Source organism: Heterodontus francisci, chromosome 7 (assembly GCF_036365525.1).
Source record: "Heterodontus francisci isolate sHetFra1 chromosome 7, sHetFra1.hap1, whole genome shotgun sequence".
NCBI classification, from domain to species: domain Eukaryota; kingdom Metazoa; phylum Chordata; class Chondrichthyes; order Heterodontiformes; family Heterodontidae; genus Heterodontus; species Heterodontus francisci.
The window spans coordinates 73,529,662-74,017,248 of NC_090377.1; the positions used below are offsets into that span (position 1 = coordinate 73,529,662).

The following is a 487,587-nucleotide window of genomic DNA, read 5'->3' on the forward strand; positions in this document are numbered from 1 at the left end:
GAGTTAACGTTTCGGGTCAGTGACCCTTCTTCGGAACAGACCAGAATGTATCTTTACACCAAGAAACATATCACACCCATTGATGAACCAAGTTCAACATCTGGAAGAGATGACCAGGATGGGAGTCATTTCTCCAGTCATGAAGCCAACAAAGTGGTGTATGGCTATGGTTCCAGTTCCAAAACCAAATGGTACTCTTCGTATCTGTGTGGTCTTAACGCAGCTTAACAAAGCCGTGGTGAGGGAAATCCATCCTATGTCTTCGTTGGATGAAAGACTGGCAAAGCTATCCAACAGCATAATGTTCACTTAACTCGATGCGAATAGTGGTTTTTGGCAGGTTCCGTTGACGAGACGTCAAGATTACTCACAACATTTATCACACCATTCGGAAGATTTTCGTTCAGTTGTTTACCATTCGGTATAACATCTGAACCAGAAATCTTCCAAAGGACCGTGTCCAACATTCTGCAAGACCCACAAAGGGGTGATATGTCACATGGACGACATCCTGGTCCATTGGGAATCTGTCGAAGAACATGACCAGAGAGTAAAAGTGGTTTTCAGTCGCCTTCAAGAAGAAGGGCCGACACTTAATGATGAGTGTGAATTCTCAAAGGTCAATTCGTTTCTTGGGACATATTGTAAGTAACGAGGGCATAATGGCAGACACACAAAAGACGAGAGCCATTAGTGAATTCCCAATCCCAACTTCAGTCCAACATCTCCAAATATGCCATGAAGTGGTGAATCAGTTGGCAAAATATTTACCCAATTTGGCGCAAGTAACAGAACCGTTAAGTCAACTCTTGAAAAAAGATCAAGTGTGGTGTTGGCATTTCAAAGAATTAAGGAAATTCTAGTCTTACCAGAGATATTAGTGCATTACAACCCTTCATTACCAACTATAATTGCAGCAGATGCATCCTCTACTGGTTTAGGGGCAGTCCTCTTTCAAGAACAGCCAAATGGATGTCGAAGACCGATCTATTATGCATCTAGAGCTTTGTCTGCGACAGAATACCTTCTCTCTGCCATTAAAAAAGAAGCACTTGCAGTCACGTGGGCTTGCGAGAAGTTTTCTGATTACATTATTGGTCTGAAAGTGGTTATTGAGACAGACCACAAACCCTTGGTTTCCTTACTGGATGAGAAGGAAATTGCAAAGATACCACCAAGAATTCAGAGATTTCGATTGAGGTTGATGCTGTCATGCTAGACCCCCACCTGCCAAGAATGAGGCATAATAATTTTGCCACATGGACATTAAATTTCAAATTATTGCTGGGAGGAAAAGAAGGCCTGTTACAAGGGCTGCTGGACAGTTGACTGGAAGACATTTACATACCAATACGGACAAGAGAGGTTACTCCCCTTATCCATTTAACCCACAATAGTCTTTTTGCACCTTGCAGGCAGGGTAACGCATTCCAGGCCCTACTAAAATTATACAATCCACAGAGCCAAGACGTGGTCAGACCAGTTAGTCACATGACTACCCTGCTTGGCAACCTGGGGTTTTCTGAATGGTACAAACAGTTTGAACTCAGAGTGTCTGTTTGCTCCTGAACTGAAATAACCTCTCCTAGTTGGCTCGCCACAGCCTTGCCTGAATGCTTCTATCTCTTTCTCACGGAACTCCAAATCCACTGAAGACACATGAATCCCATGAGAGAAAGATCTCCTACAGTGAGCAAGGTTTAAGAAGAATACTGGGCCCCAAAGAAAAGCAAGATCTACCTACAATCGAGGACTCTACAGTGAGCTCGAAGATCTGTAACAAAAACCCTCTTCAGAGATTGCCTCAAACATTTCCACTTTGTTTCTTCTGCTCTGTTCTGTCTCTATCTGCATGTGTGTATCGTGTATCTGTAGGCATTAACTGAATTAGAGTTTAAGTTTAATAAATTTCAACCTTTCTTCTTTAAACCTAAGAAATCCTGTTTGTGCTGGTGTCTTTGCCTTATAATTGGAACGCAGTGGACCAGGATTCAGCAAGGGGGAGCTAAAAACATGGTGTATTTAAAATTAAACCCTGTTACGGTAAGACCAGGTGAAGGCTGAGAGGGAACCCTAAACCCCTTCCTCACCTGGTTATAACAGTGCGATATACCTACGAGAGAGTATTGTTCAGGGGAAGATGCAAACCTCTGCTGATGCATTATCAAGAGCACCGTTGACCATCCTACACAATAGAATGTTAACTTCGTTGAAGAGATTAGAGTTGTATTCAAAGTACACAGCATTGCAATGGCCAGCAAGTACACAGAAAGTTTAAGAAATTCGTCATGCTCAATAGTGGGATGAGGAATGCATTCAGATACACCAGTATTATACACAAGGTTGGCCACAGGAACGTCCTAGTGGGAAGGTAATAAAAATGTTCTTCGAATTCAGGAGGCACTTCACAATCATAGACGATTTGCTGGTATATAATGACATACTGGCCATTCCGATTTCTCTTTGATCAGATATCTTGGCACGAATCTATCAAGGCCACGTGGGAATCACAAAATGCAGAGCACGAGCTCAATAATCTGTTTGGTGGCCAGGAATATCCAAAGACATAGAAAACATGATCTTGAATTGCCAGGTATGTGCAGTACACAAACCAGACCAGAGGGAACCTCATAACTACACAATTTCCAACCAGACCATGGGAATATCTAGGAATGGATTTATTTTTGTACAATGTAAAATCTTACATCATATGATCGTTTCTTTTTCAAGATGGATTGAAGTAAAAAGATTGTACTTAATAACAATAGAACCTGTTATTAGAGCTTCACAAGAGATCTTTGCAACGCATGGTATCCCTAACGAAATTGTGTCAGACAACAACCACAGTGTGAAAATGAATACTTCACAAAATTTGTGAGGAAGTGGAGATGTGAACAGCTCACAAATTCCGCCCATTACCCTCAATCGAATGGTGAAGCGGAGAGTGGAATACAGATTATTAAATCGTTGTTGAAGAAGAGTGAAGATCTTCCAACTGCACTATTGAATTATCAGTCTACTCCATTGTTATGTGGACTTTCACATTCCGAGCTGTTGATGGGGAGGAAGCTAAAAACTTAACTTCCTATTCTACCCAGAAAACTACTTCTGGGACTAGGCATACAAGACTACAAAAAAGTTCAAGACAGAGAGAAGGCTTGCAGGAACCATCAAGAAGAGATTTTATTCCAGAAACCTACCAATATTAAAGGAAGGAGGAAAGATATGGATACAAGATCTAGGACGTGAGGATAGAGTCATCCAGAGAGATGAAGTTCATCTGTGATCTGTAGTGCACACTCCCAAGGGTACGAAATGCTGAAATAGGAGAAACCTTATCCCTATTCCTCAAACACAACAATCAGTCATATATCTGGAGGAACCAGATGATGAACAGGAAACCCAGAGACAACAGGATACTATAAACAATGGTCAAGGCCATCCAAGTCATCGAACAAGATTTTCAAGACAGACTAATGACCTTCCAAGTCTGACAAAAAACGATCAGGGAGAGTCGTGAAGCCTCCTGACAGACTGAATCTGTGATGTCAGAGACTTGGGGGGGAGGGGGGTAGATGGAGTAGTATGTATTGTCAAAATGAATGAATATATATATATATATCAAAATATATATGGATAAAGACTTGGGAGAAATGGTATAAGGGCCTGAAAGGGTTCATTTTTGAGACTGAGTAGCACCTCCCACTGTTGTAATGATGATGTAATAGTCACATGGCTTGGAAGAATTAGAAGCATCATGAGAGGTGCTAGCTGCACATTCTTAAGGAGAGTGTCAATAGTTAAGTATATAAAATAACCGAGGGGCGGCACAGTGGCGCAGTGGTTAGCACCGCAGCCTCACAACTCCAGGGACCCGGGTTCGATTCTGGGTACTGTCTGTGCGGAGTTTGCAAGTTCTCCCTGTGTCTGCGTGGGTTTCCTCCGGGTGCTCCGGTTTCCTCCCACATGCCAAAGACTTGCAGGTTGATAGGTTAATTGGCCATTATAAATTGCCCCTAGTATAGGTAGGTGGTAGGGAAATATATAGGGACAGGTGGGGATGTGATAGGAATATGGGATTAGTGTAGGATTAGTATAAATGGGTGGTTGATGGTCGGCACAGACTCGGTGGGCCGAAGGGCCTGTTTCAGTGCTGTATCTCTAAACTAAACTAAACTACTATTTAGCCATGCAAAGCCTCCAAGGCATCTGTAAACAGCGCTCGAACTGCGCTAACAGCAATGTACAAGACTATCACATTCAAAGGTGGGTACTCAGGTGAAATATATTCCAGAGGGGTCTAGTGAATGGAGGGATGCAACAATGTGGGACATGCAGGAAAAGCTACTGGCAAGTTTATACGTTGGTTGAATGTTCAGGATGATGGCCAAGAAGCGAGGTCCACGGATTAGCAGAATGGGGTGAAAGAATGGAGAGTTGAAAGCGTAGTGCCAGCATTGATAGTGGGTTCAGAAGTGACTCTTGCATCAGAAAATGATCACATACTGGAGAAAGAGCCTCGAATAATGCAAGAGGGAGATCTCACAGTAGTAATACCAATATACATAAAAGTCCATGTAGAGGCCATAGCTTGAATAGATTAGACAATGAAATAAAGGCCACATAATAGACTCGGAGCAGAAGTCCTCATAATTATGAAGTTTTGGTAGATGCCAATAAACTTGAAGATAAACTAATGAGAGGCAAAACAAAAGGAATTAGATAGTTGGAGAGAGTTTGAAGTTTATTCTGAGGTACCAGATAAGGGGCAACTAACTTTGTCACATAGGTGGATTTGTATTGAAAAAGACCTTGCAGATGGAACTTACAAGACTAAAGTGAGGCTAGTTGCCAGGAGTTTTGAAGACCAACTGCGTGATACAGATGTTAGAGTGGATTCTCCCACAGCTGGAAAAGTAATCTTGAAAATATTTTCAGCTATTTTGGCCACATATTCATGGGAGCGTAGATCAATCGACATAAAAGCTGTATTTTTACAGGGCAGTACTTTTCTGAGAAAAGTGTTTCTGAAGCTACCCAAAGAGGCAGAAGATGCTGAAGGTAATCTATGGAAACTGAACAAACACCTCTATTGCCTGAATGATGCTTCCTGGGTGTGGTATTTTTCAGTGAGATTTATTTTGCTGAATATCGGTTGTGTTCAACTAAAAGCAGATCTCGCAATGTTTCACTGGTATCATAAAGAAAAACTTTCAGGCTTCTTCACAATGCATATTGATGATTTCTTACAGGGTGGTACTGTAGAACTTGAGAAATATGTTATTAATAAGATTAGAGTTTAAAATTGGGAGTCTGGCTTCTGGGGCCTTTAAATAGATTGGCTTAGATAATAAGAGGAGTAAGTCTGAAATAACTAAATCAACAATCCTATTGAGAAAGTGTTATTCCTATCCCTGTTAATATTCTAGGTCCTTACAGAAAAATGATGTTATATCTGAAGAAGAGACAGAGCAATTGCGAAGCTTCAGTCAGTTGAACTGGTTGTGCACTCAGACTAGAGAGATGCTCATTTTGATGTGTTGGAGTTAAGTACTATGATGAAACACCCTAAAGTCGAGTATTGCAAGGGCAAAAAATTAAATCTGGAGAAATACGTTCTTGCATTCCCATCCTTGGGTGACCCGAAGAACATGAAACTAGTCATTTTTAGCGATGCTTCACATGTTAATCTTCCTGGTGAGCATTTGAGCACAGCTGGTTTCATAATATTTCTTATGGGTAAAATGGGAAATGTTGTCCCTTAGCTTGGGAAGTATTTTGGCTTCTGAAACACTGGCCGTTGTGGAAGCAGGGGAAATGGGATTCTATTTGTCAAATATTTTAAGTGAGATTCTGTACAATGAGCATACAGAAGTTAGTATACCATTGAATGTTATATGGATAATCATTCATTGTACAATAATATACACTCTACAAAAAGTGTGAGTGAGAAAAGATTACAAATTGACCTTGTTACCTTGAATCATGCTGGAGAGAAAGGAAATCTCTCAAATTAAATGGGTGGATACAAGGCATTAACTGTCTGATTGTTTTACAAAAAGAAATGCATGCATGAAGAAATTGTTAAAAGTCCTAGAACAGGGGCGTCTCATAATGTAATGTTTTGTACAGAATATGGAGGTCTTTGAAATTTTGGTTGCACATTCAAACTCTAATTTTTATTCATAGAGAGGAGGGAATCTGTTAATTATATATTGTGTTTAATTGTATGCAAGTGGTGGGCATTAACTGGGGATTCACTTGTGCCCCAAAAATAGACACTGACTTGAACTGTGGTTGTCGTGTTAGGAAGTGCTTGCTTGTAATCTGTTATTTGTAAATACATGCTTCTAAAAGATTGGCTCCAGTTATAACCTTCACCATGGAGTATAACAGCAGTGACCTAATAGAGGTCATTAAAATTACAAAGGGGTTTAAAAGGGTAGACACGGACTAAATGGTTTCACTTATGGGAGAATCCAAAACCAGGAGATAGAAATGTAAAATAATCACTACTAAATCCAATAAGGAATTCAAGAGAAACTTCTTTACTAGACAGTGGTTAGAATATGGAACTATCTATCACAGAGAGTAGTTGAGGCGAATGCATGGATGCATTTATGGGGGGGGGGGGGGGCTAGAAAAGTCCATTAGGGAGAAAGGAGTACAAGCTTATGCTGATGAGGGTGAGGTGTAGTAGGCAGAAGGAGGCTTGTGTGGAGCACCAGCACTGAAAGAGATCAGTCAGGCTCAATGGCCAAGTTCTAAGCTGTAAGTTCTGTGTAGTTTTATGTACTGTTGCAGACGTATGGGATAAAGAAACAAATGCAAACAAGAATAGATTAAATTAGGTTTATGTATTTCTTACCCTTTGCTATGGAAATTTACACTGTAAGAGCTGCTTCCCTTATTACATGCAGATATTTATCGAATTGGTTATTGCAGATAAGTAAATAAATACCAATTAAAAAGTTCTTACTTCAACATGTAACTCATTCCTACAGTATTTCAATGGTGACATACAATTCTTCCCTTTTATTACAATAACAGCCCCTTACAACAACTCGACTCACTGTGACACATATGCCATGGAGGATCTGTTAGTGTGTGTATCTGTGTTTATATGTAACTGTGTTTGTATGTTTATATATTTGTATGTATTGTTACAAAACGTTTTATTTTTGTGCTAGCATCTTGGACTTCTGTGTGTTCTTAAAAAACAGAAAAAAGGATTTTCAGTAGACTTGGACACCTGCAAGTAGTTGCAATTTCTGTAATGTTTTGAAAGGAAGTTCATAACAAAAGATGAACTTTATGGGTGCTTAGAAAGGAAGCTGAACTTGTACAAGGACAGGAAAGCTGGCAATTGCAAGGAAACAGGGGTTTGGCCTTCCTCAGAGCAGTTTTTTTGAATGACAAGAGACACTGTGTCTGGACATGTGACCATATTCAAGAAGGTTTTTTCACTTTGATCACTTTTTAAAACCAGTCAGTTGGACAAAGAGCAGGCATTTAAAATCTTGCTTTGACCTGCCTGGAGCAAGAGAGGAAGACCCAGAAAAGTGTTACCTCTCTCTGTAAAGGAATCCTACATCTCTTGAGAAGAAAGCCTGCATTGGAAAGGTGGCACATCCTTATTGCCTCCAGTCGCTGAAGAATTCCTGCATCCAGAGTAGTTCCTGTTGCATCCTCTGTTTTGGGATATCCTGAAATCTCAAGAAAGCTTCTACTGCTAGCCTACAGTTTAAAAAAACCCAAGCAAACCGGTTGCTGCATCCTTGCTGAAATACCAGTGTGACGCCTGCTGTAGACAAATTGCCTTGAAAGCCAATCCATCACAGACTGTTCATTAATCTCGCCTGGAGAGACTGCAAGTGGCATCTGACTATTTAACTCTGGGACACCTCACCATACCAAAAACATCCTACCAGTATGTGGTAAACGTAATCATTTAATTTGTTTCTTTTTATTCCTAAAAACAGTTATAAACCAAAAATCCTTTGCCCCGGTTAACTTTTTTTTTTGAATGTATATGTGTGTGCATGAGAGCTAAGGAAATAAGGAGTTTTTCATATATATAAATTTATCTCATTAATAGTTAAGATTTATTAGTTCTTTTCTCATAAATAGTTAATGTTGTTTTAAGAAACCTGGTTTGGTGTGCCTTATTCTGGGGGACAAATAAAGTGTTTAATTTGGCTTTTCTTTGGTAGATGGGGAACTTTTTTGATATGCTATGACCTATGGAGTAGTAGGACTGAATTAAGAGTGCAATACTTCTGTTTTGGTCGTAGCAGTATGTATTCATTTGTGTGCCAATACATGTAACAAGTGCCTGTGAATCTTTGTAATGTATTGAGAGATATAATATGTATATATATTTGAATGAAAAGTATGCACACTTAATTTTGCAAGACATTTGTACTATTGATAAAAATGATGGAATGGCTTTTGGAAGTATATTTTAAAGTAGTCAAGGAACTGCCAAACAATATATTTCTAAGGGCCACTAGGTTATTGGAATATCACATGAAACACTTAAAGGCTAAATATGGGTATTTTTTTTAAGTTATTACATTGAACATGGGTAATTTTAAACATTAAAATAATCTTTAAAAGGCTGCTGAAAAAAATGAAGAACAATTTGACAAAAAGCTTATATTGGAACATAGTTATCAGGCAGCTCAGGGTAAAGCAAAGACCTCTCCCCCATATCACAATACTGCATAAATGTCTTATCCAAAGATCATTGTTCATCTCCATTTTCTCTCCTCCCATGCTTGTTAGTACTCTTTAAAAAAAAATTGTAGATCTTTCTGCTCTGGTTTTGAAGCTTCTCAAATTTTTGTCATCCCTACTTGACTGAAGAAGTTGCAGCACTAATATACAGGAATTTCAGTGTAGTATCAGAACATGTAATTTTTTTGGCAGCAAAATGGGATGGAAAACATTTTTCTTTCCCCACCCCCACAATCAATTTTTTCTTTCTTTCTCCACCCCCCACCCCTGCCCCAGATCCCTTTGTTTTTTGGTCATTCTTGTGATGTGCCTGTTAATTGTGTATCAATTGTTTAATTATATGCAGGTGGTGGGTGTTAACTGGTGTCTTACTTGAGCATTTATAAGGAGATTAAAGACAGGGCTAAATTGTGGCGAGTCGAAGAGACTTAGTAGTTGGCAGGAAAAAAGACAGAGGCGCAAGGGGAGAGCCAACTGTGCAACAGCCCCAACAAACAAATTTCTCTGCAGCACCTGTGGAAGAGCCTGTCACTCCAGAATTGGCCTTTATAGCCACTCCAGGCGCTGCTTCACAAACCACTGACCACCTCCAGGCGCATATCCATTGTCTCTCGAGATAAGGAGGCCCAAAAGAAAAAAAGAATATAAGGAGATTCTTACTGTTCTTACTGAAACTGGTAGAGGGTTTTGAGTGAGGAGCTACATGCTTGTAATCCTATTATTCTGTACAATAAATGTGAAATTGAGTGTAAAGATAGGCATTATCCTTCCACAACAAGCTTTCTGGGATTTAACAAGGTAGCAGTGGATGGTTGCCTAAAACTAAAAGTTGGTAACTAGGATTTTTTTTACCGAGAAAACTAAAATCTTACTGGCTATTTTGGATTACCCTCTGATGTTCTGAGTCTGAATCATAATGACCAGTGAAAGAATGAAGTGGATATATGGACCTGGGTTACGTCCCTACCAAAGAGGTAACAAGGTATGGCCTTGGAGTTGTCACTGCCTGCCAAAAGTAAACTCCGAAGTAAAGTGTTTTGTGAACTGAATGCTCGTCAGTTGGATACTGATGAAGGTTTGGCTCTTCTGTTAGAATTTTTGGATGAAATCCACAAGGAAGATGACCTATTGATTGTGTAGAGGCATGGTTAGACTTGGATAGATTTTGGAAAACAGATGGTTATTTAATGGAGGAATATATCATGGACTTTAACAGACTCTATATAAGATTGAGGTAATTCAATTTGGAGATCCCTGGTTCAGTGATAGCATTTAAATTGCTAGATTGTGCTAGGGTGTTGCATATGGACAGGCTCTTGGTTCTAACTGGGGTTCGGTTCTTGGGAAAAGACTCCCTGTTAAATCAGATGTCTGTTGCCTTAAAGAAATTCCTGGGGAAACCATCATTTCCTGCAGCCCTGGTAGAACAACAGGGCATTCTGCGGTCCTATATCTATCACCCCTCAACTTAAAGCTATGTCCCCTCGTGTTTGCCATCACCATCCGAGGAAAAAGACTCTCAGTATCCACCCTATCTAACCCTCTGATTATCTTATATGTCTCTATTAAGTCACCTCTCCTCCTCCTTCTCTCCAATGAAAACAACCTCAAGTCCCTCAGCCTTTCCTCGTAAGACCTTCCCTCCATACCAGGCAACATCCTAGTAAATCTCCTCTGCACCCTTTCCATAGCTTCCACATCCTTCCTATAATGCGGTGACCAGAACTGCACGCAATACTCCAGGTGCGGTCTCACCAGAGTTTTGTACAGCTGCAGCATGACATCGTGGCTCCGAAACTCGATCCCCCTACTAATAAAAGCTAACACACCATATGCCTTCTTAACAGCCCTATTAACCTGGGTAGCAACCTTCAGGGATTTATGCACCTTGACACCAAGATCTCTGTTCATCGACACTACCAAGAATATTCCCATTAGCCCAGTACTCTGCATTCCTGTTACTCCTTCCAAAGTGAATCACCTCGCACTTTTCCGCATTAAACTCCATTTGCCATCTCTCAGCCCAGCTCTGCAGCCTATCTATGTCCCTCTGTACCCTACAACATCCTTCGGCACTATCCACAACTCCACCGACCTTAGTGTCATCCGCAAATTTACTAACCCACCCTTCTACACCCTCTTCCAGGTCATTTATAAAAATGACAAACAGCAGTGGTCCCAAACCAGATCCTTGCAGTACACCACTCGTAACTAAACTCCAGGATGAACATCTGCTATCAACCACCACCCTCTGTCTTCTTTCAGCTAGCCAATTTCTGATCCAAAGCTCTAAATCACCTTCAACCCCATACTTCCGTATTTTCTGCAATAGCCTACCATGAGGAACCTTATCAAACGCCTTACTGAAATCCATATACACCACATCCACTGCTTTACCCTCATCCACCTGTTTGGTCACCTTCTCGAAAAACTCAATGAGGTTTGTGAGGCACGACCTACCCGTCACAAAACCGTGCTGACTATCGATAATGAACTTATTCTTTTCAAGATGATTATAAATCCTGTCTCTTATAACCTTTTCCAACATTTTACCCACAACCGAAGTAAGGCTCACAGGTCTATAATTACCAGGGCTGTCTCTACTCCCTTTCTTGAACAAGGGGACAACATTTGCTATCCTCCAGTCTTCCGGCACTATTCCTGTCGACAATGACGACATAAAGATCAAGGACAAAGGCTCTGCAATCTCCTCCCTAGCTTCCCAGAGAATCCTAGGATAAATCCCATCTGGCCCAGGGGACTTATCTATTTTCACACTTTCCAAAATTGATAACACCTCCTCCTTGTGAACCTCAATCCCATCTAGCCTAGTAGCCTGAATCTCAGTATTCTCCTCGACAACATTTTCTTTCTCTACTGTAAATACTGACGCAAAATATTCATTTAACACTTCCCCTACCTCCTCTGATTCCACACACAACTTCCCACTACTATCCTTGATTGGCCCTAATCTAACTCTAGTCATTCTTTTATTCCTGATATACCTATAGAAAGCCTTAGGGTTTTCCCTGATCCGATCCGCCAATGACTTCTCGTGTCCTCTCATTGCTCTTCTTAGCTCTCCCTTTAGATCCTTCCTGGCTAGCTTGTAACTCTCAAGCGCCCTAACTGAGCCTTCACGTCTCATCCTAACATAAGCCTTCTTCTTCCTCTTGACAAGCGCTTCAACTTCTTTAGTAAACCACGGCTCCCTCGCTCGACAACTTCTTCCCTGCCTCACAGGTACATATTTATCAAGGACACGCAGTAGCTGCTCTTTGAATAAGCTCCACATTTCGATTGTTCCCATCCCCTGCAGTTTCCTTCCCCGTCCTACGCATCCTAAATCTTGCCTAATCGCATCATAATTTCCTTTTCCCCAGCTATAATTCTTGCCCTGCGGTTTATACCTGTCCCTGCCCATCGCCAAGGTAAACCTAACCGAATTGTGATCACTATCACCAAAGTGCTCACCTACATCTAAATCTAACACCTGGCCGGGTTCATTACCCAGTACCAAATCCAATGTGGCATCGCCCCTGGTTGGCCTGTCTACATACTGTGTCAGAAAACCCTCCTGCACACACTGGACAAAAACTGACCCATCTAAAGTACTCGAACTATAGTATTTCCAGTCGATATTTGGAAAGTTAAAGTCCCCCATAACAACTACCCTGTTACTCTCGCCCCTGTCGAAAATCATTTTCGCTATCCTTTCCTCTACATCTCTGGAACTATTTGGAGGTCTATAAAAGACTCCCAACAGGGTGACCTCACCTCTCCTGTTTCTAACCTCGGCCCATACTACCTCAGTAGACGAGTCCTCAAACGTCCTTTCTGTCGCTGTAATACTCTCCTTGATTAACAATGCCACACCCCCCCCCCCCTCTTTTACCATCTTCTCTGTTCTTACTGAAACATCTAAATCCCGGAACCTGCAACATCCATTCCTGCCCCTGTCCCCGTGTCTACCCATGTCTCCGAAATGGCCACTACATCGAGATCCCAGGTACCAACCCATGCTGCAAGCTCACCCACCTTATTCCGGATGCTCCTGGCGTTGAGGTAGACACACTTTAAACCAGGTTCTTGCTTGCCAGTGCCCTCTTGCGTCCTTGTAACCTTATCCCTGACCTCACTACTCTCAACATCCTGCAGACTGGAACTACAATTTAGGTTCCCATCCCCCTGCTGAATTAGTTTAAACCCCCCCGAAGAGCACTAGCAAATCTTCCCCCCAGGATATTGGTACCCCTCTGGTTCAGGTGAAGACCATCCTGTTTGTAGAAGTCCCACCTACCCCAGAAAGAGCCCCAATTATCCAGGAAACCAAAACCCTCCCTCCTGCACCATCCCTGCAGCCACGTGTTCAACTCCTCTCTCTCCCTATTCCTCGCTTCGCTATCACATGGCACGGGCAACAACCCAGAGATAACAACTCTGTTTGTTCTCGCTCTAAGCTTCCACCCTAGCTCCCTGAATTTCTGTCTTAAATCCCCATCTCTCTTCCTACCTATGTCGTTGGTGCCTATGTGGACCACGACTTGGGGCTGCTCCCCCTCCCCCTTAAGGATTCCAAAAACACGATCCGAGACATCACGAACCCTGGCACCTGGGAGGCAACATACCAACCGTGAGTCTCTCTCGTTCCCACAGAACCTCCTATCTGTTCCCCTAACTATGGAGTCCCCAATGACTAATGCTCTGCTCCTCTTCCCCTTTCCCTTCTGAGCAACAGGGACAGACTCTGTGCCAGATACCTGTACCCCATTGCTTACCCCTGGTAAGTCGTCCCCCGCAACAGTATCCAAAACGGTATACCTGTTGTTGAGGGAAACGGCCACAGGGGATCCCTGCACTGCCTGCTGGTTCCCTCTCCTTCCCCTGACGGTAACCCATCTACCTACTTCTTTTACCTGAGGTGTGACTACCTCCCCATAACTCCTCTCAATAACCCCCTCCGCCTCCCGAATGATCCGAAGTTTATCCAGCTCCAGTTCCCTAACGCGGTTCTCGAGGAGCTGGAGTTGGGTGCACTTCCCGCAGATGCAGTCAGCAGGGACACTCTTGGCGACCCTTACCTCCCGCATTCTGCAGGAGGAACATACAACTGCCTTAACTTCCATTCCCTCTATTCTAAATTCCCAACAGATCTACTGAAAAACCAAAAAAAATGTCAGAACTTGTTAGGTTAGCAATCCAACGGACAGAACTTCTTAAATAAAAAGCTTACCTTATCAACACAACAGAGTCCTTTTTTTTTGGTTGGAGGAGGAGGGTGGGTGGGAGACACTACACGTGTAGTGTCTCGGGTACAGCCACCACCCAAATATATAGTTTTTACTTACCCAGCAGTCCCCTGGTCCTCCGAAAACAAAAGGGAATTAACTTTTAAACTTCCACTGAAATTGACGTCCCAGCTGTAAGCTTGCTCTCGCACCTCCGCTACAGTCAAGCTGCAGTCACCAAAACTAAAAGAAAGAGATTTTAAACCACCCAAATATATAGTTTTTACTTACCCAGCAGTCCCTGACTATTAAAGTGGAAGACAGAATTGGAACAACAGTCATAAGCAAATGAATCCCAGGAATGCCCAAAGAACAGTTAATAGGTGCTTCAGCTGTGACTCAAAGTATCATTATGCAATGAACTGCCCAAAACGGAGGGGCAGAGTCCTCAAAATAACACACTGCACAGAGAATGCTGAGGCAGAAGAGGAAGATACTGGTGAACCTGAATGAATTGTTCTCGTCACAAGGAGTTTTAGTCCCGTGATGAATCTGTTACTTGCAGATTCGTTCAACTGTGCTGTATTAGATAGTGCTTGCACATTGACTGTATGTGGAACAGATTGGTTACAATGTTATCTGAATTCACTCAGTAGTGAGGATCGATGCAAGGTTAAGGAGTATAAAAGTACTACCAACTTTAGGTTTAGCGATGACAACACATTGAAGTCACTGAAGAAAGTAGTAATTCCATGTAAAGTAGCTGGAGTAAGCCACTTTATCAATACTGATGCAGTATTCAGTGAGATACCTTTACTCTTGAGTAAGCCTTCAATGAAAAAGGCACAAATCAAACTTGATATGGAGCATGATAAGGCAATTGTTTTTGGAAAGTCAGTGAATTTGCAGTTTACCCAGTCGGCTTAATTGTATCTCCTTAACAAAACCCGATATCTCTAGTCAGAGTGTTAGAGAAGTATTAATGGCATTAGGTGATAAGACTCAGAGATAAAAAGCAAATTGTCCTAAAGTTACACAGGCAATTTGCTCACCCCTCCAGTCAAAGATGAAAATCACTGCTAAAGGATGCTGGTGTGATTGATGAAGAGTATATGAGGATAATAGAAGAGATTAGAGAAAAGTGTGAAATCTGTAAAAAGTATCGGAGGACACCATCATGTGCTATGGTAAGCCTTCCATTGGTATGTGACTTTAATGAGGTAGTTGCCATTGATTTAAAAGGTATGGGACAAAGACAATATTTTCATTCTACATTTTATTGACCTAGCAACTAGATTTCGTTTTTCTACAATAATTGAATAGCAAGGACAAAAGGGTGATTATAGATAAAATCATGGAGAAATGGATAGGGACTGGACCTGGGCCACCAGCTAAGTTTCTGACGGATAATGGAGGGGAATTTGCCAATGACGAGTTCAGAGATGTGTGAAAACATGAACATTATGGTTACGAATACCGCAACTGAAAATCCTTTCAGCAATGGGCTCTGTAAAAGGAATCACACAGTGATCGATGAAATGCTGCATAAAATCTGAGCTGACCAACCAGACTGCAAGTTGACAACCGGCGTAGCATGGGCGGTTCATGCAAAGATTTCACTTCAGATATAGTCCCTATCAATTGGTCTACAGGCAGAATCCCAAATTGCCTTCTGTACTGTGCAACTGTCCTCCTGCTCTAGAAGGTACTACAATTAGTTCCATCTTTTCTGCTCATTTGAATGCTTTACAGGCAGGGAAACGGGCTTTCACCAAGGCTGAGTTCTTTGAGAAAATTTGGAGAGCTCTGAGGCATCGTATAAGGCCATCTGAGGTGGAATTTGATTCAGGAAATAAAAAAGAGAGCGTCATAGGGAATGGAAGTGATGGTAAGACTGTAATTATCAAGCATGGAAATCAAACTATTAAGGTTCATTCCTCACAAATAATTGGGGTTTGTTATAAAGTCTCAGAATCTGAGCAGCTGATAGAGGGAAACGAGGCACCTTGTACCTCAAATGATCATGTGTTTTGTGATGAAGGTCCTGTGGAACAGAATGAGGTAGATCAAGGGTTGAACAGTAATGTGAGCGATCATGACACTCAGGAAAGAGCTATCACATCCAAAGGGCAATTGCCCTGAGTAGGTATTCAGGTGACATATATTCCAGAGGAGTCTAATAAATGAAGGGATGCAGCAGTTGTGGGATGTGCAGGAAAATCTACTGGCAAGTTTAAATATTGGTTGAATGTTCAAGATGATGGCCAAGAAGCAAGATCCATGGACTGGCAGAATGGGGTGAAAGAGTGGAGAGTAAGAAAGCGCAGTGCAAGTTCTAATAGTGGGTCTGGAAGTGACTCTTGCATCAGGAAACGATCCCGTACTGAAGAAAGAGCCTCTGATAGTGTGCGAAGGAGATCTGATAGCAGTAGTCCCGAAAGCCATCAAAGTGCTAATGGAGGCTGTAGTTTGAACAGATTCCACAAAAAGTGGAGGCTAGAGAGCAGTCTTGGTCATGAGGACTTATAGTTCTATTCCGTGTAGTTTTAGTGGCTGCCAATAAACACAAGGATAAACTAATAAGAGAAGCAAAACCTAAGGAATTAGAGAGTTGGAGAGAGTTTGGAGTTTATTTTGAGGTACCAGGTAGGGGACAGCTAGCCATGTCACACAGTTGGATTTGTACTGAAAATGTCCTTCCCGGTGGGACTTAAGGCTAAAGCGAGACTTCTTGTGAGGGGTTTTGAAGAGTGGACTCTCCCACAGCTGGAAAAGTAATCTTGAAAATATTTTTTAGCTCTTTTGGATACATATTCATGGGAGTATAGATCCGTTGATAAAAGACGCATTACTGCAGAGTGATACTTTTCAGAGAGAATTGTTTTTGAAACCACCTAAGGAGGCAGCAGATGCAGAAGAAAAACTATGGAAACTGAACAAATGCATCTATGGCTTTAATGATGCTTCCAGGGTGTGGTATTTCTCGGTGAGATCTGTTTTGTTGAAAATTAGTTGTGTTCAGCTCAAAGCAGATCCTGCCATGTGTTATTGGAAACTTTCAGGCATCTTCATGATGCACGTTGATGATTTCTTATCGGGTGGTACTGCGGATTTTGAGAAATATGTTATTAATAAGATTAGGGCAGAATTTAAGATTGAGAGTCAGGCTTGTGGTGCCTTTAAATATATTGGTTTAGATATTAAGTTAAGTTTGGAATAACTTTAAATCAACAATCCAATTTAGAGAGTATTACTCACATCCTGGTTAATCGTGCTAGGCCATCGCAGAAAGATGATATATCTAAAGCAGAGACTGAGCGATAGCGAAGCTTATTTTGTCAATGAAATTCATGTGCACTCAGACTAGACCTGATGCTAGTTTTGATGTGCTGGAGCTAAGTACAGTGATGAAACATCGAAATATTGAGAATGTTTTAAGGGCAAATAAAACATTAGAAAAATTAAATCTGGAGAATGTGTACTGAAGTTCCCATCCTCAGGTGATCCAAAGAACATGAAGCTAGTCATTTTTAGTGATGCTTCACATGCTAATTTTCCTGATGGGTATTCGAGTGCAGCTGGTTTCATAATATTTCTGATGGGTGAAAATGGGAAATATTGTCCTTTAACTTGGGAAGCTAAGAAAATAAAAAGGGTCGTTAAGTAAAGTAGGGTGAAGAAAGGAAAGTAAGTTTCTTCCAGTCGTAGGCAGGGATTAACAGGCTCTACTGCAGAGTAGCTGATTGGTTAAGTGGCTGACCAGTCCAATCTGGTTGCTGCGGTTTCGGCTTCAAAATGTATTAATACCAAGGTCTGGGTGCAGACATCAGAGTGCGGATTGCAAGCTGAGTGTGGAGATACGAGTTTGATGAGTGGCAAATTCGGTGAAGGGAGGTTCTACTTTTTTCACCCTCCAGTGTTTGGTTCTTTTTTCAGTGCAGTGGAAGGAGCTGGTTGGTGAGTAACTGGTAAGCTATTCTACTACCTAGAGTGTGTTCAGGAAAATTTTTTACAGCAGTATGTTTCTAGTTCAACAAGAAAGGAGGCACTGGTTCTTGGAAATGAGGTGGGTTAAGTGGATCAAGTGCAGTAGGATAACATTTAGGGGACAGTGATCATTGTATCATAAGGTTTAGGCTGACTATGAAAAAGGACAAAGAACAATCCAGAGTAAGAATAATTAGCTGGGGGATAGCCAACTTCAGTGGGGTAAGAATGGAGCTGGGGCGAATAAATTGGAGTCAAAAGTTGACAGGAAAACCGGTAGCTGAACGATGAAGAGAGTTTGGGCACAGTCAGGCTATGTTCCCTTGAAGGGGAAAGGTAGGACAAACAAATCCAGAGCTCCCTGGATGACAAAAGAGGTAGAGATTAAGGTAAAGAAGAAAAAATGTGCTATGACAGATGCCAGGTTGACAATACTATTGAGAACCAAGCTGAATATAGAAGGTCGAGAGGGAAAGTGAAAAAGCAAATAAGAGAAGCAAAGAGAGAGCCTGAAAAGAGACTGGCAGCTAGCATTAAAGGAAATCCCAAAGTTTTCTATAGACATATAAATAGTAAAAGGGTGGTAAAAGGAGGAGTGGGGTCTATTAGGGACCATAAAGGGGATTTACACATGGAGGCAGAGGGCATAGCTGAGGTATTAAATGAATACTTTGCATCTGTCTTTACCAAGGAAGAAGATGCAACCCAGGCAATGGTGAAAGAAGAGGTAATTCAGACACTAGAAGGGTTTAATAAAAGCAAAATACTGTGGATGCTGGAAATCTGAAATAAAAACAAGAAATGCTGGAAATACTCAGCAGGTCTGGCGGCATCGGTGGAGAGAGAAGCAGAGTTAACGTTTCAGGTCAATGACCCTTCTACAGAACTAGAAGGGTTTAAAATTGATAGAGGATGTATTTGATAGGCTGTCTGTACTTGAAGTGGATAAAGCACCAGGACTGATGAGATGTATCCAAGGATACTGAGGGAAGTGAGGGTGGAAATCGCGGAGGCACTGGCCATAATTTTTCAGTTTCTTTAGACTCTGGAGTGGCGCCAGAGGACTGGAGAATTGCAAACATTACACCCTTGTTCAAAAAGGGGTGTAAAGGTAAGCTTAGGAACTACAGGCCAGTCTGTTTAACTTCAGTGGTGGGGAAACTTCTAGAAAAAATTATTTGGGACAAAATTAATAGTCACATGGACAAATGCAGGTTAATTAAGGAAAGCCAGCGTGGATTTCTTCAGGGAAAATCATGTTTAACTAACTTGCTGGAGTTTTTTGAGGAGATAACAGAGAGGGTTGATGAGGGCAATGTTGTTGATGTGGTGTACATGGACTTTCAAAAGGCGTTTGATACAGTGCCACAACAGACTTGTGTGCAAACGTATAGCTCATGGTAGAAAAGGGGCAGTAGCAACATGGATAAGGAATTGGCTGAGTGACAGGAAACAAAGAGTAGTGGTTAATTCATGTTTTTCGGGCTGGAGGAAGGTTTGTAGTGGAGTTCCCCAGGGGTCAGTGTTGGGACCTTTGCTTTTCCTGATATATATTAAATGACCTGGACCTTGGTGCACAGGGCACAATTTCAAAGTTTGCAGATGATACGAAACTTGGAAGCATTGTGAATTGTGAGGAGGATAGTGTAGAACTCCAGAAGGACCTAGACAAGTTGGTGGAACGGGCAGACAGGTGGCAGATGAAGTTCAATGCGGAGAAATGTGAAGTGATTCACTTTGGTAGGAAGAACATGGAGAGACAATATAAAATAAAGGGTACAATTCTAAAGGGGGTGCAGGAGCAGAGGGACCTGGGTGTATATGTACATATGTCATTGAAGGTGGCAGAGCAGGTTGAGACAGTGGTTAATGAAGCATACAGTATCCTGGGCTTTATTAATAGGGGTATAGAGTACAAGAGCAAGGAAGTTATGTTGAACTTGTATAAGCCACTAGTTCGGCCTCAGCTGGAGTATTGCATCCAGTTCTTGGTGCTGCACTTTAGGAAACACGTGAGGGCATTGGAGAGAGTACAGAAAAGATTCATGAGAATGGTTTCAGGGATGAGGAACTTCAGTTACGAAGATAGATTGGAGAAGTTAGGGCTGTATTCTTTGGAGAAGAGAAGGCTGAGAGGTGATTTGATGGAGGTATTCAAGATCATGAGAGGTCTGGACAGAGTAGATAGAGAGAAACTGTTCCCACTTGTGAAAGGATCGAGAATGAGAGGGCACAGATTTAAAGTATTTGGTAAGAGAAGTAAAAGTGACATGAGGAAAAACATTTTCACACAGTGAGTGGTTAAGGTCTGGAATGCACTGCCTGAGAGTGTGGTTGAGGCAGGTTCAATTGAAGCATTCAAAAGGGAATTAGACATTTACATGAAACGGAAGAATGTGCAGGGTTACAGGGAGAAGGTGGGGGAATGGGACTGAGTAAATTGCTCTTCGGAGAGCCTGTGCAAATATGATGGCCCGATTGGCCTCCTTCTGCGCTGGAAGAATTCTGTGATTCTGTTAAAAAGCACTTTAGCTGCGGAAACATTGGGTCTTGTGGAGGCAGTGGATGTGGGGTTCTAGTTGTCAAATATTTTAGGTGAAATTCTGAACAAGGAACATATTGAAGATAGCATACCCATTGAATGTTATGTGGATATTTGTACTTTGTGGCACAATGTATACTACAAAAATGTGAGTGAGAAAAGACTGTATTGACGTTGCTGGATTAAAGCAAATGCTGGAGAGAAAGGAAATTTCCATACTTAAATGGGTAGTTCAAGTCATCAGCTATCCAATTGTTTCACAAATAGAAATGCTCGTACAAAGAAATAGTTAGGGGTGCTAGAGGAGGGGCATCTCGCAATATAATACTTTGTACCTAATATTGAATTTATTTTGAAATGTTCTTTAAGCATGTTAATACTTTGCACACAATATTGAATTTATTTTGAAATGTTCTTTAAGCATGTTAATACTTTGCACACAATATGGAATTTATTTTGAAATGTTTGAGTATATTAATCTGTTTTATTATAAAGAAAGAAGAGAATCTGTTAATTGTGTATCAATTGTTTAATTATATGCAGGTGGAGGGTATTAACTGGGATCTTACTTGAGCACTTATAACGACTCTTACTGAGACTAATGGAGGATTTTGAGTGAGGAGCTACATGTTTGTAATCCTTTTATTCTGTACAATAGATGTGAAACTGAGTAAAGATAGGCTCCAGCATTATCCTTCCACAACAAGCTTTCTGGAATTAAACAGTGCCCACTGAGCTAATTAACATTCAGCACTCGTTTTCATTGTGCCAGTTATTACTGATGTGATAAAATCTCAATACATGTATGTCTATCCATTTACTATTGCTTCATTGCGCTATTTCCTGTTTTCAGTTTTTCTAAGTAACCAGTTAGACAGATTCTTCCAGAGAAAGATTACTTGTAACTACTAAAGGCTTTCTCTTTTTAAAAAAATTGCAGATTATTCTCTGTAAATTTCAGGATGAACCCATCAAGTTAAGAAAAATCTGGATTCATACTTTCTATATCGGTTTGTCCTTGAGTTGAATCCCGACTCTGAGAACATTTATCTTCAGAGCAAGATACAGCAGAAGGATCAATAAATTGACTCTGTATATGACCCCTTTGTTGTTATTAAAGTTCATGTTGACATAGAGGCATGTGAAAGACAGAGTGCTTATGTATCTTCAGAAAACCTGTCTAAAAGGTCAGATCGTTTATCTGTGTGGAGGAAGTTGGCACTGAGTGCTAACTCTCACCCTCAGCACTATAGACCAGTACCACAAAAGATTTAATAACTTCTGCAGGGTAGGCAAGGTCACACACTAGCCACTCTCTTTTCTTCCTTACCCATCAGTACATTCTTCACTCTCTAAATGAAGAACTAATATTTCACAATGCACTCTGCTTAAGGGTGCATTAATTCAGAATCTTACAGTAGGGCTAACTACCATCAGCTCACTGCAGTTACTTAACTGCACAATCGTAAAACCCCTTTCTCCATTTCAACAGGGTGATGCCATCATATTTCTTACTTCAGCTTTCTCAAGGCACTTGGCATACACTCAGTTGCTACTCTTCACCTAAATAACTCAATGTTGTTGGGGAGAAAATGACTGCAAGTGCAGGTCACTGGGTTGTGGGGGTGGGGTGGGGTGGGGTGGTGATGCGGTGGGTCATCGTCAACCTGAATCACATATTGATCTAAAAATATATTATTTTCTAGGCTTATGGAGTTTTGACCTGACTGTAACACAGCTTATCCAAGAAATGGTTTATGAGTCAAAAAGAGGAATTGTAAATGGTGTTCAGGGCTCCATGAATGGAATTATGGACCTTCTCCGCTTTGGCTTGGTAATCATCATCCCAGCACCACAACATTTTGGTATTCTTATTATCCTATCTGTAATCTTTGTTTCAGCAGGTGGGTTACTTTTCTTTTGCTTTGCAAGAAAGACTTTGGATAAGGATCTGTTCAAATGTGTTTGTATAAAGGAAAAACACTCTGAGAGTAACAAAAATGCGAAGGTTGTGGCAGAATCTATCCTTTGATGGCCTTTCATGGATTTTTGTGTCAGTTCCGGAGATCTGACACAAGAAGTTAACATCACAATGCAGTTTCTAAAAGTTGTATAGCAATTGAAATACAGAAAATATGGGCTAATTATGCAAGTGTGTTTCAACTTTAGAAGATAGAAATTGTAATGTACAACAACAACTCATATTTATATAGCGCCTTTAATGTAATAAACCAAAGTATGACACCGACACCAAAGGAGATATTCAGTCAGATGACAAAAAGCTTGCTCAAAGAGGTAAGCTTTAAGGAGTGTCTTAAATGAGGTAAGCGAGGTAAAGAGGGTATTCCAGAGCTTAGGGCGTTGGCAACTGAAGGCATGGGCGCCAATGGTGAAGCGATTAAAATCAGGGATGCACAAGAGCCCAGAATTGGAGGAATGCAGATATCCTGGAGGGATGGGGAGGGGCGAGGCCATCTACGGATTTGAAAACAAGGATGAGAATTTAAAATCAAGACGTTGATTGACCTGGAGCCAGTGTAGGGTGGTGAGCACTGGGGTGACAGGGGAATGGGACTTGGTGCAGACATGGCCAGTGACATAACTGAAGAATTTAAAATTATGACTTTTAAATATAACTGGCCTTAAAGTTGTTTCTTACTTTTTTTGTCCTTCCAATAGTCGATCATGCAATTTAAATGATAGTTTTGAGTATATAGACATTTTATTTTCTTTATACTTGCAATGAAAAAGATTCTGTTTCACAGTCTAGGCATGAGAAGAGGGAGCATTGCAATTTATATGTACTGACTGTCCTCAATATTTTGACTTTACACCATTAACAGTAAAATATTGCTGAAAACCGACATTTTGTCGAAGCGTATTTAGCAAATGTTGTCCAGTTGTGGAATCACATCTAATGTGTTTTGAGTTTTGCAGCATGGGCTGGTTGGGTACAGTCCGCACCTTGTCCGTTGCAAACAGTGGAAGGAACATGTTGTTTGACATTTACTAAATAATCCTCAGTGTGCTAAGAATTACGCTGACAACCAATTTAAGATTGTCAGTCGGCTCGTAGTGTGGCACATTTGCACATACTGGAAGCTACATAGATTAATACACAGGGCCCTGTTTGCTGACAGAAAGAACATGTACACACATTGTGCCTGTTTCAACTAAACAAAATAAGTGACAGCCGTTCGCTGGGTCATTCCTCAGGAAAATGCCTTGACCAATTAGAGTCCAGCTGTCTGGTTTAAATTTCAAGCAAAGCTTAGCAGTTAACTGTCAGTCACCATAAACTGGTGCATTCTCCATGGCAACACCTCTACCAATCAGAGTCCACTTGCCAACCAGTCAGTACTCTTTTCTCATACAGTATAAATTTGTTGCCTTCCCTGACATTGGTATTCTTGTAAATTGTCCTGATGAGTGCAAGAAGAAAAGCTGTGACAAAATGTCTCTGTTTTCAGCAATACTCAAGTTCTGTACTACCAAATGACTATTAACAGTAAAATAGTTGACCTTCCAGTTGCAGAAATAATACCAATTCATAACTTCAAAATTTAAAAATGTATGACATGATGTTCAAGCTGATTCCATTTCCTAAGATTATAAAAGGGAGAGGGAATCTAAGGATGAATTACTTATGTGCATTTCCCTGTACAACACTACCAAGCTAATGGAGGTCAAAATGAGATTTTTAAAAGGAAATAGATTTTTTAAATATGTAAATTTAAAATATTACTGTTCATTCTTGGCTCAGAGCAGGTGTCCTAGGTCAGCTTGTATACTATCCACAGTGACATTCACAGGCAGCTTCACAAACCAGTAACTGGAACATCTTGGTGCCAAGTGCCTAAAGTTTCAGTTTCCTATCTATCTGAAGATATTTCATTCTCTAGCCTTGTGGTTGTTTCCTTAAAAATATATGGACAAAAGACTTTATACAGGTAAAAATTATTTGATAGTTAAAATTTTGACATGCCTATCTCACTGAAGAAACATCTACAAAAATGATTCACCTTCCTTGGTCTTGTGGCCAATAACATTGTGCAGTAAAATCCTTGAGACATTAGAATTGTGTAATCAATCAATTGCATGAGATCCCGAGCCAGTCCGCGGCCCCAAGCAGATTCAGTGATAAATTTAAGGATTTCAAATTTTCCTTGTCTGAGGTAAATCGATCTCAACTTTATCAAACATCAGACACACAATAGCAACAACCTAAACAGTCTAGCCAACCGGACCAATGCAGCACACAATTAAACAAAAAGGCTATCAATGAGTCAGTCTAATTGTAGATTGTTAGTAATGAGGATCTCTGAATAAATTTTGAAAAAGCATGAAGTAGTTATTTCTCAATTCAGTCAGGATGGTTACTGCTACCTTTAAATGATTATTTAGTGGATTGACTGTGAGATGCAATTACTGAGCAATAGTTGGAGAATGGAGGTTCTACTGAAATCCCCATGATTTGATTTCTATTTCTATTCCCATTTTACTTTGAGCTTTATACACTTGGTCTTTATGCACTTATGAACTTGGTTTTTCCCTTCCTCCCTTATTTAAACCCTCTCCAAACTGGAAAGTGTTTTTTTTTTCTGTTGTATGTCTTATAAACACAGCTTCAACTGATATGCTTGATTATATTTATAAAGATGCCTCCTAGATCTTTATCCAAACCTTTGTACTGCAATTTTGCTGTTAATGGTGTCTGTGACAGTTGCATCAGTTGAAAGACTGAATTTTCCTGACTGAAATTGATAAAGAACTATTTATGGCTGACTATCTCACCAGAGTGCTAAATGGCCTGGTAGAGATCACCAGTGATTTCAGATTTGTCTGCAGCTTGGCTATTGAGATACTATACAAGACTTTAGCCATATCTAAAGGACGAAAAGTCAGTTTCTGAGTTGTCTTATGGCTTCAATACTGAAATGATGTCAGTGCTTCAAGACCTTTATAATCAATCAACATCTTTACTTGTGTTAGCTATTACTTATCACTTTGTCAATTATTTTTACATTACCTGTTTCAGACATTCCGTTTCACAATTGTATGTGTGCAGATTTGTTGCCTAATGAAATGTAGAGGCCTTAAACCAAACTTTTGTGGTGGGGCCCCACAGGTAAAGCACTGCCCATGCTTGAGACCAACTTAATAAAATTATGCCATTGCACAAATATTCTGATATATGAAAATACAGGGATGAAGTTTTCAACTTTGAAACTACAGTTTCTGGGATATCTTTTCCAACTGAATCGTCGTTTCGAAGAAAATTTTCACTAATCGTCTATAATTTATGATTAGTCAGATTGTCTAAAATAATGTTCAGTTTAGCAGCTTAACATATTTAAGATCAAACATTGTTCACCTAAATTATAAGGTGTTTGAGATGGTTTTAGAGCGGTAGATTTTAAAGAGCAGCAATGAGTAATAAAGAAGTTGATCATCACTGAAAGATGATTACAGACTACCTGCAAAGACAGAATAGTTGAAGCTGAGTTAGCCTCCTGTTTAAACCAGCTAAACTGTTGAACACTCCAGCTGATCTTATCATTTGTGATTAAAAATCAAAGTTAGATAATTAACCCAAAAGAATTCTGGCGTTATTTTGAATTCAGTCAGGTATATCTTGGAATCTTGGAAATTACATTTTACTGTTATATTGTTGAGTCAAACTTAACTAATGCTGTAATATTATAATAGTTAAAATCAAATTTACTTCTATGCTTATGATGATTTTGATTCTTGTCAACTTATAAATATCAGTTACATTTTGTTGGCCATGTTAGCTGTAACTCAGTGGTTTCACTCTCATCTCTGAGTCTAAAGGTTGTGCGTTCAAATCCCCCTGCAGAGATTTGAGCACAAAATCTAGGCTGACACTCCAGTGCGTACTGAGGGAGTGCTGCACTATCAGAGGTGCTGTCTTTCAGATGAGACATTAAATCAAAGCCTCTTCTGCTGTCTCAGGTGGATGTAAAAGATCCTATGGCACTATTTAGAAGAAGAGCAGGGAAGTTGTCCCTGGTGAAGTGGCTGATATTTAGACCTCAGTCTACACATAAAACAGATCATCTGATCATTATCACATTGCTATTTGTGGGATCTTGCTGTGTGCAAATTGGCTACCACATTTCCTACAATACAATAGTGACTAGACTTCAAACATACCTAATTGTCTAGTATTTTGGGATGTCTTGCGGTCATGAAGCAATGTTAATGCGATCACTGATATTGAAGCTATTTATGTAATTATTTTTGTCATTCTATCTGTAGTTTACAAAACTATCAAATAAAGTAACTGCCAGTAGGATGTTCAGTGTTGTTGAGTTCTTTGCAACCTTCCATGTGTTAAATTCAATATTAAATATTTTCAATACACATTATAATCATGTGTACCACTGGCTGTGCAGTTTCTATAATTGAGTGAGTGTCCATAAGATGAGTTCAGAGTCAAATAGTATTACACGTAACTTCCTTCCCGTTAATAGATGCTGTACATTACAATCTACTTTTTCCTACAACACTTTGATGAAAGGGGTAAAATTTACAGAACAGAGAGGTGAGAGCCACCTCAATCTCAAGAGGCTCCTATTAACACATAACAGCTGACAACTTTGAACTCTTGGCACCTACATAAAACATTAAAATAGGTTTAAGATGACCTACTTCAAGCAATCTCATCAAGGCAAAGCACTGTGGTAGAAATACACACAACAATGTTAATATTAAAAATATTGTTTAGAATCAGCAACATTGAAAAATCACAGCGCAGGAAATAATTTAGCCCACCATGTCTGTGCCAGCCAAAAATGAGTTATCCAGCCGAATTCTACTTTCCAGCTCTTGGTCCATAGCCTTGTAGGTATAGCACTTCAAGTACATATCCAAGTCTTTAAGTGTGATGAGGGGTTTTGCCTCTGCCACCCTTTCAAGCAGTGAGTTCCGGACCCCCAACATTCTCTGGATTAAAAAGTTTCTCCTCAACTCCCTCTAATACTTTTATGGCTTACATTAAATATATTCCCCCTGGTTATTGACCTCTGCTAAGGGAATTAGGTCCTTCCTATCCACTTTATCTTGGCCCCTCATAATTACATACCCTTCAATTAAATCTCACCTCCACTGCCTCCTGTTCCAAAGAAAACAAGTCCAGCCTATCCAATCTTTCCTCATAGCTAAAATTCTCCATTCCTGGCAACATCCTCGTAAATCTCCTTTGAACACTCTCTAGTGCAATCACATCCTTCCTGTAAAGCGATGACCAGCTGTGGCCTAACTATCGTTTTATACTGTTCTAACATAACCTCCCCAATCTTTTATTCTATGCTTTGGTTAATAAAGGAAAGTATCCTGTATGCCTTAACCATCTTATCTACCTGCCCTGCTCCTTCAGGGATCTGTGGACATGCATTCCAAGGTCCCTCTGTTTCTCTATACTTCTCAGCATCTTACCATTTATTGAGTACTCCCTTGCCTTGTTTGCCTTCCCCCAATGCGTTACTTCACACTTCTCTAGATTGAATTCCAGTTGCCACTTTTCTGCCCATCTGACCAGTCAATTGATATTGTTATGCCCGAGCCAGGAGGAGTGCACTGTCTTTTCTAGTTCCACTCTCCATAGGTCACAACATCTATTTAAATGTTTACTAAAGGTAGATACAGCCAATCATATACTCTTTTTTTTAATCCCAGAATAAAATACACCAACCAGGTTTATTTAATAAATAACAAACTTGTCAGTTTATAATAAAACAAGATTTAACCAGTAATGAAACAAAGCATTAACACACCGATTAAAATATTGAAGATTCCTTTTTTTAAAATTCCCCAATTACACTCACACACACTGGAAAAAAAAATACAGAAATTCACTCTGCAGAGGTCTGTTACCAAAAAACTACTTTGGCCAAATATTTGATAATTTTTGATGAATAAAGAAAGAAGATATGGAAGAAAGTCAGTTGTCCCTTTTTTGGTTTGGCATCTGAGTATACAGAGAAGGGTCACTGGGTTCGTTTCAGAAGTATTCCATTCTGGAGATGTCAAAAATTATTCTAGTAGGCTTTCCAGGAGAAAAATGTGGCATCAAGGTTTTTCTGCCTGCACACACTTGCATTACAGGATTTTGTTTTTCAGCTCTTCAGGAGCTATACAGCACCAGGGATTTTTTTTTGCTCTTCCACACTGCATTTTGGCAGGATTTCTTCAAAAAGATCGAGAAGGAGGCGAGCTGGGTGATTTCTTTTTCCATGGCAGGAAAACACCAATTGGCTTCAAACAGTTCCGATGAAGGGTCACCAACTTGAAACGTTAACTCTGCTTCTCTCTCCACAGATGCTACCAGACCTGCTGAGTATTTCCAGCATTTCTTGTTTTTATGTCTTCAAACAGTTCTCACCATAACTAACTGAAAAAAAATCCAAACCCCAAACAGAGAGTCAATCTCCTGAACACCTTGACATGTGACTTCTCTAACCATTTTTCCCCAAGTTACCAAGGGTTCTGCTGTTTTCTGAGCCCAAATCACAGATGGCCTCCAGCACAGTTGGCTTTCAAACAACATCTTGTCCTGTCGGTGAACTTGATTAAAAAAAAACACACCCATGGAATCATTTCAGTTTTAGCACAAGTCCTCAAAAAATAAAAAATATTAAAAGTATTTCATAATTCACTTTCATAATAATATCCTCCTCATTATCAACCACAGCCAATTTATTTTGTCATCTGCAAGCTTCTTAATCATTACCCCAATATTTAAGTCCAAATCATTGATATATACCATGAAAAGTAAGGGACCTCTTACTGCGGATCCCCTTAGAAACAGCCTTACAGTCAATAAAACACCTGTCAACTGTTACCCTTTGCATCCTGCCACTAAGCCAATTTTGGACACAACTTGCCGCTTCTCTTGGAAACCAATGACTTTTACTTTTCTGACCAGTTTTCCATGTGGGACATTATCAATAGCCATGTTGAAGTCCATGTAGAGTTCATCAATTACAATCTTATCAGTCTACTCTCAATGTTCAGCAAAGTGGTGGAAGGTGTTGTCAATAGTGCTATCAAGCCACACTTACACAGAAATAACCTGCTCACTGATTCTCAGTTTGGGTTCTACCAGGGCCACTCGGCTACAGACCTCATTACAGCCTTGGTCCAAACATGGACAAAAGAGCTGAATTCAACAGGTGAGATGGGAGAGACTGCCCTTGACATCAAGGCAGCATTTGACCGAATGTGGTATCAAGCAGCCCTAGCAAAACTGAAGTCAATGGGAATCAGGGGGAAAACTCTTCACTCTCTGAAGTCATACCTAGCACAAAGGAAGGTGGTTGTGGTTTTTGCAGGTCAAACATCTAAGCCCCAGGGCATTGCTGCAGGAGTTCTTCAAGGTAGTGTCCTAGGCCCAACCATCTTCAGCTGCTTCAAAGACCTCCCCTCTTATCATAAGGTCAGAAGTGGGGATGCTCGATTATGATTGCAGAGTGTACAGTACCATTCACAACTCCTCAGATGCTGCAGCAGTCTATGCCCACATACAGCAAGACTTGGACAACATATTTCTCTGCATTAAATTTCATATGCCATGTGTCCGCCCAATCCACCAGCTTGTCTATGTCCTCTTGAAGTCTATCACTATCCTCCTCACAGTTCACAATGCTTCCAAGTTTTGTCATCTGCAAATTTTGAAATTGTGCCCTATGCGCCCATGTCTAGGTCATTAATATAGATCAAGCAGTGGTCCTGATACCAATCCCTGGGGAACTCCACTATATAACTTCCTTCAGTCCAATAAACAACTGCTCACCACTGCACTACTTCCTTTATGTATTTGTAGAACATCTTTGGGTTTTCATTGATCTTACTGGCCAATATTCTTTGTGTCCTCTCTTTGCTTTCCTAATTTCCTTTCTAATTTCACCCCTGCACTTTCTACACCCCTCCAGGCATTCTGCAGTGCTGAGCTCTCAGTATCTGACATAAGCATCCCTTTTTTGCCTTATCCTACCCTGTATGCTCTTTGAGATTTGGAAGTCCCACTCTTTTTCTTTGTGGGAGCATAATTGTTCTGAACCCTCTCTATCTCCTTGACTGCCTCCCACAGTTCTGACAATGATTTACCTTGAAGTCGCTGTTTCCAGTCTACTTTTGCCAAATCACATCTCAGCTTAATAAAATTGTCCTTTCCCCAAATTAGAATTTTTACTCTTGATCTATCATTTATCCTTTTCCATAACTATTCTAAATCTAACTGAATTATGATCACTACTATCTAAATGCTCTCCCACTGATACCCCTCCGCCTGCCTAGCTTCATTCTCTAAAACTAAGTCCAGAACTGCGACTTCTCTTGTTGGGATCGCTGTATACTGGCTAAAAAGCTCTCCTGAATGCATTTTAAGAATTTTATGCTCTCTATACCTTTTACACTGACTTTATCCCAGTTAATAGTAAGGTAGTTCAAATCCCCTACTATTACTGCCCTGTTGTTTCTGCACATTTCAGCAATTTGACTGCATAGTTGCTCTTCTATCTCCCTCTGATTGTTTGGGGGTCTATAGTATGCTCCTAGCAGTGTGATTTCATCTACTTAGTTCCTCAGTTCAACCCTTATGGCCTCATTTGATGATCGTTCTAGAATATCATCCCACCTCACAGCTGTGATTGTTTTGCCTTTAACCAATATTTTGCCCCCCTCTTTTATTTAACCCACTCTCTATCCCATCTGAAAACCAAAGTAACCAGGAATGTTGCACTGCCATTTCTGCTTTTTAAGCCATGTAGCTATGATATCATACTTCCAAGTGCTTACCTGCCCTCAGCTCATCTGCCTTATTCACAAAACTCCTTGCATTGAAGTATGTACCATTAATCACTCAACTCCTTTCTTGTATATTTTCTAGCCTTTCTCTCCTCTGCCTTTCATACTCCCTTTCTAATTTTCTGCCTTCCATTTTCAGCTTTGCTTCTCTCCCTTCTGACACTATGCTCAGGTTTGCAGCCTCCTGCCAGTTTCACCATAGTTATTTATATAGAAAGTATTCTTGCCAAGAGGGCAGGTTTCATCAACTGGGATAAATAGTGTATTTGAAAGCTACCTTTGAAAGGGAAGGCTTGTTAGTAAAGGTATATGTATCATTGGGAATATAGGAGTATTAGTGCAGTGAGCTAATTTGCACATCAAGTGAGTTTTGCATAAATTTCTCTTGTAGCTAGCCAAAGTGATGCTGAAAACTCTCACTGATTTTCGGTTGCTGCTTTGGTGGTGCTGGTGGAAGAGGCTGGCATGGGGAGGGACTTCATCTTTCCACCCAGTGGCAAGAAGGTGATACAGCTACCTTCCTTATGATCTGATCAGTGTGCATAGGTGGCTCAACAGGTCAGTGTCAAAATGTTGCTCCAAGGAGCTGGCAGCAAAATGTTCAATGACCTCATAAGAGCTACTAATAAGACTCCTAATTCCTATCTCATTACTCTAAATTATTTTACTGTATCCTTAGCACTCCTTCCCTCTCCTATTTCCCATCACTCCCCCCCCAATCACTGCAGCACTTCAACTCTTCTGATGCTATTGATGCACACTACATCACCACCATCTCTCTCGACCCCTCCATTGTCTCTAAATTTTCAAACTGCTTGTCCGACATCCAGTATTGGATGAGCAGAAATTTCCTCCAACTAAATACTGGGAAGACCAAAGCCATTGTCTCGGTCCCTGCCACAAACTCTGTTCCCTAGCCACAGATTCCATCCCTCACCCTGACAACTCTATAATGCTGATCCAGACTGTTCGCAACCTTGGTGGCATATTTGACCCTGAGATGACCACATATCCACACCATCACTAGACTGCCTATTTTCACCTCCATAACATTGCCTGACTTCACCCCCGTCTCAGCTCATCTGCTGCTGAAACCCTCATCCGTGCCTTTGTTATGCCAAGACTATTGTAATACTCTCCTGGCCAAACTTGCATCTTCCACTCTCCATAAGCGTGACCTCTGCTGCTCATATCCTAACTCACATCAAGTCCTGTTTACCCATCACCCTGTTTTTGATAACCTACATTGGGTCCTGGTTAAACCATGTCTTGGTTTTAAAATTTGTATCCTTATTTTCAAATTCCTCCATGGCTTCTCCCCTCCCTATCTCTGTAACCTCTACCAGCCCTACAGACCTCCAAGATATCTGCACTCCTCTAATTCTGGCCTTTTCCCATTCCTGATTTTAATCACTTCAACATTGGCTGCCTTGCCTTCAGCTGCCAAGGCCCTAAGCTCTGGAATTCCCTGCTGAAACCTCTCTGCCTCTGTATCCCTTTACTGCTTTAAGGTGCTCTTTAAAACCCACTAAGAGTCATAGAATCAGTACAGAAGGAGGCCATTTGTCCCATCGAGTCCATGCCAGCTCTCTGCAAGAGCAATTTAGCTAGCCCCCACTCCCCCACCCTTTCCCCATAGCCCAGCAAATGTTTTCCCTCCGGGCCAGAGAGGGGGCTGAGTTTCTAAAGTGTGTTCAGGCGAATTTTCTACATCAGTATGTTTCCAGTCCAATGAAGAAGGAAGAATTGCTGGATCTGATTCTGGGGAATAAGGTGGGACAAGTAGATCAAGTGTCAGTAGGGGAAGATTTAGAGGACAGTGATCATAGAATCATAAGGTTTAGGTTAGCTATGGAAAAGGACAAACAGCAATCTAGAGCAAAAATAACTTATTGGGGAGGGCCAATTTCATTGGGGAATGAATGGATCTGGCCCAGGTAAATTGGAACCAGAGATTGGCAGATAAAACTGAAATTGATAAATGGGCTGTCTTTAAAGAGGAAATAGTTTGGGTACAGTTGAGATACATTCCCATGAGGGGAAAAGGTAGGACAAACAAAGCTAGAGCTCCCTGGATGACGAAGCAGATAGAGAGCAAGATGAAGCAGAAAAAAGATGTGTATGACAGATGTCAGGTTGGTAATACAAGTGAGAACCAGTCTGAATATAGAAAGTTCAGAGGGGAATGAAAAGAATTGAGAGGAGCAAAGAGAATGAGAAGAGAATGGCAACCAACATAAAAGAGAATTAAAAAGTCTTCTAAAGGCATATAAATGGTAAAAGGGTGGTGTCAGGAAAACCCTATATGCCAAATGGGATATATTAATCTCATCAGTTGGAAACTTACATTAGACTCTTAATCCTACAAGTTAACTTTAAAAAAAAACTAGCAGCCAAGATGACCACTGCAATTTACATTTGAAACACCAGGAGAAAGGTCTAATGAAGCTCAGCGAGAGCAATGCTTTGGCGAACTGAGTAGATTAGCCAGATGATCCTCGTTAGCGAGCCAATCAAAGTCATCCTGGGGCATACAGAGCCTTGAATTTCATTAGAAGATTCCAGAAAAACCTCATTAGAAACAAAGGGGATTGATAGAACCATGGGACTACTGGTCCATCTCTGAAGAAACTAAAGTTTTGTCACACAGACACACAGACAGCAGATGGGCAGTAACTGAAAAGACAGCAACGAAGCAGGCGGCTACTCCCCTGTGTCTCCCTCTCTCTCTCTCTCCAGAAAATATCAAGAGAAGAACCAATCCCACTTCAAGCCTACAGACTGCTACAGCCATCAATCAGGGGAAGAGAATCATCAACCAATTCTGCCTTCAGGAGCCCTGAACAAACCAAGCCAACCACAGTGCACTTTGAACAGCAAGGACTTCCAGACTACAGCTTCAGCTGAGGACTTCTGGACTTACAGACTGTATTTAAGTTCCATTTATCTTGGACTTTAATCCAACCACCAAATCTGTTTCCCTCTGTAATATGTTTGTGTGTGAGTGTGCTCGTGTGAATGTGTCTGTGAATGTGTAGCGTATTTTTAGTACTTTACATCAGGTTAGTCTCAACTCATTCCATCTTTGCTGCCTCCGGAGAATCCTTGGCATCAGGTGGCAGGACCGTATCTCCAACGCAGAAGTCCTCGAGGCGGCCAACATCTCCAGCATATACACCCTACTGAGCCAGTGGCGCTTGAGATGGCTTGGCCATGTGAGCCGTATGGAAGATGGCAGGATCCCCAAGGACACATTGTACAGCAAGCTTGTGACTGGTATCATACCCACCAGCCGTCATGTCTCCACTTTAAAGACGTCTGCAAACGTGACATGAAGTCTGTGACATTGACGACAAGTCATGGGAGTCAGTTGCCAGCGATCGCCAGAGCTGGCGGACAGCTATAAATGCGGGGCTAAAGAGTGGCGAGTCGAAGAGACTTGGCAGTTGGCAGGAAAAAAGACAGAAGGGCAAGGAGAGAGCCAACTGAGTAACAGCCCCGACAACCAATTTTATCTGCAGCCTGTGGAAGAGTCTGTCACTCTAGAATTGGCCTTTATAGCCATTCCAGGCGCTGCTCCACAAACCACTGACCACCTCTAGGTGCTTACCCATTGTCTCTCGAGACAAGGAGGTCAAAGAAGAAGAAGAAAAAATCGGGTTAGAGTGTTAAGTGTAATAAACCTACCTCTTGTTTAAACTTAAGAAAACCTGTCTGGTTCTTTTGCAATTATTTTTGAGGAAGAAGGTCAAACACTCACTGAGGTGGTAAGCACAACCACTGTCTTAAAAAAAGAATAAACCCTGTTGTGGTTAAACAAGAGGAAAGGCAAAAAGGGAGCCTGAGACCCCCTCCTCACCTGGCAGTAACAGTGGCAAAAGGAGGAGGATGGGCAAATAGGGACCGCAAAGGGGATCTATGCATGAAGGCAGAGGGTGTGCTGAAGTATTAACGACTACTTTGCATCTGTCTTTACCAAGGAAGAAGATGCTGCCAAAGTTGTAGTGAAAGAGGAAGTAGTTGAGAAATTAGATGGGTAAAAATTGATAAAGAAGCAGTATTAGAAAGGCTGGCTGAATTTAAAGTCGATAAGTCACCATGACTGGATGAGAGATATCCCAGGATACTGAGGGAAATAAGGGTGGAAATTGTGGAGGCACTGGTCATAATCTTCCAAACCTCCTTGGATACAGAGGTGGTGCCAGAGGACTGGCGAATTGCAAATGTTACACCCTTGTTCAAAAAAGGATGTAAGGAGTATAGAAATTAAATAGTACCAATGAATGCATGGCGGGAAAGATGGTGCAGAAGGGAGGGCTTTAGCTTCCTGGGACACTGGGACCAGATCTGGAGAAGGTGGGACCTGCACAGGCCAGATGGGTTGCACCTGAACAGAGCTGGGACAAATTTCCTTGAGGGGCAATTTGCTAGTGCTATTGGGAAGGAAATATCAAAGAGGAATACCAAGGTGCACAGAATACTGGGAGAGATTTATAGCACTAGAGTAGAGAATAGTAAGTTATTAGGTGGGGTCAGAGTAAGGGAGAAAGTAATAAAGTCTAAATCGGGGTAATGTGCATGTATGTGAATGCACGGAGTGTTGCTAATAGGATTGGTGAGTTATAGGCACAGATTGATGTGGAAATATGATGTTATGGCTATAACAGAGACCTGGCTCAAAGAAGGGCAGGACTGGGTGTTAAATATTCCTGGATGCAAGATGTTCGGGGAAGATAGGAAAGGAAAAAAAATGGGGAGTGGTGGCAGCATTGATTAAGGAGAGCACTGCAGTGCTGAAGAAAAAGGATGTCCCAGAGGGATTGAGGACAGAATCTATTTGGCCAGAGCTAAGGAACAAAAAAGGTGCAGTTACATCGCTCAGTGTAGTCTATAGGCCACCAACGAGTGGGAAGGATGTAGAGGAACAAATTTGCAAGGAAATTACAGAGAGGTGCAAAAATTATAGGGTAGTTATAATGGGGAACTTTAATTATCCAAGCATAGACTGGGTAGTAGTAGTGTCAAGGGCAATGAGGGGCAAGAGTTCCTAGTATATAGGAGGTATGATAAGTAAGTTTGCAAATCACAAGAAAATTGGTGGTGTTGTAAAAAGTGAGGAGGAAAGCCTGAGATTACAGGACGATATAGATGGGCTGGTAAGACGGGCAGAACAGTGGCAAATGGAATTTAATCCTGAGAAGTTTGAGGTGTTGAATTTTGGGAGGACTAACAGGCAATGGAATATACAATAGATGGTAGGACCCTAGGAAGTACAGAGTGTCAGAGGGACCGGGTGCACTTGTCCATAGATCACTGAAGGCAGCAGCACAGGTTGATAAGGTGGTTAGAAAGGCATATGGGATACTTGCCTTTATTAGCCGAGGCATAGAATGTAAGAGCAGGGAGGTTATGATGGAACTGTATAAAACGCTAGTTAGGCCGTAGCTGGAGTACTGTGTATGGTTCTGGGCACCACACTATAGGAAGGATGTGATTGCACTGGAGAGGGTGCAGAGGAGGTTCACCAGGATGTTGCCTGGGCTGGAACATTTCAGCTATAAAGAGAGACTCAATAGGCTAGGGTTGTTTTCCTTAGATGAGGGAAAGCTGAGGGATGACCAGATTGAGGTATACAAAATTATGAGGGGCATTGACAGGATAGATAGGAAGAAACTTTTTCTCTTAGCGGAGGGGTCAATAACCAGGGGGCATAGATTTAAGGTAAGGGGCAGGAGGTTTAGAGGGGATTTGAGGAAAAATGCTTTCACCAAGAGGGTGGTTGGAATCTGGAATCTGGAACACACCACCTGAAGGGGTGGTAGAGGCAAGAACTCTCACAACATTTAAGAAGTATTTAGATGAGCACTTGAAATGCCATAGCATACAAGGCTACAGGCCAAGTGATGGAAAATGGGATTAGAATAGATAGGTGCTTGATGGCCAGCACAGGCACGATGGGCCAAAAGGCCTGTTTCTGTGCTGTATAACTCTATGACTCTAGAGCATGTTCAGGAAACTTTTCTACAGCAGTTTGTTTCTAGTCCAACGAGAAAGGAGGCACTGCTAGACCTGGTTCTTGGGAATGAGGTGGGCGAAGTGGATCAAGTGCAGTCGGAGAACATTTAGGGGACAGTGATCATTGTATCATAAGGTTTAGGCTGACTATGGAAAAGGACAAGGAACGATCCAGAGTAAGATTAATTAACTGGGGGAAAGCCAACTTCAGTGGGGTCAAAATGGAACTGGGACGAATAAATTGGAGTCAAAGGTTGGTAAGCAAAACAGTAGCTGAACAATGGGCTATCTTCAAAGAATAGGTAGTTCAGGCACAATCAAAGTATGTTCCCTCAAAGGGGAAAGGTAGGGTAAACAAATCCAGAGCTCCCTGGATTTCAAAAGAGATAGAGATTAAGATGTAGAAGAAAAAATGTGCATAATAACAGATGCCAGATAAAAAATACTATTGAGAACCAGGCTGAATATAGAAGGTTCGGAGGTGAAGTGAAAAAGCAAATAAGAGAAGCAAAGCGAGAGTATGAAAAAAGACTGGTAGTTAACATAAAAGGAAATCCCAACGTTTTCTATAGACATATAAATAGTAAAAGGCTGGTAAAAGGAGGAGTGGGATCGATTAGGGACCAAAAAGGGGATTTGCGCAGGAGGCAAAGGGCATACCTGAGGTATTAAATGAATACTTTGCATCTCTCTTTACTAAGGAAGAAGATGCAACCCAGGCAATGGTGAAAGAGGAGGTAATTCAGACACTAGATTGGATAGGCTATATGTACTTAGTGTGGATAAGGCACCAAGACCAAATGAGGTGCATCCAAGGATTCTGAGGGAAGTGAGAATGGAAGTTGTTGAGACACTGGCCATAATTTTTCAGTCTTCCTTAGACTCAGGGGTGGTGCCAGAGGACTGGAGAATTGCAAACATTACACCCTTGTTCAAAGGGTGTAATGGTCCAGCAACTACAGGCCAGTCAGTTTAACTTCGGTGGTGGGGACAATTCTAGAAAGAATAATTCAGGACAAAATTAAGAGTCACATGGACAAATGTAGGCTAATTAAAGAAAGTCAGCATGGATTTCTTCAGGGAAAATCATGTTGAACTAACATGCTGGAATTTTTGAAGAGGTAACAGAGAAGGTTGATGAGAGCAATGCAGTTGATGTTGGTGTAGATGGACTTCCAAAAGGCATTTGATACAGTGCCACACAACAGTTATTTTTCAGGCTGGAGGAGGTTTTGTAGTGGAGTTCCCCAGGGGTCAGTGTTGGGACCGTTGCTTTTCCTGATATATATTAATGACCTAGACCCTGGTGTACAGGGCACAATTTCAAAGTTTGCAGATGATACGAAATTTGGAAGCATTGTGAACTGTGAGGAGGATAGTGTCAAACTTCAAAAGGACATAGACAATTTGGTGGGATAGGCAGACAACTGGCAGATGAAGTTCAATGTGGAGAAATGTGAAGTGATTCATTTTGGTAGGAAGAACATGGAGAGACAATATAAAATAAAGGGTACAACTCTAAAAGAGGTGCAGGAGCAGAAGGACCTGGGTGTATCTGTGCATAAGTCATTGAAGGTGGCAGGACAAGTTGGGAGAGCGGTTAATAAATTTTAGGGAGATTAGATACCACATTTAACTATCTGTCTGACCAACAGGGAAAGAACCTAGCAACGCTGACAAAGGAGTTTGAGGAGGTTTGCAGGGACAAACCGGGCAGTACCTCTTTAACCATTCGCGATGTAGATGCAGGAGAGAATCTACCAATAAAACTGAACCCCGATAAATTGGTAGGTTGAGAAAACAGTTAATAAGGCATATGGAATCCTGAGCGTTTTACATCGGGCCATAGAGTACAAAAGCAAGGAAGTTATGGTGAACCTTTATAAAACACTGGTTTGACCTCATTTGTAGTATTGTGTCCAATTCTGGGCACCCCTTGCTAGGAACAATGTGAAGGCATTGGAGAGAGTGCAAAAACGATTTATGTGAATGGTTCCAGGGAGGAGGGACTTCAGTTACAAGGATTGATTGGCAAAGCTGGGGCTGTTCTCTTTAGAGAAGAAAAGGATGAGAGGAGATTTCATAGAGGTGTTCAACATCATGAGGGGTCCGGACAAAGTAGGAAGAGAGAATCTGTTCCCCTTGGCAGAAGAGTCGAGATCCAGAGGACACCGATTTAAGATGATTGGTAAAAGAAGCAACGACAAGATGAGGAAAAACATTTTTATGCAGTGAGTGGTTAGGATCTGGAATGCATTGCCTGAGAGTGTGGTGGAGGCAGATTCAATCATGGCTATCAAAAGAGAATTGTACAATTATCTGAAGAGAACAAACTTGCAGACCTATGGGGAAAGGGCGGGGGAGTAGGAGTAGCTAAGAAGCTCTTACAGAGAGCTGACACGGAGATGACGCACCAAATGGCTTCCTTCTGTGCTGTAACCATTCTATGATTCTAGGTGCTTATCCAATTCTGTTTTGAAAGCCATGATTGAATCTGCCTCCACCACACACTCAGGCAGTGCATTCCAAATCCTAACCACTTGCTGCATAAAGAAGTTTTTCCTCAAGTTGCTGTTGCTTCTTTTGCCAATCATCTGAAATCAGCATCCCCCGGTTCTCAACTATTCTGCCAAGGGGAACAGTTTCTCCCTATCTACTCTGTCCAGACCTTTCATGATTTTGAACACCTCTATCAAATCTCCTCTCAACTGTCTCTTCTCTAAGGAGAATAACCCCTGCTTCTCCAATCTATCCACTGTAACTGAAGATTCTCCTCCCTGGAACCATTCTCATAATTTTTTTCTGCACCATCTCTAAAGACTTCAAATCCTCCCTAAAGTGTGATGTCCAGAATGGGATACAATACTCCACTTGAGGGTCAGCCAGTAGTTTATTGAGGTTCATCACAACCACTTTGCTTTTTGTTGTTTGGTAGTACAGAACTTGAGTATTGCTGAAAACAGAGATATTTTGTCGAAGCTTTTTGTTTTGCACTCATCAGGACAATTCACAAGAATACCAATGTAAGGGAAAGCATCAAAATTTATATTGTATGAGAAGAGAATGCTGATTGGTTGGCAAGTGGACTCTAATTGGTAGAGGCGTTGCCATGGATGCACCAGTTTATGGTGACTGACAGTTAACTGCCAAGCTTTGTTTGAAATTTAAACCAGGCAGTTTGACTCTAATTGGTCAAGGCATTGCCCTGAGGAATGAACCAGTGAATGGTTGTCACTTATTTTGTTTTGCTGAAACAGGCGCAATGTGTGTACATGTTCTCTCTGTCTGCAAAGAACAGGGGCCTGTGTATTAATATATGTAGCTTCCAGTATGCGCAAATGCACCACCCTGGATGGGTATTGTATCCCAAAAATTTGGGCAACAGGTGACGCTAGCTGTTTCATGCTGTTACTATGCAGTAGCAACATGTGTGGTGTTTGTCACTAACAGGATGCTCCTGTCAAGCCAAAAAGACGTTCTGCCAATCACACAAATTAATAATATGATATATGAATTTCAATGCCAGTGCGATGCTAGGTATATAGGCCATACATCTCAAAGACTGGCAGATCCTATCAAACAATAAGTCCCTTCTGCTGTTCATAACAGGCAAGGTACAGGCCGTACCCAACCAGCCTGTGTTTGCAAAACTCAAAACACAGTGTCCAACATTAGATGTGATTCTGCGATTGGATAACATTTGCTAAATAATCCTCAGTGTGCTAAGAATTACGCTGACAACCAATTTAACATTGTCAGTCAGGCTTGCAGTGTGGCGCATTTGCAAGGGACATGTTGTTTGATATGATCCACCAGTCTTTGAGATGTGCAGCCTATATACCTAGCATCACACAGGCATTGAAATTCATATATCACATTACTCGTTTGTGTGATTGGCAGAACGTCATTTTGGCTTAACAGTAGCATCCTGTTAGTGGCGAACACCACATGTGTTGCTACTGCATAGTAGCAGTGTGAAACAGCTAGCTTCATCTGTTGCCCATGTTATGACTAGGTGAGAAAGGGGTCTAGGGGTTCCCTCTCAGCCTTTGCCTGGTTTGACCGTAACAGGGTTTAATTTTTAAAATACCATATTTTTAGCTCCCCCTCAGTGAATTCTTGTTCGCTGCTCTCCAATTTTAAGGCAAAGAAATCAACCAGGCAGGTTTTCTTAGATTTAAACAAGAAAGGTGTAAGTTTATTAACCTTAAAACTCTAATTCAGTTAAAACTACTACGAATACATGATGCAACTATGCTAGCATGTGATAAACACATGCAGATAGAAATAGAAAAGGAGTAAGAATAAAGGGGAAAAATTGGAAGCAATAGCACAGTGGCGCAATGGTTAGCACCACAGCCTCACAGCTCCAGTGACCTGGGCTCGATTCTGGGTACTGCCAGCGCAGAGTTTGCAAGTTCTCCCTGTGACTGTGTGGGTTTCCTCCCACAGCCAAAGACATGCAGGTTGATAGGTAAATTGGCCATTATAAATTTCCCCTAGTATAGGTAGGTGATAGGGGAACTGAGGGAAGGTGGGGATGTGGTAGTAATATGGGATTAACGTAGGATTAGTATAAATGGGTGGTTGATGGTTGGCACAGACTTGGTGGGCCGAAGGGCCTGTTTCAGTGCTGTATCTCTAAATAAAATAAATAGCTGGGGTTCATTTACAGTCCTTTGAGTTTGATGTAGAGTCTTTGATTGCAGTTAAATCTTGTGGTTTTGTTGGGGCCCAGTGCACGCTTTCAAACTTGTTTCAATGTTGCAGTCTGCTCTCTTGAGGTTTAATTAGCTTCACTGGATTTGGAAATTCATGAGAGAGAGAAAGCCAGGGAGAGAGACCTTCCTTCTCTGTTGTCTTCAAAGCAGTTTCTGTCCTCAACCTGTCCTGAGAGCACAATTCAAAAACCCTGGGCCAGCAGGTTAGTCATGTGACTAGTTGTTTTTTAACAAATTCTGCTGCATTTTTGTGGATTCATCTTAGCAGACACCCGCAGTGGAGGGGTGGGGGGTGCGGGGAAATGGAATGCTTGCTTGTTCCACCTTCAATATCTGGTGATCAAAATCCATTTGGGTTAATTGGATCAGGAAGCAGTTCCATTGTCCTTTCCTAGGCAACTGTCTCTTAGAATGCAAATTTTCCAGCCACTGCTGATCTCTTCAAACAATTCATCTCTTCAGTCCAGCAACAGTTTAAAATTAATGTTTCATATGATTTATATGCCTCATTCGTGGCAGGTAGGTTTTCATGACACACAAATTTTGGGGATATATTACCCTTCCAGGGTGGTGCAAATTGTCTTGGGAAATCTGTATCTTTGTAGTTTACACAGTTGGGACATTATTGTATTTCTTTAGCAAGACCTAACATCTCTAAGCAATAGTGGACAAGATAATGGAAAGATGGATAGGAACGGGACTGGGAGCACCGGCTAGATTTCTAACTGACAATGGAGGAGAATTTGCCAATGATGAGTTCAGGAGCATGTGTGAAAATATGAATATTGTAGCAATGCACACGGCAGCAGAAAGTCCTTTTAGTAATGGGAATTGTGAGAGAAATCACGCTGTGGTTGATGAAATGCTCCGAAAATTTTTCGCCGACCAACCAAATTGTCAATTGACATATGCTCTGGCGTGGGCAGTACATGCGAAAAACACACTTCAAATGGTTGGGGGCTACAGACCCTATCAATTAGTTTGTGGCAGGAATCCAAAAATACCTTTGCTAATGTGGGATCATCCCCTGGCTTTAAAGGGGACTACAATTAGTTCAATTTTTGCAGAACATTTGAATGCTATGCATGCAGGGAGAAGAGCATTTATTAAGGCGGAGGTGTCAGAAAAAATCAAGAGAGCTTTGAGGTATTGGATCAGGCCATCAGAAAAGAATTTTAATACTGGGGACATGGTGTATTACAAAAGAGAAGGGCAGAAAGAATGAAGAGGTCCAGGAAAAGGTATAGGCACTGATGGCAAAATGGTAATTTTGCAATATGGCAACCTAATAGTTGGAGTAAATTCCTCGCGGCTTATTGGCACTGATTATTATTATGACCGAGGCGGGAGGAGTGCACTATTTATTCTAGTTCTACTTCTCCACAGGTCAAAACATATATTTAAATTTTTTCCCACTTACTGATACAGTCAATCATAGATTCCATTTTTATCCCAGAATAAAACACACCAACCAGGTTTCTTTAATAAACAACAAAATTATCAGTTGATTATCAAACAAGTCTTAACCAGTAATGAAGTAAAGCATAAACACACAAATTGAAATATTAAAGTTCCTTTTTTACCTTAGCCTCTCACACACACACACACACATCACACACACATATACCGGTTAACTGGAAAAATCAAGGGATTTGCGTTTTAGAGCTCTATTACAAAAAAAGACAACAAAAAAAACACTTGGGTTAGATGCTTGCTAATTCTTGAAGAAGAAAGAGAAGATTTGGAAAGATGTCCTTTGTTTTAGTTTGGCGTCCCAAATGCATATATAAGGCTGTCACTGGGATCGTCCTAGGCGATGTTGAAGATCAGTTTGGGTAGGCTTTCCAAGAAATGCAGCAACAGAGGTTTCAGACAGGCCTCACAGCAGAAATGTGGCAACAGGGATTTCAGTTCCCACATATTCGATACATAGGGTTTCTTCAAATACAAGAGGAAAGAGGAGACTGACACACTGGATATGCAGGGTTTCTTTCAAAAGGAGAGAGATGAGCTGGGTTTCCTTGGCAGGCAAAAAACCAACTGTCTTCCAAGCAGTTTACACTCCAACTCATTGTCCAAAGTGAAACCTAAATAATGTCACAAAAGACAAGCTTCCTGACCTCTATAAACCTTGACCTGTCATTTCTCTGCAAACATCTTTCCCCAAGTCAAAAACAACCCCTGCTGGATAATTATCTGGATACAGGTGCCTTCCAGTAATTGTTTGTTTTCAAACTCAGTCCAAAAACCTTCTGGTGAGATCCCTTAAAAAAAAACACATACAAAGTTCCAGCATCTATGAAATTTCTTTCAGTTTTAAACCACAAATCATCAATTTTTAATAGAAAAATGGAAACCCTCATAACATTATACAGTGACAGAATCTGAATAAATGATGGACACTGATGATGCACCACATACTTCGCATGCACATATGTCGGACCTTTATGAACAGATTGTGGCAGATTATTCCAAAGGTTGGGACTAGAGTGACATATATGCCAGAAGGGACTAGTGAATGGAGGGAAGCCACCATTATAGGAAGGGCAGGAAAGGCCACAGGGAAATACAAACATTGACTGAATGTGCAAGACAAGGGACAGGATATCAGACCTATAGATTGGCAGAAGGAAGTGAAAATGTGGAAGGCCAGAAAACGTAGTGTAAGTTCAGACAGTGGGCCTGACGATGATTGCAGTCCAAAGAAAAGGTCACAAACTTGTGAAAGGATGTCTGGTTGTAGGAGGGACAGGTCGAATAGTAGCAATCCAGAAAGGGATAGGAAATCTAGTAGGGTACGTGATTTCAAAAGAGCAATGACCAAAGAGCAGGCGTGGAGCGCCACAACAAGGAGAAGCCCTTATGATCGAGAAGCTCTAGTGGCTACTAACAAGTTAGATAGTAAGTTGGTGAAGGATGCAAAACAAAAAGAGCTTGACAGTTGGAGACAGTTTAGCGTATACACGGAGGTGCCAGATAGAGGATAAGCAGCATTGTCCAATAGATGGATCTGTACAGAGAAAGTACTTCCTGATGGTACATATAAAACTAAGGCCAAACTTGTAGCTCGGGGATTTGAGGAACAATAGGTGACCAAAAGGTTAGAGTGGACTCCCCAATAGCAGAAAAAGCAAGTTTGAGGATTTTCCTAGCCCTTTTAGCGACACACTCAGGGGAATGTAAGTCCATTGATATCGAAGCAGCATTTTTGCAAGGGGAGAAATTTCAAAGGGAAGTATTTTTAAAGCCACCAAAAGAAGCTGGAGATATAGAAGGGAAATTATGGAAACTAAACAAGTGTGTTTATGGGCTAAATTATGCGTCCAGGGTGTGGTATTTTTCAGTTAGATCCGTCCTACTAAAAGCTGGTTGTATTCAACTAAAAGTGGATCTGGCCATGTTTTATTGGTACTATGAAAAAAAACTAGCAGGCATTTTCTTGATGCATGTGGACGATTTTCTGTGGGGAGGATTTGCGGCATTTGAGAAATTTGTGATAGATAAAGTTCTGCAGGAATTTTAAATTGGAAGTCAGGCTTCTGGAGCTTTCAAATATATAGGATTGAATATTGGGCAGACTAAGTTGGGGCATAACCCTAAATCAACAGTCTTACCCAGAGAATGTTAATAGGATCCCAATAAATCAGGCCAGAAAATTACAAAAGGAAGAGTTTGCAACCAAGGAAGAAGTAGACCAGTTAAGGAGCTTAATCAGGCAATTAAACTAGTTGTGCACACAAACTAGACCAGATGCTTGCTATGATGTATTAGAATTGAGCACCATGCTGAAACATACTACTGTTGGGAAAGTGCTGAAAGCAAATATGACATTGAAGAGATTGTGTTTAGACAAATATATACTCAAGTTTCCAGCATTGGGTGACCCAGAAGAGATGAAATTAGTCATTTTTAGTGATGCCTCACATGCTAATCTTCCCGATGGTTATTTGAGCACAGCAGGGTTCATTATATTTTTGGTGGGAAGAAATTATAAATATTGTCCATTAGCCTGGGAATCGAAAAAAAATAAAGCAGATAATTAAAAGCAGGGCATGAATTTCATGTCTGGTATCTTTCAAAAGGTCATGGACAATCTGGGCATAACCCAACTAAAGTCTTCAGCCTACCACCCTCAGTCACAAAGGGCTTTGGAGCAGTACCACCAGACCCTAAAGACAATGATCAGGGCATACTGCTATGAATACTCCCATGACTGGGACAAAGAGCTGGAATTTCTTCTGTTTTCCACCAGGGACTCATCCAATGAGTCCACCAGCTTTAGTCCCTTTGAATTTGTTTATGGACACGAGGTGAGGGATCCTCTTAAACTAATAAAGGAGAGGTTTTTGGGACCCAGGGACAAATCCTCCCTGTTAGGCTACATCTCCATGTTCTGGAAATGGCTCACACGAGCTTGCCCAGTGACCCAGGAGCCCCTATAAACCTCCCAGACAGCTATGAAAAGGCAGACAGGTAAATATGCCAAGGCCAGAACATTTTGGCCTGGAGACCATGTATTAGTACTACTCCCAATAATGGCTGAACCCCTGAACGCCCGGTTCAGTGGCCCCTATACAGTAGTGACTAGAATTGGCCGGGTGAACTATTTGACATCCCGTCCATAGGAAAAAACAAAGGCAGTGCCACATCAACATGCTAAAAGAGTATCACAGATGAGAAGGGGACAACCAAGCCCAGGTCTGTCAGGCAGTTAGGACAGAGGAGGACAAAAGGGACAGTGAGGATGAGTTAGAGGAAAGCCTGGAGGGTTCCCAAATCAAACCTCCTACTGTCTGGTTAAACAACACTGAAATGTTCAGAAAATTATACACTGTACTCTCCTACTTAAAGGCAGAACAAAGAGAAGCCCCAATAAGGCTGCTCACAGCACTTAAATAAATCTGCAGGGACACACCAGGATGCACAATCCTAACCCTGAACGATGTGGATGTAGGAGAGACACCTCCCATAAAACACAACCCCTATTGCCTAGGGCCTAGGAAACTGACCCAGGTTCGGGAGGAAATTTGGTATATGCTGGAAAACAAGCTGACTGAGTCCAGCCAGAGCAGCTGGAATTCCCCTGTTGTGATTATGCTCAATCCTGGATAGAAAAAAGTTAAACCAGAGCCTAGCTATGGCAGTGTGAGTTTGAGAATATTTGAGAATGAATGTGTATGTACAACTTTTTTTTATCTATGACCTTATAATGAAATGCTTCTGTCGTCACATTTCATTCCGCATGGTGGGGACGTGTCAGGAAAATATGCTGCACTGAATGAGGATTTTTAATTCATCAGTTGGAAACCTACATTATGCTTTTAAAAAGGAAAGCTGGGTCCTACGTTTAACTGTTAATAAGCTGGCAGCCAAGATGACCACCACAATTTGTATTGAAATACCTCACATTCCAGGACATTGAAGTGGAGACACATGTCTAAAAAAGCTCCCATCCAGGACAAAGGCTTGAACAGTTGAGTAGATTATCTAGGATCACCCTTGTTAGCAGGACATTCAAAGTTATCTTGGAGCACTCACTAGTGGAGACGTGCCTCCAGTGGGTAAACATTGACACAATACAATCTGAGAGAGACTTGCTTCTTAGACTTTGGACCTCATTGAACAAAGAAAGGTACTGTGAGAACCATGTGACAGTCTCCCTCCCACCCCCCCCCCCCCCCCCAGTCTGTGTAAACTTAGAGTTCTTTGTTACACACAGCAGACAAACTTTTGGAGCTAACCCGTGCAAGACGCCGGTGGGGCTGTGACTCTCTCTCTCTCTCTCTCTCTCTCCGGGTAACATGGCAAGTTTCGAAATCTGTCTGCGACTGCAGAACATCCAAGGCTACCATTGCTACAGACAGTGACCCCGGGGAGAAAGCCACCTTCTTCACTGTCTCCAAGAAAACCTGAACCAGTTGGACCAGCTGCATGTGCACTTCTACCAGCCAGAGACTTCAGAACCATGAATTCAGCCAGAAGACAACTGAATTACCAGACCCCACAGGCTGTAAATTATTTTTACTTGTTCTGGACTCTAATCCAACCCAAACAATTCTTCATCACTCATAACCTATTTGTGAGTGTGTGATTCTCGGGTGTGTGAGTGTGAAAGTTGGAGCATAGTTTATTATTTTACTTAGATCAGGATTTGATTGTAAGTGCAATAAACTAACCTCTTTCTTCTTTAAACTCAAGAACACCTGTCTAATTGCTTCTTTTGTGATCATAGCACATAAAGAATTAAACACTCACTAAGTTGGTAAACTGTTTTAAAAAGGAATAAGTCCTGTCGCGGGCAAACAAGGAGAGGGACAAGAGGGGAGCTTTTCAACCCCTGCTCAACTGATCGTAACAGGTAAAGTGCAAAAATAGACAGAAGGAGTTGGGGCAGTTCTTGGTGCTGATGTTTCCCTCCTGTCACACTATAAATGGGTTAGTTTTACCCAGAGAGTGGTTAGATTGTGAAACTTGCTACCACATGCAGTAGTTGAGATGAATAGTGTAGCTGCACTTAAGGGGAAGCTAGATAAACACACGAAGAAGAAAGAAATCAAAAGAGATGATATAGGGTGAGATGAGGTAGGGTGGGAGGAGGCTTATGTGGAACATAAACTCAGAATCAGCACAGACTAGTTGGTCTGAATGGCCTGTTTCTGTTCTGTAAACCATGTGTGATGTCAAGGGAAATCGATGATTAATTTAGTAAAAAGGCAGCAAAGCTTGTCAATTTCTTTTGATTAACGTCAACAACCTATAACCACCGCAAACCAATGAGATTATTTTCCCTTGCTGTCAGTTTGCTTGGAAATAAGTTGCATTTATAAGGCACCTTTAACATCTTCAGGGCATCCCAAAACACTTCACAATCGATGAAGTACTTCTGAAGTGTAACTAGTTTTATAATGAAGGAAAACATGGCAACCATTTTGTACACAGTAAGCTCTCAGCAATGAGAAAAAAATGACCAGATAATCTGTACTGGTGCTGTTGGTTCAGGGATAAATATTGACCAAGACACATCAGGAGAAGAAGAATATGCTGATAGGGTGAGATGAAGTAGGGTTGGAGGAGGCACATGGGCATGGACCAGTTGGGATGATTGACCTGTTTCTTTGCTGTAAAATTCAATGTATGAACAAAGAGGAAACTCTGAGACTTATGAGTTCAGCCACTGGAGGCATTAAATGGAGATTGATCCATGAGAACAATCCCAGTGCTCTGCAGTGGGAAACTGTCCCAGTATGCCCAGTGGGACACCTGGACACATTTGGGCGTCCTTATCCCTTGGTTCTGTCAGCATGAACTCAAACTCTCTGCAGTCAGGTCAACAGAGACTGTCTGTCAAGGATAGAATGACAAAAGGTCACAGACCTGAAACATTAACTCTGTTTCTCTCTCCACAGATGCCTGACCTGGTGAGCATTTCCAGCATTATCTGTTTTTATTTTCAGCATCCGTAGTATTTTGCTTTTTGTGTTTGTGTCAAGGTTAGAGTGTTGAATTCATATCTGGACCCTATATTTGTTTCTTGACACTGATTTACTGAAACCATTCATCTCAGTTGCCCCACCCCCATTCTGCTCCAGCTCTAAATGTGTCTGTTGGTGTCTTTAATTGCCACAGTTCCTAGAAGGATCTGAGGAGTTCAAATTAATGCCTTACTCTCTCTCAACATGTTCCCTTTCTTTGTTTCAGTATTATATTACACCTAATATTGATTCTAAGGGGCCACTGAGGTTGGAAACTCTTGTTCCACTTTTCTTTACATTTGGGAGATTGAACAGTTGTGTGAAAGTTTTTAATCCCCCTGTGACTGTGAATCATGATGTTCCGTTATGGACATTTTGCAGTAGAAGTAGAAAACATCAGGGGTTATAGTGAGAAACACAATATAAATGGATAAAGAAAGGCTTGCATTCATACAGCACCTTACACGACCACAGGATGTCCCAAAGCACTTTAGAGCCAATGAAGTGCTTTTGAAGTGTAGTCACTTTTATAATGTAGGAAATGCAGCAACCAATTTGTGCAAGCGAGCTCTCATAAACAGCAATGTGATAACAATCAGATAGTGTTTTTGTGATATTGATTGAGGGATAAATATGGACCAGGAATAATTCTCCTGCTCTTCTTTACAATAGTGCAACAGGATCTTTCACATCCAACTGAGAGAACAGACAGAGTCTCACCTTTAACATCTCATCTGAAAGACAGCACCTCTGACAATGTAACACACCCTCAGTACTCCACCAGAGCACCAGCCTAGATTTTTGTACCCAAGTCTCTGGAGTGGGATTTGAACCCCTGATTTTCCACATACAGAAGGCAGGAGTGCTACAAACTGACCCACAAGCAGCAGTTTAAGCTTTTCCCCTTGTTCACAAGACCCAATCATATAGGCTGTCAATTAAAGGGGAATTATCCATAGGTCGGTCTCTACTCCTGTGTCATTCAGGGCGAGGGACACTGGGGATTCTGTTAAAATGAAACAATGCTCAATGTGAGATCATTATAGCTGCAGTTCCCAGTAAAGCCACTGGGTGGTAGCACCATTCTGGGTTCAATCACTGATAATAAGCTCCAGCTTGAGTACACCATTTTTCGGTGGATGACTTGAAACTTCTTACAGTCCCCTGGGGGTAGGGGGAAGGGGGCAATGGACACCCTGTTGAGAACCCATCATTTAGAAGATTGCATAGAATTAGGATTTGCACATGATGCGCTGAATTTTGTGCCCATGGTGGGGATCCCAGTGCCAGGCTGAAAAGGCAGGGAGAAGCTCAGCTCGGCCAGCTGGAATCTCCCTGAAGTGATTCTATGGTGCTGGACCAATTAACAGCTTGGCGCCAGGATCCCCATCCCTTTAAAGATGGGGATCCTGCCTCCAAGAGCTGCCAGCCAATCACAGGGCCGGCAGCTCAGCAGCATTGACAGTACCACTGGGAGTGGTGGTCACTGCTGGTACTGCAGAGGTCTTGGACCCAGGCCCAGCCCTGGAGACCCAGACCTCAGGTAAGTGAGACCGGGTTGCCAGGGCCAGTCCAGCAGGCCCTAGCGAGGGGGAAGAGTGCAGATGGTGGGGGTTTAGTGCAGGGGGAGGTTCAGGGAGGTGCAGGTTTTCCCAGCAGGGACCTTCTGTAGGCACAGATTATCTATGGAGGAGGGCCCCCCCCCCCCCCAAGCCCACAGGGAGGTCGCCTCGTTTTACTAAGTGACCTCCCTGCAAGGTGGAGGCCCCCCAGCCCCGCCACCAGTTAAATCCCAGTGGCAGCAGGATGAGGCCCTTAGGTGGCCGTTAATAGGCTACTTTAAAGGCCTCAATTAGCCTCTGGGCAGGAAGGCCTATCATGCCCCTGACAAAACTGTGTTGCAATGGGAAGGCGATGGATCCTCTGCCCCCCACCTCCCAGTGCAATTCTATGGGGCCTCACCAGCCCCCCCGACCCCTGGCCTGCGAACCCGTCTCCGGTGGGGGCCCATCAAATTCAGCCCGGTGAGACATTGGACACGAGTGGCCTGTCAACCAGACAGCACAGACTGCTGAGGTGATGCAGTCTGCAGCCGGCAGCCGGGTCATCTTGGCCCAAAGCTGCTTGAGGTCGTCCACTAAGGCCATCTGCAGTAACCTCCAATGAAGATCTGTAGCCTTCCACCAACCTTACTGTCGTCACTGGGGTAGCAGCACTGCAAAGGAGCACGAGGACAGACAAAGGCACATGGAAGACAGTCACTAAGGGAATGCACAAATGTGATTAGTTGACTTTTGTATGCAATATGGAATGATTTAATTTATAAATTTGGTTTGCAATGTTTCTTTTGTTGTGGTTTTTATTTTTGCATTGTGGCCAAGTGATAATCAATATGGTAAGATGTGGAACTCTAATACAGAACCAAAATACTGCGGATGTTGTAAATCTGAAATAAAAGCAGAAAATGCTGGAAATAATCAGCAGTATCTGTGCAGAGAGAAACGTTTCAGGCCGATGACCAGCATTTGATGAAACAGCATTTTCTGTTTTTATTTAAGATGTGGAACTGTTGATGAATGGGGAATTGGGGTTGTGGCTATCGGTATCACACTTGGATGAGTTCTTCATGGACAGCCTACCCAGAAATGGGTTCACTACTTTGCCTCCTCTTTTCCTTCTCCTCCTCTTTCTCCTGCTCCTCTTCCTGCTCCTCCTGCTCTTGAGCTGCTTGCTGTATAGCTGGTGGCAAGGCCTGTCCCCTCATGAAGATGAACTGTGCAGCATGCAGCAGATCATGACAAAACTTGACACCTGCTCTGCTGGATATTTCAGAGCTCTTCCAGAGCAGTCCAGGCAGAGGAAACATTGTTTCAGCCATTCGTCTACTCTATCACATTCCCTGTGACAGTATGGCTTTCATTGTATGAATGCTGCCCATATGTGCCTGGGTTGTGCATGAGAGTCAATAGCCACGTGCCCATTAATGACTGGGGGAGCTAGCAATTGGGTACAGTGAGCCTCAGCTGTAGCCTGATGCGCCTGGCTGCCGGTCCTCCGTTACTTCCTCTACAGGGGAACCTCCAGTGGAAAGCTCATTATGGCACTATGCAGCTGAAATGAAATCTGGTACTATACCAATAGCCACAAAGACTCTTAAAATACTTCAGTGGCATGAGAAAAAGAACAAAAAACATGAGAAAAGCTTCATGCACAGTCTCAATGTACAATGCCTCTGGTCTCTTTAAACTGATTTCCATCTTCAGTTCAGTGTCGAGCAACCCTGAGTGCCCAAGTTATATGGGCAGGTAAAAGAAATGTTAAATGGATGGAAATGACAAGTTGCACAGACTAATTCATGATGCCATAATTTACATGAATCCAGCAACAACTGGCAGGTGCTTCAACACCAAGCAAAATCTCTATTGGGGAATCAGAGCTTATGCTAAATTTGTGGAGATCTGGACATTTCGGATTGGAAAATGTTGCCTTTGTTGTGATTAGGTTGCGATTGGAAGACAAACAGGATGTAACTGGAGATGGGAACAGACAAATGAAGCCCATTCAGCTGGATTAATTATTCACCATCATAACCCTGTGATGTTCAGTAATTTAAACCTGAGAAAGATTTCATCTAGTACTGTGAGAAAAGGTATTTTTATCTGTATTAAATTATTGATTTAGAGTTTCTGGAGGTAATTTTCACCTTCCCTACCTGCGCAGTAATCTAGTGGAATGGATCACCCAGCCATTGTAGGGTCCATTCAATTTTTATTCCATTAATTTCAATGTCCAGGCACTGAAGGAGAAAATTACCCCCTCTGAAGCTACTGACAGTGGCTAACAGGTTAATAATGTAGACGCAGAGAAAATGGCCAGCCTGTTTAATACACATTCAGTGTGGAATCCAAAAAAGTGAACTAATTGGGTGTCGATAGGGCATTGCATATATATTAGAGAGCCTGTGACTGGGTATTATTAAAACAAGTGGTAGTTTTAATAACTTAATTTCAACTGAATATACAGACCTGCATTGCACATGTATCATTCCGGTTGGTGCAGATTTTTCAAATTGGGGTTCAAATCTCCAACATAATTGACTAAGAATAGCATAAAACAAAAAAAAGCTGGTCTGTTAATGTTTTGTGTTCCGACATGTCTTCAGAGATTCTTGAACGGGTAATTTTAAATCACTAACACAGATTAAAGAGTCATCTTATTCATTTTATCTTGGTAGTGATTCTTGATTGACAGCTGAGAGGTGAAGGTTTGGGATAAGCATGCGAGTAGGAGCAGGATCAATGATTCCTTGTAGTTGGTTTAATGGACAACTCTGTGGCCAGAGGTTTCTAATTACTGTGTTATGTCGGGCCACCTATGCTTAGTTCAATGGTCAGGCTAAAGCCAGGAAAGAAACTGCTAATTTGACGTGGTGGCAGTGGTTCACCTTACACAAAGGAAACATCTATTTTCAAGGTTCAATCTATGTTGAACAATAGCTCAGGATAGACATTTTCATTGTTTAAAAATGCATTAAGAATAGTAACATTTCTAATTATAGTAATATATATATCACATAACTATTGTAACATATACCATCTTCTTTCTTTGGCCTCCTTGTCTCGAGAGACAATGGGTAAGCGCCTGGAGGTCAGTGGTTTGTGCAGCAGCGCCTGGAGTGGCTATAAAGGCCAATTCTAGAGTGACAGACTCTTCCACAGGTGCTGCAGATAAAATTGGTTGTCGGGGCTGTTACACAGTTGGCTCTCTCCTTGCGCTTCTGTCTTTTTTCCTGCCAACTGCTAAGTCTCTTCGACTCGCCACGCTTTAGCCCCGCCTTTATGGTTGCCTGACAGCTCTGGCGAGCGCTGGCAACTGACTCCCACGACTTGTGATTAATGTCACAGGATTTCATGTCGCGTTTACAGACGTCTTTAAAGCGGAGCCATGGACTGCCGGTGGGTCTGATACCAGTGACGGGCTCGCTGTACAATGTGTCCTTGGGGATCCTGCCATCTTCCATGCGGCTCACATGGCCAAGCCATCTCAAGCGCCGCTGGCTTAGTAGGGTGTATATGCTGGGGATGTTGGCCGCCTTGAGGACTTCTGTGTTGGAGATACGGTCCTGCCACCTGATGCCAAGGATTTTCCAGAGGCAGCGAAGATGGAATGAATTGAGACGTCGCTCTTGGCTGATGTACGTTGTCCAGGCCTCGCTGCCGTAGAGCAAGGTACTGAGGACACAGGCTTGATACACTTGGACTTTTGTGTTCTGTGTCAGTGCGCCATTTTCCCACACTCTCTTGGCCAGTCTGGACATAGCAGAGGAAGCCTTTCCCATGCGCTTGTTTAATTCAGCATCGCGAGACAGGTTACTGGTGATAGTTGAGCCTAGGTAGGTGAACTTTTGAACTACTTCCAGAGTGTGGTCGCCGATATTGATAGATGGGGCATTTCTGACATCCTGTCCCATGATGTTCGTCTTCTTGAGGCTGATGGTTAGGCCAAATTCATTGCAGGCAGCCACAATCCTGTCGATCAGTCTCTGCAGACACTCTTCAATGTGAGATGTTAATGCAGCATCGTCAGCAAAGAGGAGTTCCCTGATGAGGACTTTCCGTACTTTGGTCTTCGCTTTTAGATGGGCAAGGTTGAACAACCTGCCACCTGATTTTGTGTGGAGGAAAATTCCTTCTTCTGAGAACTTGAATGCATGTGACAGCAGCAGGGAGAAGAAGATTCCAAACAGTATCGGTGCGAGAACACAGCCCTGTTTCACGCCACTCAGGATTGGAAAGGGGTCTGATGTGGCACCGCTATGCTGAATTGTGCCTTTCATATTGTCATGGAATGCAGTGATGATACTTAGTAGCTTTGGTGGGCATCCAATCTTTTCATATAATCTTTACATATACCATATTGCATTAAATAGTGTTTATTTACTTGCATTATTTTTTAAAAATTGTCTATTGTTTTATAGCCTGAACCTTGGTCTGAGAGCATACTTTCAATCTGCTGATCAAAGTTGAGAATTACTTTGTTGTATATGGTGTAGTCTAACACACAGTAGCAAGGGTTCTCCATTCAAATCCTAGATCTTACTATTGTTTATCTAGAAACTGGGCCAGTAAAGACACACTGTAGTTCATAGGGAATGTAAGGTTCACTTACAGTAGGTGGGTAGAATATCTAGTGTAAAACCCAAAACGTAACCAATACCTTTAATCATTACATATTATTTGATTTTATATTATGATACATTTAAAAAGGGCTGCACATAAAACCACAAAGGACAGAACAAGAGGATAAATTGAGTAAAATGATGAGAGGGGGAAGCAAACCACATTGACGATCTAGAAATTGCAGTTAACATATTTTAAAGTAGATTGTGTAAGGAATTAAAGGAGGAACATTGTAAATGGTACAAAAGTAAATTAAAGAATGATCCAATTGGACGTTCTAAAAACAGAATAACTGGCTTTGGGAAACAGGTGTTTCTTTATCAGGACATTTAACAACAAACAAGAACTCTTAGGAACAAGAGGAGTGAAGTGACTAAAGATTAAATGCTACGTCTAAACTTTAATCTCAATTTTTGTATCGATATTCATTCTAGGCACTGTCAGATTCCTTATTTTGTGTTCAGTTTGGTAAGTGATACTAATCAGACTGTGGCAGAAATAGTGATGAATGAGGACACAGTCAGTACTTAAATGTGCACACATAAGGACATATTTAATGACAATCTATTAATAACCAGGTTATTGCAGCATTACGCATGAACAATGTCCTGATTCACTGCTTCTTAACTTGCCACTAATGATAACTTAACCCCAAAAATCAAGTTCAGCTAAGCACCTGGAAAGCTGGAAATAATTCCACGATCCCATAAGTAAAATAACTTTTAGTGTTAGTTTGGCTCAGTTGGTAAAAGTCACACTTTTCAATTAGAAGGCTGTGGGTTCAAGCTCCACTTCAGGACATGTAATCTAGGCTGATATATCAGTGCACTACTGAGGGAATGCTACATTGTTTGAGATGCTGCCTTCAAGATATGGTGCTAAACTGAGGCCCTCTACACCTGTTTAGGTGGACATAAAAGATCCATGGCACTATTGGAAGAAAAGCAGAGTTCTCCTGACCAATAAATATCCTGGTCATTTACTGTTTTTGGAACCTTGGTGCGTCCCAATTAGCTGCCATGTTTGCCTACATAACAATTGTGATTAGATTTCAAAAGCAATTGCCTGCAAAATGCTTTGAGATGTCCTGAGGATGTGAAAGGTGTGTTGCAAGTGCAACATCTCATCCTTTCTAATAATGGCCTTTTTTTAGTTCACTAGCAATAATTGTTTGCCATTGTGCTAAACTCATATCGGAAAATGTTCTATCAGGGTAAAACAGCTAAAATGCACTTAATTCTGAAGGTGCAATTTATAGCTTCATGATAACTGGGTTATTAGCTTAATCTCCAAACATAGGATTATTTTCGTTAAGAGACAGGTGACCTTAAAATATTCTTAAACTAAGACCAGATAATATATTAGCAAAATACTGCAGATGCTGGAAATCTGAAATAAAAACAGACAATGCTGGAAATACTCAGCAGATCAGGCAGCATCTGTGGAAAACGAGAAATAGAGTTAACATTCCAGGTCGATGAACTTTTGTCAGAAGTGACAAAAGGTAGAGATTTAATAGGTTTTAAGCAAGTACAGAGTCAGGGAAAAGGAAGAGAGGGGGAAGGTCTGTGAAACAATGGAAGGCAGGAGAGATTAAATAACAAACAGGATGATAGTGCATGGCAAAAGAATATGGTAATGGGACAAGTAAAGAAACAAATTTTTATTAGGCATTTTACAACCTTCCAGACTCAATGCTGAGTTCAATGATTTCAGATCATAACCCCTATCCCCATTTTTCATTTCACGGCAGCTGTTGACTCAGCTTTTTCCATTTACACCTCCTCTCGACATATCTTTTGTTTCTTTCATGAGATCCCTCCCACCACAGATGCCAGTCTTCACTCCATATGATATTAAGCAACGGCTAAAGGAACTGGATACAGAAAAGGCAATGAGCCCTGACAACATCTTGACTATAGTACTGAAGACATGTTCTCCAGAACTAGCCACACCCCTAGCCAAGCTGTTCCAGTACAGGTACAATGCTGGCATCTACCCGACAGTGTAGTAAATTGCCCAGGTATGTCCTGTCCACAAAAAGCCGGACAAATCCAAGTTACCATCCCATCAGTCTGTTCTCAGTCATCAGCAAAGTGATGGACAGTGCTTTCAAGCGGCACGTACTTAGCAATAACCTGCTCACTGATTCTCAGTTTGGATTCTGCCAGGGCCACTCAGCTGCGGACCTCATTACAGCCTTGGTTCAAACATGGGCAAAAGAGGTGAATTCCAGAGTGAGATGAGAGTGTCAGTCCCTGACATCAAGGCAACATTTGACCAAGTGTGGCATTAAGGAGACCTAGCAGAATTGAAGTCAATGGGAATCAGGGAGAAAAATCTCCACTGGCTGGAGTCATACCTAGCACAAAGGAAGATGGTTGTGGTTGTTGGAGGCCAATCATCTCAGCCTCAGAACACTGCTGCAGGAGTTCCTCAGGGTAGTGTCCTAGGCCCAACCATCTTCAGCTGCTCCATCAATGACCTTCCCTCCATCATAAGGACAGAAGTTGGGACGTTTGCTGATGTTTGAACAGTGTTCAGTACCAATCACAACTCCTCAGATACTGGATCAGTCTGTGCCCTGTTATGACCGAGGTGGGAGGAGTGCACAGTTAATTCTGTCTCATTTCTCCATGGGTAACAGCATATCAATAAATTTTACCACTTACTAAAAACAAACAATTAGGTACTCTATTTGTCCCCAGAATAAAGCACACCAACCAAGTTTCTTTCATCAATAACAAAACTAACTATTTATTATAAAAACAAAGTCTTAACTAATGAAGTAAATCTATATACGAATTGAGATATTAAAGCTCCTTATTCCCTAGCCCTCAAGCATACACACGCATCCAAAAACAAAAATGGTTAACAGGGGAAAAAAAGAATTTTCGTTTATAGCTGTTGCATAGGAATGAAAGGAATTATAAAATAACTTAGTCTGTCATGATCTGGAAGGAGGTTATTTGGTTTGGTGAGGTGTCCCAAAGTCAAATAGTTGGATGCCACGCGAAGCCTTTCCAGGCAGGGTTGATGAACAGTCTGTGATGGGCAGGAGTTCAAGGAAATTCAACTTCAGCAGGCTTCACATAGGTCTTCCAAAAGGGTGTAGCAACAGGAGTCAGTTCTTTGTTACACATTCAACACAAAAGTCCTTTTTAAAGAGTCAAGGTTTCTGCAAGCATTCAGGGTTTCTTAAAAATGCAGGAGGCAACAGCATCACGCTTTAGAGGGATTCTTTACAGAGAGGTAATACTTTTGCTGAGTCTTCTTATGATCTCCAGACAGGTCGGAATCAAATTTCAAAATGTCTGCTTTTTGTCCAAACTTACTGGCTTTTAAAGTTCCAAACTGAAAGCAAAACCTTCCTGAAACAGGTCACATACCCAGTCATAAAGTCTCTCTTGTCACTTAAAGAGTAACTCTGAGGTCAAACCTGTTGCTGGCTCCTTGAAATTACCTGCTCTCCTGTCCTTGTTTACAAGTTCAGCTATTGTTGACCTTCCTTTCAAAACATCCATGGAGTTCAGCTTTTGTTGAACTTCCCTCCAAAACATCCATAAAATTCAGGTATCTCAATGTCCACTGAAATCCTTTGTCAGTTTTTTAAAACACACAGAATCCTAAGTTTTTAATACAAAAACAAAATCCTTATAACAGCCTGCATACAGCAAGACCTGGACAACACTCAGGTTTCGGCTGATAAGTGGCAAATAACATATGGGCCGCAAAGTGACAGGCAATGACCATCTCCAACAAGAGAGAATCTAACCATCTCCCCTTGACGTTCAACAGCATTACCATCGCGGAGTCCCCCACCATCAACATCCTAGTAATTGACCAGAAACTGAACTGGACCAGCCGTATAAGTACTATGGCTGCAAGAGCAGGTCTGAGGCTGGAATTGTGCAGTGAGTAATTCACCTCCTGACTCCTCAAAGCCTGTCCACCATCTACAAGGCACAAGTCAGGAGTGTGATGGAATACTGTCCACTTGCCTGGATGAGTGCAGCTACAACAACACTCAGGAAGCTCAACACCATCCAGGACAAAGCAGCCCGCTTGATTGGCACCCCACCACCACCTTAAACATTCACTGGCTCCACCACCGGTGCACAGTTGCTGCAGTGTGTACCATCTAAAAGATGCACTGCAGCAACTCGGCAAGCCTCCTTTGATAGTATCTGCCAAACCCACGAACTCTACCACCTAGAAGGACAAGGGCAGCAGATGCATGGGAACACCACCACCTGAAGGTTCCCTCCAAGCCACACATCATCCTGCCTTGGAACTATATTTCCATTCTTTCAGTGACACTGGGTCAAAACCACATGGACTGCAATGGTTCAAGAAAGTGGCTCATCAGGGGTAATTATGGATGGACAATAAATGCTGGCCTTGCCAGCGATACTCACATCCCATGACTAAATATAAAAAACCCTGTTATGCCCCCTCTAGCTCTGCCCTACCAGAAACAGTGGTGTATTGGTGTACACAGAATCTATAATAGCTTTTAAAAGGCAAATGCATAAGTATTTGGAAAAATATTATAGTATGGGTAAGAGCAGTGGAATGGGGCTAACTGAATGGCATTTCTAGAGAGCCACACCGGTGCTACGGACCGAATAGCTTTTTTTGCTCTAAATCTATATTTATAACTAAAGAGCATTTGGAATCTTATACAGTAGAGATTAACACAGTTAATCATATGAACAGTGTTACAGTCAAGTGAGGAAGGGTCAAAGGGCTTCCTTCTTTTCCCTCTCCTTGTTTGACCACAACAGGTTTAATTCTTTTTTAAAGTGAATGTACTGATCAGTTCAGTAGATGTTTGATTACTTACTTGCTATGATCATAACAAGAACCAATCGGACAGATTTTCTTGAGTTAACAAAGAAAGAGGTTAACTTTATTGTACTTAAACCGAACAAATAAAAAATAAACAATGCACCAACTTTCACTCTCACACACAATAGAGGTTTACACACATACTAATAGGTTACAGAGTGAGAAAGGTAGACTGGTTGAGTTAGAGTCCTTACAAAAGATATACAGACTGTGGAGTTTGGTGATTCAGCTGGCTTCTATCTGAATTCAGTCGTCTTATGGCTTTTAGTTTGAAGAAGTAGATGACTGGTTCGGTGAGTCTCTTGGAGATAGCAATGTGGATGATTTTCTCCAATGGGGTTTCTGATTGTAGGCGGAGTATGCAAAGGTGGTCAGTTAACAAGCAGGATTTGACTGCTTTCAAGCTGAAATAGAGAGAAAGAAAGGAATCCCAAATTAGGGTCTACTCATGCAGCGAAAACACCAGCTTAAAACCACAGATGGGGAGGGACTTGTCACTTGACAGTCACTCAGTGATTCAAAACAAAGCAGTTAGCATTATTTCTTCTTATTGCTGAGAGAACAGGTAATTTCTTTAAATTTCCTAGGTCTTGGTTTTTGCTGGGAAATGCAGACATTTCGTCTCTCTCCTCACATGCATTGCAGTGTAGGATACAGTGTTGCAAATTAGGTATCATCTTAAGCTGAAAGGATGACTTTGCTGGCAGCTTGTCTTTTAAAGATGTCTTTTAAAAAATATATAATTTCAGATCTCCAGTCAGTGGATTAAAGAAAATTATAATTCAACTGAACACATTGGCGTAACACCTCCCCACCACGCGAAATGAAATGTGACAACAGGAACATTTCATTTTGAGGCCACAAATTAAAAAGAAATGTACACATACTGCCATAGCCATGCTCTGGTTTAATTTTTTTTTTTAAATCTGGGATTGTGCATGAGCACAACTGGGGAACTCCAACTGCTTTGACTGGGCTCAATCAGCTTGTGCTCCAGCATACACTGAATTTCCTCGTATATTTCTACAATATCTTCCTTTTCCAGTTTCTCTATAATCAGTGAACTCAACCCTGGATTCAAAGTTGTTCATAACTTTGTGAAGATCATCCAGGGCTTTCTTTAATAAGTGTTTTTCTGTGCTCATCCAGCCTGGCCCACAATTCCTCCTCAGTTACCACCACCATCACCACCCTCCAAATCTCCCACAAAACCTTTTTGGGTTTGGGGTTTTCCTTTGACTTATGAGTTTTTCTGTGTCGCCCTTCAGAATTCAAATCTTTAATTTCTAGGTCTTCAGTCTGAATTTCCTCCTGAACCTGGGTCAGTTTCCTGGGACATAGGGGATAGGGATTTTGTTTTATGGGAGATGTCTCTTCTACATCCACATTGTGTAGGGTTAGGATTATGCACCCTGGTTGGTCCCTGCAGATCCCTTTAAACACAGTGAGCAGCCTTGTTAGGTCTCCTATCTGTTCTGCGTTTAAATAGGAGAGTACGGTATCTAATTTCCCTAACATTTCAGCATTAGCTAACCAGACGGTAGTTGGTTCAATTTGGGAATCCTCCAGGCCTCCCTCTAACTCGTCCTCAATGTCCCCTTCAGCCTCCTCTTTCCTGACTGCCCAATAGACTTGTGCTGGTTTGTCCCCTTCGCGGCTGTGATACCGTTTTAACATATTGATGTGGCACAACCTTTGCTTTTTCCTACAATCTGGTGTGTCAATTATATAAAAGCAAAATACTGCGGATGCTGGAAATCTGAAATAAAAACAAGAAATGCTGCAACCACTCAGCAGGTCTGGCAGCATCTGTGGAAAGAGAAGCAGAGTTAACGTTTCGGGTCAGTGACCCTTCCAAAGATCTCTTTCCACAGATGTTGCCAGTGGTTCCAGCATCCAGTGCTGAGTGGTTCCAGCATTTCTTGTTTTTGTATCAATTATATAATTCACCTGGCTAATTCTCTTTACTACTCAGTACGGGCCACTGAACCAAGCTTTCAATGGTTCTCCCTGTATTGGTAATAACACTAAGACATGGTGTCCCGGCTGAAATGTTCTGGCCTTGGCATGTTTATCTGCCTGCCTTTTCATAGCTGTCTGGGAGGTTTCTAGGTGTTCCTGAGCCACTGCACAGGCTCTCGTGAGCTGTTCTCAGAACATGGAGATGTAGTCTAACAGGGAAGATTCATCCCTGGGTCTGAAAAACCTCTCCTTGACTAGTTTTAATGGACCTCTCACCTCCTGTCCATAAACTAATTCAAAGGGACTAAAGCCAGTGGACTCATTGGGTGAATCTCTGATAGGAAACAGAAGAAATCCCAGCCCTTTGGCCCAGTCATGGGTGTACTTGTAGCAGTATGCCCTGATCATTGTCTTTAGGGTCTGGTGGTACCGCTCCAAAGCTCCTTGTGACTGTGGGTGGTAGGCTGAAGACTTTAGCTGGGTTATGTCCAGATTACCCATGACCTTTTGAAAAATACTGAACATAAAACCTGCGCCTTGATCCAACTGGATCTCAGCAGGCTGCCCAAATCAGGTAAAGAATTGGGTTAGCCCCTCTACCACTAGCTTGGCAGAAATAGTTGTTGGAGGGATAGCCCCTGGAAATCGAGTAGTGACATCCATAATGGTGAGAAGAAATGCCAGGGACCTTTTGCAGAAACTGCTCTGTCTCCCTGACCTCCTTCAGTCTCTCTAAAACCACTGGGGAAGCTACCACCTTTGTCCCTGCCAGATCATTACCCAGGAGCAGGTCGACCCAGTCCACAGGTAAACTAGGAACAATCCCCATGGTTACTGGTCCTGAAACAAGGTCACATTCCAGCTGCACCCGGTATAAAGATATAGGCATATGCTTTCCTCCGATACCATTCATTAGCAGTCTAGCATTCAATGCACTCTCTGGGGGAAAGATCAAGCCTTTTCCCAGCAGAAGTGATTGGGTGGCTCCTATATCCCTAAGTATAACTATGGGCTTACTCGCCTCACTTGAGGGAAATGGAGTCACTTTTCCTCTGGACACAAAATCCAGGTAACTCTCAGGGATTTTGTTAAGTTTTCCCGCACTCTCAGCGATAAGTTTGCTGGGATTTACTGCCACAGTTAAAGCCACAGCCTGATCTGCTGTGCTTTCCATCAGGGCCCCATTTCCTGCACTGTTCTGGTGTACCCTGACTAGACCTATGGATTTTCTCCATAACTTCCAGCAGTCAGCTCGAAGGTGACCTGCCTATTACAATGGAAACATACAGGCATCTGGGCATCACTCCTGTTCTCAGCACCTTCCTTTTTGGCCTGAGGAGGGCCTCCTGTGTTTCCAGTTCTCCATTCTCGCCCACGGCTGTTCATCCTCCTATCACTCTCCCACCTTCTATCCTTTTCAGTTTTTGGAGATGATGAGGGAAGGGTTTCTCTTGGAGAAAGGGCTCATGAATAAGTGTGTAATCATCAGCCAGGATTGCTGATGTCTGTCTCTTTGTTCCTCCACGTGGTTTCTTCTGGAAAGGGGAAGTGAGTTTTTGAATTCCTGAGGAGGATCATCACTCTGAGGTTTTCATAGGTGGACTCTATCTTAAGTGCCCATATCCATTGGTCAAAAGTGAGTTACTTAACCTTTTCGAATTCATGTAAGTTTGTTCTGTCTGCTTTCGGAGAGTTCGGAACTTTTGGCGGTACTACCTTGCATGCACTCAAGATAGCATTTTTAGTCATTTCATAGTCTGATGCACTCTCATCAGGCAACAGTGAATAGAATTCATGGGCTTTTCCTTTTAGTTTGCTTTGCAATAACATTGTCCAGCTGTCTAATGGTGACTTCAACTGTTTGACAAGTTTTTCAAAAGAGATGAAAAATGCTTCCACATCCCCCTCATTGAACTATGGTATCAACTGGGAGAGCTTTGAGAGCTCAGCACCCGGTCCTCAGCTAGGGATAACTCCCTCACTAGTGCTGCCTTCACTGGTTGTATTGGATCTTCCCCTAGTTAGTTTGAGCTGCCTTAACTCCCTTTCCTCCTTCTCCTTCTGGAAAGCTCTTTCTTTCTCCCTTTCCTGAAATTCTAATTCTAGTCTCCTCTGTTCTAGTTGTACATTAGCTAACGTTACTCTGTCTGTTTCAGATTCTATGCCTGTTTCCGGTTCTTCAGTGTCAATGTTAAAATGGTTGGCCACAAGTTTAGGATTTCAGGCTCCCTAGCTTTTGGACAGATAGTAATCTCTAACTGCCCAGATGCATTCTCAACTCTTCAACAGATAAGGCTTTTTACCTGGCCCAAGTTACTTCACTCTGTTCTAGGAAGGTACTGGCCTCGAATATGGACATTTTAGTACTCTAGCACTGAAAACCACAAGAAAGCCTGTATTGATGTTTTTTTTAATTATTGCTAGGGATCAATTTGGTTTCCCACTTCCAATTTCCTGTTTGTCTTTGGGTTTGATCCCAGAAATAAGTCCACAAATTTCTGTTACGGTCCTTGTTAGACCACAACAGGTTTAATTATTTTTTAAAGTGGATGTACTGGCCAATTCAGTAGGTGTTTGATTACTTACTTGCTATGATCATAACAAGAACCAATCGGACAGGTTGGCTTGAGTTAACAAAGAAAGAGATTAACTTTATTGTACCTAAACCAAACAAATAAAATAATTAACAGCACACCAACTTTCACTCTCACACACACAAGAAGTTTACACATACTCAAATAGATTACAGAGTGGGAAAAGGTAGATTAGTTGGGTTGGAGTCCATAAAAAAGTTTAAAAATCGGTGAAGTTTGGTGATTCGGCTTGCTTCTAGCCGAATTCAGTGGTCCTGTGGCTTTCAGTTTGAGGAGGTAGATGACTGTTTGGTGAGTCTCTTGGAAATAGTGATGTGGATGATTTCCTCCAACGGGGTGTCTGATTGTCGGCCGAGTATGCAAAGGTGGTCAGCTAACATGCAGGATTTGAAAGCTTTCAAGTTGGAATAGAGAGAGAGCGAGGGACCCCAACTTAGGGGCTTCTCATGTCAGAGTCCAATTGCTTCTCTGCTGCAGAGAAAACACCAGCTTAAAACCACAGATGGGGAGGGGCTTGTCACATGACAGTCACTCCGTGATCCAAAACATAGCAGTTAGCAGTATTTCTTCCTATTGCTGAGAGAACAGGTAGTTCCTTTAAAGTTCCTGGGACTTGGTTCTTTCTGGCAAATGCAGACATTTCATCTCTCTCCTCACAAGCATTGCAGTGTAGGATACAGTGTTGCAAATTAGGTGATCATTTTAAGCTGAAAGGATGACTTTACTGGCAGCTTTTCTTTTAAAAATGTCTTAAAAAATATAAATTCAGATCTCCAGTCAATGGATTAAAAAAAATTATCATTCAACAGAACACATTGGTGTAACAGAAATATTGAAGTAATAATTTCAGCCCTAAAGATAGCATATTTCTCTGCCCACTGTCTTGCTTATTGTACTGTATTGATTCAGCACTGCTTACTTTTCCAGTGCAATTAATCACTGCAGGAATAATTAAGGAGTGTAGTGTGGTAAATTAAAATTCTGCACTAATACTAAAAGCACTAAAATGCAAAAAACTGTAGGTGTTGGAAATCTGAAACAAAGATAGGAAATGCTAGGAACAGTGTGTCAGGCAGTGGACCAAGGCCTCACTATGGCAATGTATCTAGTTTGTGTTAAATGGTGAGCGTTAAAATAGTTATGATCATTAGTCAAAATACAGTCAACCTCTTCATGTGGGTATTTTGCAATGCGAGTATTTTTATATTAAGTGTAAACAACAGAAGAATTTCGGTTCTACCTCCAGCTAAATACTCCAGTACTGAGGTTCAATATGTGCACAGTTCCCAGACGGCAGTTCAAACGAGATTTATTCTGGAGAGACCAAACTGTGGGATGTTAATAAAAGCAAAATACTGCGGATGCTGGAAATCTGAAATAAAAACAGAAAATGCTGGAAACACTCAGCAGGTCTGGCAGCATCTGTGCAGCGAGAAGGAGAGTTAACATTTCAGGTCTGTGCCTGAGGGGTTTTAATGCTGGTTGTGCAGTGAAGTACTCCAGCAGCGAACCTCAAACCACCTCACAGCAAGGACATATTTAGTTTGCAGAGTTTTCATAGTGAAATGTTTAATTTTGCACTTGTTGCACAAATCTGAAAGACGGCCTGGTGCTAATTCAGTGGTACATCAGTATCTCTCGCACCCCCTACTGTCACCGCTATGCAGCGGCTTTCATCCTCTTGTTTGTTCCGCTATGTCACAGACAGCTGCTGTGGCCGCTCGGTTACTCACTGCACCTTCTCTTTGAAGCACAAGCGCTTGTCTTGTATCTGCACTCTGACGTCAAGGGTGTTTTTTGTTCGCATCTTGCTCGGACTAAGTGTGAAGAGATGATTTTACCAGCCCCGTCCGAGTCAGCAACCACCTCCTACTGACTCGATCGCCCTCTTGTTTGCTCGAAGTCTTTGCAGCTGCTGAGTCTATGATTTCCCCAGCCATGGTGACTGCTCATACCGCGTCCCAATCTTCAGCATCATCAGAATGGATCGCTTGCCTGGATAAAAGGTAGGAAACGCCAACTGGGAATCCTCAACACAGGAAAGGGAATAGCTCTCCTGGGGATTCTTTTGCTCCATAGAAAATGAAATAAAGCTATGCGATCATAACAAAGACGTTTAATGATTTTGGAATAGCCCACAATAGCAGACAGAGAAGTTGGAAAACGGTTGCCCGACTGAGCGATTGCTACAGAATTTATCCCCCCGATCTGTGAATAATATCGATATATTATATAATACAGTGCAAGCGATTTGCCGTATTTCTTAAATCAAACCCGGTAACTGCTTCATTGAAAAGTACGAGTAAGCACTGCGAATGGAGAACATATTTATATCCGTAATCAGTTAAAATAGCACAAGTATCGAAGCTCAATTGAAATACCTATTTAATAAAGCGACACCGGTAATTTTTGCTGAGAAAAATTATAAACTTTGATTTTTAGGATTTTATTTTGAATATGTTCGTTTCTGAATCGCATGTTTTAGTGAGAATAAGGTGGCATGAGTTTGGTGTCCGTTTCCACCAATTCACTTATGAGAACAGTGGTGAAAAAGCAAGAGAAAGTGGAATGCAGGCCTACCTTTTTGTACATCAAAGCGGTGATATATAGTTTATATACAGGAAATGAACAATATTGTATTATTTATTCTTGGGTAATTAAAGATTTCAGCTGCCAGTAATGCTTCTAAATGTGTTCTGAAAATCTAAACCCAATATTTTGCTCTTAAAATTACACCAACTCTTTTAAAGCTGCAGCTCCAGTCAAATAAATACTTAATGGCTGAAGCTTGCTCCTGATGTATAAACATGAGATGTGATGTTTATTACATTGGTACCTTGTTAAAATGCATTTGATTTAAAAATGTGGACGAGCATTTTTCAATGATTATGTGCATTTATGTAGCAGTAATTCCCAATAATCAAACACAGAATATTTACAAATGCACCTGCAGCTTTTGTTATGCTCTAGTGTACATCATTCATTGATATAATGTGGATCAACTAAAATTGAATGTTAACATTCACATAAAATTAATATATAAACAAAGAATTCCAAGGCAGTAATACAAGCTCAAATGTTAGATGATAATTAAATGTACTAAAGCTCTGCATTGGACATTGTGTTATACTGTAGCTGATTATAATGTGCTAAAATTGTACATCTAACAAGAAATTAATAGCACTCAAAATAAAATACATAAACATTTGTTTAAGGTAACAGGAAGCATTAAAGCCCACTTCAGACTTGAGTTAAATAAGTCAGGGTTACTTCCCCAGAAAAGAGAATTCTGTCTTATTTATGTTAGATCTGCTTCCAGTAATTGACTTTAATTGGTGTCATAACTTATTCTTTCTGTAGATATTGTAAACCTTTGCCTTTCAGTGTCAGTTTGACTAAGTTGATAACACTTTTTACCTTCAAGTTGATTGGTAGTTGGTTCAAGTTGGTTTGGCTGATACTTTAATGCAGTACTCAGGGACTGCTGCATTATTATTGGAGATACTTTCTTTTAGATGAGATGTTAAACCAAGGCTCCGTTTGCCAGTTAAAAACTCTATACAAAGAAGAGCAGGGAATTCTCACGATATCCAGGCCAAAATTCCTCCCTCACCAACATCACCAAAAAAAGATTAATATGTCATTCATCACAGTTGCTGTTCACCACATCTCGAAAAAAGCACATTGTTGTGAAGCACTTTGCAATCTTTTGCGAACATGATAAGAAGCTATGCACATGGAAGTGCATTTGTACTTCTTTCAACAGAAACAGCATAACATAAAATATGATTAAATACTAGTTATTGGATGTTCTATTATGGTGCAAGACAAGTTATTTGGTATTCTTCATTTGTGAGATATTTATTCAAAACAAAAAACAGTGCTTGAAAGAGAGAGAAAGAGAGAGAGAGAGAGAGAGAGAATGCCCATGGGGTTTAGTCACCATTAAACATGAACTGCTATAGAGTGTGATAGTGATCCCTCCTTCCATTGCTGACCCTGGTGGCAGCTGTGGCTCAGTGGTAGCACTCTCACTTTTGAGTTGTGCCTTCAAGCCCTGCTTTAAGGACTTGAGCACATAATTTAGGCTGACACTCCAGTGCAGTACTGAGGGAGTGCTGCACTGTCAGAGGTGCGACCTATCGGATGCAATATTAAAATAAAGTCCTTCCGCCCTCTTAGGTGGATGTAAAAGATCGCATGGCACTATTTCAAAGAATAGCAAGAGCAGAGGCGTTCTCCCTAGGTCCCAATCAATATTAATCCCTCACCCCACATCACCAAAACAAATGATCTGCTCATTATCACATCCCTGTTTGTGAAACCTTGCTGTGTGAAAATTGGCTGCTGTGTTTCCTATGTCACAACAGTGACTACATTTCAAAATCACTTAATTGGTTCGAAAGCACATTGGACATCCTAAGGTTGTGAAAAGGTGCTATATAAATGCTAGTTCTTTCTTTTTCTTTCAGTCACAACATACTATAACACTCTGACAAGCACCGCATAGCCTCTGGTTTTCTCTCCAGATGCTAAAAGCCCAATCCTGAACTTAGATGTTAGAAGATAGTTAATTTCTCAAATCAGTAAATTTTAATGATTTAAATAAAGCTTTTTCAAACATAAGCCTAATATGCATATGTATAAAGAAAACATAACTATACATTGTAATCACTGAAGAAGATACACAGAATCCTATTCTATTGTATGTCAGAATCTGTGTTACATACCTTTATTATTTTCAGCTGTTCACATTTGCAGATCCTTTTGAACTTGAGGCTGTATGTGATGGTTAGAAAATTTAGAATCCAAATTGTATCATCTGACTACTTTAACAAGGTTGTTTGAAAACTGTATTTCTAAGACAAAAGTACTCATAATTCAACCTGCGTATATTTTTTTTGTTATTGGGATTTGATAGATCCTGGTAAGATAGTATTTATTGTTAATTCCTCATTGCCCTGAGAGTATGAAGAATCAGCCATATAGTGTGGGGATGAGGCTCACCCGGGAGGGGGGCAGGTTCCTTATCTGAAAGGCATTAGTGAACCCATTGGGTTTTTACCACACTCTAGAAGCTTTTGTTGTCATGGGGATAGAGAAACCCAATAGTATAGGAATATGCACACTAAACTAAGAACCTTTTGCAGAAATAACACCCCCTTCCCCAAAGAAAGAGTGTTGTTTGACGTACTCCCAACAAGTGAATTATTTTGCTTTTCACTTGATATTTAGAGGCATTTTGCATGTCACTAGAACAAAACCCTGTTTTATATCTTTTTGGCAGCCACATATTATATCCTATGTAAGTGAAATGTTTCAACTCAAATCATAGTAATTTTAACAATGAATTTAAAGCATATGCTTTCTGAGTTAATCTTTACTGCACACTCCAAAATGGTTGACTGATATTGGCTGTACAGACCAGCTACATTCATGATAGGAGATACAGACGATGCATTAGTTTTATTTATTGACCAAACAGACTTTAGCTTTGGAGATTTAGATTGAATCAGCATTACTGAATTATCTTTGCATTATTTTTTGAAAAAAGGATTGGCAGCACACTGATTATGTGCTGATGCTGTTGGTAAAAGTGATTTCTGCCCTTATCTTATGTGCCACTGGGACCTTGTCGAGTAATTTCTCCAGTACTGCTACTTTACACAAGTGCATGTATCAGTATATCTGTGGGCCAGTAGCTGTGCAGCAGCAGAAAGGAATTCTTTGCCATTACTGAATTGATTTCAATTAATTATGCATAGGTACTCATCTGTGCCATAACTGAGTAGGTACATATCTCGAATTATAGGAGAGTCTTCCGGTCAATGATGTAATTTGAAGAATATTGAGGATATGAATGCTGGACAGTGTAACAACAACCACACCTCATTTAGTTTTGCCAATTTAAGACAAAGGAGGTTTCTGAGAACAGTGTTGACTGCTGAGCGACTGGTTGACAAATTAACCTGCAGTGGTCAACATCTTGTTTTGTATTGTTCTTGGTTTTCTTTAACTAATTCAAGTCAGCGCAGGTGATCAAAGCTATGATCTTTTCTGTTTCTGATGCGTTCTTTGGGGCCTGGAATGTGATAACGATGCTGCGGTGCTGTCTTGACTTGTCCTGTTAAGGTCATTGCTCAGATATGCCCTGTGCAGAGGTTGGCCTGAATTTACTTGCTGCTTCGTATGGGAAGTTTTCAGATTGCTAAGTGCTTGTAAATTTATAGCTCCAGTCAGAAAAAAAGTGTCTTGCTTCTGTTCAACACTTTAACACTTTGACACTTTGAAGCTGATGACTTGAATGTAACAGATGCTTCCAAAACATTTTGTAGGTCTTTCGATTTTCTCCCTTCCCCACTCTCCTGAAAGTTTTGACACTTGTCTGGTGTGCAGTTGAATAAGAGAAAGCTCTTTGAAAAAACACCAAATAAAAACACAAAGTAAATAAAATGTGACTCAGTGTTTAGTAGTGGATTTCCTGTGGTTACCCTCGCACAAAAATTGCTAATCCAGTGACTATAACTCCACTCATGATTCACACCCAAATGTTTTTATAATAAGCTTTGATACATAGACTGATCTGTCATATTAAATGAAAGGCAAATAATAAACAGAGTTAACGTTTGAGGTTGATAAACTACATCAGATGGATGATTGACCTGAAACGTTAACTCTGTTTCTCTTTTCACAGATGCTGCCAGACCAGTTGAGTATTTCCAGCATTTTCTGTTTTAGCTCAGTTTCTCTGCTGTTTGCAGACTGTAGACTGACTTCTGAGCTGATGGAACTACAGGTAAATCTCCAATCATAGAGTCATACAGGACAGAAACAGGCTCTTCGGCCCATCGTGTCTGTGCCGGCCATCAAGCACCTACCTATTCTAATCCCATTTTCCAGCACTTGGGCCGTAGCCTTGTATGTTATGGCGTTTCAAGTGTTCATCTAAATACTTCTTAAATGTCGTGATGGTTCCTGCCTCTACCACCTCTTCAGGCAGTGCATTCCTGATTCCAACCACCCTCTGGGTGAAAAAAAAAAGTTTTACTCAAATCCCCTCTAAACCTCCTTCCCCTTTACTTAAATCTATGTCCCTGGTTATTGGCCCCTCCGCTAAGGGAAAAAGTTTCTTCCTATCTAATCAATTTTGTATACCTCAATCATGTCCCCCCTCAGCCTTCTCTGCTCCAAAGAAAACAAACCCTAGCCTTTTCAGTCTCTCTTCATAGCTGAAATGTTCCAGCCCAGGCAACATCCTGGTGAATCTCCTCTGCACCCTCTCCAGTGCATTCACATCCTTCCTATAGTGTGGTGCCTAGAACTGTACACAATACTCCAGCTGTGGCCTAAGCAGCGTTTTATACAGCTCCATAATAACCTCCCTGCTCTTACATTCTATGCCTCAGCCAATAAAGGCAAGTATCCCATATGCCTTCCTAACCACCTTATCGACCTGTGCTGCTGCTTTCAGTGATCTATGGACAGGTACACCAAGGTCCCTCTGACCCTCTGTACTTCCTAGGGTCCTACCATCCATTGTATATTCCCTTGCCTCGTTAGTCCTCCCAAAATGCATCACCTCACACTTCTCGGGATTAAATTCCATTTTCCACTGCTCCGCCCATTTTACCAGCCCATCTATATCGTCCTTTAATCTAAGGCTTTCCTCTTCACTATTTAGAACACCACCAATTTTCATGTCATCCGCGAACTTACTGATCATACCTCCTATATTCACGTCTAAGTCATTAATGTACACTACAAACATCAAGGGTCCCAGCACAGATCCCTGCAGTACACCACTGGTCACAGGCTTCCACTCGCAGAAACAACCCTCGACCATCACCCGCTGCCTCCTGCCGCTAAGCTAATTTTGGATCCAATTTGCCAAATTGCCCTGGATCCCATGGGCTCTTACCTTCTTAACCAATCTCCCATGTGGGACCTTATCAAAAGCCTTACTGAAGTCCATGTAGACTACATCAACTGCATTACCCTCATCTACACATCTAGTCAACTCTTCAAAAAATTCAATCAAGTTAGTTAGACACGATCTCCCCCTGACAAAGCTATGCAGACTATCCCTGATTAATCCCTGCCTCTCCAAGTGGAGATTAATCCTGTCCATCAGAAATTTTCAAATTTGGTCACACAACTGTCAATCAAAGCTACCCCAAGGATGCCTTCACCTGTGTCAAATAATATCTAACTAACCTGATTCAAGATCTGGGCCAAGTACATTGAACAACTGTGATTGTTGGCAGTTAACAGCCTGCTTAGCCATCCATCAAAGATACTATAAAACAGTACAACCAATGTTTTTCCATTTAAACTTTATTTGCATATTAAAAACATCTTTTGTTTCATCAAGAACCAGCCACGGACTAATATATTAAAGAATTGATATCCACTCAGCTAATCTGAAGCAATTGGAGGATTTGGACAAGTAATGGGAGACACATTATTGCTTTGGGTGCTTGAACAAGATCTGTCAGTGAAGAATAAACCCCGTAATGACCAGTTTACAGCCCTTGGTTTTAAGGGCACAGAGGTGGGAATTGTACTCAGAGAATGATGAGATTGGGAGACAGTGAGGTATTTGGAGGGGTCAAGGACGTTAAAGGCAGAAACAAGGGAGCTATTGAGTAGGTTGAGTGTAGCAACTGTATTAAGGCGAGTGAAGGGTCAGAGAAGAAGCAATTAGGAATTTGTAAGTGTGTTGGAAAAGGAACTGGGGATAATATCTTCCAGGGGTGGAGAATGATTGTAGACGGGTTGAAACAGGTGGGGCAATATGGATGTTGAAGGAAATGAGGGAGTGATGGAGAATAGTTTTGTCAAAAATAGAAACCCTGAAGTTGGCAAGACCACTCAAAATGACAATTTAAAAAAGTGACTGCATGTGTGGGTGGGTGAGTATATGTGGATTGTGAGATTGACTAAGTGCAGTAGTGTAGGAGTGCAGAGAAATTAGTGAAGTTGGGACAGGGGAAATTTAGATGAAGGTTGAAATAAGAACATAAGAAACAGATGCAGGAGTAGGCCATACATTCCCTCAAGCATGCTGCGCCAGTCAATAAGATCATGGCTGAACTTCTGCAACAACTCCACTTTCCCCCCATCCCCATATCTCTTGGTTCTCTTAGTGCCCAAGAATCTGTCAATCTTGGTCTTGAATTTACTCAACAACTTAGTATCCGGAGTCCTCTGAGGTTGAGAATTCCAAAGATTCACAACCCTTTCAGTAAAGAAATTTCTCCTCATCTCAGTCCTATATGGTTGATCCCTTATTCTGAGATGGTGACCCTTAGTTCTAGCCTCTCCAGGCAGGGGAAACAACCTCTCAGCATCTACCCTGTCAAGCCCAATGAGAATTTTATATGTTTCAATGAGATCAGCTCTCATTTTGCTAAATTCCAGAGAATATAGGCCCATTCCACTCAATCTCTGTTCAAACTATTCTTGCCTCTTTTAGCTTGCACACCATGGTTCCTCATCATAGTGCAAAGGCTGATTGAGATGAGGATAAATGGGATTTTAGACAAGAAGTTTTCAGGGTACCTGAGAGGGTGATAGATAAGAAAGAATTTGAACAATAAATAGGAGGGGTTGTAGCTAATGAGGTGTTCAAGTGATGAAAAGATACTGAAGTAGTAATAAGTCAGGTGAGGGATAAGTGAGGTGGAACCTGGTGATGACAGCCGTTCCATAAAGTCATGGGTGATCAGAAACCTATTTGCAAGGGGCCATTTTTAATAGCGATGTAGTAATAGACATGAGAAAGTGGTCAGAAGAGGGGTAATGGGAACAGGAGGAGATTCAAGAGCTTTGTTCTTGAGGAGGATCCTTGTAGAGACAGAAGAATAAGGCAATGTGGTAGCTACTTTGGAAGAACCAGAAGGACTCATTTGAGAGTAAGTCAGTCCCGGGATGTGAGTAGGAGAGGAGGTCAGCAGAAGATCAGTGCTGAATAGGATGGAACATGAGGCAGTAGGATTGAGAAATGGGAGGTGGTTGATGAGAGGAACCAAGGAAATAGGAGGAGGGTAAGAGGAGCAAAGGTGCGAGATCGGAAGTGAAGCCAGCCAATAAGAAAAAGGGAGATTGAGAGCATGGGTCTGGGGCAGCAGCCAAAAATGCTAGTAGTAGGCCCAGAGAAGTGGCTGCAGCTTGCATAAACAATCTGGGTAACTTGAGCATTATTGGTCATTGATATTGAATAAGTTGAATATTGAATTTTTAAAAAATGATTTAAAAAAAATAAGTTCTATTAGCAGTTGAAGAGGTTGAGACCGTCTGGTGGTCGAAGAGGTCAGCAAAAATCAGAGATAATCCAGGATCTGATGGTGATTGATAAGAGACCAAGCTTGAAGACTGTTGAATATCATCTTCAGTTGCATCCAAGGGAATAGATATGCAGCATTTTGTCAAGCTAATTGCAATGGTCTGTATACCAATGCTATCTGTGCACTCCAGAATCAGAATTCAAAAATGACTTCCAGCAAGGAATGTGACCAGCCAACTATTGCACTTCAATCACAGAACAGTCTTCACCAGTTTGCTCATCAATATTTCCAACGGTTGAAACATGCATATTATTAATCTAGGACCCTCACTAGATCAGTTCTTTTTTTTAATATACAACCTGGAGATCCAAAGAAAAATCTCAATTTTTAAAATAAAAAATACATCAATTGGACTCCCTGACTGGGGGCAGCTTAATGATGTTTGTGGGCGGGGGAGACCTAGCACCACTTCCAGCCCCACTTTACTACTGAATTTTCTGCCTTCTTCAGTGAACAAGTGCCCTAGCTGCTCCCCCTATGGTGTGGGTGCCCACCATTGCCATGTAAGTAAAGGGACTTTGTTTGGACCCCACAAAATCTGGCACATTCAACAGTGAAAGCCTCAGGCAGATGCATGTTAACATTTCCACCAGGAAGCACCCATCGCATGGATTTTCAAGAATATTTTTTAACAAGTTATGTTCATCAACTGGCTTCCTCAAGATCATTTTAGAGATTTTCCCTACAATAGATATTGAGCTAAAAATTGAGATGTCTGGTTTTTGAGCCCATGCAGATCGAGATGGGGACCACTCAATTTTCGTGTACCCACCTCATCTGCATGATTGTAACATTGACCCAGCAGCTGCTTCTCTGCTTCTCCAAGCTGCCTGCAGCCTTTGCACAGAGCAGGGAGCTCCAGCAGTATTGTTTGCTGATCATGTGATACAGCCTGCCTGCTCTTTAAAGACAGCTGTACCTTAAAGGGAAGCTGTACAAAACTATTGCTGCAATGGAAATTATTGCAAAGTGATACCAAGGTAGACAGAGGGTTCCAGAATGACAGATGTGACAGTGGAGGCAGTAATGGTGCAGGTTGGCAAGAGGAGAGATGCTATGTTTCTGTTGGGGGGGGCAGCCAGAAGGTCCTCAAGGACCACCCTCAGAACGGAATGGGAGCAGATGGCCAGGAAGGTCAACTCTTGAAGTCTGGATCCAAGGACCTAGCAGCAGTGCCATAAGAAGTCTAATGACCTCACATGGCTGGCCAAGGTCAGTGAACGCATCTTCACATGACATCTCTTACCCACCACAATGCCAGGTTGCTCTCGTGCTGCTCAATGCACCACATGCCAATCACTCACCCAGCACCAGTACCTGGCACTCAGTACTCATGCCTAACATCTAGATACTCCACCTCACCTACCTATGCTGCCAACCTCACACCCACCTCTTGCTGGCTTCACATACCTCCACGTATTCAGCCATGGCAGGCATATCACCCAAATACAGTGCTGCACAATCACTAACATTCTGTCCTCTCTCTTGCAGGAGAAGGTGGCGCACAATAGAACAAAACAGAACAGAACCGACGGGAGACAAGGATACCTGCATCACCTGAAACCTATAGAGGAGATGGTTCTCTGCATCATAGGGCAGGCTGCGAGAGGGCCTGTGGCATTCGACGCACCGCAGAACATTGAAGATGATGACAACACCCAGCACGCTCACATCCTGCTGTTTGGCATGGTGAGCAAGCTGCACATGGTGTGATCATGGACATCTTGTTTCCCATTCTAACCTTCTTTCCTCACCCCATTCTCTGAGTTCCTGTTTTCAGACACCTGAGAACAGTTGCCTGCCCAGTCACAGGAGCCTCAGGAGGAGTGAAGAGAAAAACAGCACAGCACTGATGAAGAGACCCTCGTCACTTGATATGATACTCACAGCCACCAGCTTTGATTCCAGCACTGAACATACCTTGGTGGTGAATGTTCCTCTGTTAATTGTGTATCAGTGGTTTGATTATATGCAGGTGAAGGGTGTTAATTGGGGACTTAGTTGAGCACGTACGCAGACACTCACTGAGACTGGGGAAGGGTTTTGAGTGAGGAGCTACATGTTTGTAATCCTTTTATTCTGTACAATAAATGTGAAACTGAGTAAATATAGGCTGCAGCATTATCCTTCCAAAACAAGCTTTCTGGAGTTTAACAGCGAGTATAGAGTTGTTATCAGCACATGGTGAGTTATCTGGGCACAAGTGACGTGCCAGGGGTAAAGGATGGTTTGGTTGCCAGCCCAACAGAGGCTGAGGTGGCAGATGAGTACTCATGCAGAGGACTCCGAGAAGGACTTTAACAGTACGGCATATAGGAGGGCACTGATGGGCATGCACATCGAGATGCTGGGTGCATTGGCTGGCTTGCCAGACAGCCTCCTGTCACTGCCAAGGAGACAGAGGGAATGGTACAGAGGTTGGAGCCCATGTTTTCTAGCATGAAATTGATGGCCAACTCCATGATCCCCGATGGAATATCTGGTGGATGCTGTCTCATCTTCCACTGCGGCACAGACGGAATCCTGCTAACGTCTCAGTACTGTAGTGGAAGCTCAGATGAAGGCCATGAGATCCATGGTTGCTGCATGCATGCCCAGACTGCTGCCATTGTGGGTGCGGATCTTAGTATTCAAAGGGGCATGCAGGCTGTCAGAGCAGTCGAGCAATCTTTGCTTGAGCAAAGTAGGATTGCTGGGGTGCTGCCCTGGGAGAGTGCCTGTGGCTCCATGTAGCACAAACCTGTTGTCCTCTCTCAGGATGACAGCATTTGTGCTTCCACCACTGCCACTCCACCAGTTCCCTTGCTGTTGCCTCTCAGCCAGCCAGCCCAGACTGCTGCCGCCTGTGCTGAGGTGATGCAATCTGAACCTGGGCCCTCAAGGCCGAGAACTGCTTGCGGTTGTCCTGCAAGGTCATCTGCAGTCTCCCCCAGTGAAAATCAGCAGCCTTTCACCAGCTATGCTGTAGCCACTGGGGTAGCACTCCATAGCAGCACTAGGACAGACAAAGGCACCTGCAAGACAGACACAAAGGTATTGCACAAGGCTGATTAATTCATTTTTTTTGTATAATTGCACAAAGATGTTTTGTGAGGGTTCTTGTTGGTGCCTTTAAGGCTGGATGTTGGGCAGGGGGACTGTGAAATGAATGTGAGGGTGGTGATTGGTGGGTACAAGTTGAGATGGGGAAGTTGTTTGAAGTGGAACTGGAGCCCTTCCATCCTCTGTTTGACATTCCATCCAGTTACATGAGGTCTAGAATGTCTCTTCCCTGCATCCTCCTGTTTCTCCTCCTCTCTCTCTCCTCATAGAGCATACCCTCTCTGCCCTCTCCGTTCCATTTCCTGTAGACCAGGAGGCAATGAAAGAACTGTTCCCATAAATGGATCAGAGTGTTGGCTCTCCTCCTTGGCTGTATGCCTAAACTGGCAGAAAACAGCTCTAGGAATCCAGCACAGTGCTTCCACAAACCCTGCCTAAGGAAAAATCACTTAAAACCACCTCACCTTCAACGTATGGACTGACCATTTAATAGTACATGTTCAGGTCCCATCTTGCAGCTCACCACCTGATCATTGGTGAGTGGTGGATGAACTTGAGGGCTGGTCTTTTGTCCATGAAGTTTACAATCCTGGCATCGCATCATATAATTTGGCTGTGTGACATCAGGATAGTGTCAGTTCAAGCTGTTCCAGTGCACAAAGGGAACACACCTGCACACACCCATCGTCTTCCCTCATGCCATGCGGGTTGCACAGGATGCAGCCAGCAGCACAGCCCACGCTCAGAATGTGGCGCAAGGCTTCCGTTGTGCTTCTACAAAAAGTGCTATGTGAACTAAATTTGCACCCACTAACTTTCCATGCAACAGGTTTTAACTATCCGACATATCCTGAGTCACAATTTTCTCTGAACAGATTAAAGTAAGTAGCTTTGAGTATTGCTGACAAAAAGTGACATGTTGTCGAAGCTTTTCATCTTGTATTCATCAGGACAGATGCAAGAATGCCAGTTTCAAAGAGAGCAACAATTTATATTGCATGAGAAAAGGGTGCTGATTGGTTGGCAAGTCGACTCTGGTCAAGGCATTGCTATGGAGAATGCACCAAGGAACTATTGTCTCCACATTTTAGTTTATTTCAGAAGAAGTGCAAAACCTGGACATATTCCTTTTGCCTGCAGAGGACAGGCCCCTGTGTATGAATATATGTAGCTTCTAGCAAACGTAAGTGAGCCACATTCCGAGCCCGACTGATAATCTTATAGTGGTTTTTAGTGTAATTCTTAGCACACTCGGGATTGTTCACCAAGTGCTGTCCAATCGTGGAATCACATCTAATGTTATACAATGTGTTCTGAGTTTTTCAAGTACTGGCTGGTTGAGTACAGTCAGTACTCTGCCTGTTGCAAACAGCTGAAGAGACTTGCTGTTTGATATGATCTGCCAATCGTTGGGACACGCGGCCTATGTACATGGCATCGCACTGGCACTGAAATTTGTAAACCACATTACTCATTTGTGTGGTAGGCAGAACGTCCATGGCAGCATCCTGTTCATGGAAAATACCACTCGTGTTGCTACTGCATAGTAGCAGCGTGAAACAACTAGTTTCACCTGTTGCTCAAATTTTGAGATACCCTAACCTTCCAGGATAATTTGAGGAAGACTGGGCACTTTTCAGGTCCAAAAGTGGCGGACTTGCCAACCAATCAGCATCCTTTTCTCATACAGTATAAATTGTTGCTCCCTTTGAAACTTGTCATTCTTGCGTCTGTTCTGATGAGTGTAAGATAAAAAGCTTCGATAGCATGTCACTTTTTTCAGCAATACTCAAGTTCTGTACTATCTAGTGACTATAAGTAGCCTTAAATACTGCTTAGTCCTCAACGTGCAAATATAAGAAATTATTACAATAGATCATCTCGTCCTATGTGTAACAAAGACATACCTTTTATTTTTTACTCTTTCAGATGGGCTGGTTGGAAGATTGGATTTCCAGAACAATTAATGAAAATTCTTTGATATGATTAAGTTTATTTCTGTGATTGACAAATACTGTCTTTGGGCACTGTATCTCAGGAAGGATGTATTGGTCTTGGAGGGGGTGCAGCACAGATTCACCAGAATGATACTGGACTTAGAGGGTTTAATTATGATTAGAGGTTGCATAGATTAGTCTTATGTTCCCTTGAGTATCGAAGATTGAAGGGTGACCTGATTGAGGTGTTTAAAATGTTAAAAGGATTTGATAGGGTTGATACAGAGAAACTTTTCTCTGGTGGGGAATGAAGAATGAAGGGGAATCAAATTAGAGCTAGACCATTTTTGAGAGAAATTAGGAAGCACTTTTTCGTACAAATGGTAGTAAAAATCTGGAATTCTCCTGTCAAAAAGGTTATGGATGCTGGTACAATTGGGGCTTCCAAGACTGAGATCGATAGATTTTGCCAGGTAAGGGTATCAAGGGATATTGAACAAAGGTGGGAAAATGGAGTTGGAGTACAGATCATCTATGGTCTAAGTGAGTGACAGAGGGGTTGTATGACCTACTCCTGTTCCTATGTATAGTCAGTAAAAGTCATCAGCTATTCCTAAGGATTAACTGACAGTTAAATCACCATTGATGACTATTTTTGATCTTGGAGTTCTCACAGAAGTGTAGAAATTTGGAAGGCAGAGTGAGAAATAGCTGGGACATGGGCCAAGTGTAAGTAATCTCAGAGAGACAAGGCAGCTTAAAGACATTGACAGAGGCAGGAAAGTGGATCATGTAGACATGAGCTGAATGGCAAAATTTTTGGAAGCATGGATTTGTTGAGAATAGAGAAATCGTCCTCACTCTAGGTTAACCCACATCAATTTCAAAATTGAGGAAAATCATCAAAGGTACATCTTAATTACTAAGAAGCAGATCCCAAAAAAGGTACATATGCCCTATTGATGATTGATTAGTACCTGTAATCTTGTGATTTGCCATTCTATTGCTGAACAACCACTAACATGTAAGTATGTGTGTTAGTGAGACAGTGAATGTTGGGGTAAGAGTAAAGAGGAATTACATGGAGCATTCTGCAGTCTGGATTAGTCGTTCTCTAATGTGTAAACTGACTGTGGTAGCAATTTTTTTTTCTTCCAGTTACAATATATTAAACTGTTTTTAACAGCAACACCAGCAGTTTGCATTTATGTAGCTCTTCTGATGTAACAACATCATCCTAAGGTACTATACAAATGGAAAAAGTCAGAAGAACATTTCCTGAACCCTGGAGGGAGCAATTAGGACAGTATACAACAGTTGGGTGAAATTATGGTTTTAAGATTTTTAAAGGAAGAGGGAAAACTGTTGGCACAGGGGTTTAGGAAGGGAATTCCACACTGAAAGCCCAAGGTGGCGGAAGGCTGTGCCACCAATGGTGGGACAAAATGGGGATACACAAAAAACTGAAAGGATTGAGAACAAGAGGGCACAGATTTAAAGTATTTGGTAAGAGAAGCAAAAGTGACATGAGGAAAACTTTTTCACGCAGCGAGTGGTTAAGGTCTGGAATGCGCTGCCTGTGAAGGTGGTGGAGGCAGGTTCAATTGAAGCATTCAAAAGGGAAATAGATAGTTATATGAAAAGGAAGAATGTGCAGGGTTGTGGAGAGAAGCCAGGTGAATGGAACTGAGGGAATTTCTCTTTAAGAGAGCCAGTGTGGACACAGTGGGCCGAATGGCCTCCTTCCTGCACTGTAATGATTCAGTGATTCTGTGAAGAAGATACAAGTCTGGATGGTGTTCCAGAGACAGGATGGGGCAAGACCATTAAGGGATTCTAACTGGTATTCAGTTCTGAGTACCGATGGGAGAGAGGGTTCCTCTGCAGAGTGCAGTGAGAGTCATGACCAGAGCACCATGGGTGGCTCAGCTGTGCAGGGAGGGAGGAGAAAAGACAAGAGAGCAATAGTGGTAGGGGATTCTATAGTTAGGGGAACAGATAGGCGTTTCTGTGGTCGCAGATGTGATTCTAGGATGTTAGGTTGCTTCCCTGGTGCAAGGGTCATGGATATCACCGAGCGGCTACAGAGCAGTTTGGAGGGTGAGGGTGCACAGCCAGAGGCCATGGTCCACATTGGTACCAACGATATAGGAAGAAAGAGGGATGCAGTCCTGCAGGCTGAGTTTAGGGAGTTAGGAAAGAGATTAGCAAGCAGGACCTCAAAGGTAGTAATCTCTGGATTACTCCCAAGGCCATGTGCTAGTGAGTATAGAAATAGGAGAGTACACCAGATAAATGCATGGTAGGAGGGAAGACTTCAGATTTCATGGACATTAGGATCACTTCTGGGGAAGGTGGAACCTGTTCAAGCCAGACGGTCTACACCTGAACAGGACTGGGACGAATATCCTTGCAGGAAGTTTTGCTAGTGCTGTTGGGGATGGTTTAAACTAGCTTGGCAGGGGGATGGGAACCTGAGGGCAGTTTCAGAAAGGTCAATTTCAGGCCACAGAATGGAAGGCAGTAAATTAGCGAGTAACTTGGAAAGACGGAAGAAGCAAAGGTTAAAAAGTTTGCAGCATAGTGTTGAAAGGTATTTATTTAAATGCCAGGTGTGTAGTAAATAAAGCCGATGAGCTGAAGGCACAGATAGACACATGGCAACACGATATTGTTGCTATAACAGAAGCTTGGCTTAAAGTGGGGAAAGAATGTCAGCTCAACAACCCCAGATATAGAATTTTCAGGCGAGATAGAGAGGGGTATAAAAAAGGAGGGGGTGTAGCATTATTGGTTAAGGAATCATCAACAGCTGTGAGGAGGGATGATATGCTAAATGAATCATCAAATGAAGCCACATGGGTGGAGCAGAAATAAAAAAGGGGCAGCCACACTACTAGGAGTGTACTATAGACCCCCAAATAGTGAGAGGGAGATAAAGAAACAAATATGTAGGCAAATTTCTGAGTGTAGAAACTATAGGGCAATAATAGTTGGGGATTTCAACTATTTTAATATCAACGGGGATATAAACAGTGCGAGGGCACAGAGGGCACAAAATTCTTGAACTGCATTCAGAAGAACTTTTTTAGCCAGCACAAAACAAGCCCAAAGAGAGGGGGCGCAATTCTAGATTTAGTCTTTGGTAATGAAGCTGGGCAAGTAGATGAAGTAGCAGGAGTGACCATTTTGGAGATAGCAATCATAATACAGTTAGGTTTAGCATAATCATGGAAATAAACAAAGATAAGACAGGAGTTAAAGTTATAAATTGGGGAAAGGCAAATTTTACGAAACTGAGAGGCGATCTGGCGAAAGTGGGCTGGATACAGCTACTCGAAGGACATTCAGTGGCAAACCAATGGGTGGCATTCAAAAGCAAGATTCTACAGGCACAGTGTAGGCATGTCCCCACAAAGATAAAGGGTGGTACGGCCAAATCTAGAACCCCCTGGTTATCTAGAGGCTTACAGGGTAAGTTGAAGCAGAAAAAGAAAGTTTATGACAATCACAAAAAACTTAATACTTTAGAAAGCCTAGAGGAGTATAGAAAGTGCAGGGTGAAGTAAAAAGGAAAATTAGAAAAGCCAAGAGAGGACATGAAAAACTATTGGCAGGTAAAATCAAGGAAAATCCAAAGATGTTTTATCAGTACTTTAAGAGCAAGAGGATAACTAAGGAAATGGTAGGGCCTATCAGAGATGTACAAGGGAACTTACATGTGGATGCAGAAGATGTGGGCAGGGTTCTTAATGAGTTTGTTGCCTCTGTCTTCACAAAGGAGAGGGATGCTGCAGACATTGTAGTAAAAGAGGAGGAGTGTGAAATATTAGCATAATGAGAGAGGAAGTACTAGAGGGTCTGACATCCTTGAAAGTGGATAAATCGCCAGGGCCAGTTGGATTGTATCCCAGGATGTTAAAAGAAGCCAGGGAAGAAATAATGGATGTGATGAGGATCATCTTCAAATCCTCACTGGATACGGGTGAGGTGCCAGAGGATTGGAGGTCTGCGAATATTATACCATTGTTTAAAAAGGGTGTGAGGGATAGGCCAAATAATTATAGGCCTGTCAGTCTGACCTCGGTGGTGGTTAAATTCTTAGAATCAATTCTGAGAGACAGGATAAACTGCCACTTAGAAAGGCATGGATTGGTCAGGGATAGTCAGCATGGATTTGTTAAGGGAAGGGCATGTCTTACTAACTTAATTGAATCCTTTGAGGAAGTAACAAGGAGGACTGATGAGGGTAGTGCAGTGGATGTGGTCTACATGGATTTTAATAAGGCATTTGACAAGGTCCCGCATGGCAGACTGGTCAGTAAAATGAAAGCCCATGGGATACAGGGAATGTGGCAGGTTGCATCCAAAATTGGCTCAGTGACAGGAAGCAAAGGATAGTAGTCGACGGATGTTTTTGTGAATGGAAAGCTGTTTCCAGTGGCGTTTCACAGGGCTCAGTGTTGGGTCCCTTGCTGTTTGTGGTATGTATTAATGATTTGGACTTAAATGCGGGAGGCATGATTGGGAAATTTGCTGATGACACAAAAATTGGTTGTGATAGTGATAATCGATAGTGAAGAGGATAGCTGTGGACTCCAGAATGATATCAGTAGTTTGAGTGGGCGGAAAAGTGGCAAATGGAATTCAATCCAGAGAAGTGTGAGGTAATGCACTTGGGAAGGGCAAATAAAGCGAGGGAGTACACAATAAATGGGAGGCTATTGAGAGCAGTAGAAGAAGTGCATGTTCACAGGTCCCTAAAGGTGGCAGGACAGGTAGATTAAGTGGTGAAGAAGGCATATGGAATGCTTTCCTTTTTTGGCCGAGGTATGGAATACAAAAGCAAGGATGTAATGCTGGAACTGTACAAAACGCTGGTTAGGCCACAGCTGGAGTATTGCGTAAAGTTCTAGTCACCACATCACAGGAAGGACATAGTTGCTCTGGAGAGAGTGCAGAGGAGATTTACAAGAATGTTGCCAGGGCTTGAAAGTTGCAGCTGTGAGGAAAGATTGGATCGGCTAGGGTGGTTTTCCTTAGAACAGAGGAGGCTGAGGGGTGACTAAATTGAGGTGTACAAAATTATGAGGGGCCTAGATAGAGTAGACAGGAAGGACCTGTTTCTCCTAGCAGAGAGGTCAATTACCAGGGGGCACAGATTTAAGGTGATTGCTAGAAGGATTAGAAGGGACATGAGGAAAAACTTTTTCACCCAGAGAATGGTGGGTGTCTGGAATTCACTGCCAGGAATGGTGGTGGAGGCAGAAACTCTCAATTCTTTTATAAGGTACCTGGACATGAACCGGAAGTGTTGTAATCTGCAAGGCTATGGACCAGGTACTGGAAGATTGAATTAGATTGGGCAGCTAGTTTTTTTGGCTGGCACGGACACAATGGGCTGAATGGCCTTCTGTGCTGTAATTTTTCTATAGTTCTATGGTTCTACTTGAAGATAAGGTTGAGGATTTTCAATCTGATACTTATGGGGTACAAGTAGCAAGACAGTCAAACAGAACTTACTTTGGCACAGCTGCATTTTGGACAAAGCTAAAGTTTCTGGTTGGGAGGCCAGCATTATGGACATTGGATAAATCAAATCTAGAGGTGACAAAAGCATGGTTAAGAGGAGGAGGAACTGAGATAGGAGTGGAATAGGGCGATGTTATAAAGGTGGGAATAAATGGTCTTGGTGATAGACAGGATTTGGGGTTTGTAGCTTAGGTCTGGATCTAATGGAATACTAAAGCTTTGCGCGGTCTGTTTCAGCCTGACTGAGTGGCTAGACAGGGAGGTGAAGTTACTGGCAAGGGAGTAGAGTTTATTATAGGCACTGAAAACAATGGCTTTGATCTTGCTGTTACTCTGAAGCAGGCTGTGACTCATATTTTGCAGATGTTATTTTGTCATATTTCCATCACTTGCCTTTTTCTCCACACTATAGCTTTTGACTATTGCTTTTAGCCTATTATTGCACTGGTGTTACTAAACAGTATTGTGATTATATTTCAAGATAAAAGACTCATTTGATCTCCTGCAGTATCAAAGTGATTCAAATTACCTGAAATTGAATTCTGTTTTGATAGGCCAAACTACAAAAGATGGAAAACACATTAACGCCTAAGTGTTAAATCCTTTCCTCTCTGATGTGTGGCGGTACATTGTGAACCTGGCCATCATGAAAGTGCCTAGCGTAGTGCCAGGCCACAGCAGACTGAAGTTCACTAAGCAACTTCGAAGACAGCATTTGTAGATCTGGGAAGGAGGCCAGAAATAACAATGCACTATTTAGAAAGAAATACTTGCATTTATATAGCACCTTGCTCAACATCAGGATGTCCCAAACATAGAATCATAGAAATTTACGGCACAAAAGGAGGCCATTCGGCCCATTTTGTCTGTGCTAACTGAAAAAGAGCTATCCAGCCTAATCTCACTTTGCAACTCTTGGTCCATAGCCTTGTAGGTTGTGGCACTTCAAGTGCATATTCAAGTGCTTTTTAAGTGGTTTCTACCTCTACCACCCTTACAGGCAGTGAGTTCGAGACACCCACCACCCTCTGGGTGAAAACATTTCTCCTCAATTCCCCTCTAATCTTCTAACAATTGCTTTAACTCTATGCCCCTTTTTATTGACCTCTCTGTTAAGGATAATAGACCCCTCCTATCCACTATATCTAGCCCCCTCATAATTTTATACACCTCAATTAAATCTCCCCTCAGCCTCCTCTGCTCCAAACAACCCCAGCCTAACCAATCTTTCCTCATAGCTAAAATTTTCCAGTCCTCATAAATCTCCTCTGTACCCTCTCTAGTCCGATCACATCTTTCCTGTAATGTGATGAACAGAACTGTACATAGTATGCTAGCTGTGGTCTAACTGGAGTTTTATACAGTGTTATGACCAAGGCAGGAGTAATGCACTGTCAATTCCGTCCCATTACTCCACAGGTCATAGCACATTATTAAAGTTTTCCCACCTACCAGAAATTTAGCCGAATTAAACACTTTATTAACTCCCAGAATAAAATAGACCAAACCAGGTATCTTTAAACAACAATAAATTAACTATTTGTAAATAAACTAAATCTTAAACAATACTGAGATAAATCTATATCTAAAGTCTTAACTTCTTATTCCTCCTAACCTCCATGCACGCACACGTATATTCAAAAACCAACTATTAACCGGTTTTAAAAATGATGTTTAAAAATTAGAGCTGTTTCTTAGGAATGAATAAGTAGCTGGGTTGTAAGTCCTGGTGATTTGCGTTCCCAGTTCAGTGAGGTGTCCCAGAGTTGAATAGTCTGATGCCATTTGAAATCTCCAGGCGAATTGGATGAACTGTCTTTAATGGATAGGTGTTCAAAGCACTTCGGTTGCAGCAGGCATCACACAGTTCTTTCAACATGGAGTATAGCAACAGGTCTATTTGGATTTTAAAATTGGTAGTCTTTCAGTAGAAACTTTACTGAGAATTCCAGAACTCACAGCTCTAGCGACCCGGGTTCAATTCTGGGTACTGCCTGTGTGGAGTTTGCAAGTTCTCCCTGTGTCTGCGTGGGTTTCCTCCGGGTGCTCCGGTTTCCTCCCACAGCCCAAAGACTTGCAGGTTGGTAGGTAAATTGGCCATTATAAATTGCCCCTAGTATAGGTAGGTGGTAGGGAAATATAGGGACAGGTGGGTATGTGGTAGGAATATGGGAATAGTGTAGGATTAGTATAAATGGGTGGTTGATGGTCGGCACAGACTCGGTGGGCCGAAGGGCCTGTTTCAGTGCTGTATCTCTAAAACTAAAAACTAAAACTCCCAGAAACACAAAAAGGCAACAGAAAGTCACTCCTGAGACAAAAACTTATTACCGATTGGAAGTAAAAAGGAATTTACTACCTCCACCAATACAACAATTTCCTTTCCAGGATTTTTTTTTCCCTCTCCAGGTGAAACATAACCTGTAGACCAAAGTAGATTTTTCTGCTGAGAGAGTGAGAACTCCTTCTTCAGAGGAGCATGCTTCACTGGTCTCCAGATCAAACTGGTTCTAGCCAGTCTTTACCCACAGTTAACTAATACAATACAGCATGTGACCTCCTCTCCTGCTGTTGCCTAGGGAACAGGCTTGCTGCTGACACACTCTGTGCCCTAGCATAACCTCCCTGCTCTTATAATCTTTGCCTCTGCTAATAAAGGAAAGTATCCCATATGCCTTCTTGACCATATTACCTACCTATTCTGCTACCTTCAGGGATCTGTGGACATGCACTCCAACGTCACTCTGCTCCTGCTTCTCTGCACTTCTCAATATCCTACCATTTATTGTGTATTCTCTTGACTTGTTCACCCTCACCAAATGCATTACCTCACACTTCTCTAGATTGAATTCCATTTGTCACTTTTCTGTCCACTTGACCAGTCCATTGATATCTTCCTGCAGTCTACAGCTTTCTTCCTCACTAGTAGCCACACAGGCAATTTTTGTATCATCAGCAAACTTCTTAATCATGCCCTCTGCATTAAAGTCCAAATCATTGGCATGTACCACAAACAGCAAGGGACCTAGCACTGAGCCCTATGGAACCCCACTGGAAGCAGCTTTCCGGTCACAAAAACACCTATCAACCTTTGCTCCCTGCCACTGAGCCAATTTTGGATCCAACTTGCCACTTTTCCTCGGACCTATGGGCTTTTACTTTTTTGACCAGTCTGTCATGTAGGACCTTGTCTAAAGCCTTACTAAAATCGATGTAGACGACATCAAATGTGCTACCCTCCTTGATACCTTCTCAAAAAATTCAATCGAGTTAGTCAGACACAACCTTCCCTTCATAAATTCATGCTGACTGTCCTTGATTAATCTGTGTCTTTCTAAATGACAATTAATAGTGTCTCTCAGAATTTTTTCCAATAAATTTGCCCACCGAGATTAAGGTGACTGGTCTGTAATTACTCGATCCATCCCTTTCTCCTTTTTTAAATAATAGCTTAAATACCTGAATAGTTAAGTAAGAGGAGTGTGAAATATTGGACATGATAGACATAGTGTGAGAGGAAATCTTAAGAGATTTAGCATCAGTAAACAACAGCACAAAGTTATCAATCCTCTGGCACTATACCAATAGCACAGAGGATTGGAAAATAATGGTCAGAACTTCCACTATTTCAGAAAAGATAGAGAAGGGAAAAAGGGAAGTGGGGCGGCAGTACTAATTAGGGAAGACATTGTAGTGTTGGAAAAAGGGGATGTCCTTGAGGGGACAAGGACAGAATCCATTTGGTTAGAGTTGAGAAGCAAAAAGGGTTTGATCACGCTACTAGGGCTATTCTATAGGCCTCCAAATAGTAAGACAGAGATAGAGGAGCAAATCTGCAGGTAAATCACAGAGATGTGCAAAAACTATAGAGTGGTGATATTGGGAGACTTTAATTACCCAAATATTGATTCGGATAATTTTAGAGTAAAGGCAAAGGAGGGGGAGGAATTTCTGAATTGTTTGTGTTCAGGAGAACCTCCTTGACCAGCAAGTTCTCAGTCCGACTAGAAAGGAGGCATTGCTGGATCTGGTGCTGGGAAATGAGATGGGCTTAGTGGACCAAGTGTCTGTGGGGGAGCACTTGGGTAAGAGTGATCATTGCATCATAAGGTTTAGACTCATAATGCAGAAAAGCAAGCAACGATATAAGGTAGGATGGCTAGATTGGAAGAGGGCTAATTTCAATGCGATGAGAAGGGATCTAGTCAGGATAAAATGGAACCAAAGAGTGACAGGCAAAACTGTACACGATATATGGGTGATCTTTAAGGAAGAGATGCTTTAGGTACAGGCTAGGTACATTCATTGTTGCTGGATCAAAGTCATGGACCTTGCTCCCTAACAGCACTGTGGGTGTACCTACATCAGATGGACTGCAGTGACTCAAGAAGGCAGCTCACCACCACCTTCTCAAGGGAAATTAGGGATGGGAAACAAATGCTGGCCTTGTCAGCGATGCCCACATCCCATAAAATGAATAAAATAAAAAATTCCAACAAGGGCAGAAGGTAGGGGAACCAAAAACAGGGCTCCTTGGATGACGAAGGAGATTATGATGAAACAAAAAAATAGGGTGTATGATGTATGTCAGGTGAATTCTTCAAGTGAGAACCAGGTCAAATAAAATAAGTTGAGAGGGGAGGTGAAGAGGAAAATAAGACTGGCAAAGAGAGAATATGAGAATTGAATGGCAGATGACATAAAAGGGAACCCAAAAATATTCTACCGGTATGTAAATAATAAGCAAGTAGCAAGAGGTAGGAGAAGTGCGGCCTATTAGGACATAAAGGGTAATATATGCTTAGAGGCACAGGGCAAGGCTAGAATACTCAATGAGTACTTTGTATCGGTGTTTACTAAGGGAGAGGAATCTGACAAAATATTGGTAGAAGCAGAGAGAGTAGAGGCAATGGATAGCATAAAATTTGAGATTGAGGAGGTACTGGAAAGGCTGGCTATGGTTAAGGTAGATAAGTTAGCTGGTCCGGATGGCTTGCATCCCAGATTGCTAAAGGAAGTGAGGGTGGAGATAGTAGGAGGGCTTGCCATACTCTTCCAATCTTTCAATCTTCCCTAGATACAGGGGAGGTGCCTGAGGATTGGAGAGTGGCAAATTTTAATCAAGAACTGGTGTAAGGACAGTCTTAGCCAGTTAGTTTAACATCAGTGGTGAGAAAGGTTTTAGAAACAATAATCAGAGAAAAAAAATCAACAGGCACTTGGAGAGGTTTGGGTTAATTAAGGAGAGCCAGTACGGATTTGTAAAAGGTAGTTCATGCTTGACTAATCTAATTGAATTTTTTGATGAAGTAACAGAGAAGGTTGATGAAGGGAATGCGGTGGATGTTGTCTATGTGGATTTTAAGAAAGCATTTGATAAAGTACCGCATAAAAGGCTGGTTAACAAAATTGAGGTTCATGGAATAGGAGGGTCAGTATCCAATTGGATAAAACAATTTGGCTCAAGGACAGAAAACAGCAAGTCGTGGTAAATGGTTGTTTATCAGACTGGAGAATGGTAGGCAGTGGTGTTCCCCAAGGCTAGGATCACTGCCCTTTTTGCTATATAAATGACTTGGATCTTGGAATACAGCGTAGAATTTCAAAATTTACCAATGATACCGAACCTGAAGGAATGGCAAACAATGAGGATGAAACGAATTGCCTGCAACAGGACATAGATAGGATAGCAAATGGGTAGACAAGTGGCAGATGGAAGTTAATACAGACACGTGTGAGATGATGCATTTAGGCAGAAGGGATAAGGTGAGGCAATATAGACCTAATGGCGCAGTTCTAAAGAGTGTGCAGGATCAGAGGGATTTGTGGGGTGCATGTGCATCAATCTTTGAAGATAGCAGGACATATTCAGAGAGTGGTTGGCAAAGCATATGGATGCTTGGGCTTCATAAATAGAGGTATTGAGTACAATAGCAGGGAAGTTATGCTGAATCTTCTGGTTAGGTTCCAACTAGAGTATTGCGCCAGTTCTGGTCACCATACTTTAGGAAGGATGTGAGGTTCCTTGAGAAGGTGCAAAGGAGATTTACCAGGATGGTTCCAGGGATGGGCAATTTTAGTTACAAGGATAGGTTGGAAAAGCTGGGATTGTTCATCCTGGGGTAAAGGAGATTGAGGGAAATTTGGTAGAGGTGTACAAGATTATGACAGGCTTAGATAGGTTAGACAAGGAAAAACTGTTCTCATTAACTGATGGTACAACGACCAGGGGACACAAATTAAAGGTTTTGTGCAAGAGATGCAGAGGGAATGTGAGGAAGAACTTTTTTACGCAGCAAGTGGTAATGACCTGGAACTCGCTGCCCATGAAAGTGGTGAAAGCGGAGACAATCAATGATTTCAAAATGAAATTGGATGGGAACTTGAAGGAAATAAACTTGTAGGGCTATAGGGATTGAGTGGGGGAGTTTGATTGACTGGATTGCTCAGCTGAGATCTGGCATGGGCTCGATGGGCCGAATGGCCTACTTTTATGCCATAAATGACTCGATGACTGTATTTACTCCCTGCTTCTCGTAGCAGACTGGGATACATTTCATTCAGGCCTGGCAATTTATCCACTTTCAAAGATGCTGAACCTTTTAATATTTCCTTTCTCACGATGTCTATCCCATTGATTATTTCACACTCCTCTTCCTTAACTACATGTCTGTATTTTTCCCCTCTTTTATGAAAACAGACATGAAGTATTCATTAAAAATCATGTCCACATCTTCCACCTCCACACACAGGTTATCTTTTTGGTCTCTAATAAGCCCTACCCTTTCTTTAGTTATCCTTTTGTTCTTTGTGTATTTAAAGAACATCTTTGGGTTTCCCTTAATTTTACTTGCCATATGTTTTCATGGCCTCACCTTGCTTTCCTAATTTCCTCTTTAATTTTACCCCTGCACTTTCTATACTCCTTAGGCTTTCTGTAGTATTGAGCTCTCTGTATATGACGTAAGTTTCTTTTTTGTCTTATCCTACCCTGTATGCTCCTTGACATCAAAGGGACTCTAGATTTTGGAATCCCACCCTTTTGCTTTGTGGGAACATATTTGTTTTGATCTCTTACTATGTCCTCCTTGAATATCTCCCACTGCTCTGACACTGATTTGCATTGAAATAGCTGTTTCCAGTCCACTTTTGCCATTCACATCTCAGGTTAGTAAAATTGGCCTTTCCCAAATTGAAAACGTTTACCCTGGTCTAACTTTGTCCTTTTCCATAACTACGCTAAATCTAACCATTTTATGTTTTCTACCACCAAAATGCTCTCCCCTGCCCAACTTCATTTCCTAAAACTAACTCCAGAATTGCCCCTTCTCTCATTGGGTAGCTACATACTGGCTAAAAAGTTCTCCTGAATACACTTTAAGAATTCTGTGCCCTCTATATCTTTCACATGGTTTCTATTCCTGTTATTATTAGGGTAGTTGAAATCCCCTGTTACTGCCCTGTTGTTTCTGTAGATGTGCCGAAATATTTGCTCTTCTGTCTCCCTCTGACTGTTTAGGGGCCTACTGTACTCTCCCAGCAGTGTGATCGCCCTTTTTTTATTCTTCAATTCAACCCATTTAGCCTCATTTGATGATCCTTCCAGCATATCATCTCTCCTGTCAGCTGTAATTGTTTCTTTAACTAATATTGCAACCCCACTCCTTTTCTATCTTGTCCGAAATCCCTTTAATCAGGCCTGCTGAGCTGCTATTCCTCTCCTTAGAGAGATACAGCACTGAAACAGGCCCTTCGGCCCACCAAGTCTGTGCCAACCAACAACCACCCATTTATACTAATCCTACATTAATCCCATATTCCCTACCACATCCCCATCTTTCTCCTACCTACACTAGGGGCAATTTACAATGGCCAATTTATCTATCAACCTGCAAACCTTTGGCTGTGGGAGGAAACCAGAGCACCCAGTGGAAGCCCACGCAGTGATAGGGAGAACTTGCAAACTCTGCACAGGCAGTACCCAGAACTGAACCTGGGTCACTAGAGCTATGAGGCTGCGGTGCTAACCACTGTGCCACCCTAACTGGTATTTCAGTAACAGCTATGATATCATAACTACGTGCTCAGCTCATCTGTCATATTCAGTAGATTCCTTGTATTGAAGTATATACCATTAAGCATTGCCAAACTCCTTTGTTGTCTAATTTCTAGCCTTTGTTTCATCTTGCTTCAACACTTGCTTATTAATTTTCTGCCTTCCAATTCGAACTTTGCTTCACTCTCTTCTGAATTTACACTGAGGTTCCCATTCCTTACCAAGCTATTTAAAACTCCCCCACAGCACTTGCAAACCTTCCCACAATGATATTAGCCCTGGCCTTGCTGAAGTACAAACCATTCAGCTTGTACAGGTCCCACCTGCAGCAGTGCCAGTCCCAATGCCCCCAGGAATGTAAAGCCCTTCCTCCTGCACCATTTGCCCACACTAACCTTCTATTTCTGTAATCACTAGTGCGTGGGATTGAGAGTGATCTGGAGCTTACTACCTTTGAGGTCTTAATTAATTTATTTCCTGACTCCCTAAAATCTGCTCACAGGACCTCATCCCTCTTTCTACCTATGCTATTGGTACCGAAATGGACCACGACCTCTGGTTGTTCACCCTCCCCTCTCAGAATGTTCTGCAACAGCTCAGTGACATCAGGGAGTCAACATACCATCCTGGAATCATATCTGCTGGCTCAGAAACACCTGTCTTGTCCCCAACTATTGAATTCCCAATCTTCCCCCTGCCCCTCTGTGCAGCTGAGCCACCTGTGGTGCTATGTACCTGGCTCTGGCTGCACTCCCCAGAGGCACCATCACTCCTACCAGAATTCAGAGCTGAATACTGGTTGGAGAACAAGATGCAGTCAGGGGTCTCCTGCACTACTTGCCTGGTTCTCCTTTTCCATCTGGCAGTCACACATTCCCTCTCTGACTGCACACTCTTAAGCTGTGGGGTGACCACCTCCTGAAATGTGTTATTTACATAGCTCTCAGTCTCGTGGATGGACTGCAGTGACAACAGCTGCTGCTCAAGTTCTGAAACCAGGAGCTCAAGCTCCTCCAGCTGATGACACTTCCTGCACATGTGGTTGTCCAAGTCATGAGAAGTGTCCTGGAGTTCCCATATGGCGCAGCATTTGTATTCAGTGGGACTGAGGTGCCCTGCCATGCCTCTATTTATGAGAGGACTATCTCAACTTACCAGAAATAAACTTCAGACTTGTCCCTGATCTGGATTTTCAGAAGGCTTTTGATAAGGTCCCACACAGGAGGTTAATAAACAAAATTAGAGCACATGGGATTGGGGGTAATATACTGGCACGGATTGAGAATTGGTTAACATACAAAAAACAGAGAGTAGGACTAAATGGGTAATTTTCAGGATGGCAGGCTGTTACTAGTGGGGTTCTGCTGTTCACAATCTTTATAAATGTTTTGGATGTGGGAACCAAATGTAATATTTCTAAATGTGCTGATGACACAAAATGAGGTGGGAATGTAAGTTGTTAGGAGGATGCAAGGAGGATTCAAGGGGACTTGGACACGCTAAGTGAATGGGCATGACCATGGCAGACGGAATATAATGTGAATAAGTGTGCAGCTATCCACAAAGGTAGAAAAAACAGAAAGACAGGGTATTTCTTCAATGACTTCAAAAGGAAGTTGCTTGGCCACCTGAGAGAAATAGACTTGCAGGGCTACGGGAATCGAGCCGGGGAGTGGGACTGACTGCATAGCTCCTTGGAGAGCTGATATGGACTCGATGGGCTGAATGGCCTCATTCTGTGCCATAAATGACTCTATGTCTCTATGAATGGTGAGAGGTTGGGATGTGTTGATGTCCAAAGGGACCTGGGTGTCCTTGTTCATGAGTCTCTAAAAGCTAGCATGCAGGTGCAGCAAGCAATTAGGAAGACAAATGGTACGTTGGCCTTTGTCGCAAGGGGTTTTGAGTACAGAAGTAAAGAAGTCTTGCTGAAATTATATACAGCCTTGGTGAGACCACACCTGGATAATTGTGTACAGTTTTGGTCTCCTTACCTCAGGAAGGACATACTTGCCATAGAGGGAGTGCAACGAAGATTCACCAGACTAATTTCTGGGATAGCGGGATTGTCTGATGCGGAGAGATTAAGGAGACTGGACCTGTATTCTCTAGAGTTTTGAAGAATGAGAGATGATCTCATTGAAACTTACAAAATTCTTACAGGGCATGACAGGGTGGGTAGATAGGAGGTTTCCTCTGACTGGTGAGTCTAGAATCAGGGGACATGATCTCAGAATAAGAGGTAGGCCATTTAAGACTGAGATAAGGACGTATTTCATTCCTCAGAGGGTGGTGGATCTTTGGAATTCTCTACCCCAGAGAGCTGTGGAAGCTCAATCATTGAGCATGTTCAAGGCAGAAATTGATAGATATCTAGATACTAAGGGATATGGTGATAGTACGGAAAAGTGGTGTTGAGTTAGATGATCAGCCATGATCTAATTGAATGGCAAAGCATGCTCAATGGGCTGAATGGCCTACACCTGCTCCTATGTTCCTCTGTTCCTATGTTCCTATTTCCATTCAGCTCCTTCCCTTGTGCTGATGTCACTTTAGATTTTTTTAACCTCTCTCCCTGACACTCGTGCTGCCTTACCTCTTAGTCTATATTTATTTGGATTCCTTTTATCTTTTGGGTGATTTAACTGTTTAGTTAATACCAAAACACAAACGCTAACCACTAATAGCACTAATCAATAAAGTTACTTATCTGTAAGTTACCTGCAAATTCTATGCTGATTGTGACATCACTGTTTGAGACTTTCCCTCAGTTTCTTTGCTGTCTGTCACTTTTCTGCTGTTGCTGACTGTCGAGCGCTGTTTAAATCTGCTGCTTTGTTCCTGATAGGCTCTGCTCAAAGTGCTTTCAAGCCAGTGAAATACTTTTGAAGTGTAGCTACTGTTACAATGTAGGAAACACAGCAGCCAATTTGTGCAAAAAGTCCCAAAAACAGCAATTAGTTTTGGTGATGTTGGTTAAGGGATAAATACTATCCAAGACAGCAGGGAGAACATCCTTGCTCTTCTTTGAAAAAGTGCCATGGGATCTTTTATGTGCAGATGGGAGAGCAGCATGTTGCTTTAACATGTCATTCATAAGAAGGCACCTTTATCGATACAGCTTTTCTTCAATACTGCGTTCAAATGTCATCGTAGCTTTTGTGCTCTGGTCCCTGGAATAGGACTTGAACCCACAGCCTTCTGACTTAAGAGGTGAGAGTGCTGCCATTGAGTATAACCATGGACACAATGATATAAGCAAATCATTGAATATGTGAATATAATACACCTTGCTGGTTCCATACAACCATAACTCCTGTGAAACCATACCTTCCAAAGAAATCAACTGTTGTCTCATAGGGAATGAACTGTGTCACATCACGAGGTCCACATCCTCATCCACATTGTGCTGTTCTGTTATGATGCAGTTTTGCATTTGAACAAAAAGGCACTGAAGAATGAGATGGGGTGAGCTGGCCCATGGAAATGCTTTCCTACGATATATTTCCTTACAATCATGCTTTATATAATGTAAATTGCATAATGATGCTATATTTTTTATTTTGAATATTTGTCTTGCTGGATCCTTGTTAACATTTCTCTGTGATGGTAGAGTTTTTTCAAATGTTTTTAACAACTAATTCTTTTGTTTATATTCTCTGCTTTTCCTTTACAATCATATTTATACACTGCTTTTATGCTCTTCAAGTCTTGCAACTTCTTTAAGACCTCCAGCCAAGCCCTCTGAATCATCGTGACCAAGCTCACATGTTAAGTGACATATTGCCATGGTTGGCACTGAGACCATGCTCACATCTGAAGTAGCATATTGCCATGATTAGCACCTCTTTAGTATATTTGTGGGTTATCAACTTCCATCAAAAACTTCCTGGCGTTTGTTCCTAACAGAGGTTACCAATATGTGCAAATCTTGTTACTAAATCAGCATTTTCTCATTTGCTGTTTCATTATTTTCAACAAAAATGTGCACTCCACAGCTGTAGCAATAAACTTTCGGATATTTATACTGGTTAAGTGGTTCATTAGCTGTTTTGAGAGGCATTGAAGGATCATTATTGATTGCTTGTTTTTTGTCATTGTGAACAAAATTTCATTCTTAGGAAATGCATGTTTTAAAGATGTACTTGCCCATAATTTTGTTAGCAATTCACTTATCATGACAGAAAAATGGTAATTCTGTTTTTGAGAAAAGAGGAACTGCTAACTCATGTTTATTATTTTGATTCCTGATTGGTTGCAAGTTGCTGGTCCCAGTTAAGCACTTGTTACATCACATTGTATGGAAAATAAATGATGAATGGGAATATATTACAACACTCATGAAGGGTTTGTATTATGTCTAAATTGTGAAGAAGAAGCTAGAGCACTTTACAGACAGAAGCTTCCGATTGTTAAAACCTTGACTGCTGTCTTGAGCATTGCCTGTATATAATGTATCCTGTTTATGGATTTATTTGCTGCTTGACTTTTAATAAAAAAGCTTCTTCTTAACTATTAACAAACACTGTTATGATATTGCCACATAATTTTTTTTATTCATTCATGGGATGTGGGCGTCGCTGGCCAGGCCAGCATTTATTGCCCATCCCTAATTGCCCTTGAGAAGGTGGTGGTGAGCTGCCTTCTTGAACCGCTGCAGTCCATGTGGGGTAGGTACACCCACAGTGCTGTTAGGAAAGGAGTTCCAGGATTTTGACCCAGCGACAGTGAAGGAACGGCGATATAGTTCCAAGTCAGGATGGTGTGTGACTTGGAGGGGAACTTGCAGGTGGTGTTCCCATGCATCTGCTGCCCTTCTCCTTCTAGGTGGGAGAGGTCGCAGGTTTGGAATGTGCTGTCTAAGGAGCCTTGGTGCATTGCTGCAGTGCATCTTGTAGATGGTACACACTGCTGCCACTGTGCGTAGGTGGTGGAGGGAGTGAATGTTTGTAGATGGGGTGCCAATCAAGCGGGCTGCTTTGTCCTGGATGGTGTTTAGCTTCTTGAGTGTTGTTGGAGCTGCACCCATCCAGGGACGTGGAGAGTATTCCATCACACTCCTGACTTGTGCCTTGTAGACGGTGGACAGGCTTTGGGGAGTCAAGAGGTGAGTTACTCGCTGCAGGATTCCTAGCCTCTGACCTGCTCTTGTAGCCACAGTATTTATATGGCTACTCCAGTTCAGTTTCTAGTCAGTGGTAGCCCCTAGGATGTTGATAGTGGGGGATTCAGTGATGGTAATGCCATTGAATGTCAAGGGGAGATGGTTAGATTCTCTCTTGTTGGAGATGGTCATTGCCTGGCACTTATGTGGCGCGAATGTTACTTGCCACTTATCAGCCCAAGCCTGGATATTGTCCAGGTCTTGCTGCATTTCTGTACGGACTGCTTCAGTATCTGAGGAGTCACGAATGGTGCTGAACATTGTGCAATCATTAGCGAACATCCCCATTTCTGACCTTATGATTGAAGGAAGGTCATTGATGAAGCAGCTGAAGATGGTTGGGCCTAGGACACTGAGGAACTCCTGCAGTGATGTCCTGGAGTTCAGATGATTGACCTCCAACAACCACAACCATCTTCCTTTGCGCTAGGTATGACTCCAGCCAGCGGAGGGATTTCCCCCTGATTCCCATTGACCTCAGTTTTGCTTGGGCTCCTTAATGCCATACTCAGTCAAATGCTGCCTTGATGTCAAGGGCAGTCACTCTCACCTCACCTCTTGAGTTAAGCTCTTTTGTCCATGTTTGAACCAAGGCTGTAATGAGGTCAGGAGCTGAGTGGCCCTGGCAGAACCCAAACTGAGCGTCACTGAGCAGGTTATTGCTAAGCAAGTGCCGCTTGATGGCACTGTTGATGACACCTTCTATCACTTTACTGATGATTGAAGTAGGCTGATGGGGCGGTAATTGGCCGGGTTAGACTTGTCCTGCTTTTTGTGTACAGGACATACCTGAGTAATTTTTCACATTGCAGGGTAGATGCCAGTGCTGTAGCTGTACTGGAACAGCTTGGCTAGGGGCGCGGCAAGTTCTGGAGCACAGGTCTTCAGTACTATTGTATTCAGTATTCAGTACTAACTCATTGTTAAGTGATGGGGAGAGGGGTGGTGGAGGAGTTTTGTAACATGACAACACTGAAGTAGGGTTAAAATGGGATCAACTGGGGAAATAAATATTACATTGACCATGATTTTGAGGTCAGTGGCAAATGAACGACGCTAACAGTTCATTACTTACTTGTCCACAGGCTTTCTGTGGGCTTTTGCTCAGATCAAGTGATGGGGCCTTTTCGCCAGTGCTGTACTGTTGCTGTTGATCCCTTTCCTCCTCCTGGTGCTGCAGTAGCTGGGCAAGTGGCAGTTCTTGGGTGTCTGACAACAGGAAAGGGTGTGGGGTGAGGGAAGGGGGTGGAGTGGGGAGCAACAGATCCATGATCACACCAGGTGCAGATTGTCCATCATGCCAGATAGCAGGATGAGGGTGAGCTGGGAGTTGAGAAGAGGCATAAGGCAGGAACATACCATCATCCTCAATCACCCCATGATGTGGAGAACCATCTCCTCCGTAGGACTAAGGAGATGCAGGCCATTTGTACTCTGTTCCCTTCTATTGTATGCCATGTTGTCCTGCTATAGAGAGGCCAGAGTATCTGTGATTGTGTTGCGCTGTGTTTGGGTGATGTACCTGCCATAGCTGAATGGCTGGAAGTATGTGGAGCCAGTGGGAGGTGGGTGTGAGTCTGGCAGCATTGATAGGTGTGTGAGTGTGAGGTGGTGTATTTGGATGTTAGATGTGAGTCCTGAGTGTCAGAGACTGGTGCTGGCAAGTGATGAGGGTGTGGTGCATTGAACAGCATGCAAATTTGGTGGTGGGGTGGGTAGGAGATATCATGTGAAGTTGCATTTACTGACTTTGACCACCCATATGTGGTCATTACACTTCTTGTATAACTGCTGCCAGGTCCTCGGGTCCAGACTCCAGGAGTTGACCTCCCTGCCATCTGCTATTACTCCCTTTTGAGGTTGGTCTTCCATTTTGGACCAAAAATGGACAGATCTGAGTATTTCTTAAATGGTGAAAAGCAAATAACAGTGGAAGTCCAAAGAGATTTAGGTGTCCATGTACACAAATCACTCAGTCAGGTACAAAAATAATCAAAAAGGCCAGTAGAATGTTAGCCTTTGTAACTAGAAGACTAGGATATAAAGGGGAGGATGTTTTTCTACAGTTATATAGGGCCCTTGTTAGACCACATCTGGAGAATTGTGTGCAATTCTGGGCGCCACACCTTAGAAAGGATATATTGATCTTGGAAGAAGTGCAGTGTAGATTCACCAGAATGATACCAGGGCTCGTGGTGTATAGAAGGTGATTTGATTGAGGTTGAAAGGAGTTGAGCGGGTCGATAACTGATCGAGGAGTCTAGAACAAACAGACATAATTTTAAAATCAGAGCCAAGCCATTCAGGAGAGAAGTTAGGAAACACTAAGGATGATAGTAGTGTGGAACATTCTCCCACAAAAAGCAGTAGATGCTAGTTCAATTAATAATTTAAATCTGAGAGAGATAGATTTTTGCTAGCAAAGGATATTAAAGGATACAGAGCCAAGATGGGTTGATGGAGTTGGGTTACAGGTCAGCCATGATGTCATTGAATGGTGGAACAGGCTCAAGGGGTTGAATGGCCGACTCCTGTTCCTGTGCTCCTAGAGCATTTACACCTGTTTTAGAATATCTAGTTGGTTCCACTAGAGGCTTTTGAGTTATGCTGATTTTTAAAATATTCTTTGATAGCATACTGTGTGTTAGGTACTCAGCTCCCTCTGGCACTATGTAATCTTTGACGGTCCCCTGTAATCATCCCATTCAATTATTTTCTTATGAAGTAAGATTAGCCTGCTGATAATATTTTAGTAAGATGGTGGGACTGGACTTACAGTGGCAATGGAATTGATTAGAAAATAGAAAGTAGGAGTAAAGTGAAATGTTGCGTCCCATTCATTGTCTTGTTAGAAATAACTGTGGAAAGACCAGGATCAGGACCAGCCTGTAAATGGAGATGGGACTAGAGCCAGGCTGCAAACTGGAAAGAGGGAGCATGATCAGGCTACAGGCTGATAAAGGGAGTTGTCAAGAAAACACCATATGCCAAATGAGGGATTTTTAATTCATCGGTTGGAAACTTCCATTCAACTCTTAATGGAAAAAAATCCTGCAGTTAACTTTTAAAAACTAGCAGCCAAGATGGCCACCACAATTTGTATCTGAAACACATATTCACATTCCAAAGACCCAGTTGGAGACAGAGGTCTGAGGAGCATGGACCCAGAACAATGGCTTGTTCTAAGTGATTGAATTACCTAACATTGCTTCATTAGCATGGCAATCCTAACACCTTGACTTTGAAAGAGCAAACCCACTCCAAGTGTAAGTATTGGCATCTTTGGGACTGGGAAGCCAATTCTGAACCTTGAATACCATTAGAAGGTTCCAGTGAATACACAGAGGTCGTCATGTGACTAGCTATGGGAAAGCTGGCAGAATAGAGACCAGCCAAGGAATAGCAGACGAATACTGACCAGCCATGGGAGAGCCATGAGAACAGGCTCCAGCCATGGGGGAGAGCTGTTGCTGATAAGCATATTAGTCATCAAAAGAGGTAGGTTGTTAATTTTGTTTTTATATGCAAGATTTGACTTGTTGCTTAGCTACTGAAGCCAGGGATCTGCACAGACTGGTGATATGCATCAGGATGTCAAAATGTTGTCAGGTAGAATTCAAAAACTTGTTAATTTTACTGCTCAGTTTATATATTTAAGAGTTGAAGTTTGATGATCTTAAATATTTTCTTTCTTCAGGAAATCGGTTTTTATTATTTCAGAATAAATGAGCAAGTTGATTGTAGATATTTGGATTGCTGATCTTTATTTCATTACAGGTTCCATTTGTATCTATCATTCTGTTTGCTCAACATCATTAGTTGCAGAAAGATAAATATTTCCATGGTGTCAGACTTTGTACTCCCAGTGACTGACTGGGTTACATACTGAGTGTTAAATACAAAACTGGAAATGATCCATTTAGTAAACCACATGCTTTCTCAATGTTTTCTCAGCTATGTGGATTCAGAAATAATACTGATCCAAAGTTAAATTTAATGGGGGAAAATTGGATAAGGCATAAAAATGGGCACGGGAATCACAATGTGCCGTAAACCCATACCTGTTCTTTCCAATGCGGGCAGCATGCAAACTTCACGCTGCCTGCTAATTTATATGACTGCAGCATACACCCAGCACTAAGCATGCTGATGATTAGCTACACGTCTGAGCAGGGGGCACAAAGTTATGTTAAGCTAGCACGAGTTCAAGGAAGCCTACACTACTTAAAGCAAGTCTGCACCTCTTGAAGAGGAGGTGCATTTTGTCTGGAGCAGGTGCTGGAATTCAATGCACTTTGACTTGGGAAAGACACAAGAATGGCACAACATGGCAGAAAGTGTGCTCCAAGGTTCTTTGACGCAGTACTGGAGGCCTTAATGCAGGAGGTCAATAGGAGGAGAACAATCTTGTATCTGTAGGGGACTAGGAGGTCCTCCAGACGAGCTCTGAGAAAGCAATTGGGTGTAGATAGCCGTGCAGGTCAATGCCAGCAGTATAGCCCAGAGGACCTGGATGTAGTGCTACAAGAAGTTCATTGACTTCACACAAGTGGTCAAGGTAAGTGGATAGATCTTCAAATGCCACATCCCATCAACTGCACCACAAGTCACAGACACTGCTTAATTCACCACAACCCCATTACTCAACTACCAAAAATCTCTATTAATCAGGCCTCATATCTAACATTCATATTTTACACTACATCCTTACACACTTAGCACTGCTGCAAGCCTTACACCCACATCTCACAGATTGCATACACTGCCAGATATTTCACCATGACATCACCCAAACACATTGCACAACACTCACTGACACACAATCCTCTCTGTCTTGCAGGACAGGATGGTGCTCAACCGGAGACAGCAGAACCGAACTGGCAGGGGGCAGGCACGGCTGCATGTCCTGACCCTCAAATAGGAGATTGTGCTCACCATCATTAGATGGTCCATGACTGAGGCTGTGGTTGGCAGTGGGACTGAAAGGATTGAAGATGACAGCATACTTACACCTGATCCTCCTTCTCATATCCTACTTCCGCCTCATCACATAATCTCTTCTGATTGTCAAGCTGCACACAGTGCAGACATCCACCACTTGCTTTCCCCCTCCCACTCACTACAACCCTACCCTTGTGCCTTTCTCGTTTCAGATACCCAAGCACTGCCACCTGCACAGGCAATGGTGCAGGAGCATGAAGTTGAAGAGGAAGAGGATCTGCACACGATGAGTCACTGGGCACAAGTGACTTGCAGCAAGGGCAGGAGAAAGGGTAGTGCAGGTGCCCGTTTGTCAAAGAGCGAGGTTGCATACAAGTTATGCTATAGAGGACTTTGATAAGGTGGTGTACAGGTAAAGGCTGATGAGTATGTACACAGAAATGCTTGTTCCATCAGTTAATGGGAACAGATTTTCCTTGCCTAATTTAGTTAGCAGGCAGTTTGTATCATCTTCACTGTTTGCCACTCCTCCAAGTTTGTTGTCACTGGCAAATTTTGAAACTCTGTGTTCCAAGATCCAAGTCATTTATGTATAGCAAAAAAGCAGTGGTCCTAGCACTGACCCTTGCGGAACACCACTTCCTACCATTCTCCAGTCTGAAAAACAACCATTTACCACGACTCGCTGTTTTCTGTCCTTGAGCCAATTTCTTTATCCAATTGGACACTGACCCTTCGATTCCATGAACCTTAATTTTGTTAACCAACCTCTTATTCGGTACTTTATCAAACACTTTCTTAAAATCCATATAGATAACATCCACCACATTCCCTTCATCAACCTTCTCTGTTACTTCATCAAAAAATTCAATTAGTTTAGTCAAGCATGATCTGCCTTTTACAAATCCATAGTGGCTCTCCTTAATTAAATCGAACCTTTCCACATGCCTGTTGATTTATTCCCCCTGATCATTGTTTCTAAAACTTTACTCACCACTGATGTTAAACTAACTGGCCTGTAGTTGCTGGGACGGTCCTTAAACCTTATTTGGTTCTCACTTCAATAATTCACTTGACCTGCATCATACAGCCTCATTTTTGTTTCACCATAATCTCCATCTCCCTCATCAACCAAAGAGGAAGTTGTAATGGTTGGTAACAGAGGGAAGGTAAAGTGTGGGACTGTTGTAGAATGGGATTTTGGTTTCTGCTCGCTGGTGCTGCAATCAAATGTGCTGATCAAGGACAGCCTGGCTGGAAAGGGGATGTGTTCACTGCCTCCTCCTTTCCTCCACTTCCTCACTGCTCACCCACATATATGCTGGAGTCATGAGCCAGGTGGCCAGCAGGTAGCCCTTGTCGTCCAGTAGGCACTCTGTGGTTTGACAGGGTCGCTCAGATGCTGAAAGCACAGCAAACTGGTGCAGGATAAAGGCATCATGACTGTTGCCAGGATATCAGGCATTTGGCTGCATGATGTGCTGAGCATGGTTGCAAACCAACAGCACATTCAGGGAGTAAAACCCTTTACAGTTGCAGTACATCTCTGCATTTAGCTGTGGAGCCTGCAAAGCCAAGTGCATACAATGCATACAATCAGTGGCATCCTGCACCATGGAGAACCTCGCCACCCTGGCAAAGCCATGTGCAAACTCCGCCGTTTCTCTCTAGAAAGAACGAATGTAATGTATTCTCTTCTGGTAGAAGTGCATCACTCATCTCTCTTATACAGCAGTGGATGGTGAACTGGGAGAGGTTAGAGATGTCACTTGCTGCAGCTTTGAAAGACCCTGATGTGAAGAAGCCACAGTCATCTTCACAGCCACTGGCTGAGGCTGCAGGTCTGACTGCAACAAGTGGCAGATTTCAGTGAGCACCTCCTCCATAAAACAGAAACATCACACATACTGGGCTGAATTTTATAGGCCCCTAAGGGTCGGGAACGGAGGTGGGGGTGGGCCATAAAATTGTGTGGCAAGTTGGTGCGGGGTTGGGGGGGTGTGTTGGTGGGTGGAGTGCCCATCACCTTCCCAGTGCCTTCAAATTTAGTCTGGGATGGGGAAGACCAGGACAGTCTTTCTGCCCAGAGGCCAATTGAGGCCCTTAATTGGTCAACTAATGGCCACTTAAGGGTCTCTTCCCGCCACTGCTGGTATTTGCCAGTGGCTGGTGGGTGGCCCGCTACGTGTGGAAGTCACCCAGTGAAACCAGGCAGCCTCCCTGTGGGCTAGGGAGGATGGTCTCCTTCATGGGCAATCTGCAGCCTATGGAGGGCCTTCTAGCGGCTAAGGCTGCCCCTCCACAAACAACAACCCCACCCTCAATTACCACCCTCACAACCCCCTCCCCACACTGCCACACCCTGGCAAGCCCGCCCCACTTACCTGAGGTCCAGGGATCCAGCGCTGCTCCTGGTCCCAGGCCTCCTGTAGTACCGGCAGAGGCCGTTGCTCCCAATTGTGCTGCTAGTACTACTGAATTGCGGGCCTTCCGATTGGCCAGCAGCTCTTGGAGGCAGGATTCCTGTCCTTAAAGGGATGGGGACCCTGACGATAGGCAGCTAATTGGCTGCCCACCATGGAATTCGGCCGGTAGTCCAAAAGAGAGCTGAGACTGGGTCTCCCTCCCACCCCGCTTCGGCCTGTTGCGGGGCCCCTGCCGCCGAGGGAAAATTCAGCCCATTGTTTCTCGCTGAGGTTGCGTTAAGAAAATTGCTCCCTGAAAACCCTGGGTGGGTATGGACTCCAGCTGAGACTGCTTCTCCCTTTCCTCCTCCTCCTTCTTCTAGCAGCTTGTCTCCCTCTGATGAACGGTCATCAACCTGAAATGTTAATTCTGTTTCTCTCTCCACAGATGCTGCCAGACCTGCTGAGTATCTCCAGCATTTTCTGTTTTTATTGTCCTCCTCTATGTTGCCTCTGCTCAACCTCCCTGCCATGCTGCAGGCCAAGGGGGATGGAAACTACAGCACAAACCACCAAAAACATCTACTAACTAAGAAAAAGCCAGTCGAAATCAATCAACAACTAACCTGAAAGTAGTTGATGATCTCTTTGAATAGCGCTGGTGGAGGGAGTCCCTCCTGTTACATAACGCATGTTCAGCTGTGCAAGGTTAAGAGAGGGTGTTAACTGGAGCATTAAAGTAAAAAATGGCACCACTACAGTCAAATCAATGTTACATGCTGACTGACATCACATTCTGTCTACTCTGAATATTTCCGGCATACAGTACTAATATCTGCGCGAATGCTCTCAACAAAATGATGTTTGGTGGACTTGCTCCAAAGGTATGTCTGCATGGTGCGAGCACCACTTTGCACACAAAATGGCACCCCTAGCGATGAAAGAATGGATGCTAAGAAGCCACATTTTACAGCCAATAATTACACCTTGCTGGCTTACTGTTCTCTCTCTCTCTCTCGGTCTCTCTATTTCTGCTGTTCTGATCATTTGTTTTAATCTGTTTTTCTGTTTAATCTGCTCCTATTTTTGGTTCTTTCATTCTAACTCACTCATTTTCTGTTTCTCTTCTGTTTGTTGTCTTTTACATTTTGCGGTATGCTTCCTTCTATTTTTAATAAAGGCTTTAACAATGTTCTGCCCCTCTTTAGGCCGTTCCATTACCAGACACCATTCCTAGGCCAGGTAGTCATTTCACCCAATTCTCAAACTGGGGCCTGCGGCCGCCGGGGCTTCATATATACTTTCCAGGGGTCCACAAAATATCAACTTCAAGATGGCTCCTGGGCTGGAAGCTCCCTAGGAAGCTCCCTTGCTGTTCAACTCTATCCATGGCCATCTGCTCCCATCCCTAACGTTTTCTCCCCCAATCTGCCCTCTTAAACTGTTTAAATTCCCCTGGCTCTTTAAGTCAGTTCATTTTAGCCCTATCTAAAAGTTAACAGTTAGTTTAGTCTATGTTACCTGGGCCCACTGCCCTCCCCCAGCCACACCTGCTCTTTGTTTTCTCAATGAAATTGATCCGGATGAAACTGACGAGAACAGCTGCCGATACTTCAATCTCCGATCCTGCTGTCTTCACAGTCCAGAGTGTCTGCAGCCACGGCATGCGGTAAGTCCATTGAGGTGAAGAAGGAGCTGCGGGACCCGAGAGAAGTCCTGTGAAAAGGTGCCCCGAACACCCAAAACATCCACGAACGGCCCCCCCGGCCGCAACTTCAAAGCGCCCGCGGGAGATGGCTCGGAGAGCATCTGCAGCGCACTGTCGGCAATGCTGCATGCCTTTATTTAAACCACTGCAAAAAAAAACCCCTTAGCAAATGTAATCACCTCTAAGTCTGCCAAATGATGCTTCACCTCCCGAAGGACGTGGATGAGCTTTCCGGACGTCGATGGTGGGCACTGAGGAAATGGCTTATTACCTGCACCAGATTCCACCCCCCCTCCCCCCCCCCTTTACCCCCCTTCCACCCCCCCCCCACCCCCGTCCCCTTCCCTGCTCCACCCTCTCAGCTCACCCCCTCACAACCCCATCCCAGCCCGCCCCCCCCCGCACCATCTTCACCCCGCACCCCCTTCCCCTGCACCCCCCCCCACCCCCTCCCTCTACCCCTCCCCCTTGCATCCCCTCCTCCCACCGGCACCATCCTACACCTGTGTAGGGGCCCCAACAACCCCACTGCCTTGTGGGCGTCTCGGGAGAGACCAAGGCTAAGGGAGTAAACCCTAACAGAAAATCCGGAGCGGAACCCCGTAGGCGGTCATGTGTCACCTTTGGCATGTTTCCGGCAGTTCCTGCAGCCATACTGGTGCCAAACGTCGTGTCCTGCACTCCTTTGGACCCCACCAGAAAGGCCGAGAGGGGGGTTTTGACGACTGGGCAACTCTCAACCTCCATAAATTTGCCCAGGCATGCGCCATGGAGAGGTCACTCCATAGTTGCCTCACAGCGACTGAAACAACACGGAAGGCAGCAGTTACGGGTTATAAGTCCAGATAAATTGGCGTAGAAACTGGGCGCCACGGGTTGTCTTTGTCGGTGGGAGAGGTCATTGCACCTCACTGGACAGCTACCGCCCGCCTCAAACCGGGCAGCCCCCGGTCAATAAGGTTCTGTCCCGCCACAGTCTGCCTGCTTCAATGGGTGCTTGGAGCTCAGGGTCATTGCCCGAAAGGTGGACTGATACACCGCACCAAACAACATGAAAAAAGGAAAGAAGGTACCAGCCCTTCGCTTTGCAAGCTGGAACGTCAGAACTATGTGTCCTGGCCTGTCGGAAGACCTTACACAAATCAACGATTCTCGGAAGACCGCCATCATTAACAACGAGCTCAGTAGACTCAATGTGGACATCGCAGCACTTCAGGAGACTCGCCTCCCCGCGAGTGGCTCTCTAGCAGAGCAAGACTACACCTTCTTCTGGCAGGGCAGGGATCCTGAAGAACCAAGACAGCATGGAGTGGGCTTCGCCATCAGAAACTCCTTGCTCAGCATGATAGAGCCTCCCTCAAATGGCTCGGAACGCATACTGTCCATCCGACTGCTCACCACCTCTGGTCCAGTACACCTACTCAGCATCTATGCTCCAACACTCTGTTCCGCACCTGAAGCTAAAGACCAGTTCTATGAACAACTCCATAACATCATTAGCAGCATCCCCAACACCGAACACCTATTCCTGCTGGGGGACTTTAATGCCAGGGTTGGGGCCGACCATGACTCATGGCCCTCCTGCCTTGGGCGCTATGGCGTTGGAAGGATGAATGAGAACGGGCAGAGACTGCTTGAGTTGTGTACCTATCATAACCTCTGCATCACCAACTCGTTCTTTCACACTAAACCCTGTCACCAGGTTTCATGGAGGCACCCAAGATCACGTCGTTGGCACCAGCTAGACCTCATTGTCACAAGGCGAGCCGCCTTAAACAGTGTTCAAATCACACGCAGCTTCCACAGTGCGGACTGCGACACCGACCACTCCCTGGTGTGCAGCAAGGTTAGACTCAGACCAAAGAAGTTGCATCATTCCAAGCAGAAGGGCCACCCGCGCATCAACACGAGCAGAATTTCTCACCCACAGCTGTTACAAAAATTTCTAAATTCACTTGTAACAGCCCTTCAAAACACTCCCACAGGGGATGCTGAGACCAAGTGGGCCCACATCAGAGACGCCATCTATGAGTCAGCTTTGACCACCTACGGCAAAAGTGCGAAGAGAAATGCAGACTGGTTTCAATCTCATAATGAAGAGCTGGAACCTGTCATAGCCGCTAAGCGCATTGCACTTTTGAACTACAAGAAAGCCCCCAGCGATTTAACATCCGCAGCACTTAAAGCAGCCAGAAGTACTGCACAAAGAACAGCTAGGCGTTGCGCAAACGACTACTGGCAACACCTATGCAGTCATATTCAGCTGGCCTCAGACACCGGAAACATCAGAGGAATGTATGATGGCATGAAGAGAGCTCTTGGGCCAACCATCAAGAAGATCACCCCCCTCAAATCTAAATCGGGGGACATAATCACTGACCAACGCAAACAGATGGACCGCTGGGTTGAGCACTACCTAGAACTGTACTCCAGGGAGAATGCTGTCACTGAGACTGCCCTCAATGCAGCCCAGCCTCTACCAGTCATGGATGAGCTGGACATACAGCCAACCAAATCGGAACTCAGTGATGCCATTGATTCCCTAGCCAGCGGAAAAGCCCCTGGGAAGGACAGCATTACCCCTGAAATAATCAAGAGTGCCAAGCCTGCTATACTCTCAGCACTACATGAACTGCTATGCCTGTGCTGGGACGAGGGAGCAGTACCCCAGGACATGCGCGATGCCAACATCATCACCCTCTATAAAAACAAAGGTGACCGCGGTGACTGCAACAACTACCGTGGAATCTCCCTGCTCAGCATAGTGGGGAAAGTCTTTGCTCGAGTCGCTCTGAACAGGCTCCAGAAGCTGGCCGAGCGCGTCTACCCTGAGGCACAGTGTGGCTTTCGTGCAGAGAGATCGACTATTGACATGCTGTTCTCCCTTCGTCAGATACAGGAGAAATGCCGTGAACAACAGATGCCCCTCTACATTGCTTTCATTGATCTCACCAAAGCCTTTGACCTCGTCAGCAGACGTGGTCTCTTCAGACTACTAGAAAAGATCGGATGTCCACCAAAGCTACTAAGTATCATCACCTCATTCCATGACAATATGAAAGGCACAATTCAACATGGTGGCTCCTCATCAGAGCCCTTTCCTATCCTGAGTGGTGTGAAACAGGGCTGTGTTCTCGCACCCACACTTTTTGGGATTTTCTTCTCCCTGCTGCTTTCACATGCGTTCAAATCCTCTGAAGAAGGAATTTTCCTCCACACAAGATCAGGGGGCAGGTTGTTCAACCTTGCCCGTCTAAGAGCGAAGTCCAAAGTACGGAAAGTCCTCATCAGAGAACTCCTCTTTGCTGACGATGCTGCTTTAACATCTCACACTGAAGAATGCCTGCAGAGTCTCATCGACAGGTTTGCGTCTGCCTGCAATGAATTTGGCCTAACCATCAGCCTCAAGAAAACGAACATCATGGGGCAGGATGTCAGAAATGCTCCATCCATCAATATTGGCGACCACGCTCTGGAAGTGGTTCAAGAGTTCACCTACCTAGGCTCAACTATCACCAGTAACCTGTCTCTAGATGCAGAAATCAACAAGCGCATGGGTAAGGCTTCCACTGCTATGTTCAGACTGGCCAAGAGAGTGTGGGAAAATGGTGCACTGACACGGAACACAAAAGTCCGAGTGTATCAGGCCTGTGTCCTCAGTACCTTGCTCTACGGCAGCGAGGCCTGGACAACGTATGCCAGCCAAGAGCGACGTCTCAATTCATTCCATCTTCGCTGCCTTCGGAGAATACTTGGCATCAGGTGGCAGGACTATATCTCCAACACAGAAGTCCTTGAAGCGGCCAACATCCCCAGCTTATACACACTACTGAGTCAGCGGCGCTTGAGATGGCTTGGCCATGTGAGCCGCATGGAAGATGGCAGGATCCCCAAAGACACATTGTACAGCGAGCTCGCCACTGGTATCAGACCCACCGGCCGTCCATGTCTCCGTTATAAAGACGTCTGCAAACGCGACATGAAATCGTGTGACATTGATCACAAGTCGTGGGAGTCAGTTGCCAGCATTCGCCAGAGCTGGCGGGCAGCCATAAAGACAGGGCTAAATTGTGGCGAGTCGAAGAGACTTAGTAGTTGGCAGGAAAAAAGACAGAGGCGCAAGGGGAGAGCCAACTGTGCAACAGCCCCAACAAACAAATTTCTCTGCAGCACCTGTGGAAGAGCCTGTTACTCCAGAATTGGCCTTTATAGCCACTCCAGGCGCTGCTTCACAAACCACTGACCACCTCCAGGCGCGTATCCATTGTCTCTCGAGATAAGGAGGCCCAAAAGAAAGAAGAAAAGAACAAAATAAGTGGATGAGCGGTGGCCAGAGACTTCATGCAGCGATTGGATGAAGATCACGTCAGTCATGAGCAGCACATTCGTGTGCCTGTGAGTTTTTGCTGATAATTGTGAGCAAGCCAGTGACTGCCCATCACTCCCATGAGCACCGTTTCACTTCCAATCGTCATCACAGTCGCAGGAGAATATTTCAAATGCTTGAAAACGTGCTGCTTATGACTGATGTGATCTTCATCCAATCACCGTATAACATTAAAAAAAATTCTTGAGTGGAATGTGAGTGTCGCTGGCAAGGCCAACATTTGTTGCCCATTCCTAATTGTCCTTGAGAAGGTGCTGGTGAGTCACCATCTTGAACTGTTGCAGTCCATCTGGTGCAGCTACATCCACAGTCGGAAGGGAGTTCTGGGTTTTTGACCCTGACCCATCTTGTAAATGAACCAATAAAAAGTGATTTACCTTGTGAAAGTTTTTTTTCTGTATAACTTTTCCTGTGGTCATGAGAGGCAACAAAAGAAAATAAACAAAAAGATGTGGCTACTGCAACTGGGACGATAGGAAAATATCTGCTTCGAAATTTAGAGCATCAGAAGAAGCCAGCCTGGATCTTTGGACTAGTTTGGAGTTTTACTGCATGTTGTGTGTTTGAGTTGATGTCATGATTCTGGGGATTTTACTGTGCAATAAAGCCAGCTGCTGCTGGTCATCTGTAAAGGGAAGAGTAGTTAGTCTTCTGCTTGAGGCCCTTGGCCAGGAATTTGCAGTACACGGTAACATCATGAGTTATGGAGGTAGAGAGTGATTTACGGGTGTCATTGCCAAACAACACACTAAGGATAGACGGACATTGCAGTAAGAAGCAGGAACACCCATCTCACTGATACCTATAAGTAAATACCTGTTTTTTTTTACAGCATTACTAAAACACACTTTACATGCAGCACTTTTATATTATGAGTATTATATAGTATTATAATTTAGATGGGGAATCCATGATTACTAATCCTTTTGTAAAGGGGTTCTTCAACCAAAAAAGTTTGAGAATGATTGATTTAACCAACTTATTAGATATATCTCAAAGCTGCTTTGTACCTGCACAGTAAGAACTGTAGTAAAGCAACATGATTTGACCACTGTCTATTTCTTCCTTTCTTATGAGGCAATGCCTGGCCTCTGCTTTTTATCTCCCTGATATCACAGTTGAAATCAGAGCTATGAAAAATCCTAGGAATGATCCATATCTTAGTGGATGTGGTGTATATGGATTTCAGTAAGGCGTTTGATAAGGTTCCCCACGGTAGGCTATTGCAGAAAATACGGAAGTATGGGGTTGAAGGTAATTTAGAGCTTTGGATCAGAAATTGGCTAGCTGAAAGAAGACAGAGGGTGGTGGTTGATGGCAAATGTTCATCCTGGAGTTTAGTTACTAGTGGTGTACCGCAAGGATCTGTTTTGGGGCCAGTGCTGTTTGTCATTTTTATAAATGACCTGGAAGAGGGTGTAGAAGGGTGGGTTAGTAAATTTGCAGATGACACGAAGGTCGGTGGAGTTGTGGATAGTGCCGAAGGATGTTGTCGGGTACAGAGAGACATAGATAGGCTGCAGAGCTGGGCTGAGAGATGGCAAATGGAGTTTAATGCGGAAAAGTGTGAGGTGATTCACTTTGGAAGGAGTAACAGGAATGCAGAGTACTGGGCTAATGGGAAGATTCTTGGTAGTGTAGATGAACAGAGAGATCTTGGTGTCCAGGTGCATAAATCCCTGAAGGTTGCTAACCAGGTTAAAAGGGCTGTTAAGAAGGCATATGGTGTGTTAGCTTTTATTAGTAGGGGGGTCGAGTTTCGGAGCCACGAGGTCATGCTGCAGCTGTACAAAACTCTGGTGAGACCGCACCTGGAGTATTGCGTGCAGTTCTGGTCACCGCATTATAGGAAGGATGTGGAAGCTATGGAAAGGGTGCAGAGGAGATTTACTAGGATGTTGCCTGGTATGGAGGGAAGGTCTTACGAGGAAAGGCTGAGGGACTTGAGGTTGTTTTCGTTGGAGAGAAGGAGGAGGAGAGGTGACTTAATAGAGACATATAAGATAATCAGAGGGTTAGATAGGGTGGATAGTGAGCGTCTTTTTCCTCGGATGGTGATGGCAAACACGAGGGGACATAGCTTCAAGTTGAGGGGTGATAGATATAGGACAGATGTGAGAGGTAGTTTCTTTACTCAGAGAGTAGTAAGGGCGTGGAACGCCCTGCCTGCAGCAGTAGTAGATTCGCCAACTTTAAGGGCATTTAAGTGGACATTGGATAGACACATGGATGAAAATGGAATAATGTAGGTCAGATGGTTTCACAGGTCGGCGCAACATCGAGGGCCGAAGGGCCTGTACTGCGCTGTAATGTTCTAATTCTAATTCTAATTCTTAGTGATCAGCAATATGAACACTGTGTCACCTTAATCCCAAAATTGTGTTAGTCTTTACACAGAGTGTGCAGTTCATGCACCTGTACCATGTATTTAAATATGTTTAACATTTAGCTTATGCACTGTTACATCAACCCAGATTTATGCCCCACATAATATTATAGAGAAATCATAATAAAGTAATACCCAGCATTGCTCAGCTTTTGAATTTAAAATAATTGAACTTTAAGATTTTCAGTACTCAATCTTCAGTCTTATAGAGTAATGGCTTGGAAGTGCATTTATGATTCATATTTTATTGTAATTTACAATTACATATTCAGGTTATGTTTCAGTAGAATCAGCAACATGTTCACTTGTTGTAAACTTCTAGAAATCATTCAGCCCTGTTTCATATCACATTAAGGTGAATTCTGGTTAAAAACAAAATAGCAATATCATTAATTTGGCAGCACTTCTATATCTGCTGTGGTTGCTGAATTTTACAGAGGAAATGGCCTGAGTTGGTTGTAAGAAGAAAAAACTTACTATGTCAGTGGTGTATTATATAATCTGCAGGTTTTACCTAAATGTTTCCAGTAAAGAAGCAAAGATCTGCATTTATACAAAATCCTATATTGGACCAAATCCACATGAGCTCTGGTGAGTTTGGTCTTAATAGCAGCATATTGGCAATTTTGTTAGCGTATATTTTGGTAGCACCAATTTCCATTGGGGTTCTGCCCCATAGTGGCCATGTAGTTTGTGATTTGGGTTTTTCATATATGTATTTGCCGATAATGTTGTTAACGTAATAAGGATAACTGGTATTCAAGTGCCAGAACTTGACTTGCACTGCCATTGCACTAAAGGTAATTAACAAATTAAAAGAGGCATATCTGTTATTAGCACCAGCTGAGACTGGTGGAAATACTTTACTTTGGAGCCTGAAGCCTGTGGAAAATTTGAGGAGTGTTTGCTCGTGAAAGGCAGAGTTTTCAAAGGAATTTTTTGCTATGCACCTGGACAGAGCAGGACTTGCCATTGATAGTCTGAGGGCCTGTGAGATTGCTGTGAAATGTTTGCACTCACCCAGAGTAAGAGGTTCTGAGAACCAGATATTGGATTGCCAAAAGGCATTCTCTAATTTGCAATTTTAATTGGAAGAAGAGGAGCAGTACAGGGTGAAGGAAAGGAAAGTGCGGCAGCATATCAAGAGGACAGACTTATTTAGACATCATCCCCTCCCTAAAATAATCTACAGGACGCACATGTTATGAAAATCTCAGTGAGGAGATGTGTACTAGAAGAGTACAATACAGTGGGGAGGTGGAAACTGGCATGCCAGCTATTACATGAAGAGATGTCATGGTCATCTGCCTAGACAACTCTGCCTGCAGCTGTGAAAGTGACTACTGCACTCAATTTGTACACCACAAGCTAAGAAGAAGGGTCACTGACCCGAAACGTTAACTCTGCTTCTCTTTCCACAGATGCTGCCAGACCTGCTGAGTGATTCCAGCATTTCTTGTTTTTGTTCAAGGAACTAAGTCTGAGTAATATCACCCAGGCTGCAGCCTGAGCAGATGATTGAAGCTTAACCTGAAAAACCAAATGTTGACTGCTCAATGTGTTAAATGCTAATACAGTTCACTTTATAATATACAGATTTTCTGGTCTGTAGTTGAATAATTATATGAGTACCAGCCTTGAAAACAACTGTAGTTCACATCAATATTTTGTCATTTGAATAATTCTGCTGCAAGCAAAATAACAGCTTTGATGGAGATAATGGTATATGCTCTGCAAACCAAAATATACTTTAATCTGCTGAATTATTTAATGTTTGAATTGCATTTTACCCTTAGGCTTACCATTTTCTGTACTAATTCATATCTACTTTTAATACTATTTTAATGGTGTTCAGCTCAACGTTGATAGGGGCTTTTGAGCTTTTAGCTTTTACTGATGAGTTGCACCTTCAGATTTTTATGTCCATTTACATTGGTCAATTGTGCCGGCAGCATTAACGCTCTTTGTAAGTGGAAAGAAGGAGTTATTAGATTTGGTATTTTGCAGTCTTCTATTGTCTGGTTCTGCTTCATCTATATTTATTAGCTGGAAAGCAGGTTGTTTTGCAAGTAGTAGTACAGTAATCTTGGACAGGTGGAGCTAGAGGTCTGCAGTGAGCTTTAAGTAACTTTACAATGTATTTTTCCTGCAATTATACTTATTTCAACAGTTACCAAGGTACATTAGATAATACTTACTTGTGATAAGCTATTTTTTATTCATAAAGTTAACCACAACTGTTTAATTAGTGAAAGCCTCACAATAAATTCCAATCCATATGTTTTTACTAATAAATAAAAAAAATGCCTTTTTTACTCAGGGAATGCAAATACTCTATCTGCATGTTCGTATTTTGTAACTCGCTACTTTGCAATACCTTTATAACTTTATGGTTAGATTAGTTGTTCATATTAAGTATCAATAATGTTTATTTTTGAATTTGAGGTTTCCTTTTTTCTAAGGAATTGTTTAATGTCATCTTTGCTGGGATCTTCCTATACCACATGTCATCCCTGGTCAAGAGGATGAGTTGATGTCTAATTCTCAGGACTCTACTATTGTCACTGAAACTAGCTACTAGGAAGCTACAGGACTCCTCCATGGTTACTCTCCTTCCAGTTTTCCCATCCTTCCTGTTGTGGGGTTCTTTCTCTGAATTTGACGCCTTTTCACAGCATTATAGCTGAGATCAAGAATTTAGTGCATGTGAGATTATGGGCTGTAACCTGCACCCTGGCACTTCATAGTATGGTGCATTTGGGCTGCAACATGCTGAACAACCTTACCATTCCTCAAATTTACAGGTTCAATCTTCCAGAGAAGTGCAGCAACAGTTTAATATCACACTACCCCAGTTCTGTAAATGTTTTGAATTTCCTTCTCTTCTCTGAACAGATATCAATCAATGACTCGGCCACTATCCTGAGTCTGTACTTTTCTCATTTATAGAATCTGTATTTTAAGGTGGAGGTAGATAGATTCTTGTTAGGCAAGGGAATCCAGGGTTATCTGGGGTAGATGGGAATGTGGAATTCGAGACACAAACAGATCAGCCATGATCTTGTTGAATGGCAGAGCAGGCTCAAGGGGTCGAGTGACCTACTTCTGTTCCTAATTCATATTTGTAATAAAATGAGTGAAGTTCGCAAAATGGCTAATTTTATGGAGGACTTGAGATTTCATGGAGGACGTGAGTTTTCACAGTCTGTGGCGCATTTTTCATGGCTGTGAATTTGTTAGGACCTAGTTATTAATAAGATTAGAGTGGAATTTAAGATTGGGAGTCAGGCTTGTGCGGCTTTTAAATGTATTGGTTTAGATATTAAGCAGTGTAGGTCTGGATAACTTTAAATCATCAATCCTATTTAGAGAGTGTTACTCCCATCTGTTTAATTGAGCTAAGTGATCACAGAAAGATATTGATATATCTAAAGGGGAGACAGATCAATTGCGAAGCTTGATTGGTCAATAAACTATTGGTGTACTCAAACTAGACCTGATGCTAGTTTTGATGTGTTGGTGTTAAGTACGACGATGAAACACCCAAAAGTTGAGAATGTTTTAAGGGCAAATAAAACATTAAAAAAATTAAATCTAGAGAAATGTGTACTGAAGTTCCCATCCCTTAGGTGACTCAAAGAATATGAAACTCTTCATTTTTAGTAATGCTTCACATGCTAATCTTGCTGATGGGTATTGGAGTGCTGCTGGTTTCATAATATTTTTGATGGGTGAAAATGGGAAATGTTGGCCTTTAGCTTGAGAAGCTAAGAAACAAAAGGTTTGTTAAAAGTACTTTAGCTGCGGGAACATTGGCTCTTGTGGAGGTAGTGGATATGGAGTTCTATTTTCAGATATTTTAACAGAGGTTCTGCACGAGGGGCACACTGAAGATAAGATACCCATTGAATGTCACGTAGATGATCGTTCCTTGTGGGATAATGTAGACTCTACAAAAGTGTGAGCGATAAAAGGTTACGGATTGACCTTGTTGGATTGAAACAAATGCTGGAGAGAAAGGAAATCTCCAAAATTAAATGGGTACATGCAAGTCATCAACTATCTGATTGTTTTACAAAAAGTAATGCTGTACAAATAAATTGTTAGGGGTCCTAGAGGAGGGGCATCTTGCAACATAATGCTTTGTACAGAATATGGAATTTATTTTGATTTGTTTTGAAATGTTTGTGCATGTCAAACTCTCATTTTATTTAAAGAAAAAGAAAGGAATCTGTTAATTGTGTTTAATCATATGCAGGTGGAGGGTGGTAATTAGGGTCTTACTTGAGTATATATAAGGAGACAATTACTGAAACTGGGTGAAGGTTTGAGTGAGGAGCTGCATGTTTTGTAATCTTTTTACTTTGTAAAATAAATGCAAGACTGAGTAAAGATTGGCTCCAGCATAATCCTTCAATAACAAGCTTTCTAGATGAGAATAGCAAACTGTTGTTGAAATATGAGTTGCTGCATAATAGTGGTCTTTTTGAAGGTACTTTACATAGTTACTTCACTGGGGCAATCCAGAACACTGAATGACAAAGTAGTGACCAGAATTAGCATTAAGAAAATAGATAAATATGCCCATGTTAGCCTATTTGTATAAATGTGGCATCACACATGGATTTACGTGCTATTCGCTTTATGTAATATATTATTCATTTGAGATATTAATTTTTTTCTGCTTCTGTGAGGCACCCACTTTGTTCCCCGATCACAATAACAACTTGCATTTATATAGCATCTTTTACATATTTAAACATCCAAGGCACTTCACAGAAGCATCATCAAACAAAATTTAGAAGTCAAACATATACTGGTACCTGGATTGTACTTAAGCATCAGTGGCCGTTGAATAAAAGAAGTGAAAAGCAGGGCAGGATAACAACCACCCAACAATCTGCATCTTGGGGAAAAAATTAAATCAAAAAGAGGTAAGAAACAGAAAGGGGGAATATATGAAGTAAAATTTAAAAATGGACAGGAAATTTCAGAGTGGTGAACTCAGAAGTGAAGAAGCAATCTTGGAGATAGAAAGAGTGCATGGTTATGGTGTTTACTTTCTGGATCATGTTTAGTATTATACTGCCCCAGAGACCACAGACATTATTAAAATTAATTCTTATTCATCACTAATGCACTTTATGCAGAAGTTCAGATGTTCTATTTAAGTAAACATTTTCTATGGAAGACAAAAGCATTGGTTTATCTTATGAATTTAAAAGAATAGATTAATTAATTAAAAGTGAGAAAGATGTGTGTATAGGAGACCAACAAAGACAAGAGGATTTCTGATATTATTGCATGTCATTCAACATTATTCTATCAATAGGCTAACAATGAAACTCAGTCCTATATTATCCTGACTTGAAACAACTCATTAAACAACCTACACAGATTTCAATAATTCAGATAATCCTCTGGGTCTTTCCTTAATTCCAATCCTATTTTTACACTATCTGTCTTCCAACTCATTGGCACTTCTGGCCTGTCTCATATCTATTTTTGGAGAATACCCTGCAGTAATTTACTCTAAATTGTAAGGCAGCCAACTGAGATGTTTTCCACAAATTGTTTGCTGCCTTTCCAACTGCTGTTGTTATTTCTCTGACCCTTTAAGTAACTGGTGCTGTTCTTGCTGTAATGGAAGGTTTCGGGAGTTAAGAAAAATGACAGAAAGCAAGGTCAAAATTACAGATCTTGAGGAAGCTTTAAAAGACAAGGAGAAAACTGGTTAGGTGGAGGTGTTTAGGCAGTGAGTTCCAGAGCGTAGGCCTAAGACTGCTAAAGATTGGAGAAACAGTGGGGAGGGAAGATGATACACACAAGGTAGAGGTGGAAGACGAAAGAGCACTAAGGGAAACATAGAACTCGTGAAGGTTGCAAGGTAGACCATGTAAATGAGGATGAGAATTTTGAATTGATGTTGGAGGCCAGGGATCCAGTGAAGGTTTCTGAAGTTTTGTGGTCATGTGCAACTGGGGCTTAGTGTGGGACAGTGTGCAATTATGGAGTTTTGAATTAGTTGTACTTTATGTCACTGCAATCAGTATTTTGAGGCACGGTCCTTATACACAGGCAAAAATCAACATAAACGCCTCCTTCAAGCATGGGTTTCTATCTGTTGATGCCCCTTCACTGTGGATAGCATTTCTGATGAGACTGAGAATTCTCACCACGTGTGTGGCAGCATCAATCATCTACAGCACGGGTGATAGGAGGAAGGAGCTTTCAAGCAGAAGGAGGAAGCAGTGCTGCAGTGCAGAGAGAGAGGAGATGGGCAAGAAATGTTGATCTTTCCAGCAATATCCATATCCTGTGAATGAATAATTAATAAAAAAGCCAAGAGCAGAATTTTTGAGGAAAGAGAAGGGAGAATTTGGGAGGTTAAAGCTGCAGGTGGTGCTTCAGGGAGGAAATTACCAGCATTAACTGTGAGAGGGATAAATGTTCATGTCAGAATTAAGTGAGGGGATTGGAAAGAAATGAATGTACAGCATGAACTGAGGGGTGGGGATGGTGGGGGTGGGGGGAAGAGGTGGGAGAAGAGTGATGAATTGAGAGCAAGAAATGTGCCAGCATGAACTGGGAGGATTGGAAGAAGAGTACAGCTAATCAAGTCTTTTTTTTTTAATTTTAATTTTTTTTAAATTTAGAGATACAGCACTGAAACAGGCCCTTTGGCCCACCGAGTCTCTGCTGACCAACAACCACCCATTTATACTAATCCTACATTAATCCCATATTCCCTACCACATTCCCACCATTCTCCTACCACCTACCTACACTAGGGGCAATTTACAATGGCCAATTTACCTATCAACCTGCAAGCCTTTGGCTGTGGGAGGAAACTGGAGCACCCGGCGGAAACTCACGCGGCCACAGGGAGAACTTGCAAACTCCGCACAGGCAGGACCCAGAACTGAAACTGGGTTGCTGGAGCTGTGAGACTGTGGTGCTAACCACTGCGCCACTGTGCCGCCCCTTTTAAATAAAAATGTGCAGAAATTTTTTAAAAATGCAATGGTCATATTCATTGTAGATTCCAAAATACTGGAAATGCAATAAAGTGTCTGAAAATACATTTTCGGGTGTGGGGTGCAGGCACTGTTTTGAAAATAAATCTTTGTATCTTTGACGCTTCTCTCCCTGTTCAGGCTTTCATCTGCTTATGTTTTTCTCCTGATATAAGTGAAGGAATATTGGTCTAGAAATTCAACTGTGCAAATGACCATTTTATGTGTGCGAAACAGCCTTCAATATGGCAGGCAGGATGCATGTATACATTTCCAATCAGAGTGGGTTACTCCAAATTGGAAGAGGTGGATGTACTGGTGGCAGGAGCGCACACCAGCAACATTGACTACAGGATGATGTAAATTAGGGTCCTGTGCTTTTTGCAAAACTCATTTCCAATTTTTGACCACTGCAAAACTCCCCTTACCAGATGCTGAACTTGCACAGCACAACGTGGTGCTAACCAACACGAAGGCCCCAATACGTAGCTAAATGTTGAACCAGTTGGAGTACTCCACAATAAAAAATGCGGGCCTCTGTCAGTTGCTGCTGGCGATGCCCCTCCCCATCAATCACTGCCAATACCCAGCAGTGACCAATACCCCCCCACCTATTAATTGGTCCCCTTGAGGTCGGCGATCTCTCTCTGATGTCAGATCTTTGTCCACGGCCACCCCTTCCCTCAGCCATCATTCACCCATGGGCCTCTGCAGCACTAACAGCGGCCCAGTCTTGTTTCAGTGATTGCTGGAGGGCTTGATGTTAATGAGGTCTGAGGCCCAATATCAAGGGCTGCCCTGACCTCTCTGAAAGAGCAGTCTACCTAGTGCCACTCCCCGCCTTCTCCCCTAGCCCTGCATATTCTTCCTTTTCAGATAATAATCCAATTCCCTCTTGAATGCCTTGATTGAACCTGCGTCCACCACAATCACAGGCAGTGCATTCCAGATCCTAACCACTCGCTGCGTGAAAAAGCTTTCCTTATGTCACCAATGCGTCTTTTGCCAGTTACCACAAATCTGTGCCCTCTGGTTCTCGATCATTCCACTGATGGGAACAGTTTCTCCTTATCTACTCCGTCCAGATCCCTCATGATTTTCAATATGTCTATCAAATCTCCTTTCAACCTTCTCTTCAAGGTAAACAGTCCTAACTTCTCCAATCTATCTACGTAACTGAAGTTCTTCATCCCTGGAACCATTCTCGTGAATCTTTTATGCACGCTCTCTAACGCTTTCATATCCTTCCTAAAGTGCAGTGCCCAGAACTGGATGCAATACTGCAGTTGAGGCCGAACCAGTGTTTTATACAAGTTTAACAAAACTTCCTGTACACCTTTTTTGAACAAGGGTGTTACATTTGCATTTCTCCAGTCCTCTTGCACCAGCCTTGAGTCTAAGGAAGATTGGAAAATTATGGCCAGTGCCTCCGCAACTTTCACTCTTACTTCCCTCAGTATCTTTGGATGCATCTCATCCAGTCCTGGTGCCTTATCAACTTTAAGTACAGATGCCTATCCAATACCTCCTCCTTATCAATTTTAAATCCTTCAAGTGTCTGAACTGCCTCCTCTTTCACCATGACCTGTGCAGCATCTTCTTCCTCGGTAAAGACAGATGAAAAGTATTCATTTAAGGCATCAGTCATGTCCCCTGCCTTCATGTGTAAATCACCTTTTTGATCCCTAATTGGCCCAACTCCTCCTTTTACCACCCTTTTTCTATTTATATGCCTACAGAAGACTTTGAGATTCCATTTTATGTTAGTTGCCAGTCTCTTTTCATGTTCTCCCTTTGCTTCTCTTATTTGCTTTTTCACTCCCCCTCTGAATCTTCTATATTCATTCTGGTTCTTGGTTATATTATCCACCTGACATCTGTCATAAGCACACTTCTTCTTCTTCATCTTAATCTCTATCTTTTTTGTCATCCAGGGAGCTATGGATTTGTTTGCCCTACCTTTCCCCTGCATGGGAATATACCTTGACTGTGCCCAAACTATCTCTAAAGGCAGCCCATTGTTCAGTTACCATTTGCCTGCCAACCTTTGATTCCAATTTATCTGGGTCAGATCCGTTCTTACCCCATTGAAGTTGGCTTTCCCCCAGTTAATTATTCTTACTTTGGATTGTTCCTTGTCCTTTTCCATAGCCAACCTAAACCTTATGATACAATGATCACTGTTCCCTAAATGTTCTTCCTTCAGACACTTGATCCACTTGGCCCACTTAATTCCCAAGAATCAGCTCTAACAGTGTCTCTTTTCTTGTTGGACTGGAAACATGCTTCTGTAGAAAATTTTCCTGAACACACGCTAGGAACTCTTGCCCCTCTCTGCCCTTCACACTACTACTATCCCAGTTTATGTTGGGATAATTAAAGCCCCCCATTATAACCACTGTATATATTACTAGTTTTCATCGGGTTTATATGGTTGTTTTTAATTTGTTTATTATTTTAAGGCTGTCAGTTTTTGCTGGTTTGAAAGGTCAGGCTGTATGGAACAGAGATGGAATTAGAAGTCCTCAGAATTGTTGTGCATGAATTTTTCTGCATCTCCTGCATTGTTCTGCTAGATAACTGAAGAGGTGTGTGGAGAGACACTAATAAGAAAAATGGTACTTTTAAATATTTGTTCCTATCTTTGCCCTGAGAAAACCTGGTTTGTTAGTAAGATTCAATATGACATATATTTGAAACTAGATGGCTGATAGTAAATTTCATACTTATTAATTTTGGATTTGATATTAGTACTGTGGCCAGAGAAGAAGACAATAACAATTTTCATAATTGACACAGGTAGAAATTTGTGCTTTATGCAAATGAGTGGAGAAACATAGTCTGATTACTAATCATAATTTACTAAAATCTTAATCAGCTTTGTTGAAAAATAATTGATAGAAACTCATTTTATATTTCTATTTGATTCACTGATCAAACAGCACAAATAATTTCTTCTTCCCAGACCTGCTGAGCGTTCTACTGAAGATGTTGATATTATATTTACCCGGCTAAAAGAAGTGAAGGCATTTGAGAAATTTCATCCCAGCCTCTTGTACCAGATCTGTTTGTGTGGGTACTACGAGAATCTGGAGAAAGGTGTGACATGTAAGTGAATTCATTGATATTATTATGACTATATTTTGCTTAAAAATTGACTGAAGTTATTTTTTAAATTACCACAAATACATGTGGAGTTTATGTGAGCTCTTGTTTTTTATTTAAGATACCAGTTTCAAGGATCAACTAAATTAACGTATATTCCATCCAGTGGCAGGAGAAAGACATTAGATGCCAGTTAAAGTCCATGTGGAATTTCTTTTTATATATGATTTTGATTTTTCATTCAGAACTCAATGACATTATTTTACTTAATTTTACAGGATTTTTGCTTTATTTAATTTATAATACTTTTACATTTTATATTGCTCTCCGAGATGTTTTCATGGTAAAATTTACAATTACACATTCTTGCCAAGGACCTTCATCCACTGTAAGCACATTGTCAGAATTCATGTGTTCTCTGTATGCAATTTCCTGATATATGTCCCTGGCAGACAAAAGTCTTGAGCCAGGACTACACATTCATAAATTATATTGTTACGGTCAAGTGAGGAGTGGTTGAAGGGTTTCCCTCTTTTCCCTCTCCTTGTTAGACCAATTATTTCTTAAAGTGGATGTACTGATCAGTTCAGTAGATGTTTGATTACTTACTTGCTATGATCATAACTAGAACCAATTGGACAGGTTTTCTTGAGTTAACAAAGAAAGAGGTTAACTTTATTGTATCTAAACTGAACTAATAAAATAATAAATAACGCACCAACTTTCACTCTCACACACACCAGAGGTTTACACGCACACAAATAGGTTACAGAGTGGGGAAAGGTAGATTGGTTGAGTTAGAGTCCATACAAAGGTACACCGTCTGTGGAGTTTGGTGATTCAGCTGGCTTCTTAGTTTAGTTTAGTTTAGAGATACAGCACTGAAACAGGCCCTTCGGCCCACCAAGTCTGTGCCGACCATCAACCACCCACCCATTTACACTACACTAATTCCATATTCCTACCACATCCCCACCTGTCCCTATATTTCCCTACCACCTACCTATACTAGGGGCAATTGCTAATGGCCAATTTACCTATCAATCTGCAAGTCTTTGGCATGTGGGAGGAAACCGGAGCACCCGGAGGAAACCCACGCAGACACAGGGAGAACTTGCAAACTCCACACAGGCAGTACCCGGAATTGAACCCGGGTCACTGGAGCTGTGAGGCTGCGGTGCTAACCACTGCGCCACTGTGCTGCCCTATCCGAATTCAGTGGTCCTGAGGCTTTTAGTTTGAAGAGGTTAGATGACTGGTTCGATGAGTCCCTTGGAGATAGCGATGTGGATGATTTCCTCCAACCGGGTTTCTGATTGTAGCCGGAGTATGCAAAGGTGATCAGTCAACAGGCAGGATTTGAAAGCTGGAATGGAGAGCGAGAGAGAGAGACCTCCACTTAGGGTCTGCTCATGTCAGAGTCCAGGTGCTTCTCTGCTGCAGTGAAAACACCAGCTTAAAAACCACAGATGGGGAGGAGCTTGTCACATGACAGTCACTCAGGAATTCAAACATAGCAGTTAGCAGTATTTCTCTGCTTGCTGAAAAGAACAGATGGTTCATTTAAACTTCCTGGGTCTTGGTTCTTGCTGGGTAATTAGCAAACATTTTGTCTCCCTCCTCACAAGCATTGCAGTGTAGGATACAGTGCTGCAAATTAGGTAGCCAATTTAAGCTGCTATCAAAGTCATCTTTTTTTAAATGTCTTTTTAAAAATCTCTTTTTAAAAAAATACAAATTCAGATCTCCAGTCAGTGGATTATAGAAAATTATCATTCAACAAAACACATTGGTGTAACAGTATCCTCAATCGATTTCCATTGGAACTTAAATGCAGTTTTAACTTGGAGAAACATAAGCCAGATGAGAAAAAGCTGTTTCTGCTCTTCCTGAGTTGCCAGAGTTACAAGACATTAAGAAAATATCAGATTCAATTTCCACTGTGTCCTGAAGTTATTTGTTTTGGCCAAAATGACAAGAGAAAATTTATGGCCCAGAAATTGGTGGAAAAATAATGGGCTGAATTTTATGTGCTCGCTGCCAATTTCGGTGACAGGTGAAAAAAACGGCAGCCCGCCCATGCGGGCCGCATGTCGCGGAGCCACCATGGTACTAAGCGCGACAGCTCATTTAAATTGCTGGGTGGGCTGCACCTCCCCCCCCACCTCCCACCGCGCACCGATCACATGGAGGGGCGGGCTGTCAGTCCCCGGCAATGCGCAGCTGCCTGTGTGCAGGCACTGACACCATTTTTAAAGGGCTGTCAGCCCGACCAGGCTATTTAAATATTTAAAGGGAAATGGAATTAAAATAAATAAATACAACTGTTTTGCCCCTCTCCCACCACCACCCAATAACAATGACATTAATTATTTGCCCTCCCCCCCAAACATGTACCTTTACCATCTGACCACCCCCCCCCCAAACTGCACCAACTTTCAACCTCAACCCTTCCCACCATCCCCTACACCCATGACGCTAATTTGACCCTGTTTCCCCCACCTCTCCCGCACTGAGAAACTTACCTTCCCCCCCACCATCACTACAAGTATTGCGCCTTGTTTCCCTGGATGGGGATCTGAAGACGCGGGAGTGCTGGGCCGAAGATTGCGGCGGGACATCTGGAGGCGACATGAGAGTAATTATTTCATTTATTTTAATTTATTTAGATATTTAAGAGTCCCGTTGTCGAGCGGCGGGGCGGGGCGGGGGTGGGGGGGGGGCACGAGGCCTCGCCGCCGCCGGTAATATCAGGCTGGGCCCTGCCAGCGTCGGGGTGCGTGACGGGCCTCATCCAGGACATCTTCAGGCCTCCCCGCTCCCCGCCACGGATCCTGACGTCGAGGCCTCCTTAAAATCCAGCCCAATGCTGTTTTCACAGTGCTTGCTATTAATAGTTTGTATAAAATATAGCAATGTGTGGCAAAGAAGAGTTTCGTTTCTCCATAAATTTCTGGATGATGTGCACCGCTCCGCCATTAACCTCACCAAAACCAAACACATTGCACCCTTGATGTAAGCCTCTCCATTGAAGTAAATTACATGTCATAAAATTGCTGGATTTGCACCGTAAATGTGAATTAATTACACAGTTACAATTTAGGACTGATAAATCATGTCATAATATCTGTTGATGATGTGTTTTATGGTCCTGACGTGAAACACAACCTCGAGGCCTGGAAGGTGAACAAATGAAGCTGTGGAATCTCACTGCACCAGCTAATGAACTGTTCCTAGAGGTATTTTAATCTATCTTGGCAGTATTTTTGTTCCAATGTTGCCATCCATACTCCTGTTAGTATTGGAAAGGCAGTAATTTTCAGGATGCAAAGCTGTTTTGACACTATGAAATACAAATTAGATTTATTCCAGAAAATAATTTGGGGATACAGCCTTTGAGTAAGAATGTTTGTACATTTCACAGACCTACCATTCTATTCACTCATTAATAACTACTCAAGGGCCAATACAACAATTCACAAACAATAAAAAGTGTTACACAGCATAACCAACTCAGAGCTTCCTTTCTCCTACACACAGTAGTCCGAGAGCACAAGAAATAGGAGCAGGAGTAAACCATTTGTCCCATCGAGCCTGCTCCGCCATTCAGTACGATCATGGCTGATCCTAGGATTCAACACCACTTTCCTGCCCACTTGTCATATCCCTTGATTCCCAGCCTTAAATGTATTCAACGATGAAACATCCACAACTGTCTGGGGTAGAGCATTCCAAAGATTGACAATCCTTTGAGTGAAATAATTTCTCCTCATCTCAGTCCTTATCCTGAGACTGTGCTCCCCTGTTTTAGATTCCCCGATCAGCGGAAATAATCTCTGTGTCGACCCTATCCAGCCCCTTTAGAATGAGATCACCTCTCATTTTTCTAAACTCCAGAGAATATAGGCCCAATTTACTTAGTTTCTCATCACAGGACAACCCCCTCATCCCAGGGATTCAATCTAGTGAACCTTCGCTGCACTGCCTCCATTCAAGTATATCCTTTCTTATGTATGGAGACCAGAACTGCATTCAGAACTCCAGATGTGGTCTCACCAAAACCCTGTACAAGTGTAGCAATACTTCCTTATTCCTGTACTCCAATCCCCTTGCAATAAAAGCCAACGTGCCATTTGCCTTCCTAATTGCTTGTTGTACCTGCATGTTAACTTTCTGTGTTCCTTGTACAAGCACACCCAAGTCTCTTTGAACATCGACACTTACATGTTTCACACCTTTTTAAAAATATTCTGCTTTTCTATTCTTACGAACAAAGTGCATAACTTCACACTTCACTATGTTATACTCCATCTGTCATCTTGTTGCCCACTCACTTAACCTGTCTATATCTCTTTGCAGCCTCTCTGTGTCCTCCCCATAGCTTATCTTTCTCCTCCAACTCCCTGCCTTTGTTTTACTTCTCATGAACCTCACCCTTTTCTGCTCAGCTGGCTGGGCAAAGTCCCCCCTCCGGTTGCAATTAGCCTTTAAAGTTAAGATTTTTGAAGGGGCCATATCCTTCCTTTTAGGGATGAAGTTTCTTAAAGGGCCATACCTTCATTCAGGGAACAAGTCCTTCTGCATGCTATGGCTGGCACACCGACCCTCAATCACCCTGCTACAATGGTGACAATGTCTTCTTTTGCTTATTCTTTTTAATTGCTGAATGTTTTACACACTATTAACAGCATGCACATTAAACTTACCATTATTTTGCCAGCAAAATCTACCCCAATATTTCCTGGAATATCTGTGCTAGAATAATAGTGTCTGCCATAGATGCACAAATTGTCTGGAAAATCCAGGTTAGTGTCTGGATTGGCGCTTGACGTGTATATTGCTTTAAAATTATTGCACAAATTTTTAATATGCTTGCTCGTTGGCTCTTGTGCTACAAACGGAATTCAGTCCATGGGTTCAGTTTCTGATTTTTTCTCCCTGTGTCATCAAATGTTGCCATATGTTGTAATAATTAACTCGGACCACTTGTTCCTCTAGATACATCTGTATTGATTGCAGATCATTTTGAGGGGCTCTATTGTTACACAAATTAATCATTTAAAAAAAACTGACAGCCAGAAACAAGGGCTGACCTGTGGTCAATAAACAATGCAACAGGTATGCAATCTACAATCATTTTCATAATTATTATATTTTTGAGTAGTTTCAAACATCTGACGTGGCTTGCATTTTAAAATGGTTCAAAATGTAATTACTGAGAAAATTACATATTGGATATCAATGAATCAGTGCTAATTGGTTTTGAGATTTTTTTTTGAAAATACCAGTAGTAATGATTTCGTACCTTTAGGCAGATTCAGAATGCTAAAAAGTCACTGTAGTCATAATGTCATGCCCCAATATGTTTATCTGTCATGGCACCTCTGAATAGAATACATGGATTCTATATTTTTCCTGATGTTTATATTAAGTTGACCTCTAATACATTGACTAAAAATAAGCAAGAGTCTTGTGAGAACTATTATGTTCCCAGCAGTATCACAGCTTGAAGCTCATTCAAAGCAAAAAGCTTGTATCAGACAGATGAATTTGAATGGGGTTGAATGGCACAAGGATTTAGTCCAGCTCTCAGTACATGATTCAGTTAGTACATTTTAATGTTACTTTCGAAAAGCAAACAAATTTGGGCTTATAAGTTCATTCACACCCAAAAACAGGAGTGCAGGCAGCAGACTGAATGGTCCCTGCATCTGAATGAATAGACTTAAGGCATAACTAATATTGGGCGTGGAGCCTCCTTGTCATCAAGCAGGCAAACTCTGGACACAATGGCCATCCGCGTAAGATAAAATCCAGCCCAATGTGTATCTCCAGGCAACTTGTCAGAGAGAAGGCCTTGAAGATAGTGCTGCTGTGTCACCTGCATGGTCCTTGGGGAAGTCCTTAAAGGGGTGGGGGTTGAGGGGTTAATCAAGTGTAAGGGCAGCAGTGGCTGGGATTTGGGGAGGTGATTGTGGCTATGATCGGGGGGGGTGGGGGGGGGTGACGGCTGGAGTCTGTGTGGTCAAGGTCACAATTCGGTGCACTGAGGTTGTGGAGTGAAGGGAGAAGGAGCGGTGGCTAGTAGCGGCCTGTGATTTTAAGGGGAACACTCCTGATCCTCCCAACTCCATGTTCAGCTAAGTACTTTTAATATATAGTCATTTGGTAGTACAGAACTTGAGTCATTGCTGAAAACAGAGACCTTTTGTCAAAACTTTTCATCTTGCACTCATCAGGCCAATACACAAGAATACACAAGTAAGGGAAAGCAACAAATGTATACTGTATGAGAAGAGAGTGCTGATTGGTTGGCAAGTGGACTCTGATTGGTAGAAGCTTTGCCATGGAGAATGCACCAGTTTCTGGTGACTGACAGTTAATTGCCAGCTTTGTTTGAAATTTAAACCAGGCAGCTTGACTCTGATTGGTCAAGGCATTGCCCTGAGGAATGAACCAGCGAATGGCTGTCATTTATTTTGTTTGGCCGAAACAGATGCAATGTGTGTACATGTTCTTTCTGTCTGCAAAGAACAGGGCCCTGTGTCTTAATATATGTAGCTTCCGGTACCCGCAAATGCGCAACATTGCAAGCCCGACTAACAATTTTAAATAGGTTGTCAGTTTAATTCGTAGCACAGTGTGGATTATTTAGCAAATGTTGTCCAAACGCTGAATCACATCTAATGTTGGACACTGTGTTTTGAGTTTTGCAAGCATGGGCTGGTTGGGTACGGCCTCTACCTTGCTTGTTGCGAACAGCGGAAGGGACATGCTGTTTGATATGATCTGCCAGTCTTTGGGATGTACGGCCTATATACCTAGTATCACACTGGCATTGAAATTCATATATCACATTACTCATTTGTATGATAGGCAGAACATCTTTTTGGCTTGACGGCAGCATCCTGTTATGTGGCGAATGCCGCACGTGTTGCTACTGCCTAGTAGCAGCGTGAAACAGCTAGCTTCACCTGTTGCTCAACGTTTTGGGATACATTACCCTTCCAGGGTAATCTGAGGTAGACTGGGCACTTTCCAGCTGTTTCACCAAGGTTCAGGGACAGAGCGGCCTGGGGGTTCATATGCATAGATCTTTGAAGGTGGCAGGACATATTAAGAGTAGTTAGCAGAGCATATGGGATCTTGGGCTTTATGAATAGAGGCATTGAGTACAAAAGCAGGAATGTTACACTGAACCTTTACAAAGCTCTGTTAGGCCACAAGTGGAGTATTGTGTCCAGTTCTGGTCACCACATTTTGGTAAGGATGTGTGGGTCCATGAGAGGGTGCAGAAAAGATTTACCAGAATGGTTCCAGGGATGAGAGATTTTAGCTACAAGGTTAGGTTGGAGAAGCTGGGGTTGTTCTCCTTGGAGCAAAGGAGGTTGAGCGGGAATTTAAAAGAGGTGGACAAGATTATGACAGGTTTAGATAAGTAGACAAAAGCTGTTCCCATTAGCTGATGGTACAAGGACCAGGGGACACAGATAGAAGGTATTGGGCAAGAGATATAGGGGGGATGTGACAAATAATTTTTTTATGCAGTGATTGGTAATGACCTGAAACTCGTTGCCTATGAGTATGGTGGAAGCGGAGATGATGAATGATTTCAAAAGGCAATTGGATGTGCATTTGAGGGAAATAAATTTGCAGGGCTACAGGGATAGAGCGGGGCAATGGGAGTGACTGGATTGCTGTACAGAGCTTGTTGGACCAAATGGCCTCCTTCTGTGCCATTATGACTCTATGCCTCTATTTACGAATACCCCTCTGAAATTAACGCCCCATCAATTACAATCTGTCAGCTACTTAGACAATGCTCAACATCACAGCTGATTATCCGTTTCAAGAGAAGAAATCATATCATCCATGTCAGCCTGTTTAAAAAATACTTCCCTCCATTCAGCTTCAGAATGACATTGATTGTAATTGCATAAATCTTGTCCCATATTCCATCCTGCTCTCCATCCTGAAGAATGGTGCATGATGGTGAATCGTCTACAAATGGTGAAAAAAATGTAAATAAAAATATATTTTTTAAGTATATTATATATGCTTTGTATAAATATTGTCCGTGTTCTTCTTTACTTGATAAGTTCACCAACATTTTCTTGATCTTTGACAGAAAAGGCACACTCATTGAATACTGCAAACTAAAATATTTCACTTCAGCTATGTAATTTAAAAAAACATTATATATGCTTATTTTGAAGATGTTTAGGATGATTTTAAATGCACAATTCTTAAAGTATTTTCTCTACTCAAAATCTTTTTAAGGTTAAAAGAGTACCAATTATGAACTAAGAAAGTCCTTAAAATTATCTGTATTGTCACTTTTAGACTACAAATTCTAAATGCTCTGAAGAACATTGCCCTCCAAATCTCTCTTGAAATGTAGCCTCAATTTTGTACCATCAACAGTTGAATTTTCTCCTTTATGCTTCCATGTAGTTTTTTTCCCTTGAATGTTATCAATACCGACAGTCTAAGTTAGAAAGTATGTGTATCCACTTTTATTACACATGTTATATGGTTATAGTCAAGCTTGTTCTTGAAGTTTTCACTTTTTAGGCAGTGCCAGCTATTTTGAAACCATTGGACAGCTTTTCCTAGTTTTCTAGTGTGGCATGTATGCTTCTAGTTTTGTTTATATGTAAAGTACCTCCTGGGGTTAGGATGTATAAAGTTTTACCTTTTTAATGTTTTTGAACATTCTGCAGCAATTCATACAAATTAAGAATTGTTTCTGATTTTCAACTTTTAAGGGAAAGGGGAGAGTCAATAAATATTTCAAGCAAAGGAATATATACAGGGTTATGGGTGAGTGCAGAGCAGTTAGATTATTTTTGGACTGTGCTAGCAAAGAGCAGCAGAGCATGCTGGGCAGAGGAGCCTCCTCCTGTACTGTAAGCCTCTTTGGTTCTATGAATTAGCCATTCGGTGATTAGCAAAAGGACTGACCAGAACCATGGAGTAAAATATTGGTGCATGAAATGTCTTCTAAGTGTTTCTGTGCAGGCCTATTGGTTAGTAAAGTGGTAGTGAGAACAATTCCATACCATGTTTTACAGTGTGTTTTTCTATGTTTGCTTCATAGTGTTTCGACAAGGAGACATTGGGACAAGTTGGTATGCTGTACTTGCTGGATCTTTGGATGTTAAAGTGTCAGAAACAGCCAACCAACAGGTAAAGGGAGTGTTTTCTTCAAATAGACTGGCCACAAAATTCAGCTCCTTAACACCCAGCTTTCCGGCACTATGAGTGTCATTTTGGCTCCAAAATGGCATCCGCAACATGCTGTTTACTTCTCATGCGAGATACGGCAGATGCCATTTTGGCGAAGGTGTCGGGAAGCGTTCACTGGAAGTATTTAGAGAAGGCAGGTTGTGACACCAATCAGCATGCTGATTTGACACCAGCTCTGCCATTTTGGAGCTCAACGCTCCAGCTAATGCCATCTCCAAACACACATCTCTAAACACACACAGCTGAACACATGTTCTGCAGCAGCAATGAGCCCTCACAGTGCTATTTAAAGGGATCATCAAATAATTATAGTTCAGTTGCTGATTGATTCTACTGACTGTTGTTGCGATTGTAGAAGTGTTTGGTGGTTTCTACAGTTCTGTAAAGTTGCTAAAGTATACAGGGAGTGGTGGGACACATGTTGAAGGACTTTGTCCTGACTTCAAGGATTCTGCACATGGGTGCAGTGACATGCATTCTTCTTGGACTACAGCATGGCAGGGAAAATGAACAGAGGGTGCACAGAGCAGTACAAACTATTGGAAGAGGGAGGAGGAGATGCAGGGGTAAGAATCTCAGCAGGAGATCATATCTGCCCAGGATGTTCAGGGAGCAATTTACCCAAGCTAAACATCAGCAAAAATAAGTGTGGCAGATGTCTGCACTTCAGTAAGGATGTCCTCGTTGAAATCTGCCACCTGCTATTGCCACAATTGCAACCTCAGAGCAGGGTGAGAACAGCATTGCCAGTGGATGTGAAGGTGATTACAGCCATGAAATCTTATGTGTCAGGCACTTTCCATGCTGGAGCAGGCGATATTTGCAACATCTTCAGTTTGCTGTCCACTGTTGCATAAGGGAGGTATTCCAAAAGAGCTGAATACATTTCCAGAGAGAAGCAGGCGGAGCAAGCACAGAACTTTGCTAGGATTGCAGGCTTCCCCATGGTGCAAGATACCATTGACTGCAGGCACGCCACTTTACAGGTGACGCATGTCAACTCTGAGATGTACTGCAATTGAAAGGGATTCCATTCCCTCAATGTGCAGCTGGTGTATGACCATACGCAGCATATCATGCAGGTCACTGCCCGATCTCCTGGCAACAGTCATGACGCCTTCGTTCTGCGGCAGTCCGCTGTGCCATCTGCATTTGAGCCACCACAACAAACCAAAGGGTGGTTTCTAAATGTCAAGAGCCATCTGCTGACCACATGGCTCATGACTCCATTGCACAACATACGTACACATGTGCAGTTTGCATACAGTGGAAGCCAGACTGCCACACGAAATGTGATACCGCAGACCATTGGCACGCTGAAACAATGCTTCTGCTGCCTAGACTGCTCTGGGGGAGCCTTGCAGTACTCGGCAGAGCATGTGCCAAGATTTGTGGTGGTCTGCTACATGCAGCACAACTTCGCCATAATGAAGTCCCAGCCCTTGCCCACTAGCTATACGGCGAGAAGCTAAAGAGCAGTGGGAGGAGGAAGGCAAAGGGAGGAGGCAACCAACACAGCCCGTTTCTGCCCAGGCCATCCTTGAACGACTCATCTGACTGCAATTCCAGTAAATGCAACTCCAATTCCAATTCCCCAACTGTCCCACACCTTAACTTCCCTCTGCTACTCACCATCACGATGTCCACATGGCCACAATGCAAAAATAAAAGCTAGAACAAAATAAACGTTCCAAACCCAAGTTATAAATCAAACCATGCCATATTATTTACAAACATCAACTAATCACCCTTGTGACTTCCCTCCGTGTCTGTCTTCCATATGTCTTTGCCTATTTGAGTGCTCCTACCCAGTGGCTGCAGGATGCTGACTTTCAGCAGGGGAGGCTGCAGATGGATTTGGAGGATGACTTCGAGCAGCTCTGGGCCTGGCTTTGGACTGTACCATCTTGGTGGTCGCAGTCTGGGCTGGGCTGGCTGACAGGCAACAGCAAGGGCACTGGTGGGAGAATGAATGCTGCTATTCTGAGAGAGGACAGCAGGTTCATGCTCCGTGGAGCCACTGCCACTCCCCTGGAGTGACACCTCAGCAATCCTGGTGATTGGTTGGTGGATAGATTGCTGGACTGTTGTGACACCCTGCAAGCCACTTTGAACACTGGCATCCGCATCCATGATGGTAGCAGTCTTAGCATGTGTGGCAGCAAGCTGAGCTTGCATTACAGAAGTTTGAGCTTCCATTGTAGCACCCAGACGTTGGGTAGCTCCTGCTTGTGCTGCAATGCAAGCTGAGACATCAACCATCAGATGCTGTATCTTAGTTGGATCCGCAAGTTTACTAATGGAGTTGGCCCTGCCCTCAAAGCAAAAAAAAGGAAAACTCAAGCAGTTATGACCGTACTACTTCTTTTCAAATTTTTTGACCCACTGCCAGATTAGTTGAAAGCTCTGATCTCTTGGCAAATTGCCTACTGTACTCAGAGTTTCAACATCTTGCCATACAACCATGAAAATTACAGAAGTACAGTTAGCAAATAAGACAAAAAATAACTTGGTTGGGTTCACAACATAGCCTGCTATAATAGTACACTGGAATGTTTTTATTTTATTTGGATGTCAGAACAGATGTTAAATATCAACTCAAAAAGATCACTACATTTTGATTTAGTGTTCTGAAAGAAATGTCAAATTTATTGCTTTGCGAACAAAATTGACATATTCCAAAAACAGGAAGAGCAGTGGCGGCAAAATTCAAAAGCCCCCAAAAATGGGCAGAGGGATCATAATGTGCAATTAACATCTGGCCATTGCTTCTGAAGTGGGCAGCACAGCAACCTCCTGCTGCCAACTAATTTGCATGATTACTGCATGTCATCAGTGCTAAACAATGTTGAGTGGCTGTCTGCAGTCTCGCTCGCTGCACTGTTGTGGGGCCTCCTGCCAACTGCTCTCTGCCTGAATCTTTAGCCACTCCAGGTAGGCAATTAGCTGTTCTTTGTTCTTACTTGGGGTGTTATTCAGAAAAAATCAAACGCTGCCACCATATAATATTTGGAGGTCTTCAGAACAAATATATCCCAAATGTTGCCACCATGTAACATTACTTGTTCCTTTGGTATGTGAACTATTGTAAGACTCACAGGACTAAAAGTAATATCGAAAGAAAACATGGGTTTTTATTATAATAACTGGAACATATATATAGATTACTACTGGAGCCACACCAACACAGGTCTCACTCTGTCAGGTATTGTGTGACACGACATCACATCCTCCGGTGACGTTCACTTACAGCTTCTTAAGGCCGTCCACTTAAAGTCGTCCCACATCAAAGGCTAGCACTGGTCTCACACATACGTAGGCCCACTGCTGAGGCATGCAGCCACTGGACATGTGACTCCAGCATCAGAGAGCAATACTTCTGTTGAATTCCTAGAGCCAGATTATCCTCCTTGATGCAATGGTGCTGGATCCTTAGTGAGCAACAACAGACATCTGTCCCATCCCTGTGCTCTTGACCCCAGCTGACTTCCTGGGATCAAGGCAATTTGAGTAATTTGGGTGGGCCACTGTTTGGTCAGCCACCTCAGCTGAAAGGCAGGGATTGCTATGCCTGCAGGACATATAAACTGGAGTAGACCATTCAGACCCTCGAGCCTGTTCCACCATTCAATATGCATTTTAACTGCATTTACCCACCTTAAGAACATAAGAACTAGGAGCAGGAGTAGTCAATTCAGCCCCTCGAGCCTGCTCCGCCATTCAATTCTATCATGGCTAATCTCATCTTGGCCTCAACTCCACTTTCCTGCCCGTTCTCCATAACCCTTCAACCCATTACTAATTAAAAATCTGTCTATCTCCTCCTTAAATTTACTCAATGTCCCGGCATCCACTGCACTCTGGGGTAGTGAATTCCACAGACTCATGACCCTTTGAGAGAAGTAATTTCACCTCATCTCTGTTTTAAATCTGCTACCCCTTATCCTAAAACTATGACCTCTTGTTCTAGATTGCCCCACCAGAGGAACATCCTCTCTACGTCTACTTTGTCAATCCCCTTAATCATCTTATATACCTCAATTAGATCTCCTCTCATTCTTCTAAACTCTAGACAGTAAAGGCCTATACTGCTCAATCTCTCTTCATAAGACAAACCCCTCATTTCTGAAATCTATCTAGTGAACCTCCTCTGAACTGCCTCCAATGCAACTACATCCCTCCTCAAGTAAAGGAACCAAAACTGTACGCAATACTCCAGGTGCGGTCTCACTAATGCCTTGTACAATTGCAGCAACACTTCCCTACTTTTATACTCTATTCCTTTAGCAATAAATGCCAAAATTCCATTTGCCTTCCTTATTACCTGCTGCACCTGCATACTAGTTTTCTGCGATTCATGCATGAGGATACCCAGATCCCTCTGCACCAAAGCACTCTGAAGTTTCTCTCCATTTAGATAATAATTTGCCTTTCTATTCTTCTGACCAAAATGAATAACCTCACACTTATCCACGTTAAACTCCATCTGCCAAATTTTGGCCCATTCTCCTAACCTATCCATATCCATTTGTAAATTTCTTATTTCTTTATTTCTTTATTCTTTATCTATCCCACATATTTTAATGTCATCTACAAATTTGGCTATAGTACCTTCCATCCCTGCAGCCAAGTCATTAATATAGATTGTAAATAGTTGGGGCCCGAGGACCGACCCCTGTGGCATCCCGCTAGTTACATCTTGCCAACCAGAAAAGGACCCATTTATCCCCAACCCTCTATCCAAGCTAATAAATTGCCCCCAACCCCATGTGATCTTACCTTGTGTATTAACCTTTTGTGCGGCACCTTATCAAATGCCTTGTGGAAGTCCAAAGATACTACATCCACAGGATCCCCAACATCCACTTTACTTGTTACATCTTCGAAGAACTGTAGCAAATTAGTCAAACACGATTTACCCTTCATAAAACCATGCTGATTCTGATGGATTGTGTTTTGACTTTCTAAATGTCCTGTTATTACTTCCTTAATAATGGATTCTAACAATTTCCCAGCAACAAATGTTGAATTAACTGGTCTATAGTTTCCTACTTTCTGCCTCCCTCCCTTTTTGAATAAAGTTGGTTATTATTGGTTCCATATTCCTTAATACCGTTACCTAACAAAAATCTATCAATGTAAATTTTGACATTTTAATTGACCTAGCCATTTTATAGGGGAGAGAGTTCCATTACCTTTTGTGTGAAGTAGTGCTTCCTGCCATCACCCCTGAATTTCCTAAATGGTGTGGCCACTGGCAGTGGCTAAACATTTGCTTTAATTTTTATTTTCCCACCTTGCCTACTGAAATCAATTGCTCTGTGATTGATTGCATTAGGGGAGGTGGCTCTCAAAAGCGTAACTCCTGTCTGCTCAGATTAAACCTGTTTAGCGGGCAAATTGAAAAGATCTTTGAGGCACTAGTGTCACATGCTCATTGTTTTTCAGTACAAACCAACTGCACAGCTGTGAAATCATAGAATCATAGAATGATACAGCACAGAAGGAGACCATTCAACCCATCATGCCTTTGCTAGCACTTTGAAAGAGCTATCCAAATAGTCCCACCACCCCCTGCTCTTTCCCCAGAGCCCTGGCAAATTTTCCACTTTCAAGTATTTATCCAATGTTCTTTTGAAAGTTATTATTGAATCTGCTTCCATCATCCTTTCAAACAGAGTGTATTTCCAATTATAACAACTTGCTGTGCAAAGCTTTTTTTCCGCATGTCACCTCTGGTACTATTGCCAATTACTTTCAATCTGTGACCCTTCTGCCACTGGAAACAGTTTCTCCTTTATCTACTCCATAACAAAATCCTTCATGATTTCGAACACATCCATCAAATCTTAACCTTCTCTGCTATAAGAAGAACAGCCCAGTTTCTCTAGTCTCTCCACGTAACTGAAGTCTTTCATACGTAGCACCATTCTAGCTGGAGCCTAACCTCTGTTTTATGAAGGTTTAGCATAACTTGCCTTTGTACTCTATGCTGCTATTTATAAAGTCAGGATCCCATAAGACTCTTTAGCAGCCTTCTCAACTTGTCTTGCCACATTCAAAGACGTGTACGTACACCTGCATGTCTCTCTGTTCCTGCACCCCCTTTAGGTTTAGTTTATAATGCCTCTCCCCGTTCTTCTTACCAAAATAGATCACTTCACACTTCTCTGTGTTAAATTGCATCAATTTCATGTGTCTGCCCATTTCACCAGTCGATGTCCTCCCAAAGTCTTTTACTATCCTCCTCATTGTTTACTACATTTCTGAGTTTCATGCCATTGGCAAACTTTAAAAGTATGGTCTGTATACTCAAGTCCATGTCATTAATGTATAGCAAAAAGAGCTGAACCCTGACCACTGGGGGCACTATATACTCCCATGAGGGACATGACGGATGTTGAGGTTAGGGACAGATGTTTGATTACTCTAGGTCAAGTCGGCATAAGGAGGGAGGAAGTGTTGGGTATTCTAAAAGGCATTAAGGTGGACAAGTCCCCAGGTCTGGATGGGATCTATCCCAGGTTACTGTGGGAAGCGAGAGAGGAAATAGTTGGGGCCTTAACAGATATCTTTGCAACATCCTTAAACACGGGTGAGGTCCCAGAGGACTGGAGAATTGCTAATGTTGTCCCCTTGTTTAAGAAGGGTAGCAGGGATAATCCAGGTAATTATAGACCGGTGAGCCTGACGTCAGTGGTAGGGAAGCTGCTGGAGAAGATACTGAGGGATAGGATCTATTCCCATCTGGAAGAAAATGGGCTTATCAGTGATAGGCAACATGTTTTTGTGCAGGGAAGGTCATGTCTTACCAACTTAATAGAATTCTTTGAGGAAGTGACAAAGTTGATTGATGAGGGAAGGGCTGTAGATGTCATATACATGGACTTCAGTAAGGCGTTTGATAAGGTTCCCCATGGTAGGCTGATGGAGAAAGTGAAGGCGCATGGCGTCCAAGGTGTACTAGCTAGATGGATAAAGAACTGGCTGGGCAACAGGAGACAGAGAGTAGCAGTGGAAGGGAGTTTCTCAAAATGGAGACGTGTGACCAGTGGTGTTCCACAGGGATCCGTGCTGGGACCACTGTTGTTTGTGATATACATAAATGATTTGGAGGAAAGTATAGGAGGTCTGATTAGCAAGTTTGCAGACGACACTAAGATTGGTGGAGTAGCAGATAGTGAAGGGGACTGTCAGAGAATACAGCAGAATATAGATAGACTGGAGGGTTGGGCAGAGAAATGGCAGATGGAGTTCAATCAGGGCAAATGCGAGGTGATGCATTTTGGAAGATCCAATTCAAGAATGAACTATACAGTAAATGGAAAAGTCCTGGGGAAAATTGATGTGCAGAGAGATTTGGGTGTTCAGGTCCATTGTTCCCTGAAGGTGGCAACGCAGGTCAATAGAGTGGTCAAGAAGGCATACGGCATGCTTTCCTTCATCGGACGGGGTATTGAGTACAAAAGTTGGCAGGTCATGTTACAGTTGTATAGGACTTTGGTTCGGCCACATTTGGAATACTGCGTGCAGTTCTGGTCGCCACATTACCAAAAGGATGTGGATGCTTTGGAGAGGGTGCAGAGGAGGTTCACCAGGATGTTGCCTGGTATGGAGGGCGCTAGCTATGAAGAGAGTTTGAGCAGATTAGGATTATTTTCATTAGAAAGACGGAGGTTGAGGGGGGACCTGATTGAGGTGTACAAAATCATGAGAGGTATAGACAGGTTGGATAGCAAGAAGCTTTTTCCCAGAGTGGGGGTTTCAATTACAAGGGGACATGAGTTCAAAGTGAAAGGGGAAAAGTTTAGGGGGGATATGCGTGGAATGTTCTTTACGCAAAGGGTGGTGGGTGCATGGAACGCATTGCCAGCGGAGCTGGTCGACGCGGGCACGATAGCGTCTTTTAACATGTATCTAGACAGATACATGAATGGGCAGGAAGTAAAGAGATACAGACCCTTAGATAATAGGCGACAGGTTTAGATAGAGGATTTGGATCGGCGTAAGCTTGGAGGGCCGAAGGGCCTGTTCCTGTGCTGTAATTTTCTTTGTTCTTTGTTCTTTGTTCCCCTTCGGTTTGAAAAACAACTGTTCACCATTACTTGCTTCCTTCTGCCTCTTAAAGAATTTTGTATCCATGCAGCCTCTGCTCCTTTAATCCCATGGGCTTCAGTTTTGCTAACAAGTTTATCATATGATACTTTATAAAATGCGTTTGAAAGTCCATGTCCAACGCAACATCAACCACATTATCCTCATCAACCCTCTCCGTTACTCCATCAAAGAACTAAATCAAGTTAGACAAAGATGATTTGCTTTTAACAAATTTGTGCTGGACTTAATTTATTAATCTGTATTTTTCCAAGCACCAATTAATTTTGGCCTGAATTATTGGGCTGAATTTTACCGGCCCCTGGGTGGCCAGAACGGAAGCCGGGAGTTGATAAAATAGTGGGGAGCCACGTCGGGAGGTCTCCCTATTGCCGTTTTGATGCCAGGGATGTTTACCAGCAGGGGGGGCAGGAGCTGGGTGGCTGACTTAATTAAGGCCCCAATTAGGGGCTATTAAGTGGGGCTTCCAGCATTTTGACAGTGGTGAGTCCACCCCTCCCACTCCGCGTAGGGAGGCCGCCAGCTTCATGGATGCAGCCTCCCTATGGCAGCCCAGGGGTCATCGGAGCCACAGGTTCCATAGCCCAAAGATGGGGCCGAAGGCAGGGAAGGTAGCCCCTACGGCCCCAACCATCCTCTCGGAGGAGTTCCCCTCTGACCCTCAGCCCCATGATTTTTTTATTTTTATTTTTCTTACCTGGAGGTGCCCCATGGTCTCCGAGCTTCCTCAGCAGTGCCCACTTCTCCTGGTGGTGCTGCTGAGACTTCAGATCTGCTGGCCCTCTATTGGGCCAGTAGCATCAGGAGCCCGCCTGCCGACCGTAATTGAATGCCAGGCCCAGAGGTGGCCAATTAGGAGGTCGTCTACAGTAAAATCGCTGAGCCGTTCCCACTGCCGACAAGTGCAGACTAGGGACCCATTTTTCACCCCAACATTGGGGTCTTGAAGCCTGCAGGAAAATTCAGCCCCTTGTCTCTAAAAGTTTCCCTCCAATGTTGTTAGGCTGACTGGCTTGTAGTTGCAAGGTTTATCCCTCTCCCCTGTTTTGCTACACTGTTAGAGGTGACGTCTTTCAGATGACATATTAAACGAAGGCTCCGCCTCCCCTCTCGAGTGGACGTGAAAGATCCCATAGCATTATTTTGAAAAAGAGAAGTTGAGTTTTCACTGGTGTCCTGACCAATATTTATCATTAAAACAGATTATCTGGTCATTATCACATTGCTGTATGTGGGCCCTTGCTGTGTGCAAATTAGCTGCTATGTTTCCTACATTACCAAAATGACTACACTTCAAAAAAAAAGGACTTCATTGGTTGTAAGGCACTTTGATTCATCCTGAGGTCATGAAAGGTGCTACATAAATGTAGCTTTTCATTTCATTAATGGACTGATAGGAAAACATTTGAATTTTCCTCTTAAACCTATATCTTTAGAAATGACTCGCTAAAAATGTATTTAGTTAGAATTTTGCAGTTATAAATAGACTTGCTAAAAATTTTGAGATTTTCTGCAGAGAAGCTTAACCAAATGGAAAACCTGACAAATGCTTTTCAATATGTATCACTAGGTTTGTAATTGACTTGGAATAAAAAGCGGAACACTGTTTTCTCCACTTTGCTATAGGGTGGAAGAGTCAGTTACTAGGGGACATAGGTTTAAGGTGAGAGGGGCAAAGTTTAGAGGGGATGTGCGAGGCAAGTTCTTTACATAGAGGGTGGTGAGTGCATGGAACTTGTTGCCGGGGGAGGTGGTGGAAGCAGGTACCATAGAGACGTTTAAGAGACATCTTGACAAATACATGAATAGGATGGGAATAGAGGGATACGGACCCCGGAAGTACAGAAGGTTTTAGTTTAGGCAGGCATCAAGATCGGCGCAAGCTTGGAGGGCCAAATGGCCTGTTCCTGTGCTGTACTGTTCTCTGTTCGTTGTTGTTCTTTGTTCTTTGGGACAATGTATGATGGAAGGCCAACAGGCATTCTGCAGAATTAAATGTAAATCAAGCAAACTTACACTGCATAGATCATATGGTCAACATGCATGCTTTTAATGGGCTGGTGCTCACTATTAAATGGGAATTTTTTGTTTATCTGAACAAATCTTATTCTGGTAACAGCAAGTAAATAAGAAGAAATGTGGGAAAGGTTTTGCTGATCATGTGTAGCTCCTGCTGTAAGAGGTGCATTAAATGGGGATGGTCCTGTTTGGAGGGAAGACCACCTTTCTGTCAATGCAGATGTTAAAACTGCTTGAATAGAGTTTGCAGACAGAATGAATAGAATCATAGAATGAATCATGGAGAGATTACAGTACAAATGGAGGCCATTCAGTATGTTGTGTCTGTGCCAGCTTTCTGCAAGAGCCACTCCCACTCGTTAGTCCTTTCAATATGGCCCTGCAAATTTTTTCTCTTCAGGTGGTTGTCCAATTCTCTTTTGAAAGCCATGGTTTAATCTGCATCTACCACACTCACATTCCAGATCCTAACCACTCACTGCTTAAATTTTTTTTCCTTATGTTGCCGTTGGTTCTTTTGTCATTCACCTTAAATTGGTGTCCTCTGGTTCTCAACCCTTCTGCCAATGGGAACAGTTTCTGTCTATCTACTCTGTCTAGACAGTTCATGCTTTTGAACACTTCTATCAAATCTTCTCTCAACCTTCACTTCTCTAAGAAGAATAACCCCAGCTTCTCCAATCTATCCACATGACTGAAGTCCCTCTTCCCTGGAACCATTCTCGTAAATCTTTTCTGCACTCTCTCTAATGCCTTCACATCCTTCCTAAAACGTGGTGCCCAGAATGGACACAATGCTCCAGTTGAAACAGAGCCAGTGTTTTATAAAGGTACATCATAACTTCCTTGCTTTTGTACTCTATGCCTCTATTTATAAAGCCCAGTATCCTGTATGTCTGATAAACCACTTTCTCAACCTGCCCTGCCACCTTGAATCCCCAGCTCTCTTTGTTCCTGCACCTCTCCCCCTTTAGAATTGTATCCTTTATTTTATATTGCCTGTCCTCATTCTTCTCACCAAAATGTATCACTTCACACTTCTGTTTAGTTTTTTTTAGTTTAGTTTAGAGATACAGCACTGAAACAGGCCCTTCGGCCCACCGAGTCTGTGCCGACCATCAACCACCCATTTATACTAATCCTACACTAATTCCATATTCCTACCACATCCCCACCTGTCCCTATATTTCCCTACCACCTACCTATACTAGGGGCAATTTATAATGGCCAATTAACCTATCAACCAGCAAGTCTTTGGCATGTGGGAGGAAACCGGAGCACCCGGAGGAAACCCACGCAGAAACAGGGAGAACTTGCAAACTTCACACAGGCAGTACCCAGAATTGAACCTGGGTCGCTGGAGCTGTGAGGTTGCGGTGCTGACCACTGCGCCACTGTGCCGCCCAAATTCTCTGCATTAAATTTCATCTGCCACATGTCTGCCCATTCCACCAGCCTGTCTGTGTCCTCTTGAAGCCGATCACAATCCTCCTCACAGTTCACTATACTTCCAAGTTTTGTGTCACCTGCAAATTTTAAATTTGTGCCCTGTACACCCAAGTCTACGTCATTAATATAGATCAGGAAAAGCAGTGGTCCTGGTACCAATTCTGGGGAACACCACTGTACACCTTCCTCCAGTCTGAAAAACAACCGTTCACCCATACTCTCTGTTTCCTGTCACTCAGCTCACTTTATATCCATGGTGCCACAGTCCCTTTTATTCTATAGGCTTCAACTTTGCTGTTAAGCCTATTATGTGGCACTTTATCAAATGCTTTTTGAAGTCCATGTACTCCACATCATACATTGATGAAAAACTCAATCAAGTTAGTTGAACATGATTTACCTTTAACAAATCCATGCTGGATTTGGCAGGGTGAGAGGGGGGTGTGGAGTGGGAGCTCCTAGCAGTCTCACCCCTACCCCCCTCCAAATAGCAGATGACTTCAGCTGGGAATCTCAACTATATGGCACAGGCAAAACACTTGAATAAAGTCCGAAGGCTGTAAAGCAATTGAGAAAGAAGTGTTATGGTATCAGGACAAATGCCAAAGTAAGGGTGCCCACCTCTGTATACATTATTTTGCTATTATGGAATAGTTTTAATGGTATAAACCAAAACTGTGACTTTCAGCACCCTCAGGGACCTAGGGCTGAATTTCATGGGCACCCCGAGACGTGTTCGGAGGGCCCGTTGCCTCGCCGTCGGAATGCAATTTTGTCGGGGGCGGGTTAGGCCCTGTTTGAGGCCCTTAACAGGCCTATTAACAGCCACTTAAGGACCTCTTAATGCCAGAGGCGGGGGGTGGGGGGGCCTGCTCCACACGGGGAGGTTGCCCAGTAAAACAAGGCGATCTCCCTACGGGCTTGTTGTGGGGGTGGAGGGGGTTGCCCTCCTCCATAGGCAATCCATTACCTGAGGTCCAGGTGTCTAGCGCTGGGCCTGGGTCCAAAGCAGTACTGGCAGTGGCCACCACTCCCAGTGATGCTGCCAATACTACTGAGCTGCCAGCCCTGTGATTGGCTGGTAGCTCTTGGAGGCAGGATCCTCCTCCCGACTTTTGAAAAATGACTTTGGGAGCGGGAGTGGCCTTTAGTTGGGCAATTAATTGCCTCAATTGGCTGCCCAGTGGGCTTCTGTGCAACGTCGCTGAAGTTCCCACCACTGGCAATATGCCATGACAGCGGGAAGACATCGGGCTCCTCTCCCGACGCCTTCTGCCGCCAGATTGCCAGCCTTCCTGCCTCCCAGCTCGTTTCCAAAGGGCTGGGAAAGTTCAGCTCAAAGATGCCATTGTTAGAGTGGGTAGGAGCCAGGAGGTTCCGTGGTCCAGGCCTTGTGTTGGCTTGAAATAAAATCAGAAAATGTTGGAAATACTCAGCAGGTCAGGCAGCATCTTTGGAGAGAAAAACAGAATTAACATTTCTGGCCTGTGACCATTTTTTCAGAACCTGAAACATTAACTCTGTTTCTCTCTCCACAGATGCTGTCTGACCAGCTGAGTATTTCCACTATTTTCTGTTTTTATTTCAGGTTTCCAGCATCCGCAGTATTTTGCTTTTGTACTCAGCTTGGCCTGGCTGTGCTCTGGTGCCTAATATGCCGTAGTAGCTCCGGAAATAGCACATGTGAGGCCCACTTTGTGGTTCCAGACCTCATCCACATCTTAGACCTCAAAAGATCTTTGCCACTTCATGAATTATTTCCATTCCATTACGAAAAAAGGCTAATGGGCTGCTGGAACTTTTATTTTGGTGGGGTTGGGGAGGGGAAGTGGGTGCTCCAGGCACTCCCACTCTTCTCCCCCATGTGGCAGAGGACCTCAGCTGGGATTCCCAACAACATGGCACAGGCAAACACTTGAAATGCACCCCTGTTGATATGAGTACCTGCTGGGGCATACAAATCAGGACACTACCCTGATGTCGAATACTCCCATTGAACCAGCAATGGAGTTTCCCAGGGTGTACAGTCCTGGCACAGATGCTGGGATTGCTGGTCCATGCATCTTAGAGGCCAGAATCGAGCCAGTGCTTCAGTGCAATACTATATGAATGTTTTCTTCTCGGAGTTCTGTTTCTTGGACGAGATGTTAGACCAAGGGCATGTCTGCTTGTTCAATAGGACATTAAAGACCCCATGACACTATTTGAAATTGAGCTGGGAACTTGAATGTCCTGGGCAACATTCTTCTTTTAATCACCATCAGAATTAGCTTAATTGCTCATTCATCTCATTGGCTGTTTGTGAGAGCTTGTTGTCTGCAAAGATTGACAGAGAATGTGCAGCAGTGCACCCCTGCCTCTCAGTTGCAAAGCTTCAATTATTTTCAAAGCTGCATTGCACTATGGAGTATATGACAACTTTATAACCATCTACATGAGAACCCCAAAGGAACCAAGCACAGACACAATGATTCTCATGAATATTGTGATTTGCTGCCAGAGAGAAGTTGGGCTGCAATTTACAGGAGTCCATTGTTAATGGACTTGATGAGCTATGGAACCAGCTTGAGGGAGCCATAACAGTGATCTTCACACTCCTCAGTGGTACCGTACTGTCAGCCTATAAAGGTGAACAGTACTTGAGGCATGACAGGTGAAGAGACAAAGAAGGGGTGACTGCGCAGTTTAAACAAATGTTTCAAATGACAAAGTATCAATTAGCAGGCAACTGCTGACTTCTCAGTCAAGGCTGCAGCAACAGCAGGTCCATTTCATGAACCTGCACCCACAAATGTAGTGCCACTTTCATCTCCATTTTCTCCTCCAACTGAGGCAGCAGTTAAGACATTGTAGTAGTATATATTTGGGTGGTTTAAAATCACTTTCTTTTAGTTTTGGTGGCAGCAGCTTTGACAGTAGCGGAGGTGCGGGAGCGAACTTGCAGCTGAGAGGTCAATTTCAGTGAAAGTTAATTCCCTTTTGTTTTCGGAGGACCAGGGGTAAGTAAAAACTATATATTTGGGTGGTGGCTGTACCCGAGACACTACACGTGTAGTGTCTCCCACCCACCCTCCTCCTCTAACCAAAAAAAAGGACTCTGGTGTGTTGATAAGGTAAGCTTTTTATTTAAAAAGTTCTGTCCGTCGGATTGCTAACCTAACAAGTTTTGACTTTTTTTTTTGGTTTTTCAGTAGATTTGTCGGGAATTTAGAATAGTGGGAATGGAGGTTAAAGCAGTTGTATGTTCCTCCTGCAGAACGTGGGAGGTAAGGGTCGCCAAGAGTGTCCCTGCTGACTGCATCTGCGGGAAGTGCACCCAACTCCAGCTCCTCGAGAACCGCGTTAGGGAACTGGAGCTGGAGCTGGATGAACTTCGGATCATTCGGGAGGCGGAGGGGGTTATTGAGAGGAGTTATGGGGAGGTAGTCACACCTCAGGTAAAAGAAGTAGATAGATGGGTTACCGTCAGGGGAAGGAGAGGGAACCAGCAGGCAGTGCAGGGATCCCCTGTGGCCGTTTCCCTCAACAACAGGTATACCGTTTTGGATACTGTTGCGGGGGATGACTTACCAGGGGTAAGCAATGGGGTACAGGTATCTGGCACAGAGTCTGTCCCTGTTGCTCAGAAGGGAAGGGGGAAGAGGAGCAGAGCATTAATCATTGGGGACTTCATAGTGAGGGGAACAGATAGGAGGTTCTGTGGGAACGAGAGAGACTCACGGTTGGTGTGTTGCCTCCCAGGTGCCAGGGTTCGTGATGTCTCGGATCGTGTTTTTGGGATCCTTAAGGGGGAGGGGGAGCAGCCCCAAGTCGTGGTCCACATAGGCACCAACGACATAGGTAGGAAGAGAGATGGGGATTTAAGACAGAAATTCAGGGAGCTAGGGTGGAAGCTTAGAGCGAGAACAAACAGAGTTGTTATCTCTGGGTTGTTGCCCGTGCCACGTGATAGCGAAGCGAGGAATAGGGAGAGAGAGGAGTTGAACACGTGGCTGCAGGGATGGTGTAGGAGGGAGGGTTTTGGTTTCCTGGATAATTGGGGCTCTTTCTGGGGTAGGTGGGACCTCTACAAACAGGATGGTCTTCACCTGAACCAGAGGGGTACCAATATCTTGGGGGGGAGATTTGCTAGTGCTCTTCGATGGGGTTTAAACTAATTCAGCAGGGGGATGGGAACCTAAATTGTAGTTCCAGTGTACAGGATGTTGAGAGTAGTGAGGTCAGGGATAAGGTTACAAGGACGCAAGAGGGCACTGGCAAGCAAGAACTTGGTTTAAAGTGTGTCTACTTCAACGCCAGGAGCATCCTGAATAAGGTGGGTGAGCTTGCAGCATGGGTTGGTACCTGGGATCTCGATGTAGTGGCTATTTCGGAGACATGGGTAGAGCAGGGGCAGGAATGGATGTTGCAGGTTCCGGGATTTAGATGTTTCAGTAAGAACAGAGAAGATGGTAAAAGAGGGGGGGTGTGGCATTGTTAATCAAGGAGAGTATTACATCGACAGAAAGGACATTTGAGGACTCGTCTACTGAGGTAGTATGGGCCGAGGTTAGAAACAGGAGAGGAGAGGTCACCCTGTTGGGAGTCTTCTATAGACCTCCGAATAGTTCCAGAGATGTAGACGAAAGGATAGCGAAGATGATTCTCGACAGGCGCGAGAGTAACAGGGTAGTTGTTATGGGGGACTTTAACTTTCCAAATATTGACTGGAAATACTATAGTTCGAGTACTTTAGATGGGTCAGTTTTTGTCCAGTGTGTGCAGGAGGGTTTTCTGACACAGCATGTAGACAGGCCAACCAGGGGCGATGCCACATTGGATTTGGTACTGGGTAATGAACCCGGCCAGGTGTTAGATTTAGATGTAGGTGAGCACTTTGGTGATAGTGATCACAATTCGGTTAGGTTTACCTTAGCGATGGGCAGGGACAGGTATATACCGCAGGGCAAAAATTATAGCTGGGGGAAAGGAAATTATGATGCGATTAGGCAAGATTTAGGATGCGTAGGATGGGGAAGGAAACTGCAGGGGATGGGAACAATCGAAATGTGGAGCTTATTCAAGGAACAGCTACTGCGTGTCCTTGATAAGTATGTACCTGTCAGGCAGGGAGGAAGTTGTCGAGCGAGGGAGCCGTGGTTTACTAAAGAAGTTGAAGCGCTTGTCAAGAGGAAGAAGAAGGCTTATGTTAGGATGAGACGTGAAGGCTCAGTTAGGGCGCTTGAGAGTTACAAGCTAGCCAGGAAGGATCTAAAGGGAGAGCTAAGAAGAGCAAGGAGAGGACACGAGAAGTCATTGGCGGATAGGATCAGGGAAAACCCTAAGGCTTTCTATAGGTATATCAGGAATAAAAGAATGACTAGAGTTCGATTAGGGCCAATCAAGGATAGTAGTGGGAAGTTGTGTGTGGAATCAGAGGAGATAGGGGAAGCTTTAAATGAATATTTTTCGTCAGTATTTACAGTAGAGAAAGAAAATGTTGTCGAGGAGAATACTGAGATTCAGGCTACTAGGCTAGATGGGATTGAGGTTCACAAGGAGGAGGTGTTAGCAATTTTGGAAAGTGTGAAAATAGATAAGTCCCCTGGGCCAGATGGGATTTATCCTAGGATTCTCTGGGAAGCTAGGGAGGAGATTGCAGAGCCTTTGTCCTTGATCTTTATGTCGTCATTGTCGACAGGAATAGTGCCGGAAGACTGGAGGATAGCAAATGTTGTCCCCTTGTTCAAGAAGGGGAGTGGAGACAGCCCTGGTAATTATAGACCTGTGAGCCTTACTTCGGTTGTGGGTAAAATGTTGGAAAAGGTTATAAGAGACAGGATTTATAATCATCTTGAAAAGAATAAGTTCATTAGCGATAGTCAGCACGGTTTTGTGAAGGGTAGGTCGTGCCTCACAAACCTTATTGAGTTTTTTGAGAAGGTGACCAAACAGGTGGATTAGGGTAAAGCAGTGGATGTGGTGTATATGGATTTCAGTAAGGCGTTTGATAAGGTTCCCCACGGTTGGCTATTGCAGAAAATACGGAAGTATGGGGTTGAAGGTGATTTAGAGCTTTGGATCAGAAATTGGCTAGCTGAAAGAAGACAGAGGGTGGTGATTGATGGAAAATGTTCATCCTGGAGTTTAGTTACTAGTGGTGTACCGCAAGGATCTGTTTTGGGGCCACTGCTGTTTGTCATTTTTATAAATGACCTGGAAGAGGGTGTAGAAGGGTGGGTTAATAAATTTGCGGATGACACTAAGGTCGGTGGAGTTGTGGATAGTGCTGAAGGATGTTATAGGGTACAGAGGGACATAGACAGGCTGCAGAGCTGGGCTGAGAGATGGCAAATGGAGTTTAATGCGGAAAAGTGTGAGGTGATTCACTTTGGAAGGAGTAACAGGAATGCAGAGTACTGGGCTAATGGGAAGATTCTTGGTAGTGTAGATGAACAGAGAGATCTTGGTGTCCAGGTACATAAATCCCTGAAAGTTGCTACCCAGGTTAATAGGGCCATTAAGAAGGCATATGGTGTGTTAGCTTTTATCAGTAGGGGGATCGAGTTTCGCAGCCACGAGGTCATGCTGCAGCTGTACAAAACTCTGGTGAGACCGCACCTGGAGTATTGCGTGCAGTTCTGGTCATCGCATTATAGGAAGGATGTGGAAGCTTTGGAAAGGGTGCAAAGGAGATTTACTAGGATGTTGCCTGGTATGGAGGGAAGGTCTTACGAGGAAAGGCTGAGGGACTTGAGGTTGTTTTCGTTGGAGAGAAGGAGGAGGAGAGGTGACTTAATAGAGACATATAAGATAATCAGTGGGTTAGATAGGGTGGATAGTGAGAGTCTTTTTCCTCAGATGGTGATGGCAAACACGAGGGGACATAGCTTTAAGTTGAGGGGTGATAGATATAGGACAGATGTTAGAGGTAGTTTCTTTACTCAGAGAGTAGTAGGGGCGTGGAACGCCCTGCCTGCAACAGTAGTAGACTCGCCAACTTTAAGGGCATTTAAGTGGTCATTGGATAGACATATGGATGAAAATGGAATAGTGTAGGTCAGATGGTTTCACAGGTCGGCGCAACATCGAGGGCCGAAGGGCCTGTACTGCGCTGTAATGTTCTAATTCTAAAAAAAAAAGTATAGGCACTGCAACAAACATATCTTCTTCTTTGGCATCCTTGTCTCGAGAGACAATGGGTAAGTGCCTGGAGGTGGTCAGTGGTTTGTGAAGCAGCACCTGGAGTGGCTATAAAGGCCAATTCTAGAGTGACAGACTCTTCCACAGGTGCTGAAGATAAAATTGGTTGTCGGGGCTGTTGGCTCTCCCCTTGCGCTTCTGTCTTTTTTCCTGACAACTGCTAAGTCTCTTCGACTCGCCACACTTTAGCCTCGCCTTTATGGCTGCCCACCAGCTCTGGCCATCACTGGCAACTGACTCCCACGACTTGTGATCAATGTCACAGGACTTCATGTCGCGTTTGCCGACATCTTTATAGTGGAGACATGGACGGCCGATGGGTCTGATACCAGTGACGAGCTCGCTGTACACTGTGTCCTTGGGGATCCTGCTATCTTCCATGCGGCTCATATGGCCAAGCCATCTCAAGCGCCGCTGGCTCAGTCGGGTGTATAAGCTGGGGATGTTGGCTGCCTCGAGGACTTCTGTGTTGGAGATACGGTCCTGCCACCTGTATGCCACCACAAATGTAGTGCCACTTTCATCTACATTTTGTCCTCCAACTGAGGCACCAGTTAAGATATTGTAGTAGTCTAGGCACTGCAACAAACATATACAGGGTCACCAATGAATGCATGATGATATAGACACTAGAAATATTTTATTACTTAAACTTAAACATATTTTGAGAGCATATATTACTCTTTAGTGTGAACAGATCTGTTGGGAATGCCATGATAACAATAATAACTGACAGTTGATATTGGTTCAGATGCAGTAGTACAACATGTTATTTCTAGGAATATTGAGTATTGCTGGATTTGTCTGCAATACTTGTGCAGAAGCCAAATCTGGGAATTACCAGAAACAGATATAAATGATGCTTGTTGCACCAATTTTCCTGGCTACCTGTTACTTTCTCCATTTCCTATTTCCTTTCCTTAGTCCATGGTGCATTGGTGGCTTCCTCTTCATTCTGCATGTATGTATACTCTTCTTTATATTGCAAAGTTATGCAGTATGCAGCAGACCATAATTAGTTTTGACAGTTTTGCTGGATGATGGCTGAGCCCCTTCTTGAGCTGCCCGATCTTTGCTTTAGCATCTCAATAGCGTCCCTTGCAGTAATTCTACTTGAGTCATCACATTTATATTCTGCTGCTATTCTGGATCCCCAGCAATGGCTTTGGAAAATAAACATTAATCTTCAGGCCACCATCTCTTTAGTTTGTGGGAATTTTTTAACAACGTTGGCAGCATGGACAGGAAGATGATAAAAACCTAATGGATGCTTCCTGGATTCAGGCATTTATTTACATTATGATAGTTCTTTTGTCAGAAACCATCAGCAAATTAACTGAAATCCTTTTGACCAATATAAACTGTGGGATTGATATGAAGAAATCTGATGCCCATGTGGATGCTATCTACCATGCCTTGGACTCTTGGGAACCCTGAAACATGGAAAAGTTCTGTGCTATATCTAACTGATACCTCCTTTCCACAAGTGATAACTTTTCCCCCTTCCAAACATGAAGGGGGAAATTTTAACCTCCCCACCTGGCAGTAATGGGGTGGGTATGCAGTTTATATAGCCTGGGAGTACTTATTACCTAGCTCCTGCTCAATCCCTGGCCATTGCCCTCTTAACCATGCAACTTTTTTAAGCAGTTAAGGCACTCACCAGAATCATGCGGCAGCTCATGAATACAAGTCTGCATGCTATGATGTTATTAGGATGCCAGTGCAATTTTAACAGGAAATAGTGGTTGTTCCACTCAGTGCTGTACACAATGAGTAATATCTAACAGGATTGCTTTCCGCGGGCCACTGGAAGCAGTATTTCAAAGAGCCCTCAGCTATAGGAATTCGGATCATAGGGATTTTTGTGCTGTTATGCTTTTTGACTTTCCAAGGGATATTTGAACTTGGAGAATATTTGTTTGTGGTTTTTTCACTTACTCAGCCTCAACAAGTACTCAGAGCTTATGATACGGGCCCTTGCTGCATTGATTTGGAGGAAGAAAGCAGAGCAACAGCAACAATAGGCTGAACAACCAGGGAAGTACCAGTTAGGTCTGTTAAAAGACAGCAGGTGAGGAGGGCTGCTCACAGAAGGCCACACCCAGCTCACAGAGTCGAGAGGCCAACGGTGAGTTTTCTGACCTGTTTGAGGAGCAGCACACAAGTAGACTGCACTTCTTCAGTCAGGCTGTCACTGATGTCCATAGCCTCCTGCAAGAAGACCTGCTGGACCAAGTGGCTCTGATTTTTCATTGGCTGTAAAAGTCACCACCATCCTTAATTTCTTATTCTCAGGCTCGTTTCAAGGTTGCTACTGTTAGAGTGGGATAACTAAATGAACCATTCAATACTCAGGTCTGTTCCAATCGTCAATTGGTTTATTGATTTACACCCGTGGGGAGCAAGATGCTGGGCACACCATACACTTCTCCGCTGAACAAAGGAAAATCCACAACAGATATACAGTTACTCAGCCCATCCCGGCTGGACACAATCCAATCATAACAGTTATTGATTACATACATTATATTCATTACCAATAAAATTACTAATTATGCATCATGTGGTTGTGGGGACAGCTCATGGTATGCCCCTGACCATCTTAGAATGTTTACCAGACCCCCTTATCAACTATCCTGGAGTCTTCACAATGAATCCTTCGACCTTTATCAGGCCTGCATTCCTAGTTGCTTAGGGTAGCTTTCAGCTGCTTTATACACTGATATGACGGGCCCTTTTTGGTTAGGCTAGCAGTACCATTCTTTACCTGATCCCACAGTACCTTTGGTAAATTCTCCATTTTGTAACAATATGTGGCTATATTTTCATCTTGAATGTATGTGTATCAATGTATATGTCTATTTAGCTGCATCGGCCACAATTGCCCTCCTACACAACAGAGGACATCTCCCACATCTGCCAGTCTCCAGTACATGGCATCAATTAGGTCACCAATGCCTTATTTGCCAGCGTCAATCAATACATCACCTTCCCTATGGACATCAACAGTTAAGATGATAGAGCTCAGCGATTTGCAGCAATTGCTGGCTTCCCTTGAGAAAGGGGTTGTAGACTGCACTTGTGGAGCTATTAAAGTATCAGAATACCAGTCAGAAACTCTCTTTGACAGGATGGAATTTCACTTGATTAAGCCTGTCTGTGATCACCACAACAGGATCATCCAAGTCTGTGCCAGGTTCCCAGGGAGCTGTCACAAAGTCTTTAACCTGCACCATTCAACCATTGCCCCATTATTCCACCCTTCCAGGAATGTTAGAGGATGACTGACTGGGGGGTGAGGGCTACCACTCCAAACATGGCTGATGACATCCTTCCACAACCCTCACATGCCTGAACAGCTCAGATAACAACTACAGCAATGGGAGCACCAGTATGATAATTGAGCATACTAGAGAACTCTCGAAACAAAAGTTTAGGTATCTGCAAAGGCTTGGGAATTTCCTACATTATACACCAGAGAGATTCTCCTGCATTAATGTAGTGTTCTGCATTTTGTTCAGCCCGGCAATACATAGAGAATTGCATTCAGTGGAGGTAGAGCAACATTATCAGCTAAGGAGGAAGACTTAAGAGAAGGCAGGAAGCAGCAGAAGAATGACCACCACAACACCTTGTGGTCAGAGATGCCAGAGATAAGTTAATAGCATACTGCTTTGGGTGACCTGCTTATTTCCCTCCCCTAAGCCCCTCTTCATTAACAGTTCTTATTTATGTTCTTCACAACTTTCTTAATCTTGCCTTGAAAATATTTTTAGAATATTGAAACCACTCAGCTAACTTTCATATTAATGACATGCTGACAATGCAGCCTCATAAGCTGCTATGGAAAACCACTGCAGACCAAAGTGACAGGGTGATTAATTTAATGCCAATCACAGTAACTCTCACCCAAGTTTCTTAATCCATAGTGCCTTTCTTAAAAGAACGTTTACTAATTTGGCTACTTCTGTGAAATACTTCCCCAGTGGCTTCAACAAAGCTGGTGAACAGCTGTAGGACATTCTGAGGGGGGAGGCTGAGCAGCCAGAGGTCGTGGACCATATTGGAACCAATGACAAAGGCAGAAAGAAGGATGAGGTCCAGCAGGCAGAGTTTTGGGAGCTAGGACAGAGATTGAAAAGCAGGAACTCAAAGATAGTAATCTCCAGATTACTCCCAGTGCCACGTGCTAGTGAGGACAGAAATAGGAAGATAGAGCTGATGAATATGTGGCTGGAGAAATGCTGCAGGAGGGAGGGCTTTAGATTTCTGAGATGTTGGGACTGCTTCTGGGGAGGTGGGACGGGTTGCACCTCAAAAGGACCAGGACCAATATCCTAACAGGGGGTTTTGCTGGCGCTGTTAGAGAGGGTTTAAACTAGTTTGGCAGGAGGATAAGAACCTGAGAGTAGATTTAGAAGGGAGAGAAGAAAAGTTGGAAATGGAAGGCAGAAAATTAGTAAGCGTGCTTGGAAGGCAGAGGAAACAAAGGCTAGAAAATAGACGACAAAGAAGTTTGGCAGTGATAAGTAGTATATACTTCAACGCAAGAGGTCTAGGGAGTAAGGCAGATGAGTTGAGAGCACAGATTGACATGTGGGAGCATGATATTATAGCTATTACTGAGATATGGCTGAAAGAACAGCGGGAATAGCAGCTCAACATTCCTGGTTCCGGGGTTTTCAGATGAGATAGAGAGGGGGATAAAAAAGGAGGTGGGGTCGCAGTGTTGATTGAATAAACAATTATAGCTGTGAGGAGGGATGATATGGTAGAAGGATGATCAAATGAGGACATATGGGTTGACCTGAAGAACAAAAGAGGGGCAACCACACTACTGGGAGTGTTCTATAGACCCCCAAACAGTCCAAGGGAACTAGAAGAGCAAATATGTAGGTAAATCTCTGTGAAGTGAAAAATCAATAGGGCAGTAATGGTGAGGGATTTCAACTACTCTAATATTAGCTGGAATAGAATTAGTGTGAAAGGCACAGAGGGAGCAGAATTCTTAAAATGCATTCATAAGAACATAGCAAAAGAATTAGGAGCAGGAGTAGGCATTCAAGAAGATCACAGCTGATTTGTTTGTCCACCATAATCCTTGACTGCCTTGTAGATCAAAAATCTGTCTAATTCAGCCTTGAATATATTCAATGACCCAGCCTCCACTGCCCTCTGGGGAAGAGAATTCCAAAGATTAATGGCCCTCTGAGAGAAGAAATTCCTCCTCATCTCCGTCTTAAATGGGAGTCCCCTTATTTTGAAACTGTGCCCCCTAGTTCTAGATTCCCTCACGAGGGGAAACATCCTGTCAGCATCTACCCTGTCAAGCCCCCTCATAATATTATGTTTCAGTAAGATCACCTCTCATTCTTCTAAACTCCAATGAGTACAGGCCCAATTTGCTCAGCCTTTCCTCATAAGACAACTCCCTCACCACAGAAATCAGCCTTTTTTAAAAATTAGTTTCAAGGGGTGAGGGCATCACTGGCTAGGCCAGCATTTGTTACCCATCCCTAATTGTCCTTGAGAAGGTGGTGGTGAGCTGCCTTCTTGAACACCTGCAGTCCATCTGTTGTGGGTACACCCACAGTGCTGTTAGGAAGGGAGCTCCAGGATTTTAATCCAGCGACAGTGAAGGAACGGCGATATATTTCCAAGTCAGGATAGTGTGTGGCTTGAAGGGAAACTTGCAGGTGGTGGTGTTCCCACGCGTCTGCTGCCCATGTCCTTCTAGGTGATAGAGGTTGCTTGTTTGGAAGGTACTGTCAAAGGAGCCTTGGTGAGTTGCTGCAGCACATCTTGCATGCACATTGCTGCCACTGGTCTTCAGCGGTGGAGGGAGTGAATGTTTAAGTGGTGGATGGGGTGCCGATCAAGCGGGCTGCTTTGTCCTGGTTGGTGACGAGCTTCCTAAGTGTTGTTGGAGCCGCACTCATCCAGGCAAGTAGAGAGTATTCCATCACACTCCTGACTTGTGCCTTGTAAATGGTGGACCGACTTTGGGGAGTCAGGAGGTGAGTTACTTGTCGTAGAGTTACCAGCCTCTGACCCGCTTTTGTAGCCACAGTATTTATGTGGCTGCTCCAGTTCAGTTTCTGGTCAATGGTAACCACCCAGGATGTTGATTGAGGGGATTCAGCAATGGTAATGTTGAATGTCAAGGGGCAATGGTTAGATTCTCTCTTGTTGGAGATGGTCATTGCCTGGCACTTGTGTGGCATGAATGTTAGTTGCCACCAATCAGCCCAAGACTGAATGTTGTCCTTGTCTTGCTGCATAAGGATATGGACTGCTTCAGTATCCGAGGAGTTGTGAATTGTACTGAATATCGTACAGTCATCAGTGAACATCCCCACTTCTGACCTTATGATGGATGGAAGGTCATTGTGAAGCAGCTGAAGCCAAGTGAACCTTCTCTGAAATGGTTCCAATGCAAGTATATCCCTCCTTAAGTAATGTCAGGCAAGCCTGCCAAGAATGAGGAAAATTAATTTCACCACATGAACATTGATTTTGGACTGTTATTGGTGAAGGAAGAGCTTGCTTTAAAAAACAATTGTAGACTTTGGCTGGAGAGCGATATTAGCATATCAACAGACTGTACTTCAAAGGACAAAGGAGCTATTCCATGCTCCAATTTAATCCACAGTGGACCTTTGATTACCAGACGTCGAAGGTGGAAAGGCTAGCATTCCAGGTTAACTGCTAAGATGGCTGAATACACAAACAAACGTAGTCGGACCAGTTTGGTCACATAACTGGCTGACTGTTGGAGCTTTTTGAATTTGAACTTCCAACAGGGATTTTGAACTCAGAAAGCTGTTTTCTCCTGGACTGAGAACACCTCTCTCCTGTCTGCTCTCATCTCGCTATCACCAGCTTCGGAAACCATTGAAGATACATGAACCCAAGAGAGAAAAGTCTCCTACAGTAAACAAAGTTTAAGAAGAATACTGGGCCCCAACGAAAAGCAAGATCTACCTCCAATCAAGGACCCTACAGCGAGCTCAAAGCACAGTAAAAAAACTCTCTTCAGAGATTGCCTCAAACCTCTCCATTTTAGTTTTCTTCTGCTCTTTTCTGTCCCTATTTGCATGTGTGTATCATGTGTGCATGCTAGTGTGGGCACATCATATATCCGTAGGCATTAACCATATTAGAATTTAAGTTTAAGGTTTCATAAATTTTTCTTTTCTTCTTTAAAAATAAGAAAGCCTGTTTATGCTCATTTCTTTGCCTTATAATTGGAAAGTGGTGAACAAGGATTCACCAAGGAGGAGCTCAAAGCACAGTGTGTTTAAAAATCAAACCCTGTTACAACAAGACCGGGTGAAGACAGTAAAAGACCCCTAGACACCTTTCTCACCTGGTTGTAACAGAAAGGGAACCAAAACGGTACACAGTACTCTCGGTGCAGTCTCACCAACGCCCTGTACAATCATGGCAAAACTTACCTACTTTTGTAATCCATCCCCCTTGCAATATATGCCAACATTCCACTTGCATCCTAATTACTTGCTGTACCTGCATACTAACGTTTGTGATTCATGTACAAGGACACCCAGATCCCTCTGTACCGCAGTATTCTGCAATCTCTCTCCATTTTAATAATATCCTGCTTTTCTATTCTTCTATTCTGTTCTTCCAGCTGAAATGGACAACCTCATATTTTCCCACATTATACTCCAATTGCCAAATTTTTACTTAATCACTTTATCTGTTTATGTCTCTTTGCAGACACTTTGTGTCCTCCTCACCAATGGCTTTCCTACCTATCTTTGTATCGTCAGCAAATTTGGCTACAATACACTTGGTCCCTTCATCCAAGATATTAATATAGATTGTAAATAGTTGAGGCCCCAGCACTGATCCCTGTGGCACTCCACTAGTTACAGTTTGCCAACCTGAAAATGAACCATTTATTCCGAGTCTCTGTTTCCTGCTTTGTAGCCAATCCTCTATTCATGCTAATATATTGTGCCCAACATCATGTGTAGTAAGCTTTTGTGTGGCACCATATTGAATGCCTTTTGGAAATCCAAATACTCTACATCTACTGGTTCCCCTTTATCCACCCTGCTTGTTACATCCTCAAAGAACTCTAATAAAGTTGTCAAACATGATTTCCTTTTCATAAAACCATGTTGACTCTGCCTGATTGCATTATGATTTTCTAAATGACCTGCTACTACTCCCTTAATAATGGATTCTAGCATCTTCTCAAGCACAGAATCACAGAATTGTTACAGCACAGAAGGAGGCCATTCGGCCCATCATGTTTGCACCGGTTGTCCGAATAAGCATGTCACCTAGTGCCACTCCCCTGCCTTCTCACCGTAACCCTGCACGTTCTTCCTTTTCATATAACAGTCTAATTGCTTTTTGAATGCTTCAACTGAACCTGCCTCCAGCATACTCTCAGGAAGCATTCTAGACCTTAACCACTCGCTGTGTAAAAAGTTTTTCTTCATGTCGCTTTTGCTTCTTTTACCAACTACTTTAAATCTGTGCCCTCTCATTCTCAATCCTTTCATGAGTGGGAACTGTTTCTCCCTATCTACTCTGTCAAGATCCCTTATGATTTTGAATATCTCTATCAAATCACCTCTCAGCCTTCTCTTCAAGAAAACCTCCCACTTCTCCAATCTATCTTCATAACTGAAGTTCATCATCCCTGGAATTATTCTCATGAATCTTCTCTGCACCCTCTCTAATGCCTTCACATCTTTTCTAAAGTGTCTCGCCCAGAGCTGGATGCAGTACTCCAGCTGAGGCCGAACTCGTGTCTTATACAAGTTCAACATAACCTTCTTGCTTTTGTACTTTATGCCGCTATTAATAAAGCTAAGAACACTGTCTGCTTTATTAACCGCTCTCTCAACCTGTCCTGCCATCTTCAATGACTTATGCACATAAACACCCAATCCCTTTGCTCCTTCCCCCCCCCGCCCCGAGAATTGTACGCCGCTTTATTTTATATTGTCTCTCCATGTTCTTCCTACTAAAATGTATCGCTTCACATTTCTCCACATTGAACTTCATCTGCCACCTGTCTGCCCATTCCACCAACTTGTCTATGTCCTTTTGAAGTTCTACACTATCCTCTTCACAGTTCATAATGCTTCCAAGTTTCCTATCATCCGCAAACTTTGAAACTGTACACCAAAGTCTAGGTCATTAATATATATCAGGAAAAGCAAGGGTTCCAACACTGACCCCTGGGGAACTCCACTACAAATATTCCTCCAGCCTGAAAAACTTCCATTAACCACTACTCTTTGCTTCCGTCACTCAACCAATTCTGTATTCATGTTGCTACTGTGCCGTTTATTCCATGAGCTATAACTTTGCTCACAAGTCTGTTGTGCGACACTGTATCAAAAGTCTTTGGGAAGTCCATGTACACCACATCAACAGCATTGCCCTCATCAACCCTCTCTGTTACCTCTTCAAAAAACTCCAGCAAGTTCGTTAAACATGATTTTCCCTTGAGAAATCCATGCTGACTTTCCTTAATTAACCCGCATTTGTCCATGTGACAATTAATGTTGTCCTGAATTAATCTTTCTAGAGGTTTCCCCATCACCTAAGTTAAACTGACTGGCCTGTAGTTGCTGGGCTTATCTTTACACCCTTTTTTGAACAGGGGTGAAACCTTTGCAACTCTCCAGTCCTTTGGCACCATCCCCAAGTCTAAGGAAGACTGAAAAATTATGGCCAGTGCCTCTGCAATTTCCACTCTCACTTTCCTCAGTATCCTTGGATGCATCTCATCCAGTCCTGGTGACTTATCCACTTTAAGTACAGACAGTCTATCCAACACCTCCTCCTTATCAATTTGAAACCCTTCTAGTGTTTGAATTACCCCTTCTTTCACCATTGCCTGGGTTGCATCTTCTTCCCTGGTAAAGACCGATGCAATGTATTCATTTAATACCTCAGCTCTGCCTCCATCCCCTTGTTGCTCCCTAAACTGCCCCACTCCTCCTTTTACCACCCTTTTACTATTTATACGTCTATAGAAAACTTTGGAATTCCCTTTAAGTTAGCTGCCATTCTCTGTTCATACTCTCTCTTTGCTTCTCTTGTTTGCTTTGTCACTTCCCCACATCTAGTGGCATGGATTAAGGACTGGTTATCAGGCAGAAAGCAGAGAGTAGGAATAAACGGATCATTCTCGCCTTGGCAGGCTGTGACTAGTGGGGTACCGCAGGGATCAGTGCTTGGGCCCCAGCTGTTCATAATATATATCAATGATTTGGATGTGGGGACCAAATGTAATATTTCCAAGTTTGCAGATGACACAAAACTAGGTGGGAATGTGTGTTGTGAGGAAGATGCAGAGGGCTTCAAGGGGATTTGGACAGACTTAGTGAGTGGGCAAGAATGTGGTAGATGGAATATAATGTGGAAAAATGTGAGGTTATCCACTGTGGTAGGAGGAATAGATGTGCAGAGTATTTCTTAAATGGTAAGAGGTTAGAAAGTGTAGATGTACAAAGGGACCTGGGTTTCCTTGTCAGTAAGTCACTGAAAGCTAACATGCAGGTGCAGCAAGCAATTAAGAAGGCTAATGGTATGTTAGCCTTTATCACAAGAACATTTGAGTACAAGAGTAGTGAAGATGTATTGATTCAATTGTATAGAACCTCGGTTAGACCGCACCTGGAATACTGTGTGCAATATTGATCCCTTACCTTAGGAAGGATATTATTGCCATAGAGAGAGCACAATGAAGGTTCACCAGACTAATTCCCGGGATGGTGGGACTGTCCTATGAAGAGAGATTGGGGAAACTGGGCCTGTATTCTCTAGAGTTTCAAAGAATGAGAGGTGATCTTATTGAAACCTACAAATACTTAAAGGGATAGACAGAGTAGATGTAGCTAAGATGTTTCCCCTGGTGGGGAGTCTAGAACCAGGGGACACAATTTCAAAATAAGGAGGAAGCCACTTAGGACAGAGATGAGGAGAAATTTCTTTACGCAGAGGGTTGTGAATCTTTGGAATTCTCTACCCCAGAGGGCTGTGGAAGCTCAATCATTGAGTATGTTTAAATCAGAGATTGACAGATTTCTAAATACCAATAATATGAGGATAGTGTGGGAAAAAGGCATTGAAGTGGATGATCAGCCATGATCTTATTGAATGGCGGGGCAGGCTCGATGGGCTGAATGGCCTGTTCCTGCTCCTATGTTCCTCTGAATCTTCTATATTCAGCCTGGTTCTCTACCTGGCATCTGTCATAAGCACACTTTTTCTTCTTTATCTTAATCGCTATCTTTTTTGTCATCCAGGGAGCTCTGGATTTGTGTATCTTACCTTTCCCCTTCGAGGGAACATACTTTGACTGTGCCCGAACTATCTGTTCTTTGAAAGTAGCCCATTGTTCAGCTACCGTTTTTCCTGCCAACCTTTGACTCAAATTTATTCATCCCAGATCCATTCTTAGCCGACAGACGTTGCCTATCCCCTTACTTGATCACATTTGTGTCTTTTCCTATAATCACATTTGTGTCCCCTTGTATAAGCACATTGTCCGGTACACACAGATAACACATCCAGAGAGTGAAAAAACAATTTTAATGCTATGAACTCTAGTAACCCTTCACTTCCCACATCAGCCCCTCTTGATCTAGTAGAATCTTCGGCCACAGGATCGTCCAGGGATCCTGCTGGTCTCCTGTGGGCATCAAATCCGTAATAATTTGGAATTCACTTACAGCTTTGTCGGTCATCCTAGTGATGTCTGGCTAGGCTTGGAATATGGTTAAATGAATTATATACTATAAATGTTGTCTTCGTTCCCCTTCTCTGGAGGTGGTTTCGAGAAGGTTGATTCCGGGGTGTATCCCCGGCTGGACATCTTTAGCATCTGCACAGCATACAAAATCATCAATTTTTGGTAACAGCAAATACACATACTGATGGTCAGGACGAGTACCAAAGTGACAGTCACAGCCATTCTGCTTATTTCCCACCAATTGTATTGAATATGGCGGGCTGCAGCACTGCTGCTGCCTGAGTCCCCCAATACCTTTCTGGTCCCTTTGGTTACATTCACCTGCACCCTTCCCTGTGTCATGGCCAACTCCGATCAATATGATCTTTGACTGTAGCCAAAACCCTTTTGACTGCTTCTCGGGCCACCTTTCTGGGTGCATCATCTATGTTCAGCTTATCATCCCACCAAGGACCGAAGACCATACTTATCAGGGTCCTTCCTGCCAGGTGAAAGCCTCCCAAGGTGAAAGAATCTGCAACTTGGAGACAGAATGTGTGATTATTTGCATATACCAATCCTCCAGAGAGGTAACTCTTCTTGTCAAGGCTTTTAATAAGGTCTCACACGGCAGACTGGTCACAAAAGTAAAAGCCCCAAGGCAAAGTGACAAGTTGAATCCAAAATTGTCTCAGAGGCAGGAAGCAAAAGATAATGGTCAATGTGTGTTTTTGTGATTGGAAGGCTGTTTCCAATGGCATTCTGCAGGGCTCAGTTCCAGGTTCCTTGCTTTTGGTGGTATACAACGATTTGGAATTGAATGCAGGGGTATGATTAAGAAATTTGCAGATAATACAAAAATTGGCTGTATAATTGATAATGAGGAATATAGATGTAGACTACAGGAAGATATCAATGGACTAGTCAGGTAGGTGGAGTCAGGTAGAGTTCAATCTGGAGAAGTGCATTTGGGGAAGGCTAACAACGCAAGGGAATACACAATTAATGGCAGTATACAGAGAAGTGTAGAGGAACAGAAAGACCTTGGAATGCATGTCCACAGATCCCTAAAGTTGGCTGGACAGGTAGATAAAGTGGTGGAGAAGGCATACGGGATACTTGCCTTTATTAGCTGAGGCACAGATTATAAGAGCTGGGCGGTTATGCTGGAATTCTATAAAGCACTAGGTAGGCACAGCTGGAGTACTGCGTGCAGTTCTGGTCACCGAACTATAGGAAAGATGTGATTGCACTACAGAGGATACAGAGGAGATTTACGAGGATGTTGCGTGGACAGGAGAATTTTAGTTATGAGGAAAGATTGGATAGGCTAGGGTTGTTTTCTTTGTAACAGAGGAGGCTGAGGGGAAACCTAATTGAAGTGTATAAAATTATGAGGGCTCTAGATAGAGTGGATAGGAAGGTCATATTCCCCTTGGTTGAGGGTTCCATAACCAGGGGGCATAGATTTAGGGAAGAGGTAGGTTTTGAGGGGTAATTGTTTCACCCGGAGGGTGGTGGGGATCTGGAACTCACTGCCTGAAAGGGTGGTGGAGGCAGAAATCTTCATGACATTTAAAAAGTACTTGGATACGCACTTGAAGTGCCGTAACCTACAAGGTTATGGACCAAGAGTAGAAACGTGGGATTAAACTGGATGGCTACTTGTTGGCTGGTGCTGACACAATGGGGCAGATGGCCTCCTTCTGTGCTGTAAATTTCTATGATTCTATGGTGGAAGTTTGCTATTGCCCTGGAGATGCTCATGCCAGAGACCACAGGGAGCTTGATCCTAGAGGGCCCAGCTGCAGGCTAGCATTTTGGTTGCCGCCTGGGTCTGGGCCAGCTGGCTTTCTGGTACCATGGTGGGTATTGCTTGTGGGACTGGCGAGGGATCAGATGGGCTGACATCCTGAGAGGGAGCACCACATCTTCTTGGTGCTTCATCTGTTATAGCACTCCTTCCCATGGCTCATCAGTTCCACTGATGTGTGGGAGAGCAGACTGCAGGAGATGACTGGCATCTTGAAATCCCCTATTAACGTGATCCACCTATCCGTCCAAAGCAGAGCATATATCTTAGTCCAGAGTCTGGATGATTGCCATTATTAAGTCTTATTAAGAGATATTTATGGCCCGGATTTTGCAGCAGTAATGATGGTTAAACTGTTAACGTTCACTGTTATTAGTATGTGAAACTGAGAGCAACCTCTGGCACCTGGACATGTGCACTTAAATGTGGAAATCCAGAAGTTGCTGGCAGTGATTCCCTGCTCCTCCACAGATTGCACTATTGACGTTCTCACAGATGGAAATCGTGGGAATCATTTGAATTGACATTAACTTCCACATTTTACGCTATGAGTCTTGCTATAACAATGCATGAAAAGGTTACACCTTGTTGAATGAGCTGGACCTGGATTTTTAATGTATATTAAGGCATAATTACTGATTAATAACCTCTCTGGCCCTGAAAAACCAATTTTATATTTGTGGAATGTCAAATTTCTCCATTACGATAAAAAAAGTTTCATAGATTTAACATTTTTTTATGATTTATGATATTTCAGCTTCTACCTTAAGCCCATGTGTATATCCCAATCTTTATTCCTTTCTCTGTAAAGTGATTTAAAAAAAAGGATACTTCCTGATTTGCTGTCTGTGAGAATTCTTCAATTGGCTGCTTAGCCAGTACCATCACTGTTGCTGGATGCTGGAGACCCCTATGGTTGGCGTAAGGATAAAATTAACATTGGGGAAGGTGAAACCCAAGCCACAGAGATCGCTTGATCTTTGTGGGAAACTTTCTGTGAGTCAGTGGTGAACACCATCACTTCACAAATGATGGGAAAATCCATTATTTTGCAAAAATTTTGCCATCTAAGATAACAGAAATGATGCTGAGAGCAAAATGTAACAGAACATTAATATTTCTTCAAATTGTTTTCAATTTACCCATGGGAATAAAAATGTACAGGGCAGGTGCTTTAGCATAGCACAACTTGTGGCAAATTAAGTGATTATTACTGTCGAGTATAACTTCCCCAGTCATCCTCTCTCCTCAATGGCAGTATAATTGTAACCCACAGCTTGCTTTGAAATGCCCTGATCTGCCCTTCTCTGCCCACTTAATATTGAAGAACATTCTAGCTGAGCTTACAGTCAGCAAGTGCTCTGCTCACTGGTATCGTTTCAATTACAGAGCTGGAGAGTGGAGTGAAATTGAGTTTTGTCCATTCCAAGAGGAGTATTCTTCTGAGATTGTGGATAAGGCAGAGCTGGGGCAGAATATATTGAAGCTTGTGCACATAGTTTTGAGCTCTCAATACTTCCATTCCCCAGCTCTGTCATCCTAGAACCGAGTGTGCACAAAAAAATTATTCAAAAATCTAAACAAAGATTTTAAAAAAGACTGAGATTACTGCAGATTTTTAAATAAAAAATCTGCATTTTGTTATGAGAAAATGTTATAATTCATAAATAAACAAATAGTTGCAATGAGACTTTTCAGGATGAATGAACGATTTTGGGTTCTGTGGTTTACTTCTGCCTGGTTTGACGGAATTTAGAAAAAAACACAAACTCGTCCTTATTGAGGTTTACTTCAAAAGTTGCACTTTAGATCAACAGTCCATGCCGGAACTCAACATTCCAGTTTATTTTTTTCATTCGTTCTTGGGATGTGGACTTCGCTGGCTAGGCCAGCATTTATTGCCCATCCCTAATTGCCCTTGAGAAGGTGGTGGCGAGCTGTTTTCTTGTACCGCTGCAGTCCATGTGGAGTAGGTACACCCACAGTGCTGTTAGGAAGAGAGTTCCAAGATTTTGACCCAGCGACAGTGAAGGAACGGTGATATAGTTCCAAGTCAGGATGGTGTGGGGCTTGGAGGGGAACTTGCGGGTTGTGGTGTTCCCATGCATCTGCTACCCTTGACCTTCTAGGTCGTAGAGGTCACAGGTTTGGAAGGTGCTGTCTGAGGAGCCTTGGTGTGCTGCTGCAGTGCATCTTGTAGATGGTACAAATTGCTGCCACTGTGTGTCGGTGTTGGAGGAAGTGAATGTTTGTGGATGGGGTGCCAATCAAGCGGGCTGCTTTGTCCTGGGTGCTGTTGAGCTTCTTGTGTGTTGTTGGAGCTGCACCCATCCAGGCAAGTGGAGAGTATTCCATCACACTCCTGACTTGTGCCTTGTTGATGGTGGACAGGCTTTGGGGAATCAGGAGGTGAGTTACTCGCCACAGGATTCCTAGCTTCTGACCTGCTGTTGTCGCCACGGTATTTATATGGCTGCTCCAGTTCAGTTTCTGGTCAATGATAACCCCCAGAATGTTGATCGTGGAGGATTTAGCGATCATAACGCCATTGAATTTCAAGGGAAGGTGGTTAGATTCTCTCTTGTTGGAGATGGTCATTGCCTGGCACTTGTGTGGCACAAATGTTACTTGCCACTTATCAGCCCAAGCCTGGATGCTGTCCAGATCTTGCTGTATATGAACCTGGACTGCTTCAGTACCTGACGAGTCGTGAATGGTGCTGAACATTGTGCAATCATCAGCGAACATCCCTACTTCAACCTTTTGATCGAGGGAAGTTGAGAAACTCCTTTAGTGATGTCCTGGGACTGAGATGATTGACCTCCAACGACCACACCATCTTCCTTTGTGCTAGGTCTGACTACAACCAGTGGAGAGTTTTCTCCCGATTTCCATTGATGCCAGTTTTTCTAGTGCTGCTTGATACCATACTCAGTCAAATGCTGCCTTGATGTCAAAGGCAGTCACTCTCATCTCTTGAGTTCAACTCTTTTGTCCATGTTTTGACCAAGGCTGTAATGAGGTCAGGAGTTGAATGGCCCTGGCACAACCCAAACTGAGCATCAGTTAGCAAGTTATTGCTGAGCAAGTGCCGCTTGATAGCACTGTCAATGACCCCTTCCATCACTTTGCTGATGATCGAGAGTAGACTGATAGGATGGTAATTGGATGAGTTGCACTTGTCCTGCTTTTTATGCACAGGACAAAACTGGGCAATTTTCCACATTGCCGGGTAGATGCCAGTGTTGTAGCTGTACTGGAACAGCTTGGCCGGGGGCGCGGCTAGTTCTGGAGCACGTCTTCAGTACTATTGCCGAAATGTTGTTAGGACCTATAGCCTTTGCAGTATCCAGTGCCTTCAGTTGTTTCCTGATATCCTGTGGAGTGAATCAAATTGGCTGAAGACTGGCATCTGTGATGCTGGGGACCTCAGGAGGAGGCTGAGATGGATCATCCACTCGGCACTTCTGGCTGAAGATGGATGCAAATGCATCAGCCTTGTATTTTGCACTGATGTGCTGGGCTCCCCCATTTTTGAGGATGGGGATATTTGTGGAGCCTCCTCCTCCTGTCAGTTGTTTAATTGTCCACTACCATTCATGACTGGATGTGGCAGGACTGCAGAGCTTAGATCTGATCCATTGGTTGTGGGATCACTTAGCCCTGTCTATTGCTTGCTTCTTCTGCTGTGTGGCATGCAAGTAGTCTTGTGTTGTAACTTCACCAGGCTGACATTTCATTTTTAGGTATGTCTAGTGATGCTCCTGTCATGTCCTCCTGTACTCTTCATTAAACCAGGGTTGGTCTCCTGGCTTGATGGTAATGGTAGAGTGGGGGATATGCTGGGTCATGACATAACAAAGAGCGGTTAAGTACAATTCTGCTGCTGCGGATGGCCCACAGCACCTGTGGATGCCCAGTTTTGAGTTGCTCGATCTGTTCGAAATCTATCCCATTTAGCACGGTGGTAGTGCCAAATAACACAATGGTGGGTACCCTCAGAGTGAAGATGGAACATTGTCTCCACAAGGAATGTGTGGTGGTCACTCCTACCAATACTGTCATGGACAAATGCATCTGTGATAGGTAGATTGGTGAGGATGAGGTCAAGTAGGTTTTTCCCTTTTGTTGGTTCTCTCACCACCTGCCGCAGTCCCAGTCTAGCAGCTATGTCCTTTAGGACTCGGCCAGCTTGGTGAGTAGTAGTGCTACTGACCACTCTTGGTGATGGACATTGAAGTCCCCCACCCAGAGTACATTCTGAGCCCTTGCTACTCTCAGTGCTTCTTCCAATTGGTGTTCAACATGGAGAAGCACTGATTCATCAGCCGAGGGGTGCGGTCGGTGGTAATCAGCAGGAGGTTTCCTTGCCCATGTTTGACCTGGTGCCATGAGACTTCATGGGGTCTGGAGTTAATGTTGAGGACTCCGAGGGCAACTCCATCCCAACAGTATACCACTCTGCCGCCACTTCTGGTGGGTCTGTCCTGCCGTTGGGAGAGGTCATACCGAGGCATGGTGATGGTGATGTCAGGGACATTGCCTGCAAGGTATGGTTCTGTAAGTATGACTATGTCAGGCTGTTGCTTGACCAGTCGGCGGGACATCTCTCCCAATTTTGGCACAAGCCCCCACATGTTAGTAAGGAGGACTTTGCCGGGTCAACAGGGCTGGGTTTGCCGTTATTGTTTCTGGTGCCTAGGTCGACTCCGGGTGGTCCGTCCGTTTTCATTCCTCTTCTTAGACTTTGTAGCAGTTTGATAATTACTACAAATGCTCAAGGTAGAGATGAAGCTTCAATCAGGTCCCAAGGAAATATCGTATATTTCCAGCCAGAGGTGCACCACTCGTCATATTGGGAAAGGAGAAAAACTGTCTTCCAGTGCCCAAAGCTGAAATAGGCATTCAGCCCTTTTCATGTACAAATAAGGGGTGTATTGGCTGTGTGACATCCCCACTGCAAGGTTGGTTTGCCCTGACACAGCTTCTGCCAGTGCCTGCTACCAACATGGTATGTTTTCGAAATTACTTACCTGCTCCTCCCACCGCACATTTAAGGAAAGCAGTTGCCGATCCTCCCCTCCACCCCGATTCACTCCTGCTCTCCAGTCTCTGATTCTCCGCCCCGGGCTCTCATCTCTTGATCCCTGGCCTCATCCTCCTCAACAGCCTCCTATCTCCTGCCAGCAGCAGCCCGATCTTTGTTTACTCTTTACTGACTGGCTTTCGGCGCTTGGCTGGCTCTAATGTAATGAGGCCTGAGGCCCAATATTGGAGGTGCCTCAGGCCCCACCACACAGCCACAGGAATCCACCCACATACCCAAAAATGGGCACATCCAAATTTCTACCCCTTCATAAGACTGCAAAAAATGGTAGATTGTGAATACAAAATAAATTGAGGAACTGGATTATTTACAATGTGCAGGTGTATTACACCAATTGTCCAAAATAATTTATTTATTTAAAATATTACAATTTTTTTTAACATTTCACCTTTTGGGTTTATAATTTTGAAAGGATGCTGTCATACTCTGTACTCTGGGAATTGGCACAGCTTTTGGAGAATCAATTCTGGATAACACTCCCCGCCATGCTACAATTGTTACCAAGGAGTACAGTGAGCTTCTCCGGATTGAACAGAAAGACTTCAAAGCACTTTGGGAGGTAAATCTGAAGACAGCATGTACTTTTTAATATTTTAAAAGGAAGAAATGCAGTTGTTTTGAATGGTAAACTTAGTATCTGCTTAGTATAATTTGTAGAGAACTATAGCATTTCCTTGCAGTATTGTTATTTGTATATGCAGTTTTGTTATAATTCTGAGGATGCACTAGAATGAGAACCAGCAATGTAAATGAATAGCTTAGAGTAAGTGAGGAGAAACCATTTCCATTGGTGAGAGGACCAGTAAGCAAGAAACATAGATTGAAGATAATTGGCAAAAGAACCAGAGTTGAGGGAAAAAAAATTACAGAGCAAGTATTGATGATCTGAAATACACTGCCTGAAAGGGTTTTTTAAATGTATTCATTCACAGATCATGGGCATCACCGGTAAGGCGAGCATTTATTGCCCATCTCTAATTGTCCTTGAGAAGGTGCTGATGAGCCGCCTTCTTGAATACAACTGACTGGCTTGCTAGGGCACTGTCAGAGGGCACTTCGGAATCAACTTCATTGCTATGGGTCTGAAGTCACAGATAGGCCAGACGTTTCCTTCTCTAAAGGACTTTTGTGAACCAGATGGGTTTCACACAGCGAGGGGTCAAAGGGCTCTCCTCTTTTCCCTCTCCTTGTTTGACCGCAGCATATTTATTTCTTGCCAATTCAGTGTGTGTTTAACTGTTTACACACTGTGATCATAAAAAGAACCAATGAGATCGGTTTTCTTGAGTTTAACAAAGAAAGAAATTAGCTTTATTGCACTTAAACCGATCTAAGCAAAATAATAAACTGTGCTCTGACTTTCAGACGTGCACACACACTTGAAGTTCACTCACACACACATTACGGACTAGGGAAGGATAGATTAATCAAATTAAAGTCCAGAGAAATAAAAGGGGGTTTACAGTCTGTGGAGGTTGGTGACTCGGCTAGCTTCAGGCCAAATTTGATGGTCATGCGACTTTCCTTTGGTGGTCCTGAGGCTTCTGATTTGAAGATGTAGACAACTAATTCGGTGGTTTTCTTGGAGACAGCAGTGCGGCTGATTTCCTTTAAGGGGTCTCTGTCTGTAGCAGGGGCATCCCTGGGTAGTCGTGGTCAGCAAACAGGGTTTGAAATGAGAGGAAGGAAGGAGGGACACATCTCAGGTCTTCTCTAGTCAGCGTCTAGCTGCTTGTCTCTCTACTGCAGAGAAAACACAAGCTTAAGCACACAAAGGGTGGGCCTGTCACTGGAACAACACCAAGTGGTACAAGCATGGTGGTTACTAGTGTGTATTCCCTCTTGCAACTTAATTAGTCCATGTCTGGTAATTCCCTTCTCACAGCTAGGGTCCCATTGTTCAAGTGATTAGGTTTGAGTAGCTTGTCTCTACCAATTGAATATTCAGGTAATGGCCTTGACGCCTTCCTAATGGGAACAGGATAGGTGGTTCACTCAGGTTCCGCAAGTCATTGCCCTTGATGGGTCTATCAGACATGCTGTCTCCATCTCACTACATCGGAATGTGGAAAGTACAGTGATGCAAATTGGGGTGACCATTTTCAGCTGCCAGTATCGAGTCACCTTTTATCTTTAAAAAAAAATTCAATTCTGGTTTCTAGCCGGTGGATTAAAAATCATCAGTCGATGTAAAGCATGTTTTTGTGACACACAACCTTCTTGATAATAGACCTGGGAAGTTGTAGCAAGGCAGACAGGATAGTAAATCCACTGGAGAGCCAGGCACCATCTCCACTACTGTATACAGTGAGTGGGGAAGGAGCTCTTAATGCCAGTGCTGACGAGGCTGAGAGGAGGAACATACAGGTGAGACAGTGGGATAGTGGTAGGTTTCACTGCCTGAATTTTCATTTATTCTTCGCTTTGGTGGTATTGCAGAGGAGCATTCAGCTCATAAAGTCACTGAAAGTGAAATACATACAACAATCATATAGAATTAGTCTACAAAGGGTTAAAATACATGTTTCAGAACATACTGAGAAGAACAGAACAAAGGGAAGGGGGAGAGAAAACATACAGACACAAAAAGTTTAGTGACCTATAAAGTGCTTAAAAAGAAAACAGGAGATTGTTAAATAGCTGAAGTGCTATTAATATGATGTGAAAGGAAACATAATGAGTGAAATTGCTGTAATTTATGAGACACAGAGGAAGTATAAATAGCTGAGACAGTGGGCGTAAGATAGATAGAAATAGAAGCAAGTAAAACAGAGCAGGCTCCAGGAGCCTAAGAGAAGGAGAAAAAAGCAGGCCAACATCAAGGATGTAGACAATCTTGCCAGCACTGTGTTCCGACTGAAGTTCCCAACCCCAATTATCAACCTGCCCGTCCACCGACAGGCTGATGAGCTTATCTCACACTGCCAACTTTTCATGCCAAAGAAAAAGTTGGGAGCTATAATTGCTATCTGAAGTTACTGGTCACCCTTGTCACTGGACCTTGCCAAGTGTATTAGCTGAAGCCAAATTTAAATCACATTTAAACTGTCCATTTTGAATCTGTTTTCCGACAACTTTCCAATGGCTTTAATTCTATTATTAGTTTTAAAACTCACAAGAGGGAAGCTCTCATTATTTTGTGTAAAGGAATAATTGGTGCGATTGGGCAAAGCTAAGTTTACAAGTGCTCTACATCCTCAGCCTTGAGGAGGACACCAGTAACTGGTAACTACACAAATGCATGCTTTAGTTACCAGTTTGCCTGCTGTAGGGTTTGGCATTGTAGTATTTGCAAACATTATCATTATATGAGCTCAAGAATTTTAAAACTCATTTTAAATAGCTTTTAGTTTTGTAAACTGAACTGTAATTCCATTAAAAGGAATGGAAATATAATTAGAAAATTGAGTACCCATCCCCCCCTCAAATTCTGGGAACCAATATAAAACCAAGACAATTTCTAAACAATAATTCTCAAGTTAAACAATTAATAATGCAAAGAGTTTGCATGTAACTGCATTCTAAATACTAATTTAGAACTGTGCATGCAAAATCTGTTCAAGCAAAGACCACATTATCTAAATAGTAAATTAAATGAATGAGCTCCACCTGCCACTTGATACATGAAAGTAAACCATCACTCACACTGACACACCCTCAAGGGCTTGACATATCAGATCAAAGCAGGAAAAACAAAGGCTGCAGATAGTAGGTTGTACTTGATATTATGTGAATGAAGCTAATGACTGCTTCTCTGTTTGCCTATAAAAAGTTTTATTGGGCACTGGCTTCTTCAAAGTCTACTGATCATCTTAACCTAACAGTAAGGAATTCTAACCTGTGAGAAGATTCCTGTCTCCAAAATTTTCAGATGCGTTCCTTTAACAGGGTATGAAAGTAGTTAATAAAATTTTGTAAGATCTATTGGTGAATAATAATTGTGGAATTGGATAATAAAACAGCTACTTAATGTAAAAGTATTGATTAAGCATGTGGTCTGCTTCTTGGATCATCCAATCTTTCCTCCTGTTATGCTGCCTTCAGTGTCTTGTAGATTAATACATCTATCCTCATGTCTTGAGTTTCATAACAAACCTATGACTGTTTTCTGAGATGCTGAGAGGTCAATGTGCAATGTTTCTCTGACTACTATATTGGAATGCAGTATGTAGTTATATGACTGAGCTGGACTTACTTTGTGAAATTAATATTTATTACTAGACTAAATTTATAATGCATGTTTGTGTTATGAAAAACTATAAAATTTCATGTTCTGACTGCAGTAATGAAAAAATGAATCTAATCAAGATGAATCTGCTTTGATGTTGAATAATTTCTACCAATTACTACTTTTTATTGCTATTTAATATTGTTAAGTGTAGTCCATGTCTCATAAGTGAACAAAACTGGAAACATGTATCAGGAGTTCACTATCCCAAGTAAAATATCCTATTTTTGTCCCGATTTGAAGTCAGTTCTAAATGGTTAAGATCTTCTGCAAATCCAGCTTAAATGTTAATATTCTCGTTGCACTCTAATTTTGCAAGACCATCTAATTTCATGATTATTCACTGATCAAGGTACAGATTTGCATAGGTGCTTTTCAGGGATTTGAGAATTATATGTGAGCACATTTAAAGGAATATGGACAATTAAAGGGAAATGTCATAATGAGGTGAGAAAACTTCTGAAAGCTTTTAGAAATGGTTGTTGAAGCCTCCCAATGCACTAATCACCTCTGGCTGTGAGTACTTGTGGGTGAATACTGAGCATATCTTATCCATCCTTCTGTGATCTTTCCTGTTCCTTTTTTAAACATGTCAACTGAAGGAATTCCCATTGGTGCTAGTGCTCACGAGAATATAAGTTCCAGTAGAAATGAAAAATGCTGCAGAAATAGCCTTAAAACAGTTTGAATGGATGCTCTTACTTTTGTACTTTTAAACTAGCTTCTATATATAGCTCAACACTGAGCAACTCTTAGCACCTATTATGTATGACATTCATTTATGAGATGATTTAGAAATTGTGCTGTAGTGGTGTAAAAGGCAGAAAAAGACCTGGGAGGCTTTATGGTATCACTCCCACATCATTTAAGTATTATAATGATTTAGGTAGGAGTTTCCTACTCCTAGATGTCATGTGTAAAAGAGATAGAAACCCAGCAAGAAAGTTATCTGCCCCTTTTTCTGATCCCTATTGCCAACTTGTTCCAATGCCCTAGAAACCGGCACACGAAAATCAGCACCACTAAATCATTACTAATTATTTCCAGTTTATGATCTCATCCTTACTGTACATGCTTGGTTTTCATGATTTGCAATTATATATTTATACACCTAGCAACTGCCAGAACGCATCAAAACCATTTGTACATGCAGGAAAAGCTTTTATTGGAACTCTTGATGAGGTGTGCCATTTGCTGTTGTGATCATTTGATGTTTTATTCAGAGTGGGCTCTCTGCTCTTGCTACTGGGGAAGTGACTGGTATTCAGTCAATGCTGGTCCATAATGGACCAACTGATATTGGAACTGTCTGTTTGAAAAATTGAGGGTATTGGCCTGTTTCATATAATTCTAAGGTAATAAAAAGAAAAGAAAACTTGCAATTATATTGAGTCTTTCATAACCTCAGGACCTCAAATATAATACTTAAGACCCATAGCAATATAGACCCATTTTGAGTACTGAGGCCTCTGGACAGAGACATCTTTCCTAGATCAGATGTGCAAGGAAAGAGTAATAAGACTCAATACAATTTTATGTAAATTGTGGCTGCAGAGTTTTAAATTATTTTTATTTACAGGTTTTCTAACATATATTTCTCTAACTGATCAAATTGGGCTCTTCATTCAAAGTTTACAACAGTGATGCGTTTGTGACTTTGAGTTTGTGGTAAAACTACCAGGGGTTTTACTGTTTGTTGACCTGCAAATGTTTCATTGTTAGTTTGTTTTGAAAAGTATAAAAATACAATCTTCATTAGTGATGTGTTGAAAATTCCCCTAAAATATGTCATTAGCAATCTTATCCCCTATTCAGCATTTCAGGTGAAAAATTAAACTCTTCTATATTATTTTTCTGAAATGAACATGTACTATGTAATATATAGTGCAAACATTTTAAAGTTAATTTTCCATCGGTATCATGGTATGTTAAAATTAACTAACTATTTGTGGTTCAGTCCCTACCATTTTATAGTGATCATGTTGATAATGTGATTAGCCTACACAGAGAGAGAACAAGAACAGGGAAGGGAGCAAATGACTGATTGGATTCCAGTTCCATTTCCACAGTTATTGTGAACAAATATAATGTGGAAATGGACCAATAGATAGTTATTGGCTGAAAAGCTGGCAAAACTTCAGGAATAGCAGGATTTCTTAAATCTCTGCAGCAATTACTGGTAATGGAGCCATGTGTGCAATTCTTTTTCAGAATGGATGATTGTTAATGAAAGAGATTGTCAGCTCAAAACAGACACCGAATGATCCAGCGAGGAATTTAAATGCAAATATGACAGAGGTGCAAAACAATTATTGAACTGCCCAAAATAACCAGTGAACTTAACATGTTATGAGCAGCATTTGTAGTTAATTCCTGTCGTCCTGGCAAATGTTTAGTTTTATTTGTCTGATATAAGCAGCTGCCTGCGATAAGTGCAGGGGTTGTAGATGGTGGGGACTGTATTTAAAATAGAAAATACTGAAAATTGGTCAGACAGTATCTGTGGAGAGTGAGAAAGAGTTGACACTTCAAGTCAATGACTTTTTGTCAGAACTGGGAAAAGTTAGAGATCTAACAATTTTTAAGCAATTACAGAGGCAAGGAGAGAATAAAAGGTAAGGTCTGTGATAAGTTGGAAGGCAGGAGTGACTAAATGGTAAAAGGGATAACAAAAAACACTTTTTTAAAAAAAAAAGCTGTTTTCCTGTAGTCTGAACTTTTTCTGTTCATCGCCTCCACGTTTTCAAGCAATTCCCCACTGTTCTCTGCTGTGGCTTTTGATTCTACATGTCTCTTTTCTAAGACAAAAGCAGGTGGTAATAGGACAAGTGGGGGGGGGGGGGGAAGGATGGGGCTGGAGGAGCTGTAAATGGCAATGGCAGAACCATTAACAGTACCTGCTGTGGGGGGAAAATGGGAGCTCTGGTATGATCTGAAGTTGTTGAACTCAATGTGTTAAGGTGCCTAATTGAAAAATTAGGTACTGTTCTTCAAGCTTCTTTGCAACAATGTAGGAGGCCAAGGACTGAGAATTGAGTGGGAGTAGGAAGGAGAATTAAAACGGCAAGTGAGCGAAAGCTCGTGCTTGGGGATTGAATGGACGTGTTTAGCAAAGTGATAGTCCAATCTGTGTTTAGTCTCTGCAATGTAGAGGAAACTGCACCATGAGCAGCGAATGCAGTATACTAAATTAAAAGAAATGCAAGTAAATCAATGTTTCACCTGGAAGGAGTGTTTGGGGCCCTGGACGGTGGGAAGGGAGGAGGTGAAAGGGCACTTGGAGTTGACTAGGATTTCGTGGAGGGAAAGGTCCCTTTGGAATGCTGAACAAGCTGGGGAGGGGAAGATGAGTTTGGTAATGGCATCACGCAGAAGGTGGCAGAAATGTTGAAGAATGATCTGTTGAATATGAAGGCTGGTGGGGCGGATGGTCAGGACACAGAGGACCCTGTTGTGGTTCTGGGAGGAAGGAAAGGGGAGAGAGCAGAAGTGTGGGAAATGGGAAGGACACAAATGAGGGGCCTGTCAACCAAGACGGAGGGGAACCCTCTATTGAGGAAAAGGGAAAACCTATCGGAAGCACTTGTGTGGAAGGTGGCATCGCTGGAACAGACACGACGGAGAAACTTTGAGAATGGAATAGTCCTTTTACAGGAAGTGTAATCAAGATGGCCGTAGGAGTCAGTGGCCTTACAGTAGATATTGCTTGACAGCCTTTCCCCAGAATTGGAGATAGAGAAGTCGAGGAAGGGAAGAGACCAAGTTGAACCATGTGAAGGTGAGGGAGGGGTTTAAGTTGAAAGCAAAGTTGATGAAATATTCCAGTTCAAGGCAAGAGCAGGATGTGGCACCACTACAGCTATCCTTGTACCAGAAAAAGAGTGATGGAGGGAACCTGAGTAGAACTGGAACAACAATTGCTACATGTATGCCACAAAAAAAAGCAGGCCTAGCTAAGATCCATTCGGGTCCTGATAGCAATGCCTTTTATTTGGAGGGTGTGAGTGGAGTCACGGGAAGCTTTTCCATGTAAGAAAAAGTTCAGCTAGGGAGAGGAGGAGGGTAGTGGGTGGGGACTGGATGGGCCTCCATTCAAGGAAGAAGCTGATGTGCTGGAGGCCATCCTGGTGGGGAATGGAGGTGTGGAGAGACTGGATGTCCATGATGAAAAGGAGATGGTTAGAGCCAAGAAACTAGAAACTGTTAAAAGTGGCGGAGAGCATCTGAAGAGTTGCGAATGTAGCTCAGAAGAGACTGGACAAAGGAAGAAATAATAGTTGAGATGGGAAGATTTATGGGGGCAAGAACATGCTGAAACAATCGGTGTTCCGGGGCTGTTCCTAATTATGGATCTTGGGAAGGAGGTAGAAGTAGGTCGTGTGGGAAGGTTTGGCTTGTTTGAAAATCCCCTATAACTGGAAAATGCTTAGAACATCTTAGAATGAAAAATTAGATGATTTTGTTTAAATTATAATGCACGTAGTTTTAAAAATATGCATTACAAATCCCTCCACAAATTACACTTCAGAACTGTGAAAGCTATGAAGCTAAAGCACTGAAGCAAAACCTGACAATGTGCTGTTTGTAGTGGTGGGAAGTATAATAAATAGAACAAAGTTAATATTTCATTAGCAAATGAGGAGTTGTATCAAATCTCTGCTTCAAAAATGTATTACTGCTTTTTCAGTCTGAAACCTTGCTCTCTGCTGCCACCTACACCCTGCTGTCAGAAATGTATTTTTGACTTTTCAGTCAATGAGCAGAAACACTAGGGCCGGGATCTTATTCTACTGCTGACCTCAGCCTCTGTGGTGGGGGTGGGGCCAGAATATTGCAACGGCCCACCACGGAACCTGATGCCAGGATTTCCAGGCCTGATCTTCCCAGTGGTGGTGAAGCTCTGCCATGGGCCCTCCGCCGCTCTGCGACGGGACCCAACTTTACATATTTTAATTATTTGTGTCCGCGAATTAAAATGAAAACCGTAGCAATCTTACCTGCAGTTGAATCTTCAGCATGACATGTGGCAGTCACGTGCCTGCACTTTCCCGTCCAGGTAAAACTGACCCCACTGAGGTAGGGAAGGGGGATCTCTGCATTTGTAGTGTTGTTGGGGTGGGCAGGGGAAGGGGTGAATTCTGTATTTGCAGTGGGGGCGGGGCAACTCTGCATTTTCTTCACAGGGCCAGTACATGCACTTTAAAAAAGAATTAAACCTGTTGTGGTCAAATAAGGAGGGGGAAGCCCTTCAACCCCTCCTCACCTGACTGTAACACTGTCCTTAGCTTTTTCAACAACTTTTATTTATAGAGCAGCTTTAAAATAGAAAAATGTCCCAAATTCATGGAAGCATAAGGATAAATGGAAAGATTAGGAGAGATGACCAAAAACTTGTCCAAAGATGTGGATTTTAAGGATTGTCTTAAACCTCCCCATCTCCTTTATGAATTTCATAGCATGGGGCCCAGGCTGCTAAAAGCACAGTTGTGGGGGTACATAAGAGCCCAGAGTCAGGAGGGGCGAGTTTGGTGTGTGTGGTTGGGAAGAGGGGAGCGGGAAAGGTTCCAGGGCTGGAAGAGGTTACAGTGATAGGCTGAGATAAGGCCTTAAACAAAAGAATGAGTATTTTTATATTTGAGGCTTTGGGTGGAACTGCAAGCTGATGTAGGTCAGAGAGGATATAGATGATGGATGAATGGAACTTGGTGTTGGATAGGATATCCAGTTTTGATGAGCAAAAGTTAAGTTAATGGAAAGTAGAGGATGGAAGACTGGCCAGGAGAGAATTGGTATAAATTGTACCTGGAAGTGACGAGACATTAATGACCACTTCAGCAGCCGATTTCTAATTTAGTAAATCTCATGGCCAGTTCTGAGAGAAGGGTGGGGAAAAAAATTCCCTGTCTGAAATTGTGAAAGGCATTTTACAGAACACTTTTTTTTTTGTTGTACAGCTGACCAAAAGATTTTTCTAATCACTGCGGTCAAAGCTGATCTTTCAGATGAAGTTTGTGGACAAAATGTGTGACCTCAACAGCTGAGTCATCCAAAAAGCTTACCCCTTTTCTATAGGCTTAAGTTGGGTATAATTCTGGTTTAAATGGTGGAATTTCTGGGACAGCAGCTTTTGCCCACATTATCATGCCACTTTTAGGGTGCAATCACTTTGCTGGTCGAAGATGTGTCTCAACCAATTCTGCCAGAACTTGTCATGTATTTTACAATGACAGGAAACAAAGGTTGATGGATGTTTTTGCGAATGGAAAGCAGTTTCCATTGGCATTCCACAGGGCTCAGTGTTCGGTCCCTTGTTTGTAATATATATTAATGATTTGGATTTGAATGTGGGAGGTATGATCGGGAAATTTGCAGATGACACAAAATTTGGCCGTGCAGTTGCTAGTGAAGAGGATAGCTGTAGACTCCAGAATGATATCAATGGTTCGATTGAGTGGGCAGAAAAGTGGCAAATGCAATTCAATTTGGAGAAGTGTGAGGTAGTGCATTTGGGGAGGGCAAACAAAGCGAGGGAATACACAATAAACGGGAGAATATCGAGAGGGGTAGAAGAAGTGAGAGACCTTGGACTGCATGTCCACAGGTCCCAGAAAGTAGCAGGACAAGTAGAATGCTTTCCTTTATTGGCTGAGGTATAGAATACAAAAGCAGGGATGTAATGCTGGAGCTGCATAAAATGCTAGTTAGACCACAGCTGGAGTATTGCGTATATTTCTGGTCACTGCATTACAGGAAGGACATAATTGCTCTGCAAAGAGTACAGAGATTACAAGAATGTTGCCAGGGCTTAAAAGTTGCAGCTATGAGGAAAGATTAGATCAGCTATGGTTGTTTTCCTTAGAACAGAGGAGGCTGAGGGGTGATTGTGTTAATTGAGTTGTACAAAATTGTGAGGAGCCTGCATAGAGTAGACAGGAAGGACCTGATTCCCCTAACGGAGAGGTCCATTACCAGGGGGCACAGATTTAAGGTAATTGGTAGAAGGATTAGAGGGGACATGACACACAGTTTTTTTCACCCAGTGGTGGTGGGTGTCTGGAATTCACTACCCAGATCGATGGTGGAGGCAGAAACCCTCAACTCATTGAGGTACCTGGACATGCACCTGAATTGCTGTAACCTGCAAGGCTAGGGACCAGGTGCTGGAAGGTGGGATTAGATTGGGCGGCTAGTTTTTGCTGCCGCCAAAAACACAATGCCCTGAATGTCCTCCTTCTGTTCAGCAACTTTTCTATTGTTCGATGGCTGTAACTCTGGTCTGACTGTTCACTATGGAGAAGGACGATGTAGGTGTAGAGATAAGGGAGGGGGATTGTGATATACTTGAACAAATTTAGCATTGAAAGGGAGGATGTATTAGCTGTTTTAGTGGGCTTAAAAGTGGATAAATCCCCAGGCCCAGATGAGATGTATCCCAGGCTGTTATGTGAGGCAAGGGAGGAGATAGCAGGGGCTCTGACACAAATTTTCAAATCCCCTCTGGCCACAGGAGAGGTACCAGAGGATTGGAGGACAGCAAATGTGGTGCCATTATTCAAGAAGGGTAGCAGGGATAAACCAGGTAATTACAGGCCGGTGAGTCTAACATCAGTGGTAGGGAAACTATTGGAAAAAATTCTGAGGGACAGAATTAATCTCCACTTGGAGAGGCAGGTATTAAGCATGGATAGTCAGCATGGCTTTGTCAGGGGAGATCATGTCTAATGAACCTGATTGAATTTTTCGAGATGGTGACGAGATGTGTAGATGAGGGTAAAGCAGTTGATTGTAGTCTACTTCAGTAAGGCTTTTGATAAAGTCCTGCATGGGAGATTTCTTAAGAAGGTAAGAGCCCATGGGATCCAGGGCAATTTGGCAAATTGGATTTAAAATTGGCTCAGTGTCAGGAGGCAGAAGGTAATGGTTGAGGGTTGTTTTTGCGAGTGGAAGCCTGTGACCAATGGTGTACCGCAGGGATCGGTGTTGGGACCCTTGCTGTTTGTAATGTACATTAATGATTTAGACATGAATATAGGAGGTATGATCAGTAAGTTCGCAGATGACACAAAAATTGGTGGTGTTGTAAATAGTGAGGAGGAAAGCTTTAGATTACACAACGATATAGACGGGCAGAGCAGTGGTAAATGGAATTTAATCCGGAGAAATGTGAGGTGATGCATTTTGGGAGGATGAACAAGTCAAGGGAATATACAATGGATGGTAGGACCCTAGGAAGTACAGAGGGTCAGAGGGACCTTGGTGTACTTGTCTATGGATTGCTGAAGGCAGCAGCACAGGTAGATAAGGTGGTTAGGAAGGCATATGGGATACTTGCCTTTATTAGCCGAGGCATAGAACATAAGAGCAGGGAGGTTATGATGGGGCTGTGTAAAATGCTCGTTGGGCCACATCTAGAGTACCGTGTACAGTTCTGGGCACCACACTATAGGAAGGATGTGATTGCACTGGAGAGGGTGCAGAAGAGATTCGCCAGGATGTTGCCTGGGCTGGAGCATTTCAGTTATGAAGAGAGACTGAAAAGGCTAGGGTTGTTTTCCTTAGAGCAGAGAAGGCTGAGGAGGGGGGGGGGGGGGGGGAACATGATTGAGGTATACAAAATTTGAGGGGCATTGATAGGATAGATAGGAAGAAACTTTTTCCCTTCGCGGAGGGGTCAAGAACCAGGGGGCATAGATTTGTTAAAGGGCATGAGGTTTAGAGGGGATTTGAGGAAAAAAAAATTTCACCCAGAGGGTGGTTGGACTCTGGAACGCACTGCCTGAAGAGGTGGTAGAGGCAGGAACCATCACAACATTTACGAAGTATTTAGATGAGCACTTGAAACGTCATAGCATACAAGGCTACGGGCCAAGTGCTGGAAAATGGGATTAGAATAGTTAGGTGCTTGATGGCCGGCAAGAACACAATGGGCTGAAGGGCCTGTTTTCTGTGCTGTATAACTCTCTGACTTGCATCCAAAATGCTGTTCCCTACGCTCTCTCTGCAATCTGTTCTCATAATTTAACCCTTTTAGCCTCAGTATCATTTTGGTGAATCAGCACTGCATCCTTTCAGGGTCAGCATGTCCCTCCTTCATTATGCCTCCATAAAGCCCATTTTCAATTGACTGGGAAGCCTGCTTTCAACTCTCAGGCCTTCACCGTTGCTGCTTTTAGTAAGCAGCTGGGGAGTGACTCTGGCTTGGTCTGACTCACTTACTTTTTATTCTTTTGCTTCCTTATGGGAAAGTGCATCACCTTTACTTGATATTCTGTTTCCTTTCTCCCCACCCGGCCCTTCCTCAGGGGCAGGTGGGAAACAACTAGGCTGGAATCAGAACTAACTGTACAGAGAATCGTACGTCTTAGCCTAATTCTACAACTTCTGTGGCTGAGTCACTGGGCTGCCACCTAATTTTGTGCACTCCAGTTTAATTTAATTGAGCAAATCGTTCTTGCACAAAACTTAATATCATGTAAATTAAACTCCTAAAACTTTTTTCTTATTTTGTTTGAACAAATATACTAATTTTTCTTCACTTCAGTTACACATAAGAGAAATAAAAATGGTGCTTTTAAAATACTAAGGACTCTAATGGTTGTGTCCCATTTTTGCATTGTGTGCAGCCAAAAGGCTCCAACAAGGAGCAAATTTTAAATATCATTCTATGCTCAAAACCCAGCCATGAATTCCTGCCACTACTGTCCAAAAACTAGTAGCAAGGCCAGATTCATTGATATTCTTTCTCTTCGATAAGTGGGATGTTTCATTTGGACATTAGGTGGGGGTACTATTGACTCGGAAGCTAATTCACATCATCGGGCTTCCCTGAAATTCAGAGGGGCAATTTGCTTTGTTTTGAATTGGGCTTTTCCTTTTCAACTCGAGGATCTGTTTGGTCTTGAGGGGAGCGCCTTCACCACTTTTATGGTTCTAGAGAAGATATCAATAGGTCAGGGAAGACGTTTTCCCATTCTTTCATAATTCTGAAAGAGCAAGAACTCTGGTCTTTTAGATTTAAAGGGCTGGATTTTAACTTGGCAACGTGCTGGGAGCAGGGTTTGTCGGGGTGTCTGATAACACATGGGAAACTTGGAAGTAAGTGCAGCGCGTCTTGTCAGTTGCTTTTTAACTCTGCCACTGAATGAACATATCATTTCTGTGTTTTCTGACCAGTTAGCATGAGCAGGCATGATGACTGTTCCACGTGAGGCAATTTCAACTCCAATATTTAAAGGAATTTTCCAAACGTGCAATTTGATGGAGTTTGGAGTCAGGAGCAGAACAGAAGAAATTGGCAGAATGAAGTCCAGATATTCACTTGTTTTACTGGATGTACTGCTGAAGGCTGTAAGAGCCTGCAGGGAGATGCTCTTTCCTATTTGTGAGGAAGAGGCCTACAGATGAAACAAAGAAGGCATGGCTGGACATTGCCCATGAGGTCAACAGCAGGAATATGGTGCCACATGAATGGCTTCAATCCAGGACGTAGTTTAATGACCTAACCAGGGCAGGAAGAGTACAGTTGCACATTCGCCTACATCCTCATGTGTGTATCGCTCCAAACCCTCACTCTGCCTTCTCAAACCTGCTCCAGCACATCACTCCTCACACCAACTTACCTTTCTAGCTATGCACTTTCTCACATCCCCATCTGTCATCCATCATTAATACTCACTTGCCCTCATTCTTATGAAATGTCAGGCCTCTCCCTCATAGTCACCCTCAACAAAAGCTCTCCATTTATGTGTTCAACACATGGAATGACTCTCACTCAAGTCTCCTCTTTTTTCCTCTTTGCGGGAGAAGAGTGCACAGAGCACAAAGGAGAGGCAGAGAACTGCAAGTGGCCCTCCAGCCATCTCAAATGACCACTGCAGAGGCGAAGATGCTAGACATCAGTGGAGTCTTGGCTTGCCTGGCTGTTGAAGATGGGGGCTTCCCAGGTACCTGGTGATGGAATTAAATATCAGACACCCACATGGCATACAACATTCACTAATGTTGACTTGATGTCAGCTGCAAGTGAGATATAATTGTGTGCATAGTTGCTTTCTTGTCTTGACCATTCTAATTCATGTCTTTAATCTCCTGCAGGTCTTCAAACATACCTCCGAGGAAGTGGTCCAGGAGGATGATAATGACTCCTCCAGAGAAGGTCATTCCGTCAGAAGGTGCACCATCACAGGACTAATGCAGACTGTGCACCAGCACAGATACTCCCACTTCTTTTGGGATCAATAAGGAAGGTAGTGGGTTTTCACCTGGTGATTCGCACAAGCAAGTGAGCAAGAGCAGATGGAGACAGGGACAGAAATGGAAAATCCCTGTCAGAGGCCCGCTGGAAGCGCCAAACTCTACTCAGTTGGACACCAGATGCTGTACCTCAGGGCATCAATGAACAGGATACTTCTGGGTCAGAAATGAAGAATGTGCGATATACTGGCAGGCATTCCAGCTGCACTGTGCATGTTTGCAGAGACACACTGGAGGAATCCATTCCTGGCATGAGTGGCATAGGTTGTAGACCTTTGCGATTAGGTCTTCATCCATGGAAAGAGTGATCACTTGCTTGGAGCATCAAGCATGGGAATCAAACAAGTACATGGAGACCTTCATCAATAGCTTGCACACTATGAATGCCATCTTAAATAGGATGAATGTTACCCTCATCTTGGCCATTCATTGCCCCACTGATCTGCAGCAAAGTGTTCTCTGGCTCATTGCTAGCAGGGATGTGTGTGTGGGCCATAGAAGGGGACATGGAAGTAGGAAGTCCACTCAAAGCGCTTCCACTTCTAACTCATGGCCTCCCTCCCTCTGTTAGTAGGCCTTTACATTAGAACCCCATGTGCTGCCTAGTGCCCTGGTGGCAGAGTCTGCTCCTGTACAAGGGCAGGTGGAGCTGTCTTTGGCAGGGCTCTCACAGCTTCTCAGCAGTCAGAACCGGAATCTGAGCTGTCTGCCTCTACCAATGCTGAAGCACAGGGGTTGCACCACATAGAAGTAATACCACATAATCACAGAATTGTTATAGTGCAGAAGGACGCCATTTGGCCCATCGTTTCTGCACCAGCTCTCCGATTAAGCAATTCACTTGATGCCTTCTCCCCGTAACCCTGCACATTTCTCCTTTTCAGCTAACGGTCTAATTCCCTTTTGAATGCTTCAATTGAACCTGTCTCCACCACACTCTCAGGCTGTGCATTCCAGATCCTAACTACTTGCTGCGTGAAAATGTTTTTTCCTCGTGGCACTTTTGCTACCCTTGCCAATTTCTTCAAATCTGTGCCTTCTCCTTCTCAATCCTTTCATGAGTGGAAATAGTTTCTCTCTATCTACTCTGTCCAGACCCCTCATGATTTTGAATACCACTATCAAATCAACTCTCTGCCTCCTTTTCTCCAAGGAAAACAGTCCCAACTTCTACAATCTATCTTAATAACTGAAGTTCCTCATCCCTGGAACCATTCTCATGAATCTTTTCTGCACTCTCTCCAATGTGACACCCAGAACTAGATGCAGTACTCTAACTGAGGCCAAACTAGTGTCTTATATAAGTTCAACATAACTTCCTTGCCCTTGTGCTCTATGCCCCTATTAATTAAGTCCAGGATACTGTATATAATATAAAGTAAAAACAAGAAATGCTGGAAATACTCAGCAGGTCTGGCAGCATCTGTGGAGAGAGAAGCAGAGTTAATGTTTCAGGTCAGTGACCCTTCTTCAGGATACTGCATGCTTTATTAACTGTGCTCTCAATCAGTTCTGCCACCTTCAATGAGTTATGCACATATACACCCAGATCACTCTGCTCCTTTAGAGTTGTGCCCTTTTTTTTTTATTGTCTCTCCATGTTCTTTCTACCAAAATGAATCACTTCACATTTCTCCAATTTGAACTTCACCTAGGAAGAGTAAAAATTTGTACTTACAAGTAGGTGTGTTATGTAAGGTTAGGTTGGTGAGTTTGTATTTTATTTTTGAGCTACATAATTATTTCTTACCACCACTTTCTGATCTTGCCCATTTTTGCTTGCTGCCTGGCAAGTGGCCTTTTCACTTGTGGTGAATGGTAAGACATGAATTGATGCTGAGCATTGGGGAGCTCAGAAATACATGTTTGGTTGCTTGCAGGACTGATTTGTGTTATTGTCATATGTATTGCTTTCATTGTATCTCTTCAGGGCCTAGTTTATTGGGTTCCTCATCGGTGTAATCAGCCATATTTTAAGTGGGTATCCATTTTCTCCAAGCAGCCAGCCAGTAAATCTGATTCAAGATGTGAAGAGATCAGGGAGGGTGGACTGCCACAGGACAAAAGCATAATTGCAGCTGCACAGGAATTTAGCACACATCTGCAAAATTAACTTTTTGTGGTTGCACATTAGCTGCGTGTTGATGGAGCAGAACCCCTTGCGGTTGATCAATACTCCTGGGACTGTCTCAATTGCCAGGTACCTGCAGTCAATGGCATCCTGCACCTGTGGAAAGCCAGCCAGAGCTACAAACCTTAATACCTGCTCATTCTGACTTGGCAAGTCCACTTGGCAAGATGCCTTGTTCCAGCTGGCTGTAAATATCTGCCACCACTTGACGTGACACCCTGAAACACTGGTGTTCCAGCATGTTGAAGCTTATCCTCCACCTGTAGACCTTGTGTTGCGGTATGACTTTCTGCATCTCTCTGCTGATCCCCTCTCTCCTGTGGAGCTGCAGGTCTGTGAGGAGCAGAGCTTTTGCTGCTGATGCTGATGCTGATCCTGCTCCTGGTGCTGGTCATCTTGGTCCCCATCTGAGGTCTAAATTAACAGTGTAAACTGTGCCATTGTTGTTCTGATTGGAGCTCCAAATTGCAAATCAAGCAGACACACCTCTGAGTGTAGATGACCTATCCAAAGTCATAAAAGTAACCTTTCAGCCCAAGTACCCTGAACAAAACTGCGTCGGCCAAAAAATGAGCCACCCAGCCTAATCCCACTTTCCATTATTTGGTCCATAGCCCTGCAGGTTGCAGCTTTTCAGGTGCATATCCTCTGTTCCAAGGAGAACAACCCCAGCCTATCCAATCTTTCCTCATAGCTGCATTTTTCCAGTCCTGGAAACATCCTCATAAATCTCCTCTGTACCCTCTCTAGTGCAATTACATTCTTTCTTTCTGTAATGAGGTGATCAGAACTGCACATAGTACTCAAGTTGTAGCCTAACTAATGATTTATACTGTTCCAGCATAACATCCCTGTTCTTCTATTCTATACCTCAGATGATAAAGGAAAGGATTCCGTATCTCGTCGTAACCACCTTTATCGACCTGTCCTGCTACCTGTGGGATCTGTGGACATTCACTCCAAGGTCCCTCACTTCCTCTACACTTCTCAGTATTCTGATGCTAATCGCCTGAATATTTCCTCTCTCCCTATGTTTATCACATTCAATACTTCACACTCCTCCTCCTTAACTACAATATCTGCATCCTCCCCCTCTTTTTTTTTTGTGTGTGAAGACTGATGCAAAGTATTCATGAAGAACCATACCAACATCTTCCGCCCCTACACATAGGTAACCTTTTATGGTTAAAAACATTTTTGGGTTCATCTTTATTTTGCTTGCCAATATTCTTTCATGCCCTCTCTTTGCTTTCCAGTTTCCTTTTTGATTTCACCCCTCCACTTTCTATACTCCTCTCGTCTTTCTGTAGTATTGAGTTCTCTGTCAGACATAAGCTTTCTTTTTCTGCCTTATCTTGCCCTGTAGGCTCCTTGACATCCATGCGGCTCTAGATTTGGCTGTCCCACCGTCCTTTCTTTGTGGGAACATGTTTAATCTGAACCCCTTGAATCTCCCCTTTTGAATGCCTTCCACTGCTCTGACACTGATTTACCTTCAAGTAGCTGTTTCCAGTTCACCTTCACGAAATCACTCCTCAGTTTAGTAAAATTGGCCTTGCCCCAATGGAGAACTCTAACTCCTGTTCTGTCTTCGTCCTTTACCATAATTATGTTAAAACTAACTGAATTATGATCACTACCACCAAAGTGCTCTCCCACTGCCACTCCTTCCACCTGCCCAGCTTCATTTCCTAAAACTGAGAATAAAACTGCACTTTCTCTTTTTGGACTTGCTACATACTGGCCAAAAAAGTTCTCCTGAATGCACCTTAAGAATTCTGCTCCCTCAATTCCTTTCACACTAAACTATCCTAGTTAATATTCGGGTGGTTAAAATACCATAATATTACTGCCCTATTGTTTTTGCATTTCAGAGATTTGCCAGATATTTGCTCTTCTATCTCCTATCTGGTTAGTCTATAGTAGACTCCCAGCAGTGTCAGTGCCCCCTTTTTTTTTTTTGTTACTCAGCTCAATCCATATGGTCTCATTTGATTAACCTTCTAACATATCATCCCTCCTCAGAGCAGTAATTGTTTCTTTGACCAAAATTGCAACCGCCCCATTCTTTTTTTTAAATCTGCCTCTCTATTGCGTCTGCAAACCCTGTAAAAAGGAATGTTGAGCTGCCATTTGTGTCCCTCCTTGAGCCATGTTTCTGTAATAGGCACGTGGCAGTATGATATCATAGCTATCAGTGCTCTCAGCTTGTATGATTAATTTACTATACTCCTTGCTTTGAGGTAGATACCTTTTTTTAAAAAAAATTAATTTCTTGATGTGGGCATCACTGGCTAGGCCAGCACTTATTGCCCTTGAGAAAGTGGTGGTGAGCTGCCTCTTGAACCGCTGCAGTCCATGTGAGGTAGGGAGTTCCAGGATTTTGACCCAGCGACAGTGAAGGAATGGCGATTATAGTTCCAAGTCCGGATGGTGTGACTTGGAGGGGAACTTGCAGGTGGTGGTGTTCCCATGCATTTGCTGCCCTTGTCCTTGTAGTTGGTAGAGGTCACAGGTTTGGAAGGTGCTATCTAAGGAGCCTTGGTGCGTTGCTGCAGTGCATCTTGTAGATGGTACATACTGTGCGTCAGTGGTGGAGGGAATGAATGGCACCCCATCCACAAACAATCAAGTGGACTGCTTTGTCCTGGATGGTGTCGAGCTTCTTGCAGTTGGAACTGCACCCATCCAGGCAAGTGGAGAGTATTCCATCACACTCCTTACTTGAGCCTTGTAGATGGTGGATAGGCTTTGGGGAGTCACAGATGAGTTACTCGCAGCAGGATTCCTAGCCTCTGACCTGCTGTTGTAGCCACGGTATTTATATAGCTGCTCCAGTTCAGTTTCTGGTCAATGGTAGCCCCTAGTATGTTGATAGTGGGTGATTCAGCAATGGTAATGCCATTGAATGTCAAGGGGAGATGGTTAGATTCTCTCTTTTTTTGGAGATGGTCATTTCCTGGCACTTGTGTGGCACGAATGTTACTTGCCACTTATCAGCCCAAGCCTGGATATTGTCCCAGTCTTGCTGCATTTCTACACGTACTGCTTCAGTATCTGAGGAGTTATGAATGGTACTGAACATTGTGCAATCATCAGTGAACATCCCCACTTCTGATCTTATGATTGAAGGAAGGTCAATGAAGCAGCTGAAGATGGTTGGGCCTAGGACACTACCCTGAGGAACTCCTGCAGTGATGTCCTGGAGCTGAAATGATTGACCTCCACCAACCACAACCATATTCCTTTGCCCTAGGTATGACTCCAACCAGCAGAGGTTTTCCCCATTGACTCCAGTTTCGCTAGGGCTCCTTGATGCCATACTCGGTCAAATGCTGCCTTGATGTCAACTCTAACCTCACCTCGTGAGTTCAGCTTTTTTGTCCATGTTTGAACCAAGACTGTAATGAGGTCAGGAGCTGAGTGGCCCTGGTGGAACCCAAACTGAGCATCACTGAGCAGGTTATTGCTAAGCAAGTGTTGCTTGATGGCACTGTTGAGGATATCTTCCATCACTTTACTACTGATTGAGAGTAGACTGATAGGGTGATAATTGGCTGGGTTGGACTTGTCCTGCTTTTTGTGTACAGGACATATCTGGGCAATTTTCCACATTGCCGGGTAGATGCCAGTGTTGTAGCTGTAGTGGAATAGCTTGGCTAGGGGCGCGGCATGTTCTGGAGCACAGGTCTTCAGTACTATTGCCGGAATATTGTCAAGGCCCATAGCCTCTGCAGTTTCCAGTGCCTTTAGTCGTTTCTTGATATCACGTGGGGTGAATCAAATTGGCTGAAGTCTGGCATCTGTGATGCTGGGGACTTCAGGAGGAGGCCGAGATGGATCATCAACTCGGCACTTCTGGCTGAAGATTGTTGCAAATGCTTCAGCCTTATCTTTCGCACTGATGTGCTGGGCTCCCCCATCATTGAGGATGGGGATATTTGTGGAGCCACCTCCTCCAGTTAGTTGTTTAATTGTCCATCACCATTCACGGCTGGATATGGCAGGACTGCAGAGCTTGGATCTGATAGGTTGGTTATGGGATCGCTTAGCTCTGTCTATTGCATGCTGCTTATGCAGTTTGGCATGCAAGGAGTCCTCTGTAGCTTCACCAAGTTGATGCCTCATTTTGAGGTATGCCTGGTGCTGCTCCTGGCATGCCCTCCTGCACTCTTCTTTGAACCAGGGTTGGTCTCCTCCTGGCTTGCTGGTAATGGTAGAGTGGGGGATATGCAGGGCCATGAAGTTATAGATTGTGGTTGAGTACAATTCTGCTGCTGCTGATGGCCTACAGCGCCTAATGGATGCCCAGTTTTGCATTGCTAGACCTGTTCGAAATCTATCCCATTTAGCACAGTGATAGTGCTGCACAACACAATGGACGGTATCTTCAATGTGAAGGCGGTACTTTGTCTCAACAAGTACTGTGCGGTGGTCGCTCCTACCAATACTGTCATGGACAGATGCAACTGCAGGAGGCAGATTGGTGAGGACAAGGTTAGGTATGTTTTTCTCTCTTGGTTCCCTCACCACCTGCCGCAGACCCAGTCTAGCAGATATGTCCTTTAGGGCTTGGTCAGTATTGGTGCTACCAAGCCACTCTTGGTGATGGACATTGAAATCCCCCACCCAGAGTACATTCTGCACCCTTGCCACCCTCAGTGCTTCCTCCAAGTGTTGCTCAACATGGAGTACTGACTCGTCAGCTGAGGGAGGGCAGTAGGTGGTAATCAGCAGGAGGTTTCCTTGCCCATGTTTGACCTGATGCCATGAGACGTCATGGGGTCCAGAGTAGATGTTGAGGGCTCCCAGGGCAACTCCCTCCCGACTGTATACCACTGTGCCGCCACCTCTGCTTGGTCTGTCCTGCCGGTGGGACAGGACATACCCGGGGATAGCAATGGCAGTGTGTGGGACATTATCTGTAAGGTATGATCCCGTGAGTATGACTATGTCCGGCTGTTGCTTGACTAGTCTGTGGGACAGCTCTTCCAACTTTGGCACAAGCCCCCAGATGTTAGTAAGGAGGACTTTGCAGGGTCGACAGTGCTGGGTTTGCCATTGTCGTTTCCAGTGCCTAGGTCGATGCCGGGTGGTCCGTCCGGTTTCATTCCTTTTTATTGACTTTGTAGCGGTTAGATACAACTAAGTGGCTTGCTAGGCCATTTCAGAGGGCATGTAAGAGTCAACCACATTGCCGATGCCAAACTTTCATATTTAACCTTTTGTTTTCTCTGCCTTCCAGTCTCATCCATTAATTTTCTGCCTGTACAGGTCCCATCTCCCCCAGAGCTGGTCCCAATGTGCCAAGACTCTAAAGTCCTCCCTCCTGCACCAACTTTCCAGCCACGCATTCATCTGTCTTATCCTCCTAAACCCGTATTCACTTGCATGTGGTACTGGGACTAATCCAGAGATCTCTACTTTTGAGGCCCTGCTTGCTAATTTCTTAACTAGCACAATAAACTCTTTCTGCAGGACCACATACCTCTTTCTGCCTATATAGTCGGTCCCAATGTGGACTATGACTGCTGGCTGTTCACCCTCTCCACTCAATACTCTGCAGCCGCTCAGTGACATCCTTGACCCTGGCACAAGGGAGGCAACACGCCATCCTGAATTCACATCTGCGGCCACAAAGTCTGTCTGTTCCCCTGACTATTGAATCTCCTATCACTCTTCCAGTCTTCCTTGTGCCCTCCCTGTGCAGCTGAGCCACCAGTAGTGCCATGGCCTTGGCTCTGGCTGCAGTCCCCAGATGAACCATCACCTTCCTCAGTATTCAGAACTGAATACCTGTTGGAGAGTGAGACGCACTCCGGGTTTCCTGCAGTACCTGCCTGTTTGTTCTTGACTGGCGGTCACCCATTTGCCCCTCTGCCTGCATACTCTTAAGCTGCAGGGTGTCCACATCTGTAAATGTGTTATCCATTGAACTCTCAACCTCATGGATGCTCTGCAGTGACAGCTGCTGCTGCTCAAGTACCAAAACCCGGAGCTCAAGCTGCTGCAACTGACGACACTTCCTGCACGTATGGTTATCCAGGACCTGTGAATTGTCCTGGAGTTCCCACATAGCACAGGATATGCACTCCTGAGGTTGGAGCAGCCTTGCCATTTCTAATCTTAGTATTACAACTAAATACTGCTTCTAAAAAAACCCTGCTATTACTAATACTAATAAACCGACCAATAGTAATAAACCTTACCAATAATAATTAAAACCTTACTACTGCTAATACTAAACTTTTTACCAATACTAATCTACCATGCCAATATTAATATACCCTACCAATACTAAAACTTTACCAATAGTAGTAATAACCTCACCAATAGTAACAAACCTTATCTCTTCTTTTTAAATAAGACTCATCAGCTACCCAGTTGTTAGTTGTTAATACTTAATATTTTTAACGTTTTTTTAAAACTCTCGGTTGTTTAGACTCAGTCCCTAAGCAGCAAATACTCACCAGCCAATCAACTCACCACTTTCCTGTGATCTCACTGTTTGATTTTTTTTTTCTCTCGCTCTCCAGATAAGACACAAATAACATCCCAGAAATACTTGTAAATCAAGAGGTGAAAGGGAGGGAGGAACTTAAAACAATTACAATCACCAGGAAAAGGGTACTGAAAACTATTAGAACTACAGGCTTACAAGTCCCCTGGACCTGATGGCCTACATCCTTGGGTCTTAAAAGAAATGGCTGCAGAGATAGTAGATGCATTGGTTGTGATCTTCCAAAATTCCCTAGATCCTGGAAAGGTCTCATCAGATTGGAAAATAGCAAATGTAATACCACTATTCAAGAAAGGAGGGAGATAGAAGGCGGGAAGTTACAGGCCAGTTAGCCTAACATTTGTCATAAGGAAAATGCTAGAATCTATTATTAAGGAGGCTATAGCAGGGCCCTTAAAACTCTTAATGCGATCAGGCAGATTCAACACTGTTTTGTGAAAGGAAAATCATGTTTGACTAATTTATTAGAGTTCTTTGAGGCAGTAACAAGCAAGGTGGATAAACAGTGTTATGACCAAGGCGGGAGTAATGCACTGTTAATTCAGTCCCACTGCACAACAGGTCACAACATATCAAGAAAGTTTCCTGCCTACTGTAGAATAGCCAAATTTGACACTCTTATTTGTCCCCCAGAATAAAGCACACCAAACCAGGTTTCTTTAAACAACAACATTATTAACTATTTATTAGAAAGAAATAAGAAGTCTTAAACAATAATATAAATCTATATATAACTTTTTAAAATTCCTTGTTCTTCCTAACCCTCGTGTGCAAACGCATGCATTCAAAAACTGGTTAACTGGGGAAAAGTATTTTTTGGTTTATAGCTGTTTCTTAGGAATAACAAGGAAAAAATAAAATGATTTGAGTTCATCATGTTCTGGTAGGATGTTTTCGGTATGGTGAGGTGTCCCAGAGTCAAATAGTCGGATGTCACTCAAAGTCTCCAGGCGAGGTGGATGAATAGTGTGGTATTTCAATCTTCCTGATCTCACTCTGAGAGAAGTTGGTTGGGGCAGACGGGAGAGAATAAGTTTTCCTATATTAAATGATACAGATGCCAAAGCAAATTTGATCAAACTACAGTAAAATCATGCACTCCTCATATAATTTTATTTTCATCCCATTGGGCTTTTTTTTTTCTTCGTATTTACTGACAACTTGTGATGTGGCTGGTCAGCTACTGAGGGTTACTTATCTTTTAATGTTAATCTGTAATAAATCCGATCTAAACTGTCGATGACATGCGGTGTGGCGTAGTTTTGTTTATCCAACTATGACACTTGTTTTCAGATGACAAATTTATGGAGATGTACCCTGAGCTTTCCAAACTATTAACAACAAAAACTTGCATTTATAAAGTGCCTTTTTTAATGTAGAAAATGTCGGTGCTTTATTGGGATGGCAGGGTGGGGGGAAAGTGGATAAAAGGGAGAAGAAAAGCAGAAAACATGTATAAAGTGAATGGGCTTTAAGCCATGGTGCTAGAGAAGTGACCAAAGGTTGGTGCAAAATGATGAGTTTTGGGAAGGGGTTTTTTAAAGGTGGAGAAAGAAGTGAAGAGGCAGTGGAGTTTAGGGAGGGAATTCCAAAAAATAAGGCCAAGATGTTTGGCTCAGCCATTAATGGTAAGATAAAAGAAGGGGCAGCTATATAAAATCAAGAGTCATTGTTGATGGGGTGAGATGAAATAAGGTCGGGGGTGGCTCGTGCTGCATAAACCTTTTGGTCCGAACGACCTGTTTCTGTGATGTAAAAATTCTATCGGGAGGGGCAATTGCGACTGAGTTGGGTGAGGTGATGGAGGATTCCATTCAAGAACAAGGATTTTTATTTAAGTCAGTGAGGATAGAAGTGGTGGATGACTAGGGCTTAGTTAGGATAGGATATGGGCTGCTGAGTTTGTAGCACCTTTTATATAAAGTGAAGGATGGGAAGTTGGAAAAGAGGGCAGTGGAGAAATCTGGTCTAGGGTGACAAAATATAAAAACTAATTGCATTCAAATATAAGGACATTTTAAAGTCATGAAACAAAATGATTAAGCATGCTGCAATATTAATTTCTGCTTACCAAGACAGGTTGTGTTGTATTGGAACCTTTTGGATGTTTAGGTCACTGCTAATAAAAATGCAGAGTGCTGCTGTAGGTTTACATCCTATTGTAATGCTATACTGTTCAAATCCAGGCAGGAAGGGAGTGAAAATACTGGGAGGTTACACTGTGTTAGCAGTCCTTTTGCTACAAAATGCTACTCATTTCCTGAAATAATTGCCAAAATAAACATCCTTTCATGTAGACTTTTTAAAGTAAGTAGGTTCATACATAGTGTTAGAACTAGAGGAAGAAGAAATCTGTTTGCTGCTTAGAATGGAATAAAGAAGCTATGCATTTTTGGGTTACTGCTGCTACATTGCGTTTAAGATGAGCAAATTTCTTCTCTGGTTAGTTTTAAGTGTTTCATTATTGTATTAATATATTAACAATGAAACCTTATCCAAATTGTAGTAATTGCTTTAATGGCTATTATCAAAAGTAGTGTTAATGAATAACTACAGTTACAATAAGTGCTTGCAACTGCTTTAGTTTAAAATTGCAAATCATTAATATTTCCATTTATAGAAAGTGTACTACTTATAAATGTGGTGGCCTTTTGTTATGCAAATTTGTCAAAGCAACCATCCCAAGTGCTGTATCTGAATCTAACTGATGGTCTCCCTGGAATGTCATGCAGTGCTTTTCTAAAGTGTGATTTAGAATGGCCTGAATAATCCCTTGATAGACTGAACTGCCCTGCAGGTTTGTTAGGTTTGTTTATTTTGAATTGTAACCTGTAGTTATAGCTGACAAAGTTGCTTTTGCAGCTTGTAGGAACATTACTGCATTACTGTTACATAGTATAGGAGCAACTTGGCTAAATTTGAACTTCAGCACACATTTGGCTTAGTGTAAAATATGGGTATAAAGTTGACATGTTACGAAATGGGCTTTATAATTTCTGTACAAATTTTGAAAATTCAGTTTCTGTTTCATGGTCTGTTGTTCCCCTGATAATGGAAAGACCTAATCCAAACGAGCAAATAATGCATTTAGCTCTTTAGATTTCTCTCCCCTTGGAGAGAGTGGGCCATTCACAATTGATTGGCTTGAATTCAAGACAATGATGTAAAAATCACATTTCTTCTTTTAGTGTAGACATTTTATTGCACTCCTTTGAAAAGAAAAAAAACTAAGTACTGTCTTAGAATCTGTTTTAATTTCTGGTTAAATTAGCAGAAATGAAGGTCTCACAAATGTCAATAAAAACAAGGAATGAGAGCAACAGTTCTCCACTGAATCTAAATGATCAAGAACAGAGAAATATTTTCACTTCTGCTAATTTAACCAGAAATTAAACAGATTCTATGACCAGACTTGCAGTTTTTTTTCTTGAACAAAATAATGGAGCAAAAATTAAGCCTTTTTAAGGAGTGCAATAAAGTGTCTGCATTAAAATAAGAAATGTGATTTTTACATCATTGTCTTGAATTCAAGACAATCAATTGTGAATGGCCCACTCTCTTCACCTACCATTGGTAGCTGTGCTTTCAGCTATTTGGGCCCTACACTAGGAATTCCTTTCCTAAACCTTCCCTCTCCCTCTCCCTCTCCCTTTTTAAGACCATCCCTAAAATCCACCTCCTAATACCTCCTCCTTTGGCTTGGTGTCCATTTTTGTCTGGTTTACACTTTTGTGAAATGCCTTGGGTCATATGTCTAAATTCAGTATATAAATACAAATTGTAACGAATTGGACTTTCCTATCCCTACACCTTTGTACTTTAACCATCATTAATATTTTTGGCAGTTATACAAAAGCTGAAAGCCGTTGAATACTCCAGATTTAAACCTGTTTTGCTATATAAAATGGTATGATAAATTCAGAGAAAAGTGTGACGATACTATGCTAAAAGATACTTGTTGCTTGTTAATACAGGAAAATTGATTTTTTTTTGTTTGTAGTATAAATATTGAACTTTTTGACCTAACGTGTGTAGTGAGAGAGTCAACATTTTAATGTACTGCTGGCCAATAGTACATTTAAGTAATGTTTTCTCAAATTGTGTGTGCTTAAATTCAAATGGTGTCTGTAATTCTGTTTTTTTTTTTGTGGTTGATACTATGTATTAACAAAGCACGTGCAGTCATGACCCCTATGGCATTAATAGCCCACTGAACTGTCTGCTGTTAACAATAGCCAGTTACCTTTTGGAATATTTGTTCAATATTCAACCTCGAGGGCTGAATGGGGTACTCTTCCTATGTTTCTAATCATCTTTTGTGATCCTATGGATATTTGTGAGCTAGAAAGGCTAGAGTTCAGTCTGAATGTCCGATTTGATTATCTGATTAGTTAAACTCTGTTCCAGTCAATTATCGTCATCAGACTCATATTTGACCTATAAATGTTGATGTTTTAGTCTGTACTTGCTATTGGGGTGTCTTGAAGACCAAAGTAGGTGAAGTGGTAGTTCAGATACATTGTTGGGTTGTGGTGGGAATTGGAGGATGGAGTAGGAAAATGAAAAAAAAAGACCATCACTGATTTATTGCAGCAACTCAGTTTTTAGCCACAAAAAAACCATCTGTGAATTGGTTGCTGATCAAACCCTCCAGTAATATTTTATCTTGCTAAAAGTACGTTCGATCACATTGAAACTATTAAATGTTGAAATTTTGCACAGGTTTGTACTTAACTCACCCACTCTCAATTGCTAGCTGGAATAAAACTGTCTGTCTGTCTCTCTCATCTATATACACGATTCTGATTGTGGTGGGAGAAACGCACTGTTAATTCAATCCCATCCCTCCACAGATCGCCTAACATATCATTTTTAAACTTTCCAAATTGAAGAGAGACCCAGCCAAATTGTACCATCTATTAACCCCTGAATGAGGCTAACCAAACCAGGTGTCTTTAAATCAACAAATTAACTATTTAATTAGAAAAACAAAATTCTTAAACACAACGAAGATATAAACAACATTTAAAATAGAAAAATTAGAGTCCTTGCAAATTTACACTTCCTGATGCACAATCCTCTGATTAACGTCCACGCACAACCTTCCAGGGTCCGATGGTGAAAGGAAAACAGTCCAACACCCAAAGTTTCAAACTCTTTCTTCCAGTGATCACCACAGTGGATCAAAAACTCACAACCATTTTCAATAGAATCAATCTGGTTTTAGAATTTTTGAAGGATAAAAGATTGTCACAGTCTAATTTCCCTTCCTTTAGTTTAAATTATCAGAGATCTCTGTTTAGGCTTGACCTTTTGGAATTTTGAGAGGGAATAATAAATAAACAGACTAAATTCTCTTTTCTCTTCCTTCAGTTTTTAAATGGGCTGAGAGCTCTTCTTTCAGGTGCTAACACACAGCTGTCTGTCTGTGACCTCTTAGAACAGTCTATTTGCACTATAAGCCAGTTCAAAATTAAATTGTAACAAGTGCATCTCCTGATGCTCAGTCCAGGTGGCTGTATCCAAGGCAACGAGAATGCACCCTTTGAATCGCCTTCTTCGAATGGCTGTCTCCAAAGCTATGAGAATGCATTCTTTGACTCTGTCTTTAGAGCTTGCTGCCTTTAAAGCATTATGGCTCTTTTTTCCAGCCTTAAAGGCAGACTGCATTCTTCCCGGAGGTGGGGGGGGGGGGGGGGTGGGGTGGGGGGGGGGGGGGGGGGGGTGGGGTGGGGTGGGGTGGGGTGGGGGGGGGGGGTAGGGAAACTACAGGATCATAACACTCGTAACACCATTAAGAATTTAAATGAGTGTTTCCATTTTTTTGTTAAATTGAGAATTTGTGTTTTTGAAACTGAGGGATTCCATAGATGCTGGAACTTTGGGTATGTTTTTTAAAAGGTCACCAGAAGGTTTGAACTGCAACCAGTTACTGGAAGGCACCTGTTTTTAAATAACCCCGCAGGGTTTATTTTTGACTTGGAGATGTTTACAAAGGAGTGACAGGCCAAGATTAATAGCGGCCAGGAGACTTGGTTTCTGAAATGTTTGGTTTCATTTTGAACTATTACAACAGACAGTTGGTTTTGCTTGCAACAGAAGACACTGCTCCTCTGTCTTGAAAACCATTCCTATATCTCCAGTGTTTCAGATTAAAGGCCTGCTCGCGTCTGGGGGGAAAAAAAACCTGACCCGAACCCGACAGAACCACATCAGACCCAGCCCGAGTCCTTCCATTTTTTTCACGCCCCTGACCAAACCCTGACCCGACCCGAGCCCAACCCGACCATAGTGCACTCACTGTACTTACCACGTTTGGATGGATGGAATGGAAGGAAGCTGCACTGCTGCAGCATGAGCGTGATGACCTCCTAGAGACGCTCACTTGCTCACTGCACAGACCCAGAGTCTGGAGTACTGAGTGTGTCCAGCCCGGCCCGGACCAGAAACGTCATCGGGTTCGGGTCGGGTAGCAGGCCTTTATTTCAGATTCCTATTTCCTCCTGTACTTGAAGAAATCCTGCAGGTTTGCAGAAACCTTTTACATGTCGAATGTGTGGAACTGAAACCTTGTTGCTGCACTCCTGTTGTAAAACCTATTTGGAGCCTCAGTAGATGCATCTTGTGGAAAGCCTACCCAAACTGATCATCAACATCGCCTGGAAAGAACTTTTCTAGGAAGATCCTAGTGGCGGTTGCCTATACACACTTGGGACACCTAACCAAAACAAAGGACTTCTCTTCATACCTTTCTTTTCCACCTAAGTGTTTTTTTAAAATTCCTTCTATTTTTTTTTTTAACAACTGTAAACAAAAATCCCTTTTTTTCCCGGTTAACGTGTCTGTGCAGGCTGGGATAAATAAGGGGCTTTAATATTGCAATTTGTGTGTGTTTTCACTTCTTATTGGTTAAGACTTGGTTTATAATAAATGGATAATTTTGTTTATTTCCCAGAATAAACACACCAACCAGGTTTCTTTAATAGAGTACATGATTGACTATTGGTAAGTGGAAAAATTTAAATATATTGTTGCAACCAGGTGAGAAAGAGGTCTAGGGGTCCCTTTCAGCCTTCACCTGGTCTTACTGTAACAGGGCTTAATTTTAAGCACACCGTGTTTTTTTTAAACTGCCCTTTGGTGAATCCTTGTTCACCGCTTTCCAATTATAAGGCAAAGAAACCAACACAAACAGGCGTTCTCAAGTTTAAAGAAAAGTTAAAATTTATTAAACTTAAACCTAAACTCTAATTCGGTTGACACCTATGAATACATGCCGCACCCCACACTAGCATGCATACATGATACACGTGCAAATAGAGACAGAAAAGAGCAGAAGAAAAATAAAGTGGAAAGGTTTGAGGCAATATCTGAAGAGATTTTGTTATGGTTCTTTGAGCTCATTGTAGAGTCCTTGATTGTAGGTAGATCTTGCTTTGCGTTGGGGCTCAGTATTCTTAAACTTTGTTCGCTGTAGGAGACTTTTTTCTCTTGGGGTTCATGTGTCTTCAGTGGATTCAGAGGCTTGTGAGAAAGAGATGGGAGCAGACAGGAGAGAGATCTTCTCAGTCCAGTAGCAAATGGACTTTCTGACCAAACTATACAGATTTTAAAAAAAACTCAGGTTGCCCAGCACATTAGTCTTGTGACTAGCTGGTTTGACCATGTCCATTTGTGTATTTGGCCATTTTAGCAGTCAACCTGGAATGTAAGCTCCCCCACCTTCAACATCTGGTGATCACAAGTCAATTGTGTGTTGAATGTGTCAGGGAATGGCTGCTTTGTCCTTCCAAACACTGTCTGTTAATATGCAAATGTCTTTTCCAGCCATGACTGGTCTGTTGAACAAGTCCTTTCTTAACTCCAGTAACAGTTTAAAATCAATGTTCATGACAAAATTACTATGCCTCATTCTTGGCAGGTGGGGACCTAGCATGACAATATGTTGTGACCTGTGGAGAAGTGGGACTAGAATAAACAAGCACTCCTCCCGCCTCGGTCGTAACAACTGACTGCACCATTCTCTGTCCGACATTGTTGAAATGAGAACGGTTGACTTGTGTGAATTCAATTTGACAACAAACCTAGCCTAGAATGATAAATTTTTGAAAAATGCCCTATTTCTGCTTCTATTTGTGTTATCATTAAGAGCAAAAAGAGTGCAAGTGACAGAGTTGTACTGAGAATTATGTTGGTTTGTGGAAGAAGTGACCATTAAATTTAATTTTATAACAAAGCTGTGAGTCAGGTAATCCACTTGTCCAAAGGACCCAACACTGGAAACCACAACTTTTGATTCTTAAGGTTGGATATTCCTTTTCTTTAGCCACATGTAATGCTGTGGCTCGTGGATGCACCAGTGTCACTCTTGCTCCTGTTTTCTCTACACTGCCCCCATGGGGGAGAGAGCTTGCTGAAAGAGAAAGATAGATATAAAACAAGACTTGTAAAGTAAAGACACAAAGGAAGGTAGAGAATCTTACTACATCATCTGTCAGAATCTGAGACACAGATAATCCTGGTGACTTGAGAGTGAACTACACAGGCAAATAGACAGGGAGACAGAACAAGAAATAAGACACAGATGGAGTTTATGGTTGCTGTAAGCAATCCATTTGAGAGATCAACTAGTATACTTGAATATTAATTTTATTTCAGTTGTAGCAGAAATTGAGTTTTCTGCTAGTACAAAAATAAGTGAGGATTTGTCTTGAAATTTCTGTTTTGAAATACTGCTGCATTGCTTTTTCTTTTGCACACCTTTTTTATAGTCACATCTTGGAAACTGTAATCATCAGATTAATGCTCCTGTTTTACGAGAACCTCTGGTGCACCAAAGAACCGGTGACCATAATCATATCCTTTCATTTGCCCTTTTACTAGTATGATTCTGACTCTCCTGGTAATTAATTTTGAGTACAGCTGCATTTTGATCTTGGTCACTTCCTCAATTTAAAACTAAATGACAGTATGTAATGCAGACTTGGACTTTTGCTTTGGCAGAAACTGATTAATTTGAGGTCTGCCTATCAATCAGATGTTCAAAGTACAGTAATATTTTTGCTGTGACATTTCTTGGAAGGCATATCCCTACAGTAGCCTTTAAAGTTAAAATTATTTTAGCTATCAACTAAAACAGGAAACTAACAATCTATTTGTAGCTTTTTAAGCACACAGTCTTCTGTAAGGACTGTTTGGGTTCAGGATATCCAGTTTTCAAGTTGAATGGATACTTGAGACCATTTCCACATTTTCTGCCAACTTGCTTTGAAATATCACATTTGAAGTATTGCAGGTCATAACCTTGTTTCAAATTTTATTTGGGTAATATTTATTTTGAATTGTATTCATCTTCAAAGTTCAACAGTTAAAAGAATACAAAAGGACTGAAACTCCCGGATTTTAAAAATTTCACCATAAATAGTTCTCTCAAATCGTTGAATGTGTTGTTGCCTCCCAAAACCTGTATTCATCTTTCCCGGAATGTTGAATTTGAATCCCGCCAATCAGTTTTCTGCCCTGCCACAGGACTGAAATTTTTTTTTTAATTTCCAAAATGTACTTTATTCATATAAATCTGTTTTTAAAAAAAAAAATACAGTTTCAAACAGCACCAAGTCAAAAAATACAAACAGTGCAAAGGTGATCAGTTTCCTTCAATACAATCATTAGTTGCCTCCCAACCCTTCCAATTCACATTTGTCATGCCAGATACACTTTTTACATTTTACAGGAGACAAAATTTTCCCGATACAGTTCGAGGGGTTTCCCATGGATCCAGCCCTTCAGTTCAGCTTGGTGGGGGGACCTTACACAGTGGTCTTTCCCCATTGAGCCTTTGCTGCGGCTGCCCCAAGCTTTAGTGCGTCCCTCAGCACGTAGTCCTGGACCTTGGAATGTGCCAGTCTGCAACATTCGGTCGTGGACAACTCTTTGCGCTGGAAGACCAGCAAGTTTCGGGCAGACCAAAGGGCGTCTTTCACCGAATTGATAGTCCTCCAGCAGCAGTTGATGTTTGTCTCGGTGTGCGTCCCTGGGAACAGCCCATAGAGCACAGACTCCTGTGTCACAGAGCTGCTTGGGATGAACCTCGACAAAAACCACTGCATCTCTTTCCACACCTGCTTTGCAAAGACACATTCCAGGAGGAGGTGGGTAACCATCTCTTCCCCACCACAGCCACCGCGGGGGCATTGTGCGGAGGGGGCGAGACTTCAGGCGTGCAGGAAGGATCTGACTGGGAGGGCTCTTCTCACCACCAGCCAAGCTACATCTTGGTGCTTGTTTGAAAGTTCTGGTGATGAGGCATTCCACCAAATGACTTTGACGATCTGCTCGGGGAACCATCCGACAGGATCCACCGTCTCCTTTTCCCGTAGGGCCTTGAGCACATTCCGTGCAGACCACTGCCTGATGGATTGGTGGTCAAAGGTATTTTCCCGCAGAAACTGCTCCATGAAGGATAGGTGGTATGGCACGGTCCAACTGCATGGAGCGTTCCGCGACAATGTGACCAGACCCATCCTTCGCAACACCGGGGACAGATAGAACCTCAGCACGTAGTGACACTTGGAGTTTGCGTACTGGAGGTCAGCACACAGCTTGATGCAGCCGCACACGAAGGTGGTCATCAGGATGAGGGCCACGTTGGGTACATTTTTCCCGGCCTTATCCAGAGATTTGAACATCGTGTCCCTCCGGACCCGGTCCATTTTGGATCCCCAGATGAAGCGGAAAATGGCTCGGGTGACCGCCACAGCGCAGGTGTGGGGTATGGGACAGACCTGTGTCACGTACAGCAACAATGTGAGCGCCTCGCACCTGATGACCAGGTTCTCACCCACAATGGAGAGAGATCGCTGCCCCCACATTCTCAGCTTGTGCTGTACCTTGGCTACTCGCTCCTCCCAGGTTTTGGTGCACGCCCCGACCCTTCCGAACCATATCCCCAGCACCTTCAGGTAGTCTGACCTTACGGTGAAGGGGACAAAGGATCGGTCAGCCCAGTTCCCAAAGAACATGGCCTCGCTCTTGCCGTGGTTAACTTTGGCTCCCGAGGCCAGTTCGAACTGGTCGCAGATGCTCATCAGTCTGCGCACAGACAGCGGATCCGAGCAGAAGACGGGCAGAAGATGTTGGTGTAGAGCAGTTTGATCCAATTGCAGATTCCCTCCCCAAACCCCATTTTGGAAAGCATGTCCATCATGTAGGTCTGCGATTATCCTGTCAAAAGCCTTCTCCTGGTCCAGGCTGATGAGGCAGGTGTCCACCCTCCTATCCCGCACATAGGCGATAGTCTCGCGCTACTCAGGGATACGATCAGAGATCTTCCTGCCGGGTACAGTACAGGTCTGATCGGGGTGGATCACCGACTCCAGAGCAGACTTGACTCGACTGGCTATGACTTTGGACAGAATCTTGTAGTCAACATTAAGCAGTGAGATGGGCCGCCAATTTCTGATTTCTGCCCTCTCCCCTTTCCGCTTGTAAATGAGGGTGATGATGCCTTTCCTCATGGATTCTGAAATTCTGCCAGCCAGGAGCATACTCTCGTATACTTCCAGCAGGTCCGGGCCGACCCAGTCCCCCAGGGCCGAGTACAACTCGACCGGTAAGCCATCGCTTCCGGGGGTTTTACTCGTCTCGAAGGACTCAACGGCCTTTGTCAGCTCGTAATGGCCCTTAACAAAGTCACAAATGACACCTTCTGTAACTGTGACCGTGGTACACTATCCCTTCTGGATCTGTCTTCTGCCTTTTTGGTATAGTTGACCACACCATCTTCCTCTGATGCCTCTTCTCCATCATCTAGCTGGGTGGGACTGCACTTGCCTGGCTCCATTCTTCTCATAATAGCCAGAGAATCACCTGCAATAGTTTTTCTTCCGACTCCTACATGGTTACTTCTGCAGTTCCCCCAAAGGATCAAGCCCCTCCTATTTCTCATCTACATGTTGCTGCTCAGCAACATCATTGAAAACAGATTGGGTTCTACATGTTTGCTGACGACACTCAGCTCTACATCACCACCACCCCTCTTGACCCCACCAGTGTCTCTAAATTGTCAGGCTGACATCTAGTACCAAAAGAACAGAATTTTCTTCCAACTACTGTAGTTCATTTGTTTCTCATCCCTTCATACTTAAATCCAAAACCTAGGTTTGTGACTCCCTTTTTCCTCTCAAACCTAATATGAAATGCCATCATATTCTGGTCACTATTTGCAAGATGTTGCTAGCCATTAAATTGTTAACTAATTCTGGTTTATTACTCATTATTAAATATAATATAGCTTGTTCCCTTGTCAGTTTTTTAAGAATATATTTTTGAACTGTCACAAATACATGCAACAAATTAGTTGTTTAAAATATTTGAGTTGTTCCACTTTTCCTAGTCGATGAAAAATTAAAATATCTAATTATGACAAGATTGTTTTTGTTAAATGCTTCCCTTTATTATTTCTACATCCCCCAAATGCATCATTATTATTAGGGATCTGTAGATAATGCCTGACAGAGTCTTGCATCTTTTTGTTAATTCTTTCCATAGCATTTCCACTGCCTGATCATCCTTACTAAAATCTTTCTATGATTGTAACTGTGGGCTGAAATTTTTAGGCCCCAATGCGGGTGGGCAGGGAGGCAGGCAGACTTGTAAATTCGCACTGCCATAGGGCGAGCCAGTTCCCTGTCTCCATCCTGCCCTGAGCCATTTTCTTGGAGGTGGGATGTGTGGGGCAGGGAGTATGGCACAGCAGGGCTACCTGTCCACAAGTGACAAGTAGCCAGTTGACCTCATTTAAGGCCTATTGTCAAAGGCTAACTGAAATTTTCCAGTCTGCCTCCAGAGGTGTCCGGGAACACCTGGAAGTGGCCTCCTGTAGGCAGACCAGGGGACTAGCGCTCCAGGTTGGCTTAGAGGTCCTCCCCACCTGCTAGGCTTCAACTGCAGCAGAGGTCCTTCACAATGGCAGCCGAGCTGCAGAAGAGATTTTTTTACTTTTGCAATTAAAGTTGAAGTGAGGGTGCCTCTATCTTGGGTGCCCTCTTCTTCTTTATCTGAAAAGGCAGCCTATTGCTGCTTCAGTGCTGGAGGGCCTCCTGTTGGCCCTCCAGCCCACCTCTGGCCACTAATTGGCCAATTCAGGGAAAATCACAGCTGAGTGACTCTGACTCTGTCCCGCACAGCATGGGCTTCTGACCCCCATTTGATCATGACTGCAGTGTTCTATTCCAGAAAGCCAGTTGGTGAAGGATAATTCTGGAGCCAATCTTTACTTGGTCTTACTTTACGTACAAAGTAAAACATTACAAGTATACACCTCCTATCCCAACCATATCACAGTTTCAGTGTCTCTTCATATGTGCTGAAGTGAAACCCCAATTAATGCCTCCACCTGCATATAATTAAACACAATTGATATACAATTAATAGGCGGGATCCCAAAACCTGTGGGGGTTTTTTTTGAGGAGATAACAGACGGTTGATGAGGACAATGCTGTTGATGTGGTGTACATGGACTTTCAGAAGACATTTGATACAGTGCCACACAACAGACTTGTGAACAAGGTTACAGCTCATGGAATAAAAGGGACGGTAGCAACATGGATGCAGAATTGGTTGAGTGAACAGAAACAAAGAGTAGTGGTTAATGGATGTTTTTCAGGCCAGAGGAAGGTTTGTTGAGTCCCCAGGGCAAAGTGTTGGGACCCTTGCTTTTCCTGATGTGTATATAAATGACGTAGACCTTGGTGTACAGGGCACAATTTCAAAGTTTGCAGATGATATGAAACTTGGAAGCATTGTGAACTGCGAAGAAGATAGTGTAGAATTTCAAAAGGACATAGACAAGTTGGTGGAATGGGCAGACAGGTGGCAGCTGAAGTTCAATGCAGAGAAATGTGAAGTGATTCATTTTGATAGAAAGAACATGGAGAGACAATATAAAATAAAGGGTACAATTCTAAAGGGGGTGCAGGAGCAGAGGGATCTGGGTGTATATGTGCATAAGTCATTTGAAGGTGGCAGGACAGGTTGAGAAAGCGGTTAATAAAGCATACAATATCCTGAGCTTTATTAATAGGGGCTTAGAGTACAAGAGCAAGGACGTTGTGTTGAACTTGTATAAGACACTAGTTTGTGGCCTCAGCTGGAGTATTATGTCCAGCTCTGGGTGCTGCACTTTAGGAAAGATGTGAGGGCATTGGAGAGAATGGAGAAAAGATTCACGAGAATGGTTCCAAGGATGAGGAACTTGTTATGAAGGTAGAGTGGAGAAGTTGGGATTGTTTCCTTGGAGAAGAGAAGGCTGAGAGGTGATTTGAAAGAGGTATTCAAAATCGTGAGGGGTGCATACAGAGTAGATAGAGAGAAACTGTTCCCACTCGTGTGAGGATCAAGAAGGAGAGGGCACAGATTTAAAGTAAGAGAAGCAAAAGTGGCATGAGGAAAAACTTATTCATGCAGCGAGCGGTTAAGGTCTGGAATGCATGCCTGAGAGAGTGATAGAGGCAGGTTCCGTTGAAGCATTCAAAAGGGAATTAGACTGTTATCTGAAAAGGAAGAATGTGCAGGGTTATGGGGAGAAGGCAAGGGAATGGAACTGAGCGAATTACTCTTTCGAAGAGCCGGTGCAGACACAATGGGCCGAATGGCCTCCTTCTGCACTGTAACGATTCTGTGATACCTATTGGGAAGACCAAAGCCATTACCTTCAATCCCATCCCTTCTGTTCCCTAGCCATTGACTCCTTGGCTTTCCCTGAGGCTGAATCAGACCGGCGCAACCTTGGTGTTGTTTTTGACCGAGGCTGAGCTTCAAGTTACATACCTATGCCATCACCAAGACCATCTCCTTCCAACTCCATAACATCACCCAACTCCACCTCACCTCATCTCATCTACTGCTGAAACCCCCCATCCATGCCTTTGCTACCTCTGGACTTGACTATTCCAACGCTCTCCTGGCCAGCCTCCCATCTTCCACTCTATATAAACTCCGTCTTATCCAAAATTCTGCTACCTGTGTCCTAACTTGCACCAAGTCCCGTTCACACATCACCCCTATCCTCACTGAGCTACATTGGCTCCTGGTCTGATACGACCTCAACTTTATCCTTGTTTCAAATTTCTCCAATAGCCACTCCACCCTTCCCTAACTCTAACCTCCTCCAGACCTACAACCATTCAAGGTCACTGTGTTGCTCCAATTCCAGCTCCTTGTGCATCCTGTATTTTAATCATTACACCATTGGCAGCCAATTTTTCAGCTGCCTGGGAACCTGAACTCTGGAATTTTCTTCCTAAACCCCACCACCTCTTTCTCCTTTTTTTAATGACACTTCTTAGAACCTACCTCTTTGACCAAGCTTTTGGTCACCTGTCCTTTTATCTCCGTGTGGCTCAGTTTTGAATTTTATTTGATAACACTCCTATAAAATATCTTAGTAAAATTTTCCAATTAAAGGTGCAAGTTATTGTTGAGTAATAGATTCAGTATGAATGCATTAGTATCTTTTTTTATTACTTGCTGTACTGTTTTTCTATAGTAATTTGCCATTTTTCAATTTGTGGCTTGAAATACTGGGAGTCTTGCTGTGTCTGGTGGAAGTGCAGTTGAATAGGGCTCGAGACTTTCTACTCGTAAGCCGCTGACTCCTGTACTAAATTGCCAAAAATGATTATTTAAATATTTGGGGCAGGTGGTCCACATGTTTAAAGATGCATCCATGATGCGTGCCCCAACAATGGCTAAGAAAAATGGAGCTGTTATATGGCACAGTTTCATGGGCTTCAGGTTCATTCTCAAAGAAGAACCTCAATATGTTTTTCCTTTTTTAAATGCAATATGGCAGCAATAACCCAGTAATTCCCCCAGACATGCCCCCTTGGTGGGGAGGGGGCTAGAAGAACAGTATTAATTTTACTTTTTGTATTAATTCCTTTTTATAGTCCTTTAAGTACTGATTTGCAGCACCGTTAGGATAGGGTTTTTGCAACAGAATGTACTAAACTTGGTTAACATATGTTGAGATTTCTTAACTGCTTATTAAATAACTTGTATCTTTTCAACTCATCAAGGAAACCTTTAGTTTATGAACAAATTCAAAGATGACCATTTCAATAAGCATTACATATGTATATTAAGCATGCAATCTGTGGCATTGTCTTAAAATAAAAACTATAAACAGTATATGTTAAAAGCTAAAGGAAAACTGCCCAGCTAGGCAGTTAGTAAACAACTATACAGAAGAAAAAACTGAAAGCTCCATTTTATTTGCATTATCAGTAATCATAATGGAAAGCACAGTTTAAAGATTCTGCAAATAACTTCAATTTTATTTAATGGCATTAATTACAGGCTTGTGCCATTAAGATTTTTCAATGAATCCACAATTACCCAGTCGCTGGCGTGCTTTGGCAGCAGCATTGTAATTACAATGGAATGACAAGGAGGAAATGGCTTCACAAGGAGCAGGAAATTCACAGGACGTTTCCTCTTTGTATGTGGGATACAAAGCAGACACACATTTTAAAGGAAAACTGGATGAGATAAAGGATAGGGAAGTCTCTATCTCATAAGGGTCATTTCATGTAACTGTTTTTCACCACCACCCCCCTCCCTTCACCCCACCCTGTACACAGTACCACCTGATAGGTTGGGATTGAAGATATTGGGCACTCTTGCTGATGTGATGCGGAAACAAAATTGCAGCAGTGCCTCTGGTTTCCCAAATATTGTTTCCATTGTCTCCATAAAACATTTCTAAACCCAGCAGTAATGGAAGAGAGCCGGATTCCATCAGTAAATTTGATCTCTTTTTTTTTATGAACTGAAGCATATATCTTTATTGTCTGCTGTATTATTAATATAGCCCAGATGTAACGATAAACCCTCAGTTGCTTACAGGGTAATCTCATCGTCATCACCTAAGAATTAATGGTATTTACTGAGCATGAAGGTGCCAATATGTAAAATTAGTTGAATTGATGGTACTGTATTTCATGGTGATTGTACTATAAATAGGGGTAGAAAATTCCAAGCTCTAAGTAGCAAACAATGAATTGCATTTGAGCTTTCAGCTGAAAAATAAAGCAGCATGCTGGCTTGCAAATAACAACAGCAGTGTTTATCCATCTCTCTCCCTCTTTTTTTTTTTTATACCTTTGTTGCTGCATCAGATCCTTCCTTGGTTGCTGGGGCTACCTTACCCCACTGATTACCTTTAATATAGATAAGGGGTTAATTTTTAAAACTAATTTCCTCTAGTTAAAGTTCAAGTATTGGTCTTTGATCAGTAAAAGATATAAGGGGTGAATTTTACAGATCCGCCCCCGATGTCAGGGGTCATGGCGGGGGCGGCCGGAAAATGCCTCCGGGAGAGGCCCGCACGGACCTTGGCGCTAGGAAGGCCCGGACACATACTGCATGCAGCGACAAGACCTCGTGGCAGCCCCCACACCCCCGCCGCTCAGCGGTGGCATCAAAATTTAAACATGTAAATTTATTAACAGTAATGAATTAATTACTTGGCTGCTCCTGCTGTCGGTCCCGGCGCGATACTCGTGCCAGTGGCCAGCACTCCACTGCCTTCGGATCTCTGCCCGGAAGTGGTATTTAAAGGGACATTCCCTCGCAAGTACTCAGATCATGGATAATGTTCGTAATTACATTTTTCTTTTTGATTTCTGCAGGAGTGTTTGCTTTTTTTTTATACTTTATTCATCTTGGATGTTCTCAGCGCACAGCTTATGTTGGGTGTCATTCTTGCAACTTAATTTGGTGACCTAAAGAAGAGGAGTGACAACTGGATGTGCTGCCACAAGGTGCAGCAGTTGGGCCTGCTGGGAGACTAAACTTGAGGGAGTAAGTTTCCTGGATTTTTCTGAGGAGCAGTAAATGAGAAAGTTGTGTTTCACCAGAAGGGTTGTCACAGATCTCTGCAGGCTCCCGCAAGAAGGCCTACTGCCAGTTGGGTCAGGTGGCCTTGCTTTGTTTCTGGCAGTGAAAGTCACCGCTGTGTTTAACTTCTTTATCTCCGGCTCTTTCCAGGCTGCTAGAGAAGACATTTCTTGCACTTTTCAGTCTATTATTTGAACAAAGCCATCAAATCCCTGCCCAATCCCATGTCCCCCAGTAAAACCTAGTGGAATTAATGTGTAAGAGCTCTTGAAAATGTATCAAAGGGCTCGCAGATGCCGCTCCCTGGATCAGTGGATCTTTTATCTGTCTGGTTTGCTAGGAGATTTTCCAGTTTCAAGATTGCTCATTTCACACCATTTTTGGAATTATCATACTCCGCAAGCTTCAACTGTTTATGATGAGGGCTTTTCTTGCTACTTTATTCTCAAGTTACCTTTTTTTTTCTCTATTGGATCCTTTCAGCTGCAGTACGTAGCTATAGTATTAGGTCACTGCCACTCTAGTCACCAGAGCAGCACAGTGCATCTCTTTTTTTTTTTAAATCATTCACGTGCATAGTGTCATTAACTGCACATCAGGGCATCAGAACACTTGTTATGACCAAGGCGAGAGTAATGCACTGTTAATTCAGTCCCACAACTCCACAGGTCACAGCATATTAAAGTTTCCCACCTACTGGAAATTAGCCAAATTAAATACTTTATTAACCCCCAGAATAAAACAGACCAAACCAGATATCTTCAAACAACAACAAATTAACTATTTATTAATAAACTAAATCTTTAATAATGCTCAGATAAATTTATGTCTGAAAAGACTTTGACTTCTTATTCCTCCTAACCCTCATGCACATACACATTCAGAAAAACAACCATTAACTGGTTTTAAAAATGATATTTTAAATTAGAACTGTTTCTTAGGAATCAATAAATAGCTGGGTTGTAAGTCCTGGTGGGTTACATTCCCGGTTCGGTGAGTTGTCCCATAGTCAAATAAATGCCACTCGAGGTCTCCAGGTGAGTTGATGAACAGTCTGTAATGGATAGGCATTCACGGCACTTCAGCTGCAGTAGGCATCACACATCTCTTTCAACGAGTATAACAACAGGTCTATTTAGATTTTGAATTAGCAGTCTATCAGTAGAAACTTTAGAGTTTCCAGAACTCGCAGAAACACAAAAGACAACAGAAAGTCACTCCTGAGGCAGAGACTTCTTACAGACGGGAGTAAAAAAGAATTTGCTACCTCCAACAATGCAGTGATTTCTTTCCAGGGGTCTTTTCCTCTTTAGGCAAAACACAGCCTGTAGGTCAATGTAGATTTTCTGCTGAGAGACCAATCCTTCCTTCAAGGAGCGCGCGCTTTGCTGGTCTGCCAGCTCAAACCGGTTCTAGTCAGTCTTTACACACCGTCAAACTGATGCAATATGGCATGAGGCCACATCTCTCTCTGTTGCTTAGGAACAGACTTGTAGCTTGCACACACTGTTCCCAGAGAAGATAAAAACTGCTTGCAGTCGTAAAGGCACACAGACCCCCCCACCCACCTTTAGTTTTTAAACAGAGAAAAAAAAAACTTCCATGACAACACCAGCCAGAAATACATAAGGAGAAAGCGAATTTAGTCAATCACTGTGCAGCTAGTGGCTGACCACAGGAACATCATCATGCACATGTGTGTGCGAGATACCCAGGGAGTTGCCATGATCCATTTATCCTGCAACAGTCTACCCAATATTTGACAATGTGAGGAATATGAAATGGTGGCTGCTGGGGGACAAGATATCCACTACAGATGTTGCTAATGACATCCCTGCACAACGCAACATGAATATAAGGAGACCACCAGGATTAGTATTGAATACACACAGGGACATTGAAACAGAGATTTAGGTGTCTGGATTTTCTAAATATAGCGAGTTTGCTTTCATTGTGTACATCTAATTCAGACTTGTCTCAATTAAACAACTGTCATAATCCCATTTAGTGCAATAAAGCTAAGGGTGTTGTACTTTAGTGGTGCAAATGGAACTGTTATTTCCAAAATAATTAATTTAGGACAAACTGGAATTATTCTGGGAGCAGAGAAGATTAAGGGGAGATATAATAGAGAATTTGAAATTGAAGGGTTTCTGTAGAATGCATAAGGAGAGACACTAGTCAGGAGTCCACAACCAGAGGGCACAGATTTAGATAATTGGGGGTGGGGGCGAAGATGAGACTTTTTTTTCTTACATAACGAATCATAAGCTAGAATGCTTTGTCTGTCTGAGTGGTGGAAGCAGATTGATTTAGTAATTTCAAAAGGAAATTCGATTTAAAAACTTGAAAAGGAGAAATTGGCAGGGTTATGGGGATAAAGCATTGGGGGTGGGACTAACTGGATAGCTCTTCAAGGAGCTGGCACAGACATGATGGGCTGAATGTCCTTGTCCGGGATTTTGTCTGGCCCCCTGGGGTGGGGGGGTAGACAGAATATTGTGGCAGGGGAGACGGAGGGCTCATCACCAAGCGATCTGCCTGGGGGTGGGATAGGGTGATGATGATCTTCCCACCCAGAGGCCAATTGAGGCCCTTAAGTGGCCTATTAACAGTCCATTAAAGGCATCTTCCCACCGCCACTAGGATCTCATCAGCAGCAGGGAGTATGTCTTGTAACATGAGGCTCCTTCCCTGCAGGCTTGTGGGCAGTGGTGGGAGAGAGTCCTTCCTTTTGTGGGCATGTTGTGGCCACAGAGGACCCCCACCAGGAACCACATTACTCCTCCGGGACCGCACAGCTACCTCCCAGACCCCCTCACCTGGGGCCTTTCGGACTGCCATCACCTACCTCTGGGGTTCCAGCACCGGGCCTGTGTCTGAGGCTTCTGCAGTTCCAGCAGTGGCCAGCACTCCCAGTGGTGCTGCCAATACTGGTGAGCAGCCAGCCCTCTGATAAGCCTCCTAGAGCTGCCAGCCAGATTCTTGTCTTTTTAAAGGGACGGAGATCCCAGGTCGTGAAACTTATAAATTGAAAGACTGGAGGATTGCTCCAGAGGTTGCGGGGGGTGGGCGGTGGTGCAAAAAGGCCGAGGCAGGGCTCCCCTGCCTTTTCAGTCTGGCGCTGGGAAACCCAGACCCAGCTCCAGCACAAATCCAGTCCCTTGTGTGCTGTGTTTCCAGGAATGGACTAGAGTGTATATTGCAATACTGTCTCCTTGAGATGTTCCGATGTCGTCATCATCTTAGGCAGTCCCTCGGGAGCGAGGATGACTTTCTTCCATTCCAGGGTTGCGGGTCCTTAAGTGACTGAGTAAAAGATGTCATACACGGCAGTAGTGAAGCGCATTTTTTTTTTTTAGCAACATCAGAATCCAGAAAGGTGCTACAATGTTAAATTCACAACTACACACTCTTGATTCTATTTAATATGTCCAAGATCTGTTGGAGAATGTTCTATGATGACTTAGGACATGGGTAGCATAGATCTGGCAGTATGCCATGAAATAATCTTTAAACAAAAAAAAACTGACTATATAATAAATATTTCAATAATTGAACCTCAAATAGAGGGGGGAAAATTGTCTCTTAATTTGGACATTTTCAATGGGCATTTCTCCCCATGCAAAATGGAAAGCCTGAGCTTCAGAATGTTTGTACACTGAAAGTGTATAATTTTTTTTAAAAATTAAATAGTTACTTGTCCTTTTATTGAAAAGTTTTTTTTTTAATTTTCCCATTGCTACAACCTGGTGAGAAAGAGGTCTAGGGTTCCCTTTCAGCCTTCACCTGGTCTTACTGTAACGGGTTTAATTTTAAACAGTGTTTTCAGCTTCCCCCTTGGGGATTCCTTGTTCACCCTTTTCCAATTATAAGGCAAGGAAACCAGCACAAACAGGCTTTCTTGGGTTTAAAGAAGAAAAGTTGATATTTAATAAACTTAAACTGAAACTCTAATTCAGTTAATGTCTATGGATACACGATGCGTGTTGACTAGCATACAAATGCGATACATACATGCAAATAGAGACAGAAAAGAGCAGAAGAAAAATAAGGTGGAAAAGTTTGAGGCAATATCTGAAGAGTTGTTGTTACAGTTCTTCGAGCTTACTGATTGTAGGTAGATCTTGCTTTTCGTTGGGGCCCAGTATTCTTCTTAAACCTTGTTCACTGTAGGAGACTTTTCTCTCTTGGGGTTCATGTGTCTTCATTGGATTCAGAGGCTTGTGAGAAAGAGATGGGAGTAGACAAACAGGAGAGGAGTTTTGCTTCAGTCCAGGAGCATTCTGTTTTCCAGGCTCTCAGTTCAAACTGTACAATTCAGGAAAAAAAACTCAGACTGCCAAGCAGGTTATTCATATGACTAACTGGTTTAATCATGTCCGTTTGTGGATTGTATTGGAGCAGGGGATAGCTCCTTTGTTCCAACCACTGTCAATATGCACAAATGTCTTTCCAGCCAGGGGCCTTCTCCTCTTCCCAGCAACAATTTGAAATTTAATGTCCGTGTGACGAAATTAATGTGCCTCATTCTTGGCAGGTGGGGGCCTGCATGACACCAACTGTTTCAAAATAAAACCTGGCTGTCTGTACTGCTCAGAGGGAGAACATTCCTCTGCTGTTTAGCTGCCAAAAGGCATGTGACAGTATACTAGCAATGTTGCCCCATTCTGTTTTTGTTTGCCTCCCTGTAGGGAGACACCATTGCTGACAGCCCACTGTGGCTCAGGTTGGAACAGAGCAGAGTATTTTGTGAAATGAGGTGCTGCATTTTACACAGTTGGCACACATCACTTTGCCAGCAGAGCTATGCTGGAACAAAGGATATAAGTAAAAATATTGCATAGAAATTATGCAGGAATATATGAGAAAATGGAACACATTAGCAGTAAGTTCACCCATTCTTTCAGTTTCAAATGCCACTTTATTTTAGTTTTTATGTTAGGACTTCCACAGTGGTGAAAGAACATCAAAACCTTCCCACTACTAATGGTTACTTGTAACTAATCTTGATTATTAGTGCTAGAATCGTAGACTTCTTACAGCATAGAAGGTTGTCATTTGGCCCGTCGTGTCAGGGACAGCTCCCTGCAAGAGCAACTTAACTCGTCCCACTCCCCTGCCCTTTTCCCTGTAGCCCTGCAAATGTCTCTTCAGGTGCTTATCCAATTCCCTTTTGAAAGCTACGATTGAATCTGCCTCCACCACACTCTCAGGCAGTACATTCCAGATCCTTACTACTCGCTGCGTTTATATTAAAAAAAATTTCCTTTATGTCGCCATTAGTTCTTCTGCCATTCACCTTTTAATCGATTGTCCTCTGGTTCTCAACAGTTCTGCCAAGGGAAATAGTTTCTCTCCATCTACTCTGTCCAGACCCCTCATGCTTTTGAACACCACTATCAAATCTTCTCTCAACCTTTCACTTCTCTAAGGAGAATAACCCCAGCTTCTCCAATCTATCCACATGTCTGAAGTCCTTCTTCCCTGGAACCATTCTTGTAAATCTTTTCTGTACCTGTTCTGAAGACTACACATCCTTCCCAAAGTGTGGTGCCCAGAATTGACACAATGCTCCAGTTAAGGACGAGTCAGTGTTTTTATAAAGGCTCATCATAACATTACTTTTGTACTCTATGCCTCTGTTTATAAAGCTCAGGATCCCATGTGCCTTTTTAACCACTTTCTGATCCTGCCCTGCCACCTTCGATTTGTGCACATAAACTGCCAGGTCTCTCTGTTCCTGTATCCCTTTTAGAACTGTGCCCTTTTAGATTATATTGCCTTTCCTTATTCTTCTTACCAACATGTATCAATTCAGACTTCTCTGCCTTAAATTTCATCTATCATGTGTCTGCCCATTCCACCAGCCTGTCTCTCCACCTTGAAGTCTATCACTTTCCTCCTCACAGTTCACAAAACTTCCCAAGTTTTGTGTTATCTGCAAATTTTGATGTTTGTGCCCTGCATACCCAAGTCTAGGTCGTTAATATATATCAAGAAAATCAGTGATCCTAGTACCTACCCTTGGGGAACTCCACTGTATACCTTTCTCCAGTCCAAAAAAAACAACCGTTCACCACTACTCTCTCTCTCTTTTTGTTTCCTGTCATTCAGCCAACTTTGTATTTATGCTGCCACTGTCCCTTTTATTCCATGGGCTTCAACTTTGCTAACAAGCCTGTAATGCGACACCTTATCAAAAGCCTTTGTGAGTCCATGTACACGACATTATTTGCATTACCTTCACCAACCCTCCCTGTTACTTCATTAATAACTCAATCGTTAGTTAAACACAATTTGTTTTTAACAAACCTGTGCTGTCTTTCCTTAATTATCTACACTTGTCCAAGTGACTGTCAATGTTATCGCAGATTATCAGTTTAAAAGCTTTCCCACCACTGAGGTTAAACTGACTGACCTGTAGTTGCTGTGTTTATCCTTGCACCCTTTTTTCGAACAAGGGTGTAACATTTGCAATTCCCCTGTCCACTGGCATCACCCCGTAACTAAGTGGGATTGGTAGATTATGGCCAGTGCCTCTGCAATTTCCTCCCTTACTTCCCTCCGTATTCTCTGATGCATCACATCCAGTCCTGGTGATTTCTCATCTTTTAGTATAGCCAGCCTTTCTAATACTTGCCCTATCAATTTTTTTTTTAGCCCATGCAGCATCTCAACTAGCTCCTCTTTAACTATGACTTCAGCAGCATCTTCCTTGGTAAAGACAGATGCAAAGTACTCATTTAGTATCTCATCAGGCTCTCTACTACCATGCATAGATCTCCTTTTTAGGTCCCTAATTGGCTCCACCCCTCCTTTTACTATCTTCTTACTATTTATATGCCTATAGAAGACTTTCAGATTCCATTTCATGTTAGTTGCCAATCTCTTCTCGTCCTCTTTCTTTGCCTCTCATTTCCTTTTGTACTTCCCATCTGAACTTTCTATATTCAGTCTGGTTCTCATTTGTATTATCAGCCTGATATACGCACTTTTTTTTTTACTTCATCTTTTCTCTACCTTTCGTCATCCAGGGAGCTCTGGATTTGGTTACTCTACCTCTCCTGTACCTGAACCATCTCTTTTTTTTCAGTTTTTTTGCCAGTCTTTGATTCCATTTACCTGAACTGGATCTGTTGTCACCCCCATTGAAATTGGTCCTCCTCCAATGAAGTATTTTTAACTCTAGATTGCTCCTTGTCCTTTTCCATAGCTAACTTAAAACTTGTGATGCTCTGATCACTGTTCCCTAAATGTTCCTTTGCTGACAGTTGATCCACTTGACGCACCTCCATTCCCCAGAACCAGATCCAGCAATTCTTCCTTTCCCGTTGGGCTGGAAACATACTGATCCAGAAAATGCTCCTGAACACACTTCAGAAATTCTTCCTGCTTTTTGCCCTCTACACTATTAGGATAATTAGGGGTGGCGCAGCTCCAGCGACCCTGGTCCGGTTCTGGGTACTGCCTGTGCGGAGTTGGCAAGTTCTCCCTGTGACCGTGTGGGTTTCCTCCGGGTGCTCCGGTTTCCTCCCACATGCCAAAGACTTGCAGTTGATGGGTAAATTGGCCATTGTTAAAAAAAAATTGCCCCTAGTGTAGGTAGGTGGTAGGAGAATTGAGGGAAGGTGGGGATGTGAAAGGGAAAATGGGATTAATGTAGGATTAGTATAAATGGGTGGTTGATGGTCGGCACAGACTCGTTGGGCCGAAGGGCCTGTTTCGGTGTTGTATCTCTCTATGACTCTGACTCTATAATTAAAGACCCTCATTATCACTACTCTATATAGTTTTTGCAGCTGTCTGTAATTTCCCTGCAAACTTGTTCCTCTATATCTTTCCCAGGAGTTGCTGGCCTATAAAATACCCACCGTAATGTTTATGGTATCTATTATTTCTTAACTCTAACCAAGTAGATTTTGTCCTGGACACTTCCAAGAAATCCTCTCTCCAGCACTGTAATATTCTCCTTAATTATGTACTGTTAGCTCAATTTCTTTCTTTCCTTTCATATTTTTCCTGAACAACTTGTATCCAGAAATATTTCGTACCCTACCTTGCCCTTTTGTGGGCCAGGTCTCAGTTATGGCTACAATGTGATATTCCTACCTGATTCTCTGGGTCTTCTGCTCACCATTTGCCATACTTTGTGCATTGACATAAATGCACAATAAACCTAATTTAGACCTCATTGCATTTCCTCTTATGCTGACCCCACCTAATACCTTACCTTACCTTTATTCAAAAAGGGAAGGAGCCAGAAAGTAGGAAGCTACAGGCCAGTTAGCTTAACATCTGTCTTCGGGAAAACGTTAGAAGCTTTTATTAAAGATGTTATAGCAGGGCATTTAGAAAACTCCAAGGTAGTCAGGCAGAGTCAACATGGTTTTGTGAAAGGGAAATCAAGTTTACCAATTTATTGGAATTCTTTGAAGGAATTACATGTTCTTTGGATAGAGGGGAACCGGTAGATGTATTGTACTTAGATTTCCAGAAGGCATTTGATAAGGTTCCACATCAAATGTTTTTTGGAGAAAATAAAAGCTCATTGTGTAGGGGGTAACATTGGCATGGATAGTAGATTGGTTAGCTAACAGGAAACAAAGTTGCCATAAATGGGTCATTTTCTGGTTGACAAGATGTAACAAGTGGTGTGCCACAGGGATCTGTGCTGGGGCCTCAACTTTTTACAATTTACATAATGACTTAAATGAAAGGACCGAAGGCATGGTTGCTAAATTTGCTGATGACACAAAGATAGGGTAGGAATGTAACTTGTGAAGAGGACATGAGGCTACAAAGGGATATAGATAGGTTAAGTGAATGGCCAAAGACCTGGCAAATGGAGTATAATGTGTGAAATTGTCCATTTTGGCAGGAAGAATAGAAAAGAAGCATATTATCTAAATGGTGAGAGATTGCAGAGCTCTGAGATGCAGAGGGATCTGGGTGTCCTACTGCATGAATCACAAAAGGTGAGTCTGCAGGTACAGCACGTAATTAGGAAAGCCAGTAGAATGTTATAATTTGTGAGGGGAATTGAATACAAAAGTAGGGAGATTATGCTGCAGCTATGCAGGGCATTGCTGAGACTACATCTAGAGTACTGTGTACAGTACTGGTCTCCTGATTTAAGGAAGGATGTAAATGCATTGGAGGCGGTACAGAGAAGGTTTAGTAGACTAATACCCGGAATGGGCAGGCTGTCTTACGAGGAAAGATTGGACAGGCTAGGCTTGTATCCGCTGGAACTTAGAGTAAGAGGCGACTTGATTGAAACATATAAGATCCTGAGGGGTCTTGAAAGGGTGGATGTGGAAAGGATGTTTCCCCTTGTGGGAGAATCTCGAACTAGGGGTCACTGTTTAAAAATAAGCGGACGCCCATTTAAGACAGAGATGAGGAGAAATGTTTTCTGAGGGTTGTGAGTCTTTGGAATTCTCTTCCTCCAAAAGGCAGTGGAAGCAGAATCTTTGAATATTTTTAAGGCAGAGGTAGATAGATTCTTGTTAAGCGAGGGGGTGGAAGATATCGGGTGTAGGTGGAAATGTGGAGTAATAAGCCATGAACTTATTGAATTGTGGAGCAGGCACGAGGGGTCAAGTGGCCTACTCCTGCTCCTATTTCATATGTTCTTACTCTCGTGTTATGTCTCTCCCAATCTTTTATGCACCTTGTTTCTCCATGCAGTACAAATCCCCTCAGTGAGCAAAATGTTACGATGAGCACTGTGTGACATCATTTAAGAATTGAATTGTGCTATGCAGCATAGAATCTCTTACTAAAGGTCTAATTCTGGCATTACAGGTTGAAAAATGTCATTTTTTCTTTATGCATGTGATTGTTTTAGTTTCAGAAAGGAAATATTCAGTGGATCAGATATGATTTTGATATTTGATAATCAAGAATAGGTACTAATGGATATCCAAAAGCATTTGTAAAAACAAACCAGATGATGCACTGTTTTCTATTGTGGACCTGCTATGGCCCAAAAGCAACTATCCCTTGATCTTTGCCCTGGCACCCCACCAACACCCTACCCTGTACTTCAACAAGGTTGATACCTCTATCCTTCCTCCTTCTCCTCGCCTCTTTCATGTGCATTTTTTTATTTTACAGTGTAGGCTTGGAACCTGGGAAGTCAGCTGGCTGCCTGCCAGTTGTAAATTAAGGGTGAAGGATGTCTGTACTCTCCGGGATATTCAGAGGCCCTGCAGGGTACATCATACTGTTAACGTAAGGGAGGATAAGCCTTTTTCTAATGTCTTAATTCTTTTTATTTTCGTGGACTGTATGAAGGAATGTTTGGTATCTGTATCTCAATTTATTTGGGTAAAATTTATTTTGAGGGGGATGTGATTAAATAAACAAATAAACTTTCCTATGTACAACATATGATTGAATTAGTTATTTTCAATTTTCATTTGCCAAAGGTAGAAAATGATCTAAAAATAGTTAACCAAGGAGGAAGATGATTGGTTGAATGTAAATAACCAACTTGTCATTGACCTAGATGACCATAAATGTATCCAGCAGATTGTCATTTTAATGTATCTTGCCTGGTGTGATCAGATCCGCTATCTGTTTTACACCCAGCCTGATTTTTAACGGCCCACCAGGCAGAATAGGTTAAAATTATTTCCAAAGGTTTTTTTTTACAAATGTTCTGAACAATAGGCATGAAGAATATAAAGTAATACAAAACTACTTTTCCACTTACAATTTTAAAAAGTTTTATCCTTCTGCTGTCAGCTCTAAGCACTTCAACGTTAAATATAGAATAAGCAATCCCATAACCCACAGCATGAGGTAAACACTGTTTACCAGAAAAAAGTCTCTCAAAAATTCCACATACCCCAAGTTCCTACACCACTGCATCAGACTGTATCCACTAAACTTAGCATATCTGCTACGTGATGGTAAGAAACCCAAGTTCTGACAGCATAGTAAAGGGCTGTAATGAAGGCTCCAAATTATGCTGACTATCATATACTCTTGCACTTCACCCTTGTGGTTTGTGATGCTCTTGAATTTCTTGTAATTTATTGCCAGATGTCTATATTGTGGTTTTATTGTTTCTAGATTTGACAGCGTTGTTCTAGATTATGGTGCAGCTGTGAAATCAATTGATTAATACTAGCTGTAACGCCAATGTGTTGTTGAAAATTTTCTTTAATCCTCTGGCTGGAGATTGAATTTATATATTTTTTGAAGACATTTTCAAAAAGACAAACTGCCAGCAGTCATCCTTTCAGCTAAAGATGATCACCACATAATTTGCAACACTGTATCCTAACTGCAATTCTTGAGGAGAGAGACAAAATGTCTGCCAATTTCCCAGCAAGAACCATTCAGAGGAGGAAATCAACCACATTGCTATCTCCAAGAGACTCACCAACCCAGTCATCTACCTCTTCAAACTAAAAGCCTCAGGACCACTGAATTCAGCTGGAAGCCAGCAGAATAACTAAAATTCCCAGACTGTATACCTTTTTCTTTTATGGACTCTAACTCAACCAATCTACCTTTCCCTACTCTGTAACCTATTTGTATATGTGTAAACCTCTAGTGTGTGTGGGAGTGAAAGTTAGCACATTTATTATTTTATTAGTTTGGTTTAGGTACAATAAAGTTAACCTCTTTTTCTTAACTCAAGAAAACCTGTTCGATTTGTTCTTTTTATGATCATAGCAAGTAATTAACCTTACACCATCTGAATTGGCCAGTATATCCACTTTAAGAAAGAATTAAACCTGTTGTGGTCAAACAAGGCGAGGGAAAAGGGGAAGCCCTTCAACCCCTCCTTCACCTGACTGTAGCACTAGCACTAAACAAATGCAAAGTAAATTTCTATAGTCTGCAAGTTTGAAATATTTTTGAAGTGTAGTAACTGTTATAACATGGGGAAATGTGGCAGAAATTTGTGCACAGCAAATGAGATGGGTGACTAATTAACCTTGTTTGGGCAGTGATTGAGGGAAGAAAATTGATCAAAGAGCTGGGAGCTCTCCTGGCATTTGAGATAGTGCCATACAGTCTTTACTATCCACTGGGACAAGTAGACATGACTTTGACTAAGCATCTCATCCTGAAAACATTCCTTCAATACTGCACTGAGTGTCAATCTAGATTGTGGCCCCAAAAATGTGTGTGCCTGTGATCCCAGCAGACAGGCCAGGATTACAGCCCTTGGGAACCTCCTGGTATACTGGCTCCTAAAGCAAAGCCAGGCCAACCTATCGGAAGTATCTGAAATCCAGGGGAGGCTTCTTGATTTGCACAATGTCATCAAGCACCCATGCCAATAGAGCTACAGCTGAGGTAAGTTTGGGAATCCCAGGCAAAATTGGTTACAGCATGGGAGAGAAAGATAGGGGTCCAAAGGCCTTCTGGTATAATAAAAGCAAAATACTGTGGATGCTGGAAATCTGAAACAAAAACAAGAAATGCTGGATTCACTCAGCAGGTCTGGCAGCATCTGTGGAAAGAGAAGCAGAGTTAACGTTTCGGGTCAGTGACCCTTCTTCGGAACTGCCTTCTGGTATACAAGTTTCAGTAGCCCATTGACGCCTTTTGTAAAGGGGCTGAAATAATCCATCTTCAGAGGGCAAGGCCAGGTCTCCGGTTTGGAACTGCAATGTGGACCTTGCATCTACCATTCTTAGGGCTGATACACCTCATTCTTTTTGGCATACTGGGTCATGTGGCAGATCCAGGCCAACCTGAGGCCTATATGAAATAAACTCCAGGTCTTAGTCTTTTCCCTGACAATGGTTTCCTTGTTTCTTACGAAGCTGAGCGTGAAGCCAGTTGCGCCAAACTGACAGTAAACCAGGTAGGAATGTCACCTGCCAATGCAAGTGAGTGCGGTGGAGCATAATTGAAATGGTCCTTGCACATTTTAATTAGAAAGGTACGAATGTATTTTTCCCCAAAAATATACTTTATTCATAAAAATCTGTAATTTAAAAAAAAATGCATTACAAAACTGTTCAAAACAGTACCAAGTTGACATTCCAAAATGCAAAGGAAATCCGTTTTCTTCGATACAGGAGTGAGTTGCCTCACAACCCTTCCATTCCATTTTACATGCCATATACATTTTACAGCAAACACATATTTGGTATATACAGCCCGAGGGGTTTCCCATGGATCCAGCCCCTCAGTTCACCTTGTGGAGGGGACCTTACACAGTGGTCTTTCCCTATTTAAGCCTTTTGCAGCAGCTGTCCCAAGCTTTAGTGCGTCCCTCAACACATAGTCCTGGACCTTGGAATGTGCCAGTCTGCAACACTTGGTTGTGGACAACACTTTCTTCGCTGGAAGACCAGCAAGTTTCGGGCAGACCAAAGAGTTTCTTTCACCGAATTGATAGTCGTCCAGCAGCAGTTGACGTTTATCGTGGTGTGCGTCCCTGGGTACAGCCCTTAGAGCACAGACTCCTGTGTTACAGAGCTGCTTGGAATGAACCTCGACAAAACCCACTGCATCTCTTTCCACACCTGCTTTGCAAAGGCACATTCCAGAAGGAGGTGAGCAACTGTCTCTTCCCCACTACAGCTACCTCGAGGGCAGCGTATGGAGGGGGCGAGACTCTGGGCGTGCAGGAAGGATCTGATGGGGAGGGCCCTTCTCACCACCAGCCAAGCTACATCTTGGTGCTTGTTTGAAAGTTCTGGTGATGAGGCATTCTGCCAAATGACTTTGGCAGTCTGCTCAGGGAACCATCCGAATGGATCCACCATCTCCTTTTCCTGTAGGGCTTTGAGGACATTCCGTGCAGACCACTGCCTGATGGATTGGTGGTCAAAGATGTTTTCCTGCAGAAACTTTCCCATGAAGTGTAGGTGGTACAGCATGGTCCAACTGGATGGAGCGTTCAATGTGACCAGACCCATCCTTAACACCGGGGACAGATAGAACCTCAGCACGCAGTGACACTTGGTGTTTGCGTACTGGGGCTCTACGCAGTTCTGGAATTCTCTCCCTCAACCTTTCTGACTCTCTACCTCTCTTTCTTCCTTTAAGATGCTCCTTAAAACCTACCTCTGACCAAGCTTTTAGTTTGAAGAGGTAGATGACTGTCTTTTGGAGATAGCGATGCGGATGATTTCCTCCAACAGGATTTGTGATTGTAGCCGGAGTATGCAAAGGTAGTCAGTCAACAAGCAGGAGTTGAAAGCTTTCAAGCTGGAAGGGAGAGAGAGAGAGAGTGGCCCACACTTAACAAAGAGAAGAAAGAACAATAGAGCACAGGAACAGGCCATTCGGCCCTCCAAGCCTGCGCCGATCTTGATGCCTGCCTAAACTAAAACCTTCTGCACTTCCGGGAACCGTATCCCTCTATTCCCATCCTATTCATGTATTTGTCAAGATGTCTCTTAAACATCGCTATCGTACCTGCTTCCACCACCTCCCCCGGCAGCAAGTTCCAGGCACTCGCCACCCTCTGTGTAAAGAACTTGCCTCGCACATCCCCTCTAAACTTTGCCCCTCGCACCTTAAACCTATGTCCCCTAGTAACTGACTCTTCCACCCTGGGAAAAAGCTTCTGACTATCCACTCTGTCCATGCTGCTCATAACTTTGTAAACCTTTATCATGTTGCCCCTCCACCTCTGTCGTTCCAGTGAAAACAATCTGAGTTTATCCAACCTCTCCTCATAGCTAATGTCCTCCAGACCAGGCAACATCCTGGTAAACCTCTTCTGTACCCTCTCCAAAGCCTCCACGTCCTTCTGGTAGTGTGGCGACCAGAATTGCACACAATATTCTAAGTGTGGCCTAACTAAGGTTCTGTACAGTTGCAGCATGACTTGCCAATTTTTATACTCTGTGCCCCGACCGATGAAGGCAAGCATGCCGTATGCCTTCTTGACTACCTTATCTACCTGCGTTGCCACTTTCAGTGACCTATGGACCTGTACACCCAGATCTCTCTGCCTGTCAATACTCCTAAGGGTTCTGCCATTTACTGTATACTTCCCACCTGCATTAGACCTTCCAAAATGCATTACCTCACATTTGTCCAGATTAAACTCCATCTGTCATTTCTCCGCCCAAGTCTCCAACCGATCTATATCCTGCTGTATCCTCTGACAATCCTCATCACTATCCGCAACTCCACCAACCTTTGTGTCGTCCGCAAACTTACTAATCAGACCAGCTACATTTTCCTCAATCATTTATATATACTACAAACAGCAAAGGTCCCAGCACTGATCCCTGCGGAACACCACTAGTCACATCCCTCCATTCAGAAAAGCACCCTTCCACTGCTACCCTCTGTCTTCTATGAGCCAATTCTGTATCCATCTTGCCAGCTCACCTCTGATCCCGTGTGACTTCACCTTTTGTACCAGTCTGCCATGAGGGACCTTGTCAAAGGCTTTACTGAAGTCCATATAGATAACATCCACCGCCCTTCCCTCATCAATCATCTTTGTCACTTACTCAAAAAACTCAATCAAGTTTGTGAGACACGACCTCCCCTTTACAAAACCATGCTGCCTCTCGCTAATAAGTTAATTTATTTCCAAATGGGAGTAAATCCTGTCCCGAAGAATCCTCTCTAATAATTTCCCTACCACTGACGTAAGGCTCACTGGCCTATAATTTTCTGGATTATCCTTGCTACCCTTCTTAAACAAAGGAACAACATTGGCTATTCTCCAGTCCTCTGGGATCTCAGCCGTAGCCAATGAGGATGCAAAGATTTCTGTCAAGGCCCCAGCAATTTTTTCCCTTGCCTCCCTCGGTATTCTGGGGTAGATCCCATCAGGCCCTGGGGACTTATCTACCTTAATGCTTTGCAAGACACCCAACACCTCCTCCTTTTTGATAATGAGATGACTGAGACTATCTACACTCCCTTCCCTAGGCTCATCATCCACCAAGTCCTTCTCTTTGGTGAATACTGATGCAAAGTACTCATTTAGTACCTCGCCCATTTCCTCTGGCTCCACACATAGATTCCCTTCTCTGTCCTTGAGTGGGCCAGCCCTTTCCCTAGTTACCCTCTTGCTCTTTGTATACGTATAAAAAGCCTTGGGATTTTCCTTAATCCTGTTTGCCAATGACTTTTCATGACCCCTTTTCACTCTCCTGACTCCTTGCTTAAGTTCCTTCCTACTGTCCTTTATATATTCCTCAAGGGATTCGTCTGTTCCTAGCCTTCCAGCCCTTACGAATGCTTCCTTTTTCTTTTTGACTAGGCTCACAATATCCCGCGTTATCCAAGGTTCCCGAAACTTGCCAAACTTATCCTTCTTCCTCACAGGAACGTGCTGGTCCTGGATTCTAATCAACTGACGTTTGAAAGACTCCCACATGTCAGATGTTGATTTACGCTCAAACAGCCATCCCCAATCTAAATTCTTCAGTTCCTGCCTAATATTGTTATAATTAGCCTTCCCCAATTTAGCACCTACACCAGAGGACTACTGTTATCCTCATCCACAAGTACCTTAAAACTTATGGAATTATGGTCACTGTTCCGGAAATCCTCCCCTACTGAAACTTCCACCACCTGGCCGGGCTCATTCCCCAATACCAGGTCCAGTACGGCCCCATCCCTAGTTGGACTATCTACATATTGTTTCAAGAAGCCCTCCTGGATGCTCCTTACAAATTCTGCCCCATCTAAGCCTCTAGCACTAAGTGAGTCCCAGTCAATATAGGGGAAGTTACAATCACCCACCACTACAACCCTGTTACCTTTACATCTTTAGGGCTGGATTTTAAGTCGGGCGGACAGGAGCTGGCCACTGACGTACAAGTTGGTGGTGAACCCGCTTCCGTCCGGCCTGGGGATCAGTCCCACATTTTACAGGTCCCTGGGCTTGAATTGTTCCAAGGTAGGACTTTCACCTGCTTGAGGGAGGAAGTTCTGCCTCATTGAGCTGCAAGCCAATTAGTGGGCTGGCAGCCTGGCCACTGCTGGGACTGCAGCCCAGCTGAGGACATGGAGCCAGGAGTCCAGGTAAGTTAGGGTTGTCTCGCCAGGCTAATCGGTCACGCTCCGGCAAGGCAAGGATCGTCGTTTGGGAGGAAGGGGACGTCTCAGGTCCTGGGGGTGGTTGGGGAAGCCAGGGTGGCCCTCAATTGGGCACCCTGTGCCTGTTTGTTCAGGCCCCCCCGGTGCGCTGAGAGGCCTTTCACGTCACCCGGGCGCCCACTTGCCATGGCTAAAATCCCCGTGGAGGCTGGCGAAGGCTGTTAAGTGGCCACTTAAGGGCCTTGATTGGCCTGGGGCGGGCGGCCCGTTTCCCGCCCCCCTGGCCCACATAACATGGGACGGAGGCGGGAACGGGTCAGGAAGGCTTCCTGGAGCCTCCCACTCCATTTTCCACCCCCCCCCCCCCCCCCCCCCCCCCAACCCTGCCACTATCCGGCTTGCTGGGATGGCGTAAAATTCCAGCCTTTGGGTCTGCTCATGTCGGAGTCCAGTTGCTTCCCCTCTGCTGCAGGGAAAACACCAGCTTAAAACCACAGATATGACGGGACTGTCACATGACAGTCACACTGTCATTCAAACATAGAAGTTAGCAGTATTTCTCTTCTGCCTGAAAGAACAGGTGGTTTCTTTACACTTCCAGGGTCTTGGTTCTTGCTGGGAAATGCAGACATTTTGTGTCTCTTAGTCGTTTGCAATGCAGGATACAGTGTAGCAAACTAGGTGATCATCTTAAGCTGAAAAATGGCTTTGCTGGCAGATTGTTTTTTAAAAATGTCTTTTTAAAGGAAAAAAAATAAGTTCAGATCTCCAGCTAGTGGACCACAGAAAATTATCATTCAACAAAACACATTGGCATAACACCTCCCCACCACGCGAAATGAAATGTAACAACAGGAACATTTCATTCTGGGGTCACAAATTTAAAAAAAAAAGCTACACACACAGTCATCCGTCTCTGTTAAAATTCGTGTTGGTTCCGTTCTGAGCTAAACCCTGGATAAAGTGTCAGCTATCACATTGTTTTTCCCTGCAATGTGGATAATCTTTAGGTGGTAACGCTGCAGAAGCAGGTTCCAATGAAAAAGCCTCGCAATATGTGTTTTGAATTTTTCTATAAAGGTCAAAAGATTGTGGTCGGTATAAGCTACGGTCTCTCTATATCCATTTTGGACATATACTTCAAAGTTTTTCAGAGCCAGCAACAGTCCCAGGGCTTCCTGGTCTACAATAAAGTATCTCCTTTTGATGTTTGTTACATTTTTTGGAGAAGTACCCAATTGGTCTCTCAATGCCTAACTCATCATCTTGGAACAGGATGGCACATACCCCTCGGTCACAAGCATCCACTGCCACTTTAAATGGTTTGTTAAAGTTTGGAGCTGCCAGCACCAGTTCATTGGTTAAGATGGCTTTCAGCCCCTCAAGCTGTTTGGCACCTCCCTGAACACTACCTTTGCTTGTTTCTGTAATGGCTATGGTGCTGACATTTGCCCACACATCCCCAAAAATCACATGATTTCCCGTTCGGTCCTAGGGACAGGAAAATATATCAGCGCCTGTACCTTCTCTGGGCAACACTCTCTCCCTTGACCTACAGTATGCCCTAGGTAGGTTACTTGAGCTTTAGCAAACTTGCTCTTTGCAAGATGTACCACGAAGTCAGCCGACTGTAACCTTCGGAAGAGGGCTTCTAACTGGTCTATGTGGTTTCCCCCCGCCCCCGCCAGGTGTCACTGTATACTAACAGATCATAGTTGGGCAGGCCAGCCACGACCTGGTTCATCAACCTTTGGGGCATTTCTTAATCCAAAGAGCATCACTCGGCACTGGAATAAGCCATCTGGGGAGGCAAAAGCTGAGATCTCTATAGCATTTGGGGTGTGGGGGGGGGGATGTTGGTTAAGGCACCCCATCGTACCCTTTTAACAAGTCTATTTTGGTCATGTAGGTGGCATTTCCTACTCTATCTTTACAGTCTTCCAGGCAGTGAATTGGGTAGGATTCAGCTCTGGCCACTGCATTAATCTTTCAGTAATCGATGCAGAGCCTTGTAGAGCCATCGGGTTTGGGCACCACCACAACTGGGAAACTCCAGCTGCTTTGACTGGGCTCAATCAGCTTGTGCTCCAGCATATACTGAATTTCTTCCTGAACTTGGCTCAGTTTCCTTGGACCTAGACAATAGGGATTTTTTTTTTTAATGGTCTCTCCTACATCCACATCATGTAGGGTTAGGGTTGTGCACTCTGGTTTCTCCTTGCAGCTCCCTTTATAAATGCTGTGAGTAGCCTTGGTAGGTCTCCTCTGCTCTGTTCTGCATTTAATTAGGTGAGTCTTCTTCTTTGGCCTCCTTGTCTCGAGAGACAATGGGTAAGTACCTGGAGGTGGTCAGTGGCTTGTGAAACAGCACCTGGAGTGGCTATAAAGGCCAATTCTAGAGTGACAGACTCTTCCACAGGTGCTGCAGATAAAATTGGTTGTCGGTGCTGTTGCACAGTTGGCTCTCCCCTTGCACTTCTGTCTTTTTTCCTGCCAACTGCTAAGTCTCTTCGACTTGCCACTCTTTAGCCGCGCCTTTATGGCTGCCTGCCAACTCTGGCCATTACTGGCAACTGACTCCCACAACTTGTGATCAATGTCACAGGACTTCAGGTTGCGTTTGCAGACTACTTTTAAAGCGGAGACATGGACGGCCGGTGGGTCTGATACCAGTGACGAGCTCACTGTACAATGTGTCCTTGGGGATCCTGCCATCTTCCATGCGGCTCACATGGCTAAGCCAACTCAAGCGCCGCCGGCTCAGTCAGGTGTATATGCTGGGGATGTTGGCCGCTTCGAGGACTTTTGTGTTGGAGATACGGTCCTGCCACCTGATGCAAAGGATTCTCCGGAGGCAGCGAAGATGGAATGAATTGAGACGTCGCTCTTGGCTGACATATGTTGTCCAGGCCTCGCTGCCATAGAGCAAGGTACTGAGGACACAGGCTTGATACACTCGGACTTTTGTGTTCCATGTCAGTGCGCCATTTTCCCACACTCTCTTGGCCAGTCTGGACATAGCAGTGGAAGCCTTTCCCATGCGCTTGTTGATTTCTGCATCTAGAGACCGGTTACTGGTGATAGTTGAGCCGAGGTAGGTGAACCACTTCCAGAGTGTGGTCTCCGATATTGATGGATGGAGCATTTCTGACGTCCTGTCCCATGATGTTCATTTTCTTGAGGTTGATGCTTAGGCCAAATTCGTTGCAGGCAGCTGCAATCCTATCGATGAGTCTCTGCAGACACTCTTCTGTGTGGGATGTTAATGCAGCATCGTCAGCACAGAGATCCCCTGATGAGTGCTTTCCGTACTTTGGTCTTCGCTCTTAGAGAGGCAAGGTTGAACAACCTGCCACCTGATCTTGTGTGGAAGAAAGTTCCTTCTTCTGAAGGCTTGAACGCATGTGAGAGCAGCAGGAGGAGGAAGAAGATCCCAGACAGTGTAGGTGCGAGAACACAGCCCTGTTTCACACCACTCAGGATAGGAAATGGGTCTGATGAGGCGCTGCTATGCTGAATTGTGCCTTTTCATATTGTCATGGAATGAGATGATGATATTTAGTAGCTTTGGTGGACATCCGATCTTTTCTAGTAGTCTGAAGAGACCACTTCTGCTGACTAGGTCAAAGGCTTTGGTGAGATCTATGAAAGGAACGTAGAGGGGCATCTGTGTTGTTCGTGGCATTTCTCCTGTAGCTGACGAAGGGAGAACAGCATGTCAATGGTGGATCTCTCTGCTCGAAAGCCACACTGTGCCTCAGGGTAGACACGTTCAGCTAGCTTCTGGAGCCTGTTTAAAGCGATTCGAGTGAAGACTTTCCCCACTATGCTGAGCAGGGAGATTCCACGGTAGTTGTTGCAGTCACCGGGGTCACCCTTGTTCTTATAAAGGGTGATGATATTGGAATCGCGCATGTCCTGTAGTACTGCTCCCTCGTCCCAGCACAGGCAAAGCAGTTCGTAGAGTGCTGAAAGTACAGCATGCTTGGCATTCTTGATTATTTCAGGGGTAATGCCGTCCTTTCCAGGGGCTTTTCCGCTGGCTAGAGAATCAATGGCATCACTGAGTTCCGATTTTGTTGGCTGTACGTCCAGCTCATCCATGACTGGCAGAGACTGGGCTGCATTGAGGGCGGTCTCAGTGACAACATTTTCCCTGGAGTACAGTTCTAGGTAGTGCTCCACCCAGTGGTCCATTTGCTTGCGTTGGTCAGTGATTGTGTCCCCTGATTTAGACTTGAGGGGGGGGCGATCTTCTTGATGGTTGGCCCAAAAGCTCTCTTAATGCCATCATACATTCCTCTGATGTTTCCAGTGTCGGAGGCTAGCTGAATATGACTGCATAGGTGTTGCCAGTAGTCATTTGCGCAATGTCTGGCTGTTCTTTGTGCAGCACTACTGGCTGCTTTAAGTGCTACGGATGTTAACTCGCTGGGGGTTTTCTTGTAGTTCAACAGTGCAATGCGCTTCGTGGCTATGACAGGCTCCAGCTCTTCAAAGTGAGATTGAAACCAGTCTGCATTCTGCTTCACACGTTTGCCATAGGTGGTCATTGCTGAGTCATAGATGGCGTCTCTGATGTGGGCCCACTTGGTCTCTGCATCCCCTGTAGGAGTGTTTTGAAGGGCTTTTTTAGAATTTAGAAATTTATGTAACAGCTGTGGATAAGAAATTCTGCTAGTGTTGATGCGCGGGCGGCCCTTCTGCTTGGAGTGATGCAGCTTCTTTGGTTTGAGTCTAATATAAAAGCAAAATACTGCGGATGCTGGAAATCTGAAATAAAAACAAGAAATGCTGGAACCACTCAGCAGGTCTGGCGGCATCTGTGGAAAGAGAAGCAGAGTTAACGTTTCGGGTCAGTGACCCTTCTTCGGAACCAGCAAATATTAGAAATGTCAAAGGTTACAAGCAAGTGAGGCGGGGGTGGGGCAAGAGATAACAAAGGAGAAGGTGTAGATTGGACAAGGCCACATAGCTGACCAAAAGGTCATGGAGCAAAGGCAAACAATATGTTAATGGTGTGTTGAAAGACAAAGCATTTGTGCAGATAGGGTGTTAATGGACTGAAGATTGAACAGCAGCAAGTACAAACATGGGATAAAAACAGTGGGTAAGCAAACTAAACAAACTAAGATGAAATGAAATAATCAAAAAGAAAATTGTAAAAAATGTAAAAAAAAAAGAAAAAATAATTAAAAATAAAAGTAAAATGGGAGGCCCGTCATGCTCTGAAATTATTGAACTCTATGTTCAGTCCAGCAGGCTGTAGTGTGCCTAATCGGTAAATGAGATGCTGTTCCTCGAGCTTGCGTTGATGTTCACTGGAATACTGCAGCAAGCCCAGGACAGAGATGTGAGCATGAGGGCAAGGGGGAGTGTTGTAATTGCAAGCAACCGGAAGCTCAGGGTCCTGCTTGCGGACTGAGCGGAGGTGTTCTGCAAAGCGGTCACCCAGTCTGCATTTGGTCTCCCCAGTGTAGAGGAGACCACATTGTGAGCAGCGAATACAGTATACTACATTGAAAGAAGTACAAGTAAATCGCTGCTTCACCTGAAAGGAGTGTTTGGGGCCTGGGATAGTGAGGAGAGGGGAGGTAAATGGGCAGGTATTCCACCACCTGCGATTGCAGGGGAAGGTGCCATGGGACGGGGGCGAGGTGGTGGGGGTAATGGAGGAGTGGACCAGGGTGTTGCGGAGGGAACGATCTCTTCGGAATGCTGACAGGGGAAGATGCGTTTGGTAGTGGCATCACACTGACACGTGGCGGAAATGGCGGAGGATGACCCTTTGGATATGAGCCTGATGGGGTGGAAAGTGAGGACAAGGGGAACCCCATCACGGTTCTGGGAGGGAGGGGAAGGGGTGAGTGTAGAGGTGCGTGAAATGGGCCGGACACGGTTGAGGGTCCTCTCAAAAACAGTGGCGGGGAATCCTCGGTTGAGGAAAAAGGAGGTCATATCAGAAGCACCGTCATGGAAGGTAGCATCATCAGAGCAGATGCGTTGCAGACGGAGAAACTGGGAGAATGGAATGGTGTCCTTACAGGAGGTAGGGTGTGAAGAAGTGTAGTCCAGGTAGCTGTGGGAGTCGGTGAGCTTATAATGGATATTAGTAGACAACCTATCCCCAGAGATGGAGACCGAGAAGTCGAGGAAGGGAAGGGAAGTGTCAGAGATGGACCATGTAAAGGTGAGAGAAGGGTGGAAATTGGAAGCAAAGTTGATAAAGTTTTCTAGTTCAGGGCGGGAGCAGGAAACTGCACCGATACAGTCATCAATGTACCGGAAAAAGAGCTGGGGGAGGGGGCCTGAGTAGGACTGGAACAAAGAATGCTCGACATATCCCACAAAAAGACAGGCATAACTTGGACCCATGCGGGTACCCATAGCGACACCTTTTACTTGAAGGAAGTAAGTGGAGTTGAAGGAGAAGTTGTTCAATGTGAGAACCAGTTCAGCCAGGTGGAGGAGGGTGATGGTGGATGGGGACTGGTTGGGCCCCTGTTCAAGGAAGAAGCGGAGAGCCCTTAAACCATCCTGGTGGGGGATGGAGGTGTAGAGCGATTGGACGTCCATAGTGAAGAGGAGGCGGTTGGGACCAGGAAACTGGAAATTGTCAAAATGACGTGGGGCATCAGAAGAGTCACGGATGTAGGTGGGAAGAGACTGGACCAGCGGAGAAAAGATAGAGTCAAGATAGGAAGAAATAAATTCAGTGGGGCAGGAGCAGGCTGACACAATGGGTCTGCCAGGACAGTCCTGTTTGTGGATTTTGGGAAGGAGGTAGAAGCGGGCTGTCCGGGGTTGTGGGACTGAGGTTGGAAGCTGTAAACGGAAGATCTCCAGAGGAGATGAGGTCAGTGACAGTCCTTTGGACAGTGGCTTGATGTTTGGTGGTGGGGTCATGGTCCAGAGGGAGGTAGGAAGAAGTGTCTGTGAGTTGGCGTTGAGCTTCTGCAAGGTAGAGGTTGGTATGCCATACAACAACAGCACCACCCTTGTCTGCAGGTTTGATGACCATGTTGGGGTTGGACCTGAGAGAACAGTGTGCCTCAAGTTCAGAGGGGGACAGGTTAGAGTGAGTGAGGGGGGGCAGAGAAATTTAGATGACCAATGTCTCGCCGACAGTTTTCAATGAAGAGATCAAAAGCGGGTAAGAGGTCAGGGGGAGGGGTCCAGGTAGAGGGAGAATGCTGGAGGCGGGTGAATGGGTCTGCTGGTCGGAGGGAGGACTCCTGGTCAAAGAAGTGAGCCTGGAGGCGGAGGCAATGGAAGAAGAGCTCAACGTCCTGCCGAGCGCGAAATCCATTGAGGTAGGGACGTAAGGGGATAAAACTGAGACCCTTGCTGAGTACAGAACGTTCAGCATCAGAGAGGGGGAGGTCAGAGGGCATAGTGAATACACGGCAAGGGGTCAGATCAGAAGGGGTGAGGTCATGGGAAGTGAAGCGGAAGGAGGATCTGGAGGAGCATTCGTCCCCATCAGCTGCTGGAGCTTGCGTTCCTTGACATCTGAAAGGAAGAAAAAAGTTTTTTGTTAATGCGTCGGATGAGACGAAAGATGAAATGAAACTGCGGAGTAGAACAGCTTTGAGATAAGGTGAGGCGGTGCTGCTGGAGAGAGAGGTTCAGTGTATGCATGTGGTGGCGCATAGCACTGAGTGTGGATCTCAGGATGCGGCGAGAACAGCAGTCCGAGGAACGTTGTGTTTCTCGGAGATACCTGTAATCCTGGGTGGATTCAAAACATGATGGAGGAAAATGCAGTTGGAATCCACATGGAATAAGTCGGAGCCAGAGGCAGTCACTGAGGAAGGAGATGTGACTGTGAAAACGAGTTTTGGCAGACACTTCATCAAACACCAGGAGGGAAATAAAAAGCAATGAAGGTGAACAAGGTAAAAGAGACAAACGAAAATCCCGTCGGAGAGAAGAGCAGAACTTCTTCAAGGTAGGCATTCCTGGAAGAGAAGTGGCAGTGAATTGAGTCAGTGGTTTGAATCTAACCTTGCTGCACACCAGGGAGTGGTTGGTGTCGCAGTCCGCACAGTGGAAGCTGCATGTGATTTGAACGCTGTTTATAGAGGCTCGCCTTGTGACAATGAGATCTAGCTGGTGCCAACGACGTGATCTTGGGTGTCTCCGTGAAACCTGGTGACCGGGTTTAGTATGAAAGAATGAGTTGGTGATGCAGAGGTTGTGATAGGTACACAACTCAAGCAGTCTCTGTCCATTTTCCTTCATCCTTCCAAAACCATGGCGCCCAAGGCAAGAGGGCCATGAGTCATGGTCGGCTCCAACCCTGGCATTAAAGTCCCCCAGCAGGAACAGATGTTCAGTATTGGGGATGCTACTAATGATATTATGGAGTTCCTCGTAGAACTGGTCTTTAGCTTCAGTTGGGGAGCAGAGTGTTGGAGCATAGATGCTGAGTAGGTGTACTGGACCATAGGCGGTGAGAAGTCGGATGGACAGTATGCATTCCGAGCCATTTGAAGGTAGCTCTATCATGCTGAGCAAAGAATTTCTGATGGCGAAGCCCACTCTATGCTGTCTTGGTTCTTCAGGATCCCTACCCTGCCAGAAGAAGGTGTAGTCTTGCTCTGTTAGAGATCCACACGCAGGGAGGCGTGTCTCCTGAAGTGCTGCAATGTCCACATTGAGTCTAGTGAGCTCGTTGTTAATGATGGCGGTCTTCCGAGAATCGTTGATTTGTGTAAGGTCTTCCGACAGGCCAGGACACACAGTTCTGACGATCCAGCTTACAAAACGAAGGCTGGTACCTTTTCTTTTTTTTGTCGTGCTGTTTGGTGCGGTGTTACAGTCCACTTTTCGGGCAATGGCCCTGAGCTCCAAGCACCCATTGAAGCAGGTGGACGGTGGCGGGACAGAACCTTAGTGACAGGGGGCTACCCGGTTTGAGGCGGGTGGTCGCTGCCCAGTGAGATGCGATGACCTCTCCCACTGACAAGGGCAACCTGTGGCACCCAATCTCTACGCTAGTTGAGCTGGACTTATAACCCGTAACTGCTGCCTTCCGTGTTGTTTTGGTCGCTGTGAGGCGACTATGGAGTGACCTCTCCATGGCGCATGCCTGGACGGAATGTCTGGAGGTTGTGAGTTGCCCAAGTGTCAAAACCCCCCTCTCGGCCTTCCTGGTGGGGTCCAAAGGAGTGCAGAGCATGACGTTTGGCACCAGTATGGCTGCAGGAACTGCCGGAAACATGCCAAAGGTGACACATGACCGCCTTCGGGGTTCCGCTCCGGATTTTCTGTTCCGGTTTATTCCCTTAGCCTTGGTCTCTCCTGAGACGCCCACAAGGCAGTGGGGTAATTAGGTGTGTACAGTGTCTAATTTCCCTAACATTTAAGTGTTAGCTAACCAGACGGTAGGAGGTTTGATTTGAGAATCCTCCTGGCTTCCCTTTAACTCAACCTTATTGTCCCTTTTGTCATCCTCCTTTCCTGATTGCCTGACAGACTTGTGCTGGTTTGTCCCCTTCATGGCTGTGATACCGTTTTAAAGCATTGATGTGGCACAGCCTTTGCTTTTTCCTACGATCTGGGGTGTCAATTATATAATTCACCTGGCTAATTCTCCTTGCTACTCTGGACGGGCCACTGAACAGGGCTTTCAATGGTTCTTGTATTGGCACATTGTTTCCTGGCTGAAATGTTCTGGCCTTGGCATGTTTATCCACCTGCCTTTTCACGGCTGTTTTCGAGGTTTTTAGGTGTTCCTGAGCCACTGCACAGGCTCTTGTGGGCCGTTCCCAGAACATGGAGTTGTAGTCTAACAGGGAAGATTCGTCTCTGGGTCCTAAAAACCACTCCTTGATTAGTTTTAGAGGGCCTCTCACCTCATGTCCATAAGCTATTTCAAAGGGATTAAAGCCAGTGGACTCATTGGATGAGTCCCTGGTCGCAAACAGAAGAAATCTCAGCCCTTTGTCCCAGTCATGGGGTTACTCATAGCAGTATGCCCTGATCATTGTCTTTAGTGTCTGGTGGTACTGCTCCAAAGCCCCTTGTGACTGCGGGTGGTAAGCTGGGTTATGCCCAAATTGAAAAATACTGGACAAAAATTTGTGTCCTGATCCGACGGGATCTCAGCAGGCAGCCCATATCGGTTCATGAGTTGGGTTAGCTCCTCCACCACTACCTTGGCAGAGATAATTCTTAGAGGAATACCCTCTGGAAATCGGTTAGCCACATCCATAATGGTGAGAAGATACTGGTAGCCCCTTTTTTATTTTTGGCAGGGTCCCACACAATCTACCAGCACTCTGCTGAACGGTTCCCCAAAAGTCAGTATGGGATATAAGGGTGCAGGTTTTATTGCAGGTTGAGACTTCCCCACAACGTGGCACGTGTGCTAAGTCTTTAAAGAACTCCACCACATCCTTGTCGAGTTGCGGCCAGTGAAAATGCTGTCGTCTGTGGGCTTGGGTTTTTCTGATACTGACATGTCCAGCCATTGGAATCTTGTGGGCTATTAATATTTTCCTGTGGCACCACTACCTGGTGAACCACTGTTCACTCTCTGTCTGCAGGTCTGTGAAGCAGTCTCCACTTCCTCATCAGCACTACATTCTCTAAATAGTAGCACTCTGGAACTTCCTCCACTTCAGCTTCAGTTTGGGCAGTCTGTGCTAACTGTTTTAACCCTGGGTCGGCTTGTTGAGCCTCGACCAATGAAGATATGTTTAACCTATCCTCTGGGTCCCCTCACTTCCCAAAGAAGGTTTCAGATAACCGGACACTATGGTCATTTCTGCAGTGCCAGTTCAGCCTCCTCTGATGGAGCTTGTTTGGCCATGGACTGGGTCACCACACAGTCAGAGAAAATGCCAGGGACATTTCCTGTAACTGCTCTGTCTCCCTGACCTCTTTTGGTCTCTCTAAAACCACAAGGGAAGCTACCACCTTTGCCCTCACCAGATCATTACCCAGGAGCAGGTCGGCCCGTCTGCTGGTAAACTAGGGATAATCCCCATGGTTACCTGTCCTGAAACAATGTCTCAGTCCAGGTGCACCTGGTATAAAGGTATAGGCAGATAATTTGCTCTGATACTGTTTACTAGCACTCTAGCATTCAATGCACTCTCTTGTAGAGAGGTCCCAGCAGAAGGGATTGAGTGGCCTCTGTATCCCTAAGTATGACAATGGGTTTACTCACCTCATTTGAGGGGTATGGGGTCACTTCCTCTGGACACACAATTCTGGTACCTCTCAGGGATTTTAAGTTTACCCACACTCCCAGCAATAGGTTTACTGGGTTTTTACTGCTGCAGTTAAAGCCACAGCCTGGTCTGCTGTGCTTTCCATCAGAGTCCCTTTCTCTGCACTGGTCTGGTGTACCCTGACTAAACCTATGGGTTTTTCCCGTAACTTCCAGCAGTCAGCTCAAAGGTGACCTGCCGTGTTACATTGGAAACGTACAGGCTTCCGGGTGTCACCCCTGTTCTCAGCACCTTCCTTTTTGGCCTGAGGAGGGCCCCCTGTGTTTCTAGCTCTCCCTTCCCTCTCATGGCTGTTCATCCTCCTATCACCCTCCCACTGTCTATCCTTTTTCAAGTTTTTTGAGGTGATTAGGGAAGGGTTTCCCTTGGGACAAGGTCTGGGGAATAAGTGTATAATTATCAATCAGGATTGCTGCCTGCCTGGCTCTTGGAACCTTTTGTTCCTCCACGTGGTTTCTTATGGAAAGGGGAAATTTAGTTTTTGAACTCTTGAAGGATTACCTTTCTGAGGTTTTCATAGATGGACTCTATCTTAAGTGCCTGTATCCATTGGTTGAAAGTGACTTGCTTAACCCTTTCGAACTCAATGCAAGTTTGTTCCGGCTCCTTTTGGAGAGTTCGGAACCTTTGGCGGTATGCCTCAGGTGCTCGCTCCTATGCACTCAGGATAGCATTTTTAGTCATCTCATAGCCTGATGAGAGTTCATCAGGCAACAGTGAATAACCTCATGGGGTTTTCCTGTTAGTTTGTTTTGCAATAACAGTGTCCAGGTGTCTACTGGCCACGTCTACTGTTTTGCAAGCTTTTCAAAACAGATGAAAAATGCTTCCACATCCCCTCATTGAACTTTGGTGTCAACTGGGAGAATTTTAAGAGCTCTGCACCTGGTCCTGACCTAGGGTTAACTCCCTCACTAACAGTGTCTTCATTGGGTCTTCCCCTATTTAGTTCAAGCTGCCTTAACTTAAATTCTCTCTCTTCCTTCCATTCCAGGTATTATCTGTCTGTCTTCCTTTCCTGGAATTCTCTTTTTCTCTCTCTCTGGAAAGCTCTTTTTCTTGGAATTCTAATTCTAATCTCCTCTGTTCTAGCTGGTAGCTTAGCTAATGTTACTTGGTCTGTTTCTGATTCTATGCTGGTCTCCGGTTCTTCAGTGTCAATTTTAAAATGGTTGGCCACAAGTTTTAGGATTTCAGGCTTCCTAGCTTCTGAACGGATAGTAATCTCTAACTGCCCAGCTACATTCCTCAACTCTTCAACAGATAGGGCTTTTAACCTGGCCCAAGTTACTTCACTCTGTTCGAGGAAGGTACTGGCCTCGCATGTGGACATTTTAGTTCTCTAACACTGAAAACCTGTTGAATATTTTAAATTATTGCTCTGAATCAATTTGGTTTCCTGCTTGGGTTTGATCCCAGACATCAGCCTCCAAATTTCTGTTATGGTCAAGTGAGGAGGGGTTGAAGCGCTTCCCTTTTTCCTAGACTTGTTTGACCACAACAGGTTTAATTCTTAAAGTGGATGTACCGGCCAGTTAAGTAGGTGTTTGATTGATTACTTGCTATGATTATAACAAGTAATCAATCAGGCAGGTTTTCTTGAGTTAAGAGGTTAACTTTATTGTACCTAAACCAAGCTAATAATATAATAAACAACACGCCAACTTTCTCTTTCTCTCTCTCTCTCGCCCGCGCGCGCGCGCACACACACACACACACACACACACACACACTAGAGGTTTACACACACAATAGGTTACAGAGTGGGTAAAGTTTGGTTGAGTTTGAGACCTTTTTTTTAAATATTGTATATGGTCTCCGGATTTTGGTGATTCGGCTGGCTTCTAGCTGAATTCAGTGGTCCTGAGGCTTTGTTTGAAGAGGGAGATGACTGGTTTGGTGAGTCGCTTGGAGATAGTGATGCAAGTTAGTTCCTCCAATGGGGTTTCTGATTGTAGGTGAAGAATGCAAAGGTGGTCAGTCAATAAGCAGGATTTGAAAACTTTCAAGGTGGAATGGAGGGGAGGGGCAGGGGGAGTGGTTTGGGGAAGAGAAAGAGGGACCCCCACTTAGGGTCTGCTCATGTCAGGAGTCCAGTTTCTCCTCTGCTGCAGAGAAAACACCAGCTTAAAACCACAGATGGGGAGGGGCTTGTCACATGACAGTCACTCAGTCATTCAAACATAGCAGTTAGCAGTATTTCCTCTTGCTGACAGAACAGGTAGTTCCTTTTAAACTTCCTGGGTCTTGGTTCTTGCTGGGATAATAGCAGACATTTTGTCTCTCTCATCACAGTCCTTTGCAATGTAGGATACAGTGTTGCAAAGCTTGTGATCATCTTCAGCTGAAAGGATGACTTTACTGGCAGCTTGTCTTTTTAAAAATGTTCTTTTTTTAAATCTCTTCAAAAAAAAAAGTCAGATCTCCAGTCAGTGGACCAAGGAAAATTATCATTCAACAAAACACATTGGTGTAACAATTAGCAAAAGATCTGGAGAGGAGATGAGGAGAAATTCTTTTCACTGAGTTGTCAGGTCTGGAATTCTCCACCTGAAAAGGTGGTGGAAGTTGATTCCATAAAGAATTTTAAGAGTGGACAGGTACTTCATCCTCAATTACTTAAAGGGCTACAGACAAAAAAAAAACATTGGTGTGATATTTAGCACGACTGCTCTTTCAAAAGAACCAGTACAGACACAACAGGCTGAATTGCCGCCTTCTGTGCTGTGAGTTTCGATAGGTGAAAAATTGGGCTCATTAGTGCCTATCTTTTGGGTGCGATGAGCACCCTTAGAGCTCAAATGGTGTGCACACACCCTTCCAGCAAATCGTGCTGCACACCATATTGGTGCAGATGGTACAGTGCGCACAGTGAACAGCCACTGGAAATGTTCAGAACAGGCAGATTATGACGTCAGCCAGCATGCAATACTGATTCGATGCCACGCTGCCGTTTCAGAGCTCAACGCATCATCCACTGACCCCTCTCAATCTTACACAGCTGATCATGTGTTCATCACCAGGAAGGACCCCCACCAGCTCTATTTAAAAGGATCATTAACTACTTGCACGTTAGTTGCTGTTTAATTTAGTCCGGCAGTTGCTATTATTCTAAAAGCGTTTGGTACTTTCATTAGTTTCTTTTAAATTGCAAAAGTCTACAGGGAGTGGCATAGCAGGTGCTGTAGGAGTTTTTGTTGACTTCAAGGTTTCTGAACAAACTAGTTGCTCACAGACATGGGTGCGTTAGTAGCAATTCCCCTTGGAATACAGCATGACTTGTAGAATGAACAAAGGCCATGGAGGCCACATGCACCCAGGGTGTTCAGGGAGCAATTCTCCTACCTGAACCTCAGTGTGAAAAAATGTGGGATGTCTGCGCTTCAGTAAGGATGTCCTCACTGAAATCTCTCATCTGCTACAGCCACAAGTGTAACCTCTAAGCAGGACAATGAATGCATTGACAATTCCTGGGAAGGTGACAGTGGTAATGAGCTTTTGTCTGTTTGGCTCCTTCCAGGTTAAAGCTGTAGATATTTACATCATTTCGGCATGGCTGGTTGACAGGAAACAGCAAGGGCACTGGTGGGAGGACGAATGTTGACTTCTTGAGAGAGGACAGCAGGTTTGTGGTCTGTTCAGCCACTGCCACATCCCGGGGTGGTTCCTCAGCAATCCTAGTACTCTGTTGGTGGACAGATTTCTGGACTGCTGTGACATCCTGCAATTCCCTTTGCATACTGTAATCCACAGCCATGGTGGCTGCCATCTGATCTTGCGTGATAGCAAGCTGACCATGCTTGACAGAAGTTTGAGCTTCCAGTGCAGCACTCAGATGTTGAGTGGCTGCTGCTTATGCTGCAATGGGAACTGCGACAACAGCCATCAGATGTAGCATCATGGTTGGGTCCACAAGTGTGTGAGTAGAGTTGGCCAGTACTTCCATGCTGGAGAGGATAGGCTCCAAGCTCTGTGCAAAGCCCTGTGCCAAGTTGGTGCTGAACTCCTCCATGATTCTTTACATTGATTTGCATGCTTTCCAATACACCAAGCATTTCATTGTGCATATCCATCAACATTCTTCTGTAGGCTACCCCATCAGAGTCCTTTTCTTTATTAGTTCATGGGGCGTGAGCATCATTGGCAAGGCCAGCATTTGTTGCCCATCCCTAATTGCCTTTTGGAAGGTGGTGGTGAGCCACCTTCTTCAACTGCTGCAGTCTATGGAGGCTGGGTGCACCCACAGTGCTGTTAGGAAGGGCATTCTGGGCCTTTGTCCTAGTGACAGGGAAGGAACGGGGCTACTTTTGCAAGTCAGGATGTTGTGTGACTTGGAGAGGGAAGCTTGCAGATAGTGGTGTTCCCATGCATCTGCTGCCCTTGTCCTTCTAGACAGTAGAAGGCACTGGTTTGGAAAGTGCTATCGAAGGAGGCTTGGTGAGTTGCTGCAATGTATCTTGTATATGGTACACACTGCTGCCAATGTGCACCATTGGTGGAGGGAGTGAATGTTATGGATGGGGTGCCAATCAAGCTTTGTCCTGGATGGCGTTGAGCTTCTTGAGTGTTGGAGCTGTACCCATCCAGGCAAGTGGGGTGTGTTCCATCACACTCCTGACTTGTGCTGAGGCTTTGGGGAATCAGGAGGTGAGTTATTCGCCGACGAATTCCCAGCTTCTGACCTGCTTTTGTAGCCACAATATTTACATGGCTGGTCCAGTTCAGTTTCTGGTCAGTGGTAAACCCCAGGATGATGTTGATGGGGATTCAATGTTGGTAATGCTGTTGAATAGCAAGGGGAGATACTTGGCTTCTATTTTGCTGGAGATGGTCATTGCCTGGCGCCACACAGGTGTCAGGCAATGTTACTTGCCACTTAGCCCAAGCCTGAATGTTGTCTAGGTCTTGCAGCATGGCAACATGGACTGCTTCAGTATCTGAGGAGTTGCGAATGGTGCTGAACACTGCAATCATCAGTGAACATCTCGACTTCTGACCTTTTGTTGGAGGGAAAGTCATTGAAGCAGTTGAAGATGGTTGGGCCTAGGACACTACCTTGAGGAACTCCTGCATATGAAGAATGACCAGGTCTTCAAGATGGTGCAACAAATACATTACTTGTGCTGTTTGAAGTAAAATTTTAAGGTAATAAGTGTTGTAACATGACCGAGAAGTGTTTGGGAGGAGTTTTTGATCCCAATAAGTGACTAAAATAATTTCCATAATATCATTATTACTCCTGGAGATGATAGAGCAATCTTGTGATTTTAACTACATGTGCCAATTTACCTCACTCAAGTCATCAGACTCGGTAACTCTTTCGAGCTAGTTTATTCTGTGGTGCAGTCAGCACTTAGTGGAATCAATACAAATTGATTTCGAAAGAGGATGACCACAATTTGTTTGTGATCTTAAGAAATACTGTGGAGAAAATCCTATTTTAAAAGTTAGGAAGTGCCTTTTTTATTTTCTTTTAACTCACTTACTGAGCTCCAACTCCGAACATATTCAACCAGTTTTCATTTTTAATGATGTCTCCAACATTTATCCCACAAAGTAGTGGCATGTGGAGCTGAGTTTTACCAGCCCTTTTGGAGATGGGCTAGGAGGCGGGAAGGCTGGCAAAATGGCACAGGAAGGCGTCAGGTGGTATGCCTATCATCATCATCGCGCCACCATGCTGTCTTGCCAGCAGCATGAAAGGCAGCAGACAGCCAGCCTGCCCAGAGCCCACTTGAGCCACTTAAGTGACCAATTAAGGGCCTCTTCCCACTTATGGAGTTTTACCAGCTGCTGATTGTCCCACCGCCATGTGGGGCGGTGTCTGGGGGAGGGGTGGGGGGGCTTCTCCTTTTTTAGGCACTCTGGCCCATGGAGGGGTCCACAACGACAATGGCTGCCCCCACGGCAACGGCGCCCCCTGCCCTCTGTGGCCCTTTCCCCCCCCAACACCCTCGCCAGGGCTTGCCTGACTGGCCCTGGTGTCCCCATACCCCACTTAGCTGACTGAGGGTGCACAGCCATCTATGCACCCTCATTCTCCAGGTGTAGCTGCAACAGTGACCACTGCTATTGGTGGCTCTGCTGTGGTTGCTGAGCTGCCGGTCCTCTGGTTGGGCTGGCAGTTCTTGGGGACCGGCTGTCGTCCTTAATAGGGATGGCACGTCACACCAGCAGTTGCTTATTTGGCTGCCACTGGCAAAGTGGGGCCGTGGGTCCGGCTGCCCGCCAAAACAGGGTCAGCCCCCCCCCCCCCCCACCTCTTTACCCACCTCTGACCAAACTGATTCAGATTTGCATGGTCTAGGAACAGATTGTTCACACTCTTCCATGCCAATGGCATAGTATGTAAAACAGGGAAGGGTGAAAAACTCAAGCCAGAGTACTAAAAATGAACTTTAAAAAAAAAAAATCAGGAGATCCTATTCCACCCCCCCCACCACCCAAAATATTTTTTACAGTATTCCTGTTCCCATTATGAATGTACATTCTGGTGCATAGGTTTGCTATTAACATCCTCATTAAGGCACATTCAGTGGATCAAGGCAGCATAATGCCTGATTCTTTGGAAATGGGCTTGTATTCAGGTCCTGACTCATAAGTCATTTAGGTCATTACAGCCCAATTTCAGGAACTTTGCACAATACAGCACATGGAACATATAGTCAAGCCTATATCCTCTGAATACATTTTGGGTGAGTCATTGGGCTTATGACACCATTGTTGGAACAAGTCAAGAGAGAGGCCAGCCCCAATTCAACTGAGCACGAACTCCACGGTACTATCTATCCTTCACTATGCTTCATGCATCCCCTTAAGGCTTTTGTGTGCTGTACCATTAGCACATACAGAAGTTTGAGCTGATCTTATTACTTTTAAAAGTTTCATACATTGCAAATAAAATTTGGAGTGCATTAATACTGCTTTATTCTGAATTTATTGTGTATAAACATCCAGATTTCTTTCTAAAACTAAGATTAAGTGAACCTGCCTTTATTTGAACTGCTTTTCTACCAGTCCCACAGTATGATGTACAAGTACTGTGGTTAAAATTTTCATGCATTTGTAGTTGCAGTGGACAGAAAGTTGTCTTGTTTGTTTTGGTGCATGATTTTCTCTCTCTCTCATTCTGTCCATTGTCCCTATCTTAGAAACCTACAGTACCACTAGCACAGCAAGAAGTTAATTGCTGCTGTTGCCTTCATTTCCATATCTGGTGGACCATTCCAGATATTATTCACTTTGTTTGATGAAATCTCCCTAATCATCAGTCCTAAACTTGGCTTGTTTGTACCTCTGTCCCCTTGTCTGCAGTCATGGTTTCACTTAAAATAGCACTATGAATTAAACTTCTCAAATCCATCTCTTGTGCATGAGTAAAGTCCTCTTATTTGCCTACATTAAAGGGCAGCAACCAAAAAAGTGAAACTTTTTTTAATCAAGACAAGTGTTTGACATATTTGTCAAAGCTGATATCTCTTCTGTGTTAGTATGTATTAGAGACACACAAAAATCTTAGCTATCATTTTTCATGGAAAATAAAATATAATTGAATTAGCATTAGTGTCCCCAGACTAAATTGGGAAAAGCATCAGCTGGGATCCCACTCCTGATTGCTTTCAGCAAACGCCTCATGGGAAGTTCATTTATTTACAAGCTAGCTGTGGATGGAATCCGGCTCAGTTGTGATTATCCCCTGCAGTCGAATAGCTTGCTAAAATTCACCATCTAAGCTAATGCATTAAATGGGTACTTTGAGGTGTCAGACAGCTGCCAACATCTGTGGGACTGTATGAGTCACTGTCTTTAAGGGATTAGGAGTTAAGGGGACATATATAAATCAAAATATTAAGAATGAATTTTGTCAATTTTAAACTGCCTTCTTGAGATCTGGGAATGGATCCATCTAAATAAAGAGTTATCTGTAAAAAGTAAAGAATGCAGAAAATGCTTGAATCAGACTGTACATCGGTAAGATAACCATAAATATTTCAGTAATTTGGACATCATTATTTACTGTTACTTTACTTCATTACAAAAGAACAAAGACTTTTATTTACAAAAAAAAGTAATTCTGATTAGATTAGCTTATGTGCCAGCTCTTTAGATCATTTAATAAAAAGCATACATTATATGCACAGAAAGCAGTGCTGATTTTTTAAGAATGAATCCTATTTAATAGCATGAATTATAAATGGATCTTTTGTGTAGCCACATCTGTTGGGACACAGCATGTCTTGCATATCTCCCATCCAATGTGTAGCAGGGATGTGAAGAAGAGATCTGTGTGAGACTGTGTTGCTTATGGCTGAAATAAATCCCTTGTGACTCTTTTCAGCAGACAATTGCTATAAAATGTTCTTGTGTTATACTTGCTGTTGGTGTTGATGCTGCGAATAGGTCAGGAGAGAAAAGACTTGCAAGAAAAGAAGTTGTACGTACTAAGCTGCTGCAGATAGCTAGATTAATCAGCACTGGTCTTGCCCATCCAAAGGGAAGAGGTGATTGCTTGTTGCACAACCCCAGTTAGACAGCAGCCACATGCCTGGAAAGTCGCAGTATTCCAAAGAGCAGAGTATGATTTTAAATTCTCTTGTAGCCTGGGGTTATTTGCTGAATTGGACTGATTTATTCCACTTATGTAAGACTGCTTTATTTCTTTTTCTGATAACCACCATGTAAAAAAAAAATGTAAATAATGTCATTCAATGTACCAGTGTGTATATATTTAAACCTGTCTGAGTTGCTGCAATTTATATTTGCATGGCCTTCTAAACGAAATAAAATTGTAATTAGACCTTTATATTATCATTTTAGAATCTGAATAGGTTTTCTACAACTGAGCTTTCAATTTTATGAGCATTGTTGTTGGAATATTTCCTATCTTTATTTTGATGAATATTCTTGTTACCATAGTGTTTTAAGCAGAAATATTTGCATTCAAAAGGTTTACAGAATGACAAGATACTGGGCAAAGCCCAAAAGCATGATATTTCAGTGATTATTTTAAGCGCAACTTTTTTGAAATAATAAATTAATCGTTTAAATGCAAGCTGGACAGACTAAATTGATAACATTTTATTAAACTGTTAAAATGGAAATGAGGTTGAGTACTCAGCATTCATTTTTGCAATAACTAATGTAATTGTCAGCCCTACATTCACAGTTCAATAGGTCAGTTTAAATGGCATAAGTATTGATCGTTAATCCAAAAGAATCAAATGGTAAAGCTGTTTTCTGCTTATGTCTCTTTTTACTGTTCAGTTTTTCCTTTCAATGCATGAAAAAAATCCTCTATTTTTAGATTTATTTTTGCACTGTAAAGAAAATCATGGCTTGATTTTGTTTTTTTCAATGTTGTCTTTATTGATCAACTTTCCTTATTCCAGCCCTGACTTTAACTCTGGGCAGGTTTTGGGTGAATGTGTTGCGAGGGAATTTGGAAACACACCTGCTGCTCCAGAAATGAAGCTTGGATTATTCTAACTCCCAAGCTTTAGTTAATTCCTACTGGCTGACTTCCCATCCAGAACATGTGGGAACTGCTAGAAAATTAAGTGGTCCAGAAGCTACTCACAGGTGCAAGATAGATGGCAGGTTCAGCTTCACAGACTGTCGCGCATTCAGGTAGGGGACAAATTTCTTGGCAGAATAGGTCTGAACTTTCATTATGGGGTGCAGAGGAGTGTCCTTTTGCTGCCTGCTCAATAGAATGCATTAAAATTCAGGATGGTGGGATCCTGACAACTTTGGTCAATTTTAACTCTCTTCCTTGCCCACCGGGCAAGTAGGGTTAGGTCAAAGGCAAAGATTTCTAAAATGCTATGGTAAATCACACATAATGACACATGGTGGGATGGGAGACAAAATTGGTTTTAAAAAAAAAAAATAAACCGACAACATGGATATAAGATACACTGACATTCAGTAATCAAATTTGCGACATTTTAAATAAGGTACTTTTAGAGATCACATCACATGGGAAAACTATGGAAAATGTAGCCATTTTATTTCAAATGATGTACATGATCACATACTTACAAGTGCTTGGGTACATTTTGTAGATATTTAAATGCATTTGGATTATGGGTAAAGATAAAGGAAGCTTCTTGTTGGCTAAATTGGTTGTTAAACCTTATGATATACTTGTTGCTTGATTCAGTCCCTGAACCTTGCAATGGTCTGTTGCCCATAACTTTAATAGAATAATGAACTGTTTGTGTTTAATCTGCAGTATTAACGCATGTTGTTGTTTTTCAGTATTCCATCTTCCAGCACAGTTTCCCTTTCATTTTGATTTCTTTCAACCTAGTTCTTTTTTGCTTGTGCCTCTGTAGTTAGTAAGTTCTTTTTTTTCCCTCTTCCTATACCACTAGATCTCTCTAGTGGAGAGGATGGACTGCAGCCTGAGATTTCACTGTAGGGAATTGGACTTGCTCATTAAACTTTAAGATTTAATGGGGCAGGTTTTCTGGCCTGCGCTTCTGGCTGAAGCCTTGTCGCCTGGTTGGAATTGAAAAATTGTGGGGAGCACACCCACAGTTTTTCAATATCTGCAGCCAGCAGATAAGCTCCTGTCAACAGCATAAACTCAAAAAAAAAAACAACAACCTTGATAATTTTTTCTTGATTATCATCCAATATTAAGTAACATTTGTACAATGCCTGTTCACTGCTTATACTTGTACATTTTTTTCTGAGTGGCCAAATATTAATTGTTTAGAATAGTATGACTAATAACCAAGCCAGTTAATAAGCAGTGAAAAGTAGTTGAGGCATTAAAAACTTAACATTGAACTATTGTAATCAAAGAGCAGTATATTGGTAGCAATGGGGATGCTATGTCTAAGAAGAAATTTTACAGTTAGGAGAAAAGGCACAAAGTTAAATACAGTCACTTGCTCTGGTCATTGTTAAAAGACTTGTGCGACTAATACTGCCTATTTCCTCCGTTATTTATGAAAGAAGGGTTGCATTTATCCCCATAGGAGGGAAGAATGCTATTCTAAATGGAATCAATTGGCTATGTTCTTAACCAGGGAGCTTTATGGGGTAATTTTAAAACCACCCCAATCCTCACAATGGGTGTGCGAGGGTGTTAAATAGGTTAAAAATGTAAAACCTGACCCCAACCCGTGAACAAGCCTATCTCCAGTTTAAACCACAGCAGTTTGGGATAAAGGAATTACCCTATCTACCCGGTTTGGGGTTGGACTAGTAATCTGCTTTGAAGATGCAGGGTCATAATTTTAATTTTTAAATGAGGCTGCATTCTTCAGATTTTGGCAGCCGTTTGAATTTACTGCCTACAGGCTGGGTTTCCCAGCAGCTGAAAGGCGGGAGTTGCCAGATCCAGCAGATAAATACTTTTCCAACACTGCTTGTGGACCAGTAGTGTTTTCTGAAACTGAAGCAAGCCTGCTGCCCTGATCTCTCCCTCTCTCTCTTTCCTCCACCCCCAACACAGCGATCTCTCCCTCTCTCCTCGCTGCAGTACTTTGAGCCCCCACAATAATACCGAACATCCCAATTACTGGGGACCATCCCAAGCAGTCCCTGGCTGTACTGCAGACTTTCCTGCCTTGGAACCAGCCAGCTTCCAATCTGGTCATCTGCCAGGTGGGAACTGGAATTTAAAAAAAAAAAATTCTAATGTAGTCCTGTTTTAAATCTGGCAGGGCCTCCCTCCGCCTTACTGGTATTTCTGGCTTTCTTGGCTGCTGATCCACCCTACACTCCCTCTGTAAAATTCAGGACCTATGTCTTTGCACAAAAACTTGTCTACTGCCCTACCAACCACTTGCATGCCTCTTTTTGAAATTTAGGAACAGGAATAGGCAATGTGGCCCTTTGAGAATATTCTGTTATTTGTGTTAACCATGTATCTCTATCTTTTGTGTCCCAATTCCCTGTCCTTATTATCCTTTTAATATTTTCCTAATAAATAACTTTCTCTTTAAATACTTCAATGGACATTGCATCGGTGGCCTTCTGGGGCATTGTTCCACTTTCTTCCAACCCTTTTGTGTGAAAGAGTTTTCCAAATTTGTCCAATATGTCAACCTCGCCTATTACCTATACCCCATGTATCATCCTGGTGAATTTTCACTGGCCTTTCTACAAAGGCAATATGACCTCTCTATAACCTAATTCCAAATGAATTCTGACCAGTAATGTGTATAACTGTCACTTAGGAATGGCATGGAAAGAGGAGACTGGCATTTATAGAATTACTTCTGTCGCTCAAAGGGCTTCACATACAGCAAATTACTTTTGAAATGCAGTGACTGTTATGTAAGCAAGTGGATGTGTAGTACAGCATGTAGGCCTGCATGAATGCCTTGAAAGTTGAATATTAATCTATGAGGGATCTCTGTTAATCACCTCAGAAACCGGGAGCTACTCATAAATAGTCAGCTCCACATTGAACTAACAGCTACATATAATGAATATTTAATGAAGTAAGTTGGTGATCTTGATTATGTGACTGTATAGAAGAAAAGCTTAAAATTGAATACATAAGATACATGAAGAATAATTGGCTACCACCTTGACTCCAATTTACATATGTGCTGTCATTTTTTTCAATGTCCATAGGTGATTAAAGTCATGAAACAAACCTTCTCATTTTATTAGTTGGATATTCCTTTTGAATATTTCATTATTGTAATACAGTACTTGAAAGTACAGTACATACTTGAACTGATCCAGAGATGTTCAGGTCATTGATGAAGATGATTAAGAGCACTGTTTATTTTGTGGCCTGTCGTCTTTTTTCTTCATGAAAATCAGTTGAACCTTCATCCAAAATTTCCGTGGATAGACCGTAGGACAGCTGGATATGATTGCTTTCAGCATTTTCCTGTTTTAATACAGCAGGGTGGGAAATAAATGAATTGATGAACTTGCCTGTAGTAGTTTTATAGTCTGGTGCCCTGGGAATGTATGAATACAGTTCCTGGGTTTGGGGAGGGGTCATTGCATCTCATTTACTACTTCAAGTATGCAGCTAAGGGAGACTTTCCTGCACGTGTACCAGTCCATTTTAAATTCAGGATTTAGAGGATCTGGTTGGCTTAAGTGAAAATCTTTATCTTGTATTTATCTTGTTTCAAAAAATATTAAACTCAAAAGCCCATTATTCATTAGACCTGGAATTCTTGTGCAGAACTTACTCAGTATTGGAAGGAAGCTAAATTTTATTGAAGACAGAATTTTACCTTTTTATAGAACTATTGAATTATGAAATAAATTTTTAGTAATTTTTTTTGTCATTTGCCTTTTTCTTGGAATCATAGAACGTTTACGGCACAGAAATAGGCCACTTGGCTCATCGCGTCTGCGCCGGATTTTGCCTTTTTGTAGCAGAATTGAGACTAATAATCCCCAAAATTATGCTGCCTGCAGCAAAAATGTACTTTTCACTGTATTAGAATACTGATTTGAATTCTTTCAGTTACAGTATATTAAGTGTTTTCTGCAGGCTGGAGGAAATTTTATAGTATAGTTTAGCTAATATTCACACCTCAGCAAAGCTGAGGTATGTGTAGTTCTGGAAATCCTTGATGTGCCTGGTCTAATTATTGCCATTGCATGTAAATGATTATCAATAGGGAAGTGTTTATGCATTAATATGTTTGTGGCTGTTTTCTATTGAAATAAATATTTTAATGTTAATAGACCTCCAAAGTCAGTAGTCAACCTGTTCTGTTGGCTTGAATTTTGTGGTCGTAATGACAGCAAAACTAACAACATTCGCCATCATTACGTCTCTGAAACTGATAACAACTTCCGGAGTCTGCACAGGCACAGTTAAATGTGGAAATCCAGAAGTTGCTGTCAGTGATTTTACATTTTCCCCATAAGATGAGCTGTGAAGTTCTCCTCAGTTTACAATCAAGTAGAAAACACTGAACTGATGAAAACTTGCCTTTTTTACGCCTTAGGTGTAACTAGGTTTTTAATGGCATTCTAAGTTCATAATTACTGCTGTACATATTTGTGGAATGTCAGATTTCTCCATTGTGATATTCACATTTTAAAATTCCTTTCTGAAGTTTGATATTTCAGCTTTTACACATGGGATTAAAAAGGTACGTCCCAATCATTTATTTTGCTGTCAACAAAATTTTAATTGAAAGTGGAAAAATTCAGTACATTTTACTTTCTGGTTTGCTGTCTGAGAATACTTCAGTGTGATTGGCTCCATACCCTGCTCGATAATATCGCTGTTGCCAGACACCTGGAGATCACCTTGACTAGGTTCCAGATTCAAACTGACAAAAGGAAAGGGGCAAACCAACCACGCCACAGCGGTTACTAGATCATTGGGAAGTTTTCTTTGAGGTCAGCGGTGAGCACCATTGCTTCGCCACTGACCACAAAATCCAGGCCATAGCGTTTTGACTGAATGGAACTGAAAGGCTCATCCATTCATCATTGCTATTTCAACTTGGAGGACAAACATCCTGATGCAATTGACAAATGGCTAACCATCTCTAAGTTACTTGTAAAAAAAAATGTAGCCTTGTTCAAGGGATTTGAAAGGTTACTTTGAGAAATTAATGCAACTTGAATGTCAGTCTACAGCCAGAAGTGGGTCTGATTCCCTGATGGTGCTTCTCCATTTCAGAGGTGAACCTCTAGTTTCCATGTTTAGTGTATGTTGGGAGAGTGCTCTCAGAAGTATTTATTCTCAATACATAGTCAAAAAAAAGTGAAGCTTATTCCTGTAATGTATACAGTTTCTTTATCTGCTTTATTTGACTGCTTTTTTTATTATTTCATGGGATGTTGGCATTGCTGGCTCGGCCAGCATTTATTGCCCATCCCTAATTGCCCTTGAGAAGGTGGTGGTGAGCTGTCTTCTTGAACCGCTGCAGTCCATGTGAGGTAGATACACCCACAGTGCTGTTAGGAAGGGAGTTCCAGGATTTTGACCCAGCCACAGTGAAGGAACAGCGATATAGTTCCAAGTCAGGATGGTGTGTGACTTGGAGGGGGACTTGCAGGTGGTGGTGTTCCCATGCATTTGCTGTACTTGTCCTTTGTAGTTGGTAGAGGTTGCAGGTTTGGAAGGTGCTGTCGAAGGCACCTTGGTGCATTGCTGCAGTGCATCTTGTAGGTGGTACACACTGCTGCCACTGTGCTTCGCTGGTGGAGGGAGTGAATGTTTGTTTGTGGATGGGGTGCCAATCAAGCGGGCTGCTTTGTGTCAAGCTTCTTGAGTGTTGTTGGAGCTGCACTCATCCAGGCAAGTGGAGAGTACTCCACCATACTCCTGACGTGTGCCTTGTAGTTGGTGGACAGGCTTTGGGAGTCAGGAGGTGAGTTACTCGCCGCAGGATTCCTAGCCTCTGACCTGCTCTTATAGCCACGGTATTTATATGGCTACTCCAGTTCAGTTTCTGGTCAATGGTAACCCCCAGGATGTTGATAGTGGGGAATTCGGCGATCGTAATTCCATTGAATGTCAAGGGGAGATGGTTAGATTCTCTCCTGTTGGAGATGGTCATTGCCTGGCACTTGTGTGGCACGAACGCTACTTGCCACTTATCAGTCCAAGCCTGGATGTTGTCCAGGTCTTGCTGCATTTTTACACACACTGCTTCAGTATCTGAGGAGTCGCGAATGGTGCAGAACATTGTGCAACCTCAGCGAACATCCCCACTTCTGACCTTATGATTGAAGGAAGATCATTGATGAAGCAGCTGAAGATGGTTGGGCCTAGGACACTACGCTGAGAAACTCCTGCAGTGATGTCCTGGAGCTGAAATGATTGACCTCCAACAACCACAACCATCTTCCTTTGCCCTAGGTATGACTCCAACCAGCAGAGAGTTTTCCCCCTGATTCCCATTGACTTCAGTTTTTCTAGGGCTTTTATAGACTGACTCTTAATCTGAAAGAATAAGTTCTTCAGTTGTTCAATTTAGGTGCAAAGAGAAAAGCAGATTGTTAAACATTTTGCTTATGTTGACATCAAGCTCCAATTTCCCTCCATTAATCAAAAATAAACTGCTGAGATGAAATGCATGACAGTTTATTGGCTAAAAACAGAAAATACTGGAAATACACAATGGGTGAGAAATTGGGATTTTTGTGGCCATTTTTTGGGCACTGTGAATGCTGTTAGAACTCCAAAGTGGCATTCATGGCACATGTGCATACACTTTTGGGGTGAATCACATGAATAGCATTTTGATGAGGGTGTTGGCACGAGCATAGTGAACGGCCACCTGAAATATGCAGAGTAAGCAGCTCATGACACCAATGAGCGTGCAATGCTGATTGATACTATTGATGCTATTTTGGAGCTCAACACTCCAGCTAATGCCCTCTCTTACACTCACATTGCTGAACACATGCTCAGCAGCAGGAAGAACACCTCTTCCCACCACCCCCCCACCCCCCACCACCTGCACCAGCACGATTTAAAGGGATTATCAACTACTTACAGGTTAGTTTTTGTTTGATTTTCTTCTGGCCTTTGTTGCTATTCCACAGGTGTTTGGTGCTTTCTATAGTTGTTTCAAGTTGCAAAAGTCTACAGGGAGTTGTGTGGCAGGTGCTAAATGAGTTTTTGCTGACTTCAATATTTCTGCACAAACCATTTGCTCCCAGAGATGGGTTCACTAATCGTCTTTCCCCTTGGAATCCAGCATGACTGGGAGAATGAACAGAGGCCACACAGATCAGGACATGCTGCTAGAAGAAGGGCTTTCAGTTTAAGGCCATATCCACTCCTGGTGTTTAGGGAGCAATCCTCTTACCTGGACCTCAGTGAGTAACAACATGTGAAACATCTAAGCTTCAATAAGGACGCAGATATTGAAATCTGCCACCAACTGCAACCTCAGAGCAGTGTAAGGACCGCGTTGCCAATGGCTTTGAAAGTGACCGTAGCAAAGTGCTTTTGTGCCTCTGGCTCCTTCAGGACTGCAGCTGGAGGTATTTTACAACATCTTGCAGTTTGCTGTCCACTGTTGCATGAGGGAGGTCACTGAGGCTCAATATTGATTGAGAGCTAGCCACTTATCATGCAGGTCCCCACCTGCCAATAATGAGACACATATTTCACCACATTAACATTGATTTTAAATTTTACTGGAGTAAAGAAAGAACTTGTTTAAAAAAAAAACACAAGACCCTTTGACTGGAAAGACTTTTGCGGAGTAACAGACAGTACTTGGAAAGGACAAAGGGGCCACTCCCTGCTCCACTTTAATCCGCAATGGACTTTTGATTACCAGACAATTAAGGTGGAGAGGCTAGCATTCCAGGTAAACTGCTCAGATAGCCGAATACACAAACAGATGTGGTCAGACCAGTTTAGTTACATGACTAACTGGCTGTTAGTTTTTTGAATTTGAACTTGCCACAGAGAATTGGAACTCAAAAAGCTGGTTTGCTCCTGGACTGAAAAGACCTCTCTCCTGTCTGCTCTCGCCACCTTCGGAAGCCATTGAAGACATATGAACCCCAAGAGAGAAAAGTCTCCTACAGTGAACAAGGTTTAAGAAGAATACTGGGCCCCAACGAAAAGCAAGAATTACCTACAAAAGGACTACAGTGAGCTTGAAGCACAGTAGCAAGAAACCTTTCTGATATTACCTCAAACCTCTCCATTTTCGTTTTCTTTTTTCAGTCTCCATTTGTATGTATGTATTGCGTATGCATGCTAGCATGTATCCATAGGTGTTAAGCGAATTAGAGTTTAAGTTTTAATCAGTTTTGCTTTTCTTTAAACCTAGGAAGGCCTGTTTTTATTTATTTTTATTTTTTATTTATTTAGAGATACAGCACTGAAACAGGCCCTTCGGCCCACCGAGTCTGTGCCGACTATTTATACTAATCCTACACTAATTCTATATTCCTACCACATCCCCACCTGTCCCTATATTTTCCTACCACCTACCTATACTAGGGGCAATTTATAATGGCCAATTTACCTATCAACCAGCAAGTCTTTGGCATGTGGGAGGAAACCGGAGCACCCGGAGGAAACCCACGCAGACACAGGGAGAACTTGCAAACTCCACACAGGCAGTACCCAGAATTGAACCCGGGTCGCTGGAGCTGTGAGGCTGCGATGCTAACCACTGCGCCACTGTGCCGCCCATTTCTTTGCCTTATAATTGGAAAGCGGTGAAAAAGGATTCACCAATGGGCAGCTGAAAACAGTGTGTTTTAAAAATTAAACCCTGTTACGTTAAGACCATGTGAAGGCTGAAAGAGACCCCTAGACACCCTTCTCACCTGGTCATAACACACTTTTATTCTCTCTAAGCAGGTGGAGCAAGCACATGACTTCTCTATGATTCCAGGCTCTCCCCATGATGCAGGCTGCCATTGACTACATGCACATTGCTTTGCAGGCACCCCATTCCAACCTTGTCCGATACTGGGGCTGATAGGGTTTCCACATCTCAGTGTCCAGCTGGTGTGTGTGACCATAGGCAGAGAATCATGCAGGTCAATGTCCAGTATCTTGGCAGCGATCACGATGCCATAATTCTGTAGTCCACAGGGCCATCTGCATTTGAGCCACTGTGGCAAACCCAAACTGGGTGGTGAGGGCTATCCATTGATGACATGGCTGCTGGCTCTGGTATGCAAATCATGCATACTTGTGCAGCATGTGTGCAAAGAAAACCACATGTAATGTGAAAGAGCTTACTACCATTGTGTGCTGAAACTGTGCTTCCGCTGCCTGGACTGCACTAGAGGAGTGCTGCTGAGCAGATGTTAAGATTCATAGTGGTCTGTGTGCCTTCCATGTCCCTTCGCCTATCCTAGTGCTCCTATGCAGTGTTACTCCAGCATGGCCTGGAGAAGGCTGCTGAATTTCAATGGAGGAGGCAGCAGATGGCCTTCAAAGAGGACTTGAGCAGCTTCAGGCGGCATCATCTCAACATGGATGGCAGCAGTTTGGGCTGCCTTGCTGCTTGCTGAGGTAAGGGCACAGGCAGGAATGCTTTACACCATCTGCAGTTTGTAAATCAGAAGAGGGTGTGGGATGTGGAGAAGTGGGACGTGAGAAAAAGAATTAGATATGAGGATATCATCATCTTCGATGATTTCAGCCCAGCCGCTATGCCAATAATGGCCAACACTATCTCCTCCGTGTGGGTTAGGATAGGCACCTGTTCCCCTCTGGTTAGCTGCTGCTTCCTCCTGTTGTGTGCCACCTCATCCTGCAAGAGAGAGGGTAGTGTGTCAGTAAGTGTGGCACAATCTGTTTGACTGATTTTGGCTGTCATTGTTGAATAGTTGGCAGTGTGCGTAAGCTGTGAGATGTGGGTGTGAGGCTTGCAGCAGTGCTAAGTGTGTGAGGGTGAGATGAAGCATATGAATGTTACGTATGAGGCCTGCTTGATAGAGATTTTTTAAAAGAAGTAAAACATTTTTGTAATATTCCTATAAGCCACAGCTGAAGAGATCAGATATTTCTTCTTGATTTCTGCTGAATCTGAATTTTATGGTCAGCAAATGGGAGGAAGGAAAGGAAGTGTTATTTTTCCATGTAAAGTAAGAGCTCACTTTCACTGGAAACTCTGTCTTGTTCACTGCAGTATAAAATACAGAGGAATATGAGTTTCTCAGCTCTCTACCTTTTTGGCTTTCTGCTAAGATTTCAGATTACAGTACGTGTTTTTGTTTAAATTTTCCCCATGCACCAATAGACTCTGATTTTACAGTTCACACATGTCTTTTCCGTGGCAAACTTAACATCTGCACAACACACTTTTTAATAGCTCACTTTCCTTTTTGTATTTTCTGATTTAAAGTTTTTTTGATACTCAACTCCACAGCCTGATAGCACCGTTTACAATTTCTGCATATCCTTAATCTCTTGATAACCGAGTTTTAGTTTATTCTCTTCTCCTTTCCTCTTCTGCAAATGTTGATTCCTGGCTGGGTACAGTTGTGTGACCTTCTGTCATTGCTCAGTACCTCACACATGGTTATTAGTCACGTGTGAGCCCAGACAGTCAGTGCCAGCAGGCTATTCAATCAAAGGAAGTATTACATCTGACCCCAATCCTGTGCTCTCCTGCCTTCCACAGGGAATGTAAAGCAGAATGTCACCCCAACGTTATCCTGCTATCCCACTGTTTGATACTCTAATCTAACTGAAGCTATTACCACTAATTGCAGACATCTGCTCTATATTGTTCATGCCCAAAAGGACATATTTTTGAAAATGGGTTCCTGTGAGAGACATTTTGCTAGAAAATACTTAAATGTCAAAAAGGAAAGAAAGAAACTACCTTGAAAATGTGGAGGTGCTTTGTTCAATGTGGAAAAGCGGTGTTTAGCTCACAATTTTGATTTACAAAGGTTAGAAATATCTGATGGCTCACAGTGAAAAGAAGAAAATCAAGGAGACTTGTACTGAAATTGAAGCAGAGAGCTGAGGGAAGAACTCTGAGAATGAGTTGATTGGGTTGCTTAGTTTGAGTGAGATGGGGTTCCTGGTGGCTGGCAGCTAAGAATGGCAATCCGGACCATTTTTATTTTCCCCTCATAACCCAGAATTTCTGCAGCTATTTTTAATCACTACTTCCCATCAACTGGTAAAGACCAGACTTCAAACCTTCCTAGTCTGGATGGTTCATCTCAGCTCAATGGGATTAAATTCTTAGTCTAGATGTACACATTATGTGCCTCAAGATTAATATGTACCATACTAATTGCATTAAAGGAGTTCATAGTCAACTGAATCACTTCATAACCATGCATGTTATGAAGGGAAATGTCTCTGCAGTTGCTGGTGTCTCTCAGTTAGCCTTTGTTGCCCTACTTTGTAACTTGGAAGTAAGATAAGAGCAGACATTTGTGAAAATCCTCCCTTGTGGTGCCATCAGAGCTTCTTGTGAACTTTTGCTAGAGTTCAGCTTTGACCTAACAGCAAGCCCATGATTTGTGCATTGTAGCTGTCGCTAGCCACTAATTCCAGAGTATACGACAGGGTAATGAGGGGTGACTGTCAGACACCACTGACCTGATTTTCCTTCTGGGCTTGGGAAACTGACATCGGGACTGTTTTGGATCCCAATCCTGCCCCCGGGGGGACCATAAGAACTTAAGAAATAGGAGCAGGAGTAGACCATACGACCCCTCGGGCCTGCTCTGCTATTCAATACGAACATGGCTGATCCTCGTCCTGAACTCCACTTTCCCGCCCGCTCCCTATATCCCCTGATTCCCTCAGAGACCAGAAGTCTGTCTTAACTCCGCCTTAAATTGATGCAACGATGGAGCATCCACAACCCTCTGGGGTAGAGAATTGCAAAGATTCACAACCCTTTGAATGAAGAAATTTCTCCTCATCTCAGTCCTAAATGATCGACCCCTTATCCTGAGACACTGCCCCTGTGTTCTAGATTCCCCAGCCAGTGGAAGCAACCTCTGAGTCTACCATGTCAAGCTACTTCAGATGTTCAGATGGGCGGCTTGCTAATTGCCTGGAGGGCGGATTGTGCGGCCAATTAGCAGCCACGGGGACCGGAATGGAGGCAGGAGAGAGAGCGGGCCTGATTTAAACTGACCACTGCAGCCATTACTATGGCTGCCATTACATGAAACAATTCCTGTATTACTGATTGAGCAGGAGCGACAGAGGGCTGGAACCTGGGGCAGGGCTGCCCCTCTCGTTGCCTCCAGGAGAGCCTGCAGGTCTGTATCAGCAGTGAGGGAGGGGAAGGAGGTTCTCTTTCCGGAGGGTGGCAGAGAAGGCCACCCTCATAGAACAAGATGGGCTGGATTGAGCTGGCAGATACCATCAGCAGGAGGAACTGGGTCCAGTGTAGGAAGAGGTTCAATGACATTATTTGCTATGGCAAGGTGAGTGCAATGACAGGCCTCTGGCTTTGAACCTGCGGGAGATACTCCAGCTGATGAGCCTGAGGGCACCTGCCGCTCCTGAACATGGGAGCGATCTGTACCTGGGGTACTAACTGATCCTCAGCACGGCTCCGAGCCATAGTGCTATTGAGGATCCGGCAACACTGATACATGCAGCTTCTCTCTGTCTCTCCTGTCTCTGTCTCTCTGTCTCTGTCTCTCTCCCCCCCCACCCCCGTCTCCCTGTCTCTCTTCTCTCTGTCTCTCTCTCTCTCTCTGTCCCTCCTCCTCTGTCTCCTCGTCTCTGTCTCTCTCTCTGTGTCTGTGTCTCTGTCTCTCTCTCTCTCTCTCTCTCTGTCTGTGTCTCTCTCTCTCTGTCTGTGTCTCTCTATCTCTCTCTGTCTGTCTCTGTGTCTCTCTCTCTCTGTCTCTGTGTGTGTGTGTGTGTTTGTCTCTCTGTCTCTGTGTGTGTGTCTGTCTGTCTCTGTCTCTTTTTCTTTCTCTCTCTCTCTCTCTGTCACTGTGTGTGTGTCTCTCTCTGTCACTGTGTGTGTCTCTCTGTCACTGTGTGTGTCTCTCTGTCACTGTGTGTGTGTCTCTGTCACTGTGTGTGTCTGTGTCTGCCTCTGTCTCTCTGTCTGTCTGTGTCTCTGTCTCAGTCTCTCTGTCTGTCTGTGTCTCTGTCTCAGTCTCTCTCTCTCTCTCTCTCTCTCTCTGTCTCTCTCTGTCTCTCTCTGTCTCTCTCTGTCTCTGTCTCTGTCTCTGTCTCTGTCTCTGTCTCTGTCTCTGTCTCTGTCCCTGTCTCTGTCTCTGTCCCTGTCTCTGTCTCTGTCCCTGTCTCTGTCTGTCTCTCTCTCTCTCTCTCTCTCTCTGTGTCTCTCTATCTCTCTCTCTGTGTGTCTCTCACTCTGTCTCTCACTCTGTGTGTGTCTCTCACTCTGTCTCTCACTCTGTCTCTCACACTTATCCCTTTAACAAGAGAGAGAGAGAGTTATCTCCAAGGGATATCTCTTGTCCCCTAGAATAAAACTACATGGTGTGGGCAGCCTGGACTATTGGAGGATGAAGGAGTCATGGCAGCTGCCAGGATAGTGAGTGCACACATGCAAGAAGCTCTTATTATTCACAATATACATTAATGATTTAGATGAGGGAACTAAATGTAATATCTCCAAATTTGCAGATGACACAAAACTGGGTGGGATGGTGAATTGTGAGGAGGATGCAGAGAGGCTTCAGGGTGATTTGGACAAGTTGAGTGAGTGGGCTAATGTATGGCAGATGTAGTATAATGTGGATGTTATCCACTTTGGTAGCAAAAAGAGGAGGCAGATTATTATCTGAATGGCTATAAACTGAGAGAGGGGAATATGCAGTGAGACCTGGGTGTTCTCGTACACCAGTCGCTGAAGGTAAGTATGCAGGTGCAACAGGTGGTAAAAGCAAGAGGATTCGAGTACAGGAGCAGGGATGTCTTGCTGCAATTATACAGGGCTTTGGTGAGGCCACACCTGGAATATTGTGTGCAGTTTTGATCTTATCTGAGGAAGGATGGTCTTGCTATAGAGGGAGTGCAGCAAAGGTTTACCAGACTGATTCCTGGGATGGCAGGTTAGGATTATATTTGCTGGAGTTCAGAAGAATGAGGAGGGATCTCATTGAAGCCTATAAAATTCTAACAGGACTTGACAGGGTAGGTGCAGGAAGGTGTTCCCGATGGTGGGGGAGTCCAGAACCAGGGGTCATAGTCTAAGGATACGGGGTAAACCTTTCAGGACTGAGATGAGGAGAAATTTCTTCACCCAGAGAGTGATGAGCCTGTGGAATTCGCTACCACAGAAAGCAGTTGAGGCCAAAACTTTGTTTGTTTTCAAGAAGGAGTTAGATGTAGCTCTTGGGTCTAAAGGGATCAAAGGGTATGGGGCGAAAGCGGGAGCAGGTTACTGAGTTGGATGATCAGCCATGATCATAATGAATGGCGGAGCAGGCTCGAAGGGCCGAATGGCCTACTCCTGCTCTTATTTTCTATGTTTGTTGTGATCACGGACCAGCTGAACATTGAGGGAGTAGAAACTCTTCCTGTTGATGGATCTCACTGGTTGGGTACATGGGTGCAATCGATGATGCCCTGCACCTGGGGGAATGCAGCGATGGAAGTGAAATGCACTACCCTGTGCGCCTGGAGGTCCCATCTGTCTGGGATTGAATGTACTGCCCAGCTCTTGCAATTAGGGCATCAGTAACGTGAGATGCAATGGGTTGCAACCATTTGTGAGATGCCACCAAGGTCCACAAAGAGGTTCAGTGCCACAGTGACTTCTGCTACTGGCAGAGCACGGCGACCAGCGCTGTGAGCTGTACGGTCTTCCGTGACAAGGGAACAAATCTCTTGTGACCATTTGACTGGAGAGTTGCAGTCCCCTCCAGCACTGGATGTCTGTCATCTTGAGGTAGCTCCGTCTTTGGTATAGCCTATGCAGTGGATATGGCCTCCATGTCCTTCTTGTCCCTCTCCTCTGCCCTTCTCATGCCTGGGGCTGGGCCCTTCCTGCAGGGGACATTGCTCCTCATCATCCCTGGACCCTAAATCTGAGAGTCATGCTGCCATTGCCAGCTGCTGCCTTCCTTGCACTCACGTGGCCTCCCAATTGTGTTTGAAAGCCTTGCCCCCTCTTCCTATGCCCCTGCAATGCCAGGAGTGTGACGACCCCCTGTGCTGCCCAAGCACACAGTCAGCACTCTCCCTGCAACCTGTGCACACCCATTGGCACCTGTGTGCCAATGGCTGAGCCACCCACACCCTTCCCCTTGCCATTCTTCCTTTTATGCGCCCAGCTAATTCCCTGGGGCGGCCATGACTGCCCCAGTGTTACCGCCTCCATGTACCTGATCTGCCCCTGACCCAGCATGCAGTCCCACCAAAATCTCAACATTCTTCTCAGAGATCTTTAACACTGGCGGCACAGTGGCGCAGTGGTTAGCACCGCAGCCTCACAGCTCCAGGGACCCGGGTTCGATTCCGGGTACTGCCTGTGTGGAGTTTGCAAGTTCTCCCTGTGTCTGCGTGGGTTTTCTCCGGGTGCTCCGGTTTCCTCCCACAAGCCAAAAGACTTGCAGGTTGATAGGTAAATTGGCCATTATAAATTGTCACTAGTATAGGTAGGTGGTAGGGAAATATAGGGACAGGTGGGGATGTTTGGTAGGAATATGGGATTAGTGTAGGATTAGTATAAAAAATGGGTGGTTGATGTTCGGCACAGACTCGGTGGGCCGAAGGGCCTGTTTCAGTGCTGTATCTCTAATCTAATCTAAACCTTTTATTGCATTCATTAGCAGATTGGGCGTGTCCTTGCAGCCGGCTTGCCCCCGCCCTGGTGAAACTCGGCGGCAGGAACAGCGAAAGGAAACTGGCACGTTGGTCAGCACTGCTAATTATATCACCCGCACGCTTCCATTCCCACCCCTGGCTGGACCTTGATATCCAGCCCTAGTAATTATTTACACTTAGGATTGTGGAGCAGTTCTGTATTTTATGCTTCTCCTTTAATATTCGTTTGTCTTATCTGCAGTACTTTACTAAGTTTAATCAATAATTTAGACAGCAATAGCAAGCAGCTGCTTTGATTTTTGGTCAGTGGAATGTTACATGTGGAAACTTTTTCTGATGTTGAACAATTACCAGTTTAATCTACTGAAGAAAGACGAAGCTTTGAAAGAATATCGGGAATGTAGGACCAATCTGAAACAAGGAATTAAGAGGGCTAAAAGGGGTCATGAAATATCTTTAGCAAACAGGGTTAAGGAAAATCCCAAAGCCTTTTATTCATATATAAGGAGCAAGAGGGTAACTAGAGAAAGGATTGGCCCACTCAAGGACAAAGGAGGAAAGTTATGCGTGGAGTCAGAGAAAATGGGTGAGATTCTAAACGAGTACTTTGCATCGGTATTCACCGAGGAGAGGGACATGAAGGATGTTGAGGTTAGGGATAGATGTTTGATTACTGTAGGTCAAGTCGGCATAAGGAGGGAGGAAGTGTTGGGTATTCTAAAAGGCATTAAGGTGGACAAGTCCCCAGGTCCGGATGGGATCTATCCCAGGTTACTGAGGGAAGCGAGAGAGGAAATAGCTGGGGCCTTAACAGATATCTTTGCAGCATCCTTAAACACGGGTGAGGTCCCGGAGGACTGGAGAATTGCTAATGTTGTCCCCTTGTTTAAGAAGGGTAGCAGGGATAATCCAGGTAATTATAGACCGGTGAGCCTGACGTCAGTGGTAGGGAAGCTGCTGGAGATGATACTGAAGGATAGGATCTATTCCCATCTGGAAGAAAATGGGCTTATCAGTGATAGGCAACATGGTTTTGTGCAGGGAAGGTCATGTCTTACCAACTTAATAGAATTCTTTGAGGAAGTGACAAAGTTGATTGATGAGGGAAGGGCTGTAGATGTCATATACATGGACTTCAGTAAGGCGTTTGATAAGGTTCCCCATGGTAGGTTGATGGAGAAAGTGAAGTCGCATGGGGTGCAGGGTGTACTAGCTAGATGGATAAAGAACTGGCTGGGCAACAGGAGACAGAGAGTAGCAGTGGAAGGGAGTTTCTCAAAATGGAGACGTGTGACCAGTGGTGTTCCACAGGGATCCGTGCTGGGACCACTGTTGTTGTGATATACATAAATGATTTGGAGGAAAGTATAGGTGGTCTGATTAGCAAGTTTGCAGACGACACTAAGATTGGTGGAGTAGCAGATAGTGAAGGGGACTGTCAGAGAATACAGCAGAATATAGATAGATTGGAGAGTTGGGCAGAGAAATGGCAGATGGAGTTCAATCTGGGCAAATGCGAGGTGATGCATTTTGGAAGATCCAATTCAAGAGTGAACTATACAGTAAATGGAAAGGTCCTGGGGAAAATTGATGTACAGAGAGATTTGGGTGTTCAGGTCCATTGTTCCCTGAAGGTGGCAACGCAGGTCAATAGAGTGGTCAAGAAGGCATACGGCATGCTTTCCTTCATCGGACGGGGCATTGAGTGCAAGAGTTGGCAGGTCATGTTACAGTTGTATAGGACTTTGGTTCGGCCACATTTGGAATACTGCGTGCAGTTCTGGTCGCCACATTACCAAAAGGATGTGGATGCTTCGGAGAGGGTGCAGAGGAGGTTCACCAGGATGTTGCCTGGTATGGAGGGAGCTAGCTATGAAGAGAGGTTGAGTAGATTAGGATTATTTTCATTAGAAAGACGGAGGTTGAGGGGGGACCTGATTGAGGTGTACAAAATCATGAGAGGTATAGACAGGGTGGATAGCAAGAAGCTTTTTCCCAGAGTGGGGGATTCAATTACTAGGGGTCACGAGTTCAAAGTGAGAGGGGAAAAGTTTAGGGGGGATATGCGTGGAAAGTTCTTTACGCAGAGGGTGGTGGGTGCCTGGAACGTGTTGCCAGCGGAGGTGGTAGACGCGGGCATGATGGCGTCTTTTAAGATGTATCTAGAGAGATACATGAATGGGCAGGAAGCAAAGAGATACAGACCCTTAGAAAATAGGCGACATGTTTAGATAGAGGATCTGGATCGGCGCAGGCTTGGAGGGCCGAAGGGCCTGTTCCTGTGCTGTAATTTTCTTTGTTCTTTGTTCTTTGTACTGAATACTCAGCTGTATGGTTTCTGTGTGTCTAGTGAGAGGTGTAGGTTGCCAGAGCGAAGGCTTGGACACTCTCAAGTGTGTACAGGGATATTGCTGGAACTTAACTAAGCAAAACCATGCACCTTACCAGAGCAGATCATTGCTACACTTCCTATCGTTTGTTCAGCTAGGACCACTCGACACATTGAGGCTTGGGTTGCAGGTTTATCTGGAGCAGAGTGAGAAGAATAGGAACCTCAGCCAAGCATCAGATTCTTATAGTAGGCCAGGCTAGCTGGTGAACTGGGTTGTTCTGCATGAGGCCTAAAAAAACAAGTTTTTTTTTTTTTTTTTTTTTTTTTGGCTCCCACTCCAGGGCTTCAGCACAAAAATCAAGGCTGACACTCCAGTGTAGTGCTGAGGGAGTGCTGACTGTCAGAGGTGCCTGCTTGGGTGGATGTAAAAGATCCCATTGCACTATTTCAAAAAGCAGGGGAGTTATTCCTGGTGTCCTGGCCAATATTTGTCCCTCAATCAACATCACAAAAACAGATTATCTGGTCATTTTCACTTGCTGTTTGTGGGAATTTGTTGTGTTCAGATTGGTTGCTACATTTCCTACATTAAAAGTGACTACACTTCAAAATTACTTCATTGGCTGTAAAGCGCTTTGAGGTATCCAGTTTCTTACTTTCCGTTTTACATTTTAGTTCATTGTGTGTATTCTCCTCACACTATAAACACCTTTTTCACAATGCCAGAGTGCCTTCGGTACATAGGAACAGGAGTAGAACATTCAGCTCCTCGAGCTGTACCTCAGCTCCATTTACCCACCTTTGTTCCATTTCCCTTGATAAAAATCTATTGATCTCAGTCTTAAATTTCAATTGACCCAGCATCCACAGCTTTTGGGGTGGTGAGGTGGGGGGGATGGTGGGTAACGGTGGTGGTGTTCCAGATTTTCACTAACATTTTTTGTGTTACGGTCTGCTTCCTGATTTCCTAAATAGCCTCGGTATAATTTTAATATTATGGCCTGTTGTTCTGGATTTGCCCACCAGAAGAATTAGTTTGAAACTATCAAATCCTTTATTATTTTAATTATCTCAACTGGTTACTCTCAACATTCAACTCTAGAGAATATAAACCAAGTTTAGGTAACCTGCCCTGATATTTTCTTCTTTGGCCTCCTTGTCTCGAGAGACAATGGGTAAGCGCCTAGAGGAGGTCAGTGGTTTGTGAAGCAGCGCCTGGAGTGGCTATAAAGGCCAATTCTAGAGTGACAGACTCTTCCACAGGTGCTGCAGATAAAATTGTTTGTCGGGGCTGTTACACAGTTGGCTCTCTCCTTGTGCTTCTGTCTTTTTTCCTGCCAACAGCTAAGTTTCTTCGACTCGCCACTCTTTAGCCCCACCTTTATGGCTGCCCGCCAGCTCTGGCGATCACTGGCAACTGACTCCCACGACTTGTGATCACTGTCACAGGACTTCTTCTCGCGTTTGCAGACGCCTTTAAAGCGGAGACATGGACGGCCGGTGGGTCTGATACCAGTGGCGAGCTCGCTGTACAATGTGTCCTTGGGGATCCTGCCATCTTCCATGCGGCTCACATGGCCAAGCCATCTCAAGCGCCGCTGGCTCAGTAGTGTGTATATGCTGGGGATGTTGGCCGTCTCAAGGACTTCTGTGTTGGAGATACGGTCCTGCCACCTGATGCAAAGGATTCTCCGGAGGCAGCGAAGATGGAATGAATTGAGACGTCGCTCTTGGCTGACATATGTTGTCCAGGCCTCGCTGCTGTAGAGCAAGATGCTGATGACACAGGCTTGATACACTCGGACTTTTGTGTTCCGTGTCAGTGTGCCATTTTCCCACACTCTATTGGCCAGTCTGGACATTGCAGCGGACGCCTTTCCCATGCGCTTGTTGATTTCTGCATCGAGAGACAGGTCACTGGTGATGGTTGAGCCTAGGTAGGTGAACTCTTGAACCACTTCCAGAGCGTGGTTGCCAATATTGATGGATGGAGCATTTCTGACGTCCTGTCCCATGATGTTTGTTTTCTTGAGGCTGATGGTTAGGCCAAATTCGTTGCAGGCAGCTGCAATCTTATTGAGTCTCTGCAGACACTCTCTTCTGTGTGGGATGTTACTGCAGCATCGTCAGCAAAAAGGAATTCCCTGATGAGGACCTTCCGTACTTTGGTCATCGCTCTTAGATGGGCAAGGTTGAACAACCTGCCTCCTGATCTTGTGTGGAGGAAAATTCCTTCTTCTGAAGACTTGAACGCATGTGAGAGCAGCAGGGAGAAGAAGATCCCAAACAGTGTAGGTGCGAGAACACAGCCCTGTTTCATGCCACTCAGGATAGGAAAGGGGTCCGATGAGGTGCCGCTATGCTGAATTGTGCCTTTTCATATTGTCATGGAATGAGGTGATGATACTTAGTAGCTTTGGTGGACATCCGATCTTTGCTAGTAGTTTGAAGAGACCACGTCTGCTGACGAGGTCAAAGGCTTTGGTGAGATCTATGAAAACAACGTAGAGGGGCATCTGTTGCTCGCGGCATTTCTCCTGTAGCTGGCGAAGGGAGAACAGCATGTCAATGGTGGATCTCTCTGCTCGAAAGCCACACTGTGCCTCAGGGTAGACACACTCAGCCAACTTCTGGAGTCTGTTTAAAATGACTCGAGTGAAGACTTTCCCCACTATGCTGAGCAGGGAGATTCCACGGTAGTTGTTGCAGTCACCGCGGTCACCCTTGTTCATATAGAGGGTGATGATATTGGCATCGCGCATGTCCTGTGGTACTGCTCCCTCATCCCAGCACAGGCAAAGCAGTTCATGGAGTGCTGAGAGTATAGCAGGCTTGGCACTCTTGATTATTTCAGGGGTAATGCCATCCTTTCCAGGGGCTTTTCCACTGGCTTAGAGAATCAATGGCATCACTGAGTTCCGATTTTGTTGGCTGCTCGTCCAGCTCATCCATGACTGGCAGAGACAGGGTTGCATTGAGGGCGGTCTCAGTGACAACATTTTCCCTGGAGTACAGTTCTAGGTAGTGCTCAACCCAGCGGTCCATTTGCTTGCTTTGGTCAGTGATCGTGTCCCCAATTTAGACTTGAGGGGGGGGCGATCTTCTGATTGGCCCAAAAGCTCTCTTAATGCCATCATACATTCCTCTGATGTTTCTGGTGTCGGAGGCCAGCTGAATACGACTGCACAGGTGTTGCCAGTAGTCATTTGCGCAGTGCCTGGCTGTTCTTTGTGCAGCTCTACTGGCTGCTTAAAGTGCTACGGATGTTAACTCACTGGGGGCTTTCTTGTAGTTCAACAGTGCAATGCTCTTAGCAGCTATGACAGGTTCCTGCTCTTCAAAGTGAGATTGAAACCAGTCTGCATTCTACTTCTCACGTTTGCCAAAGGTGGTCATTGCTGAGTCATAGATGGCATCTCAGATGTGGGCCCACTTGGTCTCTGCTTCTCCTGTAGGAGTGTTTTGAAGGGCTTTTTCAAGTGAATTTAGAAACTTATGTAACAGCTGTGGATAAGAAATTCTGTTAGTGTTGATGCGAGGGCGGCCCTTCTGCTTGGAGTGATGCAGCTTCTTTGGTTTGAGTGTAACCTTGCTGCACACCAGGGAGTGGTCGGTGTCGCAGTTCGCACTATGGAAGCTGCGTGTGTTTTGAACGCTGTTTATAGAAGCTCGCCTTGTGACAATGAAGTCCAGCTGGTGCCAACGAAGTGATCTTGGGTGCCTCCATGAAACCAGGTGACAGGGTTTATTGTGAAAGAATGAGTTGGTGATGCAGAGGTTGTGATAGGTACACAACTCAAACAGTCTCTGTCTATTCTCATTCATTCTTCCAAAACCATAGCACCCAAGGCAGGAGAGCCATGAGTCATGGTCGGCTCCAACCCTGGCATTAAAGTCCCCCAGCAGGAACAAATATTCGATATTAGGAATGCTACTAATGATATTATGGAGTTCCTCGTGGAACTGGTCTTTAGCTTCAGGTGCGGAGCAGAGTGTTGGAGCATAGATGCTGAGTAGGTGTACTGGACCATAGGCAGTGAGCAGTCGGATGGACAGTATGTGTTCCGAGCCATTTGAAGGTAGTTCTATCATGCTTAGCAAAGAGTTTCTGATGGCGAAGCCCACGCCATGCTGTCTTGGTTCTTCAGGATCCCTACCCTGCCAGAAGAAGGTGTAGTCTTTCTCTCTCCGAGATCCACTCGCAGGGAGGCGTCTCTCCTGAAGTGCTGCAATGTCCACATTGAGTCTAGTGAGCTCGTTGTTGATGATGGTGGTCTTCCGAGAATCGTTGATTTGTGTAAGGTCTTCCGACAGGCCAGGACACACAGTTCTGACCTTCCAGCTTGCAAAATGAAGGGCTGGTACCTTTTTTTTGGTCATGCTGTTTGGTGCGGTGTTCCAGTCCACTTTTCGGGCAATTACCCTGAGCTCCAAGCACCCATTGAAGCAGGTGGACTGTGGCGGGACAGAACCTTACTGACCGGGGGCTGCCCGGTTTGAGGCGGGCGGCAACTGTCCAGTGAGATGCGATGACTTCTCCCACTGACAAAGGCAACCCGTGGCGCCCAATCTCTACGCCAGTTGAGCTGGACTTATAACCCGTAACCACTGCCTTCTGTGTTGTTTCGGTCGCTGTGAGGCGACTATGGAGTGACCTCTCCATGGCGTATGCCTGGGCGGAATATATGGAGGTTGAGTTGCCCAAGTGTCAAAACCCCCCTCTCGGCCTTCCTGGGGGGGTCCAAAGGAGTGCAGAGCACCAAAGGTGACATATGACCACCTTCAGGGTTCCGCTCCGGATTTTCTTAGGGTTTACTCCCTTAGCCTTGGCCCTGAGACGCCCACAAGGCAGTGGGGTTGTTAGCTCTTATCCCTGAGCAGGGGCCCTAACAAGTAAACTCTGATTTCATGGAGGAAGGGGGGACGGGGTGCAGGGGGGAAGGGGGTGCGAGGGGGAGCTGGGAAGGGGGAGGTGGTGCGAGGGGAAGATGGTGTAAGGGGGTTCGAGGGGGGAGCTGGGAAGGGGGTGCAAGGGGGGAAGGTAGGAGGCATCCGGCAGGGGTTGAGACCCTGGCGAGCGGGCCAGCCCACAGCCTGCACGGCCTCCTCGATATCAGCGCCCTCCAGGCTGACGCTGCGCTCGTGGTCGCCATCCAGCTCACGGTGGAGCTTCTTTCTTGGCTCCCAGTAGTGACGGCGGAAGGACAACCGAGGCCGATTGAGGCCCTGAGCCTCGACAACCACCTCATGGGCACTCGGGCTGCCTTTCATGTCCCTGGCCAGCGCCTTCCAGGTGGGCGCCTTGTTCACATAGTGGCCGCACCAGTTTTGGTGTAGGCTCTTTCAATCGGTGAAAGAAGTTTTTACTACAAAGTCCCAAATCGGGTCCATTAAAAAGCAGTAAACAAAGCGAATAATTCTCTTACTGAGGTTCCTCCAGCACTTGAGGTACATTTTAATGTACTCTGCAATGATGTGATATTTTAACACTGTGTAAACCCCAGTATCATTCTGGTGAGTCTGCACTGTACCCCGCTCCAAGAGCAGTTTATTTTTCCTGAGATTTGGTGCCAAACCTGAATGCATTATTCCGGATGGAGTCTAGCCAAGGCGCGCGGTACAACTAAAGCATAATTTCCTCTTTTTTTGTATTTCAACCCCCTTAAGATAATGGTCAATATACCATAAACCTTTTTAATGAATTTGTGGTTGTCACTCTTTTTAATCATAAATTTCACTTCTGGCACTTTGCTGATGCTAACAGCTCTTTCTTGTTGAAATAGAAATCTGTAATTTGCATGTATTTTCTTTTGATTCCCAGCTTTCATTCCAGTGTTTCTAATGGGCTCTCACAATTCACACGTTGTCACATTAAATAGTTTTGAATGAACAATTTCAAATATCTTGTAACATGTCCTGAAAGATATCAGAACAAGTGTCTGACAAATGATTCCCTAAAGGGACACAACAATACTATACAATCATGTGTCATCACTATAATCTAATCACCTGCTTCCAAGTGCTACATAAAACTGCTCAGTTCCTTGTCAAAACCCTTTCACAGCTCTGTCAACAGCAAGATTGCTTCCATAACTGAATGGAGCTACTTTATCTTGTAATGAGTGCAAAGCTGGCACTAGACATTAGGCTTTTATGTATTTTGTTAAATTTCCTTTTTTTTTGTAGTGGTCACATCAATAAGTACTGAGAGGTAGTTCTATTGCATTGTGTGCATCACTTCAAATACTTTAGTGAACTGGGAAGTTTATTTGTGTTTTTTTTTAAATACATGGAAAGAAGTTTTTGGACTGAAAATGCAGATACTATGTTTAAAACAGTTATGAATGATGGGAATATTTCTGTCACCTTGCCTAAAACCAAAGCACAATCACTTACTTCATGAGCAGAGCACGTTCTTGAGGTTTGTACATACAAATCAAGGTAGATTTCTCCCATAACTAAGTTAGCTCAAGAAAGGATGTATAGATGAATTAATATCATACACACTGCCCAGAGGAAATTTTAATTTTGTTCTTAAATCTCTGATTTCCATGCAGAATGCAGTAACATATAAAGCATAACTTAAAAGAACTACAAACCAAATGAACAGTTCTTCCAGGTGATCAGCCTTCACCTACTTAACTCTCCAAAAGTAAAGGTGTGACAGAATATTGAACATTAGTGTACTGAAGGCCATAAATAGAGCTGAGTAGATGCTTTTTTTTTGTAAAATTACCAAACATCTGTGAACTTGTAACACAAGATAATTGTCACTACAATGAATTTTCAATCACGAGCCCATCTGCAACTTTACAGTGCAAGTGATTTGTAATGAAGTGGAACTTGACCTCCCAGTCGAAACAGACAAGGTGGAAAGTTGTAGAAAGACATTAATACTGTAGGATGTAGACATGAAGACTGAGCCACCTCACCTTTGTGTTCACAGGATATTAATGGAACCATTCAAAGTTAGACTTTTAGGAGACACCATGGGCTGAAGTTTCATTCCAGGGTCCCAAGCCCGACGTTGGAAACCCAGAAATGCAGACAGCAGGACCTTGGAAGAGATTTTCAAGGAGGCGGCCAATTGAGAGGCTGCCTCCGGGAGTCCTATCCAATTAAAGATGGTGGGTGGTCTTTCAAGGCTGTAGGGCTAATTGGGGGCCCACTAGTACTGAAAGATCAGCATAGATGGCCGCTGCAGAAGTAGTTAAGCCACACCTCCAATCCTGGTTCCTGGCAACAAATATGGGAAATAAGGGCCAAAAGGGCTAGGGCCAACAGTAATGGGCACTGCCGCGGACGCCTTATCCACTGAATGGCTTCAATAGCTATTAGGCCTGCTGCTAGTTGGCCACTGTTGCATGGGCGGCCTCCTGGCTCACCAGGTACCTTGAACGCCACCTGAAAAATCCAGATGGGGATCGGAAGACCGCCCTTAATTAAGCCCTCAAAGGGTTTAATTGGTTACCCACCATGGCCGGGCAGGTAACCATTCCTGCCATCACCTCACCTCCTGCAGAATTTCATGGAGGCGGGAACGTATCATGGAGGTGGCCCAATGGGGTTTCCCTCCTGTTTTCCGGCCCTAATGCACCCCCCCCCTCCACATTCTCCAGACCCACCTCCACGAGCTTGCCCATGAGATGATTTTCACTGATTGATTTAATTAAATCCAGTTTTGTGCTTCTGACATAATGTTTACTCTATACTTATTTCAAGTGCTGAATCAATAGTGAATATAATATAGCTTGTAAGTGGGACTAAAGTGTTTCTATAGAGATGATGAAAGAATCCTGCCAACCTCCAGAGTTCTCACATTATGTTACTAGGTGGAATAAAAGATTCATCAATGAGTATTAATGACTTAACATATTTAAATAATTTGTCTCAGTTAAAACCATGATATCTTAAGTATTTGAGGAGACAGTGTGCAATTGAAATACAACCACAAGTGTTTCGGGGAGGCGGTGGCATAGTGGTATTATCACTGGATTAGTAACCCAGAGACAAAGGGTATTGCTCTGGGGACGTGGGTTCAAATCCCACCACAGCAGAAGGTGGAATTTGAATTCAATTAATAAATCTAGAATTAAAAAGCTAGTCTAATGATGGCCATGAAACCATTGTTGATTGTTGTAAAAAAAAAAACCCCATCTGGATTCTCCTTTAGGGAAGGAAATCTGCTGTCCTTACCTGGTCTGGCCTACATGTGACTCCAGACCCACAGCAATGTGGTTGACTCTTGCATGCCCTCTGAGATGGCCTAGCAAGCCACTCAGTTGTATCGAACAGCTACAAAGTCAATGGACTGCAGCAGTTCAAGAAGGCAGCTCACCACCACCTTCTCAAGGGCAATTAGGGATGGGCAATAAATGCTGGCCTGGCCAGCGATGTCCACATCCCATGAATGAATTTTTTTAAATGGTGCTGTAATGCCTGTGCCATGGAGTTGTTGACCTGTCATTCTCCACGTGATGACGTGTGATCTATGCCTTCTGGAGCAAGAACCGAGTGGAGATGAAATTAGAGGAAAATATTGGTGCAGATGAGTAGATAATAGGGTGCAGGTAGAGAGGAGCTCCAAAACACTACTGTGATGTTCTAAGCATTTGAGAAAAAACTTTAAAAAGTCTGGTCATTCACCAGGCTGTGCCTTATTGTGTGGAAGAAAATGGTGTCTGTGCAGTGGATAGATTGATAAAGTATCAAATTAAATTTGTTGTGTTAATGATTTAAATGCCATACCGCTAAAATAAAATGTAATTGCATATTATTTTTCCTCATTTGTTCTGTTGTTTTCTGTTTTATTTTGAGCCTCTACATCTGCAGGGAGCCACTCTAGTCAAATTAGTTATGGGACTGGGAATTTCTGTGGAGACACTTTCGCAATAGTTCAGGATCCAGGCCATTTGATTACCTGGCACTCGAGCTGGGAAGAAGGCAGTATTGGCTGGGTCCTATAGCAGCTAAGTGGTGAAGTAATATGCTGTTACTTTGAGTATCAACACAGATATGCTGTGTAGTCAACCTGTGCTAAGTTTCCAATTTGAGAGGTGACTGTTTAGAAGAATACAACATACTGAATGACATAGAAAAGATTAATCTGTAACACTACTGTGTCAGGATATTTGAGCTTGTGAAAAAATGTTTAGGGAGAACTCCAAGGAGTGGTACAAATAGGGTATGAAAGCAAAAACTCTAATTTGACAAATTACTTGAATGAGTGAATGTAGGTCTTTTATTCTGGACAGATGAGCTAAATGGCATCCTTCATCTATATCTAGTGTCATGCTAGGCCCCCAGCTGCCAAGAATGAGGCAAATTAATTGTGCCATGAACATTGATTTTAAACTGTTGCTGGAGTGAGAGAGTTACTTGTTAAACAGATTAGCTGTGGCTGGAAAAGACATTTGCATATTAACAGACAGTGCTTGGAAGGACAAAGGACCATTCTCTGACACATTCAACCCACAATGGACCTTGATCACCAGGTATTGTGTGTAAGAGGAGCAATCCAGAGACTGATAAGGTGATACAATCCAAGACTTGGTCAGACCAGTTAGTCACATGACTAACCTGTTTGGTAATCTGACTTTTTCTGAATTGTACAAACAGTTTGAACTGAGAAAGTCTGTTTGCTCCTGGACTGAAGATCTCTCTCCTGTCTGCACCCATCTCTTTCTCACAAGCCTCTGAATCCACCGAAGACACTTGAACCCCAAGAGAAAAAAGTCTCCGACAGCGAATAAGGTTTAAGAAAAATACTGGGCCCCAACGAAAAGCAAGTTCTACCTCCAATCAAGGACTCTACAGTGAGCTCAAAAAACCGTAACAAAAACTCTTTAGATATTGCCTCAAACTTTTCCACTTTATTTCTTCTCTTTTCTGTCTCTTTTTGCATGTGTGTATCGCGTATGCATGCTAGCTTGGGCGTGTCGTGTATCCGTAGGCGTCAACCGAATTAGAGTTTAAGTTCAACTTTAATAAATTTCCATCTTTCTTCTTTAAACCTAAGAAAACCTGTTTGTGCTGGTTTCTTTGCCTTCTAATTGAACAAGGATTCACCAAGGGGGAGGTAAAAATACGGTGTATTTAAGATTAAACCCTATTACACTAAGACCAGGTGGAGGCTGAGAGGGACCCCTAGACACCTTTCTCTCCTGGTCGTAACACTAGCTACCTTGTTTGAGAGTCATACAGAAAGAGAAAGACCAACATAGAGTGGCAGAAAGAAAGAATTCGAGATTGGGGCACAAGCAAAGACAGTTACAGCAAAACATTATAATTAGAAGAGAATCACTCTTCATTTAGATCTGGACTGATGTATGAACCACAGGCAATTTAGCTATTCTTGATGTGTACACTGGCATTAGTACTGAGGAAGTAGGTGGTTGAGACTGTAAGGGGATGGGGAGTTTTCTACAATTGAGCTGAGAAGAAGTGGAGTGGCAGGACTGTCAGCATGACACCTGTATACGAGCATGGGTCCTAATGTCTCTGAGGGCTGGGCATGTGAATGTCCACTGTCAGCTGCTGTGTTTGAGGCAGCACAGGTCCATGGTAGGAATATAGCCATGACTCAGTTGGTAGCACTCTTGCCTGTGAATCACATGGCTGTGGGTTCAAGTCCCACTCCAGGACTTCAGCGCAATAAGATCTAGCCTTACACTGCAGTGCAGTAGTGAGGGAATGCTGCATTTTCACAGTTACTGCCCCCTCAGGTGGATGTAAAACATTCCATGGGATTATTTCAAAGAGTAGGGGAGTTATCCCCAGTCTCTTGGCCAATATTTATCTCTTAATCAACATTACAAAAACTGATTATCTGGTCATTATCACATTGCTGTTTGTGGGACCTTGCTGTGTACAAATTGGCTGCCACATTTCCTACATTACAACATTAATTGCATCACTTCAAAAGTACTTCACTGGCTGTAAAGCACTTTGGGACGTCCAGTGGTTGTGAAAGGTGCTACATAAATGCAGTCATGCTTGTTACAGGACTGAATAGCTGAGTAAGGTGGGTTGGAAGAAGCTTGAGTTCTTAACACCTGGTAATAGGGAGCAGAAAAGTCTGGGACCAGACTGGATCTAGTAATGCTCAGTCTAGGGTAGGGGGTAAATAGGGTTGTAACGGAGTTTAGACTGTGAATAGAGATCCTTCCGAGGCTGGAGATCACAGGTTGATGATCCTCTCAGAAGTTATTTAATTAAATTTTGGGGTAGAGACATGAAGTTTTTGATTTTCCGTGAGGTCTCTAATATTAGACAACTAAAAAATTGTTTTTGGTAACAGGTTTATTTTTGGCCACCACGTCCATTTGTTGGCGTTCTGTGACTCTTACATGGGTTAATGCAATGAAAATATTAATGAAACATGTGAGATCAACTAGATCCCAGAAAATTATACATTGGACACGAAATGCCATTGCATTGGATACAATAACTTGGGACACCTGGCACTGGAATTATTATATACTCGTGCATCTTCATGGTGTTGCTCAGGCCTGCATTTTCAGGGACTTTGGCATGTGGCGAAGAATGGTAGTGCAGCCAAGGCTCAATTTTTCTCTTTGCAGTGATTTGGAGACACGTCATTGCGGGAAGCCTCTGCTGGTGATGACCAGGAGTTTGGTGAGGAAAGAAATCACATTGAGTGTAGCCACGAGAAAGAAATTTTAAATTAAAAGCTGAGGGGGTATATAAATATTCCAAAATGTAGCAGGTGTGGTTTTGTTTTTGTTGCTGTGATCGTTGACAGGATCTGGCATAAGATCATAAGAACTAGGAGCAGGAGTGGGCTGTCCGGCCCCTCGAGTCTGCTCCGCCATTCAATAAGATCATGGCTGATCTTTTCGTGGACACAGATCCACTTACCCGTGCTCTCACCATATCCCTTAATTCCTTTATTGTTCAAAAAGATATCTACCTTAGCTTTAAAAACGTTTACTGAAGAAGCGTCAACTACTTCACTGGGCAAGGAATTCCAGAGATTAACAACCCTCTGGGTGAAGAAGTTCCTTCTTAATTCAGTCCTAAATCTGCTCCCTCTAATCTTGAGGCTATGCCCTCTTGTCCTAGCTTCACCTGCCAGTGGAAACATCCTCTCTACTTGTATCTTATCTATTCCCTTCATGATTTTATATGTTTCTATAAGATCCCCCCTCATTCTTCTGAATTCCAATGAATATAATCCCAATCTACTCAGTCTCTCCTCATAAGCCAACCCCCTCAACTCCGGAATCAACCTAGTGAACCTCCTCTGCACCCTCTCCAGTGCCAGTACATCCTTTCTCAAGTAAGGAGACCAAAACTGCACACAGTACTCCAGGTGCGGCCTTACCAGTACCTTATACAGCTGCAACATAACCTCTCTGCTTTTAAACTCAATCCCTTTAGCAATGAAGGACAAAATTCCATTTGCCTTCCTAATTACTTGCTGTACCTGCAGACCAACCTTCTGCGATTCATGCACAAGGACACCCAGGTCCCTCTGCATAGCAGCATGCTGCAACTTTTTACCATTCAAGTAATAATCCTTTTTACTGTTACTCCTACCGAAATTAATGACTTCACATTTATTAACATTGTATTCCATCTGCCAGACCTTTGCCCACTCACTCAATGTATCTATGTTCCTCTGCAAAGTTTCACAGTCATCTGCACACTTTGCTCTGCCACTCATCTTAGTGTCATCTGCAAACTTTGACACCCTACACGTGGTCCTCAACTCCAAATCATCTATATAAATTGTAAATAATTGCGGTCCCAACACCGATCCCTGAGGCACACCACTAGTGACTGATTGATTGCCAACCAGAATAGCACTCATTTATCCCCACTCTCTGCTTCCTGTTAGTCAACCAATCCTCTATCCATGCTAATACTTTACCCCTAACGCCATGCATCCTTATCTTATGCAGCAGCCTCTTGTGCGGCACCTTGTCGAAGGCCTTTTGGAAATCTAGGTACACCACATCCACTGGTCCGCATCTGATGATAGATCTCTGATGTTACTACTTTTTTACACAGTACAATCAAACAAATTTCTCTGCAGCACCTGTGGAAGAGCCTGTCACTCCAGAATTGGCCTTTATAGCCACTCCAGGCGCTGCTTCACAAACCACTGACCACCTCCTGGCGCGTATCCATTGTCTCTCGAGATAAGGAGGCCCAAAAGAAAAGAAAGAAAGAAAGAAGAAAAGAAGAAGAACAATCAGAGGGTAGTGACCCAAGTTTCAGACTTAATTAGAGCCTGCCTGGAAGATGTATAACTGTGCGATGTTCCAAGGCATTGAATATGTACTCTCTCAAATTAATGTCATGCAAATGCCAGCAGCATGCATGGAAAATTCCACAATACTAAAGCCATTTTTTCATGTGCTAAATAATTGTGACTTTTTAGTTGAAAGAAATCTGCTTTGCATAAAACTTCATGTCAAGTCATTGATTCCTAAATAGAGTCTCTGTTTAAATGCCAAATTACTTATGGAGTTCAATCTAGATCTATAACAATTTTAAACGAAAGTAAAAAAAATCTCTGCCATTGGTCGTATAAATCCATCAGATTTGTAACGTCTAAATCAGGATAACAATTTGTAATCTTAGTTAATCCGATGCCTCATGCTGTTTTTAGAAACTGTAGATTTAGAGACACTAATGAAATCCTGATGAATGGGGTATTAACGCTGTTATTGCAAAAGCAGTCTATTGTCAAAGCATATACTTCAATTCTTTTTCACTGACACTTGCTCAGGTCAGTAGTGTTTAAGTTGTTATCAATGGGCTTAGGCAAGTATCATTTCACCATAGCAAGGTAAGCATACCTAACATCAGGAGAAAGTAAATTATGGAGTCCTTGAAATTTCTGTGTCCAGTATTTATCATTGCCTCGTGGCGTATTTTTTAAAATGTTTTTTTTTTTTGTAACTTTTTTCTCAATCATCAAGCTACAACTTTTGCTGGGCAGCCTCAGTTTGTAATTTAGTGATTTGCGTGGGCATAGATTCATCTTTTGACTGCCCCTTTTTGAAATAAAGCAGTCATGCTATGCCATGGAAAAGATTTGCTGTTGAAGCCACAACTCATTCTGGTTTAAGGAAAGTTAAAACGAAATCTTAATTCCTTAGAGCAGAGAAGGCTGACGGGGGGTCATGATTGAGGTATACAAAATTATGAGGGGCATTGATCGGTTAGATAGAATGAAACTTTTTCCCTTAGCGGAGGGGTCAATAACCAGGGGGCATAGATTTAAGGTAAGGGGCAGCAGGTTTAGAGGGGATTTGAGGGAAAACTTTTTTCACCCAGAGGGTGGTTGGAATCTGGAACGCACTGCCTGAAGAGGTGGTTGAGGCAGGAACCCTCAACATTTAAGAAGTATTTGGATGAGCACTTGAAACGCCATAACATACAAGGCTACAGGCCAAGTGCTGGAAAATGGGATTAGAATAGTTAGGTGCTTGATGGCCGGCACAGACATGATGGGCCAAAGGGCCTGTTTGTTTCTGTGCTGTATAACTCTATGACTCTAGAAGGAGGTTGATTTTAGAAGGAAGGGTAGGGGTAACCAAGTTTATATTTTTATATTATAGAAACTAAATAAACAAAATGAAAAGTTATTCAAGCATTACCAAAGGAATAACATTTTCAGAATAATTCATTAACTTGTGGAGTAGGGTGCAACTAAGTGCATTGAACTTTTGGGTAAAATAGACACCAAGATGGGAAGTGACAGCGTTTTGAGACCCTTAATGAAGAAAGAGATTCTAGAAATGGGGCAGTAGTTGGAGAAGGCAGATGGATGGCAGGTAGGGATTTTTGAGTGGAAGTGATAGTTGTGGTTTTGAAAGGAGAGGGATAATGCCTGAGGAAAGGCAGCCATTGCTAATGTCAGCTAGTATAGGAGTTTGGGTGGGGGTGGGGGAAGTGCAAATAAATTGCGTAGTCGGGAGTTGAGTGGGGAAGGGATTAAGGTAACAGGAGGTGGGTCTCATGAAGCAGATGGCTGAAAAGGGGACATTGATGGAGATGGGCTAGAAACTGCACAATGTCAGGGGATCAAGAATAGAGTGAGTGGAAAGATTGCAGGAAGGCTCTGAGCAGCGAGAGAGGAATGGAAGATAGCAGCAGAGGCAACTGCACAACTAGTTCCATAAACTCTAAACATGGCATTGGAGAAGGGGGCAGAGGATGTAGGAGAAAGATGGAGTAAAGGATTTGTGTTTGCCCTCCAGGGTGATTTGTGGAGCAGAAAACAATTCTGTGTGAGGAGGGTGAGACCCATTAAAGCTTGATTTTATTTGAACCAGATCTGGTGATGGTTTACTAAGGCAGATGTGTGCTCCATGTATTCAGGTTTAGGTCTCTATCTTGAGGGAATGAAGATGGAGTCTGTACCATGGCAGGAGTGGAAGATGGTGATTGATTTAATGGAAACAAAGGCAACAAAGATGGAGGTAAAGGGACAGTTCAGCAAGTCTGCAGCGATGGAAGATCAGATGGCAGGGAGCTGACTGCTTGAAAGCGAAGGTGTGAGGGAGAGAATGGAGAGTTTTTTCCACTGGCAGAATGTAAAGGTAGTGGGATTGGGGCGGGAAGATAGGGTGAGGTGGGTGGTAAAGGAGACAAGGACGTGATCAGAGACAGCCTTGCTGGTGTTTGAGACTTTGGGAACAGAGACCACAAGAGATAGTGAGGTCAGGATAATCATGAGATATGGCCACCAACAAAAGTATTATATATTAGAAAACAGTGAAATAACAATGTAAAAAGAAAGACTTGAAACATTTGTAAGTTTAATATCTGTACTTCTATCAATACTTCAAAGAATGTGCAAAGGATCAAATTTTGTCAATTTGCTAATAGTGTAGTTTGGTGCTTTTATTGTTCTCAAGTGGTGCAGTGATAAAGTAGGAACAGCTGTGAGAATCAGCTGCATAATTATATAAAATAGAGTTCTGCAGCAGAGATTTGTAGCAGTAATGGTACATGCAAAACAAAATACTGGACACAAACCAAATCTGCCTTCTGTATGTTACTGATCAACAGTATTCATTAAGTGAAATAGTCATATTTATACAGTTGTGACATTCTCCACTTGAGGGATGTCAGTGACATTGCAGGAAGCTCCAAGACCCTAATTTTTGAGTTCCATTCACTCCATTACACTGACCAATTCTCTCATTTTAATTTATTGGGCTATTTTACATTGCTGCAATTCATTTATACTGCTTTAAGCTCAGTTCATTTTCAAAATAAGCCTTCTGTGCAAACAGGTTTAAATCGGCTCGAATAGAAGCCTTCTATTTATTGAGAGCTAATACAATGAATGCATATTGTTCTAATACTATATTTTATTTTATTTCAGAAATATCGACAGTATATGGCAGGACACTTGGTCCCTCCGTATGGTGTTATGGAAACTGCATCCGGTAATGACAGTGAGTCCAGGTCTTTTACAATGGATAGAACATTTGAAGCAGAAATAATTGTTCTGAGTCTAAGAATTTTTTTAAAAAATTGCATTACAGTAGCATCTCAACTGATTTAACTTTTTAACTTTGTCCATGAATAACTAACTAGATTCTGTCAGGAAGGGATGGACTGTACATGAAAGGCTAATGTGAAATGGCAGCTTGGTCCCTTCAGAGATCCAAACTGTAGCATTTCCTGTTTGGCCTTTCAGACATCAGTTAATTTGGGACTTTTTTTATCCTGTATCTGGGACCTGTCTTCCCAGTAGTTTCTCAGGATCCTAATGCAAATAAGATGTGATTTTTACTGAAATATCTCCTCCTAAAAACTTTGCATTTTTAAATAATTGCCCCCTTTCTGGATGGATCAATAGGGGAAATCACCATGGCCAATAATGTGTATTTAGTTTAGTTTAGTGATACAGCACTGAAACAGGCCCTTCGGCCCACCGAGTCTGTGCCGGCCATCAACCACCCATTTATACTAATCCTACACTAATCCCATATTCCTACCACATCCCCACCTGACCCTATATTTCCCTACCACCTACCTATACTAGGGACAATTTATAATAGCCAATTTACTTACCAACCTGCAAGTCGTTTGGCTTGTGGGAGGAAACCAGAGCACCCGGAGAAAACCCACGCAGACACAGGGAGAACTTGCAAACTCCACACAGGCAGTACCCAGAATTGAACCCGGGTCGCTGGAGCTGTGAGGCTGTGGTGCTAACCACTGCGCCACTGTGCCGCCTGGATAATTTGACTGGATAATAGGCATTGTGATTGGAAATAATTTAGCCATCCCATATGCAAGGCTGTTTATCATTAGACCTTGCTGGTCATGATGTATTCTTAGAATCATAGAAATTTACAGCATGGAAGAAGGCCATTCAGCCCATCATCTCTGTGCCAGCTGTCAATTAGCCATCCAGCCTAATCCCATTTTCCAGCACTTGGTCCATAGCCTTGTCGGTTACAGCATTTCAAATGCGTATCCAAGTACCTTTTAAAAATGTTTTGAGGGGTGTCTGCCTCTACCACTCTTTTTTAGGTGGTGAGTTCCAGATCCTCACTACCCTCTAAGTGATAACATTTCCCCTTGAATCCCCTCCAAACCTCCTACCTCTTCCCTAAATCTGTGGGCCCTGGTTATGGACCCCTCAACCAAGGGGAATAGGGCCTTCCTATCCACTCTATTTGGACCCCTATTAATTTTCACACTACAGTTGGGTCTCCCCTCAGCCTCCTCTGTTCCAAAGAAAACAACCCTAGCCTATTCAATCTATCCGCATTACTAAAATTCTCCAGTCCGGGTAACATCCTCGTAAATCTCTTCTGCCTTCTCTAATGCAATCACATCTTTCCTATAGTGCGGTGACCAGAACTGCACACAGTACTCCAGCTGTGGCCTACCTAGTGTTTTATACAGTTCCAGGATATCCTCCCAGCTCTTATATTCTATGTCTTTGCTAATAAAGACAAGTATCCCGTATGCCTTCTTAACCACTTTATCTACCTGTCCAGCCAGCTTCAGGGATCTGTGGACATGCATTCCAAGACCCCTCTGTTCCTCTACACTTCTCAGTATCCTACCATTTATTGTGTACGCCCTTGCCTTGTTAGCCTTCCCCAGATGCATTGCTCACACTTTTCCAGATTGAACTCCATTTGCCACTGTTCCACCCACCTGAGTATTCCATTGATATCTTCCTGCAGTCTACAGCTTTTTACTGCATTATAAACCACACGGCCAATTTTTGTAACTTCTGCAAACTTCTTGAATGTTGCGGGTACGATTAAGTCCAAATCATTGATATATACCATAAAAAGCAAGGGACCTGGAACAGAGCCTTGTGGAACCCCACTGGAAACAACCTTCCACTCTCAAAAACACCCGTCAACCATTACCCTTTGCTTCATGCCTCTGAGCCAATTTTGAATCCAACTTGCCACTTTGCCTTGGACCCAATGGGCTTTTACTTTTGTGAGCAGTCTGTTATGTAGGACCTTATCAAAAAGTCTTGCTAAAACCCTTTAGACTGCAATAAATGAAGATATATCCTGTCCCTCAGAATTTTTTCCAATAACTTTCCCACCACCAAGGATAGGCTGACTGGCCTGTAATTACTCACTCTATCCCTTTCTCCCTTTTTAAACAATGGTACAATGTTTGCTGTCCTCTAGTCTTCTGGCAGCACACATGTAGCTAGAGAGGATTGAAAAATTATGTTCAGAGCCTGTGCTATTTCTTCTCTTGCTTCCCTTTACAGCCTAGGATATGTTTCATCCTGGCCTAGGGATGTATCCACTTTCAAAGATGTCAAACACTTTAATACTACTTCTCTCACTATGTTAGTTACATCTAATATTTCAGACTCCTCCTCCCTGATTGCAATGTCTGTATCGTCCCCCTCTTTCGTGAAAACAGGCACAACATGTTCATTAAGAACGATACCAACATCCTCCGCCTCCACACACCAGTTACTCTTATGGTCCCTAATAGACCCTACTCTTTCTTTAGTTATCCTCTTGCTCTTTATTTATATAAAAAAAACTTTGGGTTTTTCTTGATTATATTTCTGAATATTTTATTATGCCGTGTCTCTGCTTTCCCAATTTCCCTTTAATTTTACCCCTATACTTTCAGTACTCCTCCAGGTTTTCTGCAGTATTGAACCCTCAGTATCTGTCATCGGCTTCCCTTTTTTTTCTTTATCCTCTCCTTTTAAGCCCCTTGACATCCAGGGGACCCTGGATTTGTTAGTCCCACCCTTTTTTATTTAAGGGAACATATTTGCTCTGAACCTTCACCTATCTCTTCCTTGAATACAAAAAAGATTCACGAGAATGGTTCCAAGGATGAAGAACTTCAGTTATGAAGATAGAATGGAGAAGTTGGGACTGTTTTCCTTGGAGAAGAGAAGGCTGAGAGGTGATTTGATAGAGGTATTCAAAATCATGAGGGGTCTGGACAGAGCAGATAGAGAGAAACTGTTCCCGCTCGTGAAAGGATCAAGAACGTGAGGGCACAGATTGAAAGTATTTGGTAAGGGAAGCAAAAGTGACATGATGAAAAACTTTCACGCAGTGAGTGGTTAGGGTCTGGAATGCGCTGCTTGAGAACCTGGTAGAGGCAGGTTCAACTGAAGCATTCAAAAGGGAATTAGACTGTTATGAAAAGGAAGAATGTGCAGGGTTACAGGGAGAAGGCAGGGAAATGGAACTGAGTGAATTGCTCTTTCGTAAAGGCAGTGCAGACACGATGGGCCGAATGGCCTCATTCTGCACTGTAATAGTTCTGTGATTCTGAATGCCTCCCATTGATCTGGCACTGAGTTACCTTCAAGGTACTGTTTCTAGACCACTTTAGCTAAATCACATCTCTGCTTAGTAAAATGAGCTTTTCCCAAATTGAGAACTTTTATTTCTGGTCACTCTTTGTCCTTTTCCATAACTACCCTAAAACTAACTGAATTATGATCACTTCCACCGAAGTGCTCCTCAACTGATACCTCTTCCACCTGGCCAGCTTCATTCCCTAAATTAGGTCCAGAACCACCCGCTGTCTCGTTGGGCTTGCTCTTATACTAGTTAAAAAATTTCTCCTGAATGCATTTTAAGAATTCTGTTCCCTCTGTGCCTTTCACACTCATTCTATCCCAGTTAATATTAGCTAGTTAAAATCCCCCGCTATTACTGCCCTATTGTTTTCGCACTTCTCAGAGATTTGCCGACATATTTGCTCTTCTTTCTCCCTCTGACTATTTTTTGGGGGGTCTATAGTGGAGTGATTGCCCCTTTTTTGTTCTTCACGTCACCCATATGGCTTCATTTGATGCTCCTTCTACCATATCACCCTCCTCACAGATATAATTGTTTATTTAGTCAATATTGCGAGCCCTGTAACTAGAAATGTTAAGCTGCCATTCCTGCCCTCCTTTCAGCCATGTCTCAATAATAGGTATAATATGATATTTTCAGTGTCAATCTGTGCTCTCAGCTCATCTGCCTTATTTCCTAGACTTCTTGTATTGAAGTATGTACCATTTAAACACTGCCAAACTCCTTTGTCTATTTTCTTGCCTTTGTTGTCCTCTGCCTTCCAAAAACGCTTACTAATTTTCTGCCTTCTATTTCAAACTTTTCTTCTCTCCCCTCTGAATCTACTCTCAGGTTTCCATCCCCCTGCCATACTACTTTAAACACTCTTCAACAGCACTAGCAAAAACCCCTGTGAGGATATAGGTCACTGGTCCTGTTGAGGTGCAACCCATTCGGCTTGTACAGGTTTCCCAGAAGTGGTCCAAATTCCTCAGGAATCTAAAGCCTTCCCTCTTGCACCATCTCTCCATCCACATATATTCATAAGCTCTATCTTCCTATTTCTGTCCTCACTAGCACGTGACATTGGGAGTAATCCAGAGATTACTACCTTCGAGATCCTGCTTTTAAATCTCTCACCTAGCTCCATAAACTCTGCCTTCAGGACCTCATTCCTTCTTTCTGCCTTTGTCATTGGTGCCGACATGGACCATGATTTCTGGCTGTTCACCCTCCCCCCTCAGAATGCCCTGCAACCGCTCAGTAATATCCTTGACCTTGGCACAAGGGAGGCAACAAATCATCCTGGAGTCACACCAGTGGCTGCAGAAGTGCCTGTCTGTTTTCCTCGCTATGGAATCCCCTACCACCATTGTTTTTCACTCTTCTTCCTCCCCCACTATGCAGCTGAGCCACTCATGATGCCATGGACTTGGCTCTGGCTGCACTCCCCAGAAGAACTATCACTCCCACTTTAGAACTGAATACTGGTTGGAGAGTGAGATGCACTCATGGGGTCCTGCCCTGCCTGCCTGGTCCTCCTTTTCCTTCTGGTGGTCACCCATTCCCTCTCTGCCTGCACATTTTTAAGCTGTGGGGTGACCACCTCCAGAAACATGTTATCCATGAAGCACTCAGTCTCGCGGATGCACTGTAGTGACTCCAGCCACTGCTCAAGCTCTGAAACCTAGAGCTCGAGCTGCTCCAGTTGGCAATACTTCCTGCACATGTGGTCATCCAGGACACAAGAAACATCCAGGATTTCCCACATGGCACAGGATGTGCATTCCATGGGGCTGAAGTGCCCTGCTACTTTATAGACTATTATCTAGAAACACTTATTGAAGTCAATGGGAATCTGAGGAAAACGCTTCACTGGTTGAAGTCATACCTAACACAAAGGAAGATGGTTGTGGTTGTTGGAGGCCAATCATCTCAGTCCCAGGACATCACTGCAAGAGATCCTCCGGGTAGTGTCCTAGGCCCAACCATCTTCAGCTGCTTCATCAATGACCTTCCCTCCATCATAACATCAGATGTGGAGATGTACGCTGATTGTACCATTCACAACTCCTCAAATACTGAAGCAGTCAGTGCCCGCATGCAACAAGACCTGGACAACATTCAGGCTTGGGCTAATAAGTGGCACAAATGTTACTTGCTGCTTAAGTGCCAGGTAATGACAATCTCCAGAAAGAGAGAATCTAACCATCTCCCCTTGACATTCACTGAGTCCTCTACTATCAACATCTTGGGGGTTACCATTGACCAGAAACTGAACTGAAGCAGCCACATAAGTACTGTGGCTACAAGAGCAGGTCAGAGGCTGGAAATTCTGTGGGGAGTGACCCACCTCCTGTCTCCTCAAAGCCCATCCACCGTCTACAAGGCACAAGTCAGGAGTATGATGGAATATTCTCCATTTGCCTGGATGAGTGCAGCTCCAACAACAGTCGGGAAGCTTGATACCGTCCAGGACAAAGCAGCCAGTTTGATTGGCACCCCATCCACCACCTTTAAACATTGACTCCCTCCACTACTGGTGCACAGTGACAGCAGTGTGTACCATCTGCAAGGCGCACTGCAGCAACTCACCACACCTCCTTCGACAGCACCTTCAAAACCCACAACTTCTTCCACATAGAAGGACAAGGCAGCAGATGCATGGAACACAACAATCTGCAAGTTCCCCTCCAAGCTACACACCATCCTGACTTGGAAATATATCGCCGTGCCGTGCCTTCCCTGTCGCTGGATCAAAATCCTGGAACTCTCTCCCAAACAGCGCTGTGGGTGCACCCACAGCAGTTGGACTGCAGCGGTTCAAGAAGGGGGCTCACCACCACTTTCTCGAGGGCAATTTAGGGATGGGCAACAAATGCTGGCCTTGCCAGCAATGCCCACATCCCATGAAATGACAAAGAAAACTTACCAGCTACTCACCAGATCTTGCTGTCTCTTGCTCCCTCACTCGGATTGTTCCTTGCTTTGTAAAAGATTAGAACACCACTTCCTCCCTCACTGCACCGATTCCCTCTCCAAATTCCCTGAGCTCAGTGTCGAGCTGGGAGTCCTGTCACTTACTTCATTTAATTTTTAGCACTCGAGGTTTCAACTGACAAAACCAAATCTGTGTATTTTATGATCTGAGAAAATTATATGTATGTTATGAAATCCAAAACTGTTAATAAGGGAATGAAGTGTGATTAAGTTGCTTTTAAACATTCTATATAATAACTGTAGAAATGAGTGTGTGATTCAATATCACAAATGCATAACAAATTCACAAGAACTAAATTTACCCACTACTTACTGAAATTGTCACTGTCTAAAAGGAGATGAAAAGTAAGGCCAAAGGCCCATGATGCTTCCTGGATTGACCAATTTGGGGTCACCGATGAGAAGCCCATCCTGCATGTCAGACAGTTGGACGTGGCAATTCCATGTGCATAATTCAGGTGAATCTGAATTTTAGGTGTTAAAGGTGTAGAATTTATATAATCCCTGACGTGAGACAGATTGAATGTTTTGGAAATGGACGTTTGCTCCATTTCCCAGTGAACAATGTGCTTGATTAGTTGATTCTAGTGCCCTCTTGTGGTGTGAGGTTCTATTTTATACAGAGCACTGCTTCTCACAAACCCCATTCTCAAAAATACCACTTCTTTGACTTTTTGTGTAGTTGTTAATAAAAGGCCTAACTCCTTAAATTCATTTTTATCATTCTTCTTTATAGCTCACATTCCCAAAGCTCACTTTGTCATTTTGATACTTCTTTTCTTTTGGGCCTCCTTATCTCGAGAGACAATGGATACGCGCCTGGAGGTGGTCAGTGGTTTGTGAAGCAGCGCCTGGAGTGGCTATAAAGGCCAATTCTGGAGTGACAGGCTCTTCCACAGGTGCTGCAGAGAAATTTGTTTGTTGGGGCTGTTGCACAGTTGGCTCTCCCCTTGCGCCTCTGTCTTTTTTCCTGCCAACTACTAAGTCTCTTCGACTCGCCACAATTTAGCCCTGTCTTTATGGCTGCCCGCCAGCTCTGGCGAATGCATTTTGATACTACACAGTCTTTATCTCAACTATTTTCTTCCAACATTCTTCATTTTCATGCTGTCCTTCTTCACCCTTGCTTTCAGTCAGGCAGGCAGTACATCAGCTGTCTCCTTTCTCAGCAATCACAAGGAATTTATTCTGAGGCAATCAGCTATAGCTGTAAAGCTTATGCTGGAGTCAAAGCACTATGGGCACAAGTTATGAGGGCAACTGAATTAATACTATTTTAAGTAGACCAGTAAGATAATACTGAGGATTTCCCACTGAATTTGCAATGAGTTCTTTTATGTTGTCTGATGCAACATAAATGAGATGTGTGGAGTTCAGTTGGTTGAAGGTCTCACACAGGTTTATTACAGCTAACTATTATTTACAGAACCTTACTCAGGGTGTTACAGTTGCAGAGTAACTCTGGCTCTGAGTCACATGACTGTGACCTGGTACTTGGCTCATTAACATACTAAGATCTTAAAGGGACATCGCTCTTAAAAGCGATCACACAACATCCCCTTTCTTTCCAAAGATAAGTATGCTAAAGTTAAAAGGTAAAAACATAAAATTGGATAACATCAAAATTATTTACAAAGGTATATAGATTATGAACTTTACAAGTGCAGAAGCTTAATAGTCCACATATCATTTCAGTGGTTTGACTCTCTTCCAGATCTGGTTAACCTTCTGGGGATGTCATCCTTGGCTGTTTTGGGTTTGTAGGCATGCTGTCACTGTGTTGGTTGTTGTCCTGTTGTTCCATCACATCCTCATCATCGGAGTGTGTTCTTTCGAGTCTGCTGTGCGTAATTGGGGTATTGCACACTTCTTTTAGTTGGCTATGGTTCCTTCTCAACACTGCTCCGTTAGGTGTTATAATCTCGTAGGACCTAGGCTCACTGCAAATTTTGAATACCTCTGAGTAACCATGTTCTCATTGTGGGGTGTATGACCCTAACCTTTTGACCTACGTGTAGCTGAGGTAGTTCCGCCCTGCATCTCGGCCATGCACCATCTTTATCGTCCCTGTTTTTTGAGCAGTGCCTCCCGCATCTTGGAGAATTTGGACAGATGGTGGCTTGGCAGAGTTGTCTGCATTTGTCTGCCAAACATGATCTCTGTTGGTGATGGTAAGCCCATATGCATATTTGTAGCTCTGAGGTGGAGCATGGCAACACGAAAATCTTGTTTCGTTGTCCTACACTTTAGGATAAGTGCTTTGACTGTGTGAACCATTTACTCGGCAAGACTGTTGGAGCTAGGGTAATGTGGTGAGGATGTCACATGGTTTACGCCCCGTTTGACACACACATCCCTGAAAGGTTTGCCCGTATGCTGTGGCCCATTGTCAGAAATAATTTCTTCAGATGCACCGCACAGACTGAATATGGCACTGAGTGTCTGCGACAACTGCGCTTGAAGTGTGTTTTACCTGTCTGACAATTGGAAATTTGGAGAAATAATCATTGATTAAGATAAAGTTGTCTCTATTAATGGAAAATAGGTCAGTGGTGATTTTGGACCAAGGGACTGATGGGATCTTGTGAGGGTGGAGAGGTTCTTTGCATTGTTGTGGCTGGTGGCTCTGGCATGCCTCACACATCCTCACTAACCTTTTGATGTCATTATTGATCCCTGGCCAATAAACAGTGTCTTGTCAGTTGTCTTGTTTTCTCTATGCCCACATAGCCTTGGTGATGTTGTGACAAGATATCTTGTCGGAGGGCTTTGGGCACAATCACTTGTTTTTCCTTGAAGGTGATGCCTGTCTATATAAGGCCAAAAGCACCTGAGGGTTTCTGGCACCACTTTTACCATATCAGGCCAACATTCTATGATGACTCTCTACAGTGCCTTCAGTTGTGGGTCATTGGCTGTTTCTGATTGTAGTTGGTCACATTTGTGCTGACCAAAATGCAATAAATCGATTTTGAGCACATCTTTCACTTCAATGTCCATGCTGTCCACTTGTAGATCCAGTGGAACTTCTTCAGTCTTGCTCAGGTTTGGCAATCTGTTCAGCGTATCTGAGGTTAGCATTTTGGTACCTGGTTTGTAGCAGATGTTGAAGCAGTACCCCTGTAATTTCACTAAAAGTCGCTGTGGTCAAGGTGATGCGCTTGTCAATGGTTTGCGCCAGATCATTTCCAGTGGTTTGTGGTCAGTTTCCACTGTGAACTGCGTACCAAACAGTGATCCCAAACACCAGAACAAGTGTTTCATGCTCAATGTTTGAGTAATTGGACTGTGCTGAGGATAAACTTTTGGACCCAAATGCAATTGGTTTGCCATCCTACAGGATACACGCTCCTAGACCTTTCTGTGAGGAGTCGACTTCCAGGATTGTCATCTTCGTTGGGTCGTAGTACTGCAGGGTACAGGTTTCTGCTAACAGAGCTTGTTTGAGAGACTCAAACAAATGCTGATGGTCCTCCTGCCATATAAATGGTACGTCTTTCTTTAAGGGCTCTCTGTGATACTTTGTCAGAAAAATTTGAAATATATGGTGCCAAAAAGTTGAAAAATCTAAGACATCTCTGGAGGCCCTCCTTGTCTTGTGGGGTAGGTATATGCCTTACATCTTCGACTTTGCCTGGGTCAGGATGGATTCCGTGAGCTGAATAAATAGAGGCAAAGAAATTGATCTGACTCTCATTCACCTGGCACTTCTTGCTGTTAAAAACGAGCCCTTCACGATGAGCTACTGTCATCAGTGAACGGAGATTTCAATCATGTTCTTTGGTTTTGCCCATTACCACAATGTCGTTGGCAATGCATTTGCAGCCAGGCATGTTTTCTATAATTCCGTCCATGTACTGCTGAAACAGATCTTGACTGACAGACAAGCCGAAGGGTGGTCTCTAGAAGCAGTATCTTCTAAATGGTGTCCTGTAGGTGGTGACGTCTTGAGATTCCTTAGTTAGGTGTATTGACCAATATCCATATTTAGCATCCAATTTGGAGAATTTGGCTCCTGTGAACTTGGGATTCAATTCCTCTAATTTCCGAATCTTGTGTGGGCATCTCTTTAGGGAGCGGTTTAGACGCCTCAAATCTAGGCATACCCTGATTGCTCCATCCTTCTTCAGTACGCACGTGATTGAGCTGCACCAGTCTGGGTGATGATGCACACGACAGATGATGCCATTGCATTCCATGTCCTGTAACTTGAATTAAGTTTTCTTGTATGTGCATGCTGCACTTTCTGGGGGGCGGGGTTTGACTGACAGAATTGCATCCTCTGAGGTACAGTAACGCATCGCCCTTGAAATCTCCTATGGCATAAAACCTGTCTGTACATCTGTTGTCGGTCATGGACTGTCTCAATGTAGGTACTCTTGGTCTTTTCTGCTGTAATGGATACCTAGGTGACCTCGTGGATGGTCACGATGTTGAGGTCCTTACACGCTGGTAATCCTGCCACTGCTGCTCCGCTTGTGTCTACAAGATAGAATGTTTGTGGTTTCTGTGCCAACTTGCCATAGCTGCATGGCATTGATTGTACGCCACTGCAAGGGATAGGTGAACCATTATATGCAGTTAACTTTGCATTTGTTGGTTGTATCTTTGATTTCCAACGACTCCGGTACATATTCTTCTGGATATAGACTGGTAGGATACTTGAACTAGCGCCAGTGTCAATCTTAACCCTGAGTGTATGTCTGCCAGCTTTCTTTGGGCACACGATGTTAATAGTGGCAAAAGCTTCCAGTTGTTTGACATCATCAATGTAATATGTAAGGTTCACAATGTGGAACACCTGTTCATCTTCTGGCTGAGAATTACTCCTTGTTGAGTCTTTTCTCAGGTCTGTTTCACTGTAGACTTTGTGTATTGGTTTGCATTCACGCAGGTCTCTGGCGCTGTCCTTGCTGCTGTTGCCCTGTTGTTGCACCAGTCTTCTGTTTGTCTGTATCCTACTGCAGCTACTGGCCATGTCTTTGAAGCCAGATTTCTTGCAAAGATGGGCCCTATGTCTTTTTGCACCACATGCCTTGCACAGGTCATGAAATGCAGGCCAATTTCACTGAGTGGGACAGACTACACTTACTTCACAGCTTGTTTGCTCTTTTCGACCTGGTTATTGTGCCGATACTGTTGGCTGCATCCAGTACTTGCAGGTGCTGTTGTCCAGCTACAATGGCTCGTATTTCATGCCATCTTCCAGCAGCGCATCGCTCTCGCTCTCTTGCGCCCGCTCTCTCGCTCTCTCTCTCTTTCCCCAAGAAATCTTTCTGAAACACTTCAATGGGTGTGGAGACAATCACCAACTCCATTATTCGGTCTGACCTCTGTTTCTGAGAAATTGCATTCATTACCCTTACTACGGCATCTACTGACAAACTAGTCTTTTGATTCCTGTGGTTGTTGCCTGTAGGCAGGCAGTGAATTCTAAAATTCACTCATAACCGGAGCTGGTCTTCTAGCACTTTCCATTATCTTTGCAGAATCTTTCTGGTCCTCTTCAGATAAACCAGAGGTGCTGATTCTGTGTAACTCCTCATTTCCAACTGCTATTAGTATTTTTAAAGCCTGTTTTTCTGGTTCTACTATTACTTGGTCTGTGAAGAAGGACAGTATTCTTTGTTTGAACAGTTGGTACTCAGAATATCCAAGGCCTTCCAGTTCATGCTGGGAAATTTGGCATCCATATTTCTGTTCTTTTGCTTTTAAAACTTGCTTCAAGACTTGTTCTATGGTTCTGCACTTTTTCCCCTTTAAGAGACTGTTTGTTTATTTATAATAGCTGCTTTGACAGGAGCAAGTGTTTGCTAGTGCTGTGTGTTTATCTTGCTTCCAACACTTATGCTTGTTTTGTTTACACAGCTGTTCAATAGGCAGTTCAGTTTTTTTTATGTTCTTCACACTCATGGTTTTAATAGTTTTTTTTAACCATGGCTTCATGAATGGAAGTTCTTATTCACGCTTGAGTAGTTTAATGTTATTTTTAAACTTTGGCTGCATGAATGAAGTATCCGCAGTGATCTGGGTTTTCCTACCTTTTTTCTAACCGATTCCTCCTGTAATGGCGCCAACCTCGATCAGCTCGGGAAAGGTGGCTGGTCTTCCCCGTTTTTTTTCTACACTGACTTCAAAGCTTTTTAAAGCAGTATCCCTCGCCCGTCAGCACAATGACTCATCTGATTTACTTGCAGCTTGTTGTTCTGTGCTCTGTCTTCTACAGCTTGAGCTAAGTTCTTTTTTACTGTTTGAGCCAGTATTTTTCTTGAACTTTTTCTCTACTGGCTGTAGGAAAGGTCATTTTCAGAGCTGTTTTAACTGTGGTCTTCACCTCAGACTCTTATCTCACCACAGCTGGCACCATGTAATGAGTTCTTTGATGTTGGCTGATGCAACATAAATGAGATGCATGGAGTCCAGTTGGTTTAAGATCTCACAGGTTTATTATAGCTAACTATTATATACAGTACAGCAAACTATTTATAGAACCTTACTCTGGGTGTTATAGTTGCAGGGTGACACTGGCTCCGAGTCACGTGACTGTGTCCTGGTATTTGGTTCATTGGTGTACTAATATCCTAAAGAGCCATCACTCTTAAAGGCGATCACACAACAGAATTCACCTTCTTAAAGTTGTTACGACCAGGTGAGAAAGGTGTCTAGGGGTCTTTCTCAGCCTTCACCTGGTCTTATTGTAACAGGATTTAATTTTTAAACAGTGTTTTGAGCTCCCCCTTGGTGAATCCTTGTTCACCATTTTTTAACTATAAGGCAAAGAAACCAGCACACCAGGTTTTCTCCGGTTTAAAGAAGAAAAGTGAGATTTTATTAAACTTAAAATTAAACTCTAATTCAGTTAACGCCTACGACTACACACCACGCCCCATGCTAGCTTGCATACGTGATACGCACATGCAAATAGAGGCAGAAGAAAAAATATTGGAGAAGTTTGAGGCAATCCATGAAGGGGGTTTGTTACTGTGCTTCAAGCTAGCTGTAGAGTCCCTGATTGTAGGTAGTCTTCCTTTTCATTGGGGCCCAGTATTCTTCTTAAACCTTGTTCACTGTAGGAGACTTTTCTCTCTTGCGGTTCATGTGTCTTCAATGGGTCTTCAGTTCCGTGAGAAAGATGAGATAAGGCAGGAGAGAGGTCTTTGCAGTCCAGGAGCAAACTGATTTCTGTCTCAATTCAAAACTCTGTGGCAAGTTCAAATTCGCAATCAAATGGACACAATCCATCAGAATCAGCATGGTTTTATGAAGGGTAAATTGTGTTTGACTAATTTGCTACAGTTCTTCAAAGATGTAACAAGTAAAGTGAATAATGGGGATCCTGTAGATGTAGTATAACTGGACTTCCAGAAGGCATTTGATAAGGTGCCGCACAAAATGTTAACACACAAGGTAAGACCACATGGGGTTAGGGGCAATGTATTAGCTTGGATAGAGGGTTGGCTAACCAACAGAAAACAGAGGCAGGATAAATGGGTCCTTTTCTGGTTGGCAAGATGTAACTAGTGGGGTGCCACAGGGTCTAGTCCTCGAGCCCCAACTATTTACAATCTACATTAATGACTTGGATGCAGAGATAGAAGGTACTATAGCCAAATTTTGCAGATGATGCTAAAATAGGTGGGATAGTAAGTTGCAATCAAGAAATAAGAAATTTACAAATGGATATGGATAGGTTAGGTGAATGGGCCAAAATTTGGCAGATGGAGTTTAATGTGGATAAGTTGAGGTTATCCATTTTGGTCGGAAGAAAAGAAAGGCAAATTATTATCTAAATGGAGAGAAACTTCAGAGTGCTTCGGTGCAGAGGGATCTGGGTGTCCTTGTGTATGAATCACAGAAAATTAGTATGCAGGTGCAGCAGGTAATAAGGAAGGCAAATGGAATTTGGCATTTATTGCTAAAGGAATAGAGTATAAAAGTGGGGACGTGTTGCTGCAACTGTACAAGACATTAGTGAGACCGCACCTGGAGTATTGCATCCCATTTTGGACCCCTTATTTGAGGAGGGATGTAGTTGCATTGGAGGCAGTTCAGAGGAGGTTCACTAGATTGATTTCAGAGATGAGGGGTTTGTCTTATGAAGAGAGATTAAGCAGTTTAGGCCTTTACTGTCTAGAGTTTAGAAGAATGAGAGGAGATCTAATTGAGGTATATCGGATGATTAAGGGGATTGACAAAGTAGACGTAGAGAGGATGTTCTCTCTGGTGGAGCAATTTAGAATGAGAGGTCATAGTTTTATGATAATTGGTAGCAGATTTAAAACAGAGATGAGGAGAAATTACTTCTCTCAAAGGGTCGTGAGTTTGTGGAATTCACTACCCCAGAGTGCGGTGGATGCCGGGACATTGATTAAATTTAAGGAGGAGACAGACAGATTTTTAATTAGTAATGGGTTGAAGGGTTATGGAGAATGGGCAGGAAAGTGGTGTTGAGTCCGAGATGAGATCAGCCATGATCGTATTGAATGGCGGCGCAGACTCCAGGGGCTGAATTGCCTACTCCTGCTCCTAGTTCTGATCTTATGTTCCTGCAACAGCCAGTTAGTCATGTGACTAAACTGCTCTGACCATTGGGGAAGCAGGGACTGGTTCCTTTTTTCCAACACTGTCTGCTAGTAGGCAAAAAATGTCTTTCCAGCCAGTGACTCAGCAACTCCTTGTAATAGGCCTTCTTTTCTTCCCAGCAACAATTTTAAAATTTAATGTCCATGTGGCGAATTATATGTGCCTCATTCTTGGCAGGTGGGGGCCTGCATGACAAAATATACCACCTACTAAATAGCTTATACTCTGAGGCTACAAATACAAGAATATTCTCCCACTATAGTTTGATAAGATAATCTAATCTGTTTCTGAGTAAATAATGACAGCTGAAATTTTTCTCAAAGCATTTTCAGTGATCTGTGGGGAAAAACTACATTCTGACTGACCGCTCAAGACAAAGCCCCTAATCAAAATATATTGTTCTGATTGCAGTGGGAGAAACGCACTGTCAATTCAGTCCCGTCCCTCCACAGATCGCCCAACATATCACTTTAAACTTTCCAAATTAAAGGCAACCAAAGCCAAATTGAACCATCTATTAACCCCCGAATGAGGCGACAAAACCAGGTGTCTTTAGATCAACAATTTAACAGTTTATTAGAAAAACTAAACTCTTAAACACCACTAAGATTAAAAACAACAGTTAAAATAGAAAAATTAGTATACTTGTAGATTTACACTTCCCGATAAACAGTCCTCTGATGAAAGCCCACTCACAGTCTTCCAGGGTCTGATGAGGGAAGAAAAAATGTCCAACATCCGAAACTTTAACTCCTCTTTATCCAGTGATGACCTCAGCCGATCAACAATTTGCAAACACTTTTCAATGAATCAATTTGGCTTTAGAATTTTTTTGAGGAGTGAAAAAGTGATCAGTCTAAAATTCACCTTCCTTCAATTTAAATCAACAAAGATCTCTGTTCAGTTCATGCTGCCCCAGCTGTGTCTGTGTCTGTCTGAACAGTCTGTCTCCACTAAAAGCCAGTTCAAAATTTAATTGCAACATTGTATAATTGATTCTCAGTCTGAGTGCTGTGTCCAAGGCAACCAAAATGCGCTTTGGCTCACAGTCCCTGGAGCTTGTTGCCTTAAACCTGTACTGATCGTTTGTTGACTTAAAGACTTACCGCATACTTCCCGAAAAAAAAACAGCAGGGTCATAACGCCTGTAATTATACAAGTGACCGGATTCAGTTGACTCTGCAGCAAAAGTCTGACCAAAATATCAGGAAGTAAGGTTTGTAGATAGGAAGTGCAAACAGAAGTATGATTTTTGATGTAACTTGTTGATCTCCCATGTGCACATGGTAGGTAAGAGAATATGACTACCTCTGCTGTGTTGCTGTCTGTCTGTGTCTGTCTGTCTGTCTCTCTCGCTCTCAACCTCTTTGGCTTCTTTTCTACTTTGCCTTCCTTTTCAGGTAAATGATGTGGTGGGAAAAGGAGCCACCAATGGCTGCCAACTGCTTTTGATAGGGGAGGGAAGGTGTTGTGGGAAATATTAGCTGTGCTCGGCTTCTATCCCTTGAAATCAATGGAACGAAAGCTTGGCAGGTTCCACAACCGGTGAGCAATCGCTCCAATACCGAGTTAAATGTTACCACCGATATGTTCACCATGTTAGCTCGTAGAAAATGAAATTTTCTAGAACCAAATGCTCAAACACTGATTTTTTTTTTTTCTCTTTCCAAACTAAAATTAACTGCTAAGATCATTTATTTTTTTCATACACGATCCAGGATTTCCCACTATTGAGTTCTCCTAATAGGATTTTCCATCCATTCATTTTAATGAGTGGAAAATTGCAGGCTGGGAGCACAGAATCAGAATTTACTTGTCATATCTTTATACATTTAAAAATCTTGTGAAGAAGGTAACATGTTAACTGTGTCCATTGTGCACAAAGCTGTTCTACTTAGTGCAAATAACCATGTGACAAAGCTACAAATAGCCATATCACTTCCTGACCCGACTCACTATTTGCCCCTGAAAATGACATTTGTTTAACATATTAAACGTATACAAAATACAACAATTAAAAAGAAAAACTAAGCATGCTAATTAGGTGACAATGCCACCTCCCATACCAGTGCTTCCTTTTGTCTTCCTTTTTCCTAAACTGAGAATTCCCCTCCACTGTGGTTGACACAGCCTTCAACCTTTCCCATCTCATTCCCCATACTTCTGTCCTCATTCCAGAACCACAACAGGGTTCCCTTTGTCCTCCCCTTCTATTCTGCCATTTCTGCCACCTGCAGCACGATGCCATCAACAAACGCATCTTCTCCTTTCAGCATTCCGAAGCGACTGTTGCCTCCATGACCGCTTAGTCCATTCCCTTTCCCATGGTGCCTTTCCATGAAAGCACCTGCCCTTTTACCTCCTCCCTTCCTACCATCCAGGATCCCAAATATTCTTTCCAGGTGAAACAGTAATTTACTTACACTTCTTTCAAATTATTATAATGTTTTTGCTGCTCGCAATGTGATCTCTACATTGAGAAGATGAAATGCAAATTGGGTGATTGCTTTGCTGAACACCTCTGTTCAGTCCACAATCATGACCCTGAGCTTCCAGTCACTTGCAATTTTATATCACCATCCCACTCCCACTTTGACCTCTCTGTTCTTGGCCTGCTACACCATTCCAATGAGGCAAACGGAAGCTCGAGGAACAGTACTTCATTTTTCGAATGGGCACTTTACAACCGTCTGGACTCAACAATATCAAGTTCCACAATTTCAGATTGTAAGCACTGGTCCCATTTTTTTTTTTCAGACTGCAAGTACTGGTAATGACTCTGCTGTTGCCATTTACAGCTCTTCTAAACCCATCTTTTGTTTCTTTATCTGTCCTATTACTATCCCCTTTTTTTTGCCTTGCACCATCATCCCTTTTGAACTAAATCACTCCTGCCCTCTGCGCTTTTGCAGACCTTTTCTTTTTGTTCTTTCCTCCCATTTACCACCTCTTTCCTTCCACCGCCCCCCCCCCCCCCCCACCCCACCCCTCCCTGCTTCTGTACTTGCATAAAACTTTTTATATCTGACATTTTCTAGTTCTGACATAAGGTCACTGACCTGAAACATTAACTCTGTTTCGCTCTACACAGATGCTGCCAGGCCTGCTGAGTATTTCCAGCATTTTCTGTTTATATTTCAGATTTCCAGCATACGCAGTCACCCATTATACCTTACCATATGAACTAAAGCAAAATACTGCGGATTGTGGAAATGCTGGAAAATACTTTTGCATACCTTCAGCAATTTTTGTTTCCACAGGCTTCCACTTTCTCAGCAGCCCTAATCTTGCCTCTGCTAAAATGCTGAGGAACTATTCTCCTTCACTACAGTGCTAAATCTTGCCCCTTTTATATGTTGCACATTTGCACTCCCTGCATGCAAGACTTTTCCACCTCCTACATTTTAGTCCCTCCAGCTATTTACCTTGGTTTCCTCTACATGTACAGAATTTCACAGCTATCCTCCCACTTGCGCTTCTACAGAGAGGATGTCTACTCCACTTCACAACAGTTTGACACATCTACATCTTCTCATCCAACCCCCTGTAACATTCTTCACTCCTGCACGTAGCTCATGCCCGCAGTGCAAATGTCCAGTGTATCTAATTGCTCAGACACTACTAACAGACAGGGCAATATTAAAAGATTACAAAGCTCTAAAACAGCATATGCAGTTAATATGAAAATAGCTACCATACTGTGTTAAGAGGTCTTTTATAACAATGAAGTGAAATGCTCTGTATTGAAGATTTACTCTTCTTGGTGTTTTTTCAGGAGTGCCTGAAAAGGAGAATATGAGCAGCTCTGCACTATGTTCTGTGTCAAAAAACAAGGTTTGTAATCACTTATTTACTGGCTGAACTGAAATCTTATTAGCTTCTTGATATACAAGTCAGCATCAGTTTTTTAAGTTCTTGATTAAATGTGAGTTTTAGAAGTATTGGCACAATTCATCAAGTGTAAATAGAGAAACTGCAGTTTGTGTGAAAGAACAATAAGTTCTCTGGAGATGCAGGGTTAAGGATATGATTTCATGCACGTAATGCGGAGGTTCTGGTATTTTTAAAATTCAAAGCCTCTAGCTGCTCATGCTTTCAATCTTAATTAAGGAACAAACAGAATAATGGAAAATAACAGCAAAAGAGAATGATACAAAAGGTTAATGGGCGATACTACTTGGCAGTGTTATGTGATTCGCAGATTACTCATAATACAATCTGTGAAAGATTTCTGCATTTATTGGACACAACTTGCCTTTTATTAACGTTGTTTTGAAATGCCTAACTATCTGGTGGTACTAGCAAATATTATAGACTATCCATCTGAATCTGTAATCGAATAAGTGCATCATCCAGATCCTGATTCATGCTTTTTAGACTGAGATTTGGTGTCAGATGAGACATTGATGATATTGAGGAATGCCGCGCAGGGAATCAATGCAGTTTGTGTAGCGCTGCTTGAAACAGCGCTATGCAAATGAATTTTCCCCATAATGGTAGGAAATAAAATAAATACTTACTTAGAAAGACATGGATTAATTAAGACAATTAATTAATGGACTTACAAAAGGAAACTTGCATCTGATAGATTTCATAAGAATTCTTTTGAGGGAATAATGATGTAATATTGGAAAAGAAATTCAGTAGATGCTATGTACATGGATTTTCAAAAAGCACTTAGAAGTTTTGTTGTAAAATTAAGTTGAATTGGTATTAACAGAAAAATGACAGCATAGATAGGAACTTGGCTAAAGGACAAGTGGAGAGCAGTTACAATCCCCACTGCTTACACCATCCTTGTTTATCCCAGACTGTGCCTATATCAGGTATTTGCCATTTCCATAGGCATCAGTTACAAAGGCTGGTTATTTTGGACCGTTCAAGCAGCTGTTTGGGGTCACCTTTTATCAGTTCCCGCCCACTGCTGTTTTCCCTGCAGCGCTGTTTTAATGGGCAGAATTTTCTGGACTTCGAAAATTTTCAGTTGTCGGGACCATTTGTCAGGTCCCAAGCCCATTCATAGCAGCAATGCGTCTTCCGGTTCAGTCTTTCCGAAAGCGGCCAATTAAGAAGCTGTCTCCGGCATCGTCATCCAGTTAGGGGTGGCGGGCAGCCTGAGGAGGCAGCTGGTCGATTCAGCATGCCCCACTGCAAGGGCAGAGACAGCCTTCACTCTGTCTGCAGAAAGAGTGCTGCTGAGGGCAATGCAGCAGGAGCAGGAGGGACACAGTGGAGGTGTGATCAGTCTGATGGGAGTGTCTGCCACTGTCACTCCCAGCACTATTGGAGATATCAGTCTCCAGGAGCAAATCGCGCAATGGCAAGCCTCTGCCAGCGAAAGACACCAGCCGTGCCATTTTTTTACTATTTTTTAAAGATCAGAAAGCCTTGAACTCTCCCACCACTCCGACCTCCCATTGTGCAGCCACCTCCTCTGAGTTACCAAGGTGCTGACATAGCGTGGGGCCATTGCGACAGTGGGTAAATTGCAATGTCGGTAGAAGTTTGCAGTTAATTGCCTATTTATCCACCTCCATTGGCTCCCTACTGCTGCCGAGCAAGTTGTTGACATCAGACTGAGCCCACCCCTGGAAAAGTGACCGGAGGCGGGAACAAGTCGACAAATTACTCGATGTATTTTCTCTTAAGTTTGCTCCCGCCTTCAAGGACCTGATAAAATCCCTCAACCCCCCCATGTCTTTGAATCACCCACTTATTAAACGTTATTTTCTGAAAGACATTCACTAAAGCAGTTTCAGTTCAGAAATTTTAAAATTGACAGGGCAGAGCAGTTTCATTTTTATTATTTAAAGTGATTCCACTGAATTAAGATGTGTTGTCTGTGCCATTTAAATACAAAGTGGCTTGGAGGTCCATTTAGAATATGGAAGCAGCAGCAACTCAATCTTTTCTGTTTAGGGCTTCTTACAGGATGTTATTAGAGATTGTGATGGATTTATGGTTCATTGCTTACAGCAGGTAAATCATATTAACATGAATGTGATCCTTTACATGTGGGGACAGCATCTAGTTGTTGTTCCAATGCATCTGGGGTTCTTGCCTTCACTACTCTGCCTGCAAGTTACTCACTGTCTCTGTGAAGCTGAACTTGTCAGTATCCGTTTAAAATAAACTTTTTAGAAGTTTGAATCCATGGATGGAATCTTCCCGGCCCTGCAGAGGTGGGTTTGAGGGTGGGACTGGGAGCACGTTCAGAGAGTCGTGCATCAGGTCAGATCCCTGACACGTTCCCACCTCCAAGCGATCTTGCTGGATGCGGGTGCACAGTGGCAGCAGCTACCTGTCCGGCAGCAGCAAGTAGCCAATTAGGGCTACTTGAGGGATTAACTGGGGGCAAAATGCTACCTGAACCAGTATCTTCCCAATGTTGGATGGGCCTCCTGCTGAGGCTGAAGGCAGACCTGGAGGCGGTCTCCTGGCAACAGGCCAGGAGCCATTGACAGCACCTTTTAAATCCATGCACCCTCCCTGTCACCCCCCCAAACCCCGACATCCCGGAGCTGTAAGGATCAGAGGGCTACAGCCGCGGCACAAGCAGTTCTGTGTAGGAGCCCTTCCACACTGATGGCCAGCCCTCTGTGACCATTCTTCATTTTTAAATTTCCATACGGCTTCAGAGAGCGCCTCCATCATGAGGCACCCTTGTTGTCTCCCACAAGGTTCAGCAGCACCCATTTCTCCCGCTGGGGCTCTGGCCATCAACATCTTTGGACCTTCTAATTGGGCCTCCGGCCTCGGGAACCTGCCTTAAGGACGGTGAACACGGAGGTGGCCTCTTAATTCGCTGCCTCCGGGAGATTGCACAGGTGGGCAGAACGCATATACCATTGGGATTGGGACCTGGAAATTGTCCCCACACCCGAGAATCTTCTAAGATTCTGCCCAGTATCCTACTCCCACAGTTTAAAATATGCTGGATTTACCTTCTCCATACCATTTTGCTATCTCGTATACTTCTATTAGATCACCTCTCATGCCTCTTTTTCTCAGGATGAAAAGCCTGAGTGTCTCTAGTCTGTCCTGGCACCAGAGGTATGCCTTGTTGGTGGTCTTTGTACTGCCTCCCACACGTGAATGACTGTGTCCCTTGTGCGCAGCTGTTTTTCCTGGAATCAGGAGAAGCACTTCTGCTACTCCAGGCACCAAAGCAATATTGTAGAGCCTGGAGAAGCAGCAGGGCTTCTCCTGGTTCCACAAAAAAACCTGTGACCCGTTGCCAGCCTTTGCTTAACCCCCAGTGCAGGAGCCGACTGTTTTCCCACTTTCCTACAACGGGGAAGTCAAAGAGTTCTAGATGCTAGTGACCTGCAGCCAGTTGAGGCCAAATCATTAAATATATTCAAGAAAGAGTTAGATATAGTTCTTGGGGCTAAAGGGATCAAGGGATATGGAGAGAAAGTGGGAACAGTGTACTGAGTTTGGATGATCAGCCACGATCGTATTGAATGGCAGTGCAGGCTCGAAGGGCTGAATGGCCTACTCCTCCTATTTTAGGGCGGCACAGTGGCGCAGTGGTTAGCTCCGCAGCCTCACAGCTCCAGCGACCCGGGTTCGATTCTGGGTACTGCCTGTGCGGAGTTTGCAAGTTCTCCCTGTGTCTGCGTGGGTTTTCGCCAGGTGCTCCGGTTTCCTCCCACATCCAAAGACTTGCAGGTTGATAGGTAAATTGGCCATTGTAAATTGCCCCCAGTATAGGTAGGTGATAGGGGAATTGAGGGAAGGTGGGGATGTGGGAGGAATATGGGATTAACGTAGGATTAGTATAAATGGGTGGTTGATGGTTGGCACAGACTCGGTGGGCCGAAGGGCCTGTTTTAGTGCTGTATCTCTAAAAATAAAAATAAATTTTTCTATATTTCTATGTTAAGTATATGTTTAAGAAGAAATAAACTAAAGCAGGCACTTAACTAGGGGACCCATCATTTATATGGTAAATGCAATAATGTTTTCAAATGGTGGGCGATGGCCTCCTGATTGAACCCCCGAGGGAATATGTCCAACGGATTTGGCAACCCTAGTTGGAGGATTCACTGATAGTATAAGAATGGGAATTTACCAATTACTTAAACACATGGGCTGTAAATTCAGGAGAACATAAACAAATTTGTCCTACACCCTACGTCATTTTGACAATTTCCAGTTTCCTGGCCCTAACTGCCCCCTCTTCACTATGGACGTCCAATCTCTCTACACCTCCATCCCCCACAAGGACAGTTTGAGGGCTCTCTGCTTCCTTGAACAGAGGCCCAACCAGTCCCCATCCACCCTCACACTCCTCCAGCTGGCTGAACTTGTTCTCACATTGAACAACTTCTCCTTCAACTCCACTCACTTCCTTCAAGTAAAAGGTGTTTTTATAGGTACCCGCATGGGTCCTAGTTATGCCTGTCTTTTTATGGGATATGTTGAACATTCCTTGTTCCAGTCCTACTCTGGCCCCCTCCTCCAAATCTTTTTCCGGGACATTGATGAATGTATCGGAAGGTGCTGTGGGAAGGGGACAAGATGTCAGGGGTAATGGAGGAGTGGACCAGGGTGTCACGGAGGGAATGATCCCTTCAGAATGCTGAGGGGAGGGGAAGATGTGTTTGGGGGTAGCGGCATCGTGCTGGAAATGGTGGAGGATGATCCTCTGGATGTGGAGGCTGGTGAGGTGTGCTCATTTCAACACTTCCACCGCCCCCTGCTCTCATTCTAACATTTCTGTCTTTTGGCCTGCTCCAGTGTTCCAGTGAACATCATTGCAAGCTCGAGGAGCAGCACCTGATCTTTCGATTAGGCACTCTACAGCCTTGCGGACTGAACATTGGGTTCAATAACTTCAGAGCATGACTGGCCTTTTTTTAATAATTTATTTTTTAAACCATGTGCCTGCTTTAATGTAGTCAGAGCTGCTCATTACTCCACTATTAACACTGTCTCTGAACTAATGCTTTGTCTTTCACCACAAGCATTAACACACGCTTTGCCTTTGTCCCAGGACAGCTTTGTTATTTAATCTCTCCTGCCCTATCAAATATAAGAACATAAGAACTAGGACCAGGTGTAGGCAATTCAGCCCCTCGAACCTACTCCGCCATTCAATGATCTCATCTCGGCCTCAACTCCACTTTCCTGCCCATTCTCCATAACCTTTCAACCCATTACTAATTAAAAATACGTCTGTCTCCTCAAATTTACTCAATGTCCTGGCATCTACCACACTCTGGGGTAGTGAATTCCACAGACTGATGACCCTTTGAGAGAAGTAATTTCTCCTCATCTCTGTTTTAAATCTGCTACCCCTTATCCTAAAACCATGACCTCTCGTTCTAGATTACCCCACAAGAGGAAACATCCTCTCTACGTCTACTTCGTCAATCCCCTTAATCATCTTGTATACCTCAATTATATCTCCTGTCACTCTTCTAAACTCTAGAGTGTAAAGGCCTAAACTGCTCAATCTCTCTTCATAAGACAAACCCCTCATGTCTGGAATCAATCTAGTGAACCTCTTCTGAACTGACTCCAATGCAACTACATCCCTCCTCAAGGGGACCAAAACTGTAAGCAATACTCCAGGTGCGGTTTCACCAATGCCGTGTACAGTTGCAGCAACACTTCCCTACTTTTACACTCTTTCTTTAGCAATAAATGCCAATAATTCCATTTGCCTTTCTTATTACCTGCTGCACCTGCATACTAGTTTTCTGCGATTCATGCACGAGGACACCCAGATCCCTCTGCACCGAAGCTCTCTGAAGTTTTTCGCCATTTAGATAATTTCGCCTTTCTATTCTTCCGACCAAAATGGATAGCCTCACACTTATCCACATTAAACTCCATCTGCCAAATTTTGGCCCATTCACCTAACCTATCCATATCCATTTGTAAATTTCTTATTTCTTTTTGCAACTTACTATCCCACATATTTTCGTGTCATCTGCAAATTTGGCTATAGTACCTTCTATCCCTGCATCCAAGTCATTAGTATAGATTATAAATAGCTGGGGCCCAAGGACCGAACCCTGTGACACCCCACTAGTTACATCGTGCCAACCAGAAAAGGACCCATTTATCCCGACTCTCTGTTTTCTGTTGGTTAGCCAATCCTCTGTCCAAGATAATAAATTGCCCCTAACACCATGTGATCTTACCTTGTGTATTAACCTTCTGTGCGTCACCTTATCAAATGCCTTCTGGAAGTGCAAACAGCTTCCCCTTTGTTCTCTGCCACACTCCCCTCCCCTTCACTTACTTAAAACCCAATTCTTTTCTAACCTCTGCCAGTTCTGATGAAAGGTCACTGGCCTGAAATGTTAACTTTGCTTCTCTCTCTCTACAGATGCTGCTAGACCTGCTGAGTATTTCCAACACTTTTTGTTTCAGATTTCCAGCATCTGCAGTATTTTATTTTTATTATAAACAAATTCGTAGTTTGGGCAGAAATATGTGTTATGATCCTGTAGTTCTTTTTCAGTAGTAATATAGGTCAGGGTAAATTTTTATCTGGAGAAACGTGAATTGGAATAAATATAAACTAAATGATGAAACTTTAATAGAAGTTGAGGAGCAGAGAGACTTAGGGGTTCAAGTACACAAATCTTTAAAGTGATGGGACAAATTGGTAAAGCTGTTTTAAAACTCAAGTGAATGAGATCTTGAGTTTTATAAATAGGGCATAAGAGTACAATAGCAAATGAATCGAAGTCATTGATTTAGCAGCAGTTAGAATATTGGGGTATAAGTTTGTCCAGCAAATCAGCAGCCTTTTAAACACCAGAGATTTACTTGGAATATATGTCACAGAAACAGGCCACTCGGCCCAACCAATCCATGTTGTCATTTATGCTTCATTTGAGTCGTCTTCCATCCTTGCCCACCTAAGTACAGCACAACCCTCTATTCTTTTCTCCCTCTATTATTTGCTTATCTAGCTTTCCCTTAAATGCAACTATACTGTTTGCCACAAATACTCCCTGTGGTAACATGTCCCACATTCCCAACACTCGCTGGGTAAAAAAAGTTGCTTCTGAATTCCCTATTTGATTTCTTGGTGACTATCTTATATTGATAGCTTCCAGTTCTGCTCTACCCCATAAGTGGAAACATTGGGCTGAATGCGTCCAGCTTCAAAAACAGCAGGGCACACGTGTGATATTTAGCACGGCGGCTCATTTAAATGTCCAGGGCGGACCACCCTGCCTGATGTGAAGGGGTGGGTGCTCAATCCCCAGCAATGGCATCCCCCCCCCCCCCTCCCCCAACCCTGCCCAAAATTACTGGTTACGATCCCCAGGCCAATGTTTATTACCTCTGACCTGTTAGCCCTTCCCACCACCCCCTAGACCAATCAGGAAGGTTTCAACCCACTCCCCCCACCCTGAAAACTTAACTCTTACCCCCTCCCCACCAGTGTTCCACATCGGATCTCCGAATGGAGATCCGAAAGCGTGGGAGTTCTAGCAACTGACTGAAATGTCGCAGTGGGACGGCCGGCTTGACTAGAAGTATTTATTCATTCATTTAAATTAATTAACATATGTTAATATCCCCGGTGCCGAAGGACAGGGGGGCTGCCATGAGGCCTCGGTAATATGGGGCGGGGTCTTCCCAGCGCCGAAGCCCTTGGTGGGCCTCTCCTGAAGGTATTTTCCGGGCCTCCCCTCCATGACATTTAATGTTGGGGACCCGGTAAAATTCAGCCCATTCTCTCTGTGTCAACTCTATCAAACCCTTTCATAATTTTAAAAACCTCTGTTAGGCCACCCTCAGCCTTCTCTCCAAGAGAAACAAGGTCAATCTGTTTCTCTTTTCCTGATGGTTATAACTTTGCATTTCTGGTATCATCCTAGTAAAACTGTTTTGTACCTGTGACTCTACATCCTTTCCATAATGTGGCTGCCAGAACTGTACACAGCACTCGAAGTGTGATCTAATCAAGTTTTGATACAAGTTTAGCATAACTTCTCTACTTTTCAATTCTATCCTTCTATAAATAAACCCTGGTGCTTGGTTTGCTTTGGCTTTGGCCTTATTGATCTCTATCGCAACTTTAGTGATTTGAGTATTTGTACTCCCAGATCCCTTTGCTCCTCTACTGCATTTAGATTCTTATTTTCCAATTAACATGTTGCCTGCTTATTTTTCCTACCAAAATGAAACACCTCACAATTACTTGTGTTGAAATTCATTGGCCGATTATATGCTCACCCTGTTCCCCGTCCCCCCACGTGCAGAGGCCGCAAGCTTAATGGAGACGGCTTATCTGCAGCAGTCGGTGGAGTCATCGGAGCCAGAGGCTCCATTCAATGGGGAAAGTGCCAAGCAAATAAACATCCGCAAACAAGACAGTGCCTGTTACTGTGGGGTCCTTTCCCCCTCTGCTCCTATGAACCAACCCTTTAGGCCTGTCTTATATCCCCTATTTGTGTCAGTGTGATGGAATCCTCATAAACAGACTGCATTCTATACAGCTGACCTGTTGATTGTACTGTTAGGTGCTGTGACTTTGGATTCAAAGCTTGTGTTTTCTTCGGAGGCGATCATTTACTGGAAATGGAACTGAAAGCACGAGAGAGTTCGGGGAAAGACAAAACTGGTCCTAACCAGTTTGAAACAGTCTCGAAACATGTGGCTGGAGCTCAAGTTTCAGTTTAGAAGAACTTGTGCAGTGAGTGGAAGCAAAAATAGCCAGCTGTGGTTTTAAGAAAACAATCTGGGAGCTGTTGGTTGTTTTAAAAAGACAGGCTGCAGGCTGAGGAAATTGGACTCTGAGAGCTGCTCATTGGCAAATATGACTTATGGCAGCTGTCTTTGGTGACTTAGAGTTATCAGTAGAACCACACCATCAGGAGGGTTGTGGGCGAGGTTGAGGTTGTTTGAAAGGTGACAAGGCCGACCTGTTAAAGGGAAGATCGTATCGTTGACTATCGACAGGACATCATTACTTCCATGTCTGCACCCTGGAAGACGGGACTTGGGAAAACTATCTGAGGAAGTTCCTAATTTTGATGTACTTTGGGACTGTTTGGTACTCTCTTGCTGATAGGACTGCTCAGAGGATTCATAAGGACTATCTTTGTTGCATCTGGTAATTATTGTGTAACCCTTAAGATATATATGTCGACCGTAATTTACCTGTTAGTTCATGTTTAATTTACATTGGTTTTGGTTTGAGTGTTAAAGTAAAATTTCGATTCTTTTCTTTTGCTTTGTTGGTGCTCTCCACAGGGATTATTACATCTGCAACCCAGAATGGAGGAGCCCTCGTGCCTCCCTACATACTTCAGTCACGTCCACCTCTGATAGGCTGCTGATCTTTCAGAGCTGGATGGCCACCTATTGGCCCTCCAGACTTGGGAGCCTGCCGGCCATCCTTAATTGGATGGCAAGCACAGAGGCCGCCTCCGGGAAAATAGCTCCACTAGTCTGGCTTCCAGCAAGTCCAGGCTCAGGACCTCCATTTGATCCTGACATTGGGGTCCTGAAGCTCACGGGAAATTTCTGTCCATTAACTCAGTTTCTGTTTCCATAGATGCTGCCTAACCTACCGTGTATTTCCAGCATTTTCTGTTTTTATTTCAGATTTCCAGCATCTGCAGTATTTTGCTTTGTAGTCTGAGCAGGGCTATCATGCTATTTTCTCAGAATATTGAACGCCAGGCTTGAATTTCAGCATTTCTGACTTCATAATTGCTAATTGTTTCTGAGAATCATTTGTATCTTTATCTTGAGTGATTGCTATGCACTAAATGCAACTTGATATCTCTGTTCCAATACCACTGTTCAATTAACTAATCAATCAAGTGATTTCCAGCTATTTCATCTGAGAGTAGAGAAGATAGTGGTGCAGTGGTAAATAATTTAACACCAGCATGATTTTCTGCATACAATGACGGTTGTTGCCACTTGGATCATATTTGCTTGAAGATTAAAAATGTTATCCATGAGTTAGGTTGAAAATTTGAACTTAAATGTCTGTTACTCCTGTTTTGCTTTGATTTTCAAAAATGTAGTTGGTGTTCCCATTGAGGTTTACAGTTTATACAATTACTTATTACAAGAGGTCTAATTTTTCAATGATTGTATCTTGTTCTGTAAAAGAAAAATATATTTCTGCTGTGTATATCCACAGAATTTTATAGGTTTATTTTAAAGTAAGCAAAAATTCAACTATTGCTGTGGATTTCCAACTGTGGACAGTCTCCAGCTGAAAACTGCCCTAATTGATGATGATACACTGTGCTGTGCTGGGTACTCTTCTGAGGTTGGGTCTGAAAAACCGTGTTGGAATGGAGTCATGGGAGCTGTAAGTTGTGTTTATGTTAAGTGTCAGTCATGTTTGAGTAGGTAGCATTCTTGGCTGTGAGTTGTAAGGTTCTGGGTTTAAGTCCTGCTCCAGGGCTTGAGCACAGAAATCAAGGCTGACACTCCAGTGCCTTACTGAGAAGGTGCTGCAGTTTCAGAGGTGCTATCTTTTAGATGAGATGTTAAACTTGGGTCCCATCTGCTTGCTCAGGTGGATGTCAAAGATCTCACAGCACTATTTTGAAGAAGGGAAGAAAATTGACAGACACTTGGAGAGGCTTGAGGTAATTCAGGATAGCCAGCAGGGATTTGTAAAATGCAGATTGTGCTTGACTAATCTAATTGAATTTTTTGATGAAGTCACAGAGAAGGTTGATGAAGGGAATGCAATGGATGTTGTCTATATGGATTTTAAGAAAGCTTTTGACAAATTACCACATAAAAAAACTGAACAATATTGAGGTTCATGGAATATGAGAGTCAGTGTCAGTTTGGATAAAACATTGGCTTAAGGACACAAAACAGCGAGTCATGGTAAATGGTTGTTTTTCAGAATGGAAGATGGCAGACAGTAGTGTTCCCCAAGGGTCAGGGTTAGGAGCATGATATATATTGGAATACGAGTAGAATGTACAAATTTGTTAATACAAAACTTGGTGGTGTGGCAAACAGTGAAGATGATACCATTCGACTGCAACAGGACATAGATTGGCTAGTAGAATGGGCAAGCAAGTGGCAGATGGAACTTAATACAGAGAAGTGTGAAGTGGTGCATTTTGATGGAAGGGATTCGGGAGAAGCAATATAGACTAAATGGCACAGTTCTAAAGAGTGTACCTGGGGGTGCATGTGCATAGATCTTTGAAGGTGGCAGGACGTATCAAAACAAAAAGCATATGGTAGCCTGGGATTCCAAAATAGAGGTATTGAGTACAAGAGCAAGGAAGTTATTCTGAACTTTTATAAAACTCTTGTCAGGCCACAACTAGAGTATTATTTCCAGTCACTATACTTTAGCAAGGATTTTTTTTTATTTGTTTGTGGGATGTGGACGTTGCTGACTAGGCCAGCATTTATTGCCCATACCTAATTGCCCTTGAACTGAGTGGCTTGCTAGGCCATTTCAGAGGGCATTTAAGAGTCAACCACATTGCTGTGGATCTGGAGTCGCATGTAGGCCAGTCCAGGTAAGGACAGCAGATTTCCTTCCCTAAAGGACATTAATGAACCAAATAGGTTTTTACAACAATTGACAATGGTTTCATGGTCATCATTAGACTAGCTTTTAATTCCAGATTTATTAATTGAATTCAAATTTCACCGTCTGCTGTGGTGGGATGTGAAGTCCTTGAGAGGGTGCAGAGGAGATTTACCAGAATGGTTCCAGGGATGAGGGATTTTAGCTACAAAGTTAGATTGGAAAAGCATGATTTGTTCCCCTTGGAGCAAAGGAGATAGAGGGGAAATTTGATAGAGATGTACAAGATTCTGACAGGTTTAGATAAGGTAGACAAAGAAAAGCTGTTCCATGGGGACACTGATTTAAGGTTTCGGGCAAGAGATACACAGGGTATGTAAGGAAGTACTTTTTTATGCAGCAAGTGGTAATGGCCTGGAACTCACTGCCTATGAGGGTGGGGGAAGTGGAGATGGCAAATGATTTCAAAAGGCAATTGGATGGGCACTTGAGGGAAATAAATTACAGGGTGACAGGGATAGAACAGGGTATTAGGACTGACTGGATTGTTCTGCAGAGAGCTGGCATGGATTCGATGGCCCGAATGGCCTCCTTCTGTGCCGTAATCTCTGTATGGGCCAAAGCCTGTTGGGGGCGGGAGTAGGTACACCTGCAATTTGAAGATCACTATTTAAAAATCGTGTTCTCAGAGGTCGGCACTACATCTCACTGTGTCCATATCACGAAGCCATTTTTAAAGTGCGCCTGGAGAGAGGGAACAGCAATCCCACAAGCCTCCAATTCAATGCCTGTTGAGCTCATTGTGCAGCACGTTAACAGGCTTGTCAGCAGCAGTTTACAATTTTTAAAGGAACGGAACAAGAAAAACGCCATGTCTGGAACAAGGCAGGGTGTAGAAGACATGAACAATGTGGAGGGCATTGGGGCTATGGGAAGGACTGATTAATACAATGAAGAAGCTCAAAATAAAGCTCAGCTGCTCAAAGTGCCACAGAGTAGTCATTGCTTGAGCTGTAAGACTTGCTTTTCTCAGTGGTGCGTGGTAGGATTCTGGAGAGGGACATGAGCCTGCTGACATCACAGGGGCAGCTGAGGTTGGCAGGGGAAAGTCTGGTGAACACCCAAAGCCCAGCTGAGGGAGTTCAGATGGGAACAGGCTACTCTGATATTGGACAGATTGCGATTGGAATCCTGTGACCAGTGGTGTACCACAGGGATCGGTGCTGAGACCCTTGCTGTTTGTAGTGTGCATTAATGATTTAGACGTGAATATGGGAGGTATGATCAGTAAGTTTACAGATGACACGAAAATTGGTGGTGTTAAATAGTGAGGAGGAAATCCTTAGATTACAGGGAGACATAACTGGGCTGGTAAGATCGGTGGAGCAGTGGAAAATGGAATTTAATCCTGAAATGTGTGAGGTAATGCATTTTGGGAGGACTAACAAGGCAAGGGAATATACAATGGATAAAAGCAAAATACTGCGGATGCTGGAAATCTGAAAAAAAAACAAGAAATGCTGGAATCATTCAGCAGGTCTGGCAGCATCTGTGGAAAGAGAAGCAGAGTTAACGTTTCGGGTCAGTGACCCTTCATCGGAACTGAATATACAATGGATGGTAGGACCCTAGGAAGTACAGAAAGCCAGAAGGACCTTGGTGCACTTGTCCATAGATCACTGAAGGCAGCAGCACAGGTAGATAAGGTGGTTAGGAAGGCATATGGGATACTTGCCTTTATTAGCTGAGGCATAGAATATAAGAGCAGTTATGATGGAGCTATATAAAACGCTAGTTAGGCCACAGCTGGAGTACTGTGTACAGTTCTGGTCACCACACTATAGGAAGGATGTGATTGCACTGGAGAGGGTGCAGAGGAGATTCACCAGGACGTTGCCTGGGCTGGAGCATTTCAGCTATGAAGAGAGATTGAAAAGGCTAGGGTTGTTTTCCTTGGAGCAGAGAAGGCTGAGGGGGGACATGATTGAGGTATACAAGATTGAGGGGCATTGATAGGTTAGATGGGAAGAAACTTTTTCCCTTAGCGGAGGGGTCAAGAACCAGGGGGCATAGATTTCGGGTAAGGGGAAGGAGGTTTGGGGGGATTTGAGGAAGCATTTTATCACCCACAGGGTGGTTGGAATCTGGAACGCACTGCCTGAAGAGGTGGTGGCGGCAGGAACTCTCAACATTTAAGAAGTATTTAGATGAGCACTTGAAATGCCATAGCATACAAGGTTATGGGCCAAGTGCAGGAATATGGGATTAGAATAGTTGGGTGCTGTATGGCCAGCACAGACACGATGGGCCAAAGGGTCTGTTTTTGTGCTGTATAACTCTATGATGACTCCTTTATCCTGCAAGAGTCGCAGGTGCTGCACCTCTTCAGGCCCACATCCAGCCTCTGGTGAGTGGCTGCTGGATGATGAGAGATATCACTGCAGGAGGTGGCTCTTGATAACTGTCTGAAGTCCAGTCACAGATGGAGAGATGTGCTACAACCAGAGCCATCTCCTAACGTGGTCCTGCATTGAACAACCTCTTGAAAATGCACTTCCGTTGCCTTGACTGGTCGGGTGGTGCCCTCCAATATGAGCCAGTGAGAGTGTCTCGTATCATGGTCATCTGCGTAACATGACATTGGAAAGAGGAAGAGTTTCTGGAATGTCACTCCACCTTGGAGAAGGAGGAAAAGGAGGAGGAAGGGATCGCTCGAGATAGCTGACGCCCAGGCATCAGAGAATGCCTGTTAACGTCGTCCCTGACCTCAGTGAACTGCAGGCTGGCATGACAGCAATGGCCATGCTGATTGAGCAGCGCTTCACCTGAACATTCCAAGCCCTTGTGGCTGAAGACCCCAAAACTCACCTTCCAGCGTAGAGAGCTATTTGACTTCTATGACCGTTAACTGCGTGGTCCCATTGGCAGCCATGAGCATCTAGATGGAGGGTTCATTCTCTAACATTATCCAAAATCATAAGTAGGGCTCTACCAGGAAAAATGCATCATGGACTGTGAAATCTCGTCCTCTGTGAAATCAGCCATTTTACAAACTTCATGTGTTTTACTCATTGACACAATGCTCAATTTGCTGATTGGTAGATGAGGGAGAGTTTCTGGTGCAGTTTTGAGTGAACTGATCTCAAATATTAGCAGCCAAGTGAGAATGCCAGAATGAGCAAATCAAAAATGGCCACAATCATTACCGCAGCACATCGAGTAAAAGAGTTTGGAAGCCAAATTCTGCATTCCGATGGTGGAATATTGTTTTGTACAAGCTGCAATGCTTTGTTGGATCACACACAGTGCAGCATCATTTAGAGTCTGAAAATCACCGCAGCAGAAAGAGAGCATCCAGCACTGCACTGCTTTCTTTTTTGCATGTTTGTTTTCTAGCAACGATTTCATCTCTTTTTAAGAAGTTGACAGAGCTCCAAAAATTGTCAGATGGTTACAATGGAACTTGTGAATAATTTTGCAAGTGCCAACATACCTTTGGAAAAACTTGATCATCCAAAGCACTTCATTCAACATAATGTGCAAAACTGTAGTTGCTTACCAAGTGCAAATAAACTACGACAGGGCTACCTACCAAAGGTTTTTGCTACACATTGTGAGGAGATGAAGTGTCAGATTAACACCATGAGCCTTTTGCAATTATTTGTGATGAGTCCACCAATGAGCAAGACAACAATGTGCTGCATGTTTTGTTTGATTTTATGTCTGGTAAGGCCAAAGATGTACACTCAGGAAAGCTAACAAATGTTCACAGACTGCGTCCACTTAGAAGCTGTTAATTACACCACAGTTTCCCAAGTGATAATCGAAACCATTTAAAAATACAGCGCAGATTTCAACAAAGTGTCTGCTTTCATTAGTGACAATGCAACTTACTTGACAAAATCTTTCAAATCTGTGCTCCAAGGTGTGATGCCTAATGTTGTCCATATTACATGTAATGCACATATAATTTCTCTTCTCAGTGAGCTGTGGAGAGGTGAGATTGTTAATGTCGACAAACTGGTCAGTTACATTAAAAAGATCTTTAAACACTGCCCTGGCTGCTAGCTTCAATTCAGGCAACACGTTGCAAATGTGGCTGAAATGGCTGAAATTGGGGAACAAAACATCATCCTTCTGCTAGAGCCAGTTATTACACATTGGAATTCTGGGTTTTTGGAGGTATAATACCGTGCATCTTACCTGAAATACTACAACGAATTCATCTCAGAAGAGCTCACACTGACCAAAAACACAGGTTTTAACAGAAATTGTAACCCTTCTAAACTATGCTTAGCTTTATGAGGAGGTTCAGTTTGTTGCCAAGAATGCTACACAAATGATGGATTTAATCACTTGGTTTGAATCTCAACTTGTCACAATCCACAAAACTTACAATAAAGTAATGGATGTACTGTTCTGGGCTGAAGCACAGTCAAATGAACAACACTCTAATGCTGAATTAAATGCCTGTGCTCAACCGGTGTTTTATTACATGGCAAAGAAGCTCGAACAATATTACTGTTACAGGGAAGAGTCAAGCGGTGAAAGAAAAAGCAGCCCAGAGGTTTCGACAACCTTCTGCGGCATTCCTGAAAGCTGTCCGTATCTTTGACCCTGCACAAATGCATCTGGTGATGGTGGATTTAAACTCGTTTGATGTGGTACTTGGCTTTGACAAGAACTGTAGGCTGGAGATTCCTGCTTATAAAAGCACTGCAAAAAAAACAGATTGTACTTTGCCCATGCTGCAGTTTTGGAGCTCTGTGGAATGTTTTTTTTGTTTTAAATAGATCATTTTCATAGTTTGTTGCAACGCCCTGAAATTTATGGTTTAAATAAGTGACATTGTGAAATTCACAGTTTTTAAAATGCTGTAACGATGAAATTTGTTAAATTTGACTGTGAATTGGATAGGGCCCAAATCATAAGCCATGGGCACATAGCATTCCAAGGACCCCATGATTTCCACCCCCCCCCCCCCACCTGCCCTTCAAGGCTGCTTCTCCCTTTTGATATGAGCCAACAACATACTTGTGACAAAGAAGTTATATTATGAGGTAAACAAAATAACAGACAGATGTAGATAATAGCACCCAGGTGACCCATTAATTGAATTCAACGGTGTTGTGCCTTCCACTCCATAACTCTCTTTTACAAGGTGGAGAGGATGAGGTGGAGGCAGCCTGCTCCCATTGAGTGGTACTGCACACGGCTCTCCAAGAGTTTGCTCAATCTCTCAATGGAGGAGCTCATGCAATCGAATCCCTGAGTCATGACAGTGCACATGCAGTGCATGGACTCCTTCATTGCCTTCCCATGGCTGCTCAAGGAACTCTAACAAATGGGCACTTAACTGCCTCTGGTTCTCGAGGAAAGCCCTCCTTGTCTGTGACACCCGAGGGCCAGCATCTTTGTCCAGCGGAACATCACTGTGTCTGTCCTCTGTTCTCCGAGGAGGACTGCCCACGGCTGACTCTGCCTCACGCGTGACATCAGGTCCACCCAGTGCTCCCCTTTCTATGCTAATCTGTGGCCCAACCAAGGTGAATGTTTGTTTCTGCGCTGCTGGAATGTGCTGAGGTATGATGTGACAGTGCAGGTTCCATGGACTCCCCACCACCCCCACCCCACCCTAATCTGAGGATAGCACCACCAATTCGGCAGGGCCACTTTAGTCCTACTCTGCACCCTCCGACTACAGTGGTCTTAAATCCATAGCACACATTGAGCAGGAGTCTCCTCCATGCCCCTCACCTCAAAGAGCTATCCAGTGACCCTAAAATAAAAGCAAAATACTGCGGATGCTGGACCTGCTGAGTATTTCTAGCTTTTCTTGTTTTTATGTCCAATGACACTGTTGCTCACAGTCTCCCATTTCGCTATCTCTCACCAAATGCCTCGAGGGCACCCTGGCGATCTCCAGTGTCACCTTCTCCACTGCTGTCAGAATGTGAAGCCTGGTCAATCCACCACACGGTTCTTGCCATCTCCCCCATGTTATGGCCTCTCATCTTCTGCAGGAGAGGAGAATGATTGATTCATCAGCAGGCTTCCCTCCCTCATCTCTTCCAGCATGACATACACGTGGGCTGATGTTTCTCTCAGTAACGTCCCCATCTGATTGTTGCCTCATATGTAACGGTGGCTGTGTCTTAGTGTAGCTACTGTTGACTTACGCTGACAATGTTAGGGAGAACTATGGACATTCTGTGAGGTCAGCTTGCTTGCATTCTGGTGCTTAGAGAGTTGGTGCCCAATGAACTGGGTATTGCTAGTCACTCACCTTACCAGAGCACAAGAGGTCATTGAACCGTTTTCTGCACTGGTCCTAGGTCTTTCCTGTGGGACCCAGGCTGCTGACCTCCATGGCCACCTCCATCCAAGCCCTCTTGGTCTCGCTGGGCGTTTCTCTCCTTCCTGAGGCCAGGAAGAAAATCTCTCTCCTCTGATATTGCATCAGTGAGTACTTCTAGGGAGGCATCAGAGATATGGGGTGCTGTCCAGGGACGCATGCCCATGCCCACACAGGCCTTATGCTCTTGCTGCTGCTGCATTAATGAAGGCAATGGTAAGTCCAGTCATGGCTGCTGCTTGCCTTTTAAAATCGCCCTCAGTGACCTGTTCCTGCCTCCAGGTTGGCAGACCTGTCCCCAGGCCAATTAACGAGGTTCAATTTGAGTGTTGCACCACGTCACATGAGGCTGTGCAGGGACAGGACCTGGAAATGTTCTGGGTATTAGGTTCCCGACCCCGTAATGTAAATTCTGGCCTATGACTCTAGAAGAGCTGGGGAATTATCCCTGATGTGCTGGCTAATATATATCCCTCAATCAACATCACAAAAACAGAATATCTGCTCATCAAACTGCTGTTTGTGGGAGTTTGCTGTGCGCAAATCAGCTGCCCTATTTTCTACATTGCAACAGGGACTACACTTCAGAAGTACGTCATTGGCTGTAAAGTGCTTTGAGACATCTGGTGGTCATCATGAAAAGTGCGATATAAATGCAAGCCTTTCTTTCACTGGGTAGATCCCATGCAGCTAGTATCAGATTATTTTTAAATTATCGACAGCCAGGAAGATTTGTTTTTCAACTTTTTTTAAAAAATTTTTTCCAATTGCTGCTGGTCCTCTCCTGTGCTCAGTGAATATGCTGTTACGTGGTAGCAGAACAACCTCACCATTTATGTCATGTCATCTTGTGTCGAACTGCTGTTGGCAATCAGTGCGAACACCGTATACAGACTCTCATTGCAGCTGATTCATGTGGAGACCAAGAGTATTCATATTTAATGCACCACTCTCCACGTTTTAAATCCTATTTTAGAGACGCAGCCTTACTGCACATGTAACCATGCTATAACTGACCTGAGAGTTATTAATGCTGAAATTTGTTGGCTTGCACCTGTTTTACAAGTGTCCAGCATGACTGCTGGCAAGCACATACCAGCCCTGCACCGGAAGTGTACTACTTGCCATCGGCCTCCGTAGGTGTCTGGGGCACATGCTGGAATGACTCATATAATATTTAAGTAAGAGTCCTGTGCTGGTTGTCGGACCTTTTATTAAAATTAGGCTGCTCCGGCGCCAGACTCGTCACAGAATCACAACCTGCTGAGTGCGTTTATTATAACAGGCATGAAGGACCTTTTTAAGTAGTGCTATTTAAAGGGCTCATCCCTTCCATACAAGTTAGTCGCTAGTTTGTGCTTTTGGGCTGTTGGTTAACAATTGGTAGATTTTCTTTTGGCCTATTTTCTACAATTTAATTCTGAAGTTTCTTCGCTGTTGCTCAGCTGGTTTGGCTGCTTTCAAAACAATTTTGCTGCTGTCATGGGCTAGAGTATGAGGGGAAGCAGCAAAGAGATATGAGAGATGATGAGCAGCTGGGAGAAAAGGAAGGAGGAGGGCACAATGGATGTTCAGGGAGGCAGTGGTGTAATGGTAATGTCACTGGATTAGTAATCTAGAGGCCCAGGCTAATGCCCTCAGGACACTGGTTCAAATCCCACCACAGCAGCTGGTGGAAATTAAATCCAATTAATTAATAAATTCAATTGATTAATAAAAAAAATCTGGAGTTAAGCAAGAGAGAGAGAGACTAGCAAGGATTTTAAAAGAGCGGCGGCGGGAAAGAGCGAGAGAGTGCGAGACCAGTGAGGAGTTTAATAGAGGTATCCTAGCCAGTCCAGTCTGTTGCTCCAGAGCGAACTGTCCACGTTCTGAGAGGGAAAAAGAAATCAGTGTGATGTTGCTGGAAAACAGGTAGTTCATTGGTTGGTGAGCATTTTTCTCATTTATCTTTCAGAACTTGGGTAATTTTTAGTAATTGTAAGGTTTTATTATCAGTAGCGAGGTTTACTAATAGTAGTAAAGCTTATTGGATTGGTTGGGAATATTTTCGAGTTAATTACTATTACTGTTGGTAAGGGGCATTACTATTGCTGAGGTGATTAATACTATTGGTAATGTTTTTGTATTGGTGGGGTGTATTTAATGGTGGTAAGGTAGATTAGTATTGGTTAAGTTTACTGTGAGCAGTAGTAAGGTTATTATTACTATTGGTAAGGTTTATTTCTATTATTAGGCTTATTGGTATTCATTGAAGCAAGATTTATTAGTTGCAAGGTTTAGTTGGAATGCCAAAGTTTATTAATCTAATAGATTGAGGAATGGCAGGGCTGCTCCAACCTATGCAGTGCACATCCTGTGCTATGTGGGAATTCCAGGACACATCTTGGGTCCTGGATAACCATATGTGTGGGAAGTGTCATCAGTTGCTGCAGCTTGAGCTCCCGGTTTTGGAACTTGAGCAGCAGCTGGCGTCACTGCAGTGCATCCATGAGGTTGAGAGCTTCGTGGATAACACATTTACAGATGTGGTCACCCTGCAGCTTAAGAGTATGCAGACAGAGAGGGAATGGGTGACTGCTAGACAGTCAAGAAGAAACAGGCAGGTCCTGTAGGAGACCCTGAGTGCATCTCACTCTCCAACCAGTATTCAGTTCTGAATACCAAGGAAAGTGATGGTTCATCTGGGGAGTGCAGCCAGAGCCAAGGGCATTGTACCATGGGTCGCTCAGCTGTATAGGGGGGGTACAAGGAAGACTGGAAGAGTAATAGGGGATTCTCTAGTTAGGGGAACAGACAGGCATTTCTGTGACCGCAGGATGGTGTGTTGCCTCCCTGGTGCCAGGGTCAAGGATATCACTGAACAGCTGCAGAGCGCCCTGAGTGGGGAGGGTGAACAGCCAGCAGTCATGGTCCACATTGGTATCAGCGACATAAGTAGGAAGAAGGATGTGGTCCTGCAGAAAGAGTTTACTGTGCTAGGTAAGAAATTAGCAAGCAGGACCTCAAAAGTAGAGATCTCTGGATTATTCCCAGTACCACATGCAAGTGAGTATAGAAATAGGAGGATAGTGCAGATGAATGTGTGGTTGGAAAGACGGTGCAGGAGGATTCCTGGGACACTGGGACCAGTTCTAGAGAAGGTGGGACCTGTACAGACCAGATGGGTTGCACCTGAACAGAGTTGGGACAAATTTCCTTACGGGGTGATTTTGCTATTGCTATTGGGGAGGGTTTAAACTAACTTGGTCGGGGTGTGGGAACCAGGAGATAATACAAGAGAGAAACAACAAGGTACACAGTGTTAGAAGAGACAGATGGCACTAAAGTAGGAAATAACAAATATTAGGTGGGGTCGGAGTGAGAGTGTTCGTAGTAGAGAAGGGAGTAGTTCTGTATTTGTTGGGAGTGGACTGAGAAGGACTGAGGAATGCAAAGACATGATGACACTGCATGTGTGTAAATGAACAAAGTGTGGTGAATAAGGTTACTGAGTTACAAGCACAAATAGCAATATGGGAATATGATGTAATGGTAATAACGGAAACATCGCTTAAAAATTGCAAGGACTGGGTGCTTAATATACAAGGATATAAAGTGTTCAGAAAAGATTGAGAAGGAAAAAAAGGGAGGTGGGGTGGCAGTCCTGATTAGGGAAGACATTGCAGTGCTGGAAAGGGAAGATGTCCTTGAAGGGGCAAGGACAGAATCCATTCGGTTAGAGTTGAGGAGTAAAAAGGGTTTGATCACACTACTAGGGGTATTCTATAGGCCTCCAAATAGTGAGAGAGAGATAGAAGAGTAAATCTGCAGGGAAATCAGAGATGTGCAAGAACTATAGAATGGTGATATTGGGGCACTTTAATTACCCAAAGAACAGCACAGGAACAGGCCATTCGGCCCTCCAAGCCTGCGCCGATCTTGTGCCTGCCTAAACTAAAACCTTCTGCACTTCCGGGGATCATATCCCTCTATTCCCATCCTATTCATGTATTTGTCAAAATGCCTCTTAAACGTCGCTATTGTACCTGCTTCCACCACCTCCCCCAGCAGCAAGTTCCAGGCACTCACCACCCTCTGTGTAAAGAACTTGCCTTGCATTTCCCCTCTAAACTTTGCCCCTGGCACCTTTAAACCTATGTCCCCTAGTAACTGACTCCTCCACCCTGGGAAAAAGCTTCTGACTATCCACTCTGTCCATGCCGCTCATAATTTTGTAAATCTCTATGATGTCGCCCCTCCACCTCCGTCGTTCCAGTGAAAACAATCCGAGTTTATCCAACCTCGCGATTGGGATAATTTTAGAGTAAAGGGTAAGGAGGGGGAAGAATTTCTGAAATGTGTTAAGGAGAACTTCCTTGATCAGTATATTCTCAGCCCAACTGGAAAAGAAGCATTACTGGTGCTGGGAAATGAGGTGGGCTAAGTGGACCAAGTGTCTTTGGGGAGCACTTGGGTAAGAGCGATCATCGTATCATAAGGTTTAGATTAGTAATGCAGAAAAGGAAGGAACAAAATAAGGTAGAATATCTAGATTGGAAGAGAGCTAATTTCAACGCGAAGAGAAGGGATCTAGCCAGGGTAGAATGGAACCAAAGACTGACAGAAAGAGCTGTATTGGAACAATGAGTTATTTTTAAGGAAGAAATGCTTCAGGTACAGGCTAGGAACATTCCAACAAGGGTGAAAGGTAAGGGAACCAAAAAACAGGGCTCCTTGGTTGACAAGGGAGATAGAGATGATGATGAAACAAAAAAGAGGATGTATGATGCATGTCAGGTGAACTCATCAGGTGCGAACGAGGCCATATACAATGAGTTGACAAGGGAGGTGAAGAGGAAAATAAGACTGGCAAAGAGAAAATATGAAAATAGAATGGCAGTCAACATAAAAGGGAACTCAAAGATCTTCTACCGGTCTGTAAATAGTAAGCGGGTAGTAAGAGGAGGCATGGGGCCTACTGGGGACAGAGAGGGTAATATATGCTTAGCTTTGCCCTGCGCCTCTAACATACTTACTGAGTACTTTTGTATCAGTGTTCACTAAGGAAATGGAGGCTGACAAAATATCAGCAGAAGCAGAGCGAGTAGAGACAATGGAGAGGATAAAAATTGAGAGAGGGGGAGGTACTACAAAGGTTGGTTATGCTTAGGGTAGATAAGTCACCTGGTCCAGATGGCTTGTTGCTAAAGGAATTGGGGATGGAGATAACGGAAGGACTTGCCATAATCTTGCAATCTTCCCTGGATACGGGGGAGGTGCCAGAGGATTGGAGAGTGGCAAATGTAACACCCATATTCAAGAAAGAGTGTAAGGACAGTCCTAGCTACTACAGGCCAGTTAGTTTAACATAGGTGGTGAGTAAAGTTTTAGAAACTATAATCAAGGTAAATGTCAACGGACACTTCTAGAGAAGTTCTAGTTAATTGAGGATAACCAGCATGGATTTGTAAAAGGCAGATCATGCTTCACAAATCTAATTGAATTTTTTGATGAAGTAACAGTGAAGGTTGATGAAGGGAATGCAGTAGGTGTTGTTTATATGGATTTTAAGAAAGCATTTGATAAGGTACCTCATAAAAAGTTGGTTAACAAAAGTGAAGTTCATGGAATAGGAGGGTCAGTATCCAATTGGATAAAAAATTGGCTCCTGGACAGAAAACAGCAAGATGTAGTAAATGACACCATACTTGGAGGAATGGCAAACAGTGAGGATGATATGAACTGCCTGCAACAGGACATCGATAGGCTAGTAGAATGGGCAGAGAGGTGGCAGATGGAATTTAATATTGACAATACTGTGAGGTGATGCATTTTGGCAGAAGGAATGGAGAGAGGCAATATATATTTAATGGCATAGTTCTAAAGAGTGTCAGGAACAGAGGGACCTGGGGGTGCATGTGCAGCGATCTTTGAAGGTGGCAGGACGTATTGAGAGTGTGGTTCGTAAAACATATGGGATCTTAGGATTCATAAATAGAAGCATTGTGTACAGAAGCAGGGAAGTTATGCCGAACCTTTTTTATAAAGCTTTGGTAAGGCCCTACTGGAATATTGCATCCAGTTCTGTTCACCACACTTCAGGAAGGATGTGAGGGTCCTTGAGAGGGTGCAGAGGAGATTTACCAGAATGGTTCCAGGGATGGAGGATTTTAGTTACAAGGTTAGGTTGGAAAAGCTGGGGTTTGTTCTCCTTAGAACAAAGGAGATTGAGGGGAGATTTATCAGAAGTGTACAAGATTATGACAGGCTTAGATATGTTAGACAAGGAAAAGCTGTTCCTATTAACAAATGGGAACATACTTAAATATACTTAATGGCACAGCTCGAAAGAGTGCGTAGGAACAAAGGGATCTGGAGGTGCATGTGCAGCGATCTTCGAAGGTGGCAGGATATATTGAGAGTGGTTAGTAACAGGACACATTTTGAATCTTTTGGGCAAAAGATGCAGGGGGAATATGAGGAAGCACGTTTTTACACAGCCTGGGACTTGCTGCCCACAAGGGTGGTGGAAGTGGAGACAATCACTAACTTCAAGAGGAAGTTGGATGGCCACTTGGGAGAAATTACTTGTAGGGCTACGGGGATCGAGTGGGACTGACAGGCTATCTCCGTGGAGAGCCAGCATGGACTTGATGGGTTGCATGGCCTCCTGTGTTGTAAATGATTCTATGACTCTTAGTAATGGTGCCATGAAACTATCATTGACTGTCATAAAAAACCTATTTGGTTCCCAAATTTTCTTTAGGGAAGGAAATCTGTTGTCCTTACCTGGTTTGGCCTACATGTAACTCCAGACCCACAGCAATGCAGTTGACTCTTAACTGCCCTCTGAAATGGCCTAGCAAGGAATTCACTTGTCAGGGGCAATTAAGGATGGGCAGTAAATGCTGACCTTGCCAGTGATGCCCACATCCTATGTAAGAAGAATTTAAAAAAAATCTCATACCTTAGCTTAATTGAGGACCAATGTCGTGGGCATCTTCGCTTCTCAAAGGAGGCCATCGCCAAGCTATGTCACCTGTTGCAGCATCAGCTCCAACCTTGAGCCAGACCATGGAAAACATTGCCTGTGGCTGTCGAGGTTACTGTGGCACTCAATTTGTATGCAACAGGTGACCTCAGCGACATCTGCCATTTTGCACTCCACCCCTCTAAGAATGGCAGAACACCAACATCTCTTTCCCGTGGACAAGGTGAAGGACTGGGCTTTGTCTGCATTGCAGGCTTCCCCAGGTTTTAAAGTACCATAGATGACACGCTCATTGCGTTGCGTTCTCCTTATCACCATTCTGGCATCTTTCTGAATAGAAGGGAATTCCATTCCTTCAATATCCAATTTGTTTGCCATCACAGCTATCACTTCATGCAAGTTGGTGTTGGTGCCCAGTTTCCTGGCCTCATTCATGATACTTCAATTCTATGACTCTCCTCGAACAGAGTGCAGGAGCGACGTGACATTCTGAAACATCACTTCTGGCAACAGGGCTCCTATTAACACTTAGCTGCAGAGCCTCGATGACAGCTATATGAACTTCCGTAGGTGATGAGTGAGCTTCTATGCAATTGTCAGAGCTGTCTGCAGACAGCTCTATCATTGTGGCCGCCACTCGTCTGACCATCAGGCTGACCATTATCTCCATGTTGGACAGAATGATCTCCATGCTCTGCACGTAGTCTGGAAAAAAGTTGAAGCTGGACTTCTCCATGCTGTGAGCTATTGTGAACTCCTTTCTTGTTGGGATGCTCAGTGTACCTAGCAATTCTTGGTTTATGCCACCAACCTTCTTCAGTACCCTGGTTCCTTGAAGACTGTATCTGAGTCCTGTACAGCAGAGCCAGTAGGTGGTGTTATCATCTGGCGAGCTTGTACCTGTAGCATCCTGTTCCGTCTAACCTAACTCCTGCACAATTGTTGTCTTGAATACAGCGCAGAAAGAATACCTTTCTTCTCTCCTACCCTCTAAAGTACATATACCAGTTTCTGAGCTGCTGAGGTAATTGGAGTCACATCAAGTGATGATGCACCTTCAGGATGTGTGATCTCCTCGTCCTGAAGTGACAGTAAAGTGACACTTTTTTTCAGCACCTAAAATGATAGAGTGACACTCTTAGTGTGAAGGGAGAGCATAGAAATTAGTGTCTGGTGGATGTAGCTGCAGTTTGTGATGCACAGTCTGTAGAGACATAGAAGTAAGAAAGGAAAAAACAGGATAAGGGTGTGAAGAAACCCTGCACGATGTCTCCTTCAGTATTAGCCGTAGTCATGACCATAACTCTGCCCCTGCCCATTATTGCCAACTTGGATGTGCAGGAGAAGATGTGCAGGCCAATTTGGTATCCTTTGGTGGCAGGCCCCTTGTGCAAGTTATATGTAACCTTCTGCAAGAATGAAGGGAGTGTGCATCTCATGATCGAATAATTGATATGCAGTGTGTAAGATGTGAAGTGTGGGGAAATGAAGGTTGCAATAATGCTGAGTGTGTGAGTATAAGGAGAAAGAAGTGGAGTGTAGTGGGGTGCAGTGATTGTAGGAAAGGAAGCGAAGCATGTGAGGGAAATATTATTAGTACTGTGGCTGGAAGTGTGAGCAGTGTGTAAAGAAAGCAACACTCTTACCTTGACAACTCTGATGCAGTCATTGAACTTTTTTTGGCTTTGCAGCCATGCCCTGCGAGCTAAGCTCTGTGCATCATCTCATCTGCAACCTCTTCCCACTAGTGGTGTAAGTGTTGCCTGGAGGGCTTTCTACCTCTGGTGGGGACTAAATCTCCCATCCCATGGACCAGGGCTGCGAAGTGCAATATCAGAGAACCTGGATGTCCTCTCTGGACCTCTTCCAGTAATTTTCTTCAATTTGGAAAGTTTCCCTGTTATCTGCAGCCAGAGCTTACTCTTCTCCCCACCCCAACTGAAGAGTTGCTGGCTGCTTTAAGTGACTTAAAATCCCCTGCACCCCCCACCACCCCAAGTGAATAGCATAGGTAGTGCTGACTGCACGGCTGAATTATAATTTGCTAGCACCAATTTCACATGGTTCAATTGCACCTGTTTTCGATCGTGATCAAATTTCTAGGCCTGAGTATCCAAGTGGAAAGTGTTCCATTCCCGAGCACTGATGATCACCAAGTTGCAACATAAGTATTATTGTTTCCCTTTAGGCAAAGAGTGATGACTCCCTGAGGAGAGTAGGTACCACTTTTTGAAATTAACGATTTGACCTGGCATTCTGTCGCTGTGAAATGCAGAAGAAGCTGATAATTTGTGGAGTGTAAATTCACATTAAACTCCTATGGAGAAGTACATGTTTGTGATTCACTTTTGTATCTAAATTAATCCTATAACACCAAAGATATGGCATTAATTTTAGCTTGTAACGTTACTAATGTGTCACTCTCTGGAGGAACTATTATTAGTGAATGACTTTATTTTCTTTAATTATGGGGATAACATTGAAACTCCAACGCTCGAGCCATGGAATTGTAACTGCTGTATCACTGCTTATTGCAGATTTATTTTATTTTTTAACTGTTTGCTTTGTCAGGTAATTTAATGACAGAATATATACAGGTAAACTTGGTGCTTTCATACTCCCAGAATTGAGCTCAAAAGTGGTGTGGATCAGGTACAGGGTTACAATACTGCAACTTTAATTCTCCAACTCTAATCTGAAAAGTTTAAAATAGGATCTCAGAATTTATCCCATTTATAAAACTGAAGTACTCCAAGTCTAGATATATAAATATTAATGAAAATTGATATTTATACAGATTAATGAAATGGCAGAATGCGCAGTACATAAAAATAACAGCTGGATTTAAGGTTGGGAATCAATCCTAATGCAGAATGTCTTTATTTCTAGGCTGTGTATGCTGGCCAGAATTTTACGGCCCCCGGAGCGGGCTGGGAGGTGCGGGTACAAAATACAGTGGGGGTGGGCGCATGCCTGTTGCCTACCCGTCCCCGCTATTTTACCAGCGGCGGGGGAGATAGCAAAAGGCCCGCCCAACCCAGGCTAATTGAAGCCCTAAGGTGACTAATTAATTGTCACTTAAGGGCCTCCTCCGACCTCTGCTAATATTTTACCAGCGGCAGATGGACACTTCACTATCTGGGGAGGCTGCCCAGTAAAACCTGGCAGCCTCCTGATTGTGCGCCCTATGCCCAACAGAGGGCATCTCCCCCCCCAGCTGCACAGGCTGATCCCACCAAAACTACTGCCCCAACCTGCTCACTGGCTCCCACACCCCTCGCCAGGTCCCAACCGATTGTCCCTGGTGAGGCCCGATCCCAACTTACCTGTTCCCAGGCCGCTATCAATCGTCCTCTCTTTTTTTTTTTGCTGAGGGCAGTTCCAGCAGCAGCCACCACTCCCAGTGGTACTGCTGAGACTGATGAGCTGCCAGCCCTCTGTTTGGCAGCTCTTGGAGGCAGGACCTCCTGCCTCAGATGGGCGGAAGTCCCCACCGAGGCCAATTGAGCGCAAAATTGCAGTGTGGCTTCCAGGCCTGGTGGAGGCAGGCTTTCCCCTGACTTTTGTGACGGTGGCCTTGCCCACCAGCTAAACATAAAATTCTGGCCACTATGTGGGAAATTTGTTTCAGGTAGCCTACATAAAATAACCATAATCTTGGTCACCAACCGTCCTTCCCTGTACAATAATTTTTAGTGAGACTTTGAAGCACCTCTACAATGCTGTTTGTTTGTCTATAACTAGAAATTGTCTGCAAAATTTTGTTTCTACACAAATGAAATGTAATGAAGTGCTTTCAAATTGGAAAAAATTATTGTCACAAAAGATGTTTAAGAAAAAATTGGAGAAGTTCTGCAAGTCCTACTATAAACAGATATCATTAAGATATAAACCAAAATAGCAAGCTGACCATGAATAAGTTGCTTCTATCTCCTAAGTCTGCACCCCAATTACACTTAGCAAGATCCGTCACCCCTGCCTCAACCTGAGGGAAGGCAAGTGACATGGTACCAATGATCCTTTGTAACCAGTTACTAGGAGATGGATAAGCAACTAGGAAATGCACATCATTAGACTTTCCCTCCCTGGAAACAGTAACTGAAATCCACTAAGTACTTTGATCAGTAGTACATGATTTCCACAGAAAGGTCAAATTCAAAGGTCTTACATTGGGGTCTTTACATAATCTGCCTTGGAATTGTAATCCGAGTTAGCCTAATTTTTTTTAAGCACTTGAATCTAGGTTAAGTTATGCAAGATGTAGTACTGCACTATTTGAATTGGGTTAAGTATTACTGTAAAACCATGAATGGAAGTATTTTGGCTATTGAGGGAGAAAAGCTAGATTTACCAAACAAATAAGGAAATGATGTAGTTCTTTTCCCATGTCAGTTCAGGGAAGTATATGCATGAAAAAAGAACTTGCATTTATATAGTGCCTTTCACAATCATAGGACATCCGATAGCACTTCACAGCCAGCGAAGTACTTTTAAAGTCTAATCAATTTTTTAAAATTGGGAGAATGCTCCAAATTTTTGAAATGAAATCTATAGCCAAAGTATACAGTTGAGAAAACTTTAAGCAATACAATACTACTGTAGTAGAAAACATTGTGTAATTTCTAAAAATATTATTTTAATCCACATCTACTGCTAACATTATTGCACTGAAGATGATTTGCCCTGTGCTGTTTTGTATATTTTCCTGACAGGCAGATAAACTACTGTACATTGAAATATTAATTGGCTCCACATAATTATCAGTTGCAGAAATTAAATGCAAAAAATAACTTGGTGTTTCTAACCTGCTGATTTTACGCCTTTTTAATAATGCAATGACAACTCTAATTTCTTTAAATTGCTGAAAGTTTTGCTGTCACATTCTCAGTTTACTGGCATTGGCTTCACTGGTAAGCAACAGATCCATTTTCATTAATGCCTTTTATGTTCATTGAATTCTGTCATTAACTGCTTAGTACTAAATTGACCATTCACTTGACACTTATCATGCTATCAAAAAGAATGGATGGGAAGTTGACAGTGCAATTATGGACAGAGTTCTGATTTGCGAACTGGCCAATAAAGGCAGTTTCAATGTTTAACAGGTAAGATGTACTTTTTCTTTTTTTTTTCTTTGGCCTCCTTGTCTCGAGAGACAATGGGTAAGCGCCTGGAGGTGGTCAGTGGTTTGTGAAGCAGCGCCTGGAGTGGCTATAAAGGCCAATTCTAGAGTGACAGACTCTTCCACAGGTGCTGCAGATAAAATTGGTTGTTGGGGCTGTTACACAGTTGGCTCTCTCCTTGCGCTTCTGTCTTTTTTCCTGCCAACTGCTAAGTTTCTTCGACTCGCCACGCTTTAGCCCCGCCTTTATGGTTGTCCACCAGCTCTGGCGATCGCTGGCAACTGACTAAGATGTACTACTCCAACAATAATAGGTCATTAAGCCTGATATTGTATTATTTTAAGTCATACTAGAATTAGAGAAAATGCTCATTATCATTGATTCATATGATTTACATTTTTTAAAATTAAGAATTGGAGGTCATGCCCTAAATTCCCTTAAAATCATCAGTGATGTGTTGGAACACCCTAAATGATTGCCTCTCTGCACCTGTTCTGTGCATTTCTGAAATCATTGCTGTGTCCCTTTTGACAGAAGATATACTTACCACTATATTAAGTAAGATGAAATGGAATAAGTTGTCCATTATATATTTTTTCTTTATGGAATTTCAGGTAAATAGATTAGCTGAAAATAATGGCACACACAAAGTCTGTCACGATTTATTCAAATTGTAAACAGTACAGCTAAAAAAAAATCTATTCCTGTTGAAACCATGAGTCACTACTTGCCAGTGACTAATGACCTTTTTAAGACCAACTGCTAACTTTCCTTCCAAGTTCTATGTGTCCCTACTCTTGTTACCAGCCTCATGAGGGACCTCTTCAATTTATTTTTAAAAGTTTAGGCACTCTTTGCAATACCATCGATGCTCCTGCTTTAATTATCAGCTTTGGCTCAGTGGTAAGACTTTTACCTCTGAGTCAGAAAGTTGGGGGTTGAAATCCCACTCCAGGCACTGTGCACATAATTGGGCTGAATTTAATGGGCCCATCCCGGAGATGGATTCGGAGGTGGGGTGGGGCCCATAGAATTGTGACGGGAGGTGGGAGTGGATGGCCCGTCGCCTTCCTGTCCTGCCCAGAGACCAATTGAGGTCCTTAAGGGGACTATTACTGGCCAATTAAGGGCCTCTTCCTGCCGCTGCTAGGATTTAGCCAGCGGCATGTAGGACTCTGTCACGTGGGGAGGTCACCCGGTAAAACAAAGTGACCTCCCTGTGGGCTTGGGAGGGAAACCCCCTCCATGGGCAATCTGTGGCCCACGGAGGGCCCCTGCTGGCAAACAACCCACCTCCCTGAAACCCCCTCCCCTTACATTAAACGCTCACATATCGCCAGGCCTGCTGGTCTGGCTGCAGCGACTTTGCCTCCCTTACCTTGGACCCAGTGCTGGGCCTGGGTCCAAGGCTTCTTGTAGTACCAGCAGTGGCTACTGCTCCCAGTGGTGCTGCCGATACTACTGAGCTGTCAGCTCCTTGGAGGCAGGATCCTTGTCTTTAAAGGGACGGGGTTCCCAGCACGGGCACTTAAGTGCCTGAGCACTGTTGGATTGCGCTGGTGTGGTGGGTGGGGCTCCAGAAAGGCCAAAGCGGGATTCCCCTCCCCTTTTTGCTGCCTTGGCCTGCCACCGGGAGCACCACCAGTGCGACAAAATCCAGTGCAGTACTAAAAAAGAACAAATACACTGAGGCTGTCACTTAGGATGCCATTCAACATATCGCGTTTGAAATACATTGAATAAGAGGGATGAGGGTGGACAGCCTTGTTTGATTTTGAGAATTTGGTTTTATTCTGATTCTAATACTGTATTGGGTGCAATGTGCCGTACTTTTGGGGGTTGGCTTAATGGAAACCTGATGCATGCATGGATGGATAATTTAAACATGAGCATCAGAATCTTAAGGGTCAAAACTAAACCTACCCACCTAGGGAACAGTGCAGCTAAGTTGTGGGTTGCATCACATTCCTGACCCCCACCAACTGTTAGAGCTAACATCCACTGTGTGTTTTCCTGTCTGTATTTGTACAACATTGTAACCAAGCAGGAAACTTTTTTTCATTCTTTTATTATCTATATTGTCTGAATTCACCCATTTTTGTTATGTTTTCCAATATTAACGTGCAGAAAGTAGTGCATATGAAATAAATATCAATTCAAATCTTGCACTGACTGATTTTCTTATGTGGTAAAATTTCTAAATCCTTTGCGCTTTTGCTTTAACTGTTTCAGATAGATGACTTTCAACAACGAAAAGAGAGAGCACAAATGAATTGTTATCTCTTTCACAATAGTGTAGCATTTCTATTTGAGGAATAGATTGGGACAGAAACGAGCATCGCAGCCTTCACATTGACGATGTGGTTCGAGGCTGGTCACATTCAAACTTTGACACTGCCTCATTAATATCGCGAAAAGAGCTCCCAATGTGTTTTTTTTTATTCATTCATGGGATGTGGGCATCACTGGATAGGCCAGCATTTATTGCCCATCCCTAATTGCCCTTGAGAAGATGTTGGTGAGCTGCCGCCTTGAACCGCTGCAGTCCTTGGGGTGTAGGTACACCCACAGTGCTGTTAGGAAGGGAGTTCCAGGATTTTGACCTAGCGACTGTGAAGGAACAGCGATTATAGTTCCAAGTCAGGATGGTGTGACAGGGAGGAGAACTTGTAGATGGTGGTGTTCCCATGCATCTGCTGCCCTTGTCCTTCTAGAGGTCATGGATTTGGAATGTGCTGTCTAAAGGAGCCATGATGAATTGCTGCAGTGCATCTTGTCGATAATGCACACTGTTGCCACTGTGCATTGGTGGTGCAGGGAGTGAATGTTTGTGGATTGGGTGCCAAATCATACTTTGTCCTGGATGGGGTTGAGCTTCTTGAGTGTTGGAGCTCCAACCATCCAGACAAGTGGAGAATATTCCATCAGCTCTTGACTTGTGCCCTGTAGATGGTGGACAGGCTTTGGGGAGTCAGGAGATGAGTTACTCACCGCAGGATTCCTAGCCTCTGACCTGCTCTGGTAGCCATTGTATTTATATGGCTACTCCAGTTCAGTTTCAGGTCAATGGTAACCCCCAGGATGTTGATAGCGGGGGATTCCGCGATCGTAATGCCATTGAATATCAAAGGGAGATGGTTAGATTCTCTCTTGTTGGAGATGGTCATTGCCTGGCACTTGTGTGGCATGAATCTTACTTGCCAGTTATCAGTCCAAGCCTGGATATTGTCCATGTCTTGCTGCATTTCTACACGGACTGCTACAGTATCTGAGGAGTCGTGAATGGTGCTGAACATTATGCAATCATCAGCAAACATCCCCACTTCTGATCTTATGATTGAAGGAAGATCATTGATGAAGCAGCTGAAGATGGTTGGGTCTAAGACACTACCCTGAGGAACTCCTGCAGTGATGTCCTGGAGCTGAGACGATTGACCTCTAACAACCACAACCATCTTCCTTTGCGCTAGGTACGACTCCAACCAGGGAGAGTTTTCCCCCGATTCCTGTTGACTGCAGTTTTGCTAGGGCTCCTTGATGCCATACTCTATCAAATGCTGCCTTGATGTCAAGGGCAGTCACTCTCACCTCGCCCCTGGAGTTCAGTTTTTTTGTCCATGTTTGAACCAAGGCTGTAATGAGGTCAAAAGCTGAGTGGCTCTGGCAGAACCCAAACTGAGCATCACTGAGAAGGTTATTGCTAAGCAAGTGCTGCTTGATAGCACTGTCGATAACACCTTCCATCATTCTACTGATCATCGAGAGTAGACTGATGGGGTGGTAATTGGCCGGGTTGGACTTGTCCTGCTTTTTTGTGTACAGCACATACCTGGGCAATTTTCCACATTGCCAGGTAGATGCCAGTGTTGTAGCTGTACTGTAACAGCTTGGGTAGGGGCGCAGCTAGTTCCGGAGCACAAGTCTTTAGTATTATTGCCGGAATGTTGTCTTTGCAGTATCCAGTGGCTTCAGTCGTTTCTTGATATCACGTGGAGTGAATCGAATTGGCTGAAGACTGACATCTGTGATGTTGGGAGCCTCAGGAGTTGGCCGAGATGGATCGTCCAACAGGCACTTCTGGCTGAAGATTGTTACAAATGCTTCAGCCTTATATTTTGCACTGATGTGCTGGGCTCCCCCATCATTGAGGATGGGGATATTTGTTGAGCCACCTCCTCCAGTTAGTTGTTTAATTGTGCACCACCATTCATGACTAGATGTGGCAGAAATGCAGAGCTAAGATCTGATCTGTTGGTTTTGGGATCGATTAGCTCTGTCTATTGCATGCTGCTTCCGCTGTTTGGCATGCAAGCAGTCCTGTGTTTGTAGCTTCACCAGGTTGACGTCTCATTTTGAGGTATGCCTGGTTGCATGCCCTCCTACCCTCTTCATTGAACCAGCGTTGATCCCCCGGCTTGATGGTAATGATACAGTGGGGCGATATGCTGGGCCATGAGGTTACAGATTGTGGTTGAGTACAATTCTGCTGCTACTGATGGCCCACAGTGCCTCTTGGATGCCCAGTTTTGCAGTGCTAGATCTGTTCAAAACCTATCCCATTTGGATTGGTGGTGGTGCCACACAACACGATGGACAGTATACTCAATGTGAAGACGTGATTTTGTCTCCACAAGGACTATGCAGTGGACATTCCTACCAATACTGTCATGGACAGATGCATCTGTGGCTGGCAGATTGGTGAGGAAAAGGCCAAGTATGTTTTTCCCTCTTGTTGGTTCCCTCACCACCTGACACAGACCCAGTCTAGCAGCTATGTCCTTGAGGACTCTGCCAGCTCGGTCAGTATTGAAGTCCCCCACCCAGAGTACATTCTGCGCCCTTGCCACCCTCATTGCTTCCTCCAATTGGTGTTCAACATGAAGAAGCATTGATTTATCAGCCGAGGTGGGATGGTCGGTGGTAATCAGCAGAAGGTTTCCTTGCCCATGTTTGACCTGATGCCATGAGACTTCATGGGGTCCGGAGTCAATGTTGAGGACTCCCAGGGCAACTCTCTTCCAACTGTATATCGCTATGCCGCCACCTCTGGTGGGTCTGTCCTGCCGGTGGGACAGGACATACCCAGGGATGGTGATGGTGGTGTCTGGGACATTGTCTGCAAGGTATGATTCCGTGAGTATGACTACATTAGGCAGTTGCTTGACTAGTCTATGGGACAGCTCTCCCAACTTTGGCACCAGCCCCCAGATGTTAGTAAGGAGAACTTTACAGGGTTGACAGGGATGGGTTTGCTGTTATCGTTTTCCGGTGCCTAGGTCAATGCCGGGCGGTCCATCTGGTTTCATTCCTTATCGACTTTGTAGTGGTTTGATATAACTGAGTGGCTTGCTAGGCCATTTCAGAGGGAATTTTAAGAGTCAACCACATTGCTGTGGGTCTGGAGTCACATGTAGGCCAGATCAGGTAAGGATAGCAGATTTCCTTCCCTAAAGGACATTAGTGAGCCAGATGGGTTTTTACAACAATTGTCAATGGTTTCCTGTACATCGTTCGACTTGATTTTTTGAATTCCAGATCTATTAATTGAATTCAAATTCCACCTTCTGCCGTGGTGGACCCATGTCCCCGGACAGCTTCCGACCTTAGTCCCACAAACCCGGACAGCCTGCTTCTACCTACTTCCCAAAATCCACAAACAGGACTATCCTGGTAGACCCATCGTTTCAGCCTGTTCCTGCCCCACTGAACTTATTTCTTCCCATTGTTACGACCGACTGCTCAAGACAAAGCCCCCAATCAAAATATATGATTCTAATTGTGGTGAGAGATATGCACTGTTGATTCAGTCCCGCCCCTCCACAGATCACCTTGCATATCATTTTAAACTTACCAAATTAAAGAAAACCACAGCCAAATTGATCACCAATTAACCCCCGAATGAGGCTAACCAAACCAGGTGTCTTTAGATCAACAAATTAACTGTTTAATTAAAAAGATGAAATTCTTAAACATTACTAAGATATCAACAACATTTAAAATAGAAAAATAAGTGTCCTCACGGATTTATGCTCCTGCCGAAGTAGAATCATCCAATGTGGAACAGTCCAAGGTTGCTTGAAGTCCTCACAGCCGTCAGATGGGGGAAAAAAAGTTCTTCAACAGTAGGACAGTCAGTTGCCTATTTCAGCAGCTGAAGTGATGCTCTTCTTCCTTTTCCAGTAATTAATTCAGCAATTAATTCAGCAATTACAGTTCAGTAGCTAAAGTAATTGGATATTTTCATTTAAGAAATTTAAAGGCTTGGAGCTTCTTTAAAATTTTGAGAGAGTATAATAAATTGGGTTTAAATAAACAGAGGGAGAGTTCTCCTATTGCCTTCAGTATATGCTGGCAAACAGTCTGTGTGTCTGTCAGCTGTGTCTCAAAAGCCAGTTTTTCAGCTAGTTTCAAACAGTCAATCACAGCAATGTATCTCTTGATCCTCCATCTGTGAGTGGCTGTATCCAAGGGCAACCAGAATGCACATTGGAAGCTGGATGGTACTTCCACTCTGGCTGTATCCCGGGGCAACCAAGATGCACTCTCCTTGCCCACAGTCCTTGGAGCTTGTTGCCTTAAAGCAGTATTGATCCTTTTACAGCCTTAAAGGCACACGGCATATTTCCCAGAAAAGAAAACAAAAACTACAGGATCATAACACTATCTTGACTCTTATCTTTTCTCCCCTGGTCCAGTCTCTTTCAATCTACATCCATGACTCTTCGGATGCCCTACGTCATTTCGACAATTTCCGGTTTCCTGGCCCTAACCACCTCCTCTTCACTATGGCCGTCCAATCTCTCTACACCACCATCTCCCACCAGGACAGTCTGAGGGCTCTCCGCTTCTTCCTTGAACAGAGGCCCAACCAGTTCCCATCCACCACCACCCTCCTCTGCCTGGCTGAACTTGTTCTTACATTGAACAACTTCTCCTTGAACTCCATTCAGTTCCTTCAAATAAAAGGTGTTGCTATGGATACTCACATGGGTCTGCCTGTTATGCCTGTCTTTTTATGGGATATGTCGAACATTCCCTGTTCCAGTTCTACTCAGGCCCCCTCCCTCACCTCTTTTTCCGGTACATTGATGATTGTATCGGTGCCGCATCCTGCTCTCACCCCAAACTGGAAAACTTCATCAACTTTGCTTCCAATTTTCACCCTTCTCTCACCTTTGCATAGTCTATCTCCAACGTTTCCCTTCCCTTCCTTGACATCTCTGTCTCCATCTCTGGGGATAGGCTGTCTTCTAGTATTCATTATAAGCCCACCGACTCCCACAGCTACCTTGACTACACATCCTCACACCATGTTTCCTATAAATACTCCATCCCATTCTCCAGTTTCTCCGTCTCCAATGCATCTGTTCTGATGATGCAACCTTCCATGCAGCGCTTCTGATATGTCTTCCTTTTTCCTCAACCGAGGAACCCCCCCCCCCCCCCCCCCCACCACTGTAGTTGAAAGAGCCCTCAACTGTGTCTGACCTATTTCCTGCACATCTGCTGTCACCCCTTTCTCCTTCCCCACTTCCCCCCCCCCCCCCCCCCCCGCCTCCCAGAATCGTGACAGGGTTCCCCTTGTCCTCATTTTCCACCCCACAAGCCTTCACATCCAAAGGATCATTATCCGCCATTTCCACCACCTCCAGCGTGATGCCGCCACCAAACACATCTTCCCTTCCCCTACCCGTCAGCATTCCGAAGGGATTTTTCCCTCCACGACACCCTGGTCCACTCCTCCATCACCCCCGACATCTTGTCCCCTTCCCACAGCACCATCCCATGCAATTGCAGGAGGTGTAATACCTGCCCTTTTATCTCCTCTCTCCTCGCCATCCAAGGCCCCAAACACTCCTTTCAGGTGAAGCAGCGATTTACTTGTACTTCTTTCAATATAGTATACTGTATTCACTGCTCACAATGCCGTCGTCTCTACACTGGGGAGACCAGACGCAGATTAGGTAACCGCTTTGTGGAACACCTCTGACCAGTCTGAAAGCATGACCCTGAGCTTCTGGTTGCTTGCCATTTCAACACTCCACCACCCCCCTGCTCTCATGCCCACATTTCTGTCCTTGGCCTGCTGCAGTGTTCCAGTGAACATCAACACAAACTCGAGGAGCAGCACTTGATCTTCAATTAGACACTCTACAGCCTTGTGGTCTGAACATTGGGTTCAATAATTTCAGAGCCTGACTGGCCTTTTTTAAATATTTTCTATTTTTGACGAAGGGAAAGAGTAGACAGGGAGCAGATGATGAACGCAAAGGGACTGGTGGTCTGAGGTGTATTTGTTTTAATGCAAGAAGTGTAGTAGGTAAGGCAAATGAACTTAGGGCTTGGATTTGTACCTGGGAGTATGATGTTATTGCTATTACTGAGACTTGGTTGAGGGAAGGGCATGATTGGCAACTAAATATCGATGCTTCAGGCAGGATAGGGAGGGAGGTAAAAGGGGTGGAGGAGTTGCATTACTGGTCAAAGAGGGTATCACAGCTGTGCTGAAGGAGGGCACTATGGAGGACTCGAGCAGTGAGGCAATATGGGCAGAACTCAGAAATAGGAAGGGTGCGGTAACAATGTTGGGGCTGTACTACAGGCCTCCCAACAGTGAGCGTGAGATACAGGTACAAATATGTAAACAGATTATGGAAAGATGTAGGAGCAACAGGGTGGTGGTGATAGGAGATTTTCATTTTCCCAACATTGACTGGAATTCACTTAGTGTTAGAGGTCTAGATGGAGCAGAATTTGTAAGGAGCATCCAGGAGGGTTTTCTAGAGCAGTATGTAAATAGTCCAACTCGGGAAGGGGCCATACTGGACCTGGTGTTGGGGAATGAGCCCGGCCAGGTGGTTGAAGTTTCAGTAGCGGACTACTTTGGGAATAGTGATCACAATTCCGTAAGTTTTAGAATACTCATGGACAAAGACGAGAGTGGTCCTAAAGGAAGAGTGCTAAATTGGGGGAAGGCCAACTATACCAAAATTCGGCAGGAGCTGGGGAATGTAGATTGGGAGCAGCTGTTTGAAGGTAAATCCACATTTGATATGTGGGAGGCTTTTAAAGAGAGGTTGATTAGCGTGCAGGAGAGACATGTTCCTGTGAAAATGAGGGATAGAAATGGCAAGATTAGGGAACCATGGATGACAGGTGAAATTGTGAGACTAGCTAAGAGGAAAAAGGAAGCATACATAAGGTCTAGAAGGCTGAAGAAAGACGAAGCTTTGAAAGAATATTGGGAATGTAGGACCAATCTGAAACGAGGAATTAAGAGGGCTAAAAGGGGTCATGAAATATCTTTAGCAAACAGGGTTAAGGAAAATCCCAAAGCCTTTTATTCATATATAAGGAGCAAGAGGGTAACTAGAGAAAGGATTGGCCCACTCAAGGACAAAGGAGGAAAGTTATGCATGGAGTCAGAGAAAATGGGTGAGATTCGAAACGAGTACTTTGCATCGGTATTCACTGAGGAGAGGGACATGACGGATGTTGAGGTTAGGGACAGATGTTTGATTACTCTAGGTCAAGTCGGCATAAGGAGGGAGGAAGTGTTGGGTATTCTAAAAGGCATTAAGGTGGACAAGTCCCCAGGTCCGGATGGGATCTATCCCAGGTTACTGAGGGAAGCGAGAGATGAAATAGCTGGGGCCTTAACAGATATCTTTGCAGCATCCTTAAACACGGGTGAGAATTGCTAATGTTGTCCCCTTGTTTAAGAAGGGTAGCAGGGATAATCCAGGTAATTATAGACCGGTGAGCCTCACGTCAGTGGTAGGGAAGCTGCTGGAGAAGATACTGAGGGATAGGATCTATTCCCATTTGGAAGAAAATGGGCTTATCAGTGATAGGCAACATGGTTTTGTGCAGGGAAGTTCATGTCTTACAAACTTAATAGAATTCTTTGAGGAAGTGACAAAGTTGATTGATGAGGGAAGGGCTGTAGATGTCATATACATGGACTTCAGTAAGGTGTTTGATAAGGTTCCCCATGGTAGGCTGATGGAGAAAGTGAAGTCGCATGGGGTCCAGGGTGTACTAGCTAGATGGATAAAGAACTGGCTGGGCAACAGGAGACAGAGAGTAGCAGTGGAAGGGAGTTTCTCAAAATGGAGACGTGTGACCAGTGGTGTTCCACAGGGATCCGTGCTGGGACCACTGTTTGTGATATACATAAATGATTTGGAGGAAAGTATAGGTGGTCTGATTAGCAAGTTTGCAGACGACACTAAGATTGGTGGAGTAGCAGATAGTGAAGGGGACTGTCAGAGAATACAGCAGAATATAGATAGATTGGAGAGTTGGGCAGAGAAATGGCAGATGGAGTTCAATCAGGGCAAATGCGAGGTGATGCATTTTGGAAGATCCAATTCAAGAGTGAACTATACAGTAAATGGATAAGTCCTGGGGAAAATTGATGTACAGAGAGATTTGGGTGTTCAGGTCCATTGTTCCCTGAAGGTGGCAACGCAGGTCAATAGAGTGGTCAAGAAGGCATACGGCATGCTTTCCTTCATCGGACGGGGTATTGAGTACAAGGGTTGGTAGGTCATGTTACAGTTGTATAAGACTTTGGTTCGGCCACATTTGGAATACTGTGTGCAGTTCTGGTCGCCATATTACCAAAAGGATGTAGATGCTTTGGAGAGGGTGCAGAGGAGGTTCACCAGGATGTTGCCTGGTATGGAGGGCGCTAGCTATGAAGAGAGGTTGAGTAGATTAGGATTATTTTCATTAGAAAGACAGAGGTTGAGGTGTACAAAATCATGAGAGGTCTAGACAGGGTGGATAGCAAGAAGCTTTTTCCCAGAGTGGGGGATTCAATTACTAGGGGTCACGAGTTCAAAGTGAAAGGAGAAAAGTTTAGGGGGGATATGCGTGGAAAGTTCTTTACGCAGAGGGTGGTGGGTGCCTGGAACGTGTTGCCAGCGGAGGTGGTAGACGCGGGCACGATAGCATCTTTTAAGATGTATCTAGACAGATACATGAATGGGCAGGAAGCAAAGAGATACAGACCCTTAGAAAATAGGTGACATGCTTAGATAGAGGATCTGGATCGGCGCAGGCTTGGAGGGCCGAAGGGCCTGTTCCTGCGCTGTAATTTTCTTTGTTCTTTGTTCTCACCATGTGCCTGTTTTTCATGTAGACAGAGCTGCTCATTATTCCGCTATTAACATTCTCTCTGGACTAATGCTTTGTCTTTCACCACAAGCATTAACATGCTCTTTGCCTTTGTCCCAGGACAGCTTTGTTATTTAATCTCTCCTGCCCTCTGCCCTATCACATACCTTCCCTTTTGTTCTCTTCCCCACCAATCCCCCACCCTCCTTCACTTGCTTGAAACCTCATTCTTTTCTAACCTTTTGCCAGTTCTGATGAAAGGTCACAGACCTGAATTTACGCCGCCCCAGCGGGTTGGATGGGGGTGGCGTAAAATTGAATGGCAGACTCTGGGAGGCCTTCCCATTTCCAGCCAACTTTATGGCGGTCGGCGGGGTAGAAAACGGCCTGCCCGTCTGAGGCCAATCAAGGCCCTTAAGTAGCCACTTAAGGGCCCTCGCCCACCTCTACGGGTATTTTACCCATGGCAAGTGGGAATGCTGGGGACGTGAAAGGCCGCCTAGCGATAGCTGCCGGCCTTTCTGCGCATCGGGGATGGGGTGGGGTGGTGCCATGGCAGTCGGGCACAGGGTACCCAATTGAGGGCCGGCCTCGCCTCCCAACCCACCCACAGGACCCAAGTCACCCCCTCCCCAAACGACCACCCTTGCCTTGCCGGGGCGCGCCCGATTCCCTTGGCGAGGCATCAACATCCTACCTTGGATCCCGTCTCCATGGCATCCTGCTCGGTCGGCTGGGTTGCAGTCCCAGCAGTAGCCACCGCTCACTGTGGTGGGACCTCCTCCTTCAGGTGGGTGGAAGTCCCACCTCGGGACAATTAAAGCCCGGGGACCCGTAAAATGCGGGTGTTCCCGGGCTAGGCGGAAGCGGGTTTGCCACCGATTTTTACATAGGTGGCGAAGTCCCATCCGGCCATGGTAAAATCCAGCCCATTAACTCTGCTTCTCTCTCCACAGATGCTGCCTGACCTGCTGAGTATTTCCAGCATTTTCTGTTTTTATTTCATATTTCCAGCATCTGCAGTATTTTGCTTTTATATTATTGTGATAAGTTGTCATTTTACCTAATTTTGCACCTCAGAACTGCCCAAAATCAGAAGTGTTTTCACAGGAAATATCTGTTTCTTTGTTCTTTATGCTTAAAATTATGACATGCAGATTTGAGTGTGATGCTTGGAAATATAACTGAGAAATATGATGAGCAAGAAATGCATGCTGGATATTCGGGTTGTATAATATTGTGTATTCATAATGGATTTAAAGTGAATTAAATTGATTTTTAAATAAGAGAATTATAATTTTTTGCTCACAAAATAATTGAAATATTTTTAATTACATACATGAAAGCACATTAGCTTCCACTAACAGGCTGTAACTATTCCTGTAGGGAATGTCAAACCAGAATAATTTGGAGTTATTCACTCTGCATAAAGATTCAGTATTTAAGTCAATGCAGAAAGTATGCTACAGGTGTTTAATAAAGAAGCTCACTGTTATGAGTTTCTCTGTTAATACAGAAATCTTGTATTCTTGCTGCTGCTGCCTTGAGACTTTCATATCAACAAGGAATTTTAAAGTTGAAACCAAGTCTACCTCAGGCACCTCTCCAACTCCTGATTTTTCATGTCTCTGTCCTTTGTATCATCCCTCTAGCTATTGATTCTGCTGCTGCTTCTCCTTCAGCAGGAGAGGAAGTCTTCAGGTAAAAGATTGAGAAAATCTCAGTGTTCACACATGCCTTCAAAAATTTAAAGTATGTGTCGTATATCCACAAATACTTTCAACTTCACCTTTGTGTATAAGGCAGAGAAAAGCCTGCAGGAGGCATGCAAAGTTCATCTTGATAATTTATTTCATAAAGAAAGTACTATGTAATATAAGAACATAAGAAATAGGAGCAGGATGAGGTCATTCTGCCCTTCAAGTCTGCTCCGCCATTCATTAAGATCATGATCTACCGCAACTCCGCTGTCCTGCACTGTACCCCAACTCCACTGTCCCGCACTGTGCCCATATTTCTGAATTCCCTGTGTACTCAAAAATAAATCGACCTCTCTTGAATATACTTGACTGAGTATCCACAGCTTTCTGGGGTAAAGAATTCTAAAGATTCACAACCTTTTGAGTGAAGAAATTTCTCCTCATCTCAGTCCTAAGTGACCAATCCCTTATTCTGAGACTGTGACCCTTATTTCTAGACACCCCAATCAGGGGTAACAGCCTCCCAGCATCTATCCTGTCGAGCCCCTTAAGAATTGAATTTGTTTTAATGAGATTACCTCTCGTCCTTCTAAATTCTAGGGAATATAGGCCTAGTCTACTCAATCTCTCCTCCCTGGACAATCCTCTCATGCCAGGAAATAGTCTAGTGAACCTTTGTTGCACTCCCTGTAAAGCAAGTGCATCCTTTCTTAAATAATATTTGGTGTAAAGTCTTGGAAGCTTCCCCTATCTCACTGACCTGAAGTTGACAAAAGTAAAGCATGAAATTACCACCTTTCAACTTTGCAAACATAGTCCCACTCAAATGTTGATCATCTTGAGAAATCACTCAATGATAGTGTCAAATTAGTACAGTGTTTTCTTAGCTGTCATTTCTTTAGCAGCATCTTTTATAAGCACTCACAAAATGGATAAAACCTATTCTTGTAGACACCAATTCACATTTTGGGACCAATCACATGATGGTTGATGGTGGTAGTGTACATACATACTGGCCATTATTGACCTGGAATACCATAGCACCCACCTGTTGTGAGTGTGGCAATAAAGTGGTTGTATTGCGAGGGCCTGTGCATCTGGAATCTACTGAGCTCATTAAGGCCCTGAAGGTGAATACATGACCCAATTATGTCGCTGCAGTGCTTGAACTGTGCTCCAGTCATTTCACTTCAATGTAGCATAAAATTAGCCAGGGTGTAAATGGGGAGTTTACCCTCAACCTGCCCTGTTCACACTGGATGGGTTAGGTTAAAACCAGGGCTTCAAGTGAAAGTGGCAGAAGCCAGCGACCACGTTCAATATCTTGCTACGTAAGATGTATTCAAATGACTGAGATGAGCCGTGTTGAATTAGATCGTTTCTTCATTGTATTTAATGTGATTTTTAAAGTTTGTTTCCTTGTGCACAGGTAGGAATTACAATAGACCATTTGAGAAAACTGTTGCTTGCAACATTCAATCCTGAACTTTTTTTTCCGGAGGGATAGAATGCTGCATTGTGCAACATGTGTGTTTGTGTTCAGGTTTATTTTTACCCGGCTTTGTGACTAGCTAAAATCCAGGCATAATCAAAGCAAAGTGCTTCAGTACACAGAATGTAGTACCTCTCAAAAGTTTAAAGATGTTTGAAATAGATTCTCTGAATACATTGCCTTTGTGTTCTCTTGCCCAATCTCACTATGCTGGAACCTATGTATACTGTCATGGCACAGAATGTTTACTACCCCTCTGGCCATGAGAAATGGGATCTTTTGATTTTTTGCAAGGTCAACTGTAACTGTCTGCCCAATTCAACGTCATATTTCAGATAGGAAGTTACTGATAAGTGTCCTCTATAGTGTTAAGCAGGTGTTACTAATGTACAGCTCTGAAAGAGACAAGTCTTCTAAAAGTTCTACGGCTATGGCAGAATACTACACTGACATTTAAAATACTAGAGCCTTGCTGAGAATCGTTTTGTTAATTCTATCAATTTGATTTTACAAAGTGGATTCTAGCTTTGAGATTCCTGAATTAAACTGTGTTTTGCTTGTGTACTTTTAAGATTTACTAATATTTCTTGAGCCTACTGCATTCTCTAAAGTCTTTACAATATTCCGACTGCTTTCAATGGACTTTATCTGCTGTAAGTCTGCATGTGATTAGCCGTCTTTCTGCTACTGCCCCCCAAGAAAAGAGTAGCTCTTATTTCATAGGAATATTATAAAACATACAGGTACTGTTTCTAGACATATTGCATTCCATCATTAATTTTTCTGCATTACCCTTTTTTAGTTTTAATTTTTGATTTTTTTTTTATGCACAATTGTATTGATATTTTCATTTTGTTTTAGTTTTCCCATGTTTTTCTTTCAGACACCAGTCATTGAAAATCGAGTCCCTCTACATCCTGTTAAAACCATTTCCCAGGTAATGGGAATTTACAACTGATCTGCTTAGTGCTGATTTGTATAAATTATGTAGACTTATAATTTTTCTCATAGTCCCTTTAAACAATGTCTGAATATAAGATACTCTTAAGGTAAAATAGAATCCCAACAATCACTAAGAGCAGTTAAATGCTTAACATGTGCTAAAATGGGATCCCAGTGTGGCTCCTCAGGAACTAACTGTAGAGCAGGGTTAGAGCACTGTGGAGTTCTACTGTTACCAAAATTAGTACCTTTAAAAGGTGCAAATATAAAGTTACATCATGGTGTTTGCATTTTATTTTCAGATAATATAATTTCAGGTAATTAATTTATCTGAAAATAATCCGAGCTTGAAATGTTTTCGAAACGGCATATTCAACATCTGCTTTATGATGACCATTTAAAATGCAACTTAAAAACTCTGAATTCTTATGGTTTACAAAGCAGGGGATTTAAAGACACACAGCATGAGCGTTTTGCTGTTAGTCACATCACAGTCGGTTTAATTATATGAGGAGTTATGAATTGGACTGAACACTGTGAAATCATCAGGGAGCATCCTTGACATCAAGGCAGTGTTTTACCGAGTGTGACATCAAGCAGTCCTGGTAAAATTGAAGTCAATGGGAATCAGGGAGAAAACGTTTCACTGGTTGGAGTCATACCTAGCACAAAGGAAGATAGATGGTTGTGGTTGTTGGAGGCTAATCATCTCAGCCTCAGGACATTGCTGCAGGAGTTCCTCGGGGTAGTGTCCTAGGCCCAACCATCTTCAGCTGCTTCATCAATGACCTTCCCTCCATCATAACATCAGATGTGGAGATGCTCACTGATGATTACACAGTGTTCAATCGCATTCTCCTCAGATAATGCAGTATGGGCCCATGTGCAGCAAGGCCTGGACAACATCCAGGCTTGGGCTGATAAGTGGCAAGTAACATTTGTACCACACAAGTGTTAGGCAATGACTATCTCCAACAAGAGAGAATCTAACTATTACCCCTCAACATTCAACTGCATTACCATTGCTGAATCCACCATCAACATCCTGGGGGTCACCATTGGCCAGAAGCTTAACTGAATCAGCCGTATAAATATTGTGGCTACAAGAGGCTGGGAATTCTGCAATGAGTAACTCACCTCCTGACTCCCCAAAGCCTGTTCACCATCTACAAGGCACACTCAGGAGTGTGATGGAATACTCTCCACTTGCCTGGATGGCTGCAGCTCCAACAACACTCAAGAAGCTCAACACCATCCAAGACAAAACAGCCCACTTGATTGGTACCTCATCCACCAACTTCAGCATTCACTACCTCCACCACTGGTGCACAGTGGCGGCAGTGTGTACCATCTGCAGGATGCACTCCAACTCGCCAAGCTTCCTTTGACAATACCTTCAAAACCTGCAACCTCTACACCTAGAAGAACAAGGGCTGCAGGCACATGGGAACACCACCAGCTGCAAGTATCCCTCCAAGGTCACACACTAGCCTGACTTGGAAGTATATCGCTATTCCTTCACCGTCACCGAGTCTCAATCCTGGAACTTCCTCCCTAACAGCACTGTGGTTGTACCTACACCACAAGACTACAATGGTTCAAGAGGTAGTTCACCACCACTTTCTTGAGGGCAATTAGGGATGGGCAATAAATGATGGGCTTGCCAGTGAAACCTATATTCCATGAATGAATAAAAATTGGAATTTTCTTTAGTCTACATTGAAAAGCTTGTAGATATTCAAATATATTAAAAGTATCTGGTTCCTTGAGACTTCTATATTTTGTTCCATGCTAGGTTTCATCTGAAAAACTCCATAGAGCTGGAAAGATTTTACGAAGTGCAATACTGTCTCAAGCACCTCACATGATAAGAGACCGGAAATACCACTTGAAGACCTACAAGTGAGTATGGTGCAACAGTATTATAAATACTTATCTTAGTCATTTTTAAAATTAAAAAATCCCTTACATTCATTTTAGAAGCCTTTCTGCTTAAAGTTGGAATAAGTAATGCCCATAGAACGAGTTGATTTATATCTGTCACAATGTGTGCCAGAGTAGGGGTGGATTGGAGCAACAACAGTTAGAATGACGAGTAGAAGGATACAAGTTCTCATATCATCTCTTTTCCTTCCCACACTTTTCTGTGCTCCCATCAGTCATATTGCTGCAAGGAGCCATCTGATCTCTGCCTGGTACTCCATAGGAGGTGAGGCAATCTGATGGAAACCTTGTGTGTAACTGTGGTTAAAAGAATGGCATTGCTGAAGTTTGGAAGTGGCCACCTGCCTGATTGCTGTCTTGGCTGCAAAAGATGAATGGATAGCCAAATTGTTGAAAGGAGGGGAATGGAAGAATTTCATACATTAAAGAGAAACAAATTGCACATTTTTCTTTGAGAGCTCAGTTTTCTGGGGTCATGTTTTTAATATAATACTGGTTGATCTCCCTGTGGCATTGTTCATGAATAAAAATAAAATTGTTACTAAGTACATAGAGCACAAAAACATGCATTTGGCCCAATAGATCAATGCAAGTGAGCTTAAGCTCCATGTGAGCCTACTTCCACCCTATTCATCTAACCCCATATCCTTCTATTCTTTGCTCCCTCATGTGCTTATCTAGCTTCCCCTTAAATACATCTATGCTATTTGCCTCAACTACCCCTTGTGAGTTCTACATTCTAACCACTCTCCAGGTAAAGAAGTTTCTCCTGAATTCCCTATTAGATTTAATAGTGATTATCTTATATTTATGGCCCCTAATTCTGGTCTCACCTGCAAGTGGAAGCATCTTCTCCACATCTATCCTATCAAACATTTTTATAATCTTAAAGACCTCTGTGAGCTCACCCCTCAGTCTTCTCTCCTCTAGAGAAGAGATTCCCAGCTGTTCAATCTTTCCTGATGAGTATAGCCTCTCAGTTCTGGTATTATTCTCATAAATCTTTTTTATACCTTCTGCAGTGCCTCTAAATCCTGTTAATAGTATGAAGACCAGAATTGTTCACAACTGTTCCAAGTATGGCCTAACCAAGGTTCTACACAAGTTTAACATAGCTTTCCTACTTTTCAATTTTATCCCTTTAGAAATGAACCCCAGTGTTTTGTTTGCTTTTATTGTGGCTTCATTTACCTGTTACTTTGTGATTTGTGTATCTGGTTCCAACATTGCTTTTCATCCTATAATTGTTCCTGTCCAATTCTCTAATTCTTTCTTTATTATACTCTACTACTTTCAGTTTCTCATCCAGTCCTTCCGACCATCATTCCTCTCTCTCTCTCTCTCTCTCTCTCTCTCTCTCTCTCTCTCTCTCTCTCTCTCTCTCTCTCTCTATGGTTTTCTCACACTATATCTGTCTTGTTTTCACTCTTTCTGTAACTTCATCGTGTTTATCTCCTTTATCTGCTGCTATGACGAGGTGAGAAAGGTGTCGAGGGGTCCCTCTCGGTCTTCACCTGGTCTTACTGTAACAGGGTTTTATTTTTTTAAACTGTTTTGAGCTCCCCCTTGGTGAATCCTTGTTCACTGCTTTCCAATTATAAGGCAAAGAAATGAGCACAAACAGGCTTTCTTCGATTTAAAGAAGAAAAGTGAAATTTAGAGTCATAGAGAGATACAGCACTGAAACAGGCCTTTCGGCCCACTAAGTCTGTGCTGACCAACAACCACCCATTTATATACTAATCCTACATTAATCCCATATTCCCTACCACATACCCACCATTCTCCTCCCACTTACCTACACTACAGGCAATTTACAATGGCCAATTTACCTATCAACTGCAAGTCTTTGGCTGTGGGAGGAAACCGGAGCACCCGGCGGAAATCCACATAGGGAGAACTTGCAAACTCCACACAGGCGGTACCCAGAACCGAATCCGGGTCGCTGGAACTGTGAGGCTGTGTTGCTAACCACTGCGCCACTGTGCTGCCCTTAATCTATTAAACTTAAACTTAAAACTGTAATTCAGTTAACACCTACAGATACATGCTGCACCCCACGCTAGCATGCATACGTGATACGCACATGCAAATAGGGACAGAAAAGAGCAGAAGAAAAAATAAAGTGGAAAGGTTTGAGGCAATATCTGAAGAGTTGTTATGGTTCTTCGAACTCACTGTAGAGTCCTTGCTTGTAGGTAATTCTTGCTTTTCTTTGGGGCCCAGTATTCTTCTTAAACCTTGTTCACTGCAGGAGACTTTTCTCTCTTGGGGTTCATGTCTCTTCAATGGATTCCGAAGCTGGTGAGAAAGAGATGGGAGCAGATAGGAGGAGAGGAGTTCTGCTTCAGTCCAGGAGCCAAGAGCATGCTTTCTTCAAACACTGTTTCTCCAATTTAAAACTCTCAGTTCAAACTCTGCAACAGCCAGTCATGTGACTAAATTGGTCTGACCACGTCTGTTCTGTGTATTGGGAGAAGGGACTGGTCCTTTGTTCCAAGCAGTGTCTGTTACTATGCAAAAATGTCCTTCTGGCCAGGGGTCTGGCAATTCCTTGTAACAGGCCTTCTCTTCTCAGCAACAAATTGAAATTTAATGTCCATGTGGTGAAATTAATGTGCCTCATTCTTGGCATGTGGGGGCCTGCATGACACCTCCACACCCAGGGAAATGAAATGCAATGTTTAAAAAAAGTCGCATTTCATTAAAAGGGTTCTGAGAAATATATATAAGATACAGAAAACCATGCATTTCTCTCATTCATTCCCATTCATTCATAAATCCTATAGCTAATTAAAATTGTCTTTTCTGGGTGCCAGTACTGCTTTAATTTCCCCTTTTTGGCATCCCAGTAACCATGTGGTACTTTGGGGCAGTTTTTCTTCAGTTTGCCCATTTCCATGACTGCTGAGGGTCTTGGTTCCTGTTGAGGTCATTTTTTTTCCAGGAGAGTTAGTAGTGGGCGGGTCTATCCTGAACTCTCTTTCAGTGCCTTGCTGAGTCCTGCAAAGACTTTTGACTTCAGGGGATGGGTGGTTCCCTTTTCCTCTGACTGCGGGGGAGGATTATTTGTTAATCTCCCCTTTGTTCTCTGGGACATTACTACCTGCAGGTATGTGTGCACTCCCCTTTGATACTTCGACTAGGTGAAACATCACCCTCACAGTTTCTCTGCCTCTAGAGGTTTTTCTATGTCTCTGCAGGTTCCTGTAAATGCTGTTAGCAACTCTGGTGGGGTGCTTCTAGAGTCTGCATTTATGTAGGAGGACGTGGGGTTTAACTTTTCACATTATTTGGGGGTTTGCTGACTGGAAAGTAGGGTTTTTTATCCGGGATTCCTCCCGGACTTCCTTTAACCTTCCCTCTAGGTCACTTTTTCCCCATCCCTTTCTAAAGTTTTGCCAGCCGTGTGCCTGCCTGTCCCCTTTTGTTCTTGGGATCCCTTACAGTTGACCGGCCCTCTGCTGGAGGATCCTGATAATACCGGTACAGGACTTGGGGGTGCAGGTTTCCCCTCAACCTGACACATCTGGCAACTCTTGCAGTACTCCACCACATCTTTGTGGAGTTTTGGCCAGGCAAACTGCTGCCTTATGCAGGCTTTGGTCTTTTGTATACCGGCATGTACAGCAACTGTAGTCTCGTGGGCCCTTCTTAATATTTCTCTCCAGTACCTCTGCAGCACCACTAACTGGTGAACTACTGCCCACTCCTTGCTTTCAGGTCTATGAGGAGAACTCCATTTCCTCATCAGTACCTCATTCTTTAAATAGTAGCAATTAGGGACTCCCTCTGCTTCACTTTCAGACCAGGCAGCCTGTGCTAACTCTCGCAATACTGGATCGGCTCTCTGAGCCTCAGCTAGGGAAAATCCATTTAATTCATTCCCTGGGTCTCCTAACTTTCCAAAGAAAGTCTCAGACAGGCAGACCTCATGGTCATCTGCCTGCAGTGCCAATTCAGTCTCCCCTGGAAGAGCTGGTTTGATCATGGCCTGATCCATTACAGATTCAGGGAAACTGCAGGGGACCGTCTCCCGCCAGTGCCCTGTCTCTCTGACCTCCTGCAGTCTTCCTTTCACCACTGGGGGGCTACCACCTTCGCCCCCACCAGATCATTACCTAGGAGCAGGTCAACCCCGTCCACAGGCAAACTAGGGACAATCCCTACGGTCACCGGTCCCGAAACTAGGTCGCACTCCAGGTGTACCTGGTGTACAGGTATACACTGCCCTCCAATACCATTCGCCATCATTCTGGTGTTCACTGCACTCTCTGGGGGAACGGTCAGGCCTTTTCCCAGTAAAAGGGATCTAGTGGCCCCTGTGCCCCTGAGAATCACTGTGGGCTTGCTTGGCCCACTTGAGGGGTATGGGGTTACTTTCCCTTCAGACACAAAACCCTGATAACCCTCCGGAATCCTATTAAATTTCCTGCACTTGCAGCATAAGCTTCCTGGGTCTCACTGTTACTGCAGTTAAAGCTACAGCTTGTTCTGCTGTGCTTTCCATCAGGGTCTCGTCTTCACTGAGTGGGTGTGCCCTGATTAACTGCACCAGTTTTCCCTTCAGTTTCCAGCAGTCAGCTTTTAAATGCCCTGCTTTATTACAATGGAAGCTTTATTACACGGGTCTCCGGGTTTCACTCTTGCTCACAGCACCTTAATTTTTTGGCTGGAGGAGGACCCCCTGTGTCTCCTGCTTTCCTTTCTCTTCCAGGACTGCCTGGGCTTCGATCACATTCCTACCCTTTGTCCTTCTCAGACTTGTGGTGGTGATTAGGAAAGGTTCTCTCCTGGGAAACCGACTTATAAATTAAAGCAAACTTACCGACCAGAACGGCCACTTACTGGGCTGTCTGAACCTGCTGCTCCTCTGCATGGTTCTTTATGAAGAGTGGGAGACAGTTCTTAAATTCCTCTGACAGAACTACTTCCCTGAGATTCTCCTAGCTGAGCTGTACTTTATGAGCCCTCAGCCACTGGTCAAAAGCCAGCTGCTTACTTCTTTCAAACTCCAGATCAGTTTGATTAGTTTGCTTTTTGAGGGTTCTAAACTTTTGGCGATCGGCTTTGGGTACTAATTCATATGCCCTGAGGATAGCACTTTTTGTCAGTTCATAATTTGATGAACTCTCATCTGGCAACAGGGAATAAACCTCATGGGCTTTTCCAGTTAGCTTGCTTTGCAGTGAAAGAGACCAGGTCTCAACTGGCCATTTTAGCTGCCTTGCCAGTTTCTCCAAAGACACAAACATTCTTCTACATTTTCCTCATTGAATGTTGGAATTAGTTGAGAGTTTTAGCAATTTTGTACCCAGCCCTGAATTATGCTCCTTCATATTGGCCATGCTTTCACTGGTGTTACTCTGTTGTCCCCTAATTAACTCAAGCCGCTTCAACTCTTTCTCTTTCCTTTCCTTTCCTTTCCTTTCCTTTCCTTTCCTTTCCTTTCCTTTCCTTTCCTTTCCTTTCTTTTCCCCGTCTTCTAACTCAAGCTTCCTTTGTTCCGATTGTACCTTTGCTAGCAGCACCCTATCTGGGTCTACTTCTAACCCTGTTTCTGCTTCTTCCGATTCAAGGGAAAAATGGTTGGCCACTAGCCGTAGGAGTTCAGACTTCCTAGCCTTGCCACGTACAGTGATCTCACACTACTCAGCCATTTTTCTCAACTCCTCCATAGACAGTGCTTTTAACTTATCCCAAGTTACTTCACCCTGGCTTGGAGAGCTGCTAGCTTCAGTTGCAGACATATTCGTATTCAATCACACAACCACAAGAAAACCTGTATTAATCTTGCTCTTTTTTTTTGATTGGGAACAATTTGGCTTCCCACTTCTAGTTTCTCTTGTTTGTCTATGGGTCAAATTCCGGACGCTAGCACCCAAATTTCGACCAGGTGAAAAAGGTGTCTAGGGGTCCCTCTCAGCCTTCATCTGGTCTTACTGTAACAGGGTTTTATTTTTAAACACACTTTTTTTTGTAGCTCCCTCTTGGTGACTCCTAGTTCTCCGCTTTCCATTATAAGACAAAGAAATGAGCACAAACAAGCTTTCTTAGGTTTAAAGAAGAAAAGTGAAATTTATTAAACTTAAACTTAAAACTTTAATTTGGTTAATGCCTACGGATACACGCCGCGCCCCACACCAGCAAGCATACACAATACGCACATGCAAATAGGGACAGAAATGAACAGAAGAAAAAATAAAGTGGAAAGGTTTGAGGCAGTATCTGAAGAGTTGTTACGGTTCTTCGAGCTCACTGTAGAGTCCTTGCTTGTAGGTAATTCTTACTTTTCGTTGGGGCCAAGCATTCTTCTTAAATCTTGTTCACTGTAGGAGACTTTTCTCTCTTGGGGTTCATGTGTCTTCAGTGGATTCCAAAGCTGGTAAGAAAGAGATGGGAGCAGACAGGTGGAGAGGAGTTCTGCTGCAGTCCAGGAGCCAAAAGCTTGCTTTCTTCAAACACTGTTTCTCCAATTTAAAACTCTGCAACAGCCAGTTAGTCATGTGACTAAACTGGTCTGACCACGTCTGTTTTGTGTATGGGAAAAGCGACTGGTCCTTTTTTTCCAAGCAGTGTCTGTTACTATGCAAAAATGTCCTTCTGGCCAGGGGCCTGGCAATTCCTTGTAACAGGCCTTCTCTTCTTTCCAGCAACAATTTGAAATTTAATGTCCATGTGGCGAAATTAATGTGCCTCATTCTTGGCAGGTGGGGGCCTGCATGACACTGCTCTATCTCTCATACTGTGTCTTGCATATGTTCCATTATTGATTTACAGAATTTGCATGTTTTATTAAATGATGGAAGCAAAATGAGAATCTGGACATTTTGAGGGAGAAGCTATCCAGGAGCTGCTGTAACATGTATGAAATACTGGTGATTGATGCTTGGGCTGGAAGGGAGATGGCGCAGGCCACTAACTGGGCTGGATGTTAAACAGTGCATCCAAAGCCATAATATTGGATCCCAGAGTGTATGGTGTACCTGTTGATATCACAGTGAATGTGAAATTGCGGTCTGGCAAGTCGGGGAGGTGGTGGCTTAGTGGTATTGTCACTGGACTAGTAACCCAGAGACCCAGGGTATATTGCTCTGGGGACATGGGTTCAAATCCCACCACAGCAGAAGGTGGAATTTGAATTCAATTAATAAATCTGGAATTAAAAAAGCTAGTCTAATGATATTAATAATGATATTGCTTAGCAATAATCTGCTCAGTGATGTTCAGTTTGGGTTCTGCCACTCAGCTCCTGACCTCATTTTAGCCTTGGTTCAAACATGGAAAAAAGAGCTGAACTCAAGAGGTGAGGTTAGAGTGACTGCCCTTGACATCAAGGCAGCATTTGACTGAGTATGGCATCAAGGAGCCCTAGCAAAACTGAAGTCAGTGGGAATCAGGGGGAAAACCCTCTGCTGGCTGGAGTCATACCTAGCGCAAAGGAAGATGGTTGTGGTTGTTGGAGGTCAATCATCTGAGCTCCAGGACACCACTGCAGGAGTTCCTCCGGGCAGTGTCCTCAGCCCAACCATCTTCAGCTGCTTCATCAATGACCTTCCTTCAATCACAAGGTCAAAAGTGGGGATGTTCGCTGATGATTGCACAATGTTCAGCACCATTCATGACTCCTCAGATACTGAAGCAGTCCATGTAGAAATGCAGCAAGACCTGCACAATATCCAAGCTTGGGCTGATAAGTGGCAAGTAACATTTGCGCCACACAAGTGCCAGGCAATGACCATCCCCAACAAGAGAGAATCTAACCATGTCCACATGACATTCAATGGCATTACCATTGCTGAATCCCCCACTATCGAACATCTTAGGGGCTACCATTGACCAGAAGCTGAACTGGAGTAGCCATATAAATACCATGGCTACAAGAGCAGGTCAGAGGCTAGGAATCCTGAGGCGAGTAACTCACCTCCTGACTCCCCAAAGCCTGTCCACCATTTACAAGGCGCAAGTCAGGAGTGTGATGGAATACTCGCCACTTGCCTGGATTAATGCAGCTCCAACAACACTCAAGAAGCCCGACACCATCCAGGACAAAGCAGCCTGCTTGATTGGCACCCCATCTCCAAACATTCACTCCCTCCACCATCGACGCACAGTGGCAGCAGTGTGTACCATCTGCAAGATACACTGCAGCAATGCACCAAGGCTCCTTAGACAGCACCTTCCAAACCCGCGACCTCTACCAACTAGAAGCACAAAGGCAGCAAGTGCATGGGAACACCACCACCTGCAAGTTCCCTTCCAAGTCACACACCATCCTGACTTGGAACTATATCGCTGTTCCTTCACTGTGGCTGGGTCAAAATCCTGGAACTCCCCTTCGAACAGCACTGTGGGTATACCTACCCCAAATGGACTGCAGCGGTTCAAGAAGGCAGCTCACCACCACCTTCTCAAGGGCAATTAGGGATGGGCAATAAATGCTGGCCTGGCCAGTGACGCCCACATCCCATGAATGAATTAAAAAAAAGTCTATTAAATGTTGTAATGGATGAGCTGAGTAAGCATGTTGGGGCATGGGCCCTGATTGGGAATGTCTGACCTGCAGTGTCTGAGGGCATGGCACGGCATAGAGGTAGCAGGGGACAGGGCCTGAGTTTTAAATTGGAAAGGTAGGGAGTGCAATAGAGCTGGACTGTTAAAGTAGTAGCATGAAGTGTTGTTGGTCCCTAAGCTCAAAGCTGAATTATGGATAAGCTTGAGTAGGACGATGGCCAAAGCTTGATGCACAGCTAGATGGTAAGTGTGACGTTTGATTGTATTAGTCTGTCCACTTATCTGTGTTCACTGTGTTTGATTGTTTAAGCCTAGTTGAAACTGAAACTAAAGAGATAGTGACGGTTCTGAAAAGATCTTGAGTGCTGAGATATTTTAAAGTGCTATAAATAAACCAGTTGGTAATTTTAATATAAGTGTGATATCTGCATTGCTCTGAGATAAATATATATATATGTATGACAATGAGGATGATTCAGCAAAATTTAATGTTATTAGCTGCAGAACCATTTCTTTTAATGTTGGGGAATCCTCCCTTGTGTGGGGAGCAATGGATTTTGGGGTTCAAGATTTACTTGTTCGCTATGGGGATGGACAACCCAAATGTAACAGCGAACTGTAAGAAAGCAATACTTGCACATTGTCTTGGAACAGAAGGCCAGCGAATATTCGAGCAGCTCACAGAAGATACGTCTGCGTTTTGATACAGCGGTAAGTGCTCTCAAAAAATACTTCGGACCAACAAAACATCCGATGATAGAGCAATACGCATTCCGTCAGAGATCCCAGGGACATGGTGAGTCCATTAAACAGTACGTGACAGCATTGTAGCATTGACTTCTACATTTAAATTTGGCACACTAACCAACAAACTAATTTGTGACCAAATATTGAAAAGACTTCAATTCCACGAATTGGGCAATGTCTCCTCATGGAGGAGGATGATGTAAGCTTGGAAAAAGCCATAACCTTGGCAGTCCAGATCGAATCTGCCATGTTGGATTCAAAGAGGTTACACACACATGCGCTCTTAGACTTGGGGTTGCAGACACAGTTTGCCCAACCAGCTTCAATGCAAGGGTTAAAGACCAGAAGTCCTCAGCAACCTCATTAAAATGTGCCCCATCACAGTCAGTTACCTTCAAAACTGTGCCCAAATTGTGGAAATGCTCATCGAGTCACAATGCCATGTCCAGCTCGAGGAAAAAAGTGTAATCATTTTGCAGATGTGCAGGTCGTCGAAGAAAAAGACTTCATCGGTTCGACATGTGGGGGAGTCTCTTCCTGAGAGTGAGGTAAATGCATGTTGTACATCACAAAAATTAAAGCACCAGGTCACTTTAAGTAGTGCTCAGTTGAGATCGCAGGCATCTCAGTGTCAATTCTTATCAATGTTGGCGTGAAAGTATCTATTTTGAGTGACAAACTCTACCATCGGTATTTTTCCCAATTCTCTATCACTGCTGCAACAGACACTCTTCAAGCTTATGACGACACTATCATTCCGGTTTTGGGGACGATCAGAGTTCTAATACGCTACAAAAATGTCGCCCGAGACAGGTTCACTTTCTATGTAGCTAAAAGTTGAAGCCTTATGGGGGTAAACCTTTTCGGTAGGCTTGGATTCAAACTTGAAGACCCCACTGGAGCACACATTAATGGGATTGATGATGCAGATTATACACGCCAGTATCCATCCTTGTTTACTGGATTTGGGGAGATCAAGGGGTACTGTCATGCTCCTCGCATTGACACGTCAATTTGGCCAGTTTTACAAAATTTGATACAGTTGCCATTTGCAATCCACGATGAAAAGATGGTGAACTTAGACTATGCATTGACCTAAAGTCAGTCAACAAAGCTATCATACCAGACAAGTATCCACTTCCTACCGCTCAAGAACTGTCAGCATCATTTCATTACTCAAAAGTCTTCACAAAGCTTGATAAGCAATAGAATTAGCTTCAGATACTTCTAGCAGAACACAGCTTTTGTTACTTAAGGTGGGTATAAGTACCGCAGAATGCCCTATGAACTAAGTTCAGCACCTAGTGCATTCCAGAAGATCATCTCTTCCGTCTTGTCGGATGTTGAGGGGACGTTCAACCTACTTGATGCTGTCGTTGTCCACGGAAGGGACAAAGCTGAACATGATCAATGCTCATCAGCAGTGCTCACTCGACTTGCAAAACAAAATTTGACGCTCAACAAGGACAAATACACATTTGCGGACCCGAGATTGACTTTCTAGGTTACAGAGCAACAGCAGCTAGGATAAAACCTACACACTCTTTGGATAGACACCAGCTGAACTTATGATACGTTGTAACTTTCGCATGCCACTGACCGTTCTTAAGCCACCACTACCAGTTAACAAGAATGTCAGAGCAAAAGCAGATGAAATCGTAAAGCAAAAGCATACTTTGACAAACGTACGGGCGCAAGGGAACCACAATTTAAAGTTGGAGATTGGGATCAAATCAAATGGCCAAATCGGGACCGCAAACCTGCGGATACTTTCTGTCCTGCAGAGATCAGGATAAGAAGCTGGAGGACAAGTAGGAAAGAGATGTAACAGCATTTATAAGGTGAAGAAGGAAGCAAGGAATCACAAAGTACTGCAATCAAAGAACAAAAGAGAGAGAAATTCAAAGGACAAAGATGTAATCAAAAGGAACAGTGATATAAAAGTAGAAAACTATTGGTGGAAATACAAAATAATAAAGGAAATACAATAATTTAAGAACTCCTTCTGCATTAAAATATTTTTGCTTGCAAAGAATATTGTTTCACCTTCTAATTCTAAAATACTAATTCAAACCCAAGGCCTGGATGTTGGGTCTTAGTTAATTGGATGTTGAGGAGCAGATCGAAATCAGCAGAAACAGTGAGCCCCTTGCCTAATAGTGGATTGTTGACACAAATGTTCTTGTGATATGTGGCAGCTTTACCATCAGCACTTCTAGCATTAAATTTGATAAATTTGACTTGGTTTTAAAGACTCTTTCTTCTTTCAGTTGCTGAATTGATCACAGCCTGAGGTGGCCATTTTCATTAACTAATGGAATACCCGAATCTCACTTCTGGTTTTTGTCCAAGCAGTAATTGTTTCACACTACAGCCTGCCGGACTGAACATTGAGTTCAATAATTTCAGAGCATGACAGCCCCCCACTTTACTTTCATTTTTAGTCATTTTTAGTTATTTTTTCTTCCTTTTTTTTGCATTCCTTTTTACATTTTTTGCATTTATTTCATTTCATCTTAGTTTGTTCAGTTTGCTTACCCACTGTTTTTTTCAGGTTGTTTTTCTTCAGGTTTGCACTTGCTGATGTTCTATATTCAGTATATTCACACCGAATCTGTACTAATGCTTTGTCTTTCAAAACACCATTAACATATTGTTTGCCTTTGCTCCGTGACCTTTTGGTCAGCTATGTGGCCTGGTCCAATCTGCACCTTCTCCTTTGTTATCTCTTGCCCAACCCCCACCTCACTTGTTTATAATCTGTGACTTTTCTAATATTTGTCAGTTCCGAAGAAGGGTCACTGACCCGAAACGTTAACTCTGCTTCTCTTTCCACAGATGCTGCCAGACCTGCTGAGTGAATCCAGCATTTCTTGTTTTTGTTTCAGTAATTGTTTCATTTGCTGTTAAGTGTAGGTTAGCTGTGCTAGCTTAGCATCTCAAAATAAATTTAAATATGCTTAATATTTTTGAGTCATTACACCAGAATCTAGCACAATTTACCAGACAAGGGTGGGGGAAAGGTTTATAGACAGACACAGTTGGAGTTCAGTGCTGTATAAAACTCCAGGTCATTATCAGGCAGTGGAGTAACTTGGGGAGTAGGCTCACTTAGTGGCAGCTTTTATCTGACCTTTATCTGTGTGACTATTGATATTGCTTCAGAATGGCAGCTTGGGTATTTGGTCAGTCTTGATGCCCATTGACCTCCTCTGTAACCAGTTCAGTTTATACTATCAATAGCACCGAGCGAAAGAAAAACTGGAAATCATGGGATAATTGCAAATGAAAAGTTGTGTTGCTTGCAGTTTCCACTAATGGCAATATTTTAGACTTGGTTTTCCTGAAACTAAGCTGCAGAAAAACTGCCTTATAATGATTGTGTTGATTATGGCCTTTTAATTGTAACAGCTGTTTTAATTTATAGAGTTTAATTTTTGAATTGATGGTTTATCTTTGATAATTTCTTAAAGATGTTCTCCTTTATCTAGACAATGCTGTGTTGGCACAGAATTAGTGGACTGGATGATACAGCAGACACCTTGTGTCCATTCCCGCACACAGGCAGTAGGCATGTGGCAGGTGCTGCTCGAGGAAGGAGTCATGAACCATGGTAACAACATTCTCTGTTTTAATAAATACTGTATCATTAATGAAAAAAAATATATAATTTCAGTTAGAGTCCACTTTCTTATACAATAATATGCTTTTATTAGGAGGTTTAAAATCAAATATACCATAATGTGTAAATAAAATTTGCGCCCCAAAAATAATTCCATTTATTCCATTAATAAACATTTCATAAATATTTACAAAAACTCTAATTGCACCCATTCAAAATGGATTTTGAAGAGGAAAAAATGAAATCCTGGTGCAAAACCTGGAAAATTGTGACAGGTAATCATTTAAATGTTTTTGTTTCATTAATGAGGCTTTGACATGAAATGTGTGCAAGCAGTTTTGCACACAAAGTACAGCCAAACAGAAAATGGTGAACAGAGGGAATTGGGTGCAAAATGGGCCTTAAGAATTGCTCTGTAAAATGTTTAATTCCCTGCATCCATCCTGCACCTGCATAACTGGCACAGATGATCCCAATATCTGCTCCTTCATTTCATTGGAACATGTGAATGTGAAAAGAGGCCAGTATATACAAAGAGGAAATATGAAGGTGGGTAAGGAGTGATTGAAAGAAAGGAAGCTGTGGCTACTAGTTAAAGGAGTCATTTTGACTTGGAAGATAAACGCAGTAAAGCATCAGAAAAATTGATACTGATGCTCCTGTAGTTTCTGATTTACATAAACTACCTTAAGGCATGCAATGTAAATTGAACAAATTGACAGGATGCACCAAAGAAGAGGGCAGTATCACATCACATCCAACATATTACAGAAAGATTTGAGTAATGGGCCTGAATTTCCTCACTGATTTTTTCCAGATTTCTGCTGTGATCTTGCCAGAACAAACAGGAAAATGGCAGGACCCAGTTCTTAGAAAGTTGACCTGGAAATCAGAGTTGTCAAAGGGACAGATCCCCTGTTCTTCTCTTACTGGGTCAGTGACACTTGGGGAGTGGAGCTGAGGGCAGGGCCACCATATGCTGCAAGATCGCAGCTCAATGGGAATCCAGTGTTTACTGAGGGTGACGAGCCAAGTGAGAAAATATTTACCTGCCTTCCATTAAATGGGTCTAACATGGGAGCGCAGGGCCTAGGTGAGGGAGCAGCCTGGAGATGCTCCCATAGTCTCTCAAATGCCTGCTGGTCATGCATAAATTTGGAGCTCTCGCACTTACCCTGCAAACTCTGGTGGAGTCAGTGCTGAGGGCACCAGCGTGTGTGATCCCAATGTAATCACTGGGATCATGCCATGCGGTTTCTTAGGGCCAATGTTTGGAACTGGGCAGAATTATGAAAGATAAAATTTAATGCAAGTAAGTATAAATTCTTACATGTAGAAGAAAAGGTGAGAAAATATTTAATGAACTGTATTGAACTAGGTAGGGAAGAGACTGGGCAGCATGGGGAATGATATCAGGCTCAAGGCTGACCATGTCTGGCCATTGCAGAGCAGCAATCAACAAAGCAGATGGTAAGCTATATTACTCCATCAGTAGAGTACAATTCTGAAGGTGTCATACTGAAGCTGCGTATTTTACTCTGATCGAGCTGCACTTCAATACCACATTCAGTTATTGTCACTGAAGTTCAAAGGAAACGTAGAAACCTGAGAAGCAGTTAGAGAAGGTCAGTGAGACTGATCCCTGTGTCAAAGGGCTGAATTATGCAGAAAGGGTAGAAAACCAGTGAGAAGATATCTAATGGAGGTACATATAATACTAAATGGAATACAATGTATGAATTTAGAGCATTATTTTGTGAAAATAATGGGCTGAAATTTTGTGCAACCAGAAGGAGTGGGAGTGGAGGCGTGGGGGACCAAAGAAATCGGACAGACACACTCGCCCAGAAACCCGATTGTCGTGACGTCAGTTCTGGATTTTGTCAGCGGCGGGAAAGCTGTGGCAGAACTGCCATTTAAATTGCTGAACATCTAGTTATAATACATTTGTATGGAAGTGATCGCGATTTTATGGGGGGTTTTAAATTTTGTCAAGATCAAACGGGGATAATGTATCTTCTGATCCCCAGCTGTTTAAAGGTGGCGGCACTGAGGCAGTCATAGGGTGCAGTGGATAAGACGTGGTTGCGGGGAGCAGAGACCATTATCGGCCTGCTGTGCTAGGCTCTCAGCCTGATCGGGCTACATTTTGGGTGCAAGGGCATAGTATCAGGCTCTCTGCCCGGTTGGGCTATATTTCGGGTGCTGGGCTATCTGCAAGATTGGGCACTGAGGGGCATTGACATAAAATGAAAGCTGCCAAGGCAAGTTCCTTTCTGCAAGGACAGCGCTCTGGAGGGTTACTGATCAACTGGCATGGGCTCATACACCCTGTCTTTCTTGACCTCCATGCTGCTCAACAGTGGCTCTGAGGAAGGGTGGGCCAGGATCACAAAATCACAGAATTATTACAGTACAGAAAGAGGCTATTCAGGCCATCGTGTCTACACCAGCTGTCCACATGAGCAATTCACCTGGTGCCTTCTCTCTGAAACACTGCACATTCTTCCTTTTTAAATGGAAAAGACAAGGCTGAAGCATTTGCATCCATCTTCAGCCAGAAGTGCCGAGTGGATGATCCATCTCTGCCTCCTCATGAGGTCCCCAGCATCAAAGATGCCAGTCTTCAGCCAATCCGATTCACTCCACGTGATATCGGGAAATGGCTGAAGGCACTGGATACTTCAAAGGCTATGGGCCCTAACAACATTCTGGCAATAGTACTGAAGACTTGTGTTCCAGAATTAGCCGCACCCCTAGCCAAGCTGTTCCAATACAGCTACAACACTGACATCTACCTGGCAATGTGGAAAATTACCCAGATATATCCTGTGCACAAAAAGCAGGACAAATCCAACCCAGCCAATTACTGCCCTATCTGTCTACTCTTGATTATCAGGAAAGTGATGGAAGGTATCATCGACAATGCTATCATGCGGCACTTGCTCAGCAATAACCTGCTCAGTGATGCTCAGTTTGGGTTCTGCCAGGGCCACTCAGCTTTTGACCTCATTCCAGCCTTGGTCCAAACACGGACAAAAGAGCTGAACTCCAGGGGTGAGGTGAAAGTGACTGCCCTTGACATTAAGGCAGCATTTGATTGAGTATGGAATCAAGGAGCCCTAGCAAAACCGGAGTCACTGGGAGTCAGGGAAAACTCTCCACTGGTTAGCGTCATACCTAGCACAAAGGAAGATGGTTGTGGTTGTTGGAGGTCAATAGTCTCAGTCCCAGTACATCACTGCAGGAGTTCCTCAGGGTAGTGTTCTGGACCCAACCATCTTCAGCTGCTTCATCAATGAACTTCCCATAAGGTCAGAAGTGGGAATGTTCGCTGACAATTGTTCAATGTTTAGCACCATTTGTGACTCCTCAGATACTGAAGCAGACGTGTCCATATGCATCAAGACCTGGATAACATCCAGGCTTGGGCTGACAAGTGGCAAGTAACATTCGCGCCACACAAGTGGGCGGCACAGTGGTTAGCACCGCAGCCTCACAGCTCCAGCGACCGAGGTTCGGTCCGGTGTTCTGCCTGTGTGGAGTTTGCAATTACTCCCTGTGACCACGTGGGTTTCCGCCGGGTGCTCCGGTTTCCTCCCACAGCCAAAGACTTGCTGGTTGATAGGTAAATTGGCCATTGTAAATTGCCCCTAGTGTAGGTAGGTAGTAGGAGAGTTGAGGGAAGGTGGGATGTGGTAGGAGACATGGGATTAATGTAGGATTAGTATAAATGGGTGGTTGATGTTCGGTACAGACTCAGTGGTCCGAAGGGCCTGTTTCAGTGCTGTATGCCTCTCTGACAATGACAAGATGCATGAGCATCTCAAACAAGAGAGAATCTAACCATATCCCCTTAAAATTCAATGGCATTACCATCGCTGAATCCCCCACTATCAACATCCTGAAGGTTACCATTGACCATAAACTGAATTGGACAAGCCACATAAATGCCTTGAGTATAAGAGCAGGTCAGATGCTGGCAATTCTGCAGCCAGTAACTCACGTCTTGTCTCCCCAATCTACTCCACTATCTACAAGGCACAAGTCAGGAGTGTGATGGAATATTCTCCACTTGCCTGGATGGGTGCAGCTCCAACAACACTCAAGAAGCTCAACACCATCCAGGACAAAGCAGCTCGCTTGATTGGCATGCCATCCACCTTCAACATTCACTCTCTTCACCACCGACGCACAGTGGCAGCAGTGTGTACCATCTACAAGATGCAACAACTCACCAAGGCTCCTTCGACAGCACCTTCCAAACCCAAGACCTCTACCACCTAGAAGGACAAGAGCAGCAGATGCATGGGAATGCCACCACCTGCAAGTTCCCTTCCAAGTCACACACCATCCTGACTTGGAACTATATCGCCATTCCTTCACTGTCACTGGGTCAAAATCCTGGAACTCCCTTCTTAACAGCACTGTGGGTGTGCCTACACCCCAAGGATTGCAGCAGTTCAAGAAGGCAGCTCACCACCATCTTCTCAAGGGCAATTAGGGATGGACAATAAATACTGGCCTAGCCAGCGACGCCCACATCCCACAAATGAAATAAACAGTCCAATTCTCTTTCGAATGCCTCCATTGAACCTGCCTCCATAACACTGTTAGGTAGTGCGTTCCAGATCTTAACCACTTGTTTGTGAAAAAGTTTTACCTCATGTCACTTTTGCCTCTTTTGTCAAATCTTAATCCTTTCACTAATGGGAACAGTTTCTCCCTATCTACTCTGTCCAGACACCTCATTATATTGAATACCTTTATCAAATCTCCTCTCAGCCTTCTATTCTCCAGGGAAAACTGTCCCAGCTTCTCCAATCTATCTTCATAACTCATCCCTGAAAGCATTCTCTCCAATGCCTTCACATCCTTCCTAAAGTGCAGCACACAGAACTGGATGCAATGCTCCAGCTGAGGCCAAACTAGTGTCTGATACACTCTTGTACTCTATTCCCCTATTAATAAAGCCCAGGATACTGTATGTTTTATTAACTGCTCTCTCAACCTATCCTGCCACCTTCAATGGCTTATGCACATACACACCCAGGTCCCTCTGCTCCTGCACCCACTTTAGAATTGTACCCTTTATTTTATATTGTGTCTCCATGTTCTTCCTAACAAAATGAATCACTTCACATTTCTCCACATTAAACTTCATCTGCCATTTGTCCGCCCATTCCAACAACTTGTCTGTCTTTTTGAAGTTCTACACTATCCTTCTCACAGTTCACAATGCTTCCAAGTTTCGCATCATCCACAAATCTTGAAATTGTGCCCTGTACACCAAGATCTGGGTTATTAATATATGGCAGGAAGAGCAAGGGTCCCAACACTGACCCTGGGGAACTCCACTACAAACCTTCCTCCAGCCTGAAAAACATTCATTCATCACGACTCTGTTTTCTGTCACTCAGCCAATTTCCTATCCAGGTTGCTACCATCCTTTTTATTCCATGAGCTATAACTTTGCTCACAAGTCTGTTGTGTAGCACTGTATCAAAGGCATTTTGGACGTCCATGTACACCAACAGCATTGCCCTCATCAACCCTCTAGGTCATCCCTTCAAAATAACTCCAGCAAGTTAATTAAACATGATTTTTCCTTGACAAATCCATGCTGGCTTTCCTTAATTAACCCGTATTTGTTCATGTGCCTATTAATATTGTCCAGAATTATTGTTTCTAGATGTTTCCTCACCACCAACTGGCCTTTAGTTGCTGGACTTTTCTTTACACCTTTTTTTTGAACAAGGGTGCAACATTTGCAATTCTCCTCTGGCATGATCCCTGAGTCTAAGGAAGACTGGAAAATTTATGGCCAGTGGTTCTGCAATTTCCACTCTCACCTCCCTCGGTATCCTTGGATGCATCTCATCTGGGCCTGGTGTTTTATCAATTCTAAGTATAGACGGCCTATCTAATACCTCCTAATTAATTTTAAATCCTCCTAGTGTCTGAACTACCTCTTCTTTCACTCTGGTCTGGATAACATCATCTTCCTTAGCAAATACAGATCGAAAATATTCATCAGCTATTCAACTGCCTCCATGTGTAAATCCCCTTTTTGGTATCTAATCGGCCCTACTCCTCCTTTTACCATTTTTTTTTACTATTTATATGCCTATAGAAGACTTTGGGATTCCTTTTTATGTTAGCTGCCAGTCTCTCTTCATACCCCCTTCGTTGCTTCTCTTATTTGCTTCCCCTCTGAACCTTCTATATTCAGTCTGGTTCTCCATTCTGTTATCCACCTGACATCTGTTGTAAGCACACATTTTCTTCTACATCTTAATCTCTATCTCTTTTGTCATCCAGGGAGCTCTGGATTTGTTTGCCCTACCTTTCCCCTTCGAGGGAATCTACCTTGACTGTGCCCGAACTATCGCCTCTTTAACAGGAGCCCATTGTTCAGCTATCATTTTTCCTGCCAACCTTTGGTTCAAATTTATTCGGCCCAGATACGTTCTTACCCCATTGAAGTTGGCTTTCTCGCAGTTAATTATTCTTACTTTAGATTGTTCTTTGTCCTTTTCCATAGCCAACCTAAACCTTATGATACAATGATCACTGTCCCCTAAATGTTCTCCTACTGATATTTGATCCACCTCATTCCCAAGAACCGGGACCAGCAGTGCCTCCCCTCTCGTTGGATTGGAATCATACTGCTTTATAAAATTTTCCTGAACACACTTTAGGAACTCTTGCTCCTCTCTGCCCTTTACACTACTACTATCCCAGTCTATGTTTGGATAACTAAAGTCCCCCATTATAACTACACCAAGCGATGTAACTGCACTTTTTTGTTCCTCAGCTCTAGCTAAATAGATTCTGTCCTTGACCCCTGTGGGATATCCTATCTCTCCAGCACTGTAATGCTCTCCTTAATCAATACTGCCACTCCTCCCCCTTTTCTTCCTTTCATATCTTTCCTGAACACCTTGTATCCAGGAATATTTAACAACCAGTCCCTCCCTTCTTGAGCCAGGTCTCTGTTTTATCCACAATATCATATTTCCACATGTCAATCTATGTCTGTAATTCACCAATCTTGTTAACCACACTCCATGCATTCACATACATACACATTAACCCTGATTTAGACTTCATTACTTTCGCCCTTACTCTGACCCTACCTAATAACTTATTCCTTACTCTAGTGCTATCTATCTCTCCCAGTATTCTGTGCACCTTGGTATTCCTCTCTGATATTTCCTCCTGGTTCCCACACCCCTGCCAAGTTAGTTTATACTCTCCCCAATAGCAGTAGCAAATTGCCCTGCAAGGAACTCATTCCTGGCTCTATTTATGTGCGACCCATCCGGTCTGCACAAGCCCCATCTCCCCCAGAGCCTGACCCAAGAATCCAAAGCCCTCCCTGCTGCACCATCTTTCCAGCCACACATTCATCTGCTTTTTCCTCCTATTTTTATACTCTGCGTGTGGTTCTGCAAGTAATTCGGAGATTACCACTTTTGAGATCCTGCTTGCTAATTTCCTACCTAGCTCCCTAAATTCTGACAACAGGGCCACATCCCTCTTTCTGCCTATGTCGTTGGTAACACGACTGCTTGCTGTTCACCCTTCCCCTCAAGGTGCTCTGCAGCCATTCAGTGACATCCTTGATGCTGGCACCAGAGAAGCAATACACCATTCTGGATTAATGTCTGCGGCCATAGAAACGCCTGTCTATTTCCCTAACTATCAAATCACCTATCACTATTGCTCTTCCAGTCTTATGCCTTCCCCCAGCCCCCCAGTATAGCTGAGCCACTTGTGGTGCCATGGCCTTGGTTCTGGCTGCACTCCCCAAATGAACCATCACTGTCATTGGTATTCAGATCACTTGGGGGTCTGCTGCACTGCCTGCCTGTTTCTTTTTGACTGTCTGGCAGTCACCCACTCCTTCTCTGCCTGCATACTGTTAAGCTGCGGAGTGACCACATCTATAAATGTGCTATCCACGAAGCTCTCAGCCTCTTAGATGCGCTGCAGTGATGCCAACTGCTGCTCAAGCTCCAAAACTGGGATCTCGAGACACTTCTTGTGTCCTGGAGTTCCCACAGGATGTCCACTTCAGTGGTTGGAACAGCGCTGCCATTATAAACCTTAGTACGACTAATAAATCCTGCTGCTACTAATAAACCCCGCTACTATAGAACCATAGAAAAATTACAGCACAGAAGGAGGCCATTCAGCCCATCGTGTCTGTGCCAGCCTAATGAATACCTGAGTTTTGAGGGGGGGAACAAAAGTTTTTTTTTAAAAAAAGGTAAAAAGAAAAAACACCAGCCAATCACTTAACTGCTTCCCACTGACATCACGCTTGATTTTCGTTAGAATTTTGTCGGTCAGCTCTGAACCCACAGACTAGCCGCTTCCTCACAGGCTCGCCACTTTTAACTCCCTTGGGGATTAAACTGGCTAGGCCCACCCTTGAAGCTCCAAGAGGAGAGCGGCAGCAGCCAGCCACGCCAAGAAGGTCCTACCCGCACCAGAGAGTGTACTGGACTCTCTCCAGCTTCCTCCAAATGTCTGAGTGGCAGTGACAGCGCAGACTACAGCTCACTAGGGAGACTGTCACTGACTTTTGTGCCATGCAGCAGGGTGAGCTGTGACCCATGGGCTTAGGTGGACACCCAATGCCCTTGGCCCTGAAGATCATCATGGCACTCAACATTTACACCTCTGGCTCTTTCCAAGGATCCATCAGGGACATGTGTGGGGTCTCCCAGGCAGCAGCCCACCTCTGCATCAAGGACATGACCAATGTCCTGTTCAAAACGGCCAGTGACTGTGTGCACTACCGGTCTCACCATGACAATCAGGCGAAGTGAGCCTTTGGGTTTGGGACCATTGCTGGATTTCCCAGGTGCAAGGTGTGACAGATTGCACACGTGTGGCCATCAAGGCTGTGACAGAAAAACCCGCCAAATTCATCAACAGGAAGGGCTTCCATTAAATCAACATTCAACTGGTCTGCAACCACCAAAAGCTTTTCCTGCAGGTGTGTACCCGCTTCCCGAGAAGTAATCGTGACATCTATATACTTCGACAGTCCAGGTGCCACAGCTTTTCCGGCCCCCCACTCACCTTCAATGATGGATTCTTGGGGACAAGGGCTACCCATTGAAGACATGGTCCTTGCATCAGTAGCCGTTGCATTGCAGCAGAGCAGAAGTACAACACCTCGGGCCCACCCGAGTGGCCATTGAGCAGGCCATTGGGCTGCTGAAGATGAGATTCTGGTGCCTCAGTCAATCCAGTGAAGCCCTGCACTATGCCCCAGCGAGGGTCTCGCGTATCGTGGTGGTCTGCCGTGCTCTGCACAATCTAGCACTAAAGAGTGGAAGGCCTTACGTGCAGAGAACGTGATTAATCGCCAGCCCTCATCCAATGAGGAGTATGTGGAGGAGGCTTCTAAGAAGGCGGCACTGGATAATGATTCCCTTGCAACAGAGGCCAGGGCCATTGAGAGACGTGCAATGAAGGCAGGGGACAATCTTATACGTACCCGGTTGCTGCCGTCAAAGTGAACCCAATAAAAACTCACCTCACTATATTCCGCCTGTCACCTCCTCTCTATCTTGATTCTGTGCCTGGCGCCCAGCTTCACCTTGTGCTCTGGCATATCTGAGGCACTTATCAAAAGCGGCCTATGCCTACACTGGCAGTTCATTGAGGGAGCAAGATTGATGGCAGTATCTCCCAATTCAGGCATGAAAGAATGAGCATTTCACAACAATGAATGTGAACTCCATTTATGACAGAAGTGCAGAGAACAATATAAAGGGCAAAGACACCCATGAATCCCCAAGTGGGTCTAGGTGCTCTTCATTATTCGTTTGAGTCCTTCTATGCGGTGTGACCCCTGTGCCAACAGCTGGGTTGGAGGCAGGCTGCTGATCAGGCTGCCCCTTGGCCTGAGATGACTTCGGCAGCTGACCTCTGGGTGCCTGAGGCCTGGAAGGCCCCGGCTGGCTGAGGGGTTGCTGCACAGATGCAGGACCTTGCTCAGTTGTCATGGCTACTGGAGCTGAGCTCACTGGCAGAGGGGCTGAGGAGCTGCTGTTCACACTCAGAGCACCCTGAGGGGAGCCCCCACTTGTGGAGGGCAGCCTCTCCTCCTCCCTTTCAATGTTCACTTGAACCTCCCTGTTAACCAGAGAAGAACAAGGACCTGGAGAAGACTCCAGGTGCCTTGTCCTTCTCTCACCTTGCCACTGCTGCGTCGAGCTCATGGCCAAGGCAATGTTGTGCAGGTCTGTGCCAAACTGTGGGATATGCTCTCCATGAGGGTCAGCAACCTCTCAATGGAGGAAGCCATGCACTCACACACCTGAGACATGGCAGCACTCATGGCATGGATGGACTCCTCCATCGTCCACGCATGGCTATGCATTGCCTTTGGCAGTTCCGCCAGATGTTGCCTTACCCCTCCCTGCAACTGCAAGTTTCCCTGTCCTGTAGACGCCCAAGGCGCGTCATCAGCCTGGGGCTCAGCTTGAGCCTGGCCACCCACTGACCTCCGACTGATAGTGGCCTGAGCTATCACTGCCTCAGACAGCTGCTCGGGCGCATGTGTGATGCTCTCAGCAGCTTGTGATCTGAATCTAAGCCTGAAGTGAAAGTATCTGTGCTTGTGGAAAGTGCAGGGGAATGATGTGACTGTGCATCATCTGACAGCTGCTGCTGCTCCTCAGTGGTCGACGGCAGGCCCCCTGTCGCAGCATCACTCCAAGCCTTTGCGTTCGATGACCTGCACAAGAGAACACAAACGTGTGGGTTAGGTTGTGGAGATCTCCTCATGCCAATCATGTGTGATGTGGATCTCCAGAAGTGTGGTGGAGGACACGTGCACACAATCCTCATTCTCTTGTGCAAAGATTCCTGTCTCACCATCCACTATTGAACAGCCGTTGAATAGATCTCGGCACCAGGCTTTCGGTTTCCCTCGTGTTTTGGACCCATTTGTCCTGCAAGTAGAAAGAGGGACATAGTAAGACTTTGCAAGAAGAGCAACAGAACACTGATGCTAGTGGCAGTCCCTCACCCACTGATGCAGTCTCCTAAATTGCTCCTCCCTACGTCAGCTCTTGGGCCAGAATGGAGCTGAGCTGTGAAAGCAGGCAGCCTGTCGCCGAAAAGCAGCCATGCATCTGCCAGGATGTGGTGATGCCCACCTGCCTTGCCAGGGCCTTTGTGGTCACTTCCTCCCCATATCACGCTCCCTCCTGCATGGCCACATGCAAGCCCCAAAAAGGAGAGGGGTATGGAGGGCTCACCTTGGCAGAGCGAAGGAGGTCATTGACTCTCTTTTGATATTCGACCCAGTTCCGTTGGGTGACACTACGGCTGCTGACCTCCTCTGTGATCTCCGTCCAGGCTTGCTTGTTCAGGCGGGAGGACCTCTTCTTGCCATCTCCTGGAAAGAGGACCTCCTTCTGCCTTTCCCTTATAGCCTGGAGGAGAATCTCCATGGAGGCATCACTAAACCATGGGGCCACCCAGTATCTTGCCTTTGACATGGTGCCAGGTAACTCCCGCTCCATCCCAATGATTGTTAGTCCTCGTGCAGGGGTGGGGTCCAGGTGTTGCAACAGCACTTCAGCCTGGTCCAGCAGCACTTAGCTTTACTGCCTCACTGAAAGGCAGCAATACAAGCAGGGCTGGCAGTGCTTTAAGTAATGTGCCAGCACCTGCACTGGAGTCATCCGATGCTGCAATCACTGCCTCCGTGTAATTGGATGGGCCCCGCGCCTCCATTATGGTAAGTGGCCATGTGAATGCAGTCGACCAGCCACACATGTGACATGTGGCGATGGCACCCGCTTCTGGGGCCACCGCTGGGACCCACGACAGGGTTACAGAATTCAGCCTAATGATTAAACTATGACTGTAGAGCAAGGGGCATGGGTACAAACTGGTAACTGGCATGTTCAAGACTGATATGGAACACTTTACGTGAAGAGCAATATTAAATATTTTCATGGTAGATCAGTGGAGGCAAAATAGTCCTTCAAGAGAACATTAGTTACTGTGATGAGTTTGTCATTTTCTGTTGAAGGATGAACTAAATGGGCTGAATGATGCTGCTTATCTATCTGTATTTATGTTAGTGATCTTTATGATGATACTTCTAGTACCAAAATTTAGATTGTTTAAACAAATAGTTCTTTTTTTACTCAGTGAAGATGTTCATTTTTAAAAACACAGATAACTGACTAGAAGTCAGATTTAAATTCTAACTTTTTAAATCATTGCTATCCTAGTGGACCAAGAGCACAATTTCCAGGACAAATATCTGTTTTATCGTTTCCTGGATGATGAGCAGGACGATGTCCTTGCACCCACAGATGAGGAGAAAAAAGAGTACGAGGAGGAGCTACAGGAAACCATGCTTATGCTTTCTCAGATTGGGCCAGATGCCCATATGAGAATGGTTTTACGAAAACAGTGAGTAAAATAAAATAACTTATGCCAACTCTTAATAAGTAGGTTAGAATTTAAAGCAAAAAGCTACTGTTTAATATCTTCACTGTGTTTGAATGTTTGACTGTAATGCAAGTGTTATTTCATTTTATAGATGATAAATCAATCCCACAAGGCTGTAACGATCAGCTCATTTCCTATTTCAGTTTCTGTGTTTAGCTATTTATCTCAATCAGAAAAATCTTGCATTTGTCATAAGTGCTCAACAGTTAAGTGCAGATCAAATGTATTTACTTTGGAAGCTTTGCAGGCACCACTTTTTACAGCATTATCCATGTTAGATCCCCATAGATGGAGGGACAAAGCTTCTAATTTTACCACGTTCACAGCCGGTTACATCCATATCGCCTTTTCAGTTTTCCATCCTTAATGCCTTGACTTTTCAATCTAGCTTTGCAGTTACATAAATTCACAGTGTCTTCATAATTTGGAAAGCACGGTATGTTCAGAATATGTATTGTAAGTGCTACTAAATAACATAGTGAAATACATATTGATCTGCATTTGTTTTATTTAAGTAACATGCATGTTACAAGTTCAATGAAATTAAGCTTTGAGATTATGGCATAAAAAAGTCACTTCATGCTTCAAATGGCTTTTTAATTTGCTTCCGAGGTGAGAACAGGAGGAAAGTGTTTCCATTATCATGTCTCTACGAATGGTATTAAACAATGTGTTTTTGAATAAATTTAGGCTTTTACTTGTATTCTTTTTGTTTAATTCACAGGCCAGGCCAAAGGACAGTTGATGATTTAGAAATCATATATGAAGAGTTGTTACATATTAATGCCTTGTCTGAGCTTTCTACCACAGTAAGCCACTTCCGTATGATTCCATATTGTACTTTGTAATAAATCAAATAAAAACAGATGAATGCATGGCTGGAAAAATGGTGCAGGAGTGAGGGCTTTAAATTCTTAGGATTTGGGACTGGCTCTGAGGGAGATGGGACCTGTACAGGCTGGACCAGTTGTACCTAAAAAGAGCCTGGACTGAGTTCCTTGCAGGGGGATATGCTAGTGCTATTAGGGAGGGTTTAAACTAACTTGGCAGGTGTGTGGGAACCAGGAGAAAATTCAGAGAGGAATACCAAGGTGCACATAATATTGAGAGAGATAGTTTGCATTAGAGTAGGGAATCGTACGTTATTAGGTAGGGTCAGAGTAAGGGAAAAAGTAATAAAGTCTAAATCAGGGTTAATGTGCATTTATGGGAATGCACAGAGTGTGGCTCATAAGATTGGCGAGTTACAGGTGCAGATTGACATGTGGACACATGATGTGACTAACAGAGAACTGGCTCAAAGGAGGGCAGGACTGGGTGTTAAATATTCCTGGATATAAGGTGTTCGGGAAAGATAGGAAAGAAAGAAAAGGTGGAGGAGTGGCAGCATTGATTTAAGGACAGTGTTGCAGTGCTGGAGAGAGAAGATATTCCAGAGGGGTCAAGGACAGAATCTATTTGGCTAGAGCTAAGGAACAGAAAAACTGCAATTACATTGCTCAGTGTAGTCTATAGACCACCAACTAGTGGAAAGGATGTAGAGGAACAAATTTGCAAGGAAATTACAGAGAGGTGCAAGAATTATGGTGTAGTTATAATGGAGGACTTTAATTATCAGAATATAGACTGGGATAGTAGTAGTGTAAAGGGCAGAGAGGGGCAAGAGTTCCTAAAGTGTGTTCAGGAAAACTTTATACAGCAGTATGTTTCCAGTCCAACGAGGAGGGAGGTACTGCTGGACCTGATTCTTGGGAATGAGGTGTGTCACGTGGATCAAATATCAGTAGGAGAACATTTAGGGGATAGTGATCATCGTATCATAAGGTTTAGGTTGGCTATGGAAAAGGACAAAGAACAATCTAGAGTAAGAATGATTAACAGCAGGAAAGCCAACTTCAATGGGATAAGAAATGAGCTGGGCTGAATAAATTGGTATCAAAGGTTGACAGGAAAAATGGTAGCTCAACAATGGGCTACCTTCAAAGAAGAGATAGTTTGGGCACAGTCAAGGTAGATTCCCTCAAAGAGGAAAGGTAGGACAAACAAATCCAGAGCTCCCTGGATGACAAAAGAGATAGAAATTAAGATGAAGAAGAAAAAGTGTGCTTATGACAGATGTCAGGTGGATTATACAATGGAGAACCAGGCTGAATATAGAAGGTTCAGAAGGGAAGTGAAGAAGCAAATATGAGAAGCAAAGAGGGAGTATGAAAAGACAGCTAACGTAAAATGGAATCAAAAAGTATTCTATAGGCATATAAAAAGGTGGTAAAAGGAGGACTAGGGCCAATTAGGGACCAAAAAGGGGATTTACACATGGAGGCAGGGGGGATAACTGAGGTGCTAATGAATACTTTGGATCTGTATTTACTAAGAAAGAAGATGCTACCCAGACCACGGTGAAAGAGGAGGTAATTAATTCACTAGAAGAACTTAAAATTGATAAGTAGGAGGTATTAGATAGGCTGTCTATACTTAGAATTGATAAAGCACCAGGCCCGGATTAGATGCATCCAAGGATACCAAGGGAGGAGAGAGTGGAAATTACAGAAGACATTTTCCAGTCTTCCTTAACCTCAGGGGTGGTGCCAGAGGACTGGAGAATTGCAAATGTTACACCCTTGTTCAAAAAAGGGTGTAAAGATAAGCCCAGAAACTACAGGCCAGTCAGTTTAACTTGGGTGGTGGGAAAACTTCTAGCAACAATAATTGGGGACAAACGTAATAGGCACATGGACAAATGTGAGTGACTTAAGGAAAACCAGCACGGATTTGTCAAGACAAAATCATGTTTAACTAATTTGCTGGAGTTTTTTGAGGAGGTAACAGAGAGGGTTGATGAGGATAATGCAGTTGATGTGGTGTACATTGACTTCTAGAAGGCATTTGATACAGTGCCACACAACAGACCTATGAGCAATGTTATAGCTCATGCAGTTAAAGGGACAATAGCAACATGGATAGGAAATTGGCTGAGTGACAGGAAACAGAGTAATGATTAGTGGATGCTTTTCGGGCTGGAGGAAGGTTTGTAGTGGAGCTCCCCAGAGTCAGTGTTGGGACCTTTCTCTTCCTGATATATATTAATGACATAGATCTTGGTGTACAGGGTACAATTTTAAAATTTGCGGATGATATGGAACTTGGCAGCATTGTGAACTGCGAAGAGCGTAGTGTAATACTTGAAAAGGACATAGACAATTTGGTGAAATGGGCGGATAAATGGCAAATGAAGTTCAATGCGGAGAAATGTGCACTAATTATTTTGGTAGAAAGAATATGGAGAGACAACATAAGATAAAGGGTACAATTCTAAAGGAGGTGCAGGAGCAGAGGGATCAGGGTGTACAGGTGCATAAATCATTGAAGGTGGCAAGACAGGTTGAGAGAGCGGTTAATAAAGCATTCAGTATCCTGAGCTTTATTAATAGGGGAATAGAGTACAAGAGCAAGGAGGTTATGTTGAACTGGTATAAGACACTATTTAGCCTCAGCTGAAACATTATGCCCAGTTCTGGGTGCCCCTCTTTAGGGAGGATGTGAAGGCATTGGAGAGGGTGCAGCAAATATTCAGAAGAATGGTTCCAGGGATGAGGAACTTCAGTTATGAAGATAGATTGGAGTAGTTGGGACTGTTTTCCTTAGAGAAGAGAAGGCTGAGAGGTGACTTTGATAGAGGTATTCAAAATCATGAGGGGGCTGGACAGAGTAGATGGGGAGAAACTTCCTACTCTTGAAAAGATCGAAAATGAGAGGGCACAAATTTAAAGTAATTGGCAAGAAATGCAAAAGTGACATGAGGAAAAACATTTTCACACAGCAAGTGGTTAAGGTCTAGAATGCACTGCCAGAGAGTGTGGTGCAGGCAGGTTCAATCGTGGCTTCCAAAAACTAATCAGACTGCTATCTGAAAAGAAGAATATGCAGGGTTACAGGGAGAAGGCAAGGGAATGGCATTAGGTGAATTGTTCATTTGGAGAGCCAGTGCAGGCACGAAGGGCCGAAGGCCTCCGTCTGTGCTGTAATAATTCTGTGATTCTGTGAAGTAATGAGTTTAAATGTAAAACTTGGATGGCTTTGTAACTGATACTTAATTGAACTGTGTTACAACTTGCAAATAGCTATTTTACTTGGTCAGAGGGTCAGTCAGAGACATAATTAAATACCATCTGCAACTCCCAACCATGTGCGTGCATGCATGAGTGATGAGTCCAAAATCTACTCCCACCTCAAAATTAGTACCCTACCACATCTAGCTCCACATCTGTTTTGCACTTTGAGACATTGTGGTGATGCTGTGTCTTTTCTGTATGAATGTGTGTGTGTATCTGCCTTTCTTTCTGTTTTGTCCTTACATTTCTCTCATTGCTCTGTCTTTCCAACCTAATTTTTCCTCATTCTTGCTTTCTCTTTCTTTCTCGCTGTTAATTCTATATTAATTGTGCTTAATTGTATGCCGATGTTGGGCATTAACTGGTGATTCACTTGAGCCCCTATAAATAGACACAGATTGAAACTATGGCTGTGGGTTAGGAGGTGTATGCTTATAATGTGTAACCCTGTAAATATAGAAGTGTGTAAAGATTGGCTCTGGATTAGAACATGGTAGCAAAGAATGGTTGCCTAAAAATGAAGGTTGAATACTTTAGTAAAATGTCAGACAGAAAACTACAAACCGAGGAGATATTGTGGAAAATGACAGAAGGCAAGTGTAAATTGTTGGGATATGATTACCCTCCGATGTTCTTGGAGTCTGAACCATATGGAACCAGTGGAAGAATGAAGTTGATATGTGGGCACAGGTTATGTCCCTACCAAAAAGGAAACGAGGTATGGCCTTGGTGTTGTCACTTCCTACTAGATGTAAAATTAGAAGTAAAGTATTTTGTGAGCTGGATGACCATCAGTTGTGTAGTACTGAAGATTTGGACTTTCTATTAGAGTTCTTGGATGACCTTTACAAGAAAAATGATTTGTTAAATGCCTATGTGATAGATTTCAGAAGATAGATTTTGGAAAACAGATGGCTATTCCAAGGAAGAATATATCATGGACTTTAACAGATTACATAAAAGATTGATGGAATTAAATCTGGTAATCCCTGGATCAGTAGTAGCTTTTAACTACTGGATAATGCTAAGGTGTCTCATATGGACAGGCTCCGTTTTTTAACTGGTGTTCTGTTCTTGGAGAGGGAGACTCTGTTGGATCAGATGTCTGTTGCCTTGAAAAAAGATTCCTGAGGAAACAGTCATTTCCTTCAAACTGTGTGGAACAAATGGGACATTCCATATTGACACAAAGAATAGTGGACTCAATAATTGCCAGATTTTGAAATGATCCAGATACTGGAAGCAGGTGTCAATGTAACGGAAGGATTAAAGACAGGCAGAATGAGGATGAACGAAGCTTTAGAAGATCTGGCTATTATGGAAGAAGACAGAATTGGAACAGAAATAATGGGTGAATGAATCTCAGGAACAGTCCGTAGGTGCTTCAGGTGTGACTCAAAGTATCATTATGTAGTGAAATGACTAAAGCAGAGAGGTAGGGTCCTTGAAATGACACATGACGAAGAGGTTTAAAATAATGATGAATCCAAACAAATAATACTGGTCACAAGGCATTTTAGTCCTATGATGAATGTGTTATTCACACTTCTTTAACTGTGCAGTGCTTGATTGTGTTTGCACTTCAACTGGAAGCAGAAAAGATCAGTTAAAATGTTATCTTGATTTACTAAGTAGTGAGGATCGATACAAGGTTAAGGAAAATAGAAGTACTACTTGCATTAGGTTTGGTGATGACAACACTTAGAATTACAACTCTCTTTAATGATTTCAATGTACAATAGCTGGAGTAAGCCATATTATAAGTACTGATTGTCTCCAGTGAGATGCCTATGCTGTTGAGTAAACCGTGTATTAGAAAGGTACAAATGAAATTTGACATGGAGCATGATCAGGCAATTATTTTTGGAAAATCCGAGTTTACCCAGTTAGGACATTATTGTGTCTCCTTAACAAAACCTGACATTTCTCATCAGAGTCTTGGCATTAAGTGTTGAGAATCAGAGAGAAAAAGAAACAAATTACTTTAAAGTTACATAAACAGTTTGCTCACCCTACTTGTCAAAGGTTTAAAATCCTGCTAAAAGGTGCAGCTGTGATTGATGAATATACGAGGCTAATAGAAGAGATTAGTGAGCTGTGTGAAATCTGTAAAAAGTATCAGAGAATGCCACCACAAGGTAGTTGCCATGGATCTAAAGATATGGGACAAAATCAAATATTTTAATTTTACATTTGTAGACCTGGTGACCAGTTTTAGTCTTTCTATGATAGTAAGGACAAAAGATTACTATAGACAAAATCATGGAGAAATGGCTAGGGACTGGACGTGGGGTACCAGCTAAGTTTCTAACTAATAATGGAGGGGAATTATCCAATGACGAGTTCAGAGATGTGTGAAAACATGACCATCATGGTCATGAACACCACAGCTGATAGTTATTTCAGCAGTAGACTCTGTGAAAGGATCAGTGACATTTTAGCTGATCAACCAGATTGCTAATTGGCAACTGCCCTGGTATGGGTGGTTCATGTAAAGAATTCATACCGGATGGTTGAAGGATATAGTCCCTATCAATTAGTCTTTGGGCAAAATCCCAAATTGCCTTCTGTGCTGTGTGACAGTCCTCCTGCTCCAGAAGGTACTACAATTAGTTCAATTTTTCCTGCGAAAAAAGAGATTAGTGTGAATGCATTATAAGCAGGGAGACAGGCTTTCATCAAGGTTTTCATGGGGTGGCACAGTGGTTAGCACCGCAGCCTCACAGCTCCAGTGACCCGGGTTCAGTTCTGGGTACTGCCTGTGCGGAGTTTGCAAGTTCTCCCTGTGACCGTGTGGGTTTCCGCCGGGTACTCCGGTTTCCTCCCAGAGCCAAAGACTTGCCGGTTGATAGGTAATTTGGCCATTGTAAATTGCCCCTAGTGTAGGTAGGTGGTAGGAGAATGGTGTGGATGTGGTAGGGAATATGGGATTAATGTAGGATTAGTATAAATGAGTGGTTGTTGGTCAGCACAGACTCAGTGGGCCGAAGGGCCTGTTTCAGTGTTGTATCTCTAAATATAAAATAAAAGATGAGGTTTCAAAGAAAATTCAGAAAGGACTGAGGCATCGTACAAGACCACTTGAGATAGAATTTAATTCGGGAAATTTGATGCATTATAAAAGAGAGGGTCACAGGGAATAGAAAGGCCCTGGTAAGGTAATAGGTCGTGATAGTAAAACCGTACTTATCAAATGTCGCAATCAAATTGCTAAGGTTTAAACCTCATGATTAATCAAAATTAATTACAAAATTTTGGAGTCTGAGCAGCTGATAGATGTAAACAAGGCATCTTGTACCTCAAATGCTCATGGTTTTGTGATGAAGGTCCTGAGGAACAAAATACTGTAGATCAAGGGCAAGATAGTGATCATGTGAATGAGCATGACACATATGACAGACCTATCAAATCCATAGGCCAGTTGCCCAAAGTGGTGACTCGGGTGACATATTCCACAATGAAGGGGTATGAGAATTGTGGGATATGAAGGAAAAGCTACTGGCAAGTTTAAATATTAGTTGAAGGATGATGGCCAAGAGCGGAGATCCATGGACTGGCAGAATGGGGTGAAAGAGTAGAGAGTAAGAATGCGGAGCACAAGCACTGATTGTGGGTCCGGAGGTGAGTCGTGCATCAGAAAACAATCACACACTGGAGAAAGACTTTACGATAATGCAAGTGAGAGATCTCGCAGTAGTAATCCCAAAAGATATAAAAGTGGAAGTGGATGTCATAGCTTGAATACATTGCACGATGAATTAAAGGTCGCAGAACAGTCTCGGAACGGACCTATATATATATAGAAGTCCTCATGATTGTGATGTTTTGTTGGCTGTCAATAAACATGAGGATAAACTAATAAGAGAGGCAAAACAAAGGGAATTAGATAGTCGGAGAGAATTTGAAGTTTATTCTGAGGTACCAGATAAAGGATAACCAGCTTTGTCACATAGGTGGCTTTGTACTAAAAAAAGTCCTTGCAGATACGACTTATAAAGCAAAAAAGAGGCTAGTTGCTAGGGTTTTGTAAGAGTGGCTGGGTGATACAAATGTTAGCGTGGACGCTCCCACAACTGGAAAAGTAATTTTGAAAATCTTTTTGGGTCTTTTAGTCACATATTCATGGGAGTGCAGATCAATCGACATAAAAGCCATGTTTCGCTGGGGCTACTTTTCAGAGAAAAGTGTTCCTGAAACCGCCCAGAGGCAGCAGATGCAGAAAGAAAACTATGGAAACTAAAAAAAATTGCGTCTATGACCTGAATGATGCGTATTTTTCGGTGAGATCTGTTTTGCTGAAAATAGGCTGTGTTAAACTAAAAGCAGATCCCACAATGTTTTCTTGGTATCATAAAAGAAAACCTTCAGGATGCATGTTGATGATTTCTTATGAGGTGGTAATGTGGAATTTGAGAACTGTGTTATGAATAAGAATAGAGTAGAATTTAAGATTGGGAGTCAGGCCTATGCAGAATCTAAATATATTGGTTTAAATATTAAGCAGAATAGGTCTGGAATAACTTTAATCAACAATGCTATTTAAAGAGTGTTACTCCCATCCCAGTTAATCGTGCTAGATCTTCACAGAAAGATGTTGTTATATCGAGAAAAGGGAGAAAGCAATTGCGATGCTTGATTGGCCAGTTGAACTGGTTGGGCACTCAGAAAAGATCAGGTACTAGTTTTGCTGTGTTGGAGTTAAGTACTATGATGAAACACCCTAACATCAAGAAAGTTTTAAGGGCAAATAAAACATTTAAAAAATTAAATCCGGGCCTAAAGAATTTGGGACTAGCCATTTTTTGGCACTGCTCCACATGGTAATCTTCCTGGTGGGTGTTCTAGTGCAAATAGTTTCATAACATTTCTTACAGGTAAGAATGGGAAATGTTGTCCTTTAGCTGGGGAAGCAAAGAAAATAAAGTTTTTTGAAGGTACTTTGGCAGCTGAAACATTGGCTCTTGTGAAGGCAGTGGATATGGAATTCAATTGTCAAATATTTTAAGTGAGATTCTATGCAAGGGGCATACTGAAGATAGTATATCCATTGAATGTTATGTCAATAATGTATACTCTATGAAAATTAAGTGTGAGTAAGTAAAGGTTATTGATTGACCCTGCTGGCTTGAAACAAATGTTGGAGAGAAAGGAAATCTCTTAAATTAAATGGGTGGATACAAGTCATCAACTGTGATTGTTTTACAAAAAGAAATGCATGTACAAAGAAATTGTTAGGGATCCTAGAGGAAGTGCACCTCGCAATGTAGTGTTTTGTACAGAGTATAGAGGTTTTTGATTTGTTTTGAAATTTTGGTTGTAGATATTAACTTTAATTTTAATTTAAAGAGACAGAAGGGAATCTGTTAATTGTATATTAATTGTGTTTATATGCAGGTGGTGGGCATTAACTGGGGATTCACTTGAGCCCCTGTAAATAGACACAAATTGAAACTGTGGTGGTTGGGTTAGGAGGTGTATGCTTGTAATGTGTAACTCTAAGTAAATATAAAATGAGTAAAGGTTGGCTCCAGTCCTATCCTTTGCCAACTGGCTTTCTAGTTCCTTCTTGTTCCTTCTCCTCCTTTCTCGTTCCTCCTTTTTCTTTCCTTCCCTCTTCCCTTCCCTCCCTAGTCTTTTATAGAGAGGTGTTGGCATAGTTGGTCTTAGCAGCTCTGTGAACTTTAAAAGGTCTCTTTTCAGTTTCTACAAGTGGACCAATGGCTGACAACAGGTCTTAAATCTTCCAATTTCTACACAGTCACATTCAGTGAGGTGAGAACTACTAACAGAAAAGAGCTCATGTTTCTCACCAGAGCTAATGTCCAATTCCTGCTCCCAGCAACACTGCTTTTCCACATCAGACAGGACCTACAATAGGAATTGATGGTCCTGTATTATCTGAATGAAAGAAAGAGCAGTGCTGCTAGAAATGTCAAGTGCATGTTAATCTGCTCCACTTCCACATGAAGCCAGCAGCTCTATCAGTCCGATTCATTCCCTGCTGATTTCTGTGAGATGGCTTTTCAGAGTAATTTTCTTTTAATCAGGAATGTTTCTTCGTTCATTTTGAGATTGTGAAGTCCAAATTCAGCCTGTGGATCAGAAGTTGAAATACTGCATTTAGTGGAGTTTTGTCTTTTGCAGCCCTCTGCCCTGCCCCTGCCACAAAAAAAATCACATCTAATTTAATTCTGGAGCAGTAGTCAAAAAGAAAATGAAAACCACTTTTGTAATGTAGATGAAGCTTCAATACTCCAACCCTAGTCTGCCTGAATTCCTCACATTGACAACAGTTCTCCCATTGACCTTCTCCATTACACGCCCACATGCTGGCCCTCTATCCAAGTTCTATAACATCCCAGCCTACCAAAGTACTTCTCCCGTCTTCACCCCCCTATAACAATATCATAATCTCTGACCCATGGAAAACAAAGCCACGGGTGATCCATTTGTTATAATTTAGCAGGGTCCAGGTAATGACACCTTCAGATAAAATCACTTTTTTAATGACTATATTTTAAACCTGTTAAGAGTATCCATGAAGAAAATACTTTCAGAAAGTTGGGTCAGTTTGTACAATTCATTTTTGATGAATTATAATAGCTTTTTTAATTGAAGTGGTTAATGTTGTAATAAATCAGCTTTATAAAACTAGTTTGGAGTTTGAGCCTTTCCATCATTTTTTTTTAAACTTGGTTCTTTTCTAGGTAAAGCGAGAGCTTGCTGGTGTTTTGATATTTGAATCTCATGCCAAAGCAGGGACAGTGTGTAAGTATGGAAACTAGTCCAAAGGATGCAAAGAGCTTTAAGGTAGTAAATGTTAGACCTGTATCTGCAAGGAAAGTTTTTTTTAAAAAAGACATTTTACTTGGCCTTTCCTAAGTTTTTAAAATGTCTTGCAAACAAAATAACCGAGGGGACCACCAAATGTATAGGTTCAAGAAGTGCACCAAAATATCATTCTGCAAGATGTGATGTAAATGTATGGTCAGCTAATCCGAAACTAAAGCAGAAAATGCTAGAAATACTCAGCAGGTCTGGCAGCATCTGTGGAGAGAGAAACAGAGTTAAGATTGATGACCTTTTGTCATCTAATCCTTTTGTAAACAGATTTGAAAAATGACATCAATCTAACATAATGTTGCATACATTTCAAAATTCAAATAGTAGCCTCGTGTAGAAGGGATAAATAAATGTGATTTAAGCATTACATATACTGATTCATCAGCAGAGGAAATAAGCATAGTATATTTTCCTGCAGTTTATTGTCTTTTTAATTACAGCTGCAATGAAGACATTCACTTCATGGATAGTAAAACTGTACATACCTTGCACTATAAGCTATATTTTCTTGCCTTCACTAATTTTATTAAAATGTAACTATAAAATGGGGAATACTGCTTTATAATCATGTCTAGTTTAAATCTATATTTATCAAATTGAAGAAACTATACCCTACTGAGTTTCTGAAAGAGGAAAAGGGAGAGCAAATCTTTATGGAGAACTTCACTTACAGATTTTTAGCATTTTCAGTACAGTATAATAAAAGTGAACTGCCTTTACAGAATTTAAATTCTTCATTCAGTTTTGTGCAGCTGAAATAGGATGATTGTTGCTTTCATATTTACAGTGTTTAATCAAGGAGAAGAGGGCACTTCATGGTATATTATCCTCAAGGGCTCGGTGAATGTTGTTATCTATGGCAAGGTACGGCTTTCAGTTCATGAACTTTTATAGAGGAATGTGAAGAATCATAGACCCACACAATTATGATTCTAGGAATATTGAAACACAATTTAGTGGTACTAACACTCAAGGTCACACATTGTTTCTGGGATATTATATTTTGAATTTTGTTATATCTATAAAATTGAGAAGATGTGTGCAATCTTATTCATGCCCATTTTGTATATAATTAACTGTAGTAGATTTATAATCATTTTAATTCCCGACAGTAATTAAAATGTAAACAAACCTAATATTTTTCACATCATGTTTTACTGGGTATTTAAGGTATCATTTCAGAAAGTATAAAAGGAATTCAGGAAAGAAATATGTATTTGACATTGTAGGTAATAACTGTGAAGTTTGTAAGTTGTTTGGCATAAATGACTTTAATCTGACCTAATATTGCAGGGAGTAGTCTGTACGTTGCATGAAGGGGATGATTTTGGGAAGTTGGCTCTGGTGAACAATGCTCCAAGAGCAGCCTCCATAGTGCTCCGTGAAGATAACTCTCATTTTCTACGGGTGGATAAAGAAGATTTTAACAGAATCCTTCGAGTAAGAGGCTTTCTGATCCAAGCATGCTTTCAGATTCTTCTTTACTAAAAAGTTAATAGTTTTTGTAAAGCCCCTACCAGGAGTGTCATGTGGTATTTGGTAAATGCAATCACCTGTTCTGAAAGATTCAGATAATATTTATTAACCATTAAGTTACTTCATTCCTGTAGTGAATCTATTGTGGACAGAATGCCCCACTTTATTTGAAAGCATTTTTGCTGAATATTGTACTTTCTGGTTTCCAGAGGCCATTTGTTTTAATTTTGGCATATGGCTTTTAACAGAAGAAATTTTTGTGATGCTTACCCTAAATATTCTACAGCAACACAATTCACGTTTTCTAAGTTTTAAAATAAAATTGTAGGTTATGGTAATTCTGTATTAAAGGCATAAAGGGATAGCACAGCTGTTTGGAGTCCTGACAATGCTGGAGAGAGACTGATCGAATTTTTTATTTAAAGAACTTTCAATTGATCTTTGAAAAGTGATTAAAATATTCAGGCAGGATTGGTTGCTAAATAACAGAGTTGTTAACTTTACAGCATCAAGCACCTGTAATGTTTTTACAAATATTTAGTGAATATAAGAAAATATGTGTTTAAGAGGAATTTGTCAATAGAAAACCTTGCACCATAATTATTTTAAAGTGGGCACCAAATATGCTTGAACTAAAAGCAAAAGCAACATTGATGGCATTTACAATTTCAATGTAAAAAAAAAAATTAGTATGTTTCTATAATGGGCACCCGACCTGCAATGCCAGCTTTACACTTCAGCAGTAAGTTTAAAAATTACTACCATTGTATTTAGAAATCAGAATTGGACACTGCATTACAGCAATGCAGAAACCTTGCAAACTTAAAATATACGATTTACAAAGTGAACACTCTATCTATGGCCTTGCCTATTATAAATTTTACTGGAGTAGTGGCAAACATTGTTTTTGAAGTGTGCTAAATGCCACATTGTATACTAGATTTTACAGGTCAAAGACTCAATTATTCCATTAATTTTTGTGCTTCATAAGAGTGATGACTTGCTGTGGTATGGGGGTTTAGGGATTTAGGAACCTTTCCCACCTGTTTATGTCAATGATAGCATGGAATAAATTTAATGGATTAGTCACATATTATGCAGCAGTTTGAGATGCTTTAAAATGTTCTGTTTTGACATTAAGTAAATGGCAAGCCCACAACTCTCTGAAGAATGATTCATGCTGATCGTTATCTGCAGAAAGATTATTGTCTGGTCCATAAACTCTCTTCATCTGTGATAAATCCAAAGCAATCTTTTTAGAAGGGTAGACTGAGCTGAATTAAAAACCTTTAAAAGCTTTTCACTAGTGGAAAATTACCTGAGTTTAGAACATATTTAATCATTTAACAGCTAACCTGTACCGTCAGCTTTTTCACTGCATTTGATTTTTGTTTAAACTCATTATACTGGAAGCATCAGTTAAAACTACTTCAAACTGCTGTATTACATAACTGTATAGAATTTTGCCTCTGTCTGAAATGTCTTGTAATAGAGTAGCAAGCTACTAGTAATTGATCAATATTTAAAGGCCCAAAATGACCATTTAGATCAGTCAATAAGTAGATACTTGTCAGTTGAATAAATAAGGATTTATTTTGACAGTTTTTTCCTTCTCCCCTGCCCCCATCCACGTCATGCATTTTAGGATGTTGAGGCCAATACAGTAAGACTTAAAGAACATGGAGCAGACGTGTTGGTTTTGGAGAAGATCCCAATGGGTAACAGAGTTTCCAATCAGGGAAGCACACAGACACAATACAAGTAGGTTTCCAATATCATTACACTTTGTGACACTTGGGATCTAATATGGGTTGTGTTGTGGCATAGCTTATTCAAGCATCAATATGTGTTGCTGCAGAGGTGTGAGAAATCATTTCGATTCATCACTGTGCCTCAGTTTCACCATCATCGGAAGGAAGGGGAACAGTGCAGTGAGAATGAAGTAAAGGTAGAATAAAATGAGATACTATTTTCATACTGTGCCACTCGAAGGCACTTATTGCATGGCTCAAAATAACATTGATTGTGGCCTTTCAGTTGGGTAACCGGTCAGTGTGTAATAGGTGGAATTCATTCTGTCAAAAGTGATTAAAATAAGATCAATTATTGTGTAGAATTTGACATCTTGCTCTTTTTACAGAGTCCAGGGTTTTCTAATCATTATTTTGAATTAGCTACTACTTTTGAAGTCATTTATGGAAGTAGCAAGTTTTATATTGTGCTGGTTGACATCCTTCCATCTATGAAAGATGATGGACATGCAACAAATAATCCATTTCGGTGGGGTGTCTTCTCCTGGTGCACCTTTGCTGATGGCTGTGAAGTCCAGTCCTCAAGAGGCAGTTTCTGCCACAAGTGCTGCACGTGAAGCTGCCAAGTGACGCTATAAATTATTGTTTTTGACGTTAATGCTTGTTGACAAACTGCTGTCGCAACTGATCATTGTGGTAGTGCATACCAGTCTGCAGGATGTGTTGCCATTTCCCTCTTTCGCCAGCTAGTGACTCCCAAGTGCGATAGTCGATATTTAGGGCATTCATGTCACGCTTGCAAGCATCCCTGAAGCAGAGATTTGTGCGCACCACCAGTCATTTGGCCCCAGCTACCTCACCATTAAAGGCCTGCTACCCGACCCGAACCCGACGGGACCCAACGACATGTGTTGGGTTCAGTTCGGGCCCCTTTTCCGGGTCCGGCTTTCTGGCTCGTGTCGGGTCGAGTCCAGGTCAGGTCGGGCCGGACACACGGTAAGTGCTCTGCCGGTAAGTATTAAAAATATAAAAACTTAGCTGAGCTGGGAGTCCGGGATGAAACTGAGTCTGCGCAGTGAGCGAGTGATGTCACTATGACATCATCATGCATGCACTGCAGCTTTGTGGAGCTTCCCAGTCAGAAGGTAAGTAAAAGGATGGTCGGGTCGGGCCGAGTGAGGTCGGGCTTGGGTCGGGTCGAGCTCGGGGCGAAATTGGAGGGACTCGGGCTGGGTCGGGCTCAAGTCCGCTGTGGACCAGTCGGGTTCTTTTTCCCAACCTGAGCAGGCCTTTATTCACCATACAGAAGGTATGGGTATGCGACCGTCTTCCATTCTGCAGACGTGTCCAATCCACCAACACGCTTGGGAGCTCTGCCTTTCAGAGGACTGCCACGTTTGTGATTTTGTCTTGCCAGGATATACCCATAATGCTCTACAGACAGAAAAGGTGGAAATTATTGAGCTACTTTTCCTGGTCGCTGTAAGTCACCCATGTTTCACAACCATACAAGCTGCAAGGTGCTGAGAACACAGGCCTTGAAAACCATCAGCTTGATCCTAAAGGTCAGCTTGGTGTTATCCCATGCGCATTTCGCGAGTCAGCCTAAGGTGGTGGCTGCTTTCCCTGCACATGTATCAAGCTCTGCATCAAGGGACAGATTGTCACTGTATACTGTACGAACAAATTAAATTCAACTAATTACTGTCTGTCAACATCTTGATTTTAATGATTCCTTTCTTTAATTATCTTGATAATCTGTTTTGTCCTTTTTAAGGAGAAGTTAATTAGAAAGTCCACAGTAATTTAAACTACATTTTCTGTGATTAATCAAGTCATCCTTTTATCCCTCTAGATACACTGTGATGGCAGGAACTCCTGAAAAAATATTAGAACACTTTCTGGAAACTATACGCTCTGATTTGCCTGCTAATGAAATGACAGGTTCGATCTTTAACACAATGAATATATTTATTCCACAGTTTGCAAGTTGCTGCTTTTCAATCTCACCTTAATGCAGGAATATGGTTAGGATTTCTGATTTTCATAGTACTGTAATTTCAAGGAGCTATGTTTTATGATTAAAGTTCATTGTATGGAAATTGTCTCGTCTATTTTGAAAAACAACTAAAACTATAATCTCCTGATTTTTTTTCTTCCTTTCTGATTTCTCAAATTATTTTCATTTATTGTTAGAGATCTTTCATCTAGATTAAAGTTTTTTTTTAATTTGAATTATAGGTTCCACATATCTAAGGTAAATACTGTGGATGCTCTGTGTGTCAGCATGAGTTTGCCTCAGATACTGAGGCAGAGGTTGAAAATTCAAGCCTCACTCGAGGACTTGGGAACATATGCAGATTTACACAGCATTGTTCGATGTTCTGTCCTTTTCAATGAGATAATAGATCGAAGACCAATTTGCCTGTTGTGATGTTTGTGTGAACATTAAAGATGGCACTAATTAAAGAAGAGCAGGGCAGTATTCCTTCCTTAAACAAGAGCATCAAAGGCCAATTATCTGTTCTAACATTAAGGTTCTTGTGATCTTCTTCTTCTTTGGCCTCCTTGTCTCGGGAGACAATGGGTAAGCGCCTGGAGGTGGTCATTGGTTTGTGGAGCAGCGCCTGGAGTGGCTATAAAGGCCAATACTAGAGTGACAGACTCTTCCACAGGTGCTGCAGAAAAAATTGGTTGTCGGGGCTGTTACACAGTTGGTTCTCCCCTTGCGCTTCTGTCTTCTTTCCTGCCAACTGCTAAGTCTCTTTGACTCGCCACACTTTAGCCCCGCCTTTATGGCTGCCCACCAGCTCTGGCGATCGCTGGCAACTGTCTCCCACGACTTGTGATCAATGTTACAGGACTTCATGTCGCGTTTGCAGACGTCTTTAAAGCGGAGACATGGACGGCTGGTAGGTCTGATACCAGTGGCGAGCTCGCTGTACAATGTGTCCTTGGGGATCCTGCCATCTTCCATGCGGCTCACATGGCCAAGCCATCTCAAGCGCCGCTGACTCAGTAGTGTGTATAAGCTGGGGATGTTGGCCACCTCGAGAACTACTGTGTTGGAGATGCGGTCCTGCCACCTGATGCCAAGGATTCTCCAGAGGCAGTGAAGATGTAATGAATTGAGACGTTGCTCTTGGCTGACATACATTGTCGAGGCCTCGCTGCCGTAGAGCAAGGTACTGAGGACACAGGCTTTTATGTTCTGTGTCAGTGCGCCATTTTCCCACACTCTCTAGACCAGTCTGGACATAGCAGTGGAAGCCTTTCCTATGCGCTTGTTGATTTCTGCATCGAAAGACAGGTTACTGGTGATAGTTAAGCCTAGGTAGGTGAACTCTTGAACCACTTGCAGAGCGTGGTCGCCGATATTGATGGATGGAGCATTTCTGACGTCCTGTCCCATGATGTTCGTTTTCTTGAGGTTGATGGTTAGGCCAAATTCGTTGCAAGCAGCTGCAAACCTGTCGATGAGACTGTGCAGACACGCTTCAGTGTGAGATGTTAATGCAGCATCGTCAGCAAAGAGGAGTTCCCTGAGGAGGACTTTTCGTACTTTGGTCTTCACTCTTAGGCGGGCAAGGTTGAGCAACCTGCCACCTGATCTTGTGTTCTTGTGATCACTCTTTACAAAATGACTGCTGCATTTGCTGAGACAGGTATCACTACATTTGGAAGTAATTTGCTATTTGTGAAGCACTAGATACGATAAGGTGCTGTTTAAATGCAAATAATTATTTTGAATAATTTATTTCTCTTCTACTTTTGGTTCTGCAGTGAGACCTTTGTTTTTGACCATTTATAATGAACATTCCTTTAAACCTTTTGTGAGTGAGGCTGTTAGTTGGCATGGCAGTTTTTAGTGACATCACCTGAGGATAGTTGAAGCTTGGCTCACTTGTTACCGCTCTTCTGAGTCACAAGGTTATGGCTTCAGTCCCACTCTAGGCAGGTAAATAGAGCTGAGTTACAGATTAGATACGATCTAATTGAATGGCAAAACAGGCTCGATGGAAATAAACGACATACACGAGCTGCATGCTGGATATGGACATACAATAGAAAAAAAACATAAATTTTATCTACTCGAGAGTTACATTACATATAATTCTTGAGTGACACTGTTTAAAATTGATGCAGTGCGGGAAGATTGTTTTCCTTAAATTTATTGGCGGAGAGGAAACCTTTCCCAGTATTTTGTGTCCTTTACAAATGTTTGACAGTCTACTTCAGTGTTATGTGAAAAGATATTCTTTTCTGTTTTTAGAAGTAGTGCATTAATTTTGTATAATTGGATTTACATAGGAAATGGGCCGAATGTTGGTTCCGGGTATGCATGCTGGACAACTCCAGGGTGCCCTAACCTATTTGGCAAGCGGCATTCTCCCCGTGTCAATGAGCACACACACGCCACGTGCCATTTTTACCCTTCAGTGCTAATTTTTTTTATGAAAAGATGCCCTTCTGTCTAGAATCACATGAAGCATGGTCAATTAATTGAAATATCAGAGTTTATCTGATAGAGCATATTTAGTGTTCATGGAACTGTATCTCAGGAAAAATTTGGCAGGAGAGTAAAAATAAAAATCCATCATGAATACAGTTGTATTCTGTCTTCAAGCATGTTTATAAATAAATAAGATGTTTCAAGAACTATAAAATATCATTGTTTATAACTGAGATCTGAAATGGAAAACTTATTTTAATTTTCTGCCCTTTTTTGAGGTACTTTTTTTTTCCTCCTTCAGGTGTCCCCACACCATGGCCCCTGGCTGAGAGGAAGGGTGAGGGTGAGCAAACATTTGTTCCCAGTTTCTGCTAATGCACAGTTGTTCCAGCCACTAGTAGGCACACTAGAGCAGCCCAGTAAGACACGCATGTTTCCTGTGATTCTATTGTGGAGTTGCTGTCTGCATGAGACATGTTTCCTAATTTCACAGTTTTTACTGGGAATTCTGACGAGGGGAATTGTAAGCATAAATCGGTATCCTTTCACTTCACAATATAGCTTGTTGGAGCATCACTATTTCCCATGTAAACACATCCTTGAACCATTACCTTTTTTGATCATTTTTATTCCTTAATGATGCTCAAATTGGCTCTTGAATCATCCTAAATATTCTAACTCAGTCTCAGCTTGATCACCAGCAAAAACCAAATGCAACACTGGTTCAACCCATTCACCTCTTAGTTTATCCCTAGGATTAAATGATCACTGTTTGATGTACAACTAATAGATACTTATTACACTAGATCTGCATAGTAAAGGATCAAATTAATCATCATAAACAAAACAACTGTTTGGAAATTACAGTTTCATCTTATTAACTCTGTTCAATCTAGCATAGGGTCTGATTTTAACTGTTCACGTGAATGGTGTTTGAGTGAGTTAAAATCTCACCCATAGTGTCACAATCTTCCAACAAAAATGTGCATTTATATAAAATCATAGAAGCTTACAGCTACCTAACCCATTGTACCTATGCTGTCTTTTTGAAAGAGCAGTTCTGCTTAGTCCCACGTCCCCACTTTTTGTTCATAACCCAATAAGTTCCTCATCCTCAAATTTCTGCCCAACTACCTTTTTAAAATTATTTATGGAATCAACTTCCATCACCTTTTCAGGTAAAGTGTTTCAGATTCCAACAACTCTTGAGTGAAAACAATTCTTCTCAACTCCCCTCTAGATCTTTTTCCACTAATTTTGTATCTTTGACCTCGAGTTATTGATCTACTAGCCAGAGGGAATACTTTTCCCCCCCTGTTTACTCTATCAATACTCTATCAATTATCTAGAAAATCTCCTATTAGGTCACCTGTTAACCTTCTCTGTTCCAAGGAGAACAGTCCTAACTTTTCCAGCCTCTCCTCATAACTGAAGTCCCTCATACCTGGGAAAGACCTGGCCCTCTGTATCCTTTCTACTGCCTTTACATCTGTCCTGAAGCGCAGTTCCCAGAATTGCCCAAATAATGCAGCTGAGGCCTGATTTATAAACTTCTAGCATGATCTCTTTGCTTTTATGTTCTATTCCAGTATTTATGAACCCAAGTAACCCATATGCTTTTTTGACCACTTATCAACTGTAACTACAGCAACTTTAACATAGTAATGCATCCCAAGGCACTTCACAGAAGCATTATCAAACAAAATTTGACACTGAGCCACAAAAGGAGATAGCAGAACAGCTTGGTCAAAGAGCTAGGTTTTAAGCAACATGAGATTGAAAAGCGGTAAGACTTAGGGAGGGAGTTTTAGAGCCTATGACCCAGGCAGCTGAAGGCACAGCCACCAATGATGCAGCAATAAAAATTGGAGATGTGCAAGAGGCCAGAATTGGAGTGGTGCCGAGATGTTTGAGGGTTGTAGGGCTGGAGGAGGTTACAGAGTTAGGGAGGGGTGATACCTTGGAAGGATTTGAAAACAAGGATAAGAATTTTAAAAACGAAACATTACTAGACTGGGAGCCAATGTAAGTCGGTGATCACAGGGGTGATGGGTGATCAGGACTTGGTGAGAGTTTGGATACAGTAGGAGAGTTTTGGATAAGTTCAAGTTTATGGGGCATAGAAGATTGGGGGGGTGGTGGGGTGAGTGGGCAGGGGTGGTGGTGGTGGGAGGCCAGCCAGGAGAGCTTTAAAATAGTCATGCCTAGAGGTAACAAAGGCATGACGAGAGTTTCAGCAGCAGGTAAGCTGGGGAAGCGGCAGAGACCGACAATGTTAGAGGTGGAAGTAGGCAGTCTGGGTGATGGAGCAGATATGTGGTTGGAGGCTTATCCCCGGTCAAATGGGACACCAAAGTTGCAAACCTTGCTCAGCCTCAAACAGTGACCAGGGAAAGGAGTGGAGTCAATTGCCTATCTCTGTAACCTCTGAAACCTCCTCCAGCCCTACAACCCTCTGAGAAATCTGTTTCTCCAATTCTGGTCCCTTGCACATCCCTGACTTTCTTCTTCACATCATTGGCAGCTGTGCTTTCATCTGCCAAGGCACCAAGCCCTGGAATTCCTTTCAAATCCCACTCTGCCTCGCCTCTAACCTTTTTAAGATGCTCCTTAAACCTACTACATTGACAAAGCTTTTGGTCAGCGGTCCTAATGGCTTAGATTTTCCTGTCAAACTAACAGTGAGGCTCATGACACTCTGTTATTTATGCCCAAATGGTACAACAAGGGAAAAATGCACAGTTAAATGTCAATATCCAACAGCTTCTCAAAAACAGCAGCTCAGCACAGGCTCAGTGTTGAAATGCATCAAATGACGTGAAATTGCTGTTTTTACATGGTAGATACAAACTAAACTCGTCACAGAAATATAAGTCTTGTCCATCCCATCTAAGTACTCTTTTGACAACCTGCTAATTGTTAATTACTGCTAAACAATCTCTCTGACACTGAAAATTAACTATTACAAGTGTGGAGTTCCATTCCTTCAGGTTTTAATTGTTGGAAATCTAATAAATGTCAAACTTTTTTTAAAAATTACTTTTCCTTTCTGTGTCTCTTTTTTTTTCCTCTCTCATAATCCAATCTTTTTTCCCCTCTCTTTATTTCTTTCTCTACCTGATGTATTGAAATCATCCACTCTAATTTACACTTCCTTCTCAGCCCATGCACTGTTAATGTCACAATCCTTCAATCTTTAGAAGATACACAGTTGCTTACCCTGTTTCTTTCAGGTCCTAGATACCCGATTTCCTCACTGCAACAATAGCAACTTGCCATCCAAAAAACTGAAGAAGTTAAATGTGTGTGTAAGGGCGTCTAATTAATAGCGGGGCATCTAATGGCATCTGCTACAACAAAATTTGGCCCAATGTCGTCTCCTTTTGGCTTGGTGTCACTTTTTAACTATATTAAAGGTGTTATATAAATGCAAAATCAGGGTCCCATATATATCATAGGACTCCAATTTGCATTCATTATTGAGGCTTTCACCAGAATCTGCCACTAAAACTAATGGTACTAAGATGGGGAATCAGTAGGAATGGAACGGGAAATGGCATTACTCCATTTTAACTGTTCTCCTGCTCTTTTCCTGCCAATTGGAGAGAGTTAATATTCCTTCTTTGTCTGTACCTTTCAGAGGTGCTGTACCACAGCATTCCAACACTGATTTAGTAAGTGCTGAGGTTATTCATATAAATTAGCTCAATTTTGCTCCAAGCCTCTTTAAAAGTCAAGGGCCTGGTTCCAATTTGTTGAGACCTGCACAGAATTGAATTTTTCTGAAAGTAGAAAGATTTGACACACAATTCTAAGGTGTTAATTGAATTCCATCCTGACCACAATTGACTCCTTATGTAACAACCACAAAATGGAAAATTTTCATGGGGTAAGAGATGAGAATTTTTTTTTAAATGAGGTGCAGAAATTTTCACAACATATTGTAGAATCAAAGTGCTGCTGAATTGTTTTAATGAATTACATTTTCAGGATCTGAAGAGTTGTTTTCCAGATAGGGTTCCATGATTTCTTTAATTTTCAAAAGGATGTTGATAATTAAAACTTTTTTCATTTTTGTTTTCAGTTTTTTTGACAGATCCATTACTTGATGACTTTGTTCTGATGCACTGCATTTTTATGCAACACAGGCAGCTTTTCTCAGCCCTGATGGCTCAATATCCTTTTTTGTGTTTCTTAAATATGTATTCTAATTCTCCAGGTACTCATCCCATGGACTATAACACTAATTGTTCAAAATAGAGTACTTGGCAGGATTTTTAAAAAAATATATAATTGATGAAAGTCACAGTTATTACTCAAATGCTTGATTGAGACATTAAATTTTCAGAAAAGAATAAGAATTACAGGTGAGTGCTGTGCACAAAATATCTGTATGAGCCTTTGATTCTGACAATTATGTACAAGCTCTCAACATAATTGCAGCACCAAAAATAGACTTCAGTGCTCATGTTAACCCATTCCATACTGGAATCATTTAGCAACTCAGGTCTCTAGAACCTGTTTTCTGTAATATCTATTTGAAATTAAAAAGTGGTTTTCTTGCTGCTGATTAGTGACCTGGTTAAACCTGGAGGAACATCTTGCAGGGGTAAGTTAAATGCAAATGTCATTTGACACTGCAGTTAAAGGTTTTATCCTAAAGTCAAGAACATATAGTTCCTACCAGGACAGCATAGCCAATATTTATCATTATGAATATCTATTCATGGTGTATTCTAGTTTTCCTGACCTAAGAATGATTGTTTTGTTTTGTATTTAAGAAGAAAGGTAGTTAAGATGCATTTGTGTTTATAATGTGCAGAATTCAAATGTTAACTCTTATGCTGTTTTAAAAGCCTGTTCAATGATGGCAGTGATAGTTCACCAAAGAATATCTTAGATCCATCTGAGTTTGAGCCAATAATAGCTGACTGGGGCCAAGTTAATGGTTTTAAAATCATGGTTTATAGATGATGTGAATTTCCTTAACACATGCGCACTTACCATGCAGAAGCATTGCAAGGCACAGAGCAGGAGAAAATGGACTATGCTCTCAATAATAAGAGACGGGTCATCCACCTTGTCCTACACTGGGCGAATGTATATGCAGATCTCTTACAGGAGGAAGACACTGCTGTAGCATTTCTAGAAGTGAGTGATGTAACCTGAGATAAATACAGTCACAAAATTTATATCATAATTGTACCAAATTCAGTTTCTAATTGATAATTAAAATGTTTGAATCAAAGTTTATTTACTTATTAGGAATATCACAATAACATTAGTAACAACATTCATAATTTTATTTTGATAGCTTGTAGAAATAATGGGCAGGATTTTGTGCTTGGAGACGGGCATGGAGGTGGGGGAGGGGGGAAAAACAAAATGCCATTCAAATGGCGACATTCCCGACAATGCCCGGGCCCCCTGCCATTTTGTCTGGGAAGGGGGCGGGGAGTAAGTCCCTCCTTTGGGGACAGTCCTGGGCCCCCAGAGGTGATGGCTGCTCTCGCCACCCCCCCCCCCCCCCCACCCGCAAAGATGCCCCCACCCTCATCAACCACCTGCAGGGCCTCCTGCAGTACCGGCAGTGTCCACTAGAGCATGACTACCCGACCCGAACCCGACAGGACCCGACGACCAGGATGTCAAGGCGGGAAATACTCTGCACTGGTCAGCAGTGAGCTATTTCCATCCAAGGTAGAGCACAACCTCTTCAATAAAGTTGATTATATTCCGGTGGTCAGGACGGGTCGGATCAGGCGCGGGAAAAAATGAAAGGACTTGGGCCGGGTTGGGCCTCAGGTCAGATGTGGTTCTATCGGGCTCAGGTTGGGTTTCATTTGCAGACCCGAGCCGACCTTTAGTGTCCACCACTCCCAGCGGCGAAACTGGTAATGCAGACCTGCTGGCCTTCCAATTGTCTGGCAGCTCTGGAGGCAGGAGTTCATCCCTTAAAGAGACGGTGCCTGTGTGATAACAGGGGTCTGATGGAGGGGTGAGGTGGGGGTCTCTTTTTTCCCCTCTTTTCCCCCCCCCACACCCCAACTGGCTTTCTGCCCTGCTGCTGGGACCCCCATCGAAAAAATTCAGTCCAATGTCAAATTATACATAAGCATGTTTCTTATCTTCATTTCTGTCCAGCATGCTGCATTGACTGAAGATATCATAGAGTAGATTTCAATTTGCTGCCAGAGTGTAAAACCAGAGTTGCAAATTGGGCACCCATCATAGAAACTGCCCAATTTTCCTTACCATTGATGGCTTATGAACTGAAGGAATATAATAGCAAAGTACTCTTAATTATTTAATGTTTAGATTTATTACAGATAAAGATTGAATGAACTAACCATTTCTTCCTTTACTCCTCAATCAACATTTCTATCAAGATCATATTCCCACTTTTGTATTTAAAATGATTGCCTTTACAGTGCACGCTAATAAAAAATCTGCATGAATACCATATAGTCTTCAGAGAAACGGAAAACCTTCACTACAGACCTTTATAATGTTGTATCTTCTCAAAGGAAGAGATGAGGCCATTTTTACAATGTCACTTGATGTGTCATATACCTTTCTATATCATACAAATGGAAGAATGAGTCTATATGATGTATGAGGGAGAGGAATCAAGTGCTTCCACACAGGAGGGCAGGGAAATCAAGGGAGAAGCACCTCTGGTTTTTATTGTCTTCGTCCTAGTGGCTAATTTCAGAATGACAAGGGCAGAGAAGCTGTACTCCCAGCAAAAATGGTTTAAGTCATAGATGAAATGCAAGGCAGTCAGTATAAGCTTGAGTGCTATACCTGACTTACTGTTCCTGATTAAATCATTCTTCTAGATCTTTATTTTGTGAATACGAGGGACAGGCATTTCCTTTCAAGGGTGGGAAACTGAGGTTGGGACCATTTTCAGTCCAGAACCCACCCCGGGAGAAACCGTCTTCGTTCCTGATTTTCACAGGAGTTCCTCCTTAATTAGCCTGGAAATGGGATCGCCATCCAATGAAAGCTCTTGAAACAGGAGGGCCATCAGAGGCCTTATGGCTTGAAAGTGGCAATAGGCTGCAATAGAGGGTAAGTAAGGAAGAAGGCACTTCAAAATGGAGATGCCCCCTCTCCAACTTCTATAAACTAATGAAAAAAATGTATCTCTCAGCCAGGCCGCCACTGTGGGGGTTCGTGGTGTGGTGGAATATAGGCCTGCCTGGAGCACTGACCTTCTGGTCTGCCACTGGGAGGCTGCCTTCAGGCAACTAAACTGTCCCTACAGGGGACCTGGAGGTTAACTGGTAAACCTCCAGTTGGTCTCCTTTAATTGGCCTACATAGGCTGTTAACAAGCCACGTTATCTGTGTGCAGCCTGATAGCTCTGCCACCACTCCATCCCTCCTCCGCAAAAATGGTCTGGGTCCAAGATGGAGCCTGGGAACCAACATGCCAAACGGCTGGGCTATTTTTACTGCACGCCCGTCTCCAATCCTGGCCCTGGGTGATGCTGAAAGTCCAGCCCAAAGTCTTAGCACAGCATCTATTATGAATCGCTCTTGCATGGTGTAAGAACACCATGCAAGAGCTGTCATCATAGATGCCATGCTATTACATCCAGAACAGCCAGCACTTTATGGTTGCAAGCAGTTAACAGCAAATGCTTCTCCTTCAATCCCTACAGCTCATTGTTCCCTCTTTTTTTTCATTTTTGACCCTAGTGTAATAACTAGTGCAACTGATGTTTATGGAGACCTAATTTTATTTAGCTTATCTTCAAATTAAATATCGAAGGATCTTGTTTTGTGTTGCCTTTGAGATATAATTGCAAAGGAGTGCAGTTGAAGTTATTTATTGAAGAAAAGCCCAGAAAACCTTTATATAGACATAAATCATTTTTGTCAGAACCTTTTAGCTACTTCCTTGTCTTTATTAGAAAAGGTAATTGACAACTTCAATGCTCCCTAACAGCTGACATCAACAGAGGCACAAAGATGGCCAGAGTTACCCTCCTGGCCTTGCAACCAACCTGAGCCAGAATATTCTTTTTCAGAGTAAATATCTTTGGGCTGCATTTTATTCTAGCGATATGGATCTTAGTGGTGGGCCAGAAGGTGGGGGCAGACCCCACTTCGGCCCTCCATCAGACCACTGTCTCAATCAAACAGCGGGCAGTCAATTAACTGCTCACCATCTAAGAGATGATCTCCCACCTCCAGAGCTGCCAGCCAATTGGAAAGCCTGTAGCTCTGCAGTACTGGCAGCGTCACCAGATGTGTTGGTGCTTCAGGAGTCCCTGTAGAGTACAAGATTGATGGATCTCAGGAGAGGTAATTGGGGTTGGGGTCACTGGGGCCATTCAGGGAGTCCCCAGTGGGAGATTGGGGGGTGGTGTTAGTGAGGGTCTTCACAGATGGGGTGATCATCACTGCTGGGGAGGCCCTCTGGGGCCATGGATTGCCCCAAAAGGAGGGACTCCCTTCAATCTTGCTAAGAGGCCGTCAGGCTTTACCTGGCGGCATCTCCCCACGATGGCAGGTCCCTAGCCTTCAGCAAAATTGAGGTGGAGTTGGGAAGAGGCCCTTAAGTGGCCATTTATTAGCCACTTAAGGGCCTTTGTTGGCCTGGGGTGGGAAGGCTGTCCTTGGCCATACCCACCCTGGGCAAAATGTCAGGGAGCCCAGGCACAGTTGGGAATGTTGCACCCTGACATTTTGGTTGCCTCCCTGCTTCCGTGCCTTCTTCCAAGAGTGGAGCAAAACCCTGCCTAAATTGTTTCATAGCCTTAGCATGCTTTCTTTTCTTACTATTTCCTTCTCTACCTATAAATTTTGAATTCTATGATTATTGAAGTGTAATTGAAGTAGTAATGGATTAGCTGTATAGTACATACAAGATAAATTAATATACTAATATCTTAAGCTAATATCTGTAATTTTTGTTTGATTTGCATTTGCTTTACAGGGTAATCCCAGATGTTGTGCATTGCTGGGATTTTACGTTGGGCAGATAGGAACTGGCCATCGACTGAAAAGTCAGTGGCGAACCCACCTCTGCCTCACCTGGGGATCCGTTCTGTATTTTGTGTCCCAAGGCTTTAACTGTTCTGAGGCGGGACTTCCACCCGTTTGAGGGAGGAAGTCTTACCTCATTGAGCTGCCGGCCAATCAGCAGGCCGGTAGCTCTTAGTCCCAGCAGTGTCACCGGGAACGGTGGCCACTGCTGGGACTGCAGCCCAGCTGACTGCAGAGGAAAACATGGAGTTAAGGTAAGTCTTGGTTGCCTCGCTGGGAGTAATCACTCGGGCCCTGGGGTGGCAAGGGGGCGTGTTGGGTGCTGGGGCTGGTTAGGTTGGGGGGGGTGGCCCTCCATCACCGCCCCACCCCCCCCACCCCCGGGGACAATCAGCAGCCGCCTGGTTTTCCCAGGCAGCTTTTCCCGGCTCCAGCTCGCCTGCTTGCCACGTGTAAAATCTGCGTGGAGGTTGACAAAGGCCCTTAAGTGGCTCCCTAAGGGCCTTGATTGGCCTGTGCACGTGGGCGGTTTTTTGCCCATCCACCCCCCCCACCCCGCCTACATAAAGGTCGGCGAAGGCAGGTGCGGGTCGGGAAAGCCTCCAGGTGTGTCTCGTTCTGTTTCACGCCACCAAACCCCCCCCCCCCGCCACCCCCCAACACCATCCTGCGTATTGGGGTGGCGTAAAATTACGGCCTATGTGTCTGTTTTTAACGACGAGAAGGTGGGGATAAAAATATAATCAACTGATTTGTGAAGAATCTGGTTAGCTATCGCCTTTTAAAAATAATCAAGGAATGAAAACACTCTTTTAAGAAAATCTAACCAGTTAAACACTAGATGGTGCACATGTGTCAGCTGTAGAACAAACCTTACTCCAGTTGCAAGCTGTAAATTTCATTTATTTTACATGCAAGGTTCCTGCAGCCATACCGGTGCCAAACGTCGTGCTCTGCACTCCTTTGGACCCCACCAGAAAGGCCGAGAGGGGGGTTTTGACGATTGGGCAACTTTCAACCTCCATACATTCGCCCAGGCATGCGCCATGGAGAGGTCACTCCATAGTTGCCTCACAGCAACTGAAAGAACACGGAAGGCAGCAGTTACGGGTTAAGAGCCTGTCACTCTAGAATTGGCCTTTATAGCCAATCCAGGCGCTGCTGCACACACCACTGGCTACCTCCAGGCGCTTACCCATTGTCTCTCGAGATAAGGAGGCCAAAGAAGAGACATGCAAGGTTACAGACAAAGAATTACTAGTTGTACAGATATGAAGTCTGCAGTGTCGTTCAAATCAGTAACATATCAGAGTTATCACTTTGGAGCACATTCCAATATATGGTGTTCTGTATGATATGGAATAACCTTTTATCATTTGGCAGCAAGTAGTGTGGCAGACAGCAACAAATGGTAGATGTCAACCGAAAGCTTGAGATTTGATGAGGGGTGATATTCTCTTGTGATTTGATGAGCGGTGATTTATTTTACTGTTGTAAAACAGGGTATATAATGGCTTGGACATAAGTAAAATTAAAGCATGTTTTCAGCTTGTCAACATTTAAACATCTTCACTAATTCTCATTTCACAACAGTGTAGTGCATATTGATAGAGCACATCCAATATGCTGTCATATGCTTTACTTTGAAGTGGGAAAAGAAGTAGTGAAAGGAACATTCTTTTGGATTAAAGTCAGATGTTCGTTCTTCTGCTTGAAATGAAAGTAGACAGATAGTTAAAATGAAACATTGTTGAGAAGAATCTTTGTAATAATTTCAAGCTTTTTGTATGCTATTTAGCAGAAAATATATATATATATAAAAAACAATATGTTAGTATAATTTTGAACATGATTCAGTATGCTGGAAGAAGAAATTGATTAATGTTATTAGACAACATTGTTAGTGGCGATTGCATTTTAATACATAGCATTGCCATCAATTTGTGGAACAATGACATTGCAGTAACCCAAATGGCCCTCGCTGTCATCCGAATGAAATAAGATCTATTTCCTCTTCATTATCCGGTGATGCTTACTGAAAATTACAAAATACAAAGTCACTTTGCTCTATAATTTTATAACAGTAATTCTCTGATCTTGTAGGAGTTCTATGTGTCTGTGTCAGATGACTCACAGATGATTCCTGCTCTGAAGGAACAGCTCCCAGAATTGGAGAAACTGATAAAACAGAAGTAAGTATCTCTTTCTAAATATTTATAGTAGCAAAGTTCATGTTTTAGATGCTTTAAATAATTCAAACTTTTGTACTTTATCTTTGTTCAAAAAATCAAACATTTACAGAGTCTTTTTATATATTTGAGTTTTGACAGAAACATTAAGCTTTGCAAAAGCATTTGTTAAAGAACAGCTAATTTACTTTAAAATTGCAAGACTCGCACTTTTTGCCATCTGATTTTCTGCCCTGATCACCTCAGCCATTTTCTTTCCTGTGCGTTGGGCAGGATTTTTCTCTGATGTGTGAACGAATGGCACCAGCTTGCTCTTTTCCATAGACTTTCTGTAGGTTTCTGCACAGCAAGTTCTTGTTAGCCAAACATGCAGCGTGCTCTACAGGGCACTGGGAACCTGTGTGAACAAGCCAAGAAATGGGGCTGACTTAATCACTAATGAGCAACACAGTGTCTATACCAGGAAGTGCGACTTAGAATGTCAAATCAGGTATAGAAAACGTAGGAATATAGGACAGGGGTAGACCATTTAGCCCCTCAAGCCTATTCCATCATTCAATGGCTGATCCAGGGCCTAACTCCATATACCCACTTTGTCCCAAATCCCTTAATACTTTTGGCTAATAAAAAAAAAATCAATCAATCTTAGTTTTAATATCAACAATTGATCGAGCATCAATTGCCATTTCCAGAAGCAAGTTCCAAACTTTTACCATCCTTTGAATAAATGTTTCCTAATTTCACTCCTGAAAGGTCTGGCTGTAATCTTTTAACCATACCCCCTAGGCCTAGACTCCCCAACTAGCAGGGCAGATTGGGAGAAACTATTTCTATCAATTCCCCTTAATAGCTTGAACACTTGGATCAAATCACCCCATAACTATCTAAATTCTAGGGAATACAATACTAGTTTGTTTAATTTCTCCCTGTAGTTTAACCCTTGGTGTCCAGGTATCATTCTAGTAAATCTATGCTGCACTGCCTCCAAGGCCAATATATCCTTCCTAAGACATGGTGACCAGAACTGCTTATAGTAATCCAGGTGTTGTCTAACCAGGGCTTTGTATAGCTGAAGCATGACTTCTATCCCTTTGTATTCTATTACTTTAGATATAAAGGACAAAAAAAGAAAGTCTTTCATGACCACTGGATGTCTCAAAGCAACTTCCAACCAATGAAGTACTTTTTTTTTTGAAGTGTAGACACTGTTGTAATGTAGGACATGCAGCAGCCAATTTGCGCATAGCAAGCTCCCAGAAACAGCAATGTGATAATGACCAGATAATTTGGTTTTATGGCATTGCTTGAGGGATAAAAACTGACCAGGACATTGATGATAACTCCCCTGTTATTCTTCAAAATAGTGGCATGGGATCTTTTACATTCACCTGAGAGGGCAGATAGGGCCTCGGTTTAACATCTCATCCATTCCATTCCATTAGCCTTTTTGATTATTTTCTGTACTTATTCAAGAATTTTTAATGATCTGTGTATCTGGACCCCCAAGTCTCTTTGGACCTTCACTGTTTCTAGCATTTCACCATTTAGAAAGTATCCTGTTCTATACTTTTTAGATTCAAAATGGATGATCTCACATTTGCCTGTATTGAAATCCATATGGTACAGTTTTGCCCATTGACTTAATCTCTCACAATCCCTTTGTAATTTTATGCTTCCATCGACATTGCTTACAATACCCCTATCTTTTTGTGTTATTGGTAAATTTGGATATGTGGCTTTCTACCCCATCATCTAAGTAGCTAATGAATAAAATGAAATGCCCCAATACAGATCATATGGGACACCACAAGTCACATGCTGCCAATTAAAGTACCTGCCCATTATCTCTACTCTCTGTCTCCTTATGCTCAGCCAGTTTCCTAACCAGGTCAATAATTCTGCCATCAATTCCATGAGTTTCAACTGTAGCTAACAGTCTTTTAAGAGGAACTTTATCAAATACCTTCTGGAAGTCCATATAAATAACATCCACAGGCATTTCTCTGTCCACTACTTTAGTCACCTCTTCAAAAAATTCAATCAGATTCATCAGGGCATGACATACCCTTTACAAATCCATGCTGCCTCTCTCTGATCGGTTGAAAATTTTCAAGGTGTTCAGTTCCTTATCCTTAATTATAGACTGTATTCCCAACAACAGATGTTAGACTAACTGGTCTATAATTCCCTGGTTTCCCTCTATCACCTTTCTTAAATGGAAGAATGGCATGCACAATTTTCCAATCTAAAGGAACAGTTCCCAAATCAAGAGAACTTTGGAAGATTATAGTTAGAGCATCTACAATGTTCTCACCTACTTCCGATAAAAACCCTGGGATGGAAACCATCTGGTCCTTGGGATGTGTCGCTCTTTAGTGCCATTAATTTCTCCATTACAGTAAAGAGAAGGAAAGAAAGGTTGTATTAAGAGTGAAGAAAGAGACAGAAAAAGTTAAAGAAAAGATTTAATTTTTTTTAAAGTTCATTATCAAAGATTTTATAGCAGAGCACTGAGAGAACAGTGGTAGAATCGGGCAGAGTCAGCATGGATTTACGAAATGGAAATCATGCTTGACAAATCTACTAGAATTCTTCGAGGATGTAACTAGTAGAGTTGATGAGGGGGAGCCAGTGGATGTGGTTTATTTGGACTTTCAGAAGGCTTTCGATAAAGTCCCACATAAGAGATTAGCGTGTAAAATTAAAGCACATGGGATTGGGGGTAGTGTATTGCGATGGATAGAAAATTGGTTGGCGGGCAGGAAACAAAGAGTAGGGATAAATGAGTTTTCCGAATGGCAGCCAGTGACTAGTGGGGGTACCGCAGGGATCGGTGCTAGGACCCCAGCTATTCACAATATACATGAAACATTTAGTTCCCTCATCTAAATCAAATTTGCTAGTGCTCTTCGGAGGGGTTTAAACTAATTCAACAGGGGAATGGGAACCTAAATTGTAGTGCCAGTGTACAGGATGTTGAGAGTAATGGGGTCAGGGATAAGGTTACAAGGATGCAAGAGGGCACTGGCAAGCAAGAACCTGGTTTAAAGTGTGTCTACTTCAACGCCAGGAGCATCCGGAATAAGGTGGGTGAGCTTGCAGCATGGGTTGGTACCTGGGATCTCGATGTAGTGGCCATTTTGGAGACATGGGTAGAGCAGGGGCAGGAATGGATGTTGCAGGTTCCGGGATTTAGATGTTTCAGTAAGAACAGAGAAGATGGTAAAAGAAGGGGGGGTGTGGCATTGTTAATCAAGGAGAGTATTACAGCGACCGAAAGGACGTTTGAGGACTCGTCTACTGAGGTAGTATGGGCCGAGGTTAGAAACAGGAGAGGTGAGGTCACCCTGTTGGGAGTCTTCTATAGACCTCCGAATAGTTCCAGAGATGTAGAGGAAAGGATAGCGAAGATGATTCTCGACAGGGGCGAGAGTAACAGGGTAGTTGTTATGGGGGACTTTAACTTTCCAAATATCGACTGGAAATACTATAGTTCGAGTACTTTAGATGGGTCAGTTTTTGTCCAGTGTGTGCAGGAGGGTTTTCTGACACAGTATGTAGACAGGCCAACCAGGGGCGATGCCACATTGGATTTGGTACTGGGTAATGAACCCGGCCAGGTGTTAGATTTAGATGTAGGTGAGCACTTTGGTGATAGTGATCACAATTCGGTTAGGTTTACCTTAGCGATGGGCAGGGACAGGTATATACCGCAGGGCAAAAATTATAGCTGGGGGAAAGGAAATTATGATGCAATTAGGCAAGATTTAGGATGCGTAGGATGGGGAAGGAAACTGCAGGGGATGGGAACAATCGAGATGTGGAGCTTATTCAAGGAGCAGCTACTGCGTGTCCTTGATAAGTATGTACCTGTCAGGCAGGGAGGAAGTTGTCGAGCAAGGGAGCCGTGGTTTACTTAAGAAGTTGAAGCGCTTGTCAAGAGGAAGAAGAAGGCTTATGTTAGGATGAGACGTGGGCTCAGTTAGGGCGCTTGAGAGTTACAAGCTAGCCAGGAAGGATCTAAAGGGAGAGCTAAGTAGAGCAAGGAGAGGACACGAGAAGTCATTGGCAGATAGGATCAGGGAAAACCCTAAGGCTTTCTATAGGTATATCAGGAATAAAAGAATGACTAGAGTTAGATTAGGGCCAATCAAGGATAGTAGTGGGAAGTTGAATCAGAGGAGATAGGGGAAGCGTTAAATGAATATTTTGCGTCAGTATTTACAGTAGAGAAAGAAAATGTTGTCGAGGAGAATACTGAGATTCAGGCTACTAGGCTAGATGGGATTGAGGTTCACAAGGAGGAGGTGTTAGCAATTTTGGAAAGTGTGAAAATAGATGTCCCCTGGGCCAGATGGGATTTATCCTAGGATTCTCTGGGAAGCTAGGGAGGAGATTGCAGAGCCTTTGTCCTTGATCTTTATGTCGTCATTGTCGACAGGAATAGTGCCGGAAGACTGGAGGATAGCAAATGTTGTCCCCTTGTTCAAGAAGGGGAGTAGAGACAGCCCTGGTAATTATAGACCTGTGAGCCTTACTTCGGTTGTGGGTAAAATGTTGGAAAAGGTTATAAGAGACAGGATTTATAATCATCTAGAAAAGAATAAGTTCATTAGCGATAGTCAGCACGGTTTTGTGAAGGGTAGGTCGTGCCTCACAAACCTTATTGAGTTTTTCGAGAAGGTGACCAAACAGGTGGATGAGGGTAAAGCAGTGGATGTGGTGGATATGGATTTCAGTAAGGCGTTTGATAAGGTTCCCCATGGTAGGCTATTGCAGAAAATATGGAAGTATGGGGTTGAAGGTGATTTAGAGCTTTGGATCAGAAATTGGCTAGCTGAAAGAAGACAGAGGGTGGTGGTTGATGGCAAATGTTCATCCTGGAGTTTAGTTACTAGTGGTGTACCGCAAGGATCTGTTTTGGGGCCAGTGCTGTTTGTCATTTTTATAAATGACCTGGAAGAGGGTGTAGAAGGGTGGGTTAGTAAATTTGCGGATGACACTAAGGTCGGTGGAGTTGTGGATAGTGCCGAAGGATGTTCTAGGGTACAGAGGGACATAGATAGGCTGTAGAGCTGGGCTGAGAGATGGCAAATGGAGTTTAATGCGGAAAAGTGTGAGGTGATTCACTTTGGAAGGAGTAACAGGAATGCAGAGTACTGGGCTAATGGGAAGATTCTTGGTAGTGTAGATGAACAGAGAGATCTTGGTGTCCAGGTACATAAATCCCTGAAGGTTGCTACCCAGGTTAATAGGGCTGTTAAGAAGGCATATGGTGTGTTAGCTTTTATTAGTAGGGAGATCGTGTTTCGGAGCCACGAGGTCATGCTGCAGCTGTACAAAACTCTGGTGAGACCGCACCTGGAGTATTGCGTGCAGTTCTGGTCACCGCATTATAGGAAGGATGTGGAAGCTTTGGAAAGGGTGCAGAGGAGATTTACTAGGATGTTGCCTGGTATGGAGGGAAGGTCTTACGAGGAAAGGCTGAGGGACTTGAGGTTGTTTTCGTTGGAGAGAAGGAGGAGGAGAGGTGACTTAATAGAGACATATAAGATAATCAGAGGGTTAGATAGGGTGGATAGTGAGCGTCTTTTTCCTCGGATGGTGATGGCAAACACGAGGGGACATAGCTTTAAGTTGAGGGGTGATAGATGTAGGACAGATGTCAGAGGTAGTTTCTTTACTCAGAGAGTAGTAAGGGCGTGGAACGCCCTGCCTGCAGCAGTAGTAGACTCGCCAACTTTAAGGGCATTTAAGTGGTCATTGGATAGACATATGGATGAAAATGGAATAGTGTAGGTCAGATGGTTTCACAGGTCAGCACAACATCGAGGGCCGAAGGGCCTGTACTGTGCTGTAATGTTCTAATTCTAATTCTAAAAATCTCCAAATTTGCAGATGACACAAAACTGGATGGGAGGGTGAGTTGTGAGGAGGATGCAGAGAGGCTTCAGGGTGATTTGGACAAGTTGAGTAAGTGGGCTAATGCATGGCAGATGCAGTATAATGTGGATACATGTGCGGTTATCCACTTTGGTAGCAAAACAGGAAGGCAGATTATTATCTGAACGGCTGTAAACTGAGAGAGGGGAATATGCAGCGAGACCTGGGTGTTCTCGTATATCAGTCGCTGAAGGTAAGCATGCAGGTGCAACAGGCAAATGGTATGTTGGTCTTCATAGCGAGCGGATTCGAGTACAGAAGCAGGGATGTCTTGCTGCAATTATACAGGACCTTGGTGAGGCCACACCTGGAATGTTGTGTGCAGTTTTGGTCTCCTTATCGGAGGAAGGATGTTCTTGTTATAGAGGGAGTGCAGCGAAGGTGTACCAGACTGATTCCTGGGATGGCAGGACTGACATATGAGGAGAGATTGAGTTGGTTAGGATTATATTTGCTGGAGTTCAGAAGAGTGAGGGGGATCTCATATAAACCTATAAAATTCTAACAGGACTTGACGGGGTAGATGCAGGAAGGATGTTCCCGATGGTGGGGGAGTGCAGAACCAGGGGTCATAGTCTAAGGATATGGGTAAACCTTTCAGGACTGAGATGAGGAGAAATTTCTTCACCTAGAGAGTGGTGAGCCTGTGGAATTTGCTACCACAGAAAGCAGTTGAGGCCAAAACATTGCATGTTTTCAGAAAGGAGTTAGATATAGCTCTTGGGTCTAAAGGGATCAAAGGGTGTGGGGCGAAAGCGGGAACAGGCTACTGAGTTGGATGATCAGTCGTGATCGTAATGAATGGCGGAGCAGGCTCGAAGGGCCGAATGGCTTACTCCTGCTCCTATTTTCTATGTTTCTGTGTTAAAAAGCTGAATAATTAAAAGCTGAAGGAATGAGATGCTCCACTTGTTAAAGTTAATTTTCAGTGCCAGTGAGGTTGTTTGGTAGTAATGAAGACTTTCCACGCCATTAAAAGGGTGCTTATAATCGAATGGATGGGCTCGAACTTTTTCAGGCAAATTTAGCCTGTGTCTGAGGTATGTACAGGAATTCTATGCTATTCGATATATTTGAACAGTGAACCAGACAGTGGGAAGCTTATGGAAGAATGTCATATCTGAGACAGCAACTTTCAGATTTCAGCATTTAACTGCTCATGTGCAGTCACCGGTAGTTGCTGTCTCTTTTGCACATAAATAATGGTCAGCACTGTTAGTCCCACCATTATTATTACAGCAAAAGTCGACCCAATGTTTGCTTTCGTGAGAAAGCTATGAATATACAGAAACAGTGGTTCCAAACACACACTGAGCTAAGCATCCAAAGGGATATTTTTTTACAGGCTGAATCAGTTTAGTTTTCTTCACGTGTGAAGACATTTGTCATTAAGGCATCTGTTGTAAAGGATTTGGCTCATCAATCCAGTTTCATGGTGCACTTATATATCTTAAGTATTGTGTAAATCTGATCAGTTTGAAATCATAATTGAGGTGGATGGCTTTATCTTGATGCTTTTTTTAAAAATAAAAGCAAGTTCATTATAGTTCTTGACTGTCTGGAAAAAAATTACCACACAATTGGAATATTGAATTACAAAATGCAGAGGAAATTTATTTTATTCATCACATTCATCATAAATAGTATAGTATATTGTCATTTCTTTATTAATAATAGTAATTACAACATACTGTGATTGGAGATCTGAGATTTGCCTTCCTTGAAAAATATACCACATCTAGAAATAACACTTTCGGCGAGATCCACTTAAAACAAACAGTTTTTGGCTGCATTAAAATAGCAGATCAAGAAATGCCAAATCATCACATTAAATTCTGATCTATTAATATTGACAACAGTAACTTGTAGGTTAATGTGTAGTTTGATTTTTACTGGAAATTCATATGCCTACTTTATGCATATATACCTTGCCATCAACAGCAGTGCACTGCACCGACAGAAACTGTGCTGACCCACATTTCTTGATGCCATAAAACACTTGCCTTTGCCAGCCACGGTTTCTGCTATAGTGGTCCAATGCTTAAGTGTTCACACACTCCTCTTTTAGGCCAGTAACATTGTTATGGTCCTACTGTCCTTGGCCACTGGGAAAGTTAGCAGCCCCAGGAAAAAAAGTCAGTGATTTTATGACAAGTGCATTTGAACAAAATTGTGTCTCCTTTAGTTATTTAAATGTGGATCTGACCTAATGCTACAGAAACCATCATCTGAAATAAATGAAGCAAAACCCCCACTTCCTGAAGCAGTTCTGGTAAATTATTAACAGGCATCCTGGAGGTTAACTGATTTGTGCAAAATGTTTGAAGTATATTTGTCTAAACAATAAAACTACATTTCTGGCCTCATAGATTTTCCTGTTGTATTACAATTTTATGGTAATGAGATTCATTAAAATCTTCTTCAGTATTATGCAACCTTCTCATGCAGACTGTTCATGACTTATTTATGTATGACACTATGGTGGAGATTGTACAGTTCTGACAGGAAAATAAGGCTAAAAATTATATTATGCCCTTATATCAAGATATGGGGAATGCAGTTTTTGATTTTCAGGAGTGTATATATAAAAGAAATAATTAGTCTGCAACCTCTCTCTCTTTGTAGTGCAGCCAATGCTGGAAGTTTCTTCTCTTAGTCTGTATCAGGTTGTCCCGCAGCAGTTAGGTTGAGGGCTGTAAACTTCTAAAAGCTATATTGTTTTTGTAAAGTGAAAACAACAAATATTTTTGATAAGACCTATAGTCACAATCCAGCATCTGAGAATCAGCTGTATGCTGCAGAGGCTGACTGACATATGGATGCCATTTTCTTGTCCACTGGGCCCTTTTCCTACTTTTAGTCTGCAAAGGAGAGCTGGGACCATGAGAGAAATAACCGATGTATCAAATAGTCCTACAGTAACGGAATGCTCAAAAATTGATTTTAGTCTTAAATCTCTTGTCGAGAGCAGCAAACATGTTTTGGGAATGTTACTAGGACTGGGGAGTGTCATAGTTTTGGTTATAATTTTTGACTTCATTTAATTGAAATATAGTCAGTGGCTGGAATTTTACACCCCACCCCCCAAAACAGCCGGAAGATGGCGGGGGGGGGGAGGGGGCATAAGATGAGCAGGAGGCTTGGGGGGGCCCTTTCCGACCTGTTCCCGCCTCCGCTGCTACTTTATGCAGCAAGGCGGTGGCAAAAACCGGCCCATCCGCCCCAGGTCAATCAAGGCCCTTAAGTGGCCAATTAACAGCCACTTAAGGGTCTTTTCCCGCCATCACGGGGATTTAACCCATAGCTGGTTGGGTGGCCCAGGCCCGAGAGAAGCCATCTGACGAAAGCAGGCTGCTTTCTGACCGCCTGGGGAGGGCGGGGCCTCATGATCAGGCACCCTGTGCCCGACAGAGGGCCGCCCCCGCAACCCAAACCATCCCCAACACACAACACAAACCACTTCCCCCCCCCCGCCCTCCCACACCCCTGTCCCCCCAATTGACCACCCTTGCCTCGCCAGGGCCCGACCGATCACCCCGGTGAGGCACCAAAAACTTACCTTCGTTCCGGGGTTCCCCAACATCATCTTTCCGATGGATGTGTTGCAGTCCCAGCAGTGGCCACCGCTGCTGGTGGCGCTGATGGGACAGAGAGCTGCTGGCCCGCTGATTGGCCAGCAGCTCCATTCGGCAGGACTTCCACCTCATTGAGTAGGAAGTCCAATTAAAGGCCTGTGGACCACAAAATGAGTCTGCCAAGTGAAAAATGCTGAACAATGTATTACATACATACAGTCTATGTGTAATGGCATTTTGAGCCCAAGAATTTAATTTGAAATACTGGGTAGTGAATCCCTTCACCTTCTGCTGAACATAATGCTGGAAACAATAGTAAGAAAACAGTAGAAGAATGGTGATCCTAGAACACTTTCATGTCAGTTTCAGAGCAGCCAGTTTCTTTTTCAAAACAGTATCAGATTTATTAATGCAGATAGCTGCTGATTTAACTGTCTTGAGTAAAGTCAGCAAGGGATTTCTGCAAGTGGCTTGGGAGTATTAATATAGCTGTTTCTCTATCAATACATATTTAGGGCACCAGATGGCAATGTTACTTAAAGCACTGACTTTTAACACTAAAATAAAAGCAAAATACTGCGGATGCTGGAAATCTGAAACAAAAACAAGAAATGTTGGAATCACTCAGCAGGTCTAGCAGCATCTGTGGAAAGAGAAGCAGAGTTAACGTTTCGGGTCAGTGACCCTTCTTCGGAACTGACAAATATTAGAAAAGTCACAGATTATAAGCAAGTGAGGTGGGGGTGGGGCAAGAGATAATAAAGGAGAAGGTGCAGATTGGACCAGGCCACATAGCTGACCAAAAGATCACGAAGCAAAGGCAAACAATATGTTAATGGTGTGTTGAAAGACAAAGCATTAGTACAGATTAGGTGTGAATACACTGAATATTGAACAGCAGCAAGTGCAAACCTGAAAAAAAAACCTGAAAAAAACAGTGGGTAAGCAAACTGAACAAACTAAGATGAAATGAAATAAATGCAAAAAAAGATTGTAAAAAATGTAAAAAAGAATGTTAAAAAAAAAAAGGAAGAAAAAATAACTAAAAATGAAAGTAAAATGGGGGGCTGTCATGCTCTGAAATTATTGAACTCAATGTTCAGTCCGGCAGGCTGTAGTGTGCCTAATCGGTAGATGAGATGCTGTTCCTCGAGCTTGCGTTGATGTTCACTGGAACACTGCAGCAATCCCAGGACAGAGATGTGAGCATGAGAGCAGGGAGGAGTGTTGAAATGGCAAGCAACCGGAAGCTCAGGGTCCTGCTTGCGGACTGAGCGGAGATGTTCCGCAAAGCGGTCACCCAGTCTGCGCTTAGTCTCCCCAATGTAGAGGAGACCACACTGTGAGCAGCGAATACAGTATACTACATTGAAAGAAGTACAAGTAAATCGCTGCTTCACCTGAAAGGAGTGTTTGGGGCCTGGGATAGTGAGGAGAGAGGAGGTAAATGGGCAGGTATTACACCTCCTGCGATTGCAGGGGAAGGCGCCCTGGGACGGGGACGAGATGGTGGGGGTAATGGAGGAGTGGACCAGGGTGTCGTGGAGGGAACGATCCCTTCGGAATGCTGACAGGGGAAGGGAGGGGAAGATGCGACTGGTAGTGGCATCACGCTGGAGGTGGCGAAAATGGCGGAGGATGATCCTTTGGATATGGAGGCTGGTGGGATGAAAAGTGAGGACAAGGGGAACCCTGTCACGGTTCTGGGAGGGAGGGGAAGGGGTGAGGGTAGAGGTGCGGGGAATGGGTGGGACACGGTTGAGGGCCCTGTCAACCACAGTGGGGGGAAATCCTCGGTTGAGGAAAAAGGAGGTCATATCAGAAGCACCGTCATGGAAGGTAGCATCATCAGAGCAGATGCGCCGGAGACGGAGAAACTGGGAGAATGGAATGGAGTCCTTACAGGAGGTAGGGTGTGAAGAAGTGTAGTCGAGGTAGCTGTGGGAGTCGGTGGGCTTATAATAGATATTGGTAGACAACCTATCCCCAGAGATGGAGACAGAAAAGTCGAGGAAGGGAAGCCAAGTATCAGAGATGGACCATGTAAAGGTTTGTGCTGTTTTTTTTCAGGTTTGCACTTGCTGCTGTTCAATATTCAGTGTTTTCACACCTAATCTGTCCTAATGCTTTGTCTTTCAACACACCATTAACATATTGTTTGCCAGTTCCGAAGAAGGGTCACTGACCCGAAACGTTAACTCTGCTTCTCTTTCCACAGATGCTGCCAGACCTGCTGAGTGATTCCAGCATTTCTTGTTTTTGTTACTGACTTTTAACCATCGGATCCAACTGACATAAACCTAGGGCTGAATTTTTCCAGGCGGCGAGCTTCAAAAGCGGCGCGGCATACACTTTGGAACTGCTCTGCAGAGCTGCCACGCTAAATTGGCTGGGGCAGTCGGCCTGCCCCCGATGTGGAGAGGGTGGGCACTTCGTCCCCGGCAAAGGCACCACTGCGCAAGCTCCAGTGCCATTTTTAAAGGGCTTCCAGCCCTTCAGTTCAATTTAAATTTTTAAAGTAATAGGAACTGAAAAATTAAAATGAAAAATTTATTAAGTTTCAATTCCCTCTCCCACGCCCACCCCCAGGAATAAACAGTTTGTTAGTTGCCCTCTTCCTCCCCCTCCCCCAAAAAAAACTGACGTTACAATCCCGACCTGGTAAAATCCAGCCCCCAGTCTCCTTTCTCTAAATTCATGTGTTCTGGGAGCCTGAATGTGCATTAGAGAACAAAGCTGCATTTTTGTTGCTAATTTATTACTTTTTGGAGAAACAACACAGAAATGTTGCAAGAAGGTTCCCTTTGCAGCAACGATTACCTCATACTGACCTTTCATACATCTAAAAGAAACCAAGTACATTTCAATTTTACATTTGGAGGTAGGATTCACACTTCCATTTTTAGCATGAATCAACTTGACTAAGAGAAAATCTAAGGTCCATTTCTTTTGGGCCTCCTTATCTCGAGAGACAATGGATACGCGCCTGGAGGTGGTCAGTGGTTTGTGAAGCAGCGCCTGGAGTGGCTATAAAGGCCAATTCTGGAGTGACAGGCTCTTCCACAGGTGCTGCAGAGAAATTTGTTTGTTGGGGCTGTTGCACAGTTGGCTCTCCCCTTGCGCCTCTGTCTTTTTTCCTGCCAACTACTAAGTCTCTTCGACTCGCCACAATTTAGCCCTGTCTTTATGGCTGCCCGCCAGCTCTGGCGAATGCTGGCAACTGACTCCCACGACTTGTGATCAATGTCACACGATTTCATGTCGCGTTTGCAGACATCTTTATAACGGAGACATGGACGGCCGGTGGGTCTGATACCAGTGGCGAGCTCGCTGTACAATGTGTCTTTGGGGATCCTGCCATCTTCCATGCGGCTCACATGGCCAAGCCATCTCAAGCGCCGCTGACTCAGTAGTGTGTATAAGCTGGGGGTGTTGGCCGCTTCAAGGACTTCTGTGTTGGAGATATAGTCCTGCCACCTGATGCCAAGTATTCTCCGAAGGCAGCGAAGATGGAATGAATTGAGACGTCGCTCTTGGCTGGCATACGTTGTCCAGGCCTCGCTGCCGTAGAGCAAGGTACTGAGGACACAGGCCTGATACACTCGGACTTTTGTGTTCCGTGTCAGTGCGCCATTTTCCCACACTCTCTTGGCCAGTCTGGACATAGCAGTGGAAGCCTTACCCATGCGCTTGTTGATTTCTGCATCTAGAGACAGGTTACTGGTGATAGTTGAGCCTAGGTAGGTGAACTCTTGAACCACTTCCAGAGCGTGGTCGCCAATATTGATGGATGGAGCATTTCTGACATCCTGCCCCATGATGTTCGTTTTCTTGAGGCTGATGGTTAGGCCAAATTCATTGCAGGCAGACGCAAACCTGTCGATGAGACTCTGCAGGCATTCTTCAGTGTGAGATGTTAAAGCAGCATCGTCAGCAAAGAGGAGTTCTCTGATGAGGACTTTCCGTACTTTGGACTTCGCTCTTAGACGGGCAAGGTTGAACAACCTGCCCCCTGATCTTGTGTGGAGGAAAAATTCCTTCTTCAGAGGATTTGAACGCATGTGAAAGCAGCAGGGAGAAGAAAATCCCAAAAAGTGTGGGTGCGTGAACACAGCCCTGTTTCACACCACTCAGGATAGGAAAGGGCTCTGATGAGGAGCCACCATGTTGAATTGTGCCTTTCATATTGTCATGGAATGAGGTGATGATACTTAGTAGCTTTGGTGGACATCCGATCTTTTCTAGTAGTCTGAAGAGACCACGTCTGCTGACGAGGTCAAAGGCTTTGGTGAGATCAATTTGGTAAGGTCCATTATATACGTATATATATTATATGTATGTGGATTAGTTAAGAAATAATGCAATATCCAGTATATTTTAGGGATAATTTAAATATGTTTGTTCATATTTATGGCTTTCCAGTGGTTTCATTAATAAACCTGGTTTGAAACTTTTGAAGCAAAAAAGTTCTGCAACTCCAGAAATGCAATTCATCTTTCATTTGTAAGCATTATTATCTCTGATATTGATCAAATACAAAATTACAAGTACAGATATATAAATTTACTTGTTTTCATGTCGTTAATACAAGGTATCACAGACTAGTCTAAAGAATAATTCATTCATTAGCCACATAAATAAGACTAGCATCGGCTCTGATGTGTTTATTGAATAAGACTGAAGAGTCATTGAAAATGTTGCATTCATACAGCGATTGTGTGTTTACACATCCTCAGATAGATATAATTATTATATATATAAAAACTAGGTTTCTGTATCACCCACCATTCCCAACTACAGTCTCAGAGTATAGCCACATGTAAAATTGTATGCATACAATGTACTGTTCAGAAATAGGCCCTTCATTCCATCAGGTCTATGGTGATACTTATATTCCATACAAGCCTCCTCCCACCCACTCTAATTAGCTATTTCTTCCCACCTTGTATAAAAGCAAAGTACTGCAGATGCTGGAAATCTTAAATAACAACAGAAAGTGCTGAAAATACCCAGCAGGTCAGGTAGCATCTGTGGAGAGAGAAGTAGAGTTAACGTTTCAGATCTGTGACCTTTCATCAGAACTGTTAACTCTGCTTCTCTCTCCACAGATGCTGCCTGACCTGCTGAGTCTTCCCACTGAATCTCCCTATCCAACATACCCCTTTCTTTTTGGAGTGCGGTTGTTTAAGTATGCAACCCCTTTAATTTACCGTGAGTGCACAGTCATGCAAAAAGATTTAGAGGCTGACTTGCGCACAGCATGCACAGGAACATTTGGCATCATGGGGGAACATTGCCCATATCCCTGTATTCTTTTCTCTGTCATGTATACATCAACCCTTCCCTTAAATGTTTCAATTGTCATGCTAGGCCCCCACCTGCCAAGAATAAGGCACAATAATTTTGTCATGAACATTGATTTTAAACTGTTACTGGAGTGAGGGGAGGACTTGTTGAACAGATCGGCCATGGCTGGAAAATGCATTTGCATATTAACAGACGGTGTTTGGAAGAACAAAGCAACCATTCCTTGACATTCAACTCACAATGGACTTTTGATCACCAGACGTTGAAGGTGGGGGAGCTCGCATTCCAGGTTGACTGCTAAGCTGGCCAAATGCACAAACGGACATGGTCAAACCAGCTAGTCACATGACTAACCTGCTGGGCAACCTGAGTTTTTTTTAAATTTGTACAAACAGTTTCAGCAGAAAGCTGTTTGCTCCTGGACTGACATGATCTCTCTCCTGTCTGCTCCCATCTCTTTCTCACAAGCCTCTGAATCCACTGAAGACGCATGAACCCCAAGAGAGAAAAGTCTCCTATCGTGAACAAGGTTTAAGAAGAATACTGGGTCCCAACAAAAAGCAAGGACTTTACAGTGAGCTCAAAGAACCGTAACAACAACTCTTCAGATATTGCCTCAAACCTTTCCACTTTATTTTTCTTCTCTTTTCGGTCTCTATTTGCATGTGTGTATCGTGTATGCCTGCTATCGTGGGGCTTGACGTGTATCCATAGGCGTTAACCAAATTCAAGTTTAAGTTTAATAAATGTAAACTTTTCTTCTTTAAACCTAAGAAAGCCTGTTTGTGCTGGTTTCTTTGCCTTATAATTGGAAAGCGGTGAACAAGGATTCACCAAGGGGGAGCTAAAAACACGGTGTGTTTAAAATTAAACCCTGTTACAGTAAGACCAGGTGAAGGCTGAAAGGGAACCCTAGACCTCTTTCTCACCTGGTCGTAACACAATCATGTTACCTGCATCAGCTACTCCATGTGGCGTCATGTTCCCCATTCTGACCATTCTGTTCATGACTGTTTTATTTATTCCCCTTGTTATAAACTTATTGCATCCTCCCAATTCTGGTAACATCCACATAAATCTTTCCTGCACTTTCTCAAGAATCCTTCAATATCTTACTTGTGGTATGAAAATCAGAGTACTTCTTGTTTGTGAGAGCAACAGCACAGCACTGATGAAGAGGCCCTGTCACTTCATCTGATACTTGCAGCCACCAGCTCAAATACTGGCACTTCACATACCTTACGAGACTAGTACAGAGTTAGAATCTGTATGTGGTAAGTCACTGGGCATGAGTGGGCTACATCCAGTGTAGCTCGCTTGCCAGATCACTGCAGGGCAAGATCACAGACAAGTTCTGCTATATGGGGCTCAGATGAGGACCTTGATAGGATGGCATACAGGAGATTGCTGATAGGCATGCACACCAAGATGCTGGATGCATTGGCTGGCCTGCAAGACAGCCTCCTGACACTGTCGAGCAACATGGAAGAGTTTGGCTCCAAGTTGGAAGGAGGCATCACGCACAGCTTGCCTTCTCTGCAGCCTCTGCATTATCTCCCTATTGTGCTGCAGACCCAGAGGCACTGCAACTGCAGCCTTTGGTTGTTCACCGAATCCTTTGCCCTCCTTGTAAGGATATAGGAACATTCACAACAACACCTTTTTTTAAAAAAAAAACACTCCATAGTAGTTCCAGGGACTTTGCAATAGAAGAAGTTTTTTTCAAAAGTGCCTTACGTGCAAGCTGCGTACCTGGCCTTTAAGTAATGCTAGTGTTGGGGCCCCTCTTGCAGCTGGATGCTTGATCATTGGTGAATGACAAGTGAACTCATCCAATGGAGCTGTGAGATTCGAATTTGGAAGTTGGATGTCACATCAGCTGAGTGACATCGTGATAGCACTAGTTAAGCTGCTTCCAGCACACTTGGGACGTCTGCGTGAGTGCCCTTCTCACATGGTGTGCCATGCTGGAATGTGTTGGCAGCTCCAGAGGGCCACTTGGCTCCCATAGAGTCACTCGGCAGCGTTACAGATCTGAATTGCACGCCTTTACTTTCTTACCTTCCAAGGAATAAATCATCCCTGGATTCCTCCTTGTAAAATTAATCACCTCCCACTTTGATCAAAAGAATTTCATTTGGCATTCTATCCACCCAAGCTTGCAAGCTTGTTTAGGTCTTGACATATTTTGGTCAATCCTCCACACTATCAGCTATGCTCCCCCACATTGTTATCATCAAATCTCAGCATCATACCTGCAATCCTGAATCCAAATCATTTATGTACAGTATAAGAAAAAAACAACTGCGTTCTCACTTTGTCAGTTTGAGCAACTTCCTTTAACCCTTATCTCTTGTTTTCTGTTTTTAGCCATCTTTCAATCCATTCTGTAATATGGCGCCTGACTCTAAACACCCTTACTGTTACGTGGCATCTTAGCAAAGGTCTTCTAAAGGTCCATGTCCACATCCGCTGCATTGCCCTTGTCTGCTCAAGAATTCAATAATGTTGGTTAAACATGATCTTCCTTCTAGAAATCTGTGCTGACTCATTTTTATTAAATTCTCTGTCTCTAGAGCCTGGATTTTCATTCCCAGATCTCAATCCCACCATCAGCGTGAAATGCGGAACAGAAATACTAGCGGCAGGACCCCAAGGGAGATTTTTGAGGAGGCAGCCAATTAAAAGGCTGCCTCCAGGAGCCCTGTCCAATTACAGATGGCAGGTGGGCCGCAAAGCTGAGAGCCAATCCGAGCACCCAAGGCTCTGGGTGGCCAGCAACAATACCAGGAAAGGTGGGCACTGCCCATGGAGATGGGAGAACAAGAGGGCACCTCACGATGGAGGTACCCACTAAAGATTTTTGAAACTTTAAAAGTAAAAAGAGGCCACAGCTGCCAGGCTGTACTCGTGGAGGGGGTGCCCTCCACAGAATGGCCTGTGGGTGCTGCTGTGTCCCTCTGACAATCGTGGCTGTGGGAGGCAGTGGGGAATTAAATGAGGCATCGCTGGCCCCCAGTCTGCCACTGGGAGGCAACCCCCATCCATCATCCAGGTTTCAGCATCAGCGGGGCAGGGGGTGGGGCTGCCTGCCTGTCATCTGGAAAATTCCGGATGGTGTCTCACGTGTGCCTTCAATATGCACTTCAATTAATTTGCTACCTGCCTCTGGTGGGCGGGGAGCCATCATAATTTCCCCACCCACCCAAAACCATCCTCAATGAAAATAAACAGAACGAGAACATGCTGGCAGACCAGCATGCCAGCTGGTAGCATGAAATTGCTGACATGCCCACTTCCAGTCCCACCTCCTCAGTCCAACGAAAATTCAGCCCTCTATTGAATTTTTATATATGGATTATATACTGTGCCTCTGCTATCTCCTCCCTAGTTTCTTTGAGTGTCTGCAGCTGGATGACATGTTTTTAGATGTTGGTTAATGCTTCTTTGTACCCAGCTGCTAGGAGATGTGTTGGAGCTGGCCTGGGTGACTGACTTCCCTTCCCTTCTTGGTTAAAATATCTGGCCTGCTCTTTGTAGTTCTTGAGTAGGGGAATCGTGATTGGCTTGAAGACTTGGTAACAAGCACTTTGTGGTGACATCAATATCAAATTTTATATAAAAGCAAAATACTACAGATGCTGGAAATCTGAATTAAAACAAAGTGCTGGAGATACTCAGCAGATTTGGCAGCATCTGTGGAGAGAGAAGCAGAGTTAACGTTTCAGGTCTGTGACCTTTCATCAGAACTAGCAAAGTTTAGAAATGTAATAGGTTTTAAGCAAGTAAAGCGGGGTGCAGCGATTAAGAGAACAAAAGGTAAGGTGTGTGATCGAACAGAGAGCAGGAAATATTAAGTGACAAGAAGGTCATGGGACAAAGGCAAAGAGAGTGTGCTAATGGTGAAAGGCAAAGCATTAGTGCAGACAGTGTGTTGATGACAGAATAATGAATAGCCCTAGCCAAAAGCAAAAATGTGGAAAAACCCAGTTTAAGGCAGGCACGTGGTTAAAAAAAAAGATAAAATAAAATAATAAAAAGGGGCCAATCATGCTCTGATTTTATTTTATTTTGTTTTATCATTTCTTTACCATGTGTCTGCCTTAAACTTTTTTTCACGTTTGTGCTTTTGGCTAGGGCTATTCATTATTCTGTCATTAACAATCTGTCGGCACTAATGCTTTGTCTTTCACCACACCATTAGCACATCTCTTTGCCTTTGCCCCATGACCTCCTTGTCAGTTAACTCACCTGCCCTCTGTCCTATCACACACCTTCCCTTTTGTTCTCTTTTCCACCCCCCCCCCCCCCCCCCCACCACCACCACCCCTGCTTTATTTGCTTAAAACCTATTACATTTCCAAACTTTGCCAGTTCTGATGAAAGGCCATAGACCTGAAAACTCTGCTTCTCTCTCCACAGATGCTGTCAGACCTGCTGAATATTTCCAACATTTTCCGTTCAAATTTTATATACATTGTCTACCAACTATTAACCATCTCCCTCATTGTCTTCATTGTGTTGTACCAATTAACATTATGCTTTCATTGTACAGTGCAGAGGAAGGAAATGGCAGGACTTCACAAAAAAAGGTACCAACAATACAAAATTCAAAATTTGAAGTTGTTACTTTACTGTATGAAATATTTGGTTAATCCTTTTTACAATGTATTCAAGATCTATTATAGCTTATATTTCTTAACATTAAAGTAGTTATTTTGAAAGCTTAACTACATTTATAAAAACTTAACTAAATCATACTAAAATTATATATAAATATTCTAACAAGTGATTTACATGTGTAGCTGTGATTAAGTTAGCAGAATATTAGTCAGTAATATTGCTTATTGTTAGATTGGTAGATATTTGAAGCCTAAACACAAAAAAGAATAAAGCCAATTTTTTGTGTTAAATTACAGCACAAAGTTATTTTGCGTCAGTTTAGCGTTGGTGAGGATAGACTCCAAAAGAGACAACCAATAAGAAGTATGGATGAAAGTAAGTACAAAGCATCAGTGTTTCCAGTGGCACTGATAAAGATGCTGAATGCTCCTTCTCACCCCCCACCCCCCCACAGCTGATCTCATCAGACATGGGGTAGGCGTGGTTAAAATGGTGGCCTATGTGTTTTGCCTTTGGATCTATTGAAGAAGGATGCTTGATTCTACTCTTAAAATCATTGAGGGCATCAATAACACACAAATGTTTGAGGTGATGGGGCCAGACAGAACAAGAGGCCGTATATTTTAAATTAAGAAAGCAAAAAGTGAGGTTGGATGTTCCTAACTTTTATTTTTCTCGAGGGGAGTAATCAGCCTGCAGAACAGGATTCCAGAGGTCATGGTGAGGGCTGACTCCTTACAGTCTTTCAAGAAGACATTAGATGCTGAGTCAACAGCAAACAACAGAGACCTGGCATTACATGTCTCTGCTCCTATTTCCTTTGCCTTAAGCTTCATGGGATGTCAGGCAAAGTAAAATCAGCTTCAGAATCAACCAAATATTCCATGTTGAGTTGGGTGTAAATTTGGTTTCCTTAAAAACACAGTATAAATTATTTTTCTATTGCAGTAACAATAACAAAAGGCTGCTTTCTCTATTTGTATCTGTTGCAAACCTGTTAATTGTACAATACCTATCAAATGTTGTCAAAATTAGAGGAATAGACATTGACACTCACCATACAGGTAGAGAAGATTAATTCTGACAGTCTCTTTTTTTGGTACTGCATATCAAATCTTTTCACAAAGCACAATCTCACCTAAGGAACTTGTGAATGAGAAAATAAAGCCTTGCTGCTTGTTGTTGCCTGTGGTGCTATAGTGTCTATTGTGCTGCGGTCTAGACTGCTTTTCATGTTTTGTTGATTACTTTAACATCTAGTTCAATCAACTGCATTGAAATAGTATAAAAACAAAAGTTTTTTTTTATTTTACATATTTTTTCTTATATTAACTATCAAACGGCTCAATGGGTAAACACACCACAAACCATAGAGGCCAGGAAAATTTCAGAATTAGTCCCTGCCCTGTTTTGAATTATTTCTCAGCCAGGTCAATATTGGAATGGTAGCTTCAATGTCCCCTATCTGGAGAGGGGAGAATTCTGCACAAATTCCCACTCCAAATCAATATCCAGGGATCCCTGCTGGAAATGTGCCCAAGTGAGGATGTGAACATGCTTGATGGTGTTTCAGCAGATGGTCAAATAGCCTCTTGGTTTCCTGTTGCGCCTTGCACAGAAAATGTGCAAAGTACCAGAGAAAACATATCCCAGCATAAGTCACTGCTGCAAAACAGGAAGGGAACAAAGAGCAAAGAAAGTGGTGAAGTAATATTTTTCAAATTTAATAAACTATCATGATTGTCATGTTGATCCTTTGAGTGATCAACATCAAAAACACAGACCATTCTTGACAAAAAGAAAGTTCTGTTTTCAGCTATAATAAAACCAAAAAAGTGCTGGAAATACTCAGCAGGTCTGGCAGCATCTGCGGAGAGAGAAGCAAAGTTAATGTTTCAGGTCAGTGACCTTTCATCAGAACTGGCAGAGGTTAGAAATGTAATAGGTTTTAAGCAAATAAAGTGAGGGTAGGGCAAAAGAGAACAAATAGGAAGGTGTTGATAGGACAGAGAGTTGCTATGGGAACCCATATGGGTCCTAGTTATGCCTGTCTTTTTGTGGGATATGTTGAACGTTCCTTGTTCCAGTCCTACTCAGGCCCCCTCCCCCAACTCTTTTTCCGGTACATTGATGGCTGTATTGGTGCCGTTTCCTGCTCCTGTCCTGAACTGGAAAACTTTATCAACTTTGCTTCCAATTTCCATCCTTCTCTCACCTTTACATGGTCCATCTCTGACACTTTGCTTCCCTTCCTCGACTTCTCTGTCTCCATCTCTGGGGATAGGCTGTCTACTAATATTCATTATAACCCCACTGACTCCCACAGCTACTTCGACTACATTTCTTCACACCCTGCTTCGTGTAAGGACTCCATTCCATTCTCAGTTTCTGACTCTGACGCATCTGCTCTGATGATGCAACCTTCCACAACAGCACTTGATGATATGTCTTCCTTTTTTCCTTAACCGATAATTCCTCCCCCCCCACCCCACAGTGGTTGACAGGACCCTCAACCGAGTCCGGCCCATTTCTCACACCTCTGCTCTCACCCCTTCCCTCCCTCCCAGAACCGCGACAGGGTTCCCCTTGTCCTCACTTTCCACCCCACCGGGCTCCACATCCATAGGATCATCCTCTGCCATGTCCAGCATGATGCCACTACCAAATGCATCTTCCCCTCCCCTGTCAGCATTCCGAAGGGATAGTTCCCTCCACGACACCCTGGTCCACTCCTCCATTACCCCCACCACCTTATCCCCTTCCCGCGGCACCTTACCTTGCAATTGCAGGAGGTGTAATACCTGCCCTTTTACCTCCTCTTTCCTCACTATCCAAGGCCCCAAACACTCCTTTCAGGTGAAGCAGCGATTTACTTGTACTTCTTTCAATATAATCTACTGTATTCGCCGCTCACAATGTGGTCTCCTCTACATTGGGGAGACCAAACACTGATTGTGTGACTGCTTTGCGGAACACCTCCACTCAGTCCGAAAACATGGCCCCATGCTTCCTGTCGCTTGCCATTTCAACAGCCCCTTGCCCCCCCCCCCACCCCCCCACTGCCCCTGCCGCTCTCATGCCCATATCTCTGTCCTGGGATTGATGCAGTGTTCCAGTAAACATCAATGCAAGCTTGAGGAACAGCACCTCATTTACCGATCAGGCACGCTACCGCCTAACGGACTGAACATTGAGTTCAATAATTTCAGAGCATGACTGGCTTCCCCCTTTTTTTAGTTTTACTTTGTATTTTTTATTTGTATTTTTTATTTGTATTTTTTTATTTTATTTTATTTTTTTTTTATTTTAGAGATACAGCACTGAAACAGGCCCTTCGGCCCACCGAGTCTGTGCCGACCATCAACCACCCATTATACTAATCCTACATTAATCCCATATTCCTACTCCATCCCCACCTTCCCTCAATTCCCCTACCACCTACCTAGACTAGCGGCAATTTACAATGGCCAATTTACCTATCAACTTGCAAGTCTTTGGCGGTGGGAGGAAACCGGAGCACCCGGCGAAAACCCACGCGGTCACCGGGAGAACTTGCAAACTCCGCACAGGGAGTACCCAGAATTGAACCTGGGTCGCTGGAGCTGTGAGGCTGCAGTGCTAACCACTGCGCCGCCTAGAATAAAATTTCCTTTTATTTTAGTTTGTTTCAACATTACACTTTTTTTTAATCATGCGCCTGCCCACTGTTTTTTCTTTTTTTTTCATGGTTTTGCTTGTGGCTAGGGCTTTCATTATTCTGTCATTTAACACTCTGCACTAACGCTTTGTATTTCACCATTAACACACTCTTTGTCTTAGCCTTTGCCCCATGGCCTCCTTGTCAGTTATTCTCTGTGATCCTCTGTCCTATCAAGTCCTTCCCATTTGTTCTCTTTTGCCCAACCCCAACTTTATTTGCTTAAAACCTATTACATTTCTAACCTTTGCCAGTTCTGATGAAAGGTCACTGACCTGAAATGTTAACTCTGTTTCTCTCTCCACAGATGCTGTCAGACCTGCTGAGTATTTCCAGCACTTTTTTGGTTTTATTTCAGATTTCCAGCATCTGCAGTATTTTGCTTTTATTCTGTTTTCAGCTGTTAGGTTGACATGTTCTTTACAGTCACACAAAGCTGTTATATATTTTATTTCTAGTTCTCTTTAAGGTTTACTGCATTGACCATACTTACACCACAATCCGTGTGCTCGTGGCAGCATCTGTAAAGGAGGTCATCAGCGCTGTAAAAGACAAGCTTGGTTCAGCGGAAGACCTAATTCTTGTGAAAATGAGCTCAGGTGGAGGTACGTACCACTATCTGCACTGTAAGACAAAGCTTTTGAATTATATTTTTTATATCTGTCAAAACAAATGTACTTGAAATGCTGATCATGCTATATTGTGTTGTATCAAGCAAAGAATTTAACATTTACTTCAACAATCAAACCCTGGTTTGTAGTTTTGTCTCAAAAGCTAACTTAAAAAAATGAAAGTGCCAATTAAGTGTTCTCTTCAGTCCACCAAACCACACATGCATATGCCCAAGCTAATGCCCACACCCCCACCACAACACACAACCCCCAACAAACCCCTCATACTGACCTGCAAGGATGGAGTTGGCTTTTCTACTGCAGCTTGGGTGTAAAACTGGTGTTACAAATGAACTGCACTTTATAGAAACCATTTCCATTGATTTCAGTTTTACGCCCTGGTGGTAAGTTGAAAGTCTACCCCAGGGAAACATATGCAAAAATCTCCTTTCTTCGCTTGAGGTCTGTTATACTTTGTACAGGCACGTGTTTCTTAATACGTTTATGAACATTTTTCTCCCCAGAATATATGTTTGTTGATCTATTTCTCTTTAGCTTTTGTTTCAAGGATTTGTTGTCTCTGCAGTCGTCTTCTTTCCCTGTTCATTATGATCTGGTCTTTTCATTTCCAGATGTCCCTGCCGAGCCTAGTAGTTTGCTTTCTTCCATGAAATTCATTTTTCAGTCTTTCTGTATCTGGTTTCTTAAATTGGCCTGTGGTGCAGGTTTAACAGATTCTGTAACATGACTGTAACAGATCATCGGGAATTATGTTTAAAGTTGTTAGATTTTTCACTTTTCCAACAAAAAAATCTTTTAGTTGTGTGAATGACAAATGCTGTATAGTTAGGATATTTTTACCATTGGCACTAGCGTCATACTGTAAGGAAAGACCGATCATCTGCCTTAACTGTGATGGGCCCTCATTGGATAATGGAAAATAAGAGAGACATCCTGAACTGTGTTTGATCTAGTGAGTTTTTAAACTTCTCATCTATGATGATTATCTAATCAAGTTCCTAGTATGTGCAGGTAAAACCATATTCTTCCATTTAAACAAAAGAGATATATTCTTAGCGGGAAGATTTCTGGCTTGAAGCTAAATATCAGAGCTATGTGGATGGCAAATCCAAACAGCTACTGGACATCCAAATAAGTTATTATCTTATTGGACCAAGAACCCAGATTCTTTGAAAAATTAATTAATGCTTAATTGTATTTTGGTTGAAAAAGTAAATCTTGACTCCCATTAAAAATTCTTGTAGATAATTGAAGATTTTGGTGTCATTTCTGGTCTGGCGGGGTCGAGATCATAATGTTTTATTTGAATTGATCTTTACCACAGAGGGCAGTTATGTTTAATACAATAAATGTTTAATGTTACGAAGCAAAATTACATGAATCTGTAGTACATTTACTTAGTTTCACTTTATATATTGAACAAAAGGAACAATTTACACTTGCTATATGTCTAATGCAAAATTGCTGCTATAGTGCTAAAAGAGTCACCGGGATTTGGAATGATCCAATAATTACATGTGTCCGTTCAGCTAAACAGCAAGATAATGTTGTCATTCTTTTAGGCAGAATATTATAAAGAGTGACAATTTTAATATAAAACTTAGTACTACATAATATGATTGCTAGTAGGGATGTAGTTTTTATACCAATCAATCCTTCAATATTTGGCAATATTGTTACATCTTAAGAATTTATATTTGCCTCTCTCTTAGGCCCCTCTCTGGCGTACAACCTTCCTTAGCCAAGAGGACAGGTAGGCAGTTTACTTTCAGGGCTCTGCCAATTCTGCTCTCCAACAGACTACAAGGCAGTGCATGATACTGATTGGATAACGTATCCAATTAATTTAATTTTGCTTCCCCAATTTCCCAACTGATGGATTCATCACCTTCTCTCTTTACCACCTTGCACTAGAGTACAGCAGCAAAGCTCAGGAGCATACCATAAGGTGGTTGAGAACAGTCAATCCTTATTCCACTGCTCTGTGGCACAGTGTGTTTGAACATCAATATCTGTGGCACTTGGAGATCTCTAAATCAAAGCAAGATTGTATTACACAGGTGGGGATGAACTCTTTGGATTTCACTTTTATTTTTCCCCATTTCTTTCAGAAAAAGTGGTGTTGAAGCCACATGATGTTTCAGTTTTTACAATACCGAATGTAAATGGACGGTTGTTTGTCTGTCCAAGGGAACAATTTGATTCTTTGGTATGTATATCCTTAACATCAGTAACACAGTTTGCATTTTTATCAAATGGTATCCTCTCCGTATATTTCTGCTATTTCATATTTTTGTGCATGTAGTTGACATTTTTATTGCATGTATTTGCATGTTTTTTCAAATTATGGAAAAGCACATTAACGTTTTCAAAAAAAATCATTAGCATTTTAGATCATAATAAGATGCACATTCAAGATTTCCTTTTGTACATGAGAACCTGAAACTAAGTAAGCATACATCTCAGAATGACTTTCCTTAATTTAAAAATCTACAATATTAAAGAGGAAATAAGAATACAAGTTATTTTTACTTTGCTCCCATGTCACAGATGATGCCAGTGCTGCTAGTTTGGTCTGAAAGGTGTTTGTTTAATGCTGTCCAACCAGAATTTCAATGCAGATAGCAGATTGTTTGTTAACGTCCAGTCAGCGACTGATATTGGGACACAAGTAATTGCACAGTGTCATAGAGACATACAGCACAGAAACAGGCCCTTCAGCCCACCGCGTCCATGCCGACCATAATGCCTATCTATACTAATCCCATTTGCCTGCATTAATTCCATATCCCTCTATGCCTTTCTCATTCAAGTACCTGTCCAGATGCCTCTTAAATGTCGCTACTGTTCCTGCCTCCACCACCTCCTCAGGCAGCTCATTCCAGACACCCACTATTCTTTGTGTGAAAAATTTACCCCTTTGATCCCCTTTAAACCTCCTCCCTCTCACCTTAAATCTATGCCCTCTAGTTTTAGTCACCCCTACCATGGGAAATGGACTCTGGCTATCTACCCTATCTATGCCTCTCATAATTTTATATACCTCTATCATGTCCCCTCTCAGCCTCCTTCGCTCCAGGGAAAACAGACCCAGCCTATCCAATCTCTCTTTATAACTCAGGCCCTCGAAACCAGGCAACATCCTTGTGAATCTTTTCAGCACCCTCTCTAGCTTAATCACATCTTTCCTGTAGTGTGCCGACCAGAACTGCACACAGTACTCCAAATGCGGCCTAACCAACGTTATGTACAACTGTAACATGACGTCCCAACTCTTGTACTCAGTGCCTCGACCACTGAAGGCAAGCATGCCATATGTCGTCTTCACCACCCTGTCTACCTGTGTTGCCACTTTCAGGGAACTATGTACTTGCACCCCAAGGTCTCTCTGCTCAACAACACTCCCCAGGGCCCTGCCATTCACTGTATATGTCCTGCCCTGGTTTAACTTCCCAAAATGCATCACTTCACACTTGTCTGCGTTAAATTCCATTTGCCACTCCCTTGCCCACTTTCCCAGTTGATCTATATCCTGTTGTAACCTTAGACAACCTTCTTCACTGTCCACTATACCACCAATGTTGGTGTCATCTGCAAACTTACTAATCATGCCCCTTACATTCACATCCAAGTCATTAATATATATGACAAACAACAGAGGGCCCAGCACTGTTCCCTGCGGCACACCACTGGTCACCTGCCTCCAATCTGACAAACAACCCTCCACTACCACCCTCTGCCTCCTATCACCAAGCCAATTTTGTATCCAATTTGCTAGCTCACCCTGGATCCCATGTGTTCGAACCTTCTGGACCAGCCTACCATGCGGGACCTTGTCAAAGGCCTTGCTAAAGTCCATGCAGACAACGTCCATCGCCCTGCCCTCGTCAATCCTCTTGGTCACCTCCTCGAAAAACTCAATCAAATTTGTGAGACATGATTTCCCACGCACAAAGCCATGCTGACTATCCCCAATCAGACCAGGCCTTTCCAGATGCATATAAATCCTGTCTCTCAGAATCCCTTCCAATAACTTTCTCACCACATCTGAAAAAAGTTCAGTTTAATATTAAAACAGTAAATGTTAACAAAGTTCATGATCCCGCTGCACAATTTCTGAACCTCTGTCGTCTCCCTGTGCCTGGTGCCTGTAGATCAGTGCATTTTTATATGCAGCTTTGAAAAGACTTGATTAATACATTTTAAGAAGTCCTATGATTTGAGACTCCGTCCGGTCCATCGGCCAACACTGTAGCTTTCAGGCTCGGTCATTAGGTAGCGAGATTACCTTAAGAGAAAAGTAGAACAAAAGAAAAGGCAAGAGAAAGATCACTGTCAGACAAGCACAGAATACTGTAAGGAGAAAAGATAAAAACTGTGGAAAGAGAAAAGGGGGAAAGATGCAACAGAGAAGAAAATTGGCAGCAAAGGGAATTCTACTTTTTTTTAAAAATTATGTAGGGGAAAAACATCATTGCAGAAAGGTAGCATACCAAAAGGGCTAACAACTAAACTGAGACAGGAAAAGAACTCCAGGAGAGGAAGAGGAAAAAAGGGCAGGATTATATTCAGTTCTTGGAGATGGCCATGGAGGTGAGGGGGGAGGGCAAACAAAATGGGAGGGGGCAGGTTCCCGGCGTTGCCCAGGCCCTCTGCCATTTTTTTCGGGGCAGGGAAGGCCAAGGATGGCCTTCCTGCCCCAGGCTAATTAATGGCTACTTTATGGCCTCTTCCTGCCTCCACCTTAATTTTGGTGAAGGCGGAGGGGCCAGCCATCACGGGGTGACGGGATAGTGGGGTCGGAGCGGTGTCCCTCCTTTGGGGAAATCCAGGGTCCTTGTAGGGCACCCCCTGGGGTGATTGCTGCCCCCCTGGAAGACCCTCCTACCCCACCCTCATCTTACCTCTTCAGTACTGCAGGCCCTCTTGCAGTACCACCAGTGGCCATTGCTCCCAGTGACACTGCTGGTACTGTAGAGCTGCCAGCCTTCTGTTTGGCCAGCAGCTTGTAGAGGTGGGAGTTCATCCCTTAAAGGGACAGTGTCCCTGATGGTGGGAGCTAATTGACTGCCTGATGTTAAATAGCTACGGGGGTCTGATGGAAGCTGAAGTGGGTTCTCCCCGCTTCCAGCCTGCCACCAGGATGTCCATCACTCAAATAAAATGCGGCCCAAAGTAGAGGAGAAAAAATTCAAAAATTGGGTTGGAGAATAGAGGGAGGGCAAAGAAAAATAGAGAACAACTTGCATTTATATTGCACATATAGGAAACTGTCGCATGGTGCTTCACCGAGGCATAAGCAAAGAAAAATGGTCACTAAGCTAAAGGAAAGATGAGGAGAGGTGACCAAAATGTTGGTCTTAAAGTAGCATAGGAAAGTGCAAAGTATGTGGGGTTTAGAGAAGGAATTCCACAAAGTAGAGTTAGGTGCTGGAGGTCCAATCACCAGTTTGGGGTGGGGAAGGCGGAGGGAGAGGGAGAGTGGTTGCACAATCGGCCATAGTTAGGAGGAATAGAGACTTTGGGGATAGCTGTACAGCTGGAGGAGGTTACAGAGAGGGGGGGAAGTGATGTCATGAGTCATAACGTCATAAAGTTATACAGCACAGAAAGAGACCCTTCGGCCCACTGTGTCTGTGCTGGCCATCAAGCTCATAGCCTTGTATACTATGGTGTTTCAAGTGCTCATCTAAATAATTCTTAATGTTGTGAGGGTTCCTGTCTCTACCACCCCTTCAGGCAGCGTGTCCCAGATTCCAACTACCCTCTGGGTGAAAACATTTTTCCTCAAATCTCCTCTAAACCTCCTGCCCCTTATCTTAAATCTATGCCCCCTGGTTATTGACACCTTCGCTAAGGGAATTGGTTTCTTCCTATCTATCCTATCAATGCCCCTCATAATTTTTTATACCTCAATCAGGACCCCCTCAGCCTTCTCTGTTCTAAGGAAAACAACCCTAGCCTATCCAATCTCTCTTCATAGCTGAAATTCTCCAGCCCAGGCAACATCCTGGTGAATCTCATCTGCACCCTCTCCAGTGCAATCACATGCTTCCTATAGTGTGGTGCCCAGAACTGGCATATGCCTTCCTAACCACCTTATCTACCTGTGCTGCTGCCTTCAGTGATCTATGGACAAGTACACCAAGGTTCCTCTGACCCTTTGTACTTCCTATGGTCCTACCATCCATTGAATATTCCCTTGCCTAGTTAGTACTCCCAAAATGCACCACATCTCACTTCTCAGGATTAAATTCCATTTGCCACTGCTCCACCCATCTTACCAGCCCATTGTCCTGTAATCTAAGGCTTTCCTCCTCACTATTTATGACACTACCAATTTTCGTGTCATCTGCAAACTTACTGATCATACCTCCTATATTCACGTCTAAATCATTAATGTACACTACAAACAGCAACGGTCCCAGCACTGATCCCTGTGGTACACCACTGGTCACAGGCTTCCACTCGCAACCCTTGACCATCACCCTCTGCCTCCTGCCACTAAGCCAATTTTGGATCCAATTTGCCAAATTGCCCTGGATCCCAAGGGCTCTTAGCTTCTTAACCAATCTCCCATGTGGGACCTTATCAAAAGCCTTACTAAAGTCCATGTAAACTACATCAACTGCTTTACCCTCATCTACACATCTAATCACCTCCTCGAAAAATTCAATTAAGTTTGTTAGACACGATCTCCCCCTGACAAAGCCATGCTGACTATCCCTGATTAATCCCCTCCTCTCCAAGTGGAGATTAATCCTGTCCCTCAGAAGTTTTTCCAATAGTTTCCCTACCACTGATGTTAGACTCACCGGCCTGTAATTACCTGGTTTATCCCTGATGCCCTTCTTGAATAATGGTACCACATTCGCTGTCCTCCAGTCCTCTGGTACCTTTCCTGTGGCTAGAGAGGATTCGAAGATTTGTGTCAGAGCCCCTGCTATCTCCTCCCTTGCCTCACATAACAGCCTGGGATACATCTCATCTGGGCCTGGGGATTTATCCACTTTTAAGCCCACTAAAACAGCTAATACTTCTTCCCTTTCAATGCTAAATTTGTTCAAGTATATCACAATCCCCCTCCCTGATCTCTATACTTACATCGTCCTTCTCCATAATGAACACAGATGAAAAGTAGTTATTTAAAACCTCACCTATGTCCACCAGTTCCACATACACATTGTCACTTTGGTCCCTAATGGGCCCTACTCTTTCCCTGGTTATCCTCTTGCCCTTAATATACTTATATACACCTTGGGATTTTCTTTTATCTTCCCCCCCCCCCACCCACCCCCCCAGTGTTTTTTCATGTCTCCTCTTCGCTCTTTAATTAGTTTTTTAAGTCCCCCTGTACACTTTCTATACTCCTCTAGGGCCTCCGCTGTTTTCAGCACTCTGAATCTGCCATAAGCCTCCTTTTTTGTCCTGATACAATCCTCTATATCCCTTGACATCCAGTGTTCCTTGGACTTGTTGGTCCTACCCTTCACTTTTACAGGAACATGTTGGCCTTGAACTCTCACAATTTCCTTTTTGAATGACTCCCACTGATCTGATGTAGACTTTCCTACATGTAACTGCTCCCAGTCCACTTTTGCCAGATCCTGTTTTATCATATTGAAATCGGCCATCCCCCAATTCAGTACCTTTATTTCCGGTCCATCTTTGTCCTTTTCAATAACTACCTTAAATCTTAGTTATGGTCACTATCCTGAAATGCTCCCCCACTGACACTTCTACCACTTGTCCGGCTTCATTCCCTAGGTCTAGTACTACCCCTTCTCTTGTAGGATTTTCTACATGCTGGTTCAAAAAGTTCTCCTGTATGTTCTTTAAGAATTCCGTCCCCTTTAAGCCTTTTGCAGTAAGACTATCCCAGTTGATATTGGGGAATTTGAAATTGCCTGCTATTACTACCCTATTATTTTTACACCTCTGAGATTTGCCTACATATGTGCTCCTCTATCTCTCCCTGACTGTTTGGAGGCCTGTAGTACTCTCCTAGCCAAGTGATTGTCTCGTTTTTGTTTTTATGTCCTACCTATATGGCCTCATTTGAGGAACCTTCTAAGATATCATCCCTCCTTACTGCAGTAATTGACTCCTTGATCAACAGTGCAGTGCCACCTCCTCTACCCCCTCCCTTATCATGCCCGAAGATTCTACACCCTGAATAGTGAGCTGCCAACCCTGCCCTTCCCTCAACCATATCTCTGTGATAGCAATAATACCATATTCCCATGTGCTAATCAATGCCCTCAATTCATCTGCCTTACTAGTAAGACTCCTTGCTTTAAAATAGATGCAATCCAGCCTTGCATTATTCGCTTGTGCCTTAACGGCTCATTTGCTGTGCCTTCCAGACTGTCTCAGTTTCTCTTCTATATTTGACTGTGCATTACCCCTACTGTATCTCCACTCTGTATTCCATCCCCCTGCCAAATTAGTTTAAACCCCACCCCCCAACAGCACTAGCAAACCTCCCAGCAAGGATGTTGGTCCCATTCTGGTTCAGGTGCAACCCATCCAACTTGTACGGGTCCCATCTTTGCCAGAAACAGACATAGTGATCCAGGAAACTAAAGGCCTCCCAACTGCACCATCTCCTCGTCACGCATTCATCTGCTCTATCCTCCTATTCCTATACTCAGTAGCATGTGGCACAAGCAGTAATCCAGAGATTACAACCTTTGAGGTCCTGCTTTTTAATCTGCTACCTAGCTCCTTAAATTCTTGTTGCAGGACCTCATCCCTCTTTCTACCTATGTCGTTGGTGCCAATTTGTATTACGACCTCTGACTGTTCACCCTTCCCCTTCAAATTGTCCTGCAGCCGCTCTGTGACATCCTTGACCCTAGCACCGGGGAGGCAACATCCATCTTGGAGTCACGTTTGCAACCACAGAAACGCCTATCTGTACCCCTTACGATAGAATCCCCTATCACCTATAGCTCTCCCACTCCTTTTCCTCCCCTCCTGTGCAGCTGAGCCACCCCTGGTGCCACAGACCTGGCTCTTGCTGCATTCCCCTGAGAAGCTATCTTCCCCCAACAGTATCCAAAGTGGAAAATCTGCTAGATAGGGAGATGGACCCAGGGGACTCCTGCACTACTTGCCTAGTTCTTCTACTCTGCCTGGTGGTCACCTATTCCCTTTCTTTACCTGCGGTGTGACCACCTCCCTGTACGTGCTATCCACGATGATCTCAGACTTGCAGATGCTCCACAGTGTCTCCAGCCGCCGCTCCAGATCCAAAACGCGGATTTCTAGTAGCTGCAGCTGGAGACACTTCTGCACACGTGTTCGCCCTGGACACTAGAATTGTCCCTGACTTCCCTAGAAGGAATTTACACACAAAAAAGACATTTTTAAATTTGAAGTATTCGGCGACCATGAGTCACTGTAGGCCAGAGAAGACAAGGGTGATGGGTAAATGAGACTTGTTGCAAGATAGGATATCAGCAGAAGGATTTATGATGGGATGGTGTTTATAGAGGGTGGAGGATGCAAGGCCAGCCAGAACAGCACTGGAGTAGTTGTCACTGAAGGTGACAAAGGCCTGGATGAGGTTTTGGCAGCAGATTGCTGTGCTACTGGAGGTGGGTAATGTTACTGAGGTAAATAACTTTGTGATGGAGAGCATATGGGGTCAGGAACACAGTTTAGGGTTGAAAAGGAAGCTAAGGTTGTGAGCAGTCTGGTTCAGTGTGCAACAGGTCACAGGAGGGATATGGAGTTGGTGAGAAGGGCACAGAGTTTGTGATGGGGATTGAATGTGATGACTTTAGTCTTCCCAATATTAACTGGAGAAAACTGCAGCTCAGTACCAGTAGTCTAAAAGCATAGACACAGTGGGCTGAGTTGTATGAGCCCTCCGATGCGGGGGTCGTGGTGGGGGAGCCCGGAAATTTCTTCCGGGAGAGGCCCGCCACGCCCTCCAACGCCGGGAAGGCTCTGCCGCATTTTACCAGCAGCGGCAAGGCCTCGGTGTGCTCCCCTGCCGCTTGGTGGTGGGGCCTTCATTTTAATATTCAAATCAAATTCAATGAATGCAAATTACCTTACTTAAACCGACGGCCATCCCACACCGATATTCCAGCCAGTGGCCAAAACTCCCGTGCCTTCGGATCTCCGTATGGAGGTCTGTAGCATCACAAGAACACTGGTGGGGAGGAGGGAGGACTGAAATTTTCAGGTCGCGAGTTGGGGGGAACGGTGAAAACCGTGATTGGTTGTGGGAATGGTTTGAGGGTCAAAGGCGCTGAAGTTGCAGGGTGAAAGTTTGGCCATTTTATTTACTGTTAGCTCAGTGAGGGGATGGGAGAGGGGTTTCAAAGTTACATTTACATTTCATTTCCAGTTTTAATTGCAGCAGCACTTTTAAATATTACAATTACCGGGAAGGGCTTGAAGCCAATGGCGCCTGCGCGGTGGCGCCGGACGCCTTTGCCAGTGATGGTGCGGCTGCCCCCTCTCCGTCATCGGGGGTGGGCCTTTCGTCCCCTCCATTTGAATGAGCCCCTGCGAGAAATATTGCAGGGGCTCAGCAATGGCGCATCCACGCCTGAAGACCGCCAACAACAGAGTGCGCCGCTGTGATTTTCGTCGCGCTCATAAATTTCAGCCCAAAGGAGGGATCAGGGGAGGTGATGGGGAGGCACTGCTGGATGTCGTTAGCGTATGTATCAGATCAAAGCTCTGCTGTCGTACCACATCCGGTCATGAATAGTGGTGGACAATTAAACAACTAACTGGAGGAAAAGACTCCACAAATATCCCCGTCCTCAATATTTCTGAAGTTCTGAAGAAGGGTCACTGACTTGAAACATTAACTCTGCTTCTCTCTCCACAGATGCTGCCAGACCTGCTGAGTATTTCCAGCATTTCTTGTTTTTATTTCAGATTTCCAGCATCTGCAGTATTTTGCTTTTATCCCCATCTTCAATGATGGGGGAACAGAGCACATCAGTGCGAAAGACAAGGCTGAAACATTTGTAACCAACTTCAGACAAAAGTGCTGAGTGGATGATCCATTTCTATCTCCTCTTGAGGTCCCCAGCATCACAGGTGCCAATATTCAGCCAATTCAATTCACTCCACGTGATATCAAGAAATGGCTGAACGCACAGGATACAGCAGAGACTATATGCCCTGACAATATCGCAACAGTAGTACTGAAGACTTGTGCTCCAGAACTAGCTGTGCCCCTAGCCAAGCTGTTCCAGTACAGCTGCAACACAGGCATCTACCCGACAATGTGGAAAATTGCCCAGGTTTGCCCTGTCCACAAAAGGCAGGACAAATCCAATCTGACCAATTCCCAGCCCATCAGTCTACACTCTATCATCAGCAAAGTGTTGGAAGGTGTCATCAACAGTGCTATCAAGCAACATTTACCCAGCAATAAAAACAAAGTGCTGGAAATACTCAGGTCTGGCAGCATCTGTGGAGAGAGAAGCAGAGTCAATGTTTGGGGTCTGGACCACAGTTATGAGAAAACTATTGGGAATAAAAAGCTACATTAATCAAAGAGCAGGGGGTATTTGTGCACAAATCATTCAATGGCAGGGCCGGTTGAGAAAATAGTTAAAAAGGCATGGGGATCTTGGGCTTTGTAAATAGATGCATAGAGTACAAAAACAAGGAGGTTATGATGAACCTTTATAAAACATTGGTTTGGCCTCATCCGGAATATCGTGTCCAATTCTGCGCACCGCACTTTAGGAATGATGTGATGCCATTAAAGAGGATGCAGTAAATAAGTGGACAATACATTGCCAAGGCAGAAGACCAATTCAAGTCTGCCTCACAGCAAGTAGATGTGCTGAAGAATAAGACAGAAGTAGCAAATAATACGTTGGGTGATTTGTAAAACGATCTCTGCCTAATTGGTGGATGTAAATTAAGCAGCCACGTGGTCCACGTAAATAACTCCATAAGTCTGACTACATGTACGAATTTTTAAACTGCTCAGATTTCAAGACAAGGGGCTGAATTTTTAGGTCCTGCCAAGCTCAGGAACAGAGGTGGGCGGGGCTGGAAAATTATGAGGTGGGCTGGGCCAATGTGAGTTCGGGGCCTGCATGACCACCCGCTGTTCGGGGCCTGCATGACCACCCGCTGTTCGGGGTCTGCATGACCACCCGCTGTTCGGGGTCTGCATGACCACCCGCTGTTCGGGGCCTGCATGACCACCCGCTGTTCGGGGCCTGCATGACCACCCGCTGTTCGGGGCCTGCATGACCACCCGCTGTTCGGGGCCTGCATGACCACCCGCTGTTCGGGGCCTGCATGACCATCCGCTGTTCGGGGCCTGCATGACCTCCCGCTGTTCGGGGCCTGCATGACCACCCGCTGCCATGAGGCGGGCAGGCAATTAGGCTCGTTAAGAGCTTTGTTAACTATGGATTAAGTTTCCTGACATGATGGAGGGCAGGTTAACTGCCTGGAGGCGGGGCCAATAACAAGCAGGCCTCATTCAGAGCCTCTAATCTGCACATGGCCAGGGTGTAATTTGTGTAATTGCTTCACGCTGCCTCCTCCAGTTGGTTCCAGGGTGACCTAAAAGGAAGGGAGACCAGGCTTCATGGGCCAACACCCTTTTTCCTCCTTTTATTCCCAGTGAACTGAGCATTCCCTGGGTGCAAAGAAGAGGAAAATCACCCTTAATATTTGATTAGTACCTACAGAAATATAGTGGTTTAATGGGAAGCTCTCGAAGCAGTAATATGGGGTCATATTGTCATCTAATCTCCAGCCAAAACTGATGGGAAAATATAAAGATTGTCTGCAAGCTCAAGTCCACCAGCAGGAGAAGTGAAACAAAACTTCTCACTTGGGAGAAATAGCGAGCTAATGATAGGTAAAGTTAATCTCAACTATTAACAAAACAGACAGAATTCATTCTATTTCATGCTTCTTTTTCCCTCTAGACTTTGGCCAGGGAGATAAAGTGGGAAAGTTGTTGGCTAGACAGCTGAAACAAGACAGGTGGATAGGGTAGCCTAGTGGTTGTACTAGCAACCCAAAGGACATGAGGTCAGAATCCACCATGGCATGTTGCCAAATTCAATTTTTAAAGTATGGTATAATTAGTGGGCTGCAATGATCATGAAAGCTGCTGGATTGTCATATAACCATTGTCCTAAACTTATATTAACTTATTGGCTGGTACTAGGAAAGGCGTCAAGCGGTGAAAAGTTTATTTCCTATTACTAAGGAAGGTAATTGTAATGCCTGGATTTAACTTGTTTTTTTAATGTGATTTCCCTTGCGATGCAGGTACACTTGTTGAAGATTACCCTAATGTTCCTAAACATTTTTTTGCAAATTGAAATCCCCCCTCCCCCCGCCCCCCCCCCCCCCAGATTAAGTTAAACCAAAATCCCAAAGAACAGAGTAGGTCTGCTGGATGCAAATTTATATCATTCAGCTTTGAAACCTTGATACATGGCACATTGGGTTTGCTCCATGGTAAAGGATGTGGGATAATTGAAGCTGAAGAGGGGTGCAGCACCTGAATTTGCAGAACTTAAGAATTTATTTTATATTCCTACAATAGGCTTGAAGTCCAAAAATGAAATTATATGCTTCTTTTGTAAATATCTACTTGCCTATGACTGCTGATTTAAAATGGACTTCTCGCATTCTATGGTAGCTCTCAATGGGAAATCCTCGTTTATTATAGACTGCAGGCCAATAATATTCCACAACTGAGAAACTAGGAACCAGCTGCAATAGGAATATAATAGAAAACAGAGTCCCTTAAATTGTTCCTCCAACTCAAGCTGGCCATAAACAATTTAAGAAGTGCTTGGAGGGCCGTTAAAGGGTTATTTCTTGGAGAGTATGCAGCCTTCAGAACACTTGAAGCTTAGCTCTTCTCCAACAAGAAACCAGGAAATTACACTTTGTCCATAGGATATTCAGTAAGGGGTGAGGCAGCATTATTTACAGAACGTGTAAGCTCTGGAAGAACAGTCTGGGACTTCAATTTATACAATTTAACAGGTTTTTTAAATACAAATTCATGTTTCCTATCTGGCAGTATATGGATGAGGTGGTTTCACCTGAAGATCCTCCACAGACTGTATTGTACGCTGCCTAGAATGGAACTATAAATATGATTTGATATCATTTTAGAAAAATGAAAATATGATTCCAACTAGCATAAGTCATCTACTTGTGTGCAATGATAATAGACTGCTCACATGATCAGTGGCTATGGCATTAATTAACAAATCTCTGGATCTGAGTTCCTAAAGCAGACAGCTTACATATTACGACAAGAGATGGAATCATTTCAAGACTCTGTCTTTTGTACTATCATCATATATTATATTGTAAATTAACATGTATACTGTAAGTACAAAGACATTTGTGATTGTGCAGCGTTATCCCTGTTGTCCTCCTTGACCCCTTTGCAACCTCTGGCGCCGTTGACCACACCACTCTTGTCTAATGCCTTTCCTCTGTTGAGCAGCTAAGTGGGATTCCCCTCACTTGGTTCCACTCTTGCCTATCAAATTATAACCAGCACATCTCCAGCAATGACTTCTCTTCCCCCATACCATTACTTGGGAGCCACACAAGAATCTATTCTTGACCTCCCTTCCTCTTCCTCATCTACATGCTGCCCCTTGGTGATGTGTCATCCTAAATACAGGGCCAGCTTCCATATGTACACTGACTGTCCATCAACTCTCCACAGTCTCTGGGCTGGATTTTAAGAAACCCTTGACGTCTGGATCTGTGGAGGCAGGGGCCTGGAGATGGCTCTGGTTGAGGCCCACCACCGACCTCAACACCGTCAGGGCTCGGCCCGATCCTCCCAGCAGCGGCCCTCCCACCGCTCGGCAATGGGACCGCAATCAGCATATGCAAATTAATAAAATTAATAGATTTACATATACTTGCGTCTAATCTTGGTGGCCCACTGCGATCTTCGGCCCAGTGGCTGGCACTCCCACAGCTTTGGATCCCTGACCGAGGAAACAAGGTGCCACACTGGTTGGGAGGGGGGAAGGAGGTACGTTTATCAGTGCGGGGGGTGGGGGGAACGGGGTCAAATAAACCTCATGGGTGTAGGGGATGGTGGGAAGTGTTGCACTTTAAACTTTGTGCAGTTTGCTGGGGAAGGGGTGAAGGTCAGACAGTAAAGGTAAGTGTTTTGGGAGGGGAAGGGCAAATAGTTAATGTAATTGTTATTGGGGGGTGGAAGAGGGGCAAAAGAAATGTATTCATTTAATTTTATTCAATATATCTTTAAATATTTAAATAAGCCAGTAGGGCTAACTGCCCTTTAAAAATGGTGTCAGCGCCTGCACATAGGCTGCTGACGCCATTGCCAGGGACGGAAAGCTCACCCCCTCCACGTGATTGGGGGGCGGGCGGTCTGCCCCAGTTAGTTAAAGGAGCCACCATGCTTGAGATTGCAGCGGCTCATTGGCGTGCAGCCCACCATCTTTTTAGAGCTTGCTGCCGAGATCAGCGGCGAACTCATAAATTCCAGCCCTCTGTTGTCAGACTGCCTGACCAACTTCTAGGAGTCAATTTTAACTGTTCCTGTCTAGTTGGCTCAAGTCGGCAGTGGGTCTGCCTCTGTTTTCCATCCTGCTGTTGAAGTCAATAGAAAGAAAAACCAGGTGAATGTAAAAGAGGTGGCTAACCCACTGCTGCTTGTTTCCCACCTGGCAAGAATTGTTAAAATTAACCCTCTGGCACATGAGCTGCAATTTCCTCCAGTTAAATATCACGAAGAACGAATCCTTTGTCTTCAGCCCACTCCTCGAAATTCATACCCTTGCCACTGATTCCATCATCCTCCCCCGTCAGTGACTTGGGTTGATCCAGACTCCTCAACATCTGAACTTCTGACCGTATATCCTCACTGTCACAAGAATGCCTTCTACCTCTGTAGCATTGCTAGCCTTCTCCACTACTTCTGTCCATATGCTGCTCAAGCTGTCATCTGGAGGTGAAAAAGGCATAGATGACTATTCTCTCCTGGTCAATCGCCCATCCTTCACACACTCTGTAAACCTCAGCTCTTCCAAAACTCTGTTACCATATCCTACCTCACGTCAAGTCCTTTGCACTCGCCATCCTGTCCCCACTGACCTACATTGGTTCACAATTTCCCCCAAAGGCTCAAATTTAAAATTCTCATCTTCATGTTTAAGTGCTGAATAGCCTTACCCCTCCCTATCCTATAACTCCCTCCAGCCCTACAATCCTCTGTGAACGTGTGTTTCTCGAACTCTGGCCTCTTGTACATCACTTGCTCCACCATTTGTGGCTGTTTTTACTGCCTAGGGCCCATGCTGTGGAATTTTCTACTTAAAACCCTCCACATCACTATTTTCCTTTAAGACGCTCCTTAAAACCCACCTCTTTGACTCCCTTCTAATATCTCCTCCTTTGCCATGGCACCCATTTTTATCTAATGCGCTTCTACAAAATGCCTTGGGGCATCTTATTTTTAAAAAAATCATGTTATGAATGCAAGTTATTGCAACAGTATTTTACCTATGTCTGTGAATCATTGAAATGTAAATAAATTTGATCAGTAGGTATAGCCTGTAGGAAATGGTCCACCATTGCAGTTCTGATGAAAGGTCACGGTCCTGAAATATTAACTCTCTTTCTCTCTCCACAGATGCTGCCAGACCTGCTGAGTATTTCCAACACTTTGTTTTTATTCCACCATTGTGAAGTTTTCTACTAATTTTGTCCTGCGGGTGGGAAGCTTTGCACACTAACGATACATATCAGAAATTCAGGCATGTGCTGCCCACTATTTTCCAACTACTTTGAAAATCAAGTATATTACATTCTCAAATTTCTGATATACAGAACTGCTGGGCAAATGTTCTCATCAGCAGCACAAAGTTCGAAAATTGCTGTTTATTGAGGACCCTATGTGAAATCAATAAACAATTTAAGATTATTAACGCAAATGCCAGAGAGCAAAGGACACTGGTTTCCTTTCACAGGATCTGCTTATGGCAACTGTTGTCAAACCATTTGCACAAAAAGAAGTGTTTGGAAAAAAAAAAGCCCAAACTATAATGATGATTAGCAAGTGGGCCATCGCCCTCCACACTCTTACATGCAGAAGCAAAGAATTATGTACAGGTGTAGTCATATTGCCACATCGAACATCTACAATCTGTTTAAGGATTTGAGTCATTATGATTTCGGACAAACTTTTGTTGGATTAAATGTATTTGCTGTTCCATTTCTCTGACCATAATTTTAGATTACATCACTTTTTATACTGCAGTGTATCTTGTACACTGTACAGGTTTTACCCATTGATGGAGTGCCTTTTGGCATGTCATGTTTGTCGTAAGGTCCACATTGCATCTAAAGATACCTTTTACTTAACTTTTGTTTTGGTATGGTCTTTTCCAGACACCAATGCCAGATCAAGAGGGTCCATCTACTGGAACAATGGCAACTTTTGAGTTGATGAGTTCTAAAGATTTAGCCTACCAGATGACGATTTATGACTGGGAGTTATTCAACTGTGTATCTGAGGTACAGTATTTTTAGTGTCACCTTCCATACAAACACAATTTTAGAATTTAGAATTACCCTTTATTTTACACACAATTCATTACTTTAAAGTTGATCAATTTTAAAGTCATAACCAATAAAAAATTTATTCATCTTGTGCAATTGAAAGAGGCTTAAAATGATTTTCATTCCACTAAATGACTTATGCTTTTGAAAGATCTACCCACTTTGACCCATTCTTTTGTCTTTTTCCCATATCCTTTCAAACTGTTCTTTTTAAAATATTTATCCACTTCCTCTTTAAAAGCTGCTATGGATTCTGCTTCAGTCAGTGTTTCTGGTATGGCATTCCATGTTGGCCTTCTGCAATAAAAAATGTTTTCCTGACCTCTCCCTTCATCCTTTAGTAGGAAAGAAGACATGTGGCAGGATTTTCCATTTTGGGTCAGGACCCTGATGTCAGGGTTAAGTTTGGGTCCGGACCCTACACTATGTTGGGAGCAGTCACCTGACATTGATTTTGCTGATGGCTAATTAGTGGCCAGAGGGCGCACTCACTGACCAATTAAGGTCAGCAGTCAGCCTCTCGAAGCTGGAGGGCCAGTATAGGCCCTCCAGCATGGAAGGAGCTGCAAGCCGCTGTTGCAGGTAAGGGGGAGAGAGGGTGCCTCCAACTTGAGGTACCCTCTCAGCAACTGCAAAAAATTTGAAATAAAAATTGGCCAAGCTGCCCAGACCATCATTGTGGATGGGGAGCCCCACCTAAGGGTAATCTATACCACAACTGTGGCCAGGTAGATGGTGAGGTGGGAGGCCTCAATGTCACCCCAGAGTGCTGGCCCTGCCCTGGTCTGTCGCTGGGAGGTCGACTAAAAAAAATTCCAGTTGGCCTCTGGCCAATGGCCGTAATTGGCCTTTTAATTACCTTAGCAAGCTACTTACTGCTTGTAAGCAGGTAGCCTTTCTGCCCCCAATCCTACCTTCCTGAAAATGGCTCGAGCAGGATGGTGATGGCAAACTAGCATGCCGGCCAGCAGTGTGAAATTACGTGCCTGCCCACCTCAGTTCCTGCCCTGTTGCCCTCCGAAAACCTTGCTCATGAAATGTTCAACTTATGTCCCATAGTTACTAAATCATCAACCAGTGGAAAGATTCCCCTTGTGTATCTTATTAAAACCCCTCATAAATTTTACTCTTCTCTGTTTCAGTAAAAAGAGCCCGAGTTTCCTTAGCCTGTCCTCCCAAGTAAAGTGTCTCATCCATAGTGTGATCTTAAGTCTCTTCTATATCTTCCACATGGCCTTGACATTATTCCTGAAGTAGAGGACTCAAGCAGGTACAGTAGCTTAGTGGTAATGTTACTACTGGACTAATAAACCGGAGGCCTGGACTAATGCTCTGGAGACATGGGTTCACATCCCACCATAGCAGCTGGTGGAATTTAAATTCAGTTAATTAATAGATCTGGAATAAAAAGCTAGTCTCAGTAGTGATGATCATGAAACTACTGGTTGTCTTTAGAACCCGTCTGTCACTAATGTCTTTCAGGGAACAAAATCTGCCATCCTGACCTGGTCTGGCCTAAAACTGACCCCAGCTGCACAGCAATGTAGTTGTCTCTTAATTGCTCTCTGAAATGGCCTAGCAAACCATTCAACTGTATCAAACAGCTACAGAAAAGTTGAATGATAAAACTGGATGGACCACCTGGCATTGACCTAGGCACTGGAAATGACAAAGGCACACCCAGCCCAGTTAACCCTGCAAAGTCCTCCTCACTAACATCTGGGACATGTGCCTAAATAGAGAGATCTGTCCCACAGACTACTCAAGCAACAGCCTGACACAGTCATACACACTGAATCATACCATGCAGCCAATATCCCAGGCTCTTCCATCGCCATTTCTGGGTATGCCCTGTTCCACTGTCAGGACAGACCCACTAGAGGTGGGGACACAGTGGTATACAGTCAGAAGGGAGTTGTCCTGGGAGTCCTCAACATTGACTCTGGACCCCACGAAGTCTCATGGCATCAGGTCAAACATGGAAACCTTCTGCTGATTACCACCTACCGCCCTCCCTAAACTGATGAATCAGTGCTCCTCCATGTTGAACTCCACTTGGAAGAAGCACTGAGGGTATCAAGGTACTCTGGGTGGGAGAGTTCAATGTCCATCACCAAGAGTAGCCCGGTAGTACCACTACTGACCGAGCTGGCCGAGTCCTAAAGAACATAGCTGCTAGACTGCGTCTGCAGCAGGTGGAGACAACCAACAAGAGGGAAAAATCTACTTCACCTTGTCCTCACCAATCTACCTGTCACAGATGCATCCGTCCACGACAGTATTGGTAGGAATTACCACTGTATACAGTCCTTGAGAAGGTGAAGTCCCATCTTTACATTGAGGACACAGTCCATCATGTTGTGGGCATTACCACCGTGCTACATGGAATAGATTCAAAACAGATCCAGCAGCTCAGACTGGGTGTCCTTGAACTGTTGGTTATCAGCAGCAGTAGAATTGTATTCAACCACAATCTGTAACCTCATGGCTGACCTATCCCTCACTGTACCATTACCATCAAACCAGGGGACCAACCCTGGTTCAACTAGGAGCACAAGAGAGCATGCCATGAGCAGGAGCAGCACTAGGCATACCTAAAAATGAGATGCCAGCCTAGTGAAGCTACAACACAGGACTAAACTGAGAAAGCTGCATGTGATAGATAGAGCTAAAGCAATCCCACAACCAATGGATCCGATCTAAGCTCTGCAGTCCTGCCACATTCAGTCATGAATGTAGGTGGACAGAGGAGGCAACTCCACAAACATCCCCATCCTCAACGATGACATAACCCAGCACGTCAGGGCAAAAGACAAGGCTGAAGCATCTGCAGCTATCTTCAGCCAGAAGTGCCGAGTGGACGCTCTATCTCGGCTTCCTCCTGAGGTCCTCAGCACCTTAGATACCAATCTTCGGCCAATTTTATTCACTGTGTGATATCAAGAAATGGCCCCAGACCTCATTTCAGCCTCAATCCAAACATGTACAACAGAGCTGAATTCCAGAAGTGAGGTGATAGTTACTGCCCTTGATATCAAGGCAGCATTTGACCAAGTATGGCATCAAGGAGCACTAGCAAAACTGGAGTCAATGGGAATCAGGTGGAAAACTCTCCACTGGTTTAAGTCATACCAGGCACAAAAGAAGATGGTTGTGGTTGTTGGAGGTCAATCATCTCAGTTCCAGGACATCACTGCAGGAGTTCCTAAGGGCAGCGTCCGAGGTCCAACCATCTTTAGCTACTTCATCAATGACCTTCCCTCCATCATAAGGTCAGAAGTGGAGGTGTTCGCTGATGATTGCACAGTGCTCAGTACCATTAACAACTCCTCAGATACAGAAGCACTCCGTGCCCACATGCAGCAAGACCTGGACAACATTCAGGCTTATGCTGATATGTGGTGTGAATGTTACTTCCACTTAAGTACCAGGCAATGACCATCTCCCAAAAGAGAGAATCTAACCATCTCTCCATGATGTGCAATGGCATTATCATCCCTGAATTCCTGAACAATCAACATCCTGGGTGTCACCATTGACCAGAAACTGAACTGGACCAGCCACATAAATACAAAAGCAAGTCAGAGGCTGGGAATTCTGCGGTGAGTAACTCACCTCCCGGCTCCTTAAATCCTGTCCACCATTGACAAAGCACAAATCAGGAGTGTGATGAATACTCTCCACTTGCCTGGATGGGTACATCTCCAACAACACTCAAGAAGCTCGACACCATTCAGGACAAAGCAGCCCGTTTGGCACTCCATCCATCACCTTCAACATTCACTCCCTCCGTCACCGTTGCACAATGGCAGCAGTGTGTACCATTTACAAGATGCACTGCAGCAACTCACCAAGCCTCTGTCGACTGCACCTTCTGAACCCGTGACCTCTACCACCTAGAAGGACAAGAGCAGCAGATGCATGGGAACACCATGGCGCAGTGGTTAGCACCGCGGCCTTAAGGCTCCAGCGACCCGGGTTCAATTCTGGGTACTGCCCGTGTGGAGTTTGCAAGTTCTGCCTGTGTCTGCGTGGGTTTTCTCCGGGTGCTCCGGTTTCCTCCCACAAACCAAAAGACTTGCAGGTTGGTAGGTAAATTGGCCATTATAAATTGCCCCTAGTATAGGTAGGTGGTAGGGAAATATAGAGATAGGTGGGGATGTGGTAGGAATATGGGATTAGTGTAGGATTAGTATATATGGGTGGTTGATGGTCGGCACAGACTCGGTGGGCCGAAGGGCCTGTTTCAGTGCTGTATCTCTAAACTAAACTAAACCACCACCTGCAAACTCCCCTCCAAGCCACACCATCCTGACTTGAACATTCATTCCTGTCTGTATATTTGTACATCACCTTTCACAACCTCAGGACATTCCTTTTGCAGTGTAGTCGCTGTTTAAATGTTGGAAACGCACATCCAATCTGTGCACAGCAAGGTCCGCAGCAATATTATAATGACCAGATATCCTGTTTTTACGTGTTGATTGAGGGATAAATATTGGCCAAGACACGGGGAGAACACCCCTGCTCTTTTGAAGTAATATCTTGGGATATTTATACCACTTGAGAGGGCAGTGCGGTCTCTGTTTACCCTCTTATCCAAAAGACGGCACCTGCAACAGTGCAGCACTCCCTTGGTACTGCACTGGAGTGTCAGGCTGGGTTATGTGCTCAAGTCCCTGGAGTAGGGTGAGCTCGGAATCTTTTGATTCAGGCGAGGGTTCTACCAACTGAGTCACGACTGATGCTCATGTACTTATGCCTGAATTTCTGTATTCTACTTTTACAGTTTTATTAACATGACCCCCGACCCCCCCCCACCCCCCCCACCCACCCCAACTCTTAAAGATTTCTGTCTGTGTTTCAAGTCTCTCTGCTTACCTGCTGCTTTCAATGTCTCACCATTTTGTGTATAGTTTCTTTTCACTTCTTCCTCCCAAATGATATCATCCCGCATTTCTTTGCATTAAATCACAGACGTAATTGTTTATATCCCTCCAGATCACAAAATATCCAGTTGCCACAACTCATTGCTTTCTGTCCATTAGCCAGCTTCCTATCCATGTTGTCATAGTCCCGTAATACTGTGTGCGTTACTTTTATCAACAAACTTCCTATGCAGCACCTTATCAAATGTTTCTAAGCGAGTATTAATTTACATTCCGTTTTAATGGTCTTGTATCTGTTTGTTTTATTTGCCAGTTTTCATTTTCTAATAACACTCTCAGAAAATGTTGCTGTAAGTTGCTGTTAGCATAGAAACCGACAGAAATTTCTGTATAAATGGGATCAAGGAAATTAAATTTCAGTTATATTTTGATTTATTCTGTCTATATTGTATTAAACTGGAAATGGTACTTTTTAAATGCTTCTGCAACATGGAATCAGTCTAGGGGCGAAAGTAGGTTAACATTTCATCCCTGCTGTCTTCAGTTCACTGCTGCAGAACTCATGCAGTGTTTAATTCTGTAGCTATGGAAGCATAGATGTAAGATGATATCTTTCTGAACTTCCTGAACTTTTCTAGGAACTTGCATACAAACAAAAATGAAACTACTTACTCGATGGTAAATTACACAAACCAACCAAAACATCCAAAGCTAGAAAAAAAAATCAGCTGCGCAGCAAAATAGATGCCCTTAAACAGCTAAGAAATGTTGTTATACAATACAAAGGAGTAGTGTTTCACATCAAAATGGGTGTACGTTTCAAGCAGAGATTCTTGGTACATTGCCAGGAACATGACTGCAACTGCTTTCTGTTTCTATTTTTGGATGTTCCTATTAAAATGGAGAAAGTTTCCTTTAAAGTTCATATACCCATGCATCAGACATTCAGGAATCACATTACAGTATTAAGGTTCCTCAGTTTTACTTAAAGCTTCTACTTTTTCATATAATTGTAACATTTTATTAATGTACAAGACTTCATTTTTATTCAATTTTCCAGGGTCAAACTGAAACCCAGGCTGGGATTTTATCTGGATGATGGGGGTCTTGACCTCCAGCAAAAGTGCTGGCGAGAACCTTGCATTGCCCCTTCTGTGGGAGGCCTGCCAAATCAAGTGCCAATTAGGCACTTAACTATATAGTGCCGGGCCTTTCATAGGATTAAGGACCCTGACAACAGAAGTCCCGCCCTCAGTGCTATCGACCAATCCGAGGCCGGCAGCTCTTTAACTGAGCAGCACCACTGCGGAGGTGGTGGCTGCCAGTAGAGCAACTAACTAAGGCTGAAGAGTGGCGCTGAACCCAGGGCACAAGTAGGTCAGGGCAGGAGGGGCCATGTGGGGGTGGGGGTGGTGTTTGGGGATCCGCAGTAAGGGCAGGGGTTGGCTCTCAGCAGGCACCCCCTTCCTGATGCTGGGTCCTTCGTTCAGGCACTATGTGCCTTTTAACGAGGGACCCCAACCCGGAGCTGGAAAGCACCTCACACAGTTTTTCATGCCGTGCTCCCTGTACAGCGACAGGCCTGCCCACCATTGAGCTAATTGCAGCGGTGGGATCAGGCCCTTAATTGGGCATTAATTGCCCACTTTAAGGCTTCAATTGGCGGGAAAGCCTTTCACAGGCCTTTGCACTCCAGACTTAATTTTGGTGAAGGCAGGGTCTCCCCCACTGCCACCATGCCATCCGATTGCATGCACACTACCTGCCTCCAACCCCACCACGGGGGAAGAGCATGAAATCCCCCACCCCTCCCCCACCTCCATTATACCTTTAGCTAAGTATGATGCCATCAGTTTCATCTGCTGGATTTCAGATAGCAGAATACCAGTCTTATCAGACTACAGTTTAGACTGTAAACTACAGAACAAGTTTTTTCAGGTAACAGGCAGTGGAAAGAGGCACTAGTTTTATTGAACTTTTAACTTGTACTTCCTTTTCAGGTACATAAAATGAAAAAAAAGTACAATAATTTGCTAACTCTCATGGTCATGCTAACCCTGAATTACCCCCATTGTAACTTTTTTACTTATGGGATTTGTGTAATGTACCCCGAGCTCCACACTGACTGCAGTGATACTAAAATAACCAATAATTTGAGTGAGATGTCTCCAGATCTATCTCAACTTGAGCATGGATCTGTTACCCCCACCCCCTTCACCGAGGGCCAATCTATGGGAATGCTTATTTCCAGGCTAACCAGGTTAATTGAGTTGAAGTCTTTCATCCATTCCCAGGACAAAGGACATCAACATGCATCTTTACACTTGCATAAGTGGTCCAGCTTCCACAAGATTTTCTACACAGGAGACATTTGCTGGCAAGGACCTGACACTTGACTGATTAAGTTGACTGGTTTGACTCCTTTGGGATAAATTAACCCATTTGAAACAAATGGGCAGCATTTGAGACTTTTACCTCCTCTATCTTTGCTTTGATTATTTTCTGAACAAAGCAAGCAATTATGGTGGGAGTTACAGCCAACATTATTAATTTTCCTAATAAGAGTTTCACTTTGAGTTTCCTTGTGGTGTTTTTATATTCAGTGACACTGGCGGTTGCAGTAAAACAAATTTAAGGTGACTGACCGCTTCTCATAGATATTTGGAAAACAGTTTTTATGACTCAAAATTTGGCAACTCCCTATTTATTACAGCTGTATCTGAAAATTTACAGTGTAATACAACTGCACTCACCCCCAACACCCCTGTTTAGCTTATTTAGTTAGCATATATGAATGCATTTATGTATTCGTTTTTAGATAGATGGAAGGAAATTTTGATGGTTTTCTTCATGTTTCCTCTTTTATTTTTCTTTAAATTTTCAACCCTTTCTCCTCACTCTTGGTAATTGTTCCGTGGGCACTGGTCACCTCTGCTGGGTGTACAGTGCCCATTATTGAGTTATCTAGCTATTTGACTATGTTCAGCATCATAGTCAATTTTCACTACTGACCTCACCAAATATCCACATGTGCACTTCCAGCAGTGGCTATTGGACAATGATCAAGAGCTTGAACTCAAGCCAGCTTGAGCTGACTTTTCTATTCCTAAAGCCAATTTTAATCCCTTCCATCTAGGATCAACTAATCCAGCACATACTGGGCATTGAATTTGAGACCTTTTGGTCTCGCTCAGATATTCAGACCAATGAATATACAAAGTTTATCCAAGTACTCACTAAATAAGTTCAGTCTGCAATTGAGAGAGCCACCTTTCAAACAAATTTCTAAGCTTCATCATGCTTCTTCTCTAACTTTTTTGGTCCTCTGAATCAAGAAGTCAGACAAAACAACCTGCATGGTTCATTGCCTCTGCAAATCCTGTGCTGTACCCAGCCATTTGGAGGTGGATGAGAACAGCACAAGGTGACTCTCCCTTTGATTTATGTTCATTCACTGTGAAGGAAATACTTTGGTGTATGCTCTGCACATTTGCCTGATGGCACAGCTAACAGAGCACATTGAACACATTGGGGTTCTAATCAGTATGCTGATGTGCAGTTGAATTTTCAAAAATGTTGCTAAGGTACAATAGGCTTCAGTTTAAAAGTACACTTTGCAACTTTTAATATTGTTAATACATTTTTACTAATTATCTTTCTCCCCAAGCTGGAATTAATTTATCACACATTTGGAAAACATAATTTCAAGAAAACCACCGCCAACCTGGATCTGTTTCTGCGAAGATTCAATGAAATTCAGTTCTGGGTTGTAACAGAAATCTGCCTATGTTCTCAGCTCAGCAAAAGGGTACAGCTTCTGAAGAAGTTTATCAAGATTGCAGCTCAGTAAGTATGGATAGGATTTATGTACAATAAGATTGCTATTTAATAATGTACGACTCTAATAAAAAGAAACAAAGACTTGCATTTATATAGCACTTTTAACAACCATCAGACATCTCAAAGCAATTTACAGCCAATGAAGTACTTTTTAAATGTAGCCACTGTTGTAATGCAGGAAACGCGGTAGCCAATTTGCGGACAGCAAGCTCCCACAAACAGCAATGTGATAATGACCAGATAATCTGTTTTTGTCATGTTGATAGAGGGATAACTATTGGCCAGGACACCAGGTATCACTCTCTTGTTCTTCTTCAAAATAGTGCCATGGGATATTTTACATCGACACAAGCAGACAGATGGGGCGTCAGTTTAATGTCTTGTCCAAAAGACGGCACATTTGACAGTGCAGCACTCCATCAGTACTGCACTGGAGTGTCAGCCTTGGTCTTTGTGCTCAAGCCCTGGAGTGGGACTTGAAGCCAGAACCTTGTGACTCAGAGGCAAGAGTGCTACCAACTGATGCATGGCTGACAAAGCTGTCATAAGAAAGGTACAAATTAATTCAATTTTTAGTTACCATTGCCATCTGTCCGTTTTAAGGAGGATATTTTTCGTCTTTTTTTCATGCAGGCAGAAAACGTTGGATTTGTGTGGTTTTTGTCTGTTTTTGTGTTTTTTATCTTTTGGCAGTTTTTGTTTCTTTAGTATTGTACAGTAAAATATCAAGAGCAGGTTGTTATAAACTATTCCAACAGCTGATGAAGCCACGCAAGCAAGGATAGGAGCCAGTACAGGCTATAAAAAAATTAAGAAATGTAAGCAGGGAGAGAGAGAAAAAAGCATAATTAAGAACCTTATACTCTAACAGTGATCCAGGGGAAATGTCTTCAAATATACATAGAAACTAATACAAAAACTGGGTTGATCAATGGTGCGTTAAAAGCCTCTAATGTGCTGATCCTGTCTTACTTTGCAGAATCACCTTCACTTTGTAGTGTGCAAGATGGGTAAATCTAAATTTTAAATGGCCACATATGGGGATAAATATATTGATGGCTTTACAAAGGCTGCTAATATTTGTGATGCATATTTCAACCTTTGCAAAGGTTACTTGGGAAATAAAAATACTTGGAAAAATACAAGTGATAGAATGATGCAATATCCCAAGTCCCTGTTTCGTGGCTGCACAGTGAAAATCATACTGAATGAATCCAGAGCAGGGAGGGTGGCCCTGCTTGTCATTTGAAGTCATCCACCTCATAGAATAGTCTGCCTGGAAAGAGGAAAGAGGAAAAAGAAGAAGACTTCAGGGTGCAGTTGTTTGTTACTCCGCTGGCAAGGCCCGTCTAATGGTGCACATCAGCTTTAGCTGTTCTTACTGTCTATTGGCATGGAATCTGTGTAGACTATTTTACATGGTCATTGTTACAGAGCTGCATCTCCACTTGTAATTGAGTGATAGAGTATTGGAAGCTGGGCTCCATCTACTCTAGTGCAACCTAACCTATTTGTTATACTTCCATTGACACCTTCACCTCTTCCTTCAAAAATATAAGTTAGAGCAGGGTTGTCCAACATACGGCCTGCAGGCCAAGATCCGGCCCGCCAAAGGCTTCCATCCGGCCCACGGATGTAAACTGTACTTGGGGCCGTTCCTCATCCTCGCCAGGGGATCATGACTGGAGGTGGTAAATTTCCCATTGTCTTCTTCTTGTAGACTGTCTTTTAATAAACCTCACGCTGTCAGTTTCACAGCTGACAGCTGCTGAAGCAGGAACACGGTTCCCAACTTCGGACAGATTCAGAGTTTTCCAGCGGGCTTTTAAAAATGTCACAAAACCCCAAATCTGTCTGAAGTTGGGAAGCACTTTCCTGCTTCAGCAGCTGTGAAACTGACAGCGTGATGTTTTTAAACAAACTGACCAACCACAAAGCTGCTGTGCCGAATGCTCCTGCTCCCTGCAACTGTCGGGGGGGTGGGGATGGGAGGGAACAAAGAGAGAGAGAAGGAACAAAGTGAGAGAGAGAGAGAGGGAGGAAACAGAGAGGGGGGGAACAGAAAGAGAAGGGGGAAACAGAGATGGGGGACAGACAGAGAGGGTGGGGACAGACAGAGAGACATACACAAGTGAGAGAAAGGGAAGACAGAGATGGGGGGGAACAGACAGCGAGGACAACATTGTGGGGGGGGGACAACAAAGAGGGGGGAACACGGAGAGAGAGAGAGAGAGAGATCACTCCTGACAGATAGATATCTATCCGGAATACTCCGCATCACTATAACAAGTGCGGGCAGACATTGACTACCTTTGCAAGCAAAAAAATGCCAGGTGTCGCACTAAATCTATGTCCAACATAGTGATAAGAAAGTAAGTCAATCAATTAATCTTCTCATTTAAAGCTTCTTCACAAAAATGCACATTTGTTGTTGTTTTGATTAATAGTAAGATAATTTTTGAATGCCTTAATCTTTCCAAAATTGTCCCACCGGCTCCCCATGCCAGACAAAAGTTGTAATGTGGCCCCCCACGCAAAAAGGTCGGACAACCCTGAGTTAGAGGAATTCCCATTGAAAGACTTATTGTACGAATATCATAGACATACTGAAAAAATTCCAGCAACGAAACATTTCAAATAAAGCTGCCAGCCCAACTGAATGAGGTAGCGGGGGGAGGGTTGTTGGTGCTGGGAGTAGAAGGAAAAAAAAGGAACAAAAACAAAGCAAAATAAAAGGTTCATAAATTCCTGGAAAAGCTGATCAAATCTTACTATAGAGATTTTTAAATACACCCACCAACCTTAGTTGCCTATTTTATATAGACAGATAAATTATTTGATACTTTGCCAGCATAAATGGAAATTTACATAGAAGTATAATAAGGGCTAACTTTAAAATAATTATTTGCAAACTGATGGAAGTTTCTGTCAGTACGAATCCTGTTCAGAAAACTGGATGGCGTTAAATGAGTGGAAATCTGGCATAACTGATCTCAGTTCATTTAGTTTGACTGGTTATGTTCATTTTATGTCCATTTGTTGGATATAGCCAAATCTACCTTGACGTGTTATTTCATACAATTTTTTCCTAAACCAGCCTCTGGTCCAATGTGGCACTCTCTGTTTTTGGACTTGATGAAAGGTGTTTATTAACTAAGCTTTGCTTTCATAGAATTTCACAGCACAGAAGGAGGCCATTTGGCCTGTTGTACCTGTGCTGGCTCTCTGAAAGAGCTTGCCAATTTAGTCCCACAGCTGTTTTTCCCAACAACTCAACAAATTGGTTCTCTTCAAATACATAAACAATTGCCTTTTGTAAGTTCCTATGGAATCTGATTACATCGACATTTCAGGTAGTGCTTTCGAGATCACAACAACTGAGTGAAATAATTTCTCCTCATTTCCCCTCTCGTATTTTTGCTAATTATTTTAAATCTATGATCTCTTGGTTACTGACCCACTTGCCAGAGGAAGCAGTTTCTCCCCACTTGCTCTATCAAAACTTCTCATAATTTTGAATACCTCTGTTAGGGCTCCCCTTAACCTCCTCTGCTATAAGGAGAACAACCCCAGCTTCTCCAAACTTTACACATAACTGAAGTCCCTTATCCTTGTTATTATCCCGGTAGACTTCATCTCCAAGAACTTGACATCCTTCCCAAAGTGTGGTGCCAGAATTGTATACAACACTCCAGTTGAGACCTAACAAGTGACTTCTAAAGGATTAGCATGACTTCCTTGTTTCCTTCAATGCCTCTATTCGCAAAGCTAAGTATTCCATGCACTTGCTTAACCGCCTTATCAGCTTGGCCCGCCACCTTCAAAGATTTATGAATATGCACTCCCAGTTCCTCTGCTCTTGCATTCCCCCCCACCACCAAAACAGTACTATTTAGATTATATTCCCTCTCTATGTTGTTCTTCCTATCACACTTATCTGCATTAAATTGCATCCATCGTGTATCTGCCTGTTTCACCAATCTATCTATGTCCTCCTGAAGTCTGCTACTATCCTGCTCACTATTTACTATGTTGCCAGGTTTTGTACATCTGCAAGCTGAAAAAAAATTGTACTCCCTATATCCAAGTCCAGGTTGTTTCTAAATAACAAGAAAAGTAATGGTTCTAATACTGACCCCTGGGGGCCCCACTGCATACTTCTCTCCAATCAGTAAAACATTCATTCACCATTACTCTTTGCCTCATATCCCTTAGCCAATTATGTACCCAAGTTACTACTGTCACTTTGGTACCATGCACCCTATTTTCTGAATAGGTCTGTCGTGCGACACTTTATCAAATGTCTTTTGAAAGTCTGTATACTGTATATGTAAAATATTTATTGCACTACCTTGATTCACCCTTTCTGTTACTTCATCAAATAACTCAATCTAGTTAATCACAGACTTTTGATTAGGCACTTTACTGCCTTCTGGACTCAACATTGAGTTCAACAATTTCAGTCTGTAATCTCTGCCCCCTATTTTGTTTCCTTTTCTTTGCATGTTTCAGTCTTAATCTTGTTTAGTTTTGCTTTTGCGTGGCTGTTCATTATTCTGCCATTCATACCTCCCCGGACACATCTTTTGTCTCTTTCCTTGTCTCATTATTATTCCCACCAACTCTTTTGTCATTTAATGTCTCCCATCTTCCGCCCTCTCACAGACCTTACCTTTTGTTCTTTTTTCACCCTACCCCATTTGACCAACTTAAAACCTATTACATTTCTAATTTTCCCCAGTTCTGAAGAGTCAGCAACCTGAAACATGAACTCTTTTTTTTCTCTCCACCAATGCTGCCAGACCTACTGAGTATTTCCAATATTTTCTATTTTTATTTCAAATTTCCAGTGTCTGTGTTTGTAATCAGAGACTATTTACCTTTACCAAATCCAGGGTGGCTGTCCCTTAATAACCCATGCAGTCCCAAGTGGCTGTTAATTTTGTCCTTGACAATGGTCTCTAGTAGTTTTCACCCCACTGACATTACACTGATTGGCCTGTAGTTACCAGGTTTATCCCTTGTTTCTGACAATTTTCCAGATTACAACTAACATCTCTGTTTCTATCTCTAATCTGGTTTGGTCTCTTCCCTCCTGACTGCCTAGCTCAAGCTGTTGTGCACTTTGGCATTTATATCTGCTAATTAAATTAATTGTTTTTAATATGCACAATTTTGGATAAACATGAAAAGTCCTACTAGCAAACAACTAATTTACAAAACACTCTTCTAGCACTGAATATTGTGTACTTATAACTAATAACTACTGTAATATTTTTCCAGATGCCTGCTGCTTAAATACCAAACTCTTTTTTTTTGTGCACTGTATTTTCCCTCCAATTCAAGCCTTTGCCTTCTGCGTATTTTTAGAACGTATGAGGCTGTTTATCAGAGAAAATGTGCTATGGATTAGTATTTTGTCCTTTTTTGTGTTTTGAAAAAATGCCAGAGTAAGAAATTAGCTGAAAAATGGTCTTAATGCAAGAAAATTAGATTAAAAAGGAAAAATAATGCCAAAGCACCTACATGGCTGTAGAATGATTTTATGCTGCATTGTCATGCTATTAAAAAGCAGAGATGGTTATGAAGAACAGGAGTCAACATCCTCTGAGTTGAAACTGATCATTTTCCTTGCTAGATCTGTGACCCTCTTGACCCTGCCCTCTAGGCAATCTTTTAGATTAGCTGATTCTCATGGGTCCACGGGAAAGATTACAGGTGACTCTCAAGAATAAGAAAGGAAGAAAGATTTTCCTTTATACAGCACCTTTCAGAATCTCAGTGTTCCAAAGTACTTCACAGCCAATGAATTACCTTTTGAAGTGCAGTTACAATTGTAGGGAAATGCAGCAGCCTATCTGTACATTGCAAAGCCATGGAATAGGCAACCAACTAAACTGTTATGGTGGTGTTGATTGAGGGAAGTTAGCCACAAAGCCAGGAGAATTATGCAACTCTTCTTTGAATAGTACCTTGGGATCTTTTATGCCCACTTCACAGGGAGACTGGACCTCAATTTAACATATTAGCCAAAAACAGCACCTCCAGCAGTGTGACACTCCCTCATTACTGCACTGGAGTGTCAGCTGAGATTGTGTGCTCAAATCCTGGAGTGGGGTGTGAACCCACAATATTCTGGCTCGGGCGATAGTGCTACCACTGAGCCAAGGACACCCCAAGTCTCTGGTTAGGTTAACTTGGACAATTCCACAACTTTACACAACACATATGTCACTGGTCCTTGTAATTCCCGCAGTGAGATTATAGCTACAAGATAGTATTGTTGCATCGTACAAAATCTCAGTGGTGTTGTGGGTTGTGTTGTGTTACGTTAACTAAGTAGCTCATTGACAAAAGTTCCCAGAAATTCTTGCTCTCTCATCTATAGATATTGTTAAGCCATACTAATCCATCTTCCAGTTCTTTGGACTAGAAAAGTCAGACTGATTTTCAAAGCAATCTCCTCCTAAATCCTTATTGTTGGGAGAAGTGGGAAGCTCTTGCTGTTTGTGGAGCTAGAGTTCCAAAAAAGCATTGCCTCTAAGTTTAGATTTATGCATGTTATGCTATTTTAAACCAGGCATTAGACCTGTTACGAGCAAGTTGGCGGAGCGCACTGTTAATTCAGTCCCACCTCTCCACAGATCACAGCATATCAATAAATTTTCCCATCTACCAAAAAAACAGGCAATTGTCCCCCAGAAAAAAGCACACCAACCAGATTTCTTTAATCAACAACAAAATTAACTATTTATTAATAAACTAAGTCTTAACCAATAATGAGATAAGTCTATATTAGGGGCGGCGCAGTGGTTAGCACCGCAGCCTCACAGCTCCAGGGACCCGGGTTTGATTCTGGGTACTGCCTGTGCAGAGTTTGCAAGTTCTCCCTGTGACTGCGTGGGTTTTCGTCGAGTGCTCCGGTTTCCTCCCACCGCCAAAGACTTGCAGGTGATAGGTAAATTGGCTGTTGTAAATTGCCCCTAGTGTAGGTAGGTTATAGGGAATGTGGTATTACTGTAGGGTTAGTATAAATGGGTGGTTGTTGGTCAGCACAGACTCGGTGGGCCGAAGAGCCTGTTTCAGTGCTGTATCTCTAAATAAATATATACGAGAAGCTCCTTATTTCCCTAGCCCTCATGCACACACACATATATTTTTTTTTAAACTGTTAACCGGGAAAAAGGATTTGGTTTACAGCTGTTTCATAGGAATAAAAGGATTAATAAAAATAATGTAATTTATCACGTGAGAGTAGGAAGTTCCTTGGTTTGGGTGCAGTGTCCCAGAGTCAAATAGTCAGATGCCACTTGAATTCTCTCCAGGCGAGGTTGATAAACAGTCTGTGATGGTAGGCATTCATGGCAATTCGACTGCAGCAGGTGTCACATAGGTCTTTCAGTAGGTTTGCATAAGTCTTGCAGCAGTAGTATAACAGTAGAAGATTTCTTCAGATCCCAAGACTTCTTAAAATACTGGAGGCAGTAGGAACCATACTGGATGCAGGGATTCTTCAGTGACAGGAGGCAGTAGGAATCTGCCATCTTTCAGATACAGGGTTTTCTCCTCAGGAGATGCAGCATTCCTTTACAGAGAGGTAACCCTTCTTCTGGGTCTTCCTCTCTGCTCCAGGCCGGTCAAAAACCAAATTTCAAATGCCTCCTTTATCTAGCTCTCTGGCTTTTTAAAGGGTCAAAAGTGAAAGCAACCTTCCTGAACATGGTCACATATCCAGACAGAGCAGGCTGCATTTTAAAACCTGACACTGAAATAGGCGTCAGACAGAAAAATTTTCAGCCTGCATACGCGGGGCCACGTCGCGGAGCTGTTGTGATTGCAAATGCAGCGACTCATTAGCGAGGCAGGGGCAGCGCCCCCCGCCCCACCCCCACCCCAATGACGTGGAGGGAGCGGGTGAGCCGTCCCCAGCAATGGCATCTGGCGCTGATGCGCAGGCAGCAGCACCATTTTTAAATGGCTTAGAGCCATAAATGAGCATTTAAAGTTTTAAAGGAACATTACATTTTAAATTAATAAAAGTAAGTGAAATTCTTTTCCATTCCCCTTTCTCACCCCCCAATAGCCTTACGTTAAATTAATTGTCCGCTCACCCCCCAAAATACCTACCTTGACGACGTGACCTTCCCCTGCAAAGTTCATGAACTGTAACCCTCAACCCCTTCCCATCACCCCCCCCCCCCCAAACAATCTGAAAGTTTTTAACCCCGTTCCTCCTCCAGCACAGAGAAAATCACCTCCTCACCCCTCCCCACAGGTGTCGTGCCTTGTTTCCCTGAGTGGGGATTTAAAGGCGTGGCATTGCTGGCTGGCAGAATGAAGATCCCAACCTGTTGTGGTAAGTACCCACTCGCATATTATAATGCGGGTCCCGTTGTCGAGTAGCGGGGCAGCCGCCACAAGGCCTCGCCGCCAAGATCAGGACAGGGCCTTCTGGCATTGGGGTCGGTGGCATGCCTCATCCGTTGTTTCTTCATCTCCCCCTCCCCTCCCCCCACCACCACCACCACCGTTCCTGGTGTTGGAGAGCCTTTAAAATCCAGCCCAGAGTCTCCACTGTCATTCAAAAAGTTGCTCTGAGGAAGGTCAAACTCCTGTGGTTTCCTTGAAATTGCTTGCTTTCCTGTCCTTGTGCAAGTTCAACTTCCTTTCAAAGCACCCATAAAGTTCAGCTTTTGTTTTGAACTTCATTTCAAAACACTGAAAAAATTATTCACCTATTTGCAGGTGCCTCAATGTCCATTGAAAATCTGTTTCAGTTTTTTAAAACACATAGAGTCTTAAGTTCTTAATACGAAACCTTGTGAACAGATCATTAAAAGTACGCATTCATAAGCAAATATAATTGTTAATTGTGTCTTTAGCGTGCTCATTGTGTTACCATTTGTTGAGATGGCCACTGCTGACCTTTATTGAAGCAATTTGCACAGCATTGGATTGTAAAATGCTGTTAATCAGTAAAATGCATCTGGCTCGAGACAAATTGCATTAAAGGTAAATAGCTCTATTTGACCTACTTGCTTTTAGTCTGAGTGTGTCAAATACACACAAAAGATTATGACAAATCTGTTTTGTATAATAATAATTCTATTGCATTTTTTTTATCCTTTTCAGTTGCAAAGAATATAGAAATCTGAACTCATTTTTTGCTCTTGTAATGGGACTGAGCAATGTAGCTGTTAGCCGTCTCTCACAGACCTGGGAGGTAGGTCATTCTTATCAACTATTTTTCAGATCCAATAATGTCAGTTATGACCTAATTTTTAATAAGCAGAGAAACTTCATTTTTATTACTAATAAAAATTTTTAAATTCCAAATGTCAAGGAGCTTTAAGATAATTGGCATCTCTCATCAGAGATGAGAGTGTTTTCATGCAGTAAGTTGTTATGATCTGGAGTGCACTGTCTGAAAGAGTGGTGGAAGCAAATTCCATTGCAACTTTCAAAAGGAAAATTTACAAGCTATGGAGAACAAGAAGCGGGGGGACTAATTGGTTAGTTTTTCCATAGGCATGGTAGGCTCAATTGCCTCCTTCTGTGCTATAGGATTCTATGAGTACCATATCCAAAGAAACATGATTTGGAGCTAGTTTATTTCATGCTTCTATGTGTGTCTATGTCTGTTATTGTTAAACAAATGATTACCATTAGATCCATTCAAAATAAATGGAAACCGAAATCTGGAAGTGATTGAGGGGTGTCACTGGTGATATTCCTAAAATCTAATTGCAGCTTTAAATGTTGATTCTTTTGATTGCATTTGCAGAAAGGCCAAGTAGAGAGAAAATGGGGCATGGAGATGGGCTCAGGAAAGAGCAAAGAGAGCACGAACTTGTGTTTATATAGTGCCTTTCATAACCTCAGGATGTTCCAAAGCACTTCACAGCCAAGAAAGTACTTTTAAAATGCAGTCACTTTTGTAAATTAGGGAAATGCAGTAGCCAATTTGTATATATGAAGATCCAACAAACAGTAATGAAATAAATACAATGTTCTATCAGAAGGAAGTAAAAAGTCACCACCCCTTTAATGTTGCCCCATGATTTCCAGGGCTTCCCATGAGGAAAACCTGCACCTGCACAAGGTACAAGCTAAGTGCTGCCATAGAAATAAGCAGGAGGGAGCATTACTGGCCCTCCAGTAAGATACCCAAAGGAGTTGGTGATGAAACTTGCATTTGGACCTCCTTCCAAGTGTGTGTGAGGGAGTCACGCAGCAAGTGAAGAATGGTCAAAGGTGAGTGGCCTTCTTTTTCTTGCAAGTGTCCTTTAGTAATTACTTCTAATGACCAATCCTGCAGCAGCAGGCCACTAGTATTTTCTTCCCCAATGCTCAGTAGAAGTCCCTGCTGGGGTTAGCCTGCACCAGGTATATGGCCTGGCTATATTAATGGCCCAGTTCATTAATAATGCCTCTTACCCATACATGGATATTAAAATATATAGACTTCTGTTAGATTTCAGATTGAAAATCGTAGAATGGTTACAGCACAGAAGGAGGCCATTCAGCCAGTCGAGTTTATTCCAGCTCTTTGCAAGACCAATTTAGCTAGTCCCACTCCCTCGTCCTTTCCTTGTAACTCTGCGCATTTTTTCCTCTTCAAATAATTATCCAAGTCCCTTTTGAAAGTCATGATTGAATCTTCCTCCACCACTCTCTCGGGCAGTGCACTCCAGATGCAACCTGGCTGCATTAAAAAAAAAAAAAAAATTCCTTATGTCACCTTTGGTTCAGTTGTCAGTCTATAAATTGTGTCCCCCAGTTCTCGAGCCTACTGCCAATGGGAACAGTTTCTCTCTATCTACTCTGTTCAGGCCCAACATGATTTTAAACACCCCTATCAAATATCCTCTCAACCTTCTCTTCTCTCAGGAGAACAACCCCAGCTTCCCCAATCTATTAAGGTAACTGAAATCTGTCGTCCATGGAACCATTCCGGAAATCTCTTCTGCACCTTCTCTAAAGCCATCACACCCTTCCTAAAGTGCAGTACCCAGAATTGACACAATGCTCCAGTTGAGGCAGAACCAGAGTATTCTAAAGGTTCATCATAACCTCTATTTGCTTTCAATTACTATGCCTCTATTTATAAACTCCAGGATCCTGCATGCCTTTTTAACCACTTTCGCAACCTGCTCTGCCACCTTCAATGATTTGTGCGCATATACCTCCAGGTCCCTCTGTTCTTTCACCCCTTTTAGAATTGTACTCTTTATTTTATAAGCGTCTCCTTGTTCTTCCTACCAAAATGTATTACTACACACTTCTCTGCATTAAGTTTCATCTGCCGCATGCCTATGTCTTCTTGAAGTCTATCACTATCCTCCTCACAGTTCAAAATTTCAAGTTTTGTGTCATTTGCAAATTTTGAAGTTCTGTCCTAAACAGCTAAACCTAAGTCACTAATATAATTAAGAAAAACAGTGGTCCTAGTAACAACCCCTGTGGAACCCCACTGCACACTTTCTCCAGTCTGAAAAGCAACCATTCCCCACTACCCTTTGTTTTCTGTCACTCAGCCAACTTCATATCCATATCCATGCTGTCACTGTCCCTTTTATTCAGTGGGCTTCAACTTTGCTGACAAGCCTATAATGTAGCACTTTATCAAAAGCCTTTTGGAAGTCCATGTAGATCACAGAAACCACATTACCCTCATCAACCATGTTACCTCTTCAAAAAACTCAATCAAGTTGGTTAAACAAGATTTGCTTCTAACAAAAATAAAAGCAAAATACTGCAGATGCTGGAAATCTGAAATAAAAACAAAAAGTGCTGGAAATACTCAGCAGGCCTGGCAGCATCTGTGGAGAGAGAAGCAGAGTTAACGTTTTAGGTCAGTGACCCTTCATCAGAACGGGGTTCCTGAATGGGGGACCTGAAACGTTAACTCTGCTTCTCTCTCCACAGATGCCGCCAGACCTGCTGAATATTTCCAGCACTTTTTGTTTTTATTGCTTTTAACACATCCTTGCTGTCTTTCCTTAATTAATCCACATTTGTCCAAGTGACAATTTTGTCCTGTATCATCGTTTCTAAAAGCTTTCTCACCACCTAGGTTAAACTGACTGGCCTGTAGTTGCTGGGTTTATCCTTACCCTCTTTTTTGAACAAGGGTATAACATCTGCAATTCTCCAGTCCTCTGGCAGCACCCCCATATCTAAGAAGGACTGGAAGATTATGGTCAGTGCCTTTGCAATTTCCCTTACCTCCCTCAGCATCTTTGGATGCATCTCAGTTGATCCTGGTGACTTACAACTTTAAGTATAGACAGTCCTTCTAATACCTCCCTTTTATCAATCTTTAATCCATCCAGTATCTCAACTAGCTCCTCTTTCACTATGGCACTGGCAGTATCTTCCTTGGTAAAGACAGATGTGAAGTACTCATTTAGTACCTCAGCCACGCCCTCTGCCTCCATGCATAGATCCTCTTTTAGGTCCCTAATCAGCCCCACCCCTCCTCTTACAACCTTTTTACTTTTAATATGCCTGTAGAAAATTTGGATTCCCTTTTGTGCTAGCTGCCAGTCTCTTCTCAAACTCTCTCTTATATAATTTCCTTTTACACTTCCCTCTGAACTTTCTATATTCAGCCTGGTTCTCACTTGTATTATCAACCTTGTACCCGAACCATCTCCTCTTTTAAGGCCTCCATGCTCTGTTACAGTTTTGCCTGCCAATCTTTCATTCCACATTACCCAGGACAGGTCCATTCTCAACCCACTGAAATTGGCCCTCCTCCAATGAAGTATTTTTATACTATATTTCTCCTTGCCTTTTCCATAGCTAATCTAAACCTTAGAATACTATGATCACTGTGCACTGTGTGTTAGTGGGAGAGAACTCACTACAGAAAATGTGAAGGATTCAATCAATTCAGTCCAGTCGCAGAGGGTCATGTGACAAATAGTAAAAGCTTTCTTTCTGTGGAGATGAGTCAGTAAATGTATCAAAATGGCAATATTGCTTGTGAATGTTTTGGTCAAATCCATCTAATGATGCATATTTTGTTCAATTGGTGCATTCAACTGTATCTTTTCAACTGAAATCATTAAAACACATGGAAAAGATTTAAATGCATCCATAACAGGAATTAATGTACATGTATAGCTGGCATGAGCAATCATGGCAAATTAAATACCATATGACATGACTATGAAATTGATGGATATATTATTTATATCCCAACATCCATGCACAGCTAACTAGCAGACACTTCAATTGTTGGTTCCTGCCACAGATAGTATTCAGATTGAAGTACACAAGCTGTTGCAAATGAGGTACTTTGCATTCATATTCAATTGAATAGGCATGACAGTCTTCCCATGCAAATACATTCTGTTTGCAAAAGTCATCAAGAATAGAGTGTCACCTTCATTGTGTCTTTAATGCACCCTTCTCTGTGTTGTACGGTTTCTATCCTCCCTGCTCCTGATTTCCTTTTCAGACTCCATAATACTTCGTTAATAGTAGAAAATGGGAACTGAAGCAAGAGGATTAAGACTGATTTGGCACTCTTTCACAATTGCAAACATGAATTTGAAAGAATTGATGCTCAACATGTCAATCACAGCAGTAATTGAACTAATACAGAGAAAATGTAATGCTGAACTATATAGCAGAACTGGAGAGTACAAATCAGAGGAAGTCATTCTCAAACTGTATAATGCTGTGGTCCGACCATAGGTTCGAAGGAGCATCTTAAAGGAGGAGAAAGTGGTAGAGCCTCTTTAAAAGGAGGCAACTGAATTATAGTTTTGAGAAAGATTGTTGGAAAAAGTGAATTTGGGATATCACAGGCTAAACTGTGACAGTAGGGAAACGGGGGCATCAGCTCAGAGCAGTAAAATTTAGAACTGATGGCAGGACACTCTTCACACAGTGATCAACACATGGAATGGATTTTTGGGTAGGGTAAATTAATTCATTCAAACAGTTGAATTCTGAGGGGTGGGAAATTCTATGATCATTCTGGAGCAATGAGCTATGATGGGCTGACTGACAGATTGACACCGAGCCAAAGAAGTCAACATTAGGATGGATGACCAAATGCATGGTCAAAGAGGTAGATTTTAGGCAGCATCTTAAAGGAGAAGAGGTGGAGAGGCAACAAGGTTTGGGGAGAGAATTCCAGAGCTTAGGGCTGAGATGAGCCCAGCACCTCAAATTTAAAATTCCCATCCATGTGTTCAAGTTCCGAAGAAGGGTCGCTGACCCGAAACGTTAACTCTGCTTCTCTTTCCACAGATGCTGCCAGACCTGCTGAGTGATTCCAGCATTTCTTGTTTTTGTTCAAATTCCTTGATGGCTTTGCCCCTCTGTAACCTCCTCCAGTCCTACAACCTGCCAAAAACTCTGCATTCCTCCAACTCCAGCCACCTGTGCACCCCCTACCCCAAAGCCTTTACTTCACCATTGTCAGACATGCATTCAGCTGTCTTATACCCCAAATTCTCAAATTCGCTCCTAAACCTCTCTGCACACTACTTTTGCCTCATCCTTTAAGGCCCTCATTAAAACTTATCTCTGACCAAGTTTTCAGTCACTCCTAATTTTTCTTCCTTTAGCTCAGTGCCAATTTGTTTTTTAATGTGCTTCTGCGAAGTGGCTTGAAACTATTTCCTATGTTATTGTCACTATATAAATGCAAGTTGTTATTGTTACGGAGTCTAATATTTTCTACTCATTCTCAATGATCACCATTCCTTAATTGTCACTGGGTCAAAGTCCTGGAATTCCCCATTGAGCACCATTAACAAGAGGATAAAGCTGATCACTTCAGTCTCAGAGCAACTAGGGGTGGGCAATGGAAATGTAACATTCTCAGCATCATCAAGCTCCCAATAGAAAATAATAACATTCAGTCAGCAGGCATAAATCTACGCTGGTTGCCATAGTAATTTGAAGTATTAATTAGCTACCCAATCAGAGACATGACTAAGGGTGGCTCTAATTTATAGCCTTCAGTCAGCTCAGCAGATCAAACTCTTGATCTCTCTGTGTGTCTCTCTCTCTTGATTTCCCCCCCCCCCCCCCCACCCCCTCGCTTTTCAAATCCTGATATTTCATGATGGAATCTATAACCCTCATCAACATCTGTCACCAACTGTTTGATCTTCAGTGTCCGTAGCTCTTCATGTTTTAGGATTTCTTTATCGGATCATCTGACAATGCCATATGGGTCAACCACGAATTCAAGATTATCTTCAGTTGAGAACAATTTGTCACAATGGTTCACTTTTTTTTTTCCTGAAGGTAGACTGAAGATTAGAGAAAAATGCAACTAGCCGACAAATGGATTTGACTCTAATACCTATTAGATGGACACTGTAGATACCAGCTGTATATTTAACCATTTCTTTGCCACCTTTATTTAAGAAGATGCATTTTGGAGTACCATTTTGTTCCTGTTGCAACTTCAAAGGATGCTAAGGCTATTTTCCAGGGAGCAGATTTGAACCATTTTCTACAGTGCATTTGGAGGTGGCACATCAAGACTTTTGAGCCATAAATATTCCCACATGAAGGTTACTTCATTTTTTTAAAAATTCTTTCATAGGATGTGGGCATCGCTGGCAATGCCAGCATTTATTGCCCATCCCTAATTGCCCTTGACAACTGAGTGGTTTGCTAGGCTATTTCAAAGGGAAATTAAGAGTCAACCACATTGCTGTGGGTCTGGAGTCATGTGTAGGATGGACCAGGTAAGGACGGCAGATTTCCATCACTAAAGGACATTGGTGAACCAGATGGGTTTTTACAACAATCGATGATAGTTTCATGGTACCGTGACTGAGACTAGCTTTCAATTTCAGATATTTTATTAATTAGCCTGGGTCTCTGGATTACTAGTCCAGTGACATTACCACAAGGCCACCATCTCCCCAGGCCACTCTAGGTTTAGCATCAGAGGGTTAATGAAGTATCACATTTGTTTATTTTTTTTGTATCAGAGGAGCGAGTATGAGTTAAAAGTGAACAAAAATAGTGCAAACTCCAGAATTGTCACTGTTACTGCTTATCTGCTACTTTTAATGAACCTACTCTGTAGCTTAAACCATTGTCCAATAGAGGGTTTAATTTATTACTTTCTGAAGTCTAGGAGGTCATGAAACGGCTGATGACATATTCGGTAAGCAATACCCGTGACAAGAGTTTGTATTAAATCCCTGAGATAGATAGGTTAAGATACTCTCCAAGCTGTAGAGAGTGGAGACTCACTAATGGTGCTGAATTTGAGGAAAATATCCAACAATGAAACATGCTCCTTAAGGTGTATGGTAAAGAGAGAAGCCCCATGCGCAATGACAGCTCGATGGCATGAGGGATTTGTTATCACCACAGGAAAGGAATTGGAGTTAGGAAATCTGTGTAGTCAAGACAAATTAAGAATATACTTCAATTGCAATAATTAAATGCATCATAACTATTAGTGGATTGAGATAAATGACTTCACTTGTGAAGCAGGCATTTGGGAATTATCCAATTACATTGTGTAGATTTTACTAAATTATGCTGCTGCCCATGGCACATCCTTGATGTTTTCACATCTGCATTTTTAATAAAAATGTAAATTCTCCTCCCTATCTTTACAGAAACTTCCAAGTAAATTCAAGAAAATCTATTCAGAATTTGAAAGCTTGATGGTGTGTATGCTTTAACTTCTACAGGAATTTTAAAAGTATTGATAAAATTATCTAACGATCATTAAATTCAGGTATTGTTGATTTCCATGGAAAATGTCTGGATTATTTTGGGTTGTGGATTGCTCAACAAATTATTCCCTCTGTTTTACAATACCAGCACCACCCCTCACTGCAACCCCCACCGACCCCCCCCCCCCCCCCAACAACAAATTTTCACCGTTTTTTCATCTGCAAATCTGATCCCAAGCTGCAAGTGTATCATATTTAGACATCATCATGCATGTTGCATCAGCTGTACACATTAGGAGGAGTTTTAACCGAAAACAAAACCTGAGGGTTTTGGATTTTGGATCGGGTGGGAGGAGCGGGGTCTGTAAAAGTGTTAAAAGTTGGAATACTGACCCCCAACTCGCCTCTTTCTGGTTTTAACAGAGGCAGACTAACATGCTGCAAGGAGGTGGATTGGCACTTTATATATTGTGAGGCTGTGAGCCTCATTTGTATTCACCGTTTGACATTTAACTGGCTGGCTGGGTTTCCCAGCCTCAGGAAATCTGCAAGCTAAACAGAGCCTTAGAGTCATAGGCTAGAAATTTACCAGCCCTTTGGCAACGGGCTTGGAGGTGGGAAGGCTGGCAAAATTGCATGAGAAAGCATTGGGGCGTGCCCGGTCTTCCTGCTGCCGTGCCACTTTGCCAGTGGAAAGAAAGCAGGCAGATGTGCCGCCCACCAGGAACCCAATGGAGCCACTTAAGTGGCCAAATAAAGGCCTCTTCTTGCCTCTGCAGTCATTTTGCCAGCTGTCTGGTGCCATGTGAGGAGACCATCCATTTCAACCTGGCAGCCTCTCAGCGGGCTCTGGGAAAGGCCCTCCTTCTTGGGCACTCCATGGTCCATGGAAGGACCCCCAAGGCAATGGCCACCCCTGTAGCAATGGCACCAACTACCACCCTCTCCCCCTCCCCGACCATGGGGCCTGCCTGCCTGGCCTGGGCACCCCCAGAAGGCACACGGCCATCAATTCACCCTCATCCTGCAGGTGCAGCTCTTGCAATGGCCAATGCTAGCGGTGGCACTGTTGCGCAACCAGCCCTTTGGGCTGGGAGCTCTTGGGAGCGGGCTGCTGCCCTTAATATGGATGGCAGCCACAGCAGTGGCCATTTAATTAGCCACCATTGAGAATATGCTTCCTGTGTCCCACCACTGGCAGAAGTGGGCCCACTTTCAGCCCCAGTGGCAGGAGTTCAGCCTCTGTCACAGAATTCAGCCCATAGTCATTATGGCACAGAAGGAGGCCATTTAGCCCATCGGGTTCATGTCAGCTCCCTGTAGAGCAATCCAATTAGTCCCATTCACCCACTCTATCCCTGTAGCCCTGCAAATTTATTTCCCTCAAGTGCCCATCCAATTTCCTTTTGAAATCATTATCTCTGCTTCCATCACCCTCGGAGGCAGCGTGTTCCAGGTCATTACCACTTGCTGTGTAAAGCAAGTTCTTCTTCACATCCCCCCTGCATCTTTTGCCCAAAAGCTTCAATCTGTATCCCTTGTCCTTGTAGCATCAGCTAATGGAAACAACTTTTCTCTGTCTACTTTATCTAAACCTGTCATACTTTTGTACACCTCTATCAAATCTCCCCTCAATCTCTTTTTTGCTCCAAGGAAAACAACCCTAGCTTCACCAACCTAACCTTGCAGCTAAAATCCCCCTTCCCTGTCTTTGGCCTTAGCTGTCAAGACATCAAATTCATTATAATTATTAACTCTTTATCGAATTTCTCCTATTTCCCTTTTCTTAGAATCTTACAGCACGGAAGCAGGCCATTCAACCCATCGTCCCTCTGCCAGCTCTTTGAAAGAGTTATCCAATTAGTCTCCTTCCCCTGTTCATTTATAGCCTTGCAATTTTTTCCTTTTCAACTGTTTATCCAGTTCCCTTTTGAAAGTTTTCATTGAATCTGCTTCCACCACCCTTTCAGGCAGTGCATTCCAGATCACAACTCGCGCGTAAAAGATGAAGGGAGGTATTAAAGTCTTTTTCAGGAGTACCAGCCCACAGATGCAAGTTGTCTGGTGCTTTGCCTGAGTGATTGATCTCTGTGTTTGAGTGTTGGCAGCTTATCCACTGTCGGGACATCACAACAGAAGTTGATCATGTCCTCACGTGGCCTGCGCATCAGGTGGCATTGGGCAAAGATTGAGGACAGCTACCCTCCCTCCACTCCCTGACAAAGGGAGTTGAACGCAAGAACGCCTGCTTTCAAGGCCGAGAAGCACTTTGTGATTGGTGAATTGCTTTTCAAAGCATGGTCACTGTTATTGTGTGGCAAATGTTTCTGCCAGTTTGCACACAGGCAAGATCCCGTGGACAGCAACATGAGATTAAGTCAATCTTTCACTGAGGTTAACCTACCAAGTGCAAATAGAAATAAGAACATCTCCCCACATAAACTGTGCATCAAGGATAGGATCCAGCTGTGGCTCAGTGGGTAGCAAACTTGCCTGTGATCCAGGCTGACTCTCCAGTACCAATACTGAGGGAGTGCTGCACTGTTGGAGGTCTCCATGTGGCCTCTTGAGGGACTGCTGGATCAGGAGCCAACCACCACCAACACCCCACGCTGTCCCCCCAAACCCCGCCACCTGACCCTGGGATCAGACTCCGTGACCGCACAAATTCTCCACCCCCAAATCCAGACAGGACACAGACCTACCTGGTCCTGTGGCTTCCTCCAGACTGCTCCCTCTCCAACTGGAAGCCAGCCTGTCAGTCCCCCCCCCCCCCATTGTGTATGATGTATGCACTTACAACATCCAATGTGTATAATCATGTCACTCATGATATGTAACTTTGAAATCTGTCTTCTGGTGACTTCAGAGTTGAGAGTTATCCACATAGGTATCAGTGTATGTTTTTTATGGGCTACTGGAGTGTGTTATTATTGTGTTATTTTATCAGTATATGTAATTTTTTGGGTTGTGTTGTTTTATCAAGTAATAGTGTGTTATAGTGAAGTTCCAAAATGGAACCCGATATTTCCTGATTCACTCCCAGTTTCGGGATCCAATTTTTCCCTCGTTTGTCCCCTGGTTTTTGATGCTAAAAATGGAACCTGAAAACAGCCTAAAAACCCAGGTTTTTAAACCAGTAATAAAGAAAGAAGTGAAGAATGTATTTGCATTACACTTTTCGCGTCCTCAGGACACCTCAAAATGCTTCACAATCAATGGATTACTTTTGAGTTGTTCTGTAGGCAAATGCAGTAGCCAGTACTGGTGCAGCAATTTGCCGTAAACAGTAAGGCAAATGACAAGATAACCTGTGTTGGTGGTGTTTTTTGAAGAATGAATGTTGACAATGTTGGAGCTTTCTATTGTTTTCCAAATAGTATTTTGGGCTCGATCACATTCATCTGAACAGGCAGGTGGAGCCTTAGTTGATTGTTTTATCCAAAAGATGGCATGTATCATAATGCAGCATTCAGCACTGCACTTGGCTGGCGGCCTAGATTATATCCTCAAGTCCTGTAGAAGGGCTTGCACCAATCTTAATGACCCTTAAGAGTGCATATAACTTTATACTAATGGTTTTTTAATCTGGCACATTAAAAACTGTACAGCAAAAATAAGTATACGTATTTAATTTGCTCAATAGGTAAAGGTTTATTGAAGGAATAGTATATCATGTGTTTTTTTTTTCCTATCTACTAGAAGTCATTATTTCTAAAATGCTTTGTTTAAAGTTATAGTACTTGCCTTATAATTACGTTAGTAGTTGCATTCCACTTACCACAAAGCTGCTTAGCATATCAGCTGCACTAAGTTAATCATTGAATGAATATTAAATACTAAACAATTTTCTGTAGGATCCTTCCAGGAACCATAGGGTATACAGACTTACTGTAGCTAAACTGGAGCCACCAATCATTCCCTTCATGCCTTTACTTATAAAAGGTAATTCAATCATACTTTCTTCCTTTTGCATTGCAAATGTCATTTATCAAGCTGCTAACCATGGATTGTTTTTATTGCTTTAATAACTTCATCCAAAACAGTTAAATAACAGCAAAGCAATAATTAGAATATTTAGCTAAAGCTGGTTAAGTCATGTTACCTAATTAAATTAATCAGTTCAGGAATGTGTGAAGAATGTAATGCCAGCTTGAGGTCTTTTGCAATTGGAAGAAATTGTTTGCTGATTGCCTCTTTCTTTACAGACATGACATTTACCCACGAAGGCAACAAAACATTCAGTGATCATCTTGTCAATTTTGAAAAAATGGTAAGCTTCAAAATGTGTGGTTTTTAGAGAGAGTACTGAGGAATTTTCACCCTCACTTAAGTTATTGGTCTGTTTTCACCCTCATAAAAAATGTGTTAACATTTTTTCCTGCAGTTTTTACAGTGCTTCAGCTTTAACATTATTTAGAGAATGTATTGGTAATTTGTCCTTTCATTAAATGTAAAATATCAAAACTAATCAGTTTCTAATATTGTAGCTTACATATTAATTGCTCCATTTGTTTTTACCTTCTGTTGTGGCTAACTGTACAAGCACCAATGACAGCTGAAATTAGGTTATGCTGACAGGGTTAGATGGAGAGGGATGGGAGCAGGCCTGTGTAGATGCATATGCCATAAACAGCAACATAGGCCAGTTGGGTCAAACGTCCTGTTTCTGCATTGTACATTCTAGATAATTCTTAATGAAACAAGTTATGGGAGAATTCAGTTTCCAGATTTGATCAAGTTAGATATACAATGCTGATTAGAAACAAATCTATTTTGAATACACTTTGTTATACTTCCTATAAACAATTTTCAGAGAATTATCCATATTTTACAAATGTAGATAAAATTCAGCATTTAGAGTTATTGATTTTCTCTCCTCCCTCACCACTCATCTCTTAAGGTTAGTGACTCATTTTCACTTTGGATCCTAAGACTCCAGCAGTACTATATGATCAGAAGCAAGAGTCCTGCCTAATGTTGCCCTCAGCCCTTTTCCTCCTCCCCTATCCCCACCACCACCCGCCTGCACCCCCCACCCCCCACAAACCCCAGTCCAAAGCCCTGGGAGACTGAAGGAAATTGTAGTGTCTCATGTCTCGTTGATGTAGCAGCAAAGACCTGGGACCAGTTTAGTCTACATGGCTTAAAACTGTCATGGAAGGTTTATTTTAATATTAACTCAATTTATGCATGGAAAAACTGTGTTCGCTTTTATAAATGTGTAATTTTTCAAAATTTCAAAAATTCATTGAACATATAGTTTCCATATAATGCAGCCTGTTTCACTCTATGCTGGAGCTCACTTTATATCATGGTATTTCTGAATTACAGCACATTAATCTCTCACTTCATATCTATTTGACAGTCTAAATTTGGAAAATGTTGAGATAAGATTCAAACAAACTTCAAGCACCATGTCATGAAATTCAGTTGTGCAGTGCCCTTTTTAGGTGCTATGGGTGCCATTTTGCATCCATTGCACACGACACAATTCTGGTGCTGGCTGTGCTGAATGCAATTTTGGTGAGGGCGCTAGTACGGGTGCAGGGAGCGTGTGCCGGAAGTCTGCAGACTAGGCAGGCTGGGACGTCATTCAGCTCGTAGCGCTGATTTGATGCCAGTGGTGTGTGCCATTTTTGATCTCAATGCTCCAGCTAATGCCCTCTTGTAACTTTGCACAACTGAACACCCATTCAGCAGCAGGAAGGGCCTCCCACAACTGTGGCCAGCACTATTTAAAGGGATCATTAACTACTTTAAGGTTAGTTGCAGATTTATGTCTGCTGGCTGTTGCTGAGTTTGTATATATGTTTGGATGTTCATACTACTATTAAGTTGCTGAAGTCTACAGGGAGTTGTATGGCATGTGAAATAGTTGGTCCTGACTTCAAGGGCTCTACTCCAACCACTTACTCCCAGATATGGGTTTGTATCCATCTTGTCCTGAAGCATGACTGCGAGAATGAGCAGAAGCCGCATAGAGGAGGATAAGCTGCTCGAAGAGGGAGGAGGAGGAAAAGGAAGAAAGGCTCTCAGCAGGATGTATTATATGCCCTAAGTCCTCAGAAAGCAATTTTCCTACCTCAATCTCGCAAAGAACAGTGTGAGAGATGTCTCTGCTTCACTAAGGAAGTGCTCACTGAAATCTGCCACCTGTGGCAGCCAGAACTGCAGCCTCAGAGCAGAATGAGGATGGCATTGTCAGTGACTGTGAAGGTGACCATGTCCATGAACTTTTAAGCATCAGGCTTCTTCAAGGCTGGAACAGGTGATATTTGCAACATCGTCCAGTTCACTGCTCACTGTTGCATAAGGGAGGTCACTGAGGTTCTGTCTTACAAGAGAGCTGAAGGCATTTCATTCTCTCTTGCCAGAGAAAAACAGGCAGAGTGAGCATGTGGCTTCACCTGGGTTTCAGGCTTCCCCATGGTGCAGGATGCCAGTGACTGTACACATGTTGGTTTATGGGCACTGCCTGTAAATTCTGAGATATATCGCAACCAGTAGGGGTTCCACTCATTTAACATCAAGCTGTTGTGCAACCATACACAATGTATCATGAAGGTCAATGCTCGCTATTCCATCAGCAGTAATGTTGCCTTCATTCTGTGACAGTCTGCTGTACCATCTGCATTTGAACCACCACAACAAATGAAAGGATGGCTATTAGATGGCAAGCACTATCCGCTGACCATATGACTCATGATGGCAGTATACAACACACACGTGGGCAGCATGTATATAACAAGAGCCATTCTGCCACATGAAGTGTGCTTGAGCAGGCCATTGGAATGCTTAAACAACACTTCTGCCTGGACACTGGAGGACCCCTGCAGTATTTGTCAGAGCATGTGTCAAGATTCATGGTGCTTTGTTGCTTGCTGCACAACCTTGGCCATGTGAGGGCACTACCCTTGCCACCAGGTATACGTGAACAGCTGAGGAGGAAGGGAGGAGGCAATCAACACATCTCCTTTCTGGCCAGGCTGTCTGTGATTGACATATCCGACTGTGGTACCAGTGAAAGCAATCCTAATTCCAAACTGTCTCACACCTTGCCTTCTCTCTGTTACTGACCATCACAGTGCCCTCTTGGCCACAATGCTGAAATAAAAGCCACCACAAAATAAACATTCCAAACAAACTTTATAAATCAAACTATCCAGTGTTCCATACAAAAGTCAACTAATCAACCTTAGTACCTGTCTTCCATGTGTGTTTGCCTGTCCTAATGCTTCTACATAATGCTACCTCAGTAGCTGTGGTATGGCTCATGGAAGGCTGTTGACCTTTAGTGGGAGAGATTGCAGATGGCCTTGCAGAATGATCTCGAGCAACTCTGTCCTAGAAGGCCCTACTTCATACTGCACCACATTGACATGGGTAACAGCAGTCTGGGCTGACTGGCTGGCAGGCACTAGTGGAGTGGCAATGATGGGAGGACAAATACGGAACCGTGAAAAAGAACCACAGGTTTGTGCTCCCTAGTCACTGCACCTTCCACAGGTTGGCACCACAGCTATCCTAGCAATGTTTTGGAGGACAGATTACTGCACTGTTGAGCCCTGCAAGCCTCTTGGCACACTGCTATCCACAGCTGTTATGACAGCAGTCTAAGCTTCCACTACAGCACCATGATTTTTGACAGTGCCCGCAGGCTTTCTGGCAGGTCTGCCAGTGCACTGTACATACCCATCAGCCTTTTGCTGAGGCTGCGCAGTCAGTGCCCTCATCTGTATCCTCTGCAGTAGAACTTGTGTGCGACCTCTTCTTCTGGCAAACTGGCACTTGCACTGCCCTTTCCCCCTGCCCTGGCTGTAGGCCACTTGTGCCTGGTGTCTCAGCACTTTCAGATTTCACCTCCAAGCTATCCCCTAAAGTGCACACAGTGTCAGTGTCTGATCTGGTGGCTATGAGTGTGAGAGCAAGTGATAGTCCTTTTTCATCTATTGCTCTTCCACCACTGCCTGGCCAGGTGGCAGTTCTTGTGTATCTGAAAGGAGAAAGGCAGAAGGGTAGTGTTGTAGTGAGAGGAGGGGGTGGTGGAAAGTAAGAGCTGCATGCTTACATTATCTCCTGCTTGTGAATCCAAAGAGATTGTGGGATGATGGATGAAGGGGAAGTGGGATGTGAGATGGGGGATTCGGTATGAGGATACTGTCATCTTCAATAGTTTCAACCCCTCTCTGGCCATGGTGTCGGTCATGGCCGCTCCAGTGAAGACCTTTCTCTTCTCAGTGGAAGAGGACTTGTAGCTGTACCTTTTTCCTGTCGGTCAGGTGCTACTGCCTCTGGTCACGCACCACCTTGTCCTGCAAGAGAGCGGGAAGTGTGCAATCAGTTTGGGCGATGTGCCTGTCATGGTTGAATAGCTGGCAATGTGTGCAAGTTGAGAGAGATGAGTGAGTGATTTCAGCAGTGCTAAGTGTGTGAGGATGAGGTGAAGCATATGAATGTGAGGTATAAATCATGATTGATAGAGATTGTTGCTAAGTGAGTGAGTGAAGGGGGTGGGGTGATCAATTGAGTCGTGTAAGCTTGTGGGCCAGTTGTAAGGAGATGGAAGATGAATTCCCTGATCTTGACCACTTATGTGAGGTCATTTAAACTTGCGGCACTACATCCACGTCCTCAGGGCTACAGTGCTTGCATTGACTCCAAAGGCTATCTGCTCCCAATACCTTCTCAGAATTTGTCTGAAAGGTCTCCGAGCCCCCTGTGGATAGAGGACATGTCTCCTGTCCACCTCCTGCACCAAGTCCTCTCGTGCTGCATCTGAGACCCTTGGGCTGGAATTTTACGCCCCCCGCCACCCCCCCCCCCCCACCCCCTGCAGGAGCGGGCTGTTCATAAAATTGAGTGGGAGGCAGGGAATGCTGTTCCTGACGCCTTCCTGCCCCGCTGCAAATTTATGAGGGGCAGCGGCAGTGAGAAATGGCCCGCCTGCCCCAGGCCAATCAAGGCCCTAAAGTGGCCAAATAACTGCCACTTAAGGGCCTCCTGCCGCCGTCGCTGGCGGGTGGTCCCCAGGAGGCCACCAAGCAAAACCTGGCGGCTGCCTTGCGGGCTGGGGGAGGTGCCCTCCTGATTGGGCCCCCCACGGCCCAACCGCTCCCGCTATACAACACTTTTTCCCCGCACCCCCTCCCCCCCACACACCCACCAACCAACTCCCCCACCACCCCCCCCCCTTGCCTTGCTGAGGTCCGGCTAGTTGTCCCTGGTGAGGCCCCAGATGCTTACTGTGTTTCCTGGGCTGGCATCCATCTTACTGCTGAAGCTGGGTGCAGTCCCAGCAGTGACCACTGCTCCCAACTTTTTGGCTGGTGGGTGGGCCTCCTGCCCAACGTTAAATTCTGGCCTTGGAGCATGCTCTCTACCTTGTGCCATTAGTCAGTGTTTTTCCTACTCCGGATATCTTCCCCAGTCACTTCCAGCACCTGCTTCAGCCAAATTGTGCTTCCCTTTAAGAGCTGCAGGCTATAAGTAGTGCAGGGTACTTTCAGTGGTGCTAGCCCCACTTGCACCTGGGCCAAACTTGCTGAGGAGTGCAGCCACTCAACAGCGTGTTTAGCTCTGGGCTGCTCACTACTATCATTTAAATTAGCGGGCAGCACAAAGTTTGCATGCTGCCTGCATCGGAAAGAAAGTGCACAAGTTAATTGCACATTGCAATCCCTGTGCCCGTTTCAGCTGCTATTGAATTTTGCCCCCATTTCTAAAAAGTTTGTTTTCATTTGTTCTCGGGGATGAGCATCAATAAACTCACTGACTTAGTAAAATTGACGTTTTAATGAAATGTTTACATTTATCAGTTTGGTTGACTTTAAATTTTTTTAAATTTTTGTTTCAGCATATGATTGGCAACACAATAAGGACAGCCAGACACTGCAGAAGTCAGCCATTCAGTAAGTTAGTAATATTGGACTATGAACTGAATGCCAGATATTCTGCGGTTAATATCCCTGCTCTGATTTATAACTCAATTAAACTTCTGTCTGAAGATTCCCTGAGCAATCTAAAAGTGAATAGATCTAAACTCATCACAATCATATAAATGATGTATAAAAATGTTGCTAAAACTGTTTACATTCAAGCTGGTGGTGCCCAATAAACTTAATCCACAGATGCATCACTGGATCCTGCATTTTAAGAGAACAGGCTACCGTTGCTAAGTTCCTGAAGGACTTTACAAGTTAATTTCACAGTAAAGGAACAGGAACAAATGAACCCAACTGGATCAGCACAAAAGCCTTTGGATCTTTTCTGCTTTGGCCTTGAGATTAACTCAACAATCCAGTCTGTGAATACAAACCATTTTCTTGTTGATGAAGGGCACCTTACAATTTTGCTACCTTTGCATGACTTCTCATATGTAATTCAGCAAATATATGCTTTATCCCTTTCACTATATTGTTAGTGTGGCCTAATGCCTAGTGTGCGCTATACCAAGTTGGGATGCCTGCATTTCTCGACTTTTCTAAGTACCCCAAATAAAATGCATTTTGGCCCAGTTATGAATGTTCGTTTCAGCTTATTTAAATTTTTGCAGTATACTTTTATGTAGTTTGATGTGTTTTTGGAGAATGGGCCTCATGCACCCTTAATCTTTCTGGGATAATTTCCTTTTCTTTACTTAGTTCCTACCATTATCACAATTTAGAACAAAATAGAGAAAAAAAATTCTATAAAATAGAATTTTGAATTTCTGTCCCATTGGCCTTTTTTTTGTAGAGGAATTAAAGAATGGCAACATGCTGCTCCCACTGTTTCATTTCCGAGGTAGTTCTAAAGGCCCTGTCAAAAATGTTAACACACGTGCTGGGGCGATTTTCCGTTTGGCTGCACATCAGGCAGATGATGGGCAGAGCAATCAGACCACTCGCCCAATGGCACTAGTGAGATACCCAAACCATTTTTATGGCCGGGTCAAATTTGAATATTTTCAGCAAGCTGCCCCTACTTAACAAGCGTTGATGGGCAGTCGTGACTGAGCGAGGTTTGGGGAGAAATCCAGCTCTGCTCCATTGTGCCTAGCTGAGAAAAAGCATTTAAAGGAGGGAGGGCCACTAAGCAAGCAGTAGCAGGTAGAAAAAACTAAATAGCATCAGGAACAAATGGCATAGGACCCCAATTTAAATATTTGAATAAGGTTCCCAACTGTTTTGGGTGGGAGCGATGCCCGACCATTTTGAGGTCTTTTGAAAGTTGAGTCAAGTGGCCTCAGGCAGCCAATGAGTAGTTCTTTTTATAAATTTTCTGCCTACAGCTCCATTTTTCAGCGTGAATAAGGTGCTAGGCAGCTGCAAATCTCCATCATTCAAGCAATGGCATTCTGCTATCTTCATCTCCTTCACTGTAGCATGGAAACACTACAGCAGCCATTCAGAAGCAAATATCGTGTTTGTGTGCTGCTAATAATACAAGTATTATTTGGTGCATATTAAAAGAGATCCAAAGTCTTCGCTCCATATCTTTAGGAGCACATGACTATACAGTACTGGAAAAGTTTATTGTTCTCCATCCAGCCAGTGCCAAAGTTTACAATTGTCACATTGTAATCTCTCATACCCTCGATCACTTCCTCCTGCTTCTTGAATTTGTTGACATTACCTAAATCGAACTTTGTTCTGTAATTCTTTCAGCTAACAATATTTACTTTTGTCAGATCTAGATTCATCACTTGCTAACAAGAACCATCAGGATGTCCGTGCGTATGTTCGACAGCTTAATGTAATTGACAATCAGAGGGCTTTATCACAGCTATCTCACAGGTTGGAGCCACGCCGATCCTAATAAGTTTCCACTATTGCATTGCCATAAAAGAAAATATTTATTGTATTTCAGCACAATGGGCATTCTTTGGTTTGTAGAATTAAGAATAATTATCATTGAAACTGGGCAGTATTGTAACTGCCTTCATTCCAGAAGACCATTCTGAATTGGAATCAACTTTAGTCACCTGTTACAGCTATTATAACTGCCTCTTCCAAGATTTGGAATTCATACTGTGTTTCACAAAGACCAAAATATCCTCCACATCTTAAGTATTGGATGAATGAGAGGAGAAAGTAGGGTTTTCTTTTTTCCAGATTCTTATGCGTACAATGCAGAGGAATTTGTGCCGAGAATTGCCCGATGTATTTAAGCACACTGATGAGATGCTCCTTTAATCTGTAAAACACTTTACGTTTGTTTAGATTCAATGAACAGATTTTTTTTTTCAAGATGATGGCACAAAATGTTCGCTCTTTTTTACTGATTGATGCTTCTAAAAGGTATTTCTAAACTTTCTGCATTAAATTTAAACTGGGAAACTAGCACAAATCGCACAAGGTAAAATTGATGAAGTATTCCAGCAATTCATGTAACTTTTTTGTTTTCAATATGCTCAGCAAGCTTTAGGCTTTTCATCTACATGACATTTGTGACTGAGTATAGGCATTTTCTGTTTGCTTAGAAGGTGCTTCATTCAAAAAGTTAGCTGCTCCATGCAGCTCTCAACAGCATGGTGCAGGAGCCTGCTGTTCTTGTCAGTTCCACACGACTTTAATTAAGCACCGCACACCTAACTAACCTTGAGTACCCTACTGACACCAGACTTTTATTCTTTATAGAATCTTTTGTAACTTGTACTTTAAAAAAAAAAATGAATTACAAACAAGCAAAATTGAATTTAGAAGCTGCAAGATATGTGTTCAGAATGCACCAAATTCACTTTCTGAAATTTCAATCACTTCCTCCCCAAACCCCGCCCCAGGAACCATGTCCCTAGACACTAGAAAAATGTTATGAAACAACTTGTTTTGACAGCACCACACTGTTTCAGAAATCTGTGGGAAACCCTGAATGTTGATGATTTGTTTTAGCACTATTAAGCAAGTGTAAATAGTTAAAAAAACACACCTGCTTAATGCATTTGTCAGTGACAGTTCTATAACTGATACTGTGCCAAAAGTATTGCATATTTTATTTATTGTTTCGTTTTAATTTATGTATGTTTACAGGTTGGTCTACAAACTATTACATTAAATTACATTTTTGGTATAGAGTTCAAGTTTTCACTGCCTTGTATTCGTTATCTATAAATAACATCATTAAATGTGCAGTTATTAAATGTCTCTAATATTAGCATGAATAAACAAATGTTGCATTGTACACAGTATGGTGTGTTGCCCCATGTCAAATAAAAATTAAGTTGTTTATATGAAATGCTGCTTATTCTGGTTTTCTTTTGAACTGTTACTAAGCAGTTGGTCTGCCATTCATCAACACTGATTAAAATGTTAGTTCAATTGAATTCCATTATCTACTACACAATAGGACTGATTTACCTGTCCTGAATGCACTTTATTTCATCAGTTCAGAAGAAAATGGGGCAAAGACTTGATATGTAGAGTCAGAAACAGGTGGGAGCTTCATTATGATATGAGAATGACACATTGGCACCATTATGATTTCCAGTGTTTATAT

General features: G+C 43.2%; 2 protein-coding genes across 10 annotated transcripts in view; both read left to right on the forward strand.

Annotated features, from left to right (window-relative positions):
• The window catches only part of LOC137372061 (ferroportin-like), a 74,134-nt gene extending 47,327 nt beyond the window's left edge, over nucleotides 1-26,807 (forward strand). For 2 of the 6 annotated variants that reach the window (XM_068035421.1, XM_068035422.1), the window contains one exon: nucleotides 5,430-6,625. In XM_068035421.1, coding sequence (XP_067891522.1) covers nucleotides 5,430-5,497 — 68 coding nt within the window. In that variant the 3' untranslated portion in view covers nucleotides 5,498-6,625. Of the gene's footprint in view, nucleotides 1-5,429; nucleotides 6,626-7,190; nucleotides 7,931-22,202 lie in introns of those variants that run through there. The other 4 variants (XR_010975356.1, XR_010975354.1, XR_010975355.1 and 1 more) reach the window with 4 other exon arrangements.
• A 40,060-nt stretch (nucleotides 26,808-66,867) lies between these two features.
• On the forward strand, nucleotides 66,868-487,288 carry rapgef4a (Rap guanine nucleotide exchange factor 4a). Of its 4 annotated transcripts, XM_068035423.1 has the most exons (32): nucleotides 66,868-67,126; nucleotides 125,006-125,148; nucleotides 134,246-134,334; nucleotides 172,220-172,366; nucleotides 285,960-286,032; nucleotides 304,748-304,806; nucleotides 350,131-350,184; nucleotides 351,985-352,091; nucleotides 364,886-365,007; nucleotides 377,292-377,475; nucleotides 378,239-378,323; nucleotides 388,334-388,394; nucleotides 389,257-389,333; nucleotides 389,763-389,909; nucleotides 391,591-391,706; nucleotides 393,552-393,640; nucleotides 396,451-396,492; nucleotides 400,234-400,324; nucleotides 401,150-401,300; nucleotides 407,255-407,343; nucleotides 426,721-426,757; nucleotides 427,085-427,163; nucleotides 430,944-431,090; nucleotides 433,229-433,326; nucleotides 448,536-448,661; nucleotides 457,263-457,441; nucleotides 466,568-466,658; nucleotides 474,052-474,102; nucleotides 477,969-478,056; nucleotides 478,320-478,384; nucleotides 483,968-484,022; nucleotides 485,783-487,288. In XM_068035423.1, the coding sequence occupies exons 1-32, from the start codon at nucleotides 67,044-67,046 to the stop codon at nucleotides 485,908-485,910; spliced, it is 3,153 nt and encodes a 1,050-aa protein (XP_067891524.1). In that variant the 5' UTR covers nucleotides 66,868-67,043; the 3' UTR covers nucleotides 485,911-487,288. The 4 variants fall into 4 exon arrangements, with proteins under 4 accessions (XP_067891524.1, XP_067891525.1, XP_067891528.1 ...); XM_068035424.1 differs by lacking the exon at nucleotides 350,131-350,184; XM_068035427.1 differs by lacking the exons at nucleotides 66,868-67,126; nucleotides 125,006-125,148; nucleotides 134,246-134,334; nucleotides 172,220-172,366 and adding exons at nucleotides 198,286-198,381; nucleotides 202,895-202,944.
• The last annotated feature ends 299 nt before the right edge of the window (nucleotides 487,289-487,587 follow it).

Excerpts from the sequence above, each read along its gene's own strand:
- rapgef4a (XM_068035423.1), top strand. The coding sequence starts at position 67,044 with ATGATTTCCCCAGCCATGGTGACTGCTCATACCGCGTCCCAATCTTCA. Across the intron at positions 134,335-172,219 it reads CAGAAACAGCCAACCAACAG|GATGCTGTCATACTCTGTAC; the intron begins GTAAAGGGAGTG and ends TAATTTTGAAAG. Across the intron at positions 352,092-364,885 it reads TACCACTTGAAGACCTACAA|ACAATGCTGTGTTGGCACAG; the intron begins GTGAGTATGGTG and ends TCCTTTATCTAG.